The 468,945-nt window shown below is 48.1% G+C and overlaps 2 protein-coding genes and 1 long non-coding RNA gene across 10 annotated transcripts; 2 read left to right on the top strand and 1 right to left on the bottom strand.

The window, feature by feature from the left end:
• The first annotated feature begins 37,115 nt into the window (after positions 1 to 37,115).
• On the top strand, positions 37,116 to 151,716 carry GRK3 (G protein-coupled receptor kinase 3). 2 transcript variants are annotated; one of them, XM_043901507.1, is made up of 21 exons: positions 37,116 to 37,349; positions 61,094 to 61,170; positions 87,094 to 87,167; positions 97,940 to 98,041; positions 99,945 to 100,019; positions 106,146 to 106,207; positions 108,924 to 108,975; positions 110,823 to 110,914; positions 111,576 to 111,675; positions 117,879 to 117,957; positions 119,759 to 119,889; positions 122,081 to 122,175; positions 127,085 to 127,192; positions 133,386 to 133,452; positions 133,894 to 133,994; positions 134,677 to 134,743; positions 135,487 to 135,582; positions 139,055 to 139,217; positions 141,726 to 141,862; positions 144,190 to 144,303; positions 145,443 to 151,716. In XM_043901507.1, exons 1-21 carry the CDS (start codon positions 37,237 to 37,239, stop codon positions 145,602 to 145,604), a joined length of 2,067 nt encoding a protein of 688 aa, XP_043757442.1. In that variant the 5' UTR covers positions 37,116 to 37,236; the 3' UTR covers positions 145,605 to 151,716. The 2 variants fall into 2 exon arrangements, with proteins under 2 accessions (XP_043757442.1, XP_043757443.1); XM_043901508.1 differs by lacking the exons at positions 37,116 to 37,349; positions 87,094 to 87,167.
• LOC122693739 lies at positions 151,571 to 155,288 on the bottom strand. Of its 2 annotated transcripts, none has more exons than XR_006341005.1 (3): positions 154,656 to 155,288; positions 151,938 to 152,107; positions 151,571 to 151,696 (listed from the first exon to the last, which is right to left on the bottom strand). It is a non-coding gene; the product is annotated as an uncharacterized LOC122693739 (long non-coding RNA). The 2 variants fall into 2 exon arrangements; XR_006341006.1 differs by having other exon boundaries at positions 154,668 to 155,288.
• Positions 155,289 to 155,489: 201 nt separating this feature from the next.
• MYO18B (myosin XVIIIB) lies at positions 155,490 to 377,341 on the top strand. Of its 6 annotated transcripts, none has more exons than XM_043901502.1 (44): positions 155,490 to 155,664; positions 167,959 to 168,115; positions 169,878 to 170,036; positions 174,559 to 175,800; positions 176,332 to 176,398; positions 177,242 to 177,354; positions 178,658 to 178,834; positions 183,385 to 183,583; positions 185,505 to 185,647; positions 186,447 to 186,547; positions 187,564 to 187,627; positions 195,776 to 195,920; positions 213,203 to 213,376; positions 217,268 to 217,358; positions 219,230 to 219,422; positions 222,578 to 222,658; positions 224,740 to 224,887; positions 230,575 to 230,734; positions 233,325 to 233,508; positions 234,292 to 234,514; positions 236,413 to 236,522; positions 246,142 to 246,207; positions 251,040 to 251,168; positions 253,045 to 253,188; positions 254,844 to 254,933; positions 264,845 to 264,964; positions 265,248 to 265,356; positions 269,315 to 269,439; positions 271,471 to 271,625; positions 275,175 to 275,298; positions 276,138 to 276,338; positions 280,434 to 280,544; positions 284,421 to 284,525; positions 293,967 to 294,119; positions 310,307 to 310,420; positions 311,517 to 311,633; positions 312,586 to 312,669; positions 314,505 to 314,642; positions 316,933 to 317,118; positions 344,491 to 344,621; positions 355,103 to 355,150; positions 356,455 to 356,592; positions 373,802 to 374,999; positions 377,130 to 377,341. In XM_043901502.1, exons 2-43 carry the CDS (start codon positions 168,077 to 168,079, stop codon positions 374,985 to 374,987), a joined length of 7,587 nt encoding a protein of 2,528 aa, XP_043757437.1. In that variant the 5' UTR covers positions 155,490 to 155,664; positions 167,959 to 168,076; the 3' UTR covers positions 374,988 to 374,999; positions 377,130 to 377,341. The 6 variants fall into 6 exon arrangements, with proteins under 6 accessions (XP_043757437.1, XP_043757441.1, XP_043757436.1 ...); XM_043901506.1 differs by having other exon boundaries at positions 155,490 to 155,668; positions 167,956 to 168,115; positions 269,318 to 269,439; XM_043901501.1 differs by having other exon boundaries at positions 155,490 to 155,668; positions 167,956 to 168,115.
• Positions 377,342 to 468,945: the final 91,604 nt, after the last annotated feature.

Here is a 468,945-nt window from a genome sequence, read left to right as displayed (position 1 = left end):
ATAGAAGCCAACACAGCCTGAGGCCTGCTGTTTTTCATTTTTCACATCTGGCCAAACATTGCATTGTTTATGTTTATTTATTTCATGGCAGTGGAGAGAAATTTCTTTCCACTGGGGTGATAAATGGGTAAGTTGTAAGGTACAAGAGGAGGAAAACCTTATAAAATTACTCCATGTCCTTTTCTCCCACTTCTTTTCTTCTTCTGCTTATTTATTTCATATCTTGTAATACTTAAGAGTTCCAGGATTTGAAAATGAGTCCTAAGACCATCACCCAGGCCCTCTTCTTGGAACTCCCATAGCATATTCAATCTGGACCCCTTAAAGTTTAAGGCTTAAATAAACGTTTGCATTCTAAGAGGCAGGGGGGGACAGGGGAGATTCATTCAGCTGCAGTCCCAGAGCCTCAGGTTCCATTGAGAATGCAGAGAATTTTCAAGTACATCTGAGGCTCAGTATTTTGGGGGTCCCTGGTCTCTTTGATAATTTGCCAAAAGGTGGTGATTGCAGCCATGAAATTAAAAGACACTTACTCCTTGGAAGGAAAGTTATGACCAACCTAGACAGCATATTAAAAAGCAGAGACATTACTTTGCCAACAAGGGTCCGTCTAATCAAGGCTATGGTTTTTCCAGTGGTCATGTATGGATGTGAGAGTTGGACTGTGAAGAAAGCTGAGCACTAAAGAATTGACACTTTTGAACTGTGGTGTTGGAGAAGACTCTTGAGAGTCCCTTGGACTGCAAGGAGATCCAACCAGTCCATCCTAAAGGAGATCAGTCCTGGGTGTTCGTTGGAAGGACTGATTTTGAAGCTGAAACTCCAATACTTTGGCCACCTTATGTGAAGAGTTGACTCATTGGAAAAGACCCTGATGCTGGGAGGGATTGGGGCCAGGAGGAGAAGGGGACGACAGAGGATGAGATGGCTGGATGGCATCACCGACTCGATGGGCATGAGTTTGAGTAAACTCCGGGAGTTGGTGATGGACAGGGAGGCCTGGTGTGCTGCGCTTCATGGGGTCGCAAAGAGTCGGACACGACTGAGCGACTGAACTGAACTGATATGTACCCTCTCTCCACAAAGTGAAAGTGTTAGTCACCTAGTTGTGTCCAACTCTTTGTGACCCCACACACTATAGCCTGCCAGACTCCTCTGTCCATGGAGTTCTCCAGGCAAGAATACTGGAGTGCATAGCCATTCCCTTCTCCAGAGGATATACCTGACCCAGGGGTCAAACCCAGGTCTCCTGCGTTGCAGGCAGATTCTTTACCATCTGAGCCACCATGAAATCCACAAAAATCTCCCTACAAAAGTGGACATGTAATAAAGATGAGCATACAATTTAGGGTACTTAATTTTAGGTGTCTTAGTCAGCTGATGCTGCATAACAAATATTCCCACACTCAGTGACTGACAACAAGGACTTATTTTTCTCACTCGTGTGATCGGCATATATACAGACCGGCTTGAGTGTTTTAGTCTCAGAGTATGGTTTGGCTGTGTTTGACTCTAGGCTTTGGAATAGTTCATCTGTGCACCGTGTGTCTGATTCTGGAGCTCTGGGGCAACTGCTTTGGGAAACATTTTTTTTTTTTTTAATTGAAGTTGATTTATAGTGTTTTGTGAGTTTCAGGTATATAGCTAAGTGATTCAGGTAAGTGTATAGGTATAGTTTTTCATATTCTTTTCCATTATGGTTTATTATAGAATAGTGAATGCAGTTCCCTGTGCTATGCAGTAGGACCATGTTTATCCATCCTCTACATAATAGTAGTTTTACTGATCCCAAACTCCCGATCCTTTCCTCCCTCACCCTCCCCTTGGCAACCACAAGACTGTTCTCTGTGCCTGTGAAGTGCATTCTTTTCGTGGTGATGGCAAGAGCTCAAGAGACAAGCCACACTACGCAAACATGGTTCATGGTTTTATCACCCTGTCTGCTCCCATTCCATTGGCCAAAATCAAATAGTCTCATAGACAGATGGAAAACTCTACACTACCCAAAAGGGAAGAGGAAAAGGGGTGAACACATATTGACAATACTTCCGTTTATTACCAGCAGGTCATAGACCCTTGGAGAGCTGCCCATGGAGCCCAGTTTAAGAACTGGATCGGAACCTGAGTCTCGTATGGTGATTCACAAGCTGCAGCAAATGTAGAAACGACGTGGTTCAAAATGCAGATCTGAGGCTATCCTGCCCTAGAGATTTGGATCCAGTGAATCTGGGTGGGGCCCAGGAATCTGCATTTTAAATAGTCCCTCCTGTGGTGATGCTGATGGTCCAGGGTCCATACCTAGAGAATCATGGGCTTAGTGGGCTCAGGGCTCAGAGAGGTGGCTGCCAGTCCCAGCTCCATTCTAGCTTTGAACTTGGACAAGTGGCTTTGCTTTTGGAGTCTCCCATTTTCTCTTCTGAGAAATGGAGACAATCTCTCATAAGATTGTTGGGAGGATTCACAGACGAGGCTGGTGATAGAACTAGAATGGGGCCTGAAACATATTAAACCAAGAAATGTTAGTTTGCTGCCATCATCCCCATCATCCCCGTCATCATCTGGTTTCTCCCAGCTCTAACAGTCTGTGATTTGACACCACTTTACACTGTTCTCTGGCTGTAAATCTTATCTCCTCTGACTACTAAGCTCCTTTAATTCTTTTCCCAAATGCCCACAGTGGGACACATTTTGCTTCTGGGCCAGTTATTTTAACAGGTTTAATTTTACCCATCCCATCAGGCAAGGTGTTGTGGACTCCCAGTGGCAAGTCAGAGATGCATTCCTCCCCATCCTCCATTTAGAACCAAGTAGACCATAGCGTGTGAATGCTTAAGGATTTAGAGTGGCTTAAGATCTGTGAACAGTGGCTGGCCAACAGGGCAAAGAGGAACAGTAAAAGGTCATTATTTACCCCGAAGCTCACAGCTCAAACCTCTTGGTGCATCCTTTTCATTTTCTGGCTTGATCTCTTCTTTCTAGACGTCTGAATGTCTCCCTCGCTGCTCGTTTCCCCTCTGCCTCTGTTTGTATTTCTCTCTCTCTCTCTTTTCCTCTTCTCCCTCCTGTGTGCCCTGTTGTCCTTAACATTCTCTGCCCCAACTCTTTCCCCCATCAGTGGTATGTCTGATGCCAGATCCACAGTGCGTGTTTGGTAAACGTCTGAGGGAAGGGGAGGGTGACTGAAAGAAAAGCATTCCCGCATCCGAAATCCAGTTTCCCTCCGTTGAACGGCAGTCTGTTCCACTGCTGGGCAACTTCTCCAAGTGAATGAAGCATTGATTAGCTGAGTAAACAGCAACAGCACCCCTTCAAAATCGGCCCAGGATCTGATCCAATCTCTCGCCTTTTAGAAATGCCATCTAGTGCCCAGAATAACTGTTCCCCAGCTTGCTTTTCCTCCACAGCTGAAGTTTTCCTCCCTGAGCTGAGTTTTTGCTCACATTTTTGAGCCCCTTTTCCTTTTACCTACTCACTTAGCAAAAATGCCACTTGACTTCCCTGGTCATCCAGTGGTTAGGACTCCCAGCTTCCGCTGCAGGGGGAGTAGGATTGATCCCTGGTCGGGGAACTAAGATCCCACACGCAGCGCAACAAAAGCAAACAAAACAGAAAAACACAAAAGTGCCACTTGCCAACTGCTGCTGCCCTTCAGCCCCGCTCAAGCATGCACGTGCCCCATTATGTCCATTACTTTTCACTGGCTCTTCCTGCTTCCCTGTCCCTTTGTATTTCCTGTCCTGGGGGGAGCAAACCTTTTCCATGAAGAGACAGATAGTAAATCGTTCAAGCCTTGCAGGCCATGGATCTCTTAACTACTCAGTTCTACTCCTATGGCAGGAAAACAGTCATAAACATAAACGATGCCCAGGGCTCTGTTCCCATAGAAACAGGAGGTGGGGGCCATAGCTTGCCAAGGTGTTTAACATGGAGTCTGGCAAATAACTCAATAAATGCTGCTTGTTATCTAGAGTTTCACTCCTAGATATTGAACCGACCATCTTTTTTCTTTCTTTTTTTTTTTTGGCTGCGCTATGCAGCTTATGGGATCTCAGGTCTCCAACTAGGGATCTAACTGAGGCCCTAGGCCATGACAGTTCAGAGTCCTAACCACAGGGCCTCCAGGAAATTCCCTGATCTATCCAGTCTTTACTGGGCAGCTACTGTATGCAGACCCTGCTTTCCATAGAGACGTCGATGGTTAGGACTGGAAGAATGGTAGAGATCACCTAGTCCAGAGGTTGAAAACTGACCATGAGGATTTTCTTTCACTTGTTATCTGTGTGACTCTGGGCAAGTTACTGGACATCTCTGTGTCTGTTTCCTCATTTGTAAAATGGGAACTTATAGGAGTGTGATGAGAAATGCATGAGTTAATACACATAAAGTGTTTAGGATAGTGCCTGGAATAAGCATTCAATCATGATAATAATGATTATTACTATTTGCATCATTGATGATGTTGTTTCCAATCTTCTTTTAGGTGGACCATATACTTTCTGGTTTCTCTGAGGTCTTATTTTCTTAGTTCAGCTCTCTGAACTCACTCACTTTTACGTCTTGCCTCCGGAATCACTAGATTTTTCTGCCCCTCTTTATACCAGTCCCCCATACTTCATGGGTAGAAAATCTGAGATCCAGGTCAGGATGGAAGTGATTTGGTTATATCGCCACAGCAAATCTAAGACAAAAATCATGTAGATGTAGACCCCTGGTGTTTAACCTCTCACTGTAGGCTGCATACAGCTCTTCTCAATTGCCGGCCACACACCCTTCAAGCTGAAATCTTCCTCTTTGAATATTTCCATGCTGGTTACAAGGAGCTGGATTCTACCTCTCCCTAAGATGCTCTGACCCAAAGGCTGAAAGCTTCCAGTGAGGCCTCCAACCACATTAGCTGGGAGAGAATCTAGATGGTGTGGACTTCTTCCCACAGGTACTTAATTGGGGCTTACCGGGCTTAACAGCATATAATTTAAAGGGCAGGGAATCTGGCTAAAGGTTTAGAGAGACCCTTCTAGACAGAGCCTGGCTTATTACTGAACTCTTACCACCCGAAAGTCACTGAATACTGGTCGTAGATGAAAAAGTCAGTCATGTGTGGAGTGAGAAGGGCATCCTTGTGGTCACAGGAAAACCAATAAGGTCGGCTTGATTCAATCTTGAGCAAGTGGCAGAGGCATGAGTTATCTTAACATTACAGGAACCATTTATTTAAAAGCACTGTCCTGGGCAGTCAGTTTATCTCCATCAGATGTTGCTTTTACTTGAAGCATCTTGGATAATGGACCTCGTGATCTGTTTTCTGCTGGGTTGCTGTCACAGACCCAGTTGAGAGCTATTCCCTCTTAAAGCAGGAGAAAGGGGACATCCCGAGCAGCCCAGTGGTTAAGACTTCACCTTCTAGTGCAGGAGGTGTGGGGTCACTCCCTGGTTGGGGAGAGGAGATTCCATATGCCTCGCAGCCAAAAAACCAAGACATAAAACAGAAGCAATATTGTAACAAACTCAATAAAGGCTTTAAAACTGGTCAACAGAATCTAAAAAAATCTTAAAAAGGAGAAAGAAGGAAAGCCTTTGGAGAGATAAACTGATAATGAACAGCGGAGGTGTGTGCTTATAGGAAATTGCATATATGCCCACTGGATTAGCATATGTAGAACCTTCCATCAATAGTAATGTCCATGATGGAAAGACAGGGTTACCTTTGGTCAAGCAGCATGGAAATGTACTCCAGTTGGCTCATGATATATCTATCCAACAGCTTAGCACAGTGGTGAATTTATGATATTATTGACCTTCCACACCCAAAGCAAGGCCCTTAAATTGACATTTGGCAAAGGTTCCAAATAATTTGGCTCTCAGTTCATGTAATGCAAAGCCACCAGGAGAGAGGAATGGAAAAAGTGGGGTTCAATACAGGTCAATTCTGTATTGACGATATAAGCTGAAAAATCTTATGGGGAATTGAGAATATCACAAGATTTTTGTTGGGCCGAGAAAGAGCTAGCATTTCTACTAGCCAACATTCCTCTACCCCCAAAGTACCTTTCAGAGATGTGGCCAGCTATATTTATGGCTTCTTATCAGGTTTGATTTTTCCAAACTCAGAGAGGCAAGTGTGGTGATAGGAGTTTGGATTGAGTCGATCTTGAGTTGGAAAATCAACTTCTCCTAACTGCGGGATGACATTGAGCAAGTTGCTGACTCTGTTTGAGCCTCAAAGAGTTAGTCATGTGGTCCTGAGGACTAGGTAAGATAGGCAGGTAGTCTCCACAAAATGCCTGGCATACACAAGGTGCTCAATTAATGTTGGCCCCCTTCCAGTAGTGGGCTGGTAAATGTTTAGCAAAAAAAAAAGTTCTGATTTAGCATTTGCCAATTTCCAGGGTGTAAATATGCCCATTGTGGTCCATTCCGGGCTGTAGATATGTTGTCATATCAATATGGATGAGGATGAGGAGGAGGTGAGCACAAACGGTGCCTATAAATTGGCGCAAGCCCACTCCACATCACTGCCTGCTTTCTTCTCTACCGTCCCTCTTTCCCCCTCCAGACTCTTAAATGGGATCCTAGATTCACAGTCAGCATTTAACACATTTGTGTTAAATGCTCTTATTAAATAGATGGGAAAGTGTGTATGCTACTACTTAATAAGTGGGTGCAATCCCAGAGAAAAGAGGAGGATAGGAGAGGCAGTACAGGGTGGATACTTAAGTGGGCACCTCTGCGTATGAAGCTCTGGTAGCTGCTCCATCACATGGGGCCATCTTGGTGGATTTAGAATCATCCAGCTGAACGGAGAAATGGGGGAGAAATGTGTACATCCACTCCCCACCCAGAGTGGTCGAAGATTCCCTGCAAAGGGCAATAAGTAAACATCCGAATTGCTCATAAATGGCTGTTGGGTGAGTCTGTGGCTCTCAGGACTCGGGTCCAGCAAGGAGTTGAGTCAGGGATATAGGGCTATCACTGTGTGCAGATGGGCAGAACCTGTCTCCCCTGTCACGGGGGCTGGAATGGAACCCACAATCAAGGGTCCCCAGGACAGCAGAGGCCGGAGATCTGTGGTGGTGCCTAAGAGGTGTCAGGTACACATTACGGAACGCAGGTACCTAGATCTGCAACCGTCTAAGTTTAATAATTAAATATCAGGGAGCTCTGCCCTTTCACTGCTGAGGTTCTGGGTTCAGGCCCTGGTTGGAAAACTCAGATCCCACAGGACACAGGGTACAGCCAAAAAAGGAAAAAAAAAAAGAAAAGAAAACAGATGTCTCCAACATCTTTCAGACAGATAGACTTCTGTTGATTTTTCTACCTAGAAGGATTTTCATATGAAAAGTTAAGACCTTTATTATCAGCATCAGAGCCTGAATATATTGAACAAAGGAAGCTTTCCTCTATAAAATGCAAAGTATGTTAGCAATTCCAGCACTGTAACCTATTCATGAGTTTTGAAATTTGTACATGTTAGAAACGATACGTGTTAGAGAGGAGAACATATTTTACTTAACATCAGCAAATGATGATCTTTGACAGAATCAGGTGTCTTCAACCTTGGTCTTTGCGGGGTGGATGAACTGAGTCTGTGGCAGGTTTTGTGTGGCTTTGGTTCTTCTTGGACCACACACTCACACACTGGCTCAGCCTATTCAGACGGCCATAAAAAAAATACCATAGGCTGAGCTTAAGCAATAGGGATTTATTTCTCACAGTACTGGGGTTGGGGAGTCCAAGATCAAGGTGCTGGCCAAGTCAGTTCCCTGAGAAGGGCTCTCTTCTGGGCTGGCAGGTGACCACCGTCTCTGTGTCCTCACATGGTGGAGACAGAGAGTGCTCTGGTCTCTCCTCCCCCTCCGTTAAGGCCACTAATCCCATCACAGGGGTCCCACCCTCATAACCTCATAACTTAAATGCAATAATTACCACCTCCAGAGACCATCACATTGGGGGTTGGGGTTTCAACAAATGAATTTTGAGATGATAACAAACTTCCAGTCCATAGCACACACTCTGTAGTATATGCCCACAAAATAAATCATACTAGGTGTCTGTTGTGTATGTCTTCAGGTACAAGGGGTCCAGTCCTCTGAGCATCCAGACCAGGCCCTTAAATGATCCAAGCCATCCCTGCTTCAAGAAGGAATTGTTCAAAAAGGCAGTGCAACATGCAGACTCTCAGGCCACACCCTAGGGTTGGGGGGGGCGGTCTCTGGCAATGGGCCTAGGAATATGCATTTTAACCAGTTCTTCCCTCCTCCACACATCTGCCTGGAAGATTCTAGTAGCTTTTAAATCTCAAGAATCACTGCTCTAAGCTTCTGCATCCTCTGGAGATTTTTGGAACCTGGTTTGTCTCGTTAAAGCTGATGTTTAGGTACTGATCATAAAAACTAAAGCTATGTGATAGGATAAAAGCTGAGCACACTGTGAGATGTGCTTTCATTCTTCCTTTTCAGCTGTGTGTGAGGTACAGTGTACAAATAAAACTGTAAGATATTTACAGTGTGCTGGGCTGTGCTTAGTCGCTCAGCCGTGTCCGACTCTTTGCGACCCCTTGGACTGTACATCGTGACTGTTTGGTAGATGTGTATGTACATTGTGAAAGACTCCTCCCATCTAGTTAATTAACACTCCCATCACCTTCCATCCTTTATTTTATTTTAGTGGAAATGTTTAAGTTGTACTCTCTTAGCAAATTTCAATTATTATACAGTGTTACCAACTGTAGTCATCATGTATTACGTTGGCTATTCAGACTCTAGTCATGTTACAGCTGACGATTTGTATTCTTTTACCAAGCTCTTCCTGTTCCCCTGCAGCCCAGGTCTTGACAACCACTCTTCTACTCTTTGTTTCTATGGATCTGACAACTTTTTAAAAGATAAGTGATACCATGCAGTATTTGCCTTTCTCTCTTTGACTTATTTCACTTAGTATAATGCCCTCGAGTTCCATCCACGTTGTCACAAATGGCAGGATTTCCTTATTTCTCATGGCTAGACAATATTCCCTTGTGTATCTGTTCCACTGTGGATCACATTTCTTTATCCGTTTATCCATTGGTGCACACTTAGGTTGGCTCCGTAGCTTGGTTATTGTGGATGATGCACAGCGATCATGAAAGAACAGATACCCCTCAAGATGCTGTTTCTCAAATGTGCCTTCTGACCACAGTGGTAGTTGGAGCACAGATTTGATGAGCTTCCATTTCAGTTAGTGGAGGAAAAGCAAGAAACGGGGAAGATAATCCAGGTGAACCAGGATTTTTTTTTTTTTTAATTGAATTTCTTAAACTTCCCTGGTGGTGCAGTGGATAAGAATCCACCTGCCAATGCAGGAGACGTGGGTTCGATCCCTGATCTGAGACTATCCCACACGCCACAGGGCAGCTAAGCCCATGCGCCACAGCTGCTGAGCCCTTGTCCACAACAAGAGAAGCTTCTCACTAGTGAGAAGCCCACGAACCACAAGCAAGAGTAGCCCCCCACTCACTGAGCCTAGAGAAAGCCGGAGCACAGCAATGATGACCCAGCACAGCCAAACACAAATACATACTTTAAACGTTGGATTTCTGTGTGAAAAGGGGAGAGAGAGAGACATTGCTCTGCTGAAAACTTGAGTCCATTTTAAATAAAATACATGACTTCCAGCATCTTCCTGTCTGGCAGCTGCTGTCTGTCCCTTCTTGTCGAAGTGGCCACTGCCCGTTTGTCATGTAGGATTGACCTAACCTTTGTGGGAGGAGCTGCTGAATAGTTTAATACCAACATCATTCATTATTGTCATTAATAATTTGATATGAATATTTTAATACTTCAACGGTCACAATCACTTGTTCAACTCTCTCCAGTCTCCCTTTTGAACATTTATTTTTATAACAGTGCTAGGCAAATGCCAGCTTCAGATCTGAGTGTCCCTTGGACTTAAACATCTGTGGTTCTATAAATTCTTGCCAAAGAGCTGATGTGTAGGACACGTGACCATTAGATTTTCTTAGGTGAACTATGGAAAATGGCACATTTTGTGGTATCGGGGCTCCATGGAACTGAGGACAGAGCAGGAGTCAAGGCCAATTACTTCCCATCATCATCATCACTGTCGCCTTTGTGGAGCATCTGTGATGTGCCAGGCACTGGACCCAGCTTTGTCCTCCAGCATAGCATGTGGTCATCACAGCCACTCCATGGCATGTATGATCATATTACCCCCATCTTACAGATAGGGGAACGGAGGCTCAGGAAAGTCAAGTCAGCTACGCACGCTCCACCGCTGGTGTGTGTCAGAGCCAAAGTACAGAATCAGGCAGTCCACCTCCAGAGCCCCAACCCCTAACCGCTGGGCATCCTGTCTGAAAGAAGAAGCGGAAGGTACAAGGTGGCTAGATATATTAATATATTGTTAAGTGTATGCCCGACACCAGAGCTGTTTTTAAATCGCATCCAAATCCCCAGATAGCTTTTTGACAGTGTTTGGAGTCCTTGATAAAAAATATTGATCAAAGAAAGGTGGTGAGCACACCCGTGCTCGCTGGAGATGTATCAGAGCAGTCTACTATTGCATGGGAGGGTGAAAGGCCAAAGCAAAAGTCACTTTTTATTTTTCACATTATTATTACTGCAGAGGTGCATGGTGGGACCTGAGCGCTGCCAGGAGCAGCCCCGATGCCACCTAGAAAGGCACTTTTTAAAACCCAAAAAGACTTCCCCGGTGGTCCAGCGGTTAGGACTTCACCTTCCAATGCAGGGGGTGTGGGTTCAATCCCTGGTTGGGGAGCTAAGATTCCCACATGCCTCGCAGCCAAGAAACCAAAGGTAAAACAGAAGCAATATGGTAACAACTTCAATTAAGACTTTAAAAATGATCCACTTCAAAAAATGTTCAAAAAATATATTATAAAAGCCAGTGGAAAATCTCTGCTCAGGGAGACGTCTCTTAGCAGCCCCTGTGTATCTGCTTCCTGAAGGCATGGGGTGATGTGATTTCAAGGTATGTTCATTCACTTGCTCAGTCACGACTGACTCTTTATGACACCGCATACAGCAGCATGCCAGGCTTCCCTGTCCTTCACCATCTCCCGGAGTTTCCTCAAACTCATGTTCTTTGAGTCTGTGATGGCATCCAACCATCTCATCCTCTGTCGTCCCCTTCTCTCTCTGCCTTCAATCTTTCCCAGCATCAGGGTCTTTTCTAATGAGTCAGCTGTTCATATCAGATGGTCCATGTTTTAGAGCTTCAGCTTCAGTGAATATCAGAGCTTCCAGTGAATATTCAGAGTTGATTTCCTTTAGGATGGACTGGTTGGATCTCCTTGCTGTCCAAGGGACTCTCGAGGGTCTTCTCCAGCACGACAGTTTGAAAGCATCCGTTCTTTGGTGCTCAACCTTATTTATGGTCCAACTCTCACATCCATGTATGACTACTGGAAAAACCATAGCTTTGACTAGACAGACCTTTGTCAGCAAGGTATGCATGGTAGTCATATCATTTAGGATTTAGTGACTCCATTCCCAGTTCCAGAGGTAAGCCCCCTACCCCTCCCTAACTGGCCTAATGCAATCAGATAATCCCACTGTCTAGAATGGTGGTTGCTGGGGGCTAGGGGTGGGGAAAATGGGGAGATGTTGGTCCTAGGATACAGACACTCAGGTATAAGGTGAACGAGTTTCAGGGATCTACGGTCCGGCATGGTGACTGTAACTAACAGTACTTCCCCTTATACTTGAAAGATGCCTGAGAGTCCAGGTTTAATGTTCTCACCATGACAGAAACAAAATGGTAATTATATGAGGTGAAAGGTGCGTTAACTAACCTTATCGTGGTAAACATTTTGCAGGATCTATGAGTTTCAGATCATCTCATTGTACACCTTAAATATACATAATATTACACATCACTTGTATCTCCATAAACATGGGGGGAAAATTTAAATTTTTAAAAAGAAATTCTACTCTTGCACATGCTTGTCTCAGAGATGGTCACACAACCCCAGTCTAAGCACTGAGAACATGGTATTATGTTTCCCTTGGCCTTGTGATGGGTTCAGAGGTGGGCGTGCGACCCAAGTGGGTTCATTTAGAGTCAATCCCAGAATTTTATTTGGCGGCTGTGAAATAGAAACCCTCTCTTCTTCAGGAAGACGTGATGTGTGGAACTTTCTCATTTTTGTCGTTGTAATGAAAGTGAGTCTGAAAACTAAGCCATCATGTGAGAGAAGGCAGAATCAAGACAGTTGCAGAGAAGTGAAGTCAGAACCCTGATCGAGCTGTTCCTACAACCAACTGACCATTTTCATTTGTATGAATCAACACGTTTCTTTTGTTTGCCATGTCATTTTAAGCTGAGGTTTTGTTTCTACAACTAAAAGCAATCTAGCTGTTACATCAAGCATCACGCCTGCAGTTTAAATATGAGCAGGTCCTAATGGGGAGCCCTGCTTTCATGCTGAGCCCATCTTTAAGCCAACTCACCACTTAGGTTCAGTCTTAAAAAAACAACCAAGCAAGGTCTAACTGCACACTATGTTAATGAGCAATGAATATTTTACTTAAGTTGTTAGTAGAATGCTGGGGAAGCATGTGGCATGTGAAAACGCGAAACCTTAAAATTCTTCATCATTCATCCCCCTAGGACCTCCGTGCCAAAGATAATTGTCTCGTCTTTCCTCTGCCCCTTCTCCCTTCAGCTCCTCCCACCTCTTTAGTAATTCCACTCTCATCCCACATTGATGTTCTGCACTCTATACAAAACAATAGCAGTAATAAAAAAACAGCCATCTTCTTCCCCTCCAACCTGCTCCCAACCCTAGCCCAAGGAACTCATTGAAGTATCTGGCTGACAAAACCAAGACTTCCCGGAGGGTAATTCAGCTGTTGAGAAAAGTGCACGTCCTCTGTGTTGTTACCTACTGTGTTTTAGAAACACACAAGAAATGCTCTTCGGCTGCCCTCTCATCTTTATAGCCTTTCTGACAAGAAAGAGGACAGATTATTACCTCCTTAAGTAAAACCTGAAGCTTGCCGAGCTCCAGTTCCCTCCCTTGGATAGGGAGGAAGGCGAGGGAGGCTAGATCCCTGAGACCCTGAACTGTAGAACCAGTGAGCAGACAGGAAACTAGTGATGAGGGAAGAGAGAGGGATGATGCAGGCAAGTCTCCCAACTGGGTTGTACCGGTCCTACAGGACAACCAGCATCACACTTGGATGCTTGGTACATTCTGTTTGTGTGTCTGTGAAAGGAAGTTATAGCCACGGCTGAGTTTGTGTTGTCACATTAATTATAAAAGCTTTAAGGGGAAAAAAATTCCAAAGGGAATAGAGATTTTCTGAAAAGCATTCTTGTCTAAAGGAAGCTGCATGCAAATGGAAAAACCTTGACATTTAATTGATTTCAGTAATCATGATGACATTGTGTTTTCATTCAGGCTGTGCAATGGGGCTTTAAAACTGTGGGAAAATGACAGACAGGCCCTTGTTAGGGGAAACAAAAATGCTTCCAAGTTGCGGGGTTGAATGTTTTTCTTTTCGTAGGAAAAAAATTATACCCCATCATTTCCAACAGTCCGAATGACAGTTAGCATTATTTCTTTCTTTTAGTAGATATAATGTAAGATTTTCCAGAAAATAGAAGGCATCAGAGAAGAGTTGCTGACACGTTTAAAAAATAGTTAACATCTGAAAATACCTTGTTTTGTAGATTTGACTTGGGAGCCATGTAAATTTCTTTTATAATTTTAGAAAGTTGAAGTAGAAATGAAGAGTAAAATTTTAAAATCAAGAACCTAGTGAAACAGAGAAACCTAACTGTGTGTTGGTTTGGTGACTTAACCATATATAAGCAACTTTAGAACTCAGCAGTTTAGAGGGAAATACCCCAAAGGAAAAAAAATACCTAAAAACAACCAAAAAACTTAAACCATTCTCATTAATCATACTATTAGTAATACCTTGTTATTTCAAAGCTATTTTAGGTACACTGTTATATGAATACATTCTTATGTTGATGTATAAAGTAAATACATTCTTATATTAATGTTGTTAGGAACCAAGATTTTCGGCTTAACAGAAAAGGTATAAACCTGAAGTCAACCAAGTGAATACAGTCTTGTAATCATAAACTTGAACTGGAAATAGTATAAACTCATGATACATTTTCTGTCCAAACATTTTTGTACTTCCCAGTTTTTGGTCACTGTTAATACCTGGAGTCAATGACCAACCCAGAAGTAATGACCCAGACTGTGGTCTCTAAGAGCAAATTCTCAGGACCATAAAAGGAACTGGAGCTCCTTGGAGAAATGGCTAATTCTAGAACTGGTGCAGGAAATGTACAAGATGACGGTGGGACATTGTATTAAGTCAGAAAACAAGGAAGACATCAAAGATTACTGTGGTTATCTTTGTCTTTGTGGTGTATTTGTGGAAATAAAACGGACCCAGGAACCAACCCACTGGCTCTCCTGGCAAAAGAGACTGCTTGAGCATCTAAAAGAATAATACTGCAGAGTGCTGAAATACATCAAATATAGTAAGTGAGTTTGTGACGATAGCAAAAGCAATACAAAACAAACAAACCAACAAAACCCCCAAAACTCATTGGACATTTTCAGAAGATGTTAAAGAACCAAATCTTTATCCTTGATATTGGTAAATAAAAAAAATCAAGCATTTATCTTACCTTTCCTGTGGAAACTATCTTTGTGTTCAAACAGTTGATGAAGAAAAACTTTCTCTTTGGAATTAAAATAGCTGCATTTTGCCATGTCCAAGGAAATAGTGGATCTAGGCAGTGGTCATCATTGGTTGCTAACATCCCCCCAAATGGATTGCCAGAGATTAATGTGTATTCTGATGGAGTAATTCAACTACCTCTAGAATATTCTTGCTCCATGATATTCGGTTGCTGTTGTGTCCAACTCTTTGCGACCCCATGGACTGCAGCATGCCAGGCTTCCCTGTCCTTTGCTGTCTCACAGAGTTTGCTCAAACTCATGTCCATTGAGTTGGTGATGCCATCCAACCATATCATCCTCTGTCATCCCCTTCTCCTGCCTTCAATCTTTCCCAACATCAGGGAATTCTTTCCCAGCATCTTTTCCAGTGACTCTGCTGTTCGCATCAGGTGGCCAAAGTATTGGAGCTTCAACCTGAGCATCAGTCCTTCCAATGAATATTCAGGGTTGACCTGAATTGACTTTAGGATTGACTGGTTTGATCTCCTTGCTGTCCAAGGGACTGTCAAGAGTCTTCTCTAGCACCACAGTTTGAAAGCGTCAGTTCTTTGGCATTCAGCCTTCTTTATGGTCCAACTCTCACATCCGTACATGAGTACTGGAAAAACCATAGTTTTGACTATATGGACCTTTGTCAGCAAAGTGATGTCTCTGCTTTTTAATATGCTAAGTTTGTCATAGCTTTCCTTCCAAGCAGCAAGCATCTTTTAATTTTGTGGCTGCAGTCACCATTTGCAGTGATTTTGGAGCCCAAGAAAATAAAGTCTTCCCTGTTTCCATTGTTTCCCCATCTATTTGCCATGGAGTGATGGGACTGGATGCCATGACCTTCGTTTTTTGAATGTTAAGTTTTAAGTCAGCTTTTTCACTCTCCTCCTCTTGCACCATACTCAAACCTGATTCAGTCAAAGCTCTAAGCCTATAGAAAGCTCTATAGTACAAAGTAGAGCTCTATAGCTCTAAAGTACAAAGTCTAAGCCTTTGTACGGGGAAAACAAAGTGTAGAGGAACATATTCAAAGACACCACATAGATGCAAATCAACAAAATCCAGGTTGTGGCAAACTCCACAGAGCAAATGATCCAGTTTTTCCATAACAGTTTGCAAGGGAAATAAAAAAGAAGCTATAGATAAAGGAAAATAAAGTGGCATATCAGCCAGATGCAATCCTCACTCAATCAAATCAGGTGGAAAAAAATGGAAAGAAAGAAGGAAAATTTGATCTTCTGATTGAATTAATGAATCGTTAAGTTTTTAGGGCTATTAACAATATTGTGGTGATATTCTTAAGAGAGAGAACAAATCCCTGTCTTTTAGAGGTGCCTTCTAAAATGTACCTGGTTGAAATAATGTAATGTCTGGAATTTGCTTTAAATAATCTACTCTGGGGGAAAGAGGTGGGTAGTGATAGATGAAACAAGAATGACCATGAATGACAGTTTTTGAATCTCTGCTTTTGCATATAGTTGTAATTTTCCATAATAAAACATTTAGAAAAAAAGAAAAACCAGCATTTACATTTAGTGATGTATCCTAGGACAGGTGTCTTACGATTCTTTTTTATACTTCAGACACCAGAGCTTCATGGCTATTTCAAACTCATCTGTGGGGAACTTCCCCTAAGAAATTTGGGCTTGGACCCTTACCTAATTGGAATGGGATGATCTTATTTGAACAGAGTAGGTAATGACTTGCACTTTAGACACATATGTCCAATTGCCTTTAGATATCCTATCTTAAGTTTCTGTCTACAGGCATATGCCTATAACTTAACCTACCTAAAACTGAATTCATTCTCTCCCTTTCAAATATACAGAGATCAGTTCCTGTCTCTGTAAGGAAATGTCACCCCTGGTCATCCAGCTGTCCAAATCAGAAATCTAAGAGTCATCATTTCCTTTTTCTTATCCACCCCCCATAACCCAACCATGTTAATTTCACCTCCAACATGCCTCTGAAATTAAGCTTTACCTAAAAGGTCATCATATTTTTCTCGGTTTCTTGCAATAGTCTTCCTCCTGGTCCGTCGTAGCTTAAAACTTCTCTCTGAATCTCCGTTACTTTAGAATAAAACTCAAACTCTTTGCGTCTCAGCAGACAACACACCTGTCACAGGTATGCAGCAGCCACTGATAAGTTAGGTGGCGACTTGACCTCTGAGAAGTCTTCTTTTCTGCTAGTGTCCCCCTCACCAAGCTGCTGATGTCCCTAAATTAGCAATTTATGTCTGACTTCAGCCCTTAATTCCACATGTCCACTTTTAAAAGGCATATCCATTAAAAGAAAGAGAGTTGTAATACTCCCCCCTCCTTCTGGCAAAGACAGTGGAAACCCATGACATGTACTTGAATCTGAGGGCTGCTCCTTACGAACTGTGTGACTCAAGTTCTTTGGGCCTTCTTTTCCTCCTCTGTAAGTTGGGGAGAGTGCCTGAAAAATTCCATGGACAGAGGAATCTGGCAAGCTACAGTCTGTGCGGTTGCAAAGAGTCAAACACGGCTGAGTGACTGATCACATAGCTCAAAGCTAGTTTTACAGGAATATTGCACGATCTAGGTGTTCCATGAAGTATCTGCTTTAACATTTAATAGCTACTTTATACATGACTCCAGTTTAGATGATTAATAAGTATAAAAAAATAAGTGAAATAGATGAGAAACAGCAGGATTCAAGGAAAAGACTGACAAATTTTTGAGCAGCCTGAGGTTTTTGTGTAAGAGCAACTCTTCCTCCTCTTTGGTGAGTTGTGCTTTGAGGGGCATTGCCTACTTTTCCTAGAAAGATAATTTCATCTCTACAGAGTCAACATAAAACCTAAAAGCAGACATAATGGACACTGCCCAAATATTTCTGTCATAATGCACTCGTTGTCAACTATGTCTGTGATAATGCTGCATAGCAACCCCAAACCTCCGTGGTTTATAGCAAACAAAATTTCTTTCTGTTCCATGAGTCTGGGTATCAGCCAGTGTTCACTTGGATTCACCACAGCTCCATGTGACTCTCGGGCTGGGACCAGGCCGTGGAAGCAGTGGCTAGCTGGAGCGAGGCTAAGTCACAACTCACAAGTATACACAAGGCCTCTGTTTGTGTCGCCATTGAAGGAAACAAAGGGTCCTGCCTCAGGTCAGTGGGATAGGTATCCACTTGGTCTACACGGAAGCAAGAGACGGGGGGATGGAAGAGTCATAAATAATACCATCTGCCTTTCCACCATAACTCACATATCCATACATTGGTCACAACAAGGGTTAAAACTCTTTTTTGTACGTTCAGCATACATAACTTCCTGGGGGCAGTTATTCCCTTGTTTATCATTGACTAAGAAAGTATGATTTTCCTGGATTTCCCTGGTGGTCCAGTGGTTAAGACTGTACTTCCAGTGTTGGGTACATGAGTTTGATTCCTGGTTGGGCAAGTTCCACATGCCTTGTATCCAGATAAATAAATAAATAAATGAAGACTTTATTTAAAAAAAAATAGAATTCAAATTTTAAAAAAGAGAGAGTAGGATTCTCCTGATTTAATTTTCTCACTGAAAAAGAAATAAATGCTGACCATAGTCATAATGGAATGTTTGCTGCGTCCCCCACAGCTGAAGCATGTGATCATTACTTCTTTCCCCCTCCGTGAGGAAGAAACATGGTGATCACATTCGATGAGGAAGTTGAAATGCTCGGAAGTTAAATGACTTCCCCAGGGTCACCCAGCTAGTAACTGTGAGGCAGTGAAACTAAAATCTATGCTTGCACTTCCTCCTCTATCGTCCAGGGAGGCCCATAGTTTATTATTTTTTAAACACATTTTTTTGTAATGTTTAAATGTTATTGTTATGTCTTAATTTTTTACTAATTTTTTGTTTACATACAATGGAATTTTATTCAACCTTAAAAAGGATTTTTCTAAATTGGAAGATAATTGCTTCACCATGTTATGTTGGTGTCTGCCGTACAACCACTTGAATCAGACACGGTTAAATGTATAAGTCCCCTCCCGTCTGAACCGCCCTCCCACCTCCCATCCACCTCTCTGGGTCATCACAGGCTGCCCGGCTGGGCTCCTTGTGTTGTCTGGCAGCTTCCCACTAGCTGTCAACGCTACTCTGTCAGTTCACCCCACCCTCTGCTTCCCTGCTGTGTCCACAAGCCCCTTCTCTGCTTCTGCATCTAAATACAGTTTTTAACTTTGAGGACAAAATTCGATTTACAAACTCTGAAGCTAGAACAGAGAGTTCTCATATACCACTCAGCTTCCCCTATGATTAACACTAATCATATCTTCCATTATTATGGTAAATTTGCCCTAAGGAATGTACCAATACTGATACGTTATTAACTGAGGTCCACACATTATTCAGAGCCTCTTAATCATTTTCGAACATCCTTCTTCTGTTCCAGGCTCCCATCCAGGATGAATCCTACGTTCTGTTTACTTGTATCTCTTCAGATTCTTCTTGGCTACACCAACTCTTCAGATTCTCTTTTTTGTTTCTTTTTTTTTTTTTTTTAAGTTATACACAAAACTTTATTCTTTCCTTTTTTTTTCCTTGTGTCCTTCATTGACAGTTCTTTTGTTTGTTTTTTAAATTTATTTTTTTATTGGAGGATACTTGTTTTACAGAATTTTGTTGTTTTCTGTCAAACCTCAGCATGAATCAGCCATAGGTACACATATAACTCCTCCCTGTTGAAGCTCCCTCCCATCTCCCTCCCCGTCCCACCCCTCTAGGTTGATACAGAACCCCTCTTTGAGTTTCCTGATCAATACAGCAAATTCCAGACTTTGTTTTCGATGACCTTAGTTTGAGGGGTCCTGGTCAGGCATTTCGTAGAATGCACCTCAGTTGGGATTTGTCTGGTATCTTTCTCATGATGAGCTGGGGTAATGGTTTTTTAGGAGAAAGACCATGGGGATAAAGTGTCATCCTTGCTACATCATACCAAGGATACGTGTGCATGCACATCTGACTCTTTGCAGCCCTGTGGACCATAGCCTGCCAGGCTCCTCTGTCCATGGGATTCTTCAGGCATTAATACTGGAGTGGGAAGGATACATACAAACATGCCTTAACTTTGGTCACCTGGCTGAAGTGGTATTGGTCAGATCTCACCACAACCAAGTTTTTCTTTCCCCTACCTTGCCCCCGCTCCTTGGAGGGAAGGTGCTGTGCCCAGCCCTCACTTAGGGGGAAGCTACCCTACCCATCTCTTTGAGGGTTAGCCACCTACATTTTTGGGTGTTCTGTATAAGAGATTTGTCTGTGTCCCTCCTTAATTAATTTAATCACTTATAATATTTATATCAGTATGGATGCATGGATATTTATTTTATACTCTGGGTTATAATCCAATATTCCTTTATTCATTTTGTAGCTCAGATCATTCCCAGTGATGGCCCCTGGGAGCTCTTTCAGTCGGTTCTTGCGGTTCCTTTGATATGCCCCCATCATCTTGTGTGTGTTGTTTTTGCTCAAGCACTTTCTTACTTTCTGTGACTGTCAGATCTTTCAGACTCATCTTGTGTCTCCTAAGCCAGTCCTAGAAAAGCCATTTCTCCAGAGATCCCTGGTTCCTTTCTTTCTTTCTTTCTTTCTTTTGAGAATGGCATTAGAAATCAAAAGCTAAAGGATGGTCCAGTGGTTGACTCTCTGTTTCTAATGCAGGGACCATGGGTTCAATCCTTGGTCAGGGAACTAATTCCACATGCTGCATGGTGCAGCCAAAAATAAAGAAAGGTTTAATAAAAGAGCTGAGGGTAGATGCTGGTTCTGGTATTTTGGTGGTGGCTGTCTCCTTTCACCTAAACGTCAGATCTTTTCTCCAATGATATTTCAAAGAATATCATTCTTTTGTTCAGAATGGAAGACTTTCTTCTGTAGCTCCTCTCAGCCCTTGGTGTCTGAAGCTCTTCCAGCTCCATTTCTACCTTTCTTGGTTCCTCTGTAAGCAGAGAGGCTCGGCGACTTCTAGATGCAAAGGCTTCATGGTTCTGGGCTGTGGGGAGGCTGCTTTCTGTCTCGATGCCAGCCCCTTCTGGCCGATGCATGGCCCTGGATTCGGGTCACGAGCGATGAAGTTAACCATGGCTCTGTTAATTCCACCCCCCTGTCGCGTGTGATCACTCAGAATGTGTTGTCTTCAGCAAAAGAGTCTGGAGCGTTTCTCCCAACACGTGCCTGGCACCTCCGTGCCTGCTCACAGCTTTCTGTGAACTTCTTCCTACCTCACATTGTCTCCAGCATACCATAACCTGGGGAAATGTGTCCTCTGCAAGCTTGAGGAGTCCTGCCCTATTGGATTATTGCTGCCCGACAAACAAGCACAACAGCTCAGTCGCATACAAAAAGAAGCATGTCTTTTTATTTATTTAAGTATAATTTGCAATGTTATGCTACTTTCAAGTGTATAGCAAGGATATATACATATAGTCTTTTTCAGATTCTTTCTCACTATAGTAATAGGTTATTACAGGATATTGAATATAGTTCCCTGTGCCATATAGTAGGTCCTTGTTTATCTATTTTATATATAGTAGTGTGTATATGTTACAGGCTTCCCTGGTGGCTCAGCAGTAGAGAATCTGCCTGCCAGTGCAGAAGACTCAAGTTCGATCCCTGGGTCAGGAAGGTCCCCTGAAGAAGGAAATGGCTACCTGCTCCAGTATTCTTGCCTGGAGAATCCCATGGATAAATGAGCCTAGTGGGCTGCAGTCCATGAGGCTGTAAAAGAGTTGGACACAACTTAGTGACTAAAGAACAATAAAGTGTGTATACATTAATCCCAAGCTCCTAAGTTAACAGGTTCTGTAAAACTCTGTATAACCTGGCCTGCACCTACCTCTCTTCTCTTATCAGCTGTCTTCCCTCCCATTCTCCTCGGCTCACTGAACTTGAAATTCTCAGAGCTCATTCCTGCCCCAGGACCTTCGCACCTGCTATTTCCTTTGCGGAGAGTGCTCTTTTGGCTTCTCCTTTTCTTGGCATCTATGCAGATCTCAGTTCCTCTTCAGAAAGACCTTTCCTGACCACCTAGCTAAACAGAGACCACCACTGTGCGCGCCCCCCCCCCCCCCCGCAATGGCAGTCTTTACACATCACTGTTCACAGCACTTTCTGCAGTCTAACAGGATCTGGTTCATCCATCTACCTGCTGTCTCTGTCTCCTGATAGAATAAGAATCCTCCCTTGCTTGTTCCAGTGCCCCAGTGTCTCCAGCACCTGGCACCATACCAGCACTGGGTAAAAAGGAGTCCGAACCTTCGGAGCCAAGTGGAGGCAGCAGTGTCCTTTGGAGCAGGATAGGGAATGGGAGGGACCTGTGATATTGTCATGGCTGCGGGGCTGGGGCTTCTCCGGAGAGAGGGCAAGTGTGAAAGGGAGTGGGGGAGGGCTGCCGCTTGGTGACGGTTATTCAAGTTTATTCATAGAGTATTTCTAAAAGGAATGGTGTGTGGGACTTCCATGGCGGTCCAGGGGCTAAAACTCCATGCTCCCAATGCAGGGGGCCTGAGTTCAATCCCTGGCCAGGAAACTAGATCCCACATGCCGCAACTGAAAGATCCTACCTGCTGCAATCACGATTGAAGATCCCTGGTGCCACAACTGAGACCCAGTGCAGCCAAATGAATATTTTTTTTAAAGTAAAATGAAGACAAAGGAATGGTGTGAGTGTGAATGTGTGTGTGTGAGAGAGAAGAGAAGCATCCTTGTCCAGAATATAGTAGAACTGACATTAGCAACGTCATAGCATGTATCACTTAATTGTTGGTGTCGTTTAGTCAGTAAGTCGTGTCCGACTCTTTGCGACCCCATGGACTGTAGCCCACCAGGCTCTTCTGTCCTTGGGATTTCCCAGGCAAGAATATTGGAGCGGGTTTCCATTTCCTTCTCCAGGGAATCTTCCCGACCCAGGGATCAAACCTGCATCTCCCTTATTGGCTGGCGGGTTCTTTACTGCTGAGCAACCAGGGAAGCCCATCATTTAATTTCTGCCTGATATTTCGGGGTCTGTGCTCTCTCCAAGCCTTTATCACCCACAAGAGCCTCTCCTCCAAGCTGCAATCTGAGAGGATCCACTTGGGGAAACAAAAGGACACCCTGGGCCATTGCAGTTCAGCATTATCATTTCTTTCCACTTCCTTATTATGAGGTGGGAATAAAGATAGTTCCCTTAATTTCAGAAGAAATGAAAATGACTTTTCTCCGGGCTGTGGGGTAACTTCCCCCACCTCCTCTGTCTGCTGCCAGCTCAGATTCACATGTCCTTATAGGTTTTCGGGAGGCCCTTCTCCACCAAATGTTGTTATTGAATGTAAACCTCAAAGCAGGAATTCAAAAGAATGACACTCAAGGCAGCTATATCTTTTTTAAAAAACTGAGAACTGAATATACAGTCAAAACCCACCTTTCTCTTCTTCATGTTTCTTTTTTTTTTCTCTTTTCCTAGTGGATGAGGAAAAATGCAGGTGATTGTTTTAAGGCTGAATTCTCAGAAAGGTAATGCCATATTGAGTTGTAGCCTCAGAAAACTGCTCAGAAAATTGATGTGCACACAGTCTGTTCTCAGTGAACTGAATAGAAATACGAATGTTGGAACTGAGCTGAAACGGCAATGGTTGGATGGCAAGGGAGATTAGAATTTTCTTTTTCTTTCATCTCCTCCCAGTGTTCATTTTTGGAGCCTTTTCTTACTGTTGTCAACGAACCAGCCTCTGCAAACATGGTCCCTGGTACTGCCACATGGCTATTGTTTAAACTGTCCCCTCTCGCCTGTCATCTCAGTGTAACTCATCCATCTTTTCTGGTTCATTTGCTGACCTGATGCATGCTGTTGCTATTTTAGAGAGTTCTTACGATCTAGACCTCGGATGGAAAAAGAGGTGACCATCCACCTATCACTGAGGAGCCATAGCCCCGGAATAGTAAATATTTGCTTGACAAGTGATTTATCACCTTTCATGCCACGATTAAAGTTTAACTTTCATTGAACAACCACTCCATCTATATCGAGACAAACAAATATTTGGGGACATGTGTGGTGGCCCTTTCACTGTCTCCTGAAAGTCTCTGTGGCTCCCCACTAATCTATTCTCTTCATAGCACTTTGTTTTGAAAACAAAAATATAGTCATGCCACAGCCTGTGTGTCATATTCTATGGCTCCCTGGTGCCCTCAGGATTCAGTCCACACACCTTATCCAAAATTTTTTTTAAAGATTTTTTTTTTTTTTTGGTGCAGACCACTTTAAAAGTCTTTGTTGCATTTTTTTACACCATTGTTTCTGTTCTGTGTTTTGTTCTTTTGGCCTCGAGTCATGCAGGCTCTTAGTTCCCTGGCCAGGGATTGAACCCATGCCTCCTGCATTGGAAGGCGAAGTGTTAGCCACTAGACCACCATGGAAGCCCCTGTCCAGATTTCAAGATCCGTCAGGGTTTGGCTTTTCATGGAGTTCTCCACCCCATTTTATGCTTCCTGTCTGTGAGGCCAGACCCTGGTGTGTCTTGAGGGGCCAGTCAGGAGGTGGGACCACGTGGTGCTGTGAACTAAGGTCGGCGTTACAGGAATCAGAACATACAGGGATGAGGAAGGAGCTGGGGGAAGAAGAGTTTCATAAATGGGAGCTGAGGAGGAAGCGAATGCTAGCAGCTTGGTGTGTCTGGCTGACACAGGGACCTCATGAAAGGGACTGATGAAGAAGTCCACGGAAGTCCATAGAGGTCTGTGGCTGCCGCCTGTGTGACTTCGCAGCTGAGTGTCCAGAGATGGGCTGAACACCCTTGCTGATCAGTGGGGTCGGGGAGAGCCGGGACGGAGGGCAGCAGAGAGGAAGGACACACTGGCTGCTGCGTCACCTGGGTCTCCCTGGTCTTACACAACGTCACTTTTTAGCACCTCTAACCCGGAAGCACGTGTAGAAAGGCAGTCTGGCCATTGTGGTTCCCAGCACAGCGAAGCTGCTAATGGAATAGTCCGTAGGAGTGGGATGGGATGGAAAATAGAGACACAGTCCCTGTGCTCAAGGAACAGAGACAAAGAGCAGATGCATCCCAAGATGGTATCTGGGCACTTCTGCTGTGTGATGTATGATAAAATTCTTCCGTCTGCATCGCCACCAAGTCTTCAGTGAAATCCACACTCCACTGACTTTGCTTTCTTTTCCTTTTCCTTCCTCCCTATACCAAGCCCGCCCCCCGCCCCGCCCTTCCTTGTAGGTGATCTGAGTCTGGCCTGAAATTGACATGGGAAAGAACAAAGTCTGCAGAGTTGGCCGGAGCACATGTACTTTCCACTTTATTAAAGGGGAATGTGAGTTTCTAGTGTTGAGAAATCACAGTCTAGGCCAACTCTCTCCTTCTATGTTAATTTTAAATCTTGTATTTAAATGGTTTCCAGAGGGGGAGGATGGGGAGAAGGGACAGTTAGAGAGTTTGGGATGGACATGTATGCGCTGCTGTATTGAAAATGGGTAACCAAAAAAAAAAAAAAAATACAATAAGATAAATAACCAGCAAGGCCCTCCTGTATAGAACATGGACCTGTGCTCAGTGCCATGTGACACCCTGAATGGGAGAAGAGTTTGTGGGAGAATGGATGCATGTATATGTATGGCCGAGTCCCTTCACTGTCCGCCTGAAACTATCACATCTAATCGGCTATAGCCCTGTACAAAATTTAAAAGTTTAATGAAAAAAAAATTCTTGTATTTTAAAGTTACAAAAGTAACACCTTCTTGGAAATATAGCAACACAGAAATAATTAATATTTAAAAAAAGTAAGTTCTGTCTCCCTTATTCCCTTCCAGCCCCACTTACTCCTTGTTTCATCATTGAAAAAGCAGAAGCCCGGGGAGGTTAAGTGCCTTGCTCTAAATCACATAACACTCATTTTGGCCTGTAATGGAGCCTCTTAGGAGTGACCCATCTCTCAAAGGGCCAGACTCTGAAAGCCTGTTCTCTGAAATGCTGATTGTCCACCCAAAAGGTCTGGGAGTGTCTTCATCTAAAATAATTTGCATTGATCATTGTGGTTACAATTTCCATTTCTCCATTAAAGTGGGCAGAGTGAGGGTCATTATCAGAACCTCATGTGGGGCCCTTGTATCTTGGTGGGGGCAACCATGAATTGTGTCAGGGATGGGTCCCTGGTTCAGAGACTCAATATTACAAGTCGAGTGAGGTCAGCTTATTAACTTACCTTTGCAGTGACTGGGGGGCTTGTGTATACAGTGTCTGGCTCAGGGATTTTTCAAAGGCTGTGATCATGGCTCACAGTATGAAGTACGTTTTATCTAGCAGCCTAGTACGCACACATCACACACACATACTCGCATGCACCTCTGAAACAATGAAATATGAGGCTGTGTTGGGGAGGCCTGTGTAGCATGGATCTGAGTGCAGCTTCTGGGAGCCGAGGGTGGCCTATGGTCAACAGTCTGCAAGAATCCAAGGCCCTAAATCCAGCAGGCCATTAGGAACTGTTGGAAATGTTCACAGCACCCATGTGAATGTGGAGCATAGCCTTCCACTGTTGAGCCTCAGATGAGCCCACAGCCCCAGGTGACACTTGACACACGATAGCAGCCCTGTGAGATCAGGATCAGAGGACCCCGTTAAGCCATAACCAGAGTCCTGACCTGCAGGGTCTTTGAGATGCTAAACAAATGTGTATTATTGCTGCATAGCAATAACTGACCCAGAGGCCTTGTGTCTGCATGGAGATACAGAATGTGATACAGAAATCTAACTTAATCTACCAACAGATCTTTTCCAGTTTAAGTGCTGGTAACAGACAGCCCAGAGGGGAAAGAAACCTCCCTGTGGAGGCGCTGAAGTCCTGCAACTCATGACCAGCAGATGAAGGCTTTTGGAGTCAAACATCCCATGATGTCGGGACTGTGACCCCACACAGTCCTGGGAAATCACTTTCTCTCTGACAGCTCTGTTGGGTTCTGATTGTGATCAGAATAGTCGCCAAGACTCCCAAGTGGGCTGTTAGTTGTGGCAACACTTCTTGAGCAAGGGCTCCGCTGGAGAAATGTCTTGATCACAGGCTGGGCGTCCACACAGATGGCAGCTGCACTGATGGGGCAACAACAGTGGTCCAGCCCAAGGGAGAGGTCAGACGCTGTCAGCGCTCTGGCACCCAGATCTGGCAGTGACCCCACAGAACCTCGGTCCCTAGCTGCTCAGCCCCACAAGTTGCCATTTGTGTGCGGCATCGCATAGCACACACCGGTGCGCTTTGGAGAAGGAGGTAAAACGGACACGTCTCTTCATGTCCTCAAGCGTGCAAACACTTGGGCCTGATGTTGCTCGTCTTTCTTATTTGTTTAGAAACACGAAGGCTTGGATGGATGGAACTGTCATCTGTTTGCTCCCTCTCATTCTGTTTTCATTTTCTGTTTCCAGTTGCCCACTGGCTTAGTGGTCAGATTCTTGCAGCCCGACCATTTAGTTGACTAAGTCATCAGTAAGATTTGCAACGATGAAACAAAACACAGGAAACCCCACAAAACAGCCTCTGTGTCTGAGTGTTGAATTTTGTGCCTTTAGTCACTCAGTCATGTCAAACTCTTTGGGATCCCATGGACTGCAGCCCACCAGGTTCCTCTGTTCATGGGATTTCCCAGGCAAGAATACTGGAGTGGGTTGCTGTTCATTCCCCTTTTTTGTTTTTAAAAATAAGATTTTTTTTATGTGGACCATTTTAAAAGTCTTTATTGAATTTGTTATAATATTGTTTATGTTTTATGTTTTGTTCTTTTTGCCAAGAGGCATGCGGGATCTCAGCTCCTCTAACCAGGGATTGAACCCAAGTCTGCTGCCTTGGAAGGCAGCAGTCTTAACCACTGGACCACCAGGGAAACTTCCTTCCCATTCTTGTTTAAAGCGGTTTATAAGAAAAGTCCTCCAAAAAACCCAGTCTCTCCCCTCACCCTCACCTCCACACCTTTCCCACCACCCCCACCCCACATGCCTTTTTTGGGGACCATGTTGACAGAAGGGGAACGTCATTCTCCACAGAGCTGCCAGAGCTCTCATTCACGTGGTCAGGCGATCATTGTCAGTTCAGTTCAGTCACTCAGTCATATCCCACTCTTTGCGACCCCATGGACTCCAGCATGCCAGGCCTCCCTGTCTGTCACCGACTCCCAGAGTTTACTCAGACTCATGTCCATTGAGTCAGTGATGCCATCCAACCATCTCATTCTCTGTCGTCCCCTTCTCCTCCTGCCTTCAATCGTCCCCAGCATCAGGGTCTTTTCAAATGAGTCAGTTCTTTGCATCAGGTGGCCAACTTATTGGAGTTTCAGCTTCAGCCTCAGTCCTTCCAGTAAATATTCAGGACTGATCTCCTTTAGGATGTCAGATCCCTATTTGACTCTGTACATGACTCCCCATTACTGTCAGGACAGAATGTGCGCTCCATGGCCCTGGAAGCTCTGACTTCCGCCCTGTCTCAGGCCTCACCTCACCGCCCTTGTTCTCCATCCATGTTCCTTCTGCTCGGGGCCTTTCCCCAGGCTGCATCCTCCACCGGGGAAGAGCCATTGCTCTTTCCTTTTCTGCCCATCCTTTGATTCTCAGCTTAAATGTCACCTCCTCAGAGAAGCCCTCCTGGATCCACACCTGACTGTGAGGTCTGACTCTCAGATACCTATATCCTTCTGGCACATAGCAGGATTTCAGTGAGCTGCTGACAGAGTCCCCGTGTGCCAATGTTATTCTGTGAAGGTAGAGAGTATTACCTGGCTTCCACTATTGTCCAGTGACCCCAATAAAGATTTGCCAAATAAATGATTGATAGAGTAAAGAAATCTATGAACAGATGAATGAATGGAGATCAACGTAATGTTTTTAATGTGTTTTTTTTTATTCTGAGACTTTACTTCATTTCCCAGAGACTACGAGAAGAGCTTTCCTCATCTTCCGATAATTACCACTTTAGCTCTGAGGTTTATGGTGGCTGGATCATGGTTTCCTACAGGGCAGGGGTCCCCAGCCTCTGGGATCTAAAGCCTGATGGTCTCAGGTGGAGCTGATATAATAATAATAGAAATGAAGTGCACAGTAAATGTAATGCCCTTGGATCATCCTGAAACCAGGTCCCTCACCCCATCCCTGGAAAAAATGACCTCCACCAAACCAGTCAATGGTGCCAGAAAGGTCCAGGACCACTGCTCTAGGGGACTAGTGTCTGCTCTCAGAGGGGTCAGCTTTGGTGATGCTGACAACGAGGGTTATGACTGGCCTGGCGGGGGTGACATTGGCTGGTCATAGTCACAGGCTTTGGGGCTGGAGTAGTTCCAATCCTCAGTTAAGTCTTAAATGCTTAAAACTGGCCCTGAGAATGTGATTCTCTGAAGGAGAGTATTCTAGACCTAAGAGTGGTCAGGATTCCAGGACTTTTTGTGGTCTCCTGCCAAATTCCATGCTCCGTTCTTTCCGGAAACAGTGTTGTATGGTGGGGGCCCTGGGAGGGCGCATAGGTGTTGGCGACTCTAGGCACGGGGTCCATCAGACCTGACTGCAGGGGAGGGGACGTCACTCATTCAGTCCCGTGGAGTCCTTACTGTGTGTCTTCTTATTTTGTTTAATCCTCGCAGTCATCTTTGCAATGCCTGCATGCTCAGTTGCTTCCATCATGTCTGACTCTTTGCGACCCAAGGACTGTAGCCTGCCAGGCTCCTCTGCCCATGCGATTCTCCAGGTAAGAATACTGGAGTGGATTGCCATGCCCTCCTCCAGGGGGTCTTCCCGACCCAGGGATTGGACCTGAGTCTCCTGCACTGCAGGCGGATTCTTTACCCAGTGAGCCAACTAGTTACCCTCAATTCCAGAAGAGATGATGGAAATTCAGAGAGGGGAAGTTGCTTAGTCTAAGATCATGCAAGTAATGTTAGAAGTAAGGTCACATGGAGAATTCCATCAGTATCCAGCCTCTTTCCTCTCAACTGTACCACCACCCTGAAATCACTAGTCCAGTAAGGTCAGCTGAATGATTCCTGGGGTAGAAAACCCTCCTACCCTTGATATATCACATGTACACACACAAGATAATCCTGGTAGATAAAAATTTTTTTAAGAAGAGCAGAGCCTGTTATTTTATAATCAGATGGCTTAGAAATGCAGACATTTGGGGGAAAGTTGACTTCCTGACAAATTCATACTAGCGTGTAAATGACTGATAGGAAATCTTTCCCTGAGAGCCTCTTTTGACAAGGGAGGAGAACATGGAGAAGTGGAAAGGGGGCATTTGTGCCTGAAGGGCTCAAGGGGCAGGAGGAGATGGGAGGAGGGGAGAGGAAGAGCGAAAAGAGGGGAAGAAAGGAGAAAAGGGCTTGGGAAATTAAAGGAGACCCAGGAAAGACTCCCTGACAGCTTTGCTCACTGCTCCGAGGTGACTAAGTGGAGTCTCTCTCAAAGAGATGCCAGGGGTGATATTTGAACAGAGAACTGAGTGGTGGGAGACCAAGAAAAGACCTTGAAGGAGAGTGTTCCGGGCAAAGGGACCAGGAGGAAAAACCTTTGAACCTAGACTTAGTTTGGCCAGAGTGATCTGGGCTCAGTGAATAGCAGGAAGTGACTTGGAAAGAGCATTTTAATGGGATTTTTATAGCTTACTACACACTTGAACATGTGCTATGCTATCTTCTTAAAAAATATTTTTTTATAGCTGTGCTGGGTCTTCATTGCTGCCGGCCGGTTTTCTCTTGCTGCAGCCAGCAGGGGCCACTCTTTGTTGCGATGCAGGGGCTGTTTACTGCGATAGCTTCTCTTATTGCAGAGCACAGGCTGTAGGATGCGGGCTTCTGTAGTTGTGATGCACAGGCTTAGTTGCCCCGCAGCATGTGGAATCTTCCTGGACCGGGGATCTAACTTGTGTCCCCTGCAGATCCTTAACCACTGGACCACCAGGAAAGTTGTGTGCTGTGTTATCTTGTTTGACCCAGCAGCCTCATGACTTAGAGTATCGGGACATTTAGAAGACAGGAATCAGGGGCCCAAACTCTGGGCTTAGACTGCCTGGGCTCATGTCCTATTGATTTAGTTATTGTATCGATACTTGTTTTGCAGGTGACTTGACGGAGACCAGCCATCTTCATCTTGACCATTTGGGGAAGATTTAATGAGATAGTTACACAAAGTGTTCAGTGTGATAATTGGCACACATAAGTGCTTAATAATTGTTAGCTATTATAATTCCTATTTTACATAGTCAAAGTGGCTTATTTGGAAGAGCGTTTCAGCGTACCTAGAAACCTCCTGGGAGTGATTCTGTGTCTCAGCCTACCACACTGAAGGTACTCAGTAAACATTTGTTGAATGAGTGAAAGCGTGAACTAATGTGGCAGGAATCAGGCAGAAATAGAAAGGAGAGCATGGAAGTGTCGATGGAGGACTCTGAAGATGATTTGGTGGACAGTGGGGAGCTGCTGAAGGCTCTTGAGTAGGAGCAGGGAGGCGTCAGATGGATTGAAGGAGGTAGGGTGTGGAAGCAGGATGAATAGTTGGCAGACTGTGGGCATCTTCTGGATGAGGAATAAAAGACTTGTGCTGGAGGTTCCAGAAGGAACGCAAGGAGGACTTTCCTTTCATTCTTACTGCTGCAGATCACCGTGGGTAGCTCCCCTCTGTGTTGTAACACACCTGTGCACCTCTGCGTGTGATGTGCTGGTCTGCCTACTGCAGCCACCGGCATCCAGACCTCCTGGATTGCTACCCTAGATGGCTCCAGGATCCCCTCTCGTTAACCTGTCCTGTATATCCAGCCAGCAGACTCTTATTACACAGGCACCTCTGATGTTGTTACTCTTCTATTTGAAACCTTCTGCTGACTTCCCACTGCCACTCAGATAGCTTCAGCTCCCCTCTGTGGCTCCCAGGCCATGTCTAATCTTGTCTTGCTGACCTCTCTGGGCTACTTCTCCTGCTTCTCCTCCTTTCTCTCAGGATTTCCCATTCAGGCTCAGCTGATCTGACCCTTCTGTCTCGAGTCCTCCTGGGTGACACCTGCTTGAACTGTTTCAGAGCCTGAACTGACTGGGAGCCCTGCTCCCAGTCCAGGGTGACTGGGAGCAGGGCTTTTCATCCTTCAGGGTGCCCTGGAATTGCTTGGGCAGGGCTTGTCCTCTACCAGGGAGCTCCCTCTTTAGTAGGCAGTTATGGTTTTCAGTAGCATATCCTCCCCCTCACCTTTAGATTTTCTCTGATAGAAAGTTCTTGAGGCAAAGAACCTGTAATCTTTTATGCCATCCATCCATCCATCCATCCATCCATCCATCCATCCATCCATCCATCCATCCATCCATCCATCCATCTATCCATCCATCCATCCTATCATCCAGCCAGCCAGCCATCCAATATGTGTTTATTAAGCAAGGTCAGTGTGCTGACTGCAGGTGCTGGAGGAAAAGTTTCTCTTCTGGAAACCTGCTGACGGATCGATTGCTCACCTCCCCCGCACACCGTGCCACCGGTGATTGCTAACGCTCTAGGTCTGTCCTGATACAAGATGGTTTTTGAGAGGTGTGAGTATTCTTCACCATGCAAAGGGTTTCACTGTAGGATTAAGTAAAGCCAGAGAATTTTACAATTTGACGGGGCCTCGGGGAGCAGCTCATTCAGCCCCTTCATTAGGCAGCAGTGGACAGTGAGAGTTAAAAAGCTGAACAACTTGCTTACAGTAAGTCAGCAGTGCTAAAGCCAGAGGGTCATGTCCGACATTGCTTTTCCATTCCTGGGACTGGTCACTTTCCACCATGCTGTGCCGTTGTAGAGATACTCTGCTGATGATGGGGATAATAAGAATGATAACTTTTTTTTTTTTTGACACTGTTGTAAGTGTTTTTCATATTACAACATGGTTCTCACAGCAGTCTTATTAATACCACTGAGAGTGCCAAGGCTCAAAGAGGTTAAGCAGCTTGTCTAAGATCACACAACTTAGAAGTACTGGCCCCGGGAGTTCCAATCCGGGTCACCTGGCTCCTGAGCCCAGATTCTGAACCGCATGGCTCCAGAGCTTCTCTACAGAGAGGGATTGACCGACCTCCCCGCCCCTCCGCTCCGCCCTGCAGAGAAGTGTGTTTCCCCCCATTTATTTAAGGGTCCTTCTGTATTGAATGTAATTTCAGCTTGTGAACCAAATTGTGATTTGGTTTGTGAACCGAAGTTTGGTATTAGACCTTTCTGTAGTTCTTTGAAGGAATGAAGTGCTATGTAGAACCTCTGTTAGTTTGTGAAGCTTTGCTGTTAAGACAGCATGAAAAGCAGTTGCTGCGATGCATGTGACAACGCGCAGAACTGTGATCTCAGTGACAGGTGAATCGGGACAGTGGCCCTGGCGTGGCTGCAAACACCCGCACGCTTTACAGAATGAGATGTTTGGAAATAAGCCCGTCCAAACCCCAGTGCTGTGCACTTTTTCTAAGAAGCAACTATATTTAGGGATTGTTGTTGTTATTGTTTAGTTGGTAAGTCGTGTTTGACTCTTTTGCGACCCCATGGATTGTAGCCCGCCAGGCTCCTCTGTCCCTGGATTTCCCAGGCAAGAATTCTGGAGTGGGTCACCATTTCCTTCTCCAGAGGATCTTCCTGACCCAGGGATTGAACGTACATCTCCTGCATTGCAGGCGGATTCTTTCCTGCTGAACCACCGGGGAAGCTCATATATAGGGGATCACTTGCCAAAAAAAACCCTCTCTCTTAGCAGGGATTGGATGAAACACTGATATTAATGAATTAAGCACAGGCACATTCTGCCGGTCCCCAAAACCTTTCTTTTTTTTTAATTTAAATTTTATGTTACATTACAGTTGATTTATAATGTTGTGTTAGTTTCAGGTGTATAGGAAAGTGATTCAGTTATACGTATACATGTATCCATTCTTTCAGATTCTTTTCCCATACAAGTTTTTACAGATTATTGAGTCCCCTGTGCTATCCAGTAGGTCCTTGTTGATTATCTGTTTCATATATAGTACTGTGTCTATGTTAAGCCCAAATTCCTAATTTATCCCTTCCCCCTCAAAAATCTTCTAATTGGAATCTTAAAGTTGACTTTTTTTTCCTGTGTCCATGATTGGTTTTACAGAACAACCCTCCCTCCTCAGTTTTTATAATCCGGGGATTCTCACTGTGAGTAGGAAGCCCCAGTAAAGTGTAGAATCTAAAACAAATATGAGTTAGTTCTTTAGTTAGCTTTTGTCCCTTGAAGCTGTTATCAAAATTAACCCCGGGGAGCATAAATTTAATGCATCCATCTCAGCACCACCTCCTCTTATCTTGGGAAGCCATAGAAAAGAGAAAAAGAGAACATTATGAACCTTGCAGGAACTCTGGAGTTTTATCAATTATCACAAGCAGCATGAACCCCGAGTCATTGAAATCATCTCAGGGAGTGGGAGGGCGGGAAGCGTGCTTATTTGCAAGGGAGCCTTATTGGCTGAGAACAAATGGGTTGCTATTTTTTATTTGTTTTCTCTGTTCGTCCGTAATGATTACAGGCTGGCGTTGGTGTTTAGCGACAGGATCCAGCAGGTCAGTGATGACAGCCCCATCACTGTCATTAGCGCCTTTTGTTTGCAGTGAACATGAAAAGCTGTTCAGTATTAAGAAAGTCCAAGGAAAGAAGGAAGGGGAGGGGCGAAATGTGGGGACAAAGTGAGACAGTAAAGGAGAGAGCCTGGAATCCCAAATTCACATTAAAAGTAGTGGGTGCTCCGGTCACTAACTTCACTGGGGAAGGGGCCTCAATTTTGACTCACTCTTCTTTTTATTAGAAGAGTCATTGGTTGTGTCTGTAAAGACTAATCTTTTTTTTTTTTTTTTTGGTGCAAATTTGGGTTCCTAGAAATGCACTACGGAGATACCCTTTCCCCAAAGGGCCTTTCTGCTTCAAGGGTTGTGTCTGGGAATGACTCTCGTTTCAGTATCTTTTCTAGCAGGCAAAGGTAAAATGAAGCAAAATAGAGGAAATGCAGTGACTTTGTTGGGGACCTATTGGGTGTCAGGCACAGTGCATTTTTATGAGCATTATCTCCTCCACTTCTAACAACCTTGGGGTCCTGTCGGTGGTTTTGTTCCCCCTGTACTGATGAGAACAATAATATATAAAAGTGTTACCTTGAAGATCACGCCAGCTAGTCAGGGCAGAGCTTGGGTTAGAATTCAGGTGTGTCTCTTGTTCCAGACTTACTGCTCTACGCTGCAGCCCACCCACTTCCTCCCCAAAGAAAGAGAGAAAGAGAAACCACCCACTGCCAAACAAAAAACTGAATTCAAAGAGGCAAGTTTAAAAATCTCAGTATTTGGAAGACCATGAAAATGTAGGCAGAAGTATGTATTTATTTGATGATTGAATCATGTGAAAGCAAGGGATGATTTTTTTTAAAGACATATTGAAAGAAATTGTATGAATTATAAAAATGTGTTATTTCTTGGCAGGGGGGACTTACCCTTCCTCCTGGGGTGACCCTTGACAAGGCCTTCTGTGTTCCTTTTTTCCCCCTCCCGCAAAAAAAAAGTGGGTGGAAGACAAAAGTTTGATATTTGGCTTATGCAAATCATCAGTGAATTTGGTGCCCCCTTGTCATTTTGGCTTTCTGATGCCTGACCAAGCTCCTTTGAGTTGAGTGCCTACTTCTTACACACCTCTTATCCTTTTCTGGACAAGTTCACTGAATGTTGTGCCTTTGGTCTTGAGAAAACCAGCCAGTTGTGATGACAAGCATACAGGGGAAAAGACAGGGGAGAGGTGTGACTTGGTGGGAGAGGGAGAGAAAAAGAGGGCAGGGCTCTTGGGATGACCAAATCAGGCTGTTTCTGCTGTGACATTGCATTTAACGTCTGGAATTTGACCTTAAGCGTGTCTGGGGCACTCTGTGGACCATGTAAGCTATTGACAGAAGGTTTACTCAAATGCTAGTTAAAGTCAAGGCTCGTGCTACAAGGTGACCGAGGTGAATGCATTTAAAGGATTTTTTTTTTTTTTTAAATGGATTCTCAGCTCAGGTTTTCTTAGATGTCCTGGGTGTCCCTTAACTTCACTCTGGCTGGAGTGATGGGTTCCGAACATGGACGTGTATGCGTCGCTGTGAAAAATTAAGACGTAAATGAAAACCCCAGGCCCATGTGAGCACCAAGACTGAGGATCAGAGAAGCTGGAAATTCCCTCCTGCCTGGGTATTTGGCCTCCAGCTTTCCCACTTCCCTATATCATCCTTCTGTTGGGTCTGTGTGCAGTGTTGTTGTTTAGTTGGTAAGTCGTATCCGACTTGTTGGGACCCCATGGAATGTAGCCCACCAGGCTCCTCTGTCCATGGGATTTCCCAGGCAAGAATGCTGGAGTGGGTTGTAATTTCCGCCTCCAGGGAATCTTCCCAACCCAGGGATCGAACCCACAATTCCTGCATTGGCAGGTGGATTCTTTACCACTGAGCCACCAGGGGAAGTAGGGCTCCCCTAATTTGATGGTAAAACCGCAAGAGTCTGAATGCCAGTTCTAGTTCTCAGCGACCATTATTAACATCCAGAGGCAAACCTCTGCATGCAGGGGCGCGGTGACCACCTTGGACAGACAGCGCCTATACCAGTGGGCTCCTAAGGCCAGCTCCGCTCCCACTAGGGAGCTCTCAGCCCAATTTGCCCTGCTTCCTTAACTTGAGACAAGTAACCTTCCGGCTGTTCCGTTTCTCTTTGCAGAGTTTATAGGGTGTATGGTGGGGGGGCGCGGGATTGGGGTGTTCAGGGTCAGGACTGAGGCTTTAGGGGCTGGCCGCCGGGGGCTGTTCAAAGCCGACCTGGACATAGGCTTCAGCATCACCTGCGTGGACAGGTGGGGCTCGCGCATCTCTGGAGCCACCCCAGACCGTCTAGAGGATGCTGATAGGTTCTGTCCAGTTTGAAAACTGCCATGTCCGGGGAACAGGGATCTCTTCGCTGCCCACTGGGTGCTGGGCATCGGGCCCTGGGAGCCCTCGGCTCGCAGGGGTCCCGGCGGGGGGGCGGGCATGCTGGGCATCGGGTCCTGGGCGCCCTCAGCTCGCAGGGGTCGCCAGGGGGGCAGAGAGGGCGGCGTGAGAGCGCCTGGAGCTGCGGGCGGGAAGTCGGGAGCAGGAGGAGGAGCAGGAGGAGGAGGAGTAGAGGAAGTCCCCCGTGGCCACCCCGAAGGGAGGGCGGGACGGTGCCCACAGGGAGCGGGTCAGCCGGCGAGAAGCGGGGCTGCTGGGCTCGGGCGCCGAGGGGCACTGGCCGCAGGGCGCGCGCGCTCCCCGCCGACCCCCGCGGAAGGGGGGGTGGCGGCGGCACGCGCGCGCGCGCACGGGGGCGGGGCGGGGGCGCGGCGGCGCGCGTGGGGCGCTGAGCGGGGGCGCGCGCGGGGCGGGCGCGGGGGGGCTGCCCCGGGGCGGCCCCCCCAACGTCGGGGCGCGGCGGGCGGCGGCGGCGGGAGCGCGTCCCGTCCGGGTCCTGAGGAGCCGCCGCCGCCGCCGCCGCCGCCGCTCGCCAACATGGCGGACCTGGAGGCCGTGCTGGCCGATGTCAGCTACCTGATGGCGATGGAGAAGAGCAAGGCGACCCCGGCCGCCCGCGCCAGCAAGAAGATCGTCCTGCCCGAGCCCAGGTACCGGCTCCCCGCGCCCGGGCGCCGCCGCCGCCCCCCGCGCGGCCGCCAGCGACCCCCTGCGTCCGGGAGGGTCGGGCGCTCAGTCCGCCTCTGACCCCCGGGCCGGCGCTGAGGGGGGAGCGGGCGCTGAGGGGACCGCCTCGCCGTGCCCGTCTCTGAAATGGGGCCTCGGAGGGCTGTTGGGAGGGGACTCCGGGAGAGAGCGCCCCGAAGTGCCCGGCGCGGCGGCCGGCGAGCAGCGAGCGCCCCTGTGAGGGGTTGTTCGGCTGCGGTGTGACTTCGCTGGACCAAGCCCGGCCCCTGTCCCCCTTCCTGCCCCATCCCTTTCTCTCGGGCCAGCCCAGTCCCTGTGGTCCTCCCTGTTTTAAGTGCTCTGCTTCCCTCCTGCCGCACCTATGTCATCTCCGTCCTCCCCTCCAGCCCCCGATTCGGTCCCCCGCCTGCCGCGTCCGTCCCTCTGCCCCGCTGCCTGTCTTTCCCTGGCGCTCCATCCCGGCCGTTCCTTACAGAGTTCCTGCGGCTGTGCCCCTTCCCAACTCCGTCCTCTCCTCAGCTCCCTCTGGGCGCCTCAGTTGGGGAGTGCAGGCGAGTTGCCTTTTTTTTTTTTTTTTGCCCCGGGCACTTAAATTACCGTTTTCCATGCTCGCTCCCCCTTTTAAGGTCCACCAGGCAGCAAGTAGTGAATTCTGACCCACTTGATTTTCTCTTTGGTACGTGGTGACAGGTCCCACTGGCTGCACTCTATTAAAAGGTTGAAATGGGAATCACTTCAAAACGCATGTTGGATGGGTGATTCCAGGCAGAAATTTTGTTTAAATTACTAGCCAAGGACCCGATTGAATTGGCAAGGGTCTTGGTGAAGTCCATACCAAGTTGTAATTTTTTTGCCTCAGAAATGATTTATTGTTGGTGAAGTAATAAAAGACTTGATTAGTCCATATCATTGGCATTACCCCAGAAAGGGTCATTTATCAGGTTAATAGTGAGTTTCGGATAAGTGTATCAGAGGATTGGAGTTGGATTCTTTTTTTCCCCCCTTAGCTTCCTTCCTAAATAACACCATCACCAGTGGTACAGCAAATGTGGCTCCTTGACGCTTAATAGCTCTTGGTGGAGTTGATGGTACAATGAGGCATCTTCTTAACGGTGAATTTAAAACTATGTATTTTTGTATATTACTGAAAACTAAAACTAAAAGCCATTCTCCATTTGAAAGCATCAGCCCTTCATGTGTTCTCTGTCTAAGATTGCTTAAATATTACCTTGGCATAAGGGAAAAAAAAATCTTTCTTGTGATGCTGAGTGATCATCAGATTATTTTTTATACAAGTCCAGGAGCCTGAGCCCCACGATATAGAAAATATCAGTCCCTTTGTGCTGTTTGTTGTGAAAAGTCAAACTGTGTACATGAAGGTGTGCGTCCTGAATGTTTTTGGCTCGCTTGTCCTTCTTAGCCCCTGCATCTTGGCTTTGCAGGGGAAAACCTACTTTGATGAGCAGGAACAGGCAGGAAATGTCAGAAAGAGTGGAAGCCCTTTGGAGCATCGTGAATACAGCACTCCTGTTCCAGACTTTAACATGTCTGGAGCTCACTGACAAGCAGTGGTGTTTAAAATTTCTGGCAAATGGAAAACTAAGTAAAACAGGAACCCCGAACGAAACCTGAATTTCATTAAAAAAAAAACAAAACCAAAAAAACCCCCTGCATTTCTATAAATGTCATATATAATGCTTAGTTTCTTTTCCTCTTTTTCTTCCTTAAGGACAGGGAATCCTAAATATATAAAGTATCTGTATGTAAAATCAACAAATCTTAACTCATGGACAGTTTTTTTTGGGGGGAGGGGTGATATATACTATTATTAAAATTAGGAACTTCTGTTCATTTTGTTTTTCTTGGTGTTTTGAACTTAATGTGACTTCTGCTTTTTTAATGTCCCTCCTAAGAACATCCTTAGTGCTTAGGGTATTCACTTCCTTGTGTGAAGGCCTTTGTTGTCAGTGACATTCTTTGGTAATGCTCTCTTTAAGGCAGAATTAGTGACGGGCCAGCAGATTTCTCATGACATTTTAGAATTGAGACATAGAAACAGGAGAGTAATTTTAGGAAGCAGCTCTTTAGTAATTGTTATTCTGTTGCTGTTTTTTTTTTTTTTCCCCCCAAATAGACTTTTGAATTAGGCCATTGGAATGTTCTACAGAGATTCTAACTTGTTTTGAATTTATCTCAACTGGCTTTGCTTTTCTCCTGTGACCATTCACATAGTCACCGCCACTCCTTGTGCTGAGCTAGGATTCTGTACATTGAGATCATCAGGTAAAACATCTTCACATCTTTCTCCAACTGGATGGCAGTTGGTGGCTTACCTGCTTTATTTGGGGATGGGGTGGGAGGTTGGGGGATTTCTAGATCTGGTAAGAAAGTAAATTTCACATGAAAATGCCTCAGCATCATGACTCAAAAGACTAGTGTGATTTCACTCTTTGGTGAAGGGTACAGGTCAGATGTTCTCTGATAAGAGTCTGTTTCAGCTTCATTTTGAGGAAAGCTGTGTGGTCACCAGTCTCTGGCATTCCTGAGCAAGAGGTTTAGCTTTATGTGTTCAGTTTCTAAATGGGAAGCATAAAACTCGCCATTGGTTGATCCCCAGTGACTCTTTTTTCCAGCTAACTATTTGAAGCCACGGTAGCATTTTTTGTCCTTCCTTATTTCACTTACTTCACCTTTTCCTCCAGTTTTGCACAGAGAGACAACAGAACAAAGCACTACCCAGCTAATTTCAATGAAATGAGGAGTGTGCAGTCCCCTGCCTATTTCGGGAGAATCTCACAAAATGGAACATTCCGCCCAGGGGAGATTTTGCTTCTCAGAGACGGCAAAGAGGCAACCATTTTGTTAGACTGACACGTTATTCAGTTAATGAACCAATGAATGTAAATCCTGTGAAAACTGCCTATTTGTTCAAATTATACAACTGCTTTAGTTTACTGAAACATTTGTTGCACTAATGTAGGTGATAATGGGGTCTATTGGTGACAGGCAACTGTGACCCATGGACGCTCTGCGCATGCCCAGTTGAGAACACACACCGTCAGATGTGTGTGCCAGTCGTTTTATGCCATGTTAGGGAAGAAACATTTATTAGGGACTAATTCAGAAACCAAGGCCTACAAAGGGTCAGCACCTTAAGCCCTGTAGAGTCGAGGCAGCTTTTCCTCTCGTCTCATTACTCTCATAATCTTTTCTGAACAGCAGGATTCAGTTGACTTGAGTTGACACATTCTTGCAAGAGGTTCAGTCACAAAATCGATCTCTCCTCCAGAGTTTCATTTCTATTCAGTGGACATTGAAAATTCAGGCTCATCCATCACAAAACTTGTCCTTTCCAAGTCATGGGAAAGCCTGTAAGTGTTTAAAGAGCCTTTATAATTTTCTGGAAACATTTTCGACTGTCCTGAAGAAGGTTTGTGGTACTGTTTATTCCATGAATTCAGTGCACGGTTGTAGAGCTCTTTTCCTGAGGCAGGCAAGGCCTGGCCTGACAGATCCTCCTTTAAGGGGCTTACAAGAGCCAGCTCACTAGGAAAAGACCCTGATGCTGGGAAAGATTGAGGGCAAGAGGAGAAGGGAGTGACAGAGGATGAGATGGTGGGATGGCATCACCGACTCAATGGACATGAGTTTGAGCAAGCTCCGGGAGATAGCGAAGGACAGGGAAGCCTGGTGTGCTGCAGTCCATGGGGTCACAAAGAGTCAGACATGACTTAGTGACTGAGCAACAGAACAACACAGTCTAGTTGGAAATACACAGGGAGTTGAGAAAGATGTTGACTTTCACGCGGCAGTTGCCAGGGATTCTTTTTAACTGTGGATAGGTAGCACAGAGTGGCCTGTACTATTCTGTTTTCACGGAATTCATTAGGCCTGCTCTGTGTTTTGCAGTGATTTTTTAATAATCCCCCTTGAAAAGCTGCCGAGCCGTAATATATGTAGTAATATGGTACTGTGCACCCGTCTACTTTTAAAGTTATCATAGGTGATTGGTCTTGAAAAATAGCTTCGTTTTCTTCTAATGTGGAAATGGGATTTATTCTGTAATTTCCCAGCTCCAGTCAGCGAGTGACCAGAGGATGATTTGGAAGATTCCTCTCCATTTGAGTTGGAGGGTATTCTATGCCTGCATGGCCGTCTCTGAACTACAGCGTCAGGGTTGAACAAACGAACAGCCTTCAGGAAAAAAAGCACTCTTTATTGTCAATAAGAGCATTTCGATGTATGAAACAGTGTGTGCTGCTTTTTCTCTAAACTATACTTTCCAAATGTAATTTATTCTGACCTTTCAGCTATTACTTCATTCTTGGTCAAAGTTAATTTGCGCCAGCGACTTGAAAAGGTAAGGACTGCATGCAGTCAGGAGTTCTTAGAAATAGATGTTCCCTTGCATTCAGTTTGGGACCCAGAATCTGCCCAAGTCAAGCATTATAAAAGGCTTGTGTCGAGAGACCGGTTGATGTCTTTGAGTTCAGGCAGTCCCAGCTCTTAGAAGCGATGTGTTCTGAGCTGGCCTCTTAAAAGAACCTCCTCGGTACCCTGAATCGGGCTTCGGCAAACATCTGTTTGGATCCAGTGTCTTAGAGGCCCTAAGAAGGGACACTTCAGTCTTCAGCAGGTGGATGGCAAGCTTAGGAAGAGATGGCCTAGAGCAGAGAGGACCCCTGGGGTCCCTGCAGTCCCGTCAAGCGAGAGGGAAGCTTAAATTCCCCAAGGCAGTGATGTGATAACCGCCATTCACTGAGAACGCCCCCTCTGAGGGCAGTCTGCATCTTGAGGGCGTGTGTTCCCCACAAAAGCCCTGTCAGGCGATTAGCATCGGCTCATTTCCGTTTCTCAAAGAAGCAGGTGCCCGAAGAAGCAGGTGCCTGAAGAAGCAGGTGCCCGGGAAGGTTGAGGAACCCGGCCCAGGTGACCACTTACCGTGGCTGAGGCAGGAGTGGATTCAGCCCAGGTTTCCCAGAGCTCTCCATCATGCTCTGCCATCTCACACTTCTGGGTGCAGATTCAGCCAGCAGCCAGGGCAGCATTGGAAAGTCAGGACCATCCTCAGAGACTGATAGAGAACAGCTATTCCTCTGGGACCTGAGAAAACGGTAATTATGACTAAGTGAATAAGCAGTTTCTGCCTTATTTCCCAGGAGGAGCTCGGGGGTTAAATGCCTGTTCTGTTTAACACGAGAAGTGCGATCTCACTGCTGTTAATGAGAAATTGTATAATAATAGACTGCCTCACCCTCTGGCTGCCCAACAGGATTTCTGTCTGTTATCATTTAGAGAAAAGGGCAGCCCAGGCTGCCCACTCTCCTCCACCTGCTCCCGCCGCCCCCAATATTTTTTCCATTTCCAGGAAAAGGATAAAAGGAACAAAACTGTATTTTTGGTTTTATTTGCAATAAAAATTACTTTCTCGTTCGATTAATCTTCCTCTGTTAGAAAACTGTCTTTGAAGACAGCTGTAGGTGAAAATGCATTTTCTGTGCCTGATGGTCTGTCCTTGTTTTCTGGACATGGGTGGTGGGGAAATGGAGATGATGAACTTGGCAACTCTGGCTTTCTTATTGTCAAGTCATTTGCCTGCAAAGTCATTTGCATGCTGATGAGGCTGTGTGATCCAGAGTCCTCTGCCTCTCCTCTTTTTCGCTTCTTTATCCTTCTCTGTTTTTATTGAAAGAAAAGAAAGCGAAAGTGCAAGTCACTCAGTTGTGTCCGACTCTTTGCGACCCCATGGACTATATAGTCCATGGAATTCTCCAACCCAGAATACTGGAGTGGGTAGCCTTTGCCTTCTCCAGGGAATCTTCCCAACCCAGGGATTGAACCACAAGGGAAGTCCAAGAATACTGGAGTGGGTAGCCTATCCCTTCTCCATCGGATCTTCCCGACCCAGGTATCGAACCGGGGTCTCCTGCATTACAGGCGGATTCTTTACCAACTGAACTATGAGGGAAGCCCCCTGTTTTTATTACCGATTAGAATTTAGAACCCTGGGGTCTTTTTGGATTGCTGAAGGAAATGGCAACCCACTCCAGTGTTCTTGCCTGGAGAATCCCAGGGACGGCGGAGCCTGACGGGCTGCCGTCTATGGGGTTGCACAGAGTCGGACACGACTAAAGTGACTTAGCAGCAGTAGCAGCATGGGTCTGAAGGAGAAGAGGGTGTCAGAAGACGAAATGACTGGATGGCATCACCAATGCAACGGACATGAACTTGGGCAAACTTCGGGAGATGGTGAGGGGCAGGCCTGGTGTGCCGCAGTCCAGAATGGGGCTGAGAAGAGTCGGACACGACTGGGCGACTGAACAACAATGGGTCTGAAATGCAAGCCCCTCATCTCCTCTAAATATTCCTCCTGATTTTGGAAATCTTCTTTTGGGTCACCTGTGCTTTGGCTTCAGTGTGAAGCCAAAGCACGTTTTAGTACTTTATAAGACAGTAAAGAAAAAGCCCATTAGAGAACACAGTGAAGATATTTCTGCAGCTCATCTGTTTTGTGACTAGTGGTTTGTAAGAGTCAGCCTTGGCCCAGCCTTGGACTTGTACTCTTGTTCGCTCCCATTTCCTTCTTACAGGGTTTCGAGAGCAGGAAAAACTGATTATAGGAAAGTTGCCTGGCCAGACCTTCCTCCTCAGTGAACTCGAAGGCCAGCTGTCCTTATCGCTGGGCCCTAATTTTCCTGTGCCCTCTCTCCTACCTGCCATATTGTCCTAGGAGAGAAAGTTCTAGACTAGGAAGTACAGCCCTGATTCCACTGGCAGTTTGCCACAGGCCCTCAGTACATCACTTAATTTCAGTGTATGCAGTTTCCCCATCTGTACAAAATGATATCTGTTCTTTTCTGATCACAAACCGTCCCCCAAATCTCTGTCTTTTTAGAGCATTTTCTATCCATACATTTTTGAGCAGTAGAGGAGATTAATTTCAAACACAGAAAACTCAAGAGAAAAAAAGTGGAAGCAATGTGAAATGATAGTTTTTCTTTATTTACACCATAGGTGGTTGTGGTTGGGATTACAAAAAAAAGTAAAAAAAAACAGTAGCAGATAAAGGCCCGTGTTGCATGGAGACTGTGAACTCCATGCTCAGAGCAGGTGGGCTTGGAAAGCAGGACTTCTGAAAAGTTAGATTGTTGACCCCAAGTAGGTGAATTTCTCAGGTTTTGTAGGTGAATCTCAGGTTTCTCCTCAGTGTTCTTCCTCTAACTGTTTGTGGGAGTGCTGTTTGTCTAGAACCTTCTGTTCGTGTTGCTTCGCTTGGTTCTTTTCCTTTCTTTCTTCTCTCTTTTTTCTTCTCTCCCTCTCTTCCCTCCCTTTTGTCCCTCCCTTTTCTTCCTTCCATCCATCCATCCAGTAGGCTCTGGGCTATGTTGGCTTCAGTACCTAAGAGTTCATAAGCGAACCACTCTTAAAAATAGATAATTTAGCAATTGAGAGAGTTGACATCCTCAGAAGGTCTTTGTGTCAGTAAAATGAACCAAAAATCATAATCTGAAAGCAGCTGGCTTCAGTGCATTGAGCATAAGGTGATGCATTCTCGTCTTCCTCAGACATCCACAAATACATCTTAATAACCTAGCGTTGTCATAGATAATGTTTGAAAAGATCTTGGAGGGCGTCCAGTCTAGTCCTGTGTTGGGTAGGTGACTTCCCTCTCCAGCATCCAGCCAGGGTCATCTTCTGGGAACATCTCTGGAAGAGATATGGTGTTGGAAAGCACTTTCTCTCCCCCCACCCCCACCACAGGATATATATATTTTTTAATTGGAGGATCATTGCTTTACAATGTTGTGTTAGTTTCTGCAACAGTGTGAATCAGCTCTATGTATACATGCATCCTCTCCCTCTGGGGAGCCTCCCTCCCACCACTTCCTCCCCCAACCTTTTTATTTTCATAGGATTTTTTTTTTAATTGAAGTATAATGGAAAGCTCTCTTGTAATTCATCCTGTGCACAGATAGCTCTTGTTCCTTTCGTGATCCTGTAAAACAAGTTTAATTCGTCCGTAAAGTAATAGATCTTCAGTCTCTTGAAGGCAGCTGCCTCAGCCCCCATAGCTGCTGTGGGGAGCTGACTTACGTGCCTTCAGTTGTTCCTCATGTCACGCGGAAGCCTGCCCGCTGCTCTGTAATCTACGCTCATCAGTCTGAATATTACCTAGCAGAGTAGGAATATTAAAATTTATGAAGACGAAAAAGGTATCTGCAAAATTACTGTAATAAATACGGTGATGACAGAGCTGTTAAATCCAAAATCAAGTGTATGGTTGAGTCCCTCTGAAAGTTCCATTACAGGGAGAACAGTTTTGGTCCTGCGAATGACTTTTAAATTTCATTTTACTGGTTTGGTTAGGGGATCGGTTGTTTCCATAAACGGTCAGAGTTTGGAAGCTAAGCATGGGCTGCATGAGTATTGTGACAGGGACTGTCTTTGACTAGTGCTGAGTGCCTGGCACTGTCTATTTCTCAGATAATCATAGGCTAAACTATTTAAGGAAGAAAGTGAGCTTCCATTAACCTGAAAAGATTCATTTTCTGAGGATTAGAGAATGTTTGTTTCATGTGTTCAAAAATTGACAACTCCGTTAGCTAAGGAAAGCAGCTAGTTTCTTTATTTTCAGCTAGAAAACTTTCTTGAATGACATGTTCGTAGTGTTTGTATTTTGTGTCATTAAGTCAGTCCATTGCTCTTTATTTAGAAAGATGACTGGTGATATTTTCAGGTCATTTCTTCTACATCTTCTGTATCTGTATTGCTTTTGATAAGGATTTAAGTTAAAAATGAACTGAGATGCGAAGGCATTTGCACAGCTGTTAAATAGTGTAGGCTTTCATTTTGCATCATGAAAATGTCTCAAGGCATCTATGACATTTTCAGTGGCTCTTCTTTTAAAAGTACGGGGCTTTTTTTCTCCTTCTATTCTTTGGCCTCTCCACGCAGCATGTGGGATTTTAGTTCTCCGATCAGGGAGCGAACCTGTGCCCCCTGCAGTGGAAGCAAGATGTCTTTAACTTCTGGACCACCAGGAAGTTCTCCCAAATGTGAGGCTTTTGATGGTGGGGTGGGGGGGATCTGTACTGCATTTAGAAAGGAACTTATCCTAATAGAAAAGGTCAGGGGACTGTCATCTTTAAAAGGCCCTGCTTTTTTCAGCTACACATACTGATTCTTTTCTCCTATTATAATGACACCCTAAGTGGGAAAGTGGATTACACAGTGAATCTTGTCATTGCAACCCTGAGTATAGAATGGAAAGTTTTCCCTGCTCCCTTGTTGTGTTCCATTTTGGAAGCATTGCCTTCTCTTTTGTTGCCAGTGGCCGTGGAGGAAAACTCATTATTTTATCAAAACATCCCTCTAGAAATGAGCTAGAAAAGAAAGGTGTTCTCTGCACAATAGCAGTTTCTAAGCAAAGGATGAGAGGATGTTTATGCTAATGAAAAAAGTGAAGTGAAAATGTTACTAGTAGCTCAATCATGTCTGACTCTTTGTGACCCAATATACTATAGCCCGCCAGGCTCCTCTGTCCACGGAATTCTCCAGCCAAGAATAGTGGAGTGATTGCCATTTCCTTCTTCAGGGGATTGTCCTGACTCAGGGATCAGATCAAACCCAAATCTCTTGCATTTCAGGCAGATCTTTACCGTCTGAGTCATCATGGAAGTGCCCCCCCCCCCCCCAAAAAAAAACATCAAAAAAACTGTTGAGACTTTTGTGTTCAGGGATTTCTTAGGGTTTAATCATTTGGTTGATTGTTTTTTTTAATTCCATGTGGAAAACCAGGTAGCATCTTTATGTTTCCGTCCTTTAAATAAAGTGTCTTGCTTGACAGGGGATTGAGGTTTCAAATTATTTAAAAAAAAAAAATTCAAGTTACTCTGTAAGAGAAGCTTATTTTCTCTGGCTGTGTCCTACCAGAAAGATCTGATGAAGTAGCTGGTACACACTCCTTTCTGTAAGGTCAGAGTTTTAAGGTAAACATTCTGGCCCTATGGGTATCTTGCGACTCTCTGGCATGGGGTAGGTGGTGGCGGAACAGTTAAAAAAAAGCCAGACTCTAGTTTTGAGGGGCCTCAATGGTCCTAACCTGATAAAATTCTTCCTCCACTCTTAAAAGACATTCTTCAAAACTAGGGTGTAAACCAGATCAGAATTAATTACAGTGATCCTGATGGGAGATCTACTTGTTGGGCTTATCAGTTAGGTTTGAACACATTATCTTATTAAACCGAATGACATCTGTTGTTCATCTGTTTCACATTTATGCAAGAGATTTGAATTTAGATTAAAAAAAAAAAAACCTGCATTAGTGCTTGTGTATAGTGCTTTGCAGTTTTACATGTATTGGATCTTTCTTGTTAGTTTTTCAAGTTGTCCTCTGTAGTCGGTAGACAATTGAGAAAGGAAAAAGACAACTACTTGAGACATGTCCACGTGGGGACATTGAGAAGGGCACTTTGTCTGTCTGGAGGGACAGCTAGTGCTCTCCTCGGACACCACGGTCTTTCCTGTGGTCCCAGGGGTGGTCTTCCCCCCGAAGACTCAGAAACTGGATTCTGTCATCACAGAGTCTCTCTCTGCCTCCTAACGTGAAGTTCGCATCCATAAGCTGAGTCAGGTCCAACTAACACCTTCTCTTCTTTGAGGCCGGTGGTTCTTATTTAAAGACCTCTTGGAGAATCTGATGAGCTAGAGGCTCCCCCTCCCCCACCGCAAAATGCACGAGCTCACCTGGTCGATTCATCTCAAAGCCCGACTGTAGCTGGAGTGTCAGATTGATATTCAGCACAGGCTCTCAAGGAGCCCGGCTGCCCGAAGGCCCTGTGACCCAAGCGTCCGGCTCGGAAGGCCGCCCCGTGGACGTGGTGCGGACGCAGGTGGCACAGGCCAGTGGCCGGAGGGCTCAGAAGGCCTGGCCCCTGGCCTGGCAGCCGCAGGAGCCAGGACCAGGTCGTTTCTCTGGGCTTTACCCTGGGTGTGAAATCCGTGAGCCCCCTGACGGTGAGACGCCCCGTCTACACTTCCACGTTTCCTTTCTGACTGGTGCCAGGCCTCCGCTGGAGTCATAGCACAGTTGCTGAAGCCGCAGCTAAGGCTTGCTAGCCGAGGAGCTTCGGGCATTTCTCTGCCCTTTGTGTTATGCCTTGATTTAAAATTTTCATTCTCCAAGGGCAAGCTTTTTCCCTTATTTCCACGTTCTGGGAAACAGCTCCATGATACCCAGCATTCCCATTTGAGGAGAAAGTCCAGGTTCAGAGTGAGGGTAATGGCTCAAGGTCACCTTGGTAGCAAATGGTACAGTTGAACCTCAGGTCAAATTCTGTGCATTTTGATGGACACCCACAGACTACCTTCTGTGGTAGTCTTGAATGAATCTTCTAAACAAAGAAGGTTCTCGGGTTTGGGTAGAGGAACATTGTCAGTTTCAGACTTCAGTAACACAATTTGGAGATTCGTTGTCTTCATTCAATCCCGAGGTCAGCTGCTGGGATCTGATGAGGTGCTGCTCCAGTAGTTACATATACTTTGACCGGAGATGTTGAGTTAATCATAAGTATATGCATATTTCCTGAAAAAATGAGATGTCATAAATTTCATGTTAAATAATAGGATACTTATTACTAGTGATGACACTTTTAAATTGAGAATGGCTACATGTCAGGGGTTCATGGTACTTTCTTAACCCCAAACACATTTTCTTAATTTCTGATGCACCCTTATTTCAAAAAGCAAAATTAAAACTCACGTCTCTGCCTGTCAGTAGGTAAATGGGGATCCTCAGCTTAAAGACACTTGTCAGGTACTTGAGATGCATTAAGTTTTTTTTTTTTTTTAATGTTACATTGATTAATCTTGTTAGTGGTACCTTCTAAATTATGACAGAAAATTAATGGGACAGGTTGCCTATGTAACCCTCACAGAAAGGTCATTGAGCTCACATGGGGATGGAACTCTGTCAGGGACACTTCAGCAAGTCCATCTAGAGCTCGCCGCCTTCGCCTGGTGATGTGTGTTCAGCCCTTCCTTGTCAGTAATGTAGAGATGGGGTTTCCCTGGTGGCTCAGTGGTAAAGAACCTGCCTGTCAGTATAGGAGACGTGGGTTCAGTCCCTGGGTCGGGAAGATCCCCTGAAGAAGGAAATGGCAACCCACTCCAGTATTCTTGCCTGAGAAATCCCATGGACAGAGGAGCCTGATGGGCTACAGTAGTCCATGGGGTTGCAAAGAGTCAGACATAACTGAGCAACTGAACAACAACAAAAATTCCTAGCTGATCATAAGAGATTCATCTTTACAGAGGACTGGCAGCAAATCAAGAGGAAATTGCAGAAAATCAGAAGGAATGATAGAATTAGGAAAAAAAAAAAACACATCATTTTGCAACTTTTGCTGAAAGTAGATTTAAGTAAAGATCATCAGTGTATAAAACCATTAAATGAAAGGTTGATTCGGAATTTTAAATGGAGAGGTCAGACTTTCACCAATTAGTGAATTTTCATTTCACTAATGTTGGGGCTCAGGACAGGCCAACCCCCAAATGGGCCAAAGTGATACAGTGATTATTTTGAATTTAAGATTACTTAAGAAACAACCACTGTAAGAAAGACACTCTGACCCTCCTTCGTGCCCCTGAGAGCAGGAAATAAATCTCGCATGTGAAAGGTACCCTCCTGGCACTGAGGGAGACAGACAGCCCTTGTTGCCTGAGACGGAGCGCCCAGGCCGAGAAGGCCGTGTAGACAAGCCTTGTTTCTTCCTTGCTCACTCACTACCCTAAGCCCAAGTTGCTTTCAGGTCTCACAAATGTATTGTTTCTTTGTCTAAAAGGTATAAAAGCTGACAGCTTTGATCATTTCTTTAGATCCTATTGCTATGAGACCTCTGTACATGTGAATTAAATTTGTTTTTTTTTCCTCCTTTTACTCTGTCTTGCATCCATTTAATTATCAGACCAGCCAAAAGAACTCAAGAAAGGTGGGGAGGAAACATCCTCCTTTCCAACCCTGTGTCTCCTGATATGAGGCAACCTGAAGACTGTGTAGTGAATAGTCCTTCCCTCGAAGATGAACCTGAACATATCCAAGTCTTCAGAGCTGACTTGCAGCATACAGGAAATGAGGAGACAGAGGAACACGTTGAGTGATTTTATGAGGAAGCAAACAAGCATATCCAGGATGGGGGCCATCCTTCAGGACTGCCGTCTTGGTTTCCTCAGTGAGTCACTGGCATGAAGATGAGAAGTGACTGGTAGGGATGGAGGGGTGATCGAGAGTAAAACAGAATTAAGAGATAATAATCAAATGAATGTGCACATCTTGATTTGATCCTGATTCAAGCCCAACTGGGCTTCCCACATGGTGCAGTGCTGAAGAATCTCCCTGCCAATGCAGGAGACACAAGAGATGTGGGTTCGATCCTTGGGTCAGGAAGATCCCCTGGAGTAGGAAGTGGCAGCCCACTTCAGTGTTCTTGCCTGGGAAGTTCCATGGACAGAGGAGCCTGGTGGGCTACAATCCATGAGGTCAGACAAGGCTGAGCACTGCACTGCACTTCAAACCTGGCTCTACAGAAGACACCTCTGAGAGAATCCTGGAAATTTGATTTAGGAAATGGGTATTCAGGAATTATTGTGATTTCCAGGGTGGGGTTGGGAAGAGACAATGGACCATGTTTATGGAAGGAAAGTTTCTGTAATTTTCAGAAATGCAGGCGGAAGTAGTAAAGGTAAAATGATATGCAGTCTGAGATTTGCTTTAAAATACTTAAAAAAGCAAAACAAAACATGAAAAGTGAGGGGGAGAATGGAAGCCAGCTAAAATCTTAACAGCTGTCCACAAGGTGTTGACTGATGGATCATGGGATTTCACACTACCAGTCTGTACTTTTGCACGTTTGAAAAATTTTACAAAAGTTTTTAAAAACAAGGGTAGATGACTCCGTGTGAGGATCATGATTGTCTTTGGATAGGGCTGGTGATAGCCTCGTGTTGTCCCAATGTCATGTGTAACCAGCGCTGATGACTTAGGATATAACTTCGTACGACGCACCCTACAGAGATTCTAAACGTCCTGCATCTCAAAGAACAGACTGATGAGCTCTTTGAAAACTGCATTAGATGACTCAAGAAGAGGCTCCGTGGCACTGATTTCAAAGACATGGGTAGAGTTGCAGTGAATTCATTTGCAACCAGAGTTCTGACTAATCCAAGTCCTTGTCGATGAATTTACAACCTTTGGATCGGAAGACTTCTCATTGGAGGATGAGGGGGAAGAAAAAGGATGCAAAAATATCCAAGAGAGAAAGCATATTAAGACATGAAACTTTAGAAAGTGATTTACCCGTTTACTCACTGAAGACAAAACGATTTCAGCGAACCTCATTCAGTGATGAATATCTATTAAATCATAGTTCTGATGTTTACATTTAGCAGGAAAAAAATGACAGCCCGAGCTGTTTAAGATGGTCTACCCTTGAAGCATATGCTCCATGCCTAATGAGACTCTGTAATGTAATTCTCTCTCACTGAGATTACTTGAACAAATTTCTATATTTAAATTACATGAATATTAATTTGTCAAAATAATTTCTTTAAAATAGATATTTTGTAATGCATTGCTCTAAACCAGACCTCACCAACTAATTACTAATAAAGAAAAACAAAACTTTTAAGTCAGAGCAAATCTGGATAAATGGTGCAGCGGGGTGCGGGGGTTACAAGGTATTTCTAGATTGGAAGACTCAGTATTAAAAAGATGTCAATTCTCTTCAAATTAACCTTATCACAATCCAGATCCACATAAGAATTTTAAGGAATGTGATAAATGTGATTCATCCAGAAGAGATAAGTGGGAAAAAATGACCAATAGAATAATGGGGATCTGCTTTAGCAAACATGAGACATTGTTATAGGAATTAAAATCACATGGTCTTGTTCCAGGCACAGACACATTGATGGCAGAGCATGCAGAATTGTGTGTATATGTGTATTTATGTTCATCTCTATAGCAGAACTTGAACTTGGCTTATGAGCAAAGGTGGCATTTTGAGTCTGTTAGGGAGAGGATTGTGTGTGATAGCTGATTGTCGGATCGAGTCCACATTGTACACACACACAAAAGTTCTCCAGTGTTTAATGAGATAATCATAAAAATTATTGAAGATAGAAAAATATGAGAGAAGATATTTTTATTATTCTGGAGTACAAAGGGCTGTCCAAGGCAAACCCCCAAACCTGGAAACCATCAAGGAGAAAATGAATACAAAACTCAGATGAAGTTTTCATGTGACGAATGGCGTCGTGTGCCAAATTAGAAGGCGAGTAGTCGATGAATTCCATTGGTTGGTCTTGTACGGAGAATATTTTAGTTTGTAGATCTGTTTGCCTGGGGAGTGCTTGGTCACTGATATTCTTGCCTGGTTCACATTCTCTTAGGGAAGTGGGGTCAGGGAAGCATAGCAGTTTGTGTCCAAGTCAGCAATTTTGCCAGTTATAGAAACAACATGTCATCTGTCAGTCCTTATAAAGGAAGTGTTTGCTTTAAAAAAAAAAAAAGAAAAGAAACTTTGAAGAGCTGGACATTAATCTCAAGGGTGGTGAATTAGGTATTCTTGCATAGTTAGAAAAATAAGTGAATCCAAAAGTGGAGGCTCTGTGTTGTCTGGCATTTTTCTCTCTGTGTGTGTTTCTTACCTGCTGCTGTCCTTTGTCCATTTCCTTCGGTTATTCGGTGCAGGCAGGCATGGTTTATCAGATGCTGCACAGGTTGCCCCGTTGCTTTCTCTGTCACCTCGTCTTAGCCAGGGGCCCCCCAGGTCTGGAGTTCAGCCGTGCCGCCCTGGACTCTGCAGCCCCCTGTGACTGTCCCTGTTGACGCCCCAGGGACACTGCATTGTCACACGGCACTGGGGCTCCCTGCTCACCCTTCTAGACACGGCCCCCTTCAGGGCAGAGACCAGGTGGGACTCACTCTGCATTCTGAGTGTCGCGCATGGTGCCTGGCTCGTGGAAAGGACACACTGCCTGTTTTCAATGAACTAGTGATTAAATGAGCAGGGGATGGATATGGAGGTGTGTATATTTACAAGCACGTTGTGGGGAATGAAACAGCCTTGCCACCCGACACACAGTGGAGATTGGAATTGAGAGGGGGTGCCTCTGCAGGGCTTGGGGAAGGCCGGTGACCCCGACCTGAGTCCTGGAGGATGAGCAGAAGGCTTTCATGCGAGGAGAGTGGGAATGGCATTTACAGAATGACTCAGCAGTGAAGAAATCCTGCATGGCTCCTGTGTGCGGTCAGAGGGAAGGTGTGACTGATGAGGTCTCCTGGGGCCTCTTTGGACATGCTCCCCGTGAGGTGCTGAGGAGTGTGGACCCTGGTCAGGATGTGAGACCCTCAGGATCTTTTCATTTATTTATTTTATTGAAATATAGTTGACTTACAATGTTGTGTTAAATTTTGCTGTATGGCAATGTGAATCAGTTATACATACATATATACACACACACACACATTCTTTTTCATATTCTTTTCCATTACGGTTTATCACAGGATATTGAATATAGCTTCCTGTGCTATACAGTAGGACCTTGTTTATCCATCCTATATATAATAGTTGGCATCTGCTAATCCCAAGCTCCCAATTCTTCCCACCCCCAACACCCTCCCCCTTGGCAACCATAAGTCAGCTCGCTTGTGTGTGTGAGTCTGTTTCTGTTTGGTAGGTAAGTTCATTTGTGTCATATTTTAAATTCCACATATAAGTGGTGTCATATGATATTTGTCTTTGTCTGACTTACTTTACTTGGACAGTAAGGTCCATCCATGTTTACTTGGATAGTCTCTAGGTCCATCCATGTTTCTGCAAATGGCACTATTTCCTTTTTTGTAGTTGAGGAGTATTCCATCATATGTACGTACCACATCTTCTTTATCCATTCATCTGTTGATGGACGTTTAGGTTGTGTCCATGTCTTGGCTATTGTGAGTAGTGCTGCTATGCATTGGGATCTTTTAAATGAGATAATTCCATAAAAAATTAATCTTGGAAACCAGGCAAGATGCTCTCGACCCTCCTAGGGACTCTCCTTGGCCCCTGTCTTCCTATTCTCTGATGCTTATTTCACATAGATTACAATGTAACCATTAGGATGAAGCTACTTCTATATCATTTCTGATGCAAAAGTATTTTGAGAAACAGATAAATGGATTCTAAAATGATTATTGTAACTAATTTGAAGAAACAGTTTAGATCACAAAGTTTTGGTAGCTTTAATTAGGTAAACTTGATTGACCCCATAAATGTGTCCATCCTTCAAATTATATCTGTTCAAGTATGACTTTTATATATGATTTTTTTCCTTTTGGTCAGTGAAATTCAGTTATATTTAGTGTCACTTAACATCAGGTAATATATTGCAGAAGAAAGGCATCTCAAAACAGGATGTGGACTGTCAAAATATGGGAGGAAAAAACACAAAGGAATTCACGTTTAGCTTAATTGGCTTGTGATCTCCTGGATATAGATCATCTCATGTGCATTAGTGCTATGCGGATTATATGCAAGACTTTTTGCCCAAGATCTGGTGAACTGAGGAACCTTGGGAAGAGCTGACAGTCGGCTCTACCAGATACTTTTAAAGACCCCTTCAGAGTTTATGGGGCTTCCCCTGTGGCTCAGTGGTGAAGACTCCACCTGTAGTGGAGTTTGATTCCTGGGTCGGGAAGATCCCCTGGAGGAGGAAATGGCAACCCACTCCAGTATTCTTGCCTGGAGAATCCCATGGACAAGACAAGAAGTCTGGCGGGCTACAATCCATGGGGTCTCAAAGAGTTGGACACGACTAAAGCAGCTGGGCACACACATCAGAGCCTGTATCTGGCAGAGTTCGGTGGTTTTAAATCTAGCGGTAGAGTCTTCCTTGTGTTTTGGATAATGTTGCTCCATTTCCGGTATTTAATGAACAGCTAGTGGAAAATGTTTAGTAACTACGTGTGAAAGAAAGCAGTTTTCTTTCAGGGGAATTGAATCTTAGTGTAACTGCTTAGTCATCCTATCTTAAAAAAAAAATTCTGCCTTTTAGGTTTCTTGATGGTCGTAATTTTAGCAGCTCTTATTTGGGTGGTGCTCATAACAAAGCCAGCTTGCTTGATCTTCACAACTACCTTATGTAAAACTGCTTTTTTTAGGTGATATGTTACACAGTATTGAAATACTTGTTTAGATGCATTTCGCTTTGAACATCAGAATAAAACAGAAGTAAACCTCACATAGAACATAGAGAGTTTTAATAAGGAGGGATATCTGCAGCTGTCCTTTGGCCAGGAGAGAGCAGACATCTGGTCCTTAAACTACTTTAGTAGTAGAAAAATTCTTTAAAATATGATATAATATTTATTGCTGGAATGGGTTGCTATTTCCTTCTCCAGGGGATCTTCCTGACCCAGGGATTGAACCCAGGTCTCCTGCATTGCAGGCAGATTCTTTACCATCTGGGCCACTAGGGAAGCCTTTGTATTTCTATAGCAGGACCCCAACAGATTATGATAGGTAAGGCTGGTATATTACCAACAAATTGATATTAAAAAAAGAAAAAACAAACCATTACGCCTCCAAAAACAAACCATTACGCCTCCAGTTGGTATAGTATTATACATAGTAAGTATCTATGCCTTATTTTGATGAGGAGGTATTTGAAGGCCATATTTTGATATTTTTAAATTATCTCGGAACTTCCATGGTGGTCCAGTGATTAAGACTCTATGCTTCCACTACAGGGACGTGGGTTCAACCCCTGGTCCAGGGAGCTAAGTGCGCATATGCTGTGCAGGGTGAAGCAAAAATAAGTAATAAACTTTCTGTAATGAAAATTTCAAACATGCACAAGAAAGAATCATACCAGAGAGTCCTCTTAGTCACTTCATCAGCATAAACTCAAGTATGGATGAAAAGGACTCCTAATGAATAAGACATCCCTGTCACTCAGGGAATGCCGCAGGCTTTAGGAGCTCTGTGCTGAGAACCAGGAGAGAGACCAGATACGTGTGTGTGTGGTTTTATTTATTTTGGCTTCTCTCTAGTTGTAGAGAGTGGAGGCCGCTCCCTAGCTGCAGTGCGCAGGCTTCTCACTGTGGCGGTTTCTCTTGTTGCAGAGCACAGGCTCTGGGGCGTGTGGACTCAGTAGTTGCAGCTCCCTGGCCCTAGAGCACAGGCTCAATAGTTGTGGCACACAGGCTTTTGCTCAGCAGCATGTGGAGTCTTCCTGGATCAGGGATCAAACCCAGATCTCCTGCACTGGCTGCTGGATTCTTTACCAGGGAAGCCCCAGATACATTTTTTTTGGGGGGGGGGAGCTATGTATATCATCTCTAGAAGTTTGCTCCTGCCGCTCTGTGATCAAACAATATGTACTCTTTTTATTTTTTTATGTCGTGGCTCCTGGCTCCTTATACTAAGAATAATTATTTTGAGATCATGTATGTTATATCAATAATTTATTCCTTTCTATTGTTGAATATTCTTTCATAATATGGATATCCACTCATACTTACTCATCTGTTGGTGGCATTTGGGTTTCCAGTGTTTGATCATCACAAGTAACGCTACTAAGAACATTCATGTACAAGTCTGTTTATGGATATATGCTTTCATTTCTCTGGGATAAATACCTAGAAGTGGAATTGATGGGTTGGTTATATAGTGGTTTGTGTTTTAACTTATTAAGAAACTGCCCAGTTATTTCCTTTTAACCTTCCCACTAGTTGTGTGTGAGAATTCTAGTTATTCCACATCTTTGCCAACATGTGGTATGGTCAGTCTCTTCTAATTTTAGCTAGTCTATAGGTGTGTAGTAACATCTCACTGTGAGTTTAGTTTGCCTTTTCCTAATGACTAACACTGTTGAGAATATCTTCATATGCTTATTTGCCATCCACTTATCTTCTTTGGTGAAGTGTCTGTATACATCATTTACCCATTTTTAAAAATTAGGTTGTTTGTTTTGTTATTCTTGAACTTTGAAAAGCCTTTATATATGCTGAATACAATTCCTCAATCAGAATATGATTTGCCAGCATTTTCTCTGTCTATGCTTTGTCTTTGAATTTTCTCCAGTCTCTTTTGAAGAGCAGAATGAAAATTTCTGTTTTTGAAGCAAAATTCAGTAACAGAAAGATATCCGGAAATCTCCAAATATCTGGAAATGAGTCAATTCAGTTATAAATAACTCATAGTTCAAGAAAGAAACACCAAGAGAAATTAGACAATAATTTGAATTGAACGAAAATGAAAACAGACTGTATTAGTATCTGTGAGATATAGTTAAATCAGTGCATAGAGAAAATTTTATAACTTTAAATGGTTATATTAGAAATGTTTAAATTCATTGATCTGACTTTTTAAGAAATTGGAAAAATAGCAATTTAATCCCATAGTAAATTATAAGCATTTAAATAACAGAGTGGAAATCAATAAATATAAAAAGTGTAAATAATAGAAGAAAATGAATGAAACAAAAACTAAAGATCAGTATGAGTGACACACGTCCAGCTAGTATGATCAGAGGAAAACAAAAAGAACGCACACTTTAACAGTATAAAGAATGACTGAAGAGCTTTTACAGACATTAAAAGGACAATTTAAAAAAAAGGGGGGGGGGGTGCTTTCCTGGTGGTTCAGTGGCTAAGACTCCGAGCTCCCAGTGCAGGGGGCCCAGGTTCAATCCCTGGTTGGAGAGCTAGATTCCAACGTGCTGCAACTAGGAGTTCACATGCCTCATCTAAAGATCCCGCCTGCAGCAACTGAAACAAAGCCAAAGAAAGAACAACAAAGAAATAAGATCAAATCTTAGTAATTTGACAATTTGGGTGAATGGGACAAGTTCTTTAAAAGATAAAAGTTGCCAACACAAGAATAAATAGGAAATATGTTTGGCCCTATATCTGTGAAAGAAATGAAATTTGTAATTTAAAACCTTCCCAAAAAGAAAATTCCAAGCTCAGATGGCTTCACTGATGAGTTCTGTCAAACATTTGAAGAATTAATACTGTCTTATACCAGCTTTTTCAGAACAATTAAATAAAAAGGAATAATTCCCATCTCATTTTATGAATCATACTATCTTAATACCAAAACCAAAGAAAGCTATTATAAGAGAAAGAGTAAGACTTCTACACTGAAAGGTATGAAATAGTGCTAAGAGAAATTAAAGAAGCTTACATAAATGGAAAAATATATTTATGTGTAGTACACTTAATATCTTGAGGTTAATTTCTCTAAAATTGATCTATAAATTCAACAAAATCCCCATCAGAGTCTCAGTAAGCTTTTTCTGGGAAGAAATTTCCATGTTGACTTATAAAACTTAAATGCAGTCATCCCAGGATAGCCAAAAAACAAACAAAAACGAAACCAAAGGCAGTAGAACTATGTTAGAACACTTAGATAACTAAGCCTTCTGGTATCAGCTTGTGTTTTAAACCTAAAGCAATCAAGATACGGTGGTGTTTTTGTGAAGAATAGACATATCGATTAATGTAACACAATAATCCAAAGATAGACCAACACATATTTAGTGTTGAATCAACAAAGATGCCAAGAAAATTCAGTAGAGAAAGGATAGGTTTTTCAACAAATGATATCAGAACAATTATGTATTAGAAGGAGAAAAAGAACCTTGGTTCTTACCTTGCATTGTACATAGAAATAACATGAAATGGATCTTACGCCTAAACATAAAATCTAAACTTTAAAATTTCTAAGGGAAAATAGATTAGGATGTGAGAGATTTCTTAGCACAGACCATCTACCGAAGAATTAATCCTACACCTAGTTCGGAATATGGTTCCATAATGTCTCTCATAATGTCTCATAATGTTCAATATAATTCACCATATGACCAACAGTTTCACTTCTAGATATTTACCCATGAAAAATGAAAACACATGCCCATGAGAAAACTTGTACACAAATGTTTAAAGCAGTTTTATTTATAATAGCCCCAAACTGGAAACAGCCCAAACGTCTATCAACAGATGGACAGATAAACAAATGGTAGAATATTCATACAATAACACACTTCTTGGCAGTAAGAAGGAACTAAAAACTTATGCACATAGCAATACAGGTGAAGCTTGTTTATGCTGAGGGAAAGAAACCAAAAACAAAAGACAATATAGTGCATTATTTTATCTATATAGAATTCTAGAACTATAGCAAATTGTCTTTATTAAACAGAAAGGAGGAGATCAATAGTGTGCTCAGATCCTAGAATTTGGGGAGATAGATTGCAAAAGAGCACTTTTTGGAAAATATAAATATGTGGTATCTTGATTAGGACAGTCGTGTATGTGAAAAACTCATTTAACAGTACACTTAAACATGCATTTAATTACCTCAGTTTGTTTCAAAAAGCAAAAGAAAGGGTGGCGAGGGGAAATGATGCCAAACTATTGCCCATCAGTAGATGACAGAGATTTAATTTCTGCTTTTTCTATTTGGATAATAGCTTTGGAGGTTCGCTTATTGAATAATTGCTCCTTTCTCCATTTTCCTGCCTTGCCACTTCAGTTACATTTCAAAGTTCCATGCATGTGCGGGTCAGTTTGTGTGATTTCTGTTCCATTTCATTGGTCAGTTTGTTTATCTTGTCTTGACTATTTTAGCTTCATAATGGGCCTTTTAATCATCATTCTCTTTCTTCAGAAATGTCCTGGCTATTTTTGAGCCTGTGTTTTTTTGCATGCACTTTATAAAAAGCTTATCTGTTTCCGTGTTCTATGGAAAATCCTGTTGGAATATTGACGGGAGTTATATTGATTTTGTAGATGAATCTGATTAGAGTTTTTGCAATATTAAATCTTTCTGTTCCTTACCATACTATATCTTTCTACTTATTAAAAACTTCTTTACTGTCTCTCAGTACAACTTTGTAATTTTGCCTATAACATTCCTGCACATATTTTGAAAGATTTATTTAAAGACATTCAATGTTCCTTACTCTGATGTAAGTGAAATCTTCTTTCTAATTATATTTTCTTGTGGTTTATACTTGCTGTGTAGTAGTGTGATTTTTTGATATTAATATATCCAGGGAACATTGGCTTTTTCTTTAGAAAGAATCTCATTGATCGGTTAGCAGAATTTGTCATGTGTGTGTGCACGCACATCTTTATTATTTTTGGAAAGTGGTGGTGTTGAGGGAGAACTTCCCCAAATTCCTTATATTATTTTTTTAATTAAGTAGGGAAGATCTCCTGGAGAAAGAAATGGCAACCCAGTCCTGTAACCTTGCCTGGGAAATCCCATGGATAGAGGAGCCTGGTGGGCTACAGTCCATGCAGTAACAAAAGAGTCGGACACGATTTAATGACTAGACAACAACAAACTTGACATGTAAGGTTGGCCCTGGGTTGCAGGAGAGAGTACTAGCCAGAGGTGTGAACTTTAAATTTAGTCAGCTGTTCAAGCAGCTGTGGGTGTCAGTAACAGGCGTCTTTTGTCAAGCCAATATCCTTTTGAGGGGAGCATTTTTTTTTTATTGAGGTATAACTGACAAAATTACATATGTTTAAAGTGTACAGTGAACACCAGAATACAGTTAATCAAGCCAGTACCCTCGAATGAAGACATCGTGTATTTTCCATTCTAGGGATGGAGACTGGCATTGTTAAAAACATGTCACTCTTCTCTTCTAGTATCCGGAGCGTGATGCAGAAGTATCTTGAGGAGAGACACGAAATCACCTTTGACAAGATTTTTAATCAGAGAATTGGTAAGTCTGGCTGTTCATTTGGCAGACCGTTAATTCTAATTGTGATACTACAGTAAAGTGTAAATGCAGCCCCCGATGCTGTCATGTGTTATAGCTCAAGCTGGGGGTGAAGGAAATGGCATGTAATTAATAAGATCCTAAGTGATTTCTTATGTCCGTAGTAATGTCTCTTGTAAATAAGCTACTGGGAAACAGACAAGTTTGGGTGTAGGTTTTAAGGCAGTGTGGAAGATTCCCCAGGTCCAAGGATCGGGTTCTTGATACTCAGAGAGAAATCTTCTGTTCAGGTCTGTGCCTGAGGTCCTCATCTTCTCTCACTGACCTTGTACTTTCCATGATCACAGGTGTCGGCATGTGTCTTCATCACCCTCACCCCGCTCTGTGGTTGGCCGCGTGCTTCCAAAGTGTGGGGTCGGCTTACTGGATCAGTTCTCAAGGGTCCATGGGTTTTGTTTGCCGCTCACTCCTGTCAGTTCCACCTCAGTCTCCCTTATTCCTACGGCTGTATTTGGAACCTCTGCTTCACAGGTCACCAGGACTGCTCCTGCTGTGTACGCAGAGTTCACGGACCCGTCGCCCACTGGCTGATGGCCTCGACCCGTTCAGACGTGTGGTTCTGTAGGAATGCCCAGCAGCTTCTGCCCTGGAGAAGCTGGGACCAGACAGGAATTGCTTTAGTGGGAATTTCGAGGCCCATGAAGAAATGAGATTCTTTTTTCCCACCTGCCTTCTGAAAGACTAGCAGCTTGTTCAAAGGTGCCTGTCGGCTGGGTTAGAGGAGCGCTATCAACTATGTATTTCTGTTTTACATTCCCCCAAATCAGTTCCCCCCCCGTCCAGAAATTTCCTGAACAATCTTTGTTCTCAATGATAGAATTCATCTTTGGCCTGTCAGCTGGCTCTGTTGTTAACTTGCTCTATTGTTAACTTACAGTGATGTAATAAACAGATTATGCTTGAGTTTTTACAAAAAAATCAGTGTAGCTGAATGTAAGAGACCAGGAATCTGTCCTCTCTTTGCATCTTGTTTGCCTCCCACAAATGTTCAGAGGAGCTTTGCAGGGAAACTGTGTCTTAGTTTTTAAATTAATGTAATACTAGAGGAAATTATTAAAATTCCAAGAAATTATAGTCTTTCTGAAGTTTCCTGGAACTCTGCTTCTGCAAGTGTTTCTGCTCCCATGATGTGCAGACACAGGCCGACTTGTCCCTTTGAGACTGAATATTCTGATAGGCCTGGGTCATCCTTCTGTGTATAGGTCAGGAGGCGAGACTCAGGTTGATGAAGTGACTTGTTCTGATATTACATTCTGATAATTCTTTGAAGGCTCCGTTACTATAAAATGTACTGTAGAAGGCCACCCGGTAAGAATTGGATAGATTTGTTTGTTTTTTTTTTAAGAAAGAGTTACAGTGACCTCCTTTATTCAAGTAAAGCAGAAACTGGTATGGAAAGTCTTTGGATTTTTGTGAACCACTGTCTGTCACAAAGTGACCACCTATGAAGAGGTACTAAAGAGTCGCTTGATGAGGGTGAAAGAAGAGAGTGAAAAAGCTGGCTTAAAACTCAATATTCAAGAAACTAAGATCATGGCATTCTATCACTTCATGGCAAATAGATGGGGAAAATGTGGAAAGAGTGTCAGATTTCGTTTTCTTGGGCTCCAAAATCACTGCAGACAGAGACTGCAGCCACGAAGTTAAAAGACACTTGCTCCATGGAAGAATAGCTATGACAAACCTAGACAGTGTATTAAAAAGTGGAGACATCACTTTGCCATCAAAAGTCTGTAGAGTCAAAGCTATGGTTTTTCCAGTAGTCATGTGTGGATGTGAGAGATGGACTTAAAGAAGGCTGAGCGCTGAAGAATTGATGCTTTCTTCGAACTGTGGTGCTGGAGAAGACCCTTGAGAGTCCCTTGGACTGCAAGGAGATCCAACCAGTCAGTCCTAAAGGAAATCAACCCTGAATATTCACTGGAAGGACTGATGCTGAAGCTGAAACTCCAATACTTTGGCCACCTGATGTGAAGAGCCGGCTCATTGGAAGAGACCCTGATGCTGGGAAAGATTGAGGGCAGGAGAAGTGGGCAACAGAGGATGAGATGGTTGGATGGCATCACTGACTCAGTGGATGTGGGTTTGAGCAAACTCTGAAAGATAATGAAGGACAGGAAAGCCTGGTGTGCTGCCGTCCATATGGGGTCACAAAGAGCTGGACACGACTGAGCCACTGAACAACATGAGGCTGTAGATTTGCCTTCTGTAATGACCCACTAAATACAGTGGGCAAAAGGCAGGTGGCGTGCTCTGGAGAAGCCGATCAGAAGTGGCCCGTCTGCTCTGAGGACGACTTAGGGGAGCCCTTAGCCACGCGGAAGGTTTCACCCTGAGCGTAGGGGTTTGGTGGGGGACAGATTCAGCTTTCATCTCATCCTCCGTTGCCTCTTCTTGTCGCTTTCGTGGTGTTTGGTTAACTGCCATCTGTACAAAGCCTCTCCTTTGCTTCTGAGTTTGTACCAAAAAGCAGAAGATTAAACTGTCCTCATGACCAGAGAAAGAAACTCCGTATCTTTGGGAGGAAAGGGAAAAAAAGGAATTCTTTAATGGTGACTTAAAATTTTTCAGATGTTTTAGTTGAGGTACATTTGATACAGTATATTTCACCTATCCAGTTCAGTGGGTTTTGGTGTATTCACAGAGTTATGTGACCATCAGCACAGTCTCATCGTGGAACATTTTCAGTATCCTAAAAAGAAACTGCATCAGGACTCCCCTGGTGGTCCAGGGGTTAAGACTCTGTGTTTCCAGTGCCTCCACTGCAGGGTGCAAGGCTTCAATCCCTGGTTGGGGGACCAAGGTCCCACATGCTGCAAGGCGTGGCCAAAAGATCAACAAATAAATAAAACAAAATAAAATACCTCCCTTCGCCTGCCTCCCTGGCCAAAGGTGGGGGCGGGGAAGAAGCACCCATGAGCAGTCCCTCCCTCTCCACCTTCGCTGTACCCCTAACCCCTAAGTACCACTCATCTAATTTCTGCCTCTATGGATTTGGCCGTGTTGTGCTCGCCACATAGACAGTATCATGTAACGTGGTCTTTTGCATCTGGCGTCTCTCAGCATGATGTTTTCAGGGTTCATCCATGTTGTTGCGTGTGTATTGGCACTGCCTTCCTTTCTTCTTCCCCGTTAATATGCCCCTGCTCCACCAAGCCATGTTTCCTTCATCCACTCATCTGCCAGTTGTTTCCAGTTTTTGGCTCTTAGGAATAATGCCGCTAGGAGAGGAAGGTTGTTTTATTTTTTTTCTTTTTTCTTTAGCTAAGACAGCAAAAGAGATGATTTATTGTACACATGTTACATTCAGCCACAACTGAGAAGAGAATTACTGTAGAATATCATGTGGGTCCAGGGCAAAGGACTGAAAGAGGGACCGCCTCAATAATGAGCAAGATGGGTCTCTCAGAGGTGGTGGAGGTGATCAGTATGGCCATAGATGTTCCCAGACCCACCGAGACAAGTCCGAGATGGTAGGCATGCAGTCCGGCAGTCTGTACCAGCGTCCCTGGCCTCTGGCTTCCCTTGTTTCTGCTTCTGTGGCCTCCATGGTGTACCAGTTTCCTTGGACCTCTGCCTCATCTTTCTTCTTCTGCTCTTCAGTCTGCACATTCTCTTCTTCCTCCACTTCACTCTCGTGGCGCAGAGATTTCTCAAACGAGGGCCCTAAGGCCAAGAGAGGAAGGTGTTTTTCAGCATGTAATTTGAGCAGGTGGTTTCACGTTACTGAGATGCCCTGGGGATTGTGACAGGCTTGCCCTCCCCTGCAGCTCTAGTTTCCAGTCTCTGAAATGCATCAAGGTCTCTTTCTTCCTGTGTCATTTCTGCCCCTCCCTCTGCCTCCTGTAACTGCTTTTGAGTCTCTCATCCATCAGCCCCCTCATCAAATGTGCGAGGCCCAGAGCTGTCTTTTCCGTGGTTGTGATTAAACCCTCACCTGAAGCTGGCTCCAGGAGCCTTTGATCTGAGCCCCTAATGGCATTAACTCCGGCCTCACAGATTCTCCTCCCGAGAGTAGCTTCACCAGGCACTGGTGGTCTGTGGCTTTTATCTCAATTAAGTTATTAAAAAACCGAAACGTGGTTCGGATAAAGAACTCCTCCCTCCCTTCCTCCTGACTCCTGAGCCTGGAGCTGGTGAGCCTGTCGGGGAGAAGCCAGGTTTGAACTCGGTGGGGGTTGGGGGGGGGAGGAGGACAAGGTAAGCGTGCAGACACAGATCTGTAATTACGTGTGGACAGAGCTCTGTATTTAACGTGTCTGCTGCTTTCCTGCTCTGTGGCGTTCCCGTTTTCTGGCTGGTGGGAGGGATGGGGCGAGTGGAAGGTGGACCGAGATTGCAGTCCCTCTGAGTCTCCTGGTCTCTGGCTTCCTCCCCTGCCTTCCCCATCTCTTCCCTCCGCCCCTCTCCATGACTCTCTCCGTGTGTTTCCGCCTTGCCACTTTTCTGTGCTCCCCTTGTTTCCCTTTCACCTTTGATCCCCCGCTACTCCCCTCCTTGTCTCTTTTTCCAAGTCTGCCAGCATCCCTCGTGTTGGCTGGCAGTTGACACACAGTTTTGGGGACCAGCCTCCAATGTGGGCTGTAGCCGCCATGTCAAAATGCTTTCTGAAACAAACAAAATATATAGAAATCTTCCATTTACTTGGCTTCTGAGGCTTTGCTGGGTGGCAAGTGATTGGCAGGCCTGTTGGTTACACTCAGACTGGTGGTCATTTCAGCTGTTTCCCTAGCTATAAAAGTGGGGATACGAATAGTACCCACTTCATTAGCCCTTGTGAAGATCCAGCAGGAAATGGATGCAAAGCCCTGAACATGGTGATTGTTCTTCACAGATGCTCGGTGAATGAAATCTCTGAAATGAAATCTCTTATTATGAAAAGTTTTAGTCTTGGGTAAAACTGAACCAGAATGATGATCCCCCATGCTTATATACCGGGCTACCCTGGTGGCCGAGATGGTAAAGAATCCGCTTGCAATGTGGGAGACCTGGGTTTGGTCCCTGGGTTGGGAAGATTCCCTGGAGGAGGGCATGGCAACCCACTCCAGTATTCTGGCCTGGAAAATCCCCATGGACAGAGGACCCTGGCAGGCTGCAGTCCATGGGGCCACAAAGAGTCAGACATGACTGAGCGACTGAGCGCAGCACCTTCTTATACACCACCGAAACTCAATATGTTTTCAACATTTTGTGTACCTGCTTTGTCCATCTCCTCTTTTTTTGGTTGCCGGAATATCTTAAGGCGTTTAGCAAACCCCTCATAGCATTTCAGCCCTATGTGCATCTCTAGAATATCTGAATATTTTCTTTTACAACTTTAATACCTTTATCCCAACCAATGAAAATGATAATTCTTACTGTAATACTGAGTCTATATGCAGGTTTTTCTAATTAACTTAAAAATGTCCTTTTACTCTTGGTTTTTTTGAATCAGGATCCATATATTGTTCTTGTAATGTAATTGGTAATAACATCCTGCTAATCTAGAATGGTCCCCCACCCACAGGTAATTGACATTTTAAAGAAACCAGGCCGGTTGTACTGTAGAGTGTTCCACATTCTGGATTTTTCTGCTTGCTTTTTCAAGGTGTCATTTCAATGAATTGCACTTCTGCTTCCTAAATTTCCCGTGAACTGAAGGCCAGCTCCAGCAGCGCAGGAGCGTGTCCGGTTCGGCCTTTGTAGCGGGGGGCACGTGGCACGCAGGTGGCGCTCTGCCGTCTCTTCTCCAAAGCAGCTCAGGCGCGGCCAGCTCTCGGCTTCCCCATTCAGCTGTCATCCGCCGTTCGTTTCATTTTCACTGATGATCTCTGCCTAAATCGATTACTATATTAGGAAGTAACAAAGCGGTGAGCTCGCTAACCGTGCCATTCCTTCCATGTTTACTGCTTGTATTCATCAGCTCAAGCTCTTTATTTGCCTGTAGAGATGGTCAGGTATGGTTGGCAGATGTCTAAGATGTCTCCCATGACTTTTGCCTCCAGGGGTGTTATTCCCAAGGGTAACCCGCTGAAAGAGGTTTTGCAAATACAGTTAAGACTGTGTTCCAGGTGGGCTGAATCCACTCACACCAGCCTTTTAAAAGCAGAGAATGTCCTCAGGCTGGCAGCAGAAGAGGAAGCCAGAGAGACTAACACGAGAAAGACTGGACACTCCCTTGCCGACTTTGCAGGTTGAGGGACCCCATGAAAAGGATTGTTAAGTGTTGTCTATGGCAGACAGCAGGGAAACAGTCCTACAGCCATCAGAACTGCATTCTGCCAGCAACCTGAATGAGTTTGGAAGCAAATGCCTCCCCAGAGCCTCTAGATAAGAGCCCAGGTTGTCAGCACCTTGATTCTGGCCTTATGCGCTCCTAAGCAGAAAGGTGGCGCTAGTGGTGAAGAACCTGCCTGCCAATGCAGGAGATGTAAAAGACGCACGTTTGGTCCCTGGGTCGGGGAGACCCCTGAAGGAGGGCAGGGCAACCCACTCCAGTATTCTTGCCTGGCAAATCCCATCAACAGAGGAGTCTGGCGGGCTGCAGTCCTTCGGGTCACAATGTGTTGGACAGGACTGAAGTGACTTAGCACTTACATAAGCAGAAAAGCCAGAGGAGCCAGCCAGGACTTCTCATCTCTAGAACCAGGGGCTATTTGTTAGTGACATTTTTAAGTCACTGAGTTTGTGAATATTTGTTACACAGCAGTAGAAAATAATAGAGCAGAGAGACTTCTCTGGAGATCCAGCGGTTTAGACTCCATGCTTCCACCTCAAGGGGTGCAGGTTTGATTCCTGGTCAGGGAAGTAAGATCCCACATGCTGCTTGGCCAAAAAAAAAAAAAAGCAGTAACCTTAAAAAAAACTAATAGAGCAGGATAAATGCTTAGTTCTGTTTTTAATTGCCAGTTTCCCAAATGAAAAAGGTTAAGTGACAGTTGTTTTTATTTTTCTAATGGTTACATAGCAATCAACCATCTTAATGGACATCAATTAAATTGATTCCTAATTTGCTATCAGTAAAACTTAGATATTGACAAATGTCCTTGGTTTGGCTCAACTAAAGAATGATTTTAAAGGGATACTGGTTATCCAGTAGATATGGTTAAGATGATTTTGATATCATTTTCTTCTGTGATCAACTGGAGTAATAATTTCATCATATGCAAGTGGGGCATATTCAGTTCAGTTCAGTTCAGTCGCTCAGTCATGTCCTACTCTTTGCGACCCCATGGACTGTAGCACACCGGGCCTCCCTGTCCATCACCAACTCCTGGAGTTTATTCAAACTCATGTCCATTGAGTCGGTGATGCCATCCAACCATCTCTTCCTCTGTCGTTCCCTTCTCCTCCCACCTTAAGTCTTTCCCAGCATGAGGGTCTTTTCAAAAGAGTCAGTTCTTCTCATCAGGTGGCCAAAGTATTGGGGTTTCAGCTTCAGCATCAGTCCTTCCAATGAATCTTCAGGACTGATTTCCTTTAGGATGAACTGGTTGGATCTCCTTGCAGTCCAAGGGACTCTCAAGAGTCTTCTCCAACACCACAGTTCAAAAGCATCAATTCTTTGGCACTCGGCTTTCTTTATAGTCCAACTCTCACATCCATACATGACTACTGGAAAAACCATAGCTTTGACTAGATGGACGTTTGTTGGCAAAGTAATGTCTCTGCTTTTTAATATGCTGTCTAGGTTGGTCATAACTTTCCTTCCAAGGAGTAAGCGTCTTTTAATTTCATGGCTGCAATCACCATCTGCAGCGATTTTGGAGCCCCCCAAAATAAAATCTGCCATTGTTTCCACTGTTTCTCCATCTATTTGCCATGAAGTGATGGGACCAGATGCCATGATCTTTGTTTTCAAAATGTTGAGTTTAAACCAACTTTCTCACTATCCTCTTTCACTTCCATCAAGAAGCTCTTTAGTTCTTCTTCACTTTCTGCATAAGGGTGGTGTCATCTGCCTATCTGAGGTTACTGATATTTCTCCCGGCAATCTTGATGGTAGCTTGTACTTCATTCAGCCCAGCGTTTCTCATGATGTACTTTGCATATAAGTTAAATAAGCAGGGTGACAATAATACAGCCTTGACGTACTCCTTTTCCTATTTGGAACCAGTCTGTTATTCCATGTCCAGTTCTAACTTTTGCTTCCAGACCCGCATACAGATTTCTCAGGAGGCAGGTCAGGTGGTCTGGTTTTCCCATTTGTTTAAGAATTTTCGAGTTTTGATGAATTCCATCTATCGACAGACTGCTCAGCTCCTCTGACTGCATCCCGTCTCCTGTTAGAGAAGGATGTTTCTCATCATAAGGAGACTCCAGAATAGACAGTTAATTCATAAAGTATGCAAATATTGCTCTCATGTATAAAGAGCATCATGTTTAATGTAATATGACATCATATCATTATTGCCATGGAAGATATTTCCTTTTCTCACACTGACTCGAGGACCTAATCCCAAGTTTGCATATTAATCTTTCAGAGTTTGTGTGAGGTAATGTTGGTGTCTGAGGCATGGTTTTGGTCAAGAACAAAACTTTGCAACTTTTACTCTTTTAAAAACAGCTTTATTGAGGCATGATATTACATGTCGTATCATTCACCCATTATGAGTCAGTATAATTTGATGAGTTTTAGTAAACCACGTCTCAAAGAGACCCCCTGTGCCCACTTGTAGTCACTTCCTGCTTCCAGCCACAGCCCCAGGCAACCACTAATCTCTATGTCTCAATAGCAATTTGCCTTTTCGAAACATTTCATGTGAGTGGAATCCTGCAGGCCGTAGACTGTTAGTCTCTTGCATCTGGTTTCTTTCATTTCACATCAGGTTTTGGAGGTTCATCCACACTGTGCGTACCAATCCTTCTTTCCCTTCTGTTACTGAGTGATACCTCCTTATATGGATAGACCACATTTTGCATATCCCTTCACCAGTTGATAGACATTTGAATTATTCCCACTTTTGGTCTGTTACAAATGACGCTGCTGTGAATATTCACATAAAAGTGTGGATGTATGTTTTCATTTCTCCTGGGCATGTTACTAGGAGTGGAATTGCTGGGCTGTATGGTATATTCAAGTTTAACTTACTAAGGTATCACTAGTTGTTTTCTAAACTGTGTCATTTTTACATTCTCACCATCATTTTATGAGAGTTCCAGGTTTGCCATAGCTTCATCAACACTTGCTGTGATCTTTTTGATTCTGACCATCCTAGTGGGTATGAAGTGGTGCTGCATTGGGGTCTTGATTTGCGTTTCCCTAACAATTAGTGATATTGTACATGTTTGTGGTGATTAGGCATTCTTATAAATCTTCTTGGTGAAATGTCTATTTAAATCTTATGCCCTTAAAAAAAAATGATCGTCTTTATTTGTTATTTATGTCTAATTTACAAATACATCCTGCCCGTCTGTGGCTTCTTTTTCATTTTCTTCATGGTAACTTTTGAAGTACAGGAGGTTTTAATTTAATTTAATTTTATTTTATTTTTAGGAGGTTTTAATTTTAAAGTCCAGTTTACAAATTTTTAAAGAATTTTGGTGTAGAATCTAAGAATTTCTTGCCTAACTGAATTCCACAAACATTTTTTTCTCCTCTAGAAGTTTCATCATTTTAGATCTTAGGTCTTTGGTTGATTTTTGAGTTAATTGTCTTGTATAATATGAGGTAGGGGTCTAAATTCATCTTTTTTTGCATGTGACTATCTAGTTATTTGAAAGAAGTTTTCTTCTTTGAAGAAGACAGCTTCCCCCCCTCCCCCATTGGATTGTCTTGGCACCTTTGTTGAAAATTTCAAAGAACATTTGTGTAAAAGAATGCATAAATTATATTTGGCATTTGGGGTTAAGGCATAAGAAATATACTTGCCATGGACTTTGAAAAAATTATGTTTTGTTATAAAAAGAATATTTTGGAAAGACAGAAATTGCTGCCTTACAAAGTTCTTTTTTAAAAGGATTTTCTGAGCAGGGCTATAGAAAGAAAACTGGACACACATGTCAGGAGACCTATTTTTTTAATTTAGTAATTATACAAAACCACAGAAATACTGAAAAAAGAAGATATGAGACAAAAGAAAACATTTTAGGGTTACTGTTTTGTCAGTTTCAGAAAACGAAGTTACCAATCTATTTTATAAGTATAAAATCATTTCTTGGTGCTTTGTGCTTCAAAACATGTTAGATGGCTAAAATCTGCAAGTACTTAAAACCCTGCGACTTCTGACCAGAGTTAAGTGATAGCAGGTTGAGCCCTTTTGTACGTGTTTGCAGGGCTGGAAGTCTTAACCTGGGAACCTGCTTCAGGCTTTGTTTTCTGTTTTGTTTCCACCCTTCTTTGGAAGGGTTTGTTTATGTCCCAGTGCGGGGCCTTCCCCAGACAAATATTTTCCCTGACTGACAGTCACAGACGGCCACAGTCCCCCCAGCTCATCTGTAAAGCTTCCTCTGGCTGACAGCCACCTGCCCTGACAGAGAAGAAAAACCTGGGGCACTGTTCAATTCCGCTTCAATTATCCATGTCTTTGTGAAGACTTTTAGTGAGGGAAAGAGTTAAAGATCTATTTAAACTTTCCAGTAGCAGAGGTAAACACTTGACTAAGCACAGCTAATTGGATTTTCAGTTGAAGAGGCCAGGCAGGCACAGGCCACCGGTGGTGAGGAAACCCATAGAAACGATGGGCAGAGCTTCTGTACCCTTTTCGACCTGCATCTCTTAACAGAAATGCCGCCCAGAGAGGAAAGATGCTGCAGAAGAGGGAAAGGCTGTTACTTAAAACCCCACTGGCAGGCAGTCCTTTAGCCGACTCCTTATCTTTTTTGGCTCCAACAAGCCTGGGGATTGGTGTCTCGTGTTGGAGTCAGCCTGAATGGCTCCGAAAATTGGGGACCTGAGAGATTTGCGGCCGCTTTTAAAGAGGGTAAAAAGGCTTAACCCAGTCCTCTGAGAAATTAAGTTGTCTTTTTTTTTTCTTGTTCATTTTAAAGTAGTTTACTTGGGCTGGTTTTCCTTTTAAAAGCCATCTTTCAGGTTCTAAGGTCAGCCATTATTGTCTATTCGCAGAAAAACTCAGAAGAGCTACAGTGTTTACTAGAAAGACGCAATCCTTTAACATATCGTAACTAAAACTATCGGAACACTGGCATGTGACCACCAGACCCCTGATCTGCAGGCTGGCAGCTTTGTCTACTTTTTGTGCTGCGTGTGTACTCAGTCACTCAGTTGTGTCAGACTCTTTGGACCCTATGGACTGTAGCCCACGAGGCTCCTCTCTCCATGGAATTTTCCAGGCAAGAGTACTGGAATGGGTTGCCATTTCCTACTCTAGAGGATCTTCCCGACCCAGGGATCGAACTTGTCTGTTGAGTCTCCTTCATTGGCAGGCAGGTTCTTTACCACTGTGCCACCTGGGAAACCTGTGTACCTTTTAGATGGTTGCTATTTAATTTTTCTTGAGCTCTTCTGAGCCCGTGGTTGATTGGAATGAACTACTGGTTTAAGACAGTAATGGCTACCTGCATACTGTTAATTAACACCATATGAGTGTTCTCTATGCTAGGTAAAATAACGCGACCAAGCTCACCTAACCCCCAGAAAGCAGAGCCTGCATTGAACTTGGGTTCTTCACAGCTGCTATTTTCTACCTGTTACCCGGAAACGTTAGTTTGGAAGTTAGTATGCATGTGGAGTTTTTTTCTTAATTGAAGTTGATGTGCAATGTTGTGTTAGTTTCAGGTGTATAGCAAAGTGATTGTCATATATATATATATATATATATATATATATATATATATATACACACACACACACACATACACACACACACTTTTCAGATTCTTTTCCATTATAGATTATTATAAGATATTGAATATAGTTTCCTGTCCCATACAATAGGCCCTTGTTGTCTGTCTGTTTTACACATAGTAGTGTGTATCTGTCAAGCTCAAACTCCTAATTTATCCCACCTCCTACTTTCCCCATTGATAGCCATAAATTTGTTTCTGTTTTGGAAGTAAGTTCGTTTGCATCTTTTTTCTTAGATTCCACATATAAGTGATATCCTATGATATTTGTCTTTCTCTGATCTACTTTACTAAGTATAATCATCTCTAGGTTCATCCATGTTGCAACAAATGGCATTTCATTCTTTTTTATGACTAATATTCTGTTGTATATATGTACCACATCTTCTTTAACCATTCATCTATTGATGGGCATTTAGGTTGCTTGGCTTGGCTCTTGGAAATAGTACTGGAGTTTTAAAATATCAGCTGTACAGTTCCTATTTAATGTCTCATGATTCTGACATCCAGAATTTGGGAATAACGCACAAAGATCTTTCTGTGGCAGCTCTGCTTTATATGCTTTTGCCAAATGAGACATGGAGAATCAAGTGTGTTTTAAGTGCTTCGTTGGAAACGTCTCATTAAACAAGAAGGCAGATTGGGAAGACTAAGACCACAGGCCCCCAGGGGACTTTCCATCTGCCACTAGCTCACCCTACAAAAGGATAGATGTGAAACCCATGGACCTCTAGCATGTTGGTATCAGGCAGCTGTAAAGAGTTCTGAACTTCTTCGAAGGGGCTACTGGTGACATTTCTGAGTCATGAGTTTAGACCCCAAGGCAGGTATGGGAAACCACTCTTAACCAAAAGGCAAGTCTAGCCAGTCAGCCAACATCTGCAGCTGACTCAGCTTTGTAGGTCTCTCGCTGCGAGGGTCCACATAATTCAGGGAAAATACTACATGCTCTAGCAATGTTAGTGAAGCTGGCCTCTTAGTATATACTCCCAGACGGTTCCAGGGACCTAGGAAACATCACCTCTACTGGAAAAGTTGTTCGTCGGCTTTTTGAACTGGCAGTGGAGAGGTGGTTGGGCGGTTTTTGGACTTCAGGAGCCCCCGCTGCCTGTAGAATTCCAGGTGGCAGTGCACTGTCATAATATCCCCTTGTGTTAGCTCTTTTGGAAATACCTTTCCTGAGGGTTTTATACCTTATCTGTGATCTTTTCTTAGTATCCCTACTTCTAATCCAAGTCAGGACTAGGAAGTGATTGTGCTCATGCATCTTGGAATTAACTTGCTTGCTTTGTGGGCCATCTGCTGAAGAGTATTGTCACACCGTTGTATTCTACCTGATGCTTTTAGGTCAGCCTTAAAGCCCAGAGCTTTTGTCCTGATTCTGCTCACTCTCTGCTAGCAGTGGGCGCTAGACTCTGGCTCCTGTGGTAGCCAACAAGCTGGGTGTTTTCATCAACCCTTTTAATACTCCTTAGTTTCCTGATCAGCAAAACAAAGGGACTGGAATAGATAAAATCTAATGTTTCATTTAAGCCTAACACTTCATGGTTTCACGAATTAAATTTGAGTTGATTTTCTTTCATTCTTTTTTGCTGTTGCCCTTCCTGCTGTTTTGACAGATGGAGACAGGCGGAAAAGAGATAAAAGGAAAAAAAGAAAAGTAGAGGAAGAAAGGGCTTTCCCAGATGACTCAGTGATAAAGAATCCACCTGCCAATGCAGGAGACTCAGGTTTGATCCCTGGGTCAGGAAGATTCCCTGGAGAAGGAAATGGCAAACCACTCCAGTATTCTTGCCTGGAGAATCCCATGGACAGAGGAGCCTGGCAGACTACAGTCCATGGGGTTGCAAAGAGTTGGGCATGACTGAGCACATATGCATAGAGGAAGAAAGGTGGGAGGCAACAAAGGAGGAAGAAAAGGTGAAGAGAGAGTGAGGGTTTTTACGGAACCACTTCTTATGGGAAATTACTCGTACTGCTTTGTCCCAGCCACAGATAGTTATTTCAGGAAGAAGCTAACCACTTCACGTGTGGAAGCTCCGGCACTAGTCAAGCTGAATTCTACTGCCGTCTCCTAAGACGGTTCATGTACGTCGTCAGCTCAGGACAGTGACAGAGAGCCTGCGCTCTGGAGGGCGGCAACCCCCAACTCTGTAAGGTCAATTCCAGCTCAGCCATCACTGTTTACTAGATGCTGGGCAGGTGGCTTCACCTCTGAGTGCTGGTCCTCTCACCTGGAGAGTGAGACTAGGTCTGTCTCAGCTTAGGTTATTCTGAAGACTAAATGAGATCTGTGTATAGAACACTGAGCACCTAAGGGCTTGATTATGGGCTGCTATCATTCAGACATTATTGATATGGACCTCTTCAAAGCTTCTGCTTCTGAGGTTTACTTGTGCTGCTATGATAAGCCGGAAATTGGTCATCACCATCTTTGTATCACTGTGTGAAGTTACATGGATGGAGTTATATGTTGAGGGTTTTACAGATAGTCCCAGTTTTGTGCATTTAACCCACTCTCCTGCCAAGAGCCAAATACATTATTTCAAAAATAAAATTGCACTTCAGGACATAATACAGTATCCAGACTTGGCCTCCTACCATAACAACTAGAAAACTGGACAAAATATATGAAGTAACTGTTTTCAGACATAGAAAGGGCTATGATCTTTGAAAGAAGGGAGATAAACTGGGCTGGGTCCGCTCTTGGCCTGGAGTTACTTTGTGAAATGTGCCCCCGTGGTGGTCCTGCTGAGGCAAGGGCACCAGGAGCCCAGGGAAAGCAGGAGCCTGGAAACTCCAGGAAGCACATGAAGTGAAGAGCTGTGGAGCTACTAAGCCAGTGGTGATGACAGCCCACTCCGTGTGTTTGGAATGTACCAAATCCAAAAGAAGATGAGAAAAGAAAAAAGTCACAAGGAAACAAATGATAGGATGTGAGATTTAAATCCAGCTAGGTCAGTGTAAATGGTCTAGTCTAACCCTAACCCTTCCACGCTGTTTCTCTAACTGGAGTCCAGATTGGAGAACAAAGATAATCTCTGATGCTGTTTCCCCTTGGTGACTCGAAAGCAGCTAGTTCAGTAGCTTGTACATCAGAGGAATGGACCCTTTTTGAGGGATGGGGATTGTCTTTTTTTTAGCATGAAATCCTTTCAGCTGCCATTACTGTAAAACTCTCATTGGTAGCATTTTGTGTAAAGAGCCGAAGTATGTCCGTACACTGTGATTATTTTCTCAGCATGATGACAGCATTCCAGGGGTGAATGGCCCACCAGTGATACCCCCAGTTTCCTGTCCATCACCTCCACGTGACCCTTGTGGGCACCTGGGCCCTGCTGGGACCAGCGCTAGGACGAGCGTCCACAGTGGGGCCCCAGTGGGCCGCTGTGTTGAGTAGATGGCTCCCGGGAGAGCAGTGGGTGATTGTCCCCACTGTGCAGAGAGGGGAGGGAGCTTCTCACGGCTATATCCCCACTCCCGGGAGGAGGTATAAGGCCCCGAGTGCACAAAAATCACAACAGCTAAAGGTACTGTCTAACTTTTAAAATTAAATACCTCGGTCATTTGATCAAGAAATTACTAGAGTCAGCAGGCTCTAAGTTAAAATAAATTTGGATTGAAAATCATAGAGACCGTCTCATTGCCCTAGTAAGAGATCATTCCATGTTCATTGCATTTCGAACCCAGAGCTGAGAAGCAGCTCCAGCCGCGCACACACCCCAGGAGGGGCCGCAGCAGTGCGCTGTGGGCCTCCATGCCACAGGGGGTTGGCAGTGGCAGCCTCACCACCTGCGTCTGCTGTCAAGGTTCTGCTTTTTTGAGCCTCGAAGGCTTTTGCTAACATCTTTGAATTCTAGTGAAAATATTCAGGTGAGGTGAGAGGCAGGCACTGTTAGAGCACATAGGGGTCAGTACTTGTTAGCGGTGACAGGTCAGCTTAGGGGATGGGATGTGGATGAAAGGGTCACCTGGGGACAGACGTGGTGGTGGACGAGTGTCCTGAGAAAGAGGCGGGAAGAAGGATCCAACTTTGCCGTGTTGAGAAAGAGGCCCAGCTCTAAAATCCTCAGCTCCCAGTTTGAGAGCCGTTTAATTTTTTCTGAAACAGCTGCCTACTTACATTAACTCTTCCGCAGCAGGCTCATTGGCATTCAGAGCTCTCAGCACTCACAGAGCATGTGTAAGGGAGAAGTGCCTAGCACTGAAATCCTTCTGGAAGGATCCCCCAGTCTCCCAGCCCTCCCCGTCCGTTCAGATTTCAGCACTAGGGTAGACCATCCCCCCACCTCTTCCCCATGGGAGCATGCTATGTCCAGATGCTAAGTCTTCCTCCTTCATTATCCCATGGAAATTTCCTGCCTCTGACCACTTGTTCTTCCTCTGAACTCCATCACCCATTAATCTCTCCCCGCCCAGCCTGTACTTCACTTCTTCCTGAACCATCTGTTACCGTAGTGCGAGCCATATTGATCTGCCCTTAGTACTTAACTATCAGATGTTTACTGAGCGGATGAAGTCCTGTCCATTGTGCTGGGGATAAGGAGAAAGCCACACAAGAGCAGGCCACTTCCCTCCCAGAGCCCACAAGCAAACAGCTCCTCAGTGATGTCAGAAGAGCACCCTTTCTTAACACGATGCTACTGTCTGTTCCCAAGGCCGGTGTCAGGTCTAAGGAGATGCTGGAAGTGCTGCCATTGAACACCAGGAGCAAATAAGGAACCAGACAGGGCCAGTACCCGAGAGGTAGAGGGCCCAAAGGATTCCTTTTTTGTTGTTGTTATTTCTGTTTTTTGGCTGCACCACACATCATGCAGAATTTTAGTTCCCCAACCAGGGATCGAACCCGCACCCCCTATAGCTGTGGGTTTCAGAACAGAAGTTGATTCATTGTTAGTAGGTGTACAAACAGGTGCTGATCCAATGGGGCTAATCTGGCCAAGTCTATTGTTGATAAAATAACAAAGCATCTATATAATCTTTAGCTTAGGAGTTTCACTTTGAGGAGTGTAACCTACAGATAGGCTTGAACACATGAGACATGATGTGCGGAGAAGGTCATTTATTTCTGTAGTTTTGTAAAAGCAAGCTTTTTGCTGCAGCCCAAATGTTCACCATTAGGAAACAAGTTACGTGACTTCCCACATTCCATCTGATGGAATGATGCAGCTGGAAGGAGTGGCCGAGTAGCTCTTCGTGACTTGTCTAGAAAGATCCATAAGGTCTTGGGTTATGGAAACAAAGTCTGATGGAGATAGTATGGAGGGAAGTCAGAGTTCGTCTTTGCACCTGCCTTTGTGGCGTGTTAGCAGGTGACACAGCGTCTGCAACAGAGACCCACCCATGGGCGTTTCTCATCTACAATGGTGCAGGGTGAGCGAGAGGCCACCCTGCCCACCCTCCATGTGCCAAGCTCTTGCCACGTTGTGACACTGGTGTCCCTTAGAACTCGGAGTCCCCTGCATCGAGCTGGGTGAAGCAACCACATGGATTTCCTAGCACCTGGCCAAGAATTGACGCCCACCCCTTCCCTGAAAAGACATAGGAACCAATAATAGAGGTTACGTTGAGGTTGATGGTGGTGGGGGTGCTACTGGGAAGATGAGGGACAGGGACCAGAAGGCAGCTTTTCACTTTGTACCTTCTTAATACAGTTTTACAATTTCGTGCCATTTCGTCCATTCCTAAAATAAAAAGAGATAGTTGTAATTTAGTGGCCTTGGAAGCACTAAGGACCCAGGGCTGTGGGAGCAGAAAAGAGGGACAGCTGCTCGACCTTGCTGAGATGGGGAGGGGGGCTGGTCCTGGGAAGTTTACAGTGTTACGTGATGCTCAGTTGAAGTCCTGAAGGTTAAGTGGTTGTTAACCAGGTCAAGTCTGCAGGGGATGGGTGGTTGTGAGAAAGAGGGGCCGGGGAAGCGGGCAGAGGGGTGGGTGGCGAGAAGGGAGCAGGTGCTGAGAAGTCAGCCCTGTGAAGGGACAGAGGGCTCGTGGCGGGCTGAGTGACCTGTGCTTGTGTCTGGCCTTGCTGGGCAGGTGGGCGCTGTAGCTCGGGAGGTGGTGGGCAGAGCGCAGTGGGCGCTGTGCTGCAGATGATGGAGGCTGGTTCTCATCTGGCCTCTGTGCAGTGATGACGAGGGACCAGCATGGTCAGATCTGGGGCAGCAGCTCACAGGACAGATTAGAAGGGACACTGGGCAAATGATGGGAGCTGAGTGGCCGAGCGGTGATCTCAGAAGCAGCAAGTCCCTCTCCTGCAAAGCGAACATGGCTCGTGACTGATGCAGTGCAGTTAGGTATTGTCTTTATGTACGTTGGTCAGTTCCTCCAGTCAGATTACAGTTACTCTGAGAGCCCCTTCATTTTACACTTATGCTTACAGTATCCGGACCTAAAAACTTACTGGTTGATCCTCTTTTGTTTTAAATAAATCTTTATTGGAATATACATATAGGAAAGTGCTCAAGTCCAAGTGCATAGGCTCATGAATTATCACAGAGTGAACACACATGTGTTAATTGGTGGACTCCTGTTCTGTTTCTTCCTTGATAAAATTATGGTTAGACCCAGCTTGTTTGCCACACCCTCCCCACCTTGTCCCTGTGGCGTTTATCCTGTGATGTACACACATACTCTGATTTCCATACTGCCAGCTTTAATCATTGTTCTTTGAGATATCTTTGGGAAACATAAATCAGGTGGATTGTTGGGATAATTTGTTTTAAGTTGCTTTAAATCTCACTTTATTTTAATTGTCAGTTTGCTTGTTTGCTATTAGATGTGCATTAAACTGTGATAGATGAAAAAAAATTGACCCTAGTCTGGAAAGAGTTTTGGCATGGTGTGCATAGCTAGAAATATTTTTTCTCTTCAATCATTTTCCTGTTTGTAAAGACTTAAAGTAGTCCAGCTCTTGCAAGGATTTAGATATACTTTTCTTGCCTCTGTAATTTCACATTTTCCTCCCAGTCCCAGTTTCCTTTGTTCCCTTTTGAATTGAGAGCCAATTGCTCAGAACCTTCTATGAATTTTTCTTTGGCCAGATTCATTACCATTTGTGCTTTTGTCTACTAAACTGTTATTATTCAGGGTCCCAAATCTCTCCATTATCTAAACGAGTGATCCCTTTAATTAATCTAAGAATATTTTATTGAACATGAATGTGCTAAATTTAAATTGGAGGTGGAATGGGTAACTTGGATTTTTAGAAAAGCTAACTATTTATAATATTCCTTAACTACATTTTTTTCTAATTTTATCCTGTAAGTTTTAAGTCAGGAAGGTGAAAGTTCTAGTTTAACAAGCAGAGTGAAATAAAAAAAAATATGGTTTAAGATTTGCATGAAGTAGATAAATATAATTAACTAAATGTTTTTTTAATATTTATTTATTCCTGTTGGGACTTGGAAGAAATGAAAAGGAGTATTATTTATTGGGAAGTTAGCTCGGTCATATTCGTCTCGAAGGGGCATGATACCCTTTGGGAGTTTATTCATGAGTTATCATTTACAATTTCCTTTATTTTCACCTGTAAGAAAATATTGTGTATCCTAAATATGTCAGAGTCATTTTCAACCTCTGTGTTACCCAGAACCTTTGTAATCACTTATTTTACTCCCATGGCTCTGTGTTTGAATGATTTTTATCTTCCACAGAAACTTGTGCTTTATGAAAAGCATCTTGTAGACATTGACAACCATGTAAGTGATCTGGTATTGACTTCTAGAAGTTCTAGATCCCAATTTGTGATCATCTTAAAGCCACTATTCAGGAACACCTTTTGAGCCTTGTCCCTGGCTCAGCTATATTCACCCAATCTTATTTTTCTTTCTTTTTTAGCACCAGCTTTTGTTTTTTTTGGAGGGGCAGGCAGATTCAGGCATTTGAAGTATAATTTAAGTAAAACTCACCATCTACAATGGACAGTGCTATCAGTTTTGACAAATGCATAAAGTTGTATCAATATAACAACTACAAAAGTCAAGGTGTAGAGTAATTCATCGCCTCCCCAAATTTTTAGGGCCATTTATAAGTCAACTCCCACTCCAGACCCTAACCCTTGACAACCACTGATCTGGTTGTTCCTATGTTTGTTCCCATGTCCTTTTCCAGAATGACACAAAAGTGGACTCTGGTTTCTTTCACTTAGCACTGTGCATTAGAGATTCATTTATGTTGGATGTATCAGTAGTTCATTCCTTTGTCTTGTTGAGTAGGGTTCCCTTGTATCAATATATCACACTTTATTCAGTCATCAGCTGAAGAACATTTGGGTTATACCCAATTTTTCGATATTATATATGCAGCTACTATAAATATCTGTGCTCAGATTTTTGTGTGAACATAAATTTTCATTCCTCTTAGATAAATATCTAGGAGTGGGATTGTTGGGTTGAATGGCAAATGGATCTTTAACTAAGAAATGTTTCCCAATGGAGAGTCCCAGTTTTTCCACATTCTCTCCTAATCAGCAGTGGTATTGTTTCTCTCTCTCTTTTTTTTTTTTGCTATTCTAAGAAGGATATAATAATATCTTATTGTGGTGTTAATTTGCATTTTCCTAATGAATACTAATATTGGGCATCTTCTCATGTGCTTATTTTACATTTATATATCATCTTTGGTGCAAGTATTCAAATCTCATTTTTAAAAAATAGTGGATTATAGTGGATTATTTGTGTTCTCATTATTGAATTTGAGACTTCCTTGTATGCTTTGAATACAAGTTCTCTGTCAGATATTTAATTTGTAGTTACTTTTCTCCAAATGTGTGGTCTATCTTTGCTTTCCCTTTGTAAGTAATAAGTAATGTATGGGAAATTACTTTTGAGACTGTGAATATTCTATTCCTTGTTAAACGTATACCCACTGATTTTGGCACCTATTGATTTTCCAACTCCATCAGTCCTTCTATGGTTTTTGTGCTAAGGAAGCGCTTCCCCTTCTTCCCTTCTCCTGCTTCCCTCCATTGTGGAGTCACAGCCCAGTTTCCCCTTGGTATCAGGATCAGTCATCCCAGCCAACACAGTCATTCCTTCTCTGACCATTGATTCAGTGGCATGAGGAGTCCAAAACATGGTATATTCTTCAAAGCGAATAAGGCTTCTGGTTGCCAAAATTTGATAGTATCAGTCTTCTTCTTTTTTTTTTTCTTTTATTTTTATTTATTTTTTTTATTAGTTGGAGGCTAATTACTTCACAACATTTCAGTGGGTTTTGTCATACATTGATATGAATCAGCCATAGATTTACACGTATTCCCCATCCCGGTCCCCCCTCCCATCTCCCTCTCCACCCGATTCCTCTGGGTCTTCCCAGTGCACCAGGCCCGAGCACTTGTCTCATGCATAACTCTGCCCTTCCAGTAGTTGTGAAGTGGTATCTGAAAGTGATTTAATTTATATTTGCATGATAACTAACAGTCATGGGCTTCTCAGGTGGTACCAGTGGTAAATGGTGCCCCATAAATGGTCAATCACGCCTGCCAATACAGGAGACGTAAGAGATGCAGGTTTGATTGCTGATTTGGGAAGCTCCCCTGGAGGAGGGCATGGCAGCCTCCTCCAGTATTCTTTCCTGGAGAATCCCGTGAGCAGAGGAGCCTGGCGGGCTGTAGTCCATGGGCCGCAGAGAGTCAGGCGGGACTGAAGCAACGTAGCACACACAGCAGCCTCGGACCCTTCTCATGTGCTTTTCGTCTGTTCATTTTTGCCTTTGTGAAGTGGTCACATTTTTTTGCCCATTCTTTTATTGGGTTGTTTCCTTTTAAAAATTGATTTGTAAGAGTTTTTTTTTTTTTTTTTTTTAATGTGTATGTAAACTGAATATAGGCCTTTTTCAGATTTAAGTTTCTTTCTTCTCCCATTTTGATAGAAGTTTTTAAGTTTTTTCTTAGTACCTTTTTTTTGAAAAGACTTCCTTTCTCCCATGAACTGCTTTGCTGTCTTTGTTGAAAGTAAGCTGACCATGTGTGAGTTGAGTGTGTTTCCGGATCCTCTGTTGGGTTTCACTGATTTAGTGTTATGCCAGTACCACACTGTTGATGACCGTGGCTATGTAATGAGTGAGTCTTGAAACTAGACAGTGTACGTCCTTGAACGTTTTTCTTCTTTCTCAAGATGCTTTGAGTATTCTAGGTTTTTTGCATTTCCATATCCATTTTAGAATCAGCTTGTCAGTTTCATTAAAAAGCCTGTGATCGGGAATTATGATTGGGATTACATTGACCCCATAGATCAGTTTGGGGAGAATTAATATCTGAGCAATACTGAGTCTTCCAATCCATATATCTTTCCATTTATTTAGATCTTCTTTAATATTGTTCAGTGATATTTTGCAGTTTTCCACATAGTGGCCTTGAATAGCTCTTATTTACTTATTCCTAAATATTGATTATTTTTTGATGTTAGTGCAAGTGGACTTGTTTCAAAGTTCCATTTTAAAATTGTGTTGTGTGAGTATATCTAATGTCATTGATTCTTAGTTAATGACCTTGTATTTTATGATCTTCCTAAATTCACTTATATATTCTAGTAGCTATTTTGTAGCTAGGATGTGTTACATAGTTAACTAGGTTGTCTAGGAATAAAAATAGTTTTAACTTTTCAATTTTGATAACTTTTATTTCATTTTCTTATTGCACTGGCAAAGACCTCTAATACAATATTGAATAGAAGGTGTGAGTTTAGGCATACTGGCCTTTTCTAATTTGAAATGCTTTGTACTTTATTCATCCTATAGCTCAGAGAGGTCTTGTTGACATCCTGTTTTATCTTTGATCTCAGCACCACATTTAATTCCTTTATATCATTTACTATACATTGAAATTATTTTGTTTGTTTAATACTTTGTTGTCTGCCCCTTCCATCAACCAGTAAGTCTCATATGAGAAGAACTCTGGCTTCACCAACATACAACAACACAGTGACCCTTAGTAGGCACAGGAAATGCTTTGTCAAATCACTACATTTTGTTGGAAACTTGTAGCAGTTAAACAGTCTGTCCTCCTTCCCAGTGTTTGAACTTCCTTGATAAAACCCCAGACAAGTCTCATTTCTTTGTTGTGGGGGTGGGGGGGTTGCTGGGTTGTGTTGCTGCAGAGGTTTTTCTCTAGTTGTGGCAAGTGGGGTCTACTCTCTAGCTGTGGTACGTGGTCTTCTCATTGCAGTGGCTCTTCCTTGTTGTGAAGTGTGGGTTCTAGGGCACACGGGCTTCGTGGCTGCAGCCCCCGGGCTCTAGAGCACAGGTTCAGTGGCCGTGGCACATGAGCTTAGCTGCCCCGCGGCACGTGGAGTCTTCCCGGAGCAGGGACAGAGGCCGTGTCTCCTGCACTGGCGGGTGGATTCGTTACCACTGAGCCTCCAGGGAAGTCCCAAGCATTATTTCTTAGAAAAGTTTTTTCTTGTTCTCTTTCCTTTCTTTAAATTTTTTTAGGAGGCTAAATTTTAATTTCTCATAGAAACCACTTATATTTAATATCTCAAGTTTTTAATTGATGTTTTATAAAAGACAATACCATTCTTTCTACTGATTTTTGCAAAATATTGTGGTGAGACATTGGGATAGTTTGCCTTTCCTGGATATCATATACACTCGGAAGTTAATCAGTATCCAGAACAGTTTGCAGTGGTTCAAATATAGAAACAAGAATAAACACATTCCACACAGTTATCTAGTAAGCAGGTGTTGGGTCATAGTTTTTTATTCTTTGAAATCTGGAGAAATCACACTGATGAAGCAAACCAGCTAGGCAAATTATTTCCTTATTTTTACCTTTTAGCTTTTGTTCTAATCAGTAATATTTCTCTTTTTTAAAAATGTGATTTAAGTCTAATGAAGGTAAATTGCTTTCAGCCTGGAACACAGTGACCTAGGATTTATCCTAAAGGCAAAATATCAAAGTATCTTTCTTCTGGCTGCTCCATTTTAGCAGCTGCTGTGATAGAAAGTAGCACTTCAGTTTATGTACAGACAGGAGGGAAGTACTGTCCCCCACATACAATGTGAAAATAATTCTTTGCAGCTTTCCTGGGGGCTCAGTGGTAAAGAACCTGCCAGCCACTGCAGAGGACAAAGTTCGATCCCTGGTCCAGGAAGAGGCCACGTTCCAGGAGTGTGCCACAAGTACTGAGCCCTTGTGCCCTAGAGCCTGTGCTCTGCAACAAGAGAAACCACTGCAATGAGAAGCCCTCGCACCACAACTAGAGAGTAGCCCCTGCTTGCCGCAACTAGAGAAACCCCTGTGCAGCAACAAAGATGCAGTGCAGCCAAAAATTAAATAAATAAAAATTCAAAAAAAATTATTTGGCTTATCGTACACACTAATGATGGAAGTTGCATTAAAGTAGGTGACAGCATATTAAATTGGTTGTTTATTCATTCAGCTCCTCTCTCCATCCCCTTCCTCCCTTCTTTCCTCTCTTCTCCAGTTTACAAAAGGACATTTCAACAGTCCTCCATGGATAATGGAGAGAGTAAGTAGATTGACATTCAGTAAGAGTTTAGAAGACCTGGACAACCCTATCAACCAACTTAGTTCCCTTTTTACTCTGTTTAATGAAACACTCCACCCTATATACTGTTTTTTTTCCAAGTACCCTTGAAATACTCACCTAGAAGGAACAAATTTGGTCCAATTTTGGTCCAAAACCAAATTTCAATAAATTTTACAGTGTTGAAATCCTACCAAATGTGTTCTCTGATCACAACAGAATTAAACAGAAATCGATATCCCTCAAAATACCTGAAAAAGTCCACATATCTGAAAACTGCACAAATGTGCAGTCATTCTGAATGATTCAGGAGTCAAAGAAGACATGACGAGGGAAGTGTAAAATTACTGAGAGGAATGAGAACAAAAATACGACCTTACTCTTATTTTACCTTCTAAACCTTTATGTTTAGAATAAACATGTTAACATGCGAATCAGCAGAGAATTACATCTTCAGTTCTTCCTGTTTGGCTGCTCCTTGAGCTCGCTGCTTCCTTCATACACCAGCCCTGTCAGCCCCACTGCCGCTGACAAGGTAGCCACGGAGCACGGCTGTGCCCCTGCTGGCGGTCTGCTCCAGCCCTCATTACTCTGGCCTTGCCTATTTTACCAAGTAGTTCAGATACTTTTCTTCTAGTTCCAGTGAACAAACGTTTACCATTTTCAGAGGTCGTGTTCCTGGAACCACGGAGGGGAATTTAACGGGGCAGTAACAGACAAGCTCAAGTCATATTACTCTTACGTTAACTTGAATGAAGATCATGTCACTGTCCCATCCAGCCTCTGTCATTTGCTGAGACTTGGCTAGGTGTGAGGCATTGAGCTGGGTATGGTACAGGATGGGAGCTTGTAAGTCAGATAATTAACTGGGATGTGCTAAGTGCTTTGACTTGTTGGAAGGGCCATGTAAGCAAACATTCATTCAACAAATAATTTATCTGCCTACCACTGTATAGCGGGCACTGTGCAATGGGAGTGGTACCCTGGGCAGCAGGTCCTGATGGTTTGAGGATGAGGTGTGGGGTTGTGAAGGGGAAAAGCATGATCTGGAAATGGATGATCCACTCAGGCTAAAGGTGTTTGGTGGGGACTGGAGGGACTTGAGCTAATACGAGGTAAGAGAAAAGGCTAGGAAGTTTAGGGAGGTCCTTTGGTTGTGTGTTCTTTTTGAGGGAGTTTAGTTCTATTTCAGTGAGCATGTGATTTATTAGATCCATGGTGACTCTCAGCAGCACCTCTGCACTACCCGTATCTCTGATTTCTCTGGTTAATCTTGTGCTCTCTGCAGTGACCAGCGGCACTGAGTGGCGGTGACCACGTGCACTGTTAACTGTGCTTTTTTATAAAACGTGGGAGGTGGGGTTGCCAAGAGAGAGTGAACCCCAATGCCAGAGCCAGGTGTATCATACTCTTATTTAACCTGGATTATGTTCTCGTAGGCATTAGGTATTAAGTAGTCTCTTAAAAAGTTTTAAAATTTCTTCTTTAATGTAGGAGAGGAAGAGGTTGAAACAAATGAATTTGAAAACACCCTGTGGAATAAAGTTTCCATCCACTGCCCACCCTGAAATTTTTTATTCTCTTTCTTTAGGTTTCTTGCTATTTAAAGATTTTTGTTTGAATGAAATTAATGAAGCTGTACCTCAGGTGAAGTTTTATGAAGAGGTAAGAAGTGACTGTTTTATCAATGCTTTTATTTCAAAAGCATATTTAAACTGTTCTTTGGGAAATATTAATACTCGTAGATATCTTACAAATATTTAGAAATTCATTGAAAGTAATTAGTAGTTACAAGATATAATATATAGTTTATTAGAGATGCTGGCACCAACTATAAAAAACATATTTTTAAAACTGTATAGTGTTCTGGAGTCAGTGAAGAATAGTTGGACTAAAATTCCAGAGGAAGAAGACAGAGCATTCTCACCCATTTTATTTTCTGCAGAAGCTTGCAGATTCTGGAGACAGAAGCTGAGGTAGAGGGCTGCTATTGGGTAAAAGAATAACTAGCAAAGTTTTATGGTCATGCATTACTGGAGTAACAAATTGGAGACTTGGTGGGAGAGGCAGGCCTCAAGCCCACAGCCCGTTTTCCCCGCAAGACATTGGGAGGGACTGAAGAGCCAGGAGCTTCTGAAAGACACATTGAAACCTCTCACAGCCTTGCAGGATTACATGATATTTAAATATACACCTGCTGTGGCATGAATCTGAAAACAGAACAGGCAGAAGATGAAAACCCTTCTGAAGATCTAGAACCACTTATTACCTGGGGCAGTGGTTGGTTGTGGGTGTGGTGGGCAGATGAGATTCCAGGTTTGGCGCCTCGCAGGAGGCTGTTTTCTCGGGGACAGAAAAACCAGAAGAGGTTTCTGGGTCTGGAGTAAAGAACAGATGAGACTGAAGGGGCCCTCAAAACATGATGAGTCCCTTTCTCAAGACATGCGCCAAGTTTGGAAGGTTGGATAGGACAGGGGCCCAAGAGCCATCATGAAGACTTCTTAAGGGCAGAACCGAGTCTAGTGTAGAGGAGACAGAGATCTCACTGAACTCCAGGGAGAGCCAGGCATTAGGAATGGGGGTGAACCAGAGGCAGACTGATAGCTTATGGTGAACAGTGTCGGATTCATGATCTCTGAAGAAGATTTAGCTTTAGGACCAGGGACCAGGCTTGATCACTCAAGAGCTTTTGTGTAGCAGAGTTTTATTAAAGTGAGAAGAGGAACAGAGCAAGCTTCTGACACGGACATCAGAAGGGGGTGGAGAGTGCCCCCCTCACTGGTCTAAGCAAGGGAGTTATATACTGTTTAATTGGTTATTCAGTTCAGTTCAGTTCAGTCGCCCAGTCGTGTCCGACTCTTTGCAACCCAGCACACCAGGCCTCCCTGTCCATCACCAACTCCTGGAGTTTACCCAAACTCATGTCCATTGAGTCAGTGATGGCATCCAACCATCTCATCCTCTGTTATTACAATAAATCAAAAGAATGTCTCAAGGTTTTAAAGATCTTACTAGACCTACTCCCACAATTTACATTTTAAGATGACAGGATTAGAACTAACAATAGAAAGATCTTACCAGACCCACTCCCATAATATACATTTTAAGATAACAGGATTTAGTCAAAAGGTTTTCATGAAGGAGAAACTGTCCTCAAGCAGGATACATTATTGTTATATAATCCTTAGTATAGAGTTTAAACTGAGTTGTTCATTGTGTAATCATCAGCTTACAGCTTAAAGGAAAAAACATTTTCTGTGACTAAGACTAAGGATGTAGAGAAAAAGAAGAGATGGTTGTCCTTTCCTCCTCCTTGAGAACCCCAGACCCCTTTCTCCTCCTTGGGGACCCCGGACTTCTTATCAACCTGCCTAGGACTTGACTCTCTCAAGACTGAGTCCTACACAAATGGCAGCCCAGACCAGCTCAGCTCAGCTCCCTGTTGGGCAGTGAACTCCCTCCCTGCTTGTGCAGCAGAGAGCAAGGGGAGCCCTCTGTCTCTTTTCTAGGTGGAAAATAACAATACTTAAAGACTCTCCAGCATTCACCATACAGGAAAAAATGATATGATACCTAAGAAGCAAGATCATATGATTTATAAACAAGCCAATAGAAGCAGACCCACAGATGAGTCAGATATTGGAGTTAGCTGGCAAGTACCTAAAAATAACCATAAATAATATGTTTAAGACAATAGTGGAAAAGTTGGACAAAATAATTAGATGGAGGGATAGAGAGTTTCGGCATAATTTGAATTTATTGTGGAAAACTAAGCAGATATTCTAGAAAATAAAGTACAGTATTTAACTTAGAACCCAGTGGCTAGAACCAATAGCAGATTGTCACAGTGAGCGACAGGATTAAAGACAAGTGAGATGTACTTAAAAAGGTCTTTGTAGAGGTCGAGTCCCAGAAAGAGAGGAGCGAGAATGGGGCAGAAGCAATATTTGAGGATATAATGCTGTTACAAAATGATGAAAGACAGCAGCTTAAAGATTCAAAATACATAGAAAACCCCAAGCAGGATGACTACAAAGGAAACATATCTTTGCTCATCAATATGAGACTCTGAAATCCCATGACAGAAAATTTTAAAAGCAGCCAGAGGTTAGAAAAAGACACCTCGTTTTTAAAGGGGCAGTAATATGACCAACACAACTATGACATCTTAACAAACGATTAAGAAAAAAGAAAGACAATAAAATGGCCATCTTTAAAGTAATGAGAGAGAAAAGCTGCCAACCTAGAATTATTTTCCCAGCCAAAACTTCCTTAAAAAATGGAGATGAAATAAAGATGGTTTTGGACAAAAACCAAGAGAATTTGTCAGTAGTGGAACTGCATTACCGTCAGTATTAAAGGGAGCTACTTCAAGCAGAAGGGAAATTATCCTAGATGGAAATGCAAGAAGGAATGAAAGACATTATAAAGGGTAAATATGCATGTGAAATATACACATGTTGACCATATAAAACTATTATATGTTCTTAGGGTTTAAACTGTGTGTATAACTAAAATGTATGAGAGTATCACAAAAGGCAGGAAGAGGGTTAATAAAGTTAAAGTATTTTAAGATTCTGGGATTATTGGGGCCAGTAAAAGTAATAATTTGCATTGATTTGTAAAGAATGCATATTGTAACCTCTTAAGGTAACATTTAAGAGAATAAAATATGTGTATCTAGGAGGTTGAAATAGAGGGGATATGAAATAAAACAACATTGTATTAATCCAAAAAAGGAAAAGAATAAAAGGTAGACATAAAGTAGGAGGTCAAACTGAAAACAAAGAGGAAGTGTGGTAGCTAAAAACCCATTTGTATAAATGATTATATTTAATATAAATGGACTAAATACTCCCGGTAAAAGACTAAGTTTGTCAGGCTGGATGATAACCAAAACCATGTTATGTGCTGCTTATAAGTGGCATGATTTATTTATTTTAAAGTATTTTACTTTACTTTTAAATTAAAATACAATTACTATACAATATTATGTAAGTTACAGGTGAACATTATAGTGATTCCGTGTTTAAGGAAGTGACATACTTTAAACAGAAGGATGGAAGAGGATTTGTAATATATATACTCACTGAAGCAAAGCTGGCATACTATCCAACAAAGTACACAACAATGCTGCCTGGAGATAGAGATGATTTCATCATGATAGAGGAGTCAGTATCTTCATCTTAAATCTGTATATTACAAATAGTGTAACTTTAAAATACATAAAGCACAAATAGGCAGGAAGGTCAAAACAAAATAATTCTACAATCCTCCTGGGACACACACATACTTCAAGAGCTTGTAGAAACAAAGAGGCAAAAATTAGTAAGGATATAGACGACCTTAATAAAGTGATGAATACAGTTGACTTAACTGACATCCAGAATGCTGCTTTCAGCAAAAACAGTTTGTGTTCTTTAAAGTACGTATGGAACACTTACCAAAATAGAACATATGCTGGACCCTAAAGCAAGTTTCTGCAAATTTCAAGATTGAAATTGTTCAGAGTATGTTTGATGATCACAGTGGACTTAAGCTCAAATTTCACAAGAGTGTTAAGAAATTCTTAGCTGTCTGGAAACAAATAGCTTCTAAATAATTTATGAGTCACAGAGGAAATTAAAATTAAAGTTAGGAAATATATTCATTAAAATATATTTTAGAGATGACATGTGCTAGCATTATTAACATGATGTATCGTTACCCTAAAGCACTTGAAATGGTCCAGAGAAAGCACGGCATAATTAGGGCTGATATTAGTAATCTTTGTACATTTGAAAATTGGAAGGATATTCCTTTTTCCCCTGGTTTATTGATATACATGAAAACTTGATATTTTTCTACATTTTTTATTGTATTAGTGTATTTCCAGAAAGGGTGATGAAATGATGATATAATTTGGCATCATGTGAAAAAAAAAAGTAAGCTAAATCTGAAAGGGTTTCACTCAATACAAAATAACTTTTTAATTTCAATCTGAATCAGGCATTTTATCTGTATGAAAATCACAGCTTGATCTGTCAAAAATTTTTTTTGTTTCCTGTGTTCTTAAAAGCTTCACCTCTTCAGTTTCAGCATGTACTCAGCTGCTTTGTTAAATACAAAGCCATGTCCTTCAGCAGATGAAACAGATGGTCAGTCTACTGGGTTATTTCCTAAGCACTTCTCACCAGTGTGGTGGTGACTCCTGCTGATATGTCTCCACCTGAACTCTAAACACTGGGCCTTCTCTTCCTTGGCTTGCTCCCCAGCGCCTCTGTCCTGGGCTGGTGTGGTGGATCTGGCCTGTCAGATCATCTCCTTGAAGGAAAATGGTTCAGGGCTCCTGACCAACTTGCTCTGTGTTCTTCACGGCATCATCCACGTTGGGGCTTCAAATACAGTTCTCTTAAGTCAGTACGGCCTCTAAGACTGAGGTTATCAGTGTGACTCCTTGCTTTTATCCACCTAGTGGATTCTCTAATTTCTAGTTTATGATCCTGGTCCCTGCTTGCAGTTGGGCAGTCAGTCTTGCTTTGCCCTCCCTGGGTTTCCACAGCTAAAAGTCAGGGTGATGGTAGTGTTATCAGTAGTGATAGTAGGGTGATAGTACCCAAGTAGTACCTTAGGGTTGTCACGCGTGTGTGCAGCATAGAGCAGCACCTGGCATTGGTTAACCTTGCTCCAGTTGGACTTAGAGGAAGCTTACAATAACAGTTATATTACCCTAGATTTCACCGTAAATCATGGAAAACAGGAAGTGTAACATCAGAGGTAAAGTTAGAGAATTTTCTTTACTCATTCAACCTGTATTTGTCAAACACTAATGCTCAGAAGTATTGTTGGGATGAGCAAGACAGAAAACGTGTGCTCTCTTTGAGCTTCTGTTTTTGTTGAAACAGACAATAAACAGGTGATAAATAAATAGGAAAGATATTAGGAAATAATGACTCAAAACAGACTCAAAGCTTAATGTGATGTATTGTGATTTGGTGGCCACCTTAAATTGCTGGGTCAAAGACTGACTCTCTGAGGAGGTGCATTTTAGTGGAGTAATTTCAGATATTGTGTTTATCCTTTGTGGCATTCACTTAGTTTTTTGAATCTGTCAGTTTATATTTTTCACCATGTCAGGTAAAATTTGGGCCATTATAAAATGTTATTTCTACCTTAATATCTTCTTTTCCTTTCTCTAGAACTCCAGTCATATGTATGCTTAATCTTTGGACATTATCCTAGATATCACTGATACCCTGTTCAATTTTTCCCCAAATATTTTTTTCCTTTCTGTTCTTCAGATTAGATAATTTCTATGGAGCTGTCTTCAAACTCATTGACTCTTTCGGTATCTCTTGTCTGTTGTTATGTCCATCCATTGAATTTTTATTCAGATAGGATTTCCAATGTGGCTTATTTCATAGTTACTATCTGTCTGCTGCTATTTTCTAATTTGTTGTTCATTATATGTATATTTTCTGTGCATCTTTTAGTATAGTTATAACAGCTGCTTTAAAATCCTTTTCTGGTAATTCCAGTCTCTGAATCACCTTGGATAGCTCCTCACTGATGATCTGTTCTCTTGCGTATGACCCACATTTCTCTGTTTCTTCAAACATAGAACAGTTTTAGATTGTATCTTGTACATTGGTATTGTGGGTTCTCTAAACTGCTTCTCTGTAGGGTATTGTCTCGAGTTAATTTGGCTTACTCAGACTTGATGCTGTCTTCTCATGCAGTGGGTAGCAATTTAATCTTGTTCAATTTTTTTAACCTTTGCTGGACTAATTTGGGTCTGTCATGCTCACACATCATTATGCAGTCCACCAGAGACTTTGAGATTTTATATGCAGAATTTTGGAGCTCTCCTCTGACTCTTTATTTTCAGGAATATCCTCTCTTTCTTTCTGGCTTCTGTTTGATGCCCTTTCCCCATAATCTGTGTACTTTTGGTCACTCTTCAGTGGTCCAGTGTAGTTGGGTTTTACAGATGTCCAGAATTGTTCTGTTAGAGATTGGTTGACCTGAATCAGGGCCTGGGTTTGTGATACATTTTGAATATCAAACCAGTGTGATTGGCTAATGAATTGAATGTAGGGAATGATGGGGACAGAGTGAGCAAAAGAGCAAAATCAATGATGATTATTTCTTGTTTGGCTTAAGCAGCTGGGTGGTGGTGGTGGTGGTTTAGTCGCTAAGTTGTGTCCGACGCTTGAGACCCCATGGACTGTAGCCCGCCAGGCTCCTCTGTCTGTGGGATTCTCCAGGCAAGAATACTGGAGTAGGTTGCCATTTCCTTCTCCATAAGCAGCTGGGAGGATGGTTTTACTCATTTTTGTGATTAAGAAGACTAGGGGAAGGGCATGATTGGCTGGAGTAGAGAGGATGTGGAAATATCCAATAGGTGGCTCAGTATCCAGACTCTGGAGCTCTGAGAGAGAAGTGAGTCCTGAAAACCCAGACTTAGTCACTGGAATAGAATTGGTGTTTGAAACTGTGCGACTGAATAGCTTTATCCAAGGAGAATATAGTGGATGAAAAAGGGATTTCTTAGCACCATGCTCTGAGACACTTCAGTATTTAGAAGTCTAGCAGAAGAGGAAGAATTACCAAGGGAGACTGAAGAGGAGCCAGGATCGCAAACTCCTGGGGAGTATAGACCCCACAGGTCAGAGGAGGTCCCAGAACTCCGACGAGGCAGGAGTGCAGCCCTGAGCCGAACGCTGCTGGGGTGTCAGGGAGCTGAGGACAGAAAGAGAGGCCCTTGACTGGGCAAGGCAGAGGCCGCTGTGACTTTACTAGGCTGGAATGGCAGTGGGACAGATGGGAGACAGAGAGGGGGGTGCCTGTGACAGCTGTGGGCCAAAGGGGCTTGCTCTTAGGGTTCTGTGTTTAGGCTACATGCTGAGCTGTGAGCTCTGTAACCACCAAAGCAGAAAGGGGGACCACACGGTCAGTGAGTGTTCGCCACTGGTGGTGATGCTTCTGTTCTGCTCTAGCGGCGACCTTTCACCTTGAACCTGGGCCTCCGCCTGCTCCATTCCCTGGGCAACCCGCCCGCCAGAATTAGGGGTGACGCTTTCTCTGTGTGTACCACGGTCAGGGCATCCTGTCCAGAGCTAATTGATGGTTGACTGCATGTTCTTCAATTAGTGGTCTGACTGATAATAGAAAGTGAATTTTGAATTACAGCCCCAGATGCTAAGCTCTTGCTTTGCCTACTAAGAATTAACCTTTGCTGTTGTTCAAGTCAGAGTTTGTAAAGCACAAGGCACTCACTAGAGCCAGAACTATGGTTCAGGGCACAGTTTGTGCAAGAAACTAGGGTTTTCTGTATAGTCAGTCTCTTACAGTTCATAGAAAACTCCCGTTGAATCAGGTATCAGCTTGCTTTACAGGCCCCAGAACATAAACTTAGGTTTCCTTACACTTGTGTTTGAGGGTAATAATTCCATGCAGGTTTAGTATTCCTAGAGTTTATTTGTATGTTTAGGCAGAAACATTTGCCTTTGGTTCACTGATAGTCCACCTCTTTTATCCTAGCATTCTGACATTAATTTTTGGATCTTACTAAAACCTGACAAAACAACAAAAGAAATCAGCCAAGCCAGAGTCCTTTGTTTATTTTCTGGCTCTCCTTCAGATTTCGGTGTCTAGCTTCTGTTTTCTTGCAGCTGTCGTATTTGCGGCTGGGATGGTGTTTGAACCTTGTAGACATGTTCTCCTGAGTTAACTTAGGATGATTAAGCCCAGGTCCTCTGGTTATGCCAACACTGCTGAATTGCTTTTTCATTAAAAAATGTCTTCCTTCTGGAGAAAAACATAATTTGAAAAGATCCATATACCCTGATGTTCACAGCAGCATTGTTTATAATAGCTAAGACATGGAAGCAACCTAGTCTATCGACAGATGAATGGATAGAGAAGATGTGGTCTGTATATACAATGAAATATTACTCAGTCATAAAAAAGAAGAAAATAATGCCATTTGCAGCAACATGGATGGACCTAGGAGATGGTCATACTAAAGTGAAGTAAGCCAGACTGAGAAAGACAAATATCATATGACACCACTTATATGTGGAATCTAAAAGCAAATGATACAAATGAACTTATTTTCAAAACAGAAGTAGACCCACAGACATAAAAACAAGCTCTGGTTACCAAAGCGGGGGAGAGGGGTCAGTTAGGAGTTTGGGGCTGAAATGTGCACATTACTGCATATAAAATGGGTAACCAGCAAGGACCTGCTGTGTGGCGCAGGGAACTCTACTCAATAGATTATAATAATTTATTATGGAGAGAATGTAAAAAGAATATATTGTATATGTGTGTGTATGTATATATATATATATATATATATATATATAAAAACTGAGTCACTTTGTTGTACATCTGAAACTAACATGACATGGTAAATCAACTATATTTCAATAAATTGTTTTTTTAAGTAAAGAATTAAAAAAAAAACTTTTAAGTGTTTTCCTCTTGGATGGAGTATCAGCCTCCCCTAGGCCTCCTGCCTTTATGTTCAATTTCAGTGTCTGCCCCAGGAAGACTTCATTCTAAGCCCAGGCAGTTAACAGACTTGTGAATTTCAGCCATCTCATTGATATTTAAGGACAGTTAAGATGATCCCAGTAATTTCTCAGTGTGTGAAGCAATTAGCCTTCATACACATACTATATAGGCTTCATGCTCTGTGCATACTCTTCTCCCTGCCAACCATGCCCTTTCATTATCAGAAATTCTCACAGGATTTACTGGTTTTGATTTCAAAATTTGTCAAACTGAGTGAAACTCACTCAGTCGTATCCGACTGTTTGCAACCCCATGGACTATACAGTCCTTGGAATTCTCCAGGCCAGGATACTGGAGTGGGTAACCTTCCTTCTCCAGGGGATCTTCCCAACCCAGGGATTGAACCCAGGTGTCCCGCATTGCAGGCGGATTCTTTACCAGCTGAACTATCAGGGAAGCCTTATCAAGCTGAGACTATACAGTAAAAAGGTAGCTTTTATTTCCATTCAGTTTGTATTCTCACCTCTAGGAGTGGTCAGAATCACAGCAGAATAAGAAGTGCTCAGATATTATGAAAGTATAACTGGCTACTTGGTAGGAAAACTTTCTGTTTTTTCAGAAATAAGTCCTATGTAGTTATTAGTCATTATATTGAAACTCTTCACTGCAATCTTCCTACCAACTCCATATTTCGTTTGTTTTCATTCTCTTCTTGTCTTTTAGATTTTTTAAAATTAATTAATTTATTTATTTTACTTTACAACATTGTGTTGGTTTTGCCATACATTGACTTGAATCCACCACGGGTGTACATGTGTCCCCATCCTGAACCCCCCTCCCGCCTCCCTCCCATCCCCTCCCTCTGGGTCATCCCAGTGCACTGGCCCTGAGCATCCTGTATCATGCATCGAACCTGGACTGGCAATTCATTTCACATATGATAATTTACATGTGTCAATATGCCGTTCTCCCATATCATCCCACCCTCGCCCTCTCCCGCAGAGTCCAAAAGACTGTTCAGTACATCTGTGTCTCTTTTGCTGCCTTGCATACAGGGTTATCGTTACCATCTTTCTAAATTCCATATATATGTGTTAGTATACTGTATTGGTGCTTTTCTTCTGGCTTACTTCACTCTGTATAATAGGCTCCAGTTTCATCCACCTCACTAGAACTGATTCAAATGTGTTCTTTTTAAATGTCTTTTAGATTTAACATATTTCTGTAAAGGAGTAAAAACACTTCTCTGATCTGAGAACTTGTGAGGTTAAGATAATAGAGACCATGTCCTCACAAAGCATGTTTGCTAAGCCCATTTTATTATTTAGTCTATCTTAACACACGTCAGGTTACTATTTGAAGGAACCTTTCTGTTAATACTTTTAGAGTGCAGAGACGGTTCCAATGTGAAAAACCAGTGCTTTTATCTATGATGAATGTCTTTCCAAAAGATTTAGTTGACTTTTAAAGATCTCTGCAGGAATCCTGACAATTCATTATTATTTTTTCCTCCTGAGTTTTCTAACACTGTAGTCAAGTGAAAATGATCCCCATCATAACTCATAGAAATGGATTACTGCCAAGTTCAAATTATTTGTGCTTTGGAAAGGAGAATTGGCAAGAATGAATGGTCCATGGCTGCTATATCATAAGATAATTGTAACCATGGCAGTGTTTGTTTCCTAATATTGTGTTTCTAAATTTAAGCAACGAGGTTCATCTTAGGAAAAAATCCATTCCTATGTCCCAAGTTGAATTTAAATTATTCCAGCTTCATTATTTCAACATTAGAAGTAGTTGTTTCCTGTGCACTGGCCAATTCAAGTAATTTGCTTGATCTCATGTGGAAGTGGTTTTTGCCAAGACAAGTAATATCTTTTAATAAAGTAAGTTTCTAGGAAGACAGTACCTAACAATCATAACTTTTAACTGTCTAGATAAAAGAATATGAAAAGCTTGAGAATGAGGAAGATCGCCTTTGTAGAAGTCGACAAATTTATGATACTTACATCATGAAGGAGCTGCTGTCTTGTTCACATGTAAGTACCTCTGCTTATTTTATTAATTCAGTATGAGTAAATGAGACAGGCTTCACATGTTTTTGGAATAAAAGTTAAAATAGGAGGAAAGGTTTAAAGGTATTCATCCAGGATGGAACCCATGTTTCTCAAGTTTTGTCGTTTGTTTCCTGGTAATACTGATCCAATATCTGCTGCTCCATGTACTTTTAATAAGGTTTGGTTACTTTCAGTACAGATGTTGATAAAATGGCTAATGCAGATCAGTGCAAGAAAAGGCTAAGCTCAGTTCTCGACTCTCTAAGGAAATTAAGCTTTATTGTTTTTCATTTAGCTCTCCTTTAACAATTAGGCTAATCAAATATTGATCGATAAATATCTTAAATGCTTTCTTTGAATTAATAAGGTTGATTGTAATTATTATGTTAATATAGTTCACTAATAGTTGAATGATGGTTGAAATCTTTTTTTTTTTTGCTTGTAAATCAGAGAAACAATCTTATTCAGTCATTAGGATAAACAAAGTTCCTAGGAAATTCTTCCACCAGAAGTAAGTGGAATAATTAATAATGAAAATGTACATTGTAATATCTCTACATGAAAACTGTTTTTCAAAGAAGTGTCCTAAGAGCCCTGGACTGCTGTGTCCAATGCAGTAGCCACTAGCCCTGTGCGAGTATTTAATTGTGTTTACATTTGTTGTTGTTTAGTCTCTTAAGTCGTGTCCAACTCTTTGCGACCCCTGGACTGTAGTCCATCAGGCTTCTCTGTCTATGGATTTCCCAGGCAAGAATACTGGAGTGGGTTGCCATCCCCTTCTCCAAGGGATCTTCCCGACCTAGGGATCAAACCCGCATCTCCTGCATAGGCAGGCGGGTTCTTTACCACTGAGCCACCAGGGAAGTATGTTTGTATTAATTACAACCAAATGGAACTAAAATTTTTATTCCTGACGTCCTCCTGAGCCGCATTTGAAATGTGCAGTGCCACATGTGGCTGGTGGCATAAGCCCAGATTCACAGCATTTCCATCATCGCAGCGAGTCTGATTGGACAGCACTGGTCACGACAATGATACACTTTCGTGCTTCTGTATTTATTGTGTTGTCTGCAGTGCTTACTGAACTTCTGAGTTAGAGCTTACCGTAAGCCTCTGTGCCTCGCTGCCTTGCTGGGGATGGTTGGACCTTGGAAAATGCCACATGTTCACTAAGAAAGCCTCTGTAGACATAGCTTTCATGTAGGGCAGCAGTTTAGAGGGTTTTTAGCAGAGTGATATGCTTTTTTAAGCTCTTCTTCTTGTGCATTACTTCAGACATAATTTGAAGTTTAGGGGGAGGACAGGGTTTCTAATTTTTGTCAGTGTTGAGTTTCATTCTTTTAGAACCAATTCCTCTTTGCAGTGGTTACAGCAGGCCTTTCCTTAACCTAGAGTCTTTCCAACACTGTGGTTTAGCTTTGTGATCCTGGCATTTAATTCTTAGGTATATCTTTGTGCATTCATGTTCTCTCATGAAATAGAAATTTTATGTTTTTAGGACCCCAGTATCAGCCAACTGAGAGATGATGCAATTAATATTAATACGGTGACAATACGATTCCTTACACCCTTTTTAAGTTGAAGTAGCCTTGATCTCTTGTGGGCATAGATATTTCAGTTAGATGCCCCCATGTGTATCACCCTTCTCGACATAGTTTTTAAGAACTCTGGAAGCTCTGAGGAACAATCATCTGTTTGGCTTGCCCGCAAACATATAGCAGATTTTTTTTTGAAGAATGCATGTTGATGTGCTCACCATAGGTTACTGCTTAGTAACTGTTGTGTTAAATTGTATGTTGCGACACTGTAAGACATACAGAGGTTTGCTCTGTTTTATATTTGTGGGGGAAAAAGAAAAAGAAAACATTGTGTGTTTTTTTTAAAGCCATTCTCAAAGCAAGCAGTAGAACATGTACAAAGTCATCTATCCAAGAAACAAGTGACATCAACTCTTTTTCAGGTAAGGTAAAATGCTCTCCAAATAAATGTTTCTAATTCACTTAATGGTTGTATTGGGTGCATTCTTTGCTTGGGTGAAAGTGCTGGCGGAATTTCGAGACTGTATTTCTTACCTAGAGGTTTATCTGGAAGAACCAAAGTTTAATGTCACCTCTCTGCTCATTCAAATGTGCTCTTATGCCAGCATCATCAAGGCTGTCCTGAAAAAGGCTGCTAGAGCATTCTTTTAGTGTTTTTTTCCCTATAAATCAATCAAGAGGAGACATTGGAGGGAAAAGCCTTTTCCTGTTTGACATCCCAGACACCTGTGATGAGCAGGGACTGGGCAAGATTTACTTTTCAGTAAATCATGGTCCCCATGGCGATCCTTCCCCAGAAGAAACAGATTCATTTTCAGCAATCAAGAGGGAATGAATGGCCTTGGAGTCGTGACTGAGAAATTGGATTTTGCCTCAGCTCCTCTTATCTTGAACACAACACAATCATAGATTTAAATTATAAGGCTCAGAAAACTTAATCCACAACTGATGGGCCCATGTCCTGGCTGCTCTTCAGATGCAGTGGTTTTCTTCGTGAAAGCCTTTTTTGTTATCCCGTGGGATTTCTATAGAGATGGCAGCTTGCAAGGGTATGGTCAAATTTCCAAGTGGATCATGTACTTTTTATGTTTCTGGGAGTTACAAGAAATAGGAAAGAATGCCATTTATTAAGGTAATGGTTTTCATAAATGAAAATAACTAGTTTATTGCTTTTATGGATTATTCAGTCATTTGAAGAGAAATAAGTTGATTTTTGCCTTAGTGCCTAATGGTTGGGTTTATTTATATACAAAATGAATCTGATTATTCTATAGAAAAGATACTGGTTTGACTCTGAGAACATTTGGGTACAGTAACCAAATCAGCTGCTGCCTTTCTGCCAAAATGATTAGATGGACATCTCTTAAAATGTCAGACCTTTTAGTATAGTCTAGTTGGTTATAAGCTTGGGCTCTGAATTCAGTGACCTGAGTTTCAAGACCCTGGGCAAGGCACCATACCTCTCCGCACTTCTGGTTTTCCCTCTGTGGAGTAGAAACGCCAGCAGCCTGTCCCGTGAATGGGGTTTTGAGGACCCAGTTCATATGAGCTGCTTTGTACCAGGCCTGTCTATCACAGCACTCCATAAATGTCAATCTTCTCTAACACCTCACAGTCAGAAAGTGCAATCTGAATACCTGCTTTTTGTTGCCTCTGTGAAATTTTCATGTCAGAATTTCGGTTTTCTGACTTTGACATGGTTCAGAGGTAGTTGTGTAGTCAGTTACATTTAATATTGCTAAATTATATACATAGATTTTACAACTCTGATGTTAACTTTTCCTGTAGCATAAATAACATTTAAAAAGATAGTTCCAGATGAGAGATACAAAGACCAACAAAATTAACTTTGTGGCTGCAAGAAACATTGATTTAGAAGCCATGTCTCCAATATATCTTTTAAAAGCACTTTACTGATTTGTTCATAAGAAAATAACTTAGTAATGTTCTGATAAAACAGATATAGAATAGCTGGTATTTTTATTTCAGTGGTGAAGGAAATAGTCATGTTGGTTTAAATAAGAAAGCATTTTAGTGCAATTCAGTATAATACGTACCATTAGAACATAGTGGTCAAAGTATAAAATAGAAGTTATGTGTTTGGATACCCTGTTTATAGAGGGACATTGATCTCTATAACATTTAACTAACATTAAAGTTACTTGATATTCTTTGAGTTGGAATTTCCCCCCCCTGGCTTTAAATGAGTTATAATTGACAAATAAAAATTGTATATAATTGAAAGTATACAGTGTGATGTTTTGATATGTGTATTCATTGTGAAATGATTGTTGTAATCTAACTAATCAGCATACTCATCACTTCATGTAGTTATATTTGTGTATGCATGTGTGGTGAGAACACTTAAGATCAACTTTCTTAGCAAATTTCAAGTGTACAATACAGTACTATTAACTATAGTCCCCATACTGGACATTAGCTCTCCAAGACTTATTTATCCTGCAGAACTGAAACTTTGTACCCTTTAAGCAACATCTCCCCACTTTCCCCACTTCCTAACCCTTGGCAACCAACCTGCTACTCTGCTTTTATAAGTTAGACTTTTTAGATTCCACATACAGGAGAGATCAGCTTGTAATTGTCTTTCTGTGTCTGGCTTGTTTCACTTAGCATAATGTTCTCCAGATTCACCTGTTGTGTTGTAAATGTCAGGATTTCCTTCTTTTTAAAGAACAGAATGGAGTATACCATTTTGTGTGTGTGTGTGTACACATATATACATTATATACATGTATATCTCCATTCCCCATTTTCTTTATCCATTCATCCATTGACGTACACTTGGGTTATCTCCGTTATCTTTACTCTTGTGAAGTAATGCCGCAGTGAACATGGGCATGCAGATATCTCTTCAAGACACTGATTTAATTTCCTTTGGATATATACCAGAAGGAACCTTTATACTGTTTTCTGTAATGGCTGTCCCAGTTTGCATTCCCACCAACAGTGCACAAGGATTCCCTTTTCTCTGTATCCTCACCAACATGTACCTCTTGGCTTTCTGATAACAGTCATCCTGATAGGTGTGAGATGATACCTCTCTGTGGTTTTGATTTGCATTTCCTTGATGATTAGTGATGCTGAGCACCTTTTCATATGCCTGTTGGCCATTTATTATCTCTTTTGAAAAATGTCTACTCAGGTCTTCAGCCCAATTTTGAATTGGGTTATTTGGGCTTTTGCTGTCGAGTTGAGTTCCTTGTATGTTTTGAATATTAACCTCATATCATGTAGTTTACAAATAACTTCTTTCATTCTACAGGCTGCCTGTTCACTCTGTTAATTGTTTCCTTTGCTCTGCAGAAGCGTTTTAGTCTCATGCAATCCCACTCGTCTATTTCTGCTTTTGTTGCCAGAGCTTTGGATGTCATATCCAAAAAATCATCACCCAAACCAGTGTCAAGAAGCTTTTCCCCATGTTTTCTTCTAATTGTATGGTTTCAGGTCTTACATTTAAGTCTTTAATTCATCTTGAGTTGATTTTTGTACATGGTGTGAGGTAAGGGTCCAGTCTCATCCTTCATTTATTGAAGTGACTGTCATTTCCCCACTGAATACTTGATGCCCTTGTCAAAGATCAGGTGACTGTAGGTGTGTGGATTTATTTCTGAACTCTGTTCTGTTCCATTGATCCATAAGACCTGTTTTTATGTCAGTACCATACTATTTTGATTGCCATAGGTTTATCATATATTTAAACATTGGGAAATATGATGCCTGAGGTGAAATTTCTTGTCAAGGAGAACAAGGTAGTTAAAAAAATGCTCTGAAAATAAATACAAAATGCTTTTTATTCTTTTTGTTTGAAAAATTGACTTTAGAAATAATTAATTGCATAGGTACATTTGGTGGCAAGAGTTGGGAGGAGTCCTGGCTTACATTACATTCCTGGGATGTGCCAAGCCCCATGTTTGACTCTGAGTGTTCTGTGCTTAGTCATTCAGTTGTTGTGTCTGACTCTTTGCAACCCCACGGACTATGGACCACCAGGCTCCTCTGTCCATGGGGATTCTCCAGGCAAGAATACTGGAGTCGATTGCCATGCCCTCCTCCAGGGGATCTTCCCAACCCAGGGATCCATCCCAGGTCTCCTGCATTGCAAGCGGATTCCTGACCGTCTGAGCCACCAGGGGAGTCTCAGTGTTCTGAATCCTATTAAATCCTCACAACGGCCTTGAAGATTAGATGTAACTCTCCCATCTTACAGATTGAGGAAACCAAGAATCAGAGCAGTGAGGTTGTTTGCTCATGACCCCAGTATTGAACTTTGCTTTTTGCATTGCTCACCTGACACATTTTGTGGTCCTTCATGTTGAAAGTGGCAGTGTGGTATATCATATCTGGTCTTAAGAATTTCTGGTACAGGATATTTTATAAAATATGAAAAAAATGTTAACATAAGAGTTTCTGTAAATAGAAAATCTGTTACATACAAATTTAGTCTTTCATACATCTTTGCACACTTAATATCTTTTGAACCTCTTGAGACTTGTGGCCTTGGTGTTTAGCATCTAGAAGACTTGGCAAAGATGACTATTATCTTTCATTATAGACACATAGGACTTTGGAGCTGCAAAAAGCTTCAGAGAGAGAGAGGTCAGCTTCCCCTGTTACTAAGGAGAGAACAAGTCCATTTGGTTTTAGTGAACTATGCCCAGTGCCCTGCCCAGGACATTGATAGCCCTGCCAAGTGGCGGAGGCTAGCCTAGCTCCGTGGTAGGAAGTGAAGCTCCCAGGTGAGCTGCAGTGGTCTCACTGCCCATGTTGGTGACTGTGGCTTGCCTTGGACATCTCCTGACGTCTGGTCCTTCTTTTTTGCACATTTTTGGGATAATCTAGAAAGACACAGAAAACATTAAATTTCCATCATTCAAGAAGAGAGTAGGGTATCATGATATTTTCCAGAACTAGCTAATTGCCCCTAGGCTGAGTTGTGAAGAGTTGGCATTTGATATTTTTATCACTCTTGATTTGAAGACTACCCCATGGGAAATAAATTTATGTGGTTTATTTGGTAATGTGTAAAGTGGCATGAAATTGGAGCAGATTGTTCTCCACAGGGAAAGAGCCCCACACATGTGAGCCAGGAGTCCTTGCCTTCATCTCGACTTAGCCGTGAACTTGCTCAAAGACCTTGCAAATAGCTAATTTAAAAAAAGGTTTACTCCATGGGTTCCTTCACTTTTAGTCTTTGAAACTCAATATTAATGCTGATCATTTATGATAATTGTAATTAATGGCAATGATATCATTAATTGTAATTTACAGACTGCCACTACATAATTTACAGGGCTCAGTACACAATGTAAACGTGGGGGTCCTTGTTCAGGAATTTCAGGATGGCCGCAGTAGGGTACATGCCGAGGACTGGGCTCTTCTGTGGGGCTGCATGGGTCACATGCCCATGAAGCTCATTCCAGTCATTGAAGGTGTGTCTGTGGCTTGCCGTGAGCTGTGCCAGACAGTGGAGACGCAGTGGCACACGGGACAGCCCTGTCCTTGCCTTCAGGGGACATGCCATTGGGTGGTGTAGATGACTGCTAAGCAAGTAGGCATGCCCGGGAATCCATCGATGCAAACTGGACAGGCGCTGAGGAGGGCGAGTGCAAGGTGCTATCAGTTCAGTTCAGGTCGGTCGTTCAGCCGTGTCTGACTCTTTGGGACCCCACGGTCTATTGCACACCAGGCCTCCCTGTCCATCACCAACTCTCGGAGTTTACTCAAACTCCTGTCCATTGAGTTGATGATGCCATCCAACCATCTCATCCTCCATCGTCCCCTTCTCCTCCCACCTTCAATCTTTCCCAGCATCAGGGTCTTTTCAGATGAGTCAGTTTTTTGCATCAGGTGGCCAAAATATTGGAGTTTCAGCTTCAACATCAGTCCTTCCAATGAATATTCAGAACTGATTTCCCTTAGGATGAACTGGTTGGATCTCCTAGCAGTCCAAGGGACTCTCAAGAATCTTCTCCAGCATCACAGTTCAAAAGCATCAATTCTTTGGCACTCAGCTTTCTTTATAGTCCAACTCTCACATCCATACATGACTACTGGAAAAACCATAGCTTTGACTAGACAGACCTTTGTTGGCAAAGTAATGTCTCTGCCTTTTAATATGCTGTCTAGGTTGGTCATAACTTTTCTTTCAGGGAGCAAGCGTCTCCTAATTTCATGGCTGCAGTCACCATCTGCAGTAATCTTGGAGCCCCAAAAAATAAAGTCTGTCAGTGTTTCCATTGTTTCCCCATCTATTTGCCATGAAGTGATGGGACCAGATGCCATGATCTTCGTTTTCTGAATGCTAAGTTTTAAGCCAACTTTTTCACTCTCTTTCACTTTCATCAAGAGGCTCTTTGGTTCTTCACTTTCTGCCATAAATGTGATGTCATCTGCATATCTGAGGTTATTGATGATTATGGGAGCACATAATTGGGAACCTCACCACATCTGGGTCTCATCCACTTGTGTTTTTCACTTTACTGTGTTCTTACTGATGCAGTGTGGAATTTCTTTTCCATCCTTTCCAGCCATACATAGAAGAAATTTGTGAAAGTCTTCGAGGCAGCATTTTTCAAAAATTCATGGAAAGGTATGAAACTTTATGTACAAAGTCTTTTTTGTTGAGATATGTTTGACATGTAACATTATGTTAGTATGGTGGTTTATTTGCTAAGTTGTGTCCAACCCTTGTGACCCCATGGAGCCTGCCAGGCTCCTCTGTCCATGGGATTCTCTAGGTGAGAATACTGGAGTGGGTTGCCATTTCCTTCTCCAGAGCATCTTCCCGACCCAGGAATCAAACCCGGGTCTCCTGCATTGCAGGCCAATTCTTTACCGACTGGGCTATGATATTTAAATCTTGTCCTATGTAGGTGTACCTCGTTTTACCCCATAGATGGTATCCTTAAAATGTGTTAATTTATTCATTCAACAAACATTTATTATCCATGTGCTCTGTACCAGGCTTTGTATTAGCTTGTGCCCTCTATACTTTATAATTTAGGATTTGTATATCTTAACATCCCTTTGACTTTTAGTTTTTTAGTTTCCAAATGATCCAAAATGTAAATAGACTAGGGAACCTCAATATTGAAAGTATCTTATTGGGATGTGTTTGCTAATGCAATCATGAGTCTATATTCAGTTCATTTGTTTATATGTTAAAGTTATATCCTTAAAAATGAGACAACTCTTTTCTTGATTCTTTACATAGTAGAATTTAGGTATATTGGCAGATGTCTTTTGTCATGTCTGTCATTAACGTACCCAATAAATGTGTCCCTTTGGGTTACTCAAACTATAGAGTATGTTTGTCATATAAAATCCTGAAAACTTTCTAGGTAATTAACAAGGACCTACTGTGTAGCATGGGGAATTCTACTTGATATTTATAATAACCTAAAGGGGAAAAGAATCTGAAAAAGAATAGATATACGTGTAACTGAATCACTTTGCCGTACACCTGAAACTAGCACAGCATTGTAAATCATCTGTCCTCCAGTGTAAAATAAAATTTTTTTAAAAAGTAAATTTAAAAAATTTCAGGGATGCCTATGAAAGTGTTCACATGCTTCCCAGGCACCTAAGAGTCAGCCCTTCAGTGTTTTGAGTGTTCCTCTGCGATGATGCACCTTAGGGATCAGACTTTCTGACTCTGAATCTGCGTTCACATGGACTCTGCTCTTCTCTGTAAACTCGGCTAATTTCTAGACAGTTGTCATGATGATCGAGCCTCAGGGCGGGAGCAGCCCAGCTGTTCAGTAATTGCCCTTTAAAAACAAATGCTTCAGTGTTTTTTTTTTTTTTTTCTCCTTCTTCTCCACATGTTCACAGAACTAAAGTAATTTTTTAAAAAGTTGTGTCAAGATTCTGCCAGAGTTCAAGAGATAATTTTATCTTGGAGTAGAGTCAGTACTGTGGGAAACGAATCTGCATACAAATGATTACATTTTCTGAGCAGGACCAGAGTGGCTTTGCCAAAAAGCAGTGGCAATGGAACTGAGGGGCCAGGGCCCTGGTTCAGGGCTCAGATTCAGCTGAGTCTTGGGCCGTCTCCATGGCTGCTGATTCTAAAGATCTGACTTTTCCCAAACTCTTGGGTCAACTCATTGTTCTGTGACCCTTGGGGGTGAGGGGAGAAATGGGGATGGTAATTGAAACTGGGAAAGAGGTCTTGTAACGCCACTGTGTGTCCAGGTAGACATGCACAGGCATTGTCTCCCACTGCATTGGCCATTCACTTTTTTTTTTTCAAGAAGTATAGTTGATTTGCAATGTTAATTTCTGTTTTACAGCAAAGCGATTCAGCTAAACATATATATATATATTATATATATATATATATATATATTCTTTTTCATATTCTTTTCCATTATGGTTTATCACAAGATTTTGAATCTAGTTCCCTGTGCTATACAGTAGGACTCTGTTGTTTATTCATCCTATATATAATAGTTTACATCTGCTAATCCCAAATCCCAATCGAGCCCTCCCCCAACCCTCTCATCCTTTCTCACATAGAGAACCATAAGTCTGTTCTCTATATGAAGTTTTACATAAAAATGGGCTATAAATGCAAAATACACACCGAGTTTCAAAGCAATGGATTCAAACCAGTTTCAGGGGCTTCTCTGATAGCTCAGTTGGTAAAGAATCCACCTGCAATGCAGGAGACCCCAGTTCGATTCCTGGTTTGGGAAGATCCCCTGGAGAAGGGATAGGCTACCCACTCTAGTATTCTTGGGCTTCCCTTGTGGCTCAGCTGCTAAAGAATCCACCTGTAATGCGGGAGACCTAGGTTCAATCCCTGGGTTGGGAAGATCCTTTGGAGAAGGGAAAGGCTACCCACTCCAATATTCTGGCCTGGAGAATTCCATGGACTGTATAGAGTTGGAAAGAGTTGGACACGACTGAGCGATTTTCACTTTCAAAGCAATACAAAAATAAGCATGTAGACTATCTCATTAAAATTTTATATTGATTACATGTGGAAATGATAATCTTTTTATATATTGGCTTAAATAAGATACATTATTAAAATTAAATTACTTATGTGTTATCTGTTACCCGTCTGTTGGACAGTACCAACTCAGATAAAGATTGTTACCATAACATACTGACAATTAAAGCAGAAACGTGAAGTCTTCAATTTGAATCGTAAAATAAAGCCTTGAGTGCTAGGCGACCGCTTTGTGAAAAAAATGTTTACAAAAAGCTCACTTTGAGAAGTCACACAAGTATACAGTGCTAGTTTCTCAGTTAACGTGGTATTTAACTTTTCAGTAATTCCTCACATTCCTTTTCAGTGACAAGTTCACTAGATTTTGTCAGTGGAAAAACGTGGAATTAAATATCCATGTGAGTATCATCTTTGCCTTTCTTTTTTTAAATAAAAGCTTCCTTTGGCTCAGCTTCGTGAGAAAATATTTTATTCGGCAGCACACTCCCAAGGGTAACATGCTGCCCAGACAGATGTTGTGCTTACAGCTTTACGCATGAAAATCCATCCTCCCATATCCAGTTGTAAACACTTTGAGTTTTCATCCTCTTTTTTTTCATATTCATATAAGAATGCATTTATTTATTTAAGGAAGGATATTTTAAACCGTAATTAATCTTTTAATAGAAGTAGTAGTAAAGATACAAGTTTTCTACATCATGTAATTCCTGTGCCCATGTCATTTGCCATCCTGGTAAATTTCCTTGTTTTTTTTTTTTTTTCCTTATTAGGTGCAGTCATGTAATAAACATGATGATAGCTCTTACTAGACAGCAGTTGCATCTTTTTTTATTGTTTTGAGAATGATGAAAGCAGTCCTCAAAGGCGGGATACTTCCTAGCTTGTATCCCCAATACTGCATCTTCTCTTAGCTTTTCCATGTGAGGACTTCTGGGGCACATTATTTACTTCACTTTAGAGTGTTCATGTCTCTTCCCCTTTCCCTGTGCTCTCTCTCCACAAAGCTTTGCAATTGAGAAAAAGAAATAACTGGATTCTGTTTTTGATTTTTAAAAAAAATTTTTTAGTTGAACAGTACCATTCACAGAAATGGGTTTTTTTTTTTTTTCCTTTTTAATTTCCCCTCTCTACCCCATTTCCAGCAGGATTGAGAAGCAAGAGGCAGTGACACATTTTATGAAATAACGGGACTTCCTGGGGGGTCCAGTGATTAAGATCCTGTGCTTCTACTGCAGGGAACGAGGGTTTAATCCCTGCTTGGGGAACTAAGATCCTGCATGCATCCGCATAGCCAAAAAATGAACAAACAACCAAAAAACCCTTATCTCTGCTGTGGATCTTCCTTGTGCCTGTGCTTCTTTAGCAGACGTGGTGTCCTCACGTTTTCACGTCCTCCTGTCCTCTGAGCAGCAAACGTGAGGCTCGAGGGCCGGATGCCCCTGCCTGGCTGCGGACATGATGTCTGAAGGGTTGTCTGAGAAACACTTCAAGGATCTGACCCTTCTTTTGCCAGGATACGTAGCAAAAAGCATTTGCTATTGTCTGATGGCCTCTTACCATGAACATAGGACTATCTCTCTGCCTTTGTACCATCTGGTGCTATGAGAACTTCTTGGGAAGCAAGGCTTTGCTGAGATGGTATTGATGAAAGCCTCGTGCTTATGAATGAAAGCCTCTTCGTCGAGTTACTCACACGTGGTCTGCTTCCACTCACGTGCCCAGCATGAGTCCTCTCTACTTACTGATGCTTTTGATAAAAAAATTCACATGGCCAGCATTTATTGGGCTTTCTGATCATATGGTCCAACTGTTAGGAGAGCATACATGCCCTTGATGCAGACCTATTTTTCTACCACAGAAGTTCCTGGAATGGCTGAACCATTCCCAAACTTTCAGCTTCAGAGGAGCCGAGGTCACTTTGTAGTTTGCCTGGAAATTTCACATTCACTTGTCTTGAAAGTATACATCGTATAATCTAAGATTCATGGGACTGGATAAAACAACCGGCTCCCACCAGGTTGTCTTCCCAGTTGCCTCCATGGTTTGCATCCTGTGCAGTTTACATCGAAGGTGGTTCTAGAATGTCCTGCCACCTGTGCTTCTTATCTCTCAGCTTGTGGGGCCAGGCGCCGAAAGGGCAGCAGTGTCAGAATCACTGTTTCAATAACTGTGTATGTTTTGCATGAAAACAGTGGGATAGTTTTTACATAGTCTTATGTTTCTGTGTCGCCTTTTAAATTCACAGTTGACCATGAATGATTTCAGCGTGCATCGGATCATTGGACGAGGAGGATTCGGTGAAGTATACGGTTGCAGGAAAGCAGACACTGGAAAGATGTAAGCATTCTACACTTGTATATTTTTCTGGGAATATTAAGAGGGTTTTATACTCATATTCAAAGAAAATCCCATTTAGTTGATGATCAGTGTTTTAGAATCTTACCCTCTGCACGCTTATAAAATCTTGACCAGTGCTTAATTCACAATTCCTACACACTAAATATTATAGTACAGGCCTCACCCCTACAAAACACACACACACACATGTACTAGACAGTAGGGATACATACAAAATTTATTTCCCTGAATTTTTTGTGTATCTGCTTTATTGCTTTTATTTAACTGAAATGTCAATTCATATAATAATAGAAATATCTTAATTATTGCTTGATTTAAAAAAAAAATAGCCTTTTCACTTTAGAATAATTTTAGGTTGGGAGAAAAGGAGCAAAAAAATAGTGCAGGGAGTTTCTATGTACTCCATGTCCCTCTTACCGTAGTACGGGACACACGTCACAATGAATGAACAGATATTGCTGTGCTGTTACTGACTGAAGTCTCCACTTTATTCAGATTCCCTTAGCCTCTTAGAAGCATTTTGCTGCTTTAAAAGACTTCCCGAGTTTTTAGGAACTTCCCCCAATATGATGTGTATCATTTATGTCCACTTAGATATATTTTCTGTGTAGACTTTCTTTAGTAGTATTTATGGTTCTAGGTATGCAATGAAATGCTTGGATAAGAAGAGAATCAAGATGAAACAGGGAGAAACCTTAGCCTTAAATGAAAGGATCATGTTGTCCCTGGTGAGCACAGGAGTGAGTATTCAGTTTTGAACATTTGCATTTGTGTGTGTGTGTGTGTTTCTATTTATTTGGTGTTTTTTTTTTTTTGGTATCAGGACAATTTATTTAAAATATAGCTTTTTTTCCCCCTGGTGAATTATGCAGCTAGCCAGTTCTTGAGGGGATTAGAATTTATAGCAGGGAGCAGCAGCACTAAGTTAATATAAATAATAATTCAGGGATGACCTCTGTCCGAGTTGGGAATTAGGAACATACTACCGGCCTTCGCCATTCACACTGACCACTTCTCCCTTCACTGCACATTTATGACTTCCTTCTTTGTGGAATATGACAGAGATAGCAGGATATAATTGTATCAGTGGCCAAAAAATCACCTGAATATAGTTAAGAATTGGCTGCATGACAGCGAAGGACTAACCCAGAGGAGAAAAAGTTAAGAGGAACGTCGCGTCCCTCCTTCACAAACAGAGAGGAAGTGATGTGGCTTCGTCAACCCCCAGCTATCCCTTTGGAGTGCCCCCCAGAATCCCAGGGACAGAGGAGCCTGGTGGGCTGCTGTCTATGGGGTCGCACAGAGTTGGACACGACTGAAGCGACTTAGCAGCAGCAGCAGCCAGTCCATATCTCACTCGGCGGGGACCCTGTCTTCCTGGTACTTGCCGTCTTTCCCTGCTGTGGATGCTGGTCTTTTCCATCTCCGGCTCCATGTTTCTGCCCACTGGTCTGTTTATTCATACATTCCAGCTGTCATTTTGGGCTCATCACGTGTCAAAGCCAGCTTCACCCTGTGTCATCTTGACTTGTAAAGCAACATCCCGCTCTGATTTGTTTTCCTATTAATGGCATCACCCAGGACCAAAATCTCAGCTTTTATTTACTCAGGCAGATATATGTAAAGACACCCAGGAAAACCCACGGTCCCAGAAACCTGGGCATTGCCCGTGTACCCCAGCAAGTGAGGCGCAGAGCCTAGGGGTACCTCCAGCGGTCACAGCTGGGCTCTAACTAAGGTCACCTTCACCCAGAGATTTTCAGACTCAAGTCTTCATGATGACGCAAGGCATTCCTTTTAGCTGATAAGCAAGGAACCTGAGATCCAGGGACATCATTTCTTTGCCCAGAGTCCCTGGACTTCCTAGATGATCCCAGTGTTCTTTTCTCATCCCTTTGTAGGCTCCATGTTTTCTTGTCGCCAGATACATTTATTGTGTTGTGGTTTATGTTATTCTAGTGTTAGTTTTAAGTGCTTCTAGAAAGGCTATTTACTATTGAAGTCAATGAATATCATAATTTAGTTTAACTATAACAGATGAAAATGCCATCGCTATGAACAGTAATGTCTTAATTATGCACCTCTGCCTGCCAACATGTAGACATTAAACATTTCAAGTAAGAGTGACTGTGTGTGTGTGACCAAGATTTTAACTGTTTGGAATGGAATCTGAGTGGCCTGCACACTGTATTGGAATCAACGTGAATGACATTGGTTTCTAGTATCTGTTGGAAATGTCTCTGTCTTCATTTCAGATGTGAATGTGTGCTTATTGCAGACTTTAAGTGCTTTATTAAAATATTAATTTTTAATGTCTTATCTCAAAGCCTGGGATGTTTATTCCCAGGAGAGCCTATGGAAAAAAATTGAGGGTGTTGGAAAAATATATGAACAATTTTAATTTTCATGTAGCATTTTTGTTTTATTTAGGTGAGCAGAATGTGATTAAGTAGTTGTAGAATTCCTCACTGGTCTGCCCATAAGGGAGTAAATAAAAAAATTGCGGTTATGTTGGGCTACTGCTTTGAACTAATTTAAGACTTGTTTCTGTTTTTTATTCAAATATCAAGATCGTTTAGCATTTTTTAAAACATTGTAAGTGCATTATTTAACCAAAAGAATTGTAGTAAACTTATTTAGAGTCATTTTTGTTGATCAAAGGCCACAGTTTATAGGATTTAAGTAACCTTTAGTTTAAAATTGCCTCCTTAGGTGATGTGTTGATCGGCCTGTGTCAATATGATTACCTAAGGTGTTGGCATGGAAATAAACTGGAGTCACCATCAGAGTTTTCTTTCTGCTTGGAGGTTGTTTTACTGTTTCAATCTCAAATTGAGAATTCCTACTTCTCACCCCCAAAAGAGACAGTAAGAAGTACTGTTCCCAGTTTTATTCCATAACTTTTGGGTCATGAAAAGGGAATCAGGGCAAGTATGTCCATTAGTGGGAGGAGCCATGAGCACCTTCATTAAGTCAGTAAGTTATTCATGAGGAGTGTTGCTTATTCATTCCCTGATCATCCCTGAGTCTTCGATTGTGCCAGATACTCTGCTATAAGACAGGGGTCCCGAAACGCGAATTTGGTCTTTGCTTTTACAGAGCTGCGTAAAATGAGAGACAGCAGTGTTTACTCAGAGAATCTCAAGACATGTGTTGATTGTTGGAACACGTGGCAAGAGCTGTGAAAGAGAGGTCCGTAGTGCTCAGAAGGTGTTTAACAGGGCGGTCCTCTGGGGTCGGAGGGGACGCCAGGGTGTGTGTGAGTCCTGAGCACGGGAGCTCTGGGACTCACAGGTCAGCACCGCTGGGCTCCGAAGTGATGCGGTGAGGACCACTCGGGGAAGCTGGGGAGAGAGGGAAGCAGACAGAGGCCAGACCAGCAGAAAGAGCTTTCTGGACCAGTACCGAGGACTTTAAAAAGTCTTTACAGCCATTGAATAAACCTTGCAATTCTGAAAGAGTTCCTCTTACTGCAGGGCGGGGAACTTTTCTGGAGGACTACTCTGTGGTCTATTTTATCACAGTTTAAGTTCCTGTAAAATGCAGACTGTTTCGTTCACTAGGAAATCAAAGAAGACAGTTCCAGGGACTTCCCCGGCAGTCCAGTGGTCAAGACTTCATGCTTCCAATACAGGAGGCATAGATTCAATCCCTGGTTGGGGAACTAAAATCCTGCATGCCACCAAAAAAAAAAAAAAAAAAACCTTAAAAAAAAGGAGATAATTCCTTGCTTAAGAGCTTTTATTTAAGGATCCACCTGTGAGAACCCCCTAGTTCTTATTCACCTTGAATTTGTAATCAAGACAGAACATTACCATAATTATCTTAGAATCTGTGCTAACACCATTATTAAACTGCTGCCTGTTTGTCTGTGTGGGTCAGCATTCAGTTCTTTGTGTCTTGGACCCCACCCAAGACTCAAGATGGCATCTGCTCAGGGCCTAAGAGATGAGGGATCCTGGTCAGTGAACTCCTTAGAGATAACCAAATCACATCCCTTTAACTGAGCTTTGATTTTACATTGCTATGGAAACGTCACCTTTGTAAGTGGAGTGACATAGGACAGGGTCTGGTGAGGGTCCAGAGTGGGAGACTTGGGGTTTGAATCTTGGCTGGCTACCAGATTTCTTTGTGGCCTCAGGCAAGTCATTTCCCTTTTAGGAGGTGGGGGGAGGGGGGCGGGAACACAGTGTTTAGTTTCCTCATCTTTAAAGTAAAGAATTTGGACCAGGTGATTTTTTTTTTTAGATGAGCACTTCCTATTCCAGTAGCCTACGACTTTAAATCTCCAATTTATGTTGCATCTTAATGACATAGTATCTTAACTCCACTTTGACGTTTTGCTGTTTTCTCAGGGCTGTCGTTAGAAGGATTGAATACTGTCTGTTCAGAAATACCCCTTTCCAGGCTCTGTTGGTCCCCTGGGTGAAGTGAGTGGAGTTGCTATCTCAAGCGGGAAAAGACCCAGGCTTTACTAAGTTCCTGGTCCACCCACTTGTCTGTTCTAGAGATGAATTGCTCATTAGATCAGGAACCAGAGTATGTGGGGAACCCCATTAAGGAAGGAGCATGATATTTAGAGCAGAATGAGTCGTCACCAGCAGACTATGGAAAGGTCTGGTGAAACACTGGTGGGGCTCCAATTAGGATGGTGCCACCCTGCCCCCCAAGAACCAGATAGCTTTTAACAGATAAAGGACAGCACCTTTATTTTACAACCATATAAAACAAAGTAAATCTCTAAATTAGTGAACACCAAGACCATCTCAACTGAACTCTTAAGGAAAACAAGGTAACCATAAAATGAATTTCCTCCAGAAGACTTGTGGAAATTGAGTTCAAGTTCACGAATCCTGAGTAACAGGCATGTGTCCACACAAATTCATCTGTATGCCCTTCGTCTATAGGTGTGAGCAAAGTGAATTCTGTTCACAGTGTACTCTATTGAAAGTTGAGTATGTTCTGTAGAATTTAATAATTCTTTGCTTCTGTTGAGAAAATAGATGTAGATATTTGATGCTATTTGTTATTTGAATCGGTTGAATGGCAAGTGTTCACTGTGTATGTATCTCAGTGGGACCTAGTGCTGGATCTCGTGGATATTCACCAGGGAGTACATGCGTGTGTCCAGAATCTAGGTCGAGAGACAGAGTCACTGATGTCCCAAAAGTCTCCCCTTACCCTTTTCAGCTGCTCACCCCATGCCCAAGCTAACTACTACCCAGATGTCTGACACTGTAATTTACCTGTGCCCCTGTTGGAACTTTATATAAATGTATTTTTGTGTCTGGCTTTGCAAGATGCAGCTGAGTTGTTGCTCATAGCAACAGCACCTTCTGTAGCTAAATAGGAAGGGTCACCAGGCTATGTGTGTGGCCTGGGGACCAAATCTGGCTTGTGTTCACAGCCTATGAACTAAAAATTTTTTTTTTAAAGCAAAAGCAGCAGAGAAGAAATTGTAAAGAAAAGAAGCAGAGGAGACTATGTGACAGGGACTGGATGGGGCCTGCAAAGCTTAAAATATTTACTGTCTAGCCCATTTGCAGAAAAAGTTTGGCAGCCCCTGCTCTATAGTATTCCGTCGTATAAATGTGCCACAGTTCATGTGTCCATCCTCCTGTTGGCAGACATTGGGATTATTTCCTGGTTTGGGCTATTTTGAATAGTGCTGTGAGGACCATTCTCATGCAGGTCCCTTGGTGCACATGAGTACAGATTACTGTTAGGTAAATACCCCGGGCTGGAATTGCTGGCTCATAGGCTTTGCAGGTAGTGATCAACTTTGGCAGATGCCATCAAACGCCTTGTGAAAGTGGTTGTACGATTGTGTCCTCTCAGCCACCATATTGGAAGTCCCATTAACTCTGTATCTTTGCAACACTTGGTATCATCAGTCTTTGTAATTTTAGTCATTCTCCTTTGTTTTAGTGATGAAGCATTGTGATTTGCAGTTTGCATTTCCTTGGGGGACAGCTGGGGTCTAGCGTCTGTTTAAAGACTTACAGACTGTTTGATACTCAGTAACATATACGCAGCATTGTTGTTGTTGTTGTCATGCCATTTTCCTGTTGGGTTGTTTGCTTTTTTCTTTATTGATCGATGAGAGTTCTTTATATATTCACGATATATGTGGATTTCAAATACCTCCTCCCATTCTGTTATTTGCCTTTCTTACTCTCTTAATGGTGTCTACTGAAGAACAGAAGTTTCAGCTTTATTTTTCTTCAAGAGTTATCTGAACTTTTCTTAGCTATTTACATTTCCATATAAATATGGGGATGAGTTTGTCAGTTTCCATTTTAATTGTTTACATGGAATATATAGATTAATTTGGGAGAAAACTGACATCTTTACAATTGAGTTTTTCTATCCCCCACCCTGATATATTTTCCACTTTCAAAAGCTGATTTAATACCATTTTTTTAAATTCCATTTTTATTGTCAGTGTTTCAAGACAGTAATATGAGGAACATTTCTCCCCATGATAAAAGTTCTTCCAGCTCAGAATCAGACATTGAAATGGATATGTGACTATAACCAGAACCAAAGTATAGACCAACAGGAGGACTAGCAAGGCAGTAATATTTTTCCCTAGAATCTGAGTCTTTTGACGATGTAGATAGAGGAGTCATGATTTAATCAGAGTGACAGAGCATCTCTGAGTTCATCTCCAATTAGCGGTATTTGTATCTCTGTGCATTTTTTCCCCATGGAATCAGGCTCGCTTTCCTGGGTCTGTTAAAGTTACCACATAGGTGTCTGTGTTTCATATACAGGGCAGTGTCATGGCTTAAAAAAAAAAATGTATAGATGACACTTGGTAGTAGATGTACTTTCCAGGACAGCTTTTGCTTTTCTTATATATATATATATATATGTGTGTGTATGTGTGTGTATATATATATATATATATATATATAGTTTTTATTTTTTTTCACTCTAGGATTGTCCTTTCATCGTCTGTATGACCTATGCCTTCCACACTCCAGATAAACTGTGCTTCATCTTGGATCTGATGAACGGTAAGCAAGACTTGGGGAGTCTGAATACATTGAATGACTCTGCCGTGATGTTGTTTGTTTGTTTCAGGATGTTTGATCTTAGCTTGCATTGCTCCAGACAGACTGGCCATTTGGGTCTTTCAGATAATTAGATTCCCCCTCAAGTTTAAGGAAGCCTTTCACTCTTTGAATTTCCAGTTCAACTTCATTTTAAAAAGTTGACTGCAGTCAACTGGCCATAAACTTTAGGAATGAAATGTCTCCTAAAGGTTCATAGGCCAAAGACAGGAATGTATTTAAAAACCAACTGTGAAGGACTGACTCTGGGCCAGCTCAGATATTAACCCAGTAGTCTGTACCTTTAGTCCAGACCCACCATATATCAATCTTTAAACTGTCAATGATGAACTGGAGAATGCAGGAAGAACTTTAGCCAGAAAGTAATTGTCTAACAGTCTTCCTGTGGCTCAGATGATAAAGCATCCACCTGCAGTGTGGGAGACCTGGGTTCGATCCCGGGGTTGGGAAGATCCCCTGGAGGAAGGCATGGCAACCCAATCCAGTATTCTTGCCTGGAGAATCCCCATGGACGGAGGAGTTTGGCAGGCTGTAGTCCATGGGTTCACAAAGAGTCAGACACAACTGAGCAGCTTTGACTCACTCACTCACTCAGTTTTCTAATACTAGAAAGTGACATGATGTAATTCAAAGCATTTTTAGTAACAGGGGCTGAAATGGAAAAGCATATATTTCCATAAATGAATACCTGTTTTGAAGTTCAGTTGAAGTTTTAATTATGTTTTGAGTTTTTGATTTAGAACCAGACCCATCCAACAGCATGAAGGAATTTCACAGACGTAATAATGAGCAGACCAGCCAGACACAGCAGCATATTTCCTGCATGACTCGATTTGTGTGACTGTCAAAACTGGCAAAGCTAATCAGTGAGGGGAGAGGTCAGAGTAGAGTCCAGTTGGCTGTAATGAGGGGCTGTGAGCTGATAATACTGCCTGGGGTGGGCACAGGGAGCCTTCAGCAATGCTGGAAATCTTTTACATCCTGATCGAAAATAGTTACATAAGAATATGCGTGTGTGAACAGGAAGATGCTTAGGGAATCAAAGGTAATGGAGTTGAACACACGTGAACCTCTGTAAATCAGCTGTGGCTCCGCCTTTATCATTTATGAGAACATTCCCTTACCCTGTTGGTGGTATTCTCTGTCTCTGTAACTGGAGGCCATATGATCATTGACCTTTTCCAACCGTTTATTATTAAAAATTCAAAGGTACTGCAACATTGAAAGGATTTTACTGGGGACACCCAAACACCCAACCACCTGGGTTTTACCAGTTAAAATTTTACTGTATTTGCTTTCTCAAATATCTGTCAATATGAGCAGTGTATTTATTTTGTCTCCATATTTACTGTCCACAGAGCCAGTTGCCAAGCCACGTACTACCTCACTACGAGGGTGATTCAGTTAGGAAACAGGACTGTTGTCACCAAAAGATCAGCTCCTCCCCGTCCCACTCCCCGCAGTGGTACACATGGGCGTTGTGGTGTCCATCCGAGAGCGGAGGCTTGGGTTCATGCTGTCCCGGCCACTGTCTCATCTGAGTCTTCTCAGTGGTTTAGTTTTCTCTGGGATTTTTAAAGTGTTTCATCAGATTACAGAAGTCAGTGATACATCTATATCATACATGTAGACAAAGCATAAAGTTAGTTAACCGTTGTCAACCGTATCATGATGCTGCACGATGCCCGTGACTTACTTCCCTGGAATTCACGCACCGAATTACATTCTGCGTCTTTGATTCCAGGGGGTGACCTGCACTATCACCTTTCACAGCACGGGGTGTTTTCTGAGAAGGAGATGCGGTTTTATGCCACAGAAATCATCCTGGGGCTGGAACACATGCACAATCGGTTTGTCGTTTACAGAGACTTGAAGGTAAGGTGGTCTGACAGATTCCCCGCCTTCTGTCCAACATGTGCAGTAGGTGTCGTGTGGTAGTTGTGGTCCCCCACACGTCTCCCCCTCTTTCATGCCATCCCATCATTTTCCTCCTCTCAGCCCTGAGCAGAACATCACCTTCATGATTTCGGTCTCCTCCAGACACTGAATTCTTTTCTAAGGACTCCAGTCTTTCCCAGTTGTCCCTGTCACCTCCCTGCCTGGTGCAGCACATACGCCAGCTCAGATATTTTAGTTAGTTAATTATGAAAAGCAGGGTGGGTTTTTTTTTTTTGTTGTCACCCACTTTACAGTTGATCATAATTCTGTTAATGTTCACCAAGCAACTGATTTGGCCCTGGCTCGGTGTGAGGGCAGAAGGTGTACAGAGATAAAGAAGCAGAGAACCAATGTCATGTGGGACATATCTACTGGTGAACTGGCACATAGAAAGACTGAGTCATAATTCACCAGAGTCAGGGCTGATCAGGTAGGAATGGGGTGTCTGACAGCCAGCAGAATTTCCCCCACCCTCTGAACCTCAGGTGATTTCGAGATTGCTTTAAAAAAAAAATCACTAGCAGATTTCCAGGTTCCAGAACTCCATAGCCCCAGTCTGCCACACTGAGGCTTCTTTACCATGCTTCCCTTTAAAAAGTCTTACTGGACTTGAAGAGACTGAAGCAGGTGCTTTCTCAGTTTTTCCATTCCAGAGCACGATGCTTGCTTGGTCCAGGACCCTGCATGAGAAAGAAAGGTGGTGGTTTGCTTGGCACTTCTGAGGTGATATTCACGTAGCCAGCAGCGTGAAGGTGGGGGAGCAGATGAAAGGGACCTTGACAAATTATAGAGATGATCATGCAGGCACATAAAGGTGTAAATAATGGTGAGAAGAAATGTGATGGGCATGGCAGCTTCCAGAGGATGAGAAACCTGCAGAGAAGCCTGTTTGCCTCCTCTCTCCGATTCCCTGTTAAACTGAACTCAAGTTAACCAGATCAAGTGTACCGATAATGCCCCCTTCTCTAAGGAGCTCATGTGTTTTGATTGGCTTCTAAAAAAGGTTACCTCCTAAGAATCCAAAATGGTGTATTTCACAGTTGAGCATATTATTTTTTTTCCACAAAGTACACTGTAACTTTTAAAGCCTCCTGCAAAGCTAAAGAATTACTCCCGTAGCCTTCATAGGAGCATAAAGAAGAGAAAAAAATGTATTTTCATCAAATTAGAAATAATTAGACCCTGGACATTTTATTTCCTCATGGTGAATTTTGCAGAAGAATAAAATACATGCTGAAAGCCTATGAAGTGCCATTGTAATACATTTTAATTTAAATCTATAACCGGTCTCAAATCATCTTGATGTGGTATTTCTGTTTTCTAAACTATTTAGTAGGCAGTGGTGTTATCTAATTTCTATTCAAACTTAATTCTAGTCACTCATGATTATTCATGCTTCAGTTTTATAATGGCATGCCATTATTTTTATTTCGAGCAAAACAATAGTTGATCTCCAGCAGAAAAATACCAAGATGACTGTAATTCAATGTATATTAGGGAGGGGAGTCTTGTTTTCCATGATGACGCAGACTAAATCTAATCTTAATGGATACATTTCATCAGAGTTGTGGTCAAAATCATATCTGGTCATTTGGTAAGGCCCTCCATAGATTCTCTCCTAATAAACCAAAATGACGTTTATCAGGATTAGTGTGGCACCGTGGAAGATTTTGATTTCCTAGGTCATCACTTGTACATTGTTACAAGATTCCTTTCTGTGCTGTGTTCCATGGTTCAAAATCCTGGTGGTTCACAGAAGCTGAGGAGCCCGTGGACTCACTGCCTTTGTGGAGAGACACCCCATTCTGGCGGGATCGCAGCTCTTGCTGTGGAAAGGAAGTACTTGCACAGTGATGAGCTGTGGTGGGAACCCCCTGTGTTACCTGCCCTATGTTCCGTCTTCTCCATCCTTCAGTGCCACTCTCCTGCTAAAGTTACTGATAACATGAAAGGTAGCATTGCTGGTCTCATGCCCCACTTGGAGGTGATGATGTAATTAATACTAGAATTCATGTGTACAAATGAACAGTGATAAAAATAATGATAGCAAGTGCCTGTGATTTTGGAAGTTCTCCAAGCCTCGGGACACCTTGGGGACTCTCAGAAATCACCTTCTCTTTCATTTTAGCCCGCCAATATCCTCCTGGATGAGCACGGACACGTGAGGATATCAGACCTCGGTCTTGCCTGTGATTTTTCCAAAAAGAAGCCACACGCGAGTGTGTGAGTAGTCACATTGACTCTGTTCACTATCGTTTCCTAGTTCGACTCACTTTTTCACTCAGACCCCAACATGGTCGTTTGTTCTCCCAGTTTTCTCTTGTCAGCAGTAGTTTCCAACATGTGATGATGCTGGGTCAGAGGGAGAGGAAAGAAGTGGGGTGGCGTGATTGCTTTCACCATTTTGGGGGCATGCAGGGGACCCACAGTGTTAGCTGCCTGGGGGCAGGGAGGCTGAGGGAAGGAGGGGCCTTCGTAGCAGAGCCGAGTCCGCACTGGCTCTGTGACCCTCACTGTCTTCATCTACAGAGCAGCAGTTGCAGTAGACCCCAACAGCTTATGTGCCAAAGAAGGGGCACAGGCAATTACATAGAACTTTCCAGGGAAGGCCCAGAGGTCGAGCTTCTCTCTCCATCCACTCTCTCCTTCTTTTTCAAAACATTTCCTTTTTTTTTTTCCTAAAAAGAAATGAGGATTTTTTTTTTTAATTAAAAGAATCATCTACTTGCAGTTCAAACTTTTAATGCAGATCCTGTTGTTAGATTTCAATATTACATCAGTCCTACATGCAGAGGAAGCTGCCGGCAGCCCGTGCCCTTGGCCATCCCTACCCCCACCTCGGTGGACCCTGAACTGCTTCTAGTGATGGCCCTGCCATCTCCACATGTGCTGACACTGTCCCAAGGACTTGCCTGAACCTGAGATCGTTGCAGTGACAGCAGGCGTGAAGTGGCTGCCCCAGGGCTCAACAGAGGCAGGACAGAATATGTACTGGTTTTCATTCCTATTTCTTTGATGTCAGTTATCTGTGTAGAAAGTATGGACAGGTGTGCAGTTTGTGGAAAAAATTCCCTTGATTATTTTCTTCTTCAGTGTATCAGTCTTAGCAGTGAATGTCTTAACATTCCATCTTATTGTGCGTCATCGCTGTGTTGAATGGTCTTGAAGTAACTCCCAGGGGTCTTGTTTCATGCATCCATGCAGAAAATAAACTATAAATCCTTTTTTTTTCTTTTTGTGAGACTAGAAGTAAAATGGTTCTAAAACTGCTTTACGAGGGGCTGCATTAAATCAGAATTGCCATTTAAGGCTGTGACCAGATATTAACGGCAATTAGTGCCGGCTCCGTAAAGATGTCTCCCTTCCTGCAGAATGTGGGGCAGGGTGACAAAAGCCTTAGCATTTTGCCAGCACTTGACAGTTATGAGGCCAGAACCTGGGGCTGGATGTATCAGCCTCTCCCAGGGAGTTCATCAGACATTTTAAAGAGAGTCATTTGAATTTTTAATGCCACAGCTATTTGATATGCTAATTTCTTCAATTTAGGATAGTCACAACTGAATATGAACCGAAGAGCTCATAAGAGTTAATCTCTCAAAGGAATTAACTTTCAGAAGCAGGGTTGCTCATTCCGTTATAGGGCCTCGCTCACGTGTTACTGTAATTCACACGCCAGCTCTGAAAGGTGGTGTGTTGTCCGTTATCTGAACCGCATCCATAAAGGGTTCAACCTTCCAACCCTGTCGGAAAGCTTGAATGTTTAAATGACGATAGTGAGGTCGCTACTTAAAAAGGATAAGCGCTCAATGAAGAAGTATGTTTAAATGATGATAGTGAGGTCGCTACTCAAAAAGGATAAACTCTCAATGAAGAAGTCTGTTTTTAGGTGGAGGAGGCGGAGAACAGAGGCTTTCGAGACAGATGTGGGCTTGAATCCTTCCACGCGGCACCAGCCTCATTTCTCTCTTCTGCAGAGAGGCCGTCACAGTGCCACTCACTGCACGTGACCGTTGTGAGGTGCAGCCACCTCCGTCATGTAGTAAAGGGTCTGGCTGACGCTGGCCGTGTGCCGCGCGCTGGTGGTGCCGCAGGGTTGAGGCCGACAGGCTCCCTGACCTCCCAGAACAGCAGCCGGGGGGACTGTCCAGGAAGTGACCGGTGTGGGGACAGCATTCATGCTGTGAGTGGAACGTTGGCTGTCCCAGGAACACGTGGCTGGCGGCCTGAATATGTTGTTATTAGTATCTTCATTCAGTTCCATTTCGTTCAGTCGCTCAGTTATGTCCGACTCAGCAACCCCGTGGACTGCAGCACACCAGGCTTCCCTGTCCATCACCAACTCCCAGAGCTTGCTCAAACTCATGTCCGTCAAGTCAGTGATGCCATCCAACCATCTCATCCTCTGCCGTCCCCTTCTCCTCCTGCCATCAGTCGTTCCCACCATCAGGGTCTTTTCAAATGAGTCAGCTCTTCACATCAGGTGGCCAAAGTATTGGAGCCTTAGCTTGAGCATCAGTCCTTCCAGTGAACACCCAGGACTGATTTCCTTTAGGATGGACTGGTTGGATCTCCTTGCAGTCCAAGGGACTCTCAAGAATCTTCTCCAAAACCACAGTTCAAAAGCATCAATTCTTCAGTGCTCAGCTTTCTTTGTGGTCCAGCTCTCACATACATACATGACTATTGAAAAAACCATAGCTTTGACTATACGGTTCTTTGTCGGCAAAGTCACGTCTCTGCTTTCTATATGCTGTCTAGGTTTGTCATAGCTTTTCTTCCAAGGAGCAAGTGTCTTTTAATTTTGTGGCTGCAGTCACCATCTGCAGTGATTTTGGAGCCTAAGAAAATAAAGTCTGTCACTATTTCCATTGTTTCCCCATCTATTTGCCATAAAGTGATGGGACCAGATGCTATGATCTTTGTTTTTTGAGTGTTGAGTTTTAAGCCAACTTTTTCACTCTCCTCTTTCAAGACTTCCATCAGGAGGCTCTTTAGAAGCCTGCATAGGGCATGGATATAATCATCGCCTTTTTATGGGGTGGAATCTGAAGTTCTAAGAAACTAAGGAACTTGAACAAAGTCACAGGCCTGGAAGATGTTGGGGCTTGAATTAAAATCCAGTTCTGTCCGGCTCTAAGGCTTGAGCTCCCTACACTCGTTTGAACTCCCCGAGTCTTTGAGGATGGACCTGATACTAGATTGAAGGCTTGTGGCCAGACTCTCACCCTCGACTGGGCTTCTCGGGTCTTTTCAAAGTGGTAGGTGTGATCCCAGGACTCCATGTGATGCTGGCAGAGCAGCGTCATGGTCAGTTCCCCATCTTAACCCCGACTCCGTCCTTTAAATGATGGAATTGGATTCTCAAAAACTAAAAGTGACCCGTGGAGCAGCCACCAGACGACACAGGAAAACTTCGTGGAGTCAAGCAGATTGTCAGTGACTCGCTGAGCCCCAGCTGATGTTCTTCAGGAATGCAAGGCTCGGTCTCTAGTCACCATGCCTTCAAATGCTCGGGCGTTCTTTCAGTGTGAACAACACAGACCAGCAGTGGGAAGCGCAGGCAGCCTTGGGTGCTGCCGAGTGGCAGAGGCTGAAATCCACGTGGCAGGTGGCCCGGAGCTCTGCTTTGGTGGTGTCCGCCCAGAGGCATGATATGCCTCAACCCTGTGTATATCTCCTTGTCAAGGTCTTCCCATCCCAGGACTGGGTTTTGATCCCGAGATTCGCAGGTTATAAAGCCACCAAGGTTTTCCTGGCCGCACTGAAATTAAGCTTTCCCAGAAAATGGCTTGGATGCTCCTTAGGGAAATCTCTGACGTCCTCACAGCGTGGCTTGCTGACCTCACACTGGCAGACTTTGGATTGCAGGGGGTGGAGCTTTTCCGACGGATGGACTGGTACTCATTTCCACTGTTTGGAAAAGTCTTTCAAGATGGAACTCTGAGGCTGAGAGGACACAGTCCCAGTGTTGACCTCCCGGGTTACTCTTCTGAGCAGATTCTCACCAATACTGAGCACAAGCAAGCTATAAATGCTTATAAGAACGCAAGGGGTTCTTTTCAAGTGCCAGCGCTGCCCTGAGCCCATCCCACATGTGTTCTGCGGGGTGAAGGTGTCACCTCAACACCCATTCTGTCAGTGAAGAAAATTGATGAAAGATGGGAATACAGGTGCAGATAACGGCTTTTGGGGGACCCTTTTGTGCCCACACCTCTGAAAGTTTCCCACAAGCCTTCTCTCACTCTTGGAATGGTGTGTGCTCACATTGTAGGACGGGAGAGGATTTTGATTCTCAGATAGAACATATTATGTGTAAACGGTTGTCCTCCAAGGTGATTTTCCTCAGCTTCCTGTAAGCCATCTGCACATTTGCTGAGCTGGGTCCTTTGACCTGTTGGCAGCTCTTCAGACCTGGGATTTCTCTGTCTCCATACCTGTCGGCTTCCCTGCCACCACTTGGGGACCACCGTGACTGTGGAGGGGTGAGGGCCACCATGGACGCCTGTGCAAACCCCAGTCCTCAGCACGGGGGGTGGCCCCTCACAGGAGTGCCTGATCCCATCACTTCCAGGTCGAGAGTGTGTGGTGTGGTCACCTGCCCTCATAGATGGGGACGGGCACTAACCTGTCCCCATCGCTTCCAGGTCCAGAGTGTTGCAGTATGGTCACCTATCCTCACAAATGGGGACAGGCACTAACCTGTCCCCATCACTTCCAGGTCCAGAACACTGCAGTGTGGTCACCTGTTCATCACCACCTCCCCAGCCCCACACGTCTCCACACAAAAGCTCTCCTGCGGGCAGGAGACCCTTGGCTGCCCCTCGCTGTAGTGGGGAAGGCTCACAAGATTCAGATCTCACCTTCCCAGACCGTGGAGCGTGCCCAGAGCATGCACATGGCTCACGTTTATCTCATATGATAATTTATTAATATTCATTCCTATTTTAACGAAGGAAATATCATTTTCCCATTGGGTGTTTGCCAAACCATATTTGATGGAAGCACCGGTGTCCCCTCCCCCTTGTTTATCCTGCTGCTGTTTGATGAATGGCGCCCTGACCTCTGGACGAGCTGGGAATAGTTTGTCAGCGGGAACACGCTGGTAACCACACGTGCCCTTTCTTCTCCCCAGTGGCACCCATGGGTACATGGCACCTGAAGTGCTGCAGAAGGGGACCGCCTACGACAGCAGTGCCGACTGGTTCTCCCTGGGATGTATGCTTTTCAAACTTCTGAGAGGGTGAGTGACATGTGTCCCTTCAGCCCATAACCATGGTGTGCCCTTGGATCAGGATAAGAAATATTTACGTGTTATCAGACGCCAGTATCTGTATAGATCACGTAGTGATCTTTAAGCCACACAGTGACCCAGGCAATGCTCACAGCTTTTTTTGCCCGTAAAAATGAGTTTCCTTCCCGTAAGCTTTGGGTATTTTTGTCCCACTCCAGGAAGGAATTCCAACACGTTTAGACGTAAAATAAGACTGTGTTGGACTATTTCCATTGTTAAGCCTTATTTGGGGAGTGAGTGCTATTTTTAAATATAGATAATTGAAGAGGGTAGGAGAGTTTCTTTTCCCTAGAAATGAATTACTCATGATTGTTTTGTGAGCTTAAAGCATTTCTTACACAAGAGGGTGAAGACTCAAAGTGAACCTGTGTTAAAAGTGTGCATTTGTTTGTGAACATGCTGAAATCTGCAGTTTTTAAAAACATAAAGATAAAATTGTGCAATTCTGTGCCCTTCACTTGTGTTATACTTGTCCCTTTGATGTAAACTGCTGGAGATGATGAAGTACAGTGGAAAGAGGATGGAATGAAAGTGCTCTTGAGATGTGTTCTCACATTGAACATTTACAAATTATGTTAACATTCCATTAGTTTTAAAGAGTCTTGAGTCAATTTTAATAGAGAGCATAAGTGTATAAGATGTGTTTTTGATTATTCTGCATTCATAGAGGTACCACAAAAAAGCAGTTTATATTAAAACTTCCTGGTCAGGATTCTCCCTGTTACATTTCCTCTATGAACACACAGGCCTGGTAGTTTGCTTAACTTGCCACGTTTTTCCCGGAAAGCCTTACTGAGTATCACAGCATGTTCTTCTTATATTGGGTTGGCCAAAAAGTTTGTTCATGTTTTTCCATAAGATGTTGTTTAACACAATCTGGAAAGAGGCTGGATTCCCTGTCTTCCCCCCAAACTAGGTTCCAGGCACCCTGGCTGCTTCCCCAGGACTCAGATAATCTAGTTGTTCATTGCTCACCGCCTCACTTGGGAACTGAAATTGTATTACTGCTCAGAGACTCAGGTCCTGTTGGTCCTTAATTGAATTATTGTGTTTGTGGAGCCTGGAGGGCCTTAATTCATGTAATCAGACTAGCTGACCTAATTAGAGAGTTTCTGCAAAGCAGACCAGAGAAAACTACTTTCCACGCAGGATGTTTCCCTGGCTGGCGGGGGTCCCTGTGTGGCAGGGGTCCCTGCGTGCATGGTGAGTGCATCCAAACACGCTGTCTTCACTCGGGTCTCCTCTGGTTGTGGGGGGAGCAGTCAGAGGTCAGAAGCCACAGTTACAGAGTCATGAGACAATTTAAAAAAACTGCACAACAGCAAAACTGTTGTGTATGAACTCAAGTTATGAAAGTCGGTTGTGAAATATGGCAGAGGCTTGGTTTAGTGCTTTGTTTATTGATTTCTGTCTAATTTTGTTATTCTGTCTATAATAATGTCCACACGTATAGACTAGGGATAGTCTGGCATGTATTCCTGTTTTTATAAGATCCAAGGATGGGTCCAGTTGTTAACTCTATGCCAACAGTGTATTTGTGGCTGCAAAAGTGAATTCCGTCCTCCTTGGTCACGGTTCAAGTCTGCAGGACTGAGTTGGAAGGTGCTACTTCCTCTGTGACGTCCTTGATCAGGCTTGGTTAAAGCATTGCGGTTGATGTGACCCCTGTGGAAGGGAGTCTAGGCTGACAGGAAGACATCCAGAGGATGGTCGTGGGGATGGGATGGATGGATAACAAGAGATGAGAATGTTGGCGGCTAGAAATGGTGTCTCACATGGACAGGTTCAGAGAGCTAGGCACAGTGCTTCCGGCAGCCACACTGTAAGCTCCAGCAGCGTTAGTCCTCATGGAATAAAACAGACTCCATGCCAAACCCTCCCCAGAGCTTATACTCAACCCCAGGAGCTCCTGGCAATGCTTGGGGACTTTTTAGTGGTGCCAACTAGGGGAGGGGCTCCTTCTGGTATCTGGCAGGTCGAGGCCAGGGGTGCTGCAGAGGACGCCCCCACTGCCCGCACAAAGGGTCACCCATCCGAGGAGGAGGAACTCCACTGTAGACCAATCTCTTCCCATCCTTCCCGTGTCTGTGCAGTGATGGTGACCAGGGGTCACCAAGGGTCTTTTCGCTTCTGTTTTCTGTGATCAGATACTTCCCACACTGACCAGTGTGCCCCATCACCTTGGCTGAAACATTTCTCTGCACTTCTCGTTCTGTCGTGACACCCTCGAAGGATTCCGCAGGGCACAAGAGACAGGAACCTGGATGTGAGGATGCTGACAAGACAGGAGAGTGTGTTTGCGTCCCTGGACCATGTGTTGGGTGGGGTCACTGCTTCCACTTCAGCTGACTGTCAGATATGGGAGAGCATCTGTGTACAAAGATGTTGCAATTATGCGGAATTGTGGTCATGACCCTCAAGCTAGAGTTCAGATATCTGTTAAGAGAAACAATTGGTGTGACCATAGCCTTGATCTTAAACTTGTCCCCACTGATGGTCAGACACGAGGGGAGAGCCCAGGGGGTGGTCTGGGGAGAGCGGAGCTCTGTCTGAGGTTACTGAGTTTGCTCCTCTCGGGAAAAAAGGAATGTTTATAAATATTTTGGCAGCTGTTGGCTTAGGTTCAAAACTCACATTTGATGTTGCATGCCGTCTTTTTGGTATTCTAAAATTAATTTTTGATGTAAGACTTTTTAATCACTTGTGTTTATAAACGCATTGTTTCTGAGCTCCGGTGTCACTGTGAATGTGATGTGTCATTTGTGTGTGTCTCTGTATGTTTGCCCATCATTTGTCATGTCTTGAACAATTTCCCTACTCATCTGGGTGAAATTCTCAGCTCTCACACTCTCTGTAATTCCAAAGCCACATCTGACCACTGCACATGCAAATCCTATTTCCACAATGTCCTTCGACACAGCCCAAATGTTGCATGAGGGCTTGGCTGGTGTCGAAAGCTGTTGACAGACCTGTTACCATCTCCTATTTAAAGCGGCTGCGTCCGGGAGCAGCTGTGATCACACAGGATCTGCGGGCCCCACGTGCCTCCCTCAGAATGGAGATCATTACTATCGGAGATTTTCTTTAACATTTTCCAAAATAGAAATGGAATCTTGGGTTTTGTTCACAAAGAATAATCAAGAACCATTGGAAACAGATGCGCATCAGGACTTGAAAGACCAAACCCTCTCCACACGACACCCCAGAGCCCGAGAGCCGACAAGCATTTCCGATCGTCTCTTATTGAGTCAGGCACAGAGAGCTATATTTATCAAACAGGGTTTGTAGCGACCATGCGCATGTGCTGGGAATGTTTTTGGCACCACTAACTTTAACTCCAGTCCCCTCGCAAAGCCCTCCCTCGGGTCTCATGAAAGAGTTTTTAAATTTAGCACAGAGCATCCCTGTCAGAACACAGCCGTCCTTCTCTGCAAGTGTGGGGCACAGCCCTCTGCTTCCGGCATCACACAAGGGTCGAGAGCAGGAGGGGGTCCCCTGGCTTTTCACACAGGAGCCAGAGCAGGAGGATTTGCCGAAACAGAGGAGACCTTCCCACACCCTCTTTTACATGTGAAGGAACTCCCCTGGGGAGTGGCAGCAGTGTCTCGCGCAGACGGACCGAGGCCTTAGTAAGCACTGAGAAGTCTGTGCTCCTTTTCTCCTGAGCCGTGAACATGTTCATATCTCCGTGTTTTGCATACAGGAGTGATACAAGCCGGGGCTTAGCTGATGGTCCAGGGGTTAAGAATTTGCCTGCAGGGGACACACGTTCAATCCCTGGTCAGGGAACTAAGATCCCACATGCAGCAGGGTAACTAAGCCTATGCACCTAGAGTGGCCTAGAGAAGCCACTGCAACGAGAAGCCCACGCACCGCAATTAGAGAGCGGCCCCCACTCGTCACAAATGGAGAAAGTCCACCCAGCAACAGAGACCCAGTACTGACAAAAATAAATCTGAAACAGAAAGTGATGCAAGTCAAGTTTTGAAAAATTATAATGTCTCATAAATAACATTATTATTTGTTATTCTATCCCATTTGCTTTTTAATTGCAGTAATTTTACATTTTTTTCCCCTTGGAAACATTTAGGGTGCAAAGAATATTTCCAGTCAAAATCTGTTTGAAAGATTAGTGTATGTTTGCTTGGTACTGATTCACCTTATTTAGATTTTTTTTTTCCAAATTAAGGCTTTCAAGAGATGGAAATTAATGTGTTTTTCATTGCATAAGAAAGAAAATAAGCATTAGAGTGCCCCCTCTCGTGCAAAGTGAAAATTGAAATATTTAAATAATAAATACTCTGAAGTGGAACCATCTCTTCAAGAGATGGTACAGTGCATAGTTTACCTAATTCAGTAGCAGTAAGTTGATTGCAAGGGTGGGTGCAGTTTTAATTAGTTTTTTTTCCTAAATCACATTGAGTTATAGATTCAACATCCTACTCTGTTTTATAGAACTATTTTGTGTAATATCTTGCCTCAACTTATGTTTTATATGCCTTATCAATAAACCTATGAAAGTGAAAAGTCAAAGTGTTAGTTGCCCAGGTGTATCTGATTCTTCACAACCCTGTGGACTGTAGCCCAGCAGACTCCTCTGTCCATGGAATTCTCCAGGCAAGAATGCTGCCATTCTCTTCTTCAGGAGATCTTCCCCACCCAGGGATAGAACCAAGGTCTTCTGCATTGCAGGCAGATTCTTTACTGTCTGAGCCTCCAGGGAAGGCCCAAATAAATCTGTAGGATTGGTCATTTTACAGACATGTCTTTACTACCAGAAAATCCTATCATGTATGTTTCTTCTTTAATTTTCAAGTAAGTAAATAAGGCCAGGGTTTTCTAGTTTGCATGTTTACTAGTCTCTTTTAATGCTAGGAGCATCTTTATTTTAAAAAATATTTTATTGAAGCACAGTTGATTTATAGTGTGCTGGTTTCTGCTGTACAGCTGAGTGATTCAGTTATGCATGTATTTGTGTAATTTTTTCTGTTCTTTTCCATTATGGTTTATCATGGGATATTGATCATAGCTCCCTGTGCTGTACAGTAGGACCTTGTCATTTGTCCGTTCTGTATATAATAGTTGACAGCTGTAATGCCAACCTCCCAATCCATCCCTCACCTCAGCCCCCCTCCACCTTGGCAGCCACCAGTCTGTTCCCTAGGTCTGTGAGCCTGTTTCTGTTTCGTAGATAAGTGCATTTGTGTCGTATTTTAGAGTCATGTGTGAGATATGTAAGATTAGCTTCAGCATTTTAAAAACATAATCAAGAGTAAGAATAATATCTTTACAAAGAGACATTTATTTTGTTAAGTTAGATTCATTTGTCTCATATGTCTGTCAGTTACCCACCGTATCCTCCCATGGTCTCAGCTGTTGGCACATGCATCATTTCAGTCGTTCCTTTCACCGTTTCGGTGATGTTTGTGGTACTATGGCATGCAGAGGTGAAGGGACTGAGACGAGGTTTCCATGAATGACTCACGGCCAGTAGCCTAGTCACAGCGTGAGCCCAGCGTCTCTGACTCTTAGATCTGGAGTCATTTGTAAGTTAGATAGAACATGAGTGAGCAGTTCTCAGACCCTGGAGGGTCTGGGAGCACAGGGTTGGTTTGTATCTCTTATCACCAAAGGAATGTATTTCTTAAAATTGCTGCCTTCTGGGGCGGGGGAGTGTGTTCATGTGTTTTAGTTCAACTGCAGTTCTTTGCATTCTTTGAGGGACTTATCCATTTTTTCTAAAAAAACTGTGTGAACGTTACTATTATCTCAAATACTAATGTGACAGATGTCATGTGTATGACTATCATTTTCATAAAAACCTGTTGGCTGATTTTTTTTCCAAGTGATATTTTAAATTGTCATTTGGAATATATTTGCTAAAGTTTATTCTGGTAGCATGACTTCACTGACATGAGTATCAAGAGTTCAAGTAAACATCAGCTTTGCTTGTTCAGGACCTGATATGTCTGATTGTCAACCTGATCATCAGGTTTCCTCTAGAAATGGTCTATGTTTATGGCTTTTGTATTCCTGCAGTTTTGAATGAGCAGTGACAGAACATAATAGTTTGTCATATTAGTCAACGGTATTTGCTGTTACCCAAAACCATCTAGTAATAGAATTTTCTTTGTTTCTACAGTCACAGCCCTTTCAGACAACATAAAACCAAAGATAAGCATGAGATAGACCGAATGACTCTCACCATGGTAAGAAAGTCAAAATCCGTTTTTATTCTCATTATAATTTTCCTATCTCATTCCATTACAACTAGTGTAAAAAAAAAATATGCTTTCTTAAAATAATGGAAATAGATGCCAAGGCAGATAACAAGATTTGCTAACAGACAGTAAGAGAAAGATACAGAAAAATCAAGACCAAAACTAAAGAAAAAAAAAAAAGGCAAAATGACTGGGACGCAAAAGAGGGAGGAAACCCAATTCTTCTGGCTCCAGCCTGTCGATTGACTCTGAAAGTGATGAGTAACCGCCTTGCATTTCTTTATAGAGTCAATGTTAACTTGTGATGTATCTGCAGTTTGCTTTAACACTATCCTTATGGAAGAAATGGCCTTTAAATCTGGTTGAGGGTGAGGGCAGTGTTTCTACAGATGCGTTTTTGAAGTCGTGTTCCCCTCCTCCCACCCCCAGAACGTGGAACTTCCAGATGTCTTCTCCCCGGAGCTCAAGTCCCTTCTGGAAGGCCTGCTTCAGCGAGATGTCAGTAAGCGCCTTGGCTGCCACGGAGGCGGGTAGGCCGAAGTTTCTGCGTTTCAGCATCTCCCCCCAGAAGGCAGTTCAGTTCCTTTCAATGTATCAAGAATCTGCCATTTCAGTTCAGGGTGGGTAGGGGAGGATCACGTAGGAGCTGTGTGTCTTGACGGGTATGTGTTCCTTAGAGTCTGCAACTCCTTCTGTTCCAAGTGAACTGAGCTTAAGCAGCAGTGCTCTTTGGGAAAAACTGTTTTCTTCAGTTTATGAAGGGGTTTAGCATGCACCATTCTGTTAGATGTGTAGTTTGCTTCGAAATTAGTACTTGTTGCTTTGTATCTCTGTTACCTGATCTATCAGGACTTGTAGACCTTTGCTGTAAATCTCTTTAATATGTAGATCGCTCTAACTCAATTCCTAGTTAAATTTGTTCTCACGATTGCAGACACAGAGATAGTCCGCAAAAACCCTAGGTCATCTTAGGCTGAGGTAAGCATCCCCTGTAACTGATTATATGGGATCATATTCCTAAGCTCAGCGTGAAGCATTGCTAAACATCACAGTGTTTCCTGGGTGGTTGGAAAGAAGCATATTTTACCTGCTGTCTTGAAGAACTGAAAATAGTTGTTGCTGTGTGTCCTTAACAGGAGATGACGCTTGTGAACCATTTCTTAGTTTTCCGAATGCATACTTACTGCTGCTGTGATTCTGTCTCTCCCGCAGCGCACAGGAGCTAAAAACGCATGACTTCTTCAGAGGCATCGACTGGCAGCATGTCTACCTGCAGAAGGTACTCCTGCTGGGACCCCGCTCCGGTACCAGCCCCGACACTCTCTCCAGCTGCATCTTTGTCTGCATCTCTGCATCCTGGCTCTGTCCCAAGTTCGCCCCCAGCTCTCCCATCCACAGCCCAGCTTCTTGCTCTTCTATCCAAGCACTGTCTCCTAGCTCATTCTCTTTGGGACCACTTCTTCCTCTTTGTTTACATGTAAAAAATATGCAGGATACGTCATACACATACTTTCAAGCCCAGCCCCACATAATTTAAGAATTAGCATGATTGGGTAGCAGCATGAGCTCCTTGGCTTATTGTAAGATATTTTTTAATGTTCTCTCTGATATAGGAAAACACCCCAAATTAAAGTTGTTGTTTTTCTTTTTCTCATCGTTGATGATCTGCTTTGGACTCGTCTGTGTACAGACTCACTTGAGGACTGATGCTCTACTAGTCCTGCCTGTTTAGACCTAGAGTCCAGGCTCTGGTTTGGCCAGCATCAGCCTCAGGGCGTTTGCGGGTGTGGGACACCCCTCCTGCCCTGTTGCAGGCGTTCAGCCTCTAGCAACTGGATCGTGGAGGGTGCATCTCCTTTGGGGGCCATTGTGAACCTTGTACTGTGATTGTGTGAGCTTGAATGAGTGCTACACAGACTCTGGCACCTTGATGTCTTTCACAGCAAACTCTTTATAGGATAGCGGGCTGGGCCTATGGCGCAGTCCCCTGGTAACCGAACCCTTCTTCTCCCGCTCTTCCAGTACCCTCCACCCTTGATCCCTCCCCGAGGGGAAGTCAATGCAGCCGACGCCTTTGACATTGGCTCATTTGATGAAGAGGATACCAAAGGCATCAAGGTACACTTATGAGGCTAGATTTTAGGAGGGGGATTTTTTTTTCTTTCTTTCTTTTGGAAATCAGACTTCATAACTGTCTTAGTACTGGCCTGTTTGTGTTGGACTGTAACTTGCAGATGAATATCCACGTGTTTGATGAATGTAGAAGAGATCAAGACCTGAATTAGAGACTACAAAGCTTTTTTTTTTTTATTTGATTATTTTGTCAGGTCTTAGTTGCAACACACGGGCTTCTCTCTAGTTAGCAATGTGCGGGCTCAGTAGCACCGTGGCGTGTGGGATGTCAGTTCCCAGACCAGGGATGGAACCTACATCCTCTGCATTGGAAGGCGAATTCTTAACCACTGGACCGTCATGGAAGTCCCTCCCGTAGGAGAGCTTTCTTTGACCACCCGTTTCATGTTTGATAAACTGAAAAATAATCACATTGTTATTGATTTGGATAGATTGGTGGTTAATAGAAAACTCAGATGTATTATGAAGGGGGAAAAACAACCATGTGATGGCAAACATTCCCTGGCTTCAAGCCAGAGAGCCAGCCGTCTTAATTCTCCCAAATTTCCCAGTCTCTCTGTGTTAGGATGAAAAGGGCAAGCAGCATGAATCATTTCACACTTGTCAATCAAAAGTGAATAATCACTGTTTTTTGTACATATAGCATCCTCTGCGTTTTTCAAACTTTGGTTCCTATCATTGTTTTCCAAGTAGACAAGGGCATATTTAGAGATGATGAGTCACGAGACAAAGTCGCCCTCTTTCGGCTGCTGAGTCAAAGCGTGTCACTGCATGTCAAGTTCTCACTGCTCCCACTTTCTCAGCTTCCCCCCGAGTCTCCCCACCACCACCACCACAAACCTCTGAGAGCCGCCCCTGCCCCGCCACCGTGTCGTCTCAGCGGGCTGCGTCCCTGGCCTTGTGTCTGCCTTCTGGTCTCCTACCAGGCAGCCAGCTGTAAATGTGGTTGGTGTGCTCGTGGGGTCAGTTCCTCAGGATGGAGGGTGGCGGAGCAGCCCAGGAGCAGCACAGCGGAGAGGGCCACGGCCGCTTCCCTGGTTGGAGCCTTGGCGCCCCTGGGGATAACAGCCGACCGCTGCCCAGGGGTTCGGCCTCTCCTGTGGCCTGGATGACAGGACTTGTCGGGCTGTAACGACCACCCTGCGGCTTCGGAAACAGCCCCTGTACAGAGTTATCTCAGGATCACTGCTGTCACAGAAGAGTTTTGTCATCAGACATGCTTCTCTCCAGCAAAGGACACTAAAAAGAAAGTGAATATCACATGGGAGCCCGTGAAGTTTTTAGTATCCAAAGGGGATTCTCATGCTTTTGGTTTTGTCAGCTGTAGTCTGGCCTTTGGAGTCAGACAGGCTGGGCTCAGACCCTCACTTATTACAGAGTGAGCCGGGGCTGTTGCGGAAGCCTCGGGAGCGCTGGTTTTCTCCCCCATGAAGCCAGCGGTTTCATTGCCAGGCCCCCTCTGGGGTTGGGGCACCTGTGTCCGCCTCCTGGCTGGTGCGCTAAGACCTGTTGTTGGGCTGGTTTTGCTTCTTCCTGAGCCAGAGCTGAGAAGACTGTGTCTCTTAAAAAGCGGCTGAAATAGCACATCGTCTTTAAGGAAAAACAGCTTACTTCTGGTAGGGCTTTGTTTTATGCATTTTTCACATAGGCTGAGTCACAAAGACCAAGGCTCTCTGGCCTTTCAGGAGCTGGAACCGTTTATACATAAAGCAGAGGCATCCATTTCGGAGCAACTGCTTGGGAAAGGAGGGTATTTTCACTTTCACCAGACTCCAGAATCTGTCCCGGTGTTATCGCAGGGTGCTCACCCAGCCTTGATGCTCTGACACTCCACTCCACACACACACACACACACACACACACACACACACACACACACACACACACACACACACACACACACACACACACACACACGTGCTCACACTCAGGACACCCAAAAGGTCAGCACCCAGCTTGGTTTGGGCATCTGAAGAAAGCAGAAAGGGGAAAAACGGTACACATTTTGACCTCAGAAATCTTCACTTTCGGGTAACAGATCAATAAGGGCGGGTGGAGAGCATCCCTGTTGGGACCTGGATGCAGGTTCATCCAGTGGTTCAGTGGTTTAGGGATGCGCCAAAGGCCTGTGGTCCAGAGCCTCACCCTCAGTCTTTCTCCATTTTTCTTCTAAGTGACTTGCCTGTAGTAATATCTCTCCCATACTCACCTCTCAGGCAAGGGAGTGAGTGAGTCAAGCTTCTAGAAAGGGCTATGCTTTTGAGAGACAGGCCTATTATTTTCTATCAGTAGGATCGCTTATCTTTCTGCCACAAAACTGTAGCTCAGATATGAAAAAGCATTTTCCCAGCTCGTTTTCAGAGCACAGCCTCACTTAGGGGGAAGAACGAAGAACTCTGAGTAATAGTTTGGCAGAGAGATGCTGTCATTACGTGTAATTTTTATCATAGCGCCTCTAAAAGGCCAAGTTGCCTAAACGCTTCACACGTCTTGAGATTAATCCTACTGTTCCATGTGGATTTGTTGGAAGGTTCGTGGGTTGAATGGTAAATTCAGCCTGGTTGACCTTTCTGTATTTCTCACTTTCCAGATTAATGGAGGGTGGGTAGAGAGCAGCGGGCCCTCCTGGGTTCTCCCTGGTTGATGTCTCTAAACCCACAGAGATCTGTTTTCCTGTCTTTACAAATAAAAAGTGTGTGCATGCTCAGTCCCTTAGTCGTGTCCCACTATTTGTGACCCCATGGACTGTAGCCCACCAGGCTCCTCTGTCCGTGGGATTTCCCAGGCAAGAATACGAGAGTGGTTGCCATTTCCTTCTCCAAGGGATCTTCCCGACCCAGGGATCAGACTCACATCTCTTGCATCTCTTGCATTGGCAGATGGATTCTTTAGCTTTATTGCCCCCTGGAAATCCCACGAATAGAATAGCCTCACTATAATTGAAATATTCTTTTATTGCCAGATTCTTCTAGTACTTTAAAGAAAACCCTGTATATGTTAATTTTTCATTGGCAAAAACAAAGTAAGGATGCTGTAGAAGATTGGCCTGAATCTGACTGACACAGGGTTGGAAGTGAAGTGTCCTTATCATATATCACCCTGTGGTGGACCCTGGTTGTTGGATTGTCCTTTGTTTAGTTTTTCTTTTTTTGAGAAAAACTTTATTGAAGTATAGTTGATGTACAATATTATATAACTTACTAGTGATTCACAGTTTTGAAAGGTTCTACTCCATTTGTGGTCCTTATGAAACACTGGCTATGTTCTCCATGTTGTATAGTATACGCCTGACTGCTCGACGGTCGTCAGCAGAGGTTTATGACAGCTGAGAAGTAGTCTCCTAATGGTTATAGCCTGTCACCTCATTATCTTCCCACACGCAGTTACGGTGCTTTGGAATCTGTTGCCTTTGTAAGCATGTCAAATCATACATGTCTTGATTTCTTAAAATAACAAGCTTCTTGATTGCGACCAAGAACTCTACAAGAACTTCCCTCTGGTGATCTCTGAACGCTGGCAGCAGGAAGTGGCAGAAACGGTTTATGAAGCAGTGAATGCAGACACGGATAAAATCGAGGCCAGGAAGAGAGCTAAAAATAAGCAGCTTGGCCACGAAGAAGGTAAAATAGCCGGTGTGTCTCAAGATATTTCTAATACGATGAATTTTCAAGATCTCTGGTAAAGCAGAAAATGGTATCTGGGTCATAAAATCCTTTCCAGTGGTGGGAGAGGGAGGGGAATGCCATCAGTTGTTTGAATTTTACCTGGCCTGGGAGTGTTCAGCATGAAATGATGTTGCAAAGTCACTCGTCTTCATCTATTTTATTTATTTTTTAATTTTTATTGAAATATAGTTGATTTACAACATTGCGTTAGGTTCAGGTACACAGCAAAGTGATTCAGTTACACGTGCATATGTAAATACGTATATTCTTGATATTTCAAAGTCTTTAGTCCACACACATGTAATATGTATGGGGGTTTGTCAGCAGTATTTTGTCAGTACTCTTGCCTTCTTATCTTGGAGTATTTTAGAGCCAATTTGGAAGCCTTTTTTCCTTTAAAGAGTAAGTATGATGGTGTCAGGAGCAGGGCCAGCTTCATGGGCGTCTGGCCTGTGTGGTATCATCAGGCCTGCCCCCAGCCCCCACCCCCAGGTTAATGCTCTGCTGGCACCATCTTGACGTTCTAAATAATTTTTTAACAAGGAACCTGCATTTTCATTTTCCACTGGGCCCCAAAAAGGGTGGTGAGGAACTTAGCCTCACCACATGTGAGGTGTTTATTAGACATGTTTTATTAGACATGTTTATTATTAGACATGTTTATTGTCCAGAGGCATGAGTATATACATATTACAAACAGCATTAAAGAGTCACCAAGCCATAGTTTTATTGGCCATATTTGAGTGACCTACTAGGATTTCCAAAGGGAAATACGTCACATCCAGTATTAAATAAACTGGTCATTTTTGATTCACCAAATATTGTCAGTCTTGATTTTTCTAAGACTTTGTGGATTTTGGATTTAAACTTGTTGTGGTTAGTGATTAAGATATCTTTGGTTTTACTTCTAAGCAAAGACCTTCCTGAGGTTAACATATAGTAAGAATGATCAGAAATCATTTCAATCTATGAACAGCTTGCCTTGGTTGGGGCATCTTGATGCAGGGTTCCTGGGTCTTGTCGGCTGTTCCTAGTAGCATTTATCACCTACTTAGAAAAGTGTCCTCCATCCCAGGATGAATGACTGCTTGGCTGAAACTCACCTGAATTTGCACCAAGGGAGCATGGCAGCCCTTTACCCTTGCTTACCTCCACTCTGCAGGGGAAGGGGCTTTATTTCTAAGCTGCTCTTTAGAGAAATGGGTCCATTGAGATCACTGTCGACCACGTTTTCTGGAATGGATTTTACACAGGAAATTACAGCCTCAGTAGTTTGCTCAAGAGAGACCTATGATGTCACTAGAATCTTGGCAGATTGGACCCAGAAAACAAAAATATATATTTTAATGACCTTGTTGAAGTGTAGCCTTTTAATTAGAGCTGCAATTAGAACATCTAGCAGAACAATGAATTTATCTTCAAATATATGTAAGTAATTTTGATATAACTAGATCTTGGTTGAATATCTCAGAGGTCACCCTTACACAAAAATACAGTCTAGGCTTAGATCTCTGAAGTAAAAATAGAAGACTTACACTTTAAGTATATTGAGAAGTTCAGACACCTTTTTCATTAAACTGGCAACTCCGTGAACTGTACCTCATCACCACGAACCCTCCTCCGGCCATGCCCTCTTTCATTTATCCCTTTCCTGCTTTTGTCCATGTGATACAACGTGGGTTTTGCTTATTTATTACATGAATCTCCAACTAAGAGTGTTAGCTCCCTGAAGGCGAGGACTTTTGTCTCTTTTATTCACCGCTGTGCCTAGCACCTACGCATCCATTCCCTTCATAACTGAATGACTGAGTGAATGATAAATGAATGAATGAATGATTTAAGCATGACCACCAAAGCCTCTAAGGAAGGCAAAGCAAGCTACTTAAAATTGACCTTTTTTTCAAGACAATACTTTGCTGTAAAAATGTAATCAGAACTTGGCATGAGCCCAAATTAGCTTGGTCTCTCTACATAACCACATGTTCAAAGGGTAATTATAACCTTAAGTGGAAGAAAGAATAGTTTTGATCCTTGTGTTACTTTGGTTTTTTTGGACAAAGACGCCTCTCTGCTGTTCTTTTTAATAGACCGTTAAAGGGAGAACCCCAATGCCATGTAAAGGCAAAGGTACTTTAGGCACAGTATAATCACCCTCTGTTCCCCAACTGTCACCCTGCATAATGAAAAAACTAGTTAGCAGACAAGCTTTTACCCTCTCAGAGTGATAGAGGAGCATCTTGAATTTATCAGAATATGGAGAAACAGCCATCTAATATGTGAGTAGAGAGCTGAAGAAGTTTGTTCTTTCATGTGCTTAAAAGCCAAAGTAATGATTTCTATAGACTGTTCTCTTTATAGCAACTTGTTCTTTTTCCAGAAAGCGTGTCATTCTTTTTTTCTGAGAAGCCTACGGGCATTCTGTTTCCGACCCTGCTGAACGCTCCGCTGTGTTCTGTGCCTCAGATTACGCCCTGGGAAGAGACTGCATCATGCACGGGTACATGCTGAAGCTGGGGAACCCTTTCCTGACCCAGTGGCAGCGCCGCTATTTTTACCTCTTTCCGAACAGACTTGAGTGGAGAGGAGAGGGCGAGTCGCGAGTAAGTCTGCAGCGTCGGCCGAGCGCGTTTCCATGGTGATTTTGTATCCCTGGCGTGTTTGTAAAAGCTCTCCCGTGCTCTGTGCTCTTCTAACCTGTGTATGTGAGATTTCTCATGTTCATACTCTCAGACTCCTCTGAAGCAAGGAAAGATTTGGTACCCCTTGAAAATAGAATGTGCCATCCAGGGAAGTCAGAGCAGGCAGGTTTGCGGAAGGCTGGAGAGCGGTTGGGTGGATCCCAAAAGGGGACAAAAACTGGGACTTTGGAGTCAGAGGTGTTCAGACACACTGTTCGTGTCTCTGGGACTCAGAAGCACATTCTGTTGACTGAACCTCAGTTTCCTCATCTGTAAAAGGGGAGACGTGGAAATGGTAACAATATAAAGCAAACTATAGTCCAATAAAAATTAATATTAAAAAAGAAAAGGAATTGTAACAACTACTACAGTTTTTGCATATTTATCTTGGGCCAGGTGCTGTCCACACACACACACACACACACACACACATTTAATTTGCTTAGCACCCTTAGAGGCCCAACCTTTATAAAGAGAGAACCAGGACTTAGAGAGGGAAGGTCTGGCCCCAGTGACAGGTTTGGGTGAGGAGTGATTCTGACCAAGGCCTGCCTGTCTCCGTGATGAGGCCTTCCCGAGTCGGGGTCAGGTGAAGCAAGGTCATTGGTGCAGCCCGAGAGGCTTGGCACCGAGCTCAGAGCACCTGCCCTCCTGTCCTGCTGCACCTGTCTAGAAGACCGGAAGTGGGCTCCATCCAATTAGACAGGAAGACAGATACGGCAGCCCTGTAAGGTCCTCTCAAGGGCTGATGTTTGTGAATGAGAAGAAGGAAATCTCCGATCCCCGCCATCACTTGTGGGAAGCTGGGCAGCATTTATTAGACGCCTGCTGTGTGAAGAGCTGGGGGCTCATGTCCCTGGAAAGGGGTGGCCCAGGTGGAAGGCTCTCTGCTCTTGGAGAGGGAAGGTTGGTCATCATAAACAGGACAGCGGTCCCAGCTGTGAAAAATGTAGTTGGTGTATCGGAGTACGGCTTCCCCTTGCCTGGGGCGTGGAGCCCACCAGTGGTGAGCCCACACCTGGTGTATTCGGCTTTGGAATGAGTTTTGCAAATCCCTGTTGGTGAAGATGCCATTTAATTGTGAGTGACTGCTGTCTGAGCATGACCACGTTCTTTACAAATGAGCAGGATCTTCTCACTACTGCTAGTGCCGTAGAAGTCATCTTCTAAAAAGTAATGCAGCCAGGATCTGAGTTGAGATTAAGAAAACTCTTTGGGAGTATCCTCAGTTATAACTCAGGTACTAGTAAATATTGTGTAATATAAAATACACATATAAAATAGTGTATATAATTATATTTTATATAATATTACATGTGTATTTTTTATATTGCAGAATGTAATTCTATAATACACTTTAGTGTTAATCCATACATATATCATTATATAATGTTTATTTGCAGTTAGTGAATGGCCTTAGTAAGTCACTTTTGTACACATTGAAGGGAGATTATCTCACTTTTCAGAATATTCGAATACTAAAAAAAGATAATCTTATTTTGCTTACCACTGGATGTGATAAATTACCTTGGTTTTAAGAAAATGTTTAGTGTCGATTCATGAAGCTATGTCATGTGCTTGGGTAGATTCGTTAAGTTTAAGTCAGGAGAAAAGAAATGTGAGTTTATGATGGTATTGTTTTTCATTTAGGATTCCTGGAGTATTTACCCCAAAAAACATAAAATGGTAAGGTGCTCAGAGGCACTGTGGCATTCACCAGAGGCAATGATGCCATGGACCCAGAGGGACCATCTTTTAAGCACATCACCTGTGTTTATGGCATCATTTCGATATGATCAGAACAGCAGTTGCTTACAAGCTAACATGCCCAAACGTGTCCTGAGCTGCGGGTTCAAAGCCAGTGCCACCCCCCTGGCTCCTGCATATCATGTGTATCGCATCATTGTTCCCTCGCAGCAGGATTGACTGCATCCAGGGGAGTGTGTGATGCCGGAGAGGTGCGTGCTCCACACTCTTCCCCACGTCAGTGCTGTGCTGAGGGAACAGCTTTGCTTTCTGCCTCATAGAGATATTTCTCTCTTTGCAGCTTTCTTTGAGATATTTTGAATGTTTGTACATTTCCCTTGTAGTTGTTTCTCCCCCACTTCTAGAATATCATCAAAGAAAGAAAGATGGCTGTTTTTTTTTTTTTTTTCTTTATCTGAGCTGGTAGTTTTCAGTATGATTTATTAACTTAAAAATTCATGCAATAATAAGTGAAGTAACTCATCATTTATTTTTACCAATAGCAAAATTTACTGACAATGGAACAGATTGTGTCCGTGGAAGAAACTCAGATTAAAGACAAAAAGTGCATTTTGTTGAGGATAAAAGGAGGGAAGCAGTTTGTCTTGCAGTGTGAGGTGAGTCTTCATTTGCATTTCCCACAGGGGTGAAGGTTACAACAGTGATGTAAACGTTCAGCAAAGATGCCTGCCTGCTTATCTGACATTTTCTCAGTCCACGCTTCATCACTCACAAACTTAGCAAGAAAGGCAGAAGACACAAGTTTTCAGCAAATTAACAATTATTTTAAAAGAAGTGTTCTTAGAAGATGACAGGAGGAAGGACCCGAAATAACGTGGTTACCCCCTCTCTGGAAACCATCCAGTAATTAACAGGGGCTTCAAATTGCATTTGTTCCACAGTTTCCCAGATCTGCTCTGCTCTTTAAGCATGTTTAAATTGAGGTTTGTGTTTAAATAAACATAAGATCCTCAAGTAACTGTGAGCAGGGAAATGCCATTTTTCTTTCCCGAAGTTCTATCGTAGCTCAGACTTAATTCCTGGACACTTACCTACTGAGGTATTGAGGGAGGGTGTGGAGGTGTGAAAAAGAGCATATTTAGAGAAAGAGAGCAGTAGCAGATACAAAGATGTGCTTATTTTGTGACTTCAACACTTTTCTGCTGGGGCGGGGTGTGTGTGTGTGTGTGTAAAGAGAGAGCATGTTTAGAGAGATAAACCAATAGCTGATAGTAAAACATATGCTTAATTGCTTCATGACATGATTACACATGCGAAGGTGCTTCTTAAATTTGTGAAAACTCCTCCCTGGGGACTTCCCTGGTGGTCCAGTGGTTAAGACTCCATGCTTCCACTGCAGGGGCGCGGGTTCAGTCCCTTGTTGGGGAACTAAGATCCAATGTGTTGTGCAGCTCAGCCAAAAAAAGCCAACTCCTCATATTTTATCTTCTAGACCTAAGTTGTGGTAAGACATCAGAGATCACAGGTGATTGCTCTACAAAGTCAAGGCAGCAAGTCTCCCAGTGGGGCCGTATGAGGCTCCTCTGAAGGGCTTGGTCCCTCCTCTGAGCAAGGGGCCCCTGGAGGAAGTCTCTTGTGTGCCTCCCCGCTTCCTCACTGGCCTAGGGGAGGGACATGGGGTGTGCTTTCCCTGGGGGGGTGTTCCGAGGCCATCTGAACTGGCCAGAGGCTTCCACATGTGTCAGCAGAGCCGTGACACTGTCCCAACTCCTCCCCTCCATGTGTTTGCCCTCAGAGTGACCCAGAGTTTGTGCAGTGGAAGAAAGAGCTGACAGAGACATTCACGGAGGCCCAGCAGCTGCTACGGCGAGCCCCCAAGTTCCTCAACAAATCCCGCTCGGCCGTCGTGGAACTCTCAAAGCCACCTCTCTGCCACAGGAACAGCAACGGCCTCTGAACCCCTGACTGATGGAGAGGGTCCCGGGAGAAAGCACCTCCTCCTCCGGGCAGTCCACATGGGCTGCTTAGTCCTCAGAGTGCAGCCTTGGGGAAAAGTGTGAGGATGAGAGACGGAGTTGCTCCCATCCAGGGTGCTCTGTGGCCGGGCTAGGGCCAGGACTCTGAGATGCTTCCACTAGGAGTGGTGACCACCGTCAGGCTCGGGGGTGCCTCCTCCCTCCTAAGGGCCTCTGCCACCATCGCATCTCTCTGTCCTCGAAACTACTGAAGAAATGAAATTCTCCTTCTTTGCCATACGTTTCTGTTGGTTATGGGTGAACCTAGAACTTGAAATGCTCCCTACTGATCACGGCACTTTTTACATCCACTAGCAAGTGTATCTCAGACTTGCTAAGATGGGATCGAGCAGTCTGCTGTTCAGATTGCCCTGCACTGCCACGTTCTGTCCATCAACAGCCGCTCCTGGGTTTTTGACTGTCTTTGCTCTGTGCTACTAGGGGGATGGCAGACCACCCCGGGGGTGTCTTTTGTTCTCCCAGGCTTGAAAGCTGCAGAGGTTTTCTTAGAGGGTTGCACCTGGGCCCTCCCCATGGGTGCTGCACCCACGGGTACCAGCCTGCCTGTGACAGGGAGCTCAGGCAGCTGGGGATCGAGGACCCTGCCCGCCACCCCATCCCCACCCCCTGAGGGTGTGGGAGCAGTCAACACCTGAGGCATCAGATCACAGATCTTCAGAAGGTTCGCAGTGGCTCTACAAGAGAGGCAGTGGCGGTTTACATCTCAAGGCAATAGCTGTTTTCAAAACCCTCCAAGTCCACAGCACTTTCCTGTGTCTGGGTGCCCGGGACCGCCTGGGGGGACACCTGTCTTGGGTTTGGACAGAAGCGGTCATGTGACCCAGCACCTCTGGTTCCCTCTGCCTGACCTCAGGAAGCATCTCGGTAATGAATGAGTCAAGGAAAGAAACTGTGTTTAACATTTTAGTATAACTTAAAATGAATTTTATTGAAAAAGGAATGCCGAAGATGAATGTGCCAGAAGGGGTTAACTGTGTGTGTTGAACTTGTGCTGTCGTTCAACTGTCATTAGTGATCCCGGGCCCGGACGGGCCATCCCGTGACAGCAATGGCTGGGTCCCAGTGGCCGTCCTCTCCCCGGGGTTGGTGTCAGGCCCCAAGTAAGTGCTGGGTTCTAAAACCCAGTGTGTTTCCCAGTGATGTCCTCCGTGTCATCAGACTAAAAATAATAACAGTAGTTTTCAAAGTCAACATATTTGTCCTATTCTTAGTGCACTTTTATTGTCTGTTTCCAAGTCGACTACTCACAATATAAATAACTTGACATCGTAATTATCTGTATCCTGTCCTCGATATTTTTAGTGGTTCCAAATCTCTGTGTTTACATTCGTGTGCCGTGCTCACTGGGAAAGTCAGTCCTTCTTAACGAAACGACGTCTTGAGAGTTTGGGAAGATAATTACTGAAACAGCCTTTTGTTTCATAGAAATTTCCTTGGAGAAGAAACTGCGAGGTTTACTGTTTATCTCACTTGCTAGTTGGAGTGTAATATACATGTTCTGCTCTCTGCTGTTTGCAGTGTAGAAGTTGGGGCCTACTATTTACATGGATTCTCCTGATGTGTAAAGGGAAGAAGAGTATTCAAATTCCATTTTTTAAAAAAAGTTGAAATAACAAAAAAACAGAGATGGAAAAGCACTTCATGATGAGTGAACATCTTCCCATAGCGATTGTCCATCACTGTCACCGTTGTTGTTAGCGGCTCTGTTGCAAGCTCGTGTGTGCTCAGCGCTTCCAGTTCAGAGATGAGTAAATTATAGTTTAGAAATTGCTGAGCCTCACGCCTCTGCTGGACAGAGGAGAGATGCAACCTCTCCGTGGAGAAGGTACATGAACCTCAGGGGTCTGGGCTTAGCATCCCAACACTGCATACCCAGGGCACCAGCTATGCCAGTTTGCATCTCTGAAAAACATCATTTAAGCTCTGGACCAGAACATAAGGTCGTCTTCCCTTTGGAAAAGAAAAATGAGTTGGAAACACCCCGAGAGCTCTGTTGCCTCAGATTTATTCCAAGGAAACTCCCTCAACTCAAGATGGATGGATAAGGACAGGGCTGAGAAGTGTCACGTGGATGTCACTTATTAAAAGTACTCTGTGAGGTTAGGATGAGTGGCTTTTTTAGGGTGGGTCCTGGGTTGTGTTGGGGTCTAGTTTGACAGCCCCAGAGAGGCCAGTCTTCCTCCTGAACTCATTCGTGCAGCCGTTCTGATGGGGTATGTGTCTCTACTGCCAGATGGAAGACTTTCCAGGACCCTTCTGTGCCAGCACTTGGTACCCACATGGCCAAAGAAGTCGATTGTTTTTAGAAGACTTGGTGTACGTGGTGTTTTAGGTCTTCATGTTTGGCTGTAACTACATTTGGACCGTTCAAAAGGACAAAATTGAGCACAAGTACTATCATTATTTTATATTTATATGGTTGGGATGTTTTAATGTTTGAGAAAATCGTCGAAGCTGATATTTTTATAAAACTATGTTAATGTCTCGATTTCATAAAGCAAAGGAATCATTAAAGCAAAGCCTAAAAATTGATTACGCTGCTGTGTGACATCTATGAAATGAATTAGAAGCTTGGGAGAATCTGAGGTTATTTCTTTTTTTGGCCTGTTAACATTCTCCTTGGTGCATTTATCCCCTTATGTCACTGGGGCTCATGGTTTTTTCCTTCTCTGTCATGTTTAAGTATGGTTTTTCAGCAAAACTGCTAGAAATCAGCTGTTGTTTCATTGCTAATGAGAACGTTTCACTACTTGTGCCTCTAACTGGTCAATTCACAGACACGACAACTTCAGGTTCTGTATGTAAAGAGAAGAAAGATAGCATTCTGCTCAAGAAAGACAGCAACAAAGCTGGAGAAGTAAATAGAGCAACAGCCACAAACAACGACCTTCTTAAAGCAATGTTTCGCCTTGATTTGCAGTTTGAAATATTCCATACAGACCCTGGCAACAATTGTTTGAAGACCCTCGCTGGTCATTTTAAAAAAATGTCATTGACCAACTGACAATGTGGTTTAATTCTGAAGATCAAAGTGTGTTCCCCCCCAACCCCGTGAGGATTTTTTTTTTAATTTCATTTGGAATTTATAGTTTAGTCAATCCAATACAACGTTTGACTTTTTCTGTGGAATTGACTTTTCTGATGTTTCATAATTTTAACCCATCCAGAAAAAAAGAAAATTCTCAAAGTTGGACTTTTTTCGCTAGATGTAAATCTGTTAAAAATCTACAATGTGCCAGTGTAAGATAAAACTTCTCTTGTGTGATTTAATTAGTTGTAATTTTTCTCACCTACATTCAGGGAAATGTATGTGTGTCATTCAGAGATACTTGGAAAGTGAACGCCTCGCCTGCCGGGGGATGGCAGAGAGGAGTCAGCAGCCTTCATTCAGATCTGTGACAGATCCTGAGACGTCCTGGTAGAAGTGGGGCAAAGAGAAAAAGGAGTTTATTTGCTGGTAAAAACTCATCTCTTTACACCATCAAGGACCAGGGAAGTTACAGTTAAACTTGGGGCTTCAGGGCTGTCCTCCTCTTAGAAGAAGAGGAGTTGAATAGTAACTTGTAAGACTTGGTCTCTTTGACTGTGGAGCTACGAGACTTAGATTAGGCTGTTTGCTTTCCACCAGGACTTTAGGTTGCCCCTGTTTGTCATCCAGCAGCCCTGGGGAAGGCCCACGGAGCCCAGAGCTGCTGCCCGTCTGGCTGTGTGTGCCTGGCAGCCAAGCAGGGGGCCAGAGGGAGGTGTGGGTGGCTCTCAGTGCCCTGCCCTGCATGTGGGGTGGGGACGTGGCCGCAGAAGCGCTGAAGTTACTGTGATTCCCTGACGATAACAACACGAGGCTTATTGCCGCTTGAGCCAGGCGGAGTGGCTCTAACAGTTTGAACTTCTCAAAACATTTTTTTTTCCCCCTAAAATTCTAACATGATTTTCCTCCTGCATCGGGTTGACTTGAGAAGCTTTAAAGAATTAATCATTTAAATTCATGTTAATAAGAATTTTTGTATCCAGGCCACATTTTAAAAAATTTACTGTAGAATGAATGAAAGTTGAACTCTAAAATGATACTTCTTGGTTTCCTCGAATCATAATGGCCTTTAGATTTCCTTCATCCTCGAAGACGTAAGAGAGCCATTCTCTGACGAAAGGGTGACAGAGATGCTCAGCTCTGGCAATGGGGACACGAGTGACCGGCCACTTCACTGGCATGGCTGGGTTAGCACTTACTGATAATGTAGCACCCCAAATTTTAAATTGCCTTTATAAAAAAGAAAAAAAGCACATGTTACAGAAAGTGAATTAACAGGATATGCATTTGTCAAAACCATATATAGGAAAAATTTAATTCTTCATTTTAGACTTAAATAACTCATGTTCTACAGTAAACTGTCTTATACCTAAGAAATTGCAAAATCATCTCTGAAAAACTGATAACTATGCTTCCATTTTAGTTTTTTTCCTAACATGTCTCTTGTGAAGGTAGGGAATGGAGAAATTTTCTAATCATGTATTCATATTTCAAAGGACTTGAAATTCAACTTCTTGTTTCTTAGTTGATATATTCCATGATGTACATTTTATATATGGTTTATGAGCTAAGCACTGGCCATTTTTTTTAAGTTTTATTGTTTGTATTTTTCTATGTTTTAACTAACAGATGTGGCTTTTTTCTGGGTAACATTAAGATGCCAAACTACATATACATATATATATATATAAACAAGAGTTCTATTTTAGCACAAAAGCATTTTATATTATTTATTGAACTCTCTCTTTGTTCTCATCAAAAACATTTCTTAACTGCTTCTGCTCCTTTTTATTTGTATAGTTTGTTATTTAAGAAAACGCACTCCTTTCTGTTTCATTTTGTTTTGTTTTGTTCACAAAATAAAATTAAAGCAAAGCCTATAGCAGTGTGGGGGCGGACATCCCTTCTCATGGCCCGCAGACTTTTTTCAACAACAGCTTAACCCTCAGAGCTGTGCCGAGAGGCACGTGCACTTCTTGGGTAACACCTGACCGTGAACTTGCCATGAGGTACTGCTTTCATCTACCTCTTCTGAAGGCCCTGTGCTTGGGGACAGGTTCGCCGAACGCGTCCCTCTAGACCAGCTCCACCATAGAAGAACTTCAGAAAAGCATGTTGGTGTCCTCTCCTCATGATGTAGATTTCACAGTGGCACGTAGGGGCGCCAGCAAGCAGGGCAGGTAGGTACTTGTATGGCCAGCCTTCAGGAGCTGAAGTCTACCTGCAGAGCATCACTTCTGACTCTTCCTTGTGCCAAATCCCCCAGCCAGTCTTGCCATCGCCTCAAGATTTGACTGTAGCACCTGATTGATCAGCTCCCTAAATGGAAGCCTCTTCCTCCACGTTCTTCAGAAAACAGCCGACTGGGTTTAAAAGCAGCACTTCTGGGAGCAGCTCCTTTGAACATGACTCTTCCCATCTCGCCAATTCAAAATGATTTGGGAAATGGGCTTGTCCACCGTTAAAACTTTGCAAGAGGTCTTATTTTCGAGCAGACCTTTGAGGGGTCCACATGAAACAGTGAAGATGGGTCCCTGTGAGGGGTGAGGGGGTCCGTCCTCACACGCTGACATTTCTCTCTCCTTGTGTCCCTTGCTGCATAACCATCCACATGGTCACATATTTGTTCTGTTTGTGGCCAAAGGGTAACACCTTTGAAGAAATAAATCTGTTTTCTCTCATGCATTGCTATGCCAAAAGAGGTCAATGAATTGGATATTATAAATCTAAAGATTGTACCTGTTATCTGGTTTTCTTCCTCTTCCCATCAGTTGTGCCAGCAGAGGTCACAGCCACCTCTTGGTGTGTGTTTACCGGTCTGAAATCGTTTCCCATGTGAGATGCTGGGCCAGGTCTGAGGTCACCTGTCCCGTGCGTGGTGTGTCACCGTCGGTTAGTATCGTCGTTTTTCATGGTCATTTGGGGGGCAGCCAGGCTGGTTTTCTTTGTTGATAAATTACTTATATAAACCTCAATAAACAGGATCTGTATACAAAGAGACTTAACTTTGGTGTGCTGTTTTTCCACCCAGCTAAAAACTACATTTCTTCATCAAGCTATTCGGTTATCAGGAGGTGACTTCGTTTGTAAGAAATCCTGATTTGGGGGGAAATTCACGCAGAGGCGGATTTTGTTATAGGAAGGGAACTGCCAACAAGTTTTTTCTGCCAATTTCAAGGATTGTTGGAGCACAGCCAAGTTCAGTGTCGGGGTTTGGGAGACTAACCTGCTCGTGGAAGGCATGGCGCCAGGAAAGAGTCTGGGAGAGCCGGGGGGTCCGTCTTGTTTCCAATTTTTTTAGGAGATTGGCCAGGCCTCCTGCGTGTACTCTCAGGGTGACCCTGGCTTCCCTCCCAGACGTTAAGGCCTCTCCTCCAGCCCTGCTCCCACAAAGACCTGTGGAGAGACCCCGTGGCGTGTGTCACTTTAAGCCAGAAATTTAAGGAGGTGGTGGCCCAGAGCCACAGGCATGCCTGCTTGTTGGCCCATAGGTCGAGGGTAGGGAGATAACCTCTCTGCTTGAGCTGGAAACACCTGTCCCTGACTGGTTCAGGAAAGATGGCCTTCACAGTTGGCCCATGGAGTGTATTTGTATTTGCCAACTTGAAAATATCTCACAAAACAGTCGACGGGAGCCCCAGCTGTGGAGCACGTGGTCATCATTACGGGCAGAGGGCACCCTGGTGGCGGAGCCCTTGGTCTGACATAGTAGGTAACCAGGGCCCACTGCTGAGAGCTGCAGATATCCGGTCACCCCTTGGCACCCAGGAGGAGAGGGAGCAGGCTGGGGACCCTATTCCCAGCAAGGTCACCAGGCAGCCTCTTTGGTCCTCTGTTCTCTCATCCCTAAATTAAGAGAGTTGAATTAGATACTTTGAAGGGCCATTGTAGCCAAAAACATCCTCCAAGTTTCCATCCAAGAGTAAATGTCAGGGACTTCGGCTGTACCTGGAGAGCGAAAAGGAAATCTCTTCTCCCGCACGGCCCAGGGCTGCTCCCACATGGTCTAAGGATCTCCTCTGTGTCATCGTCCCCCTCAAACCGTGCCTTCTGAACCCGGAGCTCCTGCTGGTTTGCCTGGGCAGGAACCGGGTGCTGAACTAAAGGAAAGGCTATCTTTTCCTGGCTGCTTTCTAACCATTCTGGGTACCAGAGGTTGAAAAAAGGTTTTCAGTCCGAGTTGTTCAGGCTGGTTATCTCCAGGGAAACCGTGAGGCTTCACTCTGTGCTCATGCACGCAGCTTTGGACATGCACATGATCAGCAAAGCCCACAAGGGGAAGTCTGCTTAGTGGCCCACATTAACTTGTCCCTAACAGGTGAAATGGGAGACAGAGGCAGATGGTCACAGCAAGGAGACATTTTGCCTGATTTACAGATACCCCAAATGACTGGATTCTACATTTTTCTTCTTAAAAGATAGCATTGGAAAGTGGATAAAATGCCCAGTTCATAGAGTTGATTTGATAGCTGGTAAAGGGCTTCCTGGAGAAGGGAATGGCAACCCGCTCCAGTATTTTGTGAGAACTCCATGGACAGAGGAGCCTGGCGGGCTACAGTCCATGGAGTTGCAAAGAGTCGGACGCGACTGAGCCACTGAACAACCCCGCTTTCCAGGTGGTGCTAGTGGTAAACAGCCAGTGCGGGAGACCCAGCTTCCATCCTTCGGTCAGGAAGATCCCTTGGAGGAGGAAATGGCAACAGGCTCCAGTATTCTTGCTTGGAAAACCTCTGTGAACAGAGGAGTCTGGCGGGCTACAGTCCGTGGGGTCGCAAAGAGTCAGACGTGACGCGACTGAGCAAAACATGTCTCTGCCTGACCGCCTGACCGTCAGTCATAGTTTCCTGCATTGGGAATTTTCAAAGTGTTCTGCCTTTTACATGTATGTTAGTGAAAGTTAGAAGAAGATGCCTCTGGGCTACTAGCCTGATCCTATTTTAAACCTGTCTTCCGCCTCATTGTTTCTGTGTGACACATAAGGGTGGTTTCGCTTCTCTGTCTTTAAATGCCCTCCTGACCAAGGAGGAATGGAAAAAGGAAGAAACAGATTTACTAATATTCCACTGGTTTGCGTAAAGTTTGGTCCCTCTAACAAATGTAAAATAAGATCATACTGACTGCACTTTCAGAGGCTTAGCTACTCAAACTCAACACATAATTGTTGCCCTTTCTAGATGCCATTGAAAAAGCTCACCTCTTGTAGTGTAACTTTAAATGGAGTGTAACCTATAAAAATTTGGAATCACTGTCTTGTACACTTGAAACTAAGATCATATTGTAAATCAACAATACTTCAATAAAGAACAAGTACATCTCTTTAGTCAGGCTCAGTGATAAAGTTTGTCTGGGTTACATGTAATACATATCTGATACAGTCACATTAAAACAAAAACAAATTGTTGAAATGACCATTCATTCTAATGACCATGGGCTTCAGAGTCAGGAAGTCCGGGATTTGCATCCTGACAACCCCTTGCTAGCTGTGTGGACCAGCATGACATACATAATCTGTGAAAGTCCCTTCTTTTCTCCTTCTAGGTGAGATAGGCCGGGACCTGGGGTCCTTTTCCCAAGTGTTTGCGCCAACATTGGACGAACTTCTTTTAGAGCAAGGGAATACAGAGAGACATTAACTGCATGCATGCACAGTTGGGGTAATTCCTCGGAACAAGAAAATACAAAAGGCCACAAGCAAAGTGGCATTGTGGAGGTGCCGGGAGCAAAAGCCAGTACTGCGCATGGTCCGTGCACCCAACCTCACCATGAGGGTGGGCAGACCACCTAGGCCACCCCTCCTGCCTGAGCCAGGCATCCACCCCCACCCTCCCCTCATGTAAGGAACCAGCCCGCCCTCCTTGGGGAGCAAGTGAGGGCACCTGTTTCTTGTTCTCGCTCCCTGCTGCTGCAGCCCGAGCCCCAGGAAAGCCTTGCCTGAATTCCTCACCCGGCTTCTCACCAATTCCTGTTGATTCGAGCCCAAGGACCAGAGGCGGTAACACAGGCAGTGGACAGGGCAGGCTTTAGAGCCTCTCATTTGCTGCAGTGTTTTAAGACCGTGCCCTCTGGGGGGACGCCAGAAAGAACTTGGTGGGTTCAAATCCTGGCTCTCTGCTTTTTAAGGTTGTTGTCGTTCAGTCACTAAGTCATGTCCGACTCTTGGCGACCCCACGGACTGCAGCACGCCAGGCTTCTCTGTCCTTCACAGTCTCCCGGAGTTTGCTCAGATCCACGTCGGTTGAGTCGGTGGGCTGCGTAAGGTAAGTTGGTTCATTTTTCCAAGCCGAAGTTTCCCCATGGGTAAGACGGGCCTGGGGAAAACCCTACCTCCTGGGGTTGTCGGGACTAGGAGGTGAGTTCACAGAAGACCTCAGGTTTGCGCGTGATGGCGGTCGCCTCCTTCTTACCTGTGTTTCCACGCATTGATTGTTTACCAAGAGACACCAGCGTTTGGTTCAGTGATGTCCTTCCAGAGACCAGCTGGGACATGGAGCCGGGCTCTCCTCCTCGCCCAGCTGCTGTGGCCTCCGGTTATCTGCGTGGAGCGGAGGCGGGAGTGTGACTGAGTGGCCCGCCCTGGACGGGGTGGCGTTGGGGGGGAGAATGTGCTTGTGTCGGGAGCTGTCCCCTCCCCCGCTCCGCGCCACCAAATATGTCCATGCGCTCCGGCTGCCTGGTCAGCGGCCACCCCGGGCTGCGTCCCCCGTCCAGACCTGGAGCTCAGCGGCTAATTTTAGAAATGACTTGTCCACTCAGCTGCTGCTATCACACTGGTGCAGGGGAGGGTGCGGGAGGAGCAGTCAGGGGAGGGGATGTGAACGACGGTGTGCGGAGGGGAGCTGTGGACATTTCTCCTCCGTCCCTGCTCGCCCAGCTTGGTGGGATCTCTGTGCTGCGACCCGGGGAGGCCCCTCGGACGGGAGCGGATCCTGTGCCCTTGGCCCCGGGTGGAGAAGGTACCGTCGGGCTGGGTTTTACGACAGGCGCCGGATGAGCGGATGGGCATAATTGTCCGGAATGTGCCTTGGGGGATGCGATGGCCGCTGGTCTCGTCTATTTCAGGCCTTTCAGCCTGCGAGGCCTGTTCCCCTTTGCTGGTTGGGTGTTTCATGGAAGAATTTTACAACCACATACTGGTGTGAGGGAACACTGTTAAAAGATCACCCTGCTCAGGCCCCAGCTGTTGGCCGATTCTTAAATATCTATATACATTTAGAGTCACGGGATAACCACTTTGGAATCTCAGCTGGCAGACGGCAAGGTTCGTATTTTCCCAAAGCTACTAGCGATTTCTGCTTAACTGAGTGTCGGTTGATGTTCAGGCAGCCCAACTCTTCCCCTTTCATGTTTCCAACACTGTTGAGTATCAGCCTTGATGGTAATTTTTTTTTTATTCCATTTATTCCAAATAAGCATGGCAGGGGAGGAGGGAGGGGATGGTGGGTGACGGTTTGAATTTCATGTGGCGCTGACTTGATCCCCTGTCGGAGAGGAGGTGTTTTCTCTGGCTCACCCGTTATGGGCATTTCTTTGAATGGAGACCTGCACTGGCGTCGGTGGGTGGCGGGGGGCAGTGGAAACGCTGGGGAGGGGGCTGTGCTTTCTACAGAGCTCGCTCCCTGGAGTCAGGCCTCAGGGCCAGGGCCTTGGAGCGGCTTTTCCATAGAGGTGGCCGGGAGGGGAAAGCCCAGTCAGTTCCAAGCCGCCCAGTCTGGCCTCAACCCGCCAGGGGCCTGGGCTTCCGTCCCACAGGCTTGGAAAACTGGGCTGCGGCATTCACTCCTCGACCGGCCAAGCACATGCCTGGCCTGTTCAGCACCCCAGCTCAAGGGGGACTGGGGGTCCCACGGGGGCTTCCTGTGTCCAACAGGACCCTGGTTCCCTCGAGGTTGGCTTTGCTACTAATTTTAGGCTCTCCCGGATCTGGGTGATAGGTCTGGGTGGGCTGTGGATAAGATCTAGAATATAATGGCCCAGGACGGGAGGGATTGGCGGGGGAGGGTCTCCTGGTCTCCTGACTTTGGAGGGGCTGCGTGTCACCCATGAGACATCCGGTGGCACCTGGGCCAGGTCACCTTGAATAGCCCAGTGTGGGATCTGCTGACACTGTAACCTCGATCAGTCCCTCCTGGGATCGGAGCTTTAGTTCCGCCTTCTAAACCCCGAGGGCCTTGGTGAGATCATCCCGGAGGTGGCAACCAGGATTCAGTGTCTGTGGCAGCATTTCTCCCAAGGTTGGGTCTTCGGTCACCTCCACCGGCCTGCCCCGGGGTGGGGGAAAGGCTTTTCAAATGCACATTCCCGTCTCAGAACTGCTCAACAGTCCTGGGGGGGAAGGGACCCGGAGGTCCTCAGACTTTAAACCGATTGAGGGGTCTGTGTGCTCAGTCGTGTCTGACTCTGCGACCCCTTGGACTGTAGCCTGCCAGGCTCCTCTGTCCTCTGGGATTTTTCAGGCAAGAACACTGCTGCCCACCGAAGCTGGAGAAACACTTCTCTGTGGGAGCTGAAAGAACCCCAGGGGGTCCCCACCTTGTCAAGACTCAGGGTATCACATACTTGCAAAACATACTTGTACCCGTCCACTGTCAGGGTCTGATGAGTGTTTGCACTCATAAGGCCCATGGTCAGCCAGGGGCAGGACCAAGCACTGCTGGGGACTTTCTGAGCTGAGACCAGGAGGCCCCAAATGCCGGAGAGAGCCTCCCCTGCCAAAAAAATGGGAACTCGGGCTGGGTGTCCACGAGGGCTCCAGGAGACAGCTCTTTAGCGGCTCCTGGTTTACCTCGGAGATAAAATCCACTGTCCGGATGGTTCAGTTTAAACAGGTAGTTAGTCGCAGTGGTATGTGACATATCGTTAATTTTTTTAAATTAATATATTTTTAGAAAAATTATAAATTCACAGCAAAATTGAGGGGAAGGTACGGAGATTTCCCATATGCCCTCTGCTCCCTACGTTCATAGCCTCCCTTATAATACCACCCCCCCGACGGATGGGATATTTGTTATAGCTGATGAACCTATACTGACACATCGTTATCACCCCAAGTCCACATTCTATATGAGGGTTCACTCTTGGTGGTGTATATTCTATGGGTTTGGAAAAGGCATCATGATATGTGTGCATCATTATTGTATCATATAGTTTCACCGCTCTCAAAATCCTCTGTGCCCTGCGTATTCATCCTTCCCTCTCGTCAACCCCCAGCAGTCACTGATCATTTTACTGTCTCCATAGCTTTTCCTTTTCCAGAACATTACATAGTTGGAATCTACAAGATGTAGTTTTTACAGATTGGGCACTTTTCATTTAGCAATAGGCATTGAAGTTTCCATGTCTTTTCATGGTACCCCTAATTTTTTAATCTATGTGGAACTAAATTATTTGAAAAATGGAGAAAGTCCGTTTGAGGCAAGTGGAGGGCCCCGGGGCACTGTCAAATCCAGCCCCACCTGTTCGTGGATGGGGCAGCTGAGGCACAGAGAGGGTTAGCAACGTGCCCAAGGACACACAGCTTTGCGGTGACGGTACTGAATTTACAACAGCCACTGCCTTCAAGTTGGGCTCCCTGTTTTAGGGATAATAACCCAGTTTCCCCAGTAACAGGCTTCCCTGGTGGCTCAGATGGTGAAGAATCTGCCTGCAATGCAGGAGATGTGGGTTCCATCTCTGGGTCGGGAATATCCCCTAGAGAAGGGAATGGCAACCCATTCCAGTGTTCTTGCCCGGAGAATTTCATGGGCAGAGGAGTCTGGCAGGCTGCAGTCCATGGGGTTACAAAGAGTCAGACACGACTGAGCAACTAACACTTTCACTTCCCTGATAACCCCCAGCCCTAAAACCTCCACTGTCATCCCCCAAACCTCAAAGGAAAGAATTAAATCTCAGTTGTAGTTTCGACAAAAATTAACTTTGATCACACAAACAAGGTCCTTGGGCTGAGAGCTCAGAACCGTCAAGGCAGGTGTCATCCCCACTCTCCTTCCACTCCCCTCTCTCTCTCTCTCTCACACACACACATGTACACGCACACGTACACCATTCTTTCTGAAGGACCCAGTCACCATCAGCTTCATCTGAATCACCTCCTCCTGCCCCCACCATGACTCACGCAGCTCCATAATTTTCCTTTCAGCTACACTGTGCTTCTTCCTGATAAATTCATTATTTTGAGGAACTAGTTTGTGGCAGCACAGGAAAGATCTTGGAGAATCGGTGAGGCCGATTTACCAAATAATGTGGCCAGTACTGGCGCTCAGAGTGGCAGGAAGTTCAAGGTTCGGGGGTCCCAAGGGAATTTTTCTCTGCCCATAAAAGACTGCGTGCATTTTCAGCTGTTTCTTGAGTACCAGCTGGGGTTTGAGTTTCAGTTTCACGGAGGGCAACCGGATTAGCTGTGGAGAGAGAGAGAGATGGTTGCTCACCAGGATTAAATGTCTCCACGCTGGGTATTGCAGTGAGCTTGGTCAGGAGCAATCAGCCCCATTTTACAGATCGGGAAGTGAGATTTAGAGGCTTAAGTGACTCAAGGTCATGCAGAGTGAAATGAAAGTGGGACTTGGCGCCTTACTGCCAGAGACTTGTTTATTTGGTCTAGTCTAATCAACAGCGTGAGTCGAGATAACCAATTATGCAATGCTGTTCCACAGATGACAAAGCTGATTCAAGCTCATTTAATCCATTGACAGTCTAGCAGGGGGCCTGATATTATCCGTTTTATCCAGAAATCTGAGAATCAGAGAGGGTTAGTGACTTGCCCGGGGCCACAGAGCCACTAAGTGGCAGTGTATCCAGGAGTGACTTCTCCTCCTATTTTTCTTCAGCAGTGGGTTGACTCATTTCCTCAGTTCTTTCTATGTCATATCTATGTATTTGAAGCAAGATTATTTTGCTTTTCTTTTTTTTTCCCCCTCTTACTGCTCCTCTCCACTTGACATGATTCTCCTAGACCAGGGCTTCTTAACCTCAGCACTATTGACATTTGGGACTGAATAATTCTTTGTTGTGGTGGGGATGGGGGCAGCTGTCCTGAGCAATGTAGGCTATTTATCAGCATCCCTGGCCTCTACCCACTAGTACCCCGTCTCCAGTTGTGACAACCAAAAATGCTTTTATGCCAAGTCGCTTCAGTCCTGTCCGATTCTTTACAACAACCCCATGGACCATAGCCCGACAGGCTCCTCTGTCCATGGGATTCTCCAGGCAAGAACACTGGAGTGGGTTGCCATGCCCTCCTCCAGGGGATCTTCCCGACCCAGGGATTGATCCTGCATCTCTTACATCTCCTGCATTGGCAGGAGTGTCCTTTCCCACTAGCGCCACCAAATGCCTGTGAGTGGACACAGTCACCACCTGTTGAAAACCCTCATCTAGTCTCATCCTGTCCGACAGCACTTTCTTTGATAATAGACAAGTCCTGTATCTGTGCTATCCAACATGGTAGCCACTAGTCACATGACAAACACATGAAATGTGCCCTGTGCAACTGAGAGGCTGACATTTACATTCATTTACATTTAAATAGCCCCATGTGGCTAATGGGGCTTCCCAAGTGGCTCAGTGGTAAAAGATCCTGCCTGCCAATGCAGGAGACTCGGGTTCGATCCCTGGGTCGGGAAGATTCCCTGGAGGAGGAAATGGCAACCCACTCCAGTATTCCTGCCTGGAGAGGAATCCCATGGACAGAGGAATGTAGCGGGCTATAGTCCATGGGGTTGCAGAGAGTCAGACACGACCTAGGGACTAAACAGCAGGAGCAGTGTGGCTGATGGCTCTGTAGTAGACAGCAAGGCTCCAGGTAGCAACACAGCAGGAGTAGGAAGACAGCCACATGATGGAGCAATCAAACCCTGAAGACAGTCAGGGAAGCCTCGCAGCAGAAGCCTGACCAGCCTCTTGCTTCACTGTGGCAACAGGAAACACCTAACCGGTATTCTGTGGGATCTGGGCGCCATGAGAAATCTCTCACCTGGAAAACGGTTGAAGGCACCTGATGAGAAAACTGGGGGTGGATCCCGTGGGCGTCATAGGTAGGTCCCTATGTGTTGCTCCAGAGAGGAGCACCCGGGCTAGCATGTGGTCATGCTGGCAGGTTAGCTCTCTGGGTAGGAGGGAAGAAGAGGCAGACCCCGGGCACTGGGAGACGCGGACCCTGGTTCTGCTGCTGTGGGAGCTGAGTCCTCAGCAGAGTCCCTTCCTTGCCCTGCTTGACAGATGCCAGGACCGGAGAAGGCGGGTCTTCTGGCCTCCGAGGGCTGTGCAGGTCTGCTCTAAGAAAAAAGCAATTAGAGCAGACCCCGCGCGTCCCACCTCGTACTGAGCTCCCCAGCACTGGATGTGACCAACGGGGCACTGATCGGTCCTCCATCCGGGAAGTTCCTTGTGAGCCGGGCTGGGCCTCTGAGCCTCTCTTATGGAAGATGAATCCGGCTAGTCTTCTCCTGTCCATCCTTTTCCATCTCAAGACCTCACCTGCCTTGCCCTCCCTCCTTCTAGCCTGCCCTGTCTCTTCACGCTTTCTCTTTCCTTCTGTTAACCTCCCTACCTTTGTTTCCCACTTATCCCCCTCCCTGTTCTCCTCTTTTAGGAGGATGTGGGTTGTTGTGAGTGGCCTGAATCCTCACCCACTTGCTGACTGTGGGGGTTCTCTTGCCCTGATTAGGGGAGGGGGACTGTGTGCTGACCAGGTCCCTTTTCATTCCCATCTGGCTCTGTGACCACCAGACACAAGGTCTGAGTGAGACTGGCTGGACCATGTACAAATCATGAGTCATTTTTGCCCACTTAGCCTCTAGATAGCAAGCAGCAGTCCTCATTCCCTCATTCTACACCCAGGGCAGACATTAACAATCAATCAGATCACCCTTTTCCCTCCGAGCCCAGACGGAAGCTCAGAGTCCTTCCCGAATAACACTCCAGACACAACTACCCCTCTATCAGAATTGATGAGTTGAAGACTATTTGCCTCTCAGCTCTATTGGTCAGCATCCTGAGAGGAAAGAGCTCGACCTTCTTGCCAGGTGAGTTCAGGCAAGTGCCTCAACTTATCTGAGTCTCTGCTCTACTGGAGTGATGCCAACCATGTGGTTGCTGTCTTGGGGATGAAATGGGATAATGGATTTTAAGATCATTAAATTTCAGGTCCAGTAGGAATTTAAGAGGGCTGAGAGCAGTTTAGGTGTGAGGTTTCTATGTCAGTGCTTGGCACTTAGTAGGTTCTCCCTAAATGTGGGTGAATCATCCAGTTCTGGGTCCTGGGCTGGGGTCTCCAAGCTGACTTTGACCGTGGAGTCAAACAAAGATGAAAAGACGACTGCAAGTAGTTATCAGTGATTAAGCACGTGGGTATGTGGCTGTCCTCTTCCCATTTTAGGGCTGAGAAAACTGAGTCTCAGAGAACTTCCTAGGCTCCCACAAGGTAATAGCGGCAGCAGGACATGAACTTGGGCCATGATAAGAGATGCAGGTACAGACGGCACAAGAAGACATCAGAAACCCCTGCCGTAGACTTGCTGGCAATGGCCTGCTCTGTCCCTTGCCAGCTACACTCCTAATTATCCATCCATTCCTTCATTCACTTATTCAGCAAATATGCATTGAGAGCAAAGTATGTGCCAGGCACTGTTCTAGGCTCTGGGGCCGCACACGTGAACAGAACAGATGAAAATGCTGCACCTCTTAGGGGCCATGTTCTACATGACGAGTCAAAAACTAAACCAGAAACACACAGCACGATGGACAGTGAGTCGGTGCTGTGGGGGAAAGAGCAAAATCAGATGATGAACGGCCCTGGGACAGGGTGGAACGGGGCTATGGTGAAGGCAGGATCATCGAGAAGATGACTGAGCAAAGACTTGAAGGAGGTGAACATGTGAGCCATGCAGAAGGAATGTGTGAAGCAGAGGGAACAGAATGTGCAAAGGCCTTGAGGTGGGAACCCGTGTGGAGCGATGCATCCAGGTCAGTGTCACTGAAGCAGAGGAACAAGGGTGACCCCAAAGGCTCTGTAAGTCAGAGAAGACTCTCGAATTTGTCCTTTGAGACAGGTGAAGTCATTGGAGGATTAGCTGCTGGGTCAAGGCTGCACCTTGAGGGGTGAGAGGGAAAGCCTTGAGGCCACTCACACCAGCATGTCTACATGGAAAACTATTTCAAGCCATCCCTGGTTTTGGGAGTGACCTTTCCTTTCACCAGCCCTCCTCACCCCTGAGGGGAGACTTGAGACTTCATCCCATGAATTCAGAGCATCTGGGACCTCTTCATGGGCTTAAAATGGCAGCTGATGAGGCAGGTGTGAGTTTCAGGCCTGGATGAGAATGTGGTGATAAGAACACTTGCTTAAATTAAGGCTTGACAAAGCCTCCCCAGTAGGGTTGGATCCTGATCCTGGGTCAGTGGGGCTGGCCTGGTGCCTTTGAGGGTCAGGACGCGAGGAGTAGAGGCAGAGACTGAGCCCTCCTTGCCCCCATGTGCTACAGCCCTCTGGGCCCGCCCACGGCCCGGTTGAGGACAGCCCAGACCATCAGCCAGGATTCCCCCTGGAGCCTTGAAGCCGAGGTCTATTCTTGGGAAGCAGCCACTGACCTGGCGGGGGCGGATGGGAAGTGCTGGGAGTCGGGCAGGGCAGTGACCAGGGCAGCCACCTCACGTCAGGCCTATTCATAACCTGGGCTCCGGCTGCCCAGGCGTGTAGCAGAGCGGATTATGGCTGTGAGTCACTCGGGGACGCTCCAGTGTCTCCTAAGGGAATGAGTCGGGAAGAGGGTCTTTCGTCCTTTTCTCCCCCCGGGCCCCCCTCCCCTCTCCCCAGGGATCTGGTCTCCCGCTTATTCTCCAGCTCAACCTCACATGCCTTTGCAAGCGGGAGAGCCCACACTATGGGGTCTTTTTCTTATGCAAAGACTTGCCTGTTGCACTTGAACGAGTTTTCAGGGTCTCCCGTGGGCACCTGACCTCATCAGAGCTGAAAAAACCCTTGTTCAGTCTTTGGCTCTTGTGAGTTCACCCTTGCCAGGCCCTGCAGGAGCGCTACTGTGTCAGCCAGTGCTGGGCTGGTCGGTGCTTAACGGACTGACTCTAGGGGTAAAAGCCCCGGTTTGTGATTTTTCCCAGTTTCTAGAGTGCAAACACTCCCTGCGCTGATTTCAAGCTATCACGTGACAGCAACCCTCTGCAGAGTTGGAAAGCGAGGGCCCCAGTAGGCTCTCGCGAGATGATGAGATTCGCTTGACATCACCTCACGCGGGGTCGGTAAACCAGAGCCACGATGGGATCTCACGAGATAGTGGGAGTGGGCGTGACGTCGCTCCACGCTACACACCTGGAAAGCTAGGGCCACAGTGTGCTCTCGCGAATGATCGGAGTCGACGTCCTCTCGCACGGGGTTATAAAGCAAGGGCTACGGTGGGGTCTCGCGAGATGGGTTCTCCTCAGCGCGGCCTCGCGAGAGCCGTCTCATCAACTCCCCGGATGCGCAGCTCTCACTGCCTGAGGAGAGAGTGCTTGGAATGCTGTTCTGGTTGTTTTCTTGTGGATAAGTTACTGACAACAGCTACTGACAGGCCAAAGGGGCCGTTGAAAACTCGTGAACCCTAGTAACTCTGACAGTCAGAGATGAGGGGCTGGGGTCTCTTCCAGGAGCGGGCAATGAGGGACTCTACTCACAGCTAGAAGTGAGAAAAGTCGAAGGGCGAGGAAAGAGGTCTTTGCCTCCCCCTCCTGACCCCCTTCACTAAGGTTTTGGTGTATCATTTAAGATCTGGGTATCCCCAGGGGTTTGGTTGTAGGAACCCCCACAAATACCAAAATCCGTGGAGGCCCAAGTCCCTTATATAAAAAGGAGTAATGTTTACCTATAACCCAGCACAGTTTTCCTCGTATACTTTTAACCCTCTCAAGATTGCTAATAATATCGAATGCAATGCGGTTGCTGTCAGCAGTTATAAACACGATGTAAATGCTATATAAATACAATGTAAATATGAATACAGTGTAAATAGTTGTCAGGGCACAGCAAATTCAAATTTTGCTTTTTGGAACTTTCTGGATATTATTCCCCCCCAGTTTTTTAAATCCACTCTTGGTGGAATTTTCAGTTGCAGAACCTGAGCGTGTGGAAGGGCTCTTCGTTTTCTGTGTGGCGTGCTTTGTTACTTGCCCGTTTTGGAGTGTGTACTACGCGCATGCCCCATAGTGCCCTCCGCCGTCTTTACAAGCCAACACTAGCACCTTCCAGTGTGACTGCAAATGTCTCCCAGTCGAACCTGAGACACTGCAGGCAGGATGGGAAGACAGTTGCACTGTTTCTTAAAAAGTCAGACATAAAGTTAGCAGACAACCCAGTAGTGCCACCTCCTAGGAATCTCCCTGAGAAGTGGAAACACATGGGCACCAAGTGGAAACAGCACACCAAGACTTAGAGGCCTATTCATAGCAGCATAATTCATCTTGCCCCAAAGTGGAAACAGCCCAGATGCCCATCAGCTGGTGAATGGATAAAGAGGATGTGGTTTATTCGTAAAAAATGGAATGCTGATGTACACAACAATGCAGAAAAATCTTAAAAAACATGCAAAATGAAAGGAGCCACATGTGAAATACTGCATTCTCTAGGATTCCATCTATATCAGAAGTCTGGGGCTGAGGGTGGGAACAGCTAGTGACTGCAAATAGGCATGAAGGGTCTTTAGGGGGTGATTCTGGTGAGGGTTGCAAAGCAGTGTAAATTTATTTTTAAAAACTAAGTTTATCAAAAAGCATCTAAGTGTGTGCTTACAATGAATGAAGCTTATGGCAGGCATAGAAGTTATACCTCAGTGAAGCGGTTTTTATTTTTAACAGTTTAATCTTTTATTTTATACCTGTATCTGAGACTGACAGGTTCTTTACACTTTGGGTTTGCTGATTTACATTTCCCCCGGGACATTTCTGTTTATACTATGGAAGTAGGTCATTAAACTCTCTTCAGCAGGTTCTTATTGATGCTATCCTTCTAGAAATCTGACAGTGGGATGGATAAAGTTGTTTTATTAATAAAATATTCTTAAGCATCTTTTTCAGGGATTCATACTATTCCTTCAACTGGGATGTGCGCTAATTTATTCGGCTTCTCTAGTTGCTGGAGGCTCAGTCGGTAAAGAATCCACCTGCAATGCAGGAGATCCTGGTTCGATTCTTCGGTCAGGAAGATCTGTTAGGGAAGGGACAGGCTACCCACTCCAGTATTCTTGGGCTTATCTTGTGGCTCAGCTGGTGAAGAATCCATTTGCAATGTGGAAAACCTGGGTTTGATCCCTGGGTTGGGAAGATGCCCTGGAGAAGGGAAAGGCCACCCATTCCAGTATTCTTGCCTGGAGAATTCCATGGACTGTATAATCCATGGGGTCCCAAAGAGTTGGACACAAGTGAGCAACTCTCACTTTTAGGATTTTTAGTCCTACAAGCAACACAGTGATGACGTTTTCTGGTTGAGTATCACTTCCTCAATTTGTTTTTCAGAAGAGAAATTTCTAGGTCAAAAGTTGTGTATGTTTGTTAAAGTTTTGAAAATGATGCTAAAAATGCTTAATCTTTTCCTCAAAGCTCTCAGTTGGTTATATAGCCAAGGTTTCCTGCACTTTCCTCATTTTCATGGTCAAATTATATAGCCAATTACTCCCTCACAAAAGAAACACACACTTTTCTGTGATTTCAGAAGTCTGCTGGAGAGTGGCTGCTCTGTGTGTGGGGGGGTGGGGGGGCGGAATGTGGAATACTTACTAGAAGGGAGGCTTGTCATGAGCTGATAATGTTCTGTTTTTTATTTATTTATTTTTGTTTTTTAAATTGATATAATTTTATACAGTAAAATATTCTATCTTAGTTGTACAACTGAATGAATTTTTACATGTGATATACTAGTGTAACCAGCACTCTGTCAACCTAAATAAACCTAGGAGGAAGTAATAATAATAATAAAATTTTATTTGGTATTAAAGAATTGCATTTTGAGATACACAGATTCTGATTGCAAAGCAGTGTCCTGCTGGGGAGTAAAATTCAGGGACTTTTAGAGGCTTAAGGGGAGGTTTGCATTACAAAGAAGTGTAATTGATGTTGGAGGCCAAAGCTGGTCTTCCTTAAGATGACTGAGCACTGAGGCTGTCACTTTGAGGGAAGTCAAAGTTCCTTACGGAGACAAACCTCAGGGGTTCTCGCAGAGTCCTTGTAATACCTGCCATTTGCACCAGTTCCGAAGTTCTGTGGTTGCAGTTGGGGAGGACGTGTATGAGGTCCACCTTCTTAATGGCCTGCCAGCTATGTTGTAAAACCCCTTGACATAAGTGACTCCATTTAACTTCACATTTCACAGCTTGTATCAAGATATAAGACATTTCCATTTTCCTAGAAAGTTCTCCTTCTGCTTCTTCCCAGCTGAAGCCTAATACTCCTCTCACCTCCATTGCTATAGATTAGATTTGCGTGTTCATTATTTTATTTGTAATATTTATATATCTAGATAATATTTATACACTGTGTTGTTGCTCAGTCGCTCATTGTGTCTGACTCTGTGACCCCATGGACTGCAGCACACCTGGCTTTCCTGTCCTTCCCTGTCTCCCGGAGTTTGCTCAAACTCATGTCCATGGAGTCGGTGATGCCATCCAACCATCTCATCCTCTGTTGCCCCCTTGTCCTCCTGTCCTCAGTCTTTCCCAGTGAGTTGGCTTTTCACACCAGCTAGCCAAAGTATTGGAGCTTTAGCATCAGTCCTTCCAATTTATATACTATAATCATACATAAAAGAATATTTCAAATTAAAATGTACTTAAAAATTTTTAATCAAAATTATTTTTATTTTATAATTTTAATTAAGATTATTTTTAATATTTTAAGTTGAAATTTAATATATTTGAAAATAACACCATGTTTTTATTTTAAAAGTTTAATGGTTTTAATCTGGTCACAGGGCTGGTTCTATCGTTGTGTTCTTTATGTGAGAGCCACTGAGCTATACATTTACAAGTACATACTTTTCTGGCTGTATACGTCAAGAGAAATTTAAAAGTGTGGGGTCAGGGTTGGCAAGAATTTCAGGGCACTGTCCACTCCATAGCCAGCGGCTCTCTGCTGACCATATTCCTCCCAGATGTAAATGACAGTGAGCTGTGCCTGGCCTGGTCCCTGGCATCGGAGGGGGTGGATGCTGGGCGGTGCCCACGAGCTAACCTGTCTCTCTCTTCTCCCCCTATTGTGTCTCCATGGGTCAGTCTCTGTTCATCACCTCATGCGCTGCCTGTCTCCATAAAGCTGCATTCCGTGCTGCCTGGCAGAGAGCTCCATCTCATCTCATCTCATCTCACCTCACGGTCCTGGCACTGCCTCAGCATGGCCATCTCATCACGCCTCGCCCTGTGGGAGCAGAAGGAAAGTAGCACTCAGGGCTCGGGCTGCAGCCTCAGGGGCCAGCCGGACCCTCCAAGGACGCGTCCCGGCCCTGCTGTCTCAGGCTACCCCCTCCCAGCTCAGGCAGAGGGTCTGACACCCACAGCTCCCCTGGTTCATGCCCAGGCTCCCTTCCATCTTCCGCCTCAGTTAGCCATGGCGTCTCTAGCCTCCACAGGCATTAGTGACCGTGCCCTTGACTCCCCCCATGGCTGCTGGTCTCTGTCCATCAGGAGGTGATGGTGGGTGAATGAAGGCAGACCAGCTGTCCCAGCACCATCCTCATGGCAGCTCTGATGAGCACGGGGGTTTGTGTGGGAGAGTGTGGGTGGGAAAGCAGGGGGACCAGAGGCAGGGCTGCTGGCTGCCAGGCTTATGCCAAGGGGATAGGTTTCTGAGGTCCCTGCCTTCTGTCACCCATGGAGAACTGGAAACAGGCTCTTCTCCCCAGTGATGGCTCTTTTCCCTGTTGTCTTTGTTGTAAGAATCCATGAAGGGCTGCCTCTTTCTTCTTATGCCTGTTATCTCCTCTGTGCCTCACCCCCACCCTTGTGCACATGATTTGATGAATCATGAATCGGAGGCTGAAGGGTGGGGTGGTTGAGAAGTGCCTCCTGGCTGCCTCTGCCCCTTGCTGATCTGATGTGGCATAGACTGATGCTGGAGGGAGCGGGATGACACCTGCCCAAGAGCGTGCCTTTCACTCTCACAGCGTGGGTTTCAGTCCACGTGGAGAGGCGCAGAGGGAAACTGAGCCCAGCCTCCTGTGTCCCCTGCTCTCTCCTCCTGGGCAGAGGCCTGCCTTATCTCTGGGCCTCAGCTGTGTCTCCTGGTGTTTCCTGTCTCCTGTAGCTTCCCCTTTATCAACGGGGCTGTGGAGAGCAAGTCTTTGCCAGCCCCTCAGGGAGGACCTTGATAAGGAGCTTGTTTTAAACCAGTGTGTAGCTCTGCCATAGAATGCTTGGAGGTTTTTTTTGTTTTTTTCCTTTAAACTCATGAGCGGTCACAGTGATGCTGGATAAAGACAAACCCCTGTGGATCACATCCAGTCCCAGGTCTCCATCTCCAAGGTGGCAAGTCTCAGTTGCAATCCAAGTCCAGCCAGCTCTGGCCTGGACCATGTTTCTTGGGTAAAATGCAAGCTTTCCAGCCTAGTGTTGGGGAGTCCCTGGCTGCCCAGGTCCTGGTTTAAGGACCGTCAAGAAGTCAGGGCACGGGGTCAGCGGAGTGGGCTATAGCCATAGGGCTGGATCCTTAGATTAACCGTGGCTGCCAGCCCTGCCCTCCCTCACCACGCTCCTGGCACAGAAAGTGATTAAGGTGGTGAATTACTTAGTCTATTTACCACAGACTGAGATGGGACCGGAGAGTGTGGGTGGTTCCCTGTGACCCGTCCCCTTCCGGAAACCAGAAAAGCTCCTTTTGAAGCAGGTCTTCCCAGAGATGGGAAGGGTGCCCACACCAAGGAAGGGTCCCAGTGGGCTCCACTGTGCGAATCCATACTATAAGGAAACTGGATCCAGGCCGAGACGGCACTGCCTGGAGCAGCCTCAAGCTTGAGCGTTCCATTTTCACCTGTTGTCTTGAGGCTTCCCAGGGCTTCGCCAGCTTCGCTGTGGCCTCTCATACGTGGACTTGGTGTCTGCTTGGCCCCCTCCCCAGCTCCGTCTAAGACTCTTAAAGCACAGCTTGCCCCTGCTGGTTCATTCACTGAACTCTCTCATTCCTTGCTTCTGCCAAACAGATTCGGGAAGAGGACAAGAGCCCTCCACCGTCCTCGCCCCCTCCCCTTTTCTCTGTCATCCCAGGGGGCTTCATTAGGCAGCTGGTCCGAGAGACTGAGAAAGAGTCCAAGGAAGCTAGACTGAGGAAAGAGGCAGCTCTTGCCTCTCCGGAACGAGAGGTAAGTGGCCCTAACAGAAAAGGACTAGGTGACTGTCAGCACCCACCCTCCTGTCCCGCTAGCCTCCTCTGAGCCACTTGCCAGCCTTTGTTCCTGCAGTGCCCCCCACTGAGGAGTATCCTAGCGTTAACATAATCTGTTAAACTCCTATACATCCGTCAAAACCCAGCTCAGATGGTACATCTCTAGAAAGCTCTCCCATTACCTTTCTTCTTCTGATTTCCACTTCCCCCTCTATGCCTGTCTTGATTTTGGTCAGCAGAGTAATTACTTGATCATGTGACTTATTTGACTGGGAATTCCTTAAGAGTAGCAACTGTCTCATTCAACTCTGCATCTCGAGCAACTCTCATAGAACTTGGCCCGTGGTGTATGCTCAGAAATTTTTGTTGAGTGAATGAATGAATGGTACCAGTTGATGTATGATGGGGATCACTGACCACTACTTTTGCAGAAAGTGAAAACTAAATATTAGCTAAGGATGTATAGTTTGCTTTCAGTTAAGCAGGAAAGATGTTCAGTTGGTGTTCACCAAGCTATTGCTGTATTGGTTGTTAAAATACTGAAACCCTTCCATCCCAGGTGGTAAATGGCCATGAGCCCAAGTCCCCCAGGCGCCTTCTAGCAGCCATGCTCACCTGGGTCCCTTCCCCAAATCCCTCAGAATGGCCACAAGCCAGTAATTAAAGGGTTACTGCTTGGCACAGGAGGGGACCTCAGGACCCTGCTTCAGATGGCCTCCCTCTGATTGGTTGGTGTCCACTTGATCTGAACAGCACTGCTGAATGGAAGCAATAAGTAGATGAGGTGCAGTCCCTGTGCTTTAAGGACTTGCAGATTGATTCCAGTTGGTGTCCAGGGCCACCTCTCTCCTTCCCCCAGCTCTTTGGGCCAGGAACCCCTGGGAGAATGGTGAAGCTGGACACCAGGGAAGCAGGCTTGGGGTGCAGTGCACCTGGGGCGTATCACAGTATCAGAGGAAGGGCCTCTTCTTGCGTCTCTGCTGTGCCCTCTTGAGGCGGAGTGGATGCTTCGGTGATGGGGCTGAAAGATCTGGTGGCCACAGAGCCTGGAGTTGGCTTGGGCCCAGCGGCCAGCCTGGCTCTGCCTCCCACACCCCTTCAGCTGTTGCTTGGCGGGCCGGTCCCCCATGTGCCTGCCCCTGTCCAACCCCAATGACTGTGTTGCATCAGGGAAGTCCTGTAGCCACTGAGCTGCTGAAATACCCCGGCCATGAACTCGTGGGGGAAGGTGACAGGGTGGAGAGACTGTTCCCACACCTGCCTGACCAGGCATAAGTAAGTGGGGCCTTTGGCCTCCCACAGGTTGCTGTTAACGGTCAGGATGAGGGCTACTGTGTTCTGTTTCTCACTCGGCAGGACTCACTGTCTGCTCAGGGGCTCACTTGATACCCCGTACAACACGGGGGTAAATGGGATTATACCCACTTATCAGAGGTGGAGACTGAGGTTCAGAGAGGTTAAAGCACGTACTTACTCAAGGTCATGAGGCCACATGGGGGCAGACAGAGCCAGAGGCTATGTGTCCTCTGCTCTGGCAAGCTGCCTGGGAAAGAAAGGGCCAGTCTGGGGAGTGAGATGGCTGGTGTGGCGGCCACAGTGGCCTGGCGAGGAAAGGGTTCCAGGAGCCTGTAAGCTGTGTGAGTGTTGCTGTGTGCAGGTTAAGAAGCAGAGCTGAGCAGCAGTTGGGGACAGGCTGTCACTGCAGGGCGTGGAAGGCACCTCTGAGCAGGATGGACAGGCCTTAGACCACAGCAGGTGTCTGGACCACGGGCCAAGACGTTCCTGGGTCTGAAGCAGGGCAGCCTCAGGACATGTTCCTATGAGGCAGCAGGCCCCGGCTTGCTCCTGCCAGCTTAATTTTCCTGCTCCATCACTAAATAACTCTGGCCCCTCTCCCTTCACCCAGCACTGCTGGTTTTATTTGGTCCTCATAGAGTCCTTGAAGGGAGTCATTAGCATCCATCACCATTTTGCAGGAGTGGAAGTGAGGCTCTTGGAGGTGACCTGGTTTTCCTAAGGCCACCCAGTCATCGAGGGGCAGGGAGAGACAGGAATAACATCCAACAGGAAGAGATCAAATGTCGGAGGCCCAGGTTCTAGCTCTGGTCCCACCACTCTGTGCTCCAGGCCAGATCCCATCCACTCTCTCAGCTTTAGTTTGCCCATCTGTAAGATGATGCTGTGAGCTTCCTCTTGGCCCCCATGATTCTAGAAGTATTGCTTCTCCCTCAGACTAGGAGGCTGCAGGTGAGATCTGAGGGCCTCGGTGACCGAGAAAATCCATAGGAGGGGAATGTACAGCATGGAAAGGAGGAGGCCGGGATGGGTTATCTTGTCAGGTGCATCCCTGCATTACTGTCTCCTCTGTGGGGGTTTGGTTTTAAAAATAAAACACTGACTCACTTTTCAAAACAGTGCAGAGAGTGGTGAGATTTGCCAGGTACAGCCAATCCCCTTCCAAGATGGTGACCTGCTTGGCCCCAGAAGGTCAGACTGAGCTGCCAGGCCATGGGGTCTCAGCCCCCTGTTGCATATTGCAGTCTCCCAGGGGCCCATCACCCAGACCGGCTGCATCAGATCCTCTGGGATTCGAACCAAAGGGTCAGAAATTTTTTAAAAGCTCCCAGGAGACTCCAGTGAGTCCCAGAAAGACAAGCAAGGTTGTTAATGCTCAGCAGTTAAGGGCACTGTCTTTACATTCAGAGAGGCCTGTGTGACTTTTTGTTGCGTGTTTGTCTCTTGGGCCACCTAACATCTCTGTGTTTGCTCCCTTATCTGTGGAATGGGGAGAAGTTCAGAACATGCTTCACTGGGTTCTTTATTGGGTAAGTCAGATATTGCAGGATGGCCATGTAGGGTCCTCCTCAAGGTTGATAGTAACACGTCATTATCGTTATGTGTATTACTACTATCACTTTGCAAAGATGAGGATTGAGACTGTGCTCTGGAGGCAACACCAGTCAGAGCTAGAACGGGACGCAGAATGTGGTCCTGCTGCAAACTTGCAGGAACACGCAGAGCTCTGGGGCTTCAGGGTCCACGAGGCCGTTTTTCTGATCCAGGTCTTCAGGCACAGACTTGCTGAGGAGGGGGCATTCGAGCTGGGTATAGAAGGATGAGTTGAGCAGGGATGAGTGGAGACGGGCAAGGGGGTTCCAGGCAGCAGGCCCAACGTGAACGAAAGCACGGAAGCTGGGCAGTGTCAGGTGTGGCCGAAACGTGCCGGGGAGCAGGGACAGTGAGACCATTTGGCAGAGGGGCGGGGGGTTCCTCTTCAACAGCTTCAAATGGCAGATGGCTGTGTTGAATGGCTTTCCTGGAGATTGGGCAGCTGCTAAAATCTTTGACCAGGTTTTAAATGACTGGCAGCAAACTGATGGGATACCAGCTCAGTGGCTGTGGCAGTGCCCAGGTGAAGGAGAGTAGACCTGGGTTTGGGAAAGGAGACTCAGGTGTGCAGGTGGACTCAGCACAATCCTGGGTCTGGTTTGGGTGCACAGGGAGGGTGAGAGGCCCAGATTCCCAGGTGCAGGTGTGTGGGAGGCTGGCTCTAGCAGGGTCCAAGTGGCAGGACCCAGACCAGGGCAGGTGTGTGGCCAGGCCTCAGGGTAGAACTGCCCCCGCTGGCTCCTCCTGCAGATGCCGAGCTGGCCCTGGAGCTGTTCTGGCCACAGCCAGGCTGGCTGGAGGTTGGCGGGGTGGGCAGGGCTGGTGTCACAGGGCAGTAGAAAGATGTAGGGGAGGAGCAGGTAGTGGAGACCCCTGGGTGTCGGGTACCCAGGTGTCTTGGCCAACCAAGAGTGCAGGACCTTGGGGCCAAAGCAGGACCCTCACCTGCTGCAATAGGACCAGTGGCAGCAGCTCGTTTTGTTCAGGTCTCTGAAATTTCCACATCTCGGCATGCAAAAACTCTGGAGGGTCAGGTGGTGTCTGCCTGCACTGAGGGAAAACCCGATTCTCAGAGAGGATAGGTGATGTTATCCAAGGTGACACAGGCTCCACATCCTTTCCCATCCCTCCCTGGCCCAACAGGAAGAATCAGGTGTAAATAATAGAGCATCAGTGGCAACAGCAACGGTGGCTCCTGTTGCTGAGGGTGTGGTAGGTGCTGGGCTCAGTTTCCATAAGTTAGTGTGAAGCCGCCCGCCCATCCACCCTGAGAGGCCATTATGGTTTCCATTTTACTGGTAAAGAAACTGGCTCAGAGAGGGGAAGTGATTTACCTAAGGTCGCGCAGCTAGTTAGTGGCAGAGTTTGGAGTGAATTTGAGTCTGTTGGGTTCCAAAGTCCACTTTCCTTTCATAATGTCACTTGGCCTTCAAGTTCTGAGCCAAGGTCTAGGATGTAGGATATTGAGGTTTGGCTCATTGCCCCCAGGTGCTTGAGGGTATTTGAGGGAATGAATGCCTGGGTGATTAAAGAAGTGAATGAATGAATGAGTGAATGACAAAGCTGTCTGGTCAGCACGCAGCTGAGAACGGTTGTGGTGTCTCTTTTAGATCCCAGAGGTTTCCGCTGGCCAGCCCAGCACTGGCACCAAGCCTGGGAGCCAGAACGTCCAGTCAGGCTCTCCCCAGAGCGCAGACGTTCTGGGCAAGAAGGGCGAGGAGGCCGGGACCATGGACCCTGTGCTGATGACCATCAATGGCGAGAAGCCCCAAGAGTCAGGCCCCAGTGGGACACCCGCCAAAAAAAGCCTGCCCTTCAAGAGAGGGGTGAGGAGGGGTGACGTGTTGTTGATGGTGGCCAAGCTGGACCCGGACTCCGCCAAGCCAGAGCAGAGGACCCAGCCCCGTGATGCCCCTGCTTCCAAGACCCCACCCCCAGCCACGGATCCTGGAGGGGGAAAGAAGGGGGACACCCCAGGGACTCCTCGTGGCCCCCAGGCCAGCACCACAGACGCACCTCCGAAGGCTGAGAAGACGCAGACTGGGGGCCTTGGGGACCCAGGAACTGTGCTGCTGACGAAAGGGGAGAAGGATCAAGGCACAGTGCGAAAAGGGGGCGAGGCCCCCCAGAAGACCAAAGGGGTGACAAAGGGGGAGCTCCAGGGCAAAGAGGGGTCAGGGGACGGGGGTCAACCAGGGGCAGCAGAGAAGGGGGCAGGGGATCCCCCAAACAAGGGGGCAAAGGGGAGTCTCTCCAAGGATGCAGCAGGTGAAGGGAAGTGGGCTGGGGCCCAAGCCCCGGTGAGAAGGTGGGGAGGTTCCCTGGGCAGAAGGGGCAAGTGGGACAGTCCCCAGCGTAAGAAGGACAAAGAAGGTGTGCTCCTGAGTAAGTCAGACAAGATGGAGGAGCCTCAGACCAAGGCGGAGAAGACTGACAAAGTGCTGGGGAAGGTGGGGGAGGCTCCCAGAGCCATGGACAAGGCAGGTGAGCCTCAGAGCAGGACTGGGAAGGCAGGTGAGCCCCCAGGCAAGATGGAAAAGATGGGGCCACCTCAGAGCGCCTCTGCAGAGGCGGGTAAAGCTGGGGGTAAGGCAGAGAAGGACGATAAAGCCCCCAAGGAGGTGGATGCACCTGGGGGTACCCCGACAACAGCTGGTAAGGAGGACCAGCCTGAGAGCAGAGGACAGAGAGCAGAGGCGCCTCGCCCCAGAGCAGGCGATGGGGCCGGGGCCCTGGAGATGGAGCCAGGAGGCCCTGGGCAGCCTGCTCTGGAGGGCCACGTGGAGAAGCCTCAGAGGCCGGCGGAGAGCCAGGAGGGGAGCAGAGGAGGCCAGAGCGGAGTCTCGGGGCAGGTGAGGGGGCTGCGGGGGGCGGGGAGGTGCAGGCCAGAGGAGGGGGATGGGAAAGGCTTGTCCCGGGGGTGGACAGGCGGGGACGGGAGACGGACAGGAGTGGAAGGGCGGCCAGCCCAGAGGAGGGGCCAGGCACGTCCCCCTCAGCAAGCAGGGGCCTGGAGGCCTTGCAGGGGAATCTGAGCTGTCCCGAGGTGAGGTTCTCCACAGAGTGAGGCAGTGTCCCAGCCATGAGAGGTGTCCCATCGCCACTGAGCATTCAAGGTCACAAGGTAGTTCTCTGAGCTGTGTAAATGGCAGATTGCTCAAGATGCAGATCCCCGGGCCCCACCCTGGAGCTTCCCTTTCAGAAGGCTAGGGTGGGGCCATGGCCTCTGCATTTAAATAGGCACCCCCACTCACACTGGGGCATTCTGCTTTAGCTGGTCTCAGGCATACTGTGAGAAATGCCCATGTAAGGGGTCTGCCCCTCACACAGGGGTGGGGGAGGGTGCATCCCCTTGGGCTAATTTATATGAACTTTGCCCCCAGGCTCCTGAAGACAGATGGTATGAGGCAGAGAAGGTCTGGCTGGTTCAGAAGGATGGATTCACTCTTGGTAATTAGGGGTGTTAGCACACCTGGGGTCTGAGTCTCCTTCTCACGCCCCCAGTGCTGGCCGCTGTATGTGCTGGGTCCTGATCATAATTTGGGGACTGAGGGGAAGGGAGGGGTCAGGGGCAGCCAGGAGACATGGCTTTGGAGTGGGACTAGTTGGGTGTCATTTCACTCTTAGCAGCTGGTCTGTTGGGTGCTATTTTCAAAGGCATTTGTGCCTTGGTGATTAATTATTTAGCTAATTCACTAAAGCAACAAGCATTGTTTGGCTTCTGCAGAGTTGTGTCTGGAACCTAGTGCAGGTGGATCTCATCTCCTGAACCCACCTTAGTTGATTACTTGTGGCTGGTGGCCAGACTCTACTGAGAAGTGATTCTGAGTCCTGTTCAGAACTCGGCTGGGAGGAGTGATTGATTAGTGATGTCTGGCGGGCTCTTGGCGTGAGGAGCAGCAGCCCGTTTGCCATTATTTGCCATCCCGAGTCTAGGTGTGCAGCGGACAGTGCGCCCAGCCATCTGACTGCCAACTCTGCGCCTGTGCCCACTGATAGAAGCCCCAGATGAGTCAGACCCAGCCTGTCAGACCCAAACCTGCACGGGTCCGGGGTCACAATTCAGCACCCTCCCTGTAAATAGGCCCCCAAGGAAGAGGATGATGCCCATTTCCACTGTGTCCCAGGTCCTCTCTCCTGCTCCCTGGCCTGACTCAGCAGCTTACAACCTCTCTCTTCTCATCTTTTTTCCTCTTCCCTCCCCCTGTCCCACCTCCATCTTCTTTCCTCCCCTCTTTCCCCGCTGTCCCCCACCTCCTCCCTGCACCCCTCCACCCCTGGGGTGTCTTCCAGCAACGGTGCTGAAGCCGGACGAGGGAACAGCAGACCTGCCGGCAGGAAGGGTGCGACTGTGCATTGACGCGGACGGTAGCGTCACGGAGGTGTGCGAGGAGCACGTTCACCGGGTGAGCCCCCGCCCGCCCTGCCTGCTCCACCCGCCTTCCCCCTCTGCAAGAGTTCCTCCTGCTTGACTGCACTGCATACTTCCCCTCGGCGCGCTGGGGGGAACTGTAGGGAAGTTCACCGTTGAACTCACTGCTCTGCCAGAGGTGTCCTGTTAAAGGGTTTCATTGCTCTGTGCCATGGTGTCCCCTTTATGAGGCCACATTAAGAGATGTTTGTCAGATCTTGGGCCTGGGAATTCTTCTGCTGGAGAAAGGGATTGTTTTCCTTTGAATGGACTTTTGTATGCTTCCTTTTTCACCCTGGCTGCCAGGGGACTCAGAGCCAAATTTGCAGCTTGCCATTAGCTGTGAGACAGGTTCCAGTGACCTGCCTTTTGGGTATCAGCCTTTGGTTTGGTTCTGCTTTTTTGGTTGTTTTGCATAATTTTTGTACTACACCATGAATCTGTGAGAATAAGTCAGAATCTAATGAAAGAAGTAAAAGGTCTTGTCCTGATGCTTTCCACCCTTCACATCTACTACCTGAGAAGGAGCTTCTTCCAGGCGTTCCCTGTGGGCCTCGTTCACCTTCACCCCCTCGTCTCCTCCTCTGCCCACCTCAGGCCCCCTCCTCCCACTAGTGCTGGGAGTTTGCAGAGGGCCAGTGTCCTCAGAAGAAAAACTGACTCACAAAAGACCAGGGCTGACCCACACCACAGAGCATTAGGCCCAGGAAACTTCCAGGAGCCAGAAACAGTGCTAGGAAGCTTTTCAAATGGACGCCCCAAGGAGAGGCTGCAGTCACTCCTTGCTTCTAGAAGGGTTTAGGTGTAGTCTTTCCAACTGATGAGTGTGTGGCGGGCTGTCAGAGAAGTGGGGCAGTCAGGGCATTGACCTCCGTCCTAAGCGTCCCTGAGCACACGCAGAGCTCCCCGACAAGATGCAGAAGGGAAGGAAGCAGCAGAGGACACGTCCTCCGAGCACACCAGCCTTTCTGTGTCTGAGACAGGAGGCACGCGAATCTTGCTGCGTGTCCTCAGAGCGTCCCCCCTCCTGGTGCCCTGAGCGCAGGGAGGCAGGACCAGTGTGGGGAGGGGGCGGCTGCCAGTTGCAGAGAGCGCAGGAGAAGTGATGCCGCTGTTTCATCTGTAGGTTTTGTCGCTCTCTGCGGAGTCCTCAGAACACAGCTCCCCAGGAACCGGGTCACCGGGGCCGTGTGTGGGGGCAGGGGGCGGAGGCGGGGGTGGGGGTTGGGGTGGTCGTGGTGGTCGTGGTGGTGTGGGGGCCCAGGAGGCCAGAGGACGCTCTGTGTGATGGTTCGCAGGCCAACCCCCCCGAGCTGGACCAGGCTGAGGACCTGGCCTCCCTGGTCAGTGTCAACGAGTCCAGTGTCCTGAACACGCTTCTGCACCGCTACCGGGCTCAGCTGCCTCACACCCGCGCCGGGCCCGACCTGATCTTCCTCCAGCCCCAGGGGCTCATGGCGCCCTCTGCCAGCAAGGTGAGGGGGCCCCGGGGGCGGGGTCCGTCAGCATCTCGGGGAGCAGAGCCCCCAGAGTCCCTGCAAGCGTGTCTGTGAGCAGCTTCCTGCAGACGTGGGTGCTGGGGCATCAGAGCATCGGGGAGCCTTGGGGACCACGTGCTCCCCCTTCCTTAGAGGGGAAGATAACAGATACAAGCAGCAACAGGAGCGCGAGACAGTGACAGTGGGAGAGCATGTATTGGATGGTGTCAGGTCCGTCAGACTCTGCTTCGGGCAGCTTTGCGTGTCATCTCAGCCAGTCCTCAGGCCCACGAGAGGACGGGGCCCAAGACTAGCCCTGTTCCACGGATGCGAAGCTGGGCCAGCTCTAGACTCAGGCTCGGAGCTGGAGGAGCTGGGGTGAAGCCCACACCGCCAGTCCCTCTGTGCTCTGAAGCCCAGGCCGGACCCTCAGGAGTCCCTGACACCCGCATGAACTGGGAAACTCAAGCCTCCGTTCTCCGGTTCTACTTTTATTCGTTTCTACAGCCCGTGGAGTGTAGAAACGATGTGTTTCTTGTCAAGACCATAGTCGTAGCGAGAGTACTCTCTCGGCGCCACCTTGTGGAGGGCCCTGCAGCTGCAGCCCCGTCCTTGGCGCCCCATCCCCTCAGGATTCTGGCTGGAGAATTCCATGGGCTGTGTAGTCCACGGGGTCACAGAGTCGGACACGACTGAGCAGCTTTCACTTGCCCTTCACTTCACCCTCAGTTCACCTGGTTGCTCCTGACTGAGAGAATGATGGAGGGTCCCGTGTGTGAAGGTGGGCAGATCAACCGGCCTCTGTGGAGCTTCTTGTCCTCGTGGGGAAGACAGGTCCATCATGACAAAGAGAAGCGTGTGGAGGAGGTGATAGGAGGTGGGGAGGACTGGAGATGGCTGGTGCCAGGTCTCACATGGGGTTGAAGTGACTCTGAGCCTGGTGGAGATTTTCAGCAGAGCAGTTACAGGTGGCCTGACTTACGCTACAAAAGGATCCTCTTGGCTGTGGGGTGGAGGTGAGAGGTGGGCAGAAGTGGAGGCAGGGAGATCCACTGGAGGTCAGAATCTCATCTGTGCTCCATTCGGAGGGCTTGTTGGCCTGGGAGGGGTCAGACCTCTAGGATACCTGCTAATGCACCTCAGTGCTTTGGAAAGGTCACGACGCTTCTTAGGCCTCAGTGTTATCATCTGTCAACTGGAGATGAAAAGCTGCATCTTGCCCTTGGAGTCCCATGGGACAAAGCCATTCATAGCCCCTGAATGATGCTGAGTCCGTTAAAGAGGGGGCAGTAGCCTGGACCCCCTCCACGAGGCTTCTCTTTTCTAGGACGCCCCCCATGCCCCCGTAGGTCACCCTCGACCTGGCTGTTCTGGCCAAGGGTCACACATGCACCCCGTCTCCCTCGCTGGGCGAGCCGTGCTCCAAGCCTTCTGAGAAGCCGAGCGCCTGCTCCAGCTCCGTAGGCACCCCCGGGAGAGGTGTCTGTCACAGGTCCCTCCTCTGCAAGTTTGGTTCTCACAGTTCTCAGTTGTCCTGGATCACGGCATCCTTTACTCTGGCTGGGTCACAGAGCCTCAAAATGCAGGCGTTAGGACCCACCCTGGTAGGCGGAACTTGAGCCTGTGAGCCCCAGCTAAGCCCCTGTAACTGCTCGATTGGGGCTGGGCCCCCTCAAGTCACCCCGCCTCCCGCACCTGCTCTTTGGCTGGGTCTCAGCTGGTTCCTCAAGTGGCCACCAGGTGGCAGCAGAGACCTGCAGGAGGGGCTGGGGCCGCCTTGCACATGGGCGGGGTGGGGTCTGGGCAGGGCTAGGGGCCTCTCTGGCTGGGGGTCTGGGCCCACCCAGCTGCTGGGAGCTGGGTGTATGCGTGGAGGGTGCAGGCCTCTGGAGTGAGTTGCTGTGACTGTATGGGGTGTAGATGAGCGCATCTGTGTACAGAGGCCTCCGCTGCTGTTGGGGATGTGTGCCCTTGAGCATGCCCGTGTGAAGCATGTAAGGTATCTGTGTGTGTCTGCAGGATCCTCCCTTCTCCCCTGCAGGCCTGAGAAGGCTGACGGTTGGGACAGCCTGGGCCTTGATCTTATGTTTCCAAAGTGGGAGGTGGCTTGGGGCTCAGACCCTAAGACCCTGTGCCTGCCTTATGCCTTCAGGCCGTGTCCAGCCAGTGTGAGGAGCTTGTCTTACTTTGCCAGCTTTGGGGTTCCTGCTGAGCCTTTTGCTTTGTGTCAGGATTGGGGCTCATCACTGTTCCTGGGGGTCTTGGGCTGTAAAGGCCAACAATGCAATGGGGGCCCAGGTTTGGGGGAGGGCTGCCCCACTAGGGTTTGTGCCCCTGGTCCTGCCGGGCCACTGGGGAGGGCGGGTGGGCCTTACTGGTCCACTGGTCACCCAGTTAGCCTCCTGGGCTTCGACGCCTCCTCTGGCCAGGCCTGGTCCCTGCTCCCTTCGGTGCCTTTTCACTGCCCTTGCTGTCTCTGCTTCCATCTTCCATCCTCCCTGAAAACCATGCTAAGCAGACATTTCTCAGGGTCACTAGGGATCTCCATGCTGCCCCGTGGTCAGTTCCCTGGTGTCCCCTGACCTGACCCACAGCACACTTCAGGGGCTGGTCCCCCCTCCTCCTGCCGCCACTCCCTCCCTCAGCTCCCGGGATTCTGCTCTCCTGGTTTTCCTCCTGTCCACCAGCCCGCCCTCTCAGCCTCTTTAGCTGGTCCCTGACCTCTTCAGGTCAGCCGCATCCCCCCACATCTTCTCTCTCCCTCTTTAAAGGTCCACTTCCTTGGTGATCTCATCCAGGCTCGTGGCTTTAAAATGACTCCCGTTCAGTATAATTTAATTGGTTTGTTTATCACCTGTCTTCTCCCAAATGAAAGCAAGTTCTAGAGGCAGGGCGTTTTTATATATGAAAATGTATTTGTAAAGGTTTAATTTACATACAGTTAAAGTCACCTCTTTTAACGTTCAGTTCTGTAGGTTTTTGACAAACACAATTGTGTACATGCCTCCACCCATCAACTTCAGGAAGTTCCATCACCCCCAAAAGTTTTCTACACCCTTGTGGATGTCCCCTCCCCCATGCCCTACCCTCGGCAGCCACTGTGATCTGTTCCTTTGTCCCTTTTCCCTAGTTTTGCCTTTTCTGAAAAGTCATATAAATGGACTGGTACAGCATGTAACCTTTTGAATTGGCTTCTTCCACTTAGCACAATTCACACAACGCCCACGTTTGAAATTCACTCATATTGTTGCAGCTCTGAGCTGTTGGTTCTTTTATTCTATTGTGTAGCTTCCTTTATCCATTCAGAGGGGGACCCGCTGGCCCAGTTTTCAAAACTAGGGTGATTGGTTGCCTTATTCGCTCTTTAGCTGAAGGACATTTGCGTTGTTTCTAGGGTGGTTTTTTTTTTTTTTTGATGATTTTGAATACATAGTCAGTGTAGCCAGTGACAGAGAGAGGGCTTTTTGGTGAACATGGGTCTTCGTTTGTCGTGGGTAAATCCCTAGGCGTGGGGTTTGCTCTGTTGTGTGATGCACATTTCACTGTAAAAGAAGTTGCCAGACTGTTCTCCAGGCAGGCCTTACCGTGGAGCTTTCCCACTGGTGTTGTGGGGGAACTCCAGTTGTTCTGCCTCTTCTCCAGAACTTCGTAGCGCGTGTCAAAAAAACCCGACATTTAAAGCCTGTTTTCAGCTGTTTTAACAGGTGTCCAACTGTGAGGTGTCTCCTCATAGTGGGCAGCGTGTGTGCACTCAGCGGCTCAGTCGTGTCTGACTCTCTGCGACCCCATGGACTGCAGCCCCCCAGGCTCCTCTGTCTGTGGAATTCTCCAGGCCAGAATGTTGGAGTGGGCTGCTGTTTCTTCCCCCAGTCTTCCCCACTCTAGGATCGGATCCATATCTCTTGGATCTCCTGCATTGGTAGATGGATTCTTTACCGCTGGTGCCCCCAGGAACCCCACAATGGGCAAAAATTTCCTTAGTTTGTTTTGAGTAACGCTGTGTCCCCAGTGCCTGCTACATAGTAGACATTCAATGGACGTGTGTTTTTGAGTGAAGAGTGAGTGGATGGGGGAACGAAGGAGGTGGAGGCAGCTTCAGGTATCATCGAAGTCTGTCATGGCAAATACTTAGGACATGTACCACCATCTCCCCAGCCCCATCCTGTCTCCATGGCCGCGTCACTGATCAGTCGGGCCGTTTGTCCTGCTGCTCTGTTCAGGCCGGTACAATCCGGTGATTTGCATAGTAGCGAGTGAGATGAACCCCATGAGCCGATGCAGCTCTGGCTCAGCACTAGTTCAGGCCTCTCATTAGTGAAGCGCAGGCCCAGGCTCAGGTCAGGGTCCGAGACTATGCGTGGGCTCACAGGGGACCAGTGATGGGACTCGACCTTCACACTGGGCTCTCCCCAGAAAAACACACGATTTCTCTGTTAAGTCTGGAGTGGGATGGGAGCAGGAACGCGGATCTGGGCTCAAGGCTGGTTGTGAAGTGCTTCCTGGGCTCTGGCTTGCTGGGAAGGCTGACGCCTGTGATCTTCCTGCAGGTGCCCAGGAGCCGCCGGGACGGCCTGCCTGCCCACATCAGCTCCCTGGCCCAGCGGGCGTACTGGGCTCTGCTGAGCCAGCGGAGAGACCAGAGCATCGTGACCCTGGGCCGGAGCGGCGCTGGCAAGACCGCCTGCTGTGAGCAGGTCCTGGAGCACCTGGTGGGGATGGCGGGCAGCGTGGACGGCAGGGTCTCAGGTATAGTGGTCACCAGGTGACGTGCAGCGGGACACGGGGCGGGGCGTAGGAAGAGGGAAGGGAGAGTGGGGGAGGCCCTGGGTGGCCCTTTCTTGCATCCAGTCAGCCAGCCTTCACTGAGTGCGTGTTGCAGACCCTGTGCTGGCTTCTGGGCAGGGCCATCCCGCTCTGCCAGGTGCTTCCGTGTGAATTAGGAGCCAGGCCTCCTTCCTCCAGACTCCGACTGCCACCTGCAGGTCAGTCATCAACACCCGGTCATTGTTAGAACCAAGCACTTGACAGCCGCGTCCTGGCCCAGCATCCTGATAACTGCAGGCCTGTGAGTGTAGGATCCAAATGCCGTGCCCGTCGACGTGGGGTCCTCGTGCAGCGCACGGCCCACTGGACTGTGCAGAGGACCTGGCGAGGAAAGACAGGGCCGGGCCTGTGCTCAGGAGGAGCTGACGGCCAGCAGGGAGGCCCAGCTGCCTGTCTGTGCCCGACGCCAGCGCTCTGTGCCACGACGTGGCGGGGCAGGGGAGGGGGAGGGGTCATGGCAGAGGGGTGGGCGGCTGCCTAGAGGAGTGATGTGTGAGCTGGGCCTTACAGAGAGCGTGTCAGTCGATGACAATAATTCAGTATTGGTAGTGATCGTAGTGAGTGCTTCCTGAGGACTTGCGAGCCAGACCCATTCTAAACAGGTTAACTTATTCATTATTTAAAACAGCCCTGTAAAGAAGATATCATTATTATTTGAATTTTATAGAGGAGTCCAGTAAGACGCAGAGAGGTTAACCAGCTTGCCCAGACCACGTGGCTCATACACCCTAGTGCCAGGATTCAAAGCAGAGCTGTTACCCCTGAGCCAGAGTTCTCAACCTACTGTTTCCCCTCTGAGGGCTTTTTAGATGTTACTTCTGCTAATCACCTCCCACCATGAAAGTTTAATGCCAGAGGTTCACCATGTATCTGTTTATGCAGTTAGGTCTATATGTATGTCTGTGTGTGTGTGTGTATGTATCTGTGCTCTATACATAAGATAGGAAAACTTCCCCACCTTCAAGAATCAGTTTCTGCCCTCTTGAGGGCAGTATTCACCCTGCTGAGAATATATGGCCCAAGCAATACTGCTTTTTAGTATAATAGCAAACATAATACTAACAGCACCTCCTTTGGAGCCTGTTCTAAGCACTTTACGTTATTAAATCTTTTAGTCTTCATGACAACCACATGAGGTAGGTAGGTACTTACCCATCTTATAGATGGGGTGTCTGAGACACAGGAAGGTTAATTTGCTCCAAACCATGTAGCTATCAAAAGGGAGATCCCATATTCAAACTTGCTTAACTGTTGTATTATCCTCCTTCTCCCTGGGGTTATTCCAGTGCTTTATTGAGCACCTGCTCTGCCTCTGGCACAGGCTAGGAGCTGGGCATCCAGCCGGGAGAGGCACCAGTCTTGGCCCTTGCAGAATGGAGGTCTGCTGAAAGTGTGTGTGGGTCGGAGGGTGGGAGTCAGGCTAGGCTGTACCCAGGTGCCTAGCACAGCACGTGGCACAGAGAGGGACTTGGTAAATAGCTGTGGGAAGACTGCAGGGCTTTCCAAACCTGCTGTGATGGGGAGTTCCCTGAGAGCAGGTCTAAGAATGTTAATACCCTGCCCCCCTCCTAAACCCCACCAGGTCCAGGAGGCCCTGGGACAGCCCTTGTCACTCAGAAGGCACCAGTCCGGGGTCTGTGTGTCTCCCCGTCTTCACTCAGCCTTGCTCCCCCTGCCCTTCTGCCCTCAGCACAGGGCCAGCCCAGCAGTGCAATGGGCATGGCTTGGAGCTGATCTGGGGAGGTGGCAGGGGTCCCACTGGGGCCGGGGCCCAGAATGGGGTCCTGAGAGGCAGGGGTGGCAGTGCCTGGGCTGCGGGTGATGCCCACCCATGTCCCCACAGTGGGGAAGATTCGAGCCGCCTTCACCGTCCTCCGGGCCTTCGGCTCTGTGTCCACCGGCCACAGCCGCAGTGCCACCCGGTTCTCCATGGTGATGTCTCTGGACTTCAACGCCACAGGCCGAGTCACGGCTGCCCAGCTCCAGGTGAGGCCTCTGGGTGGGAGAGGGAGGGAGTCCCCAGAGCTGCAGGGTCCCCAGCCCCTGCAGGGACCTGGAATGTGTCTAAATGGTCATCGCTCCCCAGGCCCTGGCCAGCTCCTCCCCACCTCGTTCAGTGCCCCCACATCCTGTCCCGGAGCGAACTGGCCTGTCTGCATCTTGGAGTATCACAAGGATGAAATATTCATGAGTAAATATATAATTGAGCCGCTCATTAGTTGGGTCTTAAAAGTGTAAGTTGAAATTAAACAGACACTCTCCGGCCTTCCGCGGCAGCTCGTGTGTGACGAGCACATGGCCTGTTTGTTCCCATCTCCAAAATCGCCCGGCCCCTCCCCTTCCTCTCCGCAAACATTCTGTTTGAACAGAAAATAGGATTAGGTTATTAGAAGGGTTGTTTGTATGTGGAGCTGGGATAACATCCAGACTCACTGGTGCCAAATAAATCCCCTTTCCGAACTGGCCCTGGAATTCTTGCCTTCATCACCATTTGGGTCAAGTTATTACAGGCTTCCGTTACATGAGAGTATGTTGGAGGGTGACTCTTATGTATGTTAATTGTGATTGCCTTTGGATTCCTTAATCAGAAGGAGTTCCTTAATCAAACAGCATTTGTTAATTCCCTTCGTGGAATCTGAATCAATAAGACCAAGGCCTGGCTGTTCCGATTCGGAGGTGTCCAGCCAAGTTGGGGCCTGAAATGTTGCCTCAGACAGTTGAGTGGGTCTGGGTGGGGCAGCCTAGTGGCCTCGTGGTGACCGGGTGTCTCTCCTCTCCTGGGCAGACAATGCTTTTGGAGAAGAGCCGTGTGGCCCGGCAGCCGGAAGGGGAAGGCAATTTCGAGGTTTTCTCCCAGATGCTAGCTGGGTTGGACCTGGATCTCAGGTGAGCAACTGGGCTGGGTGGGGCCAGCCGAGGCCAGTGAGACAGAGGGTGTCGGCTCTCCCGGGGCCCAGCCCCAGCTCTACCCAGAGCTGAGTGGAACCCAGTGGTGAGGAACCTGGCCTCTGATTCCAGCTACCTGGGACTGCTCCCGGGCTGGGGAACCTGGCCAGGTGTCATCTGCTCTGAACTGCTGTTTCTTACTCTGTAAAGTGGAAGCGGTACCTTGACTGACCTTGTAGGATTAAGTGAGACACTTCACGTACAGCTCTTTATCCATGCTGGGGTGTGGAGGGTGTCTACTCTGGTGCTGGTATTTCAGTCCAGGCTCTGACAGCAGCATGGGAGGTGGGCGAGGAACAGCAGACCCCAAACCTTGCAGAAGTTCCTCAACTCTGTCAGAGCCCTGGCTGCACCTGAGGTATCTCAGGGCAAGGAGGCACCAGGTGGAATAGCCAGCTGAGAAGCCAGGAGCCTCATCTCGGAGGGCCTCCTAAAGGAGGTAGCCTAGGGAGTCCTTTCTGCCCCTCCCTGACTCCTGGGTGTCCTTGGGCACGTGGCTCCCTGTCTCTGAGCCTCGGTTTCCTCGTCTGTAGAGAGGAGGATCAAAGTTCCCATGAGGCTTGAGAGGTTGCTTACCCCAGGCAAGGTTCCCCTCTGTGCCCCCCACTGTTTGTCTCCTGCCTTCCTCCCCGATTTGAGGGAGAGGCTCCACCTGTCCTGAGCCTCCTGATAAGGCCAGAGGGACACTTGTACCCTCCAGAGAGATGAGAGAGGAAGCTCTCAGTTCTCAGAGCAGGGTAACTGCGGAGTAAGGAAGCTTCTGGAAGGCCTTTCCTTAGGAAGGGCCCAGTGAGGGCAGCAAGTGAGGAATATTTGGGCAGTGGGGCCAGGGCCCTAGGCCAGCTCTGGGGCCACCTGGGGCATTGTGTGGAGCCCCACACCATGGTGACCACCTGCTCTCCCAGACTACCAGTGTGGGCACGTCCCCCCTTACTTCTGGTCCCTTCTGTTTTCAGGACAGACCTGTACCTGCACCAGATGGTGGACAGCAGCTCCTTCGGCATGGGCCTGTGGCCTAAGGTAAGGAGGAGGCCCTTCTGGGATGAGTGGTCTTGTGTCCCCATGAGCAAGGGGTCCCTCTGCCACTGGGGTGCAGAGTTGGCCAGGGCTGGTCACATGGGGGAGGCAGGACTGCCTTTGTGGGGTCTGGGCTTGTTGGGGAAATGAGTCTTGTACAAGTAACGGGAACCAAGAGATGATCTGTGTAGAGGTAAGAGCGTGGGCTCTGGGACAGGCTGTCTAGATTCAAACCCCCGCTCTGACACTTACTGGACGTATGACCTCAGGCATGGGTCCTAGCCTCTCTGGACATCTGTCTCCTCTTTGGTAAAATGACGATGGAAGTGGTATCTCCTCATGGACCTGTTGTGAGGAGTAAAGGAAAGGATGTCATAAAGCACCTAACCCTGGGCTTGGATCACGTCAGTCAGACGTGATTCTCCTTGGAAATACTGTTAATGATGTTGTGTGGGAAGGGGCGGTCAGAGATGACTTCCTGGAAGGTGGGGCCTGTGACCAGGGCCTGGAGAGTTGGTATTCAGTTGTTTAAGAAAGAAGATTATTCACTTGTTTTATTTACTTTTTTATACTTTAAAATTATTTTGAGTCTCCTCCCACCCCCACACTCCTACTATCACTCCCCGTCATGCCTGTGCTGAATGCTGGGATTCTGGTCCTCATCTGTGAATTTTCACTCGGTCAGGAGAGAACGACTTGGGAATTAATGCAGTCATGTGAGATAAGGATATGCCAGAGTCTGTACAAAATTCTCTGTAACAGAGGATGGTTGAAAGCTACTTGGCCTCAGTCAGGGAAGGCTTCTTTAGTCAAGAGGATATCTGACCTGGGTTTTGAAGAATGAGTAGTTCACCAGGTGGAGGGGAATGATCATTTCTATTCCTAAGCTTTTTTTCCAGACATACATGTTGGGGAAACAAAGGGTGCTGGAATAATTGGGCATCCTCATGCAAAAAAAAAAAAAAAAAAAGAATTTCAATCCACAGGAACTCACACCATATAGAAAAATTAACCAAAATGGATCCTAGGCCTATATGTAAAACTTAAAGCTGTAAAACTAAGAAAACAGGAGAAAAATTTCTGTAACTTTGGATCGAGTGGAGACTTCATAGGTGTGACATTAAAAGTCCAGCCCCCGAGAGAACAAGTCGATGAGCTGCACTTCATTGAAATTAAGACCTTTTGCTGTTTGAGTGTCACTGTTAATATGAAAATACAAGCCACCGACTGGGAGGAGATACTTGCAGATCACATATGTGATGAAGTCTCCGAATCCAAAATATATAAATGACTCTCAGAACTCATAAATAAAACTACCTGACAAAAAAGATGGGCAGAAGAATTTCAACATAGTTTTACCAAAGAAGATTACATAGATGGCAGATAAGCGTGTACAATATACATTAGTCATTAAAGGAATTTAAAACCACGATGAAATACCACTGCACGATACATAGAGTGCCTACACTTGAAAAGATGAAGCATAACACGTGCTGGTGAGAATCTGGGGTACCTGGAGCTCTCATAACCTTGCAGGTGGGAGTGGAAGAAGTCTCTTACCATCTTGGCAAACCATCTCTCACAAAGTTTAGTGTATACCTCCCACATGGCATGCCAGTCTACTCCTAGGTGTTTATACAGGAGAATGGACGTGTGCATCCACTTTTTTATATGAGTTCATTAGCAGTTTTATTTGTGATAGCCAAAACCCAGAAACTATCCAAAATGTCTATTAACAGGTAAATGGGTGAATTCATTGTGGAATATCCATAAAGATAGTATGCTCCTCAATAATAAAGAAGTACTGATCAAGATAACTGTGCTGAGTGAAAAATCTCGGATGAAAGAGCACAGCTGTGTGATCTCATTTATGTGAAACTCTGGAAGGTGCAGATGAACCTGCCGTGACAGCAGGCGGGTCAGTGGTTGCCTGGGGATTGGGTGAGGGCAGAAAGGGGGAGAAAGGGTTGTGTGAAAGCGAACTTTTGGGGCTGAGGGACGCGTCCATATTCTTTAGCACTGATGCTTTCGTTTGTGGGTATGTCAAAGCTTATCACGTTGTACTTAAAGATGAGTGGTTTGTTTTTGTCAGTTACACCTCAATAAGGCTCACTCTCTTTCTGTCCCCCTCTCTCTCTGTTGGGTACTGCCTGCAGTTATTGACTAAGTAGGCCTGGGCTGGGACCTAAGAGTCTGCATGTCTCACAAGTCCCCAGGTGATGCTGAGGCTGGGGGTCCAGGGACCCCACCCTGAGAAGCAGGGTCAGCAAGTCTGTTTCGACAGTGGGCGGGGTGAGAGGGAGTGGGGCGATGTGGCTCCCCCAGCCTCACCTTGCCGTTGCCGCCCCTGCCTCGGGGGGACCTGCAGTATGGTCTTCATCCAGGCCCCTTCTCCCCCTGGTTGGGGGCCCGGGCAGCCCAGACCCTACCCTGGATGGCAGAGGATGCGTGGCTGCCCCAGTGCTGGGCTTCCTCTAATGAGCTTGGGCCAGCAAGAGCATGATGGTTTGTTTTCTTGGTTTTGAGGACAAAAAGGGCTCAAGCCAGGCCCCCGTGAGCTTCCTGGCCTGACCTGTTTGTTCACAGTCTGCATACAGGAATGGGCGCAGTGTGAACCCATATCAAGGAGGCGTTTGAAGTGGTTTTCTTTTTTCTGTGTTTCTGGGAGTTGTTTTTTTAGACCAGTTGATCTGTGGGAACTCGTAGGGTAGTTCTTTGTTCTTGTCCTACTAGCTGGCAGGTACAGAGAGTGTTTTCTTTGTTCTCTAAGAGCAAAAATAGAATCTGGAAGCTCATTGGCCTTTGATACAAGCCTGGGCTCATTTTCTGGGATTGGGCCGTCCAGGTATCATCTCAGTAAAGGAATTTGGTGCTCAGAAAATGCCCCCGGGAGTGAGAACTGCTATGTCACCCTGAAGCCCCTAAAGTCACCAGAGTCAGCAAACAGAAATGCAGAATGCCTGCACGTATTCATCTTGTAACTGATGTAGGACAGTGGTGATTGCATTATTAACACTTACTGTTCACTTGAAATGTCCCGGGAGGGTAGATCTTCAGTGATCTCACCACACACCAAGAAACGGTAACTGTGAGGTGGTGGAGGCATGCACTAACTTCACTGTGGCGATCACTTCACAACGTGTTCATGTATCACATCCTCACACTGCACACCTAAAAACAGACCGTACTCATTTGTCAATTATGACTCACAAAAACTGGAAACATAACAGGATGCCCAGTTAAATTAGAGTTCCAGATAAACATCAAATAATTTTTTTTTTTTTTTTAACTTAAAGTGTGTCCTGAATGTTGCACGGGCAGTCCTGGAGGGTTGAAGTTGTATCAGAGAAGGCTGCCTGGAGGAGGTGAGCATGGGCTGATCTTCTGCTGAGAGAGAGAAGTGAGTCAGGTGCAGGGAGGCCAGCCTTCCTGAGCCCCTGATGCAGAGGTGACGGTGGGGGAGAGGCAGGCAGGCAGCAGAGCGCAGGGTGAGGGTGTGGGATGGGGGGGCTGTCAGCTGGAGCAGGGCCCGGGGGGAGCGGCCCTCTGGGACTGCCTCTGCTGGCCGACTGCCAGCTTCCCCTCCCGGGCCCTGCGCAGCGCCACCCGCCCCGCCCCGCCGCCCCCCCACCTGCCACATCTCAGCTCTGAAATGGAACTCGTTTGAGATCTGCTGGGGCACCAGGACACATTTGAAATCACAAAGCTTTCATATTATTTTCTTCTTCTCTGTAATTTATTTTTCCACAACCTAGGCTGATTTTTTTTAAAAAAAATAAGTACCATCAGTAGCGGTCATCATCATCATAATAATAGTAATAATCCTTGCCTCCCAGCAGTTTGCTTCTGGCTGTCAGCAGCCAGGCTTCGGCCTGAGGCACATTTATTTTTTATGACCCAGGCATCCACTGTGGAGGAATGTGCTCCAGACAGGAGATTGGGGACCGTGGTGCTCCTGCCAGGGGCTCTGCCCGGAGCTTTCTCTTACTTAATCCTCGCAAGGCCCCTTTGACAGAAGGGATTAAGATCACATCTGTTTTTCAGGAGGAGTAGCCAGGCTCAGAGAGGTGAAGCTACTTGCCCAAGGGCACACAGCTTTTAAGTGGCAGAGGCGGGACTGAAGTCCAGGTCATCGTTGTTGTTCAGTCACTCAGTCGTGTCTGACTGTGCAGCCCCGTGGACTGCAGTGTACCACGCTTCCCTGGCCTTCACTGTCTCCTGGAGTCTGCTCAAGTTCATGCTCGTTGAATCCAGGTTGGCCTGACTCCAGACTGGCACGCGTGTGTCCCCTGACATTGCCGCAGACCTGAGCCCTAGGCGGAGGCCGTGTGTGTTCTGGGATGTGACCTGCTGTGCACCCCGGGTCACTTCTCTGTCAGCTTCGATTTCTCCCCCGTGAAGTGGGTAGGGCAGCGCCCAGCTCCTGGGTCTGCTCCTAGGGTTGGGGCTCAGTAGGGAATCTAGGGTGTGGTGACTCTGCCCGTCCCCAGCACGTGGCCTTGGGCACGTGTCTCACCCTCTCTGAGCCTCAGTTTCCTCCTCCGATGGTTGGAGAGACTGAGGCTGCCTGGCAGGGTAAAAGCTCCTAGAGCGGCCCTTCTCTCCTGCCTCCTTAAGTGTGCTTTCGGCCCCTGGAGAGGACACAGACCTGCCAGTGTTGAGATACCAGGAGCCCTGGCTCTGGATGGACCTGTCCTGCCCTCCCCGCTGTCTCCGTCAGGTTCACCCCCTGTTCAGGCACCGATGTTCCTTTTGCAGGTGAAGTGAGGCTGTGTTCAGTGTTTCCCTCCAGAGCTGCTCCAGGTCCAAGGGTGGAGGGGTGGGGACCCTCCTGGGTTGGTGGGCTGTGGAGACCCGGGGGAGCCTGCCCTGGCCCTGGAGGAGGGCGTGCAGTGTACACCCCCCTGAAGCAGAGTGGGCCCCGGGCCCCGCCCTGTGCTTGTCCCCAGGGGACCGAGTTGCAGGCCCCCAGGGCCACGCCCTCCCCAGAGAGCAGCGCCTGGCTGCAGACCCCGGGTGCCTGCTGCCCTGGCCCCGTGAGAGAGGCCTGCATGTCCATCCTCAGGGTGCTCGGTGCCCAGCGCGCCCTGTCCTCCACCGTGCACTTCCGCTAGGACACCCTGCCCGCCTCCCCACCCAGCAGCCACTTCTCCGAGCTCATGCTGTTTGCTCTGTTCACCACTCCTTCCCAACGCCAGCTCCGCGCCTCGCCCCAGGCCCAGCGCCCACCCTGTGCCATCAGTGTCTGCGTGTCTCCCTCCTTGGACCGGGAGGCCCCAGGACAGGCCGCGGCGATCCGCCTGCCGGGGCTGCTGGACGACGCTGGGGGAGGCGTCCCTGGAAGGCTGGACAGCCTGGGCAAAGGCACCACTGTGTGCCGGGCACCGTGCTGGTGCTTTGCACATGTCCTCATTCAGGCCTCGCAGTGACCTAGGTGCAGGGTTGGTGGAAACTGAGCCTCCGATGCAAGGGCAGGAGATTGTGCTGTCACACTCCTGGGGGCACAGAGCTGGGGGCATGTGCACTTCTGTCCACTTCCAGGTCTGGATCTGGCCTCTGCATGGTCAAAACCTCCCGCTGCTTTAATCATAGCCTGGTTGAATGTGCAGAGAACATCTTGGATTTTATTCTTCTAAGTGACCTGCCATCTTGGGTTGACCTTAAGTCTGATTGCATCGGACAAACCCTGGGCACCTTCTGAGTTGGCTTTTACACTTTTAACTGATTTTTCTGTATTGAGTTGAGCCATACGGTCAAGTGTATAAAAGCACTCATTTTCAGTGTACCACTCAGCGATGGTTATATCCTTACACCTGCAACCCCACCCTGGATCACCATCTAGAACATTCCTCATTCCAGCAAAGGCTCCCTGGAGCCACCACTGGATCAGAACCATCCTTCCCACCTACGTCATCCTCCTGACTTTTCTTCCCAGAGGGCAGTGCTCCTTGCATTTGGCCTTCACGTGAACAGAATCACACGTGGCGTGGTGTTTTGTATGTGGCTCCTCTGACTCATGTGGGGTTCATACACGTGCTCACATGATCAGTGATGCGATCTTTCTCATGGCTATGTGGTGCTCCACCACTCCGCCCTGCCTGGACCACCCAGTCTTTATCCAGTCTCCTGGTAGACATTCTGGCTGTGAGTTGATCTGTCCCGCCGACCTGACTGATTTCCGTTTTCTCAATTTTGAGGCAGGACTGGCTTTTTTTCAGGGCATTATGCAGAAGTGTCTGGCTCCCTGGAAGTTGAGGGAGCAGTAAACATCCTCCTGATCCTAAGTGTTTTAGATCAGAAGCACATACATTCATCCCTCCATCACCAGGGGAGGCGGGGAGCAGAGGAGAAGATGGACAGAAGCTTCAGTGGAAGTTTTCTAATTCTTCTGTTCCTGTGAGTTAAGTGGCAGATGATGGAGTCTGCCTCTAATTGAAAGTCAAATGCTCATGGCTGACAGTGGGAGCTGTAATAAATGTGTCGCCTCTGTCCTTTTGGTGTCCTTTCTCTGCTACTTTGAAATCTCATAAATAACCAAGAGCATGTTGGTAAGATGCCTTCCCTTCCTCCGTTTGCTCCAGCGGAGCAGCTGTGGTTGCTAGGTTGAGTTCCTGGTTGCTAGGGATTTTGTGGTCCTGTGGTGGCCCAGAAATATGATGGATCAGTGGAACATGCTTTTGCTGTTAATTGAAACATTCCTGTAGCACATCCCTCAATGTCATTGTGAGCTTTGACGTCATCCCAATTGGTCGATGATCCTTGCGGGTTTCTTTCCCAGTTAGAAGAAGTGGCTTGAGTGGAGGGGACAAGTGGCCTGGGCGGGGAGTCAGCAAAACCCGATTCTTACCCTGAATCTGGTACTAATTTGCTCTGTGACCTGGGGCAACCATTGTCCCCTCTCTGAATCCCTAAGATCCAAGGGCTTGCCAGCTTTGACAGCTTACGGTTCATCACCCAAGCTATGTGAGCAGGCCAGGTGCAATTCAGTTCCTCATTATCTGCTGGAGGATTATCAACAGAAGAATTCTCATCATCAGCTCACTTCCTCTCCTCCCAGCAGGCTTCAGGAGTTGAGTCTTCTTGGCCAGATGCTGTGTGTGTGTGCAGGAGTTTCAGACTGATTTTAATATTCAATCAGACATAATTGGGATCGTAAATCTGGGAAAGAAAAAGCGATACCCTGCAACCCATAAACATATGATCATACCATTTTCTCTCCTCTCCTGCTGAAAAATCTCTGGCGGTTGCCCACCGCTTGCCCTGCGGATGGCAGACAGGATCTATCTCAGTTGCTGAGGCAGGTCAGTTAGTGGGGGCTGTAAGAGGGAGTGTCCTGAAGAGAGTCTGGACTCCCTGTGGGGTCTTCATTGATTAGTGATGTCTGCCTTGGGTCCAGGAATGGAAACATGGGTGTATTTTTGTCTGTCATGGTAGGAGTTTTAAGCCTGTGCCCTTTAACATGGGGTTTGAGGCCTTCCCTGTTGGCACCGGCCAGCTTCTCATGTGTGTCTTCACCCCTCCTCTGTCTGCCCCACTCCAGAAATCCCTGCTTCCCTGGCCATGTTAAGATGACCACCTTCTCTCCAGAGACCTCTTTTGTTCTCCTTGGCCCCCCACCCACCCAGCCTCTGTTCTGTCAAATTGGGCAGCTCTGCCTATTTGCCATTCAGATTTCATTCACAATTTTGTCTCATTTTCTGTGACAACCTCTTTGACTCTTTTGGGCAGGATAAATCAGCCTGGCCCTCCTCTGAGATCCCATAGTCCCCTGCTTAGCCTGTCTCACACTTAGTTGTTTTTACATCTCTTTCCACTTCTACCTTGAAAGGTCCTCAAAGTCAAGTTCTGGGTTTCGCTCATCTCTGCCTCCCCAGAGTCCAGCACAGTGCAGAGCCTCAATAAATCTTATTGAGTGAACACACGAACGAATAAAAATCACATGCTGTCTGAAGTCAGACAGAAATGATTGTTATAACTTTCCCAGCAGTCTGAGTTCCGTGTGTCGGTACTCCCCAGCTTAATCGCAGGTAATTTACTGTGGTCATAAAATGTCCACACATTCCCCTGAGACCGAGCCCCGCTTCCCGCTGCAAGCTTGCGTTTCGTCCACCGTGACAGTCTGTTTGTCTCCCTCTCTCCCCTTGTTCTCAGCCTGAAGACAAGCAGAGGGCAGCAGCCGCCTTCGCCCAGCTCCAGGGTGCCATGGAGACACTGGGCATTTCAGACAGCGAGCAGAGGGCCATTTGGCGGGTGCTGGCAGCCATCTACCACCTGGGCGCGGCGGGGGCCTGCAAAGGTACGTGCTTCCCAGCCGAGCTCACCTGGACTGCCGGCTGTCTCCACTGACGGGTGCCTGACAAGGCCCTTCTGTCCGTGAGAGTGTCACACGGACGGTGCCAGTGTGTTGTCTTCTGTGTCTCTGGGGCTGCTCTCTGCTAGGCTACAGAAGCAGGCATGCTGGGAGGGAAGCGGAGCTGATTTTTCAAGCAAGTCTCATAGCCCAGCACTGTCCAGTGGGACCTCTGCGGTGCCTGGGAGCTCCTCTGTCCAGTAGGATGGCTGCTTGCTGCTTGTGGCCATTGAGCATTTGACATGTAGCTGCTGCAAGTGAGGAATGTTTCCATTGTATTAAATTCTAATTAACATACATTTACATAGCCACATGTAGCTAGTAGCCACTGTGCTGGGAAGAGACACCCTGGAACAGGTGAGAGAAGGCTGGGTCCCTGCGCTGAAGGTGATGTGTTTCTGTCTAGACATCTTGGAGAGGCTCCCGCTGTGTGTGCTGAGCCGACCCGGCTGTCCTCCTCCCAGACTTGCTCTCGTCCTGAACTGTCTGTGTGCTGACTGTCCTCCTTCACGTTGGTCTCCCCAAGGGGTTCTGACTGTCCCTGCCCCTCTAGTCATTCCCCTTTCCCTGTAGATACTCCCGTGACAGCATTTCTGTCCTGACTTCTCTATTCTTGCTATTATCACCTTAGACTAAGAGTTTGCTAGTCTTTTTTTTTTCCTGGGTTATCGCAGTAGCCTCATTGCTGATGCCTTCCCTCCTCCCTTGTGACCACTGGGCTCCTTTCTAGAACACAGACCTGCGGTGCCGTTCCCTGCTTAGAATCCTCCCGAGGCCCTCCCGTGTCTGCTCCATCTTGTAAAATCCCTTGGCTTGGCATTCAGGGCTGCTCTGCCACCTCCCTCGTCCCTGTGAAAGGTCCCAAGGAGATGGTCAGTGTCCAGAGCCGCGCGGCTCCTGCCTTCACGGGGCTGATGGTGCCCTGTGTTATGACCGTGTCCTTGTCTAGCTCTTTCCGCTAGAGAGTGGCTTCCTTTGGGCACGGAACGTACAGTTGGGGTTGACTTGCGGAGTGGACACAGGCACGCATGGCGCCTGTCTGGAGCTGTGTGCTGGCACTGGCGGGCGTTCCGGGCCCTTCCTCTGGGAGGCAGCAGACTTCTTTGGAACATGGCAGCAAGTGGTTCCTCCACCGCCATCCCCCTGGGCCCTGTGGCCTGCCCTTTTGATTTTCATGCTCTTGAGCCACATGTACTGGTGCGCTGATTTGATTTTGGACATTTCTAGAAGTCATGCTGAGTCAGAAATAGGTAAGGTGGCAATTCCACAGTTGGTCCAGGCCAAGGGCAGGCATGCCTGACTATACAAACAGAAAAAACAAATGCCACTTGCCTTTTCCAAAAATCAGCCGTGGGGTATGCTCTGTGTCCTGATTGTTTGTAAATCAGACAGCTTTATAAACAGACTGGGACTGGGGACACCACTGCACAGTTCAGACCAGAGAGCTGTTGAAGATTTAGAGTTGGGGAACAGGCATCTGTAGGTTGACGGGGGTGTGGAAGGAAACAGACCTGTTTTACACAACGGAAGACTGAGGCTCCGAAGGTCCAGGTGCAGTAAACCCCAGGGTATGGGCTCTTGAGTGAGGCAGATGTGAGTTAAAAAGCAAACTTCTCCAAGCTTCAGAGGCTTCTCTTTCAATGGGCCAAGACTGGGGTTGGTGTGAGGATTGAATGGAATAAGGAAGAGAAAGCTGTATTAAACTGGGCTCCCCTGAGGCAGACCCTGAGACGAAGATTTGGGTGTGTGTAGCTTTTGGGGGAGGGGATATCAGGAAGAACCAAGAGGGGAGCGAGGGAGGGAAAAGTGGATGATGCTGGGGCATTAAGGTGTGAATTAGGGACTTCCCTGGTGGTCCAGTGGCTAAGACTCCGAGCTCCTAAGGCAGGGTGTCTGGGTTCGGTCCCTACTCAGTGAACTAAATCCTGTATTTCTTGACTAAAAGACCCATCATGCCTCTACTAAAGACCCCAAATGCTGCAACTAAAGACCCTGCATGCTGCAATGAAGATCGAAGATCCCTCATGCCATAACTAGGAGCCAGAGCAACTAAATAAACATTTAAAGCCTTTTTATAAATAAATAAAAATAAAAAGCCAAGTGGATTAGCTCTGGGAAGTGAAGGGCCAGTCTCTCTGGGGACCTCTGGGAAATTCTGAAGAGCATGTCTCCTCATTGTGTATTACCCGAGGGGTGAGGGAGCCGGGATGTTGATCCACCACCACCTGCTTCTGCCTGCTTGAAGGTTGCTCCTGGGGCGTGTTACCCCTGCCCTTCCAGCCTGCCCCATGCCTGAGCTGAGCATGTTCCTGCAGCCAGGAAAGCAGAGGGGTGCAGATAGGTAGGTGCCTGCAGTGACAGGCCAGGGACGTGTATGGGGTGGTAGAGATGGAGTGAGGTGCTGGGAGTGGCGGACAGGTCGTCCATGACTCCGGCTCAGGGCAGTCCTTCAGCAGATTGTTGTTGAGCCTGGGTTAACTGACTCTCCAGGATGTCACAGCCACTGGCCTCTCAGCTGCACTCAGCTCAGACAGGCTGGCTCCCTCCCTCCCAGCACTCAGCAAAGCCTAGGGAGAGGGCAAGACAGGGTTCCCTGAAGTCACACTGGAACCCACTCTAACTCTGATGCCACAGGACAGAGGCTGAGGGAGCCCCAGGTCTATTAAGCTGCCACCAGAGAAGTTTGATGCCTGACTCTTATCTCTCCGGGGCTCATGGGGCACCCCCTCTGATGTGGGCTCGGGACTCATACCTGTAACAGTAAAAGAGAAAGTCACTTATAAATATTTTATTAATACATGATTATGGCAATAACTCCTGCCTGCCTTCCCCACCCCACCTTACAAATTATTTTAAGAGGAGCTGCTGTCATTCTGCCTGGGAGGCCTGCCCGGTGATTTACTTACAATATATTCTGCTTTGGAAGATTTCATAATAGGTTGCTCTGAAATCAGCTATTAAGAATTTCAAAGTCGTATATAAATGTCTTGACTTTGTGTCATAACAGATCATTTTGAAATATATTAAGAATCATTTCCATTAATCAGATTTTTTCTCCCCCCATTAAAACGATGCTCTCCTCCCAGCACGCCTGACTTCCTTAACTTGTTTTGAAAGTCCTAATTCTGTTTTTAAAAACCATATCTGTCCCTGTGGGGAGATTTCAGGACTTATAACTGGACTCGGGATTTTTGAACTGTGATGGTAGTAATGACAACTACTGCTAATATTGGTTTAGCGTCTGATGCTTTCAGAAGTGCCTGTACCTCTTGTGACTTTTGATATGATTTGATTCATGTAATAGCCTGGTAAGGAAAGATAGTGCAGTGGGAAAGAGTCAGCCTCCTGGCTTGGCTTCTCTGAACCTCAGTTTCCTCCCCAGCAAAATGGGGTAGTTATGGCAGCCACTTTGCAGGCTTGTTGTGAGGATTAAATGAGTCGGTGCCAGCGTTGAGAGCACAGGCCTTGGCTCACAGTGAGGAGCTCTGTAAGAGGAGGACTGTAGTTCACCTGGCGTCCGACAGCTGGTATATTCCAGAATGAGGCCTCCCTGCCACGACCACTCCCCTGCCCTAGACCTCGTTGGTTGGGTCATTCCTTGCTGGAGAACTGACCTGTTTTCCCAGGCCGCGTGCTTATAGATGCGGCGTCGCTGCACAACCGTGGAGCAGCCTGGGAGGAGAGAGAACTGTAAGGTACCCATCTTATAGATGAGGGGACCGAGGCCTGCCAGAGAGGCTCATCCTCATTCCCCGGGAGCTGGGGTTTGGACCCAGTCTGTCCAGGCGCTGAGCCCAGCCTCTGGGACCACATCCTCTGTCTCTCTGTCCCTGTGTGCCGTGACCTCTGTCCTCTCAGGCTCCCAGGTCGTCTCTGGGGCACCCAGAGCTGTTTTCACTCATGACAATTCTGACACCAGAGAGGTGGGCTCTTTCTCACAGCAGGCAATCCTCTGATTCTCTGGACACCAGCTGGGTGTCCTACAATTTAATCCACTCCTGACACTACCTAGAGTTTGTGTAGGTCAAGGGCTCAGTCCCACAAGACTGTACCACTTCAGACACGGGTCACAGACCCCTCCTCGGGTTGATAACTTGCTGGAACGGCTCGCAGAGGTTAAGAGGGCGCTTTACTTACCAGCATCTGCTATAAAGTACACAGCTCAGGAACACCCATGTGAAAGAGACGCAGGGGGCGGGCGGCAGAAGAAGGGGCTTCTATCCTCACTGGTGTGTGGGCCTCCCAGTGCCCTGGAAGCTCTCTGAGCCCCCTCGTCGGGGGTTTTCTGGAGGTTTCATTACATGGGTGGGATTGATTAAATCATTGACCCTTGGGGATTCATTCCATCTCCAGCCTCTTCTCTCCCCTCCCTGGAGGGAATGGAACTGAAAGTTCCCAGTTTCTAGTCATGCCTGGGTCTTTCGGGTGATCAGCCCCTGTCCTGACACCGTCTAGGGTCCCCCAGCCACTGGTCGTCTTCTTAGCAGACAGAAGACACCCTCACCATCTCAGAGATTCCAAGGGTTTTAGGAGCAGTGTGCCCGGAACCACAAAGACCACAGGCACATTTATGACAGGTGACAGCCGCAAGCCCTGTGCAGCAGCTGCCAGGCCCGGTGGACCCATGAGGGGCTCCTGAGCACGTGCTGGTGGGTTGGTCCCCTCCCCGGGGGCCCAGGCCCTCAGGTTGCCATGTGGTCCTTGCATACTTATGGCTCCTGCCCCGTTTGGATTCTCCCCAGGGAGCCAGTCCCAGCACACTCCTGGGGGCTCCTCTGACCCTCCTCGTTTGGGGGAGTCCCTTTAAGCTTCCACTGACCCCTGAGTGCCTGCAGGGTGCTGCCACCGCGGCCCTCCCCTGCGGCCTCCTCAGCCCCTTCAGCCCCTATGACGTGGTGTTCTTGACCTCAGGAGGCTGGCTCCTGCGGGGCTCTGGGTCACCCTGTCACCAGCAGTGCCCTGGGCAGTGTCAGAGAGAACGTCTCTCCCCAGAGTGTGGCGGGGCTGGGACCCAGGCAGCTTGAAGCCAGCTGCTCCTGGGCTCAGATCTCAGCTTGGCCTCTATTTTGCTGTGTTGACCTTGGCCAAGTTCCAGGGCTCACCTGTACCTCCTCCTTAAGAGGGAGAGAGGGTGGTGGAGAGCTGTTTAGGGTCTCACCCACGGCTGAGGTGCTAGAAATGCTGGGGCTCCGGGCCTCCGCCCGCAGACAGGCCAGGTGGCTCCGGGCTCAGCCGGTCAGTTGTCAAGAGGCCGCATCCCTCCGTCCTTCTGTGCTGCTGCTTCCTCCTCTCTGCCTCCCAGGCTCACGGTCCCTGATGGAGCCCTTGGGAAGGCAGTGGGAGGGGCCCCGGAGGCCGCCTCGGCGTGGCAGGCGGAAAACCCCGGTGATTTGGCACAGGGACGGTTTGCTGTTCACCAAGACTCACGGCCCAGGCCATCCCTCAGGAACCACCAGGGAACCATTTATCCAACCTCAGGTTTCTTTCCTTTGGCAAAGCGGGGCCCATGGAACAATCAGCCAGCCCCCGTGTGTGTGGAATGGCAGCGAACTGATGTTCTCTGGAGTCCACTTGACAAGGAGGCGGGTGGGAAGGAGGGACACCTGGGCCCCACAGGGGGCGAGCCAGCCTGTGTGATTTAACCTGTACCTGCAAAGTGGTAAAACCCGGCCCACCTTCTACGTGACCGGTCACAAGACTGCATCCCACCTGGCACATGGGATGTGCCACAAGCTGCCGCACTTCTCTTTGCAGAGTGCTTTGTTATCAGTGGTCTCCACTGCGGCATTGCCTGCCTGCCCCTGGGGCAGGCCAGAGTGGGGTGGGGGGTGGTCCTGAGGCCCATTTACCGGGTGGAGAACGCACGCCTCCGGGGGTGCTGCTCCTCGATTTAGGGCACACGGCGAGCCCTCAGTGCTGGTCACAGCAGCTTCTGAGCCGGAGTCCAGTTCCGGACTCTCAGTCCAGTGCTCTTGCCACAGCTTCGATGAAGGCTCTGGGGGCCAAGGACAGTGTGGGGGTTGTGGTCAGAGTGGTCAGGAGTGACACAGACTGGGGCTCGGGGACGTGAGGGTTCTAGCAGGTGCCAGCTCTGTGACTGGGCCGGCGACCATGCTGCAGAAAAAAATCAGGCGCAAGCCCCATGGCTTCAAGCCTCATCTTACTGTCTCCCCAAGCTCCTAGGGCTCTGCAGTGTAGGAGAGCTTGGCTGGGCTGCGGTCAGAGATGGTGACGTGGAAACAGTTGGGGCGGAGTGGCCGGGAGGCCAGGCGCCTCTCTCTCTCTGCTTCTCAGAAGTCAGGGCTCTCCCAGGGGCCTCTTTGGGCCTCCTCATGGCCTGGCGGCTCCACAGAAGCTTCCAGAGAGCATCATGAAAGCTACTTCCCCTCTTCTCAGTCGGTCACACAGGGTCACTACCGCCATGCTCTGTGTCACAGCTTCAGAGGCCAGCAAGCCTGGCAGGTAGGGAGGGAATTCCCACTTGGCAGTGCAGGCTGCTGAGGCTCACAGAGGCTGTGTGAGACTGCCAGGGTCAAAGAATCATATCACGGTTAGAATCAGCACCTGTCTGCCTCCGCAGCCAGTGTCCCACCCCTCTGTAAGGCCGCCCACCCGGCCCAGTCCTTGGGTGCCTTCCCGGTGCCCGGACCTGCCATGGCCCGTCCCGGGACCTCCGCCTCACCGCTCAGAGCAGCTTCTCAGGTCCATCCCCAGCCTGCAGTCTCCCTTCATCTGCAAGGTCGTCCTCTACGGGAAACCGAGACAGAGGAGCTACGAATCGAGGCTCCCAGCATGGGCTCGGGGCAGGTGGACCTGTGTGTGTCTTACTTCGCCGTCTGTGACCCTCTTGACCTCTGAGGCTCAGTGTCCTCATCTGAAGATTGGGGATAATAATTGTGTCGCCTCCCTGCGTCCTTGGGAGGACTACAGTACTCAGTTTGAATATATGTAGCTCAATGATTCTTGTTATCACTGCTGTTATTATTAATGGAAAATCTGTCCGCTGTTGCAGTGTTTCCCCTCGAAGTCTGAGTCCGCCAAGCTGGCTTGGGCTGGTCTTCAATCCTCTCCAATCCATGTGGCCCCATAGCTGTAAGAGGCGACACACACCCACCCTGGCAAGTCTGAGACTCTGTCACTCTGTCCGCTGTCCCTCGTGACTTGGTGAAATGACAGCAATGTTCAGAATCTAGACTATAATAACCAGGACGAGTGGTGTCTGCCCTGATGGCTGAGTTGCCTGCTTTCCTTCGGCTCTGAAGGCTGATGGGAGGTTTAACTTATCTGTCACTCACTGAATTTACCAGTCTCCTTGTCACTGACCCCACTGCCTGACATACGACGCACTCGGGCCCGTGTATAACCCAAGGACGGGCCCCGTAACGGGATGATGGAGGGAGGCTGCCGATTGGCCACCACTCCTGCCTGTCCTGATAAGGCTGTCAGACCCCAAAGAGACGGGACTGTAACTTGGGGAGCCCCGAGGGGCCTGCAGGAAGGAGAGACGATGGCAGCAATGACAAGGGTCCAGCCCCCCGCCTTCTACCAGGGGCCCCGACATCCAGCAGCCAGGGCAGTCTGTCCACGGATAGGAGGAGGTGGCCTGATGCTTCTCAAGCCCAGGCAGGACCCCAGAAGGCCAAGGGGAGTAGTAATAGCAATGCTGTCAGCTTGAAGCAGTGTATATTCAAGCACCTGGAGCAGACTTTTAACCCTTTTTTATTGTTTTTAAACAACTGCACAAGCAACACCGTAAAGTTGTCTTCCTGTGAAAAATGGAAGCAGCACAAATGAACACAGAACGTGGGAAGCAGGTCGCTCCCCGTTCTCTTGATCCTCCTGCCCCGGAATGCAGCCACTCCTAAGGTGTAAAGGTGACGTTTGGTGCAGCTGACAAGCCAGGACTGACACACAGTTATTAACTGAAGCTCCTGGTTTACCTCGAGGCTCAGCTTGGTGTACCTTCTCTGGGCTTTGACAGATGTCTTCTGTCATGTGCCCACCATGACCGTGTGCTCCAGGCTGGTTCCACTGCCCCAGCAGGCCAGCTTTCTTCCTCAAAATTCTGATTCAAAGTCGTCACAGACTCATCAGTAGTTGGAACAGTAACAGGCTGTCGCTGACTCCTCCCCGCGACCGTGGCCGTGGCCAGGGCTGCAGTCCCTCTGAAAACCAGCGCGTGGCCCTGTCGTGGGGACCTGTGGGGTCCTGTGTGGCCCCAGCTGCAGGCCGCCTCCTCAGGCCCTTGAGACCGAGCGTGCGCTGTGCCTGTGACGGTCGCCCAGGTGGGCGGTGGGGCGCCGCTACCGGTTCAGAAGCAGGCTCACAGTGACTCCGTTTCACACGCTCTGCTTCTCCCTGTCTGGTGCAAGGTGGACCCCGCTGCTCCCGGGACCCCGCGGTGCCCACCTCCTCTCCGCCGACTGCGGGGTTTTCCCACGGAGGGGTCTCTGTCTCCATCGCATTTCTCCAGCTGATGAGCCTTCGGGCAGTTTCCTGCTTCGGGGGATTGTAAACAGCACCGTGTGGGCATCATTGTCTGTAGAGGCAGGGCGGGGGTGAACGTTCTGGGGGCATGGTTTCCTGGGCCTGTGGGATCAGAGGGGTGTGTCTGAGGTTGGACGTTTCCATGAACATGGCACGATTCCCCTCCCTGGGTGTTTGTTCACACGGGTCGGCTCACTGCACCCTCACATGCCCATGGGGGACGTCGGGCAAGAGTCTGTGCCCCTGGACACCTGGGCCGTTGCTGAGTTCGTGTTGCTCCCCTTCCCCCATCCTTCCCCTCCTCCCCCACGCTCCCCCTCCCCCCTCCACTTCTTCCCTTCCTCTCTCTGCACTGCTCCCTCCTCCCCTCCCCTCCTGTCTTCTCTGTGCCTTGGACAGCTCGGCACCACCATCCTCACTTTCCAGGACACAATTTCCCTCTGATCCAAGGAGGGAGACCCAGACAGGCGCATTGGAGATGCCAGGAGAAAGTTCTAGACAGGAGACATCCAAAGTTCATCAGGGTCCGCCCCCCCAAGGGGTCCTAGGACCTGGGACCCTGAACCAAATCTCCCAAACTGAGAGGGAGTCAGGGAGGATGAGTCAGACAGAAGAGCCCTTGTGAGCAGAGGTGTGGTGGCCCCTTGAGCAAGGCCTGGGGCTTCTGTGTCCCCATCAGCCAGGCGCCAGCCTCAGACCCCGGCACTGGTGCTCTGGGATCGAGAGACGTTTACCACACGGCCCCAGCACAGCCCTGCACCCCCGAGGCCGGTACCCCCGGGCCCTGTCCTGCCCCCACCCGTCCTCTGCCACAGGCCCCAGCTGGTGGCTTGGCTCCCTGCCCGACAGCTGCCGCAGCCCGGCCTATTCTGGGCCACAGGCAAGGATTTATTCTGCGTTTTCTGAGCATATTGAATTCATTCATTAAGCTGGGATGGCTGCTGTGGGATGTAAACAATTATATTTTAAAAAGCCACAAACCCCTGAAGTGGCTGATGCTAGAAGGCATTCCTGCCGCCAGCCCCAGGCTTTTGGAGGGAGGTGTGAGCAGCTGAAACCCCCGAGGGACCGGCTTCAGCTTGGCCCTGCGAAAGCCGGTCCCCTCTTTATGCCCTCTGTTTCCAATAAGTAATAACAGCAGCTGACCTTTATCCGGTGCTTACACAGGGCAGGTCCTATGCTAAGAGCTTTGTTCGTCTCAATGATCCCATGGAGTAGGCACCGTTATCCCACTTTACAGATGAAGAAACTGAGGCTCAGGGAGGGGAAAGGACTTGCCCAATGAGGGTGTGTAGACACTCTCTGGGATCTCTTTTAGCCTTGCTCATCAGAGACTCCAGCGAGCTATGGCTCAGTGAGGACTCCCATCATAAAAGCACGTCTCACCCTTCAGAGTCAGAGCATAGGAGTACTGGTGACAGCAATGATGACGATGATGATGGAATTATTACCTGTCACTATTTGCTGAGTCTGCTCTCTGCCAGGCAGGACTTAAGTGCTTTGCGTGGTTATTCCATTTAATCCTTGTAACCCAATATGGTGACAAGCGGAAGCTCCAGTACTTTGGCCACCTGATGCGAAGAGCCTGGAAAAGACCCTGATGCTGGGAAGGATTGAAGGCAGGAGGAGAAGGGGACGACAGAGGATGGGATGGTTGGATGGCATCACCAACTCAGTGGACATGAGTTTGAGCAAGTTCTGGGAGCTGGTGATGGACAGGGAAGCCTGGCGTGCTGTGGTCTCTGGGGTCGCAAAGAGTCGGACACGACTGAACTGAACCCGATATGGAGAATTACACCCTTTTTATGGGTGAGTCAGTGGAGGCTCAGAAAGGCAAAGGAAGTTATCGAAGGTCCTAACTTGGAAAGGGGAGGAGCCCAATTTGGGACCAAGGAGTTCTGTCTTTGACGCTCCCCCCATTCTTCATGCTGTGTTTTGCTGCGTGGTCCGTGGTGTCATCAATACACATGGGATTAGTAATCACACCTTTTCATGTGGTTCTTGCCCTGATGAGATTAAGCACTTAGCGCAGCACCAGGCATGTGCTGAGTACTCTGAAAACACCCACTGATTTTCTGGGCTTCCCTTGGACTCCAGCTTCAAAGGAGACAGTGTGATAAGTTGAGGGACCCCTGCTCAGCCTGCCTTGCTGAGGGACCCCAGAATGTAGAAAGAGCATTGGACTGAGGGCCAGCCAGGGCCAGGTTTAATCCTGGCTTAAACTGTGTGGCCTCAGGCCTCAGGTCAGCCACTCACTGGCTACTGGTCCCATCCCTCAAGCCACTGCTCCTGCAGTTCCCCCAGGTGATGAGTGATGCCTTCCACCGAGGTCTCCCTGATGACTGCTTCTCAGCTCGGATCAGCTGCCCTGGGGACACTCCCAGGCAGCGTCACATCCAGTGTCTTGTTTCATACTTATAGTGACCCACTGGGAGAGGAGCCACCCCACTGTACGGATGTGGAAACTGAGGCTCCGATGTCCTGCTTGAGATCTCGCAGCCCGGTCTAAAACTGCCAGGCTCTGGTTCTTCCTGTGACCGCCCACCACCCCAAAGATGCCACGCCAGTCTTTCCCCACCAGCTGCTTGATCAGTTAGTCCAGGAGGCCCTACCCTTGCTTCCTTTCTCCTGTCAACTCCTGATGCACAGCAGCAGACTCATGGTACTGGGCAGTCTTGCAGAAGAGTGGCCCATTTTGCTTGGTTTAAGCAGATGCTGCCGCTGCTGATTTGTCCACAAGCCATCTTTGTCCTGAACGCCAGAGCATCCGGAGCATTGTCTTTCCAGACAACGCCAGAGCATTGTCTTTCCGGTTGATGGTGGATTCTGAACAACTCAGCAGCAATTTATTGACGGCTTGTTGACCAGGCCTTACGGGGCTCACTCACTGTGCAGAGGGACAGATGACCTTCTCTAAGGTCTGTCCAGGTTTCTGGGGCTGCGTGGCACCCAGGGACAGCAGGAACAGGTAGGAAACCTAACACCCAGGAGGAGCCTTGAAGTTCTGGCCTCTAACACAGCCCCATTTTCCAGGATCCCAACAATTGAACTTGACCTGATATCCCTGGGCAGAAATCTCAGCGTTTGGTCATGATTACAAAGGTTGACATTTATCCCGCAGATCCAGCGCTTAGCGATCTGCACCTGTAACTGCACTAACCCTTCACAAGAATGCCCTGGGGGTAGATGCCCATTTCACAGAGGAGGAAACTGAGGCTCAAAGAGGTGACAGGGTTTCCCCAACATCACCTGGCTTTGGCCAGCGGAGGTGTGATTTGAACCCCAGCAGTCTGTTTCTGGAACATCGCCTTTTCTCGGGGCACCCACAGCCTTTCAGGCTTATCTCTTCCCTGCAGGTGGCCTCCTCCTTCACAGACCTCCAAACTGTAAACCTCTGTGTGAGGACATGTGAGCCGGATGCACCAGCATAATAGATAGGTCATGTAATGGCCAGTGACTCAGCGGAAAAGTCACTTGGTCGTCAATAAATGCAGGAGGCCACAGTAATTGATAGCAATTGAACTGGGAGTGCACATGGGAAAGATGGTCTCGTCATTTTTTCCTTTTTTTGTATTGAGCATAAACAGGAAAACCTGCCTTTGCAGGTGGATCTCAGCATCTCAGAGACTGCAGTTCCATCACTCTCCCTCACTCCGTCCTTTTTTCTCTTTTCTTTCATTTCCCTTTGTTCATTCTCATCTTCAAACCCTAGCCTGCCTCTTCTCAGCAGTGATCTTGGGTGAGTGGCTCAGGTACAATGATTTGCCCAGGGTCACCTGGTTAACGGAGGACTCTTTCAGCTAAGCCACTGTTTCCTAAACTGGTGTCTCAGGGGACGTTCGACCATCTTGGTCTAAAAGCATTCCCAGGCCACATCGATCTACACAGAACGTCCCCTTCTTGGAGCATCATACCATACTCCTTAAAGGCTCTGAGATGTCCTGCAGTTAAGAAACTTGTGTTACCAAACAATGGGCAAAGTGATCGCACACAGCATCCATTTCTCCCCAGGGAACACCTGCCCTGAGGGGCCCTTTGGGAAACTCTGACCCTGGCCGTGCGGCCGCTGTGTCCTGCTCCACAGCCCTCCGGTCACGCGGGGAGTTTCTCTCTCAGCCCTGCCCTTGGTAGCACGGCGGGTGGGGCCAGACCTCACCCCATTTGTGCAGACGGTTTCTAGGGATAGACAGAGGCACACACCCAAAAGAGCAGCATGCCAGGAATTTGGCTCACTTTCAGAGAACCTTCTCTTGGCCTCAATAATTCAAGGGAGGTATGTGTTCGTCACTCAGTTGCGTTTGACTTTGTGACCCCATGGACTGTAGCCCACCAGCCTCCTCTGTCCATGGAATTCTCCAGCCAAGGATACTGGAATGGGTAGCCATTTCCTTCTCCAGGGAATCTTCCCAACCCAGGGATTGAACCTGGGTCTACCTGCTGCTTTGGAGGCAGATTCTTTACCACTTGAGCCACCAGGGAAGCCCAGTTGAAGGAAAAACCAAACCAACTGTGTTACGTGGGATCAGCGTCCGAGGCTGTCTCTGAGCCTTAACACTGTAAATGGGTGCAGCTGCTGAGATAAGGATTCAAGGGCTAGAATCTCGCGTGAGAGTGATCCTAGGAAGCCCTGGGAGGGGCGTGGGGAAGGAAGGCAGCCTGTAAGAGCCTGTCACCGAAACCAGCTACTTCTACAGGCAGCTGGGGCTCCACTCCGCTGGAGGCCTCTGGGGGTCAGCATAGCGCACACCCCGGAGCAACTGCTCTCCAAAGACCTTACCTTCAGTCCCTGAGTCAGGAAGATCCCCCGGAGGAGGGCATGGCAACCCACTCCAGTGTTCTTACCTGCAGAATCCCATGGACAGAGGAGTCTGGCGGGCTACAGTCCATGGGGTCACAAAGAGTCGGACACAACTCAGCAGCTAACACTTTCAGACTTCCAGTCACTGGTTGAGGGCTGGGGATGTCTGTTCCGTGGCACGTCCAGCCACAGCCTGTGCAAGAGCAAATGCCGGTGCGTGCGAAGGCCCCCAGCAGAGGAAGCACAGGAAGCCCGGGGCAGACGGAGGCGCAGCAGCAGCCCTGCGCTGGTCCGCCCACGTGCCGCCTTCTGAAGTGTGTCCCTGTTGCCTTTTGACTTGGCCTACAGCCCACGCGTGTGCTTGAGCCAGGTCTGATATGTGAGATACTGGGGGTACCAGAGCTGCCCCTAAGCCTGTGCCACGACCGGAGGGTCCAGGGACCTAGACTCAAGCGCCGGCTCAGCCATTTACGGCTGTGACTCAGGGCAAGGCGGCTCCCCTTTCTGGGTCTTGGCGGCCTCTGCTATAAATCAGGCCTACCGGCCTTCAGCCTGCACCCCTCCCAAGACAGCTGGGAGACGAGCCAGGGCCATTCCGCCGTCCCCCTGCTCCGTGTAGACACATCCAGGTGTGCGTCCCCCGTGTGGGCCACGGCGAGATGCACGGACTGTTTTTCACTGAGCATGACTACAGAACTGGTACGTGCAGGTAGTTCTTTCCTACAGAGCTATTTCAAGGGTGGGCGGTCCCGTCAGACAACACTGTATTTATGTAAATCTGGCCACGCACAGGCAGGCGTGAGGCCAGCGGTGACCGATATGTATTCTTCTGTGTGTCACGGACCCTGAAGGCAAGCCACCCACTTCTCTGGTGTTCCACTGGAGGGGAGGCTTGCTGCGTCGGACTCGGGGAAACATGCTGCAGTACTGTACGCTACGGGCAATTTAAGAGATTCTCAAGGGGAATTTTAAGCCTCTGACTCTGATTTTTCGCTCCGTTCTGGTTTCAGAGCAATATCCCAGTGTGAGAGAAGGCTCCTCTGCACGGGCCCAGGGTTAGCACACTGAGAGCTGAAGTCAGGAGGCTTGGAGTTCAGATCTCACGTCTGCCCCTCACCAGCCATGAGACCTCAGAAGGTCGCTCTCTCTGTGGCTCAGTGTCCTCATAAGCAGACCCTGGCTGCTCTGGTGCCCGTGTTCCCGTCCAGTCCGCCTTCTCCCCGCCACAGGTGCCGGCCCAGGGTTCTCAGCCCCCTCTGAGAAGGCCTGGCCTCCACCCGGCTCTGGACAAAGGCGGAGGGACCCAAAGGCGGAGGGGTTGGGTTTGGTGCCTGGCCTGCCTTCAGGTGGCTGGAAGCAGAAGTGTGTTTTCCCAGCAAAGCTCACATGTGCCTCCTGGGTTTCACCAGCAGGAGCCTGGAAATAAGCCCCTTAAGTCCGGCGGGACTTAGAGTCCTGCCCTGCGCACTTCGGCTCCTCTTTTCAGACACAGCCGTCGCTTAGCCCCTTCGTGAGCTCTTGTAGCTCTGCGAGGCTACAAGTCACAGTGGGAAGGGTCCGGAGACCGTTTCAGAGGGTGGCCGTGGAGGCGATGGGGCAGGAGAGGGGCAGGGCGTCGGCCGCCTGGACAGTCGTGTTCAGGAAGAGGACGTCTCATTCAGGGCTGGTAGCCTGTAACTCCTCTCTGTAATGCTTGCTAATCTCCATTATTTTTAGCAATGAGAAAGCAGACCTCAGGCTCCCAGGTAGCTGTATCTAATTAGAATCTAATGGTATTTCTGTACACACATTGTATTTATTTCTGCCTTCTGTTTGTGACAAGTGATGGCGGTGTTGGTTCAAGAACTAGCCCCCCATACACTGGGTGGAGGGGGGGCAGGGAGAGACTGAAGAGGCAGCCCTTCCAGATGGGAGGGTGGCAGGTGTGACACACAAAGGAGCTGACACATGAGGCTTGTCTCGGGCTCTGCATGGTGGGTGGGTCTCCACCCCTGCCCGCCCGAGTCTTACGAGTTTATAGAGAGGCCGGAACTGGGCTGGGTCACAGAGCCCTTCTGGACGGTCTCAGAAGCACCCTGCCATCTCAAGGCTGTGTCCTTGTACCAGTCCCTGCTGTGGGAGTGGGGAGGGGTTGGGTGGACATTCCAAGGGCAGGAGAAAGGGTGAGGCCCCTCCATTTGCCCAGGGCCAGCTCACAGGCCACCCGGTTGTCACATCCTCTCAGTGACCTCCTACAAAAAATGGGTTTTCATTTAAGGTAGTGCTATATAACATTTCCTTTCACTAGGTACTTATGGAAAGTGAAAAGATCAGTGATTCCACATCAAAGAAAGTCTTACCTAGGGTTGTAATATTCTCAAGGTGATATTGAAAGGAACTTTCCTGGTGGTTCAGATGGTAAAGAATCTGCCTGTGATGCAGGAAACACGGGTTTGATCCCTGGGTTGGGAAGATCCCCTGGAGAATGGAATGGCTGCCCGCTCCAGTATTTTTGCCTGGAAAATCCCATGGACAGAGGAGCCTGGCGGTCTCCAATCCATATTGATTTTGGGGAAATAGTTCTTCCACTTAGCCTGATTTCTGGTGACTTTTCTCAGTCAGTTTTCTCATCTGTAAATAGGGATGATACTGCTTTTGGGAAGATTCAGTAATAATAAGTAGTTAAAATTTGTATGTACTGATTTTTTTCTGTGTCACACCTGGAACTCTAAGACAGATGTTCTGACTCCAAGAGCCATGAGCTGAACAAAGATGACATGTTGAACTAAATGGGGTCAGTGAGTGGCAACTGTTACCTCTGTCATTACTGTCATCGCCGTCATCACACTGTCCCCTCCACCATCCTCACCGCATAATCACCATCATCGTTCTTACCTTCTTGATCATTTTTTAAAGTGGCAGAACTTTTTTACTAGCCATGTAACCTCTCTGGATCTCAGTTTTATTATATGTAAAATGGGAATTATTTCTAAAATGGAGGTAATAAAGTGATGTTCCTGAGAGAATCAGCACTGAGTAACTGGCGTGTAGGAGGACCTTGATAAGCAGTGGCCTGCGCTCCTTCTTCTTGGGCTTCCCTGGTGGCGCCGTTGGTAAAGAATCCGCCTGTGATGCACGAGGCCTTGGTTCAATCCCTGGGTGGGGGAGATCCCCTGGAGAAGGAAATGGCAACCCTCTCCAGGTGGATATTGTCAAAGCTCCAAATAAAGTCTTTTTCCAAACTTCGAAATTTTTCTTAAACCAGGCAGATTCTTTAAGATGTCTGTTTGAAGAATGATACCCTTATGATCTCTTTCTGATGGATTGAGAAGTCTCTGTTGGCAGCTATGATTCTTATTTCAAAGAAACACAGATAGAGGAAGATAGGAGATGGGAGAAAATTATTTTAAGAGTGGAACTGTGGTTTGCCTTAATAAATTATTAATTTTTAAAATCTGGATTACAAAATTAGTACAGAACCACTGCAGAAAGTTTGAAATATACACACTCCCCCTACCCTGTGATTGTTCATGTTTGAATATATCTCCTTTTCCTTATTTGTATAGCAGCTTAGAGTGATTGGCACAATTGATGCCAAACTACAGTATGATTTTTTTCTAGTCCTTTTCATTTAACATTATCATATAAGTATTGCCCGTGTTGTATAGACTTTGTTGCTGATGTTAAGTGGCGTTATAATAGCCCATAAAGAGGATGATATTTTTAATTGCTTTGGAAAAGTGAACAATGCAGGTGGCAGGGCAGTCGGACAAACATGTCTCTTGGGAAGGCGGGCTCCTGCCCGAGGCCATCAGCTGGGCCCAGGCCTCAGTTGTTCAGGCTCCTGCTGAGGGTGGGTGGCCCAGAGGCTGGGAGGCAGCGAGATTCTCTGAGGTTTTCTTGGATGCCTACCCATCACCCGCCCAGGACCTCACTGCCCTCCTCTGCTCTGTCCCCCGCGCAGTGGGCCGGAAGCAGTTCATGCGCTTTGAGTGGGCCAACCACGCAGCAGAGGCCTTGGGCTGCGAGTACGAGGAGCTGAACACGGCCACCTTCAAGCACCACTTGCGACAGATCATCGAGCAAGTGACGTCTGGGCCGAGCCGTCGGAGCCTGGAGGATGAGGCAGCCAGCTCAGGTACCATACGCAGCCCCCCTGGGTGGACTGGGTCCCTGCGGAGCCACCTTGTGGGGACATACCAGCATCCTTTCACTATTCGTCAAGGATTTATTGAGGGTCTACTTTATGTAGACCTTCTAGGTGCAAACGAAGCTGCTTCTCTGGAAATGGTCTTGGCCGCTTCCTGCACAGTGCTCTGTCCTAGGGTCAGAGGCTGCCGAAACCTGGGAGGGGAGCCCTGTGCTGCCAAGAGGGGGCATTAAGGATGGTGCCAAGGGACCATGGCGTTTCCACTGGATGTGGTCTTCGCTGAGCCCCTACTCTGTAGCTGGAAGACTCACCTGCCAGAACAGAAATAAGGCCAGGATGGTTGGTCTGGAGGGGAGGACAGTAGCTGAGGACAGTAAATAAGGTTAGAGAGCTCACAAAATAGTCTATAAATGGGGTTTTCTTTTCAGACTGAGGGAAGCCATGGGGGAGCACAGGCAGGAGGATGGTATGATTAGTTTATTCTGCGGGAAGCTCAGCCTGGATGGAGAGCAAGGAGTGGGTGGAAACTGATACAGGTCACCCTGGTGAGGTAATGGAAGCCGGACAAAGAGCAGGGTGGACCAGATGGGAGGAGATGGACCAGTTCAAGGTCTAGTTTACAGTCAGAGCTGTTGGCATGAACCCTGGCAGAAGCAAGGGGCCAGGACGCCTTCTGGGACTTGAGTCCGAGCAGCTGGAGGAATGGGGGTGCTCTGAACTGACGTGGAGCGGGGCAGGCAGGAGCACAGTTACACTGCACCTGCTCGAGCGGGCCTGCTGAGTCCCAGGTCTGCAGCCTTGGCGGCCGGATGCTTCGGCTGCAGAAGGTGAGGGCAGAGGGCCCCTCAGAGCCCCGGGGATCTCTGAGAACTCTCCAAGAGGAGCTCTCCGGAGACTGCAGAGTCTGGGCTTAGCGGGTAGCACTGTTTTGAACTGTGGTTTTAGCACCATCTGTTAGAGGCCCCTTGGATCCACAGGGCTGCTCCACCTGCCAGGGACTTCAGCTTGAAGGCTGATGTCATAGACTTCACTGCCATCCAGTTCTGCGCTCTGGTGTAAGCTGGGCTCTGCCTAATAGTTACACCTCCTCTCGGACACGGCTGCACATGTACAGACACACACTTGTACCATGTACAGCCATGTGCACACACCTGCGCTGTCACACACACAGCACACACGTATGTACACCCACACACACAGAAGCACAGTTACGTGTATGCACTGCTTTGTGAAGCTGAGTCAGCCTCGCAGGCTGAGGTCTCAAGGGTAGATGTTAAGCAGGCAGGGGACCAGCAGGCTTGAGAGAGATGCTGGGAGGCTGTGGGTTGCCTAGCAACGACCCAGGTTGCAGGTGGAGTTAAAGCAGAGACGGGAAATGCTTTGGGGCTGCAGCGGGTAGCCTGGAATGTACAAGCAAAACTATTTCTCCAGGCCCTAGGGCCTGCAGATTTGCAAACTGTGTTTCTAATTCCATGGCTGGAACCAAAACCTAAGGGTCAGTATTTGAGATGTGAGCCCCACTCCTTACCCCGTTCTGCTCAGTGCCCCTTAATCAAGGCTGGCTGTGCTAATGGGGCCCGTGTGTGTTTATACAAAATTGAGGCCACCATTGTAATAGTTTTCTAAGTTTTTTTATTCCTCCTAACAGTATATGCAGGCACTTTTCCATCTCATTCAATATTCTTCTAGACTTGACTTGAAGTATTCTATTATATGGTTGGAGTATAATTTATCTATCCCATTTGCTATTTGTTGGATTTCGAGTTGTCTTGGAAAAGTGATTTTTTGCCAATTTAATGAACAATTGGGAGAATGTATATACCTAGAAATCTTTGTTTCTCTGCATATTTCGTTACAATAAAATCCTAAGGGTAAAGTTATTAAGTCCAAGAGCATGAACATGTTATGGCTTCTGCTATGAAACTGCCAAATTTCCCCCTAGAAATAGAGGGAACAACAGATATTTGCTGAGTAACTATTGTGTGTCAGAAATTGGAATTCGGAGCCAACAAACTCAGAATCAGTCCCCATCCTTGGGGCGCTCCCAGTGGGGGGGCGGGGTGGAAGACACAGACTAACAAAATAACCAGGAAGTAAAGATGAGCTGTGGCCAGTGCCGTAAAACCAGGGTCCGTGTGTCCTCTGGTGGCTCATTCACTTCACTCAGCACAACGTCCTCCGGGTTCATCCGTCTTGGTGCAAATGGCAGGATGTCCTTCTTTTTTTACTTTTGAATAATATACTACTTATATCAGAAATCTAAAATAGTCCAACTTATAGAGACACAGAGTAGAATGGTGGTTGCTGGGACAGGGGTAGAGGGAGGGGGAAATGAGACATTTTGATCACAGAGTACATAGTTTCATTTAGTCAAGATGAAAAAACCCTAGAGGACAGGCAAATAAAGTAGTTAGTAGATGAATATCTCCACTGTGCATCGGAGTGCCTGTAGTTTACAGTAATGTATTCTGTGTGTAAAAATCTGTTAATCTTATGTTGAAAGTTCCTCTCTCTTCCTCTCTCACAGACACACACACACACACACAGAGGAAAGAAACTTTCAGATGTGATGGTTATGTTTATGTTGTTTCTATGGTGATGATGTCATGAATTTATGCTTCCAACTTATCAGGATGTATGATTAAAAATGTACAGATTTTTTGGTATGTCAATTGTATCTCAGTTTGAAAAGTAAATTTTTCAAAAAAGCAAGAGGACGTCCCTGGTGGTTCAATGGGTAAAGACTCTACTTTCAGTACCGGGGGCATGGGTTTGATCCTTGGTCAAGGAACTAAGATCCCACATGCTGCATGTAACAACCAAAAATAATAATAATAACAATGATAATAATAAGGGAGTCTGCAAACACCATTTACTTTCCAAGTAGCCCCATGAGACTTAACCTAACTCAGTGCCATTTGACCCTCAGTGTCTTTAGCAGTGAAAAGGGCATCAGTTCAGTTCAGTTCAGCCGCTCAGTCGTGTCTGACTCTTTGCGACCCCATGAATCACAGCACGCCAGGCCTCCCTGTTCATCACCAACTCCTGGAGTTTACTCAAACTCATGTCCATCAAGTCAGTGATGCCATCCAGCCATCTCATCCTCTGACGTCCCCTTCTCCTCCTGCCCCCAATCCCTCCCAGCATCAGGGTCTTTTCCAATGAGTCAACTCTTCGCATGAGGTGGCCAAAGTATTGGAGTTTCAGCTTCAGTGTCAGTCCTTCCAGTGAACACCCAGGACTGATCTCCTTCAGGATGGACTGGTTGGATCTCCTTGCAGTCCAAGGGACTCTCAAGAGTCTTCTCCAACACCACAGTTCAAAAGCATCAATTTTTCAATGCTCAGCTTTCTTCACCATCCAACTCTCACATCCATACATGACCACTGGAAAAACCATAGCCTTGACTAGATGGACTTTTGTTGGCAAAATAATGTCTCTGCTTTTTAATATGCTATCTAAATTGGTCATAACTTTCCTTCCAAGGAGTAAGTGTCTTTTAATCTCATGGCTGCAATCACCATCTACCTCCATAAAATAAAAATAAAGAATTTATTTTTAAAAAGGCAAGATAGTCCTGAGAATTGGCCTGATGGGTTCGTGGCAGTGGTTACAGCAGGCTTCCCTGAGGAGGTGACATTGGGTTGAGCCCTGAGGGATGACCAGGAGATCACAGTGGAGGAGAGGTAGGGTCAGGTCACACAGGACCCTGGAGGACCTGACAAGACACTTGAACTTGATCCTAAAGACATGAGTAATTTCAGCAGCAGGGTAATGTGTGTGTATGGTGGAAGGTTCTCTAGGGCCAGCAGTGACGTCCCTGGCTCCAGGCAAGGTCCTAACCGTGGGATGCCCACCCTCCTCTCCTCCACACTGCAGGGCTCAAGATGACCGGCGTAGAGTGTGTGGAGGGCATGGCCTCCGGCCTGTACCAAGAGGTCTTTGCCGCCGTGGTCTCGCTCATCAACAGGTAACAGCAGCCTTCGCCCTGGTATAGAGGTGGTCTCTTTGCAGCACGTGAATGAGCCCAAGCCTGGGGAGTTTAGCAGAATGGGGTTCTGTTGAGCTGGAGAGTGGGTTTTTGAGCTGGATGGTGCTGGCTTTAATTCTACCTTGGCCACCCATGGGCTGTGTGACTTTGGCAAATCAGTTCACCTCTCTGACCTCCCCTTGTGCATCTGTGAAATATTCAATAGGTCTGTTCCCCAGGGTCACTGCAAAGATTGAAAGAAGTCAATAAGGGACTCCCCTGGTGGTCCAGTGGTTAAGAATCCGCGCTTCTGTTGCAGAGGGCATGAGTTCAATCCTTGGTCAGAGAACTAAGATCCTGCATGCCATGTGGTACAGCTAAGAAATAAATAAATAAAAATAAATTTAATAGGAAATCAATACAAAATGAAAGATGAATTTAAAAATGCCTGTGAACAACTCTTCCTAAATTGTGATCATAAAACACTGCAGATATCTGCAGGTACTGCTACTGGGAGCGTGTGTTCTCTGTCATGGGGGGTGCCGCTCTGAACCCTGGGAAATCTCAGCAGCTCCAGTGGGGCCGATGCAGAGCTTGCATGAGGGCTTCCCCCCCTCCTCCGTGTAAGCGGGAGGCGTAATTAGGCTTCCACAACTTGTTCAAGGGATGAGGCTGGTGCGTAGCAACAGCACAGCTGGGGTTCTCTGCGGACGTAGAGTCGGCTCCCTCTCTTCCTGCTGGAGTAATTACCCTCTGAGATCACAGACACATTATCTAGAAGCCAGGGGATCGTGCGTGCTCAGGGGAAGAAGCATTTATCTGTGAATTGCAGGAAGCGGGTGGCTGCTTCCTGGTTGGCCCTGGGGTTCTGGGAGCCCGAATCTGGGAAATGGGTGTATTGGTGATGACAGCACTCGCCCGTCCTGCCATTTACGAGCACCCAGCAGGCATCTGGCTTTTTGAACATTAACTCACTTAATCTTCACGCGTGTCTGTGTGGTGTGTATAAGGCCCCATTTTACAGATGGAAAACCTTAGCAAAGAACAGCGAAGCGCTTGAGTTCAAACTTAGGACTCTCCAAAGCGTATAACTGCTCATGCTGATGGGGATAACAGCAGAAACCACTGAGCGCTTACCGCATTCAGAGCCATGGATGTCTTATCACACCCAGCCCTCCCACCAGCCTTCTGAGTTCGTCTCCATTGTTAGCCCTTCCTCGGCGGACATTCAGAGAGTTTGGGCAACTCTGCCAAGACACACAGCGCCTCTATGGCTGAGCGAGGGTTGGAACCCACATGTGACTCTGTAGAGTCTCTTAACTCTTTGTTTTTGATGTGAATAGTCCCTTGTCGATCCACCCTCATAGATTTGTTAAGAGGATCCAGGGAGGTGAAGCTTGAAAGAACTTTGTAAACCGAGGCAGATACTGAACAAAGTTGTTTTTCTGATGCCACGTGTCACTAAGAAAGAAAAGGAGGCTCTAGTCCTAACGTGACAGCAAATTTGTGGTGCAGCCTTAAGCAAGTATTTTCTCCAGTCTCGGCCTGGTGGAGACAGCATGTGTCCTGATGGCCTGCAGTGTCCAAGGGAGGCGCGTTCCACTCTTCAGCTCCTTTTGTTCCTTTGCAGTCCCTGGGTCTTCCTATTCATCCCTCCCACCATTTAACATTGGGGGAAACCCATGCTCAGAGAGGTTAAGTAACTTTCCCAAAGTCACACAACCCATAAGTAGTGGGTTCTGCTGGGTCTGCAGACCTGCCCAGCATGCTGCCCTGGTTTCTCCATCTCTATGATGAGGGAGCGGGGGGCCTGGACCAGAAGGGCTCTAAGATTCCATGTGCTCTTGGGGCCCCTCTCCTTTCCCCCCCAGATCCTTCTCCTCCCACCACCTCTCCATGGCCTCCATCATGGTGGTGGACTCTCCAGGCTTTCAGAACCCTCGACACCAGGGCAAAGACCGGGCCGCCACCTTCGAGGAGCTGTGCCACAATTACGTCCATGAGCGCCTGCAGCTGCTTTTCTACCAGCGGACCTTCGTCTCGGCGCTGGAGCGATTCCGGGAGGTATGGCTGGGCTGGGTTGCAGCTTCTGGTGCTCACCCTGGATTTAGCTTCATGCAGTCTGGTCCAGCACTGATTAAAACCCAAGCTCCAGGCCTGGCTGCCGGGGCCTCTGCTCCTCCCCCGTCTCCCTCGGTCTCCCATGGCCTCTTACAGTTCTCTCACAGTTCAGAACTTGGGGCTCCTCAGGCCTCGCACCCACAACTGTCCCTTGTTTGGGCTGATCAGTTCCTCCTTACCCGCATGCCCAAGCTGAGCCGTTCTCCAGCAGTTAGGTTGCACCTTCTCCATGGAAGGCCCTTCATGTCCAGCTGTGGATGAAAATCATGAGTTTGCACAGTCTCTGGATCGTAACATGGGAGCATCCAGCAGAAGTGAATGTGCAGCACCCCTCCAAGGAGGCTTTGCATGTGAATCAGGGAACCTGTCCAGGCTCGTTCCTGCATGCCTGCCTTTACTTATGTTTAAAAAAAAATGTTAAATTGAACTCTAACACTTACACAGACAAGTGCCTAAATCCAGAGTGTACAGCTCGCTGAATTTGCCCAGCTGAGCACACTCACGCAGTCCCCACCCAGGGGAGAGGAGAGTATCGCCAGCGCCCCAGCTGCCCCTGGCATCTACTCCCCCCTTCCTCCCCGGTGTACCCCCACCTCCTAAAGACACTGCTGTGGACATTTGATGAAGTGGTCTGGAAAACGCCTAATCTGTATCAGGCATTCCACATGTGGTAGCATCCATCATATTTTTCCCCATAATATTTCACTTTATTTCTTATGATCAAAGTAAAACATGTGCTTTATTTAAAAACTGGCAAGTGCGAATAAGTGTCCAGAAGCAGAAAATACCATCTCCTCTACCCCAACACCCAGAGGCAACCACTATTGCCTCTATCAGTATCTTACACCAGCCATTTTCCCATACATGGTCTTCTCTATAGATTTCGCGTCCGTCTGTATACAGTTCTGTTGTTTGCTTTTTCCTCATAGCATTGTGTTGTTCACGTTGCCCCCCACCATTCACAGCTCTTAGAAAGGATGCATGTCTCTGGTTATGTCTGATTCTATCTCAGCTCTCCTTTGGACCCCTGGGTGATTTTCACATTTGTTCAATAGCCAAGTCGTGTCTGACTCTTTGCAGACAGGACTGCCCATTGACTGCAGCACGCCAAGCTTCCTGTCCCTTACCATCTCCTGGCGTTTGCCTGGGAGATTTCCACATCTATGCTGTTGTAAACAGCACTGTGATGAACATCTTTGAATATAGCATGGTCTGGACATTTCTGATTACTTTTGTCTGCCAGCTGGTATTATCCAGAGTTTGTTTGCTTTCTCTGGCACTCAGCCCAGCACTTATTGGGCGCTCAGTAAATATTAGAAGAGTCTGCGCCGAGTCATCAGTTCCTGATAACCTCACCAGGATTGCTGACAACCCTGCAGGATGGACAATATTAGGATGCTCTAGGGATCCTGTATCCTTTCTTCTCGTATGAAGGCTAAAAGGATAAGAACAAAGAACCTGATTAAACATGGGCAAAGGGCTTCTCTGTTGGCTCAATGGTAAAGAATCCAGCTGCCAATGCAGGAGGCATGGGTTCAGCCCCTGGTCTGGGAAGATCCCCCATGTCTCGGAGCAACTAAGCCCATGCACTACATCTACTGGGCCTGTGCTCTAGGGCCTGGAAGGTGCAACTGTTGAAACCCACACACCCTAGAGCCCATGCTCTGCAACAGAAGAAGCCACTGCAATAAGCCCACACAACTAGAGAGTAGCCCCTGCTTGCCACCACTGAGCAAAGTCCATGCAGCAACAAAGACCCAGCACAACCAAAGATAAATAAATTAAGAAAGTTTTTAAACAGGCAAAGGAATTGAATAGCTATTTCTCCAAAAAAGAAAAGCAAATGGCCAATAAACACATGAAAAGATGTTCAGCATCACTAGTTTAGGGAAATGCAAATCAAAACCACATTGAGATACCATTTCACACCCACTAGATTGAAAAATAAGCAAAAAGTAAGAACTGCTGGGGGAGGATGTAGAGGAGCTGGAACCCGTGTGGACTGCTGGGAATGAAGAATGGTGCAGCTGCTGTGGAAAACAGTACGGTGTTTTCTCAGAAAATTAAAAATAGAACCACCACTTGATCCAGAAATTCCACTTCTGAGTGTCTACCCTAAAGGATTCCAAGCAAGGTCTTGAAGAGAGATTTGTATACCCATGTTCATGACAGCGTTATTCGTAATAGCCAAAAGGTGGAAGCCACCCAAGTGTCCATCAGTGAATGAATGGGTAAACAAATGTGATGTTTTCATAAAAGGGGCTGTCATTCAACTATAAAGAGGAAGGGCATTCTGACACATGCGGTGACTGGATGAACCTTGAGAACACTATGCTCAGTGCAGGAAGTCAGTCCCAGAAGGACAGTCCTGTAGATTCTGCTCATGTGAGATGCTTAGACTGGCCACATTCACAGAGGCAGAAACGGGGAGAGGGAAACAGGGAGCCCGTGTTCACTGGGTGCCGAGTTTCAGTTTTGCAGGATGAAAAGGTTTGGAGCTGAATGGTGGTGAAGGTTACACAAAATGTGGATGTGCTTTATGCCGATGAAATGTGCCCTTAAAAAATGATTTAAATGCAGACTTCCCTGGGGGTCCGGAGGCTAAGGCGCCACACTCCCAATGCGGGGGCCCAGGTTTGGTCCCTGGTCAGGGACTAGGGGCTTTCCTGGTGGCTCAGACAGTGAAGAATCCGCCTGTAATGCGGAGGACCTGGGTTCGATCTCTGGTTCAGGAAGATCCCCTGGAGGATGCCGTGGTAACCCACCCCAGTATTCTTGCCTGGAGAATCCCCATGCACAGAGGAGCCTGGCAGGCTACAGTCCATGTGGTCACAAAGAGTCAGACATGACTGAGCATAGCACAGGGCGAGGACAGGGAAACCAGACCTCACATGCCACAACTAAGACACTGCACCACCAAATAGATAAATAGTTTAAATGTTAAATTTTATGCCATGTGTATTTTACCATGATCAAAAACAATAAAAAGAGGCCAAGGTGTGATGATTAAAGCCCTCACTTCTCTTAAACCTCCTCCAGAAGTTTCTTCCCCTTCAGCTCCCAGAAGGAACTAACACTGAACTTGTGTGACTTTCCAGGAAGATGTTCCTGTGCAGTTTGACCTCCCGGAGTCATCCCCGGGGACCACGGTGGCCGTGGTGGATCAGACTCCCTCGCAGGTAACACAGGGCCCTGTGAACCAAGGCTCTCAGATGCCTCTTGGGCTTTTTATCCAAATACTGGCATATTGGAGTCTTTGAACTACTAGATCACAGCTCTGTGCACACCTCAAATGACCCAGGGATTGTTCAAAACACTGACCCTGGGGACCCCCTCCCAGACTCTGTGTTGATTGGTCTGAGGGTGAGGCCTGGGCAACCAGCATTTCAGTCCCATCAGGTTGAGAGTCTGAGTCTGCGTCTTAGAACGCACTCGTGCCTGGAGCCTGTGGACGGAGCCAGGGGGCTCCAGGGCTGGTACACGGTGGCCTCCAGGCACTGTCACCTGGAAAGATCAGGTGTTCAGGCGAAGATGCTGAGCCCAGCAGAGACTGGGACAGCAGGGGCCCCTGGGGATGGAGAATGGGGGTGATGCTGGATCCAGGCCCCTGAGCTCCCTGGAGGCAGACAAACTTTAGTTTGGGAGACCCCTGAGTCTTTGCCTCCCTCTCCCCGCCCCGCCAGAACCCACTGTGCTGACCCCTGATCTACCGCTCTGCATAGCCCTCTCTCAGAGCGGTCCGTGACCGTCACACTGGAATTTGCTCTCCCTCATTGCCCGCCCCCCCCAACTCCCTCCAACCTGCTGTAAAAGGAAGGGCTCAGGCCGTGGAACTTGCCGGGCTCAGATCTGATCTTGGTGACCTTGGGCGCGTCACTTCTCCTCTCTGAACCTCAGCTTTCTCATCACCCGAATGGGAACGACAGTTTCACTGGGTTGTCCTGAACACACGTGAGGTCCGGGACAAACAGACCCATAGGGTGGGTGACACCCAGCAGGTGGCCTGCTGGTCACGTTTCTCCTGCGCTTGGACACCTTTTCCTGGTTCCCTGGCTTCTCGGCTCACAGCAGGCTGCACCTTGTCCTGCAAAGCCCTCTCGACCGTGAGCCCTGCCGGCCTTTCATGGCTGCTTCTGCTGCTCCCTGGCACCTCTCGGGCTGGGTCCCCATCCCTGTCCTGCTTCCTCCCTCCCTGGGAGGGGCGGGCCTGAGGGACCACCCAGACAGTGTGAGGAGGAAAAGATCCTGGTGTCCCCAGGCCTCTTGGGCAGTGGCTGGAACAGCTAGGAGGGGCTGGATGTAGATTTCAGCTCCAGCGAGTGAGGCCAAGGTGAAGACTCAGGATCCCGGGGGCAGGTCCACCTCTGCCCTGGGCCTCTCCATGTGACCCTGGATGTGTCCCTTCCCCTCGCTGGATCCCTCTCAGTGGGGTGTGGACTGATATTGCTGTGTCAGAGTGAGCAACTGTCCTGGTTTACCAGAGATGTTGCTGACCTTGGCACTGAAATCCTCATGTCCTGGGAAGCCCCTAACCCTGGGCACACTGGGACCGTTGGCCATCATACACATCGCATTTCCTTTTTAACCACTTGACACCATGCTCAGATGCGTTAACTCACTGGGGACCCTTGGATAAGTCCCGCAGAGCCCCCGGCCTCTCCCCGCTTCCCACGTGCAGAGATACAGGGTTGCCTGAGGGTCTTCTGATGCTGGCGCTGGATTTAAAATTTCACGTCAGTGTGGTTGAGGCAAGTTCACTTTCTCTTAGATGTTCTTGGTGCCTTTTTCCTCTCAAGATTTTACTATAAAAAATACAAATACTTCTAAGAGGAAGTGATGGGGAAGGGATAAATCCTTTCATGTTAGGCTGTGCATGAAGAGACCAGCTGCCTGTGTGGAGTCAGAGATGTGAGGTGTACAGAGGGCTCGCTCTGGTTAAATCCTCACCTTGGAGGACAGTGTTGTCAGTCTCCATTTTGCGGAAGGAAAGATGAGGCTCCGAGAGCGGCAGTAAGTTGCCCAGGGTCATCCAGGAGGTGAAGACAGAGGCAGGATCCAGACCTTTGTAACCGAGAGAATGGTAGTTCTGTGGCTTCTCCACTGAGAGTCTGGGGGTGAGCGGGAGCGTGGGTCCAGACCAGCACGTCTGAGTCGTGATGCCGGGCCACAGACCCCCGATTCCCTCGGTGGGACGAGAAGCCCAGGCCTGGCCTCTGTCAGGGGGTCGGGGCTCCGCAGTGTGTCCTGGGTCTCCCTCCAGGTGCGCCTGCCAGCCGGAGGAGGTGCCGAGGACGCCAGGGGCCTTTTCTGGATCCTGGACGAGGAGGTCCGGGTGGAGGGCTCCCAGGACAGCGTGGTGCTCCAGCGCGTCTGTGCCGCCGCTGAGAAGAGAGGAGCTGGAGCTGGAGGTGAGGGAGGGAGCCCGGGCGTGGGGGCTGCCGAGGCCAGCGTGGGAGCTGGAGTCTGTCTTCCTCGAAGCCCTGGGAAGGCCTGCGCTGGGGAGGGCTCTGCGCCTGCCTGGGGGTGCCTTCATTCATTCCTGTGCTCATTCACTCACGTGTCCATCACGTGTTCTGAGCGGGCTCTAATCTACACGGAGGCAAGCCGCCTGATGGGACCCCCATCCGTGCTGGGGGTGAGGCAGGGGTGGGAGACGACAAGCTGACCCACAAGCACGTGTGTCTGCTGAATCTGAGATGGCAGACTGGGGGTCGGCGGTGGGCGTCAGGCGGACCTCGTTTCTCCGCCAGCCAGGGGCTCTCAGGGGAGAGGCCTGCAGGTAAATCTGACGGAGAGCCAGGCGTGCGGTGCCGGACAAACAGGGAGATGTCGTCTGGGCTCAGACCTCCGGCCCTGGCAGGCCTCACAGAAAACGTCGGTTTTAACCCAAGAGCACTGAGAAGCCACGCGGGATTCTAGGCAGTGGGAGCTACGGTCAGATTCGGGTTCCCCAGACGGCACTGTAGAGTCATGAGAGGAAGGCAGCCGGGAAGGGAGAGCAGCCGCCTCCCCGGGGAGGTGGGCAGCCTCCGGAGCTGCTGAGCACTGGCTGATGGGCCGGATGGGCGAGAGGAGAAGTGCAAGGGAGTGGACGCTTGGAGCTGAAACAGTGAGTTCAGAGGCCATGGGGTTTGGCATCCATCAGCTTTAGGTTCAAGTCCATCTATTCATATTTTCACCAATGTGGGCCCCAAGCCAGTCTCACAGCATTTTGTACAATGGAGATGGAGCTCGCCCTGGCTGCCTTCTCTCCAGAATTTCTACTGCCGTGGTGGGGTGAGGGGACGTACCTACAGAACTTGGTCATCAGCTGCCAAGTGCTGCAGTTGTTACTGACGAGGCCGAGGCTGTGATACAACTAAGAATATCATCCCCGTCTTCCCAGGGGCTGGAGGAGCGCTGTGTGCACTCCACACAGGGGCCGAGCTCAGGGCTTTGTGTAGAGTGTCTGGTTGAATTCTGTCCCGTATTTAGAAGTCAGTATTCTTACCCCCCAGGGTGAGGAAAGTGCGCCCCAGAGAGAGGCTTGTAGAGAACGCATCTTGTGATCACCCTGACAGTGCATGTCAGAAGGCAGATTCAACACAAGCCATGTCCGTCTCTCAGCCTCGAGTGAGCCCCCTTCCACCCGGATGCCCCCCGGCATGTAAGAAGACAAATGCACTGTGGGGTCTTCCAGGTCCCTCCTGACATGGCGGTCAGATTGTGGGCTTGTTCATTCACTGGTGCCTTCAAGAAATACTTCCGGAGCACCTGAAATGTAGGCTGGGAAATACATCTGTGAACAAAACAAAAATCTCCACCTGAGGGACTGACATTCTAGCAGAGGAGATGGATGATAAAGAAAAAAACCAAAATCTATAAGAAGACACTGAGCACCACAGTTCTAGTTTGGATCACTAAAGGAACGAAGGTTGGCAGGGATTCGGCCCTGGGGCTTTCCAGGGACAAGGCTTGTGTCCAGCACAGGTAGTTGGGGAGGAGTGGCCAGGGATATTGGAGGAGGGACGGGAGGGTGTGGCGTTCTGGAAGCCTCAGGAGGAGAGACTGACCGACCGAGTTAAATGCTGCTTGAAAGTTTGAGTGAGGCGTGTCTGAAGAATGGCCTTGACTTGGCTGCGTGGAGGTCCCTGGCCACCGAGAGAAGTGCAGCTCCGATGGGAGTGTTTGGGGTGACCTTCTGGCTGGAGTGGCTTGTGAGACATTGGGGAAGGAGCTGGAGAAAGACGTGGACAGCGCTCAGTGCTATTGGGCTGGAGCCTCTGTCCGGCACACACGTGGAGCGCTCCTGCATCTGATGACTCCAGCCGCTCTCCCGGGACCACACCCGGAACATTAGCACCTGCATGGCTCCTGAGAGCTTGGCTCTGCGGCGACTTGCCTGGGTCCAGGAGGGGCTGTGCCTGGGGCCCACGGTACTCTTAGGGGTCCATGACAATCTTTTAATTTCTGTTAAAAGTAGAAGAAAAAAATGGACTTGAAGGCAAATACATGTTTTAAGTATATGTTATGAAATGAACTGTATTCCCCCTCCTCAAAAATTCGTATGTTGAATTTCTAACCCCTAGCACCCGAGAATGGGACTTTGTATAGATACAGGGTCCTTAAAGAGGTAAGTAAGTTTAACTAATGTCACTCTTCAGTTAAGTCACTCAGTCGTGTCCGACTCTTTGCGACCCCATGGACTGCAGTGCGCCAGGCTTCCCTGTCCATCACCAACTCCCAGAGCTTACTCAAACTCATGTCCATTGCGTCAGTGATGCCATCCAACCATCTCATCCTCTGTTGGCCCCTTCTCCTCCCACCTTCAATCTTTCCTAGCATCAGGGTCTTTTCCAATGTGTCGATTCTTTGCATCAGGTGGCCAGAGTATTGGAGTTTCAGCTTCAGCATCAGTCCTTCCAATGAATATCCAGGACTGATTTCCTTTAAGATGAAGGGGTTGGGTCTCCTGGCAGTCCAAGGGACTCTCAAGAGTCTTCTCCAACACCACAGTTCAAAAGCATCAATTCTTTGGTGCTCGGCTTTCTTCACCGTCCAACTCTCACATCCATACATGACTACTAGAAAAACCATAGCTTTGACTAGACAGACCTTTGTTGGTAAAGTAATGTCTCTGCTTTTTAAAATGCTGTTTAGTTTGGTCATAGCTTTTCTTCCAAGGAGTGTCTTTTAATTTCATGGCTGCAGTCACCATCTGCACTGATTTTGGAGCCCAAAAATATAAAGTCTCTCACTGTTTCCACTGTTTCCCCATCTATTTGCCATGAAGTCATGGGACCGGATGCCATGATCTTTGTTTTCTGAATAGTGAGTTTTAAGCCAACTTTTTCACTCTCCTCTTTCACTTTCATCAAGAGGCTCTTTAGTTCTTCTTTGCTTTCTGCCGTAAGGGTGGTGTCATCTACATATCTGAGGTTATTGATATTTCTCCTGGCAATCTTGATTCCAGCTTGTGCTTCATCCAGCCCAGCGTTTCTCATGATGTACTCTGCATATAAGGTAAATAAGCAGGGTGACAATATACAGCCTTGACATACTCCTTTGCCAATTTGGAATCAATCTGTTGTTCCATGTCCAGTTCTGACTGTTGCTTCTTGACGTGCATACAGATTTCTCAGGAGGTCACTGTGGTGGGTCCTAATTTAATATGACTGGTCCTTCGGAGGAGCGATTAGGACACAGACATGCACAAACAAAGACACAGGGAAAAGGCATCCATCTGCAAGCCAAGGAGAGAGGCCTCAGTGAAACCAACCCTGCTAACACCTTGACCTTGGGCTTCCAGCCACATAGTCTGTAATGCTTTGTTATGGCAGCTGTAGCAAACCAATATAATATACTCATGTATTATTAATGTCAATCCTTCTTTCTACTGACACAGTCATGAAATATAATTTTGTGTGCTTGTATATATGTATATGACCCTGGACTGCCCTCACCCTGGAGGTGGGGGTCAGAGTGCTTGGAGTGATGCTGCCCATGATCCTCTCTGTTCCGGAAGGTCACCTCTGTTTTCTGAGGTGCTGACCTCTGCCATCGGGAGGGGCAGTGGGGACCGCTATTTGTGGTGCCCTTAGTCTGAGCTGGGCAATGTGGACACCACCACACCCCACCTCTGGGGAGTACCTGGGACATAGGAGAGGCCCAATGACTGACCAGGGCCCTGTGGGCCCTGTCTTCAGGATATGTCTCCAGGGTTTTGGAATGATTATTTTCTTCCTTGCAGACTGTAGAGGAGGAAACTCACCCAGACCCACAGGAAGCCAGGACACAGAGCTGTTAGAAGCCCACCCAGGCATTGGACCCGAGCGTCCTGGGTTGGACCCGTGCTCCACCAGTTAGCTGCAATGTGTGTGCATTGTAGGAAGTCACCTCCTTCCTTGCCTGTAAAATGGTGACACTCCCGGGCCTGGGGTGAGGACAGAGGGGCTCAGGTGCACCCAGAAGCGTTTGTAAGTCCTCTTCCTTCGGCTCCCTGCTGGGCCCTCCTCTGACCCCTATGCTCTCTGTAGCCACGCTGTTCCTTCCTGACGCCCTCCTCATCTCCTTCAGGGCCCCTTCTGGGATGTTTGGCGACCTGTTCTCTTGGCTTGCTTCTCATCAGCCCAACGACCTCCCTATATGCGCTCTCCCCCCCCCACCCCCCCAGGTCAGAGGGTACCTGTCTTGGACTCTGCTGTCTGCCCGCCATCAGCCCAATGACCTCCCTATATGTGCTCTCCCCCCCCACCCCCCCCAGGTCAGAGGGTGCCTGTCTTGGACTCTGCTGTCTGCCCAGGGCCTGGGTCGGTGCAAGGCTCTGTGGACCCCTGCCATTGCCCCCTCCCCACCCCTCCCCTGCTCTGCTCCAGTTCACTGGTGATGCAGCATCGAGTGAATCAGAGTTCTCAAATGGAATGTTTCCTGGATCCTGAGTTTTAGGCTAAAGACACAGAAAGCAGGGCCAGAAGCAGAGGTATCCTATAGGGTGTGATGGGGGCAGGACTCCCAGCCCGTTTCCTCTTTCTGTGAGACCTGACCAGACACGGGAAGGCTCTCAGGTCCCAGGGGAGAGATTCTTGTCCTGGACTGACTGATAGACATATTAACTCGGACATTTTGGTATTAAAAAAATTATTTTTTGCCTCTGGAGCTTTCCGATTAGCTCTGAGTTAATGAGAACATTCACTCAAGCAGAACACGTGGGGCTCACTGGCTGTTGCCTCTCATCTGAGGTGCACGCTGGGCGGAGGAAGAGACTGAGGCTCAGAGGTTTAGGTGGTTTGGCCCCTGTCCCACTATTAAAAAATGGTCAGGTCAGGATTTGAACCCAGGTCTTCTCTAACTCCAAGCCCTTTTATTTCTCCCACTCTGTCCCTTGGAACCAGGTGTCCGCCAGCATCTTCCAAGAATTTGCTGTGCGTTTATTTGGTAACTGATATTCCAGACAATTTTAAGTGGTATCTATGCATATTGTCAAAGTATTTAATAATTGTGTATTTATTTCCATGAATATTAGAAAGTAAATATAGTTGGCACACCAAACCTGCAATATAATGCTTCTTTACAAATGGATTTTACCTGTAAAACTGAGCCGACTGAAAAAAAATACATTAAATGACAGTCCAGGTGATTCATGGGTCTGCCTAGAATCACAAAGATGGTATGTGTTAATGGTAATTGGGGAATGCAGGTATTCCAATTTCTTAGATTTAAGAAAGCAAGGAGGAGGGGCTTTCCTGGTGGTCCAGTGGTTAAGACTTCACCTTCCAATCTAGGGGACGTGGGTTAGAACAGAAGTTAGATCTCTGTTCAGGGAACTACCATCCTGCATGCCTCCAAGCTGAAAAACCAAAATGTAAAACAGTATTGTGACAAATTCAATAAAGACTTTAAAAACAGTCCACATCAGAAAAACTGACAGAGGAAGCAAGGAGGAACAGAATGCAGGTTGGAAGCCGTGCATGTAAATGCACGAAGCAGGGGAAGCATGGTGCCCAGAACCGATAGCTCGAATCATGTTAACATGGGAGCAGCGTGTTCTCAGTGGCGCCAAGCGATGACAGAGTGTCCCCCCCAGGCCCCAGCACTCATGCCGTGTGTCTGCCTGCAGGAACCTCTGCCCTCCGGACCTGTGAGCAGCCCCTCCAGTGCGAGATTGCCCACCAGCTGGGACACGACCCCGTGCGCTATGACCTCACGGGCTGGCTCCACAAGGCTAAACCCAACCTTGCAGCCCTGGACGCCCCCCAGGTCCTGCAGCATTCCAGCAGGTGAGCCCAGCCAGGGCTGGGGATGGGCGGGGGGCATTCGAGGTGCTGGGGCCTTGCAGTCACCGCAGGCCAGTCAGTGATGGAGGGCCGCTACGGGGACCCTTCCCTAATGACACGAAGACCTGTAACTCGACAGGAATGACGCAGCATCTCCTGGGACTGGCCCGAGTCCAGCCAAGGAGGAAGCCGGCGTCTGGGGAAGTGGGACAAAAGCTTGGAAGCTGTGACTTCTTATTCTGGCTTCTGGCCTTTCATTAAGTATCTGGGAGATGATGTGACTGGAAGAACTTTTATGGACATCCTCCAACTAGGGGATCATAAAACCGAAGTGATAACTTTTTGCAGCCTGAAAAAAAGCTGACTGCATTTCTTGACTGCTCTGCTCAGACGTGCTGGCAGAGGGCTGCCTTGAATTCAGAGAGCCTTTGGAAATGCTTGTTGGGGGAATGTGTGTATGCACACGTGTGTGAAGCTGAGACCACATTTACTAATTACCTGCTATGTACTTGGCATCAGAGTAAGAACTTTATAAGGGTCTTTAAAAATATATCTATATCTATATCTATCTATCTATATATATATATATTTACTTGTTTATTTGACTGTGCTGTGTCTTTAATTGCAGCATGTAGATCTAGTTCCCTGACTAGGGATTGAACCCAGGCCCCCTGCATAGGGAGCGATGTCTTTTAGGCACTGGGCCACCAGGGAAGTTCCTATAAGGGTCTTTTTAATCCTTACAACAACTGTGTCCCTAGCCCCATTTTATAAATGAGAAAACTGAGGCCCCAGGAGGTGAAGTGGTTCATATTTGACCACACAGCAAAGAGTGGTAGAGCCAGAATACAATTTGGGTATAAGTAATCCTTGGAAGGTGTTCTCAGAGCCTCGTGGTCAGAGTTGATTGGAAAAATCTAGTCGGGGCTCAGGGGCGCACAGCTCCCAGAGAGAGATCCAGTCAGAGGACAGGGCAGAAGGAAGGGTAACAAGCCCAGAGTGCTGTATGGGGAGCTGGGGGACCTGGGTCCAGTCCCAGCCCAGCCCCGTGTCCCTTGGGTGACTGTGGGCAGCCTCTTTCCCTCCGTGTTTCTCGCTTCCTCCTCTGCAACCTCAGGGTTTGTTGGACGAGGCCACGTTGCACAGTTCTAAAGTCAGGCAGATGCTCAGATTCTGCTTTTGCCTTTTTCAAGCTGCATGACCTGGGCCTCGGTTTCACGGTCTGAGAAGTAGGAATGATGCTGCAAGCTTCCAAGTGTTATGTAAGGCTTTGGTGACATAACAGAGAGGATGGCTTATTAAGGAACCTGGTTCATGGTTACCCCTCAACAGACCTCTTGTGGCCTCCTTGTAAATCGCCCTGCTGCTCAGAAACCCTCAAGCTGAGTGAGGGGTGTAGAGTTGGGGAAGGGCGGGCACACCTTGGTTAGCCAGGTGTCCTGGTGAGTGTGGGACTTTCTGAGACAAGGAGCAGTGTGTGCTCCCGGGTGGGAGAGTACGGCAGGTGTGGCAGTAAATCCGAGCAGGGCGTCTCGCAGACTTGAGAGCTGTGGGTTGGTGAGTTTGAGGGCAGACAGCGCTTCTTCTTAGCCTGTGGTTCTACAGTCAGGATCCCAATTCACCAGGACTGCTTGTGTAGCTTTTTGATTCCTGGGCCCATCTAGTCTCTCAGGATGCTGGGGGGGTTACCAGGAGGTGCTCATGCCCACTCAACCTTTGCGCCATGTGTCAGGAGGTCCAGAGAGGACCCGTGACTGCCCCAGGCCACAGTGCACATTGCAGACCAGAGGCCGGGTCTCCCAGCGCCACAGACGGGCCCACAGATGGGGCCGTCCTCACGCAGGGTCAGGGCTGTGGGCACCACCTTCTCTCCCTGCACCAGGCGGGGTGCCCACAGCCCTCCTTCTCAGGGCTCCCACTTCCAGGGGGCTCTCCAGGCTGTCTGCCTAGACTTTTGTTGCAACATGAACATCTTTGCGCCGTTGTTAGTCTGCGTGCTCCGCAAGGCATGGAACCGCTTTCAGCAGCCTCGGTGCATCTGGCAAGACTCATTTTCTTAATGGCCGTGAAGTCAGTTGGGCACAGAGCAGGGATGGATGAGGGTCTTGAGGGATGGTCTGGGTGGGGCCTGGATTTGCCGGGGAGTCGCCACAGGCTTCTACTGGAGGGGAGAGGCTGGGGCAGCCAGAGAGCTCAAGGCCTTCCCTGGGTCCCAGCTTCATCCTGGGGCTCGGTAGGGTCTCCTTGGTGCTCAAATCAGACTAAGCACCTGATGTACCCAGACCCGTTCTAGAGATAACCGAGATGATTTTGCCCTCTAAGAAAGTGCCGGCTGGGTAGAATTTCTGCAGGTATGTAAGTGACGGGGACATCTAGTAGAAGGAAGATGCTCTGAGGTCAGGAGAGGGAGAGAGGCTGGAGGAAGATGCTGGCATTTGTCCCCAAGCAAAGGATCATCTGGCAGAAGGGACTATGAACAGACTTGGCAGCTAGGACACGGTCTCAGGAAGCAGATGTCCAGAGGCAAGGGGGTCCCCTTCGCTCGCCCCCAAACCCCCTGAAGCCCCTCTCTTTCTCCCCGCCTACCTGCCAGGGAGGAGCTGAGGAGCCTGTTCCAGTCCCGGGCCAAGCTGTCCCCTGTGTGCCGGGCTGTGGCCGGCCTGGAGGGCACCTCCCAGCAGGCCCAGCAGCGGAACTGCGCGGTGCGGAGGACATTCGCCAGCAGCCTGGCCGCGGTGAAGAGGAAAGCCCCCTGCTCCCAGATCAAGCTGCAGATGGTGAGCAGGGTGCTGTTCCCACAGGGTGGGGGCCTCCCTGCCCGCCTGCAGGGCGAGTTATCCAGGCACACCAGCTCTGAGCTCCCCAGTGGGCCTGAAGGGACAGGCAGCCAACCCCCACGCTCCACCGAGGAAGAAACCAAGGCTCAGGGCAGCACAGTGACCCATCCCAGTCTGAGGCCTAAGCCTCAGCTCCTTGGTTTCACCTGAGCAGCTTCAGGAAGTTGGCAGGAAACAGGTCGCCTTCCTGACCAAGTTGACAAACATCGCAGCCAGCACTGTCCTGCCTGCCTCCCTCCCTCACCTCTCAAAGGCCGGCATGTCCACCTCCAGGCTCCCCATAGAGAGGGTGGTTGGACCCAGCACTGGTGTGAAGATGTCACCTGGACACGGTAATCCAGTAACAAGAGATTAGGTTGAGCTCAGAAGGGGGAGACTCAGGAAGGGGGGCTTGAGGAGACGGCTCGTAGCATCTTATCCTGGAAAAGCCCTCAGCCCAGGTCCTGGGCTCTAGTTTTCTTCTTGGGTGACTGGTCCCCTCTGCTTGGGGCCACTCACTTGTCCTCTCCATGTCCCAGTTTCTCCATCTATGATAATAAGGATCATTATAGAGGTCCTTTATTTCTCCTGAGTAGAAATCCATCGGGCCATGGATGAGAGGGCCTTGTGGTAGGACATAGGGGCCTCCAGAGATGCCCAGGCCGGACTGAATGTATGTTTGTGGAGTGTCCAGACCCCTGTCTGTCTCACCCTGGCCCTGACCCCATCTCTTCTTGGTCCTAGGATGCGTTGATCAGCGTGATCAGACGGTCGCAGTTACACTTCATCCACTGCCTGGTGCCACGCACAGCGGTGGAGAGCAGAGGCGGGCAGGGGTCTCCGACTCCGCCACAGCCCGGTGGAGACAAGCCTGAGGCGGGCTGGTCCCTCCCCTTGGACATCCCCGCACTGAGGGTGCAGCTCGCAGGATCCTACATCCTGGAGGTGCTGCGTCTGCACAGAGCAGGTGAGAGGCGAGCAGGGAGCAAGCACCTTGTCGCCAACTCCTGGGACTTGCTCTTTGAGCCCAAGTCCAACCGTTCCTGAATTAGTTGTGCACTCCTGGAAGGCTGGGCTTCCCTGGCGGCTCAGTGGTTAAAAAAAAATCCGCCTGCAATGCAGGAGACAGAGGTTCAATCCCGGAGCCAGGAAGACCCCCTGGAGGAGGGCATGGCAACCCACTCCAGTATTCTTGCCTGGAGAATCCCATGGACAGAGGAGCCTGTTCGGCTACAGTCGATGGGGTGGCAAAAGAGTCGGACACAACTGAGCGACTCAATAGCTTCAGTGACCTGGAAGGCTTGGGGTTTGTCTTGCCCATCTTCCTTTCAACAGCAAACATCTTAGGAGCCTCGGCCTTGGAATCGAGGGTGGAATTTCCTCAGTGATTAGTATTTGGTCTTCAGGATGCTCAGCCTGGTTTGGGAGATCCACATGGAAACGGGTGATGATTGTATGGCGGGACCAGGGCATGTGTCACACAGGATGCGGGAGGTACCGTGTGCCCAGAGGAGGCAACGTCTTCACTGAGTCTTAGAAGAAACCAGCTGTTCACCTCTGGGTGGTGCGGGGAGAGGGAAAGTGTGGCCGGGGGAGCACTGTGTGCAGGGAGGTGTGGGGGAGCCTGGGTTTCCAGGTTCACGATGAGTGGGGGTGGGGGTGGGAGAGGAGGGGTGGACCCACCGGGGAGGCTTAACACCACCTTTGGAAGAGTGGCTTTCCCTGGTCCAGCTGAGGAGGGGATGGGCGTGGCGGGGGAGGAGGGGTTCCCATCGAAGGAATGAAGTGTTAGACCCATATTTTAGAAAGTAGGTGTGCACCAGGGTCCCCCCATTAGCTCCTCTTCTGAGCTGAGTTTGTTCTGAGATTTTCCCATTCTTTTTCTGCCTCTGAGACACCATCAGCCACCCTGTGGATTCCCTTCCCTGACAGGAACAGCTCAGGCGAAGTCAGGGGATGGGGTGACTGGGGCTGATGGGCGTCTAGGTGGGCTCCCGCTTGTTTAATATTTCCTCAGTCACTGACACCCCAGCTTGTGGTCACTGCCCCATCTCCTCCCACTGCACTCATACTGAATCCTGGGTGCGAGGTGTTGGGCAGAGAAGCCCGGAGCAGCCGGCAGCCAGTCCTCAGTTTCGACATCTATGTAATGGGATAATAATACAGGCCCCAGAGTCTCTGTGAAACAAGTAAGTTCTTATCCTAGTGTCTTACACCCTTGAAAGCTCTGTAAATGGTGTTATCATGACTGTGGAACAGACCTTCTGTTTCCTGCTCTGGCTCCCTCTGTCTGGACTTCCTTCCACACAGAATCCTCTCACAGACTCTCACAGCCCCTCAAGGGCCAGCTCAAACGTCACCTTCTCTCAGTAGCTTTTCAGTTTCCACACAGAAGGGTGCAGCTGTGTGTATCCTACACTTTAGATTTAAAAGAACCCTTAGATATGGCCTGATGCAGTGTTTCCTATGTGCATTCTGTAGGATGGTAAAAACTATTAGATCAAAACATTTTCTCATGGCCCAGCATGTTTGGAGAAATCTGGGTTAAGCCAAGCTAATCAGGCATCGTCCCTGCAGAGGTTCTGGAGCCTTTGACATTGGTATTGATACACATCATGACCTTCCAAGAGGCAGAGGAGGGGGCAGCATTTTCAAGCTTTCAGTGGAGCCTCTTACAGGGTCTGTGTTCTGGGGAATGCACTTGGCAAATGGTGATGGAAACCAGTGTCTTATATTAGCAAACAGGGAAACCGAGGCCCTGAGAAGTGAGTGCACACAGCAGATGAATAGCAAGACTGGCAGTAGACCCCTGGGCCGGGCATCTCATTTGGATTCTTTGTTCTTCTCCCGCTCCCCACACAGCAGGCTACGCTGACCACATGGGGCTCACTCAGTTCCGCCGAAGATTCCAGGTGCTGGATCCTGCGCTCATGAAGGAGCTCACATCAGCCCCTGAAGGAGTGGATGAGAGGAAGGTATGTGGACCTGGGGGTGGGGGTGGGGGGGCACCGACGCTTCTGTTCTGCAGGGCATGGCCCTGGGGCAGCTGGGGCAGCTGGGATCTGAGAGTCGGGTCTTGGGGCAAAGATGAGGGTGACGTGACGTTTGACTCGCACCCCTGTTCCAGACTGTGCTCCCTACAGTGTCACTTACAACACTGCCCATCCCAGAATGGTCCTTCTGAAACCCTGCATGAGGAAGTGCAGGAAAAGAATTAGAACCACAGGAAGAGCAGGTCTGAGGTAGGAGGGCTCCCAGCAGGTTGAAACATCATCATCCCTGTATCATCATTGCACTCGGTACCAGCACGCTGAGAGTCTGTGAAAAGAGGGCTTGTGGCCCCAAACGTTCCCCTCAGGGCCTTTGCAGAGGGCTGTCGCCTCTCCCGAGTCCTGGCCAGGCCGGTGTCATCTTGGTGTCCAGATCTTGCTCGTGTTATTCTCCATCGCATCTTCTTATTTAAACACCTGGGTAGCACTTAGCCATGTCTGAAATAACATTTTTTGAAGGGACTCTGTGTTTTTGGGCTCATGGCAAGTGCTCAATAAATTGCTGTTGGATGAGTGAGTGAAGACACGTACCTAACCTTGTACTGCTGTCCCTGTGTGTCTCCTTTCTCCATCTCTACCATTAACTTCTGGAGCCAGAAGTCTTCACTCCTAGTGCTAAACCCCCCATAAATGCTTCTGTTGAGAATAGCCACTGGCTGATCAGTGATGACAGAGCTCTTGACAGTTTGCAAAGCCCTAGTGCATCCTCACAACGGCCTGCAAAGTGAGTCATTGCACCTCTTTTGTGAATGAGGAAACGTGGGCTCCTAGAGGTGACTGATTGCCTTGAGGCCACACAGTCAGGCGTTCGTGGGTTTGCCCTTGAACTCAAGTTTCTTGATTGCGTGGAGGGTTGTTAAGAAAGCGTGGGCTCAAGTCACACAGACCTGCAGTTGTCTCCCAGCTGGGAGTGTGAACTTAGACGAGTTAATCCATCTTTCCTGCCTCAGTTCCCTAATTTGTAAAATGGGAACAAAGGTAATACCAACCTCAGTGGAGCATTTGGTGGATTGTATGTAGTAGCGTAATTGACGTGCTTGACACAGGGCCCGGCATATAGTAAGGGCTCATTGTGTGTGAACTGTGATTGTCGTTGTCATCGTCATCACTGTCTTCCAAGGCCAGAGAGGTGGCAGCCAGGCCGCACAGACTCTGCATTCACAGCTGTGTTGAAACTCCCCTCCAGTGAGTGCGCCCACATGCGCCTGACCCCCCAGCCTGGAATCCTCAGTCAGTGAGTTGCAAGGCAAGAAAAGCCAGCAGCAGAGGCACAGTTCTTAAGTCCTTTCTTGGCTTTCTTGTGGAGCAGGGACCAGGGCACAGGCTCCCTCCCGCAGACACGGCGGCATTTCTCATGACGCTCCTGCGTCCCACCCCCGGGGAAGGGGACCTCAGACCCCAGCTGGTGTGGCGTGGGGCTGTCCCCTCCCTGGGGGGCATCCCACTGTGGAAACCACGAAACTGCCTGGCTCAGTGCCACCAGCCACTGTGTACCAAGCTTCATCGGGGTTCCTTATCCTTGGTCACCCGCACCCCCCAGTCTTGATCTCCATCCAGAGCATCTGGAATGGAACCACTGAAAGGGGCTTGGGCTCCTCTGCTGTGCAGAAGTAGGGCGTGGGGGAGTTTTCGGTGGGGGCGGGGTGGGGGGTAGCATATGGAAGCGCTTCTATTCTGGACGACTCAGCAGTTCTCTCTCGTAGCCAGACCGAAACCACCTCCACACACACACTGGAGGCCTCGGAAAGTGGAAAATTACAAGCAGAATGGACTGGGGAGTTTTCACTTCTTGTTATTCTTTTTTTTTTTTTTTATTTGCTCACAAATTTCATTTGCTGCAGCATAGGATTTTGGTAGCAACAAAAGGAAACGCCAGCCTGCCTCTTATGAAAAAGCTGATAAATATTCATCTGCCAGGCAGCACGATACACCATGAATTATACATGAACACGTGCTTGGGTGGGCAAACTGTCAGCCTCTGTGTGCAAAGCATTTAAGACCTCAGGATTTAATAAGACAAGTCTGACAGATAGGAAAGGTCAATATTGTCATTAGACACTAGTCGGCAGCAGAGGGAATTCACTGGCAGGGTGTGAGCCGGCCTCGGCGCATCCCCTGTGTGCCTGACGTGCATGTGGTGCCTAAACCAGGCTCTCTCCCAGTGAAGTACTCCCGTTTGGAGGGTCCCTGCTGGATTCTGTGCTCCTGAAACAAAAATAGCATATGCCTTTTTTTTTTTTTTTTTTTTAACCACAGATGCACAAACTCTCATCACAAAATATCAGACGTAATGTGAAAAGGTTCCCTACTGACTTTCACTCTGAAACAGCCGTCAACTGATAAAGCCTCCCTGCTCTGGGAATTATCCCCATTTCACAGCAGAAGCAACTGAGGCTCCCACCCCCAGCCAGGCCTTGGGGCAGAGGTAGAGCCGGGGTTTGAGCCCAGGCTCTGAAACTCCTCGCACAGGGCTCTTTACTGTGTATTGTAAAATACACATAACATCAAACTTACCACCTTAACCCATTTTTAAGCATGCAGTTTAGTGGCCGTAAGTACATTCATGTTATGTAACCATCACGGCCCTCCATCTCCAGAACTCCTTTCATTTTCCAAAACTGGAACCATCCCCATTGAACACTACGTCCCCATCCTGCCTCCCAGCCAGCCCTTGGCAACCACCGTTCTGCTTTCTGTCTCCATGAATTTGGCTGCTCCAGGAACCGCATGTAAGTGGGCTCAGTGTTCGTCCTTTTGTGACTGGCTTACGGCACTTAGTATGGTGTCCCCAGGGTTCATCCATGTAGTAGCACATGTCAGAATTTCCTTTCTTTTAAGGCTGACTTGCATCCTTGTATGCAGCATTTTGTATATCCATCCTCTTGTCGGTGGACATGTGGGCTATTGCCACCTTTTGGCTGTTGTGAATGACCCTGCTATGAACACAGTGTACTGATGCCTCTTTTGAGACTGTTTTTTATTCTCTTGAGTACATACTCAAAGTGGAATCGCTGGATCATATGGTAATACTATATTTAATTTTTTGAGGAACGTCCAAACAGTTTTCCATAATGACTGTACCATTTTCTATTCCCTTCAGCAGTGCATGAGGGTTGCAGTTTCTCCACATCCTTGTCAACATTTGTTATTTTCTGGGGTGTTTTTTGTAGTCACCCTTTCAGGTGTGAGGTGGTATCTCATTGTGGTTTTGACTTGCAGTCCCCTGATGGCCAGGGCTGGTGAGCATCTTTTTATGTTCACACAGGACTTTTGAATGGAAGCCCTTTGAAGACAGGCAGAGTATTTGGTGAAGATTTACACAGAACATGCCATCGCGATGTTAATTTAAAATAATTATTATCGATTCCATCCAGCTGTCACCAAGCGTCTGCCTTGCACCAGGCCCTGTGCTAGCCACCAGAGAGACGGGGATGATGAAAACAGCCTCCTGAGGAAGAAGGACAAAGATTAGCAATTCCCAGACAGAGAGGGGGCTTTGGGAGGTCCCAGGGAACACCTCTAAAGCTTCCGATATTTCCAGCAGGGGTTGAGGGTAGGACATAAAGGGAAGACAGAGCAAGTGATGATTGAATAGAGCTTTCTGGAACAGTTTGGAGGAATCAAGTCAGAGAAAGAGTGCGCAAGCCACACTGGGTTTGGCAGATGCAGAGGTCCAGAGTCAAACCCAGATCCAGTGTGGCTGGTGCATAAATGCTGACAGGTAGAAGAAAAGGGCCTGAGGGTGTTGGCAAGGCAGCCCGTGGTCGTCGTCAGCAGGGGCAGAGGGTCTGGGCTTCACCAGGTGGTCAGCGATGGCAGACAGGGAGGTTATCAGCAAGGGCGTGGCATTGAAGATCAGATCTTTATTATTAGAACTTGCTTAAGCAGAATTACGAAGGAAGTCAATTCTACTCTGCCCATCCCCTGGCCCTTTCTAGGGAGCAGTGTCCTCACGCTGACCTCGACCTCTTGAGGATGCCTCTGTCTCTTCTAGACACCCAGGCATGTGCTCAGGTCTCTAAAATGACCATCTTGCCCTCTAATCATGGTGGGTCCCTCTCCTCTCTCCCAGGCTTTCCCATCTGGCTAAGATTATGCCTTAACCTACACTGAAGGCCTCCCAGAGTGACCGTGAGGGGGTCTCAGAAAGGTTACTGGAAGAGCTCGTTAGGTTCACATTCAGCTCTGTCCGAGATTCTGGTCCCTTATCTCTTTGCTGCTGAGGCAGGAGTTTCCAGGTCTCCCTGATGGATGACAGGAAACCCCTGGTCCCCTCTTCCCTTCAAAGTGTCTACAGTGAGGATTGATTCTAGCCACCAAATCTCTGTCCCCAAGGACTTGATCTGAACACAACTATGGCATGCCTATCTTCTCAAAGGCAGCCACTCTTGTTCCATCTCAGACCATGGTGATTTCCTCTGAACTTGACCCCGAGTCCTTTTGTGTTTTGGAGAGGTTCCCATGAGCCTGTGGCTGGGGGCCTTGGGTGGGGAGAGGAAGAGAGGAAGCTGTCCATTCTAAGGTGCCAAAGGATTTGTCCAGGCCCCCTGTGGCCTTGTGTTTGTGTGCATGCCTGCTTAGTCACTCTGTTGTGTCCACTCTTCCTCACTCCCATGGACTGCAGCCCACCAGGCTCCCCTGTCCATGGGATTCTCCAGGCAAGAGTACTGGAGTAGGTTGCCATTTCCTTCTCCAGGAGATCTTCCCAACCCAGGGATCGAACCTGTATCTCCTGTATTGGCAGGTGGATTCTTTACCACTGAGCCACCTGGTAAGCCCTCCCATAGCCTTAGCCCTAGCCCTCTGGAATTTATTCATCGTTCTTGACTTTCTCACTTTGCCGTCCTCTTCCAGTTTGGGTCTCCTGTTTTAATGATTCTGCTTGTTTTCTGTTTAGTGTGAACCAGCCCAGTTATACAAATAAGTGTGTTTTTTATTTATATGTTTGTCCATATTGCTTGTGCTTCGTGCCAGACATACTGTTTATAATCATGAAATTATAAAGAACAGAGACGTAATCCTAACCTTTATGGAATGTTTTGATCAGCGTGTGCAAGTTTTGGTGGTTAAAAGCACGTGGTTTAGAGTCAGACAGACTCAGGTTCAAATCCTGCTTTCTGCCATCTCTCTTTCCATTCATCTGTGCCCCTTGATGCTTGGTAGCTGCATGACCAGGGGCAGTGTGTGACAGGAAATAACAGTGCCTGGCACATAGTAGGTGCCCAGCATATGGCAGCCATTGGGCCACAGTGTGGGTTTTCTGGAGGAGGTGCTGTCCTGACAGCAGGGTGGTCAGGAGCGCGTCCATTCCCACAGCCGTGGATCCCTGCATCGCGCGACCCGTGGAGGGGTGAGTAGGGAGCCCTTCCCAGCCACGGCCCTTTGTGGTTCCTGGGGTCTTCCACTGCCGGTCTGGCATGTGCAGCTTAGTGTGAGATGCCAGACTGTGTGCCTTGCTGGGGGGAGGGGGCATCCTCGTTAAATATTGGAGAGAACCCTCTGTGCACATTGGAGGCTGAGCTGGGTCTCTCCCGGGTACATTCCGGGCCCAGCAGTCTGAGCCCAGAGTGGTGAAGGGTGAGGGCGTGTCCACTCCACAGCACCCCCGAGGGGCTTTTAACCTCAGAACCTCCGCCACCTACTAGTCCTCATGGAAACTCAGCATGTGCCACGAATGGTGAGTTAATTAAGCCCGTTATGTGCCTTGTGAGAGCTGTCTAGAAGTCTTTTTTAAGGCCAGCATCTACACCCTGAGAGGGGTTCCCGCGACTGATTTTGGGGGTTTTGTTCCTTGAACATAGGTCACACTTTCTAATTTCTTTGCATGTCTTGTAATTTTTTGTTGAAAACAAGACATTTTCAGTAATAAAACATTGCATCTCTAGATCCCAACCTTCCCTAGTTGCTTAGTAACTTAATAGGACTAGATTTATGGAGTCTGTCTCCCCTGCGGTGTGAGACTGCTACTGTCTCTGTTCACTTCTTAAGAATTGTTGTTTTTATTAGAAATTGTGGATTCTCAAGGGTTGACCCCATGCCAGCACAGCTTAGTGGTCAGCAGAGGTTGTGGTCAAACATCTTGAATGCGTGACGCTTTTATCTGATTTTTTTACAGTGATTTTACAGTGATCTGTGTGGTTTGGAAAATGTGTCCAACATTCAGGCATTTATGGTTGTGCCACGGATTTTACTTTCTGTATGGTTCTTCCCCGTATTTTCTGCCCGTGCACTGGGACACGACTGAAGCGACGTGGCGGCAGCAGCAGCAGCATGTGGCCTCATGTTCCCACGTCCCGTTCCCAGCATCTCCTTGTTAGGGGGACCTGGCTGATCACTGGCCCACTGCTTGCCCCTCTCAGAAAACAGTGTGAGGCTAGCTGTGCCGTTGACCTTCTCTGTTCGTTTGGGGCCAAGATCACTTACTGTTTCTGACGATGGTTCTGGGTGTGGGATTTCTCCGCACTTTGCTCCGTGTACGTGAACCCCTTCTGGCAGCAAAGCAGCTAGTTTTCATTGCTTGCCTCACCCCAGTGGGACCCCTGCAGTGACAGAGGCTGGTGGGAGTGGAAGGGTCTTGATCACAGGTACCGCAAACTTCCCACCATTCTTAAAGGCCCAGTAGTTTCTCTTGAATAAATGCTTCTCATTTTTTATTTTGTTTTCCTCTTGTGCAGAGAGAAAAAAAACGTTTTCTGGATATGTTGGTTTTTTGCATTTTGCTGCCTGTAGCTCCCTGGGAGCAATTTGGGCTAAAATGTAATAATAAGTGAAACCACTGAGTTTTTGGAGGGGGCACTATGGAATGTTCTCAGAGGTCAGAGGAGGAAACTTCCCGCCAGATTACAGCCTTGGTCTGGACTTTTAATAAGCATTTTCTCTTTTGTGTGTGTCTTGGGAACTTTTCTGTGATGCTATGATCCGTGGAATTGAAACTCATCTACCAAATTATTCTGTCTCAGAATACCTTTTTCTTCATGGAATGTCACAATGACTTTTCTGACAGTTTATTCTGTAGATAAACTTGGTGGTTTTCAGTGAATGGGAATTCCAAGAGGGTTGGCATGGGGGTGGAGCGGGAGGGGAATTGGAGTCACAAGGGGACTAGGCTGGACCTGAATTTGTCCGAGGGTACAGATCTCTTGACAGGATTGCTCCAGAACCTGCGGCCTCTGTGACAAAAGGAAAGGGAAAGTGTTAGTCACTCAGTCATGGCTGACTCTCTGTGACCCCTTGGACTGGGGCCCGCCAGGCTTCTCTGTCCATGGGATTCTCCAGGCAAGAATACTGGAGTGGGTAGCTATTCCCTTCTCCAGGGGATCTTCCTGACCCAGGGATGGAACTGGGGTCTCCCGCATTGCAGGCACATTCTCTACTGTCTGAGCCAGATTCCATTAAATGGCTGGTGGCCTGGACAAGGCAGGGTCTAGGGATCGCAGGTGAATTTGTTTCTCCTGAAGGGGGCGTTGCCTTTCTCCACACTCCAACCTGCCCTGCTTCCACCCTCACTGGATTGCATCATATTTATTGAGCTCCTGCTATGTACCAGATGCGGTAGAGGAAACTGATGAATTAAACATGGACTCTCCCTCCCTCCTCTAGGCCAGGAACACAGGGTTAGTGGCCATGTCATGATTCAGCAAATATTCGGGAGAGTCAGGCCGTCCCTGGCCAGTGGGTAAGAGGACAGGGTGCTGGGGTGGCTGTCACGGGAGTAAATTTCCCAATGGCCTAGGGTCCTCTGCCCCTGTCCTGGGCCTGGGCAGCAATGCAGACATAGAGGTTGCAGTGTGGCCTGACAGACCCTGATTCGAATTTGGTTCGTGTAACTTATAACCTTGGGGAAATGCCTTCATTCTGTTTTTGTCTTTGTTTTTAATATTTATTTATTTGGCTGCTCTGGGTCTTAGTTCCAAACTCTTAGTTGTGGCAGATGGGATCTAGTTAGGGATCAAACTCGGGCCCTCTGCTTTGGGAGTGTGGAGTCTTTGCCACTGGACCCCCAGGGAATTCCCTTCATTTCATTTTTTTTTTAAATTTGTGGCAAAATATACATAACATAAAATTCAGCATTTGAGAGATTTTTAAACATGCAGTTTAGCAATATTAAGTGTATTCACACTCCTGTGTGGCCATCACCACTGTCCTTCTCTAGAACTCTTTCTTTCTGCAAGACTGAATCTCTGTACCCATTGAACACTAACTTCCCATCGCCGTCACCCCAGCCCCTGGCAGCCATTGTTCTATGGACACTTTCTGTGAATCTGACTGCTCTAGGTATGTCATATAAGTGGAATCATATCGTATTTGTCCTTTTGTGACTGGGTTATTTCACTAAATATAATGTCCTTAGGGTTCATCCATGTTGTAGCTTGTTTGAGAATTCCCTTCCCCTTTAAACATGATTAATATCCCGTTGGGTATATACACCACATTTTTGTTTATCCATCCGTCTGTTGGTGAACACTTAGGTTGTTGTTGTTCAGTCCCTAAATCATGTCTGAGTCTTTGAGACCCCGTGGACTGTGGCGTGCCAGGCTCCCCTGTGCTCCATTGTCGCCCAGAGTTTGCTCAAATTCATGTCCATAGAGTTGGTGATGCCATCTAACCATCTCATCCTCTGTTGTCCCCTTTTCCTCAATCTTTCCCAGCATCAGGGTCTTTTCCATGAATTGGCTCTTTGCATCAGGTGACCAAAGTATTGGAGCTTCAGTTTCAGCATCAGTCCTCCCAATGAATATTCAGGGTTGATTTCCTTTATGATTGACTGGTTTGATCTCTGTGCAGGCCAATGGACTCTCAAGAGTCTTCTTCAGCACCACGGTTCTAAAGCATCAGTTCTCTGGTGCTCAGCCTTCTTTATTGTCCAACTGTCACATCTTACAAGACTACAGAAAAATCATAGCTTTGACTAGACAGACCTTTGTTAGCAAAGTGATGTCTCTGCTTTTTAATATGCTGTCTAGGTTCATCATAGCTTTCCTGCCAAGAACCAAGTGTCTCTTAATTTCATGGCTGCAGTCACCACTGAGTTTAGTAACACTTAGGTTACTTCCACCTTTTGGCTACTGTGAATGATGCTGGTGTGAACTGAGTGTGTACAAGAATCTGTTCAAGTCCCTGCTTCCAGTTCTTTTGGGTATATATCCAGAAGTGGAATTTCTAGAGCATATGGTAATTACATGTTTTATTTTTTGAGGTTTCACCATACTGTTTTCCATAGCAGACACATCCTCCATTTAGTTTTGCATCTGTGGTTCTCTCCTCTATGAAATGGGTGTGCTAGTGTGATGACCCGCCTGGGGTTGCCGTGAGGGTGAAGTGAGATGGTGTCTGTGAAGGTCTCAGCAGGGTGGACGGCACAGTCAGTACCCAGCCCATGCCCATCTCTGCACTTTGTTGGGGAGGTGGAACTCTGTTAGCTCAAAGACATGGGAGACATCTGCTCTCTCCGGGTATCCATCAGCCCTCCAGCCAGCTGACCATCCACTCTGGGAGTCTCCAGCCTGCAGTCTGTCTTGCCCTCTAACTCTCCTCTCCTTCCCAGGCCGTGGCACAGCTCCTGCAGACACTGGACCTGGAGAAGAAGGCCGTGGCCGTGGGGCACAGCCAGGTGAGTAGAGCGCCGTTGTTTGCCATTCTACCTGTGATATCAGGGACCCACATGAGACCTGACTCTTGTCCTCCTCAGCTTCCGCTACTTCTGCGTGTCTCCTTTTCCCTCAGCTGAACACAGGGCTAGTGACTCTCTGCCCTCCTTATATGACAAGGCCGTTAAGATAAAATGTGGTAAGTGTGGGTGGAGAGACCATTGAGGAATATCATTTATTAGAGGTGACACTCTCAGGGACCTTGGCAGTCTGCAGAGTTAACATCTGGACCTTAGTAGAACTTTCCGAACCTCAGAAAGGCCCACCTTTACTCGGAGCCTTGCAACTTTTACTTTGCAACCACGTGTAACACAGCTGGTAGTCTTAGAGATTAGCAGCAGTAAGTGAGAGGAGAGGGCATGAGAAGAAGGTCTATAATTTCAGAGCTGAGGGACATAGATGTCTCCAAATGGGTGTTGAGCCAGAAGCCCTTCAGAAAAAGTTTGAACACTTAGAGAAGAATTTCATGGAGCCCTAATGTGCTCAAGGCATCCTCTGAGTTTTCATGAGGGAACATACAGTGTTCAGGGCTCCCCAGATGACTTGACCCTGGGGCCTTCACCCACTTGTTTCAGTGGAAGACCCATTACCACCTCCCAGAGTGAGTGGGTCATAGTGTGGGGAGTGAGCCACAGAGTTTGCAGACTCAAGGACCAGCTGGTGGGAGGAGAGTGGGGACAACATTTAGGAATCCAAACTGGAGACAGAGGAGACTAGGGGGCCATTTCCCCACTTAGTTACCTTCTGAGTGATTAACATCATCCAGGAAACCCTTGTTAATTGCCTTCCATGTTCAGGTACCATGTACAGTTCTGGGGCAGGACCCTGGTTTCCAGAAGCCCATCCTGGGGGCACTATTGGCCCTGAGTGCCTCTTATCAGAGTCAAGTGTCCTGCCCCATCATGCCTCTTTCCTCGGAGAGCTCACAGTCATTCACTCTGGTCCTTGCTCCCTAGACACACCAGCCTCTCCCCACAGGCTTCTTGGTCCTGCTAAAGCCTGTGGTGGAATCTGTTAGTCTGCTGTGGTCCCAACCTGACTGGTCCATAGGACGTTCTGTGGACGTTTCCCGCAGAGGAGATAAACCCATGGGTTACTGGGCCCCACCATAAGGCTGGTGCTGTGCTAAGCAACATCATATGTTATTCCTCTTTCCCCCTCATAGGCTCTGTTGAGATGATTATAATATCCCTTCTTCACCATGAGGAAACTGTACCCCTGGGAAGTCAGCCCCTTTTCCAGGTCCTCTCAGGATCCAGGAGCACAGCTCCCATGGAAATGTTACCAGTCCAAAGCCCAAGTTCTTTTCCTTTTTTTTTCTTTGTCACACCCACAGCACATGAGATCTCAGTTCCCCAGCCAGGGATTGAACCCATGGCCCCTGCATTGGAAGCATGGAGTTTTAACCACTGGACTGCTAGGGAAGTCCTCCCACATTCTTTTCAATATGCTGTGATTCTATTGTTTATTAATGGAAATATACAGCAAATTCTTTAATCAGAGGAATTCTTCTTCAGCTCCAAGAACATCATCCTTTTAGACTAGCAGCGGTTCTCAAAGTGTGATCCCTGGACCAGCTGCCTCAGCATTGCCCGAGAGCTTCCTAAAAACATACGTTCTCAGGTGACGCCACCCCAGCCAGACCACTGACTCTGAAACCCTGGAGGTGGAACCCCACAGTCTGAGTTGTAACAGGCTCTCTAGGGGATCCCAGTACATGCTTAGGTTAGAGAACCCCTGTTTAGATAAGTGCCAATTATTTCATGAGTTTCACAGTTAGTCCCTGTGACCCCAGCAACTATTGCAGAGTAAGGAAGAAAAGACCCAAACAAGAAGTCACTGTTCACAGTCTCAGGGTGGTGAGACAAAAGGCCTGCAAGCCAGAACATCCCATGATAAAACAGGATGAATATTGGGTCATACTTGGCATTCACTAAGAAACCATCCAGAGCATGTCAAAGTCCATGTATCCTTTTGGAAGCCAGGTGTGGTGACAGACTGCCATCTTTAAGGGCAGATGCAGGTCTCATGCTTTGTCGGATTCATCGCTTCATAGATGGGAAGCCTGTGAATAGGAGAGAACAGACTGATCTGGTCCACACCCAGGCCCCACTAGTGCCTCAGAGTGCGAATGTGGAGTACATGACTTAGTCTCTCTGAGCCTCAGTTCCCCCATCTCTAAAATGGACCCCCTACTTTCTACCTCCCAAGTCGGCTGTGGGGATCAGTACATTGTCATTTGGCAGCGGTGGTCTGCATTGTTTGTGGTAGGCATTTGCCAGCAGGGGCAGGATGCTTGTCAAACAGGGTAACGTTTTAATGCTTAAAGAATTGATCTCCTCTCATCTGGAAAATTACTAAGAGAGAATAGCTAATTTCTCCACAGTGTTAGACAGGAGAGCCATGGCCACATTAGATGTTGAAGCCTTGGCCTGCAGCACCTTGAGAGCAAAAGCAGTGTGCCTAACAGCGGCCCCCAGAGATCCATTCAGACGGGGGTGTTGGGACAATACACTCTGCTTGGGCCCAATAAGCAGCTGGATCCACAAAAGTGAGTCATTTAGATTTTCCTTTGTCATTCTCAGCCCCCAGTGCCTTACTGAGGCCTGTGACGAGGGCCGTGACATTTATGAAAAAGGTGGGATTCCACATGCCGTCGGCCTCCTGGACGACGATGTGCTCTTAAAAGAGAAAAGAAAAGAAAAAAAAATCAAGATTCTACAGAGGCGATGACTTATTCCCATTCTGTGTATGGTCGTTTCCAATTATCTTTTTAATGAAAGCTTCATACTTAATCAATAACAGTTTTGGCAGCGCCTGCCGACTTTTGTAATATACGGACTAGTGCTGTCATCACTTTGATCATTGATTTTTTTTTTTAACAGAAGCTTTTGGGACTCACTAGCTTGTGAAATTAATACAGTCATTATTGAGGCAATCTGATAGGTAATGAGTCAATCGTGTCTTTGTTTCAACGAGGCTGATTGTCTTGGCAGCCCGGCTCATAGGAAGTGTTGTGTAAAGTGATGGAGGGTTACAGGACAGAGTTGGTTAGCGGCGATGGGGTGTGCTAATCTCCACCTTCCCTCTGAGAAAAGGTTTGCCACGGGGCTGGCCAAGAGGTTGGTCATGGTTACAGAAAACAGGTTTAAGGGGATGGAGACTTGACGGAGACCCTTGGTTCCACCTGGAATCAGATTACTGTTCGGCCACAAACCCCTGATGTTTGGGTACCACGTGAGCCAGGAGATGAAAGCTCCTCATGCCGACGATGTGAATGGGTGCAGGAGGTGGACTCAAGGTTCCCGGATCAAGTCTCAGCTTTGCTGCTCACCAGCCACGTGAACTTGAGTTAAAATGGGACATAGGAGAAGAACTTCTCAAAATGCTGATGCCATGCAAATGTTAATTACATTCAGTGACAACCATGGTCTCCTCTGGAGTCAGAGAGGGAAGTAAATCCTGGTGTTACCATTTGGCAGTGGAGGATCTGGGCAAAAACATGCCTTTTTTAGCCCTAGGTTCTCCCTCCATCAAATGTGGGGATTGGACACTTTCCTGGTGGTCCAGTGGGTCAGACTTCTTGCTGCCAGTGCAGGGGGCTGGGGGTTGATCCGTGGTTGGGGAATTAAGATCCCACATGCCACACAGTGCAGCCAAAAAGGAGTTTTTAAATGGGGGATGGTTGTGGTAACTACCATCTAAGATTCTCCCTGTCACATGTTTTGCCTGCATATCAGACATCTGGTTCAGATCTAGAACATAGGAGGGCTCCATCCATGTTAGCCGTTAATGGATAATGCCGTAGATTACCTGACAGTATCAGTGAATAAGATGGCACTCTCCAGTGGCTGGCCACCTTTGGGGCTAGAAACCGTATCTGGCGAAGTAACGCGTGAGACTGTGCTCAGAAAATGAACAGCATGGGAGCGTCTCTCCTTTGCCTCTGGGGAGGCGACACCAACCGCAGTGACCCCAGAGCCTTGGCCAAGGCAGGCCTGGCCCCAGAGCTTCAGGTTCACTCTGAAAACCCTCCGCTGTTCCCCGCAGTCTCTCAGGGGCAGCCCTGTGGGAGCCGAGAACGCATTGATCACTTTGCCGCGGGAGCCCCCATTCGTTATTGACCAGCTGAGGCCCGGAACTGTGAACCTCCAGCTGTCTTCCGCTCGATGCCTGCACTTCTCCCGCAGGCGGCTCCAGCCTGGCCCTGTCCTCTTCTGACCGAGAAGGGCTGCCCCCACTTGCCGCATTCTCTGCCCCTCTTTCTGAAGCAGGACTGAGGGTTTCTGGGGCAGCTCTTCTCTCCTGGCCAGCAGCACTTGTCAAAACAGAATGCACACCCAGGAATGCCACCCAGCCCGCTGGTTCTGCACTCCCTGGGGCGGGGCCTGGGCATCCACATTGACCACAGTCCACGGGTGTTGCCAGGACACGGAGACATGAGGTGGTTTTCAGCAAACATGCGTGAGTTCCCCTGGAGACTGTGCTGACACACGGGTCCCGATTCAGCAGGTCTGGTGTGGGGCCCGGGACGCTGCGTTTCTAACAAACCCCTGGGTGGTGACAGTGACCACACTCAGGTGTGTGGGCCATTCTGTGCAGCCCCGGGGGCCAAGAGAAGGGAAAGAGGAGGCCTCAGGAGGCAAGGTGCTCTGACCATTCAGAACCCTGGTCCAGGGCAGCTGCTCATGAACGTTCTGGGTGGATGCAGAAGTGGGGCAGAGCTGCAGCCCCTCCCACATGAGATAGTCTGATGCATTTGCAGAAAGTCACCTGCAGCCTTCCCTCCCTCCAGGTCTTCCTCAAGGCGGGTGTGGTGTCCAGGCTGGAGAAGCAGCGGGAAAAGCTGGTGTCTCAGAGCATCGTCCTGTTCCAGGCGGCCTGCAGGGGCTTTCTGTCTCGCCAGGGATTCAAGAAGCTGAAGGTGGGGGTGCTGAGTGTCACGTGAAGCCAGCAGGGGCGTGGGATCTGGAAGAGCGTCCTCCACACTGGTCCAGGGGCTGTCATCCCTGCTTCTCACACTTGCTCTTGTGCATGAATCTCCAGCGGGATGTTGTTAGCATGAGGCTCATGGTCCAGTGAGTCTGGGGTGGGCAAGGAGGTCTGCCCATCTCCCATGCTGGTGCCCACACTCTGTCCAGGCGGTCACACTTTAACAGACACTTTGTAAGATGATACAGCTGTTTCTAGGATATTGACGTGAGTTTGAGTAAACTCTGGGAGTTGGTGATGGACAGGGAGGCCTGGTGTATTGCAGTCCATGGGGTTGCAAAGACACGACTGAGCGACTGAACTGAGCTGACATCAAATCACCACTGATGAGAACCTTGGTCAGGATGTCCAGAGGTTGTCCAAGCCCTCCTGTGTTGGAAATGATTTCAGGCTGTCCCATCTCTGAAGAACTTGGCTGCCGTGGGTCAGACAGGGCATGGGCGGGATCTATCCATGGAGGCCTTTAGGGCCAGAGAGCAGGGTCGGAATCTGCAGTCCTGAACCACTCTAGGTCACCATCCTCAGACCTCTCCAGAGACTGAGTCTCCTCTCTGCAGCCTGTGTGATGGAGAACGCAGCATGGCTCTGGAGGCGAACAGGAACCATGTTTGAATCTCACCTCTACCAAGCAGTCGCTGAGTGGAGGCGACATGAGATAACATGCACATAGTACAGGAAGCCACGTGGTAACTGCTCAGTAATAGTACCAGCCGCCGCCGCCCTAGTGGTGGTGTTAATTACTGCCACTGGCACAGAGTCTCAGAGCACGTGCCCCCGCTTCTGTGAACATGTAAACTCACAAATATGTACTTAGTGAGAACAGAAAAAGGCAAGAAGATTAATAATGAAAATACTGTGAGCTGTTTCAGCGGCCCACTACTCAGGTCGTTTATGCCGTGGAACAATTTGAAACAGGGTAATTAAGAGCCTGGGCTTTGTCTGCAGCGGCACTGCAGGGGTTCAGATCCTGACTCGACCTCTGAGAAGCTGTGTGACACTGGACCAGTGACTGTACCGCTCTGTGCCTCGGTTTTCCCATCTGTAAAACGGGGATGATAAAAACACCTACGTTCGTAGGACTGTAGTGAGGACTGAGCTGCTATAAGATGCTCCGGGTAATGTCTGGCCTGTAGGAGGCACAGTGCCAGCTGAGCAAGCCTTGGCTGTTGTGATGGTGGCTTCTTACTCAGCTTGATTCCCACCTCTGATTAGAATGACCTAGGTCAGCGGTTCTCAGAGTGTGGTCCCCGGACCAGCAGCAGCCACATCAGCTAGGAGTTTGTGCACAATGCAGATTCTCTGGCCCTGCCCCAGGCTCACTGAATCAGACGCTCTGGGCTGGAACCCAGGCATCAGTGTTTTGACAAGCCCTCCTGGACATTTGATGCACATTCAAGAGTGAGAAGCATGGACTTGTGTTTAAATGCACTGAAAATAGTATCTCTTCCTTAAATATCAACCGGCAGCATCATCAGGGCCACCGCTTCTTGTGAGCAGGTTTCAGGAATTTTCCAGGAGAGTCTTGCCTTGCACGGTGACTTTTGAGCCTTATCCTCACGTGAGAGGTGACCCCATTGTATAGTATTTCTACTCCTTATCCTATTGTTATTATTAGTTATTCCAGACTAGACTGTGGCCTGATGCTGACAGCCTGACTCCATTAAAGGGAGCCTTTTTTTTTTTTTAAGTTCTTCCCTATCCCTTCCACTAAGGATAAACTGATATCCTCCAGCCCCCTTGCCCCTCGCCCTCTGCCTCCTTCAGCTGAGTTGGGAAGGGCCCTCAGTCTGCATTCTCATCCCCTGCAGATTCACCAGCTGGCTGCCCGGTGCATCCAGAAGAATGTGGCTGTGTTCCTGGTGGTCAGGGATTGGCCGTGGTGGCGGCTGCTGGGTTCCCTTCGGCCCCTGCTGAGCGCCACCATCGGGGAGGAGCAGCTCCGCGCTAAGGAGGTGGGTCCACACGGTGGGCAGGGCGATCTCCACTCCCCCCGACCCCCTCCAGCCCGCTCCCTGGTGTTTGCATCCAGACCCAGTGCCCGCAGCCTTGGATATTCTTCATCCAGGAATGCTCCACCACTAGCCCTCACTGCCCCTTTACAGATATCCCTCTGCCCCAGTTGGCACAGCCTCCCTCCACCTGGTGCCCAGCTCCCCGGTAGGTGAGTGGGTGCCAGTCAGAGGCAGGCACTCCACCTCGGGTATGGGAGCATGTGCGCCCACTCCTCCCAGAGAGGGTCTGCGGGCGAGTTCGTGAGCCGTTTATCTTTGTATCGCAGAGGACACTCCCTACCCTCCCTTCAATCCCGTTAGCACCCACCTGATGCAGGTAACTGTTCTGATTGCTGTTTACTTGCTCAGTCGTGTCTGACTCTTTGTGACGCTGTGGACTGCAGCCCACAAGGCTCTGCTATCCATGGGATTTTCCAGGCAAGAGGACTGGAGTGGGTTGCTATTTCCTTCTCCAGGGGCTCTTCCCAACCTGGGGATTGAACTCGGGTTTCCTGCCTTGGCAGGCAGATTCTTTACCGCTCAGCCACCAGGGAAACTGTTCTGATTGGTTTCTGGTTTACCCTGCCTGTTGTTCCTTTTGGCCAAAATGAGCAAATATAGGCATATCTTGGAGATAGTGCAGGTTCAGTTCGAGGCTGCCAAGATAAATCGGATATCACAGTGAGTCATGTGAATTGGGTGACTTCCCAGGACCTATACAAGTTATGTTGACACTATACTGTTAAGTGTGTAATAGCACTTGGTCCCCCCAAAATCTGCATACCTTAATTAAAAGATAATGCTTTTGGAAAATAGACTTGCTCACCACAGGGTTGCCACCAACCTTCAATTTGTAAAAAATGCAGTATCTGCAGAGCCCAGCCAATGAAGCGAGGTATACATGTACACACGCGGGCACACATGTGTGCGTGCACACACACACACACACACACACACAGGACTAGTGGTTTCTTTCTTACACAAAAGGTGGCATACTATATATTCTTCTGCAACTTGCATTTTTCACTTTAAGAACCGTGCCACGTCCATATTTTTGGACTGTCTTTTAAAAATTTTAGTTGAAATGTGTGTGACCTACGGCATTGTAAAGTTAAGGCACACAACATGTTAATGTGCTGCATTTATGTACTGTCACGTGGTTCCCACTTTTATAGAAATCTTTCTCGTTCTCTCTTCATGGCCATGTGGTCCTCCTTGGGGTGTGCGTTTCATGGTTCACTCCACTGGCCTGCAGTGGGTGAGCATTTCAATTGCTCCCGACAGTAGTGTTGTAAACCTCATGACGACCCCCTGGCCAGAAGTGGCAATTGGGGAAGATGAAGAGCTGGGTGCCCCGTGTCACTCAGGAGTGCCCTGTCTCACTCGGGTATGCCCTGTCTCAATAAACAGTGGCTTGTTCCGAGGATTTGCATCCAGACCCTAGTCCAGGCTGGTATGGACCGGGCTTGCCTGAGCAGAGATGATCATATTCAGAAATGGCTGTCATCACAGATCGGCTGGCTGAATCACCCACTGGGTTTTCTGGCCGCTCTTAGCACATGTGGAACCTACATCTCCATCCAGAATGGCTTCTGTTACTATGTTTGCTTTTGTAGGCGGAGCTCACAGCGCTGAGGCAGAAGCTAGAGAAGTCAGAGAAGTCTCGGAATGAACTCCGGCAGAACGCAGACCTGCTGGAGAGCAAGGTACCCCCTTCCCTCCTGCGCGGGGGGAGGTCTGTTGATGGGGAAGGTGACAGTGAGCCCGGCATGGTGCTCAGTGCCTTCAACACTCCTCAGAGTGACCCTGTGAGGTTCATGCCACTCCGCTCCCTGCTTTTACAGAGGCGGAAACGCGGGCGCTGGGGTATTAAGTGCCTTCCCCCATCCCCACAACCAGCAAGTGTAGAGATGAGTCTCAAAGCCATGTCATGTGGCTCCCAAGGGAAGAATTGCTTAAATAAGTCACAAAAGCACAGCTCGCAGGGGCGAACGATCACTGTGACCCCAATAAGGTGATCAACTTCTGATTGTCAGAGCATAAAATAAAGACACACCACGTACTTGAAGATGAAATTTGCAACACATGCAACTGACAGAGAGTAACCAGAATATGTAAAGAACTTCCTCAAATCAATTGGGAAAAGGTAAACATTCCAGTGGAAAAAAAAGGGGGGGGGGACAAAAATTAGAAATTGGCAGTTCTCAGCAGGGGAACTCATTTCAGGAGTTTAAATGATCAGGAATGCAAATGGCCAATAAACTCATGAAAAGATGCTCTAGTAACTAGCCATCAGGAAATGTACATTAACAGCACAACAGGTATCACTTAATGCTTGAAGTGGGCAAAGTCCTAAAGTCTGATGTCGCCAAGCGCTGGCGACAGGAGCGTGCAGCAGCAGGAACTCAGGCTGCTGGTGTGGGTGTAAATTGATCTCATGGCTCTTGATCGGTCTAGCATCATCTCTGAGAGTTGAAGCTGCCTGTACCCTGTGGCCCAGCAGTCCCGCTCCCAGGTTCACATACTGGAGAACCTCTCCCACAGAAATGAAACGACGAGACGCTCACAGCAGCAGCGCTTCTCATGTTGGAGAACATAGGCACCAGAAAGGGAGTCTGTTGACAGAATGGATGAACACATCTTGTTAGTGAAATACAGTGAAAATGAATAAAGAGACGGGCAAACTATGGCCCACAGGGCAAACCCATTTCACCACCGGTTCTTTATAAAGTTTTATTGGCAGAGCCACACCCATTCATTTCTGTACAATCTCTGGCTGCTTTCATGCTACAAAGGCAGAGTTGAGCAGTTTGTGACAGAGACTGTGTGACCTGCAAAGATTAAAAATAGTTACTATCTGGCTCTTTATAGAAGAAAAGGCCTTTCAACTAGAGATATAAGAACCAATATGGACTGCCCTTAAAAAACAAAGTGCTGAAGAAAAAGAATTGAGTACTGTTGTCTTTTGCTGGTGAACCTAATTACAATCCCTGCTAGCCATCAACCAAACCAAGCACTATTGTCAGCATGACACCACCCCAGCCGTGCAAGCACAGGAAGCTCAGGTTTTGCTCTGGACTGAGATAGTCTCTTGCGCTGCCTCAGGACCTTTGCACTGGCTGCCTCTGCCTTTCCTCCAGATCTGCACAGAGAGGGGTGCATCACATGGTTCAGATCTAGCTTCAGACTTTTCAGTCCACAGACGTCTTCCCTGACCACTTACGTGATATCACCCCCCGCTTGACGTCCCTCCCCGCCTCCCTCTGTTTAATACCTGCGGCACTCCACCATCTGAAAGCTAGCCTGCACGTTTATCTACTTGGGGTCTGTCTCCCTCTGTTGGCCTGGAGACTTTGTAAGGACAGGGACTTTGCCTTGTCCCAGGCTGTATCCAAGGGGTCTGGTCAAAAGTCTTATCACATGGAAGGTACTCAGATACATCTGATGAACAAGGGAATGAAAAGGGAATGAATGAGCTCCACCTGAACTTCAGCAGAACCCTGTGACGTACCAGGGCTTCCTGGAGACAGGCAGCTGGGACTAGGGTGAGCCAAGCACTCGCCTAGGGGGCAAGATTTAAGGGAGCCCTGAAAACCTCAGAAACCAGGATGGGGAATTCCCTGGCGGTCCACCCTCACGGTCAGGCGAGGGGCAGGGGCTCCTGGAAAGGAGGGTCTCCGGCACACCAGGGGGAGAATCTGGCCTGGGTTACTGCCCCTCTCGTGGACGAGACTGTGAGGAGAGGGAATGACACCTGAATGCCTCACATTCTCCACTGAGGCTCCAGAGAGCCAGCGCCTGACCTCTCTTTCTGGAAGTAGCCATGAGTAGAGCAGCAGAAGCTGTCGGAGAGCTGTGGGCTGGTGGGGAATATCGGTGGCTTCCCGGCAGAAATTCCTTCCCGCCGAGCTGACATTTTATGCAGTAATCCATCACGAGCTGTCAGGTCGGACTTGGGGGTTTGCGATGTGTCAGCGGCTGGGGGGCACTTGGAGAGGAGGAGGAGGTGAGCATTTCTAGCATCTGGAGCTCCAGCTCATGGGACACTGGTGGTGGGGAGGGAGCCAGGCTCCTGAGGCCCAGGCTACGCATGCTTGTGTCAACACCCACAGAATATTCTGCCTGGGCTCTTTTGTCTTTGTATCACACATGGTTGCAGAAAGCTGCATGAAGTCTTAAAAAAATAAGATAAAAATTTAAAGCTAAGAAAATCAGCAAAGGGACCCAAGAATCAAAGAATACAGAAAAATCAAGGAAAGAGAATATAGACCTTTCCCATTGGCCTTAGACTCACTCTCAAATCATGCCTTTGCCTGTGTTGTTCCTTCTGCCTAGAACCTCCCCCTCCACCCTCCTCACCTGGTAAACGTCTGGTCGTCCCGTCATACTTAGTTCAAGTGGTGCTTCCTCCAAGAAGCCTTCCTTGACGCTCTAAGGGTGGGTGGTGGTTGTTTCATCACTAAGTCAAGTCCAGCTCTTTGCGACCCCATGGACAGTAGCCTGCCAGGCTCCTCTGTCCATGGGATTTCCCAGGCAAGAACATTGGCGTGGGTTGACATTTCCTTCTCCAGGGGATCAGTGCCTCCTGATCACCTCCTGTGTCCCAGCTAGACTGCCCTGGGAGGCCTCGTCACATCAGCCCCGCCCCCAGTGCAGAACAGACACCCAAAGGGTGTGTGGAACTGTTAAAAATGGGTTGAAGTTTTGACACAGTGCTTCCTAGCAACCAAAGCAAAAAGAAAAACAGGATATTCCATGAACATGTTGTGCCTGGGTTATAGGCACACACACCCGCACAGACCCCTGTTGCTTGAGCGAAGAGTAACTTTTCAGGATATGGAGATAATTGAGATATTAGAGAAACTTCTCCCATGAAGCCTCATTAAAAGGGCCCTGAGGGCACTCACCTATATTCACACAGTAAATACCAGAGGGGTCTGTAGAAATGCTTTTGGTAGTGTCACATTAAACTTCAAGTCAAGGGCATGATGCCCATACCACAAAGAGAATTCAGTCAGGAAGCAAAGCTGAGCTTCATCCTGGAAGCACATTTAGATGACCAGGTGTTAGGATTTCTTTCTCTTCCTCCCCAACGCCTCCTCTTCGTCGTCTTCTTCCTCCTGCTTCTCTTCTTCCTCCTGCCTTTTAAGCTCTATGTAACAGTCCAACATACAAAAAAAAGTGTACACAAAGTGTGCAGCTTAATGAATTTTCACAAAGTGGACGCACCAGTGCACCCAGCACCCCGAGCGCTGGTTGACCCAGTTTGCTCCCAGTTTCCCTGACCTTGTGCCCCTTTCAGCCACTGCCCCCCACCATTAACCACCAAACAGACTCCTAACACTGAAGAATAGTTTTTACCTTGTTTCTGAACTTTACTGAAATTCATTGAATCTGTGCCTGCCTTTGTCCCTGGTTTCTTTCATTTGACATCGCTGGTGACGTGGGTGACTGTGGTTCTCGGACCCCCTCTGCTGTAGACTGGTCAGTTACGTGCAGACCCTCGTCCTTACCCCTGCCTCTGAATGAGTATTCTACTGTTTCTATTTTTTAACTGCAAAGAACCAGCTTGCTCTGGACCTCCTGACGCGTGTCTTTTGGTACACAGATCGCGCATGGCTGTTAGCACACACCAAGGGATGGGGCCGCTGGGTTTTATTTCTGTGTGCAGTTTTCTTAGATGCTGCAGCTAGCTCACTACCTTGTTGGCGTCCATTTGTTCCCCGACAGCTGCGGGTGAGCCTCTGTCTGCTCCGCGTCTTCCCAGCACTGGGCATTGTCTGCCTTTTTCATTTAGCGACTGTGGCTGGTGTGCATTTGTACCACCATGTGATTTTAATGTGCGTCTTTTCACCTGTTTTTGGCTATTCGGTTATCTTCTCTGACAAAGTGGCCTGTCCAGTCTTTCCTATGGCTTTTCTTGTTGACCCGTAGCAGTTCTTCATAAGCCGTGGATGTCTGGTCAGTTGTTCAGTGTGGATATAACTATATAACTAGTGTGGATCCCTTCCACTCTGTGGCTTGTCTGTGCTGATGGAGTAATTTATGGAGTGTTTTCCGAAGCCCTGCATCTCTTCAGGCCCGTCAGAGGGCAAGGAAGTGGTCCAGGGCTGCAGAACTCGCACACCTGCATGTGTTACAGCAGATGTGCTGTTTGCGCTTTGATTCTGTTTTTATCGATTCTCAGGTGAATTGTTTTCTTCCTTTGTACTTCGCAGAGCCCAGTCAGCAGCCTCTCACACTAGGAGCTGCCATGCATTCCTCTCTCATGTTCTAAACTGTGCATCTTACGATCAATGGCAGCTCAGATTTGGTGAAATGCAGCATGCTGGGGCCCGAGTAGGATTCTATTTGGAGAAAGGGCTCTAATTCCTACCCTGCAAAGCTACTGTTGATTTATACTGCTTGCATTTGCACTTGAAAGAGCATCAGAATCACCCATGAGTGCTACGTTACTCAGTCGTGTCCAGTTCTTTGTGACCCTATGGGCTGCAGCCCGCCAGGCTCCTCTGTCCATGGGATTTCCCAGGCAAGAATACGGGAGTGGGTTGCCATTTCCTCCTCCAGGGGATCTTCCCAACCCAGGGATCGAACCCGCCTCTGTTATGTCTCCTGCATTGGCAGGCAGGTTCTTTACCACTAGCGCCACGTGGGAAGCCCTCAGAATCACCCAGAGGAGCTGTTCCCCCTGTAGCTTTCCTGGCTCCATCTCTCAAGGTTGGGCCTGGGAGGGAATCTTGGGGGTCGGGGTCCCTCCGCACTTCTCCAGCAAGCCTCGAGGTGACCCTGGGGCAGAGGTTCATGCTATGTTAGGGTTGTGGGGTTCTCCTCCTTGAACATGTGTTAGAATCCCCAGGAGGATGGGTTAGGGTGTGAATCGTTGGATCCCAGCCTTCAAGATTCTGAGTCGGTGGCTTGGGATGGCCCTGGAGCTTTTGTAGTTCTAGTAAGTTCTCAAGTGATGCTGAAGCCGCTTGTTCAGGGACCACACTTTGAGAAACGTCAAGTTACGGAATAGGCACGAACTGTCTGCTTCTCCTCGGTTCTCCTTTCTCGGAAGGGCGCTTCTGTTGACAGTCGGGGAGCAGACACTCCCTCAGGGCTGTGCATCGTGCAGCCCCCCAGCACCCTTCTCCGCGTCTGCACCCCGCCCCTCGTCTCGGCGGGGAAACAGCCACAGAAACGTGGCTGGAACATGGTGTGCCTCCTCAGCGAGAATGCTGTTTGACGAGCCTTATTAAAAAGACAACATTACTGCAGAATGATTTAAGTGCTTCATTTGCAAAGGAGCCGAAGAGGAGACGAGGAGCCTCTGAGACGCCGGCTATAAATATTCTTCAGGCGTGCAGGATCGGCCTGCATGCCCAGTGGGGTTTGTATTTCCACAGGGAAGCAGCCCTACTGGCTGGGAGCACCAGGGAGGCTGCAGGAGCATAAGGTGGTGCCTGAGAGCGGGGTGGTGTCTTCTCTCTGGAATATGTGGAGGACCTCGTTTATGGCAGAAGACGGAGGCCCCTGTGTACCGCTGTCGGGCCTCATTAGCCCAGGAAGTTTCACTTCTGGGTGAAGAATCGCTGAGGGAACCAGCGGGGCGCAGCAGGGACTGGAGATCTAGAGCAGACGTGCGTTAGCGGAGCCCTGAGCGAGGTGGCTCCCGATGGCCGTGACTGTCCACCAGCAGGGTGGGCGAGGCGCGTGGCTCCCTGGGGGCCACGTGGGCAGACGGCCCCCGAGCCGTGACCTCGCCCCGGGTCTCCTGGCACCCGGTTCTGTGCTCTAGTGCAGCGCCAGGCTTCTGTGGGGACGGGATGCTGGAGCCCCCTCGTCCCCGGGGGAATAAAACAGCCTGCTTTCCTCCCTGACTCGGGTTGTTAGGGTCTTTTGAGCCTTCACTGGGGGGCCACGGGGGAGGGTGTCCTCCTGGCGGACAAGGACTGCAGAGGCTCTATGGACGCTGGGCGGGCGTGTTCAAGGATGACCACGGCGGGGTGAGCCCAGGACCCGCAGAGGAAGGCACGGCAGGAAAGTCTGCTGTCTGTGCCTCCACTCCCCCAGAGGAGAAAAGGGGCCATTGTCTCCTCTCTACCTTTTTTCTCTGCTGATGTTTTTCATTTTCTGTTTCAGTCACTCAGGTTGATGGGGATGGGGGCTTTCTTTTGCGTAGGGGTCCATCAGGCTCCCTTTGGCTGCAGCCTCGGTCTTGCCTCGCCACTGACCTGCACTCGCTGGCCGTTTCCCATCGCCTCCCTGAGCCGCGCGTGTCCTGGTCTGCTCCAGAACGCCCACCCCCAGGGGCCTGGGGGCAGGGGATCGAGCTGGACGGGGGATGCTGGACAGGAAACAGCATCTGGACAGAGGTCCAGCCAGGACCCCGAGTTGGGCTGCCTGGGCGGGACTGCCTCTGAGACCAATCAGCTCTGATCTGAGCAACTCGTTCCACCTCTCACAGCCACCGTATCTTGTTCTGTGTGAGCAAGCGACAGAAACACCCTCCTCATGAGGCTTCTGTGCCCAGGGGTCACGTGTGTGTTCACAGCAGTGGACGAGTGTGAGCTGTTTCTCATTCTAGGGCTTAAATAAACAGATCATTTTGGTTGAGAAAAGCACAGGGAGAGAGGGGAAAGCGTGCTGTTTGCTCTCTGCAGGACAGGTGGTTTGGGGTCCAGGGGTCCTCAAGTCTAAGAGCCAAGGACACAGTTGGGCCAAGAATGTGGTTGCTCCACACGTGGTTTTCTCCCCTCCCCAGCAGCAGAGTCTCCGAAGGCAGGTCTGGCAGGCAGTAGGTGCTTGCATCGCGCAGGGCCGGTGACCGTGACAGCCCAGGGCGCCCTCTGCGCTCGGCAGTTAAGGTCCTTCACAGCCACGTAACCCACGGTTCCCCCGCGGTCTGGTGTCTGTGCAGGATGCATGGAATGTTGTTTCTGTTTGACTGCAAAATGTACAGCAGATACATTCATTTCCGTCTCCGTCTCTCTGGCAGACCCTTGGAGTCATTGTCCCTGAGTAGAAAGAGGGTTTCTGATGATTCAGCCAAGCAGTGGGTCCAGGGAGGATCCCAGAATAATTCCTGGTTAATTGGTCCTAGTGTGGTCTGCACAAGGCCCTTCTGGGTTTGCAACCCAGCTGTCATTAAACTGGTCTTCATTTTGCTCTCACCTGCTAGCTCTGGGTGTGGTGCCCACCCCTCACCTCAACGACAGAGCCTCTGGACCCGTGTGAAGGAAGAGGGCTTTGTGGGGATGGGAACGGTCAGAGGCTACTGTCTCTGAGAAAAGCAGCTGTTGTTTCCTCAATTTGGAAAGATGAATTGTCCTTTGAGCTCCAGACTTGGGGTCTGCGGAATTCAAAATTAATGCATTAAATTAATTTTGTGCTCTCTTTGCTCAGGCCGATTAGCACAAATTGAATTTCATACTAAATGTTTAAGGCAGAGAGAATACTCTCCTGGTGTTTGGTATCCATGCTGATGGCAGGGATGGGGGGCATTTAGGGGTGTGATCCGGGGTGCTTCTGGAGTACACTGGCCTGTAGTCGGTGCCCACTGCAAGTGATCACTTTTCCAGCTTGAATGCCTTTACACACCCCCGTGGTTCAGACAGTAAAGAATCTACCTGCAATGCAAGAGACCTGGGTTCAATCCCTGGGTCAGGAAGATCCTGAATGGGTCTGGCAACCCACTCCAGTATTCTTGCCTGTAAAGTCCCAATATGCTTGCCTATGAAAACTCTTGAGAGTCCCTTGAACTGCAAGGAGATCAAACTAGGCAATTCTAAAGGAAATCAGTCCTGAATATTCATTAGAAGGAATGATGCTGAAGCTGAAACTCCAGTACTTTGGTCACCTGATGCGAAGAACTGACTCACTGGAAAAGACCCTGATGCTGGGAAAGATTAAAGGCAGGAGGAGAAGGGGACAACAGAGGATGAGGTGGTTGGATGGCATCACTGACTCGATGGACATGAGTTTGAGCAAGCTCCAGGAGATGGTGATGGACAGGGGAAGCCTGGCATGCTGGAGTCTGTGGAGTCGCAAAGAGACAGACATGATTGAGTGACTGATCTGAACTGAAAGTCCCGTGGACAGAGGAGTCTGGCAGACTGCAGTCCATGGGGTCGCAAAGAGTTGAACACCATTGAGCAACTTCCGCTTTACTTTAAATCTGACCCACCTAGAGCCAAATGAGGCTAAAATTAGGAGGTGATCCTAGCCTCTCCTATGGTGGTAACACATGAATTTTACTGTGCTGAAGAATCACCCTGGAGTGTATTGAAATTCAGATTCCTGGGATGGCCAGGAGGACAGTAGACATCACCTAATTCAGAGCATTTTGTAGCTTAGGTGACCACAGCCCCAGAGAGGAAGAAGCTCGTCCAAGGTCACACAGTGCGTGAGTTGTTGTGTCTGAACTTGAACCCTGTGCCTTGCTTCTGTGTTTTTTTTCTTTTCTTCCCTCCCTCTGGACTTTAACTGCTGCCTCACACAAGCATAGCCCCAGTTTCATGAGGACCATGAACTGTCCACTTGTATGTTTTTTTTTTTCTCACTCTACTCGGCATATCCTTGAACCCAGAAGGCTGTATTTGAAACAATAAGACCACAAAAGCACGGACTCACTTGATGTTTCCCATTTATTTGGGGGGAAGAAAGCCAGTGCAAGTGGAATTCATTTAAAAAATAAACATCTTTATTTTTAATCTAAAACATGTCTGCCTCAACTCACTGAGGTGGGACCAACAACTAAGATCTACTTCCTCCTTAAACCACACCCTCACGCACAACTACGTGATTTCCAGTTTCGGTTTCTTTAAAGCAGAGCAAATGGCAAAGGAATTCGAATGCAGAAGCCTACACTTTGTACTTGGAGTTTTTCCTTTATAGTTTTTGCACTTACACCTATATGACACAATTTTAAGAAGCAACCCACTTGTATTCATTGCCTCCAAAGCATTCAGCCTAGTTTTCCTGGGAACTCTTGGCCCAGTCACATCTTACAGGTTTATGTAGTAGCTAATAGAATAGGTAATTGCATAAAAGTGTGTGAGGCATAAACAGGTTGGGAGCACACACAGCGTGACCGCATGGCTGAAACCTGGTAGAGGCAGGCGGGCCCCGGGGAACCATCAAGAGGTTTCCTGGCCGAGAGCATCCATGGAGAGTGGGCATCTGTGAGTGTGTGTTTTACCAAGGAAGCTTGTTGTTTGGTCAAGTGAAATGACTCCTGAAGGATAGCTAAGGAGAGTTTCTACTAGAATAAATGTTTTTTAATTGAGCATTTACTATGTGCTTGGCACTGTGCTAAGCTCTGTGTGGATTATCACACTTAATTCTCAAAACAATTCTCTCCGCTGTCCCCTTCCTTACTGAAGCGGAGAAAACTGAACATCAAAGAGGCATCCTGTGTGGCTCAGAGCCACACAGAGTGAGTGCTGGGCCAGGAATTCTAGCCCACCAGGACCAGTAACATCCCGACACCCGTGCTGTTAACCACCTTATTACACTGCAGGCTTGCCTTGCGATAAGACCTGGTATCAGTGTGAGGATGGTCCCACGGAGCATGGGCGGGGGGAGAAGGGTTGGCAGCCCTGACAAGTAACTCTGCCTTAACTCTCCCCTCCAGATCGCTGAGCTGACCACACAGCTGGCCGATGAGTGCTTCAAAGGGGACGTGGCCTGCCAGGTGCTGGAGAGTGAGCGGGCAGAGCGGCTGCGGGCCTCCCGGGAGGTCCAGGAGCTAAAGGTGAGTGGTGGGGAGCGCCGGGGCTGTGAGTGCCCGAGAAGAGTGGCCGGGAGGCTCGGGCCTGCCCTTCTCTGCTCACATCTGGGATGCACGGGCTCGCTGACTCCCATGCTGGGAATCCTGGAGGACATCCGAGTCTTCCTAAGTCTTGGCCTTGGAGGTGTCCTGGGTGAAGATTGTGGGGGTGGGGGTGGGGATAGGGGCCAGTCCTGGTTTGAAAGCACCTTGGGTGAGATGGCCACTGTCTTAGGTCCAGTTTGAAACCTCGAGGCTTCTCTTCCAGAGCAAGTATGAGCAAGTCCAGAAGAATCTGGGAGAAGTGGAGAAGCGGTTGGAGGAAGCCCAGCAGAAAATACAGTTGAGTGATTTAGAGAGGAGTCACACTGGAGGAGGTGAGTCCTTGGGAACCATGGAGTCAGACACTGGTGGGAAAAGCTCTCCTTTTTTTCATTCATTCATTCATTCATTCACACATATGGAGCATTTACAATCCTCTAGGTGCTGCATTAGGGGCTGAGATGTTGTCAGAGAAAACAGGAACAGATCTTGCCTTCTCAGGGTGTACAGTCCAGTGGAAGAGGCAGGCATTAAACAGAGAACCCAACAATATCTAAGGTAATAAATTACCAATGTGACAGGTGCTGTTTATTAATAATACAAAGAATGATTTAAAAAATAGTGGTTCTATAGATGGGCAGTTCAGTTCAGTCTCTCAGTCGTGTCCGACCCTCTGAGACTCCATGGACTGCAGCACGTCAAGCTTCCTTGTCCTTCTCCATCTCCTGCAGCTTGCTCAGACTCATGTCCATCAAGTTGGTGATGCTGTCCAACCATCTCATCCTCTGTCATCCCCTGTAAATGGGCAAGGCACCCTTATATTTAAGAATCTTTTTTATGAGTTATTTTATAAATTTTTGGGCTTTCCTGATAGATCAGTTGGTAGAGAATCTGCCTGCAATGCAGGAGACCTGGGTTCAATCCTTGGTTTAGAGAGGTTCCCTGGAGAAGGGAAAGCTACCCACTCCAGTATTCTGGCCTGGAGAATTCCATGCGGTTGCAAAGAGTTGGACATGAGTTGGACATGAGTGACTTTGACTTTCATAATATAAATTTTTATTAAATTCCAGTGAGCAAGAGTTATTGGAAGAGATCCTGATGCTGGGAAAGATTAAAAGCAGGAGAAGGGTGCGACAGAGGTTGAGATGGTTGGATGGCATCACCAACTCAATGGACATGAGTTTGAGCGAACTCTGGGAGATGGTGAAGGACAGGGAAGCCTGGTGTGTTGCAGTCCATGGGGTCGCAGAGAGTCAGACACAACTGAGCGACTGAACAACAATATAAGTTTTGAGGAACTCAGTTCAGTGGTTAAGAAGTGAAAGCTATAAAATCACATTTCTGAATTTGAATCTAGACTCTGTTACTTTGGTCAAAGAAATTATCGCGCCTTGGTTTCCTCATCTTTCAAATGGCTGTAGACAGAGATGATGAATGGAAGGTGTTTAGCCACATGTATGGTACAGAGTGCTGAATAGCTGTTGCTCACTTTATTATTGTTTCTAGTAGCACTAATAGTGGTATCCTTATTCCTGCTCATCACCTGTGGAGCAGGGACTCCTCCTGGCCCTATTTGAAAGTGATGTCAGGCACTTGGTTAGCAGTTAGAGTGAATTGCCCAGTGAGAGATGTGCTCAGTGAGCCAGGGATTCCTGGTGGTGCCGGTCTTGGTCGCCTGGAGACACATCTCACGGCTGGATGGGCAGGAGGCATCCTTATCATCTCCTCTCCCCAGTCGGAACTAGTCAGCTGAGGAGGGTTCCCGGCATGTCTGTCAGCCTTTATAAAACGTAGACATCATTCCTCTAATGCCCCCAGAGAATCGATGCCCTAGAAACGTCAGGGACACTCAGAGGGGCCGAGGTCAGGAGGTGGTGGAGGAGGGGAAGGCACGTTGGCTTCCTACTCCATTCCTGCCATCCTCTCATCCCGGCTACCCGCAGGGCAGGTGTTTGCCAGGGAGGTTCATCCTGAGGAGGCCAAGACTCTCGGGTACCCGAGCCCCAACAAGGTGGGGCCCACTCAGAGAGAAGGGAACCTGTTTTCCCAGATCCGGCACAGGTTCCCCAGAAGAACATCAGCCCCGGTTCCATCCTGATGGTGATTTATGTCTGAACGATGCTCCCCGGCCATTTGTCTTCCTGTGCAGAGATACGGGAGTCAGCCGAGGGGGAAATGCGCTGAGCTCAGGAGCACATTAGTCACAGTGCTGCGCAGGCTTTCAGCTCAGGACACTTATTCCAGGAAGCCAATCCACAAATATTTTGTTTTTGATTATCAAAGTAGTACATACTCATTATGGAAAATGTCTAAGACATAGGAAAGTTGAAAGAAGCAATAAAACACTTTAATCACACCACTGCAGTGCCGCCGTAACCTCCCCTATGGATCAAGCTGGAGTAGAAATTATTGAAAATATATATGTTTTCTCACCATGCATGGTGGAATCTTTAAAGAGAACCTTTCATGGAATGTATTCAGCACTGAGCTGGACTCTGGGGCGAGGGTTGTAGAAGAGTTTTAGTTGGGCCTTGCTGTCCAGAAACTTGCAATGTCAGTGGGAGGTCAGGGAAGCCCAGGAAAATGGTACTGGAAAATGAAGGGCTCACTGATGTGTATGTGAAGAATGGCACCCACGGGGAAGGAGGCTGGAGGCGGAACTCGGCCTGGAGGAGTGGAGCAGGTCCTCAGCTGTCTGTGGCGCCCACTCACACCCCTCTCTGGAGTGCAGAGCACACGGGCCACCCCAGAAATCCTTTCTGCTGCCCTTTCCTTTTTGAAGCTGTGCCATTTGCCACTTGAGATTGTTTTTTCCTGGTGGAGAGATAGGATTCCTTTCCTACCATGATGTTATTTACCCTGATGGAAATTTGAAGAAGCTTTAACTTTTTACAATTATATCATCCTTCTGTTTGGGTTAGTAATGTGAGAATCACCCCCGACAAGACCTCAGTCCTGTCGTCCATCTGTCCATCCATCCATTCACTCACCCAGCCACCTCTGCAGTGAAAGTTATGGAGCATTTGTGATATGCGAGGCATTATAGTAAGTCCTGTGGATGTGGATACAGTCGTGAACAAAACAGAGTTTGCTTCCCTCATGAGTTTGAATCCTCTTCTGAACCTCCTTAAGTTCCTTTATGAGAGTCCTGGTCGTGCTTCGTTCAAGCTGACTTTACATGTTTGTCTCCACAAGTGGATTCTTCTGGAAGATAGAATGGTTTCTTATTCATGATCTCTTGTGCCTGGTATGGAGTAGTGTGAGTATTTGGTTGGATGGAAGGTAGATGGAACAGTGGATGATGGATGGATGGATAGATGATGTATAGGTGGATGGATGAATGGATGATGGGTGGATGATGGATAGAGGGATGTTGGGTGGATGAATGGATGATGGATGGATGATAGGTGGGTGGATGGATGATGGATGGATGGTGGGTGGATGATGGATAGATGGATGATGGAAGGATGGATGTTGGGAGGATGGATGGATGGATGGATGGATGGTTGGATGGGTGATGTTTGGATGGATGATGGATGGATGGTCTGTATCTTAAACTGTCCATTTGTACAATGTTTTCCATGTCTCTATTACCTTAAACATTACTCTTTTATTCAGTCAGAAAATAAGCTACCTAGTGTGCCTGTTCTAGTCAGCGAGTTTTCATCTCCACCAGCAAATGACTTTTTTTTTTTTGGAGAATTTTACCAAATCAAGGGATTGTTCAGTTATTACATAGAGACATGTTGTGACCAGTGTCTCTGTTGCTCTTCACATAGTAGGCACTTTAATTATTGTTCACTGACTTATTTGTTAATTAATTCAACCATCCCTGATGATGTACTCTGTCACCCAATGCATATGGCCAGTAGGATGGCCAGCTGGTAAACTTGTTTTACCACACAGGGGAAATGTCCATGTGTAGGGGACTCTTCTGAGGGTGTGGAGAGCCCACAAATGTGTAAAACAGCTCCTCTACCCTCAAACATTATGGAATTCCCATAGGGGGAAGGTATAGGCACACATGTAGAGAAATTGAGGACTGTGAATGACCAAGCTTACAATAGTGAGTGGTAAGTAATGTTCAACACCTGTAGGTAGTCAAGGAAGGCTGCCTGGAGGAAGCAGTGTTTTTAAGCTTGGACTTAATGTGGGATTTCCAGATCCTACGCCTAGGGTTGAACATCAGGAATTCTGTTAACACTGTGAAATTGTGCACAAAGAGCCAAGGATGGGAGGGAACCGCCCTGTTCACCGACTTTCCTAACAGGTCTCTCTGACTCTCTTAAACAGCAGATGAGTGGCAGATGCGCTTCGACTGTGCTCAGATGGAGAACGAGTTCCTCAGGAAGCGTCTCCAACAGTCGGAGGAGAGACTGGAGTTGGAGCTGGCATCTAGGAATGAGCTGGAGCAGAAGGTAAGGGGGGAAGATAGTCTAGGTCATCAAGGTCACAGAAATAGGGCAGGGTCTCTCCTCCCTCTTCTAGGTGTTGACTGAACCCAAAAGGGAGAGAGGGCAACACCTGTTTCACGTGTTTCCACCTCCACTGACGTCACACACGCAGATTGCTGTGGGATGTGGGCAGTAGGTCTACTCTTTGTCACAGTGTCTGTCAAGGTCTAGCTTGTTTTCTAATTGTTTGTTTTCTGATTTTCTTGTATATTTTGGATAATTTCTTTATCAAGTATATCTTTTGCAAATGTTTTCTTCCTGTTGTTTTTCATTCTCTTGACTGTGTCTTTTGCAGAGTAGAAATGTTTAGTTTTAATAAAATCCAGCTTATAAATTCTCTCTTTCATGGGCCATGCCTCTGGTCCTATATCTAAAAAGTCATTGCCAAATCCAAGGTCATCAAGGTTTTCTACTATGTTATCTTCTAGGAGTTTTATAGTTTTGCATTTTATATTTACATCTGTGATCCATTTTGAGTTAATTTTTGTGTAAAATCTGTGTCTAGATTTTTTTTTTTTTGCTTGTAAATAACCAGTTGTTTCAGCAACATTTGTCAAAAAGTCTCCACTATATAGCATTTGCCCCTTTGTAAAAGATCGACCAACAGTATTTCTGTGGGTCTGTTTCTGGACTCTATTCTGTTCCATTGTGCTGTTTTTTTTTCCCCTCCTTCAAGAAAGGCTTATTCTTTCTCACCTCTTTGCATATGTTCTCTCCTTTTCCTTGAACACTCTCTTCCCTACCTAAATATCTCCAACAAACATTACAATCTCAGCTTAAATATTCTCCCCCCCACCCCAGGAAGTCTTCTCTGACACAGATTGGGGGGGGGGTTGCCCCTGATTTATTTCCCCAGATATAAGCCTCATTATGCTGTATTGTTATTATCTGCTTACTTCTTGGTGTCCCCCAGTAGAGGTAAGCACCATAAAAGTTGAGGTCGTATTTCCTGGCCCATTATTATTTATATATCTCCTCACTGTGAGCGAAAACTATCATGAAGTCATCCTGCGGAAGTGGGTCAGGATGAGATCTCATGGGATTTTATAAACAGCGGAAGTTAGGCTCCCCTGGCGATGGTTTTAGCGGTCACTTTCAAGGTGGACATTGTATCGTGATCCTCAGGAGACAACCAGGCTGTAGATAACCAGCCAAGGGACAGCCGCCCAGGAACAGCCCAGTTCTTTCAGAACAAATCATCAAGTCAGGTCAGCCTCCCCATGGAAGGAGGGATATTCATGCTACATTAAAAAGTAATAAAACTGCAACCTTTTTCTGAGCAGCAGAATATAAGAAAACATCCCATTTGCCTTCAAATACTGAATTTAGAATTACAGGCTTCATTAACTCGGTGTTTTGCTTATTTAAAGCAATTCTTTAATGAGCCCATTTCTTCAAAGTGAGTGTGCCAAGTCGCCCTCTCTCCCAGACCTAAACTAGGACATTTGGGAGGGTGTTTCCTGGAGGAAGATGCGACAGCCGTGGCTTTTCTGTTTGTTTGCAGCCGCGTGCGTTCCTTTGTGAGTCAGTCCATCTAAAGTGCCATTCACTGCCCTGCCCTGGAGAGCCCGTCCCGTGGGTCTCCTGGTCAGAATTCCTCTGAGCTGTTCTGGCTTCTTCTCAGCCAGTCCACACACATCTCCCAGATGAGGCAGCTGACGGGGGGTATCAATTATACATGGTCCTCCAGGGGCTGTCGAGTTGGGCAGGGCATGTTCAGAATCTGCTGGCTGGAAGAGTATTGAGGAAAATTAAAATCCCTCAGAGAATTATAGACGCCAACCCCCCCCATATTACCCCTGAGCAAACTGAAGCTCAGAGAAATAGCTCCCCACACTGGTGCAGGTGGCAAGTGGTCAGGATCGGGTCTCTCTGGCCCAGAGCCTGATCTCTTCCTCTTAGACTCACACTGGGAGTGGCAGCTGCTTCAGCTGGGAAGTAGGGGGCCCGTTCAGTGCCCATGGGGCGGGCTGATTCCTTCTGCTCCTCCCACAGCTGAGGGAGCTGCAGAGGGCCTATGAGGAGGCCCAGAGGACGGCCCAGCAGCTCAAGAGGAGGTGCCACCTTCTGACCTGCGACCTGGAGGACACGCGCTTCCTGCTGGAGAGCCAGCAGAGTCGGAACCATGACTTGGAGAGGAAGCAGAAGAAGTGAGTCGTGACCTGCACGCTCGGGTGGGCTGCCTGGGTACTGGGGTCTCCGGATTCTCTCTGAAAGCCCGTCACTCCAGTCAGGGCTCTTCATCCCTGGAGCTCAGCCTCCCTGTTCTGCCCTAACCCTCCCCATCCCTTCCCATCCCTCCCCACACGTTGCTATGTGGTTCTCCCAAGAATGCAGCAAGAAATCGTTCTTCTCTGTTATCCAGTCTCAGCTCTATCGCCAGCTGCCCACGTAAGCTTGGGGGGCTATCTTGGCCTCTCTGGGCCTCAGCATCCCCACTGAAAGTGAAGGGTTTGTTGTGGAGGCAGAGTCGGCCTAGCCTGCTGGGTAGGGATCCAGTGCTGGTTCAAGTCCCAGCTGTGCCTCTTTTCCAGTTGTGTGACCTTGGACAAGTCCTTCAGCCCTTCTGGGCGGATTCCGTTCCTCAGGTGGAGCGCCCTTTTGTGGTGAAGCTAGATGATGCAGTTGGTAGATCCCACGCAGGACTAGGGTCTGGTTCCCTCCCCCACTGGTGAAAATGGGGAGGCGGCCAAAAACTTGAGTCACTGCCCTTTCCATTTAAAGTTTAGACTCTCAGCTCATGTGAGAAGTTCTGGCAGGCTCTGGGCTCTGTGCATGAATAAGATGCCAGTCTTGAATCCGCACACTGGTTCTGGCGCTTGCTTTCCCCATGGGTGGAGCCTAGATTGGCGCTCAGGTCTCTCTCACAAGCCTCCGTACGTGGAACCTCATATCCTGGGATGCCTTCATCCCTGGACTCCTAGGCTGTGTCTGAAGTTCTTCAGCTCAGCTGGTGAGGGTAAAGCTGTGCGGGGGCCCTGTTCTGAGCCAGACAAGCCCTACTGGAGACTTCCTAGGAGGCGAATAGATGAAACTTAGCTTCTTTTAGAAGGTCCCAGTTGAAAACACAGAAAAACCTTGCTCTGTGCCAGGACGGGGTTTTTGCCAAGAACGCCTTTTTTCCAAGAGGTAGCCAGCCGAATTACATTTCCATGGGAGTGGTACTGGTTTTGGATTTGATCTGCATTAAATATTCTCTCATTTATCTTTGAGCTTTCCTGAACTGGCTTCTTCATTAAAAAAAAAAAAAGTTCTTTGGGGGGTTATTAGTATGCCTCCCCAGATGAGAGAAGTTTGTTCTTTTCTGGCTCATAGCTGACTCTTGTTTTCTTTTCCACCTTCGCATGCATGCTCTGGCTACACCTTGTCCTTGCAGCAGGGAAAATGGCTTAGTCCCACCTCGATCATTTCCTGTGTGACCTTGTCAGGTAACACTACCTCTCTGAGCCAGATGGTAACTGATGTTTTAGAGCTGTCCTTGAACTTAAGCAGACCACCTGGTGTTAAAGACTGGCTCCGACAGATTCCGTCTGTAAATCGAGAGTTGGAATTCCATCATGGCGCAGGTTTCTGCTGACTGTGACAGTCCTGGCCCTTATCTTTGGGTTCTCCTCCTGTTCTGAGAGCCCTTAAGGAGGACTTTAGCTTCCTGATGGGTGGCAGGGGGGCTCTGCCCTTGGAGTTTATGCAGCCAGAAAAGTCCATCTCTCTGGTGTTTGCCGTGACCACTCACCTTGCACAGAATCCTTCATTCCGGATACTGGCCCCCAGAGAGTTCCCATTTCACCGTACTTGCATCTCTTCTTAAAGCTCACCTCCCCTGTGATGCAGAAGGACTCCTCTACTCCCTGATCATCTCTTGGCAGAAGCTAGCTTATGTTTTGATGCTAATTGCAAATAGCAGCCATTACCTTTCTAGGTGGATTCGCATTTTAGCTGGGAGCCCATGAGCAAGTAGAAGTCTCTCATGGTGGAAATTCAGGTAGCATGCATGTAGTGAGGGAGAGATGGAGAAGTTAGCCATACTTCCTCACACCTCTTTATGTTTAATCAAAGCGTCAATGCAGTGCCTCCATAGTTGACTGGGCTCTGGGTGGAGGGATGTCTCCATGCTGTTGAGGTTCCCTGGCCCACCTTGGCCTCTCAGTTCAGAGTGGCCCGATTGCCACGGTTACTCACGGGTCACAAAGCTCAGTTCCGAGGGCCACTGGAGCTGCCCTAGGGGTAAGGCCTGTGCTGGAGCAGTGGGAGGCTGGACCCCTGGCCCGCTCCTAGAGGGGTGAAGGCCATGAGTGAGTTCATCTGGCCTCAGACAGTTGGTCAGACAGTGTGTTCCAAGAGTTAGGGTCTATTAGAGGCATTTCCTGGCATCCAGTGGCCCAGAAGGACTCCTTGAAGACGTCCGTCACTGTCTGGCCTCCACAGTCTTCCCCTGCTTGCTGCAGCCCCTGAGCAGGTGGCTGGCGGACCTCCTTAGTCAGCAGAGAGGCTGGCTCAGACCCGCTTCGGGGACCTCTGAACTTCAGTCTTCTCTTCTGCAAAATGGCTATGATGTGTTTCCTGCTGAACTGCTATGAGGACTCCATGGAGCCCAGCTCAGAGCAGGGCGCTTTGAAACTGTCAGACCATTACCATCATCACAATGTTGCCATTCAGAGGCAGCCAATAGCACCTCTCGAATGACGTCACCAGGAGCCAATCAGAAAGCCCCTGGGCCCTTCCGACAGTAGAGGCTCCCTCATATGACCCGTAGTTGACTTTCTTTGCAGTCTTGAGGCTTTGACTGACCATCTACCGTTGAGGGACATTGGATGACCTTGTAACAAGGGAGACCTTCTCACCAAGGCTGAAACCTCACACCCAGTTCAGCCACTCTGGCCACACCCAGTTCCCTGGAGCAGGTGGCCAAAGCCACATCTTATTGACCAAAGTCACATCTTCCTGAGGCTTGGCAGAGCCTTCTGCAGGTTTCCTCACCTGTGAGAGGGACAGAAGCTGAAAGAGCTGTGTGAAATGACGCCCAGTCCAGGAAGCACCTCTCACCCAGTGGTCACCATCGTGGAGGGGCAGGTGGGCTCCAGATGAGGTGTTTCCTGATCCCCTGACGGCACCCACAGGGCTGTCTGGTCCTTGTGGTTTCTGCTTAGGAACCAAATGCGGACAAGATGGAATGCATAACTGTCTCATGTTCTATTGTAATAACCATGCTCTGATACGGCTGATGTGTACGTGAGCCCCACAGGACCCTGCACAATATGAAATACTGATTGTCCCTTGTTTGTGCTGATCAACACATTCATTCACTGATCAATGAGTATTAAACACCAGCCTGGGCTTGTAGAGTTCAAGCTCCTTGACATATGTCGGCAAACCTGATAGATTAGCTTTTCCTATATATCTAGTTTTTTTGTTCTTATACTCTACTTATATAGTTTTGTTCTATTTTTAATTTTGCTTATTTTTTTTTATCATATTTTAAATAAGTGTTTGGTATTTTTCTGGAAACCAGAAACCCTCAAAGTCGCCCTCTGGTGTTCAGTATTCCTACCCCATATCCACAAGCCCTCCATCATCTGATACTGTCTGTCTGTCTCTAGCGGTTCTCGACAAGCTAACGGCCTCTCTCCAGTCCCACCCCTGCCCTGCCCCAGGCGCACCCCCCACCCCCGGGTGCCATGACCTGTGTTCTGCTTGGACAGGTTTGACGCGCAGCTGGCCCAGGCCCTGGGGGAGTGCGTGTTTGAGAAGGGCCTCCGTGAGAAAGTGGCCCAGGAGAACACCAGCACCCGGTGTGAGCTGGGCAGGCTTCAGCAGCTCCTGAAGGTGAGGGTGGGGGCGCAGCGCCGCCCGGGCTGTCCGTCGCTGGGTCTCAGGAAACCCCTCGCGCACCCCCACTGCACGTGGTGCCGGGGAGAGAGCTCCGTGTGTGACTGTCCTGCTCTGCCAGCCCGCCAGAGTCACAGAGCCCAGCGCGCCTGCATCAGCAAATCATGGGTGGCAGGTGGTGGATAAGCAGGCCTTGTTAGCTCCATGTCCCTCACTATCTTGCTCCAGGCACCTGCCTGAGTTCCGAGGTGCCCACCTGGGTGCCCATCTGGCACAGCGGAGTTAGCTGTAGACCCAGGTAGGGGCAGGGCCTGCCCCTTGCAGGCTGCAGCTCAGAGGGATTTTATTTAAATGGGACACAGGCACCTCACCTCACTCAGCTGCTCCTCAGCCTGCTGTGGCTCCCCGTTACCCTGGGAGAGCCTCTGAGCCTGGCATGCAGCCCCCTCATGGTCACGCCCAGACTTCCGACCTTCTAACCTGGAAGAGTCATTTCTGGCCACTTTGCTTCCCGGCTCCAACATCTCCGGCCCAGCCTCGGCAGGCGCACAGCTTTCAGATGGCGAAAATACCTCCTGTTTGCACTCTGAGGTATAGCTCTAGGGCCAGGGTGTTGCTTCCCACCGACTCCCCACCCGTGCCTGTCTGAGCTGTCCCAGGAGGACCCTCGGGGTCCCACAGGGGGCACAGCGAGGGGCTGCAAGGCCCAGGTGGCAAGGGCTGCTCTGAAAAGTGGAAAGCACCCTCCCACCAGTTTTAGAGGTGTCCTCGGGGTGGGGGAGGGGTGGGGAGTGTGGTCACGTGACCCTGGATCCCTGCCCACTTTGTCTCCGCAGCAAAAGGAGCAGGAAAGCTTGCAGCTGAAGCAGGAGGTGGAGATGCTGCAGGCCCAGAAGCAGGAGCTGCTGAGGTCACCCTCTCTGGGGGAGAACTGCGTTGCGGGCTTGAAGGAGAGACTCTGGAAGCTGGAATCCAGCGCCCTCGAGCACAAGGAAGTCCAGAACCAGCAGGAAAACACCATCAGGCAGCTGGAGCAGGTGGGAAAGTCCTGTCCAGAGCGGTGCCCTGCCCCGGAAGGGCTGGGAGGTTGTGATTAAATTCGCCACCTCACTCAGCTGCTCCTCATTCTTCTGTGGCTCCCTATTACCCCAGAGAACCTCAGAACCCCTGGGCCTGACACTCAGACCCCTCATGGAGCCCCCCTCCTACCATCCTGCAAGCGTCATCATCACCTCCTCCAAGAAGCTCACCCTTATCTCCTTCTCAAAAACAGTCCCACCCCAACTCCACATTCACTCTCTCTCACCTTCACAGCACCTACCATCATGTGCAACAGTGTTTTCCAAAATGTGCTCAACGCTTTTCTCCCCATTAGGATATGTGTTTTATGGAGACGGGAGGACTTTTTGGTTGACCTTGCTTATTAGGGCATCTCCTGATGAGGCCAGGTACATAGCTGGTACTCAGTAAATAACTGTTGACCCTATGTCTGGTATTCGGCACTGTCTGGGTACCAGACTCAGTCCTAAGCTCTCCTCACATATCATCTCATGAATCTCCACATGAAATCTATAGGCTGAGTTTTCCTCCGCTCTACAGATGTGGAAGCCGAGGCTCAGAAATAGAAAAAGCGGCCTGCGCCCTCTGATGCCTCAGTGCCTCACACACCTGTGTTGGGCACAGCCTCCAGGGAGGTGGGAGCCCTGATTTTTGGAAAATGCAGAGTAAGTGGAATAAGGCAGGACTCCAGATTCCATGGAGAAGGGAATGGCTACCCACTCCAGTATTCTTGCCTGGAGAATTCCACGGACAGAGGAGCCTGGCAGGCCACGGTCCATAGAGTCACAGAGAGTCGGACACAGCTGAGCGACGAACACACACATGCCCTGAGACTCTGGTACCAGCCCCCTCGATGAAGCACCTGATGAATGTTCTGTTTGTCTGCTTGTTTGTTTATATGCCCCAGTCATTCCACAGAGAAGTCAAGGGATCTTATAAGATGTATGTGTGGTAAAATAGAAAAAGAAATAAAACAAGCCAAACTAGAAAAACACAACTTAAAACCAGTGCTAAGGAAGAGTGAATTAATATGCAGACACGCAGAACATACACTCTCACACACTCAGTAGTTTTAGCTTTCAAATTCCTGGTGGCCAGAGAGAAAAGGGCAGTGTGACTTACATGCTTTTTTCATCCCCAAGATAAAAATAAGCCAAGTTTTCAAGGAGAAGCGAGGCTTCCCTTGATGCTTAGTTCTAAAGCAGTTTCTCACATGGGACTTCAGAAGGGGTAATTATTTTGAAATGGTTTTACGATTGGAACTCCTTTTTCAAGAATATCTGACCAGCCAGCATGAATACGTAAAGCAGATAAACTCTGAGCTGCTCTGGTGAAGGCGGATGGGGGAGTGGGGGTGGTTGGGGATAGGCCCAGTTGCTGGCCTTACTTCTCACTCATCCCCGCTCCATCTGGATGGAATCTGCTGAGCACTGAGACTTGGGTGTGGCAAGTGTGGGGACAGTCTGGAGAGGTTGAGAAAAGGACAGAGCTTCTTTGATCAGTCTGTCAAACCCGTGTTTATTAAGCACCTACTGTGTGTCAAGCACTGGACAGATGCTAGGAGTGTAACCGTAAACAAGATGATGTGGTGTCCACCCTCCTGAAGGTTAGAGTCATGCTGAGTATTATGGGAAGGTGTAACCTGCAGGTCTGGTTTGGGGACCAGATTTGGAGTACTCAGGGAAGGCTTCCTGGAGGAAGTAACATTTACTGATGCTGAAAGCGGAAGGACGAGTCTGAGTTGTCTGACCAGGAGAGTTCCAGGTAGGGGAACAGCCCATGCAAAGGCATAGAGGCAGGGGTGTCACATGGCATGTCACATGGCATCTAAGGAGCTGCAAGATGGTCCCATGCAGATGGGATCTGCGGACATTTGGCGAGCCCCCTGTTCTCTCTAGACTTCAGTCTCCTCAACTGTACAATGAAGTCAGAGTCTTGTCCACCCCCAGCCTCCCTCCAACCCCAGCTGTGAATCTGTGAAGGTTCGTGATGGAGGTGGGCCATCTGGGCAGGTCGTTCAGGGATGGAGGGGATGGAACAGTGTTACACAGCAGCCCAGAGTCAAGAATAGAGTGGGACTCCCTTGGTGGTTCAGCGGTTAAGACTCTCGCTCCCAATGTGGAGGGCCCAGGTTCAGCCCCTGGTCAGGGAACTAGATCCCACATCCTGCAACTAAGACACAGCACAGCCAAATAAGCAAAAATAAATAAATACATTTTTTAAAAAGCACTCTTTAAAAAAATAAAACAAGCACTTTGGAAAGTTGAGTTAACTCTGGGAGATGCCACCAGGGGACCATTATGTGCTTGGGAAGCAGAAATGTGCTGCCTTGACCTCAAGGACCCAGGGAGCTGAATGCAGCTGCCCAGCCCCCCGCCCCTCCCAGCTTACCCAGGAGGCTGACTCAACCCCTCATTCATCTTCTCATTCATCTTCAGCCTCGCCCATCACCTTGTACTGCTCTGGGTTATTGTAGACATCCAGGAGATATTTATTGATTACAACATAACACTTTTTCCAGGAAATTTTATGTTAACTCACATAAGCTTGACATAAATGGTATTGCAGATGTCAGGAGTATCCAAGAGCCTAGAAAAAAAATGAAAAAGGAATATTATATTTACTTGCTTAAGCTCCTCATTTTGGATTACCTCCTCATAACCTCTTGTCATTTTAAAGGCAGCAGGGAAGGAAGTTGGCATTTAAAGTGAGCCTGCTTTCTGCCGGGAATTCTTAACGGGGCTCTGATGCTTTCAGTTCTTTTTCCTCTTCACTATGGTCCTACATCGTGGAGAGTATCATCAGCATTGGAAAAGGCCACCGTTGTCTTTTCTCGCCTGAATGTCCATGCCAGGGGCAGCAGTTGTGGCCTCGTGAAAGCTTGCTGCGAGGTGCAGGGCAGTGCGGGGCGGACGGTCAGGGCCTGATTGCCCCTGCAGTCTGGCCCTCTGCCGTGCTGGGTTCCATGCTGCTCTGTGACTCACAGCGAGGAAGAGTGCAGATCATTGAAAGCTTACCAGTACAGGCTCTTGGGGTCTGTACCCTGGAGGTTCTGACCCAAGAAGTCTAGAGTGAAGCCTTGGAACTGAATTTAAAAAAAAAAAAAAATAGAAGGGCACCAGGTAATTCTAATATGCCACAAAACTTGACAAGCAAGAGCTTGAGTCAGTCTCTCAATTATGAAAATCAAGAAAGTAAACTCTTGGGAGTTTTCTGGTGCTCCAGTGGTTAAGACTCTATGCTTCCAATGCAGGGGCTGCAGTTTCCATCCCTGGTTGGGGAACTAAGATCCTGCTTGCTGTGCGGCAAGTGTTACTTCAAGTATTTACATACACTGTTAGCTTGACTGTAATTTTTAAAAAAGAAAAAGGAAATAAACTCTTAAACTGTAATTGACTCCCATGATCGTGCTTCCAATTCTAGACTCTTGTACATAAGATGGCACAGTTTAAACATCGCAGAGCAGGTTTTGGAGGGTCTCACTGAAAAGACCCTTCTCCTTCATGGGAACACAGTTCTTAGTAATGTCAGGCTTCCAGGTAGAGAGGGGCTAGTCCTAACTCTGAAAAATAATAGGGAAAGAAAAAGGAATCTTTCTGTGCCAGGCATTATGCTGATTCTCACCAGTGTATTTTAAGGAGGCTGTTTTCTACAGAGAAAGGTAACTAATCAAAGGTCACATCTTGGGCGTGTCACCTCCCTCTCCAGGGTTTCCTATCCTCAGAAGGAAACTTATTCTGTCATTCACCCACCTACCTGGCCACCCATCCAGAAAAATTTCCCTGATGCCTGCTCCAGGGATGACAAACCCATTTCATCTTAAGAGCGTTGAGAAGGATTCTGAGGTCACGTCTCAACTCAGTGGCACAGAGTCCAGTTCATTAGTGACCTCTGTTATGACCATGGAAGGGACAGAGGCAGCATTTGGGCCATTTATCTACCATTTTTGACCTCTCTGGCTGCCTGGCGGGGATAACTTGACTCTTACCCATGCTGTCCAAAAACACAGCTGAAATGCTAAGGGTGACGTGGTTGGTGGGGGTCACTCTCATGCGCTGTTCTTGCCCCCTCAGGTCCGCCAGCGGTTTGAACTGGAGATTGAACGGATGAAGCAGATGCATCAGAAGGACCGTGAGGACAAGGAGGAGGAGCTGGAGGACGTCCGCCAGTCCTGCCAGAAGCGGGTACATGAGCCGTGAGCACAGCTGTGCCCTGGGGTCCCGGCGGGGCCAGTCTGGGTGCCTCGTCTTTAGAGCAAGGGGAGTTCGGGGACTGGGATGAGCTTAGCTTCCTCAGGAAGTGCTTTCGAGGGTGCTGGAGCAGAAGTACCTGTCCTAATAACTACAATTCTGGGGCTTCCAGAAGCCTCTGAACTGTCCAGCATAATCACTCTAGACTTCTACCAAGAGCCCAGAGTGCCATGTGGCTGACGCCCTGGATAAGGATGTATATGTGTCAAGAAGGGGACTAATCCCTTCTGGTTGGTTTGCCTTGCAAATCGTTTCTTACATTTTTATCCAAGCTCTTTGCAGACATTTCAAACAGTGTATAAGAAGGCAGCAAGCGCTTGAAATCTTAAGACATCATCATTATTACTATTTTAGATGTTCTTTCTTTCTCTGTGCCCGTACGAGCACATGTACAGAGATACCATTTTACCTAAATGGGGTCGTGCTGCTTTGAAGCCTGCTGTTTTCCCTCTCAAGTTTGTTCTGGGCCTCCTCTCCTGTCAGTACATGCGGACCTAATTTACATGTTTACAGGCTTGAAAGTATTCCACCAAAGGCCTGTGCTCTTGTTTACTCAACAAGCAAGTCTCTTATCATTGGACATCTAGGATTTTCTGATTTTCTGTTATTATAACCAACACCAAGACAAACCTCCTTATGGATGCACTTACTGATGTGAATTATAAGGTGAATCTTTAAAACGGAATTGCTGAGAAGCTTTGGGTTAAGCCTCTCTGAACAGGCTTTCTCTGGGCAGGACTTCTGTAGTCCCTTCATAGCCTGGGTACATTGCGCATCTCCCAGAAGGGGCCGAGTACCATTTCCCATGGTCGACTCTTGATATTAGCTCCCTAAACAACGTCTCTGCATTGACCTCCGACTGCAGGGGCTGAGAGCGTGGGTGCTGGAACTCATTGACTCTTGGTATGAGTGTTTGCCTTTCCAACGCAACAACAGTGTGATCCTGGGAAGGTGATCGTAAACCCCCGCTCCACCCAAACTCCATGCCCTTCCTGAGCTGCTTTCTCCATATCCACCATTGGTCACTCGGAGCCAGTTTATAAGACACACAAGAAAGCTGATGTTGCTAGTTTATTTGGAGTCATAGAGGCTTGGATTGAATTCAGACTCCATTAGCTATCAAATGTGGGGCATGGGAGAAATCACATAACCTTGCTGATAAGCCTCACTTCTCTCATCTGTGAAATAGGATAACAGTGGCCACCTTGCAGGGTCACGGGGAAGAGTCAAGAGATGACAGGTGTGGAGCCATGGCTCAGAGTTTGTAACGTCCTCATCCTTTACTGGAAACTTAACAAGCAGTACTGGTGTGTGTGTGGATTTCCAGGCAGCCGATCCTTCCCAGAGGCAGCTGGGAACCAGCCCCCTGGCTGACTTGCTCTTGGGCATGCCTGCTCCATCCCAGGAGAAGGCGGGTGCAGGGACTTGACGTCCTGTAGAGTCCCCTCCTCCCCCGCTGCACTCCCCACCTCCTGCCCCAGGAGCATGATCCTGGGCGGGGCTGGAGGAGGCCGTGGTGGCGTCAGGACCCTGGCGGGAGATGGGCCTCTCCTCTGGGCTGATGGGGCTGCCTCGGTACCCCGTCACTGTTCAGGGTTGGGTGGGGGGGGCGGCCTGTAAGAACCGAGCCCTTCTTCACTCCCAGTGGTTGACGCTGCTGCATCTGCTGCCCGGCCTGCTCCCCAAATACTCCTTTTGGGGCTCCTTTACAGTTCAGCCCCTCTGGGTATTCACACAGATCTTCCCAAGGGGCCAAGTACATTCTTCCCAGAACTTCCCGGAGTTGAAAAAGTCATAGATTTTAGGTTCATTCAGACCTGTGTGCCCTTGAGTAAGTCTCCTAACTTCCCTAAGACTCAGTTTTCTCATTTGTGAAATGGGAGCAATAAGAGAAAATTATTTCCTTCCCCTATGCTATTGTGAGAATAAGATCAAAGAATGGTAGGTGCCTTATAAACTGCAAAGTGCTGAGAGTTACCATGTAGAAATGTTCTACAGAATACTCTCTAGAAAACTGCCTCGCTTGACACATAGCTTTTATTATTTTGTACATTTTTCAAAAGGAGTTTCAGCTTCTGCAGTCTTCATTTTCAGCAGGTGTGAGCAGACTGCCTTGTGTCTCTCACTCTTAAAAGAAAGTCTTGAACTGTCTTCTGAAATGACCATCCGTCAGGACTTTATTTTTTCTCTCCGTGGGTCAGGAGGTGGAAACCCAGTCCCTGCCCATGTGCCGTCAGGTGAAGGGGGCGCAATTGCTAGTGCGTTCCAGGAGCGCCTCAAACATGTTGTGAGTGCCCCAAGCCAGGACCCTGATGGGCTGGAGATGTGACCCAGACCCTCCTGAGGCTTCTTCATGGACAGATAAAGGAGGGGGAGTGAGGTCAGAGAAAGGTGTGCCTCTCCTCTGACAGATACTAGCACTTGCCTGCACGTCCAGTGACCGCTCTGCTGGCTCTGTCTCTCCCCGTGGCAGGAAATCAATCATTAGTGACCTGGGTGGGAAAGCTGCTGACTGGTGGTGGCGGAGGGGCCCAGGCCAGCAGACGGAATGCTGACCGTTCTCAGCAGCAGCTGACCTAGGGGTCTCTGCTTCAGGACCTCTCTCTGACTCGGTTTTCCCATCCGTGAGGGAAGTCCACTGATAGCACAGGATGGAGCAGGAGGAAGGGGTGAGGCCGGTGCAGAAGAGTGCTGCACAGCACGGCTTCCGTGGGGCGTCCGCTTCAGCAGGGAGCGCCTGCCTCTGCTGAGAAATCAGAGCCAACTGTGAGTTAGAAGAGCTGCTCGGAGCCATAATCTTAGTCAGTTTGGGCTACTCCAGCAAAACTGGGGGTGGAGAGTGGGGCTTAAAGAGCAAAGGTTTATTTCCCGTAGTTCTGGAGACTGGAAAGTCCCAAGATCAAGGTGCTGGCAGATCTGGTGTGGTGCAAGGGCCCCACTCCCGACTTGCAAATAGACAGCTGCCTTCTCACTGTGTCCTCTTGTAGGGAAGAGAGAGGAAATGAGGTTCTTTTTTGTAAGGGCACTAATTCCAGCATGGGGGCTCCTCCCACCTGCCAACCTCATCTAACCCTAACCATCTCCCAAAGGCCTCATCATCAAATATTCTTGCCTTGGGAGTTAGGATATCAACATTAGGAATTTTGGAGAGACAGACTTGCAGTCCAGACACCAAATAATCTCAAATGCAACTTTTGCTGCATTATAGTTCCCAGGTAGCTCAAGGGTAAAGAATCCACACCTGCCAAGCAGGAGACACAGGTTCAACCCCTCGGTTGGGAAGATCACCTGGAGGAGGGCATGGCAAACTACTCCAGTATTCTCGCCTGGAGAACAAAGGAGCCTGGTGGACTATGGTCCATGGGGTTGCAAAGAGTCGGACACGACCCAGTGACTAAACAGCAACAGGTGTATTTAATACGAGAGATGAATGCATTTTAATGTGTAGGATATGATGCTGTACAGTCTTAAAAAGTCCATGCGCCCAGACTTATACCTGTTCTAGAGAGGCCACAGCAGAGGAAGGAGACAGCTGTTAGGAAATGGGCAGGGGACTGGGGCTGGGGATTCCACAGTGAATGCCAGGGGGCTCCCCATAATGGTCCAGCTCCTGAGCTTTTAGGCTTCCGAATTCTCTGGCAGAAATACCTCCTCCCCCTGCCCAAGCTGCTAGGTCAGCCTTTGTGGAACCGGGCAAGCGGCCATGCACTCCGCACCCCCAGCCCCGTCTCCAGAGGGTCCTGGCCTTGGGGGATTTGTCCAGATGGAGTGCTCGTGTCTCATGCCCGCGTCTGCCGTCTGTGCCCACAGCTCCGCCAACTGGAAATGCAGCTGGAGCAAGAGTACGAGGAGAAGCAGATGGTCCTCCACGAGAAGCAGGACCTGGAAGGCTTGATCGGAACCCTCTGCGACCAGGTAAGGGGGAGCCGCAGCAGACAGTCGGGAGAGCACAGTCCCTGCCCCGGGCCGGTTGAGAGCTGATTCCTGGGGAGGCTGGCGGGGAGCCGAGGTCTTAGGACCAGGCCGGGGCTAGACCTGTCATCTGGCCTCCACCTGCTCCTCCCAGGCGCCCTCTGCTCCACCAGTCTGTCTGTCCTCACTCACCGCCGCTTCACAGGGGACCTTCTGTGTGTGTGTGTGGGCAGTGGCGGGGGGGGGGTGGTCTTCACACAGCAGGGTTCTTGGAAGAACCCCTGAGAATATAGAGAGGGGGTCTGGCCACAAGTGCCAGACCTGGTGGCCTTGCCTTCAGCCACTGCTGGGGTGAGCATGTAGACGGCCTTCGCTTTGGTGGGGTGACTGTGAACGGCCACTGTGCTCACAGCTGCCCTCGTGAGAACCGGACTTTTGCTGGCCGCAGAGTCAGGCCAACGGGGCTGGGCTGCTCCTGTCTGCACGGTGCTGGGTGATCTGATGAAGCTCCCTGAGCTCCTGATGAGCAGAGCCTGGTGGGCTGCCGCCCTCGCCGGAGACCAGGGCACTCGGGGCAGCGCTGCCAGCCTGACGGAGACCAGGGTGCTCGGGGCAGCGCTGCCGGCCTGACTTTGGGAGCAGCATCTCTCCTTGTTGTCGATGCGGGGAGGGAGGCGAGGGGACTGTCTCATGTGTTGCAGCCTGTTGAGCAGCACCCCTGGCCTCCACCTCGTAAAGGCCAGAAGCACGCCCCTCGGCCATGACAACCAGCAGTGTCTCCGGACACCACCAAGTGTCCCTCCAGGACAGTCAGCCTCCCCCTTTACAGAGAAGCACCCCTGTAGAGAAAGCAGTGAGCAGAGCCAGCGCCGGGTGTCGGAGCTGTGGGACCGCTCCTCCATCCCTGGGATGTTCCTTCCCCCACCCGTGCTCCTGCCCCGTGAACCCCCGCACTGGAGAGAAATGCCAGCAGCTCCTATGATTTTCCTTTAAAATATCACTGGAACGTTTCTTTAATGTATCTGCTTAATGTGTTCATTGTCTTTTAATTAGTGACAATCTTGCTGTCAGCATCACCACCCCCACCCCAGTCTTTCCTCTTGTTCACAGAGAGCTGCGGGTCCCCTCCCAGTAGTCAGCCAGGCCTCGGGCAAATAGGTGCTCACTATGTTGTTGTTGTTTTTAATTGAGTAAATGAGTGAATTCTAGAGCGGGGCCACCGCCGTCATGAGAGTGAGAGCCGGAAGCGGAGGGCATCAAGGGAGGACCATATATTATTCCTTCTCTGGGTTTTCTGGGTTTTCAGCCAAGCAAACTGGGGCCACTGAGTGCACAAGCCACTGAGGCTCTGCCGCCTTTGTGGCTTCCGTGCAAGAAAGCACACCCCAGTGTTTGATTCTGGAATGACAGAAATCCCTGGGAGAGGACTTCCCTGGTGGTCCAGTGGGTAAGACGCCATGCTCCGAATGCAAGGGGCCAGGGTTCAATCCCTGGTCAGGGAACTAGAGTCCACATGCCACAACTAAGAGCCCGAATGCCACAGTTAACAATTCTGTGCATGGTGCAGCCAAATAAATAAAAAGAAATATTTAAAAAAATCACTGGGAAAAGGTCACCTTCTGTCCAGCATGGTCCGTTTGAGAAAACAAAGGCATTAATCCAGTAAAGAAAAGTTTTTATAAATATTGCTAAAGTCTGAAATTTGACATGCAGAGAGAAGATGACTTCAGTGAATGAAATGCTAATTCTGTGTGAGTCACCGAGCTGGAGCCTTTGAATAACTTAGCACGTTACATACTTGTAAGTGTTTCAGTGAGACAGAGAGTGGGACAGACAGTGTAGTTGATGTCTGTGCACCAGGGGGGCAGGGTTCACATAAATTAACTTTTTGCTTCATGGGGTTCAGATGTTTTTTAAGTAAGCAGAACATTTCCCAAACAGTTGGTGGCCCCTTGGTGTCCATTCCTCGTCTCCCGTATCTCTATCCGTCTGTCTTTTCTTCCTTCCTTCCCAGAGGGGACTGCTTTCCTGAGGTCGGGGACCGTAATCCCCCTGCCTTTATTTTGTCCCCCACTGTGCTATGTTTTTGAGATTCCTCCATGCTAGCACGTGTAGCTCTAATCCATCCTTTTACACTGCCTCACAGTGTTCGTTTTCTTTCACCCCTGTTCTTCTATTGGTGGATATTTACATGTCTCCCAGCGGTGGAGAGCTTCTCCAGGGTATGAAGCTAGAGGAGGAATAGCTGGCTATGAGGCATGTACCATTTTGGAATGATCAGATGTTGCCCATATTGTTCCTCAAAGTGATAGCGGCAGTTTATGTTGTCACCAGCAATTTTTATAAATATATTTAAATTAATTAGTTGATGTATTTAATTTTTGGTTGTGATGGGTCTTCGTTGGCTACGTGCGGCATCTCTCTACATGCAGTGAACGGGGGCTACTTTTCATTGCGGTGCATGGACTTCTCCTAAAGTCTTCTTGTTGGCAGTTGGATTCTTAACCACTGGACTAGAAGTCCATCATCAGCAGTTTTTTCTTTCTTCCCCACATCCCCCCAGCACATGGCACTGTCAGACATTTGAAAATCTTTACCAGTTACTAAGTGTTAAATTGTACTGCTTATCCCCCTTTACTAGTGAAATTCTGCATTTTTCATATTTATTATGATTTTCTCTTTATGTGAGTTACCCGTTTATAGTGTTTCAGTTCAGTTCAGTCACTCAGTCATGTTCGACTCTTTGCAACCCCATGGACTGCAGCATGCCAGACTTCCCTGTCCATCACCAGCTCCTGGAGCATGCTCAAATTCATGTTTGTTGAGTCGGTGATGCCACCCAACCATCTCATCCTCTGTCAGCCCCTTCTCCTCCCTCCTTCAATCTTTCCCAGCATCAGAGTCTTTTCCACTGAGTCAGTTCTTTGAGTCAGGTGGCCAAAGTATTGGAGTTTCAGCTTCAGCCTCAGTCCTTCCAATGAATTTTCAGGACTGATTTTCTTTAGGATGGACTAGTTGTATCTCCTTGCAGTCCAAGGGACTCTCAAGAGTCTTCTCCAACACCACAGTTCAAAAACATCAATTCTTTGGTGCTCAGCTTTCTTTTTGGTTCAACTCTCACATCCATACACGGTTACTAGAAAAGTCATAGCTTTAACTAGAAGGACCTTGTTGGCAACATAATGTCTCTGCTTTTTAATATGCTGTCTAGGTTGGTCATAGCTTTTCTACCAAGGAGCAAGAGTCTTTTAATTTCACGGCTGTAATCACCATCTGCAGTGATTTTGGAGCCCAAGAAAATAAAGTCTCTCACTTTATTGTTTCCATTATTTCCCCATGTATTTGCCATGAAGTGATGGGACCAGATGCCATGGTCTTTGTTTTTTGAATGTTGAGTTTTAAGCCAGCTTTTTCACTCTCCTCCTTCACTTTCCTCAAGAGACTCTTTAGTTCCTTTTCACTTTCTGCCATAAGGGTTGTATTATTTGTATATCTGAGGTTATTGATATTTCTCCCGGCAATCTTGATTCCAGCTAGTGCTTCATCCAGCCCAGCATTTCACATAATATACCCTGCATTTAAGTTAAATAAGCAGAGTGACAATATACAACCTTGACATACTCCTTTCCCAGTTTAGAACCAGTCTGTTGTTCTATGTCCAGTTCTAGCTGTTGCTTCTTGACCTGCATACACATTTCTCAAGAGGCAGGTCAGGTGGTCTGGTATTCCCATCTCTTGAAGAATTTTCCACAGTTTGTTGTGATCCACACAGTCAAAGGCTTTGGCATAGTCAATAAAGCAGAAGTAGATGTTTTTCTGGAACTCTCTCACTTTTTCGATGATCCAACTGATGTTGGCAATTTGATCTCTGGTTCCTCTGCCTTTTCTAAATCCAACTTGAACATCTGGAAGTTCTAGGTTCACGTACTGTTGAAGCCTGGCTTGGAGAATTTTGAGGATTACTTTGCTAGCGTGTGAGATGAGTGCAATTGTGTGATAGCTTGAGAATTCTTTGGCATTGCCTTTCTTTGGGATTGGAATGAAAACTGACATTTTCCTGTCCTGTGGCCATTGCTGAGTTTTCCAAATTTTCTGGCATATTGAGTGTAGCCCTTTCACAGCATCATCTTTCAGGATTTGAGATAGCTCAACTGGAATTCCATCACCTCCACTAGCTTTGTTAGTAGTGATGCTTCCTAAGGCCCACTTGACTTCACATTCCAGGATGTCTGGCTCTAGGTGAGTGATCACACCATCGTGGTTACCTGGTTCATTAAGACCTTTTTTGTATAGTTCTGTGTATTCTTGCCACCTCTTCTTAATATCTTCTGTTTCTGTTAGGTCCATAACATTTCTGTCCTTTATTGTGCCCATAAAGTGTTTGGTCTTCCTCTTTTTTCTATTCATTATTCATGACCCTTATCCAAGATGCTAATCCACTTTTGGTTGTATATTTTGGAAGGAGCTCCTACTCTGTGGATAAGCATTTCATTTTGCTTATAATGTTTTAGAGGCTTCCCTGATGGCTCAGTGGTAAAGAATCTGCCCATCAATGCAGGAGATAGAGGTCCTATCCCTGGGTCGGGAAGATCCCTTGGAGGAGGAAATGGCAACCTACTCCAGTATTCCTGCCTGGAGAACCCCATGGAGAGAGGAGCCTGGCAGGCTACAGTCCATGGGGTCGCCAGAGTCAGATACTCGTTAGCAGCTAAACAACAACTACATAATGTTTTTTACTTAATAAAGTGTTTTTTAAATAGTATTATTAGCTGGTTATGGTTGATGCTTTTAAGATTTCTTTCCTTACCCGAGTTCATGAAGATAATTCACCATATTTCTGAAAAGTTCTAAAGTTTTGGGCACTTTTAAGTCTTTAATCCACCTAGCTTTTATTTTGGTATGTGTGAGGTAGGAATCTATTTTTTCCTGATATAAATCACTTTTGTTTTATTTCATGAGTGATTTTTTTTTTTACAATTTTTGTTTATGTTTGTCTGTGTTTGGGGGCTATCCATTCTGTTTAATTGGTTTATTTGTCAGTTCTTGCATCATGTGGTCTTAATGGCCGGGTCTGATAACTTGTAAACAGCTCATCTCTATAATTCTCTTATCTATTTGTGATCCTTTAATCTTCTTATTGAGATTGCATAGCATACCCTGATGGGATTTTCAAATGCATTGGTTTGCAAATTAGTTGGGAACCAGTGACATAGTTTTTTTTTTTTAAATAGTGAACCATTACAATCATGAGCATGCTATATCTCTTCATATATCTGTGGCTTTCATAAATATTTTACTTCTTATTATAAATTAATAATTTATAATAAATAAATAACCTTCTAGTATGTATTTTATTTTCATCTGTAGAAGTCCTGAGCTTCTTTGTTAGATTTATTTCTAGGAATCTTATAGTTTCTATGGCTATTATGAGTCAAATGTTTTTCTATACTTTGATTAATTATAATGGTAAATGGGAATATACTTTGCTTATAACTGTATAGTAGTTTTCTCTTTCCATATTTTGAGGTTATGTTTTTCAGTGCATCTAAGTTTATTTTATTGCTTTATTTCCTTGGCACATTGTAGGTTGTTCCTTTATGGTGTTCCTCTTTTCTCCATGAATTACTTTTGCCTTATTTTATTTTGCTTGATTTCTTTTAGTTTGCCTGCAAGATCTTTTTTTCTTTTTTATCCTTTTGCTGTTAACCTTTCCTTGTGTGTGTTTGTGTGTGAACCTTAAAGAGCTGGATACTGTTTAACAATATCTTGTAGTACTTTAATCTGTAACTTTTCATTGGAGAATTTAATTCATTTATATTTATATAATAATCAATGCATTTGAAATTATTTCTGGTTTTTTTTGTGTATAGTTTTTGTTGGTTTATTACTCCTTTTCTTTGCTTGTTCCTTTTTCCCTTTCCTGCTTTGGGACAGATCGATAATGTCTTCTATGATCCCTTTTATTCCATTGCTGGGTCTAAAACTACAAACCGTATTTCTGTTCCTTTGGTAGTTACCCATACATTTTTAGGTAAGTCCATAATTTTTTTCTGACATACTTTAATTTTCACAGCAAGTCTGTGGAATAGATACTATTTGTTCCTTTATGTAAATGAAACAAGTGAGGCTCAAAAGGTAAAGCCCATTGCCCAAGATCAATAGCTTATCAGTGGTGTAGCTGCATTCAAAGTGAGATCTATATTATTGGAAAACCTTTTTTTAAGAAAAATCTAACACCATGCTGCTTGAAAAATGATTAAGTTTCAGCTAACTAGAATTATCTCTTTTGGACCATCTTTTTTCATAATGTTATCAAGCAATCTAGATCTGCCATTAATTTGCTATAAAACCTTCAGCTACATACATTCTCTCTCCAAGCCTCAATTTTCCTGTCTGTAAAGTGGCTTGATTGTCCCTAATATTTAGATCATTTGTTAAAAGTGCTTAGAGAGTTCTTTGTCAGCAGATATTGAACAGCTTCCCCTAACAGCTTTATGATAAACGGTGAGACTATCGAGGTTGGAATAGAGTTTCCCACAACAACACTGAACATCATTTAGATTTATTGGTTAATTATTCACCGGCTTTATCTAAATTTGAATCTATGTGCTGCAAAATGTAAACTTGCAGAATGACATTTATTTCCCATTAACCTAATGAGTTTGGGGCTTTTTTTTTTTTCTCCTCCTCTAGTGTAGCAATTTATTATGAAGGGGAGGATGACTTGGTCTGAGGTTTTGTTGTGAATTTTGTTTGCAATGATCCCTCTGGAAAGGAGATGGTGCCAGCATTTTCAGTCTTTTTGGCAGCAAGAATGGAGTCACCCGGAATGTCCCCGGTACCGACCTGCCCCACAGGAGAATGAGAAGCACTTTAGGATGTGTGCAGAGCAAGGGCAGATGCAAAAATGAGAAAGGCGCAAAAGCATGCTGCCTGAGCGTAATCACGGCCGAGAATCCGGGCTCTCGAGTTAGTAAGTCCAGGCTCTGGTGTAACGAGGCGCGGTGGGTAGAGACTTGAATTCTAATGATGGACTGCCTGGGCTCCGATCCCCGGTGGACACTGAGGAGCAGTGTGACCTTGGGCTGATTGGCTGCGCCTCCATCTCCCTGTGACAGTATCCGCTGAAGCGCCCCACACACCGCAGGAGGCGTGAGCGGGCCCCAGAGCGCCTCTCTCGTCCTGCCACCTGCCCTGTCTGTGCTTTCTGCCCTCATGCTAATCCCCCAGCACGGCATATTCAGGACAGTTTCTCAGCTGCGTCCTTCCTATGCCTCAGCTCACCAGCTCCTGCTTACCTGAGACTCAATAATCCCATGCCAGCCTGAGCTGGAATGCTCTGCCCCTCCGTAACACCCTTAAAAAAAAAAAGAGCAACACATAACCTCTCTCATCGTGTATTTTACTAAAATTACCTCTTTGCAGTCAGTAAAACTGGGTTCATATCCTAGCTCTGCCACTTATGATCTTGGGCAAGTGACTTCACTTTTGTTGTAAACCTCAGTTTCATCATCTGTAAAATGGGAATCAGTACTTCACACCCCATAGATTCACCACATGGATTCCATATGTTCAGATGTGTTTAGAACAGTGCCTGACACGTAGCAAACCCTCTAAGTATAAGCTATTACTATTTTAATAAAGGCAAGAATAATAATGTCACTATAAAGAGACTATCATGGGAGTAAAATGTGGTAATATGTGACAAAGGGCCTGGAACAATGAATGCCCAGTCCTCAGCTGCTCGGCTCTATATATCAGCATTTTAAACTTAACAAAGCAATGTATCTGAGAACTAAGAGGCGGTATTCTAAGAATCAACTCATTTTTCAAAGAATTCAAAACTGGTGGTAAAATAATAGTCATGTAAAGTCTAGAGGAATACATTCTAGGTCATCAGACAACGCTCATAATCTTTGATATTTGTAAAGCGTTAGGCAGCGTACAAAGTACTTTTTGATTCATTATCATGTCTGATCCCTGTCTTATCTCAACAAGGAGGACAGAGGCTTTTTTTTTCTTTTTTTAATCTCTTCCTTTACAAATACTCAGGTTCAGAGAGGTGGCATGACTTGGCCTGAATTCCACGTCCAACAAGTGGTGAACCAGGGTTTTAAGCCTGGGCCACTTCATTCTAAATCTAAAATACCCTGGGACATTTTAACACCCTAGGGATTGGCTGTACTTGGTGTGGAGGCACAGGTATCCAGGGGTGGAGAAACTGGGTCCCACGGAGGACAAACGTACACCCCATTTTCTTTAAACCGCCCCCCCCCCAACAATGCTGCCATGTTCTTTCCTCTGGTCTCCTGCAGAGAATGGGGCTTTAGTTTCTTTCAGAGACATTAGCCCCAATGCTTTTGAAGTCACTGTTCTGTTTCTAGGGGAGACTGTGGGCTGTCGAAATTTCATCAGGCCCCTGTGTGTTTCTTCACCTCCCTTGGTTTGCCTCAGCCTGTGTTGTTGGCAACTGGGAGTTGTCAATGAATCTAATCCGCCCTGGTGCAGTCCAGGCTGAGGCTTCTTCAGGGGCCACTTGACTACTGGTCCTTTGAAGGACAGGATCCTGGGTGACAGAATGTGCTCGCCTCTGGGCAAGGTTCCTCTGCAGAAAATGGCCTTTTTTTTTTTTTTTCTTTTAATTTGTGTGACTTTATTTTTTAAATATCTATTTATTTATTTGTCTGTGCCAGGGCTTCAGTGTTCATCGTGGAATGTGGGATCTATTTCCCTGATCAGGGATCAAATCTGGGGTCTCTGCATTGGGAACTCAGAGTCTTAGCCACTGGACCTCCAGGCAAGTCCCTGGTCTGTCTTTACACTAGCGAAAGAGACCAGCTCGAGGGACAGAAATGCATCGTTTAGGCCTTGAAGAGCAGCACAGCTGTTTCTAACACCGTTTACTGATGTGTGACGTACACACACAGACGCACACCTCGCCCCACCTGTATAGAGCATGGAATTTTCATCAACCCATAAAGCCAGCACTCAGATTAGCGCCACTCATAGCACTGCTAAGCAGTGCCCCTCCTGTATTGCCCAGTCTCTGCCCCTGGAGGGGACTGCTGTCCTGACTTCTTTCAGCAGAGGGCCACACCTGACATGGTGGCTCTCACAAGGTGATGCTCTGGTTCACATTAGGAGCCAGGATGGCTTGGATCACCCCGGGGTGTGAAACAGTCATGACAGCAGCTCAGACTGTTGTGCCTTTGCTGTGAGTCGTGCCCTGGACCAAGCACCTAATTTCCACAGCAGCCCTGTGTGGTCCCTGCCACTCCTGTTTCACAAGCGAGGAGGCTGAGGCCTGGGAAGGAGAAAGGCCTTGTCCATGGTCCACAGTATGAGTGGTGGAGGCAGGATCTGAACTCAGGGAGCCTGTTTCCAGAGAACTTGGGCCCTGGCCACTGCTTTTCCATCTTAGCTCACACTTCCCTTGGCTTCCAGATCGGCCATCGGGACTTTGACGTGGAGAAGCGTCTTCGGAGGGACCTCAGGAGGACTCACGCCCTGCTGTCAGACGTGCAGCTCCTGCTGGGGACCATGGAGGACGGCAAGACGTCGGTCAGCAAGGAGGAGTTGGAGAAGGTGCAGAGCCAGGTGGGCGTCATGGGCCTCTCAGAGCTGGGTGGGGAGGGTACTGCAGCCAGCAGGGGGACAGTGTGGACGCTGCCCAGATGTGGACACGGACACAGCCCTGACCTCTGACTTTCACAGACCTGTGGAAAGGTGGGGGGCATGGGGGGCTGGGGGGGCATGCAGATGTGATACATGAGGACAGGGGTTTATAAATGACTGGGGAGCCTGTTCCCTTCTTTGTGGCTGAAGCAAATGAGTTTTGAGGCCTTGGACAGATCAGGGCCCTGGGGCGGAATGGCAAGTACAGCGTGTCTTCGTGCCTGTGTGTGTGTCTGTGTCTGCCTGTGTGTGCGCATGCGTGATGACCAGCAGAGCTGGGTATGAAACAGATAGAGCTGATCATGCAAATCCTACATGAGTCTCATCACCTCCATTCACAAGCGAGGGGACAGAGTGGCAGAGGGGGGAAGTGACCCACTGAGTCACAGCTAGACATTGCAGAGTCAGGATTTAAACCCAGGTTTCCAGACCCCACCGTCCCTGGCTGCCTCAGAGGAGAACTGGAGGTGGATGGGAAGCGAGGCCAAGAGGGAGCCGACCACCTCAGGAGACGTGATGGGCGTGGACTGTCCTCAAAGTTAGCACTAGAAGTCCCTTGTCCTGGGCAAGCCCTCAGTCCCAGAGAAACCCGGACGGTTGGTCAGTCATTTTCTTCACAGCTATGGCAGAACATTAGAATCACTTGTGCTTGAATGTGTCCTCCCTCGATCCTAGTGGTATCCCTGGGGAAGGGCAAGTGGTACTGTGCCCATTTTACAGATGGGAAGGTTCTGTCTGGAGGTGCGAAGCAGTGTACCCAAGGTAACACAGCAGGAGGGTGGCAGGGTTGGAATTAAAATCCAGGGCTCATGAGTCCAAGTGCAGAATCTGGGAGCTCTTTTGCTTCACCCTGCCTCTTCCTGTCTATGTGAGTGACCAGGCGGATGGAGGACCTGAGCCACCTCTGTCAGGCGGGCAGGATGTCCGAGCACTCAGTCATCTCTCAGGCATCTCGGGTTCATGCAGCCCCCTTGGCAGGGGGCCCTGTGTTCAGCCCATCTTCCATCAAAATATTCCTGATGCCATCCAGCCCCCCTCACCCCAGAGGTGAATGTTCTTGAAAAGGAACTGCAGTGGTTTTGTTTCTTCTCCTTTTCTGTTTTTCTTTTTTTTCAAGTATTCATGAGAAATCTCCCTCTGCAGGGTTAAAACGTGTGTTCTTGGAAAATAGTGGTATTTAATGAAGGCGCCTTGCGCTGAATCAAAGAGCTTCATTCTTCTGCAAGTCCTTCTTCCCCGTCTCTGCATCCGGCTCCTATCAAAGGGAATTCACAGCCTTGGCTTTCTGTGGCCGTTGTCATGGAAATCGTTATAAGGATGGGATCGCGTGGACCAGAGGTCAGGGTACAGTTGCTTTGGCTCCCAGCACACGTGTCCCGGATGCTGGAGTCAGAGCTAATCAAATAAAGCAGCGATGACATTGGGCACTGCTGGCCCTCCTCTCCCGAGTACGGGAGTTGTCCTTTACCTGAAGGCTCCGGGGACAGAGGCAGGGAGCACATGCAGGAGGGGGAGGAGAGAGCTACGTTTGCTGCATCTTCAGTGCTGGGGGTGGTGCTGAACTGTTCCACTCACCCCTTCATTCAGTATTTATGCAGCGTCCACCGAGTGCCCGGCGATGTGCTAGATCTAAGTGTATTACGGTTAGCAAGAGAGGCGCGGCCCTCTCCTCCTGCAACTGACGTCTCATGGGAAAGAGGACAGCAAACAATGATGCAAAGAAACAGAAACATCCCACACCTTAATTCAGGAAGTAAAGGAAACAGGCGGAGTTACTGTCAATAATAAAGCGAATAGGGAATTGCGCAGGGTCTCCTTTAGCTTGGATGGGTCAGCTCGACTCCCCTGGGAGAAGGAGAAGCAGTCAGCGGCCATAATGTGCGGGGCCTGGAAGGTTTGGATTTTATTCCAGTGGTGATGGGAAGCCGTAGGGGCATCCTGAGCGGGGCGTGACACAGTCTGACTCATGCCTCTGTGTGGGGAGTGGATCGAGGAGGGCTGAGTGGGTGCTGTTAGGCTGGTGTACCGCTCTGGGCTGGAGGAAATGGTCTCTGGGGGTAAATGGAGACAGCAAAAGGAGGCAAACTGGGGGCTAGTTTGAAGCTGATGGGACTGGTGGGGCAGGAGGCAACAAGAAGTGTATTTATTTAGATCATCCTCACCAGAACCCTGGGAGGTGGCAGTTTCTGTTTTTGAGCCATTTTACTAACTAGGAAACAGGCTCTGAGAGGCTGAGTGATTTGCTCAAGGGCACACAGCAATCTATGTCTTCATGCTGCCGGTTCTGTACCACGATGTTAACATTTTTCTAGCACCTACCACGTGTCAGGCTTTTCCTTGGAATTTCAGAGTCCCCAGACTTGGCTGCACATCAGATAACAAGCATTGTTTAAAAATCAGACTTCTAGATCCCCCCCTCCTCCTTTTTTTCCCTTTGTTGAGACCCAGGATCTGCATTTATAACTGTCACATTGAGGGAATTTCGATGCTGGTCTTAGGACCACCATTTGGGAAACCTGGGCCTTGTTTATCCCTCAAAACCCCCTCTCAAGTTCCCTGGCATGGGCCCATTTTGCAGATGAGCAGACTGATGGTGAGATTGTATTAGTGTGACAGAGCCTAGATCAACCCATTTTAAAGTTCGTTAAATATTGAGTAAGGGGAAGTGGATCCAGCACTTGCTAGTTTTGTGACCTTCACCGTGTGCCAAGACTTCCGTGAGCCCTTCTCCTAAATCGGAGCATCGTCGTCACCTGGTCGCCCGGGCACGTGTGCGTGTGTGGTGGGGGGGGGCGGTGATGAGGTGCTGCCAGGAGAGGTTTGAAGAGCTTGAACCCCTCCAAAGCCTCTACAGCTCGCTAACCTTGGCGCTGGGTAACCTAGAGAGAGGTTTTCTCTCAGGGCAGAGATGAGGGAATGCGTTTGAAAGCACCTGTCAGCGAGCAAACTGTGCCCATTCAGTGAGTCCTGATGCGGTGTCCACTCTAGGATGATTTGAGAGCAGGCAGCGGGGATAAGGTAGTGCCCTTCTGGATAGGGGGCTCCCAGTCCAGGGAGAGGCCAGCCTTGGAGGAGACTCTTGCCAGCAGGGTGACAAGATCTTTACTAGGGAAATGTTGTTGTTGTTTAGTCACTAAGTCATGTCTGACTCTTCTGCGGCCCCATGGATTGTAGCCCACCAGGGTCCACTGTCCATGGGATTCTCCAGGCAAGAATACAGAAGTGTGTTGCCATGCCCCACTCCAAGGGATCTTCCCGACCCAGGGATTGAACCCACATCTCCTGCATTGGCAGGGGGTTCTTTACCACTGAACCACCAGGGAAGCCCCTGAGGAAGTGTTGGGGGGTTAGCTAAATGGCTGTAGGAGAGGAGCTGATGGCTTCAGCTGTCTTAAAGATGGAAGTGACCGGCTGGCTGAGTAAGGCGCATGTGGGTGTTCTGGGAGGAAGCACCAGAGCATCCAAGGGCAGAGGCAGGTGGAGAGATGGAGCATGCTTGGCTGTGCGTTGTATCGCTGGTATACGGTGTTCCCCGAGGTAGGAGCGGAGATGATGAAGCCGCTCATTGAGGCTGGTTTACTGAGCCTGGCTAAAGAGTTTGGGCCTTATCCCAAAGGTGACAGAGAGCTACAGAGCAGGCAAGAGTGAGGTCAGAAGTGCTTGTGAGAAGTGGCAGGCTTCCAGGCCCAGCGGAAGCAGTGATGTGTAGCGCGCCCTGCTCAGCCAGAGGCGTGGGAAGGTCTTCTTGGAGCATCGGTCCCCAACCTTGTTGGCACCACGGACTGGTTTCGTGGAAGGTAATTTTTCTAGGGACCAGGCTGGGATGGTTTCGTGATGACTCAAACGCGTTATATCTACCGTGCACTTTATTTCTATTGTTTTTATATCAGCCCCACCTCAGATCATAAGGCATTAGACCCCAGAGGTTGAGGACCCCTGCCTTAGAGCATCTCCCAGAGGCCCTGGATTCTTCCCATGTGGACAGGCAGCCCCTCCGCCCCTTGCCCCTCCATCTAGAATCCTGAGAAAATTGCCTCTTTCTACCCAGCTTCCCTCCATTGGAAGACTTGGTGCTGTCTCAGTTAACACTTGAGGCTTAAGACACTGTGATAAAACACGGAAGATGCACACCTCGTGAGTTCTAATCCCGCCTCTGCTGTTTAACTAGTTAGTTGTACGATTCTGAGTAAGTCACCCTGCCTTTCAGAGGTTCCTCGTTCTTACTGAAGAAAAACGGTCATGATATTCCCAGCTTCTGGGCTGGGAGAAAGCACCCTAGACCCTGGATTGGAAGGAATTCCCTAAACTGAAACCTGTCAGACAGTGATTTTTAAATGTAGGGATGCCCACTGGCTCCTACATCCCCCCACCCTGAGCTGGCTGGTGGAAGACTTTGGATTCGGGCTGGGATTTTACATGACCTGGTGGAACAGGTAGACAAGGCAATGAGTGGGGCGGGTCTAATGACACATGTTCTTTAGGAGCAATTACTAATTAATTCCCAGGGAATGTTTCCACTGGAAACAAACTAATCTGGAGACAGAAGCAATCCCAGCCACCAAGATATATAATTGAGATAATCGCTGTGCATAAATAACATCTGTGAGCAGCAGATGCCGGCACCTGGCTCCGAGGAGGAAGTGGAGGACGCTGTCTGCTCCGGGCAGTGGCTGCCTTTTTTTTTTTTAAGTCATGCCTTTGACCTTTGCCTCCTCCCAAAAGGAAATATGTCATTTGCTTTTTTTTTTTGGTTAAACGGAAAAGAGTTTGCACCGAGCTCTTCAGTTGTTTACTTAATTCCTGCTGGGGGCTGTCTTCCCCCTTCCTGCTGAGGACAAAGCTGTCGCCACGTCTCATCCATTGGACCCCCTGAAGAGCTCTGGCACCCAGCCCCTGCCCGCCTGCCCCCTTCTCATCCCACACCACCTGCGTGTCTCATTCGGCATTCTCTCAAGTCTGCAGGCCTCCTGTCTTGCGCAAGCAATCTTTCTGCCACCTGATCTTTGGGGAGAGATTTTTTAAAATACAAATACCACCTGGTTCTTTGCATTCGGGATCTGTCCGTGGCTCCCCATCACCCTCGGAATACAATCCACCTCCCTCAATTTGACCTTTAAAGATGCACAGTCCAGGACTTCCCTGGTGGTCCCGTGGTAAAGAATCCACCTGCCAATGCAGGGGGCATGGGTTTGATCCCTGGCCCGGGAAGATCTCACATCCCACGGGGATCCCACATACAACTAAGCCCTTGGGTGGGCCCCCTGGGCCCACTGCGTCTTCCACACAGTGGACTCCCAGTGGCCCCCACCAGAGCACAGAAGACTGAGGATCCGCTGTGCCCTTAACCAGGATGGTGGTCACCAGGCATCACCTGCGCTTCCACAGGACACTGGAAATAACTAACAGACTCTCGGAGGATCATCCCAGTGGAGTCTTTGGTGTGAGCGAACACTTTGGGACCACATCTCTCCAGCCCGGAACCATGGAACAGATGGTCTGGATGTTTTATTTGAAGAGACTTTTCTTAAAGATTATGTTGGAGTGAATTGATTCTAATATTAACATAACCTCCTGTCAGAGAGAGATAAAGACCAAATTGTAATTGGTTAAAAACATGGTTATCAGCGACCTGTTCACCCCACAAATATTGACACTTCCAAGGCTGTGATGAAGTGGGAAGAGGCTGGTTTGACGGCAGACGGGGAATGTCATCTATGCTCATCCCTCAAAGCATAGATGAACCGCTCAGCTGTGGAGGGCCAGCCCCTCAGAGAGCCTGGCCACCCCCTGGGGCCATCATTACCATGGGAACAATGACACCGATGGCAAACATCCATGCTTTACACTCGGCCAGTCCTGGGGCCAAGCGCTTAGAGGTCATGACCCAACTCTGTGCCCCCAGCCCACCTCAGTGTAGAGTCCGTCGAGTGGAGGGGCCTGTCCTCCGGCGCGGAGCTCTGCGCAGGAGCAAGGCATCACAGCGTGGCGGGGTTCCCACAGGAGGCAGGCAGCATTCAGCAGTCCCGTCTCTGTAGGAGCAAGCTCAGCGTATGAGAATCCCACCCGAAGTCGCAGAGTCTGGGGGGCAACTGGGATAGACTTTATTTCTTTCTTTATGTGTCATTTGTGTGCTGGCCATGCCGCACAGCACATGGGCTCTCGGCTCCCCGACCAGAGATCAAACCTGGGTCCCCCGCCTTGGAAGCCTGCAGTCTTAACCACTGGCCCACCAGCAAGGTCCCTAGGATGTACTTTAAATAATGTATCTTGAAAGAATCTCAAATGTACCAAAAAATTATAAGGGTAGTTCAAAGGATTCCTTTAAATCCTTCACCTAGATTCCTCAATTTTTAACTTTTTGCCACATTCGCTGTATCATTTTCTCACTAAATTACATCCTCTAAATTATTTGAAAACAAGTTACAGACATGAGATCCCTTTAACTTTAGCAAAATTGGAAATTTTAGCATGGGCATTCTAACCCCAGGGTCAGAGAACTAAGGCTCACAGGCCAAATCCAGCCCACGCTGCCTGATTTTTCGTTTTTGTTTTGTTTTGCTTTGTTTTTTTATTACAGCCTGAGAGCTGAGAGAGGTTTTGTTTTTAAACCGCCACATTTAAAGTTAGATAAGTACCTGCATTTATCCTTCCATTTTGCCTCTAGACCTACAGAGCCTAAAATGCTTTCCAGCTTGCACTTGAAGGAAAACTTTGCTGACCCCTTATACTATCTGCGGATTCTGATTTTGCCTATTGTTTGGCTCACATTCTTTGTAGCCATTTTTCTCCCTGTTCAGGACCCAGCCTAGAATGCGTCACAGTTGCGTTCAGTCTTGTGACACTGTCCATAGAACCTCTGTCTTTGTATTTTATGACGCTAGAATTTTGGGAGAGTTCAGGCCAATTGTGTGGTAGAAGCTTCCTCCACCTGGGTGACCTAGAATTGGAAGCCGTGTGTTTTTCATCTGAGCCGCTTGGATTTGTGTGGGTCTGAGGGTGTTCCTGGGACATGAGACTTCTGATCTTAAAACCAAAAAAGTTCCAGGCAGACAGGGATGAGCTGGTCACCCTGGAGCCAGAGCTTCAAGTCCTAAGTAATTCTAGGGAAGATAAAAGGGCCCTCTGGGCTCCCCCTAAGACCTTTTGTTCTCAGAAGGTTCCCACAGGTTTAAGGGAGAGGCCGAAGAGCCAGATGCTGATTTAAGAGTCATTTCTCGGTTCGTCATCTGCTCCTGTGGCTCCTGACCTGCATTCCCACCCTCCACCTGTTCCCATTCCGCACCCGCTCGAGCCTGTCTACTGTCCTTGGTCCACTGATGCAGAAGAGACTTGCTGATGGCGCTGCTCTGGTTTCTAGCTGCCTCACGATTTAGCCCCTTTGCTGTTGATGGGCATGTAAGTTATCTAGACATAGAGCCATTGTGAATGGCCGGGCAGTGGGTGGCCTCGGGAGGGGGCGTCCGGGGCTCCTGTGAGCCACATGGGGCAGTGGGCAGCTCAGGGGGCAGACGGCAGCCCCGCTGATGGGGGCTGATTCAGCGATGTGCAGAGCTGGGCTCGAAGCCTCGCTCCCTCGGCGCATGGGTGTGGAGTCCCTACTGCCTGGGGCCCCAGAGGTGAGCAAGGCCCAGTGACCCTTCGGAGCCCCTGTCCAGTGGGAAGACAGACAGGGAGATGCTCAGATGCTGTGCTATTTAGGGGAGCACTGGGGAGCTGGAATATCACAAAAAGGGGGGCATGAATGGATGGGGGCAGGGAGGACCTTTTCTGAGTATTTTATCCTGCTTTTTCAAGTTTGTATTTTTTTTCTCTCTCTCTCTTTGGAATGTGTTACAAATCCATCATCCCAGAGGGAAGTCAGGAAGGAAATTCTTGAAGTCTGTTCAGTCATGTAGGACCTGCGCCATCCTTTGGTCCTGTAATACAAAATTAGAAAGGACTCCTAAACTCTCAAAGAAACAGACTTAAAACAAGTAAAAGGAGACCTGATTTACTCAGCAGGTGGTAAGCACATGCCACAGGTCTTACAAGGAAAAGCTGTGCATTTAAAAGCGACCTCGGTTCACTTCTTGGCTCCAGTCATCATTTAATAGCTGTGTGACCTTGACAAGTTAACTAGAATATCAGAGGCTATCTGAACCTCAGTCTCCTCATCGGTAAAATGAAGACAAGAGTCAGTATGTGTTGCAAATTAACAGACACATGGTCAGCATTCACAGAGAGCAGATGCTATCACTGCACTACTTGTCATGATGATTGTTACTACTCTGAGATGAGGATGGTGGAAACAGTAAATCCTCAGGGAGCATTTCAGTGCGTCCATAAATGATGGTCCTCTAGCACAATGTAAGGAAAGTCATAGAACGTTTAGAATATGCCCAAGTGATTGGAGATCAAGGACACAGAGAGGAACCACCATACGGTCTTAGGAAATTTCCCTCAAGGCTGCTGTCATCCAGCTTCTGAGCTGGACAGACCATCGGTGGACCTGATCTGATATTTCTAGTATGTTTGCATTTAATAAATTTGTTCTCTATCGGGGCTGTCTGTAGTTTGAAATGTTGGTGACTGCCTCCAGGGAAAAGCTTCCTACTAAAGGGTAACTCTTCTGGGCATGCTGCTGGGACGTCACGGACCGGGGTGTGTTGAGATTAGCCCACCAAAGCCACCATTTCTTAGAACACTTCCCATGGCATTTGCTCTGCGGTATTTTTAAATCCTCTGAGTTGTTCAGTCAGACCCAGACCGAAATCCAGGTTCTGACCACTCTGCTGAAATATCAGAATTTTTCCTCTTTCCCCAGCTCATTCTGTGTGTCGAGCCAACTTGTCTCGTAGCTTAATAAGTCCAGAGCAAACATTTTACCTCGGGTATTTAGAGCGGGCAGATGGCGTCGCACAGGAAAGCAATGCTATTCATCGGTTTGTAGCTGATGTCTGTGTGCTGGGAATCTCAATCGCCCTCCCTCCCACTGGATGAGAGGGGTGTGTGTTGGCGAGAGGATGCCCGAGACAGACTCAGCAGCAGAGAAAGGCTGTGTGCAGAGGGGGCTGGTGGTGGCCCACAAACAGCGTGGGTTTCTTTTTCCTTCAGCTTGGGTTAAGAGTCTCATGGACTTGACTCTGACCTTGGGCAAGTCACTCTCCTGCCCAGGCTGATTCCTCCCCTGCATGGCTGTGGTGGGCTACAGTCGTGATAAACCTCAAGGCCCGCACGGTGCCTGATGTGGTCAGTGTCGAAGAAATCTCATCCTGTCTTCATCTCCCCACTGAACAATAGGGAAGGGGAATGTCAGTGTTTATCCCCCTACAAGGAGGGATGTGGTCACAGAATAGTAAATACGGGGCTGTTACACTGTCACAGGGTTTTGGAGGGAGCTACTTGATCTAACTTTGGGTGCAGCAGCAAACACTCTCACCCCGGTTCCAGATGTTTACTCTGTGGCTGACTCTCTGTATGTATCAGCTCTTCCGACTCCGTCACTCACCCTCTATCTGGGTTCCAGGGAACAACAGCACAGCTCACAGTTCATTAAGCAGAAAAAGGGACGTGACTGGCTAAAATATCTGAAAGGTTCTGAGGCTACAACTGCCTTCAGGCTTGGCTAGATCTAGGTGCTCGAATCATGACATCAAGAACGCATCTCGTGCCTCAGCACCTTGACGTCACCTCGTATCCTTAGGCACTCTCTTCCTTTTGGGCGGCAGGACGGACACTCCAGGCTCACATCCAGTATTAGAAAAAGCCAATCTCGTGTCCGTAGTCACAGCCAGAATCCCGGTGTCAGTCTTGCTATTGTCCCACGACCAACCCTGAGGCCAACCGAAGGCGGTGCTCTAACTGAGTCATGAGCATCTCCTGAGTCATGAGCATCTCCTCTGTGCTCGAGGGAGGGGTGTCAGCCCCATTGCAGACATCTGAGGGATGGACATTCTTTGCAGAGAAGATGGGGATGCTGTTTTCCAAAGAAAAGAGAGTAGGCGTGTGCAGTCACATCGCCAGATTCCTGTTCCGGAGCCTGTGTGGTGGGGACCGCTGTTACAGAGGAGTGCAGTTAACCAGTGGCTTGGGCGTGACAGGAGATGAGCTGCATCCAGTATAGAAGTGCTGCGGGCGCCTGGGGGCTGCCGAGCACGTGGGGGAGGCGTCTGAGCCCCCGGGAGCCTGGTGTCCAGGCTGCCACCTAGTGCCAGGAAGACCCAAGCTAAGTCGCCTCACCCCCTACTGTCACTTTCCCGAGGAGCAGCAGTGAGAATGGCGGCTGACCTGAGCCGAGCGTGTTGTCCTCAGGGCGGAGGGACTGCACGTGGGGCCACGCCTGGCACGGAGCAGGGGCTCAGACACCTCCCCCACATGCTCAGCAGCCCCGCGGGCCGCTGTGGCGCTCCCACCCTGCCTGCCACTCGTCCCCTCTCGCCCCCAAGAGCTCAGGCCTCCCGGGCCTCCAGTGTCCTCCCACCCTGTCCAGGAGTCAGCACCTCACCGCGCCCACCCAGGCCAGGGCCGAGGCCTGCATTCCTGCGCACGGTGTCCACTGGTCCAGGGCCCCTGGCTCAGTGGCAGGGGAGGAACTGACGCCCCGCCCTTGTGCAGGCGCTGGGGACGGGTGGCTGATCCAGCGAGGGGATGACGGGGTGACTGGACTATGCGAGGGAGAGAGGAGCTTCTGGCCATTACAGGCATTTTGGTGCTTTGTACCCATGTACTTTGCACATTATTGTATTGATGTTGCAAGAAACAAGATTTGAAAGGAGAGAAAATGTGAACTTGTAGGAAGATCAATTGGTTGTTTTGGAAGATCAATTTGAAGATCAATCAATAGGTTGTTTCGCTGAGAGCCTGCTGTGGGTCCCACCCCCACCCTGGGTCTAGAGGGGGTGGAAATCCTGGAGGCCTTTTCTCCCCCTGGCCTCCCCACCATGTGAGGCCGGGTCCCGCCTGGAACCCGGGAGGGCTCGTCCATGGGGACGGGTGGTGACTTGGAGCTGACAGGGATGTGCTGGCAGCTGCCCCCGGGACGCGGGTGTGGGGCTGGCGGTGGGACTCCGGGAACCTTCTGGGGGAGCCGCTGCCCTCTGACCGCTCCACCCGGACCTCCTCCGGGGAAGACACCTTCAGAGCAGCGGCGGCCCGGGGCATGAGCAGGAGGGAGCTGATCTCAGCCCTGCCGCAACTTCCTCCCGACTTCATAAAAACGTCAGTCACGCAGCCTCAATATGGAAATAACGTGCAGTGAGTTATTCTTCCGCCACGTCATCCATAATGGAAAATCAGCCCAAGATGGCCCTGTATTTCTTCCTGCTCCCTAAAGTGTAATAAATTGAAATTTTTAAAGCTCGGCATTAACACACCTCGTCAGCAGCATCCCCGAGCCTGCCCGGGGGAGTCTGTGAGCTGGGGGATTTCTGGTGTTGCCCAGCCAGACCTGATGAAACCTGGGCCTGCTTGACTTGCTTGCCTCTAGGGCCAGCACCCTCCCTCCAGCCATCCCAGTCTGCCTGGAAGCTTAAAACCCTTCCCTGGGATTGTGGTCCGGGCCCTGCCTCACCCTGGCCCCATGACCGACAGCTTGGCCTCTGGCACTCTCTTCACCTCTAAAATGGGGTTGGAAAGTCCTCACTTCTCAGGCTAGTAAGTGATGAAAGTGAAACTTGCTCAGTTGTGTCCAACTCTTTGCGACCCCATGGACTATACAGTCCATGGGATTCTCCAGGCCAGAATACTGGAGTGAGTAGCCTTTCCATACTTCTCCAGGGGATCTTCTCAACCAGGGATTGAACCCTGGTCTCCCACATTGTAGGCAGATTCTTTACCGGCTGAGCCACCAGGGAAGCCCAAGAATACTGGCGTGGGTAGCCTATCCCTTCTCCAGCGAATCTTCCTTACCCAGGAATTGAACCAGGGTCTCCCGCATTGCAGGCAGATTTTTTACCAACTGAGCTATCAGGGAAGCCCAGTGATGAAAGAGACAACAGCAATCTCCGCCATTCCTGTTTTGGCATTGTCTCAGCGCCAGGCACTGTGCTAAGCGTGCTTGGGTTTTCACTGATTTATTCTGCAGGGGTCCTGGGATGTGACCAACCCCATCCTATAGATGAGGAAACTGAGGCACAGTGAGTTCAGTGACTGGCTCGAAAGGCGGATGCTCCAGGTCTGACCCCACACACGGTGCACCTGGCGCTTAGAGGTGCCAGCATGGCCTGGTTTCCTGCCGCTTCCCTTTGGTGTGAACGCTCTCCTCCCAGGAAGGCTCTGGTCTTGATGTGTTTCCTCAGTGGATTCAGAATCCAAGTTCTGTCAGTTCTCCCTGATTTGTCTCCCTGTCATTCTGCAGCCCTGCCTGGCTCAGGTCACGGTGACACGGCCGAGTGGCCTCCGTGGTCACAGCAAGCCTGGGCTGTATTCTCTGCAGCTGGGGTTCTCTCTCTATTTTAATCCATCCTGCTCCTTCCAGAGTGTGGCTCTCCATGAGGGGCGGCAGAGTACAGTGGTTAAGGCCTTGGGCTCTGGGGTTGGACCAACCAGGTTTCCCTGCTGCTGGCCGTGTGCCTGGGAGCAAGTCACTTCGCCTCCATGAACCTGTTTCCTCCAAGGTCAGATGGTCCTCACAGCAGCACCTTTTCTCCTAGGGCCCTCGTGGGGCTGTTGAGAAGCCAGGCAGATAGAGGCCATGCACTGGACATGGTCCCCAAGCAACAGTAGCAGGTGTGGCCACTGATGCCTGAACCATCAGGACCAAGATAATCCTCTCTCCAGCCCACTGGGAGCTGAGACCAATGCCTGCAGCCCCATGTGCTGCCTGCGTGCCATCTCTGCTCCTCTCTGCCTGGGGATGAGCTGTCTCTTGGCCCTGCTTGCTCCAGGGAGCCTGGGGAAAGGAAGGAGCATGTCAGATATGCGTGCATGCTCAGTGGATGACTTTTGTCTGACTCTTTGTGACCTCATGGACTGTAGCCTGCCAGGCTCCTCTGTCCATGGGATCTCCCAGGCAAGAACACTGGAGTGGGTTGCCATTTCCTTCCCCAGGAGATCTTCCCTACCCAGGGATCGAAACTGTGTCTCCTGCATTGGCAGGAGGATTCTTTATCACTGAGCCACCAGGGGACAGAAAATACAGCCTTTCTTCTGTGGGGGCTCTGAGGATCAGCAGCATCATGTTGATGAAACCCTCCTTCAGCCAAAGGCGGGACTCAGCAGATGGGAACTGCGTCGTCTGTGGGCTCTACTTACGATGACTCTCCCTTGCCTCCTGGCCCTGGGCCGAGCGACTCGGCCTGGCAGGGCCCCGCGGGACGCCTCCTTCCACTGCTAGTTATCTGACATCATCTCCCATGCTGGCCCATCTGCTCCTGCCTACCCGTTTCTTTTGTTCCTTGCACACTGCCCTGTGTAGACCTTTCCATTTCTCCCCACTTCCTCTCTGATTGAAGCACTCCACCACCACCCCCCTTCCTGAAGGACCACAGCAGCATCCTCTCTGGCTGCCCTGTTGCTAATCTTGTTCACAAAAGTGCATCCTCCCATGGCAGCCATAGGGAGATCACGCTGCCCTCCTCCTTAGAGTGTGGTTTTCCTGCAGACTGAAGCAAACCTGAGCTTGGCACCCTGGCTCACTGCTGTGACTCCCACCTACTTCCTCAGCATAGCCACCTCCTGGCCCTCCCTGTGAGGCTGACCAGCCATCAGTTCAGTTCAGTTCAGTTGCTTAGTCATGTCTGACTTTGCAACCCCATGGACTGCAGCACGCCAGGCTTCCTTGTCCATCACCAACTCCTGTTTACTCAAATTCATGTCCATCATGTTGATGATGCCATCCAACCATCTCATCCTCTGTCATCCCCTCCCGCCTTCAATCTTTCCCAGCATCAGGGTCTTTTCCAGTGAGTCGGTTCTTCACATCAGGTGGCCAAAGTATTGGAGTTCCAGCTTTAGCATCAGTTCTTCCTTCCAATGAATATTTAGGATTGATTTCCTTCAGGATGGACTGGTTGGATCTCCTTGCAGTCCAAGGGACTCTCAAGGGTCTTCTCCAACACCACAGTTCAAAAGCATCAATTCTTTGGCGCTCAGCTTTCTTTATATAGTCCAACTCTCACATCCATACCTGACTACTGGAAAAACCATAGCTTTGACTAGATGGACCTTTGTTGGTATGACCAGCCATACTGGCTGTCTTTCTGTTCTGCAGCACCAAGCTACTTGCTGTTTCTGCCTCAGGACCTTTGCACTTCCTGTTGCCTCCATTCAGGGAACCTTCTCACCGAAAGCTCCACCTGGCTATCTCCTTTGCATCTTTTAGGTGTTAGTTGCATTAAGTGCCTCTCCTTAATGAGGCCTCTGACTTGTGCCTGAATTGAGGACTGGCTTTGCCCTGCCAGCCTGAGGAGGAGCCCTTCACTCCCCCCACCCCTGGCCCCTACCCTGCCTTCCCAGAGGCCCCAGAGTCACCTGCGGGGAAGATGAGCCCACGCCTGACTTCTCGTTTCCTCTGTCGATTATGCTCTAACATTGCCAATTACCTCCCCTGCTCCACATCATTTTTCTCAGTGTGTCTCAGTCCCTCCCAGTCGCTGAGCGAAATGGGCCACCGAGCCCTCCCCACCCAGCCCAGCACGGGGCCCTGCTGCAGAAACACGCTTTCCTTACAGCCTTGAGGATGGAGCTTTGGGGAACTGTGGCTGCTGGCAGGGCATGGGGCTGGGATTAGAGGCACCGTGCCAGGAAGCTGCGGGAGGAGGCTGGGGCCTTGGTTTCCCCGCCTGTGTGCTGGGGGTATTAGCAGCACACACCTCCCAGGTCTGCCCAGAGGACTGACAGGTGATACTGGAACAAAGGCGGCCTGCCTGCTCCCCGGCTCTAGTGTCGGGCCGAGCTCCTGGATGTGCTGAGGAAGATGAAAGTGGTCCCAGGCAGCCTTTCCCCACAGAGACCCCCTTGGTCAGCTGTCCTGGGGGTGTCCTCTGCCCTGGCTCCCCCATTTTCCTTACAATGATCAATGGGGCCCCTTTGCTGGGTGGCCTCAGGGATCCGATTGTGTGCATGACATTTCAGTAGGAGTCTAGCTTGCTTTTTTCTCCCCCTATCTGTTGGCACCAACCTTAAAGTCATTTACTATTTTGGAGGGACCGTGGCCTGGCAGTTGAGAAAGCAAGCTGGTCTGGACGATTCAAGTGGTGTCTTTGCGCCTTGCAGCTGTGTGACTTCAAACAAGGCGCCAGCCCTCTCTGAACCTTAAGTGCTTGCCTTCCATGATTTATAAGGCAGTTTTCTGCTCAGAGATTCCAGATTTCTAGGGTTCAGAAACCTGGTGGATGCTCAATTGCAGAACAGACTTAGGGTTTGTGCACAAATGTGGTTTCTCCAGTGGGAAATGTTTGTCCTCTGGGGCCACACAGGTCCTTGTACCCACCCCCATGGCTCCACTGTGCTAGGATAGGGGGCCTGCTGTGTGCAAGTGGACAGAAGGAAGAGAAAAGAAAGGTCGAGAAAGAGAAACTTTAAGTCAGTGGCTCTTAACCTTCAGGAATCTAGTGAAGTCATGTACCAGGAGGTGCTCACACACAGACTGTTTTGCATACCATTTAAAAGTGGGTTCACAATTCTGATTAAAAACCCCTACTTGGCAAGTCCCCACTGAATGAACTATGAGCACCTCCTCTAGGAAGCCTTCCCGGCCCATCCTGTGTTCCAGGGTCCTCATGCCCTCCTCTTCCTTGTACCCTCAGAGGGGCTGTCATTACCTGTCCCTGTCTCCCCCGTGGGAGGGCAGGGGCCACCATGAGTGTTCTGAATGTGCCAAGTGCCGAGTGGGTGGCAGCAAATACCCGCTGAATGTGTGGGGGCTCACCCCTGGTGCTAAATCGGGGGTGACCTGGTCTTGCGTTGTGGGGCAGGGCTTGTTCAGTGTTGAGTGGGCTTGGAACCTGGCCGCCTCTGCTGCAGACAGCTCTGCTGCCCCATCTGTGGGTTGATGAAGAGCTGTGAAGATGGGAGGGTCGCCTGCACTCGCCCTCCTGCGAGGGGCGGGGCCAGGCCGGCGGGGAGGGCCGGTCAAGGGGGCCAAGTCCTGAGACCTCTCCCCTCCCCTCTCCCGCTCCTGCCGGGTCCAGCTGGAGCAGAGTGAAGCCAAGTGTGAAGACGCCTTGAAGACGCAGAAGGCGCTGACGGCGGACCTGGAGAACATGCACAGCGAGCTGGAGAGCATGACCCGCAGCAAGAGCCTGGTACCTGTGCCTCCGGGGGCAGGGCCGCCGCGGCGCCGCGGGAGGGGCCGGGGCACGCCTTTACATACCGGAGGTCGGTGCGGCCCTCGCAGACCCACTGAGTGCTCGCCGCCGCTCTGCGAGCACAGGCAGCCTGCCCCGAGCTGAGCGTGAGCGAGGCGTCGGGGCGCGTCTGAGGGTCAGCCGTGTGAAGGGAGGCAAGGCGCCCTCTGGGGACCCAGGGTGCTCAGCCCCGGGGGACGCTTCCAGTCCGAGCCTGTCGTTCGCGCAGCACCGGGACCGGAAGTGGGAGCACAGCTCTCTGTTGCGAGCCCGCACCGTGCACCTGTGGCAGACCCACGGTGCGCTACCACCCCAGGAGGGCACGTGGCCACTGTGGCCGGGCTACTTCTTCAGGTCCAGTCTTCCAGGCGCAGCCTGTTTGGCCTCACTCCTGAAAGGGCCTCAGCCGTCTGGGAGCTCAGCGCTGAACAGGGACGAATGAACATACACCACAGGTCTATCATGCTGGTGAAGACGGGGCGTGCTCACTGTGTGCCGTCTCTGGGTGCACAGGGTCAGCTTGCTCATAAGGTTTAGGTGGAGCTAGAGGTTTATCAGCAAAAGCTTCTCTCTGGCCCTTTTGTCCCCGGTTTGGTTGGTGCTAGATCAAGGGAAACCTGCCCACAAACACTGACACACACACGTGTACAGGGATGGATGTGCACACTTGCATACAAAGTCACAGACGCACCTCCAAATAAAGGCCCTTGTAGGTAAAATATACATCTAAGTTTAGCCGTAATTATTGAGGTTACTCACGCGTATGCACCATGCACGCTTAAGCTATATATGAATAGATTTCTGGGTGGGCTTACATAGCTATTCACACACACGTGCTGCATTAATCCAGCCAGCCGCATGCCTGCCTAGAGTGCACACACGCACGACATACCCACAGGGGGCGTTGACACAGCTGTGGCCTCCCTTTCAGGTAGATGTTCACTCACCTGACACACCCATGGGCAAGCCTCCCTGCTGTTCATCACCCCCCCCCAACCCCGCAGACCCTCTCCCGCCCCCTCCCACCTCACCTGTGCTCGTCCTGCTCCGGCAGGTGGACGAGCAGCTGTACCGGCTGCAGTTTGAGCGGGCAGACCTCCTGAAGCGCATCGATGAGGACCAGGACGATCTGAACGACCTCATGCAGAAGCACAAGGACCTCATTGCGCAGGTAGCGGCCTCGGGCAGAAGAAGGTTGGCGGCCTTGGGCGGGTGGGCGCGGACTCAGTCGGGCCACTCTCTGGTCTCAGGACCTTGGAGGATAAACCACAAAAGTAAACAGGAATCATGATTCACACTTACTTTTGTTCAAGGTGGACATTTATTTGTTTAGTTACAAAAGCAGTAAATTAGTACGCCCATTATAAATACTGTAAAAGAATAAATGCCTGTGGAAAATAGAAAGCAAGGAGCCCTCCTCCCCTCTGGGATCCTCTCTGGAGATAGTCACATTCAGCCATTTGGCTCAACTCTTTCTTAAGGCCCTGTACTCCCCATTGCCTCATTTAGTCTTCAGACAGACCCTGGGTAGAGGGTCTCAGCAGAGACCACCAGCCAGTTTTACAGATGGGGACACTGAAGTGCAGAGAGGTTCTGCTGCTTGCTATGACTGGAATCCACGTCTGGAACCCCAGTTGCTGCTGCTGCTGCTAAGTTGCTTCAGTTGTGTCTGACTCTGTGCGACCCCATAGACTCTGCCCACCAGGCTCTGCCGTCCCCATAGACTCTGTGCGACCCCATAGACGGCAGCCCACCAGGCTCTGCCGTCCCTGGGATTCTCCAGGCAAGAACACTGGAGTGGGTTGCCATTTCCTTCCCCAATGCATGAAAGTGAACCTGACCTCAAATAGTACTCTTCCCACCAAATTCTGGCCCTAGTGCCGCAGCCATCTCATTCCATCTGGGCTCTCAAGGGCATATGATAAGGTGCTGGACAGTTGACCGAAGCTATGGGCTATGGCATGGGAGTGAACCGCTCTCACTGAGATACTGGGGGATGTGAGAGGCCCTTTAGAACTAGCTGTTGTCATAGACACTCTGTGATGTGCACCATCTGTGGGTGGGGGAACAAGGGACTTCCAGCAGAGCCTGTGGTCTCAAGGTGACACTTTTCATCTCGCCAGTCTGCTGCTGACATTGGGCAGATCCAGGAACTGCAGCTGCAGCTGGAGGAAGCCAAGAAGGAGAAGAACAAGCTTCAAGAACAAGTATGTGCTCCCAGCTGCCATGTTGTGGGGGAGGACCACGGAAACTGTTATTCATTCACTCAGTTGTTCACTCAACTTCAGTCACATGGCAGATGAATTGAGGACAACCCCAGCAGACACACACACACACACACCACTGCCCATGCTTGTTCACACCCATACACACACACACACTACTGCCCATGCTTTTCACATCCATAGACACACACAGACACACCATTGCTCATGCTTGTTCACACCCACAGACACACACACACTGCTGCCCATGCTTGTTCACACCCATAGACACACAGACATACTACTGCCCATGCTTGTTCACACCCACAGACACACACAGACACACATACTACTGCCCATGCTTGTTCACATCCATAGACACACACACACACCATTGCTCATGCTTGTTCACACCCACAGACACACACACACTGCTGCCCATGCTTGTTCACACCCATAGACACACAGACATACTACTGCCCATGCTTGTTCACACCCACAGACACACACAGACACACATACTACTGCCCATGCTTGTTCACATCCATAGACACACACACACACCATTGCTCATGCTTGTTCACACCCACACACACACACTGCTGCCCATGCTTTTCACATCCATAGATACACACACACCACTGCCCATGCTTGTTCACATCCATAGACACACACACACACCATTGCTCATGCTTGTTCACACCCACACACACACACCACTGCCCATGCTTGTTCACATCCATAGACACACACACACACCATTGCTCATGCTTGTTCACACCCACACACACACACTGCTGCCCATGCTTTTCACATCCATAGATACACACACACCACTGCCCATGCTTGTTCACATCCACAGACACACACACACACACCATTGCTCATGCTTGTTCACACCCACAGACACACACACACTGCTGCCCATGCTTTTCACATCCATAGACACACACACACACTACTGCCCATGCTTGTTCACACCCACAGACACACACACACAGACACACTACTGCCCATGCTTGTTCACACCCACAGACACACACACACTACTGCCCATGCTTGTTCACACCCATAGATGCCCCACACAGTGAGGCCCATCAGACATTCAGAGCAGGATTTCTCCCCCTGAGAAGGGGCTCCAAGGAACAGGGCTGGTCAGTGCAAGACAGGATCACCATCCTCTGTGAAACTTCCATTGAAGTCATGATTTCTCCTAAGTTTCCTAAATTCCCCATTACCTAGTGAGTTGTTACCATCCATGAAATTCTAAAAGCTCTCCTAGAACCCACGCATGTGCCCACTTAGAGCAGCTATCAGAGTGACCTGGTCTCCAGCAGTACCTGTGGGCACAGAATGACCACAAACAGAACAAAATAATAGCAGGAGTGGCCATTTGCTGGTGCTTATTATGTACCAGACATTAATCTTCTTCCGTCTTCACACATGAGACTGAGTAAACAAGGCTCAAGGAAGCACACTGACCTTCCCAGACTCATCCAGCTAGACAGTGGGGAGCCAGGTTTGGAACTCCAGGAGAGGTGCTTGGCTCCCAAACCTACTCTCAGTAGTGTCCTTGATGTGAAAGCTTTGCTGCCCTCAGACCCCAGGGCAAGAGCAGGAGGTAAGAGAGGCACTGGCTGAAGGCCTGAGTGAAAGCTGAAGGCACAGGAAGGGGTGGGGTCCGGGGCGGGTCCTCAGCCTGGATCTGGCAGTTCCCGCGTGCGCACCTGAGCTGAGAAGGAGCGGTGCGGATGGGCCTAGGGCTGGGGCTGGCCGGGGCCCCTGACCCAGGACCCAGGCCGCCACGTGGTCAGTGGTTGTCTTGGGTGCGTCCCCAGCTGCAGGTGGCCCAGATGCGCATTGAGTACCTGGAGCAGTCCACTGTGGACCGGGCCATCGTCAGCAGGCAGGAGGCAGTCATCTGTGACCTGGAGAACAAGACAGAGTTCCAAAAAGTGCAGATCAAGAGATTTGAGGTACCAGTTGGCATGTAAATGTTGCTCAGACCTAGAGCTGTGCAGGCTTTCGTGTCGGCTCCATCCTTCCCCCCACCCTCCGTTTGTCCTCTCGTATGCCTTTGTCTGGATCTGTATCACTCATCCACCTCCCATCCGAGTTCCCTCCCTCCCTCCTTCCTTCCTTCAGTCTCCCTGTCCCACCAGCTACTCATCCACTCAGCCTGTCCACCTCTTCCATCCCCTTCCCCATATCCATACACCAGCGTTGGTCCATCCATCTTGCCCCTTCCATTTGTTCTTCTTCCTTTTTCTTTTTTCTTTGCTTCCTCTGTGCTTTTCCCCCCTTTAGACCTTGATCCCTCTGTCCATCTTTTTATTCATTGATCTACTTCTGCCCATCTTCACCCCCTGGCTCATCCACACAGGAACAGGACACTTCTTCTGTAGCTAGTGTTAGGCTTTGTTTCAGGAACATGAAAGACAGATGCTGCTTCCCAGAAGCACAGCGCTTTGTAGGAGATACATACTTTGTGGGTGAGATACGTACATAAACACCCATAGTAAGGAGAGAGGTCTGTGAGGTTTGGAGAATGGAGGTCTTTTCAAGCCAGGGAATCAGGGACGTTTCCAGGACTTGGATGGGCAGCGGTGGGGTTCAGTGACTGTCCTCACTGTTAGCTCTGTACACCAACGGCATGGGACATTTACAGAGGCCATCACCACTGCCAGAACCTTCCATATCAGCTGCTCCACTTGTTCATCACAGCCCCTGGGGCAGGTAGGAGAGAAAGAGAAGATGGCCCCAGAAAGGTCGAGTCATTCAAGATAAAGCAGGTAGCATCAGGGACAAGAGAAGATTGACTCCTGACCTTTGCTCCGTTCTGCTCTCAGGTTCTCATCTCCCTGTGGCCAGCTGGCTCACCCACAGGGTGACCGTGTGTTTGGCCAATGGAAGGCTACTCTTCTCACTCTGAAACATTTTCTCCCAACCCTCTGTTGGGCATCTCATCTCTAGGAAAGCTGCTCTGGATGAAGACCAGAGAAAAACTTTCTGCCTTGACCCTCCATCGTTCTTGGAATTGCTCACGGTATCCCTCAGGGCATAATTGTCTCTGCAGATCTCCATGGAATTTTGATCTATGATATTTTAAATGACTAAATATGTAATATTGAGCTGCATCATATATAATTTTTTGCTTGATTCTAGCAGCAGCAGAGAAAAAACCATGGTAGAATAACTTGAACGGCAGATTCTGTCTCCAGATTCACCTTTCCTCTGACATCACTGTTGGAATTTAGCAGAGCCCCAGGTCCTGGAGATGGGATACCTTGGGGACACAGTTTGGGCATTCTTCTTATGACCCTCCTGTTGCCCTTTGAAACTGTTGCTAAACTCCAATTGAATGGGAAAAGAGGAAACGAGTTGTGAAGCTTTTCTTTCAGACCATCATTCAGTCTCTGATCTGGAAAGGGGCTCAGAATCCTTAGCAGGGACCTAAAATCTTCATGCGGGCTCCATTTTATGTCAACACTCGAGTATTTGCCCATCAGAATCGACTGGTTCCAGACTTGTTGGCCATGAATTATGCAGCCCCCGCCATTGGGTTAAGGTCTTCAGTGATGCCCACAGCTCTTTTCTCTCTCCTCATAGTTTCATTGTGTCCTTCTGGCTTTTCCACACACACACACAAAGAAAAATGCCATAAAGTATGAGAGCTGAGGCTCATGGGAGATGACTTGCTCAAACTCCCTTGTTTTACAAATCGGGAAACAGTAACCCACCTTGGGGAAGGGGTTTGGACCCACCTCTCCCTCTCCTCCCTGCCTGATGTCTTCTCCATGGCACCATTCCACCTTCCAAACCTTGAGCTGAATGAAGGCTGCTATAAATATTAATTCCCAGCCCTTACCCAGCACATAGGATGTACTGGGTACTGAGCCAAGCCTTCTGTATAACTTAATGTTTTCAACTCTCACAGCATCCCTGAGACATAGGTACAGGCATCTCTGCCTCTCCGAAAGGTTAATTACCTGCCCAAGGTCACATAGCTGGGAAGATAGGTAGAGGTAGGATTTGAACCCAGAACGTGAATTCAGCGTCAATCACTGTGTACGCTGCCTTCCAGAGTAACAGCTCTCATTTTCTACGTTTCCTTAATTTTTGTACCAGAAATCAGGGTTATTACCGTAGTTACTTCATTAAAACGCACAGAGACTCAGCAGAGGGTTTCTGTTCCTGGAGCCCCCCAGTGTCGGGCCCCAGACCTCTAACTCCAGGCTGGGCGTGTGCTCTCTGCTCGGGCTGCAGGTGCTGGTGATCCGGCTTCGGGACAGCCTGATCAAGATGGGCGAGGAGCTCTCGCAGGCCGCCGCGGCCGAGTCCCAGCAGCGGGAGAACAGCCAGTACTACCAGCGGCGCCTGGAGGAGCTTAAGGCAGACATGGAAGAGCTGGTGCAGCGGGAGGCCGAGGCCAGCCGGCGGTGCATGGAGCTGGTGAGTGCCGTCCTGGGACCGGGGTTCAGGAGGGCAGCCCTCCTCCTTTCTGAGTAAAGCCCTCGGCGCAGGCCTCTGGGGTCTTGGTGCAACCCGGAAGCAGGGAAGAAACTGGAAGGGGATGGGCTGCGGGCCGACCCTGCCATTGGCCCCAAACTCCGGGGGCGTGTCCAAAGTGAGCCAATGCCGTTCCCTCCTGCAGGACGGCGTCCAGCCGCCTTCGTGTCTCAGGCTCCGAACTTTCTCTTCCTGCCTCACACTTTCTCCTCCAGAGGCAGGGCCGCCTTGTGCAAAGAGGAAAGAATCAGCATTTATTATATTTCTCTCTTGCATAGTCCTAAGACCCATAATACCGTGTAATCGTCATGTAGTCGTTATAACCATGCGAAGTCAGAATTATTATCCCCCTTTACAGATGAGGAAACTGAGGCTTGACAGAGCAGACTTGTCCTGGTCGTACCTAGTAAGCATGAGAGCTCTTTCTGGGCTGTTAACAACCACCGCAAAGATAAAAGACAAAAGCAATTGTGCTAAGCCCACCACTTATTAAGCACTGGCCAGGTGCCGGGTTCTGAGTTAATCCTTTCTCATTTAAATCTCCATGTCAGTCCTGTGAGGTAGGTACTGATCTTATTGCCATTTCCGGATGGAAAAACCGAGGCCCAGGGACACACACGTGTCAAACTGAGGCCCAGAGTAGTACATTCACTTGCTGAAGGCCACACACAAGTAAGACATTAAATTCAGTTCTGCGCAACTGTGTAGTCTCTACTTTTATTCACTGAGCCATGCTTGTTCCCTGCTGTGGCTCAGGGTACATTTTAAATTGCATTTCCTTCCCAATGGGGAGGTTTCTCCATAGTCGATTATATTTTCATGAGGACAGTTTCCTGCAGGGATCACAGAGCACCTGAGACAGCCTGCTCCTCCTTTCCCCCAGGAGCCCAGCTGTCTCCCAGCCTCCAGGTTTCCACTTGCATGGCCTGGAGGCACCCAGCACCCCCTTGGCCTGCCACCACACACCTCTGAGACAACCCGGATAGCGCTGTGGTTCGGCCCAGAGGGCTCTAAATCACCATCGTTATCTCCTTCCTGCCCGGTCCGCTCTGGGTCTGTGACAGGTCTCACCACCTTGTCCTCCGGCAGCAAGTATACTTCTCGGGCCACTGCCTCCCGCGGCCGGTGTCACTCCCATCAGCTCTGCCCTTGACAGGCCGGCAGCCCGCCTGTCATGTGGGGGAGGCGAGGCTCTGCGCAGAGACCCGGGTTCCCAGACAGAATCCGAGCCCTGTGACTGGCAGCTCCTCTACTCCACCTCGCCCCCGGTGGCCCCAGGAGACGGCGAGCCTCTTTCTTCCACCTGACAGGCTAACTTACTTGTTAACCAGCCCTGCTTCTCCTGCAGCCCAGCTCCCCTCCTGCCAGCTCTGGCTGGTCTCAGACAATACCCCAGCCTTTCTCCTCTGATGTCTTCTTTAACTAGCCACACACCCAAGCTTTACAGTCCCATCAGGTGGTGGTTTCCTCCTCTCCCCTCTGCTCTTTTTCTTCTTCCCTCTCTGTCCTCTCCTCTCCTTTCCTCTTTCTTAACTTCCCTCTGCGCATCCCCATTCCCAGGGACATGACACCCCCATTTCCATGGACATCGTATACTTAAGATCTATAAAGGCCCTGAAAGACGGCAAAGGTTATAGTGCAACCCCCATATACAGATCAAAACTCTAAAGCACAAAGCTTGCATGTTTGCTGAAGTTAGACCCGCATCTTTCTCAGTTTTCTCATTGCAAGATTCTGGATAAGCTTACCAAGACTGAACTATCCTTTTTATTTTGTTGTCTTTGGGGTTGGGTGGTGTATTAGTTTTCTAGGGCTGCCTTGGAAATTTACTCCAAACTGGGTGGTTGGTTTATCTATTTTTTTAAATATTTATTTGACTGCACTGCATCTTAATTGCAGCTCCCAGGATCTTTGATCTTTGTTGTGGCATGCGGGGTCTAGTTCCCTGACCAGGGATTGAACCTGGGCCCCCTGCATAGGGAATGTAGACTCTTAGCCACTGGACCACCAGGGAAGTCCTAACTGGGTGCTTTAAAATGAGAGCAATTTATTCTCTCACAGTTCTGAAGGCCAAAGTCTGAAATCAAAATATTGGCAGGTCTATGCTCCCTTTGATGGTTCCAGGGTAGAATTCTTGTTTGCCCTTCCAAATTCTGGTGGTTCTAGGTGGTTCTTGGCGTATGGCTGGGTCACTCCAGCCTCCGCCTCTGTCTTTACATGGTCCTCCTCCTGTGCATGTGTGTCTCAGATGCCCTTCGACCTTTTCCTCTAAGGCCACCTGTAACTGGATTTCGGGCCCACTCTAAATCCAATCTGATTTCATCTCAGGTTTTTACCATAGTTACATCCATAAACACCCTTTTTCCGCATAAGACCATGTTGACAGGCCCTGGGAGGACGTAACTCTCAGGGGGCGCCCCTTCTAGCCCCTCTGGAAGGAGGGCGCATCGCGGCCCAGCCGGCTGTTGTGCCGTGATTCTGTGGGGGCAGGGCACGCAGGGGCAGGGGCAGGCCTGTCCTAACAGGGGAGGTCCCCAGCTCACCAGCCCACCTGCCTTCCTGCAGGCACCTTGCCTTTGAGCCCCAGGGTAGATATTTCCACTGGGGGAGGAGACGATGCCATATTTCCTCATGTCCTCATTTATCCGTTTACTCAACACCAAGTCTGGGCACGGCATGCAGATGGCATTGGAGGGGAGGGACAGGGAATCACACGGTCCCTGCTTTTTGTAGAAGCTCACAGTGTGGGCAGAGCACTGCTGGTGGGAGAGTTGGGTGAGGGGAGTTCTCAGAGGAGCCCTGTGGCCAAGGCCCCTCCCTCGGCATGGCATGGCGTGGCGTCCTGGCACTCCGCTAGGCGTCCAGGAGATGGCTTCTCACCTTTCAGGCTCATGGCTGTGCCACCAGCTTGCATTCTTCCCTTCCACCTCTGTAAGACAAGGGACGGCTGCTCTGTGTCGTGTGCTCTCGATAAGACTTCATCTGCGAGGCAGTCAGGGTTCCGGTCCTTTCATTCTTTGAATTGATATGTGTCCCTAGTCTTTACTGCAGGCCAAACGCAGGGCTGGATGTTGGGGACCAGCAGGGAACAAGACGGACCCTCACCCCCGAGGAGTGTATACCGCAGGGAGAAACATTGCCAAGGCCACTGCTTGTGTATTTTCTATGTTTCTATGTTTCTAGCTTTCTCTGAAAGCTTCTCCCAAGCTTTCATGGGAAAACAAAGGATCCATGTGCTGGGATCTGGAGGGTCTTAGAAGGCCAGGTGGCATCGTGCTCCCACTCACAAGTCACTTCTGTGAGTAACCACTGCCCTCTTCATCTTCTGTTTTTAAAGTTCAAATCTCCCTGGGAGGGATAATGAATTTTTGAACTCTCTGAGCCAAGCATTCATTCATTTGTCCCCTGAGTGAGCACTGACTGGGTCACTCTGGGCTTAGGCTCTTTGCAGATGTCGTCTTTGAAAAAAAAAAAAGTTTCTTTACGTGGTGGCTGCCGGATCTTTGTTACGACACATAGGATCTTTAGTTGAAGCAAGCACAGTCTTAGTTGCAGCAAGTGGGATCTAGTTCCCTGACCGGAGATCAGACTCTGACCCCCCTGCATTGCAGTCGCAGAGTCTTAGTCACTGCACTGCCAGGGAAGTCCCAGATGTCACCTTCTTTCATGCTTCCATCACCCCAGCAGGTGTGGACACGCAGTGCAACCCTAGGGCCGCAGGGTCTGGTGGCAGAGCTGGAGTCAGCTTCCCTGCATGTCCAGCTCAAAAGCTCTCACTGGGACAGCATGCTACCCTCCCAACCCACCCCTGCTGAGAGATGGTCTCTCTGCCGCAGGAGACCCCACAAAGGATCCCACACCTTGGACCGTGGCAAGAAGCGGGAAGGATGTTGATGGCTCTGCCCTCTGCATTCCTTCCCACCTGTCCCAGCCTGTCCCATTTGTCACTGCTGGTGTTAGTTTAAAGGGCCGTGAGTTGTTTCGTGTGAATGATTTACACCCCTGGCCGGCACACCGGCACGTCCAGATCAGGATCAATTACCCCGCCGATGGAATGTCTCTTCCCAGAAAAAAGAAAAATGAGGTTTTGCCATTAATTTTCGTAAATGTACTATTCCTGGCGGCTCCAGGAGCCATTATGCAGAAAAGAATATTCTGGCTCTAAATCATTCAAGTCCCTTTGTCATTGGGGCGGCGAGACAGCTCATCTGTGGATATATGTCCTGTTGTTTTTCCATAGTTAACAGAGCTCGGGCGAAACCACCTCAGCCCCAGGACAGTGTAGCCAAGGGAGGTCAAGGGCAACTGAAAGAACTGAGGGTGACTGGAAGGCCAGCCCTCTGCCGGCACCGGTTTTGAAGGCTGCGCCTGTCAGGTTTACCCTTCATTACTTGGGTCTGACTCTGTGGTCTTAACTTTCCCTTGAACCGCGTGCTCTTTCACAAGCTGGCCCCTCTGCTCACTCTTCACTCATCCCCCAGTGACCCAAGCTAGAAATCACAATGGCCCTTCTCTCTCCGGCGCTCACAGATTAATGGCCATGCCTGCTGATTTTATCCTATTGAGGTTTTCACATCCACCCACTCCTGTTCCAACCCTGTGTCCTCTGTCTTTATTTTAATCTGCAACCCCCCTGGACTAGGCCTGTACGGTTACCTTGTATCTTGGCTCCCCACTGTTCCTGTATGATTACTCCTCCCTGCAGATCCTTCTAGAAGGGGCACATCTTGACTGTGTTACTCTTCTGCTAAGAAATCTTCCATGGCTCTCCTCCACTGCCTTCAGAACAGAGCCCCAGCTTCTTCCTAGAGGCCGAACCTCTGTAGGTTGCTCCGCCTTTGGTTGTCGGCCTCTTAGCACCTCACATGATCTACTCGAGCATGAAGGCCCAGCGTTCTCGCCCCTCTGTCAGATGATTTCTTGACTCGTCACCTTAGTTCTCATGCGTCCCTCTGCCTGCCTCCACAGCCTTGCAGATTTAGATCAGGGCTCACTGTCAGGAAGCCCTCACGGTTATGCAACTCCTCTGTGTTCCCACATGGCCTTGCGTTCACCCCATTCACATAGGTTATTGTGATTGCCTGTGTTCTTGTCCTCCTAGACTGGGAGTCTCCGAGATGGGGGGTGGGTTTATTCGACCGTTGGTCTTCAGTTCGGGGTTAGGCACAGGATAGATCCTCAGAAATTGTTTTGCTGAGTGGTTTTCACAGCATTTTGAAATTTTACCTTGTAAGAGAACAGCTCAAAAATTAACTTAAAAGTTGGAACTTTCAGATCAACACACTTCGGTTTGCATCCTGCCTCATGGCTGTGCCATCTCCCTGATGTTCTGGGAGATGCAGACATAGATGGACCAGGGCCTGTGCCTCTGGAGATCTCAGGATCCAGAGGAGGAGATGCGTGTGTCTCTGAATATTTCTGATACAGGCTGGGGTGTGCAAGCAAAAAAGAGGAAGTGGTTTGGTAGAACTGGGAGACCAGGAGAAGTTTGCCTGGAGGATGTACCATCTGAATGTCTTCAGTGATGAATCAATGTAGGCTGGCAGCTTTGGGGTGCTATGTTCAGTTGCTCAGTCATGTCCAACATGTTGCGACCCCATGGACTATAGCCTGCCAGGCACCTCTGTCCATGGGGATTCTCCAGGCAAGAATACTGGAGTGGCTTGCCTTGCCCTCCTCCAGGGGATCCTCCCAATCCAGGGATTGAACCCAGGTCTCCCACATTGCAGGTGGATTCTTTACTGTCTCAGCCACCAGGGAAGCCCAGGTTTGGGGTAGCAGCTGTCTGATTGTGGTTGTCTTGTCTCCAAGCAGTTACATTTGACAAATGCCTGCTGTGTGGCCGGCAATGTCCAGGTCTCCACAAAGGCAGACATAAACCACCTGCCAGGATGTAAACACAAGCTCTTTGCTTCTTTCTTTCTTTCTTCTCTTCTTTATCCTTGCAACTCCCCCACTGACCACCAACTACAAAACATCCCTACCCCCACCCCCGCCTCCTGCCCCCTCCTGCTTCTCTTGCTGGACAAATTCTCAGTGGTCTGGCTGTGGACACGGAGTCTCTCTCTCTCTCTCATTTCCTCACACAATTGCTCTGGCTCATCTTGGGGAGGAGGATCTGTATTAGTTTCTCAGAGCTGCCATAACAGGTTACCAAAAACTGGTTGTCTTAAGACAGAGATGGGTCCTTGGACGGTCCCAGGGGCTGGAAATCTGAGAGCCAGGTGTCAGCAGGCCCACTCCCTCTGCAGGCTCTGGGGGAGATTCTTTCCTTCTTCCAGCTTCTGGGGGCTCCAGGCATTCCATCTCACTCCCCATCTTCACATGGTCTTCATCTCTTCCCCATCTCTGTGTCCTCTCTTCTCCTAAGGACACCAGGCCTCAGATTTAAAGCTCCCCTAATCTAGTATGACCTTGTCTTAACTACATTTGCAAAGACCCTATTTCCAAAAAGGTTATAGTCTCAGGTTCCAAGTGGATATGATTTTTGGAGAGGACATGTCAACTTACTACAGGGTGGTGGAAAGAGCCTTGGACTTGAAGTAGGAGCCCACGGGTGGCTAAGTGAACACTGCAGAACCTCAGTTTCCCCTTCTGTAAAATGGGAGCAAGATACAGCTGATCTCATTGGGTGGCTGAGATGGTGTATGTAGAAGTGCCCAGTGATAGCACACAGTAGGCACTTACTAGATGCTACTGTGGTTTCTTTCTTCTTTCTTTTCACTCCTGTGACGACTCTTTCTTTGTCCACTCAGACAACATCCTAAGTCCACCAGCTCCGTGTGCACATCCCGCCAGTGCCCACGATGGCTGGGGGCTATGTTGATGAGAGCTAGGGCTTTACAGCTTACTGAGTGCTGGGTGTTGGGGTAAGGACTTTACCTGAGATCTGTCCTTTAAGCTTCACCCTTGGAGGTCATTGTCCCTCTTTTACCAATAAAGAAACCAAGATCAGAGACCTGGAGCAATCACTCCAAAATCTACACTCCAGTCAGTTGACTGAGATAGAATCTGGACCCAGGTCTGCACTGGTTCAAACCCATTCTCTTCTTCGGAAAATTTAGACACGTGGTATTTACTCATTCAAGTACATTTTTTACAAGTGAGTCATAAAAATGAATATTGCCTCTGATTTTGTAATCTAGGGTCTCCCCGTCTTGGTGTTACTGACATTTTGAGTTGAATAAATGTCTGATATGTGGGCTGTCCTGTGCCTTGTTGGATATATAGCAGCATCCCTGGCCTCTGCCCAGCACATGCAAGTAGCCCCACCTCAGGTCATCACAAAAGTATCTCCAGACCTTGCCAGCTGTCCCCTGGGGAGCAGAGTCACCCTGTTAATAATCACTGCTCTGATCCCATCCTCTCAGTAACCCTAAGTAACACCCACAATACTGTCCACTTTGTGTGTGTGTGTGTGTGTGAGTCACTCAGTCATGTCTGACTCTTTGCAACCCCGTGGACTAGCCCATCAGGCTTCTCTGTCCGTGGGATTCTCCAGGCAAGAATACTGGAGTGGGTTGTCATGCCCTTCTCCAGGGGCTCTTCCTAACCCAGGGATCGAACCCAGGTCTGCTGCGTTGCAGGCAGATTCTTTACCAGCTGAGCCACCGGGGAAGCCCCCCTCATTTGACAGATGATCAAACAGAGACTCAGGGCATGGTGGGGGAGTGACCTGATGTACCCCAGGTCACAGAAAAACTGCAGTGGAATCCCAAAGGTGGTAGGAAGAGGCAGCCTAACCCCTAAACACAAAGGGAAAAGGCAGAAGCAGTGCCAGCAAACCCAGTCCTCACCTTCCCGAGACCCAGAGGCGACTTCACAGCGGAGTCTAATTCAGAGTGGAATGGGAGGCCTCGCTGCAGAATATGTGCTTTTAATAATGTTTAAATAAAACATGGGAGCATGGGTGTGATCTCCGCGCCGAGCCTGGCTTGTCAGCAGCCCAGGGAGAGTCATAAATAGTTAATAGACAACCACTTATGGCTCTACTTCTGTTAAACCCGGCATCAATTATATATGGCTCATGAATTATGTATCTGGTGTTACTTTGGGGTATATTTTCCACCTTTGGGGGAAAAGAATGAAAAGAATGTGAGGCCTAACAGGGAAGGGATGGCTCTCTTCTGTATTGGTGAAATTCTCTCTGAGGAGGGAGCCTTGCATGGATATGATGGGGAGGTTCCAGCGAACTTGGACCTGGGGAGACTCAGATCACCAGGAGGAGAGCTGGGGCAGCGGTGTGCCAGCTAATGTTAACACCCGGCTCTCCGGGGTGGGTGGAGTCCCGGCTTGTAGTGTTTTCCAAGCTCTCTGATGGAAATCCTCCCCCCGGGGCTGGTGCCCAGCCAACAGTGTGACGTCACGGAGTGCGGCATTGGGAAGCCTCGCAGAGCAGCACTGTTAGATGGTGTCTTCACCAGACAGGTGTGATAGACGCGAACAGCTGCAGAAGCTCTCCAGATCCCCTGCATTGGCAGGTGGGTTCTCAACCGCTGCACCACCAGGAAAGTCCCACCTTTGCTTTCAGTGTGATTTATTTAATTACTTGTAAGTTGATATTATTCGACTTTTAATAATACATAGCTGTATAACAGCTGGCTCACAGAATTCCTGAAAATTCAGCCATCAGCTCTTGCCAGCCAGTAAGGAACTAGTTCCAGCACACCGCAGGCTTGGTGTCTCCTTGGGGTGGGGTCACCCTGCTCTGGGAATACAAGGAGCAGAAGCAGGGAGTCAGAAAGCTCTTAAATCACATCTCATCGCTTGCTGACTGCCTTTTTCCTTAAAGCCAGATTACACCAGTCTGAGAGCTCTGTCCTCTTGAAAACATTCTTTCACCTCATGTATGAAAGGGGTGTGATCGAATCGACTCAGAAAGACTGAAGCGAGTAATCCACGCGGCGCTTCTCGCTCTGCCTGCCACATAACTGCCCTTCCATATGCTGGCTACTCCGCCTCCCCTTCTAGTTCCCTTCTTCCTGTCTTCTGAGATTCTGGACGCAGGTGCTAAGGGCTTCAGGAAGCCCAAAGCCAGATTCTGTGTAGTTTTCCTGTTCGCTTTTGCTTTGCTTTGGTTTGGAGCCACCCAAACACCCACGTTTCCAAACTCTAGGTCAGATCACAGCCCCCCTCCCACCAGCTACACCCAGGGCATCTACCAAACCCAGAGTTAAGGGTTTGATTTTAGAAAACTCTCAGTGTTCATCTCCCACCAATGACTCTGGATTTCGGAGCGTAAAGATGAATTATTTTGGCTGGAAACTTGGCTGAGTATTTTAAAAGGCATTCCATGCGGAGGGTGTTTGAGGCCATGAGCAGGGTGTAAATAACACCTTTTGTAGCTCTCTTGACAGGGAGATAACTCTCCTAATTACTGCCCCGTTATCTCAGCGTGATCCAAAACGACCTGACACATTTCCTAAACTCCCTGTTCACATGCCAGTCTCTCCCCACGAGGAACGGCCTCCCGTATTCTCAGAGAACTGGCGGGAAAACGTGGGCCTTCCTGCCACCCAGCTGGCCAGCACCGAGGGCTCCTGCTTGTCTCCACACAGGTTTCCACAGGAGAGAAATGTGTTCCTAAACAGGACTTAGACCCTCGTGTCACCATCCCCGGGTGTATTTCTGAAACATGAAGGTTCCTGAGCTCTCCTGAGCCCAGGCGGTGAAGGCGCTGGTCTCAATTCAAGAGATGTTATCACCTAATGAAATGAGTTTATTTGCATCTGCCTCTGAGATGAGATATCTAGATAATAAAATCTATTACAGGAAGCCTACCTAGGAGTAATTGGGTCTATTACTCCCTGACTTATGGCTTTGTTTCAGCATCAAAAACAGACTCTCCAGTAATTAATCAGAATTTAAAGTTGCTAATACCAATTATACACAATGTGTGGAGTCTGGAGATGGCAAACGGAAGAGCAAATACTAATCTCATCCCCAGAGACTTCATCAGTTGAACTCTTGTCGCTTTCGACTCAGCTGGAAATTAGAGTAACTTAACTCCCCAAAGTTAATTACTTTACAAAAGGTGAGGGGGGTGGAGATACCGGTTGAATGGTACAGGTGTATATTAAATTATTAAAATAAATCCAATTGAAATTGTTTAGATGAGGTTAAGCCACACTTAATTGTATGTCAGAGAGGCTTGGGAAGGTCAGTCTTCACAACCCAAAGCACAGTTACTGTCCCAGTTGAACATCTTCAGGAGATAGTGATCCCAGGGAGCCCTCAGTCAGACTCTTTAATGTTTTAAACTCATTTCCAAACTATAATCTGGTTTGAAAGATAATTCATCTCTTTCTAGTGCTTTCTTCTTCTTTAGCTGAGCTTAAACAGCAAGAAAGTAGAAGGACCTCTCAGAACTTGAGGATTAAAGCAAGCAGTGGTAAAGAAAAATTGGCTGATTGGGAATTGCAAGTGTAGATGAATAAAAATGGATGACTGAACTGGTCTAACATAGAGCTCTTTTGGTTGTAAGCAGCAGAAACAAACTTCAAATTGGCTTAAGCAAAAGGGAATTTATCACTTATTCTAATGAACTGGTCCTTTACAGAAAAAAAGAAATCTTGCTTACCTTTACCCTTGAACATGAAATTAAAAGATGCTTACTTCTTGGAATAAAAGGTATGACCAACCTAGACAACATATTAAAAACCAGAGACATTACTTTGCCAACAAAGATCCACAGTCAAGGCTGTGGTTTTTCCAGTAGTCATGTATGGATGTGAGAATTGGACCATAAAAGAAAGCTGAGTGCTGAAAAATTGATGCTTTTAAACTGTGGTGTTGGAGAAGACTCTTGAGAGTCCCTTGGCCTGCTAGGAGATCCAACCAGTCCATCCTGAAAGAAGTCAGTCCTGAATATTCATTGGAAAGACTGATGCTGAAGCTGAAACTCCAATACTTTGGCCACCTGATGTGAAGAACTGACTCCTTGGAAAAGACCTATGCTGGGAAAGATTGAAGGTGGGAGGAGAGGGGGATGACAGAGGATGAGATGGTTGGTGGCATCACTGACTCAATGGACATGAGTTTGAGCAAGCTCCAGGAGTTGGTGATGGACAGGGAGGCCTGGCGTGCTGCAGTCCATGGTGTCGCAAAGAGTCAGACCCGGCTGAGCAAATGAACTGAACCTTCAAACATGGCTTAGCACATACTAGGCATAAAAAAATCTTCCCTGGTGGCTCAGAGGGTAAGGTGTCTGCCTGTAATGCGGGAGACCCGGGTTCGATCCCTGGGTCGGGAAGATCCCCTGGGGAAGGAAATGGCAACCCACTCTGGTACTCTTGCCTGGAAAATCCCATGGATGGAGAAGCCTGGTAGGCTACAGTCCATGTGGTCGCAGAGAGTTGGACACGACTGAGTGACTTCACTTTCACTTTTCACTTTCACTTCCAGGCATAAAAAATGCATACTGAACAAAGCCTGGCAGGAGGGGCCGAGAACGCGGAGCCTGGGTGCAAACCTCACGGCTGTCACTTCCTCTTGCGTGACTTTGGCCCAGACGCTCACCTTCTGTGTCTCTGTCCCCTTATAAAATACGGGTAATTACTGCCAAGTCCCGCACAGCACTTCAGGGAAGATTTAATGAGATAATGTGCTTAAATGCTTACCTCAGTGCCGGGCACTGTGACGTCGTCACCGTCGTCATTGTCGTAATCTGTTCTGGCTGTTGTGACAAAGTGCTGCAGACTGGGTGGCTTCTCAGCAACAGGAATTTAGCACTCATAGTTCTGGAGGTTGGGAGGTCCAAGGTCAGGTCACCAGCATGGTCGCACTCTTGTGAGGGTTCTCTACCTGGTTCGTAGCTGGTGCCTTCTCGCTCTGTCCTCAAGTGGTGGAAGGGTCGAGGGCTCTACTCATGTGGGCTCCATCCTCACGACCTAATCACCTCCAGAGGCCCCACCTACGAATACCATCACCTCGAGGGTTAGGATTTCAACAGAGGAATGAAGTGCAGGCAGACATTCAGACCAAGCAGTCATCATCACTGCCGCCTCCATCATCACCACGACCACCATTAGCCTCCTAATGGCCATCCTAATCACCACCCCCCACACCATCATCACATCACCACTGCTACCACTCATTATCACCACCGTGACCACCAATCCCCACACCATCATCACATCACCACTGCCACCTCCTCATCATCAGCATGACCACCAGTCCCCACCACCAGCGTCTCCATTACCATCCCCCCCACCACCAGCAGCATCACCATGAGGGGGAGACCTAGCACAGAAGAGCCCCTTGGAGAACAGACAGGCTCTGAGCTTCCGAGCAGAGGTATAAGCCTAGGCAGTGGTTAAATCATTTCCAGTTAGACAGTTATGGGAATTCTCTCCCCGACGTGCTACGTCCCCCTTGTGACCGGGGGTCCATATCTGTTCCTCCTTATCTGTGCTCAGCGTCCTGGGCACCAGTCTCATTGGAATTCTGTTCTTTGCCCAGTCTTGCTTTGCCTGCATTCCAGGTAAGTGACATGGAGCCCATCCTGCTGCATGTCACCCCTGCCGCACTCCCGCTCAGATAATTAGAATCAACACATTCATTTCCCTAACAGCATCCTCTTCCCTCTCGAAAAGTTTTCAAATGGAAGAAGAAAGGCAGAAGCAAGCTCCATCTGTCCTTGTTCAGACAATTTGCAGCTGTCCACGGCTGACACTCACCCAGCTGGGCAGCCGAGCCAGGCTTCCTGTTCGCTTTTGGTGGGAGGTGACACGGTCGATGCTGTTATTAAGGTTTGGCAGTGGTTTAGACACACGGCATCCTGCTGGAGGGAGGCTTAAAAACAAACACTCAGGGGGAATCCTTCAGACTCCAGCCTTTGTGAGCTAATTGCTTGGCAGGTGGGGAAAAAAAGATGACTAATGTGACTTCTCAGGAAACAAAAGGAAAAGAACTCAGGAAATAAGATGGTTTTCACTTCTTCCTGAGAGTGTGCCCAAATTTCAAGAGGTTGCACCTAGGTAGCATTGAAATGCTCTCTGCTGGGAATCAGCAAATTTTTTCTTTAAAGTCCACGGTAGTAAATAGTTTAGACTTTTGCAGGCCTTGCTATATCTGTCACAACTGCTCAACTCTACTATAGCACAAAAGCAGTCAGAGAATGAGTCAATGAACAATGCATGTTCCAATACAACTTTATTTATAAACACAGGCACAGGCCAGATTTGACCCAGGGATCCGGAGTTTGCACCTTGTTTGAAACAGAAGTTGAAAGGGTTTCATCAAGTGTTGGGATTTGCACAGCAAACTCACAGACCTACTTTAGAGGTTCCCAGGGGTCCCACTCAGACTTGGGCCCACATGGAGGACAATTTTGCCTGGTTCAGACCATGTGTCTCCCAGGACAGCATCTGGCCTCCAGAGACGGATTGAGAGGGGGAAGGAACTTTGAAGGGCTGCCCTGACATGTTCCCTGGCACTGGGAGAAAACCTGAGGGAAACCAGTGAGAGGGCATTGGACCCATTCCTGCCTTCCTGAAGCCCTGGCCCCCTGAGCCGAGCAGGAGATGACCCTAAGCACCTGCAAGGGCAGGCCAGGCCGACCCGGGAGAGCCCGGGGCCCCGCTGCGAGGTAATGAGTCTGTTCATCCCAGAGGCTGGTGCCACTGGGCTGTAACCTTGAGATGTGCAGGGAAAAGAGACAGCGGAGAGCTTGGCGGTTGTGTTTCTTTCCTGCTGGGTCAATAAATGAATAAATGGACTGTGAGCGGCCAAGTGGCTGTTGTAATATTAGATTCCATCAAAAGGAAGATCGCAGAAGTGCACGGAGGGAGCTTCCTTCCACGTCTCCGTGTCTCCCGGCTGGGAGCCGGGCTTGCTGTTGTCGCGGTCTGAGCGGAGGGAGGCGGGGAGGCCAGGCGCTGACACGTACTGCCTGTCCGCGCCGTGGCCCACCTTGTGCCCGTCTCGTTAAATCAGCACTTCGAACCCTGTGAGCGAGGTGGTATTTTTTATCTTTCTCTCTCACATTTTAAAGAGGCTTGCAGAAGGTGAAGTGAGCCTTGCAGCTCAAGGCTGGATGGCTTGGCGACAGTACATGTAGTCAGTCTCTTAGGGGCCAAAACCTGTGCTCTCAGTCAAAATGCTGGTCTTTCTCAAAGCTCGAGTGCCCACGGATCACCCGGGGCTGTTGTTAAAATGCCTGACCTGAGTCAGCAGATTGGGGACAGGGCCTGAGAGGCAGCGTGGTGATGCACGGACCTCGTGGGAGTGTGGCTGCCAGCGCATCACACCCTCTCCTTGTTCCAGAGCCGGTGGAGTCACCAGTTGGGGAGCTTTATGTTTTTAGGATGAGGTCACACAGCGAGTGGGAAGTGGTTTGTTCAGGATTCAAGTCCACATCTGTCTCATCCGGAGTCTGTCTTCTAAAGTCTCTCCCCCCTGTTACGCCTTTAGGTTGGCCCTCAGCCGGGGTTGATTTTGCCCCTCGTGGAGTGTTTGCAGTATCTGGAGACATTTTAGTTTGGCACAACTTAGGGACAGGGCGCTGCATCCGTCTAGTGGGTTAGAGGCCAAGGATACTGTCTCTCAGTATCCTGAAATGCCCAGAACCACTCTCCTCTCCCCGCAACAGAGAATCGTGTGGCCCCCGACGACAATAATACTGATGTTGAGAAACCCTGCACTTGAGCTCAGCCTCCTTCAGTCCAGAAAATCAAATCCATCCAGAGCCCCTCTCCAGAGAGCACGTAGTGCCCTTGAATTAGAGGAGTCAGCATTTGAAAGCATCCCACAAAAGCGGCATGAACCAGCCAGGATCATAACTAACAAAAACACCCATTTCCCAGTCAGTGGGTGGAACTTCCCACTACTCTGAAATGAGGCCAGGGTGTTCAGGTCTCTGTCACATGCTGTTGCCTCAGCAGATGGAAGTCAATCAAGTCTAGAAATGACTATCTTAATCTCCGGTCATTATCACGCCTGGCTGCCCAGGGTTGATCGGTGCCTTTTGCTGTTTGTATCACCCCCGCCGTTTTCTCTGACAGTAGCCCCCCGACCTCCACCTGTTCCTCGGCCAGACGGCATTGACTCTGGTCCAAGCCCAGGGAGGGCCAGAATCCAGCATTGATCGCCAATACCAATAACTCTGGTCTGGGTTTTTCCTGATCAATTCTTGGTGAGACTGTATCTAATAATACGAGATTATAGATGAGGGTTGATTTACCTAGGGAGAGGGGCAGGAATTGCTTTCCCCACTTACTTACCCCAGTTCATTCATGATGGTACTTTGGTTTGTTGAGAACGCCAGCCGGGGCTTTGGTCATGATGAAACCATCAGATGTGTCTGAAAAAAGATCTGAAGAAGGAAGCAGTGTGATAAATAACATTTCGGATGCACCTAGCTCTTCACAGTTTACAGAGTACCTGAACGTGCGCCGAGCCTCCCAGTGCTCTGTGTTGAAATTGCTGCCTCCCATGAGGTTGAGGGGACAGACTCGAGGGTGTGCGCATTGGTACCTGGGGAGCCGGTGCAGAGGCGGGGGCCGTTTCCAGCTCTCGAGTCCTGTGTGGGGCTCAGTCTCTCCCCTGTGCCGACCCTTGCTGGCTCTGCCTGCCAGGCACAGCTGGTGGGATGTGGTCCTGTTTTTTTGGTCACTGCTGACTTGGGTATCAGTACCCAAGCCCTTTACTCCCAGCCTGCCTTCCGACTTCTGGATCTGTAGGCAGTGTCTGCAGTCCCTGGCCAGGTCTCTCCTGGGATGTTCTGGACGCCTCTGGGTGCTGACAGGGGTGAGACCGAACTTCCCCTGAGGGGTTGGCACATTGGCAGTGATGGTTCTGTCTGAGAGCAGGAAAGAGGGATGATGTTTATCGAGCATAAAATTTACTATGTTTTATGCAACATTTCAAGTGCTTTCCATCTGTGAATCCTCAGCTAGACCCACAGCGCAGTGGGGCTATAGCACTCCCACTTTACAGATGAGGAGACTGAGGGTCAGGGAGGTGGGGGGCAGACTGCTCACTGTCATGCTAGAAGTGGTGGAGCTGGGTTGCAAGCTCTTGTTTATGTCAGTTGAGGACCCATGGTGATAAGACTGCATACTGCCCCCACTGTCAATGTAGAAGTGGGAGAATTTAAAGCTGAAGCATTTATGGGATGGTTTCTAAGTAGTTCCAAGTACTGCTTTAGGCATTTGGGATATTAGGCTGAGTACAGCCCTACTCAAAGGAGCTCAATATAACAGGAAATCAGAAATTAATTACAGTCTCGTGGGGTGTGTGTTTAACCCAGGGACTTGTCCCAGTGCCCAGAGATGAAAGTGACTGATTCTACCCAGGAGAGCCAGAGAGGTCATCCCGAAGAGGTGGCTGTGGAATGGGTCTTGAAGGATGAATAGGAGTTAGCTTGTCAGAGCAGAGAAGCACATTCCAGGTGGAGGAATGGCCGGTACGAAGGCACGGAGGCGTGAGGGCACAGCATGACTGGGTGCTGGTGAAGACTGTGGTGCTTACTGGTGTGTGGGTGCAGAGCGTGGGCGGTGGCAGGAGAGGGACCTTGGAAGGTGGGTTGAGAGAAAGACTCCGGAAGGCTTGCTCGGCTCAACTGCACAGTCTGGACTTGCGGAAGTGAAGAAGCACTGGGGCTCTTGAGCAGGAGAGGACTTGATCAGATTAGAAAGATTCTCCCCTAGATGCTGCGTGGAATGTGGGTTGGCGAGGGGGCTGGATTGAAGAGAGAAGGGCCAGTTTAAGGCGACGAGAAGCCTCAGGAGATGGTGATGGACGCTGGGTTTACAAGGGGATGGAGAGCAAGGGAGAGAAGCAGAGACCAGCCCACTGTGTTGATAAGATTCTTGAGGCTCAGCGGAGGGGCCGGGGGTACACAGTAATAAGTCGTTCTCACACTTCGACATCTTTGGATAGAAATCCCAGAGGCCAGATGAGAAGTTACAAAGTCCGATCTCTCCATGTGTGCAGTCACGTGGGGTCGTGGGCTGGGGAGATCTATGAGCTTCATTTCCATTTAAATTGAAATAAGACATGTCAAAGGTGGCCTGATAATTACTGCCTGGAACAATGGCTCTCTGATGCGGGAAGCACAGTGTCGGTGTACTCCGTACAGAGAATTTCTCCATCTGAGACTTAATTACGCTGATATAATTATTCGTCTGTCAGGAAAGTCGGGTGGCACAGATATGTCATATTTGCGTTGGAGCAGAAAAAATGAAAAGCCTCTTTGGCTTTTTGCAGGAGGCAGTGGGTGGGCGGCCTTGGGAAGTGGGGAGCAGGGTGTTTGGAGTTCAGTCCAGGTCGGGTTGCCTGTCTGCAGCAGCAGGTTTTGTGAGGGCCCCCTGGGTGTCAGCCTCAAGAGGGCTGGACTCCGGTGACAGTTCTGTGCCCCTTCCTGAAGATGCTGTAGGAGAAGTCAGAGGCTGGGGGTGATTCTAGGGCTGGGAGAGCTGTGAACTCTGAGTAGTTAGAACTGTAAGGAACTTTAAAGAAGTTTTACTGGCAAACCTCGTGACCCTAAGATGCACAGCAGAGTTGCCTGCTGGTGTCTCCAAGCCTGATCACACTGCCTTCCCCCATCCCATCCTGCCAGCCCCAGAGACCCTCAGCCACATCCCTCTTCTGTGTGTGAGGGCCTCCTGCCTTCTGCCACGCCCCATCCGTCGGGGGAAACATGGGGCCCAAAGCATCAAGTACAGAGCCCACTTCTCAGACTGCAGCCCCAGCCCATAGCACCGTTATAACCCAAATAGCTGCAGCCGGGGCTTAGGCAAAAAGTGGCTTTATCCAAAGTGTGGGAACAGAGAAAGGAGAGAGGAATGCTTGCTGACCCAGGTGAGATGACCTGGGTAGGACTGGCTCAAGTTCTGCTTCTGCTTCTGCCACCCTGGGGCCCAGCAACCGTGGCCAGGTGGCGTCCTGCCCTGAGCTCAGCCTGGGCCCCTGGTGTGTGATGTACGTGCCCGCGGATCTTTGCGTGCTGCTTGGATGTGCATAGTGAGTGCACCTGAGACTGTCTACAGTCCAGCTCTTTATCTCCTAGATTTTTTTTTTTTTTTTTATTAGTTGGAGGCTAATTACTTCACAACACTTCAGTGGGTTTTGTCATGTCTCCTAGATTTTGAACAGCCCAAGTCACCTAAAATATTAACTTTTCAGAAGGCGATAAAGACTCTCAGGCAATAGCTGGGGGCATTTTAAAACAATCAGCCTGAAACTTGGGAAGGGAAGGGAAGGAAAGACAGCAAGCAGGCGCCCAGAGCCGCGTGCTCTCTTCTGCCTGGAGATTAGTGGAGGGTCCTGGCGGGCAGCTGTGGGGGGCGGGGGGGCGGTGGTGGGGGCAGGCGCCAAGGTCCCCTGCTGTGTAACTCCATTCTGCCTTTACTATAAAACTCTTTTACCCGATTGTGCATCAGATAGATGTGTCTGTACACACCTGTAGAAGTGAACACAGGATGGGAATATGGCAACATAGTCGTTAAGAAGGATTGTCCCCCAGGAAACAGACTTAAGGGCATTTTTCTTATATTTTTTGACCACGGATCGAACCTGTACCCTCTGCAGTGGAAGCACAGTATCTCAACCACTGGACTACCAGGGAAGTCCCAAGGGAAATTTTTAGTTTTTTTGTTTTTTTTTTAAATATATTTTCTAAATTCTCTTTAGTGAACCCTATTAGAACCAAAAAAGAAAGGAAACTGTGTCTCAAAAAAAAGAAAGAAAGATCCCACGATGTTACATTAGTTTGTTCGGTTTGCCGTAGCCCAGTGCCACAAACCAGGTAGCTTGGTGAAACAGCAGCGTATTGTCTCACGTTCTGGACATAAGAAGTCTGAAATTAGCATGTTCACAGGGTCTTGCTCCCCTAAAGGTGCCAGAGAAGAAACTGTTTCGTGAATTTGACCTGGCAGTTTGCTGGCAACTTTTGATGTTCCTACTATTCTAAATGCGTCCCTCCAGCCTTCTGTCTCCACATAGCACTCTCCCTCTGAGCCTTCACTTCGCGAGCAGCCGCCATATCATGCGGACACTCAGGCAGCCCAGCAGGGCCCTCACGGCTGGGGACTGAGGCCTCTAGCCGATAGCCTTGTTGGTGAACTTTCTTGGGAAGGACTTTCCAGCTTCAGGGAGGCCTTCAGACCACCGTAGCCCTGGCTGACATCTTCACTGGAACATCATGATAAAACCTGTATGAGTTTCCCATCACCATTGCAGCAAATTAACACAAACTTCATAGCTTTAAAATGACACCATTTAGTCTCTGTTAACGATAAGGTCAGAAGTCCAAAATGAGTCTCACGGGGTTAAAATCAAGGTGAAAGGAGGCCTGGCTCCTTCTGGAGGCCCCAAGGAATGACCTACTCCTTGCATCCTTCAGCTTCTAGAGGCAGCCAGCATTTCTTGGCTTCTGGCTGCATCACTCCAATCAGGGATTCCATCATTACATCATTGCTTTCTTCCCCATGGACCCCCCTCACCTCCCTTCTATAAGGACCCTTATGGTTACAATTAGGGGCCACCCAGAATATCCACAGAATCCAGGATAATCCATCTCAAGATTTTTAATTTAGTCACATCTGCAAGGTTCCCCTTGCCATCCAAATCCAACATATTCATATGTTTTGGGGATTAGGATGTGGGCATCTTTGGGGGCCTTATTCATCCTCCCTTAGACCATGAGTCAGAACCACATAGATAAGCCACCTCTGAATTCCTGGCCCACAGAAAACCATGGGAGATAATGAATGATATTTGATATTTCAAAATGACTAGGTGTTGAGGCAATTTGTTATATAGCAATAAATTACTAACGCAGACTGGAGGTTGTAATCTAGCATTTGGTTGTAACACTTGGCACTCATAATTCTGGATTTATTGCAGTGTCTTCCTTGAAATATGCAAGTAGAGAAGTGTACAAATCGCAAAAGTATACGTTGGATGAATTTTTTTTACAGACCAAAAACACCCTCGTCTGTCTTTAATAACAAAGCCTGGGATGTAGCCCAGATGCTTTTGTGCTCTGTACCAGTAATTCTCCTGTGTCTTCTCCGATTCATTCTCACCCCTTTTCTGCTCTGAACTATAGGAAGCTGTTTTCCCAGCTTGCCTTCTGGTAAGTTCGGCCAGTAGAAGGCAGTGACGGACAATAGAAAGATAAGAGGAGGAGAAGAACCAAGGTGTTCTCCCTCTCTCATGCTACCTTGAGGAGGGGGCAGCCCTGGCCACAGCTCAGGCTCTGTAAGCCCGTGTCCTTTTAGGGACCCTCCTCCCTGACAGCAGCTCCCACTGGGCGGCCCTGCCGTTGCCCGACTTCTTGGCTTTTCCTTCCAGCCCTAGGTGAGCAGTACCTTCCTGCTATTGCTAATCTCTTCTGGCTTCTCATCTTCTCCATCACCTGGAAAACCAAGTCCCTATATTAAATTCCTCTGGTTGAATGATCTAGAGTGATTTCTATCTTCCTGACTGATACAGGCTTCCTTGGAGGCATTACATTAAATCCTTCTGACTTCAACAAAAAAAGCATCAGGTTCATAGAATTCATTTTCTGAAAAATGAGGCTATCCTCACTATACAGTCCCTGCAGGTTTCATATTTTCAAAGTCTTCACTTGGAAAGAAGGAAACGGGAACGTTTGTTACGTATCAGGTGCAAGCCACGGTATGAGGTATACCAGTTGTATGCAGTTTTACACTATTTCACTTGTTCCTCACAGTACTGTTTGTGTGGAGTAATACTGTCATTTTAACAGATGAGAAACTGGAAGTCAGAAAGTGTTGGTGGCTCTCCAGAAGTCACACGGCGCTTCACCTTGCCCTAAGGCCAGTGCTTCTCCAGCTGCTCCCGCCTTGGTGGCGGTTTGCATCTCCCCCGCCCCTCCCCGCCCAGCAGGGTGTCTCCCGAGGTGTGGTGGGCTTCAGCTTCCCTCGGCCCCGTAGAGCACCCATCAGTTTCAAGGAGAAATACCCACTACCCCAACCAGCTAATGTAAGTTTCTTGAGGATTCAGGAGGCATTTCCAGGACGATTGAGGTTAATTTGAAGTGTTGGCAGGGTTGGCAGTTCCAGTTGATGCTGGCGGATGGAGCAGAGGGCAGCCCCAGGGAGAAGCACTTAGCTGGATGGTTCAGAGGGTGGTCTCGGGCCCCACATCGCCTGCGATCCATTAGACGTGCCTGCCGCAGGCGAAGAAAAGGGACAGGAGGGCTTGTGAGATTATTTCCTGCCCCTTTGGAAACAGGTAGGCCTGAGCTTGAACCTGTGCATCACTGTCCAGCTGGGTGACTTTGGGATCTCTGACGAGTCACTCTGTGTCTGTCACATCATTAAAATACAGTAAAAGAATTTGCAGGACTGTTTTGAAGAGAGGGTATTGCCTCGTGGCAACCAGCTTCTCCCTAGCCCTGCTTCCAGGTGGAGATTGGGCTCCTTTTCATGAGCTTCTCCTGTTGCGGAGGGCGGGCTCTAGAGCATGCAGGCTCAGTAGCTGTGGCACACGGGCTTCTTTAGTTGTGGCACGTGGGCTTAGTTGCCCAGCGGCGGGTGGGAGCTTCATCTCCCAACCAGGGATCAAACCCAAGTCCCCTGCATTGGAAGGCGGATTCTTAATCACTGGACCACCAGGGAAATCCCCACAGTCTTAAATAAGGGAATCTGGCGCATCATTTGGGGTTTCTAAGGGGCGCTCCAGCTCTTTCTCAGAGCGGGACTGAACACGTCCTGCCAGTGCTCACGCCATTGTCCTTAGGGCTTGGGGGCTCTTGCCAGGACACAGCGCACGGGGCCCTTCCTCCCAGGCACGTGACCTTTGCACAATTTAAGTGAAATGGTGGTGGTTCCTCAAAGCTCACCCCGGAGGTAGTAATTCCGCTGCGACTTCGTTGTAGTATTCTTGGGTTACTTTTTATGGGTTTCTATTGTATATGGCTCTGAGGGTTCTTATAAAGATGATGTGAGAGAAGGTTTTGCAGACACTCAGCACCATGCCTGCCCATGTGAGAGACAGAAATAAATACGTTCATTTATTAATTATTCACAGATACTTGTTAACTACATGCTGCATGTCAGACTGGGAATACTTGTGTGTGTATCTATAAATACACATGTGCACACACATTCACACATATACACATTTATATATATTTACATTTATGTTTTCAGATACTATATGCATACGTTATATAAACATGCATTTTGTATATATTTCTACAGCTTATGTATGTGTGTATAATTTCTTTAACACCAGTCTCTGTAAATAAAGTTTCCATTTGTCTTTAGCACATCAAAAACGAATAGCAAGATGATTTCTCATCAGGTGTGGGGGATGTTTCCAGATAGTCTGCTCTATGCTATAAACTGTGCTGTGCTATGCTTAGTCGCTCGGTCATGTCCAACTCTGTGGCCCCATGGACTGCAGCCCGCCAGGCTCCTCTGTCCATGGGATTCTCCAGGCAGGAATACTAGAGTGGGTTGCCATGCCCTTCCCCAGGGGATCTTCCCAACCCAGGGATCGGATCCAGGTCTTCCGAACTGCAGGTGGATTCTTTACCATCTGAGTCACCAGGGAAGCCCATACTGTAAACTCGGTGAAATTAACTTTGGGAAGCCTTGTGGGATACCCCCCAAAAGTGAATAAGGCAACCTCCAGAGCCGCAGAAAGTGACATATGAGAGTCCCGTGTGTCTGCAGACAGGAGAGGGGCCTCTGAAGGCGGAGATGCCCTGGGCAGAGGAACCAGACAACGGTTTTAAATATTAGCCTCTAATTGAACCTCACAAGAGGAGACGATGTTAATTGCAGCCACTAATTATTGTATGAACTGCTCCCTACGTGAGCAGCTCCACACAGCATGTTCCAAGGGGAGCAGCCTGGGCGTTTAACAGGGTTGATGAGTCTCTTCCACAGTGCGAGGGCGGCCAGCACACATACATACCACGTGGTCTTGTGTTGGTGTCTCTATGCATGGTGTGTATTATGTGCAGCTAAGCGAGTATCACCCTGTCCCTCCTTTATTCGCCTCTTACAGTCATGCAGTAACACCGTTCACTCAATCCTAAGACATCTTGAGTGCCTGTTCTGTTCCAGACTCAGCAATACAGGTAGATTTGGGCCCTAAAAGAATGATGCTCTGCGGAAGTTAGGAGTTTGTCTATACCTCCTGCACCTGGGTCAGTGCTGGCGCATAGTTCATGCTCAATGTTTGTTTAATGAATGATATGTAATATGCATACATACATACCTATATATATATAATGAATATATACGTTATGTCAGTGTTTTATGTCTATTACAATGTATGTATCACTCCCAGGTGGCGCCAGTGGCAAAGAACCTAATGCAGGAGATGTAAGACACGCAGGTTCGATCCCTGAGTCAGAAGATCCCCTGGAGGAGGAAATGGCAACCCACTCCAGTATTCTTGCCTGGAGAATCCCATGGACAGGGGGGCCTGGCAGACTGCAGTCCATGGGGTTGCGAGGAGTCAGACACGACTGAGGCTCCTGAGCACGCAATCACTGTGTTATGGCTACAGAGTAATGTGGACATACGGGTTATTCGTTAGTGGGTTTCTGCTGGATACATCTTACTATCTATATAGTTCTGTAACCTAATTTTTCCTCCAGCTTCTTCCTGCCCCATGTCCCTAAAAAGAGAAAATCACAGAAGACCACAGGCTTACCCTTGGCCTCAGAACGCAGCCTCACTTGTGTAGCAGCAGTCCTGACCAGGCGCTGCTCCGGGGGTGGAAGAAGGCCCGGCCCTCCCTGTGCCCTCTTCTCCTGGTGCCCCCCTCCCGTGTCTCTCGAGCTGTCTCTGGCAGGGGCTGGTGGGGCCGCCGCATCCGCGTCGCCTAATGACTGGGTTTCTGCAATCAGCAGACTCCCTGCTTTTTGAGCTGAAGCAGGAAAGGTGCGCTGATTGCTGATGACACAGACTCTGAATTTCCCAAATCCGTCTTGGCAGGTTTCCACTGAGCATGGTGTGCGCCCCCAGGCAAATTGGAGGGTGGAGCCCAGAGGGCAAGGGGCGTGGTGGAGAGTGAGGGGGGCAGCAGCAGGTCCCCGGAACCACCTGCCTCGTCCGTCTGTGGATGGTTTTCTTGCTCTCGACTCTCCTTGCTGTCTGTGTAACTCACCCTTTAAGCTGCCCTTGCTTTCCACCCCTGCTTCTCCTCTGCAGGTGGTGAAAAGCCTTCAGAGGCCTGCATTCCAGCCTCCTTATCCTCTGTGTGACCTTGGCAGACCACCCCAGTGCTGTGGGGACACCCACCCGGTTGCTGCTTGTTCTCCTCTGAGAATTAAAAGACAGTAACGTCACTGCTGGCCAAGCCTTTCCTCTCTGCCACGCTCATTCTATGCTCACAGCAGCCCTGCCAAGGGGCCCCTGCTGCCTCCATTTTACCCATGGGGATCAGAGAGGTTGAGTAACTTGCTGATGGTCACATAGCCTGTAGGTGGGAGAGATGGGATCTGAGCCCAGGCATCCTGGCTCCAAGAGCCTACTTTCATGATCATGATAGTGCGGATCGGACCCACCTCAGGTCCCCACTTTCTCTGCTCACCTGCTTAGTCGCAGCCCAGAGCACCCCGTCCCTCTCCTCTGTCCTCCAGGAGGCCCCTGCAGGTCAAGGCCGGAGGACCTTGTTGTTCCCTCTGCATGATGTTGACATGGGCCAGGGTCACCCAAGCACAGCTGGGAGGGGCCATCTGGGCTCTTCTCACTTGGCTCATGTGGCACGAGGGCCTCACCTGGGAACCAGGACCGGGCTGCCTGGCTTTGTGGTCCCTCGACTGTGTGGCCTTGGGCGGGTCTTCTTGCCGCCCTGCTGCTCGTCTCTAAAAGAAGCCTGGCATGGCCCCGACGGGGCCTGTCTTACAAACACACCGATGCCTCGTCCCCTCGCCTCCCAGGGACGCTGTCGTCCTGGCCCACTAGCAAGGAGCTGAGCCCAGGCGATGCTCCTGCCGTCTGCTGGGATTGTGTGCCCAGCCGTCTTCCTGGTATCTTGATGAGCTGACAAGCACCCCCTCGCCGTCCCGCAGTGTGCGTTATTTCCTCTGACAGCCCACCAGCCTCCTGCCTGGGGGCCCCCGCCTCAGACCACAGCTCACCTCATCAGCACCGAGATGGGGATTTCACAGCTGGCAGTTTCAATCAGCCGCGATGTTCCACCAGCCCCTGTGCGCACCCCCGCACCTCTCCACGCCGCCCCTTCCCTCGTCAGCTGGGCTTGACCCTTCGGCTTCCTTGGCCTTTGCTCACTCTCTCTCTCAAATTGAAAAGGACGCACAATCAAGGAAAAGGCACAGACTTACAATATCGTGGATGAATCAGCTGGCCTGCTATGGGGAGCTGAGTGTGTCCCTGCAAAAGGAGCCCTGGGCCTCGCTGGCATTCCCAGGGGCAGGCAGGCAGAGCCCCAGAAAGATCACTGGCCGGTGAGCGAGGCAGCCTGCCCCGAGTGACTTCCCTGGCCTCAGTTTCCTCATCTGCAAAATAAAGAAAAGCCATCCCAGGCTCAGAGAAGGGCTGTGCTGTTGGTGAGTTTCGGGGAGCTGAGAGCTGTACTTAAATGGACCCACAGTCCTTAGGTTTTCACCCTTCACACTCTCATCAGTTGGGATATACCTGGTGCCCAAGACAACAGTCAAAAAGCAACTTGACCTAAGAGCAGCTTGAAGGAAAAATCCTATCCCTCACCCACCTCTGCTCCTATCCGTAAATATTCTCAGCTCTCCACGTGTTTTCTCAACTGCATGTGTGCTGTTTGCATGGAGGCCTGGGCATAATATTCTCTGTCCTTTTCTGCCTCCTCGACACTATTTCACTAAGGGTTCCCCGCTGGCCCCATCCTAACTGCTAATGTTGACCTCTGTCTGAGAGCATCAGAGTGGCGCACTGCAGTCCCCCTGCCAGTCCCCGCGGCTGGGGGACGGGCGGCTCTCAGGCTCTCGGCATCATCAGTAGCTCCACTCCAAGCGTCCTGGGTCCAGAGCCTTGCTCTGCTGCCCGCTTTTTTCATGTTTATTGTTGATGTTACTGTTGGTTGCCCTGGGTCTTCATGGTTGCACACTGGCTTTCTGTAGCTGCAGTGCATGAGCATCTCATTGCCGTGGCTTCTCTGGTTGCAGAGCACAGGCTCGAGGCGCACAGACTTCAGGAGTTGTGACTCGCAGGCTCAGTAGTTGTGACACATGGGCTTCATTGCCCTGCGGTGTGTGGGACCTGCCCAGACCAGGAGTCAAACTCGTGTCCCCTGCATCGGAAGGCAGATTCTTAACCTCTGGACCAGCAGGGAAGCCCTGCTCTGCCTTTTGACTCCTCCCCTCGCTAGGATTAGCTCCCAGAAGGTGGGTCTCTGGGGTGAACGCAGGGTTTCTCAGGCTGGACACTGGTGACACTCGTGTGACGTAATCGGTCCTCAGTGGTGGGGGCTGCTCTGTGAACTGAGGATGCTGGACAGCACCCTTGGCCTCTGCTCTGCGAGAGGCCACCAGACCCCCATTGACAACCAGCAATGCCTCTACACAGCGTCTCCTGGAGGGCAGACTCACCCTCAGCCGACAGTCATTGTGCGAACGGGGAGCAGTGTGTGGAAAACGTGACACGTGGCAGTCAGAGGCTTTCCAGAGAGTCTGGATGAAATCCGGTTAGGGCGGAAAGTATGGATGAGCACAGATGGAGTCTGCTGCATCCGCTCAAGTTCCAGCTTGAGTTCCATTCAAGCCTTTGCTCCCCCAGGCCTCATCTCTTCATCTGTGAAATGGGGACAGTGATAGAGCTTCGTGCCAGGCTCGTGAGCAGTGAGTGAAGGCAGGGGCCCTAAACACTGAACGCGGCGCTGGGCGTGGAAAGGTCTCAGTACACTTCAGTGGTGCTGGCCAGCTGCAGAAGGAGCCCTGCTGGGGTTTCTGTCTTTGCCCGTGCTGCCTTTGAGGGCGGTGGGAGGGCTGGGGGAGTCTGGGTGACAGAGTAGAGAGGGACCTGCTCTTCTGCCCTCCCACCAACCTCCGCCCACATCCATCCCTGGGGCAGGACTCAGCCTCCAGAACCGGCCTCAGCAGCTCTCCTGGGAAACATCACTGAGTCTTATGTCCGCCACCCATCCAGGGCATCCTGTGTGGGGTCGCGCAGGCCGGGTCCAGCATTCCTGCTGTGCGTGAGCGCCTGAGGCATCTGTTCCTGCTCTGAAATCTGCAGCATCTGTCTGAGGCTCCATAAGCCCTTCCTTAGAGAGAGGATACCCACCATGTCACAGGGACCCGGTGAACACCAGGCTCCTCCCCAGAACTCTCGTAGGTGAGTGGGGGTCTCGCCCAGGGCCAACGTGTGCTGTGGTCTCTGTCCCCAGGAGAAGTACGTGGAGGAGCTCGCCGCAATCAGACAGACCCTGCAGACTGACCTGGAGACGTCCATCCGGCGGATCGCCGACCTGCAAGCAGCCTTGGAGGAGGTGGCGTCCAGCGACAGCGACACAGAGAGGTAACCTGTGAGGGGCAGGCGGGGCCGGGCACGGCAGCCGGGCTGCGCCCTGGGGGCTCTGCGGTCTTCAGCGGACAGGGCTCCCCTCTCCAGTCTGGGGTTCCGGGGACTCAGGCGCGCTGGGGGCGGGAGGACAGCTGGCCGGCTTGGGCGAGCAGAGGCGGGATGCTCCCCGCTGGTGGTACCGTCCTTGCTGAGGTCCTGGGCTGGTGACCGCTGCTCAGAGGCGTGTAGCCGCCGACTCCCCCGTGAAGGTGTTCATTCTCAGCATCAGTGTGACACAGACACAGTGGACTCGCCGTGTTCTGGCCTCTAAATGAAGGGCTTTATCTAAAAAAATGCTCAGTTTGTGCAAAAATAGCTTCCACACCAACATCCTGAGGATTTCTACAATGTCCCACTAATGTGCACAGCTGCGAAATTGCTGGTAAAATGGCAAATCCTGATCCTGCAGCCGCTTCCCAGCTCATGGTCACATTCAGGGTCCCCGTCCGCCCCCACCACCAGTTTTATTAGTCATGACAGGACCGACGTCTGTAATTACAAACCCCTGGCACCAGTACTTCTGCTCCGTGCTTGGGCTGGCTTCTCCGTTAATAGAAATGCTGGAGCTTTTGCATTAATTATAAAAGGAATTAATGACTGTATATACTAGTATTGGAGGTTTTTTACAAATGGGCAAAACTTTTAAACCATTTTTGCTTGCACAGAAGTAGATTGCTTTTCTAATAAACAGTAAAAGTTCTAAAAATAACAAGACTGGAAAGAGGCAGAGTCTGTCCTTGGAGGTGCAGGCACAGGCTAGGCAGGTGTGAGAGGGAACCAGGGTCCACGCCTGTGAAACAGCCTGTGTTCAGGACTGTGTGAGGGGTGGGGTGGCCACAGGACCCCCGGGGTGAAAAACGCGCCTTGGACCTGGAGGAGCCCAGGCCGCACATGGGATTCTTGCAGCTAGAAGAGGGGGCGGCTTAGGGAGGGTTCAGGTACTGCCTTTCAGCCAGCCCGATTTCCAATCAGGGATCCGAGGGTTCATTTTGGCATGACTTTGTTCAAGTCTGTCAACTAGCTGGCTCAGATGGTAAAGAATCTGCCTGTGATGCAGGAGACATGGGTTCGATTCCTCGGTGGGAAAGATCCCTTGGAGAAGGAAATGGCAACCCAGTCTAGTATTCTTGCCTGGAGAATCCCATGGACAATGGAGCCTGGCGGGCTACAGTTCATGGGTTGAAAGAGTCGGACACAACTTACCAACTAAACTACCACCTGTATTCTTACCAGGGAAGAATCCCCTGGACAGAGGGGCCTGGTTGGCTACAGTCATTGGGGTCGCAAAGAATCAGACATGACTGAGTGACTAATACTTTTACTTTCCTCCAGTTATTCAATCTCTTTGAGCCTCAGTCTCTTCATCTGTAAGATGGGTTGATAATAAGAAGTGAAAAACTCTGACCCTGGCACAGACCCGTGTACCTGGCGGGGCTCAGCCATCATCAGTTCCATTCATTCATCCGTGTGATCAGTTCCACCCATTCCACGCCACACTGAGCCGGGCGTTTGTCTCAGTCCACTTGCTTCTTGTCATCATGTGTCTCCATCTTAGAGATACAGGGAGACTGAATAACTTGCCTGGGGACAGGCGGAAGTTAAAGTCCTGAGGAGTAGAAAGGGGGAGGAGAGCACAGGTCTCTGCCTCCAAGGAGGCCACATTCTGTGTGTGTGTGTGTGTGTCCCGGCCCGTGAATACAGTGGACAGACTGATGAATAAAATACTAGACTATAGTAGGAGTTACAAAGACAGAGAACACGATGCTTTGATGAATGGCAGGGGGGTACACTTGGCCTCTCTGAGAGGAAAAATTGAACTGAAACCTGGGTTGAAAGAAGGAGCCAGAGGTGGGAGCCTGGAGAAAAGTGAGTCAGGGCCGACGAAGAGTGTTCTGGAAGTAAACCCTGACCAGCCTGCCCAAGTGAGATAAACGGAAAAGAGCGAGAGTCTCCTGCTCTTCTTCCTTCCCTCTCTCCCACCTTTCTTTGCCTTTTGAAGTGGCCCACTGTGTCCTCATGAAGTGCCCCAGGACCCCAAGCAGGATCGGCAGCATAACCCATGAGTCCACGGAGGATGAGAACCTGGGGCTTTTTGTTCACAATCAGTTCAGTTCAGTCACTCACTCATGTCTGACTCTTTGCAACCCCATGGACTGCAGCACACCAGGCTTCCCTGTCCATCACCAACTCCCGGAGTTTACTCAAACTCATGTCCATCGACTTGGTGATGCCATGCAACCATCTCACCCTCTATCGCCCCCTCTTCTGCCTTCAATCTTTCCCAGCATCAGGGTCTTTTCAAATGAGTCAGCTCTTTGCATCAGGTGGCCAAAGTATTGGAGTTTCAGCTTCAGCATCAGTCCTTCCAATGAATATCCAGGACTGATTTCCTTCAGAATGGACTGGTTGGATCTCCTAGTAGGCCAAGGGACTCTCAAGAGTCTTCTCCAACACCACAGTTCAAAAGCATCAATTCTTCACCGCTCAGCTTTCTTTATAGTCCAACTCTCATATCCTTACATGACCACTGGAAAAACCATAGCCTTGACTAGACAGACCTTTGTTGGTAAAGTAATGTCTCTGCTTTTTAATATGCTGTCTAGGTTGGTCATAACTTTTCTTACAAGGAGCAAGTGTCTTTTAATTTCATGGCTGCAGTCACCATCTGCAGTGATTTTGGAGCCCCAAAAAACAAAGTCTGTCATTATTTCCATTGTTTCCCCATATATTTGCCATGAAGTCTTGCAACCAGATGCCATGATCTTAGTTTTCTGAATGCTGAGTTTTAAGCCAACTTTTTCACTCTCCTCTTTCACTTTCATCAAGAGGCTCTTTAGTTCTTCGCTTTCTGTGGTAAGGGTAGTGTCATCTGCATATCTGAGGTTATTGATATTTCTCCTGGCAGTCTTGATCCCAGCTTGTGCTTCACCCAGCCCAGCGTTTCTCATGATGTACTCTGCATATAAGTTAAATTAACAGGATGACAATATACAGCCTTGACATACTCCTTTCCTGATTTGGAAACAGTCTGTAATTCCATGTCCAGTTCTGTTGCTTCCTGACCTGCATACAGATTCCCCAGGAGGCAGGTAAGGTGGTCTGGTATTCCCATCTCTTGAAGAATTTTCCACAGTTTGTTGTGATCCACACAATCAAAGGCTTTGACATAGTCAATAAAGCAGAAGTAGATTTTTTTCTAGAATTCCCTTGCTTTTTTGATGATCCAGCAGATGTCAGCAATTTGATCTCTGGTTGCTCTGCCTTTTCTAAATCCATCTTGAACATCTGGAAGTTCACAGTTCACATACTGTTGAAGCCTGGCTTGGAGAATTTTGAGCATTACTTTGATAGAGTGTGAGATGAGTGCAATTGTGCGGTAGTTTGAGTATTCTTTGGCATTGCCTTTCTTTGGGATTGGAATGAAAACTGACCTTTTCCAGTTCTGTGGCCACTACTGAGTTTTCCAAATTTGCTGACATATTGAGTGCAGCACTTTAACAGCATCATCTTTTAGGATTTAAAATAGCTCAACTGGAATTCCATCACCTCCACTAGCTTTGTTTGTAGTGATGTTCCCTAAGGCCCACTTGGCTTCACGTTTCAGGATGTCTGGCTCTAGGTGAGTGATCACACCATCGTGATTATCTGGTTTATTAAGATAGTTCTTCTGTGTATTCTTGACACCTCTTCTTAATATCTTCTGCTTCTGTTAGGTCCATATCATTTCTTTCCTTTATTTTGCGCACCTTTGCATAAAATGTTCCCTTGGTATCTGTAATTTTCTTGAAGAGATCTCTAGTCTTTCCCATTCTGTTATTTTCCTCTATTTCTTTGCATTGCTCACTGAGGAAGGCTTTCTTATCTCTCTTTGCTATTCTTTGGAACTCTGCATTCACATGGGTGTATCTTTTAACTCAGATGACCATTATATCTACTACTGTGGGCAAGAATCCCTTAGAAGACATAGAGTAGCCATCATAGTCAACAAAAGAGTCTGGAATGCAGTACTTGGATACAGTCACAAAAACGACAGAATGATCTCTGTTCGTTTCCAAGGCAGACTGTTCTGTATCATAGTAATCCAGGTCTCTGCCCCGACCAGTAATGCTGAAGAAGCTGAAGTTGAACGGCTTTATGAAGACCTACAAGACCTTCTAGAACTAACACCCCAGAAAGATGTCCTTTTAATTATAGGGGACTGAAATGCAAAAATAGTAAGTCAAGAAACACCTGGAGTAACAGGCAAATTTGGCCTTGGAGTACAGAATGAAGCAGGGCAAAGGCTAATAGAGTTTTGCCAAGAGAATGCACTGGTCATAGCAAACACCCTCTTCCATCCCCAGATTGTCAATACCGAAATCAGATTGATCACATTCTTTGCCGCCAAAGATGGAGAAGCTCTATACAGTCTGCAAAAACAAGACCAGGAGCTGACTGTGGCTCAGATCATGAACTCCTTATTGCCAAAATTAGACTTAAATTGAAGAAAGTAGGGAAAATCACTAGACCATTCAGGTATGACCTAAATCAAATCTGTTACTATTATACAGTGGAAGGGAGAAACAGATTCAAGGGATTAGATCTGATGGACAGGGTGCCTGAAGAACTATGGACAGAGGTTCGTGACATTGTACAGGAGGCAGGGATAAAGACCATCCCCAAGAAAAAGAAATACAAAAAGGCAAAATAGTTGTCTAAGGAGGCCTTACAAATAGCTGTGAAAAGAAGAGACGCAAAAGGTAAAGGATAAAAGGAAAGATATACCCACTTGTTCAGAATAGATTTGGAATTTCACAGCAGTCACAGCAAAGCAGCACCACATGCAGGCCCCTCTGGGCACGGGCTGGGAGCCTGTGAAGCCAGCCCTGAGCCCAGGTTGCTTCCTGGGAAGCATCTCCTAATTCTTAGCTGCCTTGGGCCTCCCTGTCTTATAACTCCCACGGAGCGTGGGTTTCAGTAATGGCATAGGCGTGGGAGGAGACGGGGGAAAAATCGCCCAGAAAGAAGGCTCAACACTTCTTAAGTCTCAGTTCCAGAGAATTAGTACAATCCAAGCCATGTTGTCTGGTCACTGCACAGTTAAATCAGTTATCAATGAGAAAAAGAAGTGTGTGGTTCCCCGGGGTGGAGAGCCGCCGTCCGAGCAAGGCCCCACTCCCGCCCGGGCGCTGTGGGCGCTCTTCCCTGGCATCTCCGCCCCGCACACCCCTCGTAATTGCCTCATCTCCTGGGGACGGCAGTGTTGCTTGGAGCCTGAGGGATTGGTCCAGGTATGTCTCTGAACTGAGCTCTCAATTAAGATTCAAACCCACCCTGGGAGAGAGACACAGCGGTGCTTCAGCTGGAGGTGAGGCTCTTTGAGAGACTTGTTCAAATTATGAAAAGTCACATTTCCCCATGTTGGGAATTAGATCCGAGTGTAACAGGCCTTCCAGGCTGGAAACGTGGCTACGTGCTCGGAAAGCCAGGAGGCCGGTGTGGCAGCGTTTCAGCGCGTGCTCGCCAGCACCGGTGCCCTTGCATTGTAACTTAGACTGGGGCGTCAGCCTCCTTAGACTAGTGGAGGGACACTTTAAGCTGTTCCCCCAGGCTCAGAGAACGCTCATGACTCATGCAGCAGCCGACAGCCCCATCAGTTCCTGCCCAGGGTCTGCGGTTGCTCTGTCATCACCTCGGCTGGGAGTTTGGGGTGGGGTTGGTGGGGAGTTCAGAAAGGTCAGTGGATGACCCCTGACCCCCAGGTCAACCAACAGTATCCATGCCAGCTGGCTGCATCTGAGACGAGGGCTGTGGAAAGGCGTCCTCTGGTGCCGTGTTGAGTGTTAAGCTGTACATTTTCCAACATCCATGCTGCTAACTTGACGAATTTGAGCTGCGGTGAGAGAAGTAGAAAGATCTGGGCCTAAGCAAAGATGGTGGGGGCCACCGAGGGCATCATCCCACATCAGCTTATTCGGTAGTGGGCCCAGGCTCTGGCCAGACTGCAGCAGTTCCTGCTGTGAAGTCAGGCAGGCATCGAGGCCGCCCACCCCTCTCTTCCCACAAAGCTCTTAACCTCCCAATTTCGCTTAGAAGGAGTGGCTCCCAACACTGCTCTATTATTCTGAGACATTCCAAGTTACCTCGCAGGGCCCTTAGTGCAGGACTGGAGGCTCATCTGACGCCTCGGAGGACACTGGTCTTCCCTTCTTTATTAGGTTTGTTTTTGACTGCGCTGGGTCTCCGTTGCTGCGCGGAGGCTGTCTCTAGCTGCGGCGAGCGGGAGCTACTCTTCTTCATGGCGTGCGGGCTTCTCATGGCCTCCACCTCTCTCATTGAGGAGCATGGGCCTAGGCGTGTGGGCTCAGCAGTTGTGGTGCTTAGTTTCCCCCACAGAGTGTGGGACCTTCAGCGACCAGGGATGGAGCCCGTGTCCCCTTCATTGGCAGGCAGGTTCTTAACCACTGGACCACCAGGGAGGTCCAGACGTCTGTCTTCCTAAGCATCTTTCTAGGAAGGCCTAGATACCCAGCTAGTGGGTTTCTTGGGGAATGAGGGCTCCAAACCACTTTATCCACCCTGGCATCACAGGACACACTGATCATCGTGCTATTGGCATCTCTTTCCTGAGGACTGACTTTGTGCCAGGCTACACAGCCTACCTGCCTTCCATGCATAGTTCTCGCAACAACCCTCTGAGGGTGGTAACCATTATCACCCCCAGTTGACAGATGAAGAAACTGCAGTTTAGACAAGTCAAGAAACTGGCCCCAGCTCACACAGTAAGTGATGGGGCTGTGATTTGATTCCAAGTTGACCCCACCACCCACACTTCCAATGAGCAAGCCCTGCTGTCATGTCAGACATAGCCCATCTCTCCCCTTTCTCTTGTCAAGGTCTTGGTTCTCTGCCAAGTCTACTGGCCTGTCATCCTGGTGAACTTGTGTCTGTCACTGTGATACGGGGCCAGTGCATCTGTGTGTCACTTCCCAGGCAGTGTTTGTATTCAGACCAGAGTCGTCTGGCAAAGGCTCCATGGAAAGGAATACAATGGGAGACATTTAATTACTTCCGTTGCTCACCAGCAGTCTGCCTGTTCACAAGTGCCTGGCCCACATTCCTCTTGAAAAGTCACAGGAACCAGGGCAAGAGAAAGAACCGCTGAGGACATGTCAGGAGATGAGGGAGAAGCCAGGGATCACATATCATGGACCAATGCTGGCTGCACGGCCAAGGAGATCAGGACCATGGACAGGTCGCCTGCCCTTCCCGGGCCTCTGCTTGCCTGCCCAGCAGATTAAAATCATCACCATCACCACCCTTGAGTCCTTCCTGTGTTAGGGCGGGAGGTGCGGTCAGGGACAGGCAAACACGGATCTGCCTCATGAGCTCGAACTCAGACTCTTTCTTCATGTGGTGGAAGGGTCAGTGGGTTTTAAACTCTCTTGTTAGGAAGAACCCCCTTTTACACCAAAGGAAACGCCTATAGAAAATTCCAATTTAGGATGGAGTGTAGACATCCTCAGATTGGAGTGAGAGAGGAAGTTCCCTGTGGATGGACTCGGTGTTCAAATCTGCCCTCCTGCTGACAGGGCTCTTCCCCCAGACTAGAGATGCATTCACTTTGAGATGTCCGGTTGTGCCGGGCCTTGGTTAGTTACATTGTGCTCTAAAGATGCTCCCTTACAGGATCCAGTTAAAGATCATTATTCAGTCCATTGAAGTGGGTGAGGAAATACATCTGGTTGCCCAGACCTTGTCTGCTGCAGAGTTCAAGGCCAGTCGCCCTCAGGGTTATGGGGATGTTTGATTGTCCAGGCACCCATGGGGATCTCTGGGCACAGCCTGTCTTACTCAGACACACAGACTCCCGGGGTAGACAATGGACCCGAAGCCCCTCCCTCTCAATCGTCAGGCCTCTAGCCCCATGGTGGCCAGTTTTTTCCCTTCCTCCCTGCTCGTGGGCAAGAGAAACCTTGTTCTTCTGTTTTCTAAGGGGTGTGCCACACCATTTTGAACTCTATGGGTTGGGCTGCAAGACTCCTCAGTTCTTTTTTTTCTTTCTATGAGCATTTCAGAAGATGTAGCCCTATTCACTCAAACCCTTCCCTCTGCTTTCCAGGGCCCTTACCTACCACATTCTAGCTTCTTTGGTCAGCTGGAACCAGTGTCCTTATCTGGGATCTGTGAACTGGTAGATCAAGTGAGGGGTGTCCATGCCTGAGTTCTACAGATTATACCATGAACCCACAGATACTGCACTAAAATTCGAGCCTGTGTTTGTGCATTTGGGGAAGTGGAAGTCCCACAGTCTTCATAAGATGCTTATAAAAGGCCCAGGACTCCTGCTCTAGGGCCTCGGTGCATCCTCTCCATTGTACATGGTCTTTAAGCATCCAAGTAGCCTCAGCATCTTGGTCCAGAAGCCTCATTTCACAGACGGGGACACCTGACACCCCAGACAGGGGAGACAGATGGCCGAGGCCACGCTGAGGCACGAGGATTCAGTCACCCCCTTCACAGTCTGGCCTTCCTTCTGCAGCCCCAGTGCGCGGAGCCTTGGGAGAGACTGGTGCTACTCACTTAGACTACTTCAGTTAAAGTTTTGAAGTATTTGTAAATCGTTTGTTAAGAAGTTGTTTAAAAAAAATTATCCTCAAGAGATCCTCAAGAAGATTTAGGGTCATTAACAAACATATTTTCATTCTATCTCTTGCTGTCATAGCAAATTAGCTCAAATTTCATAACACAGGAATGCCCCAGCCTCACATCAAAGTGACAGATATAAGTTCGCCAGCATGACAGGCCAGTGACTTGGCTGAGAACAAAGACCTTGACAAGACAAAGGGCTTGAATCTGAGTCTCCCTGGGCTAGAGCCAAAGTGTCAGCAGGACTCTGCTTCTTCTGGAGTCTGTGGAGGAGAGTCTGTTTCCTCACCAACTTCCAGAAAACACCCACATCCCTTGGCTCATGGCCCCTTCCATCCTCAAAGCCAGAAATGTTGCATCCCTGGCTGTTGTTCCATAGTCACAAGTCCCTCTGACCAACCCTGGAGAAAGGTCTCTGCTTTTAAGGACCAGGGTCATTAGAGGGGGCCCACCCTGATAATGCAGGACAGCCTGCCTGTCTCAAGATCCTTGATCTTAATCACATCTGCATACCCCTTTTAACACCTCAGGAAACACAGTCACGGATTCCTGAGATAAGGATTGAGATGTTGACATCTTTGGGGTCGTTATTCTGCCTCTCAAAGCGTGATTCACAAAAGTTGCTTTTCGTTATACTGAAGAGGCCAGCAGATTTTTCTTTAAAAGGCCAGATAGTAAGCATTACAGCTTCTCAGGCAGTGCGGTCTCTGTTGTAGCTGCTCTACTCTGCTATTGAGGAGCAAAAGCAGTGCCAGATAAAATGCAAGTGAGTGGCAGTGGCTGTGTTCCAATAAAGCTTTATTAATAAGGACAGATATGTAGATTCAGTCCATGGCTGTCATTTACAGACCCCTCTTCTTTTGGATTCACCAGACACCATCCAAGAGAACTTCCAGTCTGGCCTGAGCCGTGGGGCCAAAGGGACAAATAAGCTATGTTTTTGGCCTGGGAAGGGCCCTTGCAGTCTGATGGGGATGAAGCGATGTCAGTAGAAGTCAGGAGAGTGACTGGTCCTTGAGGCAAGGGACCAAGGCTACAGGTGCCTCTCAGAAGAAGTGACAAGGGCGTCTGGAAAGGACTTGCCCAGATTCCACTGAAGAACAAAGCTGGGAGGTCCCGGCCTGAGGAGCCAGGCTCGCATGTTTGAAGTTTGTTGTTTGACTGTCTGCACCCTGGGCGATGGCACTCTGGTTAGAGCATGAGCCAAGTAGCTCTTACAGACCTGGGATTCAAAGCTATGTGACCTTGGCCAGGGGTGTCAGCTTCCTCGGCTCCAAGAGGGAGACTAGTGGGATCACGTGTAAAGCATGTTTGTTGAATCACGAGTTCTCCCTGAAGAAGAACCACTATTGTAATTAACTTCTGAGTTTTCCAGAATGCACTGAGAAAGCTGATCGCCGCAGCCCCATGTCTGATTTGCAAGCAGTCACAAAGGATATAAAGCCAATGCCTTGCCCGCTGGCAATTATGATGCTATTAATAGCAGTACTAGTCATGCTAAAACAGGAGCAAGGGTAACGGTTGCTACCCTTTAATTAACACTGCTTATTTGCCAAGAACTGTGCTGAGATGTTCACAAGGGTGATCTCACTTGGTCAGCTCCACAGAGCTGGGGGCAGAGGCCCATGATTAGTGACATTTTACAAAGGCGCCGAGGAGGCTCAGAGAAGACGGGGGGCTTGCCTAAGATCACACAGCGGCCAAGGTTGGAGGCGGGACTCAAACCCAAGTTTATCTAACATCAGAGACTGTGTTCTTCCCCGGGCCCTGGCAGCCCAAGGATAACCGACTCTTGTGCCTCCTCCTAGTGTCCAGACAGCGGTGGACTGCGGCGGCGGCAGTGGCAGAAAGGAGATGTAAGTGAGTCCCGAATAGAACGGAGCCAGTGAACTGAAGCCAGAGACGGGCCCCCGGCTGTGTCCAGCTTGCAGAAGGAGCACACACACCCACCTGGACGGTCACCGCAGTGTCCACAAGAGCTCTGACTCCATGCTCATAGCACATAGCACCGGGGGCATGCTACTGACCCGTAGACTTCTCGTAGACAAAGAGAAGCCTGCAACTTACCACACCGCTGTCCTCAGACGCTGTCTGAAGGACAGACATCAGTTGCCTCAAGAGTTTTTAGACTGACATTTGAGCCCTGCACATTCTGGTCCTGACTTACCCTCCACTGGGGACTCCTCTTCCCATATCTCCCGTGCCCTGTGTGGGTACGAGTCCCTCCACCTGACGCTCCCTCCTCCAGGCCTGCGTGGCCAAGCCCCAACCTTCAAAGAGGACGTAGCCCAACAGCCACCACTGCATTCCTTCCCTTACGCCTCCAAGAAACTAATCGGGGCTCCCTCTTTGTCCTCCTTAGAACCCATCGTCTGTCTTCATCTATGGCACTGATAGTTTTCTTTTTGATGTTACAGTTATTTATATAGATGTTTACTCTGCTAAAATGGGGTCCTGTGGACAGGGTCAATGTTGAGTTCATGTTTATAGCTCCTTCCCATGACATAGAGTATTCTATAAACAAACAAAATTTGTAAATATATATATATATTTATTATATATCGTAAATGAGTGAATATATCAACCAGTAAGTGAAATAATCATTCAATACCCACATCAGTGACAGGCTCCCACAGGCCTCTCCCTGTGCTGCTTTCAGAAATAGGGGGTGTACAATTAAGTCTCTGTCCACAGAGACATTCCAGCTAAGGTAGGCAAGCAGTTAAGACCTTCACAACTGATAGATTCCATGAACATATCATTTGGTCCGAAATCCAATGCCAAATTTTACTCCAAAGTTGGAAGATACCTTGGCATCTATATTAGAGTATTTATCTTCCCAAGGAATAGCAATGATTTTTAACGTGGGCATTGGAATTGGAGGGACCAGAGTCTGCATCCCAGCTTCATCACTGACTAACCGGGTTACCTTGGTTAAGACCCACACCCCCCAGTGTGGCCTCCCCAGATCCCATTACTCTCATCTATGTAACGGGTACGGTGCTGGCTCCCACCTCTCAGGGATAGTATTGTGAGCACTGGTTAAAGTGATCATGTTCAGCACAGCACTACGCCTGGCTCATGCTAAAGGGTGAATATCTAGTTATTACTGTTACTGTGGTTGTCATCATGTTGACAGAATCTTGCATTCTGGTTCTAGAGATAACGTCTCCACCCTCAGCTCCCAGCCGGAGGGCAGTCTGCAGTCTTGGTTGAGTTGTACTCTGTCCCTGGCCACAGACACCGCAAGGACCACCTCTCGACAGTCAGCCATCAGCAGCCGTACCCTCAGCCCCAGGTAAGAGTATCCCCTGCTGCCTCTGGGTCACAGGCTTCCCAGGTTGCTGCTTAAGTCTTCCATCTCCTGTGTCCTAGACAGGGACACGCATGGTCCAGTTTGAGGTATGACCCTGCCACTTCTTAGCTGTGTGACTTAAGGCAGGTCAGTTACCCTCTCTGAGCCTTCACTTCTTCCTCTGTGAAACAGGAAGTACAATTGTATTTACTGCCCCAAACAGTCAAAATGAAGAGGATCTAATACAGCCCACCTAATGCATGGTTTTCCAGATGATTTCAAATAGCACGGGGTGAGCATTTTTAAAAATAGCTGTAGATTTACTATGTTTGTTTTCCATCTAAGGCAAGTCCTGATAATTTTCCATTTATAGATAGTTTTATATTTAAATTTTTCTTTATAAACATGTTTACTGAAGTTTTTTGGTTTTGTTTGTTTCTTTTAATGGGAAGTCTGTATAAAGACAGTTAGGCTGGATGATGTTTTCCTTGGAAATCTCAGCTTTCTTTGAATGGCAGAATTTTATATTTTGTTTCCTACCATGGAAGGAGACAAATTCAGTCACGCCTTGAGATGGGACCCTCACAAGTCTATAGGATTGCCAATAATAATTTGCTCCAACAAATAGGCCCCAGGCCTCAGCCTCAGCTGCAAGACTTAAATCTGTCTTCCCTCTTGCTTTCCAGCTCCATTCCTCTCAGCTCATTTGGTTTTCCTGTTCAAGGGCAGCCCTCTTGTAATGAGGAGCCAATGGCCATAAATCAGAAATTATGGATTAAACAGATGCGTAATTAAGATGAAATGCACACTGCTTGTGTGATAACAGAAGAGCCGATGTGATAAGACAGAAAAATCACAGACTAATGGAGCAGACCCAGATGAGTCCTCGCTGACTTGAAACGGGTTTACTTTGAAGCAGGAGGCTGTCTTTACGAAAAGAAGGGGGTGGGAGTTCATGCCAAGCTTTCGGGCATGTTCAGCAAATGGCAAATGTCTGCTGATAATCTTAGGCTGAAAGATTTGATGTTGAAAATATCAAAGGGAGGCCCTGAGAATGGGGCGCATCAGGGGAGTTAATTAAAGCAAGATTATCTGATTACCACTCTTAATTAAAAACAAAGACCTGTGTGGAGAAAGAGCCTTGTCCTCGGCGAACTCCTCCGAATGCTGAGGACTTTTTCTCTCCTGATAACTAAATAACTTCTGGTCTCCCCGATCAGCCAGTGTATCAGGCAGCAGAGGCCGGAGCTGAAAGTGCAAGCACATTAACATAATATCCAAAAGTTTCATAATTATATTAGGTGCATGATAAGGAATTACACCCGAGCTGAATGGGAGATGAGAGGCTGCGGTGATTTCCGTACGTGGACTGAAGTCAGAGCATCTGGCTTCCAATCCCAGGGCTGCTCCTCTGCAGCTACGAGACTCGGGGCAAAGGTTTTGTTTGGGTTTTGTTTCTTTTTTTGATAATTTTTAATGGACTATAGTTGATTTACAGCGTTGTTAGTTTCTGCTGTAGAGCAAAGTGAATCAGTTACACGTATACATGTACATGTATCCACTCTTTTCTAGATTATTTTCCTGTATAGATCATTACAGAGTATTGAGTAGAGTTCCCTGTGCTATATAGTAGGTCCTTATTACTCATCTGTTTTATATATAGTAGTGTGTATGCGGGGCTTCCCTGGTGGCTCAGTGGTAAAGAATCCGCCTGCTGATGCAGGAGAATTGGATTCGATCCCTGGGGTGGGAAGATCCCCTGGAGAAAGACATGGCAACCCACTCCAGTATTCTTACCTGGGAAATTCCATGGACAGAGGACCGTCGAGAGTTACAAGTTGTGGGGTGGCAAAAGAGTCAGACACAACTGAGTGACTAAACAACAACTGTGTGTATACGGCAGTTCCAGTTTCCCAATTTATCCCTTTCTCCCTTCCCCCATTAGTAACCATAAATTTGGGGCAAGTTGCTTAACTTCCCATGTTGTCTTGTGAGTAAACCATCGTCAGGGTTAACGAGACGAGGCACTCAGAGCCCAGCTCCTAGAAAGAGCTCCAGAAAACCAGCTGCTTTCCTGGTGTTGGTATTTGATGCCCAGAGTGACCCCGGGGAACTGATGCCATCACCTCCATGCTGCATAAGAAGGATCTGAGGCCCAGAGGTTCAGGAACAACTGACTGAGACAAACTCGGCCACACCCCAGCTCCTGTAGCTTCGCCCCGCACGGCACCTGCACGCAGCCCTCGCTAGACCCTAGCCCCCCTTTCCCGGCACGCTGCCCTCCAAGTCCTCAGGCAGAGGGGCCTGCACCAAGGACAGCAGTTTGGAGCAGGAGGCAAGAAAGGACCAGAAGCCCCTCGTCAGTTTTCTTCATGTTGGTGTCCCTCTGGCTGGCACACAGATGGTGCTCCGTAAATGTTTGTTGAATGAATAACCGGCCATAACAGCAACACTGGAGCAGAAATGCCAACTGTACTTGGCCACAACTCAGCTTTGTCATTCAGAGAGGGTCAGTAATTTGCTCCATGTCATCAGCAGGGAAGCAAAAGAGCCAGGATTTGAACTCTGGTTTAAATCCTTCCAAAGCCTGTATTGTGTTTGCCATGCTTCCATGACTCCGACTTTTATCCAGGTGAATCACTCACCTGGCAAAGTTTACTGGCAAAGAGCTGGCCTGTTATTAACATTAAAACTATATAAGGGTCAGTATTCAACATCCATCCAAATGATATTTATTAAGTGCCTACTGAGTGCCAGATTCCATGGCATTAAGCCTTGAAAATTTTGAGCCCTTATTAACCTATTAACCTATAAACATACTCTTTGGAGTTTAAAGATTCTAGAACTTCTGAGTTAGAAGGGACCATTAGATTATTTATTATTAGTCCAATCCTCTCGTTATATAAATGGGAAAAATTAAGGTCTGCAGAGGGAACTATCTTACCTAAGCTTATAGTGAAGACTGACCCAGAGTTCAGGTGCCTTGACATCCAGCTTTATAATCTCTAAATACTTCTCCCTTTTATTAGAATATAACTGAGAAGGCTACAGTCCTCTTGCTCACCACCCCAACCTCACCTCCCTTCTGAAAGGTATCCACTGTCTTCAGTTCGGTGTGTACCTTCCACGTCTTTCTCTGTGTATTTATAAATACACATGTACTTGTAGCAAATACATAGCATATTTGTGGGCTTTTAAAACACATAAGTGATACAATGCTACATTATGTATATGTACCTCTGTGTGTGTGTGTATGTGTGAAGCCATTTCAGTTGTGTCCAACTCTGTGTGACCCTTTGAACTGTAGCCCACCAGGCCATGTGTCCATAGGGTTCTCCAGGCAAGAATACTGAAGCGGGTTGCCATGCCCTAAATGTATGCATCTGAATTCTCAAAGTGCTTCTTTCTTTCCCTCAATAATATACTTTAGAGATCTCACCCTGTCAGTTCACATAAGTCTATCTCATTCTTTTAAATTCCTGCAGAACATCTTAAGATGATGCCATGGATTTATTACACTGTACTCTTGTTTCACTTTTAGTTGATTTCAGGATATTTGCTATTAACCTGTTGTGTGTGTGTGCTTAGTCACATCCAACTCTTTGTGAGCCCGTGGACTGTAGCCCGCCAGTCTCCTCTGTCCATGGAATTTTTCAGGCAATAATACTGGAGAGGGCTGCCAGTTCCTCTTCCAGAGGATCTTCCTAACCCAGGGATAGAACCCTCCTCTCTTTCATCTCCTGAACTGACAGGCAGATTCTTTGTCACTGAGCCACCTGGGAAGCCCTGTTAACCTGTTAGCCTTTAAACACACACACACACACACACTTGCACAGGGCAAATGCTTCTCTACGTCAGAGAGAATCTGCATTTTAAACTTGACCAGATGCTACCAGGCCATCCAGGCGCTCTCTGTGCTGAGGAGGTGGAGGCGGGTTAGAGTACAACGGGAACTCTGTGGTACGCACCCCCATATGACCTGGCCTGTCACAGGGCTCAACAAACGAGTCTCTGGGACATTTCCAAATTTGACTGAAAAAGAAGGTCACTCTAAAATCAGAAGAGAGGGAGAACGCAGTCTTCTGCCAAAAAAATAAAAGCATTCCTTGTATTATTTATAAGAGGACGTCAACTCAAGAGAAATACGCCTAAAGCTTGATGATTTACAGCCCAGGAGTCATGAAGCTGCTGATAAATGCAGGAGCTTCTGGAGATGGAGACACTAAATTACCTCCATGCCCCTGGGGAGGGAGTTTATGGGCTTGGTGGTGGCAGCCGGCTTGGCTCCAGAGCCTCTTTTGACGGCCGGCTGCAGCTGGTGCCAGGGCGCCCAGGGCTGGCGTGGAGCGCCCGGCCCTGCAGGGTGCCCGCCTCTCCCTTCTGCCCTCTGGGCCAGCACCCTGCCAGCAGAGTGTTCCAGTAAAGGGTTCTCTCCTCTCCCTCCCTGTCCTCACGGCACCTTGGGCTTTCCAGAGGGGACCAAGCCCCATTTTCATCCAGACCCCCATGCCCCTCAGAACCTCAGCCTTGGTCACTCACACGGCTCTGCAGGGTCCAAGCACAGACAGGCATTAACTGAACCAGCTGTGTAGACGCTGATGCCTTGTCACTGGCCTGTTTTCTTTCCTTTTACTGGACAGTTATTCCAAACCATCCTGACTTTCCTCTGGCTCCAACTCCTCACTCTGAGCAGACACCCTAAACTCCTGGTTCATTGAAAGGAAAAACAGCGGCCTCAGAATGGTACCTATAAATGATCACTGTCTGCCCCACCTTCCCTCTGGGCTCAGAAAATGAGATCCGGTCTTGGTCGAGTGGAATCCGCACCCCGCTGCCTGCTCGCTCCTACAATCTCGGCCCCCGCATTTCCAGCTGCCCTTCCTCCGCGGGTTCTAAACACCTTCGGGTCCTTCCGTCCTAACTATATCCTCACCCGTCACCCTGCAGTCCGTTTCCTCCCTTTGGAGCCAGGCTTCTCCAGAGTGGGGTGTCCACAGCGCCTTCACTCCCCTCCCATTTCTGCCTCTGTTTCCTCCAGCCCAGAGCCCGGGGCTACACTGAAACATTTCTCAGCGTGTCAGCAGCTTCCCAAGGGACAAACCAAGGGATGTGCTCCAGTCTTGATCTTTTCCTGGACTTCTCTGCTGCACTGGCCCGTTAGACATTTCTTGGAACCCCCTGCCCACCTGGCCTTTTAGCTGTTTCTGCTCCTTTTGTTGTTACTGTTCAGTCATTCTGTCGTGTCCCCCTCTTGGCGACCCCCATGCACTGTAGCCCACCAGGCTCCTCTGTCCATGGGATTACCCAGGCAAGAATACTGGGGTGGGTTGCCATTCCCTTCTCTGGGGATCTTCCCGACCCAGGGATCCAACCTGCATCTCCTGCATTGAAGGCAGATTGTCTACTGCTGAGCCACTAGGGAAGTGTTCCTGCTCCTTGGCGCTCCCCAAACTTCTCTTTTCTGGTTTTTTCCTTCCCACCCCAGCCCCTCCCCCCATCTGCTGGGGATCCCAGGGTGCTGCTTTCACCTGTTTTTCTGCCCACCGGGTCCCAGGCAATCCTCCTGTGATTTTAACCCCCTCACTGTAAACGGGTGACCCCCAAATCTAGCCCTCCAACTCATGTTCTCCCAAGTCGCAAACATGTATATCGTGTGTAACTGCCTGCAGTTCAGAAGCTGGCCACCTGGCTCTCTCTGTGGTATCTGAACGCTGTGTGTCCTAGGGGAGCCTCCTCCCTCTCCCCCACCAGTGTCATCAGAATCACGTGGAGGTCCTGTCACCCGTCCCCCACGCTGGAGCCCTCCACCCCTCTGAGGCTCTCATCCCTCTCGCTCATCCCCGTCGTCCGCTGATCCCTAAATCTTGTTTATTCTGCACCTCCGCGCTTCGGGCAAATACTCTTGACCTTCTTCTCTCCATCCTTACTGTCAACACCGTGAAGCCAGGCCACCATCATTTCTGCCCTAGACTCTGGCAAAGCCCTTCCAACCCCACCCTCCTCTAGTCCCTCCTCTGCACTCCAGCCTCTCAAATGAAAATCTGGTTTCAGTGGCTTCCTGTCACCTACAGCAGGAGTCAGCCGATGACTGCACACAGTAAAAAAAAAAAAAAAAAAATCTGGCCCTTGACCTGCTTTTGTAAAAGTTTTATTGGATCACAGCCATGCCCTTTTAAAAGAAATTTTGCATATTGTTTATGACTGTCTTTGGCCAAGGGTGGCTCTGCCGGATGAGTTAACTGTCGTGTCACAGAGCAACAGAGCAGGTTGTTGGCAGCGTGGAACCAGGGTTAGTGGAAAACAGTGGGGCAGCCTGAGGGTCTGCGGCTCCCTGTGGGGGGAAGAGGGAAGGGTTCTAGCGTTTGGGATCCCCATTTGGTGGCCTTGGGACATCCAAACAGAACCGTGTGTGTCCTGGTCAGAGACTTTGTTTATCCCTAAATCTCAGTGACCGCGATCTATCACCACATAATTAGAGATGCTGTGATTTGAATTTATCACCAAACATGGCTCTGCTCTGTTGCTATTGGACTAGTACCATATTGCAGTGTGAGCGTGGAGATTATTGTATAAATTATTCTCACTCACATAATCATCGTGATTTTAATTACTGTGTAATCTTAGCTAATTACTGTTGTATGTATCATTTGCTTTGGTACCGATTTAACACAACTGCTTTTCGTTTGGCTAAAAGGCAGCGTTACGACTTTTCCTTTTTCAGGGAAAAAATGTGCTTTCTGTAAACATTTGCAGTCCCATACTCTTGGCTTGTGGTTCTTCGCTTAAAAGCAATAAATTTAGACACCACCATCCTCCTTTGATCAGCCCCCACTGACTTTTATGTGGGATAAGGCTGGCTTGAGTCAGTAAAAAGGTCTAAATTATAGGGTATTGTTTTAAAATAAAGTTGTATTACTCTCAAGGAAGTGCAATTACTCTACTGCAGAAGTGGGGCCAAGGCTGGGTCACGTGAGACCTGCTTAAATGATTAGATAAGACTCGTTTGTAATTAGTTCATTAATTATGTAAATGTGAATGGAGGCTACTTGGCATTGAAAACAGCTTGTTCTCAAAGTAGGTTAAGCATTGACTGCTAATCTTATTTCAATAGCACATTTATTTACTGGTCTCTGCGTTCTTAGAACCTGCGCTCAGGATCACTTTAATCCATCCTGAATGTACCTAATGAATGAGTCTCTCATGAAAATGGTTTTATGTCTTCCTGGGACAAAAGAGTGCTTTTCAGTTTTATCAGCATTAAGAAGATTAGCGGGTAAGATGTGGAAATGTTCAATGCGAACATACTATCCGTGGACCCAAGGCCTGAGCAAGTGAGGAGCAGGAGAAGCCTCTGTCTGTCTGGGGTTCATGCTTGGAGCCAGCATCACTCTTGGACAGGCTTCTGTGGGAAGGAGGGGTGTTTTCTGTCTAGAGCTCTGGGTCTTTGGTAGATCTGCGAATCCTTCAGGAATTTTGAGGCTCACCTAAGTTAGATGCAAGTTGGTGTAAAACCGTTTGGCTTGATCATTGACTGTTCAGAACATTCTTGTAGAATCTGTGGTTCTCTGAGCTAAACTTTCATTAAGCCAGCCTATGCAAACATACATACCGAAAACTGTGTCTGTATAAAATTTTAAAAACTTGGTCATACCTTAATAATTACTACCCAAATCAAAACCAGCCCATGGCTAGTGCCCCGACACCTTCCGGTATCCGTTGCAGTCATGACCTCCTCCTTACTCAAGGACGACCACCACCCTCACTTCTGCTCTGTGTTAGAGTCCGTGTTAGATAGGGCCATTGTTTGAGCCCTCTGATGCCTTTATGTTTAAATGTAGCTTTTCTGTTTTTTCTTAGGAGGTTTTCTCTCATAGAACCTGGACGATCACATCCAGAATTAGATGTGATCTGCTAAAATCAGACTTTTCTACTCCTTTTACTCAGTAAATATTTCTTCCTTGGTGTCTGAGCCCAGAAAGACATGAAGGGTCATTCATACTTCCCTCTACTCATACACACCTTCCCCTCTCGAGTATCAGCTGCTTGAACACAAGGGTCCTTCACCTCAGTGTCAGCAGGAGCTGGCATCGTAGCACTCCACAGAAGGTTCTGAACGGCAAGGAGGAGGGGTGGATGGACAGATAACTTCCATTCACTTAAAGCTGCATTTATGAGGAATCTGGGTGCTGCTAAAAGTCAGAGACTGTGGTTACTGCCATTGTATGGTACTCAGCAGAGGTATTGCCTGTACCTGGAAACCAAAAGAAAGCACTGTGAATTTACTTAACTGTGTTGAACCCAAGTTGACTCTCCGATCCAACTTGATCACTTTTCACACCCCGTGTGTTCTTTCAGGACATCGTAGAGGTTGTGTCTGAAGGGCAGGCTGAGGTTTGAGAGCCGGTGCTCTCCGGTCTCAGACTGTGACCCAGGAGGCTCTCTGCATCTCTGTCTCTCCAGGAAGGAAATGTGGTTCCAGCTCCCTTTCAATTCTGAAGGGGATGAAATTCCGGAGAAACGAGATCAGGATTGGGTTTCAACATAGGAAGAATTCCCTCTAGATTGTGCACTGGAGGTTGGTTTTGAATCTCTTGGTTTTAAGCTCAGAGAACTGGCTTTGACTGACCCGTGAGTGGGGCTGCCGGGGCCTGAATGAACCTGCCAGATGAGGCAGATGGAGCCTTTTGTCCCTTGTTTTCTTCATTCTCATCCTTCTATTCCTCCAGTCCTACATTCTTCCCATTCCACGAACTTCCCTTGATGGGCTCTTCTAGATCCTGGGAATTCAGAGGAGAAAAACAGAGTCTAGTTCAGAATTAACAGTCTTGTTGAGAGTTGTAAACAAGTAAGCAAACGGTTACAGGACGGAGAACAGGAAAACACAAGGCTCTGAGGATCAGAGGAGACCCCAGCCCAGCTTGGGAGGTGGGCACAGACTTCTGGAGGTGGCTGTACTTGGGCTGAACATTGAAAGTCAAGCAGAAATATTTACTTTTTGGTTTTTTTAAATTGGTAATAGAATCACCGGTAAAGTGTCCCTTCCTATCCCCCTCCCCCTCCCCTTCCTTTCTTTCTTCCTTCTTTTTTAAACAATGGAGGGGACTGGGCACTGTCAGCTCTGCTAGCCTCTACCTTAATTTGATAATTTTTTTAATATTGATTTTATTTCTATCTTTACCTTCCTCTCTACTTCTGTCTATATCAAAACACATATTTTATCCCCCAGCACTATGAAAGTAAGTTGAAAACATCATACCAGTTCTCCTTAAAATAATTTCACAGCTTTATCCTACAGAGAAGGACTTTTCCAAACTGCTGCACCATTTTCAACGCTAAGAAAATGAACAAATCTACAATATCCTCCAAGATCCCAACATTGTTCTGAACCCAGTTGTTCTGAGGTTGTATCACTGTACTTTAAGTTCTTTAAAAATGTATTTATTTGGCTGCACTGGGTTTTAGTTGCCACATGTGAACCCTTAGTTGGAGCATGTGGGATCTAGTTTCCTGACGAGGGATAGAATCCCAGGCCCCCTGCATTGGGAGCATGGAGTCTTAGCCACGGCACCACCAGGGAAGTCCCCTCACTATAGTTTTTTAAAAAGAAGGCTCCTGTTAAGGACACTCATTGTATTATGTTGTTTTGTTTCTTTGGGTCTCTCTCTCTCTCTTTTTTTTTTTACAAAAAAAGAAAAACAGACTTTATATTTTAGAGGAGGTTTAGACTTAAAGAAAAATTGAGCTGAAAGAACAGAGCACCCATATCCACCCCTTCCCTGTCTTTCTACCCTCAGTTTCCCCTCTTGTTAACATCTTCCATTAGTCTTTTTTCTTTCTTTTTTTTTTTTTGGTGGCACCACGTGGCATGTGGATCTTAGTTCCTTGACCAGGAATTGAACCCATGTCCTCTACAGTGGACACACACACACAGTCTTAACCGCCAGGGAAGCCCCAGCCTTTAGTCTGGTTTAAACCAGAATGGTTCCCCTACTGCCCCACTCCCACTGAAACAGACTATTTTTCTGTAGAGAGTCAAGCCTGGTTCTGATGGCAGCTCTGTTCAAAACTCCCGGGTTCCAGTACCTGGTTGGCCAGTAAGAACATGCGGGTGAGACGTGGCAGATTCTGTCCACCTACAGGAGATGCACAGGCAGGTGTCCACTGAGGGCAGTCCACCAGATCAAGTTTTTTTTAAGTGTCAAGGACTCAGCACCTGCTTCAGATGAGAGAAAATGGCAAGCAAAGCTTAAGCATTGTCTTGTCTCATAAAAACATTCTGCTATAAGGAATACAGTGTATTTACAGAGTCTGTTTCCCGACTCAAGTCTCTGCACCTTCAGGTCAGAAATAACCAGGTTGAGGGCCTCTCTGTGGCGTATTCCACATCTCTTCTGCTTGCTCTCAAGGTCTCCTTCAGTGTTCCACACCCATGGCATCCTCCTTGCTTCTCGTTGTTCAGTTGCTCAGTGGTTCAGTTGCTCAGTCACGTCCGACTCTTTGTGACTCCATGGACTGTAGCACGCCAGGCTTCCCTGTCCTTCACCATCTCCCGGAGTTTGCTCAAACTCATGTCCATTGAGTCAGTGATGCCATCCAACCATCTCATCCTCTGTCTTCCCCTCCTCCTCTTGCCCTCAGTCTTTCCCAGCATCAGGGTCTTTTCAAATGAGTTGGCTCTTCACATTAGGTGGCCAAAGTATGGGAGCTTCAGCTTCAGCGTCAGTCCTTCCAGTGAATATTTAGGGTTGCTTTCCTTTAGGATTGACTGGTTCAATCTCCGTGCTGTCCAGGGGACTCTCAAGAGTCTTCTCCAGCACCACAGTTCAAAGACATCAATTCTTTGGGCTCAGACTTTTTTTTTTCAGTCTTCCCTTTCAGCCGAGGGGCTTTCTAAGCCTTCATGCCTCTGCCTATGAAATGTAGACACCAGCCCTACTGGTCCAGGGTTTTGCAGAAACCAGTGAACAAGCTACTAGCTGGTAGGAGGGACTTTCTTCTCCTTGGAGTGTCTTCCTCAGCATCACCCCCTCCCAGATCCTACCCTCTTCTGGAAGCCTGACTGCACCCCACCTCCAGAAAGACTGTGCCCTCCAGCCCCGGGCCCTCCCTGTCACTTGCCAGCCTCCTGTAGCATTTCCAGTCCACAGTTCACGGTGTTCCTGGAGCTTCTTGCACTGCTGCCCCTTCTTCAAGGGTTGATGCAGCATCCACCCTTCAGTATGGCTCTGAAAGGCTAAGGCAGCCCGTCCTCTCCTGTGAGGAGCTTAGCTGAATGTTGTATAGAGTCAGTCAGATCAAGGTAGGAGCCTCAGCTCTGCTCCTTCCTCTCCATCTGCCTCTCTGACCCTCAGTTTCCCCCTCTGTGAAACAAACAGTCAACAGTAATGAACGGTAGGGCAGAGCAGTCAGGACCCGTGTTCCCCAAGCTGGATTCAAATCCACATTCTCCCATTTACTCTGTGACAACTTGCTCATCCTTCTTGAGCCCTTTTGTGAAATAGGAAGGTTATTAGTAGCTGACTTAGAGGGCTGTCATGGAGAGAAAATCGAATAACGTCTGCAAAGCCTAAAGGCACAACATACTCCTGTGATGCAGAATTCCCATGCACACTGTAGGGGCCTAATAAATGTGTCGAGTTTTCTGCCATGTCAGGCACGGTCTGAGCGCCGTGCCGGCTTCTCTTACAAACCATCAGTTTCTATGTGGGACTCGATTATGGAACCTTCAGGCCATCTTCAAAGGACATCTGGTTTCCCGTCCAGGCCTCACTGTTAAAGAACATCAATACATTTTTAATTTCCTCTTTAATTTCAGGGTGTGAATGAAGAATGGGGGTGACAGTATGTCTCTGGGGATGATTCATGGGGTCATTAAATCTGTATCGAGTTTCCTGTAGCTACTGCTGGCCCAGGCTCTGCTCCGACTCAGACCTGGAGAGTCTGATTTTTGCTGTGTGATTGTTCTAATGCCGGTGAAGCCAGCATCTCCCTGACTTGAGCCTCATGATGTTTGGTCACTGTATCTCAGTAGATTTTGGACAGTGTATGTGTGTAGATATGAGTTCAGCTGCTTGCAGTTTCCTCCTAGCTTTCTACGCCCAGGGCGTGTGATGTTGTAAAGGGCAGAGCAAGGGTGTCAGATCTGGCCAGCCCTGTTCAGATCCCAGCTCTGCCACTGAGCAGCGTGAGCCTCGAGCAGATAGCTTCTCCCCGGTGAGCCTCAGTTTCCTCATCTGCAAGGTGGGCTGATCATCCAGATCCTGACGAGATGAAAGGATATGCCTTTTTATTCTTCACCCAGTGTTCCTGGAGCATCTCCTCCATGGTTGGCACCAGAGGAGGAACGAGGGAGCTGTGGTCACAGGACGGCCTGGCAGGGGAAGGTGTGGCCTGAACCAGACCCGTGTCTCAGCAGCTGGCTAGCTCTGAGGTTGAACAGACCTGAGTAGCCTCACCCCTTTCCTGTGCTACTCAGAGCAGGCTCGGACATAGGAACTGCTTATTCTTTTTTAAAATAATTTTTAAATAAATATATTTACGTGGCTGTGTCAGGCCTGAGTTGCCGCTCGTGGGTTGGGTCATGTAGGATCTTCTGTTGTGATGCACGGGCTCTGCAGCTCCACAGCGCGTGGGATCTTCATTCCCCACCCAGGGATTGAACCCCATCTCCTGCATTGCGGGGTGGATTCTTAGCCACTGGACCACCAGGGAAGTCCCAGGAATTGCTCATTCTTGAACATCTGCCCTCAGTCCAGGGCCTTCTGTAGCCCTGATGGGAGGGGCCATTAACTGAAAAGCAATCATGAGGATGTTAGGCATGTATTCATGAGTAGTAATGTTTTGAAATGAATGGGAAATGTATGCAAGTTCAGTTGCACCAGGGTCCACCTCCCATGAAGAGCTGGGGGCAGGCAAAGGCATCTGTGGGCCTTGCTCAGTTGTACTGATTGTCCCAATGATGTCCATAATCTCTGAAGTTCGGCAGGGTCATGGTGCCCACCCTCACAGCCAGGCTTCACAGGGTACATGGCAAGGGAGGGACAGAGCCAAGATCTGAACCCACGCGTCTGCTTCCCAAAGCCTGGATTCTTAGCCTCCTGGGTTACAAACAGGAATGTTGTAATGTTCTAATGTTAGAAATTCAAGCATTTTTGCATGATCATATCCTGACTTTTCTAATAAGCCTTCATAAATTTGAGTCACCAGTACTTACAGGAAAAGAAATAAAAGGAATCCAAACTGGAAAAGAAGAAGTGAAACTGTCAATGTTTGCAGATGGCATGATACTATACGTGGAAAATCCTACAGGCGCTACCAGAAAACTACTAGACTTTATCAATGAATTCAGTAAACTTGCAGGATACAAAATTAACACCCAGAAATCTCTTGCATTCCTATACACTGACAACAAAAGATCAGAAAGAGAAATTAAGGGGACAATCCCATTTACCATCACATCAAAAGGAATGAAGTACCTAGCAATGAACCTACCTAAGGAGACAGAAGCCCTCTGCTCTGAAAACTATGACATGCTGATGAAAGAAATTGAAGGGAACACAAACAGATGGAAAGATATATCATGTTCTTGGACTGGAAGAGTCAATATTGTCAAAATGACTGTACCACCCAAGGCAATCCACAGATTCATTGCACTCCCTATCAGACTCCCAGTGGCGTTTGTCACAGAACTAGAGCAAAAAAATTTTAATTTATATGGAAACACAAAAAGACCTCAAACAACCAAAGAAGTCTTGAGAAAGACAGATGGAATTGGATGAATCAGACTCCAACCTCAAACGATACTACAAAGCTCCAGTGTTCACATATATTGTTTCGTTCATCAGTGCACTTAATTGACATTCATAAGATGCCTACTGTGCGCCCATACTTAGTGAGCACCTCCTATGGGCCAGAGCACTGCCACATCACTCATTCACTGAACATATGTTTATTGAACACCTACTGTGTGTCAGGACCCTGTTCTAGGCACAGGGGTAAAGTAGTGAATGCAACAGACGAAAACACTTATCCTCCTGTAGTTCTTATTTCTGCATCATTGCCAGGTTGACCTGGTTTCATCCCATCACACAGCTGAAGAAACTGAGGCCTAGAGAAGTTAGGTGACTGTCCCAAGGCCAGTGGGTGGCAGAAGCAAACTAGACTCCAAGGGACAGATGTTACCTGGGCAAGGTGACGTCAAAGAGACAGTGTTAAGCCTGTATCACCGTAGAGTCCAGAGGAAGTTCCCAGAGAAGGGTGCTGCCTGCCAAGGGGTTGGAACCCCATCTCTGCCACTCCCAACTGTGTGTGCTTGCCATGGCCACTCCGCCTCACTGTACCCAGAGCCACGACTGCTACCCCCAGTGTGGCCCTCGAGGTTACAATGGACGTGGTGGTCAGCTCCATGCAGGCAGGTGGCCCATCTGCTTGTTCTCAGCTGTATCCATTTGCACAGCACCTGGCACACAGTAGGTGCTTGGCCAGGGGCAACCGTTAGGGGCCCCGCCTGGCCCCCGTGCAGCTGGAGGCCCAAGAACCTGCCTGCTGGCTCCTTATCAGGCAGGTATGTGAGAAGCCTCTTCCTCTTTGGACAGACCAAGGGGCAGATGCAGAAGTTCCCACCATGTTTCTGGAGTCCCTTCTTAGAGATCACAGTGCCCCGTCCAGCTCATGTCCACACCCGTCTCCCAGTGGCTCAGAGCAGCTCCTATCCATCACCTCTTGCCCTGGCCAAGGCTGTGGGAGGCAGGCACAGTGACATCTTGATTAGCCGCCATCCATCCATCATGCGATGCCGGTGGAAGGTTGCTCCATCTGAGCTGAGTTGTCCCAGGAGGACAGCTGGGGGGAAATGAGACTTCCCAGGGTGTGTCTGAAGTGTCCAGAGCCAGGGCAGGACGGAGAGTGTCACCCCGCCCCAGGCAGCAGAGCTGCGACTCTCACCCTGACACCTGCAAGAGGGCATCTGGATTCAGATTCAGTTCTGTGGCCCCCACACAGAGAGGAGGGGACACAACACACTTCTCCCTTGGAGTGGCAGAGCAGACAGGAAGTAGAAAAAGATGCTGCAGAGATGGGGTGGATTTCTGAATGCTAAACCCAGGAGGCAGCACTCAGCCAAGACAAGGCGTCTGTCTTTCCTTCTCCTGCCGCCCTTCCAGTCTTTCTCTCTCTACCCTCACTTGCACTCCTCACCCCGTCCCCACTCTCCTCCCCACCCCCGCCGAAGTCTACACTACTGGGCCTGTGTTCTAGTTTGAAACCCACCAGCTGAGGCTCTGGAGGCACCAGCCAGACCACTGCAGAAGGTGGAACCCCACCTACCCCAGCCCCACGACACCGACCCCTGGGCCCCTGGGCAGAGCTCTGAGATCAGCATCTAGTGACAGCCAGGTGGGTCCCACGTGGCTTTGTGGATATCGCCCTTGGTTCCCACCAGGAGAGCCTGTGTCCTCTGGGCTCGGGCACCAGCACACACAGGCTGCACTCTCAAGGGGAGCTGGGGCCAGTGGGATGGCACAGTCACAGGAGATTCAGCGGCAGGTGCCCCGGGTGCTGCCATCCCCACGTGGCAGGCGGCGGCGGAGACCGAGCGCCCAGGACACATTCATCACGCCTGCCTCCCTTCAGAGCCAAGACAGGACGGAAATGACTTTTGTCAGCTCTGCAGCAGCCCACTGCCCCTGGCAGCTCCAAGCTGTTTATTAAAAAGAGAGAGAAAGAAAGGGATGTGAATGTGCCACCTTGCCGTGTACGAGGGGAGCGGCTCCAAAGGGATGATGTTGACAAACAGCCCTGCAGGTGATCACACCGCAGCGCTCCAGCTCCCTGCCTGGCCCATGTCCAGCTGCGATGGAGATGGAAGGTGACGGGCAAGAAAGGGCAGGGAGCAGCTGCTCTGGGCAAACGGTGTGGCTTTTGTTGGAGCCTCTCCCAGGAGCGATGAGACGCCGGCTCTCCCACCCGTGCACTGTCCTGTCCATCCTCCTGGGACCTCCCGTGAGGCTTTCATGGGGCACCGTGGGGGGGGGGGGGTGGTGAGGCTCCAGAGAGCCAGAGGTTATCAGTAGTAATCGTAATGAGCACTAACGGCTAATTATTGATGAGTAATTGCCATTGATTATTGATTATTAATCACTCAGCATAATTGTTAAGCATTATTTGAGGAGCCAGGTGCCAGGCACTAGGTCCAGGGCTGGTTCCACGATTCCAGCCTTTATGTGTAGGTGCTGACTCCTCTGTAGTCATTCTCCTGGTGACAGAGCCACAAGCAGAGACCTGCATCAACACCCCACCCCCACCTCAGGCTGAGCCTGGCCCGGGCCCCCAGGCCCACACTGACCCTAGGCCCACACCGAGGTTTCATGCCCCTTTTTGCTTTTTGTAAATTACAACTTTGCTGGTGGGTGAGAAGGAGGTGGTTTGTCTTACAGGGAGGACAAACAGATTTTGTTCGTTAAAGGACCGGTTGATGGACTCCAGTCTCTGGCTTTTAAGGCCCGCCCTTCACTTTACAGGCTGTGATTTGGTCTCACTGCCAAGATTTCCACTTCTCAGAGGCAGAGCAGTGTTGGCTGCAGCTGCGAAATGCCTCTGCCTGGCAGTCCCAGAATAGAAGGCGTCTGTCCTCTCTCCTGTGTAGTGTTGGTTTCAAGTTGATTTCATGTAAATTTTTCCCTTTTGAAGGAACTTTTTTTTTTCCTTTCCCCTGCCCACCCTCCTTCCATGAAACAGTTGGGAGCCTTACAGCACCTCATTCAGACGCATATTCGGGTCACTGGCTCTCCCGAGCTCTGCTCTGTGGGGTTGTCCTCCGGGCTTGACCCTAAATAAGAAAATAACCTCCAGTGGGTCCCCCTTGAGTCTTCAAGAAGCAATTTACCTGTTTCCCGGCAGGCTATGGGATGGCAGGTCCTTCATGTCATGTGTGATGCGTCCTCCGTCTAAGTCATCCATCAGAGCTGCAGTTTTAATCTGTTCAAATGTATTTAGCTGGGTTTAATTATAGACAGAAATTGCATTTCAGAAAGCAATGAGAAATCACTTGTGGCTGGAGTTTGCCCATTAGAGCACGTGGTTCGTTGGAGAGCGCGGCGGGGACGGGAACGCGTTTCCAAAGTGAAACAGAATTAGCGCCTGCGCTCCAGAACCGATGGCACGGATAGTACGGCTGGCACCGTGTGCGCTGACCATGCTTCTATTCTTGGCGCAGGACCCAGGAGGAGGCCGGCGATGGGGCCCGGGACGTCCGCAGCAGGACCTCGGGGGACAAGGCCATGTCCCCGCTCTCCCGCCGCCGGGGAATGTACAGCCACTTCGGAGATGGCGAAGAGTGCGGTGTCCAAAGAAAGGCCCCCGAGAGGCCGGGCGCACCGCCCTCCCCGTCTTCCCAGAGTGGAGATGCGTCCCCGCTACCGCGGGACAAGCTGCCCAGCCCGTCGGCCGCCTTGTCGGAGTTCGTGGAAGGGCTCCGGAGGCAGAGAGCACAAAGAGGGCGGGGATCGCCGCTAGGCCTGGAGGACTGGCCCACGCTCCCCATCTACCAGACCACCGGGGCGTCCACGCTGAGGAGGGCCCGGGCGGGCAGCGACGAGGGCGCCCTGGCGCTGAGAGCCGGGGCCGGCTCACCCCTGGATGTGTCGGCCAGTCTCCCACGGTCCACCAGCCTCAAGTGCATCTCCTCGCAGAGCGTGGGGAACCCCAGCCCGCCCCCCGAGAAGTTGAAGACCCGCTTCAGCTCCTGTGAGTCCCTCCTGGAGTCGGGCCCCAGCTCGCGGAGGACGCCCAGCTCCCCGGGGGCCGTGCGCAGGGACCTGCTCTCGTCTCCCACGCTGCGCCCGCGGAGGCGCTGTCTGGAGTCCTCGGTGGACGACGCGGGCTGTCCGGACCTCGGCAAGGAGCCTCTCGTCTTCCAGAACCGCCAGTTCGCGCACCTGATGGGGGACCCCCTGGGCAGCGACCCATTCAGCTGGAAGGTCCCAAGCCTCAACTACGAACGCAAGACCAAAGTGGATTTCGATGACTTCCTGCCGGCCATCCGGAAGCCCGAGACGCCCACGTCCTTGGCCCGAGCGGCAAAAGATGGGCGAGACAGTTCACAGCATTCGAGCGTCCGCTTTGCGACAGAAGAGCCCGACCGGGGCTTTGTCTCCGGGATCGGCACCGTTTTGAAAAGGAGTCCGGAGTCCAGGGAGGACCCCGCTCACCTCTCCGATTCATCGTCCTCCTCCAGCTCCATCGTGTCCTTCAAAAGCGCCGACAGCATCAAGAGTCGGCCGAGAGCCCCCAGGCTGGAGGGCGACGGCGGCGAGCGGGCATCCCCCGAGAACAGAGAGCCGGGCGCAGGGAGGAAAGAGGAGGACGTGGAGAGCATCATGAAGAAGTACCTGCAGAAGTAGGAACCAGCTCAGGTAACAGCGACAGGCGGGCCGGCCCTCCGGGGGGGGGGGGGATGAAACCAGGAGGTCCACTTAGTCTGACAGCCTGGATGCAACCAGTTGCTGCCACTGCCGGTAATGGTATGACTCATTTCTCTAGAGAGGAGGGGTTTTAGAGATTTTCACGGAAATACTGTTACTATTTATGCAAATAGTGTTGCTGATAGAGGCACAACTTAGAAGCCCTCCCTGGGAGCCACTGGATTCTCTGCTCCTTGAAATACAGCTAGGAAGCCTGAGGGTCCGGTGGGGTGGGGTGGGCAGATGCTGTAAGGTGGCCCCCGGCTCTTAAAGTCTCCCCACCCTTGCCTTGTTCTCTCCCCAGCGCCCGGTTCACCTGGCGCTGCGTGAGCCGGGAAGGCGTCTGTCCACACAGTGAGGGGAGAGCCCGGGTGGGAGGTGGGAAGAGGCCTTGACACGAGCAAAGTCCAGCCCTTGCTCTAAGTGTGTAAAGAGAAACTGGGGCCTGAGAAGGGGGCGGGGGGACAAGTGCAGAGGTCCCGGTCTGCGCCTGATCCTGGCACTTCACAGCAGCGGCAGGAAGACGTCCTCACTGCTAGCAGCGGCTCACGTTTGCTGAGTTTGTTTATCAGGTGGTCATTTGGTGCCCACGGTACCCCCGAGAGTGTAAGTATGATTTATCCCTGTCCTGCAGGTTGGCAGACAGGATCACACAGGTTAAGGCACTTGTACAGACTCACCCAGGCAGAACTGGGACTCGAAACTCCACAGAGTCCGCATTTTTGTTGCTGTCGTCTTTTCTTAGGCGTATGCTCCAGGCCTCTTTGTGAGTCGGCTCAGAGGCACACTGACGGAGCTGGGTCTTTAAAGGGGTGGCCTCTATCAAGGGCAAACCGAGGCAGACCTCAGAACCATACATCTCACTGGGGGCTGGAACTCATGGACCCCAGCCTCGCTCTAGGAAAAGGGGGAGAAGACCTCAAGATCAAGGTCACCCAGTGAGTCTGCCACCAGCCCAGCCACACTGACTCCCCGTCTGGTGCTCGTTGCCCCGAGGCCAGGCTGGCCCCTCACTACCCCTCTCAGGGCGTGTTTCAGAATTGATGGCCCCTGACTGAAATGGGAAGCCCCATCAGGCCGGCCGGGAGGAGTAAGCACCTCCCTCCGGGGTCAGGCACGCTGCCAACCCACAGCCCGGTTGCCGTCTCCGAGTCACTGAACGTCGGAACTGCAGCGGCCGGAGGCTCAGGTGGTCGAGTGGCCGCACGTGGTGCTCAACCCACACCTGCCTCCTTCCTGGACCCAAACGAGCCACACGTCCTGCCACTTCGGGAGTCACCCTCAGCCCATCAAAAAGCCATTGTGGAGATGGGCTTTGGATGGTATCAGAGCAAATTAATTTGACTTAACATGGCCTCTCTCTCTGCTCTCAATTACCAAGGAAAGATCTGATGTTCATTTACATTATTATGCTCTCGGGGACACAGAACTCGGTTTCAAAGGCCAAGTAAAGGGCACACGTCCAGAAGCGGAGCAGCCCTTAGCAGACATCCTCACAGAACATCTTGTCTCTGCCATTTTTTTTTTTTTCTTTTTAAAGCTCAGCTCCTCTTCTCCCCTTCCAGCAATGCTCTCTGTGATAATGGAGCGCCTGCCTAAAACCCTCCTCCACCTTTGACTTGCACGCGGGTGTTGGGAGCTGACAGTACAGCCCTGTTGCCTGAGACGCAAGTGTGTTATAGGATTCGGAACCACTCAGCCCCCAGAGCTCAGGTCTTCCCTGTAACATCCACATGATGAGACCTTGCTGAGCGTCTGTGTTCTCAGCTGGAAAATGGGAGTAGTGACCCCAGCTCCCCTCAGTAGCACTGTGAGTGGGACGCGAATGAAAGACCCCAGCCCAGAGCCAGCACTCGCTGGCCGAGGTGCGTGCCGGGTACCTGCGCTCGGCAGTGGTGGCCCTCCCGCATCTGTGTCTCGGGTGCCCTCCACTCGTTTCCCTGCTGCCCCCGCTCCACACTCATGCCTCCTGGCATCGTTGCTTCTGTGACACCACCTGGGAATGTGGGCTCCAGGGCTTCCACCCAACAAAACACACGCCTCGGGCCCCAGTTCTCAGCTCTGATCTGCCTTTGTTTCCAGCTTCCTGGGACACACTGCCCTTGAAGACTTCCCGATTCCACAACTGTCTGGAGAAAGAGACAAAGATTGGCCAGGCCTCCCTGGGGGCCCCAGGTCCACAGCCAGTGTGGCTGCCCTCGAAAGGCCAGGGGGCCCAGCCGCGGCACATCCCGAGGGATGTAGGGCTCCCAGCGTGCTAGGTCTGTACCCAATAAAGCGTTGGCTCCTTGGAATCTGTGCTGTCTCTCTATTCTATGATCACATTACCTGGGACTCTGGAGGGTTGATGGGGTGCAGCTTGAGGTAGTAGGGAACCAACACAAACTATTTATAGTTTTGGGTGCATACTGGTGTTTCTGTTCCTCCATATTTACACACAGTGGCCTTGATCCTCTTCACTTGGCCAAGTTCAGCCCTCAGGTGTCACCTCCTCCAGGAAGTCTTCCCTGATACATCAAACTCATCAAATTGAAACAAATGCTCTTTCTTCATTCTTCTCTAATTCCCTTGCTTATCTCTATCCTATTTCCCTTGTCTATTTATGTGTCTCCATTCTGTGTATGGGCATTCAAGAAATTCTGATGAACAAATAAATGAACAAACAAACGAACCACAGAACTAGTCAGTAGCTCAGACAGCCTGAGTGCCCGTGGCACACTGACGTATATGCATCCTGCAGATGTCCACCTTAGCAGCATTCACGGGCTGTGACATCTGCTCTCACGCCCCGTACACCCCGTCACGTACTCATCCTACCACCCACACACAGCTCTGCACTTGTACCAGAAACTACACTCTCACAGGCACACTCCTGCCCGGACACCTGCTTTTCCAAGCATCCTCGCAGTATCAGTAACACTAAAGCTGTAGGCTGATGCTTATTGACCACATACTGTGTGCTGGTCACGGTGCTGGGCATTTCACATGGTGAATCTCCCTTCTACTTTATAAAAAGTCCCAAGAGATAAAGCAGCTTTTTTTTTTTTCCTATTCACAAAGGCAGAACTAGCTTATGCCTGCCTTCAGGTAACCAGTGCCACTGCTCCGTAAGTTCTCAATGGCATATACTCCATGCCCTACCCTACGTGTGTCTCTATTCCTAGGATGACTCTGGTGCAGCCCATCACAGCTCTCATCAGGAAGGAAAGTCCTCTTAGGATCCCCCGTGTGTTAGTCTGCAGTAACAAAGCCCCTCAGACTGGGTGGTCCAAACAACAGAGACTCACTGTCTTGAAGTTCTAGAGGCCAGAAGTCTGAAATCAAGGTGCTGGCAGGGCTGGTTCCTTCAGAGTATCTCAAAGGACTCACTCTTGGCTTGTACGTGGCCATCTTCCTCGGGTGTATGTCCATCTCTGTGTCTCAATGTCTTCCTTTTATGAGGACACTAGTCATATATAGTAGGCCTCACCCTGACTTCTAACTGATTACCCGTGCAGAGACCTTATCCCCTCGTAAAGTCACATTCTGAGCTACTGGGGGTTAGGGTATCTGGGGTGGAGGTGAGGGGCGGGAGACACAATTCAAGCCCTAACAACTTAGCAGCTAGCACTCAGTCCGAGATGGGGAGATCTCTGCCTATCCTCATCGGGGGCTCTGGGTACAAGTGGGAAAGAGAGGAGAGATGGGGCAGGAGGGAAACTGACCAGACAGCCTCCCGGGAGACCTTGCCATCTTCCCGTCTCTGGGGCAGCTTTCAGTGGAAGAGTGACCTCTGCTTTCTCAGATGCCGCGCGTCTCCTGCTTGGTGAGTCTGTAGACAAATATTAACACATCGTATATTTATATACATTTAAGGAGCATCCCTCACCAGCCTGCCTCACAGGAGTGGCCCCAGCTCACCAGAGAGAGCTAGGGGCAGGCGGAGGGAACGTCCGAGATCTCCGCAGGGAATCAGAGGCCCTGGCCAGGAAGAGGGTGCCGCTCTGAAGCTCATGATGTGTGGGTGTGAGGGGCCAGAAGGGGAGCAGGCAGGGCCCGGCGTCCTCCTCCAGTAGAACCCGTGGAGCCTTGGGAAAGCCACTCCCCTAAGTGGGCCTGTTCCCGCGTCTCTGCTGGGGTTGAGAGATGGACAAGTGTCGCAGGCTATACTAGTTTGCTAGAGCTGCTATAACAAAATACCACAGGCTGGTGTGGGGCGAGCGGGCTGTGGACAACAGGAATTTATCTTCTCGAAGTTCTGGAGGCTGGCCTCCGCGATCAAGGAGTCGGCAGGTCTGGCTTCTGAGGCCTCGCTCCTTGGCTTGCCAATGGCCACTGCCTCACTGTGTCCTAACATGTCCTTTCCTCTGTGCCCACGCATCCCTGGTATCTCTCTGTGTCCATATTTCCTCCTCTCATAAAGGACCCCCGTTTCCCTGGTGACTCAGCTGGTAAAGAATCCACCTGCAATACAGGAGAACTGGGTTCGATCCCTGGGTTGGGCAGATCGCCTGGAGAAGGGAAAGGCTACCCACTCCAGTATTCTGGCCTGGAGAATTCCACAGACTGGATAGTCCACGGGGTTGCAAAGAGTCGGACATGACTGAGCAAGTTTGACTTCACCTCACTTCAAAAAGGACCCTAGTCAGAGTGGATCAGGGACCAGCCTCAAGGCCTCACTTGATCTTAGTCATGACTTTAAAGGCCCCTTCTCCAAATGCAGCCACCTTCTGAGGTTATGGGTATTAGGACTTCAACATATGAATTTTGTAGGGGTCGCAACTGAGCCCATAGTGCATGCTATGCCAAAGAAGGTGGCAAGTTTGTTTATTAATTAGTTTATTAATAATGACCATTATTACTCATGTATCAACTGCATAAATATGTCCCAAGCACCCAGCTTGGTGCCGAGACAAAAGCAACTGTGGAAATCCGGAATAAAGGTTCGCCCAGCCTTCCTGGCATTGGAGTCTTGCAGACATTTTAAGGCCTGGAACCTGTGAGTGCTGCTCTTCCCGTGCCAGCAGGATTGCTTATCCAGCCAGTATCTGCCAAGCACCTGCTGCTCAGCGCCGGGCACCGTTCCCCACACGGGGGATCCGTGGGGAGCAGGTGGAGCCCCCCTGCTTTCCTGGGGGTAACATCCTCACTGGGGAGACAGACAATGAGCGAGAAAACAAATCTGTTGTCAGAAAGCAAGAAACGCCGTAAAGGAAAATAAAGATGAAATTGTCTCGTGAGTTTCCTGTTTCAAAGTGTTCTGGGTGTTGATTTTACGAAGTTGTTCAGTCGATAAGTCGTGTCCGACTCCTTGTGACCCCATGGATTACAGCCCACCAAGCTCCTCTGTCCTCCACTGTCTTCCAGAGAGTTTGCTCAAATTCATGTCCACTGAATGCTTTCACAAAGTACCTTTTTGTAAAGGAAGAAAGCCGTCATTTTTCTTCAGTGATGTGTGAGTAGCGTATTCAAAAATGTTAAACCCAAGTCGCAACAGCTACGCTTTCCTCAGCGTGCAGCAGGAAGCAGAAATCCCGAAGATGCTAGGCAGAAGTCAGTCCCACACCCTAGAGGATAGCCACTGCCCGCCCTGCCTCTCGAATCCCCCAGCCCAGCACAGCCTGAAACAGGAGATGCTGAGCCAGCTGGGTCCTCCCCGCTGCAAACTGACTCCAGAAATTCCAGCGTGGATCCGTGTCCCGTCAAGCTCAGCCCAGGGCCCAGCGCAGTAAGCACCGAGCAAGCCTTCACTTCGACCTCTGCTCCCGGGGTAACTGAATGGCTCATACCCTGGGCTCTGCCTCCTCCCTGCCTGACCTCGGTCAGCTCACCACCTTCTGGGCCCTCCTTTACTCATCTGTGTAATGGGTCTAAAACTGGTCCCAGCCTCCCAGCCTCCTGTGGAAAATCAAACGCTCAGGGAGCACCCAGCCCTGAGCCGGGCACACAGCCCGCAGCCCACAGTAGCAGCGCTGATCGTTGGGCTCAGAACTGCTTCCGCCGCCCTCCCCGCCCCGGTGCCCAACTCAGAGGCGCCATCTGCACGGCCGGCCCCGCCTGGCTTTCCTGACGTCACCACCAAGGTCGTTCCAAAGCTCAGGGTGTTGGAGGCCCCACATCCAGGAGACTTGAGCGGCTGCCCCAAACGTTTCCTCTTGTTTCCAGGCACCAAGGCCATTTTCAGCAGCCTGCCCAGGTCTTTAAAAAAAAAAAAGTGGACTCTCAGGACTAGAAGAAAGCCTGGAGGTAATTTTACAGGTGAGGAAATGGAGGCTCAGAGAAAGAAAAGATTTGTCCTAAGACAAAGGTGGATCTGAGTTCGGAACTCAATTAACATTTTTTTATTTAATAAAAAATGTATTGAACCTTTCTACCACCCTATTTTCAGAGCACCGAAGATAAAGCTGGGACCGGGACGGGTAGAGGGCCTGCCGTGAAGTAAACCATGAAGTTTGCGGTTTACTGGAGAAGGCAGGTAAACTGGGAGATAAGCCATCGGCCGGCTGCACTCACCTGAGGCCTACCTGCTCCGGGTCATCCGGCCTCCCGTGCCTGCTTCATCCCAGCCCGGGGCCCACCCCATCCCACTCAAGCCAGCAGAGACCCAGCGCCTGTCCTAATTGCGCTGGATGTCTGCACAGTTCAGGGCTGAGGAGCCGAGGTTTTGCGTTCTTTCCCAGTTCCCGAGATTGTAGGCTGTAGGTGGGAAGAACAGGCGGGGGACCACTTGTGGCAGCCGGGGGGAGGCAGGTGCTGGAGGCAGGTGTAGCCTGAGAGGCTCGCGATGTGATGAATGGCATGGCTGAGCTCCTGCTACCGTCCCCCCGGAAGTGGTGGGCCGCCTCGGCTGGGTGCCCACCCCCAGACCCGACTGCTTGTTTACCCGTCAGCCACCTTCAGAGCACAGAGACAGATTCTAGGCAGCAGGCCTGGTGACAAGGTGAGGTGGTGACTTTGTCACCCTTTGTTAAGAACCATCGACACCCCCACTCCCTCTGTGTCTGCAAGGAGCCCACTGCTATGCTGGGCGGTACTTAGACATCACTGCTAAGGAGCGGGTGTTGAGGGCCTGCTGCCCTGTCCATCACCCTGCGCCCTTCTACACCTTCATGAAGACATCTTAAATGACTCAAAACGCTGCTTTGTAACTAGCTGCAGGAAGACTCGGTAGCCCTAGGCAAAATCCTGCTCAGAGCCCAGGCCTTTTGCGTGTGGAGCTCAGAGCAGTGGTTTATCTGAGCCTCTCCGTCCCCTATCCCGTCGCCTAGTTTTTGGTCTTCCCGCTCAGGCTAGCACAGAGGGGAGGGGGAGATGCCGCTGCGTTTGCCCACAGCCCTTATCTGACCCAGCCCCCAGGTGATCCTCAGAGGAGTCCGCAGCCCGAGGGGGAAGAAGGCAGGGGGGTGGCATCCTTCAAAGCACAGTATCCAAGTCCCCGGTCAGCTGAGTCCAGTGACTGCAGCTGACTCTGAACTGAACTCAATAAACAGCAGTTCCCTGTCGCTCAGCGAGTGGAGAGAGGGAAACAAGGGATCATGGAGAAGGTGGAGATGAGAGGAGAGGGTGCGGGGTTCCCCTTGAATCAGGTGTTGGAGTTCAGAGAGGATGTGAGGGGTGACAAGGGGAGCTGGGATTCGAAACCAGGGCTCTGACTCCAGACCCGGGCATCCTTGGTACTGACGCCATGGGACGAGCTTGGCAGTGTAGACAGTACTTTCCTACAAGTCAGCTGGTAGAACAGGTCTGTGGATCCCATCGCTTCACCTTCATCATCTCCCTCTGGCCAAACCAAGCCAGCCCTGTCTGCTCCACCTAGAAGATAATAGGGTCCAGACTCTAGGAATGGGTTTTGGTTTACTCCCATCCTTGTCACTTTTGACTCTGTGATCTCAAGCAGTTTTCTGAACTCCTTTAGGCCTGACTTTTAGAGCTTAGGAGCTTAGAAGGAGCCTTCCCTGTAGTTCAAACGATAAAGAATATGCCTGTGAGGAAGGAGACCAGGGTTCGATCCGTGGGTTGGGAAGTTTCTCTGGAGGAGGCAATGACAATCCACTCCAGTATTCTTGCCTGGAGAATTCCTTGAGCAGATAAGCCTGGCAGGCTACAGTCCATGGGGTCGCAAAGAGTTGGACACGACTGAGTGACTAACACATTAACACATTTAGAGTTTATCTTGCCCACAGAAGCACAAGGATGAGGACTATTATGCCCATTTTACAGATGGGGAAACGGAGGCTCTGCAAAACCAAATGACTGGCCAGGTTAGCAGTGAAAGAGCTGGGATCGGAGTTCAGAGCGTCCAACTCTGGTTCAGGGTTCCCTGGCTCCTGCCAGTCTCACGGCCAATCTGGGGAGAGTCTAAAAGGGGGTTCTGGCTGTGTCACAGGGAGGGACACCCTAGGCAAGGTCCCCCCCCCACCCAGTCGTCGTTCACCTGTGCTGTCAGCGCCCATCTCAGGCCACCTCCCTCCAAGGTGGGGTAAAATAGCCTTTCTCCTATCTTTGAAGCACCCCAGTTTCATGCCTAATGGGTTGAGTGACTTATACCTAATTGCCATGACCCAATAAGCCATCATAAGATTTACAAGTGTCCTCTCCAGGAAAGAGAGCAGTAGCTGAATTTATTCTTACCACCACTGGCTCATTGGGTAGCTCTGTCAGAGGTGGGTGGGTGACATGGCTTATGGGCCATGGGCTGTTGCCCACTGAACCCGTGCATGGAAATCCCTAAGGTGGGTGTGGAAGGTGGGGACAAGCGGGGAGGGACAGGCAGGCGTGTCCTCTGTGGCCGAGGGGCAGACGCTGCTGCCAGGACCTCACTGGTACCAGCGCATTGGACTGGCCCGCTATTTTTTATACGCAGAAACAGGACCAGAGAGGAAGCATCTGTTGCTCAAAGCCACACAGTGGATTGGAAGCAGATCTGAGCCTGGTGTTTTCCACAGAGAGACACAGGGGTGGGGAGACTCTGGCAGAGCCTGCAACCCCACCTGGAAGTTAGGGATGGCTGAGAACTGTCGGAGGAAGGGCGATTCATAAGGTGAGCCTGGCAGGTGGCCTCCTGGCACATGACATGCCCAGCAAATGGTAAATAAGAGGAGAGAGTAAAAGATCAGATGTTTTAGATAATGAAATGTGTGGGGGAAAGGAAGCAGGAGTGGATCCAGGAGGCACTGAGAGCGGTGTGGAGAGTATTTTAGACAGAGTGGGCAGAGGAAGACCACTTGAAAAGGACACAGTAAGTAAAGACCTGAAGGGAGTGAGGGAGGCACCCACGTCTGTAACTTGGGGAAGAGCATTCTAGGCAGAGGGAACAGCCAGTGCAAAGGCCCTGGGGTGGGGTGGTGAATGATGTGTTTGAGCATCTGTGAGAAATCCAGTATGGCTGGAATGGGGTGTGCGAGGGGGCAAGGAATGGTGGACGAGGTCAGAGAGGTGATGGGGGCCAGATGATGCAGGACTTGGTAAAGATGTTGGCTTTCTCTCAGCTTTGGGAGCCATTCAGGGAGACCACCCATCCCGCCTCACCTGGACTAAGAGCGCTCCGGGGACCCAGAACTAGGCATGCTAAAACCGGGCAAGTTCCAGGCAAACCTAGAGCCACTGCAGGGTTTGGAGCAGAGCTGTGACGTGATCTGACCTGGGATTGATGAGGGTCACGCTGATTGCTGGGTAGAGAATAGATTCCAAGGGACAAGAGCTGAATCAGTGAGATCAGCTTGGGGAGCTGATCCAGGGGAAGCATGAAGGTAGGTCAGACCAGAGTGGTCACTATGGAGGTGGTGAGAAATACTGAGGAGCTGAACAGATCAGAAGGCAGAGCCAACAGGAAATGCTTGAGGGAGAAATGAGCGCCCTTCCCCTTCACTGACAACCTGGCAGGTGGCCTCCTGGCAGATGACGTGCCCAGCTGCCCTGGGTAAGATGAGAAGTAGGTGCGTTTCTGCCTTCCCTGGCCTTCCTCTCTGCCTCTCCTCTTCCTGTCTGGAAGGGACCAAGAGCGACTGACTACCTGTGCCTTCTGAGCATCTTTCAGGATGCAGCCATCACGGCTGTGCACTGAGGGTGCAGACGAGGCATGGATCCCCTTTGCACAGATGAGGAAACTGAAGCTCGGGGGATAATAAGCCCCCCGTGTCAGGCAGGCCTGGGTTTCAGGGTCAACCCCTTCCAAGTGTAACTCACCCTGGGCACTTTGGAGTCTCCATTTTCTCATCTGCGAAATGGACTCAGTGACTCTCATCAAGCTCATCACCACAACGAATAAAGGAGACATTGTGTGTGAAAGCTCTTGGCGTGAGGCCTGGCCCACAGTGGACCCTCCTTAATGTCAATTCCTCTTTCTTTCCCCAGATCCTTCTGCCAGCCTCCCCCTACAAAGCCTTCCTGAGTGAATTAAAGAATTTTCTTAAGGACTGATTCCGTGGAGCCCAGCAGAGCCATTCTGTTCAGCTGAGTAGGGAATTATTTACATCTTCTTTTCTAAAGGCAAATAATTTCTTTGCTGAATTAGTTCCCAAGCAGCCTGCAGGCTGTCTTGTAATACACAGATATGAGCGAGTGTTAACGGAGCCCCTATTTGTCCAGCATACCAGAACAGGGATGCTCGAGGGCTGCAAACATCAGGACCGTGTTACTCCCAGTCAGAAATTTCTTTCACTCCTGCCGTCTCCATCTTCAAACACTCACTCATTTGTTCACTCATGAATTCATTCAGCAAACATTTGCTGAGCACCTATTATGTGCCAGGTACTGTGCTGAGCACTGGGAAGCCAGGCAGGAGTGAGGACCACGTCCTGCCCCCAGGGCACTTACAGCGCAGTGACTAAGACTCTCCTAAGTGCCAACCACGGTGCTTGGCTCATTAAACAAACAAACAAGAAGACAAATAGTCACAATAGCTCAGATTTCTTTTTCAACTGATGTCAACTTTACATGCAATGAAACACTCAGATATAAAGTATGCTGTTCAATCTGTTTGACAGATGTCAAACAGTGCTGAATGTTCATTGGAAGGACTGATGCTGAAGCTGAAACTCCAATACTTTGGCCACCTGATGCGAACAGCTGACTCATTTGAAAAGACCCTGATGCTGGGAAAGATTGAAGGCAGGAGGAGAAGGGGAAGACAAAGGACGAGATGGTTGGATGGCATCACCGACTCAATGGACATGAGTTTGAGAACTCCAGGAGTTGGTGATGGACTGGGAGGCCTGGCGTGCTGCAGTTCATGGGGTTGCAAAGAGTTGGACATTACTGAGCGACTGAACTAAAACAGTCACCCCAGAAAGTTCCCTCATGCCCCTGTCTGGTCCATTAAGCTTTTCATCTCTCCATCACATCTGAAGGAGAGTCTTGTTGGGTATCCTTGGTTGTAGTTTTTCTCCCTTTCATCACTTTAAATGTATCATGACATTTCTTTCTGGTCTGCAGAGTTTCTGCTGAAAATCCAGCAGATAGTCTTATGGAAGTTCTCCTGTATGTTATTTGTTGTTTTGCCCTTGCTTCTTTTAATATTGTCTCTTTAATTTTCATCATATTAGTTACAATGTGTCTTGGCGTGTTCCTCTTTGAGTTCATCCTGTATGGGACTCTCTGAGCTTCCTGGACTTGGGTGACTGTTTCCTTCCCCAGTTAGGAAGGTTTTTATCTCTTATGTCTGCAAATATGTTCTCAGACCCTTTCTCTCTTTCTCCTTCTGGGAACCCTCTATTGCAAATGTTAGTGTCCTTGATGTTGTCCCAGAGGTCTCTGTCCTCATTTCTTTTCATTCTTTCTTTTTTTTTCTGTTCATCACCGATGATTTCCACATCTCTGTCTTCGTGCTAACTGACCCATTTCTCTGTGTCATTTAAGCTACTGCTGATTCCTTCCAGTGAGTTTTTCATTTCAATTATTGTCGTCTGCATCTGTCACTTCATTTTGCCTAATTTGCTGTTGGTACTTTAACGTATCTGGTAGGTTGATTCCATTTCCTGACCTTGGAAAGGTGCCCTTCTGTAGGAGATGTCCTATGGATCACAGCAGCACACCCACCCACCCCCGCCCACATTCAAGCTATATGCTCTAGGGCTTCCCCCGTGAGAGCTGTGTGGGCGCTTTATGGCCCCACACTGACGCTGACTACGTGGGCCGCCTTGTGGGCTTGGTCGGCCCTCAGTCCAGCTAGTTTCCAGGCCTTGCCTTGTGTGGCTGCCGCTGCCACTGGTTGGTGGGATTGGATCACGAACTGACTATGGGACCCAGGGGGCTTTGGGGCTAGTCCTGCCTCTCTGGTGGGCAGAGGCAGGGTCCAGCAGACTCCAAGGCTGTTGCCTGCCCACTGGTGGGTGAAGCCAAGTCCTGGGGGCTAGCGCCAGATGCTGGCAGGCAGAGCCAGGTCCTGGAGTCTGGCTGCAGGGCCCAGGGTTCCCAGGGCTAGTGTCAGCCCACAGGTGACGGGGAAGTTCCTGACACAGCTGGGTCCAGGTGTCTCAAAGCTCATGTTGTACTGCGAGTGGACAGGCACACTGGACAGTGGACAGTGGAAGGTAATGCAGAAACAGACTCTCAGGGCCCAGCTGGTCCAGGGCAGAGTGTGGCTTGTGGTGAGCAGGCGGGGTCCGCAGGATTGGAGACAGCGGTTTTCTCGCCTCTGATGTCAGCCCAGGTGGGTGGGACTGGCCCAGCGGCTCCCCGAGGGCGGGGCCGGGCACAGGGGATTCTGGGATTGTGGGGCACCAGCTTTCCTGGGTGCAGGGGATTCTGGGATTGCGAGGGACAAGGGCCCTGGGTGCAGGGGAATCTGGGATTGCGAGGGACCAGGTTTCCTGGCTGCAGGGGATTCTGGGATTGTGGGGGACAAGGGCCCTGGGTGCAGGGGATTCTGGGATTGTGGGGGACCAGGGCTCTGGGTGCAGGGGCTTCTGGAACTGTGGGGGAGCTGGGCCCTGGCAAACCCCCTTTTGCATTTCAAAGCCTTCGAAGGTGTTCCAGGCACAAGGGACCTCCGCTTGAATGTCCTTTCCTCTCGGAGTCTAAATAGGTGTCCTTCAGTTACTTTGTACCTTGCTGCCTGTTTATTTTCTTTATGACCTAAATCACAACCTGTGCTTTAGTCACTGGTCTGCAGTGTGTTGTCCATTTCGCCCACTAGGCAGTAAAATCCTCGAGGAGAGAAAGTTTTTCCTGGAGTGAAACAGGAACAGAAAAAGGTAATTGTTAGAAAGAATGCCCTGAGAGGACTTGGAACACAGACTGAAGAATCCCCAAATTCTAGACCAATGAGATAAGTGTATGATGGCCCTGCCCTGAATCCTAAAATTAAGCTTCGATTTAAATGTACTGATATTAGTGTTATTATCATTATTACTAGCTGAGGGTTAAAGACACAGAGAATTCTCAGAGACAAAGGAGGGCTCCTATCATCTGCCTACAGCAATTTTCTCCACCAGCAGAAAGGAAGGCAATGCAGAAACTGACAGACTCTCACATAGTTGCGACATATCATTCAGGGGCTCCCTGTCACCCTGGGGGCAGAAGAAATTGAATTCTTTATCATGCTCTCTAGGGCCGTCACACAGAGCTGATGTGCAATTGTTTGTTAGTGTCTGCTTGTTGTTCCGCATTGTGAAGAAGGAAACAACGGTTTAAGGAAAGAAGAGCAGACTTCAGGAGGGAGCTGACTGCTCTGGGGCTGTCCCCAGCTGTCAAACCCTGTAGGTCTCCAAGGTGACCCCCTTTTCCCAGTCCAGAGAACTACGTCTTCCTCCAAATGCAGTGGCTTTGGAAAGCAGAAGTCACCGACCTGGAGACCCAAGAAGCATTTTAAGAGCAGCAGCAGGAGAGAGCAAAGTGAGGGAAGGAGGTACAGTAATTTAATCTCCATGCAATTGCTCTGAGGATAGTAAACACAGCCTCTGGATTCACAAAGATTGAATGGAGAGGACGCACTTTCAAAATAGGCCACTCCAGAGTCACAGGTCTCATTTACCATTTATTGAAGCATGGGGAAGTACAGTGCATTTATTCCCAATGAGACAATGAGTGCAAGTGCATTTCATAAACTTTAAAACACTTGGCAAATAAAAGGCAGGGGTTATTTAGCAAGCATAATGTGCTTCTGACACAACGTAATAAAGGTTTCATAAATGCAGGGTTGTGACCGTTTTGGTCAAAGCTGAATCCCGTGTGCCAAGCTCAGGGAGACACTAACGCCGACGTGTAGTGCAAGGCCTGCGCCTGTCCTGACCACACCTCTAGGCAGCCTTGAGCAAGTCACTTCCCCTCTCTGATAACCAAAAAGCGGCTTCATGAAGCTGCCCCAGAGAGTCAGTGGGAAAATGCATGTTAAGTACCAGTCTCTGTGCCTGGTATATAACAAGTGCAAAGGAGTGGCAGACCCCCTTTTGCATTTCAAAGCCACCATCCAGACTTAACACACTGGAGCTTCTAAATCGAAAGGGCAGCTGTTCTTGCAAAGTCATTCTGAATCAGTGCTTGAGTTGACATTAGTTCTTATAAGAAATGGCCTCAGAAACAACCTTGTTCATCTCTGATGGGAAATTAAATTATAAAACAAATAAACAAGGGTGAACACGCCCATCAGGTCACCTCAGTGGGTGCGTGGAAATTGATGAGCTACTGTTTAATGCACAGTCCCTCCTACAGAACCGCTGCAGAAATACGGTTGGCAGTGTGGGGAGGATGAGCCGTTTATCTGAGGCTGAATGTGGGTCGTCACTACATACCATGAGTTTGCAGTGCATACGGGCTGCAGAGTCCCGTCAGAACCCTGGCGTAACTGAGCAGGGTAGCCTCCCGGGGAGTTTCAACACGTGGCTCAGTGCTCAGACTGAGTTCTCAGTGCTCAGACGGGCCACAGTTCATCGGGAGAAGCTACCTGAGGTTCCCTCCTTCTTCGCAGGTATCAAGTCTGTTTGAATGAGGATGAAGGCTATCACCAAGTGGTCATGGGACAACAAAGAGCTGCAGACCTTATTGTATCCGAGTTCTCTGGACAGGGTGCAGTAAGGATGAATTCAGCAGACAGAGGAACAACAGGATTTGGGCTCTCTGCAGCTCTTGGCAAATTTCTCACTGCACCTCCTCTTGAGTTTCCTTGTCGCTAAAATGAGGGCAATAATAATAAGCCTTAGTCTCCTGTGTAATTGCATGAATGAAGTGTTAGAACCGTGCTAGGCTCATAGAAAGTGCCCAACGCACATTAGATATTCTTATTTTTACTCATGGGCAATAAAAAGGGGTCTCTGAGAGGGTCCAGAAGTTAATGGGCTCCATGGTAGCCTCCAAGTTTGGATGTTTGGGTGAAAAGTTGCCAGAAATAGTTACAAGCTGTGTCGAGGAGAGAGTGTTCAGGGCAGGTACCGTTCTAAGCAAGAGAAGTGAAGATGAAAGCCCAGAAACAGAGTGTTCTAGGCTAGCGTGATCAGCAAGCCTTGGAGACAGACCGCAGTAGAAAGACTCCCATCTACTGAGCATCTATTATCTTCCAAATGCACACTGGGTATTTTGTGTACATAATGGTACCTAATTCCCACAGCAGGTAAGATATAGATCACCATTCCCGTCTTAAAGGGAGGATGCAGAGGGCTGAGGTGAAATGCTTTGCCAGATTCACAAAGCTCATGAGTGAAGAGATGTGGTTTGAATCCAAGCCTATTTTCTTCCTAAAATGTTTCATTTTAAAGTAAGACCTGCCTATGGAAAAGAGTAACTACCCAAAAATATGCCAAAAAAAATGTATCCTTCCCTACTTCCACCCTGAGCCCATTCCCAGAGGTTAAAATTCCTCGTGATCTATGTTAATCTTTCCTGAGATATTTTTATGCACTGACAACATTGCACTGGGTCTTTGCTGCCCCTGTTTCGGCGAGCCGGGCCGGGGCTCCTCGTCACTGGCGTGCAGAGTTCTCACTGCGGGGCTTCTCGTTGCAGAGCACAGGCTCTGGGTGCGTGGGCTGCAGTAGGTGCAGACATGGGCTCAGCTGTGGCTCAGAGGTGCTAGAGCACAGGCTCAGTACTTGTGGCTCAGAGGTGCTAGAGTGTGCATGCTCAGTAGTTGTGGCTCAGAGGTGCTAGAGTGTGCATGCTCAGTAGTTGTGGCTCAGAGGTGCTAGAGCGCGCAGGCTCAGTAGTTGTGGCTCAGAGTTGCTAGAGCACAGGTTCAGTAGTTGCAGGGCAGGGGCTCAGTTGCTGTATGGCATCTGGAACCTTCCCAGACCAGGGATCGAACCCATGTCACCTGTATTGGCAGGCAGATTCTTAGCCACGTTACCACCAAGGGAAGTCCTAAAGTATACAAATTTTAAAGTAATTTTAAAACATAGCTAGAGTATATATTAAATAAACACTTCTCTGCTTTATGCTTTGGCCTTAAATATATGCCTTGGAGATTGTCCTGACTTAGCGTAAAGAGGACCTTCCTGCCGGGGTCCAGCCTCGGCAGGGTCCAGGGGGCACCCTCAGGATGAACGGCATCGGCGAGAGAGAGAGAAGACACGTGAGACCTGCCTTGATAGGGCCAAGTCTGCGAGGGAGAGAGAGAGAGAGAGAGAGAGAGAGAGAGAAAATGACCAGACGGGGGTGCAGAGAGTCTGGCAGAGTCTGGCAATCCTTTATTTTTTACCATAGCTTTTATACCCTAAGTTAGTACATTTCTAAAGGGAAGATAGTTTAACATTACGTCAGCTTGTCCTTCACAAAACCAGGGTGTTTTCTGCATACTTCTTTGTTTATGAGGGTCTTGTACATTATCTTCTGGCCTTGGAGCCTATTAACATTTAATGCAGGTCAGGTGAATGTAAACCTATTTTCTGTTTCTATGGTGACCTTAACTGAAAGGTAGCAGTCTCATAGGGCAACAGTACAGAGTAGAAGTATAACCTTGTTAACACAAAAATTAATCCTTCTGCAGAGGTTGTCAGTTGCGTTTATCTAAGAAGTTTACCCCACACAGACTCTGCGGCTTCAGTGAGGCAGCCTCTGCCTAGCACTCCTGGCTGACAATTAGCAACCATCTCATTGTTACCACACTAGGGTGGTATTTCTCTAGGCTCTTATTTCTCTAGATCTTTAGCTATATTAACAATGGTTTCTGTAACACAACCTTAGCACATTAAAAGCGAAAACACAGCAAGAAAAACACAGCAAGCAAACGTCAACCCAATAACCACCTTTAGAATAATTTTTCTTATGTTTTCTAATAGGACTTCCTCACTCCCCGAAGGGCTCTATGTCTACTAGGGCCTTTACATGATCAGGTTCTTTATGCCGTTTTATGATTAGGGTATTAATATAAGCAATCATGCATATTAGTACCAAGGGCATTAATGCATTTGCCAAACAAACTAAAATACCAGCAAAGGAGTTTAAATTAAAACACTCCTTTCACCCTGGATAATCTCATAAAATACCACCACCTGGGAAACTTATTGATTAAAGTTCTAAATTGATTCTTATTTGGGAAGAGATGGGGGAAGGCCTTCTGCCTATGTCACAGAAATTAGGGAGTAGTCTATTGAGGCAGGCATCAGAAAGACAGATATCATCTTTAAGGTGAGCGCCGAGGACAGCTTTTCAGAATCCCTGAAAACCTGATCCTCCTTGCCCATCAGGTTTTCTCCCTCATGACCTTGTCATGGGTGGGATCTCGTGTGCCAGCTCCCGGCACCTTCCGAATTTGCCATTCCATGAACCAACCATAATTTTTAACCAGTCCTGCTTGATGGACATTTATACCTTTTCCAGTCTTTTGCTTCTATAATTCTGTAATGAATATCCTTGAAAAATGTCTCTGAATATATGTTTGCAGTCATTTATAGGATACATAGTTACATACTTACAGGTTAAGTCAAAAGATTAAGTGCATTTGGGGTCTATTTCAGTATGTTTTGGTAAAATCTAAAACGGGTGTGGTTTCCCAGTATTCTAGAGGTCCATCTTCTCCATGGCTGGTGGAGCAGGAGTGGGGCTTGTTAGTTGCACAGTCGTGCCTGACTCTTTGCAACCCATGGACTGCAGCCCATCAGGCTCCTCTGTCCATGTGATTTTCCAGGCAAAGATACTGGAGTGGTTTGCCATCTCCTTCTCCAGGGGATCTTCCTGACCCAGGGATCAAGCCCTTGTCTCCTGCACTGCAGGCTTGTTAGGGGTTAAAGGCATAAATTTGGGAGATAGGAATCCTTCCAGCAAGGCTGCAGGGTATTTTGAGATGGTTTTGATCACTTCACACATTATCTTCTTACAGAATAGAAATGATTGATTCCTCCACTGATGCAGCTACTTACAAAGGAGAGAGGTGGAAGTTGACTCATTCATTGTCTGTCATGTCCCATGCTGCCCTGATGCTGCTTTAACAGGAGAATGGGACTCGTGGGTTTACATCATCAGCCTCATTCCCTCCCCTCACAGATTCCCTCCCCAAGGACGATTTCGCTATTTTTTAAATTAATTTGTTTTCACTTTTGGCCGCCCTGGGTCTTTGTTGCAGAGGATGGGCTCTTGGTAGCTGCACGCAGGCTTTCTCTAGATGCTGCCAGCAGGGTCTGCCCTCTGGTGTGGAGCACAGACTTCGGGGCACGCAGGCTCAGGAGCGGAGGCACGGGGGCCTAGTTTCCCCACAGCGTGTGAGATCTCCATCCCCAGACCCGGGAGCGAGCCCGTGTCCCCACACTGCACGGTGGATCCCTAACCACTGGCCCACCAGGCAAGTCCCGATTTCACTATTGTTTGTCCAGCATCCTCACCCTCTCTTCCCTGGTCCTCGGACATTTATTATGTAGAAGGAAGGAGAACTCAGTAGGGGGAGAACCAGGAGGTAGGCTTTGGAAAGATTTATTTAGGAGGAAAAAAAAAGTGAGCCAGAGAGGAAAAGAAAAGAGGAAGAATTGACAGGTTGGGTGTTAAGTGCTTGATTATGAGTTGAGGCTTGTAGTAAGGAAGTCACTTTGGGGCAGCTACCAGATGGGAGGATAAGAGAAACCAGGGAAGGGAGTTTTAAACATGATGCTGTGATTTATGAACTGGGTGTCTCCTTAAGAGAGAAAATGAAATAATTGCTTTTCTGTACTTTTTGGTTGCTGGACGGTGCTTCTCTGAATGCCAGACTGCCCCCAGACCACGTGGCAGCCAGGATTTCCTTGGGTCATGCTGCTATTGCTGTCAACATCCTCAGTTACTCTCCTCCCCATGACTGCCATCTATTAAACACAATTGTGTGCAAGACACAGCATTCGTCTTTTACATAGTTTTCTTTTTAAACAGTAGGTTAGGTAATACCACTGCCCGTATTTTACAGAGAAGGAAACCCAGGGTACATGTGGTTCGGCATTTTGCCCACAGCCTGGCTGGTTGGCTAGGACTGGAACTTACACCCGTGTGTGTCAGTATCAGAAGCCCAGGCTCTCATCGCCTATAGCATCCTGGCTAGCATCTTGTTTTAGTGTAATCTGTGTAAAATATGGGGACAGATTGCTCAGTCTGTACAATATGCCTTTCAGTCTCTTGGGAGTGAACCCAAAACTCACGGCTTCTGGAATTTTTCCTGGGGAGCTGGAGAGCTCCCTCGGGGAGACAGTGAAGCATCGGCGCTTAAGAACTGCATAAGGGACCCCCGTCTCTGTAGGGGCAGGAGTGCACTTGGGGTTAATAGAAACCACATGTACAGCCGTGAGGTGGTGAGGAGTCGACCTGCTTAGAAAGGGTGAGTCCAGGTGCTAAGAGATGAGACCACAGACCTAGATAGGGACCAGCTCATGAAGGCATCTGAATGCCAGGCTAATGGGTTTGGCTTTATGATAAAAACATGAGAAGTCTTTGAAGGGTTTTGCGTAGATTTTCGTACTCCAGCTGCAAAGGACGAGGTGGATGAGGGAGGGGCAGAGGGAGCCGGTGGAGATACTATTGCAAATGTCCAGGTGAGGGAAGACGTTGGGCGAGCTCAGAGAGGATGCAACATGAAAGGTGATAGCAAAACCTAATTGAATGTGGGAGTGGAGAAAAGGAGCAGATCCCAGGATGCCTCTGAGATTTTCACCGCTGCTCCCCCAGGCCAGTGATGACCATCAGCCCAGAGCAGGGAGTCCCTGGAGACAGTTCCGTGATACGCCTACTCCCTGCGGCTCCCCCTGGAGAACCTGCGTCATAAACCACATTGCTTCACCCAGATGTTGACAACTACATTTTTACCTCCAACTTTACAATTCGAGCCTCGGGAAGGGGGGCTATCAGAACTTCACCAGGGCTCAATGAAACTAGCTATGTGTCTACCCCACCCTCGAGTCCTGGGTGCTCGGGTGTCTCCGCCAGGAAAATCTACCTGTGCAGCAGGTTTTCCTACTCATGGAAAATCTCCTGCCAGGGATGCGCAGGCCCTGTTCCTGTGATGAGTTTGGATAAACATAAGTCAGAGAAGCAACAGAAAGTGAGCTCTCCTTGGTGAGTTAGAATGAGCCAGGTTGAAACTAGATCACTCAAGCTTCAAATCCGGAGACAACTTCCAAGGGCCATGGGGTGATGGAGAGAGCAGGCAGGCAGAGTTATGAAATTTCAAAGCACCGAGGATGCTTAAAATTCCTTGAGGGGAATATCCACATCACACTCTTTTCTTCCAAGTTGGAAGGTAAACAGGGCTGAGAGCCCTGGAGAGAAACTGAGCCTTGCTCTGTTCTTCCCAGAGCCCAGAAAGAGTCTTTGTTGAGACAGCATAGTGAAGGCTAGAGCTTTGGCACCAGGGTCAACTGCACAGTTGACAGTTGATAGCCTGGCTCTACCGCATACGGTAGGACCTGAGTCCAGAGACTTGACCTAAGGGTCTTATTTTTCTCATCTGTAAAATATAAACTGATGCTGTTACCCACATCCTCTGGTATCTTGAGGATCTGACGACAAAATAACACAGAGAAGATGCCTTTAAGTAACACAAATTTTGAGCATCAGTTAGTGCCAGGCCCCACTACACATCCTTCTCGGAGACGGCAGATGGGTGCCCTGTCTTCATGACGTGGACGGTCCAGTAGATCATCAGCGCATCAGCTCCAGCAAGCTTCCTGACCTGGTATGTGTCAGACTGTATGCTAGGAGCTCTCATTTACAATCTCTGCGCCTCGGTCAGGAGCTAAGGGCTAAGCCTTGTGTAAGCCCAACCTCTTTTCTCTGCAGAACACTGAGTTCATTTAGGGATGAGGCTGGCACAAGGCTCCAGCCCACTGTGCCCCAGGTCCTTACTTACAGTGTACCCATGTGTAACTGAACAGCCCTGCCTGCTAAGCTACTCGGAGAGAAGCTATCTTGTATCACTGGCTTTTTTTTTTTTTTTTTTTGTAACCTCATTACATTCTGTTTGCCTTTGTTGCGGAGAGCCATGCAATGGTCTAGGCTGAGGTTTTTGTAACCCGCAGCATTAAAGAAAGACTTGTCTCCTCTAATCCTCTGACAGCAGAGGTTGCTAAGGAGACCACTGTCATATTAACTCAGTAAACACTGAGATGCTGATGACTCGTGAGGAGAGGCTTTCTCCTTTGAGAAAGGAAAAATCTCTCCCTTTAGATGAAGGGGGAAAAACTCTCATGGGGATTGTTGTCATCCTGTTGGGGAAAGGGGATCAAATCACTTTGCAACTCTTTATCTTTCTGTTTGTCAGGAGGCTAGCGAGGAGGCTGCGGGAGAGATGGAGGAACTCCATTGTAATCTTTCAGCTAATGGAGAACTCTAGACTCCCTAATGTTGCCTGTAGAATCCTGTGCCTGTTGCATGGAGCAAGGTGGGAGAAAATAAAGAAAACGCCATCAAGAGTGGCACTTTGGCAGAATGTGTATGCCTCCTTGTAGCTGGGTTGGAGAAGTAAGTGGATGTCAGGCTGGCTTGAAGATGCAGAAAAGATCCCACCCCACCAGAAGAACTAACCCTATGCCTGAGATGAGCTCATGTTGCTTGCTCAGGCAAAGTAAAATGAAAGGGTTCATCTGTTCCCGGATTGACAGCAGACTTGGATTAATAAAAAGTGCCTGCGTATGCATGCGTTGCATTAAAGTATTTATCGTACAATGAAAATGATTGATCAGATGAGTAGATAGTATTCCAGCTCCCTGGAGATTTAAGTTCCGTACTCTGAGGGATACGGATTGTTCCATGGTGTATCCAGATCTGGGGAACCCTCCCCTGAAGTCAGTTGAGGGTCTGTTACAAATAGGGAGACTGGGTCTCTATGAAACCGAAGTAGGGATCTACCAAAGAACTCAGTGAATCCACAGGCTTTGGTTCATGGAGTCATAAATCCATGGATTGTAGGGACTGAATGGAAACATGATGATGTCACAGATTTCAGTTTGCAGAAGGAAGGACTGGGAGCCAGAAAGATCTGTTTCCACATTCAAGGTCAAACTAGAACCCACTCCTAGCCTTGTCTTTCACACCAAGAGAATGTTGGGTGTTTTCATGGTTTCAAAAGTCTTCGTGGAATTTACTCCATTAAGTTTTGGCATCCCTGGTGGCTCAGATGGTAAAGAATCCGTCTGCCAAGGCAGGAGACCCAGGTTCAATCCCTGGGTTGGGAAGATCCCCTGGAGAAAAGAACAGCTACCCACTCCAGTATTCTCGCCTGGAGACTCGGACGGACAGAGGAGCCTGGTGGGCTGCAGTCCATGGGGTTGCAAAGAGTCGGACACCACTGAGCGACTAACACTTTCACTTTTCCTGGCATCACATGATCTCACCTCCATTTGCGCCACAAGAATGCTGACCAGATAAGTCAGTTCCTGCCTCCGTTTTCTTCATCCCCTGAGTCCTTAACATCTCTGCTCCAGCAGTTCCCGTCCCTGCTCAGCTCTTTGCTGCCTGTGGTTCTTGACCTGTTCTGTCCCCGCCGAGCCGCCCAGGATGACAGAGGGGCGGGGGCAGAGAAGATAGGCAGCTACCAGGGAAGAATCTGAGGTTCGGGGGCCTTCTGGTGAAACGTACACAGTGAGACCGAGGAAGAATGGCTTTTTCAAACACATAAATAGAAAATCACAGAGCCTGCGTGCTCACCGCTACATAATGAATGCGCTTGCCTTTTCCTAACAACACTTTAAGCCAGTAATTGGCCCAACAGGGGACACGAACTGAGCACCAAGTCACAGAATAGTACAGAAAAATCGCAGAATGGCATTGCCTCCCACCAAGAGAGGCGCCTGCGTGCCGAGCGCTTGTAGAGACACGTGGCTGGCATTTAGAGGAGCGCATTCAGCAGAAGAAAGAGCTGTAGAAGACAGCTATCCCTGGGGTCCCTGGCCTTTTCCACATCAGAGGGTTCTTTGATATGTCCCCCACCCCCACCCCACTTCCCCTGGGCCTCATGTTCTAAAGGATCCAGCCAGGAAACTAAACCGCTCTGATCATCAGGAAAAGGGTGTGTTTCCCCGCAGAATACCTGCGGGTCTATGTAACCAAAGATCACTCAGTCAACAGGGATGCTTCTAAAAAAGAAGTGGTCCATCCAGTCTAAAACAGTAACAAACCAATAATGACAAGACGTATTAGGTGCCTCCTGGGGCCCTGCCAAGGACTAGAACCTTATCATACTTCTTTTTTACCAGATGGTCACGAGTGGTCATTTCACAGTTGAGGAAACTGTGGGATTGTTCCTCATGGTTGAAGAACTGTGGAAACTAAGGAATTCTGTAACAGCCACAAGGATCCAAACTTGGGTTGTTGTTCAGTCGCAAAGTCATGTCTGACTCTTTGGGACCCCATGGACTGCAGCACACCAAGCTCCTCTGTCCTTCACCATCTCCCCGAGTTTGCTCAAATTCATGTGCATTGAGTCAGTGTTGCTATCTAACCTTATCATCCTCTGCCATCCCCATCTCCTGCCTTCAATCTCCCAGCATCAGGGTCTTTTCCAATGAGTCAGCTCTTTGCATCAGGTGGTCAAAGTATTGGAGCTTCAGCATCAGCATCAGTCCTTCCAATGAATATTCAGGGTTGATTTCCTTTAGGATGGACTGGTTTGATCTCCTTGCAGTCCAAGGGACTCTCAAGAGTCTTCTCCAGCACCACAGTTAGAAAGCATCAGTTCTTCAGTGCTCAGCCTTCTTTATGGTCCAACTCTCACATCCACACATGACTACTGGAAAAACCATAGCCTTGACTATACAGACCTATGTCAGCTAAGTGATGTCCCTGCTTTGTAATATGCTCAGAACTTGGGTTGATCTGACCACAAAGTCACTTCTTAACATTACATGGTGCACCACTTTCATGAGTCTCTTTGCAACATCGTCAGTCATTTGAGGGCTGTTCGTTAGTTTCTTCATTAGCTTCTGCAAGATTGGAGGTTCCAGGGTAAACATTTTTGTTTGGATCTCAACTTTTCCCTTTTCCCTTAATAGTTGAGGCAGTGGGGGCCCAGATAGGATTAGGAGCTTGTTGAGTATGGTGGTGGTGGTTTAGTCACTAAGTCATGTCCGACTCTTGCAACCCCATGGACTGTAGCCCCCCAAGCTCCTCTGCCCATGCAATTTCCCAGGCAAGAAACTGGAGTGGGTTGCCATTTCCTTCTCCAGGGAATCTTCCAACCCAGGGACTGAACTCAGGTCTTCTGCATTGCAAGCGGTCTCTTGCTTCCCAGGTGGATTCTTTACCAATTGAGACACTAGGGAAGCCCAACCCAGCTAATTAGCAGCATTGCCCATTTTAAATCCTATCCTTTCTAACTCAGTCCTGAGCTCTTTCTATTCAGCATCAGCAAGTACCGGTTGAACGCCTACCATAGGACAGCGTAGAAGTAGCGTGTATGTCATCACCCTCCTGACCTGCATCTGCTGCAGACATTACTAATCAATCATGGAACTCTTTCCCACTGAGCCTGGGGATGTGGCTAGAGGCAGGCCCTCTCGATCAACTGGATATGGGAAAATGAGATAAACCCTATTTACTATCGTCAAAATGGCAACCCACTCCAGTATTCTTGCCTGGAAAATTCCATGGACAGGGGAGCCTGGTGGGCTACAATCCATGGGGTCACAAAGAGCTGGACATGACGGAGCACACACGCCCTGGTCAAGGCCTTCCAGTCAAACCAAAACAAGTGCAAAATGCGTATCTGCTCCCCAAAATGTTATCACTATCAGCAAGTGTTATCAGTCGAAAGTCATGTCTTTCAAAATACTAGGAAAGACCAGATTCAGTTCTGGTGAACTTTGCAGACAGATAAGCAATATTACAAGCTGATGTCCACACTCTGCTTAGAGGTCGTGATAAACCTAGAGGGGAATGGGGAGGGGGTCCACCAGGAGGGGTCCACCAGCAGCCAGCTGACGGGCCAGTCAGAACGAGGCAGCAACCCCCCGAGATTAGTCTGTGGTGCCTGAAGCTGAGGACGAGGGGTTAAAACCCAACAAGAAAGCTGAGACTGACAGCTACGAGAGTGTATACATTCAGGATTTCCAGACAACAGATCTCTTTCCCTTTCCTCCTCTTTTATGTGCTGGTCCTAGAACAGGGAAGGTCATAGAATCCAGAGAGAAGGGGCCTAGAACACTGACCTTCACAGTATCTTTGGGACCTCTCTGAAGGACCCCTGGACAAGGACATTTCCTGAGTGGTGAATGCCATGTGGTCAACGATTACAGGGTCAAGATTCTTTCAGCCAAACAAGACTATGTCATATTGGTTGTTACTGTACCTGCCCAAGGGCCATGGCTGCTGGGGTGACGGATGGTGGGAGCGTTAATGAAGGGGGTGACCAGATCAGAGGAGGAGGGCAGAGATGTCCAAAATGAGCCACACCATTTCCATTTGAGATGCCAAAAAATAAGGGCTTTCTAAAGAACTGTCTTCCAGGAAGGAATTCTTTGTCATGGATGTGTCAAGCCCCTCTCCCAGGCAAGAGCAGCTCAGGGATTGTCTGCCCTTGGAGCTTGGGGAAGGGACCAGCATCCACCCCTCAGGGCTCAGCAGCTGCTGTCTGCACCATTCCGGACCCATTCTTTTTTGAATACATCACCACCGCCTGCCTAAATCCATCCTTAAGCCCCCAGAGGGCGTCTTGGAGAATTATTCTCACAATTCCAAAGACAGAATTGGCCTCTTCAAACCCATGAGAGAGCAGCCCCTGCCTGGTGATTCATTATGTTCAATTCAAAATCAACCCCCCGTTGTTCAAGCCTCCCCCGCATGCCTGGGGCTCTCGGAAGAAGAAATTACACGTTGTCCTAGAGAAGGCTGGAGACGGCGTGCGGGTCCAGGTTACAGCGTGTTGGTGCATCTGAGACCCACGTGGTGACGGTGGAGAAGATTGTTGTGATGGCCTGGGAAAGGTTTTGTACATCAGATTCTGGGGGGACGATTTCAAGCATATTTTTATTTTTTTAATGAGTTTTGCCATCTGTACAGCCCAGGATGTTGTTTCTGTGGAGAGAAGCTAAGAGTTCACCTCCTGGGTGTCAGATGCAAAGATGGTAACTGCCTCTCGTACATCGCCAGGTTCCTACATCCTGGTGGGCCAAATCTGACCCCTTGTTGTTTGAGTAAATAAAGTTTTATCATGTCTGTTAGTCACTCAGTCATGTCTGACTCTGTGATCCTAGACTGTAGCCCGCCAGGCTCCTCTGTCCATGGGATTCTCCAGGCAAGAATACTGGAGTGGGTGGCCATTCCCTCCTCCAGGGGATTTAAGAGAACCCAGCAAATTTGTTTGTATACAAATTTGGTCTGTGGCTACTTCACAAAACAATGGCAAAGTTGAGTCATTGCAACAGAGACTGAATGGCCTGCAGAATCTCAAATATATACTCACTTCACAGGATAGGTTTGCTGATCCGTGATCCAGGGGGACCTCTGGGAAGCCACAGAATCTTGTATTGAAGCTGAGAGTCTGTGCCAGTCCGGAATCTCTCTCGCCTGTTTGTTTTCTACTTAGGGAATTGCCAAAGGAGCGGCCTCCTGTTAGTGCATTTGAGGCTCTTAGGTCACTGGCTTCTGTCTGGGTCCAGCACTGGCTGGTTTGGGCAGGAGATTAGAGAGGAAGAAGAGGGTTAATCTCACACACACACACACACACACACACACACACACAAACGCACACACAGGTCAGCATCCCCAGTGGCTACTGTGGCCCCTGCTTTGACCTCAGATTCTGGTGGACTCACCCACTGCGAGGCCAGCTTCTGAGGGACCTCAGGCCTGGGTAACACTGTCTTCCTCCTTTACCTCCAGCGAAGAGTGGGCAGGGGCTTCCGGCTGGATTCCTCCCTGGGTCCCTCACTGGGTCCCCTGCGGGTCTCAGCCCTTCCATCAGGGCCATAACTAGTTCCCTGTCCCAGATTCCCTCTTCTGCATCGGTAGATTGTCTGTTTTCTTTGTTTGATCCTGACGCTGGATCCCAGGCCGGAGCCTGAAAGTCCTGGGGTTTTCTACATGGTTGAGCTGTTAAGAGTTTGGCTCTGAATTCTTGGGGCTTCTGTTCTGCCACGTGTTGGGAGCAGATGCTGCATCAGCCAAGGAGCCCTGGCTAGGACTCTGGGCTTCCCTCGCCTCCCCAGATAAGTGCCCTCTCCCGTCCTCCACTACTTCTGTCCCGCCCGCAGTGAGACGGAACCCCGAGTGGGTGGCACTGTTAGAGTTCCCAGCTTCTGACTTTTCCAGCCACAAAAGCTACACCCTGCCATCCAGGAAGGGCCATCCTTCTGAGGCTCTTAGCTTGTTCCTGCATCATTCACGCTCTCAACTCCCCTCTGCCCAGCTCCAACCTCTTAGTCCAGTTAACATCAATTGCAGATTGTTTGGCTGTGGTGTTCTTGACATTTGACTCTTAGCCCTCTCTAGCCCATCTGTTTTGTTTGGGGTGGTTTTTTAGATTTTAAAATTGATTCTGAAAAAAATTAATCCATGGGGGACTTCCCTGACAGCCCAGGGGCTAAAAGTTCTCCTTCCCATGCAGAGTGAGGGGGTTGTAGGTTCAAACCCTGGTTTTGGAGCTCAGCTCCCACATGCTCATGGCCAAAACAAAACATAAAACAGAAGCAATATTGTAACAAATGCAATAAAGACTTCAAAAATGGTCCATGTTAAAAAAAAAATCCATGGTCAAACGTTTTAGGAAATGCTGATTTTTAAAGAGATTTCTTTACTGCAGGATGTCTCAGAAGTTTTAAAATACAAAGCAGCTGAGCCTGTAGTGTTTTCAAAGCTCATTCGAACATGGAACTCTTCTTCTTTATCCATGGATGGCCTTACAGGACTTGGGATCCATGAAGTATTGCTTGATATTATAAAATTCTGTCATTTTTGCCTGTGTAACTTCCATCCTCGGCCCACCCGCCTCCTTCGGGTGATGGCTACCTCTCCCCAAGTACCTTCTCCATCCGGTGTGGGTGGGATGGACACCCTTGCCACCATCTTCACCAGTGAGATTGGGAATGTAACCCAGTCCTGTTTGCAGGGCTTGCTGAGAATGATAATTTGGGGTCTGAGCTAAACCAATCAGAGTCATCTCTAGGTCCTTTCTGGCAAGAATTTCAGGAAAGACTTGTTCTTTTTCTTCCACTGGGGATGTTGAGTTGCTAGGATACTACTAGTAGGCCAGCAAGTCAAGTGGCTGTCAGGTGGAGAGAACATACTGGAGTAGAAACCCAAGCCAGGAAAGACAGCAGAACCTGGAGATGGAGAGCAGAGTCCTACAAACCCTTCCTGAACCTCTGTGCTCAGTCAGGCCTGAAGCGTGTTGCATTCCTTTGACCTTTTAATTAGATGAGTTAATGAACTCCACCATCCCTTTTAAATTTCATTTTTGCTTAAGCTCGTTTGAGTTCGCTTTTTCTCTCTCACAAATGGAATGCATCTGACTAATTGATGAAGGCAACCTAGCCTCCTCTGGTTCAATTTATGTACCATGCCACCTTAGGTCAGAATCCCCCTGCTGGCCCTGACTCCTCAGAGTTCTGTCCCCACGAGTAAGCTCCAAGGCTGGTGTTCTGGTCTACCCATTCCATGTTCCCCAAAGAGAGGTGGTTGTACGGAAGTAAGTAGCTGATTATGGAGCCGACAGATGGAACGAGACAGGAGCACAGCGTAGCCTCCGAGTGTAATTCATCAGGTCACAGTCTCAGCCTCCTGGGGACTGGTCACGTGCAAACCCACTTGGTAGACTCTTAGGGAAATGGTGAACCACCCCCACTCCGGGCCTTCCCTACGGTTATGCCGTGATTGTCTGTTTCCTCTAACTGTCTACATTCTCTGCTGTTACAATGTTCCAACAACAAAGATCATTGATTCCAGATCATTGATTCTGGAATAATTCATTTCCTCGGTGCAGCTAGAAAACAACATATGTTGACTTGAATGATATTCAGATTAATAGAAGAGACCGAGGCCTTCCATCTGAGTGGCGGTTCTAATTTGGAAAGTACTCACGTGGAATGGCAGAAGTACCAAGGATACAGGTGTAGACAAGTGGCAGGCATGGGGGAAATCCGAGGTGTGAAGCGCACAGTGGAAATACCAGCGTGAGGAGCACCACGTGGCGTGGACAGGAGCTTCCACACACACTCTGGCTGATAACGCCGGCCGCCCCCTGAGCTGGCAAGGATGTGGCGTTTCACTTTGCAGACATGACTGAGGGAGCCAAAGATATGAAGTGACTTGCCCAAGATCACAGGGCCAGAGGGAGGCAGTCAGGCCTTGACGGGGGCTCTCCCGCCCCGGTCGGGTTCTCTTCACACACCACCCTGCAGGCTGGGGTCAGTGTGGGACTGTTATTTCCCGATTCCCCAGCCATGCATACAGTGACTCTGCCCTCAGTCCCTACCCCAAGGTGTAAATTAACCCCCCCATGGTAAACATCACTTTGTTATAATATCTGCATTTTCTTTCCACCTCTAGCCTTTCCTGTTGCCACCACTGAGAACTGTGACTGTAGATGCCACCTCCAACCACAAAGGGTCAGAGTCTGAGAATAGTGTGACTGCAGTTTAGGTTTTTTCCCCGATCATTCTGTTATAGCCACGCTTTCCGGGAAACAGACTCACTCAGAAGGACAATGCAGATAGTGGAGTGCAGTTTATTACGCCGGCGGGCCCAAGGCAGAGTCTCCTCTTAGCCAAGGACCCCGTCCAGCATTTGTGAAAATCTTTTATACCCCATGCCTACGTGTCTAAACCCACCTCCTATCCCTTGTGTACGTGTCTAAACCCACCACTTGCCCCATGTGTACGTGTCTTAACCCACGACTTGCCCCATGTGTACGTGTCTTAAACAGTCAATAGTCAATAAGCCCGCAGTTACATTCCAACCAGTTAATAATCGATAAGCCTGTGATTACATCTTGACAGATACGAAAAAAAGTTTATGACCTGTCCGGAGACAGGTGTGATTACGGTATGCTTCCTCTTAGGCAATGAGTAGCCTGGATGTGATCTTCAGGATTCCTCTGTCTGGAGGGGGTCTTATCCTTCCATTGTCATCCTCACAGGCACTAAGCAGAGAGTTCAGAGTCCACTGGAGAGGCAGCCGAGCACGGCCAGCACGGACAGGCCTGAGATGGAGTTCAGGCCCTATGAATTCCTTCTTCAATTCCTGTCTGGATTCAGTGGCTTCTGGCTTCTTAGGGCATCTTAGCAAATCAAATAATTTTTTTTCTAAGGGCAGTAAAGTCTTTTGAAGATAATCCTTGATATCACGATGGACCTGAGTAAATTTTATCATTCTTAAGAGACTCAACCAACTCCATTAAGATGAGTAAACAGAACTTAATGTCATCATTAATTATCATGCCATCATTAATTATTAGTTAAAGCATTAATTATCCTTTCTTTAATGTCTTTCTCCACAGCTCAGTCATAAGCTCCAGGAGAAATCATGCCTGTCTTGTCCATCGCTCTGTCTCCTCAGCAGTAGTAAATGGTTGAGCACATCGTAAATACTTATATTAGGAAATAACACAATGATTGGATGAATGAACAAACCATTAAGATGAAAAAGTGAAAGTGTTAGATGCTCAGTCGGGTCTGTCTCTTTGGAACCCCTTGGACTGTATCCCGCCAGGCTCCTCTGTCCATGGGATTTCCCAGGCGAGAATACTAGAGTGGTTTGCTATTTCTTACTCTAGGAGATCTTCCCAACCCAGGGATAGAACCTGGGTCTCCTGCAGTGGCAGGCAGATTCTTTACCATCTGAGCCCCCAGGGGAAACCCTTTCACTTTAGTGAAGCATTATGATAAGATAATTAAATCAGCATAAACAGCATACCCATTGGCTGATCCTAGATAAACATCAGCTTCTGAACGTTATGGCCAATAACAAATTCTCTGTTCAGTCAGTACTATTCACCACCATTCAGCAATGTAGCTACTAATCTCTTACTGTGGGCCAGGAATATCTTTAGATTTAGAGCCACTTCATATTCTTTTCAGAAAGGATTGAGGTGCAAACACACAGACATTCAAACATGTAGACATACACACACACACAAACACATATATGTGTGTAGATACATATGAAATTCATTTTTAAAGTCTTAATTTTGTTAAGATGTCAGTATTACTCAAAGTCATCTACAGTTTTAATGCAATCCTTATCAAAATCCCACTGGTGTTTTTTGCACAAAAAGAAAAACTCGTATCAAAATTCATATGGAATCTCAAAAGGACCCCAAGTAGCTGAAACAATCCTATGAAAGAACAAAGCTCTAGGATTCACACTTCCTGGTTTCAAATCTTATGACAAATCTACACTAATCAAAACAGCGTGTTACTGGCTCGATGACAGAGAGACCAATGGAATAGAAGAGACAGTCCAGAGGTAAATCCCCACATTTACGGTTCAGTGGTTTTCAGTAAGGAGGCCAAGACCATTCAATAGGAAACTGCAGTATTTTTCAAGAAATAGTGCTGATAAAATTGGGTATTCACATGCAAAAGAATGAAACTAGACCTTTACCTAATACCACGTACAAAAACTAACTCAAAATGAGTCAAAGACCTAAAAATATAAAATCCAAAACCAGGTCCACTCAAGTACTAAGCGTGGTCACATGACCCAGATGTGGCCAATCAGAACATTTCATTCTCTTGGCTAAAGGATGGGTTTAGGGATGAGCAATGACCTCAGCTGGTCCAGTGAGAGTCAGCCCTGGGACATTTGCCCCAGTCTTGGGACAGGGAGCTCTTTTGCCTACTGGGGTCTTTATCTGGAAAGAGCAAACTTCCAGCTGTCTGCGGCTAATTTTACCATCTTGCTTATATCTAGGAATGAAGACAACACTTTGTCTTCAAGAAAGCAGATGTGAGAAAAAGAGGATGTTGGGAAAGCAAAACCAACGGACGATTAGTGTGAACGTCTAGATACAGCCACACCTGAAGATCGTGTGTAGCACAATTATCATGTGTAGCACGATTATGTGAAGCAACCGGTGCATTTGGTTGTTTAAACTACTTTGACTTGGATAACTGTCATTTGCAACTAGAAGAGTCTAGATGCATGTATCTAGCAGAGTGCTAAAGCATAATAGGTGATCAGTGCTAATTAAATATTGTCACCAGGGTCCCCAGCCTCCAGGCCTCAGACCAGAACCTCCTGTGTGGTCAGCATTAGATTAGAAATAAGGTACCCAATAAACGTGCTTGAATCATCCTGAAACCATCCCTCCCACCCCACAGTCCATAGGAAAATTGTCTTTCATGAAATTGGTCCCTGGTGGTTAAAAGGTTGGGGACCACTGATACCTACTATACCAGCTGGTACCTACTATGTAGGGCTTCCTGGGGTGGCGCAGTGGTAAAGAATCTGCTTGCCAATGAGGGAGCCGCAGGAGACATAGGTTCAATCCTGGGTCAGGAAGATCCCCTGGAAGAGGAAACCGCAACCCACTCCAGCATTCTTGCCTGGGAAATCCCATGGACAGAGGCGCCTGGCGGGCTGCAGTCCACGGGGTTGTAAAGGCAGACACAGCTGAGCAACTGAACACACACACACAACTCGCATTATGTGCCAACCATCTAAGTCCTGGAAATGGCCATCGTGTACTCGAAGGCTTGGGTTCCAGTCCTGGCTTCATCTTCATCCCTTTCGTATGACTACTACTGTCTGAGCCTCAGTTTGGAACATCCTGAGGTTGGAACAGATCAGACATTGCGAATCGGTGGTTGTGGGCAAGACACAACCCTTCTTTGGGTGTTTTATTTGGCCTCCGTGGTATTTTATAATTTAATTTCATACAAACTCAAGTGTCCGGCTTCTCTGGAAAAATGGGGAGTCAGTCCACACTGACCCCCTCGTTGCCACACAGCAACGATAGACGGACTTTAAGAGGGGCGCGCCTAAGTTACCCCAGGCCCCCACCCCATCACCTTGCACCTGTCCGCCCCGCTCGGCCTATGGCCCGCTGACCACAAGAAGCACGTGAGTTTGTGCTGGGCAGGCCGCCCTCCTTCAGTCTTAGCATTTTCTGAGACAGCAGAACATCCCCTCTGTGGGCACGCGAGAGAGATTGAAACCAAGTAGGGAAACAGCCCCGGGACGGGAGGCCCTCAGCCCTGCTGACCTCTCCAGGGCCCCTTGGAGGGTCCTCAGGCCCAGGGAAACGGCAGCAGTCGGGGCAGAGATGCACAAACTGAGATGGTCTGTCTTTGCCTCTCAGACAAAGAAAATCCTCTCGGTGCGAAGCCTCCCTGACAGCTTTGATGTCCCTCTTCCAAGCGGCACCACTTCAGAAAAGAGGCAGGCAGGGGCAGCGAGCTGAGAACAAAGAAGCATTTCCTGGGCTGCTAATTATTCTCCTTCTGTGTAAATAATTATCTGGAAGGGGAGAGGAAAAAAAAAACAACAGCTCACAGCTAAAGAGCTGGGAAAGCAAAAGGAGGATGAAAGGGGGCTGGGGGTTTGATGTGTCCCCGGGAACAGTCCTTCAAGGGAAAAACGAGGCGCAGAAAATCCCTCTTCGTGTGTTCTAAACACCTAGCCTGGGACGTTCAAAGCCCTTGGTGCTGTAATTAAATCGTGGTTCTGGAAGCTGGTGTGTGGATAAGCCGACAGTTTCTGCTGGACTCCACTGGAGCCCTAGAGGGTGAGGCTCCGGGGTCAGCTGAGCCTGACTTTGAGCTTGGCTCCGCTGCTGATTATAAACGGGGTTTAGGGACAAGACGCCTCTTCCCACCTTAGGGTCTGTGCAGAGGCTCATCGGAGGCCGAGTCTGGGAGAGCATCAGGAGGGCGCGTTAGGGGCTGGTGAAACAGTTCAGGGGAGAAGCAGCAGCAGACTCGAAGCCGGCTCAGGGGAGGAAGCACACAGATGCCCGATAGCAAACGAAATTGAAGTTCTGGTCACTTTTTTTCCTGAGTGCAAAGGGGCGTGTGAGTTTCTCCCTGGAGGCACAGGGAGAACAGGTGATAACCAAGCCTCCCAGACTGGCAAAGGAATGGATCTGAGTGGGCAGTCGCTGCCCGCTACCGGCTCGTCTCTGCCTAGACAGTGAGGCCATTCACTGGCCGGGCATTCAGGGGCACCCATGGGGGACCTTTAGAAGCATGAAACAGGACACCCCAATCATGCAGTCGTCCACAAAAGACTCTGTGCCGCCAGGGCTGTGTATACCCGGAGGGCAGAGGAAGAAGACGTTGCATTCAGCTGTCTGTACACTCCCGAAGCAGGCACCCCAGGCAAATGACACGGTATCATCTTGTCCGCAGCCTGGGGGAGCCGGATCCCAGAGAGACTGCTCCGGAATTGCTGCTTGGCGCCAGATAACTGGAGCCCCTGGCTCTGTGAGGGGCAGGGGGATTTCCTCTCCTCTCATCAGATAGAGATAGATGATACCTGCCGCGTTGGCTCACCGCTGTCGAGTCTGGGAGTGGTGATCACATGGCAGGGTTGTTCCGGCCGCTCCAGAGGAGACTCTGAGGGTCCCCGTCATCAAGGGCAGTAAGAGACGGTCTCCAGGGCAAGTGTAGGCTGAGCACCAAGGATTACTGACGGAGATGCATGATTAGCCCGGGCCCCAGATGAGCCAGGAAGTGGATATGGAGCCAGTTTACTTCCCCTGAGTTGGGTCGTTTGGGGGATAAGGTTACTAACCACACTCTATCCTTACCTCTAACCCTCACCTAACCTGAATCCTTACCCCAATCCCAGCTAAATTTGAATTTCAGATGAAAAAACAAACCCACAATTTTTAGCATAAGTATATCCCATCCAATATTTAGGATATACTTACACTAAAAAAAATTCACTGTTTATCTGAAATTAAAATTGACCTGAGCATCTTTTATTTGCTAAATCTGGCAATCTGAGTTGGGAACTTGGTGGAAATTTAATAGAGGGATGGGAATGAAGACTTGTGACCTTCAGGGTAAAAATGTTTTTGTTTGGCCAGCATGGTGCTTCAAAACCAAGGACATTTCAGGAATGCCCTGGTGGTCCAGTGGTTAGGACTCCGTACTTCCACTGCAAGGGGCGTGGGCTCAACCCCTGGTTCCCCTGAGATCCCCTATACTGCACAGTGAAGAAAAAAGATGTTTCACATAAAACCCCAACTTCCACCTTCTCTTGAGAAGTCATAGGTCAGGTCACACCACCCCCTTGGCCACCAGTTTACCACCATCCTTACTCCTGCCTGCCTACCTGGTCCCAAATTGCTCTTTTATCACTTGCTGGTCTTTATATCATCGGAGTTTAAGACCTAGAGAGACTCTGGTTCACTCACTGCCGTTGACTCACTCTTCAGAGTGAGAGCCTGGAGTCACTGATCCGAGATTCAGCTTTGGCTGGGTGCACGCCACTGTCCCACCACCCGGCTCTTCACCTTCCCATCTGGAAAGTGGAGATAAGTCCAGCCCTACCTCGCTCTGGAATGGGATAAAGGTGGGAAGAAAGTGTGAGCCCGAAAGTTCTCTGAGAAGGGAAGTGACAGATCAAGGCCTTCACCCTGCCATCAGATGATCTTCCCAAAGTATACATCTTTCCATGGTTCCCTGAAAGATGTACTGCGGACTTCTGCCCATGGCCCACAAGGCTCAGTGGTTGGTTCACCCACAGGGTTGGAATATCTTCAAACCCATCTCCTCCATGCAGTGTTGCAGACCCTGGACTCTCCAGGTCCTCAGACTCACCCTGGCTTCTTGTGCTTGGAGCATGCTCCCCGCCCCTCTCAGTGGTTGTAGCTTGAATTCCACCTCCTTCTCCCCACACTCTGTTAGGGTACAGGTGTCCTTGCTATGTGTTACTCCTCACTATCCTTCTCCAACACGGTATTTCTCCTGCACATCAAAGACCAGTCCTAAAAACAGACAAACAGACACCAGCCCTTGCTCATTTGAGCTAAGACAAGGGGTTACGGGAAGGTCCTGGATCATGCAGACAGCCCTAGGGAGCCTAAAACAGGAGTTGGAGGGTGGTCTCTCTTAAGACCTTGTCCTGTGTGACACAGTCCCAGCAACTTTCTGTCTCTGCATGACTCTGATCAGACTTCCAATTCGTGAGCAGCAGACTGAGATTGGCCACGAGTATGTGGCATCTGTGGTTGGCTGCCTCACCCAAGAAGAGCCAGGGCAAGAGGGGTGTGGTTGGGGGGAGGAAGTTGTCCCCAAAGAAAGAGAAGCTGCTGTTACCTTAGAAGCAAGGATGGGATGCGGGTAGACCAAGCCAACTAGTGTCCTGCACAGGCTTATATCGTCATTATCTTTTGTTTTTTGTTTTTCCCTTTTTTGCCTCTCACTAACTATGCTGCCAATCCCTTGATATCAGTGCCTTTGATTCCCCAGGACACACACCGCCTCATCATCCCAGAAACTTAATGGAAGCTCCATAAGGATTCACAGAATGAGTATAAGTGTTCCGAAACAGGGTCTTTGCCAAGAGTTAACATAACAGGCCTGAGGCTGTGGTCTTTAGAAAGGTCTGTTTGCCAGGTTGGTCTCCCAGCTGGCGTCTGGGAACTTGACTTTCAGAATGTTGCAACCTGCTAAGGTTGATTCTCTGGGTCTGGATTATTCGTACAGTGTGATTTATGGTTGCTTTCCTTCTAGGAATTTTGGGTAATTCCTGGCAGAGAAATCTATGTGGCTAGCCCCCAATAGACGACTGAAGTTGTGAGTCTCAGACAGGCTACTCTGGGCGTTACAAGTATCACAAACGTGTGGTTGCATTTTTGCTGCTGGAGGGAGAGAGCACCCTGTGTGACCCCCCCCCCACCCCCCAGAAGGGCGAGAGCATAGGGCCTGTGAGGGGATTCCTCCCGGGCCTCCTCCCCTTACCGAGATGCCCACACATCCTGTGTCCCTACTGGACGTTAGCCACGGGGACAGTGAGGTGCTGAGTCCCCTGAGGGCATCTGGTGAATCACTGGAGGCGAGGACGGTCTTAAGAACCCCCCAAAACAGGACCAGACCTTTCAAGCAGGGCCCACAATTTACATGACACTTTACAACACCCTTGCATTCAACTTTTGAACTGTCGAGTGAGGGAGGTAATGCTCTTGCTTTAGAGATTAGGACCCTAAAGCTCAGAGAGGGGAAGGGTTTTGGCCAAGGATGCAGGGAGGAGGAGGGCTATCCCGTGATGGTCACCTTCTAGTGTTCAGGACCACTTCACTCCGAACCGTTAAAGGGGGATGGTTCCTTTGGGACCAGCCAGTGGATGACTCAGTTCCTCTTGTCAGCAGTAGAGTTGATATTTGCATCTGTGCCCGTTTGACTCTGGAGTCCCCAAGTTCAGAACCGTTACTATTTCTTGGCCATGTGGCCTCCGACATCTCACTCCCTTGCTCCGAGCATCTATCCCTTCATTCGTAAAATGGCGTTAACACGCATCTGTGAGAGGAACCCAGGCACCCGCTCCACGGTCCTAGTAGAAAGCCATCAATCGCCGGTTCCTCTCTCCCTCACTCCCCTGTGTGAGTCCTACCGCTGCCTCTGCCTGTTTCCCCTCTATAAAACGAGGCAGCCGATTTTAGGGCTGTCAGAGTCCTTCTGGGGCTGGCATCAGATATCAAAGAATGAGCAGCCTTTTAAAATCCCACCGGCTCTGATCATAAGCAGCAGATCAAACCTACCTCCGCCACTCAGAAACAAGGCTGTGTACGTGTTGTGCAAAGACAGTGAGGCAAAAACAGCCTCCAGCCTCTCCCAGACGGGGATCCTGCAGGAAGACAGGTCAGAGTGTCGAGAGGTGCCTTGTTTCACGAAGGCAAGGGCAGAGGGGGAAGGGAGGGCAGAGGATTTACATATGGGGTTGGACTCTCTACGGCCAGGGTCACCAGTGTGTTCTTACAGAGCTCAGCGGGTCATTTTTATAGAGCCTGATGGGCAAAAGTGAAGAATGCCTCGTCGGGAGGCAACAGGGAGTGGTGGGAACTGTGGCAAACTTCAGACCCCGTGCCGAGCCTTGGAGAGGGAGCCTCCCAGCTCCAGCTGTTTCTGCCAGATGGGAGTGCAGGAATGGTACTGGCAGATGGCCTCTCTCTCTTTTTAAAGAGAAGCCAGAATTTAAAGTAAAATATTTCCATTTTTAAGTGTTAGCTTGAATTTTCCTGAAGATCTCTGAGTGCATTAGAACTCTTCAAGTGGTGGAACTGGTCCATAGTCTATTTGTTTGCAATCTCTGAGCAGACCTCATTTGCAGCATCTTTGTCACTAAATCCTGAAGACTTTGTGACCACGGTTTGCCCCTGCTTCTTCCAAGATGGTCATTTCCAGAGGATGATTTTGAGGAAAAGCCAGCATCATTTAAGTTTTATTATTCCCCCCCAATACAGAGTCTTTTCATACCCTTTTGCTTTCGTTCAGGTGTGTCCCTCCTCAAAATAACAGCTACCTGGACAACTCCTACTGAGCCTTCAAAACCCAACTCAAATGCCCACTCCTATGTGAAGCCTTTACTGATTATCACCTTCTTTTGCCAAGGATTTTAATTCCTCGCCCCAACTCTGCATCCCCACCACTCTCATCTCATGTATTAATGAGGGCCTATTCATTAAGGGACTATTTACAATGGAATACGCACTACAATGGATACATTACAGTGGGCAGGGTTTCCGGAAACCCACCAGATAGGGGGCAGCGCTGGGCTAACAACACTGGGGAACCATTACCCCTGAGATCTGAAGCTACAGAGGAAGGAACGGGTCCAGCACTCACAGAGGACAGGATGATTCAGGATTCCCTGACAGTCTTATCTCCCAGTGATGCTATCAGGGGAGCCTGGAGAACGAGCCCAGCCTCACTTTCCTCCTACGATCCCGAATCTTGCCGGGGCCTTCTGTCGGCAGAACACAGCTGGCAGCAAGAGACGAGGGGGTCTGCTGATGTGGTCCGTAAGAGCGGGCCTCTGGAGGCAGAGCAGGGTGGAGTGCAGAGGGCAGACAGAAGATGCCCAGCTCCCACCCTCCTTGCATGGGCCTCTACATGGCACCGTGTTTAGCTCTGGTCCCCCAGAGACTGAAAACTGCCAGCAGACAATCATAGCTGCAGGCCCCAACACCAGCACATGGAAGGTGAAAATTGCTCTAGAAGTCACTTAGTGCATCATATAGCACCTGGTGGAGCATGGGTAGTGATGAAGGATTATCTTTAGATTATGCGTAGGTGCCAGGTAATCATGAATTATTTCACCAGGTGTTATGTGATGCTCAAAGTGAAATCTACTTTATCGGCACCTACTGTGTGAGGTATTACCTCTGACCTCCAGGACCTCTTAACTTAAACTGGCAACACTTGGATCATGGAAATTAGCATCCATTCCAAAATTTCCCTATCTGGCTGCCAGAGGACACTGGTTTTGCTATGATGCTCAGAGATGTTATCTCAGAAAAGCCCATTATCACGTATAAGGGCCTATGGATTAAGCAAATATCTTTCCTGCAGGACTTGTCTGAGCCTTTAACGTACCCCATGTGATGTGAGTCTCCTGAAGAGGCTCATAGCAGACACTTTGCCCAGAATTATTTGGTCACAGGATCTTTTTCCCCAAGGAGCATCTCATAAATCTGTTTTGTTGATATCTACCCTGGAAAACGTGGACCTTCTTGAACCAGTTGATTTTACAGATGGGAAAACCGAGGCTCCGAAGCAGCCGTCACCCACCAGTCTAGCAGGGAGCACAGTTTGCATGAGGAGGCAAGTGTCAAACTTGTATCTGTTGTTGCCTTCTTTCTCCATAGTGTGGTCAGCTCTTTCTCGGTGGGAGTCTCCCCCATACTGGGACTGGGAATTGGATGGGAAGTAGTTGGCGCTCCTTTTTGCTAATCAGTCCGTGGGCCTCTGGCTGTGGCTGTCATGGAACCCTGGGCCCCTAACTGATGGGTCTGACCCGTTGTGAGACATCGTTGCCATGAAGAAGCTGGTGGGGTCGTGGGAGAGAGGAGATGGCAGTGGGTGAGGGGTGGAGAGGCTGGCTGAGCAGCGCTGTCCCGTGGGCGACCTTTCACTTCCTCTCGTGGCCGGGTCCCCTAACCACAGGCACCAGGCAGGGAGCCCCATCTCGACAGGACAGCCAGAGCGGGTTCATAAGACGGCAAGCCTGACAGCAACTCTCCGGGGCTGGAAGCTCTCTAGTGGCGTCTTTGTGCTTCAAGACAGTCTATTTCTTTCTCTCCTTTTTAAGTTTTCTTTTGTATTGGAGTATAAGTGATTTGCAATCTTGTGTTAATTTCAGGTGTATAGCAAAGTGGTTCAGTTATACACATCCATGTATCTATTCTTTTGCAAATCCTTTCCCCATTTAGGTTAAGACAGTGTTTCTTTTTGTTCATAATGGTAATTTTTATTTTAGAAATAGTGCATAATGAAGAAAGAAAAGACCAAATACAGGACCGAATGAAGAAAGAAAAACAAGACAGTATTTCTTATCACAGATCTTACCTTTCTCTTTGGCCTCATCTGGTGGCACCAACTGCGTTCCGGCCAGTGTACACAAAATGCAGCTCCCCAGACTCACCGCTCTGCTGTCCACGTCCTCAGCCTTGTTCTATTTTACCAGAGCTCTCTAGGTAAAATTTATCCGACTGCTCGGCCAGCTTCAGCTGTGAGAGGTCTGGTGGTGGCTGGTGAATGCCTGGGCACCAAACCCAGCTTTGTCACTTCTTAGCTGGGCCGCTTTGGGAAAATGGCTTAGTCTCTCTGAGCCTCAGCTTCCTTATCCCTAAGATGAGGATAATAATACTCCTTGCGTTGAAAAATATTTTAAGCGTTAAATGGAATAATAATTCTTCACATGTCATATGGTGGGTACTCAAAAAGTGGTGGTTATGATTATTCTCCCTTCAAATTTCAATTTAGAGGCCGATCCTCTGGGAAAGCTCTGATTTTCGCCAACACACACACAGACACATATACACAGAAACCCACCCACACACACAAACACCAGTTCCTCTTACATCTCCCTAAGGTGCCTATAGTTTCTCCAGCCCTGCATTTATCTCCTGGTAAAGCAATTATCTGGGCTTCTCTGGTGTCTCAGTGGTGAAGAACATGCCTACCATTGCAAGAGATGGGGGTTTGACCCCTGAGTCGGGAAGATCCCCTGGGAAGGAAATGGCAACCCACTACAGTATTCTTGCCCGGGAAATCCCATGGACAGAGAAGCCTGGCAGGCTACAGTCCATGAGGTTGCAAAGAGTCAATACATTTGACCCAGTCGAAACTATTTCTATTACTTACTTCTGTGTTAGGGGGAGAAAGAGCCAGTGTCAGAGCAGCTGCTGAGTACCAGACTCAGGGAGGAGATAACAGTATTTGCCCAAAGTCACCTTTGTCAGTGACAAATGCGGAATTGACTCAAGACTCACAAGTCTTGTCTGGGACACTTTCCATTACCACTGAGGCCATCCCAAAGGATCCCAGCTCCCACGACTCCTGGAAACTCAAGATTGGAATGCTCCCTCTAATTGAAAGGGATAAGGAAAAGTTTACTCTGTGTTTTGTATGTTTTTGGCTCAATACCCTGAGCAAGCATTCCGTTTCCGGAAAGACCACTGGGTCCATGTCCTTTTCAGCATAGCAGCAAAGGTCTCCTTGCTGAATCGTGGTCACTGATGACTTCTTTTAGAGAATAAGCAGGGGAATGCATTGCCAGGTAAAATGACTCCCTGAGGAAACAGGGGTGGGATCCAGGAGAGGCCCCTGGCTCAGATTTCCCCCAAGTGAAAGGTGGCTGTCCCTGGGGTCTGCCGTGAATTGTTGTCTTTCAGGCAGCCCAGCCCGGGACTGGGTCATCGACACGGAGGCCCAGGGGATCACCTTGGCTCTGTCCAAGGCAAGCATCCTTTGTTCTGTTAGGTTCCAGACCTCCCTGGGAGCAGCTGCAGGGGTTTCTGAATGGGTGACCTCATTTTAGCACAGAGATTATTCATGGCACTTAGAACAGTGGAGTGGGCTTAGAGATCGATCCTGGCCACCTCTTTACCTGTAGGAAAACTAAGCCTGGGAGGTAGGGAGTAATTGGAATGGTATTACTCAGTGGCAGATCTTGAATCTATCCGCCTTCCTATGGCACCTGGACATTCTTGCTAGCTATTTCTGGATATCTTCTGGCTGATGAGATGGTCAGATTGCAATGGATTTGAAATAGCCACACAAAATGTGGCAACGTTCCCACTTAGCAGTGGTAGGTTCCCTTGTGAAACCCTTCAGTGGCCCACGATGCAAAAATTAGAACATGGAAGATAAGTATGTTAGCTAAGGTTTGTTGCCTAGCTACCAGAAACCTTCCCAAATGCTTTCTATTCGTGGCCTTGCTCACCATTCCCAGTGACCCATAGAGGACTCATCACCCTTTTACAGATGATCAAACTGATCATGAGAGAGGTTGAGAGACCTGCCCAGGGTCACACACCTGAGATGCGACAGAACCAGGACATGATCCTGACTGCATGACATGTTTTTTTGACCCCACAGCTCATGCACCTAACTGTTAGGCTAGCCTGCCTCTTGTTCTGCAGACGCTGAGTGAGGACCAGTCTGTGCAAGGCTCTGTGTTAGATGCTAAAGAATCAAGGATGATTGACACACAGCTCCTGTCCTCAAGGAGCTTACCTTCATGTAGGAAGGACAGAAACAGATAATTACTAAGTTATTTATTAGTAGTTATGATCAGAGCTAAATATGGGGACTAAATGTTCCCTTGTGTTGGCTGACTTTTTCCAAAGTGCTTACAGCATTCTATCTCTGCTCTTACTTGGACCCATCAAAAAAAAACCCAACATAGGTATTATCTGCCTTTGACAGATGTGGATGCTGAAGCCAAGAAAGGACTGGTTTGGATAACAGATCAAGTTGGCGTCTTGCCCAAATCCACAGTATCCAGTTCAGGCTCCTTCTCCACGAGACAACAGGGAGCATCCAAATAGGCTCTTGGTAGCCAGAATTAATTCAAATGCTGAGGATTAGGAAAAACTTCAGTGGAGAGAAATCACTCCATTTATACTGTTCATTTGTGGGTCCTCCTTAGTTTTAAAGAAGGATATTTAAGATGACATGCCTGACGTCAGTAGAAGTGTGGACCTTTTGGGGTCCTCTGACTTATCACCACTGGGGCCTGTCCTCAGTTCTCACTTCTCGGCCAAGACATAAAATTTTTGGAGTTGTCATGCTAATGGTCTAGCCCATGAGTCTGCCAAAGTGCTCTGTAATTTCTACTTTTTCTCTCTCTCTCATCTCCTTCCCAGTCCCTCTCACACACAGACCTGTTTTCTGAATAACAAAGGATACAGAACAGTCTGCAGCCTCAATCTCACTGCTATTTCTTGTGGAAATAAGTTTTCACCTTACTGAACTGTTCAGGAGTTGGACACATGCCTCCTACTGTGATCAGAGCAAAGAATTAGTCCTAAACATAAACAATGAGAGTGTGGGGTGGGGGGAGTGACTTATGGAATTATAAGTGAGTAAGAAAGCATCCAGACTTCCACTGAAGATGCTGTTTAATTCACTGCAAGACTGATGGCGGTCATGCTAGAATGAAGTTGGCGGAATGTTGCTCTGACACAGAAGTGCTCAGTTCTTTAAAAATTCCTGTCACTGTCCAAGGTCCTGACTGAGCTGTCATAGAGTCCAAATAGTTGGCCATTTCCAAGGACTTCTCTGTTCTAGGTTGCTCATGGAGCATTGTCCTGATCTGAGAGTACATGTAAGGGGTCATGGTTGAAAACCCATAAGAAGACAAAGATCAAGGTTGCAAACCTATTACTGATTCTGGTTCAGTTCAGTTCAGTTCAGTGGCTCAGTCGTGTCCGACTCTTTGCGATCCCAAGGACTGCAGCACGCCAGGTTTCCCTGTCCATCACCAACTCCCAGAGCTTGCTCAAACTCATGTCCATCAAGTTGTTGATTCCATCCAACCATCTCATCCTCTGTTGTCCCCTTCTCCTCCCGCCTTCAGTCTTTCCCAGCATTAGGGTCTTTTCAAATGATTTGGTTCTCCACATCAGGTGGCCAAAGTATTGGAGTTTCAGCTTCAGCATCAGTCCTTCCAATGAATATTTAGGGCTGATTTCTTTTAGGATGGACTGGTTGGATCTTCTTGCAGTCCAAGGGACTCTCAAGGGTCTTCTCCAACCACACAGTTCAAAAGCACCAATTCTTCAGTGCTCAGCTTTCTTTATAGGCCAACTCTCACATCCATACATGACCACTGGAAAAACCATAGCTTTGACTAGATGGACCTTTGTTGATAAACTAATGTCTCTGCTTTTTAATATGCTGTCCAGGTTGGTCATAACTTTCCTTCCAAGAAGTCTTTTAATTTCATGGCTGCAGTCACCATCTGCAGTGATTTTGGAGCCCAAAAAAACAAAGTCTGTCACTGTTTCCATTGTTTCCCCATCTATTTGCCATGAAGTGATGGGACCAGATGCCATGATTAGTTTTCTGAATGTTGAGTTTTAAGCCAACTTTTTCACTCTCCTCTTTCTCTTTCATCAAGATGTCAGGCAATTCTCTCAACCTCTAAGATCTCTAACCTGTGGAGGAAAATGCTTGTGCTGCCCACTTTACAGAGATATTCAAAAGATTTAGTATCATTCGGTATATTGCAGAGTTTGGTTTTGTGCCCTGAAAATATGATGATGATGATGATAGTGATAATAATTATATTAAACTTGCAATAAAATTGAAGATTAGGCCACTGACATTGTGCTAATTTATGTATATGGATTCTTCTAATTGTCATAAGATTCCCTCATATTATTAGACTGTATTATGCTCATTTTGTAGATGAGGAGCCCACGACACAGAGGGTTTAAGTCATTTTCGCCAACTCACGAAGCTAAATGGAGTGGAAACTAAGACACATGGAAAATACATCTTACTGTGAAGTAAAGAATAAGGTATGGATATGGATTGTGCATTCCCTTTGAGATCCTCAGCACTTCCCGGAACGGAGTCTGGACTTCCATTCCCTCAAAAGGGAAATTTCGCAGCTATGCCCCGAGACCAGCTTCCACTGGACAAAAGGAAACAGTTCTGAAACAGTGGTGGTCCGTCTGAAACAGTGGTCCCTTCATGTCACCACTGTGCCTTGAAACCTCAGTGACACCATCTCCATTGCTTGTAGGACCATGTCCAAGCACTTGAGCCTGGCGTCAAAGACCACTCACCTTCAGGCTTTCTGCCCCAGTGTTCCCTGTCTCCCATAGCCAACACTCAGGCCACCCCACACTTCTACCTGTTTTCTGAGTATGTCAAGACTTGCCTGCCTCAAAGTCTTGACTTGTTGGCAGAAAGAGCCCTTCCTCATCTAACAGGATAACTTCCATTCAGTCTTCAAGGCCCTAGTTAAATGATTCTGCCTCAGGAAGCCTTCCCTGATTTCCCTTTCTCCTCTGTGCTTCTAGGCCACTTGTACTTCTTTATCCTACAAGATCTAAGGTACATTTTAACTACTGTTGGGAATGTCCATCTTTTCTCCCTTCTATCAGTGCTATTTCAAGGCCAAGGGTGGCTCATTCATCTCTCTATCCACAAAACTTAACTCAGGGCTTGCCATTTACATTGTGGATGTGAAAGGATGAATGTGGCTTCTCCCAGAAGAAAGAGAATGGAGGCTTCAGAGCTAATTCCCTCAAGGGAAAAAAAAGGATAAAAATAGCCCTGTAGATTCAAAGTTAAAATCTGTGCTCAGCAGTTAAAGTCTAAGCACAGAACAGCAGAAAGAGCTAGAGCTTAAAAGTCAGATGGTTTCAGGTTTGCAGCCTTTCTCTACATATCCCTGCTCTAACCTGGAGAAGTCTCTTCTTTTCCCTAACTTCAGTTTCCTCATCTAGAAAACTAAAACGATTTTATTCTACCTGGTGGTATCACTACAGAGGTTAAATAAGAAGATGGAAATAACCGGTTTCCATCAACAGAATGAATATAATGGAATATTATGCAGCTGTGAAAAAGAATAAACTGTAGCTACATGAATTAACTGGGCTTCCTTGATGGCTCAGATGGTAAAGAATCCACCTGTGATGTGGGAGACACAGATTCAATCTCTGGGTCAGGAAGATCCCCTGGAAAAAGGAATGGCTGCACATTCCAGTATTCTTGCCTGGAGAATCCCAGGGACAGAGGAGCCTGGCGGGTTGCAGTCCATGGGGTTGCAAACGTCAGACATGACTGAGTGATTCACACTTTCACTTTAACTCCGCATGAATTAATGTCAGTGAAACACAGAAAGTTAATATTGAGCCAGAGAAATAAATCCCATAAAAATCTATAGCACATGAGACCATGTATATAAAGTTCAAAACCCAGCAAAACACTGTTGAGAGGCAGAATAGCATGCTCATTATGGACTTTGGAGCCAGCAGTAGGTTTGTGAGCAGGTGTCCCCTTCTTTCAGCTGTGTTTCCCTCGTGAATTAACCTTTCTACATCTACGGAATGAGAAAGACGGCACTGGCCCCCACCTCAAACAGGTCTTGTGAAGATGAAAGGAATTAATATGTATCAAGTGCTTAGAAGAGCGCCTACCGCAGAGCAAGCACCCATAAATGTAGCTTCTATTATGTTTCTGTCTTTGTCATTACCATTGTCACTATTACCATCATTTAGGAACATGCACATGATGGCAAAACAATACAGAAAGCGAGGAAACGATTAACAGGAAATTCAGAGCAGTGGCTTCTTTCAGGAGCTGCTGAATTATTAACCCTGCTCTGTTTCATGAGCCAAGTGGCAAGGACGCAGCGATTCACACAGTTGCTACCTTTAACTGCATGTATAGATTCTCACTGTGTGGTGTGTATGGTATGTTTAACAATGAAAAGTTTTTAAGACTAAATGGAATTAATTATTGGAGAGGATCAGCACCTCTCTCCTCCTGCTCCCAGCCGAAATCTGGCCTTTCCTGTGGGCCTCTGGGTGATGCATTCGCCTTCACCAAGGAAGCCTCAACCTTCTGGAAAGGAACTGATCTGTTCAGCAGCTTCCCCCATCCATCATCCCCCAAGCAGTGTGTTTTACATTCATCTGCAGATGAAGATAAAAGGGCGGTGCATTGCCCTCTTTAAGATTGCTGGCGGGATAAGCGTGAAGAGGAAGGCTTTCATATTTTACCCTGTGTTTGCAGTACTCACTCTTCAGCACAGAACTGAAGAATCTTGGCCTGCTTCTAAAGTTGCTATTTGAGAAGCAAAATGCCAGAGGAAAAACAGAAGATTCTAAGCCCTGGAAAAGCAACATCTCCAGGTTAAGATTTTATCACCGATGAGCACATCATGTGAGCAGTCTGATATTTCGGGGGTTCACTCAGCAGGCTTGGTGGCTGTGTGTCCACCATGGCTTTTGAATTCAAAAGCTTTATAAAAATAATAATGGCAATAGTCAATTAAGTCCTTGCTGAGCACCAGGCTCTCAGCCAAGCATCCTGTGTGCATGATTTCCTATAATCCCCACAACAGCTTTCTGGGGAATGCACGTCTATCCTCGTTTTATAATTATACAGAGGGCCAGGGAGGTGAAGACACTTGCTCAAGGTCATACAGTGAATGGGGGCAAACAAGTTCATCTCCTTTATACTCAGGGTCTCCTTGATTGCTGCACACTTCTGAGAGAGAAGGGGCGTTCCTATAACTGTTTGACAAATGAGTAAACTGAGTCCCAGAAAGAGGAACTGTCCAGCCCAACCTGATGCAGTTGGGAAGAAGCAGGATTCCATCTGAGCCCATCTGACTCTTGAATGGAAAGGTTTGATCCACTCCCCACCCTGCCTTCCTTCTCTTAAACAGCAAAGATGATTTTCTTATGAGCACAAATGCCAGTCTACAATACACTCAAAGAGTCAATGGGGGAAATCATAGCCTTCCACCTAGGGTTTGGGCAGAATTGCCTTGAGTGCCCTGGACCACAAAAAGGATGGAATCAGAGCCACAGGGGACAGGAAAGATGTCAGAGGGTGTGAAATTGAGTCTGAAAGGGCAGTGAGCAGGCAGTTTGTGGCTGCAGAAGTGAGGAAGGTCACAGGCATCTCTGAGGAAATTGTGTGCAGGAAAGACATGACAGAGAGGTAGGGGTGACAGAATGGACAAAGCCAGAGCAGGGCTTGAGAGGCTGTATACAGGAAATCTTGGGACAAGTGGGGTACATTAGCATTCAAATGGTGGGTGTTGTAAGGTTGCTGTGGGTTCCAGCTGGTCCCCCCATTTTTGCTATCCATCCATCCATCCATCCATCATCTGTCTACCCATCCATTCATATTCACCCATTCATTTGTCTATCCATCCATTAATATCCACCCATCCATCCATTTATCCATCCATCCATCCATCCATCCATCCACCCTAACACCATGCATCTATCTCTTCATTCATCCACCCATCCACCTATCCATCCACTCAGAAAGTGAGCTCCTTATGAGTAGGAACGTCACCTGTCCCACTCACCACTGTATCCTCAGCATCTGGAAGGGTTCCTGGCACAGGGTAGGCATTTAATAACTACTTGTCGAGTAAATGAACAAACCCTTCCACTGGGCTAACATTTGCTGAGTGCCCGTCAGCTACCCTGAGGAGAGCTGATGTTCCCCTTGGAGCTGATATTCTAGTGGGAAGAAATAGACAGTAAAGAACATAAACTGACAAATACATATCACGTCATATAAATGCAACTGGCCAAGTAGTATGGTTTAGTGCGGTTTCCCCTAAAAAAAGTCTGAGTAGGGGATTCAGGGGAGGTCATTGATCTAGGAGGCAGTCCTTGAAAGTGCCATCAAGGAATGGGAAAATCGAGACAAGGGAAGAAACCCGATAAATAACATGTTCATGAGTAAGTTTTGCTGCGAGTAACTGGCGTTCAGTCCTGCAAAGAACACTCTTTATATTTGCCCACTCAGAGGCAAGGTAGCTGGAGTATCTTCCACCAAGTCCTACCTCTCGTGGCACGGTGTGGATGGATGGGTATGTGTGGATGGAGGTGGTATTTTATTAGATAGTCAGGGAAGATCTCTCTGATAAAATAAGCTTTGAGAAGAGACCGAAGGAAGTGAAAGAAGGAGCTATGCATGTGTGTTGGGAAAGAACATCCCAGGAAGCGGGAAGTCACGTACAAAGGCCCTGGGCCTGGGCTGTGCCCGGATGTGCAAGGAAAGGAAGAAGATTGTGCGCTGGGGTGGAGTGGCCAAGGACGGGAGACGTGGAGGAGGCCAGACCACGCAGCTTTGTAGTCGCTGGTAAGAATTTCCACTTTGACTCCAAGTGAGATAGGAAATCACTGGAGAATTTTGAGTGCAGAAGAGTCAGGATTGGCTTTTGTTTTAAAAGGCTGCTTCTGGCTGTCATATGGGCAGGGAGGACCATGGCAAGTCTGCTGCAATACTGTATTACTGCTGCAATACTGCAACTACTGCATCCGAAACTAGCTAAAAATCTCAAAGTTCTCCTGCAAGGGAAAAATATTTCACTATTTCAGGTGATGAATGGTAACTCATCTTATTGTGGTAATCATTCCACTGTATATCTCAAATCATTATGCCGTGCACATTAACCTTATACAATGTTGTGTCAATGACACCTCAGTAAAAATGAGGGCAAGATAATCCAGGGTATGTATCATGATGGCTTGGGTCAGAATAATGACAGTGGTGGTTTTAAGGAACCATCAGACTCTAGATTATTCAGAAGGTCGGTATTTCTTGTCAGATGATATGTGGGGGGTGAGGAAAAGGAAGCAATGAAATTGACTCCCAGCAGCTGGAAGGACAGAGGTGTCATTTGTGTGAGGTTGGGAGGGTAGCGTGGCCGCCTGAGGTTGAACGCCTGTTAGACACCCAGGATGTCCTACGCAGGGTTGTCTGGGCTTGGAGGCACAGAGGCTGGGGATGTGTGCTTGACATGGGGAGTCGTCGAAACACAGCTTGTATGTGAAGCTCAGAGGTTAGATGAGATTCTGCAGGAGAGAATCCTGAGTCCCAAGATGTCCCAGTGTGCAGGCAGTGAAGAGGAGCTTTGACAGAGATGGGAAGGATGAGATGGGAAGGAGAAGCCAGGAAGGAGGCTGGAAAACCAGGAGCACGTGTGTCCCGGAAGCCAAGTCAAGAATGCGTTTCTAGACAAGGGAACAACCAACGGTAGCAAGTGCCGCTAACAGTTCCAATAAGACAAATGTTAAAGCTGGCCCCTTGGATGTGGCAAAATGGAACTCATCAGTGACCTTCACCGGGCTAGCTTCATGGCAACCCGACTGGATTGGACTCAGGGGAGAATGGGAGAAGAATTAGAGCAATCCGGACAACTCTTTTGAGTAAATTTTTTTTTTTTTGTAAAGGGAGCAACAGATGGTGGCTGGAGTGGGATGTGGAGTCAAAGACAGTTTCCGTGTTGTTATTTTTGTTTGTTTGAGCTGTTGGAGCAAGTGTGCTCCCTGATGGGAGTAACCCGCAGAAATAGAAAAACTGATGATTCCAGAGAGAAAGGGATCAGCTGACAGGGTGAGGTGTTTGCACAGGTGCAAAGGGGAAGAACCCAGGGCCCCGGGGTGTGGTCTGCAGCTCAGACAGGCCCCCCTGGACACAGGACGGGAGAAGGAGCCCAGGTTCACCTGGAGAAGCTTGGCAGGTGTGGAGCACAGCGCCAGGGGACCACTTCCTGTTGATGCCGGGGAAAGGATGAGAGGTTATTAGATGCAACTGAGGGGGGAAAGCTGGAGGGTTGGAGACAGAGCTGGGAAAGTTGTGTGGCAGCCAGGATCAAGGAAATGCCATGGGACTGCGAATCAGCAGCAGGAATTTAAAGTGAAAAATGGCAGCAGCCCTGAGACTGTGGAGTAACAGGTATGGGAAAGTCAGGATGCATGGCTGTTGTTTTTTTCTTTTTTTTCTTTCCTCATTTTGGGCTGTGCTGGGTCTTTGCTGTTGTGCAGGCTTCTCTATAGCTATGGTGAGCGGGGGCTACTCCCTAGTTGCATCACACACGCTTCTCACTGCAGTGGTTTCTCTTGTTGTGGAGCACAGGCTCTAGGGCGAGCAGACTTCAGTAGTTGCATCACATGGGCTTAGAAGTTGTGGCTTCCAGGCTCTAGGGCACAGGGCTTCATAGCTGTGGTGCATGGGTGTGGTTGCTCTGCAGCGTGTGAGACCTTCCTGGATCGGGGATCGAACCCGTGTCTCCTGCATTGGCAGGTGGATTCTTTACCACTGAGCCACCAGGGAAGCCCCAGGACCCACCTTTAACCTGGCCTGGGGCTTGGCCAGGTGAGCGGGAAGGAGGTGGAAGGTTGACAATAAGAAACTCGAAGGCAAAGAAGTGATTACAACAATGGGCCATCTCTCTCTCCCTCTCTCTCTGACACATACACATTTACACACCAAGACACCTTGTGGGGATGTGGGAGTCAGTCTTTGTAACTTCCAGAAACACCACAGAGCTGTCAGCGGTGGTGAGCCCCCTCACTGTGCAGTGAGCTACTTTGTGATCCTGAAGTGACTGCTGTGTCTGTTCTGGATCACTGTATCATATTTCCCCCCATCAAACCAGAGAACAACAGCTGTGAGCACCAGGGAAGGAGGAAGTGGGAACAACCACGACAAAACCAGAAGTGTGTGTCTGAGGTTGTTCTCCCTTCTTCCAATCCGGTGTATCTTTAAAACAAAGCGCCCGGGACTCCAAGGGTCATGAAGGACTCTCTCTCTCTCCTTCTGCACTGGAAAGGCATAAATCTCAAGGGGGGCCATGCAGGTCAAGCAGGCTCTCACTGGCATCTAATTCAAGTCCAGGAAGGTTGCTGGGGACTGGCAACAGGCAGGAGCTTAATCCATCAGGGAGGTGGGGATGGCACGGCCAATGGCGATCAGTACAGGTGGGAGCTTCAATCTCATTGGAAAGGACTCCTAATTGTGTGATCCAACACTTAGATAAAGGATTTTTTTTTAAAGCACACAAATGGCTTTTTCTGCGATAGTTGTTTCTTCTCTCGGGCGTCCCTGGGCAGAGAGCCAGAGGACAAAGGAAGGCGTCCCAGTGACCCAGCAACGCCAGGCCCTGCCGTTTCAGCAAGGCATAGCAGCCCAGGTTTCGGAGCTCACAGACACTCAGGGCAGGGGGACTGGGGCTGCTGGGGAGGGTGGGATGCGAGCAAAGTGTTGCTCCTCCCGGGCCCAGCAGCAGTCTCTCATCACTGGCTGCCCATCTACAACAGCCCTGTGTGCGGAAAGATGCTGTGGCTCAGTGGGAAAGACTGGGGATTGATTAGCAATGTCTGCCTTGAGCGTGGAAGGGGAGGGCAGTGGTCATGCGTCAGCCGTCTGTGACCCAGGGTGTTTTGTGGAAAACCTGTCAGTCCAGCAAGATGGGAGTGTGGCTCTAAGATGATAGTGAGGCATGTCAGGTCCGTAGACCCTTGCCGGAAGATAAATCTCAATCTCGCTTCCACCACTTTATTACTCATATGACCTGGGGCAAATGACTACATCTCTTGGAACTTCTTTTTCTTTCTTTCTTTTCTTGGTCTGCACAATGGCAAGAATGATGACCTCATTGATGGATCTGAAGAGAAAATGACTATTTAAAGCCCTTTGTGAATTTTTATATAGGCACAAGGTGTTGTTAATATGGTTACAGTGATTTCTGTTGTTTCCAGTATTCGTTTTTAGCGTCTTGCCAACTGTGGAGCAAGGATTCTGCTTGGTGCTTTTCTGTGTGTTATCTTGTTTATATCTCATAATGATTCTGCAAGTTAGGTATTCATCACGGTCTCCATTTCACGGAGCAGGAAGCTGAGTCTCACAGAGGTGAGGTGACCGGCTCACTGCCATACCGGCAGCGTGGATGGATCCAGGTTCCAAACCAGGCTGCAGAGACCCCTCAGCCACTGGTTTCCATCTCCATTCTGTTGACCTTTTGGCACCAACCAGTCTAGGAGCCCAACTTCCTGGGTCCCGAGTCCCAGTTCCTTTGAAGACTCCCTGTGTGTCCTGAGGATGCTAACTGCACCACCCGCCCCTGCCTGGAATTCAATCTCCACATCCTGGAGAGAGACAGCATAGACCCATGGCTTCCAGCCTGTGTTCCTTGGAGCTCCAGAGGTCTGGAGAGTTTCCCTCAAAGGCTGAGGGACGCTAAGCCTGGCAGTGATGGAGATCCGTGTCAGGGTTCCGAGCATGCTTTAAGTTGAAGAGGAATCCCACTGCTTAGAAGAAGTTTGCAAACCATCTCTTTAAATGATGGTGATTATCATTTATTCAACATCTATTATGCGCCAAGCCTTTCACATACGCTATTCCCAGCCCTCAGTAATGAAACTTACAGTAGGCCTTATTACACACATTTTTAAGGAAAGGAAGCTGAGGCTCAGTCTCTGACTCCAGGTCACCCTGGTAGTGGCACCATGTCAGGGGTTCCAAATTATATGTGTCTTATTTGTTCTAATAATTTATTTGTTTCTGGCTGTGCTGGGTCTTTGCGGCTGTGTGGACTTTTCTCGAGTTGCAGCCGGCGGGGGCTGCCCTCCACTTGTGGTGCACGGGATTCTCGTTGCGCTGGCTTCTCTTGCTGCCGAGCGTGGGCTCTAGGCTCGTGGGCTCAGGAGTTGCAGCTCCTGGGCTCTAGAGCACGGGGTCAGTAGTTGCAGCGCATGCACTTCGTTGCCCTGCAGCACATGGGATCTTCCTGGAGCAGGGATTGAACTCCTGTCTCCTACACTGGCAGGCCGATTCTTGACCACTGAGCCCCCAGGGAAGCCTTAGATCTGTCTGATTTTGAAGCTGGTGGCTAAACCTTCAGGCTGCAGGACCAGTTCGCTTGATGGAGGCAGTTTGTAATTAGTTCATCGTTATTGTCTTCAGAGAAGACATTTTTCAGAGAGTAACAGCCCAGGCGATGGTGGCAAGGTCAGCTAAGCGGGTATTTGGATTCCTCACTGGTAGAACTCTATGGCTGACAAGGGCAGAGACCTATTTTAACAAGCAATCTTCTCCTTTGAGATCCATCCAAGCAGAGGGCGCATTCGTCGCAATGCAGAACCGAGAACAAGATTTTGCCAGTCGAGACGGCGTGCCCAAAAAACTTTTTTAGTCTTGCGGGAGCATCGCTGGCAAACATAATTTGAAAATCTTTCTCCTTAACATGCTGCCTCCTGTCAAAGAATGGGATTCTCATGCATATTTCATCCTGTGGCTTTTTAATTAAAAGCTATTATATATTTATTTTTCAGCTGCTGTAGGGGGACGGAATGTAAGCATTCATTCAATAACCATTTATTATGTCCTCTTACGTGCCAGCCCCACGAAGGACACTGGGACGTGCAAAGTGATTAAGCCACAATCCCTCTCCTCAGGGGGGATACAACCCAGATGAGGAGCAAGAGAATAGATGTGTAAATAAATACACATATAAAGGGGTGCCAAGAGCTGTGACAGAAGCTTATTCATTAGGGGGTATTTCTAACCAGCGCCCTCTGAGTCAAATTCAGTCCTTCAGCATATGTGGAAGCCCCCATAAAAAGGAAACTTGTGGCCAAGAGTCATCTAGAGGTTTCATATAAGAATCTAGATTATGGGACTTCCCTGGTGGTCTAGATTACAGGACTTCTCTGGTGGATAAGACTCTGTGCTCCCAATGCAGGAGGCCTGGGTTCAATCCCTGGTCAGGGAACTAAGACCCCACACACCACAATTGAGCCCGTGTGCCACAATAATGACCCCGCACAGACAAAATAAATTTTTTTAAAAATCTGGCTTTAAAGTTCCTCATGAAAAGTCCAGAGATCCGGCAACACCAGGCCTGGAATCCGACACAGTAGCATCGGTGGGAGTGGAGTGATAGCCACCTTCTCCTGGAGGGATTTCATTCTCGACTTTGCCTCAGTCCCCACCACTCCCTATTGCCCTACATTTGGCCTGCTCGTCTCATGTGCTGCCACTCCCTGGCCTCTGGAGGGTTTATGTTTGTGGCTCTTTAGAAGCTGGTAAGACAGTAAAGCCTTGACTGGATGCTTCTTTGACTATTCCCTGGCTATACATCCCGGTCTTTAACTTTAGCTCTTGGTGACCTTGGCGAGATCAGTTCTTCTCTCTAGACAAGTAAGAAAGAAAGAGAGGGAGGGAGAAAGAAAGAAAGGAAGGAAGAAGTGAGGAAGTAAAGATCTGATACATATCTAATATGCATTCAGATAGGTATCTATATAGCAAGATGGATGGATGGATGGATGGGTAGAAAGACAGGTAAAGATAGAATAAAGAATAAACCTCTTTTTACAACTGTGTTTCTATATAAAGTTTGAGGGTGGAAGATTTTCCTTGAAGCACCCAAATAACTCAAGAGGTGAGGGAAAAATAACATTTTTATGCCAATTATCTGACAAACAGATTGCTGCATGCTTGTCCGACTTCCCTTCTGGGTCTGCTTTTTCAGCCTGGAGGCATGAACAGACGCAGCCTCGCTCTGCTCCAAGTATTAAATAAATTACCTTCCATAGACTCGATCATGCTGTTGCAAGCACCATGGAATGTTCTTTGGCTTCACAAAGTGTGTCCTCAAAGTTTGCCTTTGATTTGCCTTCCCGAGGCTTCAGAGCCTCCCAGCTTCTCCCAAGCTGCTCCTTTGATAAAAGTGTTCAGTCTCTCTGGTTTCCGTTTTGCCGGGCACATAGGGAGCCTGTGGGGAAGCAGGTCCTGCTGGGAAATGATCAGCGCGTTTCATCCCATGTGACCTGAATTCACAGCAGCTCTGGGCTCCTGGCTTTGTAGCTGGCAGCTGAGGGGCTGTGAGGGAACCTGGGACCCCAGATGGGAAGGGGCACAGGAGGACATCTCCCCATACTACAGATTGGGAAACTGAGGTCCAGACAGGGGAGGAGACTTCCCCAGTGTTCTGAGACCCTTCTCCTGAGACAAGATGGGCTTTATATCTTTTCAACATCTCTCTTTAGATGTTTTTATGGGCTATGATGCTTGTTGATTTGGTTGTTCTTTGTCGTTTTGTTTGTAGCCACAATTTCTTCAGCCAGTGCCTTGAAAGAGACAGGATATAGTAAAACAATTAAAAGCATGGCCTCTGTTCTCAAACTGCTGGAATGCAAATCCCGGCTCCACCCAATTTCCTGCTGTGTGACCTAGGGCAAGTTACTCGACCTCTCTGTGATTCAGTCTCTGCATCTGCACAGTGAGGGTAATCGCAGGTTGTTGTGAGGATTAAATAGTTCAATTTGTGTAAAGTGCCTAGAATCTAATAAAGCACTTTAAATGTGCTTGCTACTTTCATTATCCACAGATGCCATTATTTTTCCTAATACATCTTCTTTTAGCACTTACACTACATGTTCAATATGTCTGCATGAAAAGCATCTTTGCATGTTTGAAATAGACTTCATATATATGTGTGTATCCTTTACCAGTGTCAATTATACTTCATTCAACCCAACACATATGCGTGGGTCTGCTAAGTGCAAGCACCAAATGCACGCACTACTAAGCTATAACATGAGTAAGCACTGCTAGTAGTACTAAGTGCCAACTCAAGTACTAAGTGCTACTACTTGGGAGCACTACCATGAATACTAAGTACTGCTACTTAGCAGCACTACTGCTACTAGTTAGTGATACCACTGCTAAGCCCAACTACTACCGCACGGTACCACCACTTAGAAACTTTACTGCTAGTACTAATCACTACTACTAGTAGTCACTGCTACTGCTAAGTGCAAGCACTGCCCTAAGCAAGGTGAACAGCATTCCCTCTTCCCTTTTAACTCTCTAAAACCTCAACTTCCCTGTCAGTAGAATGGGAATGCCAACATACCTATCCCTGCGAAGGGTGGTGGGAAAACAAATTGTTCATGCAGGTCAACAGTTCAGCAGAGGCGCGCTCCTGGCCCCCACTCTTCAAAGAATGGCCCTTGGACACTGTTGTGGACAACTGGCCTTGTCTGGCCGGGCTACCAAACCCTGAAGAGAGGTCCCCAGCGTGAGACCAAGAGGCTGCAGACATGGGGGAGGAAGAGAACTAACATCTAAGTCCCTACTACGTGCCAGGCTCTGTACTGTGTACTTCTTGTGACATCCTTCTCATTCCCATTCTAATTATCATTCCCATTTTAGAGATGGGAAAACTGAGGCTCAGAGAAGCAAAGCAGCCTGTTCCATAACCCTGAGCCCAGCTCTGGTTTGATTCCGCTAGGTCAGAGTTCATCAAGATTTTTCCGCAAAGGGCCAGGTAGTAAATTCTGTCGGCAACTAGTCAACTTTATCATTGTGCCACAGAGGCAGCTACTTATAATGCCCACATGAAACGACACAGATGTTTCCAATGAAATTTGAATCATTTTACTTGGCCCACGGCCATAGTTTGTGATCCTGCACTTCAGGATACTTCCCCTAAGACTGTTACACTACTTTTTTTTTTCTTTAGTCCACGCCATACGGCTTGCAGGATCTCAGCTCCCAGGGACTGAATCCGGGCCGTGGCAGTGAGAGCCCGGAATCCTAACACTAGGTCACCAGAGAACTCCCCCAGTCATTCTGCTGTCCTTTATTGAGCTCGTACTATGTGGGAGGCATTTGCTGGTCCCCTGGGCTGTGTTTTCCGGTTTTGTCTTGACATTCATCCTGTTTTTTTCCTTTTGGCACACAGCTTAAGGGATCTTAGTTTCCCAACAAGGGGTCAAACCCAGGCCCTTGGCAGTGAAAGCATTGATTCCTAACCCTTGGACCACCAGGGAATCCCCATATTCTCCCCATCTTTGAGACGGGAAAAGCGGAGTCTCCTCAAGACCTGTGTATTGCACAAATCGACTCTCTGCCCGAAAAGACCATGCAGCCTCCTTGTACCCACATCGGCAAGCCAGAACCCAGGGGACTTTCGGGGGTGGGGAAGTCTCTCATTTTCCTTCCACGTCTCGTGGGTTTTCACATGTACCTCTGCAACAGAATCGAAGAAGCAGGCGTGTGCTTGCAAAGGTCACAGAATTCAAATAAAGGGCCTCGTGCGTCCTTCTCCAGAAAGCACAGGAACGCAGAAGGAGCCGGCATTGCTGTGCATTCATCACCGACCTGGTTCCGGTGCTGAGGAGAGGTGGCTGGCAGGGAACGGATGCGCTGGGTCCCTAAGAGGGAGCCATGCACCCTGAGACGCCTCTCTTGCCTGAAACAGACAGGAAGTGATGGTCACCACCGCTACCTGTGAGCAGTCAGGATGCTCCTTCCTCCTTGGAAATGCAGAGAGAAACTCTTAGGGCGCCTGCCAAGGGGTGCCTCCACTCGCAAACGTCTCCCAGCACACTGTCACAGTGCGTCTTCTACCGTGACTGTTACCTTTTCAAGAATAACGCAAAGGCTCAGTCAATCATTAACACCATAGTGTGAATTAGTTAGGGTTCAGAGAGGAACAAGTGCTGGACTGGGAATAGAGAAACAGGGCGTTGAAGCCGCTGTTGAAGTCACCTTGTCAGTGACTTGGCCGTGGGCAAACTGCGTTTTCTCTGCAGAGCGTAGAAGCTGAATTACATGAAGCTTACAAGTGGTCTGAGAATGTGTGGAGCCTCAAGGCCTGTTTTTATCTCTGTTAAATTTTTTTTAAATGTTTAATTGGGATAATTACTTTTAAGTGAACAATGTGTTTAATAATTTAACTATATTTAATCTTTAATGTTTCCATTTAATGATTTATTTAAACCATAAATTTTCAAATGATTTTTGACTTAGGATAATTAAACTTTCAATTGTGAATTGAGACAATTAATGTACACAATTAGGGTTTGCCCCAGACCCCAGTGTTCCCTGATGCCTCACATTCTGCCGCCTCTCACATTTGTTACACCTGCCCTGGCCCCCAAAGTTATCTAATTTTTCACTGGTCTGGGAACATGGCTCTGGATTTTAATGCATGAGAGCAGACTGCAGGCTGAGCTCTGAAGGAATGGGTCTCTGGTCAGGTAAGTTTTGATGAAGGGGAAGACAGAACGTCTGTCTTTGCAAAGTATTTTCTGGGGAAGGTGAGATGCCATTAGAAGCCAGGAGACATCAAGGAGACAGGCCGTGTCACTTTCCCACCAAAATGTTAGTGTCGTTGCTTTGATGCAGGAAACAGCCTAACTGAAAGCAAAGATTGTCAGAGCTTCCCTGGTGGTCCAGGACTAAGGGGCTTCCCTGGTGGTTCAGTGGTAAAGAAGCCACCAGCCAATGCAGGAGACACAGGTTTGGTCTCTGGGTCAGGAAGATCCCCTGGAGAAGGAAATGGCAACCCACTCCAGTACTCTTGCCTGGGAAATCCCATGGACAGAGGAGCCTGGTGGGCTGCAGTCCATGGGGTTGCAAAAGAGTTAGATATGACTTAGAGACTAAACAACAACAACCAGTGGCTAAGACTCTACGCTCCCAATGCTGGAGGCTGCCTTCGATCCCTGGTCAGGAAACTAGATCCCACATGCCACACAAGAATGTGCACCCCACAGCTAAAAATCCCACACACCATAACTTTAAAAAAAAGATCCTTCATGCTACAACTAAGACACGGTACAGCCAGATAAACAAATAATTTTTCAATGAAAAAGAAAAAAAAAAGAGCTCTGGAGTCCAGTCTAAACACCAGGCTTCAAACCCAATTCCAGCTCTGTTTCCCTGGGCAAGTTACTAATTCCCCTTGAGGCCCTTATACTAAATACAAGTCGATGGTAGTCAACTTTTTATCTTTTTTTTAACTTCCTATGTATACAAGACAGGACATTTCTATGTACATTTCCCTCTTCTCCACAAAATGAGGTAGGAGTTGCTTCCCCCGCTTGATAGACGAAGAGACTCCACGGACCCAGCAATGTAGGGGGTCAGACAGGGAGCAAGGGCGGGTGTCACCGCACCCCGGCTTCCCTTCCCTGTCACCAGGACGCTTCCGGGCTCCTCCCGCGAAGCTGGGGTGTTGATAAAATGCACCTGCCAGGGCCGGTATGAGGATGGAGCGTGAATGACCACCTGGCTGCAACTCAGCCACTTCATCCCAAAGATTCTCGGTCACAAAGCAGTTCCATTTCCTGTTTCTGGAGGATTCCAGACAACGATGAGGGAAACACCCAGAGGAACCCACTGCCTGCCAAGCCACCTTAATTTAGCAAGCAGTTTTGGAGCTGCTGCCCCAGGGCTGCCCGAAGGCCTGAGAGGGTGGAGGACAGGCTCCTGCCTTGATGATGGCTGCTTGTTTCTGGACAGCCCGGAGAGGGGTCCTGCACCCTGAAATCAGGAGGACCGGGGGCCTGCTGAGTTGTTTCCTTTCAGAATTCATCTCAAGACCAAGAGGAAGGAGGAGTCCAGGCACTGGAAAGGGAAGGTCACATCCATAATCCACTCGCAAAAGGAACTATTAGTACCTAGCCACTGTCCACCCATCCAGAAGCTGGTGATGGAAATGAAGCCAGGAAGTTGGTGGGGGAGGAAAAAAAATCACCCAGGGCTCTCCTCATATATTACCATAGTTGATCCGAGTCGCTTTGCCTTCCCTTTTTTCATTGTCATTATTATTGCCATTTCCATCTTCTCCCCATTGAGTTTCATGGCCTGTTACAAGGGTTTTCCTCTGGAACAGAGCAAGAAATAAATTTCCCGAACACTTTCCTCCCACTGCCTGGAAACACAGCGATCCTTTTTCTGCCCGGACTGATTCCTCACCGTTAAGAGGAGAATTGGAAAGTTATCTACGGAATGCAGCAAAGTGGGTCTTGACCCCTGGAAATAAAAATTAAGCATTTCATATATATGGTATATATATATTTTCCTTTTTAACTTTTAGATGACTACTCAGAACCATGATCTCATTTAAAGTCTCACACCAGCCCTGATATGGAGGAAGGAGAGGAACGAGCCTCAGGAGGGAAACCCGAGGCCCAGAGTGATTAGGTAAGTTTGTCCAAGATCACACAGCGAGCCCCAGCAGAGCCAGGTCTGGACTCAGGCTTCTGACCACACCAGTCCACCATATCCTCGCTAGAGGGGTCAAGTGGTACCTGTTCACCCCGGGGAGATGTTCAGCCCATAGTTTACAGACTGGACACCAGGGTGTCCCAAATCAAGAGATGGGGTTACAGGTCTCACACTGGTGGTGGCCCCTGGGATCTTACGGCTTGGACAGGCAAGGAAAAGAGGCAGTGGGACAGACGGGGAGCTCAGAGACCTGCTGATGCCTCTGTCGGGACTGGACCTGGTTCGTTCACTTAAACCATCCGTCTCAACCACCCCGTGTCTGTTTCCGTCTCTGTGTCCCTCTCCACAGCTTTCTCTCTCTCCCTCTGTATCTGTATGTTCCCCTCCCCACCTCTCTCTGCTTCTCTCTGTATCTCTGTCTCTCCATCACACACACACACACACACACACATAATCTCAGGGGTCCCCAACCTCTGGGATCTAATGCCTGATGATCTTAGGAGGAGCTGAAATAAAGTGAAAGTGAAGTTGCTCAGTCGTGTCCGACTCTTTGCGACCCCATGGACTACAGCCTACCACGCTCCTCCGTCCATGGGATTTTCCAGGCAAGAGTACTGGAGTGGGTTGCCAGTTCCATCTCCAAATGGAAATAAAGTGCACAGTAAATGTAATGTCCTTGAGTCATCACCCTCTCCCCGCCCCACCCCTGTCCACGGAAAAATTGTTTTCCATGAAACCGGTCCCTGGTGCCAAAAAGATTGGGGACCGCTGCCCTATTTGATAGTTTTTCCTCTTCTTCCCCAAGTGATATATATCAAGGAAATAAAGGCAGCTCTTTCTCTTCAAATAGGTAGAAGCCCTTGATCTGGAAGCTGTTCAATTTTCCACTACCGTGTTCATTTTCAAGGTAAGTTTCATGTCTCTCTTTCCTCCATTTGATGCCATAATTGGGGCATTTTCTTGATGCCTTAATTCAGCAGCACGATTGTGGAAACGCTCACTCACTGTCCCTCCTGGCCCTCCTTCTCCCTCCTTCCTTCCACACCTGGTTCCCATAATAGCATCCTTTCTTTCAGTGCAAATCGAAGGAGGTTTTTTTTGTTTTCTTCCCCCAAACCCTTGTCCTTACAACTGATATCCTTCAGGAAAGAAAAAAATTAAATGATTTGAAATATTTAGGGGTCATTTTGAAGCCGCGACAGGACTGCTGCTCTAGTCAAAAAGATGGTCTGCAACCCCCCTCCTCCTCCTCATTCAGGGACAGAGAAATAGACACCGAGACAAAATGATTACACAAATCCTGTGCTTCGTGTCGAATTCCCCATCAAATATTAGCAACTCGCCTCAAGGTGAAAGAGAGGGAAAATGAGATCTCGGATGGAGCAGAGGCGTCACCAGGCAGACAGTGCTCTCGGCTCCTGGCTTCAGCTCACCCCAACCCGATTCTCTGCTTAGGACTCAGGCAGCACTGGGTTCCACTCTCAGCTCTGCCGCTTAATAACTTTGTGACCTTGGACACTCGTTTCATCTCTCTGGGCCTTCAGTCCCTCCTCCTCTACCTGTGGGGTTGTTGGGAAGGTTTACTGAGACTGTAGCGATACTCTGTTGTCAGTGATGGAATCAGGTACCCATTGGTGAGGCTTCCTGTTCACCCACAGGGACAAGTCTCACTCCATCCCCACTGCAGTTCTACAAGGATCAGGGTGATGATTATATCTATTGTATTGCTGCAAACACTAAGGACCAGAGAGGTGCAGCCACTTGCCCAAGGTCACACAGCTAATAAGAGCATGCTGGAACTGTTCTTGAACCACATGTGGAAACGCCAGTATACCGGGCCCCGAGCCTACTACATACTTAGAAGGTTTTTGTTCCCTCTCTTCTCCCCACAGTGACCCCGTGAGGACAAGGACTCAGCCTGTCTGTGACATGATAACTCTACGTACACCTTCTCCAGAGGCCTTCTGGAATAAAGTCCCCTGTAATTAGTAGAATGGCGCTTTTCCGGGGACCAAAGTAAAGAGACAATAAAGCAACTCCCAGGGCAGACAAGCGCGTGGACCGAAGCCAAGCGCTGGGTCCTGACACAGAGGAGATTAATGGCCCTTAAAGTGGTGTAGCAACTGTGAAGTTCAGCCTGCAGCTTCTGGAGGGTGTCAGCCCACGGCGGTTTGGGAGTCACTGATGGGGTGGGGGTGTGGTGGGGGGTGGTCAGACATGCTCCCCTAACATCTGGCTCACCCAGCTGCCATCGTGGGAGCCTCATCTGGCCCGGGTTGAAAGCCCCCACTCCAGAGACAGGTCCAGAGACTCCCCGGGGGTCTAATCCCAGGTGCGGGAGAAGAACACCAGTGCTTCCCTGCCTGTTGTTGATACATTGTAACTGCTCACTGTCTCTCCTTTCTCAAACTTGCTGGCCTCAAGTCTGTTTACACTGGTAAAAATGGTGGAGGATCCTCCAGAGCGTTTGTGTATATGCGCTCTATATCAGTAAAAATCATGCTGTTAGAAATTAACATGGGACTTCCCTGGAGGCTCAGTGGTAAAGAATCCCCCTGCCAATGCAAGAGACACGGGTTCAGTCCCTGGTCCGGGAAGATCCCACGTGCTGCAGGACTGCTCAGCCCTTACGCCACAGCTACTGAGCCTGTGTTTTGGAGCCCAGGACCCACAGCTACTGAGCCTGTGTTTTAGAGCCCAGGATCCACAGCTACTGAGCCCATGTGCTGCAACTTCTGAGGTCTGAATGCCCTACAGGCTATGCTCCACAACGCAAGAGAAGTCGCTGCAATGAGAAGGCCACGCACTGCAATTAGAGAGTGGCCCCTGCTCACCACAACTAGGGAAAAGCCCGCATAGCAAAAAAGAAAAGAAAAGAAAAAGACCCAGTGCAACCAAATAAATAGATAAAATTGTAAAAAAAAATTAACACGGATGCATTTTAAAAACATTTCTTTATTTACAAATCACAATCATAAACCATTGCAAGTCAACATACGTAACATGTTCTACTGAAAAATTATTACATTTTTCACAACCAATAGAAATACTGAGAAGAGCGACCTTGACAATGCTGATGACAATGATGATGAATATATTTTATATCGCAGACACTGGTCTACCATCATGGGGAATCTTTACTACAGCCCCAGGAGGTAATTCTAAGATTCTTTTCATTTTATTGTTGGGGACACAGAGAGCTTCAGTAACTGGCCCAAGGGCAGAACTGGAACTCAGACCCACACAGACGGGCTCCAGGTACCGCGTTCCTGGCCTTGACGACGTCTGTACAGTCTCCATCACAGAGAAACAGTCTCAGAGGGGAGAATCCTGTCCGCCTAGGTGGTAAACCTCGGGCGTTGCACTTGGCAACTGAAAATACCAAGAGCATGCTCACTAGGCGAGGCTGGGTTTAGTCAGCGTCGTGCTTGTTAAATATTTGATCAGAGAATTAAATGGTAGCTTCTCTCCAGAGAACCGAAGCCGATGGGCCCAGAAATAAAGTTGATGAAAATAGCCGTAATTGTAATCATCCCAGAATGTGTACGGTTTACAAAACCATCCCCTACGTGTTCATTTATTTAATCCTCTGTTTATATGATGCTCACAATTCTTCCTGCAAATCTGCAGTCCACGCTTTGTCCCCACAGATGCATCCTTGAACCAGGGGTCCTCCTGGCGGGCCTGGGCTTCCGTTGCAGCCCCTTTAATCCCATCCTTGGTCTCCCCGCACCCCTGACCCTCCCTCCCCACCCGCTCTGTGTTTTTGCCTCTTGAATGCTGCCCCTAGAGGTCTCCTTCAGTAATGATGATGGCAGCGAATACTCATTGGTCACCCTGCGGGATGCTAGGCACAAATTGTGTCCTCTCCGCCTCCAGGTAACTCTCGAGTTACGTGTTTCTGTTAGTGTCGTCCCCACCGTGCAGATGAGGACAGCAGAGCTTAGGGCAGTCACGTGATCCACCCAAGGACACGCACCTAGGAGCCCCAGCCCCGGGGCTTCCGTGCAGCAGCCTGACTCCCTGGCTGGTTCGGAACCACCGGGCAGCCCTGCCTCCCCTCAGCAAACCTGATCTAGCCCTGCCCTCCCTGGACACCTTTGCATCCTCAGAACCCACAGACACTTCAGTGTGGCCTCCCAGTCCTTTAAAGTCGGGTTCCTGACTCCTCCCCCGGCCGCTCCCTCCTGCCTCACCTTATTACCCTGCACCCCACCCTCCAACCACACCAAATCCCCCAGTTCGACTGTCACAATCACAGCTTTGCATATGCTATTTCCTTCCCCGATCGCTGTGCCTTCCTCCCCAACCTCCTAGGCATGCTGGAAGACCTGCTCCTGTCCCTTCTGAAGTCATGGGTGATTTTTCACTCCCTTCTTAGCACACTGTCAGGGCACTATCAGAGTCCTCCATCGGCATGTGGATTTAACCTTATCACATTGTGTTGGTTAGGGCATTTGAGGAGGGGGGCAGAGACAGTGGATTCAGAAACGCGGGATGCGTATCCAGCCTTGACTACTTAGTAAATATGTGTAACCCTGCTCAAGTGATTTTCACCTTTCTGAGCCTTGGTGGGCCCCTCTGTGAAATGGGTATGATAACAGGGTTTCATGCCCTAACAGCAGTATTATAAGGATACAAGGGGTCAGACTTTCTGGATCACTCAAGAGGAGGCTAGAAAGGTTGTCCAGGCTCACCTGGCCACTGCCTTTTCCTCCCAGGTGTGGCCATGCATCTAAGGATGGGGCTGAATTTTCCTGAGAACTAGAAGAGGCCCAGGAGTCAAGAGATTTTCCTAGCAAGGTTGGAAACAATGTAGGTTCTGTTGAAAAGAGATCAAAGCCCCAAGTAAACAGGCTTGTGGGCATCCCAGGAGGCTCAGTGGTAAAGAATTCACCTGCCAACGCAGGAGATCCAGGAGGTGTGTGAGTTCAATCCCGGGGTCAGAAAGATCCCCTGGAGGAGGAAATGGCTACCCACTCCAATATTATTGCCTGGAAAATCTCATGGATCTCATGGACAGAGAAGCCTGGCGGGCTACAGTCCATGGGGTCCCTAAGAGTTGGACACAACCGAGGGACTAAACAACAAACGGGCTTGTGGGGCCATGAAAAGCAAGTGTCTCTGGGTCTGTCAGGACACAGGTCTGAGCTCTGAGTGTGTGTTGGAGTTGGGGGAGGTGACCAAGGTCTTCTCGAGTCAATCCCTGGCTACCTACCTAGGAGCCTGTGGAGGGTGGACAACTCGTGTCCACAGCACCTGGGACAAGGTGAATGCGTTATAAATATCCCCTATTTCTAATCACAAGAACGGTGATAGAGATCTGTTCTCTATTAGCTGCTTAAAGCATCTCCCAGCAGTCCAGTTGGGTTGAGATTCTGGGGTCACCCATCTCGCTATTAAAAAATGTATATATATTTTTGGTGAGCCAAGGGTCCTCTTGGGCCTTTGAAATGACTGATGAGAAGTGCGTGTGCACACACCATCTGGTGAATACCCCACACACACTGTTCAGTCACCCCGCTCACCCCACTCTGCCCTGGCCAGCCTCAGCTCAGCTGGGTCCGCTCCATCCCGCTCACAGATGCATCTCCTCCATCAACCCTCCTCTCAATTCCATTTCATCTCCTGTCAGTCATCTCAGGAAAATCTCACATCCTTCCCAAGCCCACTGCCACGCTTCCGAGTGCCAGTTTACTCCACGTCCTCTTCTGAGCCCGCTGCCGTCACCAGCCCCGTGCCGAGGACCCCAGAGGTCCTCAGCCCCCTGTCGTCGAGGGGAGATGTCACAGCCCTCGGCAAGAGAGAGCTGCCACCTGTCAGTATCACCCCCTCCCCGGCCAGGATGCTCTCAGCAGGGTCGAGAGCAAAACTTCACTCTGTCCCCTGAAGGGGACTAAAGGCTCTGCCCCGGCACACTGTCTCCCTCTCCTGAGTTTCTGGACCTTGTACGCACAGGATCCTCTACCTAGACATCTCATTTCCCCACTTGGTTTATCTAACTCCTCCACCAACTTCAGAACTCTTCCTCAACATCACCTCCTCCAGGAAGCCTTCTCTGCTTTCCAGACTGAGTCAGGGGCCTCCTCTGGATGCCCTCAGCTGCCTCAGCTTCTCCCATCAGCACATTCAGGATACTGAATCATCACTGCCCGACTGACTATGAGGTCGTGAAGCCAGGCTTGTTCATCCCAGTGTTTCCATGACTTGGCACGTAGGATACCCTGGACTGATGTGTTGTTGTTGTTGTTTAATGAATGATGAAAAGAATGCAGCCTGCCCCCGGTGAAACAAATATGATTGTGTGATTCTGGATGACTTTCCAGAGAGCTTCCCCACTACGCCCCGTGTCCCAGAGACAGATGGAGTTTTCTGGTTCACGATGTGTAAGTTCCCATGACGATGAGGAGATGTCTGAGAGTCCAATGATGATGATCTTTTCTGTCCAGCCTGGTCCCAAGGCCGCCTTCCTCACCTCGGCACCTGCAGGGTTAGCCAGAGTGCATGGGGCTCAGACACTTGCTCCTTGGAAGAAAAGCTATGACAAACCTAGACAATGTATTAAAAAGCGGAGATATTATTGCCAACAAAGGTCCATCTAGTCAAAGCTATGGTTTTTCCAGTAGTCACGTATGGATGTGAGAGTTGGACCATAAAGAAAGCTGAGCACCAAAGTATTGATGCTTTGGAACTGTGGTGTTAGAGAATACTCTTGAGAGTCCCTTGGACTGCAAGGAGATCAAACCAGTCAATCCTCAAGGAAACCAATCCTGAATATTTATTGGACGGACTGAAGCTGAGGCTGAAGTTCCAATAATTTGGCCACCTGATGCGAAGAACTGACTCACAGGGAAAGACCCTGATACTGGGAAGGATTGAAGGCAGGAGGAGAAGTGGGCAACGAAGGATGAGATGTTTGGATGGCATCACCAACTCAATGGACCGTGAGTTTGAGCAAGCTCTGGGAGTTGGTGATGGACAGGGAAGCCTGGCGTGCTGCAGTCCATGGGGTCACAAAAAGTCAGACATGACTGAGCGAATGAACAATAACGGGGCTCAGAGCTATCCACCGACTCCACGGGTGAAGCCTCAGTGGGTTTAGGCAGGGCTGGGTGAGGGTTCCACTGGGGGAGTATTCTCTCTGCTGGGGCCATGGGCATGCTGTCATAGCATAGTTTGTCTCTTGTAAACTCCTTTGGGGAGCCTGCCATCATCCATCATGGGAGTTTTGGTCCAAGGAGGATAATATTCTCTTGCACAGCTGTACGATGTTTTTTACCCACTGTTATCCAAACACTGCCTCTTCTTGGGAACTTTAATGATATATTTTTTACCTAAAAGCCACGAAAGAGCTTGGCAGGTTGTATTTTCTGAAGATGGAGATAAATACATTCCCATAAAACTTTTGTATAATGGGGCTGACATCCCTTAGATAGGGTCTATGTCTCCTCCCCCGTCTCGCGGCAGGGGCTGGTCACCGCTTCGCTCAATAGGGTGTGATGGAAATAAAGCTCAGGGATTTGCAAGGGGTGATGGTCAGAAAGGATGCAGCTCTTTCCTGGAGCTCTCCCTCCCCCCCCTTCCCACCTCCTCCTTACCCTCCCTTCTCCATCCGCCCCCCCGCCCAACTACCTTCTTCACTCTGGAATGCAGCCATCTTACTAGGAGGAAGCCCAAACCAGCTCCTGCTGAGAGACCCCCTAGTGGGGCCAGGCAGAGGAGAACCGAGCCTGCTACCAGCAGTCAGCATCAACTGCTTGTCTTAGGAATAAATGAGGCTTGAGATGGTTCCAGCTCCAGCCTTCAAGTCTTCCAGCTGAGACCCCAGGCATCACAGAGCAAAGACAAGCCACCCTTGGCTGTGCCCTGGTCTGAATTCCCAGCCCCCAGCAGCCATGTGCACGTAAATAAATGGTGGTTTTGCTGAGTTCTGGGGGGATTTGCTATGCAGCCATAGTAACTGAAACAAGACTGAAAGTGAAAGCGGAGGTCGCTCAGTCGTGTCCGACTCTTTGCGACCCCATGGGCTGTACAGTCCGTGGAATTCTCCGGGCCAGAATACTGGAGTGGGTTGCCATGCCCTCCTCCAGGGGATCTTCCCCACCCAGGGATCGAACCCAGGTCTCCTGCACTGCAGGCAGATTCTTTACCAGCTGAGCCACAAGAGAAGCCCAAGAATACTGGAGTGGGTAGCCTATCCCTTCTCCAGCGGATCTTCCCGACTCAGGAATCAATCCAGGATCTCTTGCATTCCTGGTGGATTTTTCAGCAACTGAGCTATGAGGGAAGCCCACATATGTACACGATCATGTGTGAAATAGGTCGCTGGTGATACGTTGTTGTCTAACACAGGGATCCCAGCCTGGCGCTCTGTGAAGACCTAAAGGGGTGCAGTGGGGGGTGGAGGGAGGGAAGCTCAAGAGGGAAGAGTCACATGTACACTAATGGCTGCTTTGCATTGTCGTATGGCAGAAACCAACACAATATTATAAAGCAATTTTCCTCTAATTAAATTTTTTTAAAATTTGAAACAAGGCTGGAAACAAAATTTGAAACAAGACTGGAATGCAAAAATATATGGAAACTCAAAGAATTGGTGTATGCTGAGAACTGGGCGCAGAAGCCACCCACCCACCATTTCTGTATAAACAAGGGCTTTAAAATCAGAACTCATCAGCTAAATGGGACGATCACAAGGGACCACTTAAAGGATTGAGACGAGTAATACCCCTGTCTTACAGATGTGGAAACTGAGGCTTGCAGAGAGTGCCCGGGGAAATGAACATCCAGGCCCATGATATGTGTAATGTAAGCATTCTCTCCTGGCAAGAATCATAGGAATAATGAGGATTCACTGAGTGCCCCTCATGGATTAGGAGCTTCGGTCTATGTTGCTAAATGTAGGCTTCACCATACTTCTTCAATGGAGTCCTGATTGTCCCCATTCCACAGATGGTGAAATTACGGCCCAAGGACGGGGAGGTGACTTACCCAGGGTCGGAGAGCCAGGGGGTGGAAGCCCTCAGTTCTGAACCCACATCTGCCCCACCCAGCCCGCATCTTCTCACAATTTGCGCTGCTTCCTTCCTTACCGTCACTGCCGGCTTTCTGCCATCTCTAGAGCAGAGATGATGTCTCCGGTGTTTGCGCTCCGGAGGCATGCGTTAGAAGAGGGTGTGGCTACTGCCTTCCAAGTCAGATGCTCGTGGTTCAACTTTCACCTGCTACTTACAGCCTGTGTGATCTGGGGTAAGATGTCACTTCACCTCTTTGAGCCTCAACATTTTCTTGAATAAAATTGGATGAAAAATGCCTTCTTGCTTTAAGTATCAAAGGAGACATGATATATAAGGGACCGAGAACAGCTCCCAGTAAACGTTAAGGATCCGATCCAAGTCTGTTTTCCTCTTTTAATCCCCATTCAAAGCACTCCCTTCTGAACGGGTCTCGATAATCAAACTGACAGCCTACCGCAGTCAAGAGCTTTGTCGTGTAGTTGACATGGTTTAACGCGCTTTGCATAAACTGCATCTAATCCTCACAGCAACACCATGAGGTCTAGATACTATCGTTATCTTTACAGATGAGAAAACAGAGGTACAGAGACAGAAAGCTGTTGTATTAAGGTCCTGGGGCTGCTGTAACCAAGTACCACAAACTGGGTGATCTAGAATAACAGTAATGACCTAGAAATGACCTAGAAATAACAGTCTCGTGGTTCTAGAGGCTAGAAGTCTAAGATCAAGTGTCAGCAGGTGTGGTCCCTTCCATGGAAGGTGAGGGAGTCCCTGCCTCTCTCCTAGCTCTTGGGGAGTTGCCGGCCTTCTTTGGCCTTCCTGGGCTGTAGGAGCATCACTCTGATCTCTGCCTGCATCTTCATACGGCATCCTCCCCGTGTGTGTCTGTGTCCAAATTTGCCCTTTTGATATGGAGACGGGTCGCGTTGAATTAGGAGCCCACCCGCTATGACAAACCTAGACAGTGCATTAAGAAGCAGAGAGATCACTTTGCTGACAAGGGTCTGTATAGTCAAAGCGATGGTTTTTCCTGCAGTTGTGAGAGTTGGACCATAAAGAAGACGGAACCCCAAAGAATTGATGCTTTCAAAATGTGGTGCTGGAAAAGACTGTTGAGAGTCCCTTGGACAGCAGAGAGATCAAACCAGTCAATCCTAAAGGAAATCAACCCTGAATATTCACTGAAAGGACTGACGCTGATGCTGAAGCTCCAATACTTTGACCACCTGATGTGAAGAGCCGACTCACTAGAAAAGACCCTGATTCTGGCAAAGATTGAAGGCAGGAGGAGAAGGGGGCAACAGAGGATGAGATGGTTGAATGGCATCACCGACTCGATGGACATGAATTTGAGCAAACTCTGGGAGATAGTGAAGGACAGAGAAGCCTGATGTGCTGCCGTCCATGGGGTCGCAAAGAGTCAGACACGACTGAGTGACTGAGCAACAACTACTCCTCATCTTACATGCATAACCTCATCTTAACTAATTACATCTGCAGTGACCCTATTCCCAAATAAAGTTCCATTCTGAGATATTGAGGGTTAGAAATTCAGCATACAAACTGGTGGAGTTGGGGGACAGGATTCAACACCTAACCTTTGGCTTATCTAAGATCAGCTTCAAGCCCAGCTGGGCTGCCTCCAGCATCTGTCCTCTTGACCATACCACCAGTGATGATCTCAATGCCCCATCGAGAGATGGAGCAAAGGATTTCCTGGGCAGAAGACATGGCTTTCAAGTCCAGCTGTGCTGCCTGAGAAGTTCTCTGGCTTCCCAAGACCAGCCCCCATCCTGGTGGTGACTCAGAGGCAGCCTAGGAACACCGGGGGTGGCTTCACCAACAACTTTCCCAGAGCACAAGAACAGTTCGTTTGCTAACGCAATTAAAAACATAATCTGTGCTATTAAATGCCTCCTCCATTTTTCTGCTGCATGCATCCCCCCAGCGCACTGAGTTATATGCCTTCCCTAATCATTGCTAGCGTGTCATTTCCTTCTTCAACTGCCATCCTTAGAGACAATGGGGGTTCGAGACGGTTTGTTTTAATGTCAGGATCTACGTCTCTGATAATTATATACACACACCCCACTTTGCAGGGAGTTCACTGCTCAAATGAGAGGTGAGGCTGACAGCTCTGACACCCCAGCCCTCATGTCAGCTGCAGACAGGGTGCATGCCAAGGGCACAGATGCCAGTCTCATCGCCGTGGGAGTTCACTCTTTCTGCAGCATCAGATGACAGTCGCTACAGAGTCTGAACCAGACACATCAGTTCTTGACAGCCCAGACCATGCAGAGAAAGATCACCCAATCAATCCACCTACACTGCCTTTTCCACAACTCATCCCACTTTTGCATGTGAGAATAAAAAAACGAGACGTGCGCATGTAGAGGATACTCTGGTCCTCTTTTAGTTGGAAACATTTATTTGTGAGCCTGTCATGGGGGCGTGAATGGGAAATACCAGTTATTAAGTACCTGCTATGTGTCAGGCAGTGCTAGACCACTAGCACTGTCGGCATTTTCACAGTGGCCCTGTGAGGGCAAACGTTATTACCATTTTTAGATGATTAACCAGAAGCACACAGAAGGGAAGAGATCTAAGTGAGTTAGCTCAGCTGAATTGGACTTCAAAGCTATGAGTTGACCTCTGTGTGCTATTTTATACTTTGATAATATCCTTTCATATAACTCCTTTTCCATTAGCCTCTGAAGCAATTCTTGGGTTTATTCATACCTTTTCAGACCTTTCTTCACATTTCTCTTTCCATCAGGGTTCTTCTCTGTTGTTTTTATCATTAAATAACAGTGCTCTCTCAGGATTTTCTATGCTTATTATCCTCAAAAGCCAAAACTCTGCCTAGAGATCCCACTTAAACCAAATGGCTTCAACCCTCAGCCACATGCTGAGGGTTCTCAAGATCTACTGTTTAAATGTTAATCTCACCTTTAAAAGTATCTTCATCGTGATATTTAGGCTGGTGTTTAACCAAATGTTTAGGTACCATGACCTAGTCAAATTGACATATAAAAAATTAACCATCACGTAGAGTAAAGGCCAAGAGACACTTTATGGATGAATAATTGAGTGATTTTTGTTTCTTGAAGTAAAGTTGATTTACAATGTTGTGTTAGTTTCTGGTGTTCAGCAAAATGATTCAGTTACCCATACATAGTCTTTGTTCATATTCTTTTCCATTATGGTTTATCACAGGATATTGAATATAGTTCCCAATATTATACAGCAGGGCCTTGTCGCTTATCCACTCTATGTGTATCAGTCACTCAGGCGTGTCCAACTCTGCGACCCCCTGGACTATAGCCCACCAGGCTCCTCTGTCCAAGGGATTCTCCAGGCAAGAGTACCGGAGGGGGTTGCCATTTCCTTCTCCATATCCACTCTATAGATAAGAGTTTATATAATAATAGTTTGTACCTGCTAATCCCAACCTCCCCATCCAACCCTCCCCCACTCCCTCCCTTGGGCAACCACAAGCCTGTTCTCTGTGACTATGAGTCTGCTTCTGTTTCATAGATAATTTCATGTCTGTCATATTATACATTCCACATATAAGTGATATTATATTTATCTTTCTCTTTCTGGAGGACTGGTGACGACACAGACAGCCTCGCCTATCCCCAGAGTTTCCGATTCAGCAGGTCTGGTTTTGGGGACTGAAGAACTTGCCTCTCTAATATATTCCCAGGTGATGGTGCTGCTGGATCCACTGCACTCTGAGACCCAATACGGTAATTCCTGTGAGGAAATTAACATAATGCCCAGCACATAATAAGTGCTCAATAAATGGCAGTCCTTGCCAGCTTCATCCTCAATCTCATCTCACCATTGTATGATCCTGCAAGCTCAGAACTTTCTGGAAATGGGTCTGGATGGGAGTGTGTGATGCTATGTTCCCTGTGGAAGGGAAGAGGAGAGTATTAAAAACCCTGTTCAGAGTAACACCTCCTGAGCCAGTGAGGTTGAACAGAGGGTGCTGGGAACGCAGAGAGCATGAGCCAGAGGCTCCAGCTATAGCAACACAGGGTCCCAGCACTGGGCTCCCTTCAAGGGCCCTGACATCTGACAGGGCTGAATCTGAATTCTGGTCCTGCTTCTGCCTGGATGTGTGACCCTGGATAAGCCACCTAGCCTCTCTGGTCCTCAGTTTCCTTTGTAGAATAGGAATGACACTAATGGCATCTACATCCCAGTTACCTTTACAGATGAAATAAGGTGTTTATGGAAAGTGTTTAGCATGTAGCACTCAAGGTCTGAACTCTGTTATTATCTCCTGTCCTGCTGGTGCCCTGAGAATAGAAAACATTAAGATCCTTGACTTCCTGGCCTCAGAATTCTAGACTCATTCTGGGAGCCAGAGCTCTGTATCTGCAGATCATTTTTAATTTCTTGGCATCTTCCTCAGGGCATCTGCCTCTTTGGATGAAGATTTGAATTGTTACCTCCCAGAGCCAATAATATACCTCACCTCTCTGCAGACAAAAGTAAATATAATTAAAAAGTGATTATGATCTGAGACTACTTTCATAAGCTTTGCTAGACCTAATTATACAGTGAGCGAAGTCTCTGGGTATCCAGGCCTTCCTAGATGGAGCTTACTGATGCTGTCAGCTGCGTGCTGGTTGAGTAGGGACCAGATTTGTACCCTTGGCGTCACTGTTATGAGCCTCAGGAGGGGCACTGACCCAGCACGAGCCGTGTCCAGGCTTCCATGAGGTCCCTGGTCCTGAGTTTTTTCATCCAAGGAGCCTGTATTGAGCATCACCCATGGGTCAGATCCCACTCTCAAGTCTTACTAAGGGAGAGAGGGGCTTGTCAGTAAAAGCACAGTGACGAATTTGTAAAAAGAGCATTGATTTACTAAAGAGAGTATGCAGATGACAAACAAGCGCATGAAAAGATGTTTCAATCATTAGCCACTAGGGTAAAGCAAATTAAAACACCTATCAGAATGATTGAAATTTAAAAAAACAAAATAGTGTCAACACCCAATGCTGGGAAAGATGTGGAGAGATTGGATCACTCATCTATTACTGGTGGGAATACAAAATGGGAGAGACACTCGGGAAAACAGTTTTGCAATGTCTTATAAAATATGCAAATATAAGACCCAGCAATTGCTTTCTTGGGCATTTGTCCCAGAGAAGTGAAAATTTATGTCCACACAGAAACCTGCACATGAGTGTTATAGCAGTTCTATTTGAAACAGCCAAAAAGCGGGAACAGCCAGGGGTCTTTCAGTGAATGAACAGTTAAGCCAACTGTGGTGTCTCCACACATGAAGCACCACTAAGTAATGAAAAGGAAAAACTGTTGACATCTGCAACAAACTTGGATGAATCTATAGGGAATTATCTTTGGGCAGGGGGGTGCAATCACAAATATTACTGAATAATTCCACTTATCAGGGTAGGGGGAGCCAATCATAAATATTACTGTATAATTCCATTTATATGACATTTTTGAATGCCAAAATTATAGGCATGGAGAACAGATGAAAGGTTGCCAGAGGCTATGGAGGAGGTGTGGTGGGATGGAAGTGGGTGTGGCCATAAAGGGTGCCAGGAGGAACCTTTGTGGTGATGCACCAGTTCCATGTCTTGACAGTATCAATGTTAACATCCAGGCTGTGATGACGTTGTACTCTAGTTTTTCAAGATGTTACTGCTAGGCAGAGAGTGCAGAGGATGTCTGTCTTATTTCTTGTAACTACACATAAATCTGTAATTCTCTCAAAATTAAAACTTTAATGTCTTTTTTAAAAGAGTATTGGCTCCCTGCCTAAAACCATCCACAGCTTCCTGCCGACTTTGTGATAAAATCTAGAGTCTCATCTTGGTCTGTAGACCCTACTGACCTCCAAAATTATCCCACGATGCCCCATTCTCTGGACTTTAGCCATCCTGGGCAACTTTCATTTTTGTCTCATCTGATTTCAAGCCTCCCTCAATGGTGTTCCCTCTCTGTGGAATTTCCACACACCCCCCCCCCCGACTTCTTTTCCCTTCTTTTCTGCTCCTTCACTTCATTTGGATGTCAGCTTAAATGTCACCTCCTCCTGAAAGCCTTCCTGGATTCCCTCCAAGGCAGACTCCTCCGCAAGTTTTCTTTGCTTTTTTTGCAGTACTTTAAGTAATTTATAAGTATTAATATGTTTTCTGGTTTACTTTATTTTATCGTCTCTGCTAAACTATAACCTCCTTGAGGCAGGGACGACATCAGCCCTGCCTATTAGTGCCTCCCCATGGTAAACCCAGTAGCCAGTACATAGTGGAGCTCCATCCCTGGTCAGGGAACTAGATCCCACATGCTGCAACTAAGAGTTCACACACCACAGCTAAAGATCCCACCAGCCACAACTAAAAAAGAGATCCCACATACTGCACCTAAGACCTGGCACGGCCAAACGTAGTCATTCATTAATGTTTTTTAAAGGAAGGAGGAGAGGAAGAGAGAACAGAAGGGAAGGAAGAAGGAAGGATGGAAAGAAATGAGACAGGAAGAGAGGGAGAAACAAGGGGGACTGGAAGGAGGGCAGGGTGGGTCTGGGAGAATCAACAAGACTTTGGCTGCGGGTGAAAGCAGGGAGGACAAGTCTGTGATGACACCTGGGTTTGGCTTAAGGATCCTGACAGATGCAGGGGCAGCTCACCCTTCCCGAGGACGGAAAGGGTTTATGATGGGAAAATGAGTAGAAGGAGTTCATTTCCAATGTGTTGATTTCCTCCATGGCCGTCTCCCCAAATTTTTCTGGAACTAGTTATCTTGGGTGTACACAGAGGTGCCCTTTTACCAAACCCAGTAATTCAGCGAATCAAAAGGAACATGATTAAAAACTGAGAATAAGAATGATAAATTCCTTCACAATTTTTTTTTTTTAATTCAGAGACATGTGCATAGATTCAATACCCTTATGACAGAAGATGCGGCTCTTTCCCTGAGTATGTGTTTGCTATTGGAGCCTCCTATAATTTTTCTTGCAAAGCCACCGTGGGGTGACATGCCCTGACTCGGAACCTTCAGTCACACCTCCCACACCTAATTTGGTAGCAGGTTTCCCCCACCCCAGGAACTCTCCTTTTCACCGAGTCTTTGTGTAGCATCGAGTTTCCTATTCACAGAAACATTTTCTGTTCTTTTCACACTACATTTAGTGTAATCGGTTTACTTAATTAAATTGTATAATTATAATCACAAGTACAACTGGCAAAAACAGGTTTGGGAACAGACGTAACTGACTTGGAGGAAGTGTGCAACTCAGCTATGGGGTGCCCAGCACCCCATCGAATGAGGACGGTGTCCGTAAGCCATCGGTGGGTGGTGGGCATCCATCACCCTGTTTGTTGGAGGGAATGAGAGTCTGTAAACATGGCAAGCTGGTTAAGAGGAAGTTGGCTAAAATTTTGTTAAGTATTTATTTAAACATGTAGTTAATATACACCTGGCATCTGGCTCCTGCTGAAAGCCAGAGCTAAAGCAGACCATTCCAGAACCTTCAGGCTATGAGGTACGGATGTTGACAACTTTTTACAAAAGCAGCCAGGAGCCCTTTGCTACTCTCCCTGACTTTTGCATATATAAAATAGAAGTCTGAATTTTTTGGCACCTCCCAAAACTCAAAGGATAATCAGGTTCCTACCTCCTGAGGAGCCCGAGGCAGCCTGTTAAATGGTAATGACCCAGACACCAAGATCAGGTAGATGAGATTTGAATCCTGACTCAACTGTATATTGGCTGTGTCTTCCTGGAAAAATGACTTAAACTTGCAGAGCCTCAGTTTCCTCATCTGTGAAATAGGAGTTAGCATGACTGTATGTGAAATGCCACATTTAAGCGCAGCACACAGCAGATGCCTCATACATGGTAATTGCTATTATGATAATCATTGAAATCCGAGAGAGATGGGTAGCCCAGCCAACAGCCTTTGGTCATGCAACAAATAGATGCTGCTTCATGTCCTAGAGAGGAAAAAGCAATTTGCCATTTCCTCTCCCACTTGAGTTGATTGTGGGTTCCTTCTGATTAATATTTATGAGCCTGGCATTGTGCCTTTGCAGGGGAAGGGCCCTGTTTGTTGAGCAGAGATCCATAAATCTATATGGTAATTATCCTCCCCTCTGATTCACTGCCCATAGAAGCAGAGATAGCTTAAACAAGGCACCCGTGAATTTAATGGGCAGGACACATTGGCCATGGAGAGAGCAGGTATGCAAAACCTCTGCAGGAAATGTGTCAGGAGAAACCAGGGCCTCTTGGACTCCTGGGATAGATATTAGGGTTAGAGGATCTTCAGAGGTTGTCAGGTCTGATTTGCCTGCCCAGCATTGATTCCACCGGCTCTGGTCACACCATTCTGATGTTCACTCTGGAGCCAGTATTCCCCTCCTGCAGAGGGCCTCCAACATCTAGATCTGGTCAGTCGGCATAGTCCAGCCTCCTTCTCCACACTGATTGGCTTATAATGGGCCTGGGACTCAAGCTGACCCAATCAGAATGAATCTTGGAACTCTGTTACAAAAGATGTGCTGCTAAACTGGGAGAATATCAGCTTGGGAGTGCCACAGATGATTCCCTGGAGTGTGCCTTCCCAAGAAGCAAACCAAAACAGAATCTCTGCGAGACAGAAACAACCACTTCTTGATGATGGTGTTTTAGTTCCTGGATGCAGCTGTGCCTGAAGTCCTCTTCCTTAAACTTTCCAGTTTACGTGAACCGATAAATGATAATTATTGCCGTAAGCCAATTGGATTTGACAGTTGTCACTTGCAACCAAGAGAATCCTATGACTGTTTACCTCTTCATTTGATAGATATTGAAGCCCAAAGAGAGGTGGTCACTTGTCCATGGTCACAGAGCAAGCTTGTGGGGAAATCCAGTGTGATTTGATTTTTGTATTTTCAAAACACACTTTAGGCAAAGCTTTAAAAAAAAAAAAAGTGCAGGTAGCCAAGGTTGGTATGAGGAAATTGTACACTCATGCAATATTAAAAAAGCGTAAATATTGGTAAACCTTTCTGGGGGCATTATGGCAACAGAATAATTAGAAATCATGTTAATTTTTAACCTTCAAATAAATCATATTATACAGAAAGCATGATTGCATGAATGCTGCATAAAATATATCTATCTTCTCACCCAGAAATTCCGCTTGAAGACTCTGTCCTACAAATATTTCTAAAGAGCATATACAAAGATTTAGCCACAGAGATGTTTATCACTGTTGTATTTGCAGCCATGAAATTTGGGGTGAGGAGAAACCTTCATAGGAAAATTAAGATATAGGATTTATCCATAAAATAAAATACTGTGAAAGGTTAAAAATCATGTTTTTGAAGACTATTTTATGACACAGGAAAATGTCCGTAACCTATTAAGTTAAAAAGGCAGGTTACGATCAGTTTTGTACCATATGATGCCATGTGACTCAACCTAAGGGAGGAAGCACCAGTATTTACATACATATGCATATGTGAAAGTGGTCCAGAATACAGACAGCAGAAAAATAAGCCAAAGTGTTAGCAGTGTTTATCTCTGGGTGATATTTATTTGCCTCTTTGTGCTTTTCTGTGGTTTCCAAATATACTACAATGAACATGTGTTACTTATATAATCAGAGAAAATGGAAGTGTAATATTAAAATAAAAAAATTAAGTGATGCAGGTTGGTAAGAAGAAACTGGGCCAGCCAGCGATGGGGAGGTGGTCCAGCCTCTGTCAGCTACTTTGTAGACTCCACAGATGCTCAAAAATAGTTGCCTCAGCAATAGAACTACATTTACAACCTGAATTATTATAGTAGCAAACCTGTATTAAACCTGCACTCAGTCAGGATTAATACAATTTTAATTCTCACGACTTCTAAGAAAAGGCATTATCAACCCCATTTTACAGGTGAGATAGCTGAGGCTCAGAGAAGGTAAGTATCTTTCTTGGGGTCACACAGCTGAGCGAGAGGCAAGGTTGGAATTCCAATCCCATTTATCTGAATCAAACTTTAGCTTGTGATGGCTACCATTCTCTTCTGGCCTAGAGGACGCCTGGCCCCATGTTCCAGGAGAAGTAACTGAGGTTCTGTGGGGTGAAGTTGTTTGCCTGCGATCACACAGCTGGGAGATGGCCCATAGGTGACCAAAGCCAGGATGCTGTCCACTGCTGTGACTGCTTCTGGACTAGCCCGGCTGCAGTGTAGGGAGGGCCTTGGGGGTGGGGGCAGCCTCTCCTGGGTCTGGGCTTTAGGGAACTGCCGTGTTAATTGCCAGAATCAATTTGTGCTGACCCCCCACAACTCCGACCTTGCTGAGACCTGTTTCTATGGCCGGCAAACCTCAGATTGACCACAAGAAATGGAAGTCATTTCTAAAGAGGTGTTTATTGTTACCAACCTCGGCTGCATTCTGAGCCAGCATCTATTCCTCAAACAAGTGGAATTTAAAGAGCCTTGGAGAAGGAAGGCAGAGAAGGAAACTCACCAATCCCACCTGACTGTTCTAGAAACGGCGCTCCTGGCCCGCCCCTGACAAGGAAGCTGCTGAGAGTCCTTTAAGATCTGAGACTCCTCCTCACTCTCTGGCCTTCATCAGTCCTCCTCGGGGGCTCATGTATCCATCATTCCTCCGGCACTTATGGAGCATCTACTCTATACCTGGCATGGTGCTGGGCGCTGAGATTACAGAGACGAAGGAAACACAGTCACCCCCGTAGACAGCCCACGGGCTGGAGGGGGAGGAGGAGAGGGAGACAGAGCAGCCATTCAATCAGAGGGGGATTCGCTCATCCATCTATTTGCTCAGGAAATATTTAGTAAGTAGCTGGTGGCTCAGATGGTAAAGAATCTGCCAGGAATGTGAGAGACCCAGGTCCGATCCCTGGGTTGGGAAGATCCCCTGGAGAAGGGAATGGCAAGCCACTCCAGTATTCTTGCCTGGAGGATCCCATGGACAGAGAGGAGCCTGGCGGGCTACAGTCCATGGGGTCGCAAAGAGTTGGCAGGACTGAGCAACTAACACTTTCACTTTTCAGTCAGTGCCTCCGAGCCCTCACAGGACTGAAGATGCTGCAGGATGGGTTCTTGGGGAAGGAGAGCCCGAGACAGGGTTCACAGGAAGTCAAGAGAGCTCTTGATAGGGACACCTGTAGAAGGATGGAGAAGGATGCAGGGGGTGGTGGAGAGAAGAGAAGCCACATGCAGACCACCAGCGGCCCTGACCACCTCCACAAGGGCATGGAGCTGGGACGGCCATCCAGTACTAGTCCAAACTGGACCATACCAATCACTCACTGGGTGTGCCCATCCCAGGAAGGCGATGACCTTGGATGAGGCAGCTCTTTGCAGCTAAAGCTTCCCTGAATGAGGCTGAGAGCAGAGGGCTGCCTGCCAACAGCACTGGGAGAGGTGTCTGGACAGTGCGTCTGATGAGAGGTCCATGACAAGAGAGAGTAATGAACCAGACAAACACAGTCCCAGCCCTGCCAGAGCTTTCCTTCTGTCTGAGAAAAGCTATTCTGTGGAATACCCAAAATTGAGCAACGAAAAAGTGAAAAGCATTCATCCATGCATTGACTGATCTATTCAACATTGATTAAACAATTTTTGTGTTTCAGGTACTGCTAAGGATAACACTCATGACATGAGAGATACCCCAGAGACAATAGACAGACAATTCCATAGTGAATTGTTTTTAGAATAGTTATGACAAGAGCTACAAAAGGAGAAGCAAAGCATGGGTTATGACAGAAGTTCGTTGAGCTCTAACTGTGTGTGAGGCATAAAGATGTTCTCTGTGAGAGGTGATTCATTCTAGGGCAGTGCAATCCAGGAAGGCTTCCCAGAGGAGGTGACATTTGAGCCAAGTCTTGAAGGCAGAGAAGGTGATCACGGTAGGTGGAAGGAGTCGGGGTGTATGTGTGTGCACGTGTGTGTTGTTACATCCAACTCTTTGCGATCCCTTGGACTGTAGCCTGCCAGGCTCCTCTGTTCATGGAATTTTCCAGGCAAGAATACTGGAGTGGGTTGACATTTCCTACTCCAGGAGATCATCCCGACCTGGAGATTGAATGCACATCTCTGCATCTTCTGCATTGGCAGGAGGATTCTTTACCACTGCACCGAGGGAGGCACGTTCAAAGGGGAAAAGGCAGCTTTGTGTCACTGCAAACGTGCAAGATCGTGTCCTAGCAGATGGAGGAAGAGACTTGCTCACAGTCAGGAAACACTAAGGTGGCTTCAGTCAGGCCTTCCTCCATGGCACGACAGTGCCCATGAGCCCACTTGATATGAACCCTTTCGTGGATGCCCTCAGCAACTCCTGGGAAGGTGGGGGGCCCTTAGCCCGCTTGCTGCCTCAGCCATGCACCATCACCTCCCTCCACGGAGAGTCAATAGCAGCGTCACTATCCTTTCAGAGCAAAAGTGCCTACACAGCCTGCTTCTCTTAGACCAATGACATCTGGACTCTTTGGCTGTCAACAGTTTCTACAGATAGCCCTTTAAGCCTGTCCCTTGGCAATAAAAATATTAATAATAGCTAATGTTTATGGAGGGCAGTCCATGTGCCAGGTGTATTGTTAAGTGGCTCCTCATTTCAAATAATCCTCAGAAACCCTATGGAGGGGGTACTGTTAGCCTCTCCAGGCAGCTGATGAGAAAGGAATCTTCACAGAGGTTCAGTTATTTCTTTACACAAGGTCACACAGTCGGCAAGGTGCCTGCCAGACTCAAGCCCTGTCTAATACCAAGCCCAAAGCCAAGTTCATAATCGCCGTGAAACACGCCTCCCTGTCCTGCTGTCACTTCCTTCAATGCCCTGAACCCTGCATCCATTTCGAAGACCTGGCTGGAAGGTCATTAGCCAGTAGGAAGCTAACCAGGAAAGGTCTTTCTTATAAAAAATAACTCCCCGTTATCACACACACACACACATTATAGAAATATTGTTGTGTAAATGAAAGCGGAACAAAGGACAGCATCAGTAGTTCCATCACTGCAACACAAAGGGTGGTTAATATTTTATACATGTCCTCTTGGTTTTGTTGAGATTGCTGTTTTTGTCATCGTGGATTCGTCGTTCAATTGTCGAAATCAATTACCCAGGCATTCCTCTGTATTATAAGCATGGCCCAGGTTGGCATAGATACTTTGTAATCATCAGCTTGAGTGGCCACATAACATTCCATTATGAGTGGAATGGGGCAGGATTTATTGACCCCTGTTTTGGACAGTTAGGCTGTTTTCAATTTTTCGCCACTTACGAGTACCACCTCAGCGACCATGCTTGTGTCTGTAAAGCTTTTATTTCCTATTGAGGATTATTTCATGAAGAAAGAATCTCAGAAGTACAGTTACTGCAACTGAAGTCATAAACAATGTAAAGAATCTTGATATCTGCCTGCCTCTGTTGCTTTTTGCATCAGTACAAGTGGCCTCCGGCAATGAAGGAGCCCAAACAGTGTATTTCTCTATTTTTGTGTTCTTCCACACAAATAAAACATGGTTGTCATAGAAGAGCAGTGCAGGTTTTTTAATAAGCCTAAGTAGAGATTTCTTCCCCAAGGTCTTAGGAGCCATCTTTCAGATCCTGCCAATTCGGTCTCCTTCTGTCTGCAAGGGTCTCACTTCCAGCGCCTGGAAGGGTTACCATAGCAGCGCAGAAAACTTCAGGTGGTCATTAGTTCTCACGAGCCCAGCGTTGTAAGATAGGAATAGGATACTTAGGGTACCCACCGAAACAGAACCAGTCTTTAGAATCTTTCCATAATAGCCTCACGCAGGCTGATCCCACTAGGATGTCCTCCTGCTTTGCAGAATTGGCTGTTGGAGGTACAGAAAACACACAGAAGTGTTTCAGTCCTCCTGGGCGTGAGGACTGCCTCGGTACCAGGAAGTCCGCACGTACAAGCAGATTTCCAGCATGGGGGGCGGGGGCAGGACCGGAGCTGTGGATGTGCTGACTCCTGAAGCCCACCCCAATCTCTGGTCCCTTCCTTGCTTCCAATTCTGACCTCGTGACTTGTTTCCCACTGACCGTCTTCCCCACCGCAGATCACAGGTGCTCCATCGGAGACCTGGCTTCCACTTCCGTGGGAGGGACACTTAATCCTGAGGGACAGTTATTCGTCATCAGCTTCTGGCCTCTCTCTGCTTAAACCTGCCTCTTGAATCTGCCCCTCCTCTCCACCTCCACCGTCACCCCTGATTGCCAGTTTCCCCTCACCCCCCATCTCTAGTCTGGCTAATTGGTCTCCCTCCCTCTGCTCTTGCCTCCACAGTCCATTCTGTGAGAAAGGAAGAGCGGTCTTTTTTTTTTTTATTGATTTACAATGTTATATTAGTTTCCTGTATAAAGCAAAGTGATTCAGTAACACACATACACACATATCCCTGGGTTGGGAAGACCCCTTGGAGGAGAGCATTGCAACCCACTCCAGCACGCTTGCCTGGAGAACCTCATGGGCAGAAGAGCCTGGCCGGCTGTGGTCCTTGGGGTCGCAGAGAGCCGCACACAGCTGAAGAAACTTAGTGTGTGTGTGTGTGTGTGTGTGTGTGTGTGTATGTGTGTGTGTGTGTGTGTATGTTCTTTTTCATATTCTTTTCCATTATAGTTTATGATATTGAATACAGTTCCCTGTACTATACGGTAGGTCCTTGTTGGTTATCTATTTTATATATAGTGATGTTTACCTATTAATCCCAAACTTAATTTATTCCCACCCCACCACCACATTCCCCTTTGGTAACCATAGCTTTCTTCTCTATGTCTGTGAGCCTGTTTCTATTTTGTGAATGAGATCACTTGCATCATATTTTTAGATCCCACATGTACGTGATATCATCTGATGTCTGTCTTTGTCTGACTTCCTTCACTTAGGTCCACACATGTTGCTGGAAAGGACACCATTTCATTTTTACGGCTGAGTAATATTCCATTGTGTATATAGACCACATCTTCTTTTTCCATCGTCTGTCGATAAACTTAGGTTGCTTCTAGGGCCTGGCTATTGTAAAGAGTGCTGCAGTGAACGCTGGGGAGCCTACATCTTTCTGAATTAGAGTTTTCATCTTTTCTGGATATATGCCCAGGAGTGAGATTGCTAGATCACATGGGGAAGAGAGTTCTCTTTTTAATGAAGTTGGAGTCAGCGCTGGAACGTAAGAATCTAGTCATGATGAATCTGGTTATAACCTTCCAGTGATTTCCCATTAGACTTTGGAGTCACCTCACCTCCTGCCATAATACTTCATCTTTTCTTAATCTGCTCAACCCACAGACGTCCTGCCTTTCCCATGCTGCTCCCGCTGCCGGTGGGACCCTTCCTCTCTCCCTCTGATTTCTGGACTCCTCCTCCGCCTCCCGGTCTCAGCTTAAACATCACCTCTTCAGCGACCACTTCCCTGACCAGTCACCAAACAGGACCCCGGTCCCTCCGTGGTGGGTCTTGTCAGAGCTCCCTGGGCTTTTCCCATAAAGCACTTGTTACAGTTTAAAACCAACACTTTGGGTTGATTTTTTTAACTTGTGGTAAAATACACATAAAGTTGATCATCTTAACCATTTCTAAGTGTACAGTTCAGCAGTGCTAAGCGCCTTCATATTGCTCTATAGCCGTCACCACCATCCAACTTTAGAACTCTTTCATCTTGCAAAACTAAAGCTCTGCAACCCATTAAACAACGCCCTCCACCCCAGCCCCTGGCAATTATAATTCTACTTTTGTCTCCATGAATTTGAAGGCTCTAGGTACCTCATATACATAGAATCATGCAGTATTTGTCTTTTGGGACTGGCTTACTTTACTTGCTTTACATTCACCAGCATTGCAAAATGGCTCCAATTTCTCCACCTCTTCACCAGCCAACACGTGGTTCCTGGTTTCTCCCTAGTGGTCATTCTAATGAGGATGAGGTGGCATCCTATTGCGTGTGGGTTTAACTTTTTTTTCTGGCTGTGCTGGGTCTTCGCTGCTTTGTGGGGCTCCCTCTAGCTGGGGAGAGTGGGGGCCCCTCTCTAGCTGCAGTCCTCAGCTTCTCACTCTGGTGTCTCCTCTCGTGCTGAGCGCGGGCTCCAGGGTGTGCAGGCTTCGGAAGTTATGGCACGTGGACTCGGCAGTCGTGGCCCCTGGGCTCTAGAGCACAGGCTCAGTAGTTGTGGTTCATGGGCTTCGTTGCTCCGCGGCACGTGGAATCTTCCTAGATCGGGGATTGACCCCGTTGGCAGGCAGATTCTTTACCACTGAGGCACCAGGAAAGCTCCTTTTGGTGGTTTTGATTTGCATTTCCCCAGTGACTAGTGATGGTAAGCATCTTTTCACTTCCTTATTGACCATTTGTCTATCATCTTTGGAGAAATATCTGTGTGAGTCTTTTGCCTGTTTTTGAAGCAGGTTGTTATTGAGTTGTAGGAGTTCCTTATGTATTCTGGATATTAACCTCTATTAGATATACAATTTTCAAAGATTTCTCCCATTCTGTGCCTTGCTGGGTAATTTGTCGTAGTGTATCTCTACCCCACAGCTGAAGGATTCAAAGGCAAGAGAGTAAGTCTGTTCTCTCTATCAGTATATTACAAGCACCTATCACAGTGCCTGAACAGAAAAGATGCTCAATAAATATTGAATGAATGAATCAGTGAATCAGTGAATCAGGTACTGTTTGGAGACCCCTCTGCAAGCCTCCTAGCGACTGGACCATGAGTAGACTCTTAGAGGCAGGTGGGAAGCATGTTGCCACAAGAGTTCAAAGCTTTTACTTCCATTCCTCACCACAGCTTTTCCCCGATGACTAAAAACCTATTTTATGGGAAGCCGCAGCCTTCGCTTTACTTTCTTTCTCCCCCTGCGATGAATCACATTTCGGTTCACGGCAAATCCAGAGCATCTCTAGCGACTGTGCCAGGAACAAAACCTTGAGAGAGTAAAAGGGGGTGGGGGGGTAAGAAATCAGCTTGCGCAGGCAAAAAATAAGCCCTGGAATCCCTGGGAAGTTGCCTAGAGCCAGAGTTCCTGCAGGAGAGCCAGACCCAGAAGCTGCGGGCCTGGAGGGAAGCGCGTGTGGTGTTTGATCCACGTTCTCAGAATGGGGCTCATGAGTCTTGACGGCAACATCAACCATTGTTGTGTTACTAGATGTGTGGTCCCCCCCAGCCAGGCTTGGAGGGCTGACTCCAGGAAGCCAAGACGAGAGGGATGAGGTGGATATTTGCCTTGACAGTGCTTTTGAAGCGGAAATATCCATGCATTAGACCAAAGGCAGAGCTCTTGGAGGGGCAAAGGGTTGCACCTGAGGCAGAGAGAGAGAGGGTGGCAGGGAGTGGTAGGAGGCTGCAGCCCTGCCCCGGCTGGGCAGCAGTTTTCCCTGGATGCTCACACATGAGGAATGCCCTGATGGCTGAGACAGGCTCTAAGTAGCTGCGGGATGTGGTCCCAGCCTCCCTCATCCCCATCAGCTCCTCAGGTGGCCCCTGACCCCTGACCCCTTTGGATTTCTAATCCCCTAAAGCCCCTGCTACAGCGATGTGACTCTGCAAGATGCTTCAAGGGCAGGGGCCTGTGGGGACTGATGGCTTCATGGCCGCAGCATCCTTTGTTTACTGAGATGACAGGAGACCTTCTTTGTCCATAGCCTGATATGAGAGCCGTGAGCCTACTGTATAACTGCTATGGCTTGGATTGTGTCCCTCAAAATTTATTTGCTGAAGTCTCAATCCCCAATACCTCGGAATGTGACATTATTTGAAAATAGGGTCATTACAGATGTTGTTACTCAAGATGAGATCATTAGGGTGGGCCCTCATTCACTATGACTAGTGTCCTTATAAAAGGAGAAAATTGAAACACAGACACATATACAGGGAGAATGCCAAGTGACGATGTGGGCAGAGATCAAGACGATGCTCCTACCAGCCAAGGAATACCAAAGGTCCCCAGAAAATCACCAGAGGCAAGATGAGGGGCATGGGACAGACTCTTCCTCACAGTCCTCAGAAAGAGGCAAATCTCGTTGACTTCTTTTTAATATTTACTTTTAGGTATTTATTTTATTTGGCTGTACCAGGTCTTAGTTGCAGCCCTCAGCATCTTCAATCTTTAATTCGGCATGTGGGATCTTTAAGTTGTGGCATGTGAATTCTTAGTTGCTGCATTTGGGATCTAGTTCCCCGACCAAGGATCAAACCTGGGCCCCTTGCATTGGGAGTTCAGAGTCTTTTAGTCATCGGACCACCAAGAAAGTCCCAATCCTTGTTGATTCCTTTATCTTGGGCTTCTAGCCTCCAGAACTTGGGACATCAAATCCCTGTTGTGTTGTGAGCCGCTAGTCCATGCTCCTTTGTCATGGCAGCTCTAGTAAGATAACACCATAACCAAGGGATATCCAAGAAGAACCTGCTCATTCACTCACCGAGCATTTTCCAAGACTGCTTTGTACATACATGGGCGCTCTATGAGGGCAGAGGCTGTCTCTTGTTTGTGACTGGGTCCCTAACCCTGAGTGCAGGTGCAAGAAATCCTGCAGATGGAAAGATGAGTCAATGACTGAGAAAATGAATGAACAATTGCCTCCAAGACTCTAGAAATAGTCTGGAGGAGTCTTTTCACACTGTGGTGATAATGGATGATGGAAATACCTTTGGAAAGTAGGATTCTAGCCACAGATATGTGAATATCCCTGGAAATAAGTCAGATGAGATGCTCAGCCTGTGTTTACACAATCTTCTTTTGTATGGGAGGTAAAATCCCTTTGGTTTGTGGACTTTATAAGTTATTCTGAGTGTATCCATAGCAGCGTAATATATTGATATTAAAAACTGCATTTATATTCAAGTCCTTGTACCCCTTCCTTTTCCTTGCCTTTCTAGTAACTATCAGATAGTCCTCAGGGAAAGGAAGCAAAAAAAAAAAAAAATGAGAATCGAAGAATTGGCTTAGAGTTCTTAGGCAGACTTTTGTGAATCCATAACAGAAACCGTGGTATTGAGAGCCATGGGTTTCCACTGAAAATGGCAAATGTTTGAGCAGGAAAAAAAGACCCTTTTTAAAAAAAAAAAAAACTTGAAGTCTGAATGCTGGCCTAAATCGGAGTACAGAAGACGGTGTGAAGGCAGAATATCCGTTCTTCCGTGGCAGTCGGCTGAAAAGAAGAACCAGCAGGGTCCTGAGAGGGACCCCGGGGTCCCGATACTTGGGCAGAAGAAGAGACCACTAACACTCCCGTAAGCTGAGATGCATCCCAGGGCCCCTGGCTTCCCAGATAAGCCTCAATTCAACATGGCCCTCTACCATAGGGTAGCAATAACCTGGGGAGTTGTCTAGACTTGAGGCAGCCACTCAGAGCTCCCAGGGGAGGCAGTAAAATCCCAAGCCCCACTCCCCGCCTCCCAGCTGGAACCAAGAAGCATGGCATGTGGGCCTTCATATGCAGGCCCTGGTGCACTTTGGGCCTCAACTGGGTGAAAGATGACCCCTGAAACTTGTCACGAGGTCAGCACAGGCCCGCCAGGACAGAAGCCTTCTATAGACTCGGACGGCACCCAGGAATAAGCAGAGGGGGTGAGGGAGGAGAATCCTGAATTGTTGCAGTAATTACCAAGAAAAAGAAAACTCTGGGTTTAAGCATCCCTCTCCTAAGAAGTAACTCTAATTCTAACCCTACCCCCGCTGCCCCAGAAATAACTCAGTTGCCTTGACTTGGCGAAGCTAGTACAGTCAGCCCTCTGTATTTCTGGGTTCCACATCCAAAGATTCAACCATATTAAAAAATATTTGTTAAAAAAAATAATTCTCAGAAAGTTCCAAAAAGTAACACTTGAATTTGCAGTGCAGTGACAACTATTTATATAACATTTACTTTGTATTTACAACTCTTCATATAGCATGTCCAGATAGCTCAGCTGCTAAAGAATCCACCTGCAATGCAGAGACCCTTGTTCAATTCCTGGGTTGGAAAGTTCCCCTGGAGAGGGGATAAGCTACCCACTCCAGTATTATTGGGCTTCCCTGGTGGCTCAGATGGTAAAGAATCCACCTGCAATTCAGGAGACCTGGATTGGATCCCTGGGTTGGGAAGATCCCCTGGAGGAGGGCATGGAAACCCATTCCAGTATTCTTGCCTGGAGAATCCCCATGGACAGGGGAGCCTGGAGGGCTATAGTCCATAGGGGTAGCAAAGAGTCAGACACGGCTGAGCAAATAAGCACTCATGTGCACACACACAGCATTTATACTGTATTGGGTATTACAGGTAATCTAGAGATTATTTGAAGTATATAGGAGGATGTACATATATGTATATAGCACACCATTCTATATAAGGGACTTAGCATGGATGATTTTGGTATCCACAGGGGTAGGGGTGGGGTCCTGGAGCCAATCCCCTGCAGATACTGGGGGATGACTGTACCTCTATTCATAGCTCAAGAGCTAGACTGACTGAATAACGAAGAAGAAAGTTTACAGAAGTCTGCAGCTGATCGTGTCTGTATATCAACTGTGGCTAACTCTGAGATTAAATCAAGCCACTGGAGAGACACTCCTGGAGACTCTTGAACTTGCAACTCCTGCAGGGCAGACAGTTTTAACAAGTAAACCTGCAAACTTCAGGTTTTATCTGGCAAACCCTAAGGTCTTGGCCCCACTTGACAAGTGTTGAAGTGAAAGCAGCCTGCTTTTTGACATAGGAGACTGGGATTCTTTTTTCAGATTTTAGCCCCTGGTTTGGGATTTGCAAATGTGGTAGAAGCAGCTCCTGAAACACACCCATTTCCACCCCTGTAGTAACAGACATTACAAATCGATTGCTGAGTCTCAAGATTTTTTTCAATACAATGCAAGATGGCAAGCTCCATTGGATAGGAGTTGGCACACAAGTCGAAATTAATTGCCCTCTTTGATTGAATTTGAATTCAGACTCCAAGAAGAAAAGGGTAACCCCTGAATGACAGTGCCAAGAACAGAACCCTGCTCCCCAACTGGACACTTTCCACTGGAGGTGCAAGGTTCTGTTGGGCTGTATTTATAGCTCCTCTGTGATCAGCATCGTGCCCCCTGCGTGCAGGAGAGAGAATATCAAAGGTTCCCCCGGCTCTGTGCAGCGCACCCCTGGGCCAGCCCCAGCAGGGACAGGCTGCTGCCACGTGGGTTAACGAACAACAGGAAATCTGTTTTGAAGCCACCGTCCTCAGTTCACATCCTCACCCTTGTGTTTCCTGACTGTGCAATCCTGAGACAGCTACTTTTCTTCTCTGGGCCTCAGTTTCTGCATCTGCAAATTGAGGACTGTTCGCATTGACCCCACTGGGTCTTTATGAGGATGACATGAGTTGATTTATGAAAAGCCCAACCCCTGGCTTTCCTGAATGCTCACCAAATGAGCATTCAAGACCCTGCAGGACAATTCTGGAGCCACTAAAACCCTCCCCTCCAGCTGCTGTATTTCTTTCCTTGCATTAGGCTCTCTAAGGAGAGTGTTGTATTTTGAGCTTGGTTAATGAGTCATTTGCACCTAAGAGCAAACAAGAAAAACATGGCTTAAAAGCAAGGACAGTCAGCATTGGAAAAAGTCTGGACTTGAGCCCCAGCCATTGCTTCCCGCTCTGGGCAGTTCTGCAGGCAACCTTGCCTACCCAAGCCTCAGTTTTCTCATTTGCACAATGGGCATCGAGCTTGATGCCCCTGGGGGCTCTTCAATGGCAGGGGCAAGTGTGGCGGTGTGCGTGCCTGCTCGCCCGCACACTGCAAGTGGTGAATTCAGGCAGCATGAGCTCATTTGCCAGCAATGCGCTGGCCTGGCGCCTGGCCCATGGCGGGCCAGGCTCCCCGGGGCAAGAGGAAATGAAGTTTGACTCAAGCTTTCGTTAACACTCCGCTGCAGCTGGCCAGGCCTCCCTCTGCTGGGGTTAGCACCGATGACGGGGAGGAGCTTGGCTGGGGACGCTGGGCTGGAGGGAAGCTGGCTCTGCCAGGCGGAGGGCGGGCAGAAGACTAAGTCACACATCACTGCAATCAGAGATGGATCCCATCCAGGAGGAGGAAAACAGAGAAGCGGAATTCAGATAGCACTGCCTCCGAGTCTCCCATTCCTGGTCTTCTCCCCCGACGGCAGATGAATGCTGTATAAAGTTCAAACTGCCCTCCAGTCTTCAGTCACTGAGGTGCCCAGGGCGTGAGCAAACTGCCTAGGGATTGCCCACCCAGAAAGGAGGGAGCCCAGACTCACATCCAGGTATGTTAGATCCCCAAACCCAAGTCGTTAACCAATTAACATGCCCTTTGTGAGAAATGTGGAGGGTTTGCCTGGAGGAAAACAAGCAGGGAGGGAATCATTGTTAATTGGACATATACTATGGGTCAGGCAACATATTGACCCTGGAGAGGTATTTTTTTCCCTCCTGACACCAATCAACTCCCTTGATTCTCTGAAACCAACTGGGGGTTTTATAGTTCAATTCAATTCTGACTGATGACCCCCAGTCAATGCAGACTTCACAAGTTAAGGGCTCAGTCCCACAAGACCGCCTTGCTTGGAGTGCCAGTCAACAAGCCTGGGGTCCCCAGGTTATGAACACTTCTGCCCAACTTGGCTACCCATTCCGGGGGGAGGGGGTTCCTGCAAACCCCACCACCAAGGCTGGATAATTCGCTAGAATGGCTCTGAGAACTCAGCAAAGCGTTTCACTCATTATTACTGGTGTTTTATGAAAGATACATCGCCAGGAACAGCTGAATGGAAGAGATGCACAAGGCAAGGAATGGGGGTCTTCCATGCCCCGTCCAGGTGGGTGAGCCACCCTGCCAGCATCTTGATGTGTTCAGCAACCGGAAACCCATCATTCAGGCGTTTTGTGCAGGTTTCAGTACAGAGGAGAGATAAGAAAGCCTTCCTAAGTGAACAATGCAAAGAAATAGAGGAAAACAATAGAATGGAAAAGACTAGAGATCTCTTCAAGAAAATTAGAGATACCAAGGGAACATTTCATGAAAAAATGGGCACAATAAAAGACAGAAATAGTATGGACCTAACAGAAGCAGAAGATATTAGGAAGAGGTGGCAAGAATACACAGAAGAACTGTACAAAAAAGATCTTCATGACCCAGATAACCACAATGGTGTGATAGTTCACCTAGAGCCAGGCATACTAGAGTGCAAGTCTAGGGGGCCTTAGGAAACATTACTACGAACAATGCTAGTGGAGGTGATAGAATTCAGCTGAGCTATTTCAAATCCTATAAGATGATGCTGTTAAAGTGCTGCACTCAAAATACCAGCAAATCTGGAAAACTCAGCAGTGGCCACAGGAGTGGAAAAGGTCAGTTTTCATTTTATTCCCAAAGAAAGGCAATGCCAAAGAATGTTCAAACTACTGCACAATTAAACTCATTTCACATGCTAGCAAGGTAATGTTCAAAATCCTCCAAGCTAGGCTTCAACAATATGTGAACTGAGAACTTCCAGATGTACAAGCTGGATTTAGAAAAGGCAGAGGAATCAGAGATCAAATTTCCAACATCCTTTGGATCATAGAAAAAGTAAGAGAATTCCAGAAAAACATCTACTTCTGCTTCATTGACTAAGCTAAAGCCTTTGACTGTGTGGATCATAACAAACTGGAAAATT

This window comes from Cervus elaphus, chromosome 5, assembly GCF_910594005.1.
Source record: "Cervus elaphus chromosome 5, mCerEla1.1, whole genome shotgun sequence".
Lineage (NCBI taxonomy): Eukaryota > Metazoa > Chordata > Mammalia > Artiodactyla > Cervidae > Cervus > Cervus elaphus.
This window is presented reverse-complemented; position numbering and strand designations above follow the sequence as displayed.

Bases quoted from the DNA above. Each gene is read 5' to 3' on its own strand.
- GRK3 (XM_043901507.1), top strand. From the start codon at position 37,237: ATGGCGGACCTGGAGGCCGTGCTGGCCGATGTCAGCTACCTGATGGCG. The intron at 87,168-97,939 runs GTAAGAAGTGAC...TTAACTGTCTAG, and splicing joins AGGTGAAGTTTTATGAAGAG to ATAAAAGAATATGAAAAGCT. The intron at 117,958-119,758 runs GTAAGCAAGACT...CTTTGATTCCAG, and splicing joins CATCTTGGATCTGATGAACG to GGGGTGACCTGCACTATCAC.
- MYO18B (XM_043901502.1), top strand. From the start codon at position 168,077: ATGGCCATCTCATCACGCCTCGCCCTGTGGGAGCAGAAG. The intron at 251,169-253,044 runs GTGGGGGTGCTG...CATCCCCTGCAG, and splicing joins AGGGATTCAAGAAGCTGAAG to ATTCACCAGCTGGCTGCCCG. The intron at 310,421-311,516 runs GTACCTGTGCCT...CTGCTCCGGCAG, and splicing joins TGACCCGCAGCAAGAGCCTG to GTGGACGAGCAGCTGTACCG.